Genomic DNA, 568,971 nt, shown 5'->3' with positions numbered 1-568,971 from the left:
CAGGGTTTTATCTTGCACTACACTAGCAGGAAGACTATTCCATACTCTAACTACAGTTTAAAATGTTCTCCTGCTAATTTCCACCTATGGCCACTGGTTCTTGTATTAGTACTTCAATATTAGTTCAATTTGGCTGAATAACATCCAGACCTGTTAGAATCTTATATACCTGGATCATGTCCCCCCTTAATCTCCTTTGCACGAGGCTGAACAGATTCTGCTCAGCTAACCTCTCAGTAACAACACAGTGTAACATGTAAAAACTGACAAGTCAAGAAGGCCAACTCAGTCCAAAGACCGTGTTCTTTACTCAGGAACACATGCCGAGTATCCCCAGCTCATTTTGCAAGAGGTGTTGTTGACCAGCAGCAAAGTGTATAGCAAAATATGTATGCAGAAGAAGACAAAAAGTAAACACGAAGAACGTCTTGGAGAACAGATGAGTTCAGCTTGGAAAAAGCATCCGGTAAAAATTTACAGTTAGTTCTTTCTTGGGAAACTCTTCTCAGAGGAGTGCTGCAGTTAGGCATTCAGTGCAATGTGGGACTTTCTCCACAACTTTAACTTGTAGACAAATTTCGATTTTCCAATTTCGAGTGCAAACTGCCCCCGGTACTCCTGGTCTGCGGACGTCTGCATTTCACACATCGCAAGCTGTTTAATTACACGTAGCTCTGGTATTTTGCTTCAGCTGTTAGACTATTGAATGTCTCTCATTAGACACTTCAAGCTGTTAATTTCCAAGTAATTGCTTTAAATGAATGGGATTAGTACTAATTTCAAAACTAAGTGAATGCTGATTAAAATATATTCATTGAGAGAGGAGCAAATTCCCACACTGCAGCCCGGTCTCCAGTATAAATTGTGAGCGCGTTAGGAAATTATAATAGAAAATATAAATACCGCCTGTAAGGGGCTCGGCTAACAGAGACTTAAAAGTACTCTGTAACACCCTGAGATTACTGAAGGAGGTGCATTGTGGAAAGCCTGTGACTGAATTCCCACCCAAGCATGTCCAATACACGGAACGCTGCCATACACAAGAGCAATCTGCTATGCTGCCAATCCATTTATCGCACTGCGCGCTTGTTTTTCTTTGCATATGCCCGTAAGCGGGGGCGATTTATCTTACAATTTTACACTTTGCTGATTCGTACTGCTAGCTGTTTATGAAAGCAATTAAATACATTACGTTTCTCCGGGGTACGAGGTAACCATTAAAAACATGGTCAATGAGAGATCACAAAGGAGGCTTTTGTTGAAGAAAATATTATTTCGTTGGAGGATTTTCCCTCCTCTCCACCAGAACATAAGAGGTCCTTGGGAGAACAGCGTTTCTGTCATGATTGCGGGACCTGGGAGGATGGCATTCTGGGATTCACTGTAACCCCTGAAAATAGATTACAGCCAGTCAAGCCCAGTGAGCCTGACTCATCAACACTGTTTCTGTACTGTAATGCATGCTGGCTGGTAATGATGCCAAATAACTCGTGTTCTCATAAAATACTAGATCAATATTTTAAAAAATGACTGCGGAAAATTGGAGCTAATTGGATGTCTGTTTCTGTGTAAAAACTAAAAAAAAATTAAAAATTTCCTCAGTTGCAGAACACAGTTTTGTCAGTGGTGTTGTCATTGCAGTAATCGTTTGTTGCTATGATACAACCACTGATCCTCACTATCCAGGCATAGTTGGTTTTTCAGTGACTTTAACTGCACTGGATGCGAACAGTTAGCCAGCATTTGGATGAACAATGTTAGGTTTGCTGCCAGTCATCGTCCAAGCACTTATCTTGGGTGGCATCTTGTCAGTGTCTGGAGCCTGTAGGATGTCCCTGGCTTGGGATGCCACTCCATTACAGGGCACACATGCTCACACACTGCGCAATTTAGAGGTGCCAGTTAACTGCACACACTGGCGGTATATAAACACCCAACACTGGAGGTGACATGAAACAATGCTACACACTGAGACACCCAACTGTGGTTTTGTTTTATGAACAAAAAGCATAGACATTAACTCCAATGTAAAATCGCAGGTTTGCCAGACCTCGTCCCAGATCCATACTATGTCCAGGCCTCCACGTACATCCAGCATGCTCACCTCTACTCGCTACGCTGTGCCGCTGAGGAGAAGTGCCTAGCCAGGTAAGTGGGCTCATCACTCGGGGCAGGGTCTGTTCTCTAGCGGGCTGCAGAGGGGAGCAAGCTCTCTGTCCTTCTGAGTCTCTGGCCTGTTTTTCCATCCCTCTTGGAGCATGTTTTTGCATGTCTGTAACGGTAACGTTGCTGCCTTTCAGTAACAGTACAGCCTCTGCCGTTCTGTAACAGTGCAGTTACTGACTGTCTGTAACAGTACTGTGGACATATGCACCAGCTAGGGCTCATATGTCAGTGAGCTGTTTTGTGGCATTCAGTTGAAATTCATAGTGTTATTTCTTGTTTTCAAATTACAAGGTGAGCTGGATGCAGCACAGTGAGTAACCTACCAGGACTTTCACATCAGACTTAGTTGGTTACCTGTGTGTTTACTCTGGTAACCATTAGACGGCTTACAAATTTATTTTATAGCTCCACGAAATAAATCTTCCAGATAATCTATAACTGGGATCCATACTCACCAAAACAGAGACATTAGGTGTGGTTGAAATCAGAATCTGCTCACATTAGAGACATTATGTATTACCATGTTTTAGGAAGCATTCCAGATAGATTGGTGCTTGTCATGGTTCTTGCTGTTGTTCCCAGTGACTTTGTGTTTGGCCCAGTGGATTCTCTGCCCTCTGACGGGGGGATCTGAAATGCCGCAAACTGCCGTCCTGCCAGCTCTCACACGCGTCCTAACGATCGCGGCCGGATGATCCTTCTTCACAGCCCCGCTGGCATGCCCAGCTGGTGGAGCACTAATTGCAGGCAGATGGCTCGATGTGATGCCCCATTCCTAGCAGCTACGCTAACATGCACTCAGGATGACACACACAGCACTCCAGTCCTGCGTTGATTGGTATTAAACGTGTGCATTTCCTGCACAGCTTCCTAGGGGGCGTTGGAGAGATCTCCAAAGGCTCTGCATCCCATTTCACTTTTCTGTCCATCGTAATGGGAAGCGGCATCTTAGAGTCAACAGCCACATATCTGCCTGCACTGTCAGAACAAGCATGTTTGTCCGTCCGTCCTTCCATCCATCCATCCATCTGTCCTTCCATCCGTCCGTCCATCCATTTATCTTCTTTCCTGGTCAGGGTCATCAGGAAACATGTTTTTATTAATAGTATGAGTAAAATATCGCTTGAGTATACAGGAACATAAACCGTTAGAAATGTTTAATTCTAATAACAAAAGAATATTCTCAAATCTGAAAATGGTATCAGAGAGTTCAGGTTGTCAGTGGAGAATTCTGGGGGTGAATGTTCCCTCTCTATGACTTCTTTACATTGTGGGCGGGACCATCGTCATGGCATTCTCTGTTTACCTGCAGCACTGCCTACGGCTCTGAGGTCACCGACTACGACGTCCGGGTGCTGCTGCGCTTCCCACAGAGGGTTAAAAACCAGGGTACAGCTGACTTCCTGCCCAACCGGCCTCGGCACACCTGGGAGTGGCACAGCTGTCACCAGTGAGTATGACACTCATTCTCAGTGGGGTAACAACAACGTTACCAGTAAGTATGACACACGCTTTCAGTGGAGTAACAACGGCTGTTACCATTGAGTATGACACACGCTCTCAATGGAGTAACAACAACGTCACCATCGAGTATGGCAGTTGGTCTCGGTGGAGTAACAGCAACATCACCATAGTAACACATGTTCTCAGTGGAGTAACTACAGTACAGTGTCACCATAGTAACACATGCTCTCAGTGGAGTAACAACAGCATCACCATAGTGATACACACTTGCTCTCATGGGCAGGTCCTGACAGTGGGGTTAGGGGGCTCACGTCTGCTTTGCCTCCACCTTCTCCCTTGCATGCATCAAACTAAAGGGTCACTCATCCCTTTCCAGTTTTCCCTCACACACTGACCTTTGCAGTGGGCTGACCCAAGCCCTCCCTCCATGGCAGCCAGCCATACTCCCCGTGTGACCTGCAGGAGTGAGTAGCGGATCAGGAGGCTCGCTGCATGACATCAAGGTGGAATCATCAGGGATTTCACACGCCACACGACTGACCCGCTGCTACAAACCCTGAGCACCTGCCTGCCTCCTTCCATCATAATTTATTCAGGGCTGTGTTGAATATGTGCCAGAGAAGCAGAGAGATTCGCCGTACCGTGGTAAAGGTCCTTATGCCAAAGGTGGAGGAGTCAAGCACTTTAGTCATCAACTGCAGTGACTGCTGACCTGCTGAGACAGATATCATGGCTTCCGTTTGCCATACAGAAAACTTCCTGCCTCGGCGGCAAATATCAGACCTCCTACACATAATACTCTTCCTCTCAAACACCGCTCTAGGCCAGGAAGGTTGTTAAACCTGAAATGAAATTTTTCAATTCTTAGGATCTCTTGTATGTGTGCGTGTGTGTGTGTGTGTGTGTGTGTGTGTGTGCATGTGTGTGTGTGTTTCCATAGATCACACTTGAGGACCAAAATGTCCCCAAAGTGTGGTAAAACCTGAAACTTCCTTACATTTGGGGACATTTTTCAGGTCCCCATTTGGATAATGTCAACTTTATAAAAGTCTGTGAATGCAGTCAAAAAAGTAAAAATATCAAAAGTCTTGTATTTTGTATACTTGTATATCTTGTATACTTTGGGTAAGGATAGGGCTGGGTAGGGGTTAATCGTGTGGTGATTTGGATTACGGTTTTTCCCATATAAATGAATGGAAGGTACGTCCACGTATGTTTGCATGCGTGGATGTGTGTGTATGCATGTGTGCGTGTGTGTGGGCACGTGTGTATGTATGTATGTGTGTGTGTGTGTGTGTGTGTGAGCGGGTTTACCTATCCTTATGGGGACACAATGTCCCCATAACGTGATAAATATCCGTTTTTTTCCCTTATGGGGACCGGTTTCCTAAAAATCAGTGACTGCTATGAAAAAACTAAAAATGCAAAAACTCTTGTATTTCGTTAGGTTACTTATGATTATGGATAGGGCAGGGTGGGGGTTAAGGTTGTCATCGTTAGCGTTAGCATTTTTCCCATTGAAATGAATGAGCGGTCCCCATAAGGATATGTTTACCCTACATGTGTGTGTGTGTGTGTGTGTGTGTGTGTGTGTGTGTGTGCATTGAAATGAATGAGCGGTCCCCATAAGGATATGTTTACCCTACATGTGTGTGTGTGTGTGTGTGTGTGTGTGTGCATTGAAATGAATGAGCGGTCCCCATAAGGATATGTTTACCCTACGTGTGTGTGTGTGTGTGTGTGTGTGTGGTGGAGCACAGGGTAGCACTCTGAGATACAGGCCACTGTAAGGCCCCCCCGTCCAAGCAGGCCCCTTCAGAAAGCCAGGGCACCCCCCCCAGATCTCGAGCTGCGTCTCGTGGGCTTGCTGCAATGGCCCCCAGCACAGACCATAACAGATGTTTCCAAGCATGGTTGAAGTGCTGAATCTGCAAGGGATGTAAGATAATGGCAACGCATCAGTCCTTCCAGGCTATTCCGCGCGTCATGCAGAGCAGAACCAGTCAGTGTGCAGGCTGTACCAGGTGCCCCCGTCCTTAAGCCAAGCCCCTGAGTGCCAATGAGTCTATTGATTGGCATTGTATTCTGCACCCCCCTTCCCCCGCATTCCTACCTCGCAGACATTACCACAGCATGGATGAGTTCAGCCACTATGACCTCCTGGAGGTCAGCACGGGCCGCCGGGTAGCCGAGGGCCACAAGGCCAGCTTCTGCCTGGAGGACACCACGTGTGACTTCGGTCACCTGAAGCGCTACGCCTGCACGGCACATACTCAGGTAGGGGGAAGGTGGCGAAGGCCAAGGGGGAAGGGCAGCCTCTATGTTCACATCTCTCTCTCTCCTCGTCCTCAGGGCCTGAGTCCAGGCTGTTACGACACCTATAATGCTGATATTGACTGCCAGTGGATCGACATCACAGACGTGCAGCCAGGGAACTACATACTCAAGGTGAGAACGAGGGAGAACCAGCCCCTGTTTGTCTGCTTTTTTATCGGATTGCTGGATTAAATCCCAGCAGGAGAGTCGTCTTAAACAAGACATTTAACCTGAATTGTCCCTGTAAAATATCCACCTGTGTGGAAAAACTTTAAGTGCTTCACGTTAAAGCATCAGCTGTAAATTCTGCAAGTGCTGCAGAGATTTGGAGAAGCAGAGACCAAAAGCTATAAAATTGTAATGATTTCGTAATGATGTTGGACCGGAGCCTCTGGTGGGAGATGGAGGAAGTGTGTAAAATCGCTCTTTGCCTGCTTCCTCTGTGTCTCCAGCTCCAGGTGAATCCAAAGTACAAGGTGGCTGAGTCCGACTACACCAACAATGTGGTGCGCTGCGACATACACTACACAGGCCGCTACGTCACCACCAAGAACTGCAAGCTGTCCCAGTGAGTATGCCCCCCCCCACATACGGGCACAGGCTGCCCCCCCCCGCCCCCTGCATACAGGCACAGGCTGCCCCCCCCCCCCGCCCCCTGCATACAGGCACAGGCTGCCCCCCCCCCCACATACAGGCACAGGCTGCCCTCTGCCCCCCCCACATACAGGCACAGGCTGCCCCCTGCCCCCCCCCACATATGGGCACAGGCTGCCCTCTGCCCTCTACCCCCCCCCCCCACATACGGGCACAGGCTGCCCTCTGCCCCCCCCCCCCCACATACAGGCACAGGCTGCCCTCTGCCCCCCCCCACATACAGGCACAGGCTGCCCTCTGCCCCCCCCCCCCACATACGGGCACAGGCTGCCCTCTGCCCTCTACCCCCCCCCCCACATACGGGCACAGGCTGCCCTCTGCCCCCGCCCCCCCCCCCCCCCACATATGGGCACAGGCTGCCCTCTACCCCCGCCCCCCCACATACGGGCACAGGCTGCCCCTCCCCCGCCCCCTGCATACAGGCACAGGCTGCCCCCCCCCCCCACCCCCTGCATACGGGCACAGGCTGCCCTCTACAATGAAGACTTTAATTGGATCATGACTGTTTGTATCAGACTCTGCAGTGCCGCACTTAAATGTGACGAAAATACTGAACATTTTTCAAAAAAACTCCATTATCTTCTTCCCTAGGAGAGACAAATCTGAAAAAAATGTGATGTGGTGGAAGGTTTTTATGATGTTAACAGAGGAAGGTTTTTATTTACCTTAGGTTTATGTAGACCTGGGAAATATTTAGTTTTATGCCATTGTCGATTTTAAAATCAATCTGTAAGTCTGTAATCTGTAAATGGCCAAATTTTCATCTAACAGGTCATGCAGTCATGAGGTATTAATAATGTACTGATACATTGGATTGATAAACATTAATTGAATGAGAGTTAGTTTACAGTGTCATCTCTTGTGCTATTTATTCTGGAGTGAGTGTAACAATCGGAGCTATTAATCAGATGTCATAGTCATTGTGGAGTTCGGTGCTCATTTGTGTTTTTTTGCTGTGATTTCTCTCTTCCTCTAGGTCCTGATCGCTCCTCTCGGAGGCTCCTGTCCAGGGAGGATCGTTCCCCCATTCTGACATGAACAGAATCCGTTTAATGCTTTCATCGCCGGTTTGCTTTAGTGGACCTCAATCTCCCCGACTAACATGAGTATATTTACACAAGGCCACGCTGGAGTGAAGAGTCACCTCACTGGGCCTCCAGATGTCGACATTCCTCACGTTCTCCAGTCCCCTGTCAGGCACCCTTTTCCTCTGGAGCTGGTCCAGCGTGTGTTCAGTGCGTTGGGAAGCAGCCCCATATGTCACCGTTCAGCAGCCTTCCACCCTTTGTGCCTTTGGAATGAGGTATCTTCATGTGCACAGCTACACGTATGTCATTTGTTTTTTTAATTTTCCTCTGTTTCCACAAAATACCACATTGGCCTTCTTGAACCCTCATATTAACTAGATACGTCTTGGGAGTCGAAAACGTTTCACTCCAGATGTATGTGAAGAAGCTAGCGCCCCTCAGAGGCGAAGTACTGTAAGAGCAGCTGAGGGGCATCCTTCTCTGGATTCGAGACATGAAGCTGAAAGACGTGCTGAAGCTGCACTCACACGTGCGCAAACAGGCCAGCTGGGGCCCAGCTTACACCCCAGTAGCCTCTCGATCCCCCCCCCCCCCCGCCCCCGGGATTTCCCGACACCGCCCTCACCGCTCAGAGCTCCAGTCACTCATTGGCGATTTTATGTGAATGTACATAATTTACTGTTGCATGAAGCATTTAAAAATGTGTTTTTTATCTTTATCATTCTGTAATTTTTAAAACGATCTGTTGTTTTCTTAATATCTCCAGTACTGTGTTTTTGGGGTCTTCTTCCACTCTTCTGAAAAAAAGACCAAAAATGTATACTTGGTAGTTTTATGTGATACTGCAACCTGTGTACCAACACCAGCTACTGCTCCAAGGCTGGTCCAGGTGCGAGGGGCAGCACAGCAGGGAACATACCTCTGAATTAGGGACTTACTGTCTTCAGTGGGCATTTTAGACCTCAGGTCTGCTTAATGTCTTATATGCTGACTAATTTCCATTTTTGCAAAGATCCTGGAGGTCTCTGAAAGCCTCAAAGGGAACAGACTCATATCAAATCCCCAAGAGAAACTGCGCATCATTTCCTGTGTATTACAGCGTCTCACAGATGGAAGTGAACATTATATATACATGCGACGATTAATCAAGCTTACCTTATATTCAGGTGATTCACTGGGTTATCTCTGTACTTCAGCACCACAGTTGCCTAGATATGTGTTTGATCTTAGACGACCTTAGATGTGATCATTCAACTGTTGAAAATTTCTCATTGTGGTTAATAATGCTTGAAATATTTTGATATTCCCTGAACTAACAATAAAAATGTCACAGTGTAAATATTGTGTTTGCAGGAGCGATGTGGGAGAGGGGAGTACAATCGTGCGACTGATCCTCACACTGCTCTGTGCCCCATGTTCCGGAATCACGTCTCCCACGTTAAATGATCCTTCCCGCTGCCAGCGGGGGGGCAAGCTTTGCCCCGCTGATGACTGTCATTATTCACACATATCATCTGCAGTTACATTTCTGGCTCACATTGTCACTAATGACTGTCACGGGGCCCCCATCTTCTCAGGGTGCCCCTGGGCGACATGTCATGCTTCTCGCTGTCAAACACCAGTTTGGATGCTTATAGATTTATCTGTAAGACGCTCTGAGTTTGAGCGGCTCGGTAGAGCAGGACACAAAATCAATGCACAGTCCATACACAAGAAACACAGCAAAATCTGTCAGAAGCTAAGTCATTACAAATACAAGGCTAAAGTGGGCAGGAGACCCACAGACTTATATTATGCTTAATCTATATTTAAGGGGGGAATTTACTGCAGTCTTCAATATAAATATTAGTCTTAGTCCATTGAGATGCTGGTCGAGTCTTTAGCTAGCTAAAAATCTGCCTCGTAACATGCTGTTATACAGACACTTGAGAGGCCTTGTGGGACACAGGATTTGCATGTAAGGATGAGGAAAACAAGCCCACAGACTGTAAAACAGTGTTTTTCATAGAGGCCTGTCAGTCTGCTACATGGAAGCCCTCCTTCAATCCCTCTCCTTCAGCCTCTGGGTGGGTGCAGCCCTTCTGGTGTGCAGTTGATATTCACGCTCAGTTAATCACTCTGTCTTGAAGCGTGGCCCTCATGGGCCGTAGGGTTTAAGTGGAGTGCTGGAGCCAAAGCGTGCCTGGATGTGTAATCCCAACTGGATGTGTTATCCCAACTGGATGTGTAATCCCATATGAGGTTCCATAAAGGCCAGCATCAGTTCTGCATGGCGAAGAGCACTGGATATATCAGATGAGCCTTCCGGATCATCACAACACACAGGCGCCGCGGGATACAGCTGGGGAGGGCGGCGTTAGTGCCTGCCTGACAGCACGGCGGCACCCGAGCATCCGCTCCATCTGCAGACATCTGCCCGCCTTGGGCGTCTCCCATTCCGGTATGTTCCGCTCAAATCCGATCTATCTCCTGGTTTTTGCCAGTCATCAGATTTGAGCTGCATGCAACTAGTCCAGCCTCCCAGCACCTCTTGGCATCGGCGTGGCTGAAACACACGGTGTGACTATTCATTTTCATGAACATGAGAATGGGTCATTCGTGTTTATGGCAATTGAAAGAGACGGCTAGATTTCCCAGAGGTGAGATGCTACCGGTGCTTTGATGCGGCTCCTTAATGCAGTTGGCTGGGCTGCATTCAGGCCATTGGGGCACAGTGATGAAGTCAGAGGAAGGAGTGGAAGTTCAGAGTGTGTCACCGTCCCTGACTTCCTGACTCTCCTCTGTCACAGCCAAATGTCCACTTACGTTACTGGTGTATTCCCCCCCCCCCGAAACTTGTTTGTTACTGATCAGGCACATATCCAGATAGTAAAATAACGAGTTTCTATCCCTTTCAAAATTGGCTTCCAGCCCCTGGTTGACAACATCTCCCAGGGGGACATCTCCCCAATCAGCAAAATCTAGGGGTGGGGGGGGGGCACAGTGTTGCCTCCCCCATTCCAAAACCTATTTCTGGCTACAGGCCTGCACTGTGCTATGCGGTGATCCTTGCTGTTGTTATAGCTGACTGTTTGGCTTTGTGGAGTCCATCTGAGCCCGACTTTCATCGCATAATCAACCTCATTTGTGACAATATATGAGCTGAGGAAAAGAGGAAATGCCTGGAGTGTCGTTCTCCCTGCTTTCCTCATTGACATTACAGGTTCTTATGGGGAAACGCCAGCTTGATTTTCAGCAGCCAAAGCCATGTTTTTGTTTGTTTGTTTTTTTTAGTGGCAACACGCACACCTTCTGATTGTTAGAGTATTCCAGAAGTCACGGATCACTTACGGCGTGCCGAGGACGGCTTTAGCGCTGCCTCTGCTCGGCGTCTGCCTGGGTTTTGTATGTTCTCACGCAGCTGTGGTCAGAGGCTGGACCCTTACAGACTCCCGGGTCTCCAAGGAGATGCGACGGGAAGAGAGTAGAGAGGAAGCAGCCAGAATGCAGATGACGGGCGGAGATCAGCTCATCCCTGCCAACCAGGACGGAGCTGCATCTTCCAGGCAAACAGCTGCATGTCTCACTGGGAAGTTCATCTCAGGTCTGCCTCGCTGGATATAGACTGACATGTGACAGGTAAGTGTGTGTCCATGGTCCAGGGAAATCAGTCACCATCCCACAGACTGAAAAAAGACAAAGCTGGAGGGCACAAACCATCGGTCAATCAAACAATCTGTCTGCTGTCTGGTGGCCTTGGCACCCCAGGAGTAGCACTTTAAGAGGAACCCTGGGTACCTGACCATGCTCACCTTAACGAGCTCTGATAGCCTGCAGGCACCGTATGGGTGTGGTGGCCCTAGCTGGCCATCACATAAATTGGTGCGGTACGGTGACAGCTCTGGGGATGGCGCTACCCCCCCAGCAGGCCTTCTGGTCGGTCGCTGCGAGCGACAGCGGCCTTTATTCTCACGTCTGTGACGCAGTGCCCGCCTCCGTTAGCCCGTGCCCATCGCCACACCCCTTAAGCCTTGGCCCCTTCCTGCCGTTCTGAGGGCTGTCTACGCAGGTGGCATTTTGCGTTGGCACGCTGGGCAGCGTGGCTCAGGAGCAGGAGGGGGGTCAGAAGCCAAAGCTGCCCCCCCCCCTCCTGCGAGGTGGCTCACAAGTCACGTCACGCCGCTCAGCTTTTGGCCATCTGCTGCCACCCCCCAACCCCCCCCGCCATTGTATCACTGAGATGTGTTCAAGTGCAGCCGGATCCAACAACCTGGCCTGTAATATTTCCAGTCTTCCTAATATAATCCAATATTAATGTCAGAATGCATTTGGACCTCTTTGGATGCGGCTCCCCATAGCTACCTGATACATTACACACCATAAGCATTACACCCCCACTGCTGATGTATGTTTCTGTTCCCTTTCAATATGATTTATTAACTTTAAAAAGCACCATATTCAATGGTTCTCTGCATACAGGAGTAACATTTTTAAGGCTGTTTGTATTATCGGGTAATTGCGTTTCAGGCGCCGCTGAGACTCTCTGACACAGTTACCAAATGGAGAGTTACACAGCTGTGACTGCGCAAACAAATCTTTCCTCACTTTTAAATCTAATATAATCCCAGCCTTGTCTGGGAGAGAAAATGGCCTTGTGCAGGAGTGTTCCTTTCTGTGTAGTTTTTCCTCTTCAAAGCAGCAGTTAGTACATATCCAGGTGAGATTATATATAATCTTTACTATCAGGAATGTCTCGTGTTCAGTGAAAGTGAAGACCTCTGTGTTTCTGTCTCTGGGGAAATTGAGACTGTAAATTGCATTATAACAACACTGCAGTGCCATGCAGGCAGAGCGGAGCGCACAGCCTTATGCAACACCGCCTCCTACTGGCAGGTATGCAAACTCTGTCATTCTGCTCACTGAATCGAGCTCTGTTCACTCATAAGAATTAGTGGGTGGGGGCTTTTCTTCACAGTGTAATGCTCAGGTCCAGCTCTGTGGGGCGTTTCTCTCTCTCCCACTGGATCAGCATCCATAAAGGTGGCCAGATGCCAGCAGCGGTCTTTCTGGCAGCTTCCCGTAAGCATCATGACCAGAAATGCCTTTGACCAGCTGCTGATGAGCTACAGGGTACAATCCAACTCAGCTTAGCGATCAATGCCTGAGTGCACAACAATTCCATAGTAATACTTACTGTTAGCTACACCATTGTATTTTGTTTGCATGTCAGGTATAATTCCCACAGTAGGTGAGTGTGAGTGTGCTCTATGCTGCCTCCCTGTGGCCTTGCCTGGGACTAGTGCTTAGAAGGTGTTTTGGTAATATTACTGCGGATTCCAGCCACGTGACTCAGCATGAAGCAGCTAGAAGAGGGATAATATTATCAATATTATTATTGTTGCTGTTTATACTACTAGTCGTACTACTACTAATAATAATAATAATAATAGCATTATGATTATTATTATTGGGTGGGTCTTTCTCAGATTTTGAAGACCCATTGGAATGGTGAATATCTGGACCTGCGATAAATTGCACCAAACATAAAGTAGCCCCATTTCGTGGTAGCGAAATTTTTTTTTTTAATTAATTAGGAGCACGTTCCTTATCTTTTATTATGAATCTGCGAATTACTGAGGTCAACTCTCTGTACATGCAGAGCAGGAGGGTGAAACATACACCTAACTATCATTATACACCTGATACGCCTATATCAGACACACTCATTTTACCATATGGATAATTTATTTTTGTATAATGGCATCATTATTATTCAAATATTTTTTTAAAATCTTTCTTATATTGCTTCCTTTCACAATGTAATTATCGCATGTTTGCCCATTGTGATGTCACAATATATATCGCACCCCCCATCGCCACCGCCCAATGTCATATGCCTTCTAAAACCCCTGGTGGCAGCAAAGTGAAACCCAATTGCACTTGACCTTATGACCACGATAACTCAAAAAGTGATTGATGGATCTGATTACCACTTCACAAAAACATTATATGGATGAAGCTCTACACCTGATTTTAAGACAGATCGCATCAATCTTGAAGCAGCAGCATTAGGAAGGAAAATGTGGCTGGAGATCTTGCGAACAAAGTAACTCTCAAAGTACTTGAAAAATCTTCCTCAAATTTCCCAGGAACATTGTATACATGAGGATCTGGGGCCTATTTCCAATTTGAGACAAATCACACCAAAACATAAGCAGTGTTACTTAGCGGTGGCACGTGAAAGAACAGCTACTGACAGAGTTCTGGTGAAGTTGATTGCACTGAGTGCATAAAGTCACATGAAGTTGGGCTATTAATGAAGATATTTTGGAGAAGTGGGGAGATTGTGTAGGGCTAGAGATTGTATAGGTTGGGGGGTATGGGAGGGTTAGGGATTAGATTGCGGCAGGCTAACACCATTTACGTATAATTATTATTTGCAGCCTGAATCCTGTCAGTGTGCTAACTAGCATACATCAAGCATTTGGGCAAGAAAAACTCATTGAGACAAGAGGCAACATCTGTTTAATTATTTCCCCAAAATGAAAATACAAAAAAGGGGGGAAAATGAATAAATACTCATAAAACAGAGATCCCTTTTGGGCGATATTACAGCTGGATGAATGAAAGAGCACAGCATGAAAGGTAATTGGCACATATACACACACACACCAAGGAGTTTTAGTCAACGAGAGATCTACCTGACTTCAGAAGTCCTTTAATTCACAGGAATAGGGAGAGCTACAACAGTGAGGTGTCAGCATACACTATAGTGCCTCTATTCGTGTGGCATCGCTGTTACACAGAAAACCGTCAGTGGCAGAGGCGTGCCGCCCTGCGGGAGGCGCTATAACCCCTCCATCTCTACACAACACAGGGTTTAGATAAGACATGAAACGGAGCTGAAGTGTCGACAGCTCTTTGCTGGACACTTCTGATTTTGTCCACGCAGCTCGTAAGGTTTCTCTGGGCTTTACAGGGGAGCTAGTATTCTGTATGGCTAGGGGTTTCAAAGGAACATTCTCAAATTTTTCTCATTCTCTCCCCAAGCAGGGCCAGTAGCCATACTGTCTATCGAGGCATCCCTGTTCGTTTGGAGGACCTCGTCAACGTAGCACCCTGCCTTCTCGGCAGTCCACCAGGGACAGCCCCTCCCTACCCTTCCTAGTCATCCCCTTTTACTTAGGTCTTTTCACTTCCCCACTGGCAGAGAACATGAACCACTGTGCTGCCCCGATAACAGAGACTGGCAGGTCTGCGTGTCACGCCCAGCGAGACGCCAATGCCGATGTCCACACCCGCAGAACAAACACAAAAACAGCAGTTTCACAAAGTCACATTTCCATTGAATAAAAACACTTAACGTCATATATAGAGAGCTCTGTACAGCTTAACTGAGAGCACAAAGAAATAATCATGATATCACTGCACCTGCAACTCACAATCCATGAAGCTCCTGGCACTAATTTTACCACATTCTGTACAACATATACGTTTAAACTGTACAAGTTTAACCTTAAACAGGAGTATCCAGGTTCAAAAGCACTCCTCAGGTAATAGATGACAGACATTTACTACTGCAAAAGAACCAGCCCCTTCCTAGCCCTGTTCTGCACTCAACTGCCTATAGTCAGGACTTTGGAAGTGTTGGACTTTGGAACTTGATATATGCCTAACCTGCTCCCTCTGCCCTTGAGCCCTTAACCCTGCTCCCTCTGCCCTTGAGCCCTTCACCCTGCTCCCTACTGCCCTTCACCCTGCTCCCTCTGCCCTTGAGCCCTTCACCCTGCTCCCTCTGCCCTTGAGCCCTTCACCCTGCTCCCTCTGCCCTTGAGCCCTTAACCCTGCTCCCTCCTCCCTACTGCCCTTCACCCTGCTCCCTCTGCCCTTGAGCCCTTCACCCTGCTCTCTCTGCCCTTGAGCCCTTAACCATGCTCCCTCTGCCCTTCACCCTGTTCCCTCTGCCCTTGAGCACTTCACCCTGCTCCCTCCTCCCTACTGCCCTTCACCCTGCTCCCTCCTCCCTACTGCCCTTCACCCTGCTCCCTCTGCCCTTGAGCCCTTCACCCTGCTCCCTCTGCCCTTGAGCCCTTAACCATGCTCCCTCTGCCCTTGAGCCCTTCACCCTGTTCCCTCTGCCTTTGAGCCCTTCACCCTGCTCCCTCCTCCCTACTGCCCTTCACCCTGCTCCCTCTGCCCTTGAGCCCTTCACCCTGCTCCCTCTGCCCTTGAGCCCTTCACCCTGCTCCCTCTGCCCTTGAGCCCTTAACCATGCTCCCTCTGCCCTTCACCCTGTTCCCTCTGCCCTTGAGCCCTTCACCCTGCTCCCTCCTCCCTACTGCCCTTCACCCTGCTCCCTCTGCCCTTGAGCCCTTCACCCTGCTCCCTCTGCCCTTGAACCCTTCACCCTGCTCCCTCTGCCCTTGAGCCCTTCACCCTGCTCCCTCTGCCCTTGAGCCCTTAACCATGCTCCCTCTGCCCTTGAGTCCTTCACCCTGCTCTCTCTGCCCTTCTTTCTGCTCAGATCTTAGTCCCAGAGAATGCCACATGTGCTCTTTGTGTTCTATCCACTATCAGAACCCTTGTTGGTTCTGACAGAGACTAATAGTGTCAGAAACAAGCAGGTCAGTGATGAGCTAAGCTGAGCTGAAGATCTCCTGAGGGATTTTTTTTTGTACAGAATTTTACAAATGTGTAACATTAATCTTCTCATGAAAGTACTATGCTCATGGAATGTTTTCACTTTTACTTTCTTCAACAAATGCTAAAAAAAAACTACAGATACTGTTTTGCTTTGTAAAACTTTGCTGTGAGGGGTGGAGATGAGAAAAGGGATACCAGCCAACTCCGTGTGCTGCGCTAAGTTAGCCTGATTAGCTCTGTGTGGATCGCAGCTCGCTCCTCCCTCCCTGGAATGTCTCATTTATCAGTGCTCAGGGAAAGCCTGCTACCAGCAGGGGCAGCTTTTACACTCCTGTAAGGTAGATACGCTTTTGGGTTGTTCTCCTGCCACTTTGAGCAGTTTATATTCGCCGTGCTACAGCCTGAGGATGCCTGGAATCTGACCTAAGGCAGAAACCCTGTTTATCCATGATTTAACCAACAAAACACCACCAAGTCTTCCAGGCACGCTTTGGGATTTCATGTAAAACATTGCAATAGCACTGAAGTACTGTTCATCACGGGATGGAAAGGATGGAGACACAGTCAGTTATCAGTATAAGCACTACAAGGCGACATATTTACCCAGAGGAACAGCCAACTGGTTAGCCTCCAACCCAACCACGTCTACGTCTGCAAGCAAAGCTTCTTACATCTACCTATCACAAAATACACATACTTATAGGAGTGTGGAGCAAGTAGAACGAATTCAGCTAGCATCACTATCACAGCTACATCCTTAAGGCAGTAAATTCCCCCAAAATACAGACAAATAAAAGGAAATGAGGTAAATGTTCAGTCCATTTTACAACAACAAACGCAAAGTGAAACTTTACATTTTCTTTTCGAAAGGCAGGAATAAACTCATTGTGCTGTTTTCACACAAACACACACACACACACATACATATACATATACAGAGCTCCAAACTGCAGCTATTTTAGACTGCGTGTATTTCAGGAAAATACAGAGATACAAAAAGTTTTGGTTCCTGATATTTTTTAAAAGTCACCAAAGTAGTATTACTGCTGCAGCCTAAAGAATTCCAGAGGGGATGTAAATTTAAACTGAACAAAAATAATTCCAGTCACTACTAATAAAGGTCTAATGACAGACTGGTAAGTCTACCCGCACGCCTGATTGGCAGTTATAACCTAATCTCACAGAAACTCTCTACTAAATGGCAGGAAGATTAAAATGCGAGGTGATTTACCTCAGTTGTGCACAAGAGTTGTTATTGCTTTTCCTTATTCATCAACATCAGTCCCTTCTAATACTCCACAATGCTAGTTAAGTTTTTAAAAATGGAGTGCAATTGGGGAAATGTGTACAATGCTGCCATCTACAGTGTAATAAAGAAAAACACAGTGAAACTGACCACTGTGGTCTTATAGTAAGAATTAGACTTTGAGTTGTTAGATTATACATGTATAATCTATATTCTAATAGATTATTATAGTGTTCAGTAGTAAATTCACACCTTAATAATGATGCACTGTGTCTACCTGTAACAATGATACACTATCTGTAGGGTCTGCTTTATATGTGCCTCAAAGTATACGGATCAAAATTATGTAGCAGCATCTTGTGAACCGTGTGCCTAACTTCTGAGAAGCAACAAGAGTCTGCCGGGACCACAGACCCACTTCTCGGGGCCCCATCAGAGCAAGCTAAGGAAGCAGGGGCCACGGGAGAGTGCCCCCCCCCCCCCCGAACCGGAAACACCCCGTGAGAGCAGTTCGGTACAATTTCAGTGGTAAATTCAGCAACGGGGCTAAAAATAAGCATAGGAAGCACACATTTAAAGGGGGTGTTAAAAAATATCAGAAACACTCCTTTTTGTGGGACCTCGCAGCAGAGCTGACCCCCGAGTCCCGCCCCCAACCCCCCCCCCCAGCGCCTCAGTACTCCGGGGCCTGCTGGTGCATGGCCCCCTGCGCAGCCCCCATAGCCGCCTGTTGCGCCGCCTGCTGCACATGGGGGTTCTTCCAGGCTCCGGTAGCCCATTCCTGCTGCGCTTTGCTCATGCTGCCGCCTGTGCCCCGGTAGTAGTTGTGCACCTGTGTCAGCGAGGGGGGTTCGGGGGGGGGGGCGATAGAAGACAATCAGATTTGTGGGGGCCAAACCCAGGATCCAACCCCCACAACCAGTCCAATAAGCGGACCTAGTTACCTACAAGCTTGGCATGCAGGAGGAGAGTCAGCAGCAAGCGAGCATTCGGGATTGGCCACAAGTATCTGCATCTTCACCTGCTCACTTCCTCTGGATTGGCCACATGTATCTGCACCTTCACCTGCTCACTTCCTCGGGATTGGCCACATGTATCTGCACCTTCACCTGCTCACTTCCTCGGGATTGGCCACATGTATCTGCACCTTCACCTGCTCACTTCCTCGGGATTGGCCACATGTATCTGCACCTTCACCTGCTCACTTCCTCGGGATTGGCCACATGTATCTGCACCTTCACCTGCTCACTTCCTCGGGATTGGCCACATGTATCTGCACCTTCACCTGCTCACTTCCTCGGGATTGGCCACATGTATCTGCACCTTCACCTGCTCACTTCCTCGGGATTGGCCACATGTATCTGCACCTTCACCTGCTCACTTCCTCGGGATTGGCCACATGTATCTGCACCTTCACCTGCTCACTTCCTCTGGATTGGCCACATGTATCTGCACCTTCACCTGCTCACTTCCTCGGGATTGGCCACGTGTATCTGCACCTTCACCTGCTCACTTCCTCGGGATTGGCCACATGTATCTGCACCTTCACCTGCTCACTTCCTCGGGATTGGCCACGTGTATCTGCACCTTCACCTGCTCACTTCCTCGGGATTGGCCACGTGTATCTGCACCTTCACCTGCTCACTTCCTCGGGATTGGCCACGTGTATCTGCACCTTCACCTGCTCACTTCCTCTGGATTGGCCACATGTATCTGCACCTTCACCTGCTCACTTCCTACATTCTTTGCTATTATTTCATTCCAGCTGCCCTGTACTCTTAGCCAACAGGAAGCTAAAGCGGATAAGCAGGCCGGGGGGGCAGAACGTGCTGGCATGAGGCGGTGGGAGGTAGTGTGAGCGCAGTGTGGCGCAGCCCCTACCCTGGTCAGGGCGATGAAGGAGAGCACGGCCACCGCCGTGAACATGATGGTGGGGATCAGCATGACCACGGCCGAGCCGATGTTGGTGCTGAAGAAGGTGATGGTGGCGAGCCAGCCGCTGCGGCAGAGGAAGGGGAGCCAGTGAGTCAGGCAGCGAGAGCCAGATACATGAGGGAGCCGGTTCAGGACCCATCTTGTTCGCTCCGGGATGAAATACTACAGGTACAGGTAAAGTGCCACGCGTGCTCTTTGGCCGAGCCTGGTGCACCTCAGGCTGACATTACAAACACCGCTCTGCATAACAAGAGCTTGGCGACCAGTAAGCAGGCAGACAGACGTGCAATAGGAAGAGAAGGAAGCCTCACCACACCCCCCAGCCTGGGATTCCCACAGTCTGGATGATGCTGATGACCACCTGGGCCATGAAGACGAAGAAGAACGCCATGAAGTTGAAGGAGCTGTCCGTCCTGTCAGGAGACGAGGGGCAAGGAAGAGGAGCTAAGAGCAGAACCAAGCAGGAAACTACAGCAGATTGTTAGGGCCGGCTGTTGGCTTTGTGTTTAACCTGCATCTAACCTGCAGGGTCATAACGGGACACGTATTCGTCATGTACCATTCGGCTCTCTGCAGACTATGAAACCAACGAATACATTCATTGATACAGGTGGAACTTAAATTCACAAGTAGATGTTCACCACCGGAAACATTTTGCTTATTGTGGGTGTGACAGGCTCACAGCTAATGCAGGTAACAGTCATAATTGACAGTTTGGGAGTATTTTGGTTTTCCAGTGACACCAACACTGGAGATAGACTTACTGATGAGACCAAGACTGTTGGCTCCATTATACTCAACTCTGATATGTTTCTGGAAGCACGTGCAGCTTACTAACTTGTTTGAGATGATCTTCAAGTGTGTGACCTGTGCAAGGCAGAAGCAAGAAGCAGCCTCTGCAAGTTAGTCTGTCTGTGGCATCTAAGGGGCTTTTGCCAGGAAATGGAGACTGGGGTAAAAAAAATTAACTACGGCTATTGGGGTGTTCATAGCTGCAGATATGCAACCATACTTGGTAGTAGAGAACATAGGATTTAGTTCACTATGATTTACGATGCAGTCTTATTTTTGAATTTTTATTTACATTACATATTTATTTTTTACAATGTATAAATAGCCATCGCTATGGTTTTGTTATTCATACACAGAGACATTGCCTTTGGTTTAAGGCTGTTCCTAATTTTGAGTTTGCAGAATAAATTCTGTTTTCCCTGCTGTACTGAAACTGAGCCAAACCGTGAACCCAAAACCGTGGTTTCTGTCGAACCGTGAATATTGTGTCCCGTTACACCATTACAAACCACTCTGCTGTTTAATCAGCACGGCGGCAGCCCACTCACTTGAAGGCTTTGTAGATAGGCCGAAACCAACAGACGTAAGAGCAGGGCGTGAACAGGATGAGCCAGAGGATGGCCATGCCAAAGTTAGTAGCCCCGCCTCCGCCGCACATCCACGCCAGGCAGCCAATCAGATTCACTGCCAACGTGGCGCTGTTCACTGGAAAACCAGAGGAGAGACAGGCTTCTTCACGGCGGACCACGCACACAGGGCGGAAAAACGACAGAAGGCATCTTCCTAACGGGGGCGCGGTTAGCCAGCAGGGACAGAAGAGCTCGGTGCCGAAGTGCGAATTGTCTGGCACTGCTCCCAACGTACTCTGCCAGTGACACCTTCCCTTCTCATTCACTCTGTCCTTTTGGAGGCTGGACCAGCCGCCCAGCTACCAGTCCGACGGGCCCGACTGCAGTTTGTTTCGATACGTCACTTAAATGGTCGTAGGGAACTGAGAAAGTTCCTGTAACAGGCGGAGAGCTCTGCAGTGATGCGGCAGTGAAAATCTGATCGCTTTCTGTAGACAACAGGACTGAGAATGAACAGAAGATCCGGCGTTCGGGTCTCCCGCAGAAACCCAATATCTATGCTCAGCTAATGCTACGTGTGCATGACTGGGGCGTGTTTCAGGCTGCAGGCTGACAGATGTGCCATGATACTACAGGGCCGCGTGGCAGCGTGCTGATGGACGCCGCTGGCTCGGCGAAGGGTGGAGAATCAAAAATACTGCGGGAAAGCCAGGGAAACTAGTTAGTAAAATGAGCTCGACACGGCATTCGCAATGTTAATGTTTGCTCAGCCTGGAAGGAGAGAGCAAAAAAACAAACAAACACGCAGGCAGTTTACGGCAGAACAGACAGAGGAAGGGAAACTGCCAGGGTAGCAGGCAGAGGTGCTATGCACACGCCGCGTCTGAGAGCGGGGAGGAGAGAACAGCCTCACGCAAAGCGGGGGCAGAAATACCGGGTACCTTCTTAACGCTTATCTTAGAGGAGATCTGCAAAAAACACAGGGAGCTCATTACCACAGATGATCCTCAGGACACATTCAAGCTGAACATCTCATGTGACCCGAACAGAGGACGTGTCCCTTTAAGAACATGACACCATATTTACAGCCTAAACATTGCCCCAAGGTGTGGAGTCCTTCAGGTATGACGGCACTTCAGACGGGACCCGAGCGAGCTGACAGGGCTGCGCCCATCCCCAGGCCTCCAGAAGCTATGTGGAGGACGTGTGTTCGCACGTGACTCACGGACAATACTCACGGATCCAGAGGTAGTACAGCCTCTTGCACATGGTGCGATGCTGGTCTGGGATTTCATTGAAGTCCTGATAGAAGCATGGCTTCAAAGGAATGAAGCGAGGCAAGGGGGGAAAGTTGTTTTCTGCAGCAGACAGGGCCGACATGTCACAGCGTCATCGAGCAGGAAACCCGGGGCACCCTCCACACAAAACAATCCAAACCTTCAACTTAATTTACAAGCAAGGGCTTCTTAGATTTGTGACTTAGGTTATTCAAATACACCTGCAGTAAGTGAGATAGAGAAGGGAGTTGCCATTAACTTGTTTAAAGGATAACTAGTCTCTTGGACTTTATCACTGGGGACAGCCCAGTATAATTCTTATGTGTTTAAATAACAAAGATTCAGAAAACTAGTTAGTAACACATTAAAATTCCTCGAGAATTTACCAAACCCAGAACAATATTGCAATTCCGAAAACAAATAAGCAGAACTTCATACCGGCCATGGAGGAATCTGGACTTATTCCACTGATTGCTGTAATCCAATATTCTCGTACTTTCTCCCGAGCCTGAAGTATAAAACATCACGTTATGTCAGCGTAGATCCATGTCACCGTCTCACCTCTAGCCACAAATTAATGGCATAAAAAACCACAACTATAACCAATTGCATAAATGTAACAAGGATGAAAATTGCCCTAAATCACACACATCCACATCCATTTTCAGACAGCCTGATTTCAATTCAGGTCGTTGCAGTAAAGCAGTATTAGCTAATCATAACGCAAATTATTTTTAGCTCCGCAATAATCAGTCACGTTATCATGAAACACTTAATTTCCAGTCAACCATTTAAGGCTGGGACGGATTCGTTTATTGTAGCGGTGTCTGTCATATATTCAGACCCCAAAGAAAAAGGAAACTGTGCATGAGCGAGGCACACATATCACCCTGTCACCTATATGACAGACCAAAAACCATTCAATACCAAAGACGGACGGACCGGGATCCAGCGGGATGTGACGAAGCTCACGCCCAGACTGACACGGCAAGGCGGCCGGCAGCATCGGGCGCAGCACGGCCTCGGCGATGGACATGACTGTGCAGTACCGTGTCATAGCAAATTACACTCACAGCCGCCTAGACTTCCATGCAAAAAAGCCGTCATCTGCATATCACGATCGCGGCCTTGAACTGCACGGCCAGGTAACTGTCGGCTATGGAAAACAAATCTCTTACCTCCTCTCTCCAAGGATGCAACCTACAAAGCAAGGTCTCCGAACTGTATGCTACGGACAATCCCCATTTAACGCAGATTTTTAAAGAGCGATATCGGCCGCACTGATCGGTGGTAATATACAATTTATTTGTTTTTGGAGGATAAATGTAAGGTGTTTTCAGGCTGCGTCCCTCCTATCAGAGTCTGGTCCCCCTGTTAACGCTTCGGTGCCGACGCCGGTCCTCGCGATATCTCCTCGTCCTCCTCCTCCTGCTGGTCCTCCTCCTCCTCCTCCCCGCCCCGATCGCTGCCCCCATCCGCCGCTCTCCTCGGTACTGAAGTCGGTGACATAATGACGCCGACGACAGCTCTCATACTGCCGCTCATTTAATCGTTGTATAGGCTTTTTTATGAAGCTGGGCCGGGATTTAGTAAAGCCAGGAGTCTTTTAAAGAGGATATGACTAGTTTGCGATATTCTATGTGGATCCGTTGAAATGTGCAATCATGGATGCATGGACAAATACATCAATAATAACAGCAATAACATTGATGAATAAGAATAATATACACTGGGTAACGTTTGTACAAGATATCAACAAACTACTCCAGTTTTAAAAATATCAGATATCAACTTAAAATTTACAGCATACTGCTTCAGATTTTGAGGTTTGCAAGATTTAAATCCGAAATATCACCGGATTGTCATGGTCCTCCCAGCCGGTAGAGGCGCTGTCCTTCGCTGGCGCCCTCCGGGGCGTTTCCCAGGCGTCCCTCTTTCTCGTCCTTATCATTGTTACTGCTGTAGTGCTACTGACGGGAAAGTTAAGAATCAGGAAGCACAACTGAGATTAAAACTTTGCCGCTTAACCTGTCGAAAAGTGGGTGACAAGTGTAGATAACACGCTGTCGACTTTAAGGTCCCCCACCGCAGAAAGAAACGAAAGGCAGCGTTGTTTTTAAACTCCTAACTCTGCGTTGTGGAGGTTTCGCTAGGCTGCGGGCTGTCCACCCGGGCTGCGGTCCGCCTGCCTGCTCTCTGTAAACACGATCGAGGTGATTTACAGCCGTCTGTTATAAGTAATGATTTCTGCAGGGTCCCCTTTCCGTTTTCTGTGTGTGACCGTTTCAGACAGAGCTGCAGCCTGTTGAAATGCGCATGATATGCTTTAAAATGTTATTGAAATAAATCTGTCTGTTTCTGAATCCCCGTCTGCTGTAAAGAATTCTGAGTGTCTTCCTTTTCTGTATATTGATAATCAGATTGTTAGAAGCTCCTTAGGTATACTGTAACTTGTTCCCGAATATCTTAACTATACACCATGAAGATCAACAGCTGAACACATTTCAAGACCAAAAATCAGTAATTATAGTCGACGTGTATGTATTTATAAAGAAATTTATGTGACTTATGTTTTATGTATGCTAATCCTGGTGGGTGGGTGTTTACATGCAATACATATATTTTTATATTTCAAGGGTTTCAGAGTGAAATGTAGAAGTTCTGACTGGTGTGTCTGTGTTAGTGCCGGTATGTCGTCGCCTGCCGTGGATGTGGAGTGGGGAGGTGAAGAGGCGGGAGCTGGGCAGCTGGTGAACGACAGATGGCCCCCTGGTGCACCTGAGAGCCAGGAGAGGTTCTTTGTGGAGCATCACACCTGGAGCGATCTGAGGAATATCCTGACAGACAGCCAGCGTGGCCAGTTCAACATGGTGTCCAAGCCGCCTCATGAGTTCCAGTTCGTACTGAAGAACGACCCAGAAGGTCTTCACTCCCATCGCGTGTACTTCCTGGGTGAGGAACAGGATAAACACATCCATTACCAGCTAGCATCCTAAAGGCACTTCCTCTCAAATAGTACCTTTTCCAGTATAACACAGGTCTGGGAACGGCATGTTTATTTTATGATGACCTATGCGTTGATTGGCTAATGGCAGCATTACAGACAGACTTAACAGAACTCAATATCAGGCAGTTAGAGTAAAGAGCAAGATGGAAAAAAACTGTAGTTGAGTAAGATGAGCCTTTGCTTTGCTTGTACTTTGGCCTGCTGAGAAGGTGGCCTATTTCTCTTCACATCAGGCTCTGTAAGGATAGGCCTCAGGTACCATAGTGGTTAAAGGCACTGATTTGTACCCAGAAAGCTGCAGGTCAGATGTTTAGGATGCCACTGGCTGCTGCAAAATATTATAAATTGTTATCTTTAACATCCAGAAGATGCCAGTAGAATTCCAGCGTGGTTCGTAAGTCTTGGTAATGCCGGCCATCTTCTTGTGTGTCTGTGCAGCCATGACCAGCGAGGGCAGGGAGAACACACTGTTTTACGCTGAGATTCCCAAGAGGATCAACAAGCAGGCGCTGCTCTACCTCACATGGAAACCCCTGCTGCTGCACTTCCATGTGAGCATGGCTTCCCCACGGCGTGCAGTCACATGACCCATACCGCCTGCCAGGCAGCAGCGTGTTGTCAGATCCGAGCCCAGGCCGCTTTCCACCTGGGCAGTAGCACATGAAGGACCCTCATAGTGCTGTGCTCCTTCTTTCCCTTTGTTCCTTCACCTCTTCTCGCTCTTCCCCTCTTCCTCTCGCTCTCAGAGCCAAGACTTCGGGGAGTACTATCGAGAGGACGAGCTTCTGCGAGAGAGGAAGCGCATAGGGGCGCAGGGCATCATGTCATACGACTTTCACCGCCCCAGCGGCAGCTTCATGTTCCAGGCCGGCGGCTCCCTCTACACCCTGAAGGATGGCGGCCCCAAAGGCTTCACGGTGAGGCTTCCGGAACTGCCACTCGCTCCTCAGCCCTTTTGAATCCCGCCATGATTGGGGAATGTTTAGGGTAACTGATGGGTTGAGCTGGTGAATGAGGTGCTTGGATGGATGTGAGCTTGTGTACTGGATCATAATGGTTATTCAAACCTTCAGATCCTCTCCCCTCTTTAGAACCAGCCTCTCCAGCCTGAGACAGTGCCCACCTCTTGCCACAACATCCGAATGGATCCCAAGCTTTGTCCCGTGGACCCCGCCTGGTTCTGTTTTGTCCACAGCTGTGACCTCTGGATCGGGAACCTGGACAGCGGGGCGGAGTCTCGCCTCACTTTCGCCCACAAAGGTGACGGTCCCCAGCAGGCCCCTTATAGAGCAGGGTAACCTGTCAGCCCTTAACTCCCGATAGCGCCTCCCAAAGGAAGGCTGAGGAAGGTCACCCTTTCCTAGCCATGTACTGACATCCCTACTGTCGCTCAGGTGAATCCAACCTGAAGGACGACCCTAAGTCAGCGGGGATGGCCACCTTCCTGCTGCAGGAGGAGTTCGACCGCTACACCGGATACTGGTGGTGTCCTGTGGCAGAGTGCGGTCAGTGGGTGCCCCCCCCCCCGCCTCACCCCTGCTGCCCTCTCTCACCTCTTGTGTCTTGATGTGTGTGAACATGAATTTTGTTACTCTTTCTCTTTCTTTCCATCTTCCCCTTTGTTTCATTGATGGGCCAGCTGGTGCTGTAGTGGTTAACACTAGTACCGTCTGTGTTTCGTCGACCTCCTTGAACCACCAGCATTGACGTCCTTTGGCGTATCACACTTTTGTTTTCGCCAAAGGCCCATCGTGTTTGCTTACCGGTCACTCTTGGAGACGGCAGTGGGACAGTCAGTAATTCTCACAGCAGCAGAGTTACTGTGACCCCAACAAAGCCGTAAAACCTATAATATAGCCGTGTTTATGTCATGTGATTTTTTGCTCACTGATTTAAATATTGATTTTGATAGATTAATCTTGAGCAATTAATAATCCTACAATGGTAATAAAATAAAAGGCAAGCCAAATACCAAAAGAACTGATCACTTTAATCAGCACTGCAATTGGATATGAGTGACATTATTATCTGGAAAAGATATGAAAAATGACACCAGTACTATTTTCTCATATTATATTTGTCGAACTAACACACAAACAGAATGGCAAGCTGCTCCAGCCAAAAATAGTGCATCTTACCATTCATTTCAAATAAAAGCATACTCTACCAGTCAAAAGCTTTTGCACACCACAGGTATTCTTGTTAAGCATTAGAGAGTCGAGTGAGCGACTATTAATGAACATATATGTAAAATTAAACAAGTTTATAACATGGAAGGAGTATGTACCAGTGCATGTCTGACATCCGATTAACTGGTTGTGTGGTGATGGCAGAGTCAAATTCTAGGCTGTCCTGTAACTTTACATGCCCTAGTTAACCGTTTCATCCCATGAAACAGAGCAGTATTTAATGTCCTTGTAGAAAGAATGTCTCAAATTTTATAACTGCTAGAGAAGGTTTGATGAATCAAAGATATGACATTTTCCTGCTAGTAAAGGTACTCAAACGGTGAAAGTAGCATAAATTTATTTGTTGGCAAAGAATAGTGAGTGTATTTTTAGTAAACGCTAAGTGACATATAGATGTAGAAAATCTCAGTGTGTGCAAAATCTTTTGACTGGTAGTGTATATTTTTAAATGTTGTACCTGGGTTGTATACAGCATTGCTGTATACAGTTGTTTAAAACGGAAACGACAAACATGAAATAGCCAATAAACTATGTCTATTGATCCATCATTTCATAGAATGCATACTGCTTTGGAAAACTTCAGAACAGAGCCGCCACTCTATTAGGAACATTACGGCCTGACGCTGTTAGATTTGCTGCTGTTATTAACACTAACAGCACATTAGCACAAACGTTAGGGCTGCATACACCGGAGTACGTCTTGCTCAGAGGTCAAAGGGGTTTGACGTTCGTTGGCGTGAGAAACGGCGGTTCTAATGTTCAGGAATTGGGCCTGTGACTCTTGATAAGGTTGTTTAAGTTGAATTGCTGCGGAACGTGACTCGCAAAGATGTGCGTGAGCTGCGTACGTTTGCACCCAAGAGGCCCCACTGCCGTGTCCATGCCCCCCCTGGTATAATGCACCCCCCTCACCACTCACAGACTCGGTCGGCGCCCGGGTGCTGAGGATCCTCTATGAGGAGAACGACGAGTCCGACGTGGAGGTGATCAACGTGACGTCGCCGCTGCTGGAGACGCGGCTCACCGAGGCCTTCAGATACCCCAGGGCCGGTGAGCGATCAGTGGGACGTGGTGCGGTGCAGCGGGGGGGGGGGGGATTCAACCAGAGAACCCCCTCTCTCGTGCCGCGAGAGGCAATGAATGTGTCGTTCTCGTTTCTAGGGACCGGGAACCCAAAATCCACGCTCAAGTTGCTGGAGGTGACGGTCAGCACTGAGGGAGAGGTTTGTAGAGACTTGGCATTTCTCCACAGCCCTGGGGATTAGGTTTCACAGTGAAGCCGTCATTTCCTGATTGTCCACTAGGGTGCGTCGCTAACGCTATGGTTTGTGTCCAGGTTGTGAGGGTCCTGGATAAGCGGCTGGTTCTGCCTATGGTGGAGCTCTTTCCCGGCACAGAGTACATCACGCGGGCGGGGTGGACGGCAGACGGGCGCTTGTAAGTAGCCGCGGGCCCAGGGAGCCGAAGTGACGTCCACCAGCCCTGATCATCTCCCCTTACCATCTGCCCTGCCCCCCCCCAGTGCCTGGGCTCTGCTGCTCAACCGGCCCCAGACCCGGCAGCAGCTGGTTCTTCTCCCCCCGGCCCTCTTCATCCCGGACTGGACCCCCTCCGGCACCCGACCAGAACCAGATAGCGCCACACCCTTCATCGTCTACCAGGAGACCACTGACATCTGGATCAATGTGAGGGGGCTCTGTGGGCAGCAAAGGGAGAGGGTCCCTAGCAGGAGATCCCAGCTAGTATTAATGGTGGCCAGCAGGTGGCGTAGTAGTTAAGGTTGTTGGTTCATCTCTTGGATGAGTACAGTTCTGCACCATAGCAAAATGTGTGGTGATGATACTGTACGGCCGCAGTGATTAATCTCTATCCCCCCCCCCAGACCCACGATATCCTCCACTTCCTGCCACAGAGGGAGGACGGGGAGATCAGCGTCATCGTAGCGTCTGAGGTCCACACAGGTTTCCGGCACCTCTACCGGGTGACATCCCGGCTGCAGGCCTCCTGGGGCCCCACCAGCACGGACGGGGGGGGTGCTGCAGGTAAGGTCACCTCCCTGGATGTGCAGTCACACCTTAGATCGGGGATTTTCAGGCCTGCCCTCGAGGGCCCTCATACTCCCCCCCAGCTCCCTAAAACGTGGACCATCTTGGGGTCCCCGAGTACCAGCTTCAGAAATACAGACCGAGACACGTGTCGTGTGCCACTCCCCCCTCAGGTGACTTCCTGTGTCCCGTGAAACAGCAGGTGGCGCTAACCTGGGGAGACTGGGAGGTGTTGGGGAGACATGGTTCTAACGTAAGTGTGACTCCCTCTAGTGGATGTTCTTCGTCTGAATCTGCACTGTAGGAGTGGAAGTGCAGGATCATCATCAGTATGATGGGTTTATGTGACTAAGAGCCTCCACAAAATGAGAAAGCACAGTTGGTTTGTGTGGGGCCCCTGGTGAGTGCATGGGGCCCCTGGTGAGTACGTGGAATTCACTGTAGGCGTGTTCACCCTCCTGGTGTGTGCAGATCACCGTGGACGAGGAGAGGGGCCTGCTGTTCTTCCAGGGCACCCGCGAAAGCCCCCTGGAGCACCACCTCTATGTCACCAGTTGGCTGCGGCCCGTCGAGGCTTGTAGGATCACCAAAGCTGGCCACTCGCACACCTGCCGGCTCAGCCAGGTTAGCCTCCGTACGACACCGGCTGCCCGCTGGGACTCCCCGTAGCCACTCCCCCAGCCACCCATTGGGGGTTCCCCGTAGCCACTCCCCCAGCCACCCATTGGGGGTTCCCCGTGGCCACTCCCCCAGCCACCCATTGGGGGTTCCCCGTAGCCACTCCCCCAGCCACCCATTGGGGGTTCCCCGTGGCCACTCCCCCAGCCACCCATTGGGGGTTCCCCGTAGCCACTCCCCCAGCCACCCATTGGGGGTTCCCCGTGGCCACTCCCCCCGCCACCCATTGGGGGTTCCCCGTAGCCACTCCCCCAGCCACCCATTGGGGGTTCCCCGTGGCCAGTCCCCCCGCCGCCCACCGGCCCCTCAGCGTCACCCTGACCCAGGCCTTGTCTTCCAGCTGATGGACATGTACATCAGCCGCTTCAGCAGCGAGCAGAACCCGCCCTGCGTCAGTCTCTTCAGGCTGAGTCTGGAGGAGCGCGACTTCGAGCGACTGCAGGGCGAATTCTGGGCCTCTCTCCTGGAGTACCCAGGTACCTCCCTGCCTGCTGCGGCCTTGCTGGCATCCTACTGGGCGGACTTACGCTGGGAGTGTGTTTGAAACCCTCGTGAGAGACCCAGTACCAGGCTATGAGCAAAACATGTAGAGTTACGGGCTCTCAGTGGATGGATTTCCGATGGAGTTCCTTAAGCATTCCTTCCCGGGTTTCCGGTGTGTTCCCCTTCCTAGCATGTCCCTGGGATTACGTCCCACCCGAGTTGTTCAACTTCGAGAGCCGATCTGGACAAACGCTGCACGGAATGTTCTACCGTCCCCACAAGCTGCAGCCAGGGAAGCGCCACCCAGTGGTGGTCTTCGTCTATGGGGGACCACAGGTACGGGCCACCAGGGCTGCCGGTCTTATTTCTGGAGCGTCTGATTGGCTCATTGGTGTAGTTACACGAAGCCCAACACCCGCTAGGTGCAGCTGGTGAACCGGCGCTATAAGGGCCTGAAGCACATGCGGCTGCACACGCTGGCATCGCTTGGCTACTGCGTGGTCACCGTGGACAACCGGGGGTCCTGCCACCGTGGCCTGGCCTTCGAGAGCGCGCTCCAGAACCGCATGGTGAGGCTGCCAGCCAGACCAGGGGGAGGGGCGTTACTGTGCGTGTGTCTGTGTGTGTGCGCGCGTGTGTCTGTGTGTTTGCGCGTGTGTGTGTGTGTGTGCGTGCGTGTGCGTGCGTGCGTGTATGTACCTATTTTGTCTCTCCTCTAATCTGATTCCTAAGTGGGGTCCTCCATGTTATCGTGGGTGTAGGGCTTTATCATATGGTGTAGCAGTTGCAGTTCCCTGATGCTTGAATGGACAGTCTCCAAGATTTCAGTGTGCACTCTGAGAAAAAAAAAGTATTTGGGGGGACATTGATGCTATTTGTACTGTACAAAACTATACCAGGGCTGCACCCTTTTTTCTAACAGTATGCCCTTCACCTCCCTGCCCCCCCACCATGCCCTCTGTCCATGTGTCCCTCTCTGTCCCTGTCCACCCATGTCCACCCCTGTTCCTCGTTTCTGCACACTAGGGCCAGGTGGAGATTGACGACCAGGTGGAGGCGCTGGAGCACCTGTCCTCGCGCTATTCCTTCATGGACATGGACAGGGTGGCCATCCACGGCTGGTCCTACGGGGGCTTCCTGTCTCTCATGGGCCTTCTGCAGAGGCCCGACCTCTTCAAGGTCAGCTTCCGGGCCGAGCTGGGCTCACTGCCTCACTGCCTCACTGCCTCACTGCACTTCAGGTGTAGGATTGCAGCACTGGCATGTGTCAGGATGACCTTCAGGTTGTGGCTTGTGAAGGTGGTGGGTAGCACCATGGTTTAGGGATCAGTTGTGAGTTCAAATTCCACAGCCAGCTGCATAATCATATCACCGTTTTCAAATGGCTCTGGTCCCAGCTAATCCAATCATGTCATGTAAAACTGGGAGAGGAAACTAACCAAAGAACCTCTTGATAAGCAGCTCGGGATGAAACCTGGCAAACCTGAGGTCTGGACAAAGGCCCGATCCTCATCGGGGAGGACCAACACTATTTATTAAGGTTCTGAATTGGTACTGTGCTGTGCCTCCTGCAGGTGGCGATAGCGGGCGCTCCAGTCACCATGTGGACACACTATGATACCGGCTACACAGAGCGGTACATGGGCCTTCCTGAGCAGAACCAGGACAGCTACCAGCTGAGCTCTGTCACCCTGCAAGCACACCGCTTCCCATCCCAGTGAGCATCACATGCAGACACAAGCCTTTTAACTCGCACGAGCGCGCTAAAAATACACCCGGATCGGCCTCCTTAATGCAGCACACGCCTGCCCTTTGGGACGCGCCTCTGGCGCCCCCTCCTGGTGTGCTGCCCTTGCTGCAGTATCTAACCCTGCCCTGGTGACCCTGTATTCCAGACCCGGTCGCCTGCTGCTCCTCCATGGCGTGCTGGATGAGAATGTGCACTTCGCCCACACCAACCTGCTGCTCAGCGCGCTGGTGCGTGCGGGGAAGCCCTACCAGCTGCAGGTCAGGCTCGGGGACGCCGCAGGTCGATGCTTCACGGGGACGCCGCAGGTCGATGCTTCTCGGGGACGCCGCGGGGCGATGCTCCTCGGGGACGACGCGGGGCGATGCTTCTCGGGGACGCCGCGGGGCGATGCTTCACGGGGACGCCGCGGGGCGATGCTTCTCGGGGATGCCGCCTGGGATGTGTGAATAACTACTGGTGGCCCTCGGCTGCCTTCCTGGGCGGCAGCTGCACAAAAATAATATACACAACTGTGGAGCTGCTTTTAATTTGCCGTGTCTGTCCCCCGCCCTGCAGCTGTACCCCCAGGAGAGGCACAGCATCCGCCTGCCCGAGTCCGGGGAGCACTACGAGCTGCACCTGCTGCACTACCTGCAGGAGCACCTGGGCTCCAGAACCACCTCCATCCTCAGCGCCTCCTGACCTTCTACACGCTTCCTCTTGCTGACCAGCAGGGGGAGACAAACTCGGCAAACCAGTGTGGATGTCCAAACGCCACCATTCAGAATGGTTACGGTCTGGCTAACTTCCCCAGATTGGCTTGTGGGGAGGGGCGGGGGGGGGCACAGGATTTGGGGGACCTTGCAGGGGATGTGGTAGAGGGTTTTGCTAGAGGGAGAGCTGAGTATGTATTCCTAAATGCTTAAATGATGGGGAAGGGGCTGCAAGACACCAGTATTTATGTTTTCATGTATTTGATACCTTTACTCATGAAATATGACCATATTGTAAGGCGGCGTACCTTAAAGAGCTCATCTGTACACAGATCAGCAAACACTGACTGATGTTGGAAGATGGACCACATGCTGAACACTAAGGCGGCCGCTGCCTGCTTGTCTGCGCAGCCTGTGCTGTGCGGATCTGGGCAGCTGCTGCGCAGGTCCCGCCGTAGCACTCGGCTGCCAGTCGACTGCATGTTTCCATATTCTCATTAGACCTTGGTTGTGTGCCAGTGTAGTTACTGTATGAGCCTGTAACACACATCCTCACTTTCCCACACACATATCAGCTATATATTTATACTCTCCTTGTTTTTTTCTGTGGTTATGTCATGTATCCCTTTCTCTTCAAATAATCAGGAAACCTTCATTCTTTCTTGGGTCTTTCCAGCAGAATGGCCTCTGGTGCTGTTGTGCAGGGATGGTGCATGAACTAATAAAACGACTATTTTGCTTTGACCGAAGAGCATGAGTGTGTTTAAGGTGGCATCTGTAAGACTCATTGATGAATCCTCTGCTGCCCCTTCACCGCCTTAGCTGCTGTGCGGTGAGTGTCCTGGCGCAGAAGGGCAGGCCCTGCACTGAGATGGCCTCCCCAGTATTCCGCGTTCGCTGTGTCGCCGCTGCCGATGCTGAGGGCTGCTATTCACAGCCTGGGGGTGAATTTTTAATACTGATTTCTGTGATCATTTTCCCGGTGTTTTCAGACAGAGCGGTATTGTTTCACGTTCGCTCCTTATATCCGCTCTCCCTCCCCTCCCCTGTCATGAATATTCAGCCGGCACAGTTTGGGTCAGACCCTATTAACACCATTTATAACGGCGTGCACCTTAAATGGGAAGCCGAAACGCAGATAGGAGTGTGATAACGAAGGCTACCCTCTCCTCCTCTGCCAGCTAACAAGACCTCCATTGATGAGGCACTTGAGCTCTCTGCTCTGCACAAGCACGCTGGGGTCCCTCCATTCACCATGTGGCTCCATTTTACAGCGATTCAGAATCTGCTTTTAAGCTCATTAGGATGAGAGTAGGCTCTCCCATGAAGTATTGCTTACAGCGGCTGTGAAAGGGTGTCCGCCTGTCCCTCCCCCCCCCCCCCCCCCCCCCTCACTCTCGCTCCCTCTCCCCTCCCCGCTCCGGAGATCAGCCGAAGATGTGGAGTACAGGGGCCTTCAAAGCCGTCACACCTGCGACCGTGATACACCAAGACCGATCTCCTTCTTTTGCATCTTTATCCAAATCGAAGGTAGCGCTCTCTTCACAACATACGATTTCTAAAAGTGGCCGTGGCACTCCTAGAATGTGCTGGAAGCCTCTGCTGCAGCTTTGCCTCTTAACTGTGAGGCTAGCCGAATAAACTTCTAATAATAAAATATTCTGATCTAATTTGGGACTTGGTGCAATGCAGCCCCCAGTCTGTGCCGCTGAGCCCTGTTGGTTATGGAGGTTTGTGTAACACGTTTAGCGACATAATCTTGCAGCCACCCTCTCCCAGCATGCTCCCTGATCTGGGAACAGTGCCATCCCAGTGCTCCCAGTGCCTGTATTGTGCCACCAGTGCCTGCCTGCTGACAAACATCTTGTATGCCGCCGTGTCGTGGTTCCCATGGAGGCCGCTTTTCCGATGGCCCCCCCACCGAAAGGGAGGGTGAGGTGGGGATAGCTGGCCTGCAGTAGCATCGGCAGACGGGCAGCATGAGGGGTAGAGTAATTGGAGGTTAGTTCCATAAGTAGTTTTTGTTTGTGTTGGCACGGGGGGGGGGGGGGTATTCAAACAACAAAATGTGGGAAAATCTGTTGGGACTTTTCAAAAGCTTCATCACGGCAGCAGTAAGAGAGGCAGAGGAGAGTCGCTCCCCCGCGGTGGAAAACGCCTTTTGTCACATCGTGTAGAGTACGCTCAAAGAGCGATTGTTCTGTGAAATGTGTCCCCTTTCTCTCTGTCCAATGGCCGCCTCGAAGCCCCCATCCTGCTTCATTACGCCTCACCCCCATGTTCCCCAGCCTTTGTGCGACAGCCTCAGCTCGCAGTGTATGAGACAGGGTCAGTGTTGGAGTTTGCAGGTTGCTCATGCAGGTACTCAAGGTATGAGTAGCAGAAATGGACAAAGCAGGGGAGGAGTGGGGACTTCAAATAAAAACAACAGCTGAGTTCACTGCAGCGGCAACTTAAATGAATTGGTGGCTCTAAATTGCCTTTGCCTACCTACCTGTCTGTCTGCTTGTCTTTCTGTCTGTCTGCCTACCTACCTGCCTGTCTGCTTACCTGTCTGCCTGCCTGTCTGCCTACCTACCTGTCTGCCTGTATATCTGTCTGCCTGTCTGCTTGTCTTTCTGTCTGTCTGCCTACCTACCTGCCTGCCTGTTTGCCTACCTACCTGTCTGTCTGCCTGTATATCTGTCTGCCTGTCTGTCTGTTTGCCTGTCTGCCTACCTACCTGTCTGTCTGCCTGTCTGTCTGCTTGTCTCTATGTGATGGACTGGCATCATATACAAGCTGTCCTCTGATTCATTCTTAGTACTGTCTGGGACAATCCCTAAGTTTTGCACATACAGGAAAAAATATCAGGATATAGACAAAATGACCTATCAATCTTCCAACCACTTATCCTGATCAGCATCATAGCAGGCCAGGAGTCCATCGTCTATGGCTGGGAGCCCAGGGCACGGCCTGGGGGGACTGTCATGTGGGCAGTGGTGGCTTAATGGTTAGGGAAGCACACTTGTAATTGAAAGATTGCTGGTTTGAATCTCCAACCAGCAAGGCACCACTGAGGTACCCTGAACAAGGTGCCGCCCCCAGGCACTGCTCCTCAGGCGCTGCTCCCCAGGCACTGCTCCTCGGGCGCTGCCCCCTGCTACGTCACATATGGGTTAAATGCAGAGGACCCATTTCATTGTTGTGTGCTGTGGTGTGTCTACACTGATCCCCAAAACCAAAATCCTGGACTGGATGCCAGTTCCCTGCTGGGCAGCACACATGCATTACAGGTAAATCAGAGATGCCCTGATTGCATTTCGCTGGACTGCAGACACTGCAGGAACCGCACACAGAACAGGGGTGGGACTCGAAATATCAACCAATCAAGGTGTTTATATACAGTGCTGTGCAAAAGTCTTGGGCAGTGACAGAAAATGTTTTAACAATTTACATTATATACAAATTAGGAGCAACAACAAACAAGAAATTCTTCTGTTCTCCAAAACGTTACTGATACCTTGTGGGACAGCTAGTTGAACCATTCCTAGTTGAACATGCCATTTCATGTGTTTATTAAATTTCAGCACCAGCTTGTTTAATTAATTCATTAAATTTAGTTAAGAAAGTAAATGAGGTATTGATAAGCCATATAAGGTGGGGTAGTGGTGAAGTCAAAAAAATACCCGGGGGGGGGGCATTGAATGGTTGCTGCCCATCTTGGGTTGATTTTAGGAGAGGTTTTGAAATGGCTAAGCTGGCACACTTTGACGGACAGTTGTGTCCATCAGGAATTTATCTTTTTAATAAGATCAGCTGTGAAACAGAATTGCCTTGATGAACAAATAAGAAAATAATACCGTACATTCCAACCGTGAAATATGTATAGTCTGAAAAGATAACAACAGCTATAATTAATTTTGCAAAACCATTCAGTATAACTTGGAGTATAACTTAAGAATAGTTAAGAGTTGGCCACGCAAAATAGATGCGTTTTGGTGGGGAAAAAAAATGTGGCTCCTATTGCTCTGACTGCACGAACAGCGTCCATCCACAGGTTTCATTTGGAAACTTCAAACTGGAAGCCAATGAATTACTTGGGACGCCAGAGACTGATGGGCTCTCGGGAAGAAAGACGCTGGGATGAGGGTCGGGCAGAGGAGCCTCTGGAAGTTGACTCAGAGCAACGGACTGCGAAAGGGGGCGTGCGGGCGTGCTGGCAGCGGTTCAGGCGGCTCCACAGGACACCTAAAGGGGGACTTGCTAATTTCAGCAAGTGTGAGGCTGTGTGTAGAAGCGATCTCACTTCGGTCACTTGCTCGCAACATGGCGAAGAAGCGTAAAGAGGAAGCGCAGCTCTCTCCGGGATCGTTATTCATTTTCTGATATGCATCAGCACTCGGCGTGGGGATAATCAAACGGCTTTTAGCCCATAGGGCGGCCGGCAGATTGATCTGCACCATCCACCTGCGGTTTGCCCTAAATGCACATGATGCATATGCTTTAATCATCTGCTATCTGCATAACTTACAATGCCGATGATACCTGTCCTGGAAAAGAGAAGCGGGACTTCCATTGCGATGAGGAGCATCTGTCTGCTGTGGCTGCTTTCGCTGGACTTCTGTGGTCAGCCTGTCCAAGGTAACCGCCTCAGTAGATCTGATCTCACCTTGAGGCCCCGGACACCCCATTAAAAGCGGGTTACTCTGTTTGTCGGCGTGGCTGGCTGCTGTTTTACTACCCAGATCAGCGACCCCGTCTTTGGCTGTCGTATAGCGGATCAGACATAGCGGATGTTTTTTTCAGAACTGATTGCAAAAGTGATACATAATTTAAAAGCGATCCTGTGACGTTAAGGGGGGCTGAAAGCAGAGATTTCGGGGTGTTTCTCTCTCGTCCGCCGAAGGTGGGGAGCATGTGTGCTCAGGAATAACATTAAAGCGCTTGTTGCTGTTTTTATAATGCTTACAGACTTGTGCTGATTTTGTAACACACAAAACACGTATGTAAACCAGTGAAGTGTTTTTTTTAAATAATTAATCAGAAAACAAATGGGGTTTAGACTAATGAGTGTTACGATGCGTTTTATTTGCATGGTTTTACTTTCTTTGGTAGGCTTACCTTTTTTCATTTTTAAATCGTTTCCCAAAACTTAATATGTACAGATTCCTTAGCCCTTCGAGCAAAAACGAGCCCTATCTATAAATATTTTTCTTGTCATGCGATGATACGTGACACATTTGATACTGAAGGACTTTATTCCGCACTAAAACTTACACGGCTTTTGGTATTCTGTATCTACAGTGCCATCCTCCTGTTTTCTGTCATTTATATAACTTGGATGAATATCCTCCCAGTATACCAAACCAGTGAGGCAGTTAAGGCCCTGCATACTGGGAGAACTGGGAGACACCCCAAAGGATGGGAGCTAAAGTGGCCTGAGTGAAAGGGAACTGGAATACCTTGAGGGGACCTTAAACTTGTAATTATAACCAGGGGCCACATTTAACTTGGTCAGTCCAGGGATCAGGATGTATGCTGCCGAAATAGCGCCTGGTTTTATTTAGCAAGAGTGTAACAGGCCATTAGCCAGAGGAAACAGAAAGTGGTGAGAAGTGAATGCAGCAGCTGGTCAGATGGAGGTCCTGAGCTCTCTGCACGACGTGTGTGTTGCCCGCGTGTCGGCATGTCTGCCTTAGATCGCGGGGTAACTGACGGGAAGATGAAGATGTCTTCGTCCTGCTCCTTCTCAGTTAAATCCAGCATGCTTACATTATGCTCTTCATGGAAGAACATGGAAGAAGCACTGATTAATAGCTGTGTGGGTGCATTGTCATACCTACCATTGCCAAGGTTAGTTCATTATTAGTTTTTGTAATTCCTAAATCTGTTTTTTTGAAGCTTACAGTGGTGTGTGGCGTCTTAACAGCTTAATAATAAATTAGTGTTCTTGTTATATCTGAGGACTGATTCTGCAATAGAGGGAAAAGGGCTGTATTGCCCTCCCTTCCTGTCCTTTCACCTGCCTGGGGGGGTCAGGCTTTCTCAGGTGGTTTTACATGTGCATCAAAATGGATGCACATGTAAAACACGTGTGTGTGTGTGTGTGTGTGTGTGTGTGTGTGAGTGAGTGAGTGTGTTTTCACTGCCCTCTTCCAGTTACGCCCTCAGATCAGTGACAGGTGTCTCGTTCTGCAGGTGCCCCTATGCCCACATGTATATGCCCACTGTATAACATGCCGTTTTGTGTCTGAGGTGGGCGTGACGTGAATTGCCGATGATGGGTTGAGATTTCTTCATCTGCTCCATGGTCCCCTTTCTGTCCATGAGCTGTTCCTCCTGCTGTCGGCAGAGGATACTCTCACGCCGGACCCCGGGTCCCTTTGACTGATGCTCTTCTGCAATTGCTTCTGTGTAACCCCTTCACAATAGTGGCTTTAGGGTTAATCAACAGCGGCTTGTGTAATAAGTGTGACAGGTGAGGTGAATGGCCTTAGTCTTTTGTGGCTTGATAAAGACCTGAAACTTTACCAGTAGTGTACAGAGAGAGATCAGGACCTCAGACCCTGGCGTGTCAGCGAAGACCAGGACCTGCTGACTGGTTTTGGAACAGCTGGACCTATCTTGCCCAGATGGATTAATATGTTTATGGTCAGAGAATGCAGGCAGTGCTCATATTCATGGCCCGAATGTTCTGCTTCGCACATGCTCCTGTCGGGGGGTGTGGGTCCGACGGGCCACATGCTCATCTGATGACTTGTTTGTAATCCGGAGAGCCACTGACCCCAGTGAGAATAGAAAGGTTGTTCTCCAGCACAGAAGCATTACGGAAGGGGGGGGGGGGGGGGTGCACCTTGGCATGTCTCACTGTATACATACACACACACACACACACACACACACAGTGACTGCCAGCAGCTGGTTCCTGTGCTGCAATCTCGTTCTGTGAACTTTGTATCCTCCAGTTGCTTAGTTGGCAATTTCTCTGTGTTCGGCACTTGCCCATTCTCACTTTTCATCAGTCAGGGTTATGTGTCACTGCCCGCGTGATCAAAAGCAATTAGCTGGTATGTCAGCAGCGCCTTGGCATGGTTGGTGGGCCAGCGGGTCCCGTGAATAGCCATTAATGTCACTGTGCCGGGGATGTGGCGGGGATGTGCCGGGGATGTGGCAGACTTCCACGATGATACCCTTCTGCCCTTTCTCTCTTTCTCACTCTGCTGCTCCTCCTGTCCTACCTGTTTATTTTCAGTCCCTCTCATTCTAAGATCTCTGTGATACCACCCCCCCCCCAGCAGAGACCCAGCCTTGAATCCCACCCTGTTATAAGATGGTGTGTGTTTATGGAGGTGGATGTTTGTGTGTTTGCACATTGTAGATAATACATGGTTATTTCTAGGAATATTTGCCAATCTTCAGTAATCCCCCCCTCCCGTGAGGCAGAATTGGACGCGGCTGTGGGTTTACTCCGCCCTCTTGGGACCTGTTTGTGTTGCGTGTCTGGTCTCGTTAGCTGGCCGGGGCCCGGTGTCAGCCTGGTGCAGATGGACCTTAAGCTGTTTTGTGGACCCTGACATGAGCTCTGTGAGGGAGTGCAGAGCCCTGCAGGTTCTGGGACGGCGCCAGCCGCTCTGCTTTTAGTCGGTGGCTTTATCCGCTGTGCCGTGTGACTGTCAGACCCATGAATAACGGGCCCGGAGTTCTTCGCTCAATAGCCACCTCAGGCACGTCTGGCACCTCCTGCTGGCTCCGTGCGATGGCTGCGTTACCACCAAGCACGCCCAAGTTAATCCTCCCCACATTCCTGAAAAGGGCTCAGCTTCTGTCCTCTGCCGGTCCCCTAACCCAAGGCTCAGCCAGGGGTCCCGTTTCCTGATCTGGCTGCTGACCGGCGGTTTCGTCAAGGGGCGTCTCCACAGGAAAGGTTAATTTTAACCATGGTGACGATTTGGTAAATACGACACTGAGGATGGGGGGCGTCACACTCGCGGCGTGTGACGCATGAAGGATCCTGAGAGGGGCAGACTGCAGGGGGAGGACTGTCTTATCCAGTCAGATGTGGCCCTTTCCCGTCACCAAATAATTTAATAGCTGAGAGTAAATATGAAAGTAGTATGTCCTCCATTGTACAAGCATTCATCTTAAATCTTCCTCTGTCATTGGTAGAAGGATCTTGAGCAACAGTCATGTCTGTTCTTTTTTATACTCTGCTGAATTCCTTTGGCGGTGACAGCCCCCGCCCACCCGAGGCTCCGCTGGCTGCCCTCTGCTCTCCTTGATAGATGAGGCGCCTGTCTCCCGTCTCCCCCCTGCAGCGAGGCCGGTGTCACTGGAACTCAGCTGCGGGGTGGGGCCCGTCCACGCCGTGCTGGAGCCAGGGCGCCCCCTGCTGCTGGACTGCCACCAGGGGGCCACTGACATGCCCCGGAACGTCAGCTGGCTGCAGGGTGGGGCATTTGTACGGGATACGGAGGCGGTGAACGTTCTGGCCAATGGCTCGCTGCTGGTTCGCCCCGACAGAGGGCCAGCCGCCGAAGGAGACTACAGCTGCGTGTCGGCCGGGGCCTTTGGGGCCCTCACCAGTCGCACGCTCGCCCTGCGCCTCAGCGGTGAGTCTTAGCCCCGCCCCTTTCCCTGATCGCCCCCTACTGCCCGCGCCTCTGGAAAGCACCCAATTTTTATTAAACCAGTTTCCATTTCCTCTCATTTGCTGTTCAGTCTCTAATCAACCAATTAAAGGCTCCTATGGTCTTTGGCCAATCAGCAGTGCAGTCCTAACCATACTTGCCCTGTGCCATTGTTTGACCTTCCCGGACCTTGTGGGTGGGATTTGGCTATCCAGTGTGTGCCGCGGCTGCTCTCGCTCAAAGCGGTCAGGGCTCTTTAACTCCACTCGAGACTGACTGCCTACTAGTCACCCGTTCCGACCCTCTTCCCATGTTTAATTGGTCCAATCAGTAAGCTAATTATCTGCGGCGACAGAGAAATGTCTACCCTTTATTGATCCCGAGTGGGAAATTCTGCATGTGAGCTTAGTAGAGCCACACTGAGTAAAATTTCTGATCTCAGCAGATCATTCAAAAAATGTTAGAGAAATATAGATTTTTTTTATTGAATGTATGATGGGAGACTAGTTTAAATTGCAATTGACTAAAGGGAAGAGGAAACTGAACCTGAAGCCTGCGAGACTGTGGCCCCTTGAGAACTCAGCGGGAAACCCTGCCCACTGCGCCCAGCACTGTCACCTGCTTCCACAGGTCTCTCCCGCTTCCATCAGCACCCGCGCTCTCAGACGGTGCCCATGGGTGGCCTGGCGCGCTTCCAATGCCAGGTGGACGGCCTGCCCGTGCCCAGCATCACCTGGGAGAGGGACGAAGGCCCCCTGCCCCTTCTGCCAAGGTGAGCGGGCTCTACGTCCAGTCAGCTTGTTTGACATGCAGTGGGCCACCAGTGAGCTTGTTTGCCATGCAGTGGGCCACCAGTGGGCTTGTTTGCCATGCAGTGGGCCACCAGTGGGCTTGTTTGCCATGCAGTAAGTATTTTTAATTAACAGTTCTTCTGCTTAGGACATGGAAGGTGTATCTAACAGACCTACAGAGTCCGACTTAAAGCCACTTCTTCAGGTTGGTTCCCAGTAGCCAGTGCTCATCCTTGTTCTTTTACTATCCATGGAAAACAACTGACCGGTGGATCGATTTAATTATGATTTAAAAACAACTGTCTGAAACCATCTAAAGCAGTGCTTCATAAACTTTATAGTGCATACCACCTCAAAAGGTCCTACGCTCATGAAGAAGTTGTCGGGGGTGACAGAAACGTGGGCTGGACTGAAAGCCATGTTAGAAATGTCTTATTTATCGAGCTAATATCTCACTTTGTGCGGGTATGAACCTCCTTCCCCAACAAAGGCAAAAATCGCCATTTAGTCACTGTCAGACACCACTGGGTTACTAGTCTGATATCATCAATTATGGTAGTATTGTCATTTCGCATAGGACTAGTGCTACCTTAACATCACAACTGGCACTGCAGAGACCTCCAGCTGTTACCAAGTTCCCTATAAACAGCCGATTTTGTGAATAAACATTAAATATCCACGTAGCTTCCTGCAACTTCATTTTCCTTATTGTGCTACACCGTAACTTGCAAATATAAACACCTGCATTGAGTAAACTTAAAAGGAGAGGATAGACCAAGAGATTTGATAGATGTGTAGTACTTTTTACTTATCTACCTCTTTCGGAAGTACTTGGATTAGCACTTCCAGGATTATACTCTTATTTAAAAAAAAAAAATTTAAAAAAAAATGCATTACTTGCCAACAGGGTTTTTTTTACAGTGATGGTACGGTGATGGTATTCCTAGCTGGGTTCTACTGAAGCAGCATCAGAACGTAATCACTGCTGAGACTCCTAAGCACTTATGTAAGTCGCTCTGGTTAAGGGCGTCTGCCAAATGCCGTATATCTTAATTACTTATAAAATCACATAGTTTTTACTTCAGTAGTATTTCACTGGATGACTGACTTTTACTTGAGCATCATTTTGGCGTGATATCTGTACTTTTACTCAAGTATGAAAATTGAATACTTTTTCCAGCACTGTATTTGAGAATCATATGGTGACAGTTATTGATAAGAAGAGCTGTCTTTCTTAGTTGTAATGGTGATGAGAATGAGCAGGACCCGTGATTTCAGTTCAGTTTTAAGTGTTCTCTAAAGCAAATGATGGTTAGAGCCAAGGGCTTCTGGCTTTAATAACAGCTCAACTTAGGCAATTTCCTATGCTAACAACAATATTTAGACCAGTGTATCTCAACCCAGTCCTTGGGAACCCCCCCAGACACTCCACATTTTTGTCACCCCCCCCCCCCTGCTTCCAGGTCACCTGAACCGAATAGCCAGTATGGCTGTGCTGGGAGATGAGGGGGAGCAAAAATGTGGACTGACTGATGAGGCGATAGATTTATGTCTAAAGTAATCGTACTTAAATGTCATGATGATATCGTAATTTTATGAAGCACAAATCCATAATCAGAGTTGCAAATGTGTGCCTGTCCCTACCATTTAAGTTTCAGGAGTAAAATCCCCGTTTTACATTACAAATATCTTTGCAAATCTCTCTCCATAGTCTGGGGGTCCCCAAGGACTGGGCTGAGAGACACTGATTTCGCACTGGTATGAATGTCACCCAGGGTGGATAAGTGTGACGTTTCCATTAGACGTCATTTAGCACGGTGTGCTGGACCTTGGCTCGAGTTTGCTGGAGTTTGGAGATAAGTATATTGCTGGCCAGCCTCCTTCTGTACAGGCCAAAGGTTGGGGCCAGAGGACGTGCCCCCTCTCTGTTTGCTCAGTCAGAATCCTAAGCCCCACCCCTTCCTGTCGGCATCCTAAGCCCCACCCCTTCCTGTTGGCATCCTAAGCTCCACCCCTGGGTCTAATCATCAAATTGTTCTGTAGGCCTGCACACCTCTCTGTCTCAGGGCCTCTGGTTGGTCAGACTCGGGTTACGCGGCTGGCTGGTGGGGGGGTAGGAAGGTGAATGTGGCGTTATCGGGACGCCCAGAAGAAGGCTGTGGATCTGACCATGGGGTCGATAACTGCAGTCACTCACTTCAGCAGGTGTACTGCAGCCCGTGTGAAGGGGTCCTCCTGGCCATTTAAGGAAGCAAAGCATGCTGGGAGATGGAATTTTCTAAAGATGCGGATGGCTGTTTGCAGCCTCTTATGAATTCCTAGCCCCCCATGTAATAGCAGGTGCTTCCCTGCATGCCACCTCAAAGGCCGGATCGGAAGCAAACAGGATTTAGGGCCTGCAGTGGAACTTGCCCCTCGTGCTGGACTGGGGGGGTGGGGGGCATGGCAGTGGGTGAAACAAAGATAAATATTGACAATGGTGGAAGCAGCCACAGGGCACAGAGGCTCTTGTGCAATGGGGTCATGTGTGTCCCAGTCACCAGGCCCAGGAGGAAGCCCCATGAAATGCCTGCATTTCCCACAGCTCTTGGTGGGTCTCAGATGGGTTTCTGTCCTGGCCTTTCCTCCAAGGGCCGCTTGTGACGAGTAGCATGTCCTCAGGACTCCCTTCATTTAAGGGTATCTGCTGAGTAAGCCTTTGACATAAATCAGCGTCTCTCCTCATGTCCTGAGGGTCCTCACCCCAAGGCATCATGGGAATATGACTGCTGACTGTGATCTGCGCAGGCCCTGATTTGCTGTTACTCAAACAGTATGACTATGCCACCTAAAGGCCAAACCGTGCATAAATGTATGGAGTTGCATTGGTCGCCTGAGAAGCCTTGAGCCTCTGAGCCACTGTATGTGTGCCCCCCCCCCGCCAGGTACACCACCCTGCCCAATGGCGTGCTGCAGATTTCAGGGGTGCAGGAGGAGGACGCGGGTTCCTATCGCTGTGTGGCCTCCAGTGCAGCCAACAGGCGTCTCAGCCAGAATGCAACCCTCACCGTAACACCAGGTACGGCCCCGCCCCCGCATGCCGGCTCCACCTTTCAGACAAGCTAGGGCAGCAGGTGGCGCTATTAACGAGGAGCCAGGCTTCTGTCCAAGAATCTCCACTCGGAGAGCCTTGTTATGAACACGCTGCGCGGCAGCAAATGCTCACATTTCCCCCACATTGCATCAGCGAGCCGCAGTAACAGCAGAATAAATCACAGCCCTGTGGGGAGGGAGGAGCTTAACATTCGCTGTAGGACAAACACACATTCAGACACGCAGTCGTCGCGCATGCAGTCTTCCGCACATACGCGCACTTTCACAAAGGCCTTCACGTCCAGCAGTCATCCTGACTTGTCTGAGAAAGTCAGAGTGACCCATTTAAAAAGCTCCGCCTTCACGTATAATCAGAGGCCCCAGCATATAATCAGAATTTTTCCTTTTAGGGCCCGTTTCCTCTTTGGCAGGACGCTGACTCGTGCCTCTTCAGCAGTGCTAATTGCAGTGATAGGAAACATACCGGAGTGGGAGGGTCCTGTGTGCACCCAGCAGGAACTGGAAGAAAGGGCTCTTTCTCCTAGGCTATAGGGCAGGGCAGCTCACTCCCTTCAGTAGCATCTCAGTATTACAGCCAGGTAAGGGTGCTTTTCCACCATCGGGTACCGTACTTTTGGTACTTCAAGAAAATACCAAAAGTACGGTACTTCAAGGTGTTGGCTTTCCAATGGTGTAAAAACTGGCACCAGCGCTGAATGACATCACAACACTGATGTACTGAATTCGAAAAATGGCTGTAGTAGGGCTGGACGACGTGCAATATTAATACCAACATAGCATATTATGCACTTCCAATACTTGCATCGCTAGTCATCTAGATTAAGATCAGGCTTTTTCTTTCAATTTCGTATGGATATTATAGTGCAGGGAGTCTGTCTTACTAAAACATTTCACTCTGTCAATGCTTTTGCATGAGCGCTGCATGCATTTTCCGAGACAATCGTAATCATTCTTATGCTTGCTGTTTAAATTACTCCTAGACAGGCTTGTGAGAAATTTATGTTTAACTCCTTTTTGCTTTGCAAATACCCCAATATTTATTACACTAAAATCACTTTGTGGTATTTGAATTTTTCCCAATATCGTGCAGCCTTGGTACATTATAGCAAATACTTTATTTTTTATGCCATCTAGATCTTCTTTGTATCATCTGATCAGATCACAAATTAAGATTGGATCTCTTCATCTGTCCACTCTATTATTATTATTATTATTTTGCTTAATTTATCGTTTTCTGAGGTTGTAACTTTTTTAAAGATGGTGGTTATATCTTGTTTCAGAGGCAGGCTATTTGCATAACCGATTCACAAAGGAAGTGTTAAGTTCCACCCCAAACTACCAAAGTACCAAAAAAGTATCCCGGGCTGGTTTGATACTTTAGCTCCTGGAACTTTTGATACTGGTACTTGACTGGAAGTCAGTGGGCAAAGGAAAGTACTGAAAGTACCGTACCAAAAGTATGCTACCTGGTGTGGTGGAACAGCGCCCTAACTTGTAGCTAAGCTCTCCAGAAGCTGGAAAGAACAGCCGTGCGGAGAGAGATGTTCCCCGGCATTAATGCAGTGATACTTTCCTCCTGTATAACAGAAATCACTGACGTGCAGATTTTTATATGTATATCCGGCAAGTCATCGTGCCACTGGTTTACTCGTTTATCGCAGAGTCCGCAAACTGCCCATTAGCATAGGTGAGGCTTTTCCACCTGCTCTTTCAGCTCTGCTGTTTTTCAGAGCCGAAGGTGTTCTGAAGTCCTGTGCAGTGTCCACTATCGCCCCCTGCTGGTCACTGGAGGAATGGTGGAACTGAAGAAAGTGACTGTCTTTGCGTGTTTCTCTCTCTAAAGGCCACATCCCTTCTCTAGAGGAGGTGCTGATTGCAGTCCCACCCCAGAACACCACAGTAGTATTGGGTCGTACCACTGTCATGGAGTGTATGGCACAGGGACAGCCCAAACCATTTGTTTCCTGGAGCCGGATGGGTAAGCACCCCCCTCCCCCGCCCCCCCCCCCACTGCCACCTCCTCACCTGCCATGGACTTAATCAGACAGGCTTGGCAAATGCATTTGTGGTAGTTCTTGTCGTCTCCGTCCATGAAGGTGACACCAGAATCCAGCCCAGCTTAAACTTATTGGACTAGAGACCGAAATGAACCCTAAGCTAATATTTTTTTAACTTGACCCGACCTGACAGATTTAACAGAGAAATTGATTAAGCACATCAGCAATCAGAGAGATCACACTGTCAAACACACACAGTTTATATTGGCAAGAAACTGGGGCAGCACACCAGGACAGTTCAGTTATTTGGGCTGAATGTCCTGAATGATCCATCTTGGGGGGGCAGGAGGCTGTGGGGGAATCGCAGGATCTGGGCATCAAATAGGACGACGTACAGAAGCTTTACCGCCCAGTTTGGTCTCTCAGCCACCAGTCCACCTGGCAGCTGGGCCCTTGGATCGTTCAATGCCCCCCCCCATCCGATTCACCGAGCGATCCAGCAGCTGTTGCCGGGTCAGTAAGGGGCACTGCCCTGGCATGCGGTCGCATGTAGGTTGCCGTTCATTATTGGCTCCCAGATGTTTGCTGTCCTTCGCAGGAAATGCTCTGTGTCAGTTGCATAAACTGCAATAAATGCAGGTGACTGATCTGTGATAGGGACAGCGCCAGTGCACTGGGCTGGTTCTGGATCCTTGTGTTAAGTATAAGGCTTCACTCTGTCACCTTTGGGGGAAACATACCCTCTAATACTCCTGTGACGGCACCCGGTTGTGCCCACATCCAAGCACACCTGGGCCCTCGAACCTTAGCCGTGTCGCGCATGCGTCTTAGGCTGGCTTTTGTTTCCTCCCTGGTACAGATGCCAGACCAATTTCCACAGACGTGGTGGTTCTACAGACGAACCTGGTGATCCCAGACACCAGGAGCCACCATGCTGGCATCTACGTGTGCAGAGCCAACCGGCCCAAGACACGGCAGTTTGTCCTGGCAGCAGCCGAGCTGCGTGTGCTGGGTGAGTGTGTATGTGTGCGGTGCTCAGCTCAGTGGTCTTATCTAGGTATTTCACACTTATTCTCATCCTGTCTGTTATCCCCAAGCTCCTCCCATCATCCTTCGGCCTCCAGACACCGTGTCCCTGTCCCGGGGCAACACGGCACGATTCGTGTGTAATGCCTCTGGTGAGCCGGCCCCCAGCCTGCGCTGGTTCCAGAATGGTGCTCCGGTGCAGCCCAACGGCCGCGTGAAGAGCCCGGCTCCTGGCGTTCTGCTTGTTAGCCAGCTGGGCGTGGCTGACGCTGGCTACTACCAATGCCTTGCCTCCAACAGCCTGGGCACCGCCTGCGCTACGGCCAAGCTGTCTGTCGTGGTGCGCGAGGGTCTGCCTAGCCCCCCCCGACTGCTGACGGTCACAGCGCACTCCAGCAGCACCGCCCTCCTCAGCTGGCAGCGACCAGAGCACAACAGCGAGCAAATCATCGGCTTCTCTGTGCACTACCAGCAGAATGAAGGTGGGCCACGCCCCTGGCTTGGGTCACACCCCCTGGGTGGGGCTACATGTTGGCCATGCCCCTGGCTTGGGACACACCCCCTGGGTGGGGCTACATGTTGGCCATGCCCCTGGCTTGGGTCACACCCCCAGGGTGGGGCTACATGTTGGCCATGCCCCTGGCTTGGGTCACACCCCCTGGGTGGGGCTACATGTTGGCCACGCCCCTGGCTTGGGTCACACCCCTTGGGTGGGGCTGCATGTTGGCCACGCCCCTGGGCGGGGCCACATACCCTGGGTGTGGCTACATGCTGACCACACCCCTGGGCTGAGCCACCCCCTCCTGGGTGTGGCTACATGTTGGCCATGCCCCCTGGGTGTGGCTACATGTTGGCCACACCCCTGGGCTGAACCACACCCCCTGGGTGGGGCTGCATGTTGGCCACACCCCTGGGCTGAACCACACCCCCTGGGTGGGGCTGCATGTAGGCCACACCCCTGGGTTGGGCTGTGCATGTTTGTAATGTGGTTATCCTTTGGTTCGTTTCCTGACAAACTGACATTTCCAGCATTGTGGCATTGTCAAGAGGGCAATCAAGCCCTTCTCCTTCCTCTCTCACAGGGCCAGACATCAGAGAATACCAGTTCGCTGTGAACAACGACACCACGGAATTCTATGTGATGGAGCTGCTGCCTCACACAGCCTACACCTTTTATGTGGTGGCGTACTCACCCTTGGGAGCCAGCCGCCCATCGTTGCCCGTTACCGTGACTATGCTGGAAGATGGTGAGCGGGGGTCGGGCCACGTTAGCCATATGCTAACAAGCTAACGGTGTGTCTTAGATGAGAAAAGAGGACACTGAGGCTTCCCCGCTCACTGCTTTTTTGTATTCTTTCTGGGGTGGTGCATTGGCATTCCCTGCCTGCTCCTTAGTGCCAGTCGCTCCCCCGCCGCTATCCCTGCTCAGCACCTCCCCCACAGACATCCACGTCATGTGGCTCCCCCTCTCCCCTGAGCTCAGTCGTGGGACCATCACTCGCTACCGTGTCGACTACTGTGCCATGGACAAGGGTGAGCGCCCCCTGCTGGACCAGCTGCTCTCAGCTGTTTTCCCTGTTTTGTTGTATGTGTGTGTGTGTGTGTTTGTGTTTGTGTGTGTAATATTAGCCCTTTTGGGCTAATATTTGGGCTAAAGTCTGAAAGGCCCACATCCTCTCACTTTCCTCCACACTCCTAGGCTCACACCCTGGGGGTGCCGTGCCCCCCCACCATGGTACCCTTTAGGTGTCTCACATGCTTGCACGTCCACGTGTGTCTCACAGCTCACCTGGTGTCCTCTGTGGAAGTGGCAGCGAATGAGACCCAGGTCACCCTGAGAGGCCTGAACCCTGGGCAGATGTACCGGCTCCGTGTGGTGGCCGGAACCAGGGCCGGGTACGGCCCGCCGCCCGAGTGGACCCTGCACTGCACTCCGGACCTCTTCAACTACAGCACCGGTGCGGCTGTCACAGTCTCTGCCTCACCAAACATGCCCGTCATCATGTACACTTCTCTCATTGTTTAGATTTACACTCATGCTAAAATGGTATGACCCCCCCCCCCCCAGTGCATGGAGTGCTGCTTATGGGGCTGTGTAGCCAGGGGTCAGTCAGAGTGCTCATGCTAACCGCTGTCTACCATTGACAGCGCCTACAATGGGCCTGCAAGCATCAGAACTGCACCTTGGGGCAATGGAGGCAGGTCGCCTGGTCTGATGGATGATTGTGTGGATGGCTGGGTGCGTGTCGCATGTCTGAGGGATGCGTCGGACCAATCTGCGGCGACACGGTGCCAAACGCAGTGGGGCTTAATGCCCCGTGTTCCATGAGACAGCATTCCTCTAACCATTGTCTGCCATTTCTGCCTCAGTAACGCTTCCGTTGGTTTGTACTCGAAGGAATAGCCTTCAGGTACATTTCGCATTGACGATCTTGGCCGCTGAACTGCCGGTCAGTGGCTTGTGGTTTCTCCATCCTTGAATCGCCCTCAGTAGGTTCTCGCCTCAGCTGACTGTGAGAATCCCACAAGCCCCTGATCCAGTCGCCTGACCATAATGATTTGGCTCTTGTCAGAGTCACTCCGATCTTTATCCCTGCCCATTTCCTCTGCATTAATGGGTACCAAATGCTAACCGTGTAATATATCCCAGACCTTGCCACACATGTTTTGGCGAAATGTTCAACATTATTCATTTCACGTGGGGATGGTTATAATGTTTTGGCTCATCGTTGTATATCATTTGAATTTCAGAAGACCTTTATTCATTTACAGATTTGATTGTTTTCGTTGTTTACGTGTCATGACCTTCCTATGATTTATGTTTACAGTCTTCCACGCCCCCACCGGGCTGAAAGTCCGAGCCAAGGCCTCCTCCCTGGACGTGACCTGGCAGCCGTCACCCAACCACACCCGCGTCTCCGGCTATCGGCTCTACTGCCGGGAGGTTCTGTCGGACGCAAAGGACACCATGTCCGTCGAGCTGAGGAAGACGGTCCACCGCTATGAGATCAGGGAGCTGGGTGAGGGACTCCCCTTGATGTGGTAATCAGTGTACAGAGTCTGTGTCCATCTTCCCACATTAGTGTGGGAAATCTGGCAAGTTTGTGTTCAACTGGGCCGACAGATGTAGGTGTAGAGCCCAGTAAATCATCCGTCCTGCTTGGCACTCACTAGGTCTGCCTGCCTGTCTGTCTGTCTACCTGCCTCTGACTCTTTGGCTATTTCTTTGCCTGTCTGTCTGCCTTTCTATCTCTGCCTGCCTGTCTCTGTCTCTTTTTCTGTCTTTGTCTCTGTCTGCTTGATGTCTGTGTCTCTGCCTCTCTGTCTCTCTGCCTGTCTGCCTGCCTCTCTGACTGCCTCTCTCTGACTGTCTCTCTGTCTGCCTCTCTGACTGTCTCTCTGTCTGCCTCTCTGCCTCTGCCTGTCTGCCTGCCTCTCTCTGACTGCCTCTCTGTCTACCTGTCTGTCCCAGCCCCAGGCCAGCTCTATGAGGTCAGAGTGCAGGCCTACAGCGAGCGGCGAGACGGGTACGCTGCTGTGTGGAGGGGCCGGACGCAGAGGGAGCCGGCAGCTAGCGGAGGTAGGGGATCGAGTCCCAGGAATATCATGCCACGGACCTGTCAGCGGGCCACTCCCTGACCCCCACCATGTGCCTTCAGGTCCTCCACCGGACGCCTTCCCACCCCCCCCACCCAGCAGCATCCGGGCCTCTGCCAATAGCTCCACCTCCATCTGGCTGCGCTGGGACCGGCCGCGGGCAGGCGGCTCGCCGGAGGTGCAGCACTACACAGTGCGCTGCAGCCCCGTGGGCCTCCGCAACGCCTCACTTGTCTCCTACTTCACTAGGTTGGCCACGCTGGCTCCGCCCCTTCAGCCCCACCCATTCAGCGCTGTCCAGTCGGCTCCACCCACTCGGCTAACCCTAACTGCCTAATTCCTGTCTCACTGACAGCACTACACAGGAAATTCTGCTGGATGCCCTGAGACCATCTACACGGTATGAGATGGCGGTACAGTCCAATGGCCTTGAAGAGGGAGGACCCTTCAGCGGCACTGTGGAGGAGTCCACGCTCCCCGACAGTGAGTGTCCCCCTCCGATGCAGGGGGGTGCTCTGGTATTTTACACTGTGAAATGTTAGTCTGCTATTTCTTTATTTTTCATTTCCCATAGATTATAATACTGAGTCTGTCGTTGTAGCAGTTGTCCATATGGGTTAGGGTGTTTGAACAGTGGGTTTGCTTTTCAGGGGGGTTCCCCCTTGTGTCATGCTTTTTCAAACCGGGACTCCCTCAACCACGGCTGGGTCATTGCCGCTTAGTCCTGCGGGCTTGGCCATCAGCTGAGAGCTCCTGACCTGGAGGCACATGCGCCCCCCCCCCCCCCCATCAGGGGTCACTCTCCTTGCCTCTCTCTCCACATGCAGGACCCTCCACTCCCCCTGCGGAGCTGCAGCTCAGCGCCTTGGACTCCTCCACAGTGCTAGTCAGCTGGCGCCCCCCTGTGGAGCCCAACGGCATCATCGTGGAGTACAGGATCCTATACAGCAGCAGTAGCACCCAGCCTGAGCACCTGTGGAGCTCCCTGTCCCTTGACGGTGTGTGTGTGTGTGTGTGTGTGTGTGTGTGTGTGTGTGTGTGTGTGTGTGTCACACATCGCTTCTGTTCTCACTGCACACTGCTGACTCCCATGGCCTCTGCTCAGGCAGCACCATCAGCACAGAGGTTCAGAAGCTCCTCGGCGACACCCGCTACTACTTCAAGATGGCGGCATTGACGGTGGTGGGGGCGGGGCCCTACTCCCCCATAAAGGACGTGCACACGCCCCCTGCGGGACACGGTGAGCTTCTTCACGGTCTTAACGGTCCCACTGGAAGGCAGGCTCCCGGCTTGCTGGTGCTGAGGGGCGGAGCTTTTCCCAGTGATTGACAGCTGAGTCCTGAGGGCGTCACCCCTGCCCCCATCCCGTTCTCTTCCAAAAGCATGTGAGCCCTTTTCCCTTTCTTCCTGTGTCTGAGGTTTAGAGCTGGACGTTCCCACGGTAACGGGCATCCTGCTGGGCGTGTCTCTGGGCCTGCTATGCATCATCCTGTGTGTGTGCTTCAGCCTCCGCGGGCACCGCACCCGGTGAGCCCCACCCTGATAGAACACGCTAGAAATAAGGGCTGCGTGACATCACTCCGTCATATAGTCGCGACTACATAGCGCATGCGCAATCATTACCAGGGATTTAGTAAACATCTGTGAAGAGGGTGCATTGTGGGTAAACAGAGTAAAAAGACGGTGGTGTAGTGGTGCTTTTTGCAGTTTAAAGTCAGAGATGTTTATTAAACATAAGGATACATTGAATTTATACAGATTAAGTTTTGGGTGTCACAATACGCCGTGCATTAATATTTTAGTCATGCTACCATTCTGCTTACCAGACTGTGGGCAGGGGTAAAACATCTGTATAGCAGGGATGGGATCGAGTCATTCCTTGGCGAGTCCAAGTAAAGTCTTGAGTCAAAACATTGCAGTTCGAGTCAAGTCTCTATGATTTGCCCTCAAGTCCAAGTTGAGTCCAAGACGTTCCATCACTTTTGCAGAGTCAAGTCACAAGGCTTGGACTTGAGTCTGAGTCGAGTCGCGAGTCAGTGACTCGGGTCCTCACCTCTACCGGATAGTACCGAAAAGCTGGAGTCCAGACAAATGTTTATGCCATCAGCTGAAGCCCTGGTGATTATTGCGCATGCTGCATGTAATTGCGATGTGATATCATGCAGCCCTGCTAGAAATATCCTGAGTTGCTAGTACAGGGGTGTTTTCCCTTAAGGCACTTCTCTCAGAGTCCTAGGGCAGCAGGCCAGGCAGGACTCAGGCACAGTAACGTCCTGCAGATCAGCAGCAGTCATGTTCACTGATAAGCGCACACTACCGACACCTGACGTGCCTCAGGCCGTCTGCTCAGCGGATGCCCCACGCCTAACCCTCACCCCACCTCCTGCAGGAAGATGCTGGGGGGGATGGACTCCTCCCCTCTGGCTCTGCGGTACCCCCAAAGCCAGCCGGCCCCTCACGAGCTGGAGACACTCATGTCTGCGGGAGCCAAGGACCCAGCCATAACTGCCGGGCCGCAAAGTCTTATGGGTCGTGATGTACACAGGGAAGGCCTGGTGCAGGACTCTCTGTCCTCTGAGGTGAGGTCACACCCCCCCCCCCCCCCCCCCCCCCGTGCCTGAGTGTATTGTTGTTTGCACGTGTGCCCGCTGGGGAGGACGCTCTCCACATGTGACTGACACACGGTGAGCTGGAGAGCAGGCGGGATGCAATTAGAGATAACGAATGGCACAGTTATCACTAGAAACAGCCAATGAAGGCTCATCCTTGTTACCTCCTCCTGAAAAGAGGCCTTAGAAGGAGGCGTCTCTTGAGGGCAGCCTGAATTACTCACCGCTTTTACAACCTAACCGCACGTGACCACAGAGTGAGCCTCAGTGTGGCTCAGATGGATCTTTAAGCCAAGATGGTTTTATGCTCTGCTTGTCTTCCAGGGTATGATAGCTTGTAAACTACATCTTGTGTCATAAATTTGGAGGAAGTGATCAGAGGATATTGGGTGTATTGTGTGAGCTCTGTGGGGGTGTCTGGAGCACTAGGGTGGGTGTAGCTCGTCTCGCCGACGTTCCCTCTGCCTTCCTTACAGCGGGAGGAGAAGAGGGGGGTGAATCTCCCCACCAGCAGCGCGCAGGTGGACGCAGAGGTGATCATTCACAGGATGCCAGAGTCCCAGGGCAGGCTGGAGGCTGACGTCGAAACTGAAGCTTCCTTGGATTGCAAACTGAGCCCCGGTGGAAGCGAAACCCCGCCCACACCGGCCAGCCCCGTCGATCTGAAGCTGGGCCCAGATCCCCTGGCAGTGCAGCCTCCTGACCCCTCCCCGGCAGAGATGACAGGGAGTCACGCCGGGCATCACCAGGGCGGGGGATGCTGGAAACGGCACTCTCCCAGCTTTTACAGGGCGAGACTCGGCGACGGCTTCCGTTCGTTGACGCCCCTACAAAACGGAAGCTCTCTGCCACAGGAGCGTGGACGTTTCCCTCCCAGGGGGGGCTTATCCGCACAAGCGTCCTCACCCTCCTCTCCCACACCAAGCTCTGGCCTGCTCCCTGCTTTTGCGGCCTCACACAGCTACCCTTAGCCAGAGCCGGACCAAGGACAGTGGGGACCCCCCCCCAACTGGCAGACCCAGAGCCCCTGTCAGTCTGAAGCAGGGACCCGCTTTGCCGTTCCTTCTGGCAGTCACACAGATGGCCTTTTGATCCAACTGTTGTCCTTGGTAGATAATTATTCAAATTTCACCATGAAAACTGGGGCCTGTATCACCAAGCAGGATTTCTTGCTTAGCCGGATAACATGTCAGATTTAAGGTAGTCTGGGTTGATGATGGTGATGATTACACTTTATTGATCCCCGTGAGGGAAATTCTCTCTACGCCTCCCCCAACTTGCTCTCTGTAGGTGAGAGAAAGCTGACTGTGAAGAGCAGCCACCCATAGCAGCACCCAGGGAGCTGGGGGCTAAGGGCTTCGCTCAAGGACCCGCAGATGTGCCGAGGCCGGGCTCAAACCAGCAACCTTCTGACCACAGGCACAGAGGCTTAGCACACTGAGCCACACGCTGCCCCCTAGTGTAACGTAAATGTAAGTGAATGAGGATAAAGTCCATTTAAATTGGGGTGCCTTATATCCGACAAGTTATCCGGCTAAGCAAGAAATCCTACTTGCTTATACAAGCGCAGGTGTTTACATTTATAGACGGACCCTGAGGCAGCCCAGGTGGAATGACATGCGAGGCCTCCTTACTGACTAACTGGTTCCTCAGTGTGGAGTGGAAACACTAAAGTGGGGCTCCTGGGGGCTCGGTGTCCCACCCCCTGCTATCGCAGCCCCTCGTGATCCGTTCAGCGAAGGCCTGTGTTTCCTGTGACTCCTTTACTTATTCTCCTGCTGGCCCCCGCAGCAGAAACACCAAGACGCAGCTGGTCACCAGCTAGGCGTACGTGCTACAACCGCCTAGCACTTCTGGCTCTGTGGTTCCACAGATCACATGGTGCAGCGCGGGACGGTTGAGAGCCGGTGGCAACGGGAGCTGGATACCCGGGCTGAGCTCCAACCTGTGGCCTGAGTTTGAAGTGACAAGCTGTCACTTAGGACCAGAGGGGTATCTGACTGAGGCTGCAGCCTGTGTGATGCTCGACCACCGCATCACGCGGCCCTGCGGTCTGGACGCAAATGGCCCAATATATTTGGGGTTGCATCTGTGTTTTATAAAGAGCCACGCTGTCCATCAGTAATACGTGGAACTGAAGATTTCAACCAAAAGAAAATCAATCACCTTTTATTTTCCCTCCAGTATGGCAGAGTGTGCTTTCAGTCCCAGTCGTCCCAGTAGCTCTCGGCCAACACAACTACCTCATTTCTGAAGAACACGCTGTCTCTTTTTTTTCATATCTTTTGAGATCTGTCCCCTTCATGTGAGGAGAGAGAAGCTTATCATTATGAAAAGAGGGAAAGTTTTAGTAAATATTTTATCTGAAGAGGAGGTGTGTCAGACTGTGTATAACACAAATGATGTTCTTTTCTGATTGGGCCCCTCTAACCACACGAGGCCCTGCAGTGATTAAAACAAATAAATGATACTTTTTCAGGTTTTCCTTTTTATTTGCTGATGTGCGGAGGAGAACAGACATTATGAGAAAAGTCAGACTGGTTGTTGGTATAAAGCAGTGTTTCCCAACCTGGTCCTCGGGGACCCAAAGATGGTCCACGTTTTTGCTCCCAGTAGAGAAGCTGGGAGGGAGCAAAAACATGGACTGTCTGTGGGTCCCCGAAGACCGGGTTGGGAAACACTGGTATGAAGTAACACCGACATACGTCTGAATAGTTAGTGATTACTTTATTTTTGGGACCTCAGTGGTTACCTGTGTCCTGTACAAAGCTACCTATAAAGTGTGCTCCTTTTGCTGTAGGCCAGAACTGAATCTCACACTGCATGAACACCTGACGTAAACTCGCAGGATTTGTAATCTGTCTTATCTAGGTTTTAGGTTCAGTTCTCAGAACACTATGCTTAGTCTTATGTTCTATTCATTCCTCTCTTATTCACCTATGCACTTAAGTCTCTCGTGTACTATTTAACATTTCCGCTTTGTAGTTATACATTCCTTACCAGTGCTTCAGTTTTAACAGATATTTATATAGCCGGATACCCAGTAAAGACGTTTGGCTTACTATCCCGGTCAAGGGCACCGTAGTTGTTTGAGCAGGCAGCCTTCAGGAAATCGATGAGGCCCATGGTCCGGAGTGGGCCGTGTTTAGTCCGTGTTCCCACAGAGGAATGTGCCATGTTACCTCTCTGTCTATCACCTCCTTATGGTTCTGTGCGTTTGCTTGCTGATGTTGAATGTGAATTTGAAATGTGTTTGTAGCCTGAAATAACTGTACATGCTCTTTCCTCAAAATCCTTAATGTTTACGTATCACTGTTTTTCTTGCTTTGTACATCTTGTGACCCGTGTCATTCTCCCGTATAAATGACCCAGATCTGCCACATACCCTGACCGGACCTGGTCCATATGGAGGGCCAGGCCGGGGCCCAAACCGGCTTCTCACCATTCCATTCTAGACCCCTACCTTTGTTTTGGGGAATTTCCGTTTTCTACCTGTGATGCACTTGTGTTCCATCGGGGGTGCATGAAGCCCGTATTGTCGGGACTATAGGGTAAGTGATGAATGTTCCCAGTGGCCTTTGTTTCTAGCTGTGACTTTGCAATAATATTAAATTAATGAACAGGGTGAAATGGTCGCTTTACAAAAAGCATTTTCCAAAGCGGCTAATATAGTGCTCTTCGTTGACTTTTTCCATCCTTTCAAAAAATAAAAGCACGGTAGTAAATACTCACTTATTCAACGTCTCCTATTTCGTAAGTTAACTAAGATGGGCCATGGGTATGAGAACTGTGTATAAACAGTTTAACGTGAACATCGAACACGTTCATATGCGGGTCAATATTATCAAAGAAGCCGATCTAGGTTTGATGTTACATGTGTAGTAAATGTTCTCATTCTTTGGTCGTTTATTTACTATTATAATTTATGAATTATATAATGGAGTTAATTTGGAGCGTGGGCGATTTATTGACTGACTTATTGCTACCTCCCCCCCCCCCCAAAAAAAGAAAAGAAAATATCTTCGTTGTAACTGTTACCCACATTTTATAGATGTGGCATTTAATATCAAGTGGTTAAATATCAGCAAGCTTTTAACGGGCTCGAAAGTGGTTAGATCTTTTTGTTCTCTAGCTGAGCCTCGGGTGGGGGGGGACGAGAGAGGGCGGGGGGGGGGAGGAGAGAAAGGGGATGAGGCGCCGTTTGTGGAAAACGGAGCGTAGACGCGTGTTTGCAAAGAGCGCTGCGAAGGGAAGGACAGGTAGAGAGTGGCGCCTTTCAAAATCCTTACACATATATGTCAAAATGGCGCTAACATGCATTAACTCTGCAAGCCACAAATGTAGTTCGGAATATGAGGATCTACTTGACTGATTTCTTTATTTCCCCCCGTTTTGCTTTTGTTTTTCTTCAAGCCTAATATTGTTTTGCGAGTGATTAAATGGCTACCAGAAGGCGCTGGCCAGTTGCACGCTTGCTTGGATTGCTCCTGGTCGCCTCAGTCGGTGAGTCCTTATTGATGTCCCTTGAAGTGCTTTTTTGCGAGATTGGGGCGACACATTCCTGGAGCCGCGTCGCTTCTCCGTCCTGCTCGCAGCGCCTCTCTGTCCGCCTCGGATCACGGCAATTATCGCATTCGCCCATTTTCGGAAATTAAATGCAATTTTGCTGTTACTCTATTGTGCGATACCGATGCAAAGTGGCCATGCGTGTCGAGTTTAAATGTGCGCTTAAGCATAAATCACTTTGGGGGCGTGTTGATAGAAATATCCTAATATAAACGGGTATCTGTTTTGTTGGACAGTCTTTTATTATATCTCAGCCGGTTGTATGGTTTTATGTCGGCCGTGTGCGATTTAAAGAGCAGCCCAGACCGTATATGATTGTCTTGTTTGGCCGTGCAGATGCACGCACACCTACGGCGAGGAGTAACGGTATGCGCGTCTCCCTTTCCACAACTCCTAACCCAAGGCGCCAGTTTTCTGCTTGGGGGGGAAAACGTTTGTTGCTAAAATTTCTCCCCAAATTACAGGTGCATTTGTAAAATACATGATTATGCTTGAAATTGTATTATTTTGGTCGAAATAGTTTTTGGTTTACCGTGATTGTGCCACGTTTTTACGCATTAATAGCAAATTAATTTTTGACGCGCACATGTGAATCGGTGTGGAGTAAAGCGAGAAAGCATCTGTTCTGGCCTGGGCCACCGGCATGACTTCGGGGATTGTAATAAGACATGTTTCGGGCATACGGAAATCCCTTAAGTGTTCAGATTTTCCCATTTAAAAAGGGCATTTTGAAAATTAAATAGACCTACTATGAGTTTTGTTTTGTTACTTAAAACCTTATGAACGCGATAACAGAAATCAGTATATAATGAAATAACTGAACATAAAATGATCGAACAGACAGGAAATTAATATATTGTATTTCAGTTTAATATGGATTTTAGCCCTATGATTCAATCAAGTGGATCAATCTAATCTGCAGATAGGTTTAAAATGTCTATCAACAGGCTGTAACTTAACCGCAGTATGAATCCCTTCCTCAGGGCACATTATTAAAAGATACTACAAAACCGTAACATCAACAAAAACTCAAATAACAGTTTAAATACCGCATCCCCTTTTTTGTTACCGCTAGTTATTATTTAGGCCTTATTGCAGTCTGTGGTATTGATTCTTTTAGATAATACCCATTATTTAGTTTAAAGTATGTCGAAGTGGGAATGGGTCAGTGATTTATCACCTGTCAAAGGCAGAGTTTTGTTTGTCAGATTCTTCCCAGCGCGGCTCCAGTCTGTTGGTAAGCCGCTATTAAACGCCAAGCCCCCTTTCTCCTTTAATAGCCTGCTGTCCTGTGCGCTTTGTTGCCCGCGATTGACATTTTTTATCCTTACGAGCCGAGCCGAGCCGAGCTTCCGACGGGCACGCAGTTTGTAAGGCATTTCCGGGGTTTTGTGCGCTGACTAAAACCCATTAAGAAAGCGCATGCAGACCCCATCGCTTAGGGCGCCGATTAATTCCCCAGAAAGCAGGGCTGCCAAAAGTGACGTTATTACTGCTTATTTTGCAAAGAAAACGGTTAAGAGCTGTCCGTCTCTTGAAGGAAGGGGTTCATCGATGAGAGTGCTCATATGTCAGGGGCGGATTTAAGAGGTGCAATAGTAAATACTTGGCCAGCCCTGTTTTCACCCCATATCAAAATAATAGTAACGAAATGTGGATTATTTTATTTTATAAACGGAACCGTAGAAAATATGTGGTGCGGACCTACCAATTATCCCATTAGTATGATTATGAGTTTGAATCCCCTTCAAATTGCTTGCGCTCCCCGGTACCCTATTAGTGGCCCCCGATGGTCTCCCTGCCGGCGTCCCTGGCTGGCGTGCCAGTGCACCGGTACCTGTAACTACCTACCAAAGCATGGCGAACTGTGCTCTGCGAAAATACTAAGAGGAGGTACGAACCAAGACCATACAACACAAGAAGCAGCAGCACACTGCAACAACCCACGGTGCAGCAAACGGGCACGGAGGGAGGAAATGTCAGAGTAAACCTGGTGCAGTGACAATAACGGGCTCTTACACGGTATGTTGTTCTTGGTGATCAAGCATAATGTCGTAATGGTGGTACGCGGAGAGCATAATAATACTATATGAGGGGTAAAGCCTTTATGAAGCACTGCTTTGGATGGCCAAACGATCAATCGTTTAGACTTAAAACCCGATTATAAACAGCCCTAATAGCGCCCCACCTCCGAGCTGAGTTCAGAGGGTCGCTAGTTTGTCTTTTGTTCATGCTTTCACGTTTTGCTGCATGCGTGTGTGTGGAGAGTGGGGGTATTTTCGATATTGTCGTCTAACCTGATATTTTTTAATTAATATATGACACAGGCCTGTTATTTTTTAGATAGTGCCCAGCCTTTGGGATAATCGGTAATTGTACTGTCAGGAAAAAATGGCATCCATGCTCCCGAAGGGGTTTTATTTTCTGGGACCCCTAAACAGAAACTTAATTTCTTAATAGAACTATTTATTTAAATCACACCCTTTAACTAAAAACCATGTCTACATAAAAATGTTGCTTCTGTTGATCTGTCATCAAGCTATTATCATTTTTATCATTATAATTTTTTGGCTCGTCTGACGAAGCTCATTCTGAATGGCAAAGTAGACGGTGTTTCTCAATGTGTACTTGATTGTACTTGTATTCTCACATGCCCGTTTCAGTTCCAATACTCAAGAACAGAAGTACAGAGGATGGTAAAAATTCCCAGATGTCGTTCTTGCCTCCCCAAATATCAAGGATACATCAGTTGCATCCTTGGCAAATGAGACCAATCCCATGATTCACTGCACCCCAAGTTCATTCTTGGGAGGCAAGTTAGCAAGACTTGTCTTGTCAATACCACAAGTACAATCTTTGCCTTCATGGCATTGAGAAACAGCCAGGTATTATCAGTACAACACAAGCTTCCAGTTGTATGTCACTCAGGCACTCTCAAGCAGGGGGTGGGGCCTGCTCTGCTTAACCCAGTCCCTCGCCTGCACGCTCTTGGGTCCGTGCTCAGATGTCACCTTTAAGCCTGTGCACCGGCAGCACTGAGGAGGGGGATTTGGCCCTCCCCTGCCCACACACAGCGGTAGTCCAAAACTTCGGGGGGGCTCTGGCTGTTGGGTAGGCCCCCACACCCTCTTATAGGCAAGCAGCCGTTCAGCGCTGTTGGGCCTGTGGGGTCACCATGCCTGTTACTGTGTGGTCATGCGGCACTTTGGCTCCTCCTCCATTCACGGTGGGGGGGGGGGGTTCCCCATGGTCTCCTCTCCCCACTCTGCTCACAGGTGCCATCCAGAGGGAGGGGGCCATTAGGCTCAGTCTCACCTCCATCAATACTTTGGCTCTTAGATGAACTTGCTGAGGGTCAGAGCATCTCGTGAGGGTGTAGGTCAGAGCCTCTCCTGGGCACTGAGGGTGTAGGTCAGAGCCTCTCCTGGGCACTGAGGGTGTAGGTCAGAGCCTCTCCTGGGCACTGAGGGTGTAGGTCAGAGCCTCTCCTGAGCACTCAACCTGGTGCCCATAAACCAGAAACCCACCTTTTTGAAGCATTGAGGGGGGCTACTTATCAGGCAGAGGGGAACCTCTGCATTTACACTGGGGCAGCTAATGTTCCAGATCTTTCCTTAGGTCTTGGCACCCTTTTATACGCCCCTGGATCCCCCCAGCTGTGTGATGTAATCTCTCTGTCCCCCAGAGATGACCAGACACACCAGTGAGTGAAACACAGGCTGGAAAGTGAGACACGTCTGATGTAGCATTAGATGATGATGATGATGATGATGATGAAGAAAACTCTTTATTGCTGTTGCAATACACCATGTCACTAGTCACAAGTACCAGCGAAAAACTGGCCATCAACCCGACCATACATAGACAAACATCACATTATAGGGGGTAGACAGGTCAGGAAGACAGCCACAGTATTGTGTACATATTTGCACTTAGGAGAGATTTTCTAATTGAAGTAGTGTTTTAGTAGATCTAGCTCGGCAGGTAATGTTTTTCGTACCAAAAACCCATGGGATTAGTCCAGTAATCTCGGATTTGTTCATACGTTCAGCTGCTGAGATGGTGAGCAGTGGTTGGTGTGGGGCTGAGCTCCAGTGTGCTGGTGGGTGATTTTCAGGGACAGTACAGAAATACACTGCAGTATAGTCACTGCAGTCTGTGATCTCTGTGCATTGTTATGCTTTGGTTTGGCTTGAATTACTTTGTTAGAATACTATAAATAATGTTATTCACCTGTTGACAGAGGGATGAATGTCTTCCTTGCCCATTGATCCATCACTGGGCCTTTTGTCTGTGAGCCCAGGTACGACAGCCGGGACAGCTCTAATGGGGTGGGGGGCAAGCTGACCTTTGACCTTTCCTAAGGTTACATTAACACAGTTCTCCAAAGGTGGAAGGAAAAAGTAATTGGGGGGGGGGCTCAGAGGCAGGCATGCTTTCCTGAGCTGAACCTACAGCGTCTGTGACGCTCCATCGCCACAGCAGCTCCATGTCATCGCGTCCCCTTTTGCCTCCACCCCCTCTGCTGGAGTTCCCCCTTCTCACGCCATCACCTGCCCCCCCCCGGCCGCTGACCCAGGCCCCCCATGACCTGGGGCCTCTGCTGCTTACAGAGCGGATCCCGTCAGCTGCGAACCCGATATCCGCATCCCTCTCCCGTTCCTCGTGAGCCTGACTTCACTCTGCCTGTGTTTTGATTCTTGGCTTTGCTGCACTTGCCTCTTTGGCGCGAGGCGCTTATGATGCATAATAAATGTACAACGTTACAAAGAGCCAGTAAAAGGTGGCGGGCATGAAAAATAGTGCGACCCCCGCTGCTCATATCAAACGACATCAGCGCGTAGTAGCCGGACGTGTCCAGTGTAAATGTGCGCCTAACCAGAGACGGCACAGGGGACATGTCGATTATAACATCTGCATGTAAGTGGATCTCAGCTCTGTTGAGCAGCCCTCCTTTGTGATTTCACAGCCATTTCTGTGTGTTTCATGTAGACCGTGTGCGGTTTCAAGGACAGCTTGGACCGTGTCTTGTGCCGGTAAGCGTGTGCCCCCCGTTCTGCACGCATTCTCGGATATCGTGAACCTCACCCCCAATAGCTGTGTTCCACTCCCACCCCGGGGAGCCCAGCTCTGCACAGCGAGCAGCCAGTGTTTTGATTCATGGTGTTGTTGTCCTTGCCTGTCACCTAATAAATATGTGCAGTTAATAAGCCGTAATAAGAGTTGGCAGGCAGCTCGTGAAAAATAGCACGCTCGATTATTGTTGTTCCTTTCTTTGGCTTCTGAAGGGAAGAAACTGCGGCTGAAATTAAGATGAAATAAATTTCATTGTCTAGCTCTGTAGCAAATTTTTTGATTAATCGCATTTTCTGCGAGCCGAACGCGATGCATAATATCGTGGGTGGACAGCTAGCGGTCACCTCCTTGCGTTTGCAGCAGAGTCCCTCCAAGCTTCTTATCCCAGAATTGTCAGAAATCACGGACAAAGACGTAAGGGCAGCAGTGCTGCTGCTGAGAGTGTCTCACTGAAAGCGGCCGTTTCTCTTCTGTTGTGAAATCCACCCCTTCTTTTCCTCTGTCCTCAAGGTAAGGCTGACATTGAGCTGGGAACAATCAGAGCTCTATACTCTCCTCGAGATGTGTGACGACTCGCTTGCTAATGGCACTCGAGCGCGAGATCACGGCCGCTCTCACAGCTGTGCGCCAGCGGCCTTTGCGTCTCTAAAGTCCATCCATGGCCGCCGCATTCCGCATTATCTGAGATCTGAAAGGGGTCGTCCAAAGGTCACGGCGGGACAGTCGCCTGACTGGTATTTCCAGGTTGCCTGGCATTGATCTTCCATCTTTTCATATTCATCCTGAGAGGGAGGATATACAAAATCTGTACAAAATCGCTCTGGAGAGCCAGAGCAGGGAGAGCAAAAGGCAAGAAACGAGAACAGAGGCTGGAGGGTCCTGATCGATCACGTGTTCGAGGGGCTGGGGCTGCCTGAACACCTGCCTGATTGAAGGTGCCCCTTTTCAGTCGCCGACCATCATGCAAGATTTACCCCCCACCGGCGTCAAGCACCTGCCCCTCAAAGTCTCAGCACCCCACTGCTGATTAAGGCAGGATGTCCAGCTCCGTGACTGAGAGACTACAGCACCTTGAAGTTCCAACGAATTTCAAATGTCACGCCATTCGTTTAAATATATACAAATATCAGTGATGAACCCCCCCCCCCAAAAAAAAGAAAAAAATTGCAAACAGAATCCATTCTTTTAAATATTTTAACAGACCGTTCAACATCTCATTTGTATGGAGTGCTAAAGAGGTCAGTGTGAGAAAATATATTTTTTTGAAATATTTTTTTGTTCCTCACAATGTTTTTGACTGTCAGTTTTAGTACAAAACATAGAATTAACGGACTAGTAAGTACAAACCTAAATACAGACGTGTCCAGTTAAGTTTGCATTGAACTATGGGGGATAATATGCACCATGTAATTTTCATATGTGTTTTTATTCATATTTATTAATAATTGCACTGTGTCCATTCACCGCTAGTTACTGTAAACAAGACAGCTTGGCTATTGCCCTTCACATGTGCAAACACTGAGATATATTACAGCCAGAAAACTGAATATAAGGTGGCGTGTTTGGAGTGTCTGTTGCCGTTTGCTCAGTTGCCTTCAATGAAATGCAGTTTCTTTCCTGGCAGGAAAAGGAATGAGGCTTTATTTGCCATTTATTATAATAAAAAGGACACTGTATTGAACGCTGTGGGGAAATTCTCTTTTGCCTCCCTCATCTTGATCTCCGTGACACAGGGTGGTGGCTGAGCTTGGCACCTAAGAGCAGCCACCTGCAGTGGCGCATGTTAAAGGCCTTTTGTCTATAAACACAGAAATACGCATGACTCTTATCCATCTATCCATCCATTTTCTGAAACTGCTGTGAAAAGTGTGTTATACCCAGCAGCTTGTTGGGCAGTGGGGTTTATGTCTGCGCTGTATTCAGCTGTATTACACAGCCTGTGTGGCATCTTCTCTGGAACGTGCTGTTGTGGCTTCGGTGTACAAGCGGTTCCCTCTATGATGTGCATGTTTGTTTGTGCACACAGGTGTGTTTTCGGGGTCAGAGCTCACCTTCACCCTGGAGCCCAGCGACATCATCGCCGTGCAGGAACAGCCCCTCATGCTTCACTGTCAGGTGGACGGGATCCCTCCAATCACCACGCAGTGGAGGCGGAACGGCAAGCTCCTGCTGGAGGGCCCAGGATGTGCCATGTTCGCCAACGGCTCGCTGCTGATCAGTCATTTCCAAAAGACTAAGCTGGACGGCTCTTCCGATGAGGGAGACTATGAGTGCATGGCCCAGAATCCCATTGGGCTGCTGGTCAGCCGTAAGGCGAGGCTACAGGCTGCAAGTAAGTGGGCTGCCGTTATTATTATTGTATATCAGAGTAATTTGTTATTCCGTATCGTAGGCTTGGGCAGTATCTTTTCCATACCATCGTACTGTTCGGACACTGTACCAGGGTAGTCTGTAATTTGATAGTATTTTCAAAAGCAATGCTTCTGGTTTTTTGAAATATTGCCAATATGTACGACAGATATGTCGTAACATTGAAGACAATTAATCTCCCTCAAGAATGCAGTTACAGTTAAATTAACGTGCGAATAAACACACCACTCATTATAAATGATGAAATTAGCATTTGGGTTGCTGTGCAATCCACAGCAGAGTGCGGTACCTCTGATCCCCGCGGCCTTCCTGGGGGCAGGCGGCGCTGGGCACAGGTTCGGTACGGCCCGGGGGCGGGGCGCCACACTGTCATCAGCCGGGCTTATTTGGTGAACTTTCGGAAAGCGGATCTCTGTAAATCCTGCTGTGCTGGGCTGCCTCGGGGCATGGGTCAGACAGCTGCCAGGTGGGCCTCTGGTAAACTGACCCAGGATCAGATTGCACTGTTAATTTTACCTGCGTTGACCCTCATTCTGTTGATTTCATTCCGCACTGAAAACACTCTGAAGTTTTAAAAATACTATTAACCTTTTAAGTAGCAAAACAGACCTCTGCTTTCAGCCATATGCAGTATGAATTAACCCCTGAAAAAGATGAATATTGCATGCATGTTTGGTGTGAGTTTATTTACAGGGGTATTTGATACACGTTTTTAAATCCCAGAGTTTGTGAACCCAGGATCGTTGGCTCTGAATTAATGAGCAATATGTTACCCCAACAGAGCAAGAAATGATGCTAGTGTTTTAACATGTGCCCTGTGACTTCAGTCTGGTCATTCACAGCTGGGCGGCTGCCTGGATTATCTGTGTGAGGTTAAAGAGAAATAAATAAAGGATGGAAAACTCACACAGAATACAAACAACAAATAGAGCTCCCCAGTGTGATACCAGCACAGTCCAGCAGAGACTCTGTTTGATGTGTCCTCTTAAAGAGATGATCCTTACACAGAGTAGTCAGCCTGTACAGTGCTGAAGACACGAGTGAGGGGGCGCTATGCTAGCAGAGAACTCTCACATCACTCCTGTTTCAGTCTCTGTTTCTCTTGCCCTCCTCTTCCTCCTTCCATCGACAGTCGGGTGGGCATGACCCTCCTGGAGATGCACGAGCTCAGCCTGGCCTTAAATGCACCCCGAATGACAAAAGTACTGGTGACAGCTGAAACGATGGCATCCCTCTGGGTTCTCATGACATTATGTTGCAGTCTGAAGGTGGCTGTAATGGCAATGTCTGTGACCCAAACTCATAGCATCTCATTTAGTATGTAGCAGAACTCTGTTCCATGTCCGGACTGCATCCCAGGTTGTCCTGTACCTGTAGCTGCATCTGTACACAGGGATATGTACACTGTACATTGTGTCAGTGACACCTGTATATGCTCTCCTGCAGAGAGGAATACACTCGGATAAAACCCTTCCAGGTTACACGGTCGGTGCTGCAGTGTGAGCTGAGCTTTTAAAAACCTGCCTGGTTAGAGCTCTTCCAAAGGTCAGATGATGATGGCATTTATGTAACATTCTCTGATTTAACATGGTGGTGGTGGTGGGGGGGGTCCTTCATTTGCATGCCATGTGAACACCCCGTGATTGGTTGTTCTTGAATGAGGTTTTGGATAATTGGCTCCTCATTGTAAGTCATTCTGCGTTTATAGTTAATGGTTATGGTGGCACTAATGGTAATATCTGGAAATATGAGTTTCCCAGAGGCTCTGTTATTTGAGCACTGCTGGATTTGTGCCTTGGACTAAGTCACCGTGACGCTGTTTTAGTGGTGATTTATGCAGAAGCCGGCCAGTAATCATGAAGGTATCGCCACTTTGGACGAGCTCTGCTCTCCATCCTGAAACGTATATCCTTACATTGCCTGCTTCTACCACTCTGGCGTCTCTGCTCCTTCCCCTTCGTGTGGCTCCAGTGCTCAGCTCTGCACCTCCCAAAGGCACTACTGCACCGACGTGCACTATTGTCACGATGATTTGTGACTCCAAAGATGGAGGATCTGCTTGACATCACCAAGAACATGCTAATGTGCAGCCAAGAGAATTTAACTTGGAGAAATCGAGGGGCTTGGTGTCGTTCATCCAAAAACCCAACATTTACAGTTTTTCTGTGTTGGTAAACATACAAAACCCCAATCTTGGAACAAAACTATCAATTACCAGAACTTATTTATTAAATCAGAATATTTTTCTGTTGTGTGCCTTCATTTGGGTTTTTTACTTTGTCCTTTTACAGTAATTTTTTTTGTGCTGAATGCTGCAAACATTACATATTGCTTTATGTATACATAACTATAAACATATTTGCTAAACAACATTTTTCTTTTGGATTCCGATTTTACAGCTTAACATGCAAAAGACCACATGCACAGTAAACATGTTTCTGTACATGCCAGCAACAGTTTTGACTGGTAGTGTTTTAATTTCTTGGCTGTAGTATGTAATGACTGCTCAGCAGTGTTTATGTACTAATTGGCTTGATGCATGGTTTGAATGCAGTGTTTAGCTCGGAGCAAAGATTGCTTGATTTTGAAAGACGAGACAAAAGATTTGTGAATATAGTTTGAAAATTGAGTTTTGTATTTCTTGTTTTGAGGAAAGATTGGAAGGTTTCAGGAAATAATCTTTTGCAATTGTTTTTAAAACCGTTCTGGGTTATTTTTGGTTTTTCCAAGGAACATCTCTTCATTAGATGGAACGCAGTTGAATCTGTGTGTTTTGGTTTGTGTGTTTTAACACAGGGTTCCCCTCAGATTATAAAGGTCTGTGTTGTTGTTTTTTTCTCTCTTTTTGTGGTGCTTAATTGATGACCTGGAGCTTGTGACTCTATCACGTAACCCTGAAGCATTTCTGGTGGCATGGATGCTGTTCTGCCCTTTGACCCTGAGCGTAGCTCTAAAGGTGGGCATGATGAATCACAGGGCCTCCGTTAGAGTCCCGTCTGCTCCCTAACCCTATGCTCGCTCCATCCGCGTCGTGTGCTAACTCAGGTTTCCGCAGTGCTGTGGCATCCATGCGTCCGGTGATGACACTTTAATGACGTCCAGGGTTGTGCTGAAGAGAATCCTTCATACTGACGTTGTTTTATGTGCTGAGAGCCTTTGAAGTGTGCCTTGGGTATCATTATGGCGTGAGGCGGAATGGGTGCTCCGCAGGAATTCGCCGCGGCTGTTTGGTTTTGCTCTCTCCTACTCATTTCAGGTCCCTTGTCTCCATTTCGCTGTAAAATAGCTTCCAGCGGCCCTTGAGCTGTCAGCTGCCAGTCGGGACCCATACATCAGTGCCTGCGTTGGCCTCTCTGACCGCTTTGTAGGATAGTAGAGAGAATGTGTCCCACTGGAGACATGGTGTGTGATGTCTCACTATCCATCCTCCTTTGTTTCTCTTAGGTTTCAAATTAAATGTTGTTTTTTTCTTACATTTTGCTCTCTGTTGCTGGTCCCCGTGAGCACAGCCTTTTCTCTGTCTGTCCACATGAATGCGGCCTTATCCTCCCTCTGTCTGTCCCTGTGAATGTGGCCTGTCCTCCCTCTGTCTGTCCCTGTGAATGTGGCCTGTCCTCCCTCTGTCTGTCCCTGTGAATGTGGCCTGTCCTCTCTTTGTCTGTCCCTGTGAATGTGGCCTGTCCTCCCTCTGTCTGTCCCTGTGAATGTGGCCTGTCCTCCCTCTGTCTGTCCCTGTGAATGTGGCCTGTCCTCTCTTTGTCTGTCCCTGTGAATGTGGCCTGTCCTCTCTTTGTCTGTCCCTGTGAATGTGGCCTGTCCTCTCTTTGTCTCTGTGAATGTGGCCTGTTCTCTTTCTGTCTTTGTGAACATTGACTTATCCTCCCTCTCTGTCTCTGTGAATGTGGCCTGTCCTCTCTTTGTCTCTATGAATGTGGCCTTTCCTCTCTTTGTCTGTTCCTGTGAATGTGGCCTGTCCTCTCGCTGTCTGTCCCTGTGAATGTGGCCTGTCCTCTCGCTGTCTGTCCCTGTGAATGTGGCCTGTCCTCTCGCTGTCTGTCCCTGTGAATGTGGCCTGTCCTCTCTTTGTCTGTCCATGTGAATGTGGCCTGTCCTCTCTTTGTCTGTCCATGTGAATGTGGCCTGTCCTCTCTTTGTCTGTCCCTGTGAATGTGGCCTGTCCTCTCTTTCTGTCCATGTGAATGTGGCCTGTCCTCTCTTTCTGTCCATGTGAATGTGGCCTGTCCTCTCTTTGTCTGTCCATGTGAATGTGGCCTGTCCTCTCTTTGTCTGTCCATGTGAATGTGGCCTGTCCTCTCTTTGTCTGTCCCTGTGAATGTGGCCTGTCCTCTCTTTCTGTCCATGTGAATGTGGCCTGTCCTCTCTTTGTCTGTCCCTGTGAATGTGGCCTGTCCTCTCTTTCTGTCCCTGTGAATGTGGCCTGTCTTCTCTCTGTCCCTTGAATGTAACCTGTCTTTTCTTTCTCTGTCCCTGTGATCTTGACTTGTCCTCTCTCTGTCCCCATGAATGTAGCCTATTCTTTCTCTGTCTGTCCCTTTGAATGTGGCCTGTCCTCTTTGTCTGTCCCTGTAAATGTAGCCTGTCCTCTGTCGTCTCTCTGTCAGTCCATGTTTTCTCTTCTGGTCTATTCCATCACATTAGCTATGCTAACGGTTGTTACCTGAGGTCTTCAGTGTTTTGGATCATCTTATTGCCTGCTATAAGGACACATGAGATCATGAACTCATGGGCACACAGTGGAGGGCCCTTCAGAACAGGCGGAGTCTTGCGGGGGCGGAGGGGGAACGTCAGGCTCCTTTCGGGCTCGTGATGATCAAAAGGCTTCTTCTCTCTACTTCTGTTTCTCAGTGTCAGCGCTCATGGTCAATTTGTACTTTAAGGTAATTTGCGCGTTATAGACCCCCTGCCTCATCGTTCTGACAATATAGGGAAGGGTGGGGGTGGGGAGTTGAGATTAGTGAGGGCTCCTTAAAATCCCCCCCTTAAAGAAATCCCCCCAGCCCATAAATCGGGGTTGTTATTTGCTTGTCTGGCAGAGCTGCTAGCACACAGTTGGGGGGCCAGTGAGACCCCCCCCCCCCAGCCCTATTGCCCAGCTCAGTTGCCCAGCCCTTCCCCAGAAAGCTTATTTTGGTACACGTTGTCTATTTGCTGCCTCGGCCGCGCCCACCCCCCCTTCATCTGGAGCTCCTCATTAGCTTGGGCTCAGGAAGCTTTTCATCATCTGGCTGAATGGCGAGAGCGGGGCGCCGGAGCCGGCCAGGCCCGGCCCGCTGTCCGGTTCCATTCTGCCGGGGGCCCGTCACCAGGCAACTGATTACAAAGGCCTCCTGGGTAAAACGGCTTTCATGAGCCATCACAAGGGGCAGGATTTGTCCCTTTCTTAAGCACTAATTGGAAAGAGTTTAAGCTTTAAGATTTTTTTGGGGAGGGGGAGGGGGGACATTCATCGCATGAGGCTGACCTTGAAGGGCTGTTAGATGCAAATAATAGATGAGGAACAAAGAGCATAAACATATGAGTGCCAGGGATGACAATGGCGGCAGCGGGGAGACGATGGAGGGCTTTCAGGCCGTCCTCTGCAGAAAACTGCTGTTTGTCTTTCCTTTCCAGTGAATGTGTGACTGGGGGGGAGCCGGGGGGGCCATGTGGATTACGAGACACCTCTGTGGATGGGCTCCCTCTGACCACATTAATCGGTGCCCCAGTGAGCTGGTGGCTCTGAGGTGAGGCCCTGCCGACTGGCTTCCTCCTCTTCCCCCCCCCCTCCCCCCCACTCCCCCGGCTGGGGAGTACCTGCCTAGGCTCCCATCCCGGGCCGTGTGCATCCACAGGTCCCTCTAAGACCTGGCGTAAGCGCTGCACCGTACTGGTTATCTGGCTAAGGGTGCTGAGGCTGATCCGAGTTACAGACCTGCTAGCCCCTGCACCAACCGTATTAATATTAATTAGCACTGCAACGTCGTATTAACATGACAGAGTAGCTCCCACAAAACCCTGTGTATCTTGTCTTGCTCTTACCTGTGGTTGCCGGTAGGCCCATCCTAAATGTGATATGCTGTGTCGTGTGAGGGGGCTCCGAGCCTCAGCCCTCCTGGCTAGTGAGTGGGAGAGCCCTGGATCCGGAGGCAGAGCCAGAGAAAATAGGGCAAGCAGCTCTCAAGCTCAGGACCAGCCGCTCCATCCGTGAGGACGCACTGGGCGGCAGGATTGGGAGGGGCACCGCCCTCCATGCTGCCGTTTCCATGGAAACTGTGCCATGATGCTTGGAGACTTCGCCTTGCTCATTGTGGTAAGGGAACATCAGTGTTCAGAGTGCTCACTGTGGTCAGGATGCCCCGGTGCTCACTGTGGTCAGGATGCCCCGGTGCTCACTGTGGTCAGGGGGCCCCGGTGCTCACTGTGGTCAGGGGGCCCCGGTGCTCACTGTGGTCAGGGGGCCCCGGTGCTCACTGTGGTCAGGGTGCTCACTGTGGTCAGGGGGCCCCGGTGGTCAGTGTGGTCAGGGTGCCCCGGTGCTCAGTGTGGTCAGGCGGCCCCGGTGCTCAGTGGCTGTGGATGTAACGGTGAGCTCTTGCTTTTTTTCCTTTAGCAGAGATTAAAATTCCTGCCTAAAAGTCCTCATGAGCAGCCTTTCCTCTGTGGGGGTGGGGGTTTACTCTGATAATTAACCTCCGTCCACATTTCTCTGGTCGGCTTCTCCTGTCCTGAAAAGAGGGGGCTTCCTGTGGGGTGGGGGCGGGGGGGGTCAGTTTGGCATCCTGTTGGGGAAATGTCTAAGTCCTGGAGGTGAAAGGTGATTCAGCTCCTGCTGTGTGTGTGTGTGTGTGTGTGTGTGTGTGTGTGTGTGTGTGTACAGGGTAGTTGGTTCATGCATCAGACCCAATGAAGCCAAGCGAGGGCTCCTCTGCAGGCTGACGGAATCGCAGCCATGCCTGCTGTGGGTGGAGCCAGTGCTGGTTCGCTGGGGACACTGCTTTGCCTCCCTTTGTCCAGATGGCTGGCCGGCTCTGCTCTCCTGACAGGGCTGCCTGACTTGCTGTTGGAGGCCCTCTTTTGTTGCGCCTCTTCCTGGGCCTTCCCAAGGTCTTTGTCCTCCCTTTTCACCCCTCCGCCCCTCTGTGTGCCGACTCAGACGGCCGTGAGGCCGGTGGGGGTGGGGCGGGGGAGAATGGGGGGTTGGGAAACCGTGACCTCTGGGAGCGCATTGGGGCAGAATGTGCCGCCCCTTCTCCACAGCCACCCTCCCTTCATCCTCTGCCCTGCCCCCAGTCCTAGCTGTGACCTTGGTCATCCTTCTAACCTTGAATTTGGGGTCTCTAGACTACGTATCTGCCAGCTGGCCTTGTAGCCAAATGTGCAGCCTGACACATGTGCAGTGTGTGTGTGCGCGCTTGCTTTCCTGTGATTCCCATTCTGTCTCATGGTGGCAGCACTGCGCTCCTTGCACTGTTCTTATTTTGTTATTATAGACTTTAGACCGTCCTAAGCCTGCCTGATGGGTTTGAACAGGCCCCAAACCTCGAACTGCACAGCAGCTTGGCCCTGAGCTCCTCCACGCATTTGACTCAGTTCTGGTGAAGGTAGCAGAAGCTGCCTCTGCAGTGCGGCCTCTGCAGTGCGGCCTCTGCAGTGCGGCCTCTGCAGTGCGGCCTCTGCAGTGCGGGCCCCGCTGCCTTGGAGGCGTGTCTCCGTGGGGGCCTGAAGCCCCCATGCCACCTGTGTGTCACCTTTCACATCCCGGCAGTTTCACTGGCTGTTCTCGCTGTTTAATCAGCACAGTTTCTGTCAGCATCTGTTCAGAATGAATCTCAGCATTTAAAACGTAGAAAATACTAAAAGTGGGAAATGTTACTGCTGGTGATCCTCACTCTCATCAGTAATCCTGGGCGGGGCCGGGGGGGGAGGGGGGTGCGTGGTGTCTAGTCATGAGCATGGCAGCAGGTCAGGTGACCGTCAGCATAACCTGTAGCCCAGCTATAAATCTCCTCATCACCTCCCGATGTGTGCTCCCCGCCCGCCATGACATCACAGCTGGGTCAGCCCCCCCCCCCCAAGCCTGCATCTCGTCTTTCTTTTTGCCCTGAATGCGTGTTGTGGGGTTTGCATGGGCTTCAGTCTGTCTGCGCTCAAGGCCGGGTGATGCATGATGGGAGTTTTCCTACTGAGCATGCTCAGCTGAGGGCCAGACTGGGGATGCTGTGGCGGGGGCCAGTGCAGAAGCAGCTTCTTGTTAAAATATTAAAGAGCCCCCCCCCAGTGGACAGTGAGGTCCTGAAGTTTCATGCTTCCAGTTTCCTTTTTTCACCACTGATTTCTGCCCCCTCCTCAGGCACACAAGTTCTGTGTAAGGTGTTCAGAGAGACAGCGAACCCTGTAACCAGAGCCACTCGCTGAACCCTGGCGTGGGCAGTCTGCTGAACCCTGGCGTGGGCAGTCTGCTAGAATGCCTGTGTGTGGAGTTTCTGCTGCCCTCTGTGGCAGACCTCACGTTGGCCGGCTCTCAATGACCCGCAGTGTTTCAACTCCCTGCTCTTTAACCAAACTGGATCCATGAATTACATGTGTCACTTTAGATTAAAGCATTTGTCGGTCCACTGAATTATAATAACACTTGCCACAGGCATCCCTGCAGTAATGCACAATTTGCTGGGTTATTAATGCCGCTGGCCCCCAGGGATCGCTCTCTGACATGTCTCATATGCTCCCCCGTACCCAGGTCGGCGTGCTTGGAAGGCTGCCTTTTGGTTTGGAGGGCTCCTTCATTACCATGTCGACGACGCCTCCTATGGGGAGGGAGGTGCAGAGAAAGCTGGGCCAGACTAGTGATGTTTAAAATGAAGAGACCGTGCAACTTGGTGGGGAGATGGCAGGACAGGGCGGAGGGTCTGGATTGGGACCTCAGGACAGGGCGGAGGGTCTGGATTGGGACAGCAGGACAGGGCGGAGGGTCTGGATTGGGACCGCAGGACAGGGCGGAGGGTCTGGATTGGGACCGCAGGACAGGGCGGAGGGTCTGGATTGGGACGGCAGGATGGGGAATGGGTTCAGAACAGGGACAGCAGGACAGGGGCACCAGGACGGGCCGTGGGGACAGACAATAATGGGGACAGACAATGTACCCTCGGTCAGACTATTCCTGGACTTATTGAGGTTAAAGGCCTTGCTCAGGGTCCCAACATTGAAACTGAAGTGGTAACTTCCCGATCACAGACACTGCTCCCTAACCTTCTGAACCACACAACCAGAATCGCCAAGATTTCAAAATACCGTGGTATGTCCAACATTCCATTTTATTGTCATGACACCCTGTACCTAATTAGGGGTCTAAGCAGCTTTGTTTTTTCAGTTGGTATTTTAGTACACGCTGCTGGTACTAGTCGGTTACTCCCATTCACCGTCCTCCTTCTCTCTTTTCCTACCTTTTTTCTTGTCTGTCCCCCCCCCCCTTTTAGCTTAGCAGGGCCCTGCAGGCGCGTCCCGGGACAGGGAGCCCAGCATGGGGGTGGACGGCCTGTGACACCGGCCACAGCGTCAGTTTGCCATATTCTGAAGTGAAGGTTTAGTACTGCTAAAGGGTTGATCTTAACCGGTGTCACTGGGCAGAGAGCCCGGAACGGGGGTCTGGCTGTCATCAGCTCGTCCTGGCCTGACTATTCCCGGCATGCGGGAGCAGGTTGCCATCAGGAGGTACCTTCCGTAAGAACGCCCGCTGAGTTGCTGATGGGCAGAGAGAGCGGGCCCTCCTGTGCCACTCACTGCTATTATCTCCACCTGCACCCTGTCTAGCTTTTCCCTGGTGCCTGATCTCCTTGCAGTGCCGTCCCGCCTCCTGCTCTCCCGATGTCCTTGTGCCGTCCCGCCTCCCGCTCTCCTTGTGGTGCCATCCCGCCTCCTGCTCTCCCGCTCTCCTAGTGGTGCCGTCCCGCCTCCTGCTCTCCCGATGGCCTTGTGCCGTCCCGCCTCCTGCTCTCCCGCTCTCCTTGTGGTGCCGTCCCGCCTCCTGCTCTCCCGATGTCCTTGTGGTGCCGTCCCGCCTCCTGCTCTCCCGCTCTCCTTGTGGTGCCGTCCCGCCTCCCTCTGTCCCGCTCTCCTGCGGTTATCCATCCTCTGCTGTACTGCAGGACCATCCAAGTGCTGCTCGTTCATTACAGGAATGTGAGCCCTCTGCTTCTGCTCCTCCCCCGTCGTTCCCTTGGTGCTCATTCTACGCCATCTAGTCTCACCCCATCAAAGAGCCTTTTATTGTTGATTCACCAGTTAGTTTGCCATAATAGTAATATTTTTTGGGGAAGGGGGGCGGTTTGTGCAGACCTGGGGCTGGACTGTTTGTGATGTGAATCAGCCTATTCGTCCAGCTTGTAGAATTTTCACATATTTGTGGGAGGGGGGTACAGATTACAGTGGCCTGAGGCATGCCTGTTTTCTCTTTGCTCTTTCTGTCTTGTTTTTGTTTTACATGCTGTTACTCAGCATGGCTTGTAGAGCATCACCACATCAGGCATGGATGCTGATCGCTTGACCACTTCTCTACTCCGAGCCAAGTCCTCCACACGTGTGACCTCAGTAGTATCTGTCGCCGAGGCTTCCCTGCCTGGGATGCTGCTGCAAGGCCCCTTGAAGGCTTATTTTAAGAGTTGCACGCTGAGAGCGCAGGGAGTTGTGACTCATCAGCCAAGGAGTTTCAAGGACAGTAGCAGTGTGTAATGAAAGTATGGGAAAATCACATAGGGGCCCTGAAGTGGGGAGGGGGGTTGAAAGCATCAGGTTAAAGTTTATTTTCATGTGTATTAACGTGGGTGATGATGGGATGATGGGGTCATTCGTGTACAGAGGATATCCGTCTGACCTGGTCATTCGTGTACAGAGGATATCCACTGTCCTTATGCTGGAGCACTTTCTTAATTAAAAGGAGGAACTGCTTGTTCCTACCTTTGTTTGGTTACTTATGGTTAAGGTGAGGGCTGATTAGGGGTTAAGGTTGTCATTGCTGGAATTAGAGTTTTGTCCATAAATATGAATGGATGGTCCCTACAAAGATTTAAGTACTGTGCGTGCGTGCGTGCGTGCGTGCGTGCGTGCGTGCGTGCGTGCGTGCGTGCGTGCGTGCGTGTGTGTGTGTGTGTTCTCTGACATGCTGTTTGGGGAGGGGACTGGGTGTCACCAGCCCTATTGGGAGTCCGTTGCATCTTTCCAGCGGAGGTCTCCATTACGCTGTGCTCGCTCACCTTCAATGCTGACAAAAAGATGTCTTCCCTGCGTGACATCACATGGGAAGTGGAAGGCGTGCTATGAGTCATTCTCGCATGTGAACTCCATGGTGTCGGACACGTGTCTCTGTTCTGGTCTCGAGGGTGTGGAGCAGTGGCATAATCCTGGCTGTGACACTAGGGGCCTCTGTACGGCTGCCGTGTGGTGGTATCTTACGGCCCGCTCTGGGTTATGAGCGAAGTTGTCATTTCTGTATTCCCAGGAAGTGCCCAATGCCAGGAAGCATGTGTACATGTCAGTATTGCCGTCTTTACTCCATGGCCGGCTCTTCACTGAGCATTTCTGTACGGCAGCTGGATGAGTTCTACACCCTTTTCTGTCACCTTCGAAACTCGCTCTTGGTCCAGGTGACGGTGAGGGGCATATGAATCCTGCAGGTATGACAGAGCTTGGCATCCCCCAACCCCCACATATGAAACTCCCTGCTCTGCTGGGAGCTCCTACTCAGAACAGGTAGGACATGGCAGCTAACACAGAGCACAGGTAGCACAGAGCAACTTGCAGTGTAATCCTGTACCAGAGGTGCTGATAGTGCCCCGCAGTGTCTTCTGTTGGATACAAATGGAGGGATCTTGCCTCCCACCTCCATGATTTTTCATGCCCCTGCTGTAAAACTGCTGTGAATGAGCCTCCACTCCCTTCTTGTCATGTGACAGCCATGTGACTCCTCCCTCACTCCTGCCTCCCCCCCCAGCGATGGCTGAGTTCCATGTGCAACCCCAACCGGTGAGGGCCGAGGAGGCCGGCGTGGCGCGATTCCAGTGCCAAGTCCGTGGGCTGCCGGAACCCCTCATCAGCTGGGAGAAGGATGGCCGGCCAGTGGACACCCAGGGCGGGAGGTATGACCCACCCCCCCGTGGTTTCTCACGTCTGTGTGACACCTGTGGCTGATTGATTAGTCGGGCCTGATGACACGCCCTCTCTCGACCTGACACCACAGGTACACACTGCTGCCTACAGGGGTTCTGCAGATCGGCGGGCTCAGCCTGGACGACAGTGGCGTGTACCACTGCGTGGCTCACAACAGTGCCGGCATCAGGCGCAGTGCAGGGGCCCGGCTCGCTGTCACAGGTGGGTCCCCAGCCGGCTCTGCCGAACAGCCTCTGCTTTTAACCGCGACCGTGTCAGCCTGCGTCATCTCCACCCCTCCAGGCTCCAAGGCTTCCGTCTACAAGGAGCCCACGATCGTGGTGGGTCCAGAGAATCTCACGCTCACAGTTCACCAGACAGCCATCTTGGAGTGTGTGGCCACCGGCTACCCACAGCCCATCGTGTCCTGGAGCAGGCTGGGTAAGAGCGCCGCCACTGGTGGGGCTGGAGCTATCGCAGCACGCCTGGACCTTCCCTGACGTTAAGGTGTCCTGCTTGGTCATTTTTGAATTTGAAACTTGAAATGACTCATCGTGGGCAGTGCGAGATGCGGGGAATGGGCGCCTGGTAGCTTCTGCACACGTTTAGGGCCTTTTGTCAGGAGCCATGAGAAGCCCCTGCGGAGCCGCTAATCCCGGAAGGGCAGCCGCCATTGGCCGCTGTGTTCGCCGTGCCCGTCGCCATGGCGGGGGCCCGTGCGGCCTCAGGAATGCAGGCGGTGCGGTTAAACGGTGCCCCCTGCTGGCCTTCTGTGTCGCGCTTAATGGCCCTCAGATGTCGTCTCTGCGGTAACTGGCCGCCGCCGTGGACGCAGGCCGCATAATGCCTGGCCAGACGTAGCCCCCATCAGCGCCGTGGCGCGGCGCCGTCTGCTGGCCGAGGACCCCTTCCTGCTGTACCTGTGTCATGTCAGCTTGTGGGATTTTGATGCTTAAATTCAACCAAGAAAATGGAAAGTAAAAGTTTAGTAACATTTCTTTGGAGAAAAGGGTTGTCTGTTACGCAACTGAGAGCCTCTCGTGTCTGCGCTGCTCTCCCGCCAACCGAGACCCCCCCCCCCCCCCCCCCCCCGTGTTTATGACCCTGTCGTGTTAACGGCACAGTATGAAATAGCCTGTGGGATAATGGAGCCCATTAGGCTGGAAGGGGGGGGGCGCTAGGCATTTTACTGGGACAGGACTGAGCATGTTGGTGGGGGCGGGGACATGGGGGGGCTTGCCGTGGCCATTTGTCTTCAGATGCCTGAACGTACCGGGGATCCTTTGAAAGGCTCTTTACGACACATATGTCTTTCTGTCCCCGACACAAATAAATGGAGCAGAATAGCCTGAGATTACTGCTGCACGGAAGATGGAGTGCAGAGTTACTGTGTGTGTGTGTGTGTGTGTGTGTGTGCATGCGTGTGCCTATCTGTGCATGCGTGTGTATGATGAAGGTGAGGACGCTCAGCTTGGGGTTCGGCTTTTTGTTAACAGCCCATATGTAGCTGCGGACCCTTAGCTGCCTTTTACTCTTTAACCTTGAGGGCTAACAGACGGAACAGAAGCACATGTTCATTTTCATGTTCCTGCAGAAATTTTAAACCTTTCCTCTTTCCACCCTCATTGTTTCCACATTTTGAAGATGTTCATCCCCCCCTATAAGCCCCCCGCCACTGCTATTCAGAAATGATGAATCTGCTTCTGAGTAACGTAGCACATCGCTGGTGTTTTAGCTCATTGCCGAGGCTCCCAGCTCTTCACCATGAAGAAGGTCAGTGTTGCTCCTCTGCCTGGATGTAACGTCTGAGCCTGTCCCACCCCCGCCACCCCCCGGCCGATGCCCTTGCCCCGATTGGTGGTTCTGGGGTTAAGCCAAGGTCCAATTGGTGATTGATGAGAATTCTGGGCCTCATTTAGAGAGACGACTTCTTATTTCGTTTTCATGTTACCATTCTGAGCTCACAGCAAATGTTTGTTGTCAGAAAATGGCTGTATTTTCCACGTGTTTGTTTAGGTACTACATGCACACACATGCGCACACTCACACACATGCACGCACATACGCACATGCACAAAGGCACGTGCACATACACGCCCGTGCATGCGCACGCACAAACACGTGCAAGCACATGCAGGCCTTCCGCTGTTTGTTTTAGCCGTCTCCCAGACCATGCTTATTCTTCACCGTCACTCTGAGCGCCACTGACTTTCCTGGTCGTCTCGGCCTGCCACGGGGCCCTGGGATACACCGTCTGTCCTCAGCGTCCGTCACCATGGCCACACGCCTCACCTCGACGTGCGTCCTTGCTGCTCCCTCCGCTGATGCATACTATTTCCCCGCAGTTCGAATCACTGAATCATCACAAACAGACACATTTGAGATTCAGGCCATTTATATTGTTTACTTCTGCAGATGCTGCAAAAAGGGAAATCGAAACAGAAAACAATAGCACGGTATCCGTTAGAAATATCAAGTGAAGAGAGAGATCCGTAAGTATGTAGTTACCGATGTGAAAGTGGCAGAGGGTGGCAGTTGTTGCTTCTGGTGTCTTGGGCACCAGGCCACCCTGGAGTCTGGGTGCTCTAAAGCTCTAGTGCTTTAATGCTCTGGCACAGCCTGGCAGGCGCTCAGAGAGTGAGGTTTGTTCTGTAATCCTTAATTAGGTGGGAAAAAGACCCCCTAATTACCCCCCCGTCTGAACACTCTCCAGGTGAGTAGCTCTCTTGCCCTTAGTGTGTGCTGTGGGGGTGTGTCCCCTGTCCCGGACGGCATCTCAGCCTGCATGTTCCCCAGCTCTCTCCTCCTGTGCCGCTTCGGATGAGATCCAAGCTCTGCGACATGGATGCTGGTCTGGATTATGTGTCGGGTGATTCTCTGCCTTTCTCTTGCCCCAGATGGCCGCCCAATTGGGGTAGAGGGGATCCAGGTGCTGGGCAACGGGAATCTGATGATCTCCGATGTCGGGGTGCAGCATTCGGGAATCTACGTCTGCGCAGCCAACAAGCCCGGGACACGCGTGCGGAGGACTGCGCAGGGCCGGCTGGTAGTGCAAGGTGAGTGAAGGCGTGGGGGTTCGGGCTCAGGGGGCGCCGGGCCAGACAGGCTCTCTGTCAAAACAGCTACAAGTAGCTGTCAGTGAGAAAGCGCTGCTGCTGATTGGACAAGGGCAGCCTTGCCCCTCACTTCAGCCTAGCGCAGCTGAGGTCGGTATTTAATTTAATCCCCCGCCCTTCATGGGGGGGGATTGCTTTAGAATCCCACGGTTCAGGATGGCAAAGCGTGCATACATTCAGCATGGCCCACGGCACTCCAGCCTGGCGTCGGGGTATGGGAATGGGGGATTGTAGACCGGCGTGCTGCAGGATGCCAGATGGCAAGCGAGGGACCCTCGGCACACTCCGTGTGGAGGAGGGAGGAGGAGAGACGATTGGCCAGGATGAGGCAAAAAGGGGGGAGGTGCCATCAGACTCAGCATGACATCGCTCGTTAATTAGTGATCCTTCACATCGCATGAAATGGGGACCTTTTCCTAGCTATGTTGTGCTTTAGCATCTTAACATTTAGCATCCAAAGTTTGGAACGTCGGGTGGAAGAGAGAGTCTGAGAGCAAAGGAAGAGAACATGAGTGAGGAAAAAGGAGGAAGGAGAGGGATGGAAGCGCGAGAGAGGACGGAGAGCACCCCTTGACCTCCGGGCCGCGTTCGAGGGCTCTGTGAGATTCAGAGCTCGGAGCAGGAAGGAGAGGAGTGGCAGCCCATTTGAGGGGGGGGGGGGGGGTCTGAGCGTGGCAGTGACAGATGGAGTGCTGGGGGGTCACGACGCAGGGAGCAAACCAGTAGAGAGGGGGTGCAGTGGCCTTAAGAATTGGGCGTGCAGTTGCCGGAGCCCAGTGCGGCCATCCATGCTACAGGCCGGCGAGGCACAGAGAAGGTGTCGTCGTTATGACGATGGTTATCGCCGCACTAATTGAAATGGGGATCGTAAATTTCCATCAGAATGAAAGACTGTCCGCCAGAGCGGCAGCAGAGTATCGGATTACCCAGAGCTCCTCTGGCAGCCAGCTCCCAGCGGCCCGTAACAGAGTGTGGCTCGGACAAAGCCGTGATTCATGCTGAAGTAGGGGACGGCTAATCCCCCCCCAAACATTAACCCGCGTAACCTCTTCCCCCTCCATCTCCACCAAATGTTTACGCTCCACATCCTGAAAGGATTCTCCATCTCTTTCTCTCTCCCTTTTCCCCCTCTAATGGATCCCTCCCTTCCCCCCCGTCTCTCTCTGTTGTGTGAACTTGGTGATGATCAAGGTCTAGTGTTAAAAGTATCATGGTGGATGCCATTTCTGACTTTTGTGGGTCTGTGCGCATTTTATTTTTTAGTTTTATTCTTGTTTATGTTAATAGATTTTAAAAGTCTCTCCCTATCTCTCTCCCACTCTCCCTCTCTCTCTGGTGTGGCCGTGCAATGCCATTAACCCTATTTCTCCACACTTCCTAACACATTAAGTAGATGTCCCTCTCCATATTGCCCCTCTGCACACCCTGCTTACAGTTCCATGGTTATGCATTCCCGCTCTGCTGCCTGCCTGCCTGCGCCCTTAGTGGCAGGTACAGGATAGTCCACAGCACAGGGAACTTTGTCCACTGGCCTGTCAATCGCAGGTCCTGAGCCCAAGAGAGGATTTTTTTTTCCACGTGGGTCATTTAAACCAAAACTGCACAGGCAGGTAGGTAGACAAAAGCCACATGGGATAAAAGTGTGAGCAAGCAAATTGGTGAAAAGAGCAGTAACATTTCAAAAAAGAGTGACATTAGACATGGCATTTTTCAGTTTTGCTTGCATTATGCCTGTGAATTTTCCAACCAGTGAGATGCCCCTTAGCTTGGCTGGGGATCCCTGACTGCAGACCTGTGAATCCAGCTATGGCAGTGAGCTCTCTGCCTTTGATTACTGGTTTCCTGAACATTCTGACAGTTCACATGATCAGCTTCTGACACTGATTTGGTGGAAATAGATTGCCGATCCTGGACAGCTGACTGCAAAAAAGAATCTGTAATTCAAGTAAAGTGTGATTGCAGATCCCGGGTGATGGATTTGGACTGGAAGGGCTGAGGGATGCCACTGGCCCATGCGCCCAGCCTGATCCCCTTGTCCTCTGTGCTCCCCCCAGCCCCCGCCAAGTTTGTCCAGCCGCCACAGTCCATTGCCCGGCCTGTGGGCACCACGGCTGTCTTTACCTGCCTGGCCCAGGGCGAGCCCTTGCCCCAGCTCACATGGCTGAAGAACGGGCAGATTCTGGAGCCAGGGGGACACGTCAAACTCAGGAACAACAACAGGTGAGCGCCGGGCTGTTTGTATGGCCTCTTCACAGTCACTCCATCTGCAGTTGCCCAGGGCGGCTCTAGCAGGGCAGGCTTGTGGGGAACCAGCTTGTTAGAAAGGTGTCCGATGGTGTCCAGTGACAGCGCCAGGCGCACTAACCTTCGGTGTGACCCCTCATTCTGCTGCCAGTGTTTGTTGCTAAAAGTTGCTGAAGTGGAGGAAATGGCACTTTGTGTGTGTGTGTGTGTGTGTGTGTGCGCGCGCGTCCGTGTGCGTGTCTGTGTGTGTGTTTGTGTGTGTGTGTCTGTCTGTCTGTGTGTGCGTGTGTGTGTCCGTGTGTGTATGTGTCTGTGTGTGTGTGTGCCTCTGTCTCTTTTGCTCTTTCTCTTTCGCTCTCTTTTTGTCTCTGTCTCTTGCTGTCACACTGTTTCTCTGTCTTTCTGTCTCTGTTGCTCTCTCTGTCACTCTCTCTCTCTGTTTCTCTCTCTCTTTCTGTCTCTCACTCTCTCTCTCTCTCTCTCTGCTCTGGTTTCTCAGCTGAAGCTCACTGACCCAGCACCTTATGTGCATGTAAACCTATTTTCCTGGTGAAGGAGGTCAGACATGGGAGTGTTTTCAAGGGCTGTTTTTCATTGATGGAGTGAGGGAATAGACTGATTGTGGGATGCCCTGTGACATCTTTTACAGTAATCCTCATCACGCCTGCCTGTTTTTATCCTGTATTGTTTGCTTGTATTATTATCTGAATTGCTCGTGCTGTAATCCTGTTCACGCATGCCAGAGCACAAAATGGCAACCAGCCAGGAGCGACGTAATGTGTGTATAGTGGTCATGAGGTCTGGGATATTATTGTTTCCCTGATGTGGATTCAGGGAGCCAATCAGCTGCGGAATAAAGGCAGCCTTGTAATCGCAGGAGGATGGAGCCAAGGCAAAACTGGATATGAGATGATGTTTTCACGGGGACTTCTGGAGAACTAGGATGGAAGGCCTCTATAGGGTCTCTGGTGGACTGCAGTGCAAGGTGGAGTTTCCATGGGAGTCTGGAGAAGTGTGGTGTAAGGTGGAGTCTCCGTGGGGACTCTGGAGGAGTGTGGTGTAAGGTGGAGTCTCCACGGGGACTCTGGAGGAGTGTGGTGTAAGGTGGAGTCTCCACAGAGACTCTGGAGGAGTGTGGTGTAAGGTGGTATCTGTGGGGACAGGGGCAGCCTGGTGGGGAAACTGGGGACAGGGGCAGCCTGGATGAGATAAAATCAGTGAGTGTGCTGGAAGCATTTTGGTCAGTTAAATAGCTGTGTATAATTGCGTAAGAATGTTTTCCTTATGCACAGGTGAATGGAAATGTGATAAGTATTTGTTTTGTAGGTTGATGTTTGTATTCTAAATGTGATGTTTTGATTATGAAGGCCCAGATGAACCAGAGCTGGGGGGGGGGGCTTCAGGCTGACAGAGGGGGAGGCAGAGAAGCTGACAGATGGTGGAGGGATGCAGTTTTTAGAGCATGCAGCGGCACGTCAAAGAGACCTGCGAACTGCGCCTCACTGAGCCACCTTACAGCAGCAGTCTCTTTGCATTCTGGTCCCCATAAGGGAAAACTCAATTTAATAAAGATCTGTGACTGCAATGAATAAACTAAAAATGCAGTAACTCAACGTGTGTGTGTGTGTGTGTGTGTGTGTGTGTGTGTGTGTGTGTGATGGCAAGAGGAGGCAGTCAGGACCTCATCGATAGATTTCTGCAAATTCAGCACATCTACCAGCATTGACCTTCCAGAGACCGCTCTGGTGTTAGGGCTTGATCAGGTGGATTGATTGTGCCAGTCATATAATCATATGCACACCCATGAGAGCGAAGGCATCATTTACAAATCAGCCTGCATATGTACCCATGTAAACAAGCACACTTTTAGTGCGAGTTTTACCCACAGCCATTATCCACCACAAACACACACAAACACCCACATGCGCACACACACAGATGCAGACACGCACCTACACACACCAGACTAATTTCTTATGGGTTTAGCACCTTTTAAAGTTTCCATAACATCCGCCCTTCCCCCTATGTGCTGCTCCCTTGGAGACACCCTGTAGCCTGTCCGCCCCTCCCCCTGTGTGCTGCTCCCTTGGAGACACCCTGTAGCCTGTCCGCTCTTCCCCCTGTGTGCTGCTCCCTTGGAGACGCCCTGTAGCCTGTCCGCTCATCCCCCTGTGTGCCGCTCCCTTGGAGACACCCTGTAGCTTGTCCGCTCATCCCCCTGTGTGCCGCTCCCTTGGAGACACCCTGTAGCCTGTCCGCCCCTCCCCCTGTGTGCCGCTCCCTTGGAGACACCCTGTAGCCTGTCCGCCCCTCCCCCTGTGTTTCTGAAACCTGGTGGCAGTTATGGTCAGTTTGCGGCTTTCACACCTTCAGCCAACATGGAGACATGCAGCACCTCATTCTGGCTGGAATATGCTGCGGTAGCAGCGGGTCTGAAAGATATGATGGAAGCACATGTGTTAGGGGGGGCTCTATATCAATGGACTCAATCAGTCATTTCTACAGATAAGCGAAGATCTGGTTCCCCTTGTCTGCTTCGCTTTAATATTACTTTTGTTTTGTTTTTGGCGGTATTGGATTGCGTGCATCTCTCTGACGGTGCTTCCTCAGTCAACCCACGATCGAACGAGTCAAACGCTGTCAATGTACAGCGAACATTTAGGGGATGTTTGTCATCTGTCAAGCCGAGACAAACACATGGCTGCCTCCCATCTGCCCATGTAGATGTATTTTTAAGACGTCCTGCTTTTTCTCTAACCCCACCCCCTCACCCTGGCCCCACCCCCTCCAGCACGCTCACCATCTACAGCATTGGCCAGGCGGACGAGGCCATGTACCAGTGCATCGCTGAGAACAGCGCCGGTTCAGACCAGGCTAGTGCGCACCTTGCCGTGCTGTGGGCCGACGGCCTGCCGGGGGCGCCCCGGGGCGTGCAGGCCCAGGCCCTCTCCCCCACGGCCATCCGGGTGTCCTGGAGGGAGCCAAGCCAGGTCACACAGGACATCATCGGCTACGTGCTTCACATCCGCAAGACAGCAGGTCGTGTGAACTCTCCAGCCGTCCTCTTTGGTCCCACCCCGTTCAGCTCGACTCGCTCACGGTTATTTACATTTGTTCATCCGACTAAGACTTTAGTACGAAGCAGAGGGCAAGCGAGCCTGACTGTACATTAGTCGGTCAGGTACGGATACTACTAGGCTGAACCTCCAGTGGGGAGGGGAGGGACAGGCAAGATATCTGTGTGAGGACAGGATTTAAACAGCATTTACAACCAGATTGTAGACCAGTCGTCCAGGAGTCTCTGATTGGATAGAGCACTGATTCAGAGTATAAGACCCATGTCAGGGTTGTTTCTACCGGAAGAGCGAAGGCTCGGCCAACACCTTGAGCTCTTGTGTTCCAGCACTGTCGGCTGGATAATGAACGGCAGTGATTCCCAATCCGGCCTTTGGGGACCCACAGTCGGTACGTGTTTTTGCTCTGTCCAGGCTCCCTGGGAGCTGGGAGGGAGCAAAAACATGCACTGTATGTTGTTAACCCTGAAGAACAGCTTTGGGGGCTGAGCAGAAGGAGAGGCTTTAATTATGCCCCCCCTCCCCGGCACCGGGCCAGAGGTGCAGGCAGACAGAGCAGTGGGTCTGAGATGGGGTCAGAGGTCATCCCCTGTCTCATCCCCTGTATATGGATGACGGGAATGATGTCTTTGTGGTTTAACAGTAAGTCGTCCCCCCCCCCCCCCCATTTCCCACGCCTTCACGCTCATAGACTCGCTGGACATGGAGTACCAGGAGGCCGTGGGAAAGAGCATGCTGCAGCAGGTGCTCAGCGACCTGCAGCCCTCCACCAGCTACACCTTTTACGTGAAGGCCTACACCTCCCGGGGGGCCAGCAAGCCCTCAGACACAGCCGTGGAGAGCACACTGGGGGAAGGTGAGTCTGCCGGCACTGCCCAGGGTTGCGGGTTCGAATCCCACCTCTGTCTGGGATAGGCTCCAGACCGCCTTTACATCCCTGGCTAGGATGAGTGGTTGGATGTTTGCATGGATGTTGCTCAAACTCTGCTGTGTTCTAAATAAAATGTGAAGAACATCCTCAGCTGTCGAGCGTACAGACCCAGAGAGGGGGCCGGGCGCCTTGTGCCGCACAGTGACTGAAGCCCGGCCCCCCTGGGCTGGCTTTGCCCTTGCAGTGCCGGCGCCCCCATCGCTGCACACGAGGGTGGTGGAAGGGAGCACGGTGCAGGCTGTGTGGGAGCCATCGGGCAAGATGGGCCAACCCCAGGGATTCAAGCTCTTCTACCGCAGGCTGCCCTCGGCCACCTTCACGGGGCCTCTGACTTTCGGCCGCAACATCACACAGTGCAATATCACACAGCTGGGTGAGTGGAGGGGGGGCGGGTGAGGGGAGCCGCCAGAAATAGCGAAGGCCATGCACACCATCACCAACTATCTAATCAAAGCGCAAGCATGTTCTGGCATTCAAATTTCATGGGCAATATTTGCTGTTATTAAAATGAACACAGGGGGCGCTGGACTTGAGTTTGTTTGCGGCCCTGTAAAACAGCCCCTTTTGTCCCCACAGAGCCGGCCTTTGTGTACGAGCTGAAGCTGCTGGCTTTCAACCAGCACGGCGACGGCAACGCCACCATGCGCTTCGTCTCCCTCAAGGAGGCCGTGGAGAAGTCAGGTGACTCCAGGGATCATGTGACCATGCGGCATTCCAGTCTGTTCCACACCTATTTGCTCATCTTTCATGTTTTGTGTGTCCCTAGTGCTAGACCCCCCGTGTGACTGCTTGAAGGACGAGCAGAGCAAGGCTTCCACCACCGGCATCATCGTCGGGATCCATATCGGTGTCACCTGCATCATTTTCTGCGTGCTCTTCCTCATGTTCGGTTACAGGGGGAGGTACAGTGTTTTTTTCACCCCCCTGGGGGTCATATTCACATGTTATTAACTGTTGGCATCATCCCCAGAGCAGTGATATTCAAAAGGAAGCCCAACTGCCAAAAACCGAAGTTCTTATTTATGTATAAAACCATGCATTATTACTATGTGGTTCCTGGCTCTGGTCTGTTTTCCATTGGTGGTTCCTGGTCTGAGATGGATTGAACACCCATGTCCTTCATTTCTGGTGCATTTGACAGCAGCTTTGACTTCACTCCATTCATATAGCACATATATCGCGTTGCAGGTTGATGATGTGCAAGACCATGCAGGAGCAGCTGGCCACGCCCCCAGAGGTTCGCAGTGACGCCCTGGAGCCTCCCACGTACCACGGCAGCCTGTCCCTGAATGGGGCAGTCCCAGAACCCAACGGGGCCATTCCAGACAAGACAGGCATGGACAGTAATGAGCTGGGGAGAGTCTTCCCCAGGGACTCGCTAAATCAGACACACATGGTGAGTGGGGGGTGCATCTGGGGGAATGGACAAAGGGCCTGCTGTTCGTCTTAGGATCGCTCTCGTTTGATCTTCTGTTGGCATTTTTATAGTCCATTGTCATTGTCTTTGTCAATCATCGATAGTATCACCATTTTAATAGCTAGGCACAGTGACGGCACTGCACTGGGTTTTGGTCATCCTCTGTCATCTTTGGTCATCCTTGGTCATCCTCTGTCATCCTTGGCCATCTTTGGTCATCCTCTGTCATCCTTGGCCATCTTTGGTCATCCTTGGTCATCCTCTGTTATCTTTGGTCATCCTCTGTCATCTTTGGTCATCCTTGGTCATCCTCGGTCATCCTTGGTCATCCTCTGTCATCCTCAGTCATCCTTGGTCATCTTTGGTCATCTTGTAGCATGTCCATAATGATTTATCACTAGCCCCATGCCCTTAGATTTGTCCATTAATGGATCCCAGAGAGCCTGCAAGTAGGATCTAGAATGCTGAGTTTGATGGTTTCGCTTGTATACTTTGCCCGTTAGGGGAACAGACCCCTTAATGTGTGCCTGGCATTTAACGCTGTTGTCCCGCATCTCTGTCCTGCCTTCTGGCAAACCCCCACGCCCAAAACCTACCGCTGTCAAAGCTCTGAGATAATGAATCCTAAAGTCTTATAGCATATCCATCTCCCTCAAAAAATGCTCATGTGTTGACCTTTGGCCTTTCCCATCCATCTAAAAGAACCCTCATCAACAGGGTTCTTTAAAGCACCACCTGTTACTAAGGTGACTGTGACGAGCTGCAGGAGATCTCAGGAGCCTCAGACGCTGGTCTTTCTGTACGCTGTGGCATCTGTGTTCACAGATGGCGGGCGCACAAGTGTCACACACTCCGGATGAAACGCAGATCTCTATGCTGCCGTTGGAGGATTTCAGCCTGGCCGAGGAGAGTGAGAGCAAATTCGGAGAGTCCCTGGAGGAGGCCAGTGATCCGTACGGCCAACCGGAAGAGGGGTGACGGGGTCTGTTTGTGACACTGCCACACCAAATGCTGCACCTCTGTTGGGACTGTTCTCAGGTCAACGTACACGTTTTTTCCAGCGTTTTCTTTCACTGTTAGTAAATACTGTTGGATGCAGTTCAGGTTCTTCCCAAAGGCCCCGGTTCTGTGCGTTATGGTGTCCTTTGAGCGCTAGCTAGTGGAAGAAGGTACAGTGGTACCTCGGTTCTCAAACTTTATCCGTTTCGGACTCCGGATCGAATCCTAAAAAGTTCGAGTTCTGATCGAATTTTTCCCATAAGAAATAATGGAAAACCAATTGATTGGTTCCCGGCCCCCCAAAATTACACCTAAATGTTTTTTTGTTTTTTTTAAGCATTTAAACACAAAATGAACAGGATAAAACAAGAAGAGCATTTTTTTCTTAATGGCTCTCAAAACGATAAAGATCTTATCACAACATTACCCCTGTCCTGCCCCGATCGTCCGCTCCTTCCGTGTGCCACACCCCCTCGTTAACCTCGTGTGGGATCCCCATGTTATCAGCTGTTTCTGGTTGTTGTCATTAGTCATTAGTTGTATTAAGTCCGCGTTTCAGTTTGTTTCCCCAGTCCGGTCATTGGGTGTGTTCGACTTGTTTACAGCGCTGGCTTAAAGCAACGCATTCTGATCCTGACGCAATGCATTAGGGTTAGATGCATTGCGACCTCTCACCCGGCTGCACAAACTGGAACCGCCTCCGTGACGACACACCTTTGCCCTTATTGGCTGAAGAGTTTAGTTACATGCATGACGTTAGTATCCCAGGCAGTTCCGATGCGTAATCTGCTATTCCTCCCGAAATATCACGTAAAGCAGTGAGAATTGGTTTTCAGTTAATTTACCTGGTAAAATAAAGTTTAAATAAATTACATAAATGCTCTAATAGTACACGTAAGGTAGTGGATTATTTATTGTTAGTTACTGTAATGTTGCGCTGCTTTATTTGGTTAATCGTCCAGTCTGTGAAGAAGGCATTCAAGTAAGAATTGCCAATATTTCGCTGGTACTTGTGACTAGTGACAAGGTGTATTGCAACAGCAATAAAGGGTTTCATCAATCAATCAATCAATCAATCATTGTAGTATGACTCATTTCCTGGCGCATACAATTTATATTAGGTCAGCCAGTTCACGGTTCGACTTCTGATATTCAGATCGAGTTCTAGGTCAAACTGGTTTGTTCGACTTTCAAGAAATTCGAGTTCTAGTGAGTTCGAGAACCGAGGTACCACTGTATTCCGTTTTCTGTTTGACAGGCTGTCAGTAGCAGAGATCAAGCACCTCTCTGTCTCACCTAAACAATGTCATGAGACTAAGTTAACAAAGGCCTTCTTACAGGGATTTTGTGTGTATGTGTGTATACATATATATACATACACACACACACATTTTCTTGTATATTTTCATATGTATTCTCAGGACTTTTTGGTTTTGTTGTATTGATGGTTTTCTTTTGTTGGCCTCCGTGCAGGTTAATGAGGACGCAGTGTAGACCTACCTCAGCCAGAAGGAATGTTTGGTGGGAGGCTTTTCCCGTCTTCCCACATATTCTGTTAGGCATCATAGTTCAGAGAAAAAAAGCAAACGCATTCAGCGCACTACCTCACACTTCTAGAAACACGCACTCGCTTGTTCACCGAAGCAAGGGGAAAAAAGAATCCAACGTAAAGCACTTCCAAACACTGAACTTAACATTCTACCTCAAGACAATGTTGCAGTTGTCGTTTTCGCTGTTCTTATTATTGTTGTTGTTGTTGTTCTGACTTGTCGTCGTCGTCACTATTACACCTCTACTTCTGCGGTGAGGCCCAGTCACTTTGGGCACCAGGCTCAGAAGCAACAAATCATGTTTGAGGACAGTATTTTGTAGATGGGCCCTTTTCTTGCATTTTTTTTTTTTAGTTAACAGATCATTTTAATTTAATTCTCTTTAAGTTTAGTTCTGGCTTCTTTTTTGAGTTACATTTGAGTTTGGTTGCTTCTAATCACTACAAAAAAATTGCAAGCAGTTATAAGACATGGTTAAAATGGTATAAATCAATTGTTAAAAAACACTGCTAAACAGTATCCTGGAATACACATAGTCCGGGTATTTACGGATGTGTGTATAGCCCTTTTCTGACAGGATTTCTTTTACCTAGGGAGGTTTGGTATGTCGTATGTGGAAAACTTAGTAACCATTCAAGCTCCATTTTTCACGTATAAATGCTGTTTCCGCCTTACAAAAAAGAGGCATGCCTTTATAGATTTATTACCGTGATGACAATTCAGACAGGACTACTATTACCAAAAAAGCTCCTCCTTCGCTAAAATACAGAATGTAATTCGCTCCTGAATTTTTCCTCTGGAGGCTTGTAATACTTACAGACATAGCAGATACAGACTGGATTGAAATTATGGACCTAGTCAGTAATTGCTTCAATTACAGTATATCCCCAGGTAGAGCTAATCCTGTCCGAATTGCGCTTATGAAGCGTGTGTCAAAGGCTGCAATATGTTTGTACGCAGAGGAGGGGGTTTGAAGCACACATTTATTTTTGATTTCCCAATGAGCAACAGTTGTGTCTTTGAGAGGTGGATCATGGGAAATGTAGTTATTGTCCATCCCTTTGCATATATGCAGACATACTGTCACATGTAGACAACGAAACAGACAGGTGCATATGCACGCAGATGTGATCAGCCACAGGAACACACAAACGCGCGCCCACACACTTCCGGCATGTAGAGAAACCATGCTGTGTTAACCTACCTCAGCTTAATGCCCGTGTTACCAGGTGAGTGATTCAGGAAAACATCTCAAACTATTATTTATGCATTTACTCCAAAATGTGAATGTGAAGATGTGTCTGTTCAAGACCAAACAATTTGTGAAGTGCAGTTATATTTTCGCTGTTTCCATATTTAGCTTGAATATGAATGTATAATTGATTTTTTGTTTATTATTGTTATTATGCCTGTGGTGTTTCTGATCTGCCTTGGGTAACTGGTGCCGGGTTATTAAAAATTACACAGCAGAATGTCCACCTTTTTCCCAGCATGGTAAATAAGGCACAAAGACTGTGTGATTTCAGCTTTTCTGTCTGTCTGGTTGTTGACAGAGGGATGTCTGCAACCGGCAGGGGACGTCAGTTTAGACTGAACCGCAGTGCATAGCGCTACATTGGCTCCCGTTATAATAGCTGTTCCCACTGTTTGTCCCTGAGCCGTACCCAGTCAGTTTACTCAGTGTGTCTAAATGAACTGAAATCCTTTTCTTGGGATGTAGACGAGTGAAGTGTTTGCTGTGGTCAATCCATTCATAGAGATGTTGTAGGGTGTCGATTAAAGCTGCCTATGGCTCTTGTGGCTGTTAATATGATCATATTTGGCCTATTTTTGTACAGTTGTGATGCATATTTCAGAGATTTATATATATAGATATATATATATATATTTATTTCACCACCATCTTCGTCTGGGTTACAGGAGACAGTTGCCTGTGTCACCTTCCATTCGCCATGAATTCACAGCCAGTTTTTTTCCCCCCAGTTTGCAGATCTGTCCATTATTAGCTCCAATATATCGGGGAACGTCACACACATGAAACAGAAATTTATCATCCATGTAGCAGTTGTGTGAAGACAAGGTTGATTTGTAATTTTTTACTTTTTCTGAAGTGACATATTTAAAGTACTGCATTCTCTTGTTCAGACACTGCTGTGGAACCCTCTTAATTACGAGGAGGTACTTCTCAGGCTAGAGTTACTGAATTTACTGTTTATCCCGCAAGCCTGTGGTGAAAATTTCTCCTTGAATGATGACCCTGAAGGAGCTTTGGGCTTTGCCCTCTTCCTGGCCTCCTATGAGCTGACTAACTGGGATGCAGATTTGCGTTACGAAGGAGCCACATACGTCTGTTACTGGGTAGGGGATGGAAGGAGCTTCGGGTTGAATCGAAATGAACTCTCCGTCAGCTGATTCTCTTCCTCTTTTTGTGAATGGGCTTGTTTTTGCTGTAGGTCAAGAAACTCGAGAGCAATGTGGCCTGGGGATAATCTGAGCCCTGGTTACCCATTGTATCCAGCAGGCTTCTGAGAAGTCAGTAGAACAACCTAGGAGGACAGACACACAAGTTCTGTCAAGATTACAACTCAAAAACTGCATTACAGCTTTCGGTAAAAGCTCTTCCAGCGATGACTTGCTGTCAGTCTCAGAAGTGGTGCCATGGTTATTAGAATGTTACTATGTGGCTGTGAAAGAACATTTATAGAGCTTGTCTTCTGTTGTCATGTTTTTCTGAGGACTGCTTAATTTCACACACTGTTTGGCTTAAGATGTGTGATTTGAATGGTCCTCATATATAGCTGTCTGGCTGTCTTTCTGCCAGTTTGAGTAAGTATTTATTGTTAATCTTCAATATGTATGGAGTTTCAATCAGGACTACCATAAAGTCATCTTTGAGGAGCTCAAGAAATGTAATTTGTTAAATTAACATTTTTATGACCCTAGAAAATACTCTCCCCATCCAAAGTTTCTTGATTAACGTTGAGGAGGCCTTAGGATAGTGAGTCGGCCGAATGGTACCTTATACACCTGACTGTCCGTTGAAGGCTCTGCAGGATTACAGTACATACAGGTCAACTTTAACTATGGTAAGCCTAAATAATAGGCTAATGTCACAGAATAACCCTGTCACCATCCCACCCTGGTCAGATTCTTCTCAAAGCAGCTCTTCCTCTGGCTTTGTGTGACTGCCGCACTGTTGTGTGGAGGGTGTCTGGGGGGTCAGTCTGTGTGTGACCTCCATTATTGGCTTTACGAAGGGGGCACTGAGCTCACGCATCTGCTAGGAACCAGGTTGTTTTGGAGTTACACTCCTGTGCTACAGGCTTATAGAGTGAGCAGTGAGTGGAAATCAACAGGAGATAGCATGCAGACAACAGTTTTAGCATCCAGTTCCAGAATCAGGGGCGTTGAGAACGCGGGACTTTCCAGAAGGTTTTATCAGGGTATCTGGTCTCCATAACTGTTCTTCCTGTTTCAGTATTAAGCGTGACTCAGTCGAATCCGATGATTGTTGTTGCAGTGTTTGTTGACTTGCGTGCACACATACAGGTAGCAATACTATGGTTCAGTGATTCCATGTTAATCTTTCTTTATTGTGTTTATTAGGACCTACCAAGTAACTGTCCGGTGTCCTTCCCAGTCACTGCTTCCTTTGATTAAAGGTACCATTTGTTCATGGAGTTGTCAGGCTGATCCCAGGTCAGCACAGCCTTGGTAATTTAAGTGCCACCCACATGAATCCTAATGTCTGTATATATGTATGAAAAAATAGACACTTCAAGTAGTTTGTACTGTTTTAGCATTCATGTGCAACAATAATGAAGGAAATATGAAAACAATAAACTAGCTCTAGAAATTAAAAAAATGTTTGTGTGTGTTTTTCTTTTGTTATTGTCATTGAATTTGCAAATGGCACAAACCTTGGAGGTGGGTTATGGTAGGTAGGACTTAAAAATCAGTTTGTAACTGATTAGATTGTTCTATCCCTTCCCCCGGTGTACTTTTCAGTACATTCACAAACCCTTAAAGACCGATAGGGGCTAATCAGAATCTTGCCAACCAATTTTGTTCCCCTGATTCTGGCTTTAACCCAGCCATGTCTAAATCTCGGTTGCTGCTCTCCTGAATTTCCCGAGTGAGATTTCTGAACAGCATTTCAGAACCTCTGAAATCAGATACGGTTCAGCTCCCCTCGCATCCTGTTCGGAGAGCCCCCCACCATCTGCTGCTGGAGTTCGGACTTTAAAGATTTTATCAGGGAAAAAAGACATAAAAATTGGATGTATTGCGATGGACTGGCAATACATGGATTCATGTACATTTTGAGTGCTTTGCCACAGAAGCTGTTTTGGGCTGAAAAGATGCCGTGACTATTTGTATCAGTTCTTATTTTCCCCCCTGTAACCTGTAGCTCTGTATCTCTCACATACATCTCACATATATCCTGAGGCATTTCTCTGATGCCCCCTGAAATGTTCCGCTGTACACGCCATGATGATCCGCAGAATGCCCCCGTCTGTGCATGTTTTCCGCTTTGCAAAGCTGGCAAGAGCTGCGTGCCATGCTCGTCTTTCCAGACCCCCCCCCCAAAAGCCAGGAGGCCACTAGTCCAAACCAAAGACTTCCTGCTTCAGAAACCTCTGTACCTCTAGAGAAACTCATAACTCCGTTACTGTCTGCAGAACTCAGGACAAGCAAATCCGTAAAATCCGATACCCAGCCGGAGAGCAGCTCGGCCTGGGTGTACTGGGCCTCCCGTGACACTGGTTAATTGGGGTTCAGCTGAAGGGGGGGGGGGGTCCAAATTCACGACCCTTCGGCAGGCGCCATTCGACTACTCCAGGGAGCCAAGCAGCCCAACGGGGTCAGAGGTGAGGCTGGCCGCTCGCATTCTGGCATCCTTCTGAAGTTTTTTTTTTTTTTTTTTTTTTTTTTTTAAGCAGTAATGTCTCCTCGCACATCACAGAAAATGCAAACCGCCGTCCTCTCAGTGATCCGTGGATAGATGGGCCCGGCGTGGAGAATACCCCGAGTTTAGGCTTCTACAACCCTGCAGTAGCCCCCCCCACCCTTGGCATTGGAACCCTGGATCCACGTGGCACTGATGTGAATTACCGCAGTGATGCCATCAAGCAAAATCAGCTTCTCTAGAACATTTACACGTAACAGCTGGAAATACTGTATTCCAAAGTACATTTTCTTTTTAATGTCAACACATCCTTGCCACAATGTATTTACAGAACCTAATGACTCTGAAACAACCTACTAAGTGCACTGATTTGCTGGTAGAACCTACAGCATACACAGCTTGAGAGATATGATACTATGACTAAAGAAACACAAGTAAATCAACAAAAGGCCACTGTCATTTTCATTTTTTTTAACACCCTCCCCCACCTCCACAAAACAGCATGGTACTGTTCTAACACAGCGTGTGTGGCTTATGTTTGTATTACATTGTGGGGACCAACTGTTCCCCACTATGCATTAAAAAGCTGTTGTTTTGATGACGTGGGGACTATTTTTCAGGTCCCCACAAAGACCTGTGAATACAGTCAAAAAAATAAAAATTCAAAAGTCATATTTTGTTTGGTTACTTATAGTTAAGGTTGTCCTGTTGGGAATACAGTTTTCCCCATAGAGATGAATGGAGAGTCCCCACAAAGATATAATTACAAACATGTGTGTGCATGCGTGTATGTGTGTGCACATGTTCATGCATATGCATGCATCAGGCAGACCATGGAATTACTGTTGATGCAACTTCCTCAAAATAAAAAATTGATAAAACAACCTGCTTAACTGCCCAATAACTACTTGACTGACAGCGTAGGAATAGTTTACGGTGATTGGTTTTTGCTCATGGGGGGTGCTACTTAAAAATGTTTTGAGGGCAGAATGAAAAATGATTGGTTATCTCTCTGAAGCAATCAGATTGTAGAGGAGGTGGTTTCCAGGCAGCTAGAGGTGGTGGAACAACTAATCAGATGTCTTGTGCCCACCTCCTCTACAATCTGATTGGTTGAACCAATCAGAAAAAATGAACCAATTTTTAATTCTGGCATTTTTGTGTAAGTAAAACTCCCACAAGCTTGATTTTTCCCCTGTGATGAGCACAATATAGCCTATCGCATCTTAGAAAAGATAAGCTATGCTTCAAAGTAAAGTGTAACAACAACCTTCATAGAAATGTAGTGGATTCAAAAGTACAATATTTGGCTTTCAAATGTTTCCAAAAAAAGATTGAAACAGATACTCGTAAATGTGCTTTGTTACTTTGCACACTTGTTCATTTTTTGCCCATGTCTATTTCATGTGGCGAGACCAAGTCGTACAGATCGGTGATGAAAAGTGACAGCTGTGTCAACTTATGTCCTACAAACAGACATACTCAGGCCTTGTCCGGGTCCCCGTGTCCTCGCCAAATACATCACGCTGCATGACTTCCGCCTGTAACGTTTGGGCTTTGTGTGTTAAGTACAATTGTGTTTGTTGAGGGGGTGTGAGATAGACTGATGGTGCTGTCATTGTGCTATGTATAATTCTCACGATGAGGGTCAAAGAAAAATACTGGCAAATTCCTCTAGGTGACTGGCACCATTATTTAAGGCATAACCTTTTTTTTGGGTTTTTGCCGCTAATTTTTGAGAAGCCAAACCAAAAGGGAGCAGCTCTGAGGAGACTGAGGAGGGACTGAGGAGAATGAGATGGCCTTCTTGACACCCTGCTCCCAGCTGCCTCTAGGGGGCAAGCTGTTCTGCTTCGTGTGGAAACGCCTTCCTCTCATGAAAAGAGCCATCCAAGCTGTCCCCATGGAGACCTGCCCTCTGATCTCTGCCGCTTGCCGCCTTCTGGAGAAACGGGCAAGGCTGAACAGCCGCACTGGCTGCGGTATTTATCCTTTTGATGGATTTGACTCTTGACTTCTGTTTTTGTCTCTTTCTGTCTGATTTTTTTCTTAAAGGGTACCAGCAATTCTTCAGAAACCAAAAGTGCTATAAACATGATACTTCATGTAATGACCTAACAAATGTTTTAAATTTACTTTACTAGTGTCTGGAAAAGGTCAGTAGGGATGGAATGAAGGTTAACTGAACAGGTCTTTCTTGCCTTTTCTTATAACTTCAGTAATTAAATAGGAGAAAAAGTCTTTTTCAGGATACACAGAACACACACACATGAATATATGTGTGTAATACTGTGCAAGAGTCTTAAGCAGCCAAAGAAAATTAAATGATCTTCATGTTGGTGTAAAAAGTGTTGGCTTAGCCACTTCAAAACCTCCGCAGTCACCATCTAATGCACCAATGCATTTTTTGCCTTCACCACTTGTATACCTCATAAATTGTGTTTTCTGTTGTTGTTCTGAGCTACATTTCTTTTGACTACCTAAGACTTTTGCGCAGAACCGTGTGTGTGTGTGTGTGTGTGTGTGTGTGTGTGTGTGTGTGTGTTCCTCCACGGTCATCCTAACCTGTCCAGAGCCTCCCAATCCCAGCCTGACACGCTGAGGCAGCTCTGCATCTCTCTTCCCTTTTCATTCCTGCCTGACACATATAGATGTGCCCAGAAGGTTTGCCAAGGCCAAGTCTGTAACGGAACAGAGACGTTGTCGTAACTGAAGGTATGTTGGCTCCTCTCTGCTCTTTCGGTTACAAATTCATCCTACCTTAAAATGTCCCTTACAATCAATTATTTGATCTCTGTCACCTATTGTGTAATTTAATTGAATCAGTTACTCTGAAAGCATTTTCTAGATGGACAGCATTCTGCGACTGCTATTTTGACGTTAAAGAGCCTTCTGGTGGGACTGAGACTGCATTGAAGCATGTGCTGCATTTCAGCCTATCGCATTCCAGCGTGTGCTGCATTTCAGCCTGTCGCAATCAAGCGTGTGCTGCATTTCAGCCTATCTCCATTTCAGCCTTGAGTTTTCATTCTGATGGTCAGTGAATGAGCCCTGATAGTCTCACTTAGGGAGAACAAGTGAGCAAGCAAGAACCTCAAAGAGAATGCCTGTCCCATAGTTAGCAAGAAGTTGAATTAGATCATTAGCCCCTGTGGTCCTCCTAAGCGTCATTAATGATTGGCGCTCCCCTGAGCGTGTTCTGGGGTGGAGGGCCTCTGGGATGTGACAGTCTGAGCAGTGACATTGCATCATTGCTGTGAATAGTGATTGATGCCTTTAGACACCAGCCATATAGGCCAGAGTTTGCCAGGCATTGAATAATTCAGTGATTAAAACTCTAATGCATTGAACATACACCCTTTGCCCTACTTGCCCTTGACCTGGCATCATGGTTTCTTGACATTATTAGAGCAATTGGTTGGGGGAAGGTAATAGTGTTATATTACTCTGCTCTAAACTAGGTTATTAAAATTTTGTGGAACACTGGTCAAGGAATTTCTAGTAATTCAAAACCTAGAAGAGCATCAGTTCAATTGACTCTTGGTGAATGGAAGCAAAGTAAGGTGCAATACTGCCATCTGGTGGTGCCTTTACATTTAATTTCGGTCCTCTTCCTACCTTTTCGGGCTGATTTCTGCATTTTGCTCTTTGGTTGATTGCCTGTAAGACTGCTGGAATTTATTCAACGCTGATGTTTCATATGTTTGCTTTTGAAGCTCCTGTCGATGCCTCTATCCTTCCTATGTTCCCCTTTAGGATCTTCAACGAAGTGCCTTTACTTCAAAGGTTTCTCCATTCACGTCTTTCACTACGCGTTCTTTTGAATACATTCACTGCTAATTGTATCCACCCCGGATCTTTCTCCCATGAATCGCAGTGTATCAGGAACCCCTTAGTAAATGGTGCAGAGAAGGTGAAGGGAAGAGTCACTTCTGTTTATAGACATGATTTATTGGTAGTGATTTTCTCCAGACAGGTGTGTGGCGAGCAATAAATGACCCCCCTCCTGTCACTTCATTCTAGCTCCTCAGTCTGAGCCCCCCGCTTCACACAGTCTCAGCCCACAGCACAACCTAAAATTCTCTCTTCAGGTGTCACACTGCAGTCCGTTCCTATTCCTGCTGTGTCCCTTGTCACTCACAGATCTTTCTTCTTATTATTATTATTATTATTGTTGTTGTTGTCATTGCTTCCTGTTATTGTTATTGTTGCTGCTGCTGTTTGCTGTTATTGCTTGTTGTTGTTGCTTATTGTTGTTGTTTGTTGCTGCTGCTGTTTGCTGTTATTACTTGCTGTTGTTGTTTGTTGCTAGGTGCCATTGACTGAAGCATACAGATGACGTTTCTCCAGGGTGTCCTGTCTGCTGCCTGAATCTCCAGTCTTCCCAGTGGCATGTTCATTCTTCTGAAGGTTATTACTAGGAGATCTTCATCATTACTGAGAGTGCAGGTTTCCTCCAGCTTCAGTATTTGTCCCCATGTGGATGTTGACTGACTCCCTGGTAAATACACAAAGACAGATGTTCAGGTCCCTTTGCAGGACAGGCTGTCACATCTCACTCTGTGTTTTTACGTTTCTCCCTTATGCGTTTCTCACTGCTTGAGCACCGTGGATCGATGCCGTGTGGACGTGCGACATCATCGTCGTCCCGCGGGAGTGGAGAGAGCGTAGGGTGACTGCAGGCTGTTTACTCACATTAGGTTAAAGTGCCTTGTGTGTAGAAGCCATGTCGTTCATTCCTAATCTCCCTCTGAATACTGCCTGCCTAACAAACTGCTTCCCCTTTCATCAGAGGTGGTCATTATCAGTGAGCTGACATTAAGAAGCACGGACCCCGTCGTTTGGTGGCTTTTTTTCCTGTGGAAAAAAATCATTATTTGTCATTATTTTCACCACCCAGCTGCCTCTGAACCGTGGCAAGGCTTTGGGAAATTCAGCTGAGCGATAAAGACAGGCTGCTCTTTGAAAACATCTCGGCAATGAGACGGAATATGTGCCACAAAAAATAATAGCTGTCACTCCCCTCCATCAGCTGCAATCACAACCATTGCCCTAACCCTTCGGTTCCTCATTACCGCCACCTACATCAAATTACGGGCGGCGCTCTTGAATTATTCATCACGCATAACTTAAGCCTTGCTGGTGGGGATGAAAGCGCGGTGAATCCGGGAGCTGCACCTGTCCTCAGTGTCTGATCTCCCTCGCATTATGGGTTTGCACAATGTCACTCATGCTGCCGTACACAGCGTCCACTGTGGCATCTAGCGGACGAGCCCCGTCTGATGTAAGCAAACGGGATACATCTTGGTGGATCACAGATATGATACTTGCCAATGCAAGATTGTGTAGATTCTTGCAGCCTGTGGTTGTGTTTTGGACGATGCTGGGACTCACGAGAGTGTCGGGTGTTTAGTCAGGTCCTACCTCCTCCTGTAGTTATACTGCCTGAAGAGCCTGTACTCTGGACACACACACACACACACACACACGCACAAACAGACAATGATTTATTTGCTCCAGAGAGAAAACTACTTAATGAGACTGCAACATGAGCACAGTCCATGTAGGAAGTGTGCATTAAGCGATTGCTCTTATTCAAATTGCTCATCCAACTCCCCGCCACCCCCCCCCCCCCCCCCACAAAACTAGCAAAAAAAATGCAGACAATACAACAGAAGACAATAGAGCCTGGCAGTCTCGCTCAGCCCCAAAAAACATTTGACAGTCATAATTTCATTACTGGCTTCTGCTTTGCATTTCAATGAATGCCTTGCCATAAATAATTTGGTACAGGGTGATACCTGTCATGGCTCATGCTGCAACAGGACTGTAAATATACCAGCTGACTTCCTCATCGAATTGTGATTGGCTGTTAGCCTACTGAAGAGACTCTACCTGATTGGCCAAAATTGAAGGAATTCAAATTCCCAGAGAGACCTCTTCTGTTGTTCTACTGAAGCATCATTAGGCTAATTGCATGTGAAATATTCTGATAAGCCCTACGGATGTAATACAAGAACTTTTTGGTTTTGTTTCGTAACCTTTGTTTTATTAAAGAAATAGAGAGACGTGGTGATTCAGTCCCTTGATTGTAAAGTATACTCCGATGAAAGAGATGTAAATCACTTTCATGAAAGCCATGTGATGCTTTGGTGGTTAATTTAAAGAAAATAAGATTTCAGATGAATGTCCTAGTAGCAAAACTGCTACTGGATCCTTAAAAGTCTATCCATCCATCTTCTAACTTATACTAGTCTGAGTCCTTCTGAATTAAAAATCCATAGGAAAATATTCCATACACTTTTTAATGTGTGCTCCAATAACTATGTCTTCTGAGGTTTGCACAGAAAAGATTTTTTTCCCTCTTTCTTGATTCTTTCATCACAGAAATGCAATGATCCCATGTAATGCAGCACACTGAGTTGGAGGATGCGCTCTCCCTCACGTTCACCATGACTGTAAAAGGTCAGGAAAAAGACTTCGAGGGTCACATGTCAAAGGAAGGTCCCCATCGGGACCTTATCCAGCTAAGAACAAGAACTAATCATCCAAGAAAAGCAGGCTGAATGGGAGATGACGGATGATTGTACTTAAATGCAAAATGAACCACAAATCAATTAGGAAGCTGGATTAGAAAATTATGGGCGACAAGGAGAGTTAGAGCGAGATCGATCCACCCCTCTGATGGCCATAGTGCTGCTATGGGGTCGTAGGGTTATCACTTTCTGCAGTTTCGGGGGGGGGGACGGGGGACTTTCCCCTGGTGTCAGTGGTAGAGGATGAGAGGGCAGTCCCAGGTTCAGGTCTGCTGAGCCTGATTACACTGAGATAAGTCACACAAAGCTGGGCTTTTAATGAAGATGCTTTTGGAGAGTGTGTGGGGGGTGTGGGAGGAGTAGGGATTTGATGGGGGGGTGGTGGGCCTTTTGGGCAATACGTCACATAAGAACATAAGAAATTTACAAATGAGAGGAGGCCATTCGGCCCATCAAGCTCGTTTGGGGAGAACTTAGCTAATAGCTCAGAGTTGTTAAAATCTTATCTAGCTCTGATTTAAAGGAACCCAGGGTTTTAGCTTCCACTACAATAGCAGGAAGACTATTCCATACTCTGACTACACGCTGTGTAAAGAAGTGCTTCCTCAAATTTGTTTTAAAATGTTCTCCCGCTAATTTCCACTTATGGCCACGAGTTCTAGTATTTAGACTAATATTGAAATAGTCATTTGGCTGAACAGCATCCAGACCCGTTAGAATCTTATAGACCTGAATCATATCCCCCCTTAGTCTCCTTTGCTCAAGGCTGAACAGATTCAGTTCCGTTAACCTCTCCTCGTAAGACATTCCTCTAAGACCAGGAATCATTCTCGTAGCTCTTCGTTGCACCTTTTCTAAGGCAGCAATGTCCTTCTTGAGGTATGGTGACCAAACCTGCACACAGTATTCTAGGTGGGGTCTTACCAAGGAATTATATAAGTGTAACATCACCTCCCTTGACTTAAACTCCACACATCTAGAGATATAACCCAACATTCTGTTCGCCTTTTTTATTGCTTCCCCACATTGGCGAGAGTGGGACATGGAAGCATCAACATACATACCGAGATCTTTCTCGTAATCAGCTACCTTTATTTCAGTGGAACCCATAAAATATCTGTACTGTATATTTCTGCTCCCTGCATGGATTACCTTACATTTATCTGTGTTAAATTTCATCTGCCAGGTATCAGCCCATTCGCTAATTAAATCCAGATCCCGTTGAAGCCTCTCTGCTGCTAGACTAGTATCTGCTACCCCGCCCACCTTAGTGTCGTCTGCAAATTTAACCAGTTTACTGTATGTATTGGTGTCAATATCATTAATGTAAATTAGGAACAATAGTGGTCCTAAAATTGAACCCTGCGGTACCCCACTATAAACGGAGGCCCACTGTGACATAGTGCCTCTAATAACTACTCGCTGCTTCCTATCAGTTAGCCAGTTTTTGATCCAAGCTGCCACAGTTCCTAAAATTCCTGCAGCTTTAAGCTTTAACAAGAGCCGTTTGTGGGGGACAACATCAAAGGCTTTCTGGAAATCTAAGTAAATCACATCATAGGCCTTTTTGTGATCAATTTCACTTGTAGCTTCCTCAAAGAACTCAAGCAGATTCGTTAAGCAGGATCTACCTCTCCTAAATCCATGTTGGCTATCCTTTATAATGTTATTTGCATCTAGGTAATCTACCATTTTCACTTGAATTATAGCTTCCATTATTTTTCCAGTAATGCTAGTTAAACTGATTGGCCTATAGTTTGCTGGATTACTTCTATCCCCTTTTTTGAATATGGGTGTTATATTAGCATGCTTCCAATCTGATGGTACCACACCCGCAGATAACGATTTCTGGAATATTAAAGTCAAAGGTTGGCTAATAATATCCCTCATCTCTTTCAAGACTAAAGGTAAGATGCCATCAGGCCCCTGCGATTTATTTATTTTGAGTTTAGCTAGGCTTAGTATCACATCAACCTCAGTTATACATATATTGGTCATAGATGATGCTGTATTCGTATTAATTGGTGGTAAGTTACTTGTGTTCTCTATTGTGAACACCCTTGAAAAATAATCATTAAACTCGTTTACCATATCAATTTCGTTATCAATTATAAGGCCCTTACTATCCTGCAAATTAGTGATTTCAGCTTTTAGTGCTCTCTTGGAGTTAAAATCATGCTTAGCCTCCAATGCAATTTTTCTTTCTACATCCCTCTTTGATAGCCTGTCATTTTTTAACTCTGCCTGTAGACTTAGATACTCCTGCTTGATTTTGAAATCATTAGTTATTTTCCAGTTGTGGAACAGAGCCATTTTCCTCCTGACTTTATTCTTAATTTCCTTAGTAAACCACCTTGGTTGTCGTTTCCTAGATTTAGTTTTGCTGGAAACAGGTATGAAGTCCTCTTGCACTTGCAACAATGTGCTTTTGAAAAATTCCCATGCCTCTTCAACTGTTTTGCTATTTAACTCTGTCCAGTTTACAGTTTCTAATTTCCGTCTCATACCATTAAAGTTAGCCTTCCTAACATTGTATACTTTTAATTTAGACTTTGCTCTTCGGACACTAAAATTAACCTCGAATTTAACCATGTTATGATCACTACCGTACAATGGGTCTAAAACCTCTAATTTTCCAATCCTATCCTGGTTATTACAAAAAACGAGATCAAGAAGGGCTTCTCCCCTGGTAGGAGTATTAACAAACTGAGTAAAAAAACAATCCTGTACTAATTCCACCATCTCAAGTTCATTTACAGAAGAGCCAGAGACTGTGTCCCACTGTATCCCAGGTAAATTAAAATCACCCATAACCACCACATCATTTTTATTACTCATAATCCTGATATCATCATATAATATTCTGCTTTCCTCTACAGCTACATTAGGTGCCCTATAACAAACCCCGACAATAAGGCCATTTGAATCTTTAGCATCGAGTTTGATCCATACAGCTTCTGAATTTTTATTTTTATCAGTGAGATCCCTTGCCTGCAAGTTTTCTTTTACGTATACTGCAACACCACCTCCCTTCTTGCCTATCCGGTCTCTACGGAACAACGTATAACCATCCATATTATATTCATCACCATCATTGTCACTCATCCATGTTTCAGTTATTCCTATAATGTCGTAATTGTCTGAAGAAATTAAAGCCTCTAAGTCATTAATTTTGTTTCTAATACTCCTAGCATTGAAATACAGACCACTAATGGTAGGCCTTTTACAGTGTCTACTTTTAATATTTATTTGGGCGTCACACTGCAACCTCGAAATCTCTGCTCAGGTCTTTCCCTGCAGTCCGTTTCCGGTCTCACCTGGCATTCCCCCTGATTCCTGTCTCCTCTGGGCTTCGCGGATGTCAAGGAAAGGGGAGGAGTGGAGAGAGAGAGAGAGAGAGAAAGGCAAGCCTCTGTGTGGACGCAGCTTGGAGTGTAGAGAGCCAGGTGGCAGGGACTCTCTCTCCTCTGCTGTTGCTTTAATCTCTCTGACCCACAGTATCCCTGATGGATATCAGCCGCAGGGGTGGGAAATCTGTTGTGAAGAGAAAATGCAGCTCTCTGCGACCCTACCCCCTACCTTTCAAAACGGCCCCCATCTTTGTGTGCGTTTAAATGTTTCTGGCCAATGGAGCTGATGCGTGTGCTCCATTTGGTAAAGCGGCCAGGCGCCGGCAAAGGTGAAAGGCCTCGGGCAGTGGGCGTCGGGGGCAGTGGGCATCGGGGGCAGTGGGCGTCGGGTTGCCCCGCTGTACTGGTTTCATGGTACTTTTGCTTTTGATGTGCATTATCAAGAGCAAAATAAAGGGCAAATAAACATGGAAAATAACAAATGAAGTGAGTTTGGGACGGGATTAAAGCGAGAAGGAGCAGCTGCCTTTTGTGGGGTGAAGCACGGAGCCGCGCCGCCTCACGCCACGGCGGCCAGCGGTCACCGCTCACAGTGTGTCACAGCTATTTAAAAGCCAAGAGGGGAGCATGGGTAGCTGTGAGCACCATTCCCAACGCGACGCTCGTCTCAGAGGCAGCCTGTCTCCCAGCCCATGGCTCAGGGCACCTTGACCCCTTCTGTGGGACTCCAGCGGGGAGGGTCGCAGTGACAGATGGGTCACCTCCCCCCCTTGTCCATGACAAGGCAATAACAATGGCCAAAAATCCAGCACATCGCGTGGTGTACGTCCCCGAGCCATCCCTCTGCGGGCTCAGCACTCCGACACCACGACAGGTGGAACCTCGAGGATTCTCCCATGACTGCCCAAACAGCGATCACACAGGCCCCCCCTCTCCATCGCGAAGAGAAAGCGGCTGACAGGGAACAAGGCGTAGTCCCCCCCCCCCCCCCCCCCCGCAGGCTTGCGCTAAGTAGCAGGGCTCTCATCGTGCCAGATGAGGTCAAGGGACCACAGGAGAGTAAGCGGCGGGCATGAGATAGATGTGAGGAGCCCAGTCCCATCCCTGCTAGTCACTCCTGCTGTGCTGAGGCTTCTTCACAGAGTTCCTCTCCGACGGCTCGCACCTGCTGAGAAGCATAAAGAACATATTGTACCTGCTGCTGTTTGAGTGTTATGAAAATGATCTGGAAAAGAAAGGTCTGGCTGGGCCATTGCGGGCCTGACATTGTGTGTGTGTGTGTGTGTGTGTGTGTGTGAGGAGCAGTACACTAAACCAGAGCCGGCTTTGAATGTGCCCTGCTACACGGCAAGGGCGCAGTAAGGATCAGAGAACCGCAAGGTCAGAATAAAAGTGTTTGTGTGTGTGTGAGAGAGAGAGAGAGCTTGCACGGCCTCCTTTCATTCTATATCAGTGTGTTGCCATTTGCCAGAGTGGAAGCTGAGCTTTCAGAGTAACAAAAGACTCTTTTCCTTCAGTGTTCCAGTCGCTGCAAGCTCCCGCTGATCCCCTTTAGAAACAGGTGCTGCCTGTGGAGAAGAAATCAAAGAATTAATAAATAATGCAGCATGAGAGACAATTTATCAAACTCGGCAAGCAAAGCCATCCAGTGTGGACTGTGATAGAATTTATTTTGACATTTTATCTGTTTTTTTTTTTGTCCAGCATAGATATGGTCAGTGTGACTGGAACCCCTGAGGGCAAAAACACAGTGCTGTGCAAGCTTTCTTTCAGCGTGGCTGCCACAGAAAATACACTGATTTGGAAAGGACCCCCCCATGAATAGCAGTCCATTTTATTTGCCTGTAGCAAATTCTGAAGAACCCTTGAGGGAACGAGATCCCACGCACCAGCCTTTAAACCAACAATCCTTTGTTTTATCATTCACTCTAAATATCAGCTTTCCATTCCCTGCAGTCTGCTACCATCTTAACCTTTATTTCAGTTCTACAGCACACTCACATAGGCGGCAACATTCTCTTCTTTTCTTTTACGCATCTCCCGAAGAATTCAGTACCAGACAATGCTAGTCTACTCAATTAACTGTGTGCAAACTGCCAAAACATTGGGAGCATCCCTGATACTCCCTCTCACACTTGCACGTCCACATACAAACCATGCCACTCGGTCAACGCGCTCACACGAGCACCCTCAGCAAAACCCCGAAAGTGCCATCAATCTCTTTGGCAGTCCCGGGCCCCTCTCACAAACTCCAGCGAGGAGCCCGATGTGACCCGTTCACCGCCAGCTGCACACACCGTCGGCTCCGTCCTCTCGCTCCTCTCCCTGTGCTTCACTGCCATTAGACAGATGGCACATTGTTAGTCCATGGGGTAAAACAAAAGCAAGGCCTCAAAATGTTAAATTAGCTTTAATTGGGTAATTAGGCCAATTGAGAATGAACCATTTAAAGTGGGGAACATGTGGGTCTGGAGTGTTGGGACTGGTGTGGACTGGTTTACAGAGACACACCACTATTACTAATGTAAAATCAGAAAAAAAGTTATATTATATATATATATATATATATATATATATATATATATATATATATATATATATATATATATATAACACACATATATATTACTGTATCTATATTACTTTTATGCACCTACTCAGATCACAGATAAACCAGACATAAGTTTTTTTCTAAATAAATTTCTGATCCAGTAGTCAGTAACAGAATAAGCTTACAGTAAAACGACACTTCCAGCTCATGTGTAGTAAACAGAAGATACATTATTGCTGAACGCTGTTTGACACTATAGTCATTACACAGAGATTATTGCATTTTCTGTGGCATTTTGTGCCATCCAGTTGCTGTGTGTGTAGCCATGAGCCTGCTGCGTCTCGTGGTCTGCTGCTGCTTGCGGTCTGCTGTGTCTCGTGGTCTGCTGCTTCTCGTGGTCTGTTGCTTCTCGTGGTCTGCTATGTCTCATGTGTATCTCAAGTGCATCTATATCTCAAGTCTTAACACAAGTTTTAATATAAATTAAGAATCCATACTTTCCAGTATGACAAGTATTCTGTCATTGAAAAACGAAATAATGAATAATTGATCATAGATAATATTTATTTGATATGAAACAAAATGTGCATCTTATCATACAATAACGCCATTTAAAATGTGTAAGGAATCCATCATACATTCATTCATCATCTAAAAGCTTATTCCTGGTCATGGTTACGGGATGGGTAATAATAATAAAAGTAATATCAATTTTTAAAACAGCTACGCTATATAATTTTTGGATGAAGTTGGCCTTATCATAGATCTTCTTCTGCTATACATACTAATGTCTGAGTCGTAGGAACTTAGCCATTAGCCATGTCATGAATTATTCCCTGTCATTAATTAACGAAAGTAGAGGTTATATTCTTCTATTTGCTTGACTTTGACATCATGCAGAGAAGGCTCCCTGCATTCTGAATACACAGCGACTCCTAACGGTCGGGTAGCATAATATTCTTTGTCCTGTTTTTTCAGGCTGAACGGAAAAATGTGCCTTTCGGGGACCAGAGGCGTCCACTCAACTGAGAATCGCAGTGTCGAACACCGACTCACAAATAATGTCGGAATATGTTTCATGTTAAAATCTTATAATCAGCTTCAGTTACCTTGAGTCTCAGATGGTTTTCGCAGAATACAGCGAATGAACACAGTGGCTTGTTTTTAAGAAAAACATTTTGAGCATGTTTTACTTAATGAGCAGGACATTGCAAAACATATTGAATTCCTGTCATTTATGAGTCGAATCATGTAATGCTTAACTGTATATTTATCATAGCGCATATTCGTATCGTATTTCTCCATAACGGGTGTCTTGTCAGATGTTCCAAAACGTAGTAAAACGTGGCGTGACGCTCATAAAAACACAAAACAGAAATCACTAAATATTTTTGTCAACAGTGAAAAATCATTATAAGACTGTTGTTTTTCACTGTATTCTGCAGCGCTGAACAGAGTGCAGCTCCTCTTGGCTTCTGAGATTCCCAGCATAACATTGCTGCCCCGTACGGCGCAGGGCTCTGTGCGCTGTGTGTTGTGACATATTACCCCGGTAACCAGCATTAAAATGATCTAGAGTTTGTGTAACAGTAGGCCCTTGTTGGTTTGTTCACAGTCCGCATTGGTGACTCGTGGCCGCACGACACCCTGTCAGCAGGGTCATTTGCCCCGGCCTATTACCTATTATGCATTTAACATGTCGACTACGGGTACTTAATATTAGCGTACTATCTCATAAGATATCCTAGACTTGGCTTTTTTTTTTTTTTTTTACTACAGTCGACATAATTCGATTAACATGGGTGAATTTTGCCTCATCAGTGTAGTTTTTGTTGTTTAAAAAAACGGGACTTCGAAGAGGGTTGGAATACTTATATTGCCGTGAAATTAAATTTTGTTAGACAATTTGGGGGGATGCAAAATAAATAAATGAAAAAAAAAGACATTGTAGGTGATTGACCTAATGACGTCTGCTCAGGCACCGCGGCGGACAGTCCTTTTTGGGGCTTAGCATGATACGTCGATGCCTGGTGCATGTTAAGAACAAGTGAGTTATGCAAAGTACATGTCAGTTAGCATGAGATTTAATGTTAGGACTGGATGAAACATGGCAACTTTGCAAGGGAGTAGCGCCCGCTCAGGCACATCGATGGACAGCTCTTTCTGGGGGCTTAGCTTGATCCTCCATACATCGATGTCTGGTGCGTTTAAAGTACAGGTGAGTTAAAGGGTACCCGGAGAGAGAGGAATTGGTAAAAATAAACAATTAAAGAATACGAAAAGTTACATCAGAGCTCGGCGTGGAGTTACAGTTATCTTAGTATTATGATCGCCGGTATTTTAGTTTTATAGTATGACATACTTGCCTTCAGTTTAGCTTCTGGCTAAATCGGATTTCCTGTAAGCTATCGGACGGGCTTACGGTGCGGAAAGGGGAGCTCTGCTTACTGCTAGTCGGATAACCTGTTTGCTTCGCCTGCTGGGAAATGGAAATAAAATCATGGGCGTATTTTTAGCTGCTTGTGGAAAGTGTAGAGAGCCGGAGTAAACAGCCATAGTTTGGGACGTAAAAAAATGTAGCTAATAGTTTCTGGTGCAGCTTGATAAGCTGACAGTACAACGCTAAAGACGGCGCTAACATATATGGTGGTGTTTGTGTGGTATGTGAGATCGGATAAATAATCAAAGACTGTAAAATATTCAGTTGTAATTGAGATAGTCTTGTGATGAACGTCCTGGGTACTTTGGTCTGGATTTTAGATTTTAGCTGTAAAATGACTGTAATATGCTGGTCGTAGCTTGAAAGCAGGTGGTTGCAGGTTAATTATAGATCGGAGTGGAGAAACACCTTCTTCTTGTTTAAGTGTGTCACACTCACAGGTTCATGCCGAAGTGTGCGAGCCTACGTATGGTGATAGCTGCAGACTTGTCATGTTTAGGTGTCGTGAATTTTCAGATTCATTCCGAGGGTTTCACTGCTGCTCCGAGGCCCGGACGGTAATGCACTGGACGGCGATCTCACTTAGCTGTCTTCTCTGCCTGCCTCCCTGCCCAGTGCCGGGAATGCAGCCGCCACTCCCACCGGCCACGGTCAGAGAGCTTGTGCGCTCCTGCCTGCACAGGGACCCCGTGGCGGCCGATCTGCGCTGTAGCCTCTTCGTGGCCGCCGCCCTGACGTACAAGCGCGACTCTGTCCTGCGACCCTTCCCCCGACGGTATGCCAGTGAGGACAACAAGGAGTTTGAAGCTCTGGTGAGTTTGTGATCATGGCCCGAGAGGGATTCAGGCCACATCACGTTTCTAAATCGATTTAATTCATTGTGGTACAATAGCAGGTAGTATATTTGTTAATAACTGAAAACAATTTAATCTTTAGAAACACAACCTGAGGTTAATATTTCGTTGCTTATTTTAGTTCAAAATACGTTATTTAAGGAGAACTGCAATGTATCCAGGAAGTGGGTAGTTTTGTGCAGGACCAATGTGTGAGTGTGTGGATGCTGAGGGGCTGTTGGTAACAGGAGATCTGCCTTGAGCCAAGCTGCTTAATTTGAGTTCAGTAAAATACCAACATGTTGAAATTAATGATGAAGGTGAACTCAGCCGGAACCCTTCCTGTTGCCTTGGAGCTGAATCCATGCAGGTGATGATCTGGGTCTCCTTGCCCACAGCTGGCGGACGTGAGCTCCATGCCAGGAGTGCGTGAGCTGGTCAGGTTGGGTCCCGGAGAAGGAGAGCATCACTTGGCCCTGGCTCACTGGGTCCTTTCCTCCAGGAACTTTGCTGTGAGGACACTGCAGAGGGATGAGGTGAACAGACATGGCAGCCACTACTGTCAGCTGATTGTTGTTTGGAACCTTTCATGCGGAGGTTGTGTGATGTGTAGTTGTGTTGAATGTACACCATTGTCCTCCCTTTTTTTCTTATGCCAACCTTAATTATCCAATTTTGCCAGTATTCAAGAATTTTGGAGTTGACTGGGTGTGAGGGCACTTCCATGCCTTCCCCAGACTTCCTGTTTGAACTGGAATACTGCAACCAGATGAACGCTATGTTCGAGAAGACCAGGGATGGACGGGACATCCTCTACGCATTCCACGGCAGCCGACTGGAGAACTTCCACTCCATCATTCACAACGGTTTACACTGTCATCTCAACAAGGCTTGTTGTCTCTTTAAACCTTCTAAGCACTCACGGGACCGTTTCTTCTAAACATTAAAATGTACAGGCGATCACCAGCCCTGGTCCTGGAAGAGCCCTCAAGTCTCTAGTTTAAGAAGCCATTGTTTTTTTAATAGTAGGAACAGCCAGCAGTTGTTATTCTTTATTTTAGTGTATTTTGGCAATCTGAGCAGAAAATATAATTTCTGCATTTAAATTAAATACATTCATTTATCAAGTAAATGGGAGCAATAAGACTTAATTGTCGTATGTCTCATTGTTCTGAAACCATTTGCAATAGCAGCAAAATATCCTCTGGATGTGGGCCCTCCCAGAGCAGGATCAACAACCCCTGGCTTGTAGTGTACAGTTAAATAAAAACAAACCAAAACTTAATTTCAGAAATATCAGTTTATCAAACCCTTGTGTTAATTTTGGTACTGAAACTGGAAGTTGTCTGATAAGTAAGGAGAAGAGCTAGCGGAAGCTGGGTTTAGCAGCAGAACAATCAGACCTGGCAAGGACCTTGGCTGGCATGTGACTCTTGACATCTTACTTTACAGACCTCACTGTTTGGCGAAGGTACTTACCTCACCAGTGACCTCAGCCTTGCTGTGCTCTACAGTCCCCATGGCAACGGGTGGAGGGAAAGCCTTCTGGGGCCACTGCTGAGCTGCATCGCGGTGTGTGAGATCATAGATCACCCTGACGTTAAATGCCAAGTAAAGAAGAAAGGTGGGGCTTCACTCGTGACGAGAGGTCACACTCAGTGACATCCTGCTGAGCGGATGCTAACTGGAATGTCCATACAGACTCCGAGGGCATGGACCGCAGACGAGCGAGGGTGAAGAACAGCGAGGGTGGAGAGGTTCCTCAGAAGTACTTTGTGGTCACAAACAATCAGTTGCTGAGAGTGAAGTACCTCCTGGTATATTCTCAGAAGCGACGGAGTAACAGGTGAGGGCCACTCGCCGTCCGCCGTAATGCGGCCGCTCTGAAGGCTTACGTTCGGGAAATCCCGATGTGACACATGGCCCAGCTGCGGGTATGACAGCCGTGTGGTGCTCCTGTTCTCCGTGTGCTTCCAGGCGTCCCCACGGATCCTCCTGGCTGGCCCGACATCACTTCGCCATCACCATGAGCCTCTATCTTCTCCTGCTCGTGTTCATCGGTGCCTTCAGCTCTGCCGGGTTCCAGGCCTTCTGGCACAGACTCTTTCGCTCATAAAGAACCCCCCCCCCACCACCACATCTTTCTGTCCACATCCTAAACCAAGTGCCTTCATTCCTTCCACATGGAGTTATTTACTCTCTGGGGTGCCTCACAAAAAGTGCACGGTTTCCTACGTGTTTTATCACCTTTGCATGTTCAAGGTTTTTTTGTGGGGTGTGGAACCATTCGTTCCATTTGTATCTCAACCAACTTTCTTCTTTTAATGAGTAAAAGATCCTTGATATTTTCCACTACACTAAGTTTTTTTGCTTAAGGTAACACATCCTTCAAGAGAACAGCAGGAATGTGGGAGAACGTTGTGAATGATATTGCTAGTCATTTGAGGATCTTGGCAGTGATGACTCGTTGTGTTAGGACACTCTGCCCATGATCAGTAGGTCGCTGGTTCCGATCTGTGTTGTGTCAGCTTGCTGTCTGCTGCTTGGTCTCTGAGGTTCTCATTTTCTCTGTTTTGCTACCTTTACCATTGTGTCAGTGCAATAGAACGCCCCGTGGTGGTGTAATCTCTAACGCTTGATGGAAACACAACAGGATCAATGTCAAAACGTGGACTGTCTGCAGATCCCCCCCCCCAAAGGAGACAAGGGTGCAAGTGGCATTTTGTAGCATCTTTTCCAGTGATGGAATTTCACTTTAGTGGTTCTTGTCAAGCTTGCTTCTCAGTTTGCGGGTCTTGATGTAACGTGACCTTGAGTGGGTCAGATAGCCCAATGAGCCAGGCTTTGCTTTGTGTGTCCTGCATGTTAGGTGTTGTCCTTTGTCACACAATGTAGTCTTCAACCACTGAATGTCATTACCTTGGGTGGGGGATACTTCTCAATACCTCTTGTGATTCAGGCTTCATTAATTCATGGTACCTAATATCTTTTAGTCATCTATTTGAGTCTTTGTATGAATAACTGTATTTTTACTTTAATACCAAATGAATAATAAATCACTTTTAGTTCGATCACTGTGGAGTTTGTCGTAGAAGCAGTTCCTCAGACCGGATGCGTTAACATATCAGGTGATCATCTGCCTGTTCCCGGCCGCACAGCTCATCCCGTTCTCTGCATTTGTCGGCGCTGCAGATCTCGGTCCACGTTGGCTTTAGGCTTGTTTGCCTATTATTTTGTTCACTAGGACTTCCTGAGGGTGCAGAAATAAACAGTTTGATTGTGTATTTCTCCTGAACATGCTAACTAGATGTCTTTCTGGACAAGGAAGGTCACATAGTATCAAAGGAAAATCATCTGGTGCAATGTGTGAACTGAGTTTTAGTTTGTTCATTACTATGTGTTTCAGGTAACCCTCAGTGTATCAGTCAGTGTGTGAGCCCGTCTGGTTCTAGCTACCAAGAAAATAATCAATTTGTTTGTAAAACTGCCTGCATGCAATTTATATATAAAAATGGAAGCATAGTTCTAAATGGAAACCTCAAGCAGTTAGATGAAGTGATGTGGATCATATGTTGGAAGGTGTATTTAAAACCTGGGTTGGTTTTGACCCATATTTTATTATTTTGAAGGTTCTTTGAAAGTGTACATGGTGATGGGTATGAATTATAATGTACAGTATGTACAAATTTAAAGTCAAAGAATCAATTGTAAACTGCAGAAATACAATGCAGGGTTAATGTGCAGGTTATATGTTGTCTTTAGAGTGCAAATGAATATTAGTAAATAGAAATTTTGTGTGGAATGGCTGGACATGGTGTGTTCTCACACATTCAGTGGCCACGTTATTAGCGCCACCTGCTGGCTAACCCAAAGAGCTGCTCCTCCACGCAGCCAATCACGTGGCTGCAGAAAATATATGGCAGCCAGGTGGGCGCTACAGGTACTGTGAGCCTAAGCATTAGAGTGGGTAAGATGTGTGGTAGTGAACGTGGTGTGAGAGTTGGCGGCTGCAGCATTGAAACGGAATTCCTGGGATTTTCACACACTAATGAACGAAACACATTCAGTCAGCAGCAGGTCTCTGGGTGAAAATGTCTTGTTAATGAAATTAGATTCACTTTATGTGCCATTTGTACAAGTATAAGTACACGCGCACAAGAATGCATCTTTTTGCATATCCTCGCTCGCTCATCTTTGCGGCGCACATGCACTCACACGGCTGAGTGTGAACCTGGGGTCTGGCTGCAGGGTCACACTTATCCAGCCCCTGGAGCACTTTTCTGGGCCACGCCAAACCAACGGAGAATGCCTGTTTATTTGTCAGTCATTTGGGGGATCAATCACGATTAAAACGGGACAACGCCTTTTATCTATATCAGGGCTCACCAACCTCTTTGAAACTGAGAGCTACTTCATGGGTACTGAGCCATACGAAGGGCTGCCAGTTTGAAACGCCCCCCTAAACTTATCTAAACTTCATGTATACTAAACATGTTTTAAATGATTTTTTTTTAGATATTGTGATTTTCAAATCTATATAAAAGCAAATGTGATTAAAGAAGAATAGCAACAGGATAAAGTTACATGTTAGACGCTGCTCATTGGTGAGTTGTGCTCTTTTTAGAACAGGTCCGCGGGCGACTCGTGGTCCTTGGGGGCATGTTGGTGACCCCCTGATCTATATTTTACTTATATGTCCCAAGATGTGTTCATGATTCTTATTAAATCTCTCCAGCAGATTGAGCTTTCGTTTTCCACAGAATAAAAAAACGGTACATTATTCCGATAATAAGCACTGGCAAATTTCACCGCCTGCACTGGTAATATTAGATAAAAAATATATTGGTTAGCAATCAAATTTTCTGATGCAGAAATATGGAGAGGCAAAAAAAAATCATTAATGCAATAAATGTAAATGAGGTACAAAAATAATTCCATGTTGCTCTACTTCTATGTCTTTTCCTGCAAGTTAGTGGTAGTGGTCAACCAATTGGCAGGCTAAGGCTGTAAGCGCCAACCAAACAGCAAGATACCGCTGTACGTGTCAACTAATGAAATTATCAGGATATTGCAGTAATGACCAACTAATCAGTAAACTATCACTGTCAATGCCAACCAATCAGCAACCTATGGTTGTAAGCGCCTCCTCTGTAGTTCATGTTCAAACGACAAGTACTGAGTCTGGGCTAGGTACTGAAAGTGTTCCGGAACTGTTCCCAAGGAACTACAATCGGGCCGAGTTCCTGCAGTATGAATGTGACAGAAGTCCCTGGTTTCGGAAAAATGTTCTGCTTCCAGAAAAAAAAAAAAAAGTTCAGACGGTGAAAGTGCCTATTCACTCACCTTCAAAAGGACAGTGAGCAAAACTGCCCATTGTGGCCTAAGGCTTATGCAAACTTCCGTAGCCGCTGTGACTGTGGGCCCATAAACGGCCTGTTATACTGTAACCAGTGGTAACCAGTGGCCCAGGTGGGCGGTTACAGCCAGCAGTCGCGACACCACTTCAGCAGTGTTCCCAGAGGTGGTTCTCTCTCCACATGCGTACTTTGTTCTATCAGTTTGCATCTTCTGCCGTCCATTCAGCAGAGCGTGGGAAACTTCCCAGAGAGGAGAAAAATGGCTCAATCTGCCTGAGGCCTGAGCACAGCTGTGCGGCATAGTACCAAACTGAGTGATGGGAGAATGCACGTTTATTTTTAAAAATCATTTTTGTGTTTCATTAGAATTGATTATTAATATTGTTATTGTTTTATTGTCTGCATAGCTGCCATAGTTCTACCACAGATGTGCACAAATACATCAAAACGTATCTTGTTACATTTGATGAGCAAGTATTTGTAATTTGTAACAAACTAAATTACAAAATAGGCGTGTGAGAAATGTATTTCATTAAAATACAAGTAATTTGAAAATACAAAAATAGATACAAAAGAGTAAAGCTACGCGACAAACGAGTGTACTGTTATTGCTGTAGTAATGTGCAATATTTACAACATTTACAGCTTTCCGTACCTTTAAATAGAATAATAATTTTTGAGATTTACACCTGTTACAGTGTTAACTGTCAAATGTAAAATAAGTTTTGCAACATTAGTACCGTAATGAGAACTCAACAGGCTGCACTCTGAGGCAGCAGGTTTGGGTTCGGGTGGGATATCACAGTTCCGTGTTCCGAGTCCTAGAAGCAGGGCAATTCAACTTGAGGATCAGGGTGGAGATTAGAAGACGGCCAGGTCATCTGAGTGCATCCCTGGTCATCAGGTCAACATGGTCGCAATAAAAATAAAATGGTTCTGGTCCTGGTTATGGCCGGGCACTTCATCACCGCTACAGGTATGTCTGAAAACAAGATCCTTCCGTCTTTCAGGGTGCTCCCCTCAGCCAGAATAATTTCTTAGCGTGATCATTGCCACAGAGACTGAATGTGGTTTAGCAGATAGCTGTAAATAACCTTTAATATTAGATTACATTACGCATACGGTAATGCCCAAAGAATGTGACAGTCACATGTCAGAAAACTTCTTCAACAGCCGTAAATCATAAATGCCCTAAATGGACTCATAATAGACTTGTGTGTGTGTGCTTTAATCTGTGAGTGTGCCCTGCAATTGGTTGTCACCCCATACTGGGTTGTTCCCTGCCTTGCACCTGCAATGGTTATAATGGGTGATATGGCCAGGTGTCTCAATACTTTTGTTCATATAATGGTCTCTGTAAATCTGTTTCTTGCTTTTGTACTTTTTTTTTTTTTTAAATGAACTGCTATTTCTAAACTTTAACAACAGGGCTCACAAAATTTCTAAATCCTTGGTAGCCCTTAGGGCAAGCATTCTTCAGATTTTGGTAGCCCGAAATGAATTTTGAGCTCCCAAAATTAAAAAAGCAATATTAATATGTGTACATATACTTCATAAATAGTTTTTTTTTTTTTTAAATTAAATATATGGAAACATATTCTAAAGACCGTTCTTATCATTTCAAGTTTGGCAAACCAGTCACTATGTATGACAGAGGCAACATTAACTGAACTTGGGACACAGCAGTCTGTCAGCATCAAGAGTGGAAAGCACAACAAAGCAACTCTTCGGACCTTCTTCAGTCCCTTTAGCTGCACATACAAGGACAAAATAAATCGATCAACAATTTGCCTTTAAAACACATTCACTTATGTGCTATCAAACCCAATTTGTTGCAATAACAACAGGCACAGCACTGTAATGTTGACATTATAGCACAGAAGTAACATAATTGCTTAGTTTTACCATCCATCCATCCATTTCCTGTAATCGCTTGTCCTATTCAGGGTCACAGGAGGTCCACAGTCTATCCTGGAGCCTACGGATGCAAGGCAATAGTAATAATAACAATAACAGATCCATCCATTATCTGTAACCGCTTATCCTATTCAGGGTTGCAGGACCCTGACTCAAATGCTGCTTCCAGAATTGTAAGGCAGTGGTACTGCCCACTGCTGCTGGTACCATCACATGACACATAATATAATGATAAACAATATATGATGATCAGAGGTAAGAGGAAATTTCAGGTTCAGAAAGTAACAAACCAAACCAAGATTTTGTTGCTACCAACCAGCTGAGTACTCTGTGACTGTGAGCCTTTAAGCTGAACCGGTTGGTTGAATCAAAAGCTTGGTGTGGATTTTTATTTTCTGGACCTGAAATTCCCATCTCTGATGATAATAAATGAAGAATGATCAGCGTGATATTTATACTTGTACTTGCTCATGAATACACTGAAATAATTTCAATACATTTTCGTCTGAAGATTTTGTACACGGACCGAAATAAAGAAATTAAATCGGCAGACTTTTAGTAGTTACCCACTACATTCAAAAAAACATACAATTCAAGATATCCGAATATCAGAGAGTGGGTAGCTCACAACCATTTTGCTTTGACTGCGTATGAGCCCCATCCATTTTCTCTTTTCATCGTTTGCTTTTATATAACATTTATATAATGGTATTTCACATTACCATATGCAGTGTAATGAATATGATTGGTGTGATAACAAAGCCATACTTCACTTGCTTGCATTAATATGTTCGGGGTACTCTACTACAATGAACCAAGATGGTGGCGGAAAGTCACTGTGCAATAAATTGAACCATCCTCATGATCAACAACTCAGTGGTCAATATTCCTCCAAATAGCTAGTCAATGAAGTGGAAAGGGTAACCAAAGTAGGGAATTTAATTTTACTTAGGGGATAATTTCTGATAGTCAGTGGATCAGTGTGCTACATTTTGGTAGCCCAACAGGTACACTTGATTTTCCTGGGATGTCGGGCAAACGATATTGTGAGTCTCACAAAAACAAAAGCCTGAGTCTGGGAAGCCCTGCAGGTAGGTACTGAGTGGAGTGGAAGGCCCCCGTGCAATTCTGCTGTGGTGGCGTGCCATGACTTTGCAGTGCTTGTGAGTGCTGGGTGCGAAGGTTTTTATGGTGTTTTCACACCAGCACTTTTTAGTCCGGTTAAAATGGATTTTGGTTTGATTTCCCCCTTGGCGCGATTCGTTTGGGCAGGTGTGAACAGAATAGTCGCACTTGGGGGCGAACCAAAACTACCGTCTCGAGACCATTGAGAGTAGGTGGTTTTGGTCCGGTCTTAAACGAACACTGGAGCGATTTGTTTATGGTGTAAACTTGATCAAACCTAAATTCGACCCAATTTCCAGGTGTTCCCGCAGCCATGTGTGCTTTGCAGCCAGGCAGAGGAGATGAAACGAACCGAGGTCTTACTTGGTCTAAGAGCGAGGTATGTTGCCTTCTTGAACAACTAACTGACTGAGGATTTGACCAGTCGACTGGAACAGTGCCATGTGACATTTAAAAAACACAGAGGCAACAATACAAAAAAGTGAAAGACGTTCCACTGCATAGCCCAGGACGCAGGACTTCTTTTGCATTTACTTTCTAGCTCCCGCCACAGACACATCTGACCAATAAGCAGCAGGAACATTCTCACGTGGTTTATCCAGATACAGTATAACTATGGGGCTATTTTCAGTGAATCTACAAATCTACAATATTTATACATATCTAAATAGTTTTCAATAAGCTGTTTCTATATTTTATGAATTATTACTTGGCTAATTAATAAAATGATCCATGAATAGCTGATGGTGCGGAACGGACGATTAGCATAGCCCTCGCTTCCTGCCATACATTTTGTTGACATGGTGTGACTTACACTAGTTTACTGTACCTAATGTATTTTTGTGTGTATATCGCTGGCAAACAGGCTAAGCCAAGTGAATGAAATGTGATACACAGGTTTAAGTTCTCTCATTTCTCTTTTTTTTTTTTTTTTTACCACCAGAGGGCGTACAGTACGAGTGAAGGGGGGTATTTGTTTAAATCAGTGCATGACTTGAAACCTGAATGTGATTATAATCTTTTGAAAATTCCTCAGTCCAAAATTTTATAATGGGGTATAGCTCCGTGTTTGTAGAGCTAAATATTTCGGTAAATATTAACATTAATTTGTTAAATGTTTTATCATGAATTGTTTACATGTGTTAAATGGTGAGTTTTGTAAAATCATTTGAAATGTGCGACGACTTATTAACCCTAATTAGCAACTAATCTTGGCTGAAAACTATGGGAGGTATTTTCTGCAAAAAATAAAATGAAAATGATAAAAAGAAAATACAATCTCCACTTCGCCATTTAGTTTTGAAAGTCTGTGTGCAAAACACCCTACAAAAATGAAAATTAAAATGAAATAGTACCATTTACATTTTAATTTTCCTCTCACGTATGAGTCAGATGTGAAAAATTAAAAAATAAAATTAAAAGCCCTTTTTGTCTTTTCATATTCCAGTTGGACTTGTCATTCCCTACTTTACCTTTTCATTTTCAAGGTCACTACATGCAAATATATGTTAATTGGAACGGGCGGTGGGCGGAGCTACGGATCATCGCTGCGCTTTCTCACTGCGTTTGCCGATTACGTTCTCCTTGTGTTCCTTGGCTGTGGTCGCCCGCGTGCCCAAACTAATGAAAGTCACACGCGGCTTACGTTAGCTAGTTATCTGCAGCTTCCAGTTCGTTTAGCTTCTTATTCGCAGCGTCTTATTTCGCGGCTTAAGTTACTTCCAGCTTCCTAAGAGGGGAGTGTTAGCAGCTGCACATGCTGTATATTTTTTATTTTTTATTTATTTTCATTTTGAAAATACGAAATGCGACCACGGCCAAGAAACACAAACGCAGTGAGAAGCGCAGCAGTGATCCGGAGCTCCGCCCTCCGCCCGTTCCGATTAACATATATTTGCACGTAGTGACCTTGAAAATAAAAAGGCAAAGTAGAAAAGTACAATTGGAAAATGAAAAGGCAAAAAGGGTTTTTAATTTTTTTTTTTTTATTTTCACATCTGACTCATACGTGAGAGGAAAATTTAAATGTAAATGGTACTATTTCATTTTAATTTTTATTTTTGTAGGGTGTTTTGCACACAGACTTTCAAAACTAAATAGCAAAGTGGAGATTGTATTTATTTTTTTTATAATTTTCATTATGTTTTTTGCAGAAAATACATAGAAAACCAGCGTGTGTGCTTTGAGTCAGGCTAGGGCTGAGGGAACCTCGTGTTACATGAGGTTTTATGATGTTTATTGTTCTTTTAACGACTTTCTCTTCTTAAGTAACGTTGATGAAAAGTCTGTCCGAAATGGGAAGTGATTAAGCGGCGGTTTTTCCGCCTCCTGATTGAGCCCTTTCTGCTGCTTCTGCAGGAGCCAGCAGCCGTTTTGCGGGTCTCCATGCTGGACCGTATTCAGTGTTAAACGCAGCCTGTGTTGCATGTGTTTTTTCTGTCTAAAGACCCCTAGACAGTACACCCAAGTAATCCATTTATTTCCAGTCCTGTTTGTGGAATGGGATGGAATGGAAGTGAAATAGCTGTGACTGTTCGGAAGGGTTAGTAGGAAATTCTGGTTGGGGGGGTGGGGGCGCAATTATGCACCATGTTTGTTAAACACCAGATGTGTATGTACTTACGACATTTGATTTCAGATCAATGCAATTAATTTTTATATAGTATTTATGACATAGTTGCCTCACAGTAGACAAATTACCAGTGACTACATAAACCTACCACATTCCAAGCTGATTTGAAATGATACAATGTTAATTTGGGTTTCTGGCTTGGAGATGACCAGGGTACATTCAGGGGCTGAGGAGGAGTCCCTCTGGGTCCTCAGGGCAAACCAGCTTCCCGGCCTCATGCACGTCCTGGAAAGAAGTGTGTAACTGTCTCTATGCAGCTGATTCTTCTGCCTGTGCCTGGACTTGAGTATTTGAACAATGAAACGGGTGAGTTGGCCGGGGCAGTACTGATGGGTTTTCCAGGTTCTGGCCTTCCTGGAGGGGGGTGGGAGGCTGCCTGTCCCCCCCCCCCCCCCGCTAAACTGGGGCCCCCTTGTTCCAGCACACCACTTTCTCCAGGTCCAAACACTGGAACCCAAATGTCTCTGTCAAGGATTTTCTTGTCAAAGTTTAAGTCTTCTTAAAACTCCTCTGACTGTGGCTGTAACTTCAATATTTCTCAGGTGAAGGCACCCTGTTTGGGAGGGTCTTGGGTATTCAGTCTTAATGTGTTGCTATTCAGTTTACATCAGCTTGTAAATACACAGAATTCTGTGTGTGGAGGAGATATCTCACCTGGGAATTTCTGATGTGATGTGCATGATTCAATAAAACACAGCTGACTTTTGAAAAGATCAGAGTCTCTGGCTTCTTATTTTTGCATATGAGGACATTAATCAGTCTGTTTGTCCTTATGTCAGACTACTTGGCATCGGCTCTGAGTTGCTGAGAAATAAAACACATCTTTTAAACACTGATTCATTTTTTCCTTTCAAGACAACGCAAATTCTAATCCTTCAATTGTTCAACGTCAGCCGGTCTTCTGCAATTAAGCACTGTGCTTGAAAGACTGGTACTGCCCCCGGATCGTCATCTTCCGTTAGCTGGAGTTCAGCAACCAGTGTGTTTGTGAATGTTCCGGAACCGGGGAAATGAACACATTTAGGGGTGAGATGGCGGCTCTTTTTATGAGGTGCGTTGTAACACCGCGCACTTTCCACAAACAGAAAACGTAAGGTGTGCCGGTATTTGGGGTCAGTGTAAGTCTGCCGCGTTGCTGTGGGAAAGGCGCTTGCAGACTGGAGTTCAAAGGCAATCCCTTAGTGTGAAAAGTAGAAACAGATGGCCGTCTGGATGCACTCACAATTATTTCTTTTTTCGACTAGCTCCTATCAGTGTACAATAAATCCACACTAACGGCATTCTGTCACTAGCCAGTGTTTGTGGTTCAGTGTTGATGGTTGCTGTTTATTTATTTTTTTTGTCCACATGGAGCCTGTGTCAGGCTTCCCAGTTTCCACTGCATCGTGTTTCGTAACGGCCATGCTTATTGGGGTCAGAGGAGAGCAGGAACGAGCCCCACCGGGGAGTTTTAGACGATGAAGCAATGTGTTTGCAAGAACATAGGAGTACAGCGGCGGCAGCAAGGATCGCAGTGCTTACCGTCAATACTGCGGCATGGCGGTCTGCCTCCCCCCCCCCCCCCCCCCCCAACTCGTGCATGTGGCCCTGGTTTGTGTCAAGCTCTTGTTTTCTGATTTTCTCAGATTGGGAAGGAGACTTGCTTTCTGTATGATAACAGAGCTGGTTGAGAAATACTGCCCTGGAATAGCCAGTGTGAGAAGCAGGTGAACTGAAACGTAACATGTGGGTTAAAGGAGGGAAGATTTATTGGGGTTTCCCTTACAGGCCTGACAGCGGAAGGGCAGCGAAGGAGTTCAGGATGTTTTAAAGAGAGAACACTGAGGAACAGCCTTTGCGAAGGTGCAGTGAAAGAGCAGCCACAGGTAGGTGTGCTGTCACCTCTCAGGGACAGCAGCTGTTTTATACACCAGTTTGTACATGATATGGGGAATATGGAACAGCCAGCTGTAATCAAGAGTTAAACCCCGTGTCTCCATAGATAGACCTAAGTTGCTTTCATCGTCTCCAACACAGTGCTTCCCTTCAAACACCTTCTATGCTTGGTGTACATCAGGTGACTTTAAGGGCTTCACTGGAGGGGAGATGGGGGGTTAGGGGTGGACTCTGGCCCCCTGCAAGTGTGCTTTCCTGGTAGTGAGATTTGAAGATGTCTTGGGGGGGGGGGGGGGGGCTGTGTAATATACCAGACCATTTTATGCCGAAGCCAAGAAGTACATGTTGTCCATGCCCCTAACAGCACGTCACGACCCTCCCCGTAGTCCGTCTGCCGGCTCATGCCAGACCTTCTCAAAGAGAGACTTTTATTGTATTAGGAATCCAGAAATATCCACATGCAGCTTTTATAGATGGTGTTCATGGTCGAGCTGATTCATCACATGCTTTGTGACGGATTTGGAAATGATTTATACTCTGCTAGCTGCCACCGTGGCTTATGGAAGTGTAATTAGCGTGTTTTTTTGGTTGTCTGAAATGTGTCCGGTTCACCTCTACCTGACCTTTTGTGATTCTGGTGATGGTGAACCCACAGTCTTTGGGGTCATTCATCTTAAGGGCTTGTAACTCAAAGGTTGATAGTTCAGGTACCAGAATAGGCCACAACTCGCTTGGAAAAAGGTATCTTACCGTTCCAGTAAAATGTTCAATGCAAGGTTTTTTGTTTACAGTTAATCAGTTAATCAAGATTGACACGAACGCTCTTTGCGATTTGTTTTGAGATCACTGTACTTTGTCTTACGTATTTGTTTAACTGTATGCTTAATTGTTTACATCATACCCCCATTAGCATTCCTTGTACACAATTCCTTGTACTTGGCGAATAAAGATTCTGATTCTGATCAGGTCGGCTTGTGTTGGGGGTGGTATCTGTAACCACTGTATGTACAGTTAATGCTGGTTCTCTGATGGATGTAGCTGTTTTGTATGTGCGTCACATGGTCTGATTGTACAGCTGCTTAGGTTCCCACAGTCCTGCTCGCACAGTTATTAGATAAATGCTTATTTGACAATTTTGCAGCTGTCTAATGCTGGGCTCTCTCGTCCCCCGCTGATCTCTTACATTTGGGCTCTTTGACCCATATTGTTACAGTGCCATAAATAAAGCTGCTGTTGATCATTTATCTGTAATGCTTGCAGCACTTGTGACTTGGAAAAATGTGGTGTGATTGTTATAGAATAATATGACGGTCCGAAATGCAGGGGAACGTTTTTGTTTCGCAAATCAATCATACCATTTTTTTCAAATATGTAAACTTGTTTCTTTGTACTTGCCCTGTCAACATTTGTGTAGAACTCATTACAGATGGCAGAAGTTTCCCCTTTGGCCCCTGGTGGGTCACCCCAGAACATTCTGTGCCGTGATTACTATTTGCAACCAGGTAATGCTCATGTTTGAATCTATACTTTGTTCTGGTCACACGAGCAGCCTGTTGCTCAGTGTCACACTGCCTCCAGCCTCCAGTGGCCAACACTGTGATTTATGGGAAATTGCTTCTTTCAAATGTGATAGCAAGCCCCCCCCCCCGGCAAAGATCTGTAGAAATGTTGAGACAAATGACATGTATACCCAAAAAGAACTCCAGCCTGATTCCACAATGTCTCTATTCTTATGATGAATTACAGGCACCTCACCTGTCATTTGCCGATTGGTTTGTCCATCGCTCTGCATTCAGGTGCCTTTAGTCATGCTGCTTTCCCTGTTTCCTCCTGTTTCTAATGTATTCTTGGTGTCTGTGCGGTGAAGTTATGAATGAACATGGCCTATTTGGGGCTGCCTATTCAGGGACGCAGCTTCACACAGAGTCTGTGCTACGGAGGCTTAGAGCAGATTTCTAGGAGTACGGAACATTTTTCTAAAAATGTCCAGGAGGAGAGGAGCCTGGAATTCCCACTGCTGCCTCGAGGCCCCTAATGATGTTAGCAGAAGCTAATCCGCGTACCTCGGCTGCTGGACGCATTAGGCTGAGGCTCCCTGTCAGCTCCCAGCTCCGTAACCACAAGCTGCGGGGGCTTGTCTTTCCGACCTACCAGGCTTCGGGGAAGCTGTGTCTGGACCTTAGCCTTCTTTCATGCATGCAAGGTCTGGTATCTCCACCAAGTTCCCGTAATGCTCATCAGTAAACTCTGCATGTCGTTTGTAGGCATGCAGTCTCCTGTTTGGTTACAGAACCAAAATGTTAACGAAACATCAGAAAACGTGCCTTTGGCTTAGGATGATGTAATTTAATGCTATAATGTATTACAGCCTGCATTTAGCCTTTGGAAGCATAAAACAATGCAGTGGAAACCCTTGTGTTGGAAAAGCCTATAGGTATTTGATTGATATGAACACAGAATGTTCACCAGAGTTACCAGTTTACCAGTGCTTACCAATACATACTAAGCAGTAACTCTTCTGCTTAATTCAGCGCATGTATGAGTACCAGTGCAGCACCAGTTATGTCCATGATGGCCACTGCTTGGGGTCTTGCCTGGCTGCCTGGTTTGTGTTTGCTTGTACCCAGTCTACCCCATACCCCATCCTCTAATCGCTTCATTCCTTTTGAGTTGCCTCCGTGTAATTAACTGTGGCGTATTGTTTGGGACACTTTTTTTTATAGCTGTCTGAGCATCTGGGTTGGAAGCTGCTGTCCAAGGCCCTGTGAGAGCAGCCCGCCAGGCCTGTGGTCCCTGGCAAGGCAGTAGGGGCCATGAGAGGCTGATTCAGATGTCTGCCTTACATCTGCTCATCACGGTCAGCTCCTCTCAGAGTGAAAAGGGGGCTGTGAGTCCTTTCCGCCAGAGTGCCGTGTCTTATGTACACTGACTTGACTAGATTAGACTGCACTGACTGTACTCATTTGTCTGTGGGTAGATGGTCATTATTTTTGGGTGTGCTTCGGTGGACTGTGCAACTTCTGCTGTATCTGGGGCATTCACAGGGGCATTTACAGGGACATTCACAGAGGCATTCACAGGGGCATTCACAGACAGGAGAGGCCGGACGGACGGGAGAGACAGACAGGCAGACAGAGTTTTCCACTGGAGGTGGTGCGCTTTCCGACTGTCAGTCCAGTTTCAGTTCATCTTTGCACTGACTAAACACTGTTTTTAAAACCTTCTTCATTAAAGGGTACCTTTGTAACATTACTTGACCACAAAGACTGATCTAAATGCTGTCTGGAAAAGTGAATCAGTCTTGTCATCACAGTTGTATTCAAACACTAAATATATCCTCATTTCAGCCATACTTTAATTATCTCTTAGTACGTCCAGGAAATACCTAATGCCTGGTAAACATGAGGTAGGAGGTTATTCATAGTGTCCCACTTTAACATTTAAGTTTCTCATCTGTCCCATTAGAGTTGTGTGTGTATCGTGCTTTTTCTATTTTTTTCCCCCATTTACTTGATTGTAATTTGCTTTCAGCTCAGCTAAGTCGTATGCCTACAGAACTTTACTAGAGCCCGAGGATGGGTCAGGTGGGACCCCTACCATGGTCTCCCAGTTGCAGGCTTCCAGAACATTGCTCTGGATCCACTTTGGTGTTGTTTTGATCTGGTCAGCAGATCTGCCTATTTCCTGTAGTTTCACACTCCATGCCTTGTAATTTGCATGATTAGACAGGTTAACAAGTGCTATAAAAAAGAATCATCATTGGGCTAATCTCAGTCAGGGCTGTGAAGGATCCTCATCCCCACCCAGATGCCCTAGTCTCAGTCAGGGCTGCGAAGGATCCTCATCCCCACCCAGATGCCCTAGTCTCAGTCAGGGCTGCGAAGGATCCTCATCCCCACCCAGGTGCCCTAGTCTCAGTCAGGACTGCGAAGGATCCTCATCCCCACCCAGGTGCCCTAGTCTCAGTCAGGGCTGTGAAGGATCCTCATCCCCACCCAGGTGCCCTAGTCTCAGTCAGGGCTGTGCGGGATCCTCATCCCCACCCAGGTGCCCTTTTAACACATATTAAACACATGCTTAAAAGTGCCAGAAACTGTAGACATATATACAGATGTAAATGTACCATAATTAGCTAAAATCATTTTATACTCTGTATTCCTGTGGTAATTTATTCCTACATTTCAATATTTTGAAATGAATTGTATTCTAATAGTGCTGCTGGTTCCATTTTATCTCATGGGCTGTGTTGGATTTGGTGGAACCAAACTAGTAGTAAATATTGTATTTTCTTCTCCAATGTGCCCTAAACAATGCACCACGCTGGGTCAGTGGGTAGCCTCAGACTTCTCGTTGTGATTGGGTTCCGGTTCTGGCCTTGAGCTCTGATCAGGTTCTGGCTCTGGCCTTGGGGTCAGATTGAGTTCCGGCTCTGGCCTCAAGATGTGATCAGGTTCCGGCTCTGGCCTCGTGGTCTGATTGGGTTCCGGTTCTGGCCTCGGGCTCTGATTGGGTTATGGTTCTGGCCTTGAGCTCTCATCGGGTTCCAACTCTGGTCTCAAGGTTTGCTTGTTCAGGTTTTCTATGGATCCTTCCATTTCCTCAACAGGGCACAAAAGTGGTGAATTGGTGTTTCTGAACTGGCACTGAGTATTCCATGCCACATGGGTCCAGACTCACTGTGTTGAATGGGCATCATGAACAGGAGCTGGACAGATGATCTGATGATGTCAACAAGGCAGTGATGAGCCAAGTCCCTGTTGCATGCATCTTGGCGCCTGAACACTGGGTGGAGCAGTGAAAGGAGTCATGACTCATTTCATGGGAGTCCAGGATTTATACCTTATAGTGCCAGATTGCTTGATGACTTACTAATCTAGCAATTCATTACAGTAAATATAATTTTCTGCTGCCAGCTCCAAACAGCTTCATAGCAGCTTCTTTCAGCTTTCTGTTCTTTCCATTGATTTATTCCTTGGATTGGTGCCCATCCAGCAAATATTTTCTTGAATGTGGATCTTTGGAATTGTTGCTTTTTGTGATTATTGGGGTGACTTATCCATCCATCCATCCATCCATCCATCTGTTTTCCAGTTCCTCATATGTGTGACGCTATGGTACAATCTCCCAGTAAGTGTCCCTGGGGAGGATGCCAGTAAGCAGCTCTTCATTAATCTTTTTTTTTTTTTGGAGTGAGGAAGTGCTTTGACAGATTTTCCAGGTCATTTGAAATGTGCACTTTAGCGAAAGAGAAACAAATACCACAACTTTGTAATTCTCTTTTTATATAAAAACTACAAGAGGACTTGCATTCACACAAAGAATAGTGCACATGCTTTGTAATCTAAGCCACGTATGCACATGGAAATTTGAGATAAGTGCATCCCCATTCAGGAATGTCCACCTGAAATCTTTATCAGAAATATTTTTTTCTTAATGTTTTCTACCACCACCCCAGCCATTTATTATTTATTTATTTATTCTTTAACATTTGGGGAGATTTGTATTTGCAAATCTTCTGCATGAGTGTGGGAGATTAAGGATGAGGACCCGCGCCTGGTGAAGCTCTGATGACCCACGCCTGGTGAAGCTCTGATGACCCGCGCCTGGTGAAGCTCTGAGGACTGGCGCCTGGTGAAGATCTGAGGACCCGCGCCTGGTGAAGTTCTGAGGACACTCTCTGTGCTGCGGTCCCTCTGCGGCGAGATGCCGCAGGCAGCGGAGCCCGGCTCTGCGCTCTGCCCCTAGTAGCAAGAAGCCCACCCCCTGCCTGCATGCTATAAAAACCCGGCAGTGGGAGGGGGGTCCAGCCATCAGGCTGTTGTGCTCTGGATACACCTCTCACTGTGGTAAGGGTGCAGTTTGGGCTCCTGCTCTGTCCTCTGCTGTCCTCTGTGCAGTCTTTGTCTCTTTATTGTATCTCTTTATCATAACTAACATTTGAAAATGTTCAATTGCCAAACAATGTCACCGTTTGCAAGTTGAGGATTTTGGTGAAATTTTAGCTTACCATTTTTTTGCACGCTATGGTTTATGAACTTCTGGGAATTGCTGCTACTGCAGCTAAACGGGTCATTTTTTAAAGGTGTGATTTATACATATTTTCCCCCTTCATTCTGAACCTGGGCTTTATAGATCTGCAAAAGCTATCCGTGCACGTCGCGACATTCGCCCTTTCTCAGAACTTTACATATTGCTGCTTCCTAGTTGCACACGGGAACATTTTATAACTCCCCAGACACACCGTGATGATTCCTGCAGATGTGTTTAGTGGAGAGCAGACCTTATTCACCTCTGCAATGTTCTGCGATGTTCTTTCCATTCGACAGCTTCCTCAGCATTTAGAGATGAGGCTTGGGTTGGATTGGATTGGGTTGGGTTGGGTTGGGTTGGCTGGGGGGGGGGGGGGGTGTTAGCTGGCTGGCTGGATTCTGTTTACTGCTTGCTTCATCATATAGTGCGATTTAAATTTTGCAGCTTAACCTCGAATAGATATTTCAATGCATTTTGTATGTGATGAATCTTAAATATTGTACCTCAAAGGCTGGGAAGGAATTCCCTAGAACATGTTACATGCAGTGTTAGGATCACATCTAGCTTTCCCTGTTTTCATATCCTGCTTTCTGGTCTTTGCTGTTTTTCTCTTTCACAGCGGATTTCTGTCATCCCTATAATTAGGCTCCTGTGTTTCTCTTGGTTAGAAGCCTTTGTGGAGGATGAGTCGCCACATGGGGATGCTTCTCTTTGCCTTGGGAGTCGTCTCGGCCAGCATGGCTCAAGGTCAGACTCTCTCAATCTCTCAATCTATGCTTATAGTAGAACTCTGCTACCATGTAAAGAGAGAACATGCTGCAGTTGTGATGTTACTTTAAGTATCAGAAATGCTCTTGTGCATCCTGGGGTACATTTGTATGAGGTCTCAGACTGTATAGCCTTTCTGAGCAGACTAGTGGCAGTTTTTCAGAGTTAGTTTCGGGTGCATAGCTTAGCTTTGTAAGTTGATCTAGACAAAGGCATTTCACCGAGCCAAGATCGAGTGGGCGGGAGATGGATGCACACAGCTGTCGCTACTGCTCCTCTGAGGTCGTCAGGAGCCTGAAACATCTCACTTGTCTTCACCCGGTGAGGCCTGTGCGTCATCCTGGGCCATGGAGACACCTGCCATATTGTCGCGTGTCTCCAGTGAGGTCTGCAGTCGGAGTGTCCGGTCAGCCTGGGCTGCAGTAGCTTCTATGGGAGACTAACGGACAGAAAAGGAACAGACCTGCTTATTATAGAGCTGTTAAAGCATATAAACCAAAAATACTTCCTTTTAACAACCTTTTTAAAAGGGCCCTAATTTCATACATCTGGGAGCGATTCTGCTGTACGTATTGTCTAAATACACTGCTGTGGTTAATTGTCTTCACTTGTTTTGTGCCATTAATTACTGGCTAAGGTTCACATTTCATTGAGCACATAAATTAAATGAATGTTGTTTTAGTCACGCTTCATGAATGCGTGTGTGTGTGTATGCACGCATGTGTGCGTGTGCATGTGTATGTGTGTGTACCTACGCACAGCTTTATGTTCTCTGGAAAGAGAACTTCATTTTTTTCTGGCTGGCCAAAGACATTAATGGATCTTGCTTTAAGCCTCATTCCTTCAGCACGTCCTGTTTCTGTACCCCGCTCCCCCTGCATCGGTATCCACAGCAAGACTTAACAGTTAAGGGTCTGTCTGTGTGTGTGTGTGCACGTCAAACAGGGACCAGGGGCCGGGGACTGCAGGCCGGGATGAAGGCAGGTGGGGGGAACAGCCCCGCCTCGTACCATTCAGAAGGTAGGCCAACGCCATGGATGCTCTTAGAGGAGAAGAGCTGAATGTGAAGCTGTCACATGATTTGGGTCATTCACTTTGTTCTAGGAGTGGAAAAAAAAATGTTGAATTTATGATTAATCACGATCCTGGTTTTGCCGAATCAATATTGATTCACAAAATGCCAAGATTAATTTAGTTAATTTATCCCTTTTCCTCATGACTTATGAAAGTATCTGCGCTGAATTTTACTCGTATCGGTCCTCCTGTCATACAGGTAGCACTTCATTCTCTCTCATCTATCAGAGGGTTGTAATAGTATTGCACAATAGTATCGTCACACATGCTAACAGAGTACTCCAGCATGTGTTTGCAAGCAATGCCTAGCCCTTTAATGTTCTGCACCTGTAGGTGTGTTTGTTTTAGTGTCTGATTTTTTTAATCGAAGTATGATGTCCTTCTTTCCCCCCTGTGAAGACCACGCTGAATGGAGCACCTGGTTCAACGTAGACCATCCCGGAGGCCGAGGCGACTATGAGCAACTGGACGCTATCCGCTACTACTATCGCGACCGGGTCTGCGAGCGGCCCGTGGCCATCGAGGCTCGCACTACCGACTGGGTCCCTGCCAGCAGCACCGGGGAAACAGTCCACGCCGACCCAGTGCTGGGCTTCTGGTGCACCAACTCCGAGCAGCCGGCCGGGCACAACTGCTCCAACTACGCCGTCCGCTTTCTGTGCCCTCAGGGTAGGCGTCCGGGAATGTGGAAGGTTATAGAAATTGCCTCGGCAATGACATTTATGCGATTGTGATTCTGACCCGAGCATTTTTAACAGAACAGATTGTTTTCTTATACAGTTTTGTGCAGGTAAACATTTAAGGCTCATTTGTGCGACATTTCACAATGTTGTGATATTTAAGGTAAAGGTTTCTTTCTTTAAAAAAAAAAAAAACAAAAAAAAACACTCTGTGGCTTTCTGTATAAGCCTGACAGGAATCAGCGTGTTTCCTCAGTAAAGCCGCTCTAATCTGTATTTTGTACAGGAGGGCCTGTACCTGTCAGCCTCAGCTCCTGGGCCCCTTGGTCAGACTGGAGTGACTGTTCAGCCCAGTGTGGCCAGGCAGGCGTAGAGGTGCGCTCCAGGAGCTGCAATTCTCATGCCCAACACTGGGAGCAGCAGTGCAATGGGCCTGCAGTGGAAGGCAGAGCCTGTAAAGGACCAGCATGTCCAGGTAATAAGGGTGCCTTTGACTGCAGGCAGAATCTTATACAGTAGTTAATAAGTATTACTATTAATTATGATAGACCAGAAATGGTTATAAATTATTTAGAATTAATCTAAACATGAAAAGTGTAATTAAATGTATCTACAGTCATGAAGATCCATGCTGACAGGGTCTTCCTTGGTTTTGTAGATGATACTCCAGACTGCACCATGCAGTGCATCATGGGACGTGTGAATGCAGAATGCGATGCCTGCATGTGCGAGGACCACCTCCTGCTGGGCTCAGTCCGTAGCGCCGGCGGGCTCCCCGCCCCAGGGGCCGCCATCCTCAGGGGGGGCCGGTACCCCAAGCTGCTTACTGTCACTGACCACAACGGGCACTTCCGCATCCCTGGCGTGTGCCCGGACGGTAACGGCACATTGACGGTGCGCCTGCAGAAGCACACGCCGCTCACTGCTGTGGTGCCGCACAGCACAGAGCGCACGTCCGTGCTGCACGTCAGGCTGGAGCGAGCAGGTGATGGCAGCCCACCTGTCTGTCTCTGCATATATGTCTGTCAGCCTGCCTGACTGTCTGTCTCTGCATATATGTCTGTCAGCCTGCCTGTCTGTCTCTGCATATATGTCTGTCAGCCTGCCTGGCTGTCTGTCTCTGCATATATGTCTGTCAGCCTGCCTGGCTGTCTGTCTCTGCATATATGTCTGTCAGCCTGCCTGTCTGTCTGTCTCTGAATATATGTCTGTCAGCCTGCCTGTCTGTCTGTCTCTGCATATATGTCTCTCTGTCAGCCTGGCTGTCTGTCTCTGCATATGTCTGTGAGCCTGCCTGTCTGTCTCTGCATATATGTCTGTCAGCCTGTCTGTTCTGTTTCTGACTTTGTATAAAGAACAATGGATGGATTTGGGGGGGGGCAGGGGGTTGATTTATTAGTGGCCACAGACACCTTGTCATGCCAAAAGCCAAAGAAAAAACCTTTTGGAAAACAGAACTTCTTATTTTTTTCTTGTGCTACTCTTTTGCATGAGTTTTTTTCTCTTAGCAAATATACACTTAATATGCAGAAAAATAGCTTTAAGCATTTTCTTTGACTGCCTAAGACTTTTGCACAGACCTGTATATATGATTAGTACTGTATTTTTATGATGTGGCATTTAACTTGATTAGCATCATATTTTTATGGTGACGGCTTTGCTTTCCTGTCGACCTGCTCACTCACCCGTGCTTTTTGCCGGCTGGGCCGCTGCACCCTCTCCCTCACAGAGAAGCTGTACATGGTGAAGCACCCAGAGCACAAAGCCCGCCGTCTGGGCCAGACGGCCGCGTTCTGCTGCAAGGCGTCCGGCTCTCTGGAGGTGCAGCATTACCAGTGGTACGGAAGGCTGGGCGCTGGCCACTGGAGTTTAACTGCAGGAGCACGACGGTTGAATTTCTTGTAAAACGCCAGCAGGTATGACCTGCTCCAGCGGTGTGGTGGTCAGGTTGTTTCTTGTGTCTCACAGGTTCCACAACGGCAGCTTGTTGGACCAGAGGCAGCTGAATTACGACAGCACCCTGGTACTGAGAAACCTGCAGATGGACCAGGCTGGGGAGTACTACTGCAGAGCGAGCAATGAGGGAGGGAGCATCAAGTCCAAGGCAGCCACACTTACCGTCATAGGTGTGGGACTGACCGGCTTTCACAGAGCAGGCGCTCCAGAGCCGTGAGGCTCTGGAAGTTACTCTTTTAGCAGTGATTAGTCAGTGTATTCGGTTTTCATAGTTTTTCAGTCCACGTTGTTTGACTTGGAGTAACAAGTATAGTCAGACTAGTAACAGCAGTACACTGTGAGTAGAGTTTAGTTACTGTTTTGAAATGTAAAAAAAAAAAAAAATCTATATCACATAAATATGCCAAAGCGGAACCGGGCGGGCAATTTTCACAAATGATTTATTTTTTTCACAAATTATGTTTAGCATCCATAATGGGGCATCATCCAGTAATTTTTGCATAAAAAAATTTTGATTCTTCACAATCTCATATCTCTTCCACGTATCTTCGGCTGCAGCTTAGTAGGCACAGTAACCAACCGCAAGGAGCCCTAACCCTAACTAATCACTTGAAATCTTTTCACCAGGTACTGACACACCCCCATGTCACCCCAAACCCAAACCCCACTTGATCCGTCTGCCCCACGACTGCTACCAAAATGCGAGCGAGTCTTTTTACTATGACGTGGGGAAGTGTCCAGAGGCCACGTGTGTGGGGAAACGAGACAACGGCATCCGCTGCAAGGACTCTGTGCTGTACTGCTGTGGGATCGCCATGATGGAAGAGAGGCAGATATCCTGCCAGGGGTACCAGCTGCCCATCATGGTGGCCAAGGAGTGCGGCTGCCGCAAGTGTGTGGACACCAAGGCCATAGTGCGTGGCCGGGCAATGGCGGCAGACAACGGGGAGCCATTGAGGTTTGGACACATCTTCATGAATGGTGTCAGAGTCAGTCGTACGGGCTACAAGGGTACCTTCTCCATCCCGGTCCCTCCAGACACTCAGAGGCTTGTGCTGACCTTTGTGGATCACATGCAGAAGTTGGTGAACACCACCAAGGTTCTGCCCTTTAACCAGAAAGGTGGAGCTGTGTACCACGAGGTCAAGCTGCTGAGGAAGAAGGAGCCGGTGACTCTTAGTGCATCGGAGGCCAGCACACTCCGGCTGGGAGAGGTGGAAGATCAGGATCCCATTGCATACCTCCAAATCCCACCCAATTCTTTCTACCGAGAAAATGGAGAGGTCTACACAGGCAATGTGAAAGCCAGTGTCACATTCCTGGACCCAAGAGATATCTCAACGGCAACTGCTGCACAGAGTGACCTCAACTTCATTGATGAAGAAGGCGATATGCTTCCTCTGAGAACCTATGGGATGTTTTCGCTGGACTTCCGCGATGAGAATGAGGGCAACCCTCTGAATGCAGGTGAGGTGAAGGTGCTCCTGGACTCGGCCCAGGTGAAGATACCCGAACACCAGGACTCTATGAAGCTTTGGTCTCTGAATCCTGAAACGAGCCTGTGGGAGGAGGAGGGGGACCTTCACATTGAGAAGAAGCAGAGAGGAAAACGAGAAGAGCGGACTTTCCTCATCGGTAACATGGAGATCAGGGAGAGGAGGCTGTTCAACCTTGATGTTGCAGAGAACAGGAGGTGTTACATGAAGGTACGAGCTTTCCGCAGTGAGCGCTTCATGCCCAGTGAGCAGGTAGAGGGTGTGGTGATGACCCTAATCAATATGGAGCCCACAGCAGGATATTCATCCAACCCACGGGCCTGGGGCCGGTTTGACAGCGTCATTACTGGGCCTAATGGTGCATGTCTGCCAGCTTTCTGTGACGATCAGAAGGTGGACGCTTACTCAGCCTATGTCTTGGCTAACATGGGTGGGGAGGAGCTAGAGGCAGTTGCATCCTCTCCTAAATTCAACCCAAATACTATTGGAGTCCCCCAACCTTATCTTGGCAAGCTCAACTACAAGAGAACAGACCATGATGACCCAAGGGTGAAGAAGACGGGGTTTAGTATCAATGTGGCCAAGCCAAGTCCCAATGTGGCTGATGAGGGCAATGGCCCAATTTATGCCTTTGACAACTTGAAAGAGTGTGAAGAGGCCCCCTTCAGCTCGGGACACTTCCGCTTCTACAGGGTGGAGGGGGATCGGTACGATTACAACACGGTGCCTTTCAATGAGGATGATCCCATGAGCTGGACAGAGGATTACCTCAGCTGGTGGCCTAAGCCAATGGAGTACCGTGCCTGCTACATGAAGGTGAAGATAAACGCTCCCCATGAGATCAATGTGCGCTCACGTAACATGGGCGGCACCCACCCTCGAACCGTGGGCCAGCTGTATGGCATCCGAGATACGCGCAGCATCCGGGACATGGACAAAACTACCGTTTCTGCCGTGTGCGTGGAGTTCAAGTGCAGCGGGATGCTGTATGACCAGGACCGCGTGGACCGGACCTTGGTGAAGATCATGGCCCAAGGCAGCTGCAAACGTGACAGCGTAACGCCCATGCTACAAGAGTACCTGGTCAACCACCTGCCGCTTGCCGTAAACAATGACACCAGTGAGTTCACCATGCTGGCGCCCCTAGATCCCCTGGGCCACAACTACGGCATCTACACCGTGACCGATCAGGACCCGCGCACGGCCAAGGAGATCGCGCTGGGCCGCTGCTTCGACGGGACCTCAGATGGCGCCTCCCGGGTCATGAAAACCGACGAAGGCGTCGCTCTCACTTTCACCTGCAGCGACAAGGAAGTAACCCGACAGAGTGTCTTCCAGGCTCTCCAGAACGTTCCGGGGCCATCAGTGGTGAGCGCCGCAGGAGAGGGCCGGCCGAACAGGAGGCAGAGGGGCAGTGCGGGCGCACTGCGTAGCAGCCGCCGGCGTAGTGTCCAGAACTCGCCCGCCAGACGGGGCAGGCCTGCCCGTTAAGTTCTGTGGGGCAGGCAGCAGCTCATCACACCGCAGAGGCACAATGACCCCCCCCAGGAGAAAACCAACTGCCAGGTTTGTCGTGGCATTTTAACTTAAGGGTGCCTCGTGGGCTGTTTCTTTTTCCTATGTTTAATATGTAACTTAGATATTTAATAGCAGGTATACTGTGATAAATATTTAGTACTTGAAACTGTAAATAACGGGATATTTATTACACTGAGCAGGAATCGATAGTGTGTGTATTCTGGACTAATCCCTATTAAAATGACGTTTACATAATTACCCTGGGCATGCATACCCCTCTTTGATCATTTCCTCATGGATATGTGCCATTCAGCAAGGCAGCTGTATGGGAATATGTGTAGGTTTCCTAAATAGTTTATAAACTTAATACTGAGCCAAAAATGTGAGACTGAAATACCCAGTCAGACTTAAATTTTCCTGGAGTAGTGAAAGACCTGCTACTGTTGCCATAAAATGGACAGTGAGAGAGGCACTATTTTGATAATCTTCTGTATGAGCTTATTATGCTAATATACAGCATAATTCTGGACAAGCCTGATAACCTGAGCTCTATCCATCCTCTGAGCCCAGACTTGAACCCAGGTCCCAGAGGTGTGAGGCAGCAGTGCTAACCACTGCACCACTGTGCCACCCTACCTCCTGTAGGATATAGTATAACTATCTCCAATTTAAGTGGGGAATATCTACTGTAAGCAGCAGCAGCCATTATCCAACAGTACATCCAGAAGCGAGAGGGTCTTGTGGCACATAAGGTTATTTGAGTTACCCTATTGTGTTATTGAAAAGAGACGACTAATCAATCCACCTGCTCCATGTTGGGTGGCTGAATGGTTTCTACTTATCATCATTTTACAACGTTAACCACAGGGCCTTGTGATTCTATATAAGCCTATGAAAGCCACTGAAAGGCTTTCACACCTCCACTCCCCCACGTGACCAGGTACCTGCAGCATTTAACACACTACATCCAGAGGTGTGATTTTTAAAAAACGAATTTATTAAATTACACATGTATAAAACAGCAGACGTTGTGAGTCTATGCACTATCCTGTAACACCCTCTGCAAAGCGGAAAACCCTAGTTTCACACACGGAGGCTGCCCCCTCATTTTTAGAGTGCTGTATGAACGCTTCTCGCTCCTTCCCCCTAACTTTAAATTTGGGGGGGTGGGGTGGTGTTGAACCTCATTCATGGAGGGCCGGTGTGTGTGAAGTGGGGGTTTTTGGGATGACCTCTCAATCAGCCAATAATAAAGCAGTGGTACTTATCTCCAGTCCTGGGGACCCACTGTGATTGGCTGATTGAGACCCCATCCCAAAAATCCACCACCACTGCAGCCCTCCGTGGGTCAGGTTCTCTACGCCTGCTTTAAACAAAAGAAAACAAAAGAAAACGAAAGAAAACACTCCATTTCTATAAGTACTAAAAACTCAAAACTCATGATGCTTATAAGGCATCACAATGTCAGGGGAATGTTCTGGAAGGTCCTCACACTCAGCCTCTGGGTTTTTTTTTTGTTTTTTGTTATAAATCCATCCATGTCCATTTGCTCAGTCTGAATGAGAGTGTGATAGTGAGCATTTAAGAGCTGTACTAAGAAACCTGTGTTCTTGAGTATCTTTTCATTCATCCATCCATCCATCAGTCCGTCTGTCCGTCCATCCATCTCAACATCCAACACAGAGTGTAGTACTAGCAAAGAAGAAAATAATGCACGAAATCTGTACATCCTGGTCTGTATTTGCATAGAGATTAGCATATAGCCATGGAACGTTGTAAAGAATATATTTTTAAGTCAAGTGAAGGTGACATGATTTTTTTGCTGTACACATCTTGGGAGTGCTGCTGATGACATGGGGAGTTACCAGGGTCTTGCACAGTCAGGGAGGAGTGGGTGTAAGAGACAAGCATGTGAAGCCAGAAGGGGCTGCGGACAGTGAGGTGCGGACAGTGAGGCGCAGCCGCGGTCACATGAAATCCTCAAACTCCTGTCCGTAGCCGCCCTGGAAGCCCCCATAATCCTCCAGGTCATCCTTCAGGGTGGCCTTCAGGCCTCCACCAGGAACCACACCTTTCTTCTTCTTTTTGGCTTTACTTTGCTGGTGAAAAATACCACGGTTTGCAATTGGCTGGACGTGCGCGAAAACTTAAGAAGTGTGACAGCCGTGAGTATGGCTTGGCAAGACAGGCAAACCAGTGAAAAGAATAGGATCACAAACGAACAAGCAACTGGCCATTATGATAGACTAAACCCGGCAAAGAAACAGGCACCCGTTTGGTGCCCAAAGCGCTTACCTTCTCCTGCTTCTGCTTCTCGCTCAGTAATACTGTTAGGGCGTTGCTTATTTTCTTAAGGTCTTCTACTTCCACTGCATAAAGGGGAGAACCGTGCACAAGTGCATGAAAATATCTTTATGTACAATTCAAATTACACATCAGCCGTCAAATACATAGGATTACAGGATGACTGCACACATAGAATTCAGAAGAACTCACGTGATAGGCAGAGATCACGAAACAACGATTCCAAAAAAGTGGAATAATGCACAGACTTTTCATAGGAAGATATTTTCTCTTTGAGCAACTTTTCAAACTCTGCAAAGTCGTCTTTAGATGAAGGACTCATGGTATCGATTCCCGTGACATTATTAGCGACACCTACAAAAAGAAGGGGAATATTTGGTGACTCCTGAGAAACGGCAGCTGAATCCACGCGGAGCCCCAGAAGGCTCCGAGTCTCCCACTCGCTCACCGAAGGCCTCCTTGGTCAGCTCCAGGTCAGACTCCTCCTGCAGTTTCTTCACTCGCAGCTTCTCATCCAGCTGCTCCTCGGGTGTGGGTGTGGGTGTGGGTGTGGGATCTCCCGGCTGCTCCGACCACTCTGACTGACGAGGGAAGCACAGTGGCCACCAGAGTGGCGACAGTGAGACGCAGCTCCCAGCTAATTCACCACATCCTTCACTTAACACGTCTCCTAACAATGTCAAGAATTACACTAAATTACATTAAACTTCACTATTTTCACTTCAAATTCAGTCTAGAAACAAAACTGAGAATTAGAGAGACTAATTGCATAAACACACTTTCCCCAAGCATATTTCTGAAGACATCTACGCAATGAAAGCCAGTGAAAACAACACAGAATTCAGTGAAGATTTAAAATGCATCAAACCAGCATATAACAGTTGATGATTTCCTCAAAAGGCATAACCTTACTTTAAGTTCAAGTTCTTCTTCATTTTTCCTCTGTAAGCTCTCTTTCTCTTTGATTTTCTCACTTAATTTCTTCTTGTCTGATGTTTTTACTTCTGGAAAAAGAGGCCATGCGATTATTTATTAACAGACAGAGTGCTCGCACGTGTGAGGCGCTCTCTGGGTGATACAAGCGGTTCTGATTCCTCACCTGTTTTCTTTATTTCAACTGTCTCCTTCTCATCATCATCATCCCAGTTATCCTACAGGGGAAGGACGATTTTAGGGGCAATGAGACTGACCTGACATTAAGACTCATCTAAAAAGCTTTTCACATCCACTGCATGTAGACTAAACATGAGTACATGGGAAACTTTCCTAATTGATATTTCCATACTTATCTTAGACATTTTACTTTCTTCAGACATTCTCTAAGACATCCCAGTAGTAAAAAGTGCAGTTAAATCTACTTATGAAGATACTAATTAATAGCTTAGGCTTCTCCATGAAAAGCTGGGGGGCATTCTCTGCTCGCAGTTCACATCCAAAAAGTAGAACACACACTGGTGGGGGCTGCAGATACAAAGCGGAGCACAGCCTACACTGTGCACCACTGCTATCACTGCACATCTGGGGCTCCAGGACCTATCACAGTCCTGCAGCGTACCCAAGCTTAGATAATGTATCACGTACCAGAAGTGGCTTCCCTGCAGCACACAGTCAGAATATGTACATTTTGTTACTAGATAGCACAAAAATGCAAAGCTTTAACCCTATGTATCTTATACTACTCTACCAATCTATCGAAAAAAGCGTAAGTCGTAGATGCGATCAGGTACAGTAACCAACAGAATGAAAAGCATAATGCCATTAATAGCGTCTTATTTGTAACAGTTTGAACAGCTTTAGCGTTAGGAAAAATACCAAAAGACTCGAGCCGACATGTGAAGTGAGAGGTGATGAATGACATTTGCAGGGGAGGAGACGCTGAGTTCAGCAGATAGGCGGACATTGCGCCGGCAGGGGCATGAGGGACACACTGCCCGCCATCGGCCTTCATCAGACTGCAAACGTGGCGTTTTTTTACTGAAAGCTACACGTTTGGTGTACTGCTGCTGGCGGGGCCATATCTGGACTTTCAGCTAACTCCCAATATAGCAAACCGCCCAAGGAGCTTATAGCTAATAACTACACCGCGCACTTATTATTAGCACGGTCCTAATTGAGACGCACAGCTACCTGCGTTTGTTGAGCAGAAACGTGACAGTTATTCTATATCCAACTAATTCGTCATCAGTGCGCGTCGCGTACGCCCGCACCCGACCGACCCGGTGCCGCATGGCAGCCCGTCACCCTGCCGGTGATCATGACCCTCGATCATAAGACTCAGCAGACCAACAAGTCCAGTAATCCTCCATCTTAATAAAACAAATTAGAGCAGTGACTCCAGTTAGCAGCCATAACAATGAAACTCGGGGTAACCCTTAACGGTCTGACCGGAAGGACCGGGGACCCCGAACGTGGCGGAATGCCGATCATTATCATAATTTCTGCCGGCCAGGCGCCAGAGAGACCGGCTGCAGCCCTCTGAGGTACTCATGGTAAAGGTTAACCTGGCGTTACCAACCCCGCCTGTACGCCGATGGTTTTAGCCGGCAGAGCGTGGCTTTATGTACGCTTTGCTCAGAGGGCGACCGCCAATGCCGGGCACCCACACACCCCGCAGTCGGCTGGCCGCCGGGGTACCTTCACGTCTTCCTCCTCGTCCTCTCCTTCCCATCTGTCCAACGCCGCCGCCGCCGCCGCCGCCTTTTTGATCGGCTCATCCGGCTCGAAGTTGTCGGTGTCTGCGGAACCACAAAACACGTTCAAGCTCGTCCTATTGCGCGTTGTCGTGCAAATAGGAAAGCGGCCTCGCTCCTCACCCCAGGAATCGGCGTCGGCCATCTTGGCTGTGGGTGTGTGAAGCTGTGCAACACCGCACCCTGCTGATGGATGGCAGCCCGAAGGAAGCGCTCCGACGCCGGCATCGGCGTGGCCGCGCTCCTGCGGTGCCTAAGCGCCCCCTGCCGGCCAAAGACTTCTAACATTCGCAGAAACGGTCATTACTTCGGCATGTGGCATGTTCCGTATATGTGCCGTTTCCAGTCGCCCTTTTAAACACCATTGGGCAGTCTTAGTGATATTATTAGTGGTTTCTCCTCCATTAAAACGACCAGATTTCCCGCTTATGTGGTTAAAAAAAAAAACAGTTCAATAGGGGCGAACGGCGATGATAAAAGGGCAACATTAGATGCACAAGTTTGGTGAGAGTGACTGGGATCGCTCAAGCAGGGCGTTACATTTTAATGAGATGTTAAATTGTGAGGACCGTAGAAAAAAAAAATATAGGCTTCCTGTTATACCAGGCTTAATGCATACTGTCAAACAATTAGAGATCACAGACTGTAAAACACAAGTGTTCCCAGTTCTGTCGTAGGAATTGTTTATCGGTGCATATACAGAGAATATCGTAAAATACAGAGGAGAGTGGAGCCACGATCATATTGTCAGTACCATCCGTGGGCAGAGCGTCGGCTTGGTCTCAGTTGGCCACTGGCTTACCTGCCATGTACCGCCACTGAAGACTAGCAGACTATACTGGCTGTGAACTACAGTGATGCCAAGTGGTAAAGATTCACCCCAGTTAGAGATTGTTTTGACCATATTAACAACTCATCCGAACCAAAGGCACACAGCTGTAGGACATCCCTTTATTGTGAATAGTGTCGTGTCAGTTGTGTTGCAACCACACCTTTCTGCCAGCACTGTCCAAATATGACACATCCTGTTAATGTACGACTCACACTGGACAGATTATATCAGGAACTGGGCCGACAGGGATGTGATCATCATAAAATTGCTGGGGAAACTGCTTCAATAAATGCAACACAGGATTAGAACAGAAATATCCCCAATGATACATCAACAGCCAAGATGAGGAAAAAGGTGGCAGGAATAAGCCACACAAATGATGTAGTGTAAACTAAAGTTTATTTTTAGCGATCTCCAGTATAGTGAAGGGCATTCACCAGGGCGTGTACAGTGCTCTGCTGCACTGGGACATGCTGGTCTAGGTAGTAAACGCTGGTTTCCAGTGAATGTTAAATAAAAACACTACCAAAGAGATGCTGCACATGGTTTGATAAATTACTATTGTCCAAAGCCATATACAGGTCCTCATTTAAGCATTTTGGCTTTTTTTTGGGGGGGGGGGGGGGGGGGAAGCAGGTGATATGCAATACTTTACCTTACGCTGTTTTGTGCACAATAGGGTAAATGGACAATGTGTGGGGTAAAAAAAGCACACTGCCATGCAGGATGGTTTTCAAAGTTTCAAAACTTTACCTTTTGTTAAATTTTTCTCCATTGAAATTTTATGTACATTTTACAAGAATGACAGAATATCAACATAAGGGTGCCCCAAGTACATCTAGAGGACAAAGAGGAAATCCTGCAAGCAAAATACCATTTTGTAAACTGGATTTAAAAAAATAAAATTGCTGAAATACACCGTCATGATTAAAATTTAATGAAGGATTTTCCCCACAAAAACAGGCGTTTTCTACATGCTAGGTTTTTTTTTTTCTTTTCCTTAAAACGGCTTGTTGACAGTGTGCTAAAGACATACATACATACGAAAGAAAGTCAACCTGATGTAAAGTTAAAATCTTCATTAATACACTTAAAAAGTAGACAAAACATGCCTCTTAAAAATCAAAAATACAAAAATTAAATGTATTTTAAAAAGATCTTCCTTACTTTAAGGATTTTTAAAAATGAAGCTGCATTTATTTTGTACCTCTGTACAATAAAATGGGTACTACAGATGAAAAAAAAATTCTGGTTGTACTTCTGAAACACCCGCCCCCCCCCCCCCATCCCACAATCTTTCACCATAAAATCTCTGCTCTACTCTCTAACAATCATATAAAATGAGCTAGCTCTTCATAAGAAAAGTGCCAAGACCCAATGAAGCAAGGGAGCCCCCCCCCCCCAGCCACCGCTCCCCGCAGGGACAGCGCTGGTAGCTCATTTTCACAGGGAGGTCACGGAGCTTGCATATTCCATGTGTGTAACATAAATCAGGGTATGCAGGGGACCTCAAAAAGCACACGTCTCTAAAGAAAGTCTGTACCCTTGGCAACAAGTCAAACATATTACAAGACACTCAAACAAACCTTCAGAAGAAACACTGCTGGTATTCTGTAGGACCCGCTAACCCCCACAGACTTAAAGATGCATGGAGAGTTTTGTCCCCTGACCCCCCCCCCCCCCCCATATTTATTATAGATTTCTTCATCGTTGGATCATATTACAATCTCCAGTCTGAAGTAATATATTGCCTTTAAATGACATCATCCAAACCAGGGTCACACCTGCCCAGATTTAAGATTGACTGTACAAGTCTTACAAAGGCTGGTGTCCAGGTTCATTTCCAGCGTGCCCAGTACAAAAGGGAAATGCATGATATCCCAAATCTTACAGGTGAAATTATACAGACAGCCTTCAAGAACCCGAAGATTACCCACCCACTAAGGCAGGAAGCGGAAGTCAGGGTGGCGGGCAAAGCCCCAGGACCAGCTTGCTGGCCCCCTTCCCATACACATTTACAGTGCTTCAGAATAGCCTTACGGACTCTCGATTGTCTCCTCATAAGCAGAGTGGAAAGTATGTTGTGGGTGGGTGGTACACAGGGGCTTGGAACGCCACTCCAAACTGGGGAAAGAGGAGGAGGGGCAAGAAGCTTTCAGCTGTCAGAAACCTTTCCGCTACACGGGGATAAGGTGCACCAGAAAGGAGAGCAAAAGCCATATTACAACAGTCTAGGCCCCGTCAACAGAATAACACAATCTGACGCAACATCTACGTATCACCACCTTTTGTTTTTGAAATGACCCTGTCATCAAGAGGATAAATACTGAATATTACACCAGAGAATGAGACTGAATCAGGTGGTCATCTCGCCTCAACAAGTGACCGGCGCATAAAAGATATCCTGTACTCAAGTTTTAGATTTTTAAGATGCAGTACAGGAAGGTTTAAACCACCCTGATGCTGGCCAATAGCATGCTGCTGCTGGTGAGCAAAGCAAAGCAAACCCTTCTGTAACATAAATGAAGAGGTTTGTTTCTGGGGGGTAGTGAAAGATGCTTTTATGGGCTACATTTCAGCTCCTTTTGGGATCTGACAATATTGTCTTAGAATCCAAGGAGGTAAATTAGAAATACTGTAAGTCAGACTAGCATATGACAGCATACTCCATGAGTCACTCATACATCCCATCATCACCCCGTCCACCTTTAATGAGGTCCGTGCTGGTTAGCACACTTATTATTAGTAAATGCCATTGAAACTTGGAACAGTTTTGCCAAAAATGGCTTAAGCTTAATACAAAGTTTAATACCCCTTCCCCCCCCCCGCCTTCCACACGCACGCACATGCAATCCAAACTAGCTCCCCTGCAGGTGACCATGTGGCCCGCAGCGTGTAAAGTGAGCCATCTGCCTGGCGGGGGAGAGCTTCACAGGGGACCCCAGCAGGACTGCTCACACACAGACTGAAACTTTGAACATATCAGGCCAGCAAGTTCAGACTTGCCAAATTAAATCCATCACTGTGGTTTAGAAAGCCAGTAATTCTCACCTATAAGGGATGATATTTTCCTTTCCTACAAAATTATGATTTCTTCCATACTGTGTTTTACAGAATACATTGACAATAACGCAATATCTTAATACAGAAACTACATAAATTCCATTTTTGATTAGACTCTCAGTTTGCCTCCCCTCCAATTAAAAAAAACCTCTTGCAGGCTGACAAATGCAAGACAACCGCGTCGAGGAGGGAAAACCCTAAATCTATTGCCAAAGTCTAATAAAACAAAGCATTTAAAACTAAAAAGGAATGCATGGTGACTCGTCAGCTACGTTAACAGGAGGGAGCTTCAGAAACCTGAATAGGGAAAGATGTGTATACAGACACACACACACACACACGCACACACGTGTTTTAACTGGCCGTTTGTGGTGAAATGACTCTGCAGCCAATAAATGTCAGTGATTCCACTCGAAGCACCAATCGTACGGAAAGCAGGCCCCTTCTGCGCAGCGCAGCATATTTCTCGTGGGCAGACGCCTCCGGCACCAACATCACACTTGTGTGTGACGCTGTGGCTGCTCAGGGAAGTAAGAAAGCGCTCTGGGGAGGGGGGGGGGGGGGAGAGCCGGTCGAACCGCAGGGTCGCGCTTAGGCTCGCCTACAGCTGCCAGGACATTTATACATATATTTATACATTTATCTGTATAAAAGAATTCTATAATTGGGAGGTTGTTTCAAAAATGTTTTTGCCTTTTAAAGAAATGTTGGGATCTGAGAGGGAAAAGAAAAGTTGGGATGGCAGTCTTGTAATCCGGAGAGTTTTGACATGGCCATGAGTTTGATCTGAAATATTAGTTTCCACAGCTGTTCCTATGCTGGTCCTTGACGGCAGCCCAGTGCCCTGGGCTCAGTCGGGGGGCAGGAGGTCGTGCAGACGAAAGCGCTCGCGGATGTGTGGACGCACGTCTTCGTTCTGTGGGGTAGAGACACAGCACTCAACACCAGGTGCATGTGAGATGCCATGCAAGTCACGATGCTGTACTTTACTGTGGGGTTAATTGTATGTATGTATGTGTGTGTATGAGTCTGTGTACACATTACGCCATGGGGACCAAATGTCCCCACAATGTGATAAAAACCTGTTATTTTGACATTGTGGGGACCACATTTTCAGTTCCCACAAAAGGAAACTGAGTTCAGTCTGCGAAAAATGCCAGAAGTCTTGTATTATGTTTGGTTACTTGTGGTTAAGGTTAGGGCTGGGTAGGGGTTAAGGCTGTCAGTGTTGGGATTAGAGTTTTTCCCCCACAGAAATGAAAGGACGGTCGCTACAAAGATATGAATACAAACATGGTGTGTGTGTGTGTGTGTGTGTGTGTGTGTGTGTGAGAGATTATAGACAGACACAGAAGGACACATTTCATCTAATTCAATGATTTGACGACCACTGAATATCAGCGCAAAAAAAAAAAAGACATACCAGTTCAACTAGCTTTTCCAAGAACGGAACCAGTTTCAGGAGCTCATTGTCATTCTTATCCATGAACCAGCTCTCTATCGGAATCCCGTTGGAAAGCTGACAGGACAGACAGATGACATGGAGCGCTACGTCATTCACTTCATTCTTAACAAGAGGGAGAGTGCAGATAAATGTAGCCGATTCAGGAAGTGCGGAACGCGTCTCAGCCAGATCAACCTACCTGATAAGCAAAGGCCTGAGGTGAATTGTCGATTATTATGGTCTTTGACAGGTCCCTCCCAAGAATGTTCAGGTCCTTTATGTAATTCCCTTGCACACAGACGCAATGCTCACGAAATAACCGGTGCCTAGATATTACAATCAAAAGAGAAAGATACATACTTAAGGGAATTTGGATACATATGGGGAGCATGACCATTTGAATTAACCATCTGGGAAAGAGTGCAGAGGGCATTAACGAGCATCCACCTCGAGAAATAAAATGCAGACCCATATTCAACTAACAGGAGCCTGCAGCCCTATGAAGGTCACGATAGTGCTTCTACTGACCTGACTAACTGTTTCTTGGGATCCAGGATGTTGAGAAGCTTATCAGCATACACCTTCTTCGAGGCAGTGAAGAGAATGATCTTTGGAAGGAGGCGAGCACAATTCAGAATTATGAAGCGCGCACACACAGACAGGAGCGCACACACAGACAGGAGCGCACACACAGACACACACGCACAGAAAAGCATTAACAGAAAAGAAAAGCCTGACATCATAAAAGCTGCAGTGTTGCAGCAGGGGGTTACCTCATAGATCTGAGACATACGTTCAAGAAATTCTCTGAAGAACGGCCTTAACCGCACATACACCTGCACACAAGGAGGGACAAGTCAGGTCTTGCTGTGCCTTTGCTGGTCTTGGGCTACTCTGGTTTACAACTGTTTCTCTACAGACTGAAACGTGCACTGAAATACACCCGGACACCTTAATGCTGCATCACATCATATCGAACATTTCCAAGCAAACCCAAACAAGAACCGCAGCAAGTCAAAGGCCAGCCTGTGCATCCAGTGCTGGTAAATAACAGGGCCGCAGGTACCTGGTATATGACGTCTTGAAAGAGCACTGGAAAGGTAAGTGCCGAGTCTTCCAGCTCATTCAAGCTGCAGTGCACCAACGTTTCATCCTGGTAGAGGAGAGAACTCATTCATACTATTCTATCCACTACCATACAGTGCTACTTAATGGTCACATCATTTTTACTATGCTGCAATGTTTACTCATTACAATCATGAACACAAACATCCACACTGTTTAAGCAAGAAGATGGATGACGAAAATGTCTTTGTCACTTGCATCAAATCATATAGCACTTACAACATTGCTACACTTTTCCCCCAAGGTGACAGACAAATCGCAGGCAAAGTGAAGATTACTATTCTGTCATCTCAAAAAAAAGAAAAAAAAAAGAAATACGATCAAAATTATTGCGATTCTGCAGCTGAACATAACAGGCAGACTGAATGTGACGGGCACAGCTGCATTAACCTAATTAAATCAAGCTTTCACTAAACTGAGGGTGCCACTTCTGCAACACTCGCACCTCACTCATTTCTACAAACGGCAAAACATGCAGCTGCAACTGAATTCATACAACAGACAGGGTCAGGAGGTTCAGTTTCAGCTAAGAAACCAGATCTAAGCAATTTGAAACGTGGTGTGAATGTGGGTGACAGACGTAGCGGCTCCAGCATCAGTCAGACACCCGCTTGGCATTTTCACATACTATAGCATGTAGTGTTTACATAAAGCGATTCAATAAACAGCTCAGCACATGTCGCGTGCAGATAGGCACAACTAGCCAAAACTTGAAATAATGTTTTTGTCTCCCAGAACCATAACTGCTACTATGTATGCATAACTAATAGAGTCCACTGTGTGTACACACGCAGGCACATGCACGGAAAGTTTAAAGTAGATGAATCAATATTTCCATCGACTAAGAAAAAGCAGAAGAAGCTCTTGTATTTTATTGAAATCAGCAATCAGTCTGGCGTTACTGCCTCTTTACAAAGCAGCTCTTCCTTCAGCATCATCCTAACCACGGCTGCTCACTCATTATCAGTGCTGATCATCTGAGCAGCCAAATCAGAATGATGCTGCCACCACAGCAAAATGACAGTTTGTTAGACAGAGTCCCGGGGGCATCCAAGCACGCACCAAGACAGCTGCTGAAAGTGCCTTTGTCTTCATTTGGGAAGTAATCACCATCGTTGATTACTGACTGAAAAAAAGAACTGAACCATCTACGATTCAGACAGTGGGTGTTTGAAATAATGTGTTTGATATTTGCATCAATGCCGACTGAAGACAAGCGGCCGGCAGGAAACCCTGACCAAAGTGAAAAAGGATGAACAATTTATACATTTTTTTGTCAAAACTGACCAGGTCGAGGACGAGGGAGAATTCCGGTGTGCTGCGGGTCTTCAAAGGGAGTGCCGGCTTGCGTGTGAGCTGCTCCTCCGTAAGGGGGGGGACGTGTTTGATGAAGAAATACCTGAAGGGTGCAAATCAGAGCAGGGCTGAGCAGGAGTCAGCAGAGGGAGGCACTGAGGAAGACCACCCTGCACACAGCTACGTTACAGCTGCTCGCTTTGAGGACGCATCCTAGACCGCAAGGGAGCTGCACTCACGGGTCAAAGACCTCCCAGTCCTCCTCGTATGTCCCCTCGGATGGGACAGGGGGTGGGATTTCAGAGTAGCCACTGTCTGTGGCGGACCCAGGGGCTGGAAACAAGATGGAGGGAAGATGATGAAATATCAGAAACCCAAAGCCAAGGTGGCCACAACTGAAATTTTTTTATGGCTCCTGCAGTGTTACCGAAAAACTATTATTTCCAGAAGTTAATATACCCCTGAGTTTGGCCTGATTATAATACGAAGAAGAATTAAAACCAATGAACGTCGCCACAAACACTAGCCACTCACACAAAGATAGACTGGCAGGTGCCTGCCTGGATTTCACTCTTGCATCATCTGGACATACCAGTAAGGGGCGGCAGGTCGGAGCCAGTTACAATCTCCCCTTCCTCAACAGTGCCATCAGGAGGGGGTCGCAGGGCTAGGGGCAGCGGCTGGCTGGCGGGGTAGAGGGAGACGCCCGAGATCTCCCTGGACGTAGCTGTGCTAGTGGGGGTCTCTTCTCCCTGCTCCATGTCCAGCTGCTTCACAATCTCCTCGGCCTCCACGGCCTGGCCGGGGGAGTCTGAGCCGGAGGTTCCTGAAGGAGGGGGTCACATTTATCTCACCACTGCAATTCTGCCAGCCGGGAAGTGAGCATGACTTTTACAGGGATCCTGTCTTGCACCAAGCGTGAAGGACATGAGCAGGTCAGGAATTTCTCCAGCAAACAGGACAGAAGCTCCTTCCATTCCAAATCCACCCAAGCTTAACTACGCCTGCACATCCGTTAGCGCCTGCGTGGCGTGATCCTGGGCCTGCGGAAGCCTGCCGATTAGTCCGGGTGACCGCAGAAGCCGAGAGCTCCTAGAAACTTCCAGACTACACTGTAAGGACGACGCACCGTCTGTACAACCCAAGGACCTACAGGGCAAACTTTACCATTTTTATTGGCAGGAGAGAAGAAGTTGAAGACCGGGGAGAAGATGGTTCCCAGCAGAGTGGTTCGAGGAGGGCTGCTGACAGCCTCCACAGACTCCTGCAGCCGGCCGTTGGGCTTCATCGGCTTTCCTGTGCCATGGTTGATGGCATCTGATGGTCAGAGTATGAAAACGAGTCCTTACTAATATTACATAAAACAGAACATTCATATTATTCGTTAGTCCTTAAACAACTTCCACAATATTTCAGTTTCACATGCATCTCCACCATCATAAGAGATGCTCCTCTTAGAGAAATGTGAAAGTCTGTGAACTTACACATGCATATATTGAACGGATAAAGCTATTTGTGCTCATGAGACTGGTCTGTATTTACTTGTATAAGTACAGTTACACACCTGAACTATGCCACGGACGCAAGCTCACCTCCATTCACAGGACCTCTACGGCGGACCCTGGGGGCACCTCTGCTCAGGGGGTCCGGCATCTGGGGCGTGGACGAGATCAGTCCGGCATCCAGGCTGCGGTCGATGCAGCTCCTCTTGGCTGGGTTCTCCAGCTCCACCTCGAGGGACAGTGCAGGGCCTGCAGTTAGTGCTCTGATGGCTCCCAATGTGTAGGAGCACTCTCAGGCAGCATTAGGTCATTTTTTCCAGGGCTATAATTCTCATGTGAGGCTATACACTGAAAAGGAGCATCATTTTAAAAGCATCAATACCTTCAAAGAACAGTATGTTACCAAGGCCCACCCAGGGCAAACACCCAGAGAAAAAAGTGACCTACAGTCACTCTCATAGCATACAGTGTGATGGAAAATGAATTGCTATAGTGAATATAATTTGGCCCTACACGTGTAAATTAAGAAAATTAGCATATTTTAGTGGGCACAGAAGGATTATGTATGACTGAAAGAAAGAACCTAAGGCAGAATAAATCTATATGCAATGAAGCGGTTCTTGCACGGGCATGAAGCGGTTCTTGCACGGGCATACACACAAGCCTCTGGCTCTGCCCATTTGTACAGCTGGGTATTCAGGTCATGTATTTTTGGTCAAGGGTACATTATCAAGACTGGGTCTAACTTAACTGGAATCTTTCAGTCACAAATGCAGTTCCTTAACCATTAAGTTCGCTACTCTCCAAGACCCCAGTCTTACACGTTACTGCACACTGGTTCTATCTAATCGTGCACTCCGTCACTACACGGCTATTCTAGAACCACAGCTATTCTTAGAAACTGGCTACAGTTCCCAGACATGCAGCTGCATGCCCGACAGAACACGAAACCCGGTTCTGAAACGCGGGTCTGGTTCACAGTTTTGGAACATTGGAAGACTTGGACGTGACTTATTTCCAGAAATTCTAGCTATGCTTAGGAAGCATAGCTGCTGCCATTACGGGTATGGGTACCTTGACAGTGTTTCCTCGAATGAATTTCTTTATGGTGGAAAGGAGCCCTGCATCACTCTTCTGCACCGCCCCCCCACCTGCCGGTGTGCACACGTCCACTTCCGAATGTCTCCGCTTGGTCCGGGATGGACGGGGCGTATGTACAGGGCTTGGCTGCTGAGAAGCCTTACGCATTCTCAGCCTCATTGTATTGACCGTCACATGTAAGACTGTCGGAGGGAGAAGAACGAGGAGACAGATCAAAGCTCAAGGTGTAAGCAGAACAGGTAAGGAAAGCAAGAGAATTTGTACAGATAACGGTACGTTCACAAAAGCAACGACGGCGGCTAATTCCCCCAAATCTTCACACGGATATCTTGCATAAGGAAAAAAAAAGTACAAAAGTTGAAAAAGCAAGTACTGACAGGTCTATTTAAAATAGATAACTGGAAAAATAAAGATGAAGCATGCAGGCTTCAGCAAAAACAACACAGAAAATCCAGTGGTGTAAGCAATTTAGGCTTCAAAGAACTAGTCTCCAACTTTAAAAATCCACATAGGAATGTGTGGTGTACATCACTGTGCATGACTGATTAACCGTTTTAATTAAATGAACACTTTCCAGGAAGGTGACAGTAATGTTGTGCCATGGCTGAAAACCCCCTCTGAAGCATTTTTCCTGAATCGTTGTTGCCATTTCTGTTGCAAATGTTTCTGCAATAGAAAAGGTTCTCCCATATATCACTTTCTGCCAATTTTATTTTATTTTATTTTTTTTTAAAGGAAAAAAATTCCTAAAAGCAGCCACAGGACACGCCCCGCCCCCACCACTGTGGCTTACGCAACAGCACTGGCTGGGAGCACAGAGACACACACAGGACCTGTCAGGACAGCAGCCAGTGAGCACCACAGCAGCTCTCCGTACGCACTCAGCACGCGGTCCTCTCACCCAGCTCATGCATCTTTTAAAGAGGCGCTCATCTGTTTCACATTTGCAACCTCACACGAAACGTCAACTGGTCCAGTTGTACCAAACAAACCCTTATTCAAGTCCAGCAGGCTTTAATAGCATATTTTGATAAAAGGCATTTACTATAACCATGCATACTTCTAGCATATCTGTGTTCATCAAAAAATAAAAAATCGTCTCACAGTGATGGTCTTTTTTCACACGTGGGTCCCCAATTCAGGTAAGATTGAAAAGCTCTGCTTTACATCACATACATAAATGCACTGATGCAGATTTCTATTACAGGGAAATCTGATGGAAAGTTAAGCCCATTCCATGCTGGTGTTCTACCTGATATGGTTACTAGCCTGAAAACATCTCCATCACCTGTGTGCACACTGCTGGCTCAACCTCAGCAAAAACCTCTTTTAGGATATTTATCCAGAATATAGGGACTTCAGAAGCTGGTAACTAACACTAAGCTAGTTCTAGCAAGTTCTGTTCATGAATAGTCTGTCTCACACACTATAGCACAGAGAATGTTGCAAAGCTATAGGTCAGGCTGCGAGTCATACAAGGACTGAGCCTGCACTAGTTAGCTTGTTTTCTCATTCCAGTGTTGGGGATGGCTGTCTGCTCAAATGGCTAACAGATGTGGAGAAACGAGACAGGCCCATACAGCAGAGCATCAACTCAGTCGGCCGAGAGCCTGAACCGGCACCCTTCACTGAAGCCAAAGAACTGGTGGGATACAGGGGGACAGACAATAAAACGAATTCCGAAAGCTACAGCTTTAGAGGGCCATTGCAGGACCCACCGATTTGGTGGTGTTGGAAAATACTCCCGGCTCAGAAAGCTGTACTTTAACATTTATTTATTGTGTACAGCTAGTGGTTTTATCCACGTATAAAGCTATACATTTACAGAAAAACACCAGCACCCTTTACAGGACCGAACCTCATAGCTTTTTGATAGTCCAACACCTTAAACCATACACTGCCCTACGGGAGCAAGCAGGGACAAACCTAGAAAATCTGGGCCCACTGATAAAACTTCACCTTGCCCCCCCCACACACACACACACAATTTTGTATAAATTGTGTATAAATTTCACATTTTCAAGGGCCCCTGTCAAGCGTAGGGCCCCCTAAATCTGCCAGGGTATCCATGCCCCTCCAGCGCCCCTGAGTGCAAGTGAATGAAATTGCAAGTTAATGCACGCAAAAGCATGTAACACAAAGCTTATCCTCTGGCTGATAAATGTGACTGGATTTTAGAGATGCAGATTCAATTACTCCAGCCAACAGATATGTTAAAGCCAACCATACACTATAATTCTCTCCACTACATAAACAGCTGAGACTGGCCCTTCATCAATTCCCATCTGCCAAACATGCCTATTAACAAAGGAAAATGCATTAGTTGTAAACTTGGGAGAGTGACATGGCTTGTTGAATTTGACTGTACAATGGGGGGGGGGGGGGGGCGGCAAACTTTGGGCAAACCCCAAAGTACACATCAGTATTCACAACCAGTCAGCTGCTACAACCTCAGTGTTTACTGCTTTGCGAGCGTCACTAGCACTGCAAGTCTGTATGGCTACAGACACACATACCACAGAGATCTATCATCCCAGAGTAACTTAAGGACATTTTTCTTACAAAGTTTGAGGAAGAAATTTGCCACATATTCCAGAACGCATTCAGCAGAATCTTTTGTTGACCTTGCCACTGTACTTTAAAAGTACAGTCTTGAATCTAAAGATATGGTTTAAGTTTACCACACATTTACAAATGTATGCAGACAACACACCTGCTGAACACTGTCCCCAATTAACATGCATCACAAATACAGAGAGATAGGCTACACGCAAACAATAATCCAAAGCAATGCCAAAATCCCAAACGAAAATATCTCCATGCCGCTATCATGTTGGGAGAAGCCGGAGAATATTGCATGCTGGACTGGCTTAGACCTAAGGGACAGTGGTGTGAGTCTGAGTGGGGGGGAAAATAAAAACAAAAAAACACGCAGCTTCCTGAACTGAGGACAAGGTGACCAACACGCCAGGATTCAGACAGATAATCTATTCCAAAGACAAGCAGGGAAACAGGAATAATCACCTGGGTATGACAAAGCCTAAATCGGGCATCACAGATTCTCAGCCCATACGCTGCAAATTGAGTAAGTATTTCAAATTGCATTTGCAGAATTAATGCACAACATACACATTCTATCACCACCTCCACTGTTAATCACAACCCACATGGTTTATCCATTATCATCTCAAACACGCATCAACACAAATTTGGCCAAACTGAACAGCCATGAGGGAACAGGAAAGCAGTTTACAGTAACTCTGGCCAAGCGAGGCAATGGTAGCCCACCCTCAAAATACCGCATGCTCCAAATTAGGCTGCAGGACAAGGCAATCATGGATAACAGGGAGGGGAACCAAGCACAGAAGCAGGCAGCAGCTTTGTTGCCTTCCGAGTCTCTTCCCCTGTCTATTTTTACCGACAAGAGGTATGACTCATACACAGCTCCCAACATACAGTGCCACGCACAACCATGCCTAGCTCTCCTCAAACTCCCAACTCGTTATTGTGATGAAACAAAAAAAAAAACACACTTAAGTTCACAGAAGAGACCTCAGATGGTTCTCTCTTCCTCCAGTTACACCACCAGATCTGTTTTTCTTAAATTACAACCAGCTGTTGCATATGCACAGTAGAAAGAGGACTCTCTCTCCCTCAGTCACACTCGAGCACGCTTTCTCCCCCCTCTCTCATTCCCCCCTCAGACATACTCCTCTTATATGGTATTTGGTGGACAAAGAGTAGAAATACTTTCCCGTAGGCCTTTCCCCTGCCGACTAATTACAGTTAAAGCAGAGATTCAACAGTATCCTGAAATCACTTGTAGGCTGACCAGATAATGGAGAAATGTACCCAAAAATCTTACAGCCATATGGATTCATTCATATAGCGGAATTAAATTTTCATTTTAACAGAAAATATGTATGCATAAAATTATATCCCTAAAAACCTGGCATAAAATTAGGTTCTTTCCTTAAAGTTTGGATTATTATAGATACTTTATTACTCAAATGCTATTAAATTCAAGCAAGGTGACAGTTCCTGCACAAGATCCCAACAGTTGAATTCTGACAACTACCCACCAAACTGCAGAGAATCACTTTATTATTAACCAGTGTGACGAGGATAATGCACTAAACCCGACGACCTTATACAAGTCTTGGGGTGTAATGTATATTGCACACATATAAATAAATTATGGACAAAATATAACCACAAGAGTCATGAGTGAAATCTCATATCCATTGTTGTGAACTGAAATAAAATTAAATGTTACACAAGGGTTTTTGAATTGTTATTACTACATTAACTAAAAGTAACGCCTATTAATTTTTAGGCTGATACACACAACTTAAAGGTACAGGCAGCCCAGGAGCAAAGTAAAACTTAAAATAGAATCATACTGCAAATTCATTGCAAATCCAATAGATTAACAAATCCCAGTTTTCCCCAGAACGGAAGGAGACACACCTTTATCATTTCCAAGGAGAACTAGCTCATCTACCTGCTAACAGAGTGACACCCACCTGTCAGAGAGGAGTCACTGCACTGCGAGGGAAATAACAAAATAGTGTTGGCTGAGGTGACATTTAAGATTTAAAATCACAAATATTCAAACTGCATCAAAAGGAGGTTAACCTTAAATAAGAGCTATATGCTGCAGAGAAGTAATAAAAGGACAACTATAAAATAATGTTTGCAAGGTACATGCAAACTGGCATTCTTAAATGCAATTTTGGAGAATAATTTCATTTCAGGAGAGCCATACCAAATTGGTGGCAATACAGGTAATCATCATTTAGAACAGACTGCCAAAGAACCAAGCTATAAACTGCAGTATTTCATTTTTTTATTTTTTTTTTTAACTAAAAACACACTGTAAATTACATCCTAACACTCACATTTCACCTAAGCCTCGGGAACACATGTATTCAGTTTTTAAATAGTTCTTGTAGATTTCATCAATTCACCACAGGGAAAGGCAGGCTCTCACCAGATTCTGCTATTGCAACACTGGTGTGGCCAAAAGTTCAGAAAACATTGATCTGTCCATTTTTACCAAAGGGGTACTCTAGATCGACCTTTGAAAAATTGAAGAACTTAAAAATCCCAAAGTTCTCATGCCGAATTAAGACTCATCACTCAATATCCAGCATAACATTATAACACTAAGTTTTTTGGTCAGTTAAAATTCTACGACTGAAGTGGGTAAAATAGACATCTCTCCACCACGAAGTTTTTAACAAAAGCGTCAGTAAAGGTGACTTTTCTCCCCATCTGTGCCGACAAAGGTCTAGCTTAATAAAACTGATCCCTAACTATCTGACAGCAGCTTGCCCGCGAAGAGGCCGCTGTGTATCTTGAAGTTTTAAATCATGCATCGTGACCTAAACTGCTGTTACGATTATTTACGGAGCGGCCACGCTGCCCCCGCATAGCTGTCTGCGTGGTACCGGTGCGGATAGGTACAAGCTGGCCGACAGCTGTCACATTTATGCGCTGCACACAAAATCACAGGGATATAATCGGCAAAGTTTCAGGAAAAATAAGACTTCCAAGATAAACACTCCTTTATATGGTGATTTCAGTGGAAGTGCGAGCAAGCTGAGACAAAGAGCAACGCCCCCTGTATAATAAAACGGCACGAAGGCTGGAACCCCACGAAGCATTTCGCGCAGGACGACGGATCGCGGTGACAAATATCAAGCGCGGGGATAAATTAGACTTCACTGTAAGGCACACAGCTTGGCGATCTCCCGGCGTGAGAGCGCCCACACCCCCGTCTGGACACACATCCCGGCCCTAAGGGCGCTGTAATCCCCTTGAGTCGGTGCGGTAGCCTTAGCCTGCTTCCGCAGATTTAGCTACAAGCCCGAGAGGTGAAAGGGGCGGGGAGGGGGGGGGTAGGGGAATCCGGCGTGACTGTACTCCAGCCCGGGGCGGGAGGTGGAAAACAAGGCCACGGCCTAAGAAGGCTGTGTTTTTACCTACTCATGGTGGTCCTTGGGGTTAAGGCAAGAGCTCACATCGAGGTTTCGGACTCACACAGCTGACACTGGCGATCACAGCCAGCCGACAGTCAAGTTTTCAGATTCTCAGAAAACGGCAGAACAGAAGTTCCCAATCACATTACTACCCAGCCGACCAGCGTCTATTAACTAATTCGGGGGACCAAGTATTTTTAACGGCGCATCACATTTTAATTAATTACATGTCTGTTCAAACGGGAGCGGTATTATGACCAGTGGAGGACCGATTGATCTAGACCACGAGCTAGTGGCAAACACGATTGACACTAATGTCTGTGTGTATACACATTAAAAAACACTGCCAAGAGCTTTTCCCTGATTCAGACGGCATGTGTCGGGAGTCCCGGAGTCACTCCGAACTATGCCGACATTTGAGACAAACGCAGCGCGCACTAGCAGATTTCCAACCCACCGCAAGCGCCGTTACGCTGGTAAATATTTATTTCTACGACAGCCGCATTCCCTCACACCGAGAGCGGCGCTAATCTACCTCCGGACGTACTTGCCGAAAGAAGCGATGTTTTCCTGCCGGGGCGGCTGTGCTTGCCTGAGCGCCTAGGACCACAGCGGAGTCGGCCGCCGTCTCTTAGCGTCTCTGGTGGGTTATATTCGAGGAGTGTGCACCCAGCTCTCCGCGGCACCTCCGGACGCCATTTCCCGCCTCCTTACTGCCTGTGGACGGCAGAGACCCGGATGAAGAGGGAACGCGCACTCACGCGCGCGCACGCGGACCCCTGCCGCGCGCCCCCTGCCTATACAAACAAAACAACATGGAGCATGTGACGTAGCTCGGTGGGGCGTTGTGTTGCTCTTAATGTCATTGATTAGAACAAATTTAAATTCTTTAAATGCGAAAATCGAAAGTGGGTTGGTCTGCTTGGATGTCAAGGCACGACACGTTTCTATGAGTGTTATTCTTCACATCAGCCTTTCATTGATTTATATAGTGGAGCATAACAGAATTGTAGGATTGTCCGTAGGTACCACGGCCACCTACAAGCAAGCAACGTAAAACATCGCATTCGCATGCTAGATACGTATATGGTAATATATTCAAGTGTACGCATAATGTGCAAACTCCTACATGCATTGTCTTTTTGTACAAAAAATGTTCATCGGGCAGTGCTTCATTATATTGTCTTGTATTAAAAACAAGCTAATGACAAGGATCCAGGTAATGTTCCGCATAAAGGAGGTTTTCACCAGTACAGTCAATGCACAATGGAAATGAATGGGGGAAACAGTGGTCGCCATGGCGATGTGTTATGAAAGCTCCAGACGGTAGTATCAGTGCTGCAGAACCGAGATACATTTTTAAATTTGACATCTATTTTCATGATTTTTAAAGTTTACCCCGACACATATGATTCATGAAACGTGGTTCTATTCATTATTTTTGTTCAGGAATCCAAAAACGGTTACCCTCGTGTAAAATCAATTTAACGGAACCCAAGTCCAATTTAACAGTTAAAATTTAAATAAAACATCCACAATAGTGTAAAAGTAAAAATCGGTATATAATTCGTGTAACGCTTTAACGAGGAAAACAGGGTCTTAAGTGTGCAGTAGAAGAGAGCGTTCCGGATCTTGGTTTATGATATTTCAAATCCCTTGATAGCGTGGGACTGGTGTGAAACCAGACCATATGCGCACTGAGCAAATTTGGCTTGCATTTGTGTGTTTTGCATGGGAAATTATTGCGCAATTGAGTAATGACGATTGGTTATTAACGTTCACATTATATTTTTGAAATCCGGCATTCAATATGTCACAGAATGGCTCGGACGCCCCTAAGATTCAGCGGACGCAGTTAACGGCATAATGCTGAATAGTTACTAATTTTCTCTACCAGATAATTAAAAAACAGCCATCACTACCAAACTTCCGGTTCAAACCGGAAGACCCGATCGTTTCAAACCTACTTTGAATAATTCACCTACAGGTTTGTCCTTGCAAATCGGTGCCGAATGTAATCTTTCTGCACTCGAAGTAAGCAAATTAAACACAAGGTATTGTTATTCTCAGATCAACTTGTTACAAACAGCCTTTGCAATCCCAGACCATTATACTCAGGAGTGCTGACCCTAGCTAAAGCTGAAGTATACAATTCTAATAGTATCATAGAAGAATTTCCAGTAGATGTCAAGCGTTTCGCATAATTTATATAATGTACCACTCTGAATATGAAATAGTAGCTATACTGTAATAATCTCCAACACTAGTTAAAACTTACACCTGGCTTGAAATCATCATTATGTATACCATGAACTTTATACACCATGGTGACTGGCCATAAAGTCAGTTACAGACTGAAGCAAATTTTGAAATGGGACCAACCATCGTGTAAGATCAAGAGAGGGTGAGAAGATGAACTGTGCACATATGGGCGTAAACTCTAACATTCCCCACCTTACTGTCTCTGAGCAGTCAGAACACTGTCAGTATAAAGCGGAAAAACATGAAAAGTGCTGATGCTTATTTTTTTCAAGAAGATGCATATCTTAATTGTACTACAAAGCTGCTCGTCTACAGCTTTGCCTGAAGCACCAGACGCAAACAGCTTGAACATCTATGGGCATCCCTATTGACTGCGGCCCTTCAGAGGGGAATCAGATGCAGCATTGGCTTTAGATATATTTGATTGCTCACCAGACAATATCTCATGTACAGAAAGCAAATTGTACTACATTAAATGGTAAAAAATTTAAATACTTTAAATAGACAGCTGGTATTTGGTTTTCAAAAAGTCACTTGGGAGTCACCATGAAATATTGACCGAGAAATCTCATTAAGGCAGCTGCAGCCCAAATTACTCCCCTTTATATTTTACCACATTATACATCTTGATATTTATCTTTAACAGAAGCCCCACGTCATCTTCTAGCTCCTGGTCTATAATTTCCCATAAATCTTTCGTGCTGTAACAGGACAGCCACCTGGAAAACATATGACACTGTCATCAGCTGACAATATTGTGCTGGAAATTATCAGTTAATCACAGGGAGCACAAACTAGTGTTTGGTGTCAGATTATACTACAGTGGTACCTCAGAACTCAAACTTAATCCGTTCAGAACTCAGGTTCGAATCCTAAAAAGTTCGAATTCTGATCGAATTTTCCCCATAAGAAATAATGGAAAACCAATTAATTGGTTCCCGGCCCCAAAAAATTACACCTAAATATGGTTTTGTTTAAACACAAAATGCACAGGATAAAACAAGAAGAGCATATACTGTACTAAAGACATCTAAGGACATTTATCAAAACAGTAATTTGTAAAGTAAGAAAATAAATGTATCCAAATCATGTGTAAAGTTAAAAAAAAAAAAGTGTCCTGCCCCGATCTTCCGCTTCCGTGTGCCACGCCCCCTCGTTAACCTCGTGTGGGATCCCCATGTGATCAGTTGTTTCAGGTTGTTTCGAGTTATAATGAGTTCGAGAACTGAGGTACCACTGTACATGTAAACATAAGGGCAGTGTATAACATTCATGAATCTTGTTGGACTCTCCTTTACTGGAAAGTCTGCTGTTCCCAGACGACCAGATAACATTAACAAAGTGCCATCTCACATATACCCAAATACAAAATAGATTGATCGTTTGTTTCCCATGAAAATGAATTAAATGGTTTAGTTGTGCATATGGGCAGTGGGGTGGCTTAATGGTTAGGGATGTGCACTTGTAACTGAAAGATTTCAGGATCGAATCCCTGACCAGCAAGTCACCACTAAGGTACTGCTCCCTGGGCACTGAATTAGCCGTCCTCTACTGTCACATATGGGTTAAACGCAGAGAACACAATGACTCGTTGTTGTGTGCTGTGGTGTGTCAACAATGACAATTAATCACTAAATTCTAAATGGCAGCTTGCTTCATCTTCATCAAGGACTTCATACACATGGTGGGTGACACCTGTAAAGCAGCACATCACATTCTCATAAAAAAATAAGTAGTCCTTCCATTCATGGTGTTTAGCTCGTCGTACAAACAGTGAAGATGCATTGCTCTAATTTGTCTGCTACATCATCAAAAGTAAATGAAGTGCACCAATCATCCAGTGGGAAACATTCCTGGGTAATGCAAAATTGCCAGATTTGTCTACAGGAGTGCTTGAGATGTCGTCTTACCTATAACTGGACGATTTCCACTGCGAAGACCAGGAGTAGCCAACCCGCGGCTGGCGAGCCGCATGCAGCTCTTTGCCTGCTTTCATGCGGCTCTTACGTTCATATCGACGTTTGTGTTTTTTTTTTAATGTGCGTGTTCGCTTCGCTTGAGTTCAATACAGTATTTTCAAATGCGCATGTGCGTGAGATGAAAATACCGCAAAGTTTCCCAGTAGGGGCAAGATCATTTAAGTAAACAATTTGTGTCAAGTACGCTCTCAAAATGGAAGGGAAAAAATGCACAACAAAACGAAAATACGAAGATGAACACAGGGTGTTTTTAACAGAGTGGGAGAGTTTCTATTTATTTTGTTGAGCGTAATGGCAAGTCATTCTGCCTTGTACGTCAGGCGTCATTAGCGCATTTCAAAGCTTCAAATCTTCAGCGGCACTTCAGCTCACTCCATGCTAACATCAACCAGGAATTTCCAAAAGGGACTGAACTTCGCAAGCACGAGTTGGTCACTTTGAAAAGTCAGGCAGAAAAGCAAATAGTTTTCCCAAAATTTACAAACGCTCGCATCCGCATCAACTGGCTCGAAACATTGTATGGCTTTTTAGCCCGTGCAATGAAGGGGAGTTTGTTAAAAAAAAATTTTTTTTTGGTGGACTTGGTTGAACTTAGAGTTTGTGTGTGTGAGACAATGTTCATTGTTGAAAATGACTGGCCTGTGGTTTTAGTACTGTAGGAGTCAATTTCTGTCATTATCATGTTGGTGTGTGACATTTACAATAAATCTGGCTGAGCAGAGGTGTGTGTGTGTGTGAGAGAGGAAGGGATGGGTGATGTTCATGTGCATGATGTGGCTCTTTGCGGTAACACAGTAAAAAATGTGGCTCTTGGTCTCTGACTGGTTGGCCACCCCTGGCAAAGAAACGACCCACAATCACTGGATTCTTCCTTTAATGAACAAGCATGAGACATTGAGGGTGTATAGCGCCATAGACATCCATACAACGGCCCTCAGGCCAAGGTGAAAGTAACGGCTGCGTGTCAAAGCCTGAAGATGCTTATGAAGACCCAGCTTCACCTCCCCCAAACAGGCCTTCCAAAATACTTTAGAATTCTCTGGGGAAACCTACTGATTTGTTACACGATTTCCGAAGTGCTCTTCCTATTCAATGAGCGCAACTGGATTACATCTTAAAATAACACTCAGAAAGGAGACCTTTAACAAGTCCTGTACAAGAAAGTGTTTGCAAAATCTGCTGCTGAACCAAAAGCTAACAGCAAAATAATTTGGGGTTTTGAGCCCTTGAGTGAAAATGTGTCAATCAAAAGGTTTTTGTCCTATAACAAAGAGTAGCATATGAGAATTTGGTTCAAAACAGCAGTAGCAAGGTCTTCTGGACATGTCTGTATAGAATAGACCGGAGAAACATATGTATTTTTTCTTATACCAGTTAAGTGTCCATGTTTCCTTATGTACCCAAAATGACCAATACCATAGCAAAACAAACGAAAAAAAAACACCTTACCTAACCCAGTGTTTCCCAGTCCTTTCCTCGGGGAACCCACAGACAGTCCATGTTTTTGCTCCCTTCCAGCTCCCTACCAGGGGAGGGAGCAAAAACGTGGACTGTCTGTGGGTTCCGGAGGACCGGACAGGGAAACACTGCCCTAAACCTAGTCCTAGTTGGACTATAGGTGGCATGATACCCACCTCCCTGGGATCTCTCAGCGCTCCTGCCCCTTCAGCTGACATTGTACACGCACCACCGGCTACAGCTCAAACAGCAGAGGAGTCAACAGCAAGAGTCCTTTATCAGAAAAACACTTTTTGGGAAGAAGTCCATTCATAAAAAAATAATTAAAAGGATCCATCTGTTTCATCTTCATTATCTGTTACTAAGGAGGGTTTCTGAGAGTCACTGGAGACCATGAATTGGCACAGAATCTTTACTGCTTGGAATTCCGGTTCCTGAAACCAAGTAAGTGAGCTTACTCCATGTCCTGGAAAAGATGAGTTACCAGGATGAAACGTTAATATGACACAGATGACACACTTCAAGGTTTTGAAAAGTAATACATCTAAATATGTGTACATGGTGGTACAATAGTGTTTGAATCAAATAATGTGGCACATCTCATATTTCCAGTACAAGCCAAAAGGTTTTTCTGAAAGCAATTTTCATAGAACGGGATAATCTAGTTAGCCTCCTCAAAATGTACATACGAAAGATGTCTTATTCTTCAATTCAAAGGACTACTCAAAATGATTCATTAAGCTATGAATGATATTACACAGTTCTCACCGAAGTCTCTGGCTTCTGGCTGCAGTTCACAGCATGTCCACAGCTTGGTGTCGTCTGCCTTCTGCAACATGCTGGCCTTCATCTAATGTGTGGGGGGGGGGAAGAGAGGGGTGGAAAGATGGATCCCGAGCACATCCTGACTCTCATGCAGGTCCATCTACTGATGGCATCTCTGTCCTTCAAACAGCTCTACATGATGCCCAGTCAGAGCAGAATCTAAAACTTCACAATGAGGGCCAAACACACTATGGAAAAGCCTTCAAGAGCTGGCTCTTCATGGAACTTGACAAATGTTCATTCCAGCTTCACTTGATCATCAAGGATACACAAAAGAAGCCTAAAGACCTACCTGATTAAGTTGTGAATTACAAAATGTGCATCACTTACTATACTATCAACATCCAAGCTAAATACACCACCCAGGAGATGAGAACATTTGCATGTGGAGAAGACGACCGCTGTGGGCCTGTGCGTGATCAAATAAAGCATGCAAGCAGCACCAGGACCATGTGCTGGTCACACTCACTCTGGATCTGCATGGGATGGGGGATCCTGGCTGGCTCATTCTCCATTGGCTTGGCCAGGACTTGGGCCGGGTTGGGGGCCACCTGGAGGTCCTCTCTCTTGTCATCAACCTTCACTCTATCTGGAGCTGGGGTGAAGACAGGGGCACAGCTACAAGTGACTACTGGCAGGATGCGGCCTGCAGCGAGGCACGGGGAAACAGGCAGCTTTACAAACGAGCTCTGGGAGTTATTTTGGATGGAAGCACAAAGACTGAGTCTGAAGAAGGGTGTGGAAGACAGGGACGTTTCCAGAGGGGAGGGCTAGGTGCAGACAGACAGCCAGAGGGCTGCTGAATCAGCAGGGGGGGGGGGGGGGCAGGTAGGCACACACTTATTCTCAGGCCTGGCTGGATTTCCACCAGTTACTTTTGAATCACCGTTCCCTTCATATCAGTGTGTGCTGTTCTAGGCTATTCTGCACCCATCATTAGACAGTGCTGCTAACTCTGGTGCCTTTCAGTTGGTGCGCAGCTGAGGATTCCTAACAAACTTACCTAGATGGATATGTAATTCAGTCTGCAGTCATGCAATGCAGCTGGTTCTGAATAACTGGTAAACTAACAGGGCGACACTGTACATGGCAATTTAGATTAACATGGCTGTTAATGCGTTTCCAGTGGGTTAGTTCTTCCTACATATATAACTCAATTCACTGCCTTTTACAGGCATATACTGCAGTATAATCAGGAAGGAATAACAGAAAAGCTTACTAGCTTCCTCACAATGGCATCAAGGAGACTCGCTATTTAAGTGCACAGTAAAGTGCTTATTATTCACTGGGTGAAACACCCAGATCAGCCATGGCAGACACTATCAGAAATAAAGCCTGGTACAGTAAAAAGGCAGAAACAGAAGTGATGAAAACCATACAAGCTGGTTTGGGCGTCTTCTCACCAGGCAGCTGTCCCTGCTGTCCTGCTCGGCCGTCTGCATGCCCGCCCTCCACGGCTCCTTGGTCTTGGGGCACATCTCTGTGTCCATTGCCGGCCCCTGCAGCCAGTCCCTCCATCTTCGTCTCGGGTTTTAAGGGTAACACTGCGCCCCCCAAAGGCTCAGCATGGTCCTGCTCCTTCGCTGGCCCGTCGCCCGCGTGCTGCGCCTGCTTCCGCGTGATGGCCGGCTTCCGCAGTGCTGCAGAGGACAGGTCCGCCGCTGTCGTCATCAGCCAGCCAAGACACAGGACTAACGATCTCAGCTGCTGATGAGCGGCGGCTTACCAAACGGGGCCTCTTGCACTTTTCCCAAGTCGCCGTCCTCCAGGCCTGGCAGATCAGCGCCGGCAGCGAGCTTGCCGAGCTCTTTGGGGTACAAGGAGAGCGAGACTCAGATCAGTGTCCGTAGGAGGGGGCCCCCCACGCAGGAGGAGCCAGCACGTCACCGACAGAGTACATCAACGGCCCAACGGTATGCGTGTCAAAGAACAATTCAGGCAATGTAGAAAAATTTATAAATGAGAATTACCTTTAGCGTCAGGGACGTCTGGGTGGTGCACAGTCAGCTTGGGGATGTCTCTGTCTGCCTTGTGTGCGGTTTCCATGGCTCGATTTTGAGGCGGGTTCTGCAGAAAGTAAACGTGAGCCAGTCAAAAGCAGCAGAGCCTGCCTGGCATCATGCAGGAAGTACACCAAGTTCACTATGGATGTCTGTCACATTATTCTTGGGAGCGCTAGATGGCATTTTGCTCTGCACATGGCAGAAATGATTCATCTCATTTAAGTGACTTGATTAAAAGGGGTGGTGGTGTCTCAGGTGAAAACATAAGTTAAAAGAAAAACCATTTCATTGAATTTTCCAGGTGGAAAACAGGGAAACAAATGAATGGAGCGGGGGGGGGGGGGAATCCTTTCAAACACAGACATGTTAATCAAAGGGCTCTATTCCCACAAAGGGGCCATCACACTTAGCCACGCATCAGCGCCTTAAATCAAACTCATCAGAAAACGCAGTGGTCAGTGTCAGCCACTAGGGGGCAAAAATTCCCCACAAATCATTTTTAAGAAAGTGCAGAACTTTCATACACCGCAGACACCAAATTTGGGAAACACAAGAGTTAAGGTTCACTTCCCATCATTTCCATTTTATTAGACAAAAGTGCAGTGAATTAAAACTATGGGTCTATTAATTTCTTTTGAAAGGTAGAGGTGCTCAGTAGAAAGGTTCCTGAGGTCATCAATCTCGCCAGGTCCCACACACACCTTTCTCAACCGAAAGACCTCCTCCTCCAGGGTCCTCTGCTTCTCCAAATGCTCGCCATTCAGCTGGTTGATTTTCTGCTTGCACTGCAAACTGCCACGTGGAAAAGCACACATGGGCAGAGCAGATAAGTGCTGGTGAACAATGCTGCAGTGAAGTGAGGTCCTTTTCCTCAACGGAGTGACATGAGCAGTGATATCTGCTTCCCACCAACCTCTCAAACTCCAGCTTCTTGTCCATGGAGGTCCTGTTCTTCTTCAGCTCCTGCAGCAGACCCTCCTGCTTCATATATTCCTGCTTCAGCTCCTTGAGCTGCTCTGTTGACGAAAACCACACATTCAAATAATTTTTTTATCTTATCAAAGTATCAAAGGTGATACTGAAAGGCGCGTCCAAGACTCCAAGCATGATATTGTGACAAAACCGGTTGCGCACTGATGGTCGGATGTCTATTAGCATTCAGAACACTCCTTATTGCCAAGGTTACCACATTCATTCTTGGGAATCCTGCACCCAGTCATCTTATAAGCTAGATAACCACAAACAACCACCTGCCTTGTAAAGCAGAATATTCACTTTACATTCCAAGGAGCACATTCATTGGCTTATTAAGCACAAAGAAAATGATGTGGCTCTTTCACAAACACGTCACTCACTGTCCTCCACGTTTTCTTTACGTACTTATCAGACCAACATTCAAAAGGGTGCGATATTACAAATGCCACCCCCTACTCTCCTCTCACTTTGGGAATAGTGCAGAGCGGTTAAAATCTTCAGAAAACGCTTTCTGGAAATTGACGAGAAAAGTAGGGACAGTGACCCACGTCACAGAAATGCCACGTGACTTAAGCAAGCTAAATATGGCCTTACATCTTGGTTCGACAACAGAAAGACAACCATACAAAACTAATTCCCTTAACAGAACAGAGAACTGTGATCAGGGGTCACAACGGCCAATTTTAATGTGGGTACAACAGAGAGCTGCTGGGGCTCTACTCTTTAGCCAGGAAGGAAACACAAGTGTTACACTTTGTCTAAATAAAAGCCAGCTGTCTACGATGCGCTTACCTTTAAGCCGCTGGATCTCTGATAATTGTGAGAGAGAGTCGCTCTGAATTTTCATCTGAGGGAGAAAGAGGAAGAGATATGCTGACAGGGGCAGATAGCATGCAGACAAATTCCCTGTCCAGCTGGCCGTAGATCCTCCGCGGCCAGGACTGCCCCACTTTCAGGGCACTTTGTGTGTTTCTCTCTGCCTGGGAACCGGCTCGCACTCCGCAACTATAAAGATCACACTGATGCTTCGATTTAAAGGGAACAGAGAACGAAGAGATTTCAATAAAATCCAGATCACCTTAAAACTGCTAATAGCATAATTTTAGACTAAAACAGTTCAATTAGCACAATTTGTTTAATTAAAATGCATAAACATTCTGCTGTGAAAAGCTGCCCAAACTGGGTTGAAGGGAAAAAATGAGCCACAACAAAAACGAAAGTGGAGGGAGGCGTGGAGGAAATGAGATGCTTCATACAAGAAACCTTACTAAGAGTCTCATCAAATGCTTTGTTGCTTTTATACTGAGTGCCGTTTATTGGAATAGAATAGCTGACATTTTCACAACTGTGTCACTTGGTTTTCAGAATCTATCGCTAATCGAGGCCATATAATTACCCGGGAAGCCGTGGAGTATGAGCAGGGACGGCGTCAGAGTGTCACCTAACTCGCCGCTGCCAGAGAGGGCCGTGTGAATAACAGCCCCCCCGCCTCCATGATAAAAGCTGATGGCCAAGACGTAAAGTAGGAGAACAGAATCCGGCAGACAGAGTTACAGCCAAAGGCTCCAAGCTGGTACTAAGGAACAACCTCAGTGTGGGCTGCAACTCCAGGAGGACTATTGATTTACTAGGATACCAGGGAAGAAAGGGATAATCCCCCCCCCCCCCCCAACTGAAAACTCTGGGTGGTCTGGAGAGACAGAGGACACTGCTTACTTCACTGCATGCCCCTATGGGATTTGGCATGATTGTTGAGGTTTTAATAGGGAGCTGTTTAAAAGGGGGGTTGTCCATCGTCACTGGACATGTCTCCAGAGATACACTACAAGTGTGGTGAAAAGGAGCATTGGTGACGGAGACATGGCCTTCATTACACAGGCTTCAGCTGCTGATGACGTGGGCTCCACGCCGCCCCCGCCTTAAACCCCGCATCCACGGGATACCTTTGTCAACTTTACCCAACCCATACTTCAAACACACAGTTGCTTTGATTACAAACATCATTGGGCAAAGCAGCTCCCGGCACAATTCCCGTACATGAAGCTTTCGTCGCATTTAAATAAATCGGGATGAATTGCTATCGACCAAGTATCAAGCGATGCAGCGCGATTAAATTTACTACCAGAAGTTCTCATCCTGGATGATGGAGATTTACGACAGCAGTACATGACACATCTCACCTTCTCGTCATTACATCTCTTGAACTGCACCTCCACGGCCTGCAGGCTATTACGCAGCGTGTTGTGGTCGCCCTCCTTCTGATCGATCTCCTTTCGGTGCCCCTCCACCTGCACTATCAGCTCCGAGTTGCGCTTCTCCAGCCGGCTGCGCGCCGAGTCCGTGCGCTTCACCTGCGCCTGCGCCTCCGCCAGTTCTTCCAGCAGGCGGCCGCGCTGTCTTGACACGTCCCAGTAGTTGAACGAAATGAAGAGGACGAGGATGACCAGCGCGATCATGACGAAGGACGGGAGGCGACCCCCCCTGCGGTTGGCACTGAAGCCCATCATTTTACAGCGCGCCCAAGAGTCAAATCGCACCTGAAAACAGTAGATTTCCCCGTGATCTTCCTACACACTAGACGATCCAGCAAGTTTACTATGAAACACTACCTGCAGTCTCCCATTTTAATATCTACACGCCCAACAGCTGCCACGGTCACGCCGGCTGAATGCTGGCCCGGGACACCGACGCGTCCTTCCTCTTCCGCAGAGGTGGCGAATGGCGCTCCCGCTATTGTTTACTCTCAAAGTAAAAAAAAAAAAAAAAAAACGAAATCTTGTCAGCTACAGCTTTCTGGATAGTAAGTGAACTATAACATCAGGCACACTTTGTTCTGTTAACCATTAAATGGCACGACAGGCGCGCAGGGGAACTTAAACAAAGTGGACGAACGACTCCAGAAATCAGTGCAACTTAACTACAATCAACTGCTGGCGGACAATGCATAGACATAAAAACCCGCATTTCGTTATCCAAACGGGAGTTAATTTTCCCAGGCACCAGAGCACGCTAAGCACTTGCAAACAAGCTGCTAATAAACATATAACTACAGACGCGTCTCGATCAACGTCCCGAACTACACGCCCAATGTCTGCTCTCCACTCGCTCCCTTATACTCTAATTCTCCGCGGATATTTCTCACTACAGTAATCTCATCCAACACTACATATTGGGGGGAAACTAAAAGCAGACGCAACTTCCAATTTTACTTCGTAGGATTTACCATTAAATGCTACCCAAAGCCCCTAATTTGCACTCAACATCGGTCTCCGTGTTACATTCGATTCGGGGTAACGAGCCCCGGACAAATCCAATCAATAGGCACGTTCTCGAAGCGCAAGCTCCTGCGATTGGCCCGATACGTAGGTCACGCCCATGAGAGGAAGCGGATTGGAGCAGCGTCCTTATGGGCGGGACATTTCGGGTTTTCGAGCGAAGGGCATTTTAAGTTCCGTGTTCGTAGGCAAGCCGGTGTCCGCCACATCCCCCTACTTCAGGACAGAGTGAGGGAGGCATTTTACGCTTTACTTGCGTGACCTTTCATGAAAAGGCGGCCGGCCTGGTACACATCACTGTAGGAAATAAATCAGGTGTAACCGGTTTAGGTGAAAAGCATTTAACTGTCGAATTACAAATGTGTGTGTGTATGTATATATATATAACCTATTCAACGACTCCACATTTTTGATTACTTAATACCCATCTAATACCCACATTCATAAATTGTTACCACTCTATCACTGCTGAAAGTACTACGTAAGCATACGATGCTAACATTTAACATTAACACGTCACAGAAACAGTTTTCAGTCAACTACCCACTTATAACTCTTATCTAGTGAATCTTTTTTTCTAAAGTTACTGGAATCCAGCTGCCATGCCGGATGGTTCTGAAAAACTCACCAATTCAGTTTTCCACCACATATCTGTGAGGCTGGGTAAAGGCGAGAGTTTCAATTTGAAGTGGTACATACCCAGATAGCACACATATGTTGAAATGACATTGATTCCATATCCGACAAAAAGGTTGAAACAACCAGCTGAGCTTGCCCAATACAATCACTGAAAAAGTTATGCTTGATTGCATCACCTTTATTCCTTGACCTGTATGACTGCAAATCAGGTTCAACTGCATAAACAACTGCAGAGAAATATGAAAACATTTCAGAAACGGCCACAATTCATGACATACAACCTTGAACTCGTATTTGGTGAGTTTTCAAGAATGCTTCTTAAATCTGTGGCTTTGCTGGCAGAGCATTTGATCTCTGCATCACATCCTAGAGAAAAACACTCCTCTCTGGCACGAGATATTGTAAAGACAACGACAATGTACTCCCCAGTTGTCCCTCCCCTATCTAATCCCCGTTCCTCCCATACAAATACCTGGGAATGTACATCAGGTCTGACCTAACATGGACCAGACATACCGATATCGTGGTGAGGACGGCTAAGCCATGCCTCTGTCACCTCGGATCACTGAAGATATTCAGAGTTTCACTAAGTGTCCTTAAGACCTTTTACCACATGGCTGTCAAAAGCATATTAGAATGTAACAGCATTGCCTGGTTTGGAATCAGCTCCAAAGAAGACCACACAGATAGTTACACGCTCAGCTGAGCACTCGTGGGATTATCCGTGGCCCTTCAGCAGGACCGTTTCACATAAAGGTTCACTGCCAGGGCAGCCAGGATCATGAAGGGCTCCTCTTGCATGTTCTTCAACCTGTTTGAGTGGCTGAGGTCTGGGAAATGTCCTTGATGCCTCAAATCAAGAACGGAAAGACTTATGAAGAACTTAGGAAAAGTTCACAGGCATCTACCCAAATACCAGGATGACTCTTCCTCGTCCCCCTCTACAATTTCAGTTGGTTTCCAGGATAACAAATATTTATAATTCACTCGATGGGTCATCATTTACATACTGTATAATCTATTGTACTTTCCTAGTGCATGGTACATATCATAATTTACATATGCTGTTCATGCTATGCACCATATATTTATAGTTATATTGTATATATTCCGTACATTATTTTTTGTACTGAGAGTTTATGTACAGTATGTAAGGCATGTTTATATGCACATAAATTTGTACATACATATTTTTCCTTATTTTTTTTGTAAATTGTATTTGCATAGTACAGTATATCCTGCTTATAGATCTTCATTACACTGTATGCCCTGTGTACATATAACAAATAAAACATTTTACCCCATAAACTCTACAATCTCTAGCCCCCCCACACACTCTCTCCAAAGAAATGTATTAAAAGTCCAACTTTTTCACTTGTCTCAATGTAATCAGGTTTACTAGATCTGGGTCTGTGGCTGTCCTTTCATGAACCACCACTAAGTGACACTGCTCCATTTTTAAGTAATTTGTCTCAAAATTAAATAGGGCCCAGATCCTCACCTATATAATGTGGAAAAAAAAGGTCCATCAAATACTTTTAGAGTTACTGTCTGCACAAGTTCTTTCCTTTTCTGCTGCTTTAATTTTAGGGTGCTTTGTCTGAAAATGAAATTAGGTGTATCACTTAATCCATATGTTGTGCGAAGTGGTAATAAGATACATCAAGTACTTTTTGAGTTATCATGTTCACAAGTGAGTTGTGAGTGACCATTCCTTTTGCTGCTACTAAACAGTGCTGCTTCAATTTTGGTAAAATCTGTGTAAAAATTTGGTCCAGATTTTCACCCATGTAATTTGTCTGAAAAGTTTGTGCAAATGAGACAGTGCCTGTGGCAGTAGACCATATGTATATGTATGTGTACAGTCAACACAGGACTTTTAAAATGTGTGACACTATTCAACACTATTCAGTGAGGTTTAAAGCATGAAATTCCCTTTTTGTGCTAAAGCAGATGTGTATCAACATGTCACCATCCATGACTTAACGTATAGATTTCCCGGGGCGCTGTAGTAAGTTAAGCATTAAAAACAATAAAATAAAAACCTTCAGTATAATATACAGTTGCGAAGCCGATACACTTTCTCATATGACCACACACATCAAGCACAGTTCAGATCTTTGACAACATTCAAGTGGCATCAAAGTTCATCCATCCATCTTTCAGAAAGACGGGGTGCAACCTGCACAAAATCTGCTACTGACAACAGCAGAGCGCAGCTCCCAAGCACAACATGCAATACCTCATTTCTGCACTGCAGTTTGCCAGTGTCAGCTCTGGGTGTCACTGCTGTGATCCTTTCACTGGACTCCAGGCCTTCGAGTAAGTGGAACAAAAGTACAATGATGTATCTTATTTCAAAAATACCTCAGATGTGCTTATTTACAACACTCCACTAAGATGTATTTTATAAAAGTAAATTTTATGGAAATGCAACATGCCATTTTTTGTGCAGAGAAATACAGATTAGAGCCACACGAAGAGGTAAAAACATCTTTTATTGTAACACTGATTAAGAACTGCAACACACTGTGGTTAAAATAAATAACTGACGTCCGGCGGCACCAGTGTGCGAACTGGACCTTTAGGTCGCAGAAGGAACTGGGCCACATCCCTTTTGTTAAGGATCATCACATTCACAGATGAGTAAAAAATGTTTTTTTTTTATTTTAATTTTTTTAATATAAAATTCTACGCCTTCCCTGTTAGGTTAGCTTAAAAAGTTCCTTGATCTTGTTATTCTCTGTGTATTTAGTTAGAGTAGTAATGGCACAGCGCCCCTTGTGTTTATGGCTGGTACATTATCTTTTGTTCGCCACCCGCTTGTCTCCGTCTCCGGAGAGCAGCCGTCTGCGCGGCGCAGGAGGGGGCCGGTCGTCGCACACCGTCAGATCGTATGTTTGTTTTTTTTTGCTGGGAGGTCGATCCGTGACTGGTGGCGGGTCAGAGGATGGTCTCTCGACACACGCTCACAGGCCGTTGAGGGAGGTCGGACGGCGAGGCACCCGGTGTGGCAGTAGGGGCCCGGGCCCGGGGGCCTGGACGGCACCGCCGCAGAGATGGCGAGCTCAGCGCGCCACAGCTGTGCAGGTGCAGGTCGTCGCCGTGCCGCTTGCGGGGAGCCCGAGAGCCTCTGTGCGTTTGCCTCATCGTCTGGGGAGATAATGAACAAGCTGTCAGTTGGCCTGCCGCTCTGCAGCCAGACGTGCAGCGCGGTGCGCGCCTCACCCGGCCGATGACGTCGGCGCTGATCACCGCCTCCTCCATGTGCCTCTCCTCAGACCTGATGACGGACTTGATGCTGTCGACCACCTGCTGCACTTCAGGTGGGAGGCTGCAGCTGGAATGCTCCAGAAGCCTGGCTACCAGCATCTTGGTGTCCCTGTAGGTCTGGAAGTCGGCCAGCGAGCGCGGCCGGTCCTTGGGAGGGGTCCCCGAGGTCAGGGGCCGAAGCTGGATGTCCACCCTGCCGGCCTCCTGTCGCCTCCAGTGGCCCAGGGGGCCGTGCCTGGCTGCGTCCCGGTAGGAGACCACCACTGCTGTATGCTCAGAGCAGGCTGCTGGAAGCAGACACACGCGGTCATTTCTCAGATAAGGGTGCGAGGGCCCGGGTTCGGGGAGCTGCCCGTGCCAAAGGGAGGAGCGTCTGAGTGTTACCTGGCTCAGGTGAGGTCTGTGGAGAGCTGTCAATGGGCTGGAAACTAGCAGGAGCCGAATTACAGCTGCTGCCTTTGGAGAGATAACAACAGGAGCAGACAATGAGGCCATATATTAAAAAGCTGAGAGTGATACTGGCACAAGTTTAATAGCAAAACATGTAACTGTAAACTGTTAGCTTATGAACTGAATACAGTCTGCACCAGTAACAGTCACAAAGGAGTGGTGTTAAAAATAGAGGCTCTGAGTGTCTGACCTCCTACTTTAAAGGAGGAGGTGGCTGGCTCAGGCCAGACACACATTCAGCACAGGGGACACTCACTTCCCGTGGTGGAGGTACAGGAGATGGGGTCACTGGTGGAGCGCACGATGCAGGGCAGCCTCTGGTAGTGCCTGGCTGAGCGACGGGGGCGGGGTCGATCGGAGGGGGAGGAGCTGCTGGGGGTGGAGTCAGAGGGGGGCAGCGTGGGTGACCATACACCAAAGCAGAGCTTATGGCCGCAGGGCTGGGGGGTCGGGGAGGGGCAGGCAGAGGGACTTGGGGCAGAGCTGGCAGCAACCGGGGCAGCAGAAGCAGAGGCGGAGTTGGGGGGCGGGGGCAGAGACAGAGCTAACACCCTACTGGCTTTCCCTCGGGGCCGAGTGGGTGTGGCTCCCAGCAGCTCCTCCCGTCCCAGCATGCTGACGTTCTCGGGCGACCAGTCGTGTGAGCGCTCATGGGCACAGCCAGCGGCACAGTCCTGGGGGTGGCAGGACTCGCCTCGGCCACTGTCGGAGGGGGCGGGGGCTGGGTGGCGCAGGGCACAGCGCGCGCTGTGTTCCAGGCTGGTGCAGCTGCCGTCGGTGGGCACAATGCGTGTGGCGCTGTAGGGGGAGGAGTCGGAGGCAGAGCGCAGGGAGCCCAGGTCCTCCAAGGAGCAGCTGTGGTACGGCATGTCGGCCACCTCTGACACTAGGAGGGAGGCGCTGTCCACTGAGGCTGCAGGTCAGAACACAGCGGTTAGAGTATAATGGTCAGAACACAGCAGTCAGGATATAATGGTCAGGACACAGCGGTCAGAGCACAGCGGTCAGGGTATAATGGTCAGGACACAGCAGTCAGGACACAGTGGTCAGAGCACAGCGGTCAGGACACATTACGGTCAGGGTATAATGGTTAGGACACAGTGGTCAGAGCACAGCGGTCAGGGCACATAGCGGTCAGGACACACAGCAGTCAGGGCACACAGCTTGCGGTACAGCTGGGCCCCTGGTCCACAAACTCAGGGCTGTCCTGTCCGGGCTGATAAGGGCCTCATGCAGGTGATGCTGGTGAGCATGGAGGTTATGAGGGAATCCTGCCAGTCTGTGAGGCGTGCTGGGGGGAGGGGCTTATAGGGACTGTGCCTTGGGGACACACTCACCCTGCGTGCTGGGGGGAGGGGCTTATAGGGACTGTGCCTTGGGGACACACTCACCCTGCGTGCTGGGGGGAGGGGCTTATAGGGACTGTGCCTTGGGGACACACTCACCCTGCGTGCTGGGGGGAGGGGCTTATAGGGACTGTGCCTTGGGGACACACTCACCCTGCGTGCTGAAGCCAGCCGTTGTGTTTCTCTCACAGAAGCTTGACTCAGTGGCCTGCTGCTCTAGGCTGGTGGTGACCTGCACACGCACACACACACACACACACACACACACACACACACACACACACACACACACACACACACACACACACACACACACACACACACACACAAAGTTACCCCTGCTGCTCACACGTTTGTCACTGGATTGTGTGCTTGCATGCACATTACATGTGACAAACTGATTTAATCTTATGTAAAGTTTCCTATGACAATTATTTTTCTAATAAATTGGACAGCCCAAATTTCCCTGGAACACCCAGGACTCTCCAGGGAATCAAGTTACACTAATGGATGCTTGGAAAGGTGTGAGATTTTTCCTGGAAATCGGTAAGATTAATATGTTTCATGGCAGTGATTTAGCCAGCGTTGCACTGCTGGTTTATCAACGTAGCGATGCGTATCTGTGTCTGAGAGGAGTAAGAGCTCGGCGATCGTTAATAAGCAGCCTCTGTCAGCACAAGCAGTGTGAATGGCTGCACTCTGTGAGGTAACACAGTCAGCTCACAGAACCACGTTACCGATCTCAGCCAATTATAACCACCCTGCTGACCAGCGAAAAAAACAGATGTAATTCTTTAGTAATGTCTGGTATTCAACCTCATGACTAGGAAATCTAGCAGAAAGGTGCCTCTTTGTGACAAACAACACAGTGCTGTTTTACCATGACTTTACACTGCTAGTAATTACGTGTGACATTAAAGCCACTTCCTGCATTTGCATTGTGGACCTTGGGGGTTATAGTCCGAAAAAGTGTTTTTATCATTATTTATAGATCTTGCAGCATGTAAGGAAGGCACAACACACTACAGGGCGTCAGACACATTATCAATGGGTTTTTATTGTGGCAGAAAACAGCAGAGGTCCTCAATAAGGACAGCTTCCCATTTTCTGTTTTAAAGGCCACTGAGTGAATCAGGGGGCGATTTTGTTTTAATGCACATGGTTAAAAAACACAGGTGTAGGTGGATCTGGAAAGAGTAGGAGAAATTAAAAATGATTTAATGAGCTTGCTGTTAAGTTAATTTCAGCGACGGCAGTGTAGCGGGACATGTGCCTCCCTCAAACCTCAGACCTCCCTGGAATTAACATGGGAAACTTGGGCTGTCCGCTAAATGGGATTCCTTCCTGGTTTTTTAAGCGATCGGGGCTAAATCTGGGTTTCCAAACAGACTGGAAAAAAAGAGAAACATGCAAGGAGCGTCGGGGCAGCATGCAGGCTGACCTGGCTGGCTGGGGTCTGGCCGACCACAGCCTCGTAGGGTGGGGGCAGCTCGCAAGGATACAGCATCCCAGGGCTATTGATGGGCATCCCGTAGATGGTGCTGAAGGGTGAGTGAGGGAAGTCCAGGTGCAGCGCCCTGTCACACACATGCAGTCAAGGCAATGAAGCTGTCGGCTTACATTACGGACAGCAGGTGGCAGAGTGGTTAAGGAACAACAGCTCCTTTGGAAACACCTTAGCTATATGAGTGAGTAAACTGAAAGAGGATTTTAAGAAGTGCAAATAAAATAATAAAATAAATGTCTGCATTTTAGCAATAATAATAATTCGAATGAATTTAACCGAAGGATGATAATTTTTTTGGGGCACTTTTAATATAATTATTTAAGAGAAGCAGCTTGTAAGTAAGGGTTCCGACCAGGATCGACCGGCCTCTGACATTCCAGTGCTAATTCAAGCAAAACGATGCGGAGACGTGTTCCGGTCTCTCGTTAGGACTCCAGGTATGTGCTGGAAACTTCGCAAACCTGCGGTATTCCTGCTCCTCCAGCCAAGTCTGGTGACAGGGGATGACTGAAGAGTCCTTTCATTATAAACCCACCCTGCTCTAAGCCCTATACAAATGGGGATTGCTCCCACATGTCATCAGGAAGTCAGTAAACCAGAGCCTGTGGCACAACGGGTTTTCAAAATGGTTACACGACGGTTGTAACACTGCGAGTGTTCTCTGTGACAAAACCTTTTTTTCTGTTCTGTATGTCAGAACCAAAACAATCGTTCTCCGCCTGTCCGTTACACTGCCATCGCTAGCTGGGGTACCCCGCCCCTCAGCTGCTGTGCACACTTCAATCAGACTCTTCCGCGCGTAAATCACGGTGCGCGGCAGAGATGCAGCCATAATCAGGTGTGCGACTGCGGTGAGTGACCCGCGGAACGGCAGAGGAGGGGGTCACACGTGCCAAACCCGACTCGCCGCAGAGAACAAGCGTGAAGAGCCTGAAGGCTGGAGAACTCATTATTTTTGAACAAAGTGTTCCTAAATATAGAACGGCAAGGTACTGGGCAAGAGAGTGTGGAGGAGGGAGAGTGTGTGGCACCATACCTCTGCGTGTCCATGCCAGGGGTGCAGGTGTACTCAGGCGGGTAGTAGGGTGGCGGGGGGATGGGTGGGATGAACTCGTCAAAGTCGAGCGTCTGGTGCAGCAGAGAGCCGTGAGGGGGCAGGCAGTCAGTGCTCATGGTTCGTCGGTGTGGCATGAACTGAAACGGTCAGGGGGGGGGGGGGGGGGGGGACATGCAGGTGTTACCACAGAGACACTCTAATCATGTCTAATCACAGAAATCAGCTTTATTACAGTGATCCCCTAATGTGGCAGCTCTGAACCACGGCAGCAGTGGAGGAGCAATGATCTCTGCAAATTCCCAACAAAAACACGGTGGTGTTTCCCCGGACCTCAAGAATAATGTCAAGGTCACCCACCACCACCCGTCTACACACACACAATGACACAGACACACAAACAAACACACAGACACACACACACACACAAACAAACACACACATGTGTCAAAGAGGTTTAAAAAAGAGGTCTTTGAAGATCGAGGGGAAGGAGGATCAAAACAAACTCAAGAAACAAGCATGATCATGCGAAAGGAAGACACTTACAGGAAGTAGCAGTGTGGGACATCACTGACAATGCCAGAACATCAGAACATCTCCCCAAAATATGTTTATCCCTGAAGGTGCAGGGGAGACCAATGCTACACACCACAGCTCTGAACCTGAAACGTCACATTTCTCACTTTTCTCTGTTCATCAAGAGTCAAAGTGCTTCATGTTCAGACCGCATAGAAATAGATTAATAGATCTCACACCATCAGAAACCTGCATCTCTAGACAGTGTAAAGTTCAACAGCTTGTGAAACATTTAGCATTTAACATATAACAGAGGTTTACTGTGGTCTGGCGGATGTTTCTTTTGTGAATGCTTTAATAATGTGTTAAAAGTTAATGTGTTAAACTCGCTGCTGGGACCCCAGCCAGGTAGAGAACAGGTGTAATAAAACTCCTTTCAGTTTTACAGCCCTGTGCACAGGGCAAGATGTTGAAATTACTATCAGCATGCTGATTGCAAGCACAGCACCTTGGACTCCTGAGAGCAGGCAAAGCCTCCAACTTGAGCCTGGAGCTGCAGCCGTCCTCATAAAGCACAGCCGCTATCAATCACAGCCTCCAGAAGTGTATGGTGCCATTTACAGAGCCGCTGCGACTCGTAAACTCTATTAAAACTTTACACTCACGGAACTTTATTACCTTCTAATCAAAAGCTCTCTCTGGCGAAATTTGGCAGATGTATTAAGTAGGTGTCTGTGACATTTGAGTTTCTTTTTATTTGATACAGGGGCAAATGTGGAGTAGTTAATGTGTCACTAGGTTGGACATATGAGTGCACGACATAAAGCTCTAAAACCTAGACACAGAGTGTCCAGCCTTCCACTCAGGAGCGTACGCACGTCCTGTGATGTGGAGGAACAGGCGTACGCACTTCCTGTGATGTGGAGGAACAGGTTCAAAGGTTGGTTCAAGGATAGACTCTCTTCCGGGATGAACAAACCAATCTGGATGAAAAAAACTATTTTAGGATCCTCTCTAGTTTATGGAAAAGGAGTAGAGAGTCCTTATTAGCTAACCAGACCCATCCGTCCATCCACCTGTCCATCCATTCATCCATTTTCTGAAACTGCTTGTCCTAATCAGAGTTGTGGGGGGTCCGGAGAGCATCCCGGACGCTATGGGCACAAGGCAGGATAACCAGACCCATGGTGGCTAATGCTATGGGTTAGAGTAGCATAATTGTACATATTCAATGCCAATGTAGGACTCCTATGAGGAACTGCAGAAGGACAGGAACTAGGCCAGCACAATGTGCAATGTTAATAAGGACACTGCATGTTATGCACATGCAACTGTCACATCACAAGGACCATGACAGTCAACTTGACTGACAACATCAATAAGTTTTGCTAAAATAATTTTACTCTGTAATAGGAAACAAAATTTATCAAGCTTTGCAATTTTAATGATTAATACTTTTAAAGATTATTAAGTATAAACCGCCATTGTTTTTTCATTAGATCAGAGGTTCGTAATCATGCTCGTCCTTGCTCATAGACAGTGTGGCATGTTTATAAAAAATTCAAGAAAAATGAGCGAGGAGGAGAAAATAAAGCAATAACTGCTCACCAAAAGACATTAGTCTTCTGCTGAATGGAAATATTTCGGATTCGACAGAGATGATATTGAGCAAAAGCAAGTGATTTGTCGACACTGCTTTGTGTCTGTTGGCATAACTCTCAGCAACAGGACAAACTTATATGACAGACTTTATTGGTAGATAATAACTAGGTGTCTTTGGAGTTTATTTTGGGTAAATTTTCAATTTTGTGTTTTATAAATATTGCAATATTGTTGGCAAAAATACCACAATGTGAATTTTTCCCATATCAAACCGACTGGGACTGAGAAGGCCAGGGGGGGGGGCTCCTCCCACGGGGAGCGAACTCACCATCTGCAGCACATCAGCAGACACCATCTGCATGCAGCACATGGCCGTGGCCAGGGCGCAGACGATGGTGGAGATGACGTTCAGGGCACACACGCTGAACAGCAGCTCCTGCGCGACAGGGAAGGGAGGAGAAGGGGGAGGAGAAGGGGGTGAGAAATGGTGGGTGGGATTGAAGGGGGGAGGAACATGGGGAGAATGTTACAGAATGGTTGATTATCACCTACAAAGTGAAGTTTTGGGAGGTGATGATAAGATGAATGGAGAAGGAATGTGCGCGTTCACACCTGGAGATTTTCCTCACACCGAACCGTGTGGAAATGAGAACAAATCCCACATTCCTACTGGGCACAGCAATGCGGGTGAAAAATTTAAATAATTGAATAAAATATAGAAAAAGACAAAACGACTAGGTGGATTTAATATGCTGACATATTGCATATTCCCCCAAAGTCATCAGAAAGTATGGGTGTAAAATATTAAAGTTGATGCAAAAGAAATGAGCTTTGAAGGACATGGCTTTTTTCAAAGGGCTCCAGGTGAATCTGTGCAGGCTGACATGCACTGATCAGCTGGTATGCTGAAATATATTACAGTATTCACAAAATTCTGAAAACCATTTAGTGGCGCACAGGCTCTAAAACTATAACCTAGATGCTGTCAAAATGACAATAACGTAATTCCCTAGATGGCCCTGTCACTCCTCTCCCATCTAATCCTTACTCCTTCCACACCATACTTTCTGAGCTATTGCACTGACGGAATGTCTGAGGCTGCACTACTCTCTGCAGCCCTGCTTCAACTTTGTCTTAAAATCTGACACATCCAGATCATCACCCAGACAGTATGTTTGTAAAGTTTGAAAAAGATCTGTCAAATACTTTTTGAATTATCGCACTAAGGACAGTCTGCAGTGGAGGCAGACCAGTCCTAAAACCATATGTATTCCCATCTGGGAAATACAATGAGCATTACACTATAAATAACTAATAAAGGGTCCTAATGAATTTCAGTGCGATGTAGTACATCTTTTCCTCCCAGTAAGAGGCATTTTAAGATGTGTCATATGGCTGCCTTGAAGAACTCGCTTTTCTTCTTCTAGTAGCTAGAAGAGTCAGCCCCTTCTCTGTGTCTAAGGCTCACATATAAGGCTCACAGACACTCTCATTAAACGCATCCGGTGGTTCGGCATCTTCACATCGCCACACTTACTGCCAAACAGTGAGCAGCCCTCTGAGGAGAGATCTGGGACATCATCCGTTGCTCAGTTCTCAAAAGAAAGGGATGACTTTGATGCCTTAGAGGCAGAAGGAAATCCCCTGGTTTTTAAAAACACCATGATGTGTGATGCGGGGTCACTCCTTAATTCGATAAATGTCTCTGTGTGGAAGGTCTGGCGTGAGGCCTGTCTGCCGCGACTGTTATCTCTTTGATGACTGTCCTTTGTCCGTTTTTTTTTCCCTGTGAGGGACATCTCTGTGAAGATTGTGCACAACACAGATTCTGCAGCCTCGGACAAAGGCAGCTCCCTATTCACAGCAGTCTGAGATGCAGGGGGTCAGAAAAGAGGCACAGCAGCATCACATGGCTGTCCTCAGCGTCCCAACTGCCTTTGATATGGCTCTCTGACTCCCCATGAATAAGGCATTAATGATTGATTTTCTGACTCTCATTTAATGCTACTACACAATAAAGGGAACTGGCAGCCGCATAATCATTCTCCATAGAGACTGAGAAAGAAAAGGTACTATTGCATCAGGTATTATTTACCCTGTGTCAGTCTCAGAACACCTGGATTCCAGATGCAAGGGAATACATAACCGTTCTCCAAACTGAACATATTCAACTAATGTCAGGGCTATAACTCTAATGAGACGGCGACCGACTTGGCTCAGAGGATGGTCGTCTTCCGAGAGGAAGCTCAGCTCAGAGGACGGTCGTCTTCCGAGAGGAAGCTCAGCTCAGAGGACGGTCGTCTTCCGAGAGGAAGCTCAGCTCAGAGGACGGTCGTCTTCTGAGAGGAAGCTCAGCTCAGAGGATGGACGTCTTCCGAGAGGAAGCTCAGCTCAGAGGATGGTCGTCTTCCAAGAGGAAGCTCAGCTCAGAGGATGGTCCTTTTCCGAGAGGAAGCTCAGCTCAGAGGACGGTCGTTTTCTGAGAGGAAGCTCAGCTCAGAGGATGGTCGTCTTCCGAGAGGAAGCTCAGCTCAGAGGATGGTCGTCTTCCAAGAGGAAGCTCAGCTCAGAGGATGGACGTCTTCCAAGAGGAAGCTTAGTTCAGAGGATGGTCCTTTTCTGAGAGGAAGCTCAGCTCAGAGGATGGTCGCCTTCCGAGAGGAAGCTCAGCTCAGAGGACGGTCATTTTCTGAGAGGAAGCTCAGCTCAGAGGATGGTCGTCTTCCAAGAGGAAGCTCAGCTCAGAGGATGGTCCGTTTCCGAGAGGAAGCTCAGCTCAGAGGACGGTCGTTTTCTGAGAGGAAGCTCAGCTCAGAGGACGGTCGTCTTCCGAGAGGAAGCTCAGCTCAGAGGATGGTCGTTTTCCGAGAGGAAGCTCAGCTCAGAGGATGGTCGTCTTCCGAGAGGAAGCTCAGCTCAGAGGATGGTCGTTTTCCAAGAGGAAGCTCAGGTCAGAGGATGGTCGTCTTCCGAGAGGAAGCTCAGCTCAGAGGATGGTCACCTTCCGAGAGGAAGCTCATCTGGGCATTGGCCCGCTGACAATCCGGCAGGGGCTTCTGAGCCAGGGGGGCCCCTGGGATGCTCCTTCTAATATGTGTGAAAGAACAACCAAAACCACCAACACTAATGGGGACAGCATGTGGCCGAGTGGGCTGAGCCTCTGTGCCTGTGATTGGAAAGTCACTGGTTCAAGCCCGGCGTCAGTAGAACATTCATGGGTCTGTGGGCCCTTGAGCAAGGCCCTTAACCCCCAGCTCCACAGGCTTCACTGCAGGCAGCTGCCCCTCACTGCCAAGCTCACTGTCACCTATCTGCGTGCCTTGGAGAGCACGATGGGGCAGGCAAAAAGAGAATTTACCCACAAGCAGTCAACAAAGTATCATCATTATTAATGTTCTCATGAAGCTATGTGCTTTCAAGAAACATTTTTTTGAAATTAGTTTTTTAAATTAGTTATTATCTTCATAAATTGTGCTAATAGTAGGGTGCCTGTACAATGTGATTGAATGCCTTTGTGTGTAAAAATGTATTTAATGTAAATGGCACACAATGCGAGCAGAAGAGGCAGGACAAAGACAGGCAGGGGGTAGCAGGGACCCATGAGTCTCAAGGCAGAGGCCGCTCTTCATTATACTGGCAAATTTGTGCTACATGTTTAGAGCTGTTTTCCAGGCGCTGAGTCACACTTACGTCAAGATCAATGAACAGAGAGAGTGAGAAATACCAGCTTCAGACAAATGGGCAAAGGAGAGAATCAGTTTCCAATTTCATATTCCACAAATAAGTACATAAAACATGGGACATTGGAATTATTTCAAATTATTTAACTATCAAAACAAGAGCACATCCAGCCCCAAGCAATATGCTAACAGTGACAGAAATACCAATTCACCACAACAAATGACTTTCCTTACTGCTGTGAGGGATCCATGTCCCTGTAGTAACCTGCTGGTTCCTCATCCCTGGCTGGTTGTACAGTGAATGACAGAAACTGGCATGAATACAGTATGACTGGCAGCCACTGGACAGGACAACACAGACCAGCATCTCATCACATGACTGCACTAGCCGTCACATGGCTGCACTTGGCTACAGACTGACCGCTCTTCTGCTGAGAAAAGACCACAGCGGTGCCACTGAGAACTCCGCTACTGTGGATATGGTGGAGACAGGCTGCAGCGCCCAGACATGCTTCGGTGAGGTGTGAGGCACAAAAGGCCTCCTAGTGTAAATTCCAGTTGAGGCTAATAGAGTTTAGCGATTGATCTTGCCTGATATAAACTGCTCTAAAATACCCAGCGGCCAGCATGCCACACGGACAGTGTCCCGCCTAAAAACAGGTCCGAACTGTACTGGGAATCCTCCTGGAAATCCATTCTGGAATTTCCTCTGGGGTCGTCACACAAATGGATGGATTTCCCCTCCATTCGGTCTCACGGACACGAGCCAGACTCCCAGCACCAATGCAGACACACACACGCAGATAGTGATGGGGCGTGCGAGGCAGAGAGGACGTGAAGCAGGTGGAGGGGGGGGGGAGCAGCGGAGGGTGCTCACCTTGAGCCGCAGCCGGATGGTGTTGCAATCTCGCAGGGGGTTCAGCTTCAGCGTCTCCCCCAGGTTGGTGCAGCCTGAGCTCCTCTGCTGGAGCTCACAGCACAGACACACCCCGTCGCTGTCGAACTTGATCTGGGGAGGGCGAGACACAGCGAGGGAGTCTAACGGGCAGACATACGGGCAGCCCCAGCCTGAAAGGTCCCCTGAAATTCACTTCTCTTGTGGTTTTTGTGTGGAGTTGACATGCATAAATCACACACCAAAAGGCAGGCATCTGTAAGACTCACCTGCTTGTCTGTGCTTCCCCTGGTTCACCCTGAAACCCGGCAGCACTGACTACCATGGACTCGTGGCCGTTGGAGCAGTTCACACGCTTCTCGCTGATGTTATCAGACACCATCGTTTACCACCATCATTAAGGATACTTTTCCGACAGAATAAAAACCCTGAGGACACTTAAGATGACCCCATGGCCCATTATCTCTTAAGCAAGTAACTAGACACTAGTGTAACATTTACAGTACAAACGATTTTCCTTAGTGCTTTTCGTGCCATGAGAGCTTCACTTGTTACACAATAAAGACGGCTGCAGCCGCATGTTACATATCGATTTTACTCCCAGGGATTGAAGCAAGATGGAACATACTGGCTCCTAAAGAAGAACAAGACGATCCTTTGGGGGGCTTGCGGTTCTAAAGCCACGGCCTTATATAACCAGCGCGTTCGGCCGAGTCTGGCCCGAAAGATCCTCCTCTTCACTCTGCCAGTGTGGCATCTGTCACTCAGCCCCCGATGACTGTGCTTTGCCTCTAAGCTTTTCTGGTGTGGTGAGGTCACCGCTCGGGTCAGGGAGGGGGGACATGAGCTCAGCCTAAACAAAACCCAGAATGCACCAGATCCATAAGAAATCTGAAACACACTGATGGTGACATGAGCAGGTCCCTCTGGCACAGCCCAGGCACCAAAACCTTCTGCCAGTCCTCCCACTTATGCCCCAGTGGAGCATGTGACCTACATGCTCTTGCGCCACGGGGCAGGTTGGGCCGGCGGAGGGAACACCGTCCGCCACCAGCGCCGGTCAGGCCTTGGCTGAGGCCACTGTGTTTGTGTGTGGGCCTATAAGGTAAATAGCAGATGATCTGAATAAGGTCTGTCCAGAATGTTATCTATTGTGTTTATTCATACCTGATGGTCTAATGAGACAGATTAAGGCACTATTAACAAAACCAGCTGCACATCATGCAGCTTGAAGGCCAGCGGGAGCTGTTTTCAGACGACACAGACTGAACGCAGATCCGTCAGTGGTTAGAATCAGGGAGTAGATAGGTGGGGGATCAAGCCCACAGACAGAGCCCATCTAGAATGTGCAGTAGCCGTCATTACGGAGGCTAAATATGTACTTAAATAAATCGACAAAACTGTTACATTTTAAGAATACAATCATCCACTTAACATATATTTAAAGATACAATGAATATGATAGTGTAATTATGTATATCACAATATATAAATGCAATGCATCCATGTGACACAGAGAGCCTGGGGTCTGTTCCACGAGGCACAGAGAACAGGACAGGGATGCAGGTCCATCACAAGGCACATACAAACACACTCATTATGGTCAATTTAGAGAAATCAATTAGGTATGTTGGGAGGATCCCAGCCGAGGGAACACGCAAACTGCAGTCACACAGAAGAAGTAGCGAGATTCAAACTCCCTATCCGCTGAAGTTCTAAAACATTGTGATGCATTTGACATTATGTCAAAATAAAAAAAGCAACATTCTGCGAATTGCACCATTCATGCAAACAAGTCCTATTAAGCTATGCTGAGGAGCAGGATGGATGAGGAACGCTAGAGACCCCATATGGATGTGAACTTTTGAACTAATGTTGATGTGAATATATTTTCATGCACCCCGGTCGCCCGAAGGAGGATGGGGTCCCCTTTCGAGTCTAGGTTCCTCTCAAGGTTTCTTCCTGCTAGAGGAAGTTTTTCCTTGCCACTGTCGCCTCAGGCTTGCTTAGTTGGGGTGCAGACCAGTTATATGTAAAGTGCTTTGTGACAATGATTATTGTTAAAAGCGCTACATAAATAAAATTGAATTGAATAGAGCTGGGAAATCAGGAAGCCCTGACTCAGGACACACCGCGTACGGGAACAGGAACAGGTTCCCCAACAAGACACACCGCTTACGGGAATAGGAATAGGTCCCCCAATGGGACATACCGAGCGTGAATGGGGATGGGAACAGGTCTCCCAATGGGACACACCACTCGCGTACGGGAATGGGAACAGGTCCCTAATGGGACACACCACGTACAGGACGAGAACAGGTCCCCCAACGGGACACAACATGTACGGGAACAGGAACAGATCCCTCAATGAGATCATGTACGGGAATGGGAACAGGTCCCCCAATGGGACACACCGCTCGCGTACGGGAATGGGAACAGGTCCCTAATGGGACACAACATGTACGGGAACAGGAACAGATCCCTCAATGAGATCATGTATGGGAATGGGAAGAGGTCCCCCAACAGCACATGCCGCACTTGGAAACAGGAACAGGTCTCCCAACGGGACACACCACTTACGGGAATCGGAATATATCCCCTAATGGGACAACCTGCGTGCGAACAAGAATGGGAACAGGTCCCCTAACAGCACACACCGCTTACAGGAATGGGAACAGGTCCTCCAACAGGACACACCGCGTGAAAGAAAATGGGAACAGGTCCCCAAACGGGACACACCACGTACAGGAATGGGAACCGGTCTCGTTGAGGGATCTGTTCCCATTCCTGTACACGGTGTGTGCTGTTGGGGGACCTCTTCCTGTTCCCGTACGCGAGCGGTGTGTCCCATTGGGGGACCTGTTCCCATTCCCGTACGTGGTCTCATTGAGGGATCTGTTCCTGTTCCCGTACATGATGTGTCCCGTTGGGGGACCTGTTCCTCTTCCCGTACATGGAACAGGAAGAGGTCCCCCAACAGCACACACCACACACGGAAACAGGGACAGGTCCCCCTACGGGACACACCGTTTACAGGAATGGGAATAGGTCCCCCAACAGGACAAACCACGCGCGAACGGGAACAGATCTCCCAACAGCACACACCACGCACAGAAACAGGGACAGGTCCCCCAACGAGACACACCAGGCACATACAGGAACGGGAACAGGTCCCCCAATGGGACACACCACGCGCGAATGGGAACAGGTCCCCCAACAGGACACACCGGGCACGTACAGTACAGGAATAGGAACAGGTTCTCCCACGGGACACACATCAGCCAGCCTGCTAACCCTCACTCGCACACCACAGCTGTTCCGAGACAGTCAAGACCTGGGCTCTAATCAATTCAAATACCACTTCTTTTACATGATCTCATTGCTAGCCTAAAAATAGATGTATAACTGTTATTGCAAAGAAAAATGAACTAAAAATTGCACATGAGTAATGTGGCTATAGCAACACTCAATTAATGATAATTGCAGGCAGGCAACTAAAAAAAAGCCAGATTTAAATGTCAATTACTGTACTACTGTTTTGTAATAGATGTTTAAGAGATGATCTACTAATCAGAATGAAAATAATTAAAATTCTCTTACCAGAGGTGAGGGGGGTGAGTTGCCCTCAGCCCTCACTCCGCGAAGTGCCCCCCATTTAAATGGCACTCTTTTTAATTTTGAGGCTAATTTAACGAAGCTGAAGTTGGCGGAGTACAGCGGCAGGTGGGAGACACAAGCAGAGGCTCCTGTAGGGGGGGAAGTTTGCTGCCCTTTTGACTACAGGCATATGTGAGCCCGACGGAACAGTCAGAACAGTGCAGAGCAAAGCGGCTGGAACCAGATCAGCGCCCCCCTCGGGCCGGAGAGCACTGACGTGGCCCGTTCTGGGTCGCTTCTCTAATAAAAACAAATGGACACCGATCTCCTGCTGCATATACTATCCGGGGCATTCTGGGAGTTTGACATCTGATGTCTAACAGAGTCACAATGGGTGCTCACTTAGATATAGGGCACGGTTAACAATAACGAAAGATGTGCTGACTGACTGCTGGGCCAGATGAATTGCAAAGCCTCCCCCAGATACTGACAGCTTTCTTGATAATTACACCGCGAGCTTCACGGTGAGAGGGCCGCACTTAATCATAACATCGGTGAAGCATTACAGTGACAGGCATTCATTGCCATCTGCAGGTTATACGACTTCGTGGGCTGTGTAGATACATATGACAGCCCACATGGCACCCAGCGTAAGCTCTCTGCTAACCCACAATAAACATTTGCGGAACAGGATAAAGGGCCCACTGTTAATCAGAGGTGCCATCTGAAAGAATCCATCTAGTCAATGTTTGTTTCTGCCTAAGGACACGTTAGAAAGGGACTATTCTGAAACGTAGCCAGAGGATGTAGCATGTGGGTCAGCTGGAAAACATGCTAGGAAGCTCTTACCAGTTGACAGTCCTCCAGGGAGTTGACCAGCTGGGCATTCTGACAGGACAGGATGGACCCGGCCAGGTTAAGCATCACGCACACGGCTGAGAGCAGCATGAAGAAGGTGATCTGCCAGAGAGGGTGACAGAGCAAGGAAATCCCCATCACAGCAGAACAAAGAAGCCCCACAATGACAGACAGGACATTGACATAAGGAGAGGTGCCATCGTTGGTCCGGTTGTGGTTCCTACTCATTGCTTTTTCCCACAATGCTTTGAGCAATGATCAGGAGATTTCAGCACTCTTATGCTGACCCCTCCCGAAAACCCCTACTTTACTATGGTTGTCTTGGAAACATATGGAGATCTCCATCCAGACAGACACACTTGCTGTCCTCCGTGCCCGTCTGCTTGACCTCAGAGCCTGCCGTCCGCGTCCCTGGGCCCACGGCATATGGAAATCCATCTCGTTAAGCAGGTGCAGCACCCGGAACCCTTAAATCACAGCCCAAGTGTTATGGATTAGCATTAAAGCCGTCAGAGCCCAGCCCTGGTAGGTTAGAGGCTCACTAAGTGTGCAGTATATCTGCCACAGATCCCATACAGGTGGGTGATTTACCACATTGCCCACCCCTCCCCCCAGTGGTATATAAGGATGTGACAGCAGCAAGACAGGGGTTACAGGGCAGGAAGAGGGTGAGGAAGATACCAGCAGAGATAAGAGAGGAGGGCTGGTGTAACCCAGCAACCTCACCTGTGGATGGATATTATTATTATTATTATTATTATGGAATAGGAAACTGGATTTGTTCATCCACAAAGTTAACAGAAGCCAGAGGTGGAAGAGAAGCAATTTGAACCGGGTGCTGAGTGGCTGAGGTCCAGCTTAGATCTGTCTATTATTTCAGGAGTGATGAAGCCTTGAGGACAAAGACCCATAGCATGAAAGCAGAGGCAGGCAGAATCATACAGCAGTGCGAAATGTGTGCTGTGAAAACAGAAGTGAAAAAGGCATTAATACATACAAACAAATAAAAATGTTAAAAAGGTCTCGATAACCTGATTAGGAGAGATAAGTCTGGTCTTCGCCGTAATGTGTGATGCTGTCCTCAGGCTACGCTAGTGTGAGTTACGGCGCTCTGACCGGTTTCCACCGGTTTTGGAATGGGGCTCCCAGTTCATGCTTTTAATTCACTGTTCATTTCCGAATTCAGCGCGGCATTCCGCCTCGCGGGTGAAAAGGCGAATCGGGTCTTTGATTGACTCAGATCTCCCAGAAGACACAAAGAAAACCTATCCAAATAAAGCCGAGGAGGTGAAAACACTGAGAGTGCTCAATCGCAGGCTGCGTCCATGATGGACTGCCTAAAATCACGGTCGACATTCGCGGCAGGCAGTGCGGTGGCTGTCCTTGACCGTGATGGCGGGAAAGCAGACTGAGAAAAACACCTTCAGTCAGGCTCACACTGCAAGAGGAACATTTATTGCCGGTGCGAGAATGCGATGAGGTCAATGAAATATCACACTGCCACCTGCAGAGTCTCCAATAGAGTGACAATAAGGTAAAAAAGAATAATATTGAGTCCCAATGTGGAAACTGGAGACGTCATTTTATATAAAAATCAGGTCAGTGCTCAGTGTGCGTTTGGCAGTGCCAACCAATTTATAAAGTCAGGTCTTTCCGAGGGTCTCCATAGAAACTCGGCCCAGTCCCAGTCCATCTCGGCCTCACTAATTAAACTCTCTACTTCTAATTGGCATGTGGCTAATTCCAGACTGTGCAACGCCATTGGTTAGTGACAAGCAGGTGGGCAGAGCCGTACTGGAAAGATGAGCAGACCCTTACGATCCTGATGATCATTTAACGCATCACAATTAATACCGTTTAATACATCGGAATTAAGAGGTGGGTCTGGCCCATATGCGGTCCATTCGCTCGGTGTGTGGAGGCTGAGTGGAGGCAGAGTGAGCTGGCAGCAGTGTTGGATTTTGGGGGGGACGCCGCAGCAGAGCCAGGATGTTTGGGCACTGCAATGCAGGAGCAGCAGTCACACGTGCAGGCGAATGCTGATCAGCAGCACCTGCGCATATGCTCACAGACACACATAGACACTAAATAACAGGACTTTAATCACATCGTGGAGATGTTTGGTCACACAATGTGATATATACATAACCCACATGTGCACGCGTACGCACACACACGCGCACACACACACACACTCTCTCTGTCTCTCACACACACCCACACACACTCTCTCTCTCTCACACACACACACACACATGTAGGGTAAACATATCCTTATGGGGAACGCTCATTCATTTCAAAGGGAAAAATGCTAACGCTAACTATGACAACCTTAACCCCCACCCTGCCCTAACCATAACCATAAGTAACCAAACAAAATACAAGAGTTTTTGCATTTTTAGTTTTTTCATAGCAGTCACCGATTTTCATAAAATAGAGTTTTTCCTTATGGGGACCAGGAAACCGGTCCCCATAAGGGAAAAAAAATGGATATTTATCACGTTATGGGGACATTATGTCCCCATAAGGATAGGTAAACCCGCTCACACACACACACACACACACACACACACAAACCTGTCTTTGATTCTCACTCAGTATGTGACTCCTACATCCACTCCCACAAATATCGCAATGAACAAAAAAGTTTACCTGCTTTCAGTTTTAAAAAGACCTCACCTTTTTTGTTTAACTCCCAAACCATCCTTTTTTTTTTGCGGGGGGGCGGCTCTTGTCCCTCTGGGGTCTCTCACACCCCCACACACACAACACACAGAAGTCGGTCAGCCCACTCATGCGGATCTTACTACTGCGGAGGCAGAACTGAAGCTACAGCCAGCATCTCGTTGTCTGTGCAGTAGAATCTCTGCAACCCGCAACAGGCTTTTCACGGCCGGGACCGATTTATTTATCAGTGTGGATTTTGTAGCCTTGAGTGCGGAGTCGGCACAGCGCTTACATGTGACTCACTGTATACAGGAGACTGTCGGTTCTCTCTCAGGTCAATTTGTTGTATACTTGCAATCATAACACCAGAATAAGTCCTTACCTTCCTGGGGCAAACCAGCCAGCTTTAAGCACACATTGGTAAAATGTCACAGGGTACAGGCACGGCTAGCCGCCTGTGAGGACAGTCAGAGGGTACGGGCACGGCTAGCTGTGTGTGAGGACAGTCAGAGGGTACGGGCATGGCTAGCCGCTCGTGAGGATAGTCAGAGGGTACGGGCACGGCTAGCCGCCTGTGAGGACAGTCAGAGGGTACGGGCACGGCTAGCCGCGCGTGAGGACAGTCAGAGGGTACGGGCACAGCTAGCCGTGCGTGAGGACAGTCAGAGGGTACGGGCACGGCTAGCCGCCTGTGAGGACAGTCAGAGGGTACGGGCACGGCTAGCCGCCTGTGAGGACAGTCAGAGGGTACTGGCACGGCTAGCCGCCTGTGAGGACAGTCAGAGGGTACTGGCACGGCTAGCCGCTCGTGAGGATAGTCAGAGGGTACGGGCACGGCTAGCCGCGAGTGAGGACAGTCAGAGGGTACGGGCACGGCTAGCCGCGCGTGAGGACAGTCAGAGGGTACGGGCACGGCTAGCCGCGCGTGAGGACAGTCAGAGGGTACGGGCACGGCTAGCCGCCTGTGAGGACAGTCAGAGGGTACGGGCACGGCTAGCCGCCCGTGAGGACAGTCAGAGGGTACAGGCACGGCTAGCCGCCTGTGAGGATAGTCAGAGGGTATGGGCACGGCTAGCCGCTCGTGAGGACAGTCAGAGGGTACGGGCACGGCTAGCCGCGCGTGAGGACAGTCAGAGGGTACGGGCACGGCTAGCCGCTCGTGAGGACAGTCAGAGGGTACGGGCACGGCTAGCCGTGTGTGAGGACACTCCAAGCAGAACCCAATACTTCTGGGCATAGAGCTAATTTCATCAAACTGAAGCAGATAATCCCAAGATAACCAACTAATCCAACAAAAGGCACATGGTGACTACAGAACATCTGTGACTATTTTTTTCCTTAAAACTTTTTCAACTTAATAATACAAAAAATTTCCTCCTGCCTCTTAATCCTAAGTAATTTTAAGTAAGAACATTCCTTAAACTAGGCGTGCCATTAGACAGAACTTCAATCCCCCCCCCGCCGAAATAGCATAATAGAAGCAACCAGGAGCTGGTTTTTAACACAGACATCCTCTTTATTAAAGCCCCGGCTACCGTTGCTGAGTCCTGCAGTGCCAGGTACCTGTCTCATGGGATCACACTTTTTAAATCAATAAGTAAACAGGTTTAATGCCCACGCAAGAGAAAATGGCCAAGGTGTTACATGGTGGGGGGGGCAATCCCCACCCAGTTCATTAGGAATATTACTCACCGCGGCACATGCAAGCCCCCCCCCCCAGGTGATTAACAGCCATGATAATGGGGTTCCTCCTGCCCAGCGCAGCCTCATGCTGGTGCCACTTTGACTCTTTCTTCATCTCATTTGTGAGCTAAATGAATCACATCAGCAGCAGTACTGTGCGACACTCCGGTACCAACAGAAACGGGTCTGCAGCCAAACCCAAAGGGGGGGATTTACCCCGGCCCGGGTCTGCACAGCTGGAAAGGGGGTTTCCAAAGCGGATGGGCATTTCCCCTGGCACTATGCTCTCAGTATCAGATCAGTGAGACAAGGTGGCTGAACGCCCATCTGACTCAGCATCTGAGTATCTCAGCAAAACCTTGCATAATAAAAGTGCCATGTGATTAAAATTACAGATGATTTCATTTGTGCTAGAGAAGAGTAAGTCAATCTGAGTAAATCAGGGAGGCAGGTTTCAGACTGCCTCTCTATAACCAAGGCAAACGTATTGGTACACAGGTTTTACGTTAAAGTATAAAAAGACCAGGTAAAGTCTATGTTTATCAGCATCCCACTTCTACTCCAGTTTGTGACGTACTAACAGAGTTCAATAATCCTGCCTCGACAGCCAAGTCCAATCCCCATGTCGGAATCAGAGCCAATGAGGCTCTATTGTTGTCTCTGGCCCAGCCACACTCCCATGTCCCGGGTGTAAGACCTCCGTCTGCTGCATGAACATGGTCCCTAGCTCACTTCTCATGGGTCTGGCACTTCGCTGCTCCGAAGCACGGCCTTAGCAATCCCCCAGCCGCCCTTCAGTGAGCCTCTGCTCAGACGAATACGAGATGGGAGCCGGTGTGGCCGGTATTAAGGTAAGATGGTATACCGCCGCATTTCTGTTACAGCGCCTTATTTTACAATCTTGGCGAAAAGATTTCCCAAGTGAGGGCTGTGGGGGTGATTTCAAGAATACCGGAATAGCATTGCTTTTGAAAATACATTAAAGTAACGTATACCATGGTATAATGTCTGGAGAGTATAGCGGTATGAAAAAAAGACCCTGCCACGTGACAGCGCTCACAGAGTATTAGCATCTGACTGTTAGTCCCCCGCTGGCCACTGTGTGGCGCACTGGCTGACCCGCTTTTTATGGATTACCACACTGAGCGTTCAGAAACCAGCGTCTGAATGAATGTGAGCGGTCAGCCATCCCACCCCAACTCCAAGGCTTGGTGTCAGTCCCCCAAACCTTTCACCTCACACTTTCTGGACCACTTAAGGCACACAATTATTGCCTGAATTGATTTCAATTCTATAATCTATAATTTCTTATGCAGTGTACATATAGATGAGGTTTTGCAGGACAATATGACTTTGATGCAATGAGTCACTTTAGGACACATGGTGACATTTGTATACGCTGCAGCAATGCCTCAGCTCGGATAAAAATTGATTCTGATAAATATCATCAGAATGCCTCAGAAGAGGCAAGGCGGCAAAGAGGAAGTGAAATCAAAAGATAATGAATGATGAGAGAACGCCAGTCAGCAGGGGACACACACAAGACTTAGACATTATCTAAGGCAATTACTCATTTTCACCTAACAGGGGCGGGAATGAGGAGTCATTAATACAGTCTATAAAAACCTGCCGTCTTTAGGTTGCAAATTGACTGTAGAGGATTTCAGTCAGCCCTGTCCTGAAGATTTATCAGCTTCATTCAGTCCTGAAGACTCAAACCAGCTTCAGTCAGCCCTGTCCTGAAGGCTGAAACCAATTCATTCAGTCCTGGACTGTCATGGACCCGTGGCATGACATGAGCACAAAAAAGGTGGACGACCCACTGGCAGCTCCAAGAACAACAAACGGGGTTTATTTAACTGAACTAAGTTAAAATTAAACAAAGACTAACTACAAAAACAGGGCAGGTAACATCTAATACCAGGAATAATACTCAAGCACAAAAAACAGAACCTTCACAATAAAACATCTACCATCGAGTAACAACAATGAACCACTGGGGAACTGAACAGAAGCAGGAACTAAAAAACTAAGGGGTAATGAGACTAACACAGGACAGGTGAGACTAATTAACAAAGACCAGGAAAACAGGGCACAGATGAAACTAATAAACTCAAAGGAACTAAAAACAGGGAAACTAAGAACTAACCAAGGAAACAGAAACTAATACTGGGGAATTACAGACAGGTAAAGACACAAGCAGGGGCACAAGGAACAAAACCAAAAACCAAATACAAAATCACCAGATACAAGAGCTAGAAAAACCCAAATGAAACACTAGGGAGCAAAATACAAAAACAGAGGAGGCAGGATTCAAACACAGGACAGGGATCACAGGCAACCACATGCTCAACACATTGAGCCATGTGGCCAGACAGGTAACAGGAGAGAACAAAGACTAACATGAAGGACGGGATGACCAGCGACACCTGCTGGCCAAACGGGGAAGGGACACAGAGTGGGACAAGAGGGGCTGACCCGGATACTGGACACTCAAAATAGGTTCATTCATCCCTGTCCTGTAGACTCAAACCAAAACTCATTCAGTCCATGAAACTCAAACCTGCTCCATTCAGTCCTGGACACTTCAACCAGCTTCATTAAGCCTCATCCAGAAAACTCAAACCAACATCATTGATTTCTGTCCCCAAGATTCAAACGAGCTCCATTCAATACTTAAGACTCAAACCAGCTTCACAGAGTCCTTGAAACTCAAATCAGCTTCATTCAGTCCCAAAAACTCAAATCAGCTTCATTCAGCCCTGCCCTCATCCAAAGCAGATGAATTGCCCTTTTTCAAAATTAATATCACTCATGGAACCTGAGACAAAACAGTAATTATTTCACATTGTAATTTGCAAATGAGACAGCAGTCATTCCATGAATTCTGAGACTGTTAATGACTAAAGCAAATGCAGACATCACAGATTGCAGATATGTCCATAACCTCTGTGCCATTTAAGCTTTTTTAAAAAAAAATATATATATATATATATTAATTAGCAATATTAGGTGATAGATGACTGACACCTCTACTCGGTGCACATCTCCTGGTATGGTGTCTGAAAGCATGGCGGCCCCCTATTAATTTCCACTTGGCTTATAGCTTTAGCAGTGCTAGTCACATGCTCAGCAGCAGTCGCTCGTGCGCCCGCATGCCTGAACGCCGTGCCGAGGTGCAGACAGGCAGCGCGAACTGCATCGCGGCAGGTTTGGTGGCGTGTTGACACATGAGTGGGTGACTGCGCCGGGACCCTGTGGGAGGCCGGCCGGGAAAAACACGCGGCTCTCCGTTCCCCGGCGCCCACATCAGCATTTGCTGCACGGCGCCACTGCGACAGGACGCCATTCCTCTTCAGTCAGATAAGCCTGTAGAGTCCTCGGTGATGAGTTTGTTTGTTGTGGGGGGCGGGGGGGGGGGGGTATGTTTTATTTGCGGCTAGCTCATCCATCCTCCGCTGGAGCCGGGATGCTGAGCACTCCCTCCGCCCCCCCCCTGCAGAGACGGTAGAACAAGCCCACCCCACCAACCACTTATCCTCCAGGCTGCCCGGAGCATCTGGAATGAAGCGTGCTGAACTGCTGAAGATGGGGGGGAGGAAGCCTCTCTGCTCCACGCAAGCGGGAAAAGAAAACAGCATTCTGATCGGGTGTGGATGTGGCCCCCGCCTTAATGTGACACAAGGTAGATGTGATAAATAAAGGCTGTCTGTGGCGCTGGGTGTAAGGAGGTGAGAAAAGGCAGGAATCACTGCAGGCAGGTCGGGAGCCTCCCTCGAGGAGTGGCAGATGGACTGGACGGGCACCATTAACCCTTTGTGTCTGCATAATGCTAGGTATGGATCCATCCATACAGAATATCAAAACAGAAATAATTGCTGCTGGTGTTGGTAACATTTGGTTCCATGCCAGAAAGTGGGGGGGGGGGGTCAGTCAGTGGTCTACTTCCTTGAAAATAGTCGATGCACAGAGGGACAAAAGACCCTCCAGCATGACAGGAAGTAACCTGATAATCTCCCAGGCAGCAGAGACTGCAGATAGATTCATTATATCTGACAGAGCTTCACTGACTTGGTTTCACAACTCATTATGAGACTGGGAAGTACTTAGGTATGGCTTATAATTATTATTATTTTTTAAAGAAAATCACCTCATCAATTTTATTTGTGCAGAACTCTGGGGTGTTTGTTTCAGAGTATCTTTCCATAAGCAGGAAGTACGTGCAGGACCTGCCTCATGGGTGAGAGATGCCACTGCATTGTTATAAATAGCAGAGAATCCCTTCAACTTTGCAATTAAGCGGCAAAACCCAGAAAATGAGACACTTGGCCAATGAGAAACTGGCAGAGATACTGGGGGCTGTCTGATCGGCAGAGGAACCAAATAAAGAGATGGTGGATGGTGGCAGTGCGCTGTGTCCTTCACGGAGAAACCCAAAGAAGCCATATAAGTAAAATGGATTTAGAGGGTGATACATAGTTTCTATACATTCACCAGAGATAAGGAGTGATTGTTTCCCACTTCCTGGACTGGGGTGTGCCAGCGAGGTCACAAAATTCAGGTGATTTTACACAAAAGACTTATAAGCCACCTCACTGGCCTGATTCATGGTAATTATGCTCTTATCACTTGTCATTATCAATTTCCTTTCCACTAGGATTCTCATAGAGTATTTCTTAAGAATCAGTAGTTAAGTCTATAGTAATATGATGATACGCACGGTATGAATGGTCTGTGGTTATGAATCTGTACTTCGTGAGGATGAAACACAAGCAGAAAAAAAGATGATGTGGGACAACAAAAGGCCAAATGAGGTGCCCAGACAATAGAGATACAGACAAAGGCAGGCAGGGGATAGAGATTAATATAGCAGGATAGAGATGTGAGGGGGCAGGGGTACGGGGGGGTAGAGGATCCTGCTGCAGGAGAGGCTCGGTGCAGGGGCCCCCAAGGACACACTGATTAAATCAAACAGCGGACCAGCGAGGAGCCCGCAGAGGGTCATGCCGTGATTAACCTGCACTGCTCAACTTTTTAATCAGTTCCTGACCTTTGCCAGATAAGACAATGAGGTCTGGATGGACGCCTCACTCATGATGAGGATGGAACGTAAAAGCTGCCTTCCCCCCCAGTGCCAGCGAGGAAAAGGTGATTCCACACCAAACAGCTGATGGAGAACACAGTCTACAGGCTCAGAGACAAATGGGGGTGGGGGGGGGGGTAGACAGCGAATATAGTCAGTGAGAGAGGGGCAAAAGAGATGAAAAGGGAAAGAGAGACAGTGAACGTGGTCAGAAAGAGAGACAGATAGTAAGAGACGAGGGGAGACAGACAGAGAGATGGGGAGACAGAAAATGACAGGGAGAGAGAGAAAATGTGGTCAGAGAGAAATAGCAAAACAGAGAAAGAGCGATAGGGAGAGAAACAATGATTGTAGTTAAAGAGAGAGACAGAGAGAGAGACAGCAAACACAGTCAGAGAGAGAGACGGGGAGACAGGAAATGACAGGGAGAGAGAGAGATGACGAATGTGGTCAGAGAGAAACAGCAAATCAGAGAAAGAGAGACAGGGAGAGAATGTAGTCAAAGAAAGAGAAAGGGAGAGACAGAGAACATGGTTAGAGAGAGAGACAGAGAAAGAGAGAACATAGTGAGAGGGAGAGAGAGAAACCGTGAACATTGAGAGAGGGAGACAGGGAGAGAACGGTGATTGTAGTCAAAGAGAGAGAAACAGCAAACAGACAGAGAGGGAAACCAGACAGCAAAAGAAATGGAGTGAACACACAGACAGTAAACATGAGAACAAATCCCGGAGATCCAAAGATGAGGACAAAGGGAGGACTCAGGCACTGGTGGGAATTTCACCAAAGAGCTCAGTCAGCAGCCGTAGTTCTCAGTGACATGTATACGGATTAGCGATGCTTGCCTGACAGGTGTTGGAACCCACGTCACCTCGAACTGCGCGACTCGACAGGCAGAATGATTAGCCTGCCAAATTAAAGACCATTTTTACAGCTGGGGGAACTAATCAATTTCTTGCCGTAACTACAGGGGGTGACGTCAGCGTTAACGCTGATCCACTTATGCTAAACAAGCTCTGCTAGTCAGCAGTAAAGGAACCAGTTGTCCTGGCAACTCAGCCTGACATAACCAGCTGTCCTGGGATCAGCCGGACACGGTGTAAGTCAGCAGCAGCTTAAAGCACCTCGAGAACTCACACAGCCGCATCTTAAACACTGAACACATCATCCATTCAGACTGTTCCGTTTTGAAAAACCAAACCCTGGCGGAGTTCTGTCGTGATAAATCCACCAGGCAGAACAATGTGACAGATCTCCATCCCAGACTAGATGCCGACAAGCTCCAAGGTGTGAATGTGGCCTCAGTCTGATGACTATGCCAAAGGGAGGAAATCACAGAGTAACCGTGCAGCTCATACCCAACCTGGAGAGGCAGCCGGCCTTGTTAGGGCTGGTCATCATGCTCAGAACTCTGTGACAGTGACTATCAGCAGGAAGAAGCCTGTTACTCCAAAACAGAATGGAGCGGAGTTGTCACTGTATACGAGGATGTTTGGTACCAAAATCATTACCTGGATGCTTCGACAAGATTGTGGAGATGAGGTGGAGGTTGTACTGTAGGTTTTGTAGGGATGGTCTTTACAGGGAGTGTCTAGTCCAGGCAGCGATCAGGTTACACCGGGCAGATTTCTGGTTCTTATTATGCATTTAAAATTCTTTTTATAGACAAACAGCTTTTCAGATAACTAATGGAAGAAAGAACAAACGCACACCGAGATGATCTCTCTCCACACCTGAGTGGGCTTTTTTCGGCATCAGCTGGCTGAGGTGTGGCTCCCCGGAGAGAGAGACCGGAGCTCGCTCATCACCGCGGAAACAGGTGAGACTTTTTCTCCTGCACGCGAAAGCAGAACGACAAAATAAACACGGGTGGCTGGACAGGCGTTAAATAACGGGAAACGAGAGAGGGAGAGAAGCCAGAAACAGCAGCCATCTTTGGTTCATAACTAATCCTTTGGATATGAATCCGTCTATTTTTCTAAGATCAGTCAAACATTTAACAGCCCAGAGGATTCTAGGGGAGGGGAATTAAAGGCAGGAGACCCTCCCCCCAGTCAGCCCACGGCTGTATCACCCCCAATCCTGTGCAAACTCCAGAAGGGGAGATGGAGAGCTGTTCCTGAGCCAGGGAAAAGGCAGGAAGTAATCCCATTTCGATGGAAGCCATGCAGAATGGGATGTGGTGACGCGTATTCCCACGCTGATCCCTCTGAGCCAGCGGCCAATCAGAAAGCCCGCTTTGGAAAGGTTCCTAATCACAGCTGGCTGAATGTGCTCTGTGGCACTGTTGGTTTGGAGATCAACAGGGGCTTCTGCTTTTGCATAGAAATTACTAAATTATTTGTCTTAGAGAATGAGAACAGTAACTGGAGTTCCTAAGAGGAAGGAGAAAAGCTTTCTGAGGCATGGGAACTTGAAAGATGTTCAAGACTCCCTCATTAGGTAAGTGCACTGCAGGGGTGCTGGAGCAGAGATGTGTGGGGGAGCCTGTCATTAGCGTTGTGTGTGATCCTCAGAGTGTGCGTTATAGGATGTGAACTGGGCCGTATCGGGAGCGTTCTGTACGCACTCCGGACAGCATGGTGCGTCAGCGGGTGGTGCTGCGTTCTCGTGCGTCAGCGGGTGGCACTTGCACTTCTGCGGTTGTGGGATTGAGTCCCAGCCCCATATCTATGCTCTCCTTCTATTCCACCCATACTCCAAAGATGTGTCATTTATTAATATTAATAATAATAATACTTCATTGATCCCCACGGGGAAATTCTCTTTGTCTACCCCATCTTGCTCTCCATGGCACACAAACACACATAAGGGTGACAGTGAGCTTGGCAGGGAAGGACATCCACCTCAAGGGCCTCACAGACGTGTAGCTACTCTGCAAAAGCCAGGCTGGAACGGGCGACCTTCCGATCACAGGCACAGAGGCTGAGCCCGTTGAGGCCTGGACTGGTGTGTAAAGCGACTGAGCGGTACAGCCGGGCCAGCACCTCCTGGGACAGCTTTCAGGATGATGGAGGTGCAGTGCAGCATCAGGGGTTATGGGTGCATGTGTGCATTCGGCATTAAGAAAGCGTTTATCCTGCAGGTATGAGTGCAGTACAGGCATTGTAACGTAGTGCAAAGTTCACAAGCTGTTCTTTGCACCAAGCACATTGCTGGGAATCTAACTGCAGTTAAAATTTCAATGAAAACTGGATATAGCACTGCTGCTCTACTCTCTTTGATTCTGAATTCACAGATCCCCAGCACAAAATAAATCTCATTAAATCAACACCTAGACTAATGTAATGTTTCTTGATTGAACAATGTCATTTTCAATGTGATCGATAGATGAGGGACATTCAGTGTGGCTGACGTGGGAGCCGTGATTGGCACGGAGACCATTCAGGGCTCACAAGGAGACAAGGGGGCAGCAAAAACTCTCCTTATTGGTCGGCTTCAAAGAGGCTGACTGTGATTGGAGCGCAGGGCCCAATGAGTGAAGTGAGATGCCGGGTGGCATGAAGCAGTGTGATGCCCAAGGTTGGGATGAGCTACTCCATCAGCCTCTCACGCTAGCCATCGTATCAGGTCACCACATCCCAGCCAACGCTCAAACCAGCGGGGGCTTCCAGTCTGAATGAGGAATGCCGTCCGGTTTTGTTTCCTGCTCCCAAAAGGGATCTGGAACTGGGGGAACCCAAAGTCTATCCCAGCAAACAGCACAAGGCGGGGAAAACCCAGGAGACCCCTGAAAAACAGCCCCATACCATTATCCCTCCTCCACCAAACTTTACAGCTGGCACAATGCAGTCAGGCAGGTAACGTTCTCGCGGCATCTGTCCATCAGACCGCCAGACAGAGAAGTGCGATTCGTCACCCCACAGAACGCGTTTCCACTGCTCCAGAGTCCAGTGGCAGTGTGCTTTACGCCACTCCATCTGACGCTTGGCATTGCGCTTGGTGATGTGAGGCCGGCATACAGCTGCTCAGCCATGGAATCCCATTCCATGAAGCTCCCAGTGCAGTTTTTGTGCTGGTGTTAATGCCAGAGGAAGTTTGGAACTCTGCAGTTACTGAGTCAACATCGTGTTGGCGACTGTTACGCGTTATGCGCCTCGGCACTCAGCCATCCCACTCTGCTGCTTTACGTGCTCTGTCACTTCCTGGCTGAGTTTCTGTGCTTCCTAAACCACTTAGAGTTGACCATGAAATATGTAGCAGGGAAGAAATTTCACAAATTTTATTACAAAGGTGGCATCCTATGGCAGCACCATGCTTGAATTCTGACTCATTCTTTCACAAATGTTTGCAAACCGGACTGCATGGCTACGTGCTTGATTTTATACACCTGTGGCAATGGATCTGAATGAAACACCTTAATCTGAGTGTGTCCATAAAGTGTATAATGTTGATTTTAAATAATCTCCTGAATTGTACTCACTGATTAATAACTGTGCTGTTAATGGCTTATTCTGATTGCATATTTCAGTGTAAATCTAAACTCAACAGCCCAAGCCAACATTTTAATCCTCCTGTTTCAATTTCATCCTAAAGTTGACTGACAATTCAGCAGCATTGGTAGCTGTCCATGGTGCTGAAATACTCACAGCTCAGCACCTGAATTAAATGCGTCACAGTTTAAGGTTTTAAGATGCGTGTCACATACACAGTAAACACCACCTCAACTTCATGTGCCCAGAACAGCCTCACAAAGTCAGACTCACGACATTAGCGATCCACCGTCGGCAAGAGTAACGACACAATGAGATTGTAGCAACGGGAACCCCTGCGAGGGGGAACCGAGGAACGGAGCAGACAGGGATTCCAGAAAGATGTCACAACTTGCACATCAGAGGAATAATAGTAGGAAAAACAAAACAAGAGACTGGCTGGCTAATAGTATCTTAACACAAACACCCAAGCAGGAATAAATATAGTCACCATATTATAATTCGGAGGACCAACTGAGTCATTCAAAAGCTCAAACCTAGTACCCCCCCCCCCCCCGCCAGTACCCCCACCTCCATGCATCCACTCCACACAGATTTACTTTTTAAAAAGTGTCTTTGCACTTCCTGACCAAAGCAGTGTGTGTTTAAATGGATCAGCGGAGATCCTGCGACCCGCAGGTACTTCAGCACCGCACGTTACGCTCCATAAATGCGTGGGGGGGGGTCGGGTGTAGAGACCGCGGGGGGCCACTTTCCACGGTGTTCCTTATCAGAGGCTGAAGAGCCGGCTCAGCACGTGAGGGGGGCTCCGGTTAGACCACAGAGCGCCAGCCTTTCAGACAGGAAGCGGTATGATTAACGGCCCCCCCCACCTCCCGCCCGCTCACTCCTCACCGGCATCTTTTCCTCACACGCCTGAGAGATAATCGTTTTCCGTCTCTGCTTCTCTCATCCCTGGCACCAGCACCCGAGTCTGCATCCTGCAAAGCAAACATGTCAGCACCACTGCTGACTGCAGACACTGCGTCTCGCCTTGGCACGTGGGGCTGCCCCCTTGCCGCATTTACTGCGCTTTCTGCCTCTGAATAACACGCAGCCAGCACAGCTGAAGGCATAAGCAGGAGCAGATCCTGTGGACAGACGCTGAACAGACATAGTAGGAATAAGGTGGCACCTGCAAACCAAAAGGGACCAAACCTTTAGGGTGAGCATTCCCCTAATCTCTCTGTTTCGCAGTATGAAGCACTCCGATGAAGCAGATAATTCAATAAGGTCTCTGACACATACCTTTGTGTAGAGATCACCATTTATGGCCCAAATTACTGTAATGTAACGTACAACAAAACCTTGAATGGGACAGACAGGCCGCATAAATGCAATACCTCAAGCCGTGTGACCTGTCACACGCACGCCATTGTCTAAGAACGAGCCGTTTTTATGGTAGTGATGGACCAATTATGGGACAAACTGACACCTCAAGCCCATGGAGGATAAGCAGCATAAAAGATGGATGACGAGCAGCTCCGCCGTCCTCCCCCGGCAGTGACCTTCCCCAAGGCCGCCTAATCCTCCTGGTGCAGAGAGTTAGGGTAAAAGTGACAGGCTGATAATGATGGCAGGCACAAAAGCGAGGGTGACGAGGAGGGGGGGGGGCAGGGGGAGCCTGCAAGAGTCGTGACGAACACAAACAAAGACGGAGAGATGGCCAGAGATAGGATAGCGATGGTAATAGTCTGAGACAGAGGCGGACTCGGAATGGACTGAGACGGTAAGGAAGAGAAAGGCAGGGATACAGTGAGTAGGAGGGAGACAGAGGGATGAACAGACTGCGATGGACAGGGACAGGGAGGTGGGCAGACTGACACAGACAGGGACAGGGAGGTGGGCAGACTGACACGGACAGAGGCAGGGAGGTGGACAGACTGACACGGGCAGCTAGGGAGGTGGACAGACTGACACAGACAGGGACAGGGAGGTGGGCATACTGACACGGACAGAGACAGGGAGGGGGACATACTGACACGGACAGAGACAGGGAGGTGGACAGACTGACACGGACAGAGACAAGGAGGTGGACAGACTGACACGGACAGAGGCAGGGAGGTGGACAGACTGACACGGACAGAGGCAGGGAGGTGGACAGACTGACACGGACAGAGACAGGGAGGTGGACAGACTGACACGGACAGAGACAGGGAGGGGGACATACTGACACGGACAGAGACAGGGAGGTGGACAGACTGACACGGACAGAGACAAGGAGGTGGACAGACTGACGCGGACAGAGGCAGGGAGGTGGACAGACTGACACGGACAGAGACAGGGAGGTGGACAGACTGACACGGACAGAGACAGGGAGGTGGACAGACTGACATGGACAGAGACAGGGAGGGGGACAGACTGAGATAGACGGTGAAGTGTACAGAAAGATCACTGTTGCCAGTATGACCTTATTCAGTCGTGACACTCAACAAATTGCTCATCATATAAGGCTGTACAGAATGACAGAGGAGTCATTACAGTTTTTAGGACCGTTCGTCTCATAGAAAAACCTGTGCTACCTCACAAAAAAATATTCACAAGCCTAAAGTCAACACCAGTGGGACTGAGCATGCCTGAAACCAATTGGAGCGATGTAACAGTTATTGACGTACCCAGTGCAAACAGCATGTGGTCTATCTGTTGGTGGATGAACATAACATCTCCAGGGCCAGATCAAGTCTAACCCTCATAATCACTCTTCCTCTCTGATAAACTCCTCCTCAATAAATACTTCCATATGGTTTTATTTCTCAGGCCACTTAAGGGACCAACAGACTAAATGAATCGAATCAAATCTCATCCTTCATTCTGAGACCATCAGAAGTAAAGCATAATTTTCATATAAATTCAGGCCCTTTCCCACTATGATTTCCCAGATAACTACAGTGGCTTTCAGAAGGTCGCTCAGGGAATGCTTTAATGATGTTCTTCACTCCCTTAGGGCCCGCTTAACAGATGACCACGCCTGAGGACCATGTCCTCGCCTAAGTGTCCACTTCTGTTGGTGGCAGCCTCGTTTACCGCAGTGACTACTCTGCTGTGGTACTCCAGCTTAATGCAAACACATCAGCTAGCCATTCAGCCAATCAGCCATCTAGCCAATCAACCAACCAGCTATCCAGCCAATTGGCCATTCAGCCAATCAGCCAGCCAATCAGCAATCCAGCCAATCAGCCAGCCGGCCATCCAGCCAATCAGCCAACCGGCCAACCAGCCAGCCATCCAGCCCCACCCCCAGCCCACGATTATTCCCTCCCACCTCCTTCCTCACTTCCTTCCCAATTTGTTTCATCAGTTACATCAAGGCCAGATTAGTGACAGACCAGGGACCTGACGTTGCTCCTCAGCCTTGCAGCCATTCATTAGCATAATGAAAAAATGCAGCATACAGTGTAAACAAACACGGAGACTTACTGGGCATGCCCAGAACCAGGCCAAACATTCATATATCAAGCAATCAGGATCTCCTTAAGATCCCGTGGTCAACCTGAACATTAGAAATTGCTACTCTGAGTAAAACTTCCCAGGTCTGTCCAAAAGTCCAGTTTGGCCACAGAATCTCAGCCAGCCCCAGTGCCTGGCTCCCGTTTCCATTGTCAGCCTCACTTTCATTTTATTTTATTTTATTTGAATTCTACAAGAGTTGTGTTATAATCTTTAATGTCATCAGCAGTGCGAAGCAGTGAGGGTTAATCTCCATTAGCTGCACACTGCACAGGGTTCATCTCTCAAATGCCCCAAAACTAATCCTGGTGTTTAAAAGCAGACAAGCAAAGTCCTCCAGGGAATGACAAAAAATATGTTATATGAAAGTATGGCAGTTGGTATCATATTAACAAAAATATAAAAGAGAATTTTAATCATGTCATAAAATAAACACCCATCTTGAATTTTCACTGCCAGTTGTATAACTGTAAGTTGCAGTGCACACCTTAGATAGGAACCCTGTTTGTTACTGCTTAAGAGTGTCAGGGGGGTAATCAGGGTCGCACCGATTGATCAGCTAACATTCTCATAGCCATTTAGCACAGGGCTCGTCCTTCACACAAAGACAGGTCCCAGAATACACCTCTTACACGTGAAAGCTGGGGTAGGGCACTTGCCACATCCTCATCTGTCTCATGGACAGTATAAGTGAAGGCGAAAGCTCACGGACGTCAGCGGCATCGTTTGTCACGACCGGGTGAGGCTCACATCCATCCAGGGGAGGAATATTCCAACAAATCAGAGAAGGGTCAGCATATCCCGCATCCTCCTTCCGTTCCGCGGGAGCCCTGTACGCAGGATCCTGGGCACCCCCTCACAGCCGGGTAGAGGGTGGGGGGCATTGGTGGTTGAGTGCCATGACAGATGTCCTTTTTGTGCCTCGCATGATTTGTGGAGCGGAAAGGCAGAAACAAGAGCGGGAGCAAAATGGCTTTGTTTTCATCAGAAAAAAAATGTAACGAACAAGGCTTCCGGAAGGTGCTGCAGCGAAATGACGATATAAATAACTCATCTCCCTCCATCACTCCCAAATAGATGGAGTGACTGTGATATTCCTCATTCTCCTGGCATGATAAATGCGGGTGCGCAGTATGGATCGCATATGGCCGTGGCTCGTGAAGCTCTCCGTTCATTTACCTTATTCATTCATTCAGGCAACAAACACTTGGGCAAGGAGGAAGGCAGACGTCAATACCACCATCCAGTCTCATATGATCCGATTGCTAATTAATTAAAATGCAAGAATACCGTTACTCACAAACAAGGAAAGAAGGAAAGTATGCGAGAGTCAGGCCCAGATGGTCACGGTGAAAGTTTTGCGTGTGGGTGTCTGGCAGACTGACTGCAAGTTTCTGTTTTTTTCTGCCTGTTCACCTGGAGACTAAGATTCCTCCCTGCAGTGACACGCCATGACAGTCACACATGGCATTCTGCATGTCCACGGACAGACAGAGACACAGATGGACCGGGCTGAGCTGCCACTATCACGACATTATCGGCGACGTCATCGATCTTAGCACCTGAGCGCGTGTCGGTTGCAGGATGCGCTGTGGGACGTGTGGCTCGTCTGCTGCCGGGCTCCACGCCGTGACACGGGTACCGTCACGTCCACGCACCGTGTGGTTATTCCGGGAACTCTGCGGGATTTAACATCAAACATCTCCCACGCGGCGCGGCGTGTCCCACTCGTCAGGATCACGAGCGGATGTGACGGGACACTGGTGAATCTGAACCAAGCCGATATACTGCCACAGCTCAGGGTCGCCCTTCGGTCCGCTGGGGGAGGGTGCCGCTTAGGGGCGTGGCCAATATGGCTCCGGGCAGGCAGACTCCAAAACAATCCTCCCCCCTCCCTCATTATTCACATGGGGCTAGCCCAGCCCAATCACCTGTTTACCTCACATCACACAGGACCCCCTCCCCCACTAACAGTGGTACTGACTCTGAGAACCCTATGAGTGCCACAACAAAAACAAACTGCTCTTTTAATGTCATGAATTACATTTTCACCGAATGAATTCATTTCATTATTATTTCAAGATCTTTCCTGCTGCTGTTTTTCTGCGTTTGTTTAGCCATTTGAAAAGCTTATAGTGCTAGAGGGTTGAGATCAAGTAAAAAAACAGCTCCCCCAATTTGATGGGGAATATTACGGGTCTGTAACATTTGAGTTTTGTGGTCAGCTGGGCTTGAACTAATTGGTTTTATGTGGTTTCCTTTTTAAACTTCGGTGAACACTAATTTGAATTCCCCCACGCTTGAACGAAGCAAGAACATGGTGCATGATAATACAGCTTCTGGACACAGGCTGAGAGCGCACAGACTATCCACTGCCGGACGCGTCCGGCAATGTGACCCAAATCTCGATGGGGCGCTAATTGTGCAAATGTGGCTCCTATTGGGCTTGTTTAGCAGGAAGGGCTGGGTGCTGTCTGAGGGGGGGATGCAGGGCCCCCCCCTCATGTGTGCCTCAGCCCATTATAAACAGCGACCCCCCGGTAAGGTTATCAGAAGGATTTATGATGTCTCCTGGGCCAGCTAGGGGTGGGGTGGGGGCCTACGCCCATAAATCAGTGACATGTCGGCAGAATTGTTCTCCAGTTAAGCCCGGTGTTATGTGACATGATGGCCTGCTTCCCTAAGAGGGGCCAGCCCAGTGAGTACCACTTCCCAAAGAAGAGGAACAGGCCCAATGAGTACCACTTCCCAAAGAAGAGGGGCCAGCCCAGTGAGTACCACTTCCCAAAGAAGAGGAACAGGCCCAGTGAGTACCACTTCCCAAAGAAGAGGAACAGGCCCAGTGAGTACTGCTTCCCTAAGAGGGGCAGCCCACTGAGTACCACTTCCCAAAGAAGAGGGGCAGCCCACTGAGTACCACTTCCAAAAGAAGAGGAACAGGCCCAGTGAGTACCACTTCCCAAAGAATAGGAACAGGCCCAGTGAGTACCACTTCCCAAAGAATAGGAACAGGCCCAGTGAGTACCACTTCCCAAAGAAGAGGAACAGGCCCAGTGAGTACCACTTCCCAAAGAAGAGGAACAGGCCCAGTGAGTACTGCTTCCCTAAGAGGGGCAGCCCACTGAGTACCACTTCCCAAAGAAGAGGGGCAGCCCACTGAGTACCACTTCCCAAAGAAGAGGAACAGGCCCAGTGAGTACCACTTCCCAAAGAATAGGAACAGGCCCAGTGAGTACCACTTCCCAAAGAAGAGGAACAGGCCCAGTGAGTACTGCTTCCCTAAGAGGGGCAGCCCACTGAGTACCACTTCCCAAAGAAGAGGAACAGGCCCAATGAGTACCACTTCCCAAAGAAGAGGGCCAGCCCAGTGAGTACTACTTCCCAAAGAAGAGGAACAGGCCCAGTGAGTACCACTTCCCAAAGAAGAGGGGCAGCCCAGTGAGTACTACTTCCCAAAGAAGAGGAACAGGCCCAGTGAGTACCACTTCCCAAAGAAGAGGGGCAGCCCACTGAGTACCACTTCCCAAAGAAGAGGAACAGGCCCAATGAGTACCACTTCCCAAAGAAGAGGGCCAGCCCAGTGAGTACTACTTCCCAAAGAAGAGGAACAGGCCCAGTGAGTACCACTTCCCAAAGAAGAGGGGCAGCCCAGTGAGTACCGCTTCCCTAAGAAGAGGGGCAGCCCAGTGAGTACCACTTCCCAAAGAAGAGGGGCAGCCCACTGAGTATCACTTCCCTAAGAAGAGGGGCAGCCCAGTGAGTACCACTTCCCAAAAAAGAGGGGCAGCCCAGTGAGTACCGCTTCCCAAAGAAGAGGGACAGCCCAGTGAGTACCACTTCCCAAAGAAGAGGGGCAGCCCAGTGAGTACCACTTCCCAAAGAAGAGGGGCAGCCCAGTGAGTACCGCTTCCCAAAGAAGAGGGACAGGCCCAGTGAGATCCGCTTCCCAAAGGATAAGGGCAGTCCCAAAAGGGTCCATAGAGGGGCGTGTCCATTACCTCAACATTACAAAGACACACTTGGAAGGACAGGCAGCCTGAGAAAAACCAACAGGAGCTTTTTTTCAGGCAGGTGACCGTGCTGATGAGATTTATTTCTGTCTGTGAAAAGGTTAATGCATGCAAGTATTGCCAAGCATAGCTTGGGGGGGGAGAGAGGGTGAACAGACAGGAACCCACTAAACTGAAGACAGAAATCTGGCGGACTCATATGGACCTGCCGTGAGTCTGGGTAGGTCTGTGGTCCCTATTGTGCAGTTTGTGACAGGTGCCACACAGCAGCAGGTCTGCTGAGTGTATGAAACACTCCATTATTATGGATCAAAGGCCATATTCGTACCTTCCTGTCTTGCACATCGTCAGACCCACACTGAATCCCATAATGCACTTCTCTCTATTCCATTTCCTGCTTAATTTAAGGGAAAACCAGAATACTGGGGAGTAAGATGACAAAAAGGTGCACAGGTATGTGGGCAGACAGCGAAGGAGACTCTACACAAGCCGCCTTCCAGCAGATCTCTTAGGCTGAAGGTTAGTCCTCACAATTGGCTCGATCATGGGCACCGACTCATTATGCAGTGTCATCACTGGAATGCACGTGCTTGTAGGTGATTAGAGCGCATTAAATGTGTCGCAAAAATCAGCATCCCCCTTTCTGCCGCTGTTGATGAGTGAAATCAACGGGACGGAGCTTGGTGTCGAGTCCGTTCGAGCGTCTCTCAAGATGTGGAGAAGCACAGAGGGTCTGTGCACGGCGGGCGGAGCGTCTGGTCACCCCGGAGAGGAACCTGCCCTCATGGAGAGTAGGGTAACAATGAAGAGGCCCTCTTACTGCCTTATTTCAACAATGCCCAAGTAATTACCCCAGGCCTGCTTAACAACATTTCCATAAAAGACTGGATGGGTCTGATGGCACTACACTGTCTACTTACATTTATGAGTAGGAGTATTTACACAAACCTGCTCAGTAAAGGTCACCTGAGGCCTCTCCCGTAGTCAGCTGACTTGCTGTATGCCCCCCCCCCCACCCCCACCCTCGGTGCTTGTCGCTCTGGGTGATGGCAGACTTACAGTAATGATCGCTCCTATGCCTGCCGTGCGCTCAATCCCCAAGGGGTGGGGGGCTTCATAACATGCAGACTGAGAGCCCCTCCTCCCCCCGAATCCTGGTTGGCATTCCTGCGTGATGCCAGGCCACAGATGTCTCCCATTTCCCGACAGGTCACAGCCCTGGCACGTGACAGCCTCGCCGGCTATCGTCCTAACCCCCGCCTGCTCCCTCCCTCTCTCGCCTGGGCAGAAGATCGTGAACTTGGTATTCACCGTGTGTAACTCTCTCTTGGGGGGGTCAGAGCTTATAATTGGGGGCCCTCAAAGTGAAGCGATGCGGGTTGAGGAAGATGGAGCTGGTGATTTTCTCCCTGAGTCATCGCTGGAAGGACGCTCCCCATCAGTCTCACCTGCACCCCGCGTCCGAGCATACCACCACCCCCAGGGGGCGCCCAACTGCCCGTGGGCGATCCAAGTCTGAAGCAGAGACGCACAGGCTGGCAGCATGTGACGCTGGCAGCGTGTGGCGCTGTCAGCGTGGGGGTGTGTGAGAAGGAGAGCCATCCTCATTAGATGATGTTTACGGAATATTAACCAGGCAGCAGCTCCTCCCCCATTTCCACCCCCATTGAGGTGTCAGATCACAACATCTGACGAGAAAATGAAGCTCGCTGCTCCCCCCAACTCGAGCCTGTCTGCTCCAGCTTTGCACACCTTTCTATCCATGTGGGTCACTGAAGGTCATCGGTTGAAGGACACACCTCCATCGAGATCATTCTGCTCCTACAAGAGCATGGACTGGATCACTTCCCTGGCACATTACGAAGGAGTGATGACACATCAGTCACACACCCTTGGGACAGCCACTTCCCAGGAGGTCTCAGTGATCTCGGGGCCTCAGACTCCCCCTTCAGTGCCCGGAGAGGCACAGAACCTTCACGCTTTCAGATTCATGGTCTGAAGTACTGTGTCAGTTGGGCAGGTCAAAAGTGGAGGGGCATAGCGCTTGTGCTTTAGCAGGGCAGGATATACATGCATGGCGACCTGACCCAGGGAACAGAATGATTTTTCAACAGATTTATTTATCTAACGATGTCCATTTCCAGGCCTAAGGCCCACAACTCCCCCATAGGGGATAGGAGAGCCCTGACAGGCTTTTAACAGCACAGGAGAACCTGCAAGTTTCTGTTCTGACACCATGAACCAACTTTTCTACATCAGGCAGGATTCCAGAATGCAGAGAGGGCCATGCGTGTGTTGGGGTGGGGGTCACTCACCACCAAGGACAGGGGCCTCTTCCAGGACACCACCCCAATCAGCCCGGACAGCAGCACCTGAAACATAAAATCGATAGTAATGACATCACAGGGGGCCAGGAGAAGAGACAAGGAGCACCGAGAGAGAAACAGGAGCTAAACGAACAGAGCCACTGGAGTATGAGGAGGCCAGATAGTCTAGCTGGTCAGAACATTCCAGCACGGAGCACCTATGAAAGTGAATTTTTCTGCCTGTAGCATTTGAGGTTAAGCATCGTGTGTGACCCGGTCACAGTGCACCACTGCGCAATCAGAATTAAAGTCTCAGCTCGAGGTGAGGAGGAGGTCAGCCAAAGACCTGCTGATCCACATACAGCTACCCAGCTATCTGAGGCGCCGTGCTGTAGGCCAGCAGTGAGGAGCTGACTGCACTGATTTTACACCAAGTCTCCTGCTTCACTGGCACCACTGAAATCTCACGGCTCAGCCAGTTCAAACATGTGATTTCTTACCGATTCAGTAACATGAACATTATCTTGTACTCATTGGTTTCAGGTGTTCATAGTTTTTACTTTGAAGCTTTTATAAATTGTGTTAATTTGTGTTTAATTCCTGCCATTAAACATGCCTAATACAGTACTTGCTTGTTAATAAGGTTAACACTATCAATTGCTTGAAAACAATGTATTCTTATAATTTAGGTTCTGATGATAAATGTAACAACCTGATAACATTGATCCATCACCAGTAACTGCTTACCTAACCTCATTATTTCTTATTGCACTAAATGATATATTTTTCATATACTTAATTGCAATGTAGGCTGCTCAACATTGTGAAAATCATGGTTAGGATGTGTCATTAGGTATGACATAAATCTGGCAAAGCTTTTAACTATGGCCATACTGCTGGTGTAGCACATATTCCAGTGTCATATACTGTCGGTGGAGAGTGTATTCCAATGTCATATACTGTCAGTGTGGCATGTATTCCAAGGTCATATACTGTCAGCGGAATGAATTTCAGTGTCATATACTGTTAGTGTGGCACGTTTTCCACGATCATATACTATCAATGCAGCGTATATTCCAGTGTCATATACTGTCAGTGTGGCATGTATTCCAAGGTCATATACTGTCAGCGGAATGAATTTCAGTGTCATATACTGTCAGTGTGGCACGTATTCCAAGGTCATATACTGCCGATGCAGCGTGTATTCCAGTGTCATATCCTGTCGGGGGAGAGTGTATTCCAGTGTCATATACTGTCAGTGTGGCATGTATTCCAGTGTCATATACTGTCAGTGCAATGAGTATTCCAGTGTCATATACTCTCAGTGTGGCATGTATTCCAGTACCACATAGTCTCAGTGCAGCGTGTATTTCAGTACCATATTGCTTTTTATCAATTGATCCCAGCCTTTGAAATATGAACCCCAATGATATTCTGAAAATTAAAAAAATATATTATTAAGGAAATGAAGTGCAATGCACCCTAACATTCCCATTGACAGCAAAATTGAAAGCTCCTATTAGCCAGGTAGGGATAGCTACAATCACAGTGAGTCCATGCTGTCAGTATCTTTCATCAGACTGCAGCACAAGCCCACTGCTGGCTTATGAGTGACAGTGTAGATCAGCACTTGGTGTGTCCCACTCTGTCATAAAATCGCTTCAGCCCACCTTTTCCTCCTGACACGAGCCACAGATGTCACTCAACGCCCAATTAGTCCACGTGCTGTTGATTGTTTTGATCTTCAAGTCAGTCAGCATTTAGGACCAGGACTGTGTTTGATATTACACTCATTTCTCATTTTTACATGATTTCAGTTGTGGAAATCCTTTGTACAAAAAGTGTTTATTTATTTATGTTCCTTTCTTATTTTCATAAAGCTGGGGAAGAAAGTCACAAGGTTTTGACTGTCAATGGTCTCTCTGGAGTGACTGATCCTCCCCCTGCTGGGAGGGAGGCGCAGAGAGAGACAGACAGGTCGACGTCGTCGTGACCGGACGGAGAATGAGGTTGGGGCACAAATAAGCAAGTCCACCACGTGAAGCCCCCCCCCCCCGCCACAGTGCCCCCCAGTGGCTGCCAGGCCCCACGTGCTTCCTTCTCCTCCCCGTGTACCATTTGTTGTTTTTTTAACCTGGCCTGTAGCTCCCCCTCCCAGGAGAGAATTCCATCTCCTCGGCACTACAGGAGACACCAAGGGGGACGTGGATAAATCTCCATTTTGAATGTAAGCTAGCCAGCCCTCCCTCACAGCCGGGGCTCCTTGAGGAGTGCGCCTTTCATCTGTGCCATTTCGCGTTCCCCTCAGCTCCCTGGGAACAGCACAGCCACACCTCACCTGTCCCCCCCCCCACCCCGCCATTCTGAGGGGGGTGGGGGGGGGTTATCAGCAAGTCGTGAGGGGCACACTCTTCAGATGCGAGGGGGAGGTTGGCAGGAAGATACCACGTTGGGGAAGATGTACGAGCCGTGAGCAGCAGGGCCGCCATTGTGGATCGGCGCCTCTCCGTCTCAGCCCGGAGTTTGCGCACTCAGCTTTAAGTTGACTGTTCAGATTCTTAGCTCTTAGCAACACGAGTTACTGGGGCTTAGGTCCTTAGCGCTGAGGTCAGATGCCTCACATACACTGAATCTCTCTCTCTCTGTCACACACACACACACACACACACACACACACATAACTGCACATGAGTGAATGGGTGAAAGAATGAATCTGTTAGTGGATCGAAGAATAAGTCCTTCATCCAAAGGGATGCAGAGGAGGTATTTATTTGGCCCCAGGGGAAGATCGCATTACAGGAGGGCAGGACAGGAGCTGTCTGCAGCGAGCGGGCAGAGGAATGCATCTTCTCCACAGAGGAAAGTATCTTTGGCCTGGTGCCAGAGCGGGCGGATGAGGGGAGGCTCTCGATCTCTCACACACACAGAAGTGCCCACACCGAGAGGTCTGACACTGGCGCTAAAGGCATGCCTTCCACTGGCACTGTAGTGCCCCCACAGTCTGCCAGTGCTTATCCTGTCATGTGATGGTCAGCTCTGCTACATACATCCAGCTGTTGGACAGTCGAGTAGGGTCTGGGGGGGGGGCTGTCATCCGCTGCGGACCATGGCTTTCCTTGTCCACACGTCCCACCCTTTCAACAAACATCTACTGCAAAAATCAGCTGCCAGAATTTACTGCGTCCTGTTGCCATGCAACAACATTTTCCGAATGTGTACTCCCAGCCTGGATGTGTACTCCCAGTTTGCAAGCATGCTCCCAGCCTGCATGCGTGCTCCCAGCCTGCATGCGTACTCCCAGCCTGCATGCGTACTCCCAGCTGGGGTCTTTGTGTAGAATTTGGAAGTCCACTTTATTTAGTGACAACAGTGTCTTCTCATTGGTTAGGTGAACTGGCATATCTAAATTCCATAGAGTGTGTCAGCCCTGTGATGGATTGGAATACAGTTCAGGGTGTCCCCTGTCCTTCCTGAGATCCAGCAGCACTATGACCCAGTACTGAATAACTAGTAAAGGAAAATGGACGGGTACAGACAACTAATAAACAAACAGAAGTGACCCATCTCTTATGCTGAACTGCTACAGGAGCACGAGCTGTGCTGGATCTGAATGACTTTCTCAAATGAATAGGGATGAGCTGTATGAAGCATCACACTCAACATTGACGCTTATATTTAGCCAGATCTGCTATAAGCCCCACTGCATTCTGGGAAAGCAGCCTCTCAGTCAAGCGGCCACAGATCACGTTGTGAAGCTAGATGCTGCAGAAGTGTATTTACAGCAATTTTGTGCGCGGCGCCAGCGCTGCTGATGTTCAGCCGGCGAATGTTTGTGCCAAATGCACAAACGATGTGGAAGGAGTCCAAACAGGCGCAGACTGCAAACTGGATGTGCAGCAAGTTAGTCTCACTGCTGTCTGACTTCATAACTGGCCCAAGTCTTTAGGTCATTTTCAATCCACTGCTTCGACGCTTGTTCACTCACACAAAACTGGCCTTATAAATACGAAATCACAAAGCCAGTTTGGCCAAAACTTTTGGCCTGCGTTCCTTTAATTGGGCTAAAGCAAAACATCGGATAATTTTACAACAGGCAGAGTAATAGTGGCTGTATAGTGAGTCACAGGCGATCGTGGTGATGTTTAACATTCACCTGGTGTATGGCATGCAGGCGTGACGTGCGGACCGCACGGCTTGCACGCCTCCTGCCCAGCTCTCTCAGAGTAACACGTCAGCATGAATGGGCATCTAAAAATCATGCCGTTTCTGACACATCCACAGCCCCCAAGGGAGAGGGGCCCCACGCATCGCCACCGGCCACTAGCCACAAATCACAGCTGAGGTTTTTCTAGCCTGCCTATATCAGGGACGTGTGCCGTGCGTTACAGATTATTCACATGCAGGCAGGCAGACAAGCACACGCACACACATACAGGCAGGCAGTCAGACAGACAGGCAAGAGAGCGGGTGGGTGGGCAGGTACGCACAGACAGACAGACAGGTAGGCAGACACATAGGTTTATAATTTTATCTTTTATCTTTCATTTATCTCCATTCATTTCTATGGGGAAACCTTTAATCCCAACAGGACCTTAACCCCTACCCAGCCCCAACCTTAACCATAAGTAATCAAGCTAAATGATACTTTTGGTTTAAATTTTTTTTTATTGCAGTCACAGATTTTTATGAAAATAATAGGTTATCACATTGTGGGGACTAAAACCAAATACACACACACACACACACACACACAGATACACCTCCAAATCATTCGATGAGTGATCATTTCTGAGCAATATATTCATTAAAAAAACCCTAAAGACATCCAACATTTTGAATGTTTCTTTATTGTGAATTACGATCAGATGCCAGAAACCAAATTGAAGGTGTAAAAGATTTACTCTGGCACTCAGTCTGGTCCATTTACACCTTTTTCTATATGACTTTCCATCAAAATGTTCTGGGATAGTTTGACTCTGTGCTGATTGGGATTCTTAAATTAAGACCTCAGCAAAAAATGCTATAAATCAAAAAATGCTATAATTTCTGAAAAAAGTTGTGCACCTTTTATTAAGGCCTAACTTTCCCCATCAAAATGGGGGCTGGCTTTCGGAAATATATCAAATTATATAATATATTTTCCTTATTTATAAGAAAGTGGAAGGTGTTTAGCATGAAGACAACATGCTAAACGGTTATATTTTTAGTAATATTTTTTTAAACCCTGGCATGTCTCTGCCATTCTCACTAACCTGTTTACTTCAGAGGCCTTGCACACGATCCTCCCCCCTCCCCCCCCTCTCAAACGCATGCACTCGCGCTCCCCCCTTCTCGCTTGCCCATCGCGGCAGGCCCCGCACCTCACCTTTATTGCCATGGAAACAGGAGAACAAGAGCTGCTTCCCTGCAGTTCCTGGGGGGAGGGGCTTCTCCGTCGCTCTACCTGTTAGTCCTTCATTCTGCGCCGTAATCTTTCACGACGCTTTTCATTAAAATTCATCCCAAACTGACATTTCTTTTCCCCCCCACCCAATTTAAAAAAAAAAAACTATTAATCGAGCTTAATCCATAATCTCCAACGATGAACCTAGCACAATAACTGAATAGAACAGTGATTGCGCTCATAAATATGGTAATTAATATTCATTAATTTAAATTATTATTCATTAAGCAGCCTAATTGTAACATGCATTTGTCTCACTTCAAAGCTAGCAGACCTACTGAAGGTCATGTCAGTTAGGGATTTCATTTTTTTTTAAGAACTACACAATGAATCACGTTATCCTTTATAAAGCTGAGGTGAGGTACAGATATTTCGGAAACAGAGAAACTACACTATTATATAGTAACTCCAGAATGAAAGTAACAGGCCTGAGATTTCTGCTAGCTCCCCTCCCCCACCCCCTACCCCTAACCCCCACCCTCAGCCAAAACATCTCTTCCCAAGACCAGAATGAGACACTTTTGTTCAAAGTCACGGATTTTAAAAGCTCAACATCAGTGTCTCACTGCTGGGATAAGTCTCCATTTCACCTCTATGATGACCTCCTCTTGAGTTCTGGCACAAGTGTGAACCCTCAGAGATTCGTGGGAACACCATGAAACCCGACGAGGAGTGTGGCACCGGGCAGGCCGGTGTCTTTGTCGCCCTCAGGGCACTCGCGTGGAACAGGGCAGTGTGTCTCTATGCGTACGAATGAGCGCCACACCGGGCAGGCCGGTGTCTTTGTCGCCCTCAGGGCACTCGCGTGGAACAGGGCAGTGTGTCTCTATGCGTACGAATGAGCGCCACACCGGGCAGGCCGGTGTCTTTGTCGCCCTCAGGGGACTCGCGTGGAACAGGGCAGTGTGTCTCTATGCGTACGAATGAGCGCCGCACCGGGCAGGCCGGTGTCTTTGTCGCCCTCAGGGCACTCGCGTGGAACAGGGCAGTGTGTCTCTATGCGTACGAGTGAGCGCCGCACCGGGCAGGCCGGTGTCTTTGTCGCCCTCAGGGCACTCGCGTGGAACAGAGCAGTGTGTCTCTATGCGTACGAGTGAGCGTGGCAGAGTGTCACTTTCTCATGAATGAACCGGGCTGGCTCATCACAGGGCTAGCGTGCGTTTCACTGCCCACACAAACTAAAGTAAAGATGGCCTATAAAACACACAGTATGGCATCGCAATTAGGCTAGGGTGGTATCTCATTTTTCATACTGTCCAGGCATTATATTGCAGTTTATGGTATTTTGATGGTATTTTCAAAGGCAACCTCCCTCCTGTTGTTTTCAAAATACCGCGGTATACTGCATTACCCTAATACCGGCCACGCCCACTCAGAATGTGGGTTAACACAGAAAGTGCATAAACTGAGCTGAACAATGAAAAACGATACATCACTGCACCATTAACATAGATCATAACACAAATTATTGTCAGATGCCAAATGAGGTATTTAACAGCTGTTTTTTCACTAATCTGGCAGTTTCCAAATCCTAGACGAAAGCAGTGCCACTAATTGTCTGCAATAAAGGGAAGTTGTCAGTGGCAAACGTGAGGCTGCAGGAAGTGCTTTTGCCGGATTGGCTGCAGGAGAACCACTACCCAGGTGGCTCCCAACACACCTCCAGTGAAGAGCCTCAAACTATACAGAGTGCTTGATTAAAATGATGGGTTTGCAGAGCGCCACACAACACCCCATGACACACACGCTCCCCAAAATAAAGAAATCAATCCCATAATGCAAGAAGAGGCACGGAGCCATTATCTGCCTGCTTAAAGCGATGGGATCTCGGCTGCCGCCTGCTCATTATGGGATTGCGACCAAGCCCAGGGAAAAATATAAAGAGAATAAAAGATAAACGAGCCTCCTTCTCCAAAGTTAATTTAACAAGGCACTTAAGATAAGGAAACCTCTGCCGATTCCTACAAAACCCGCCCCAGATGGCCAGCTCGACATAACCAAGCAGTGAGGGAGTGGCACTGGTGGTATTCCAGCCAAGAAGCCATGTTAGCCTATAGCCATCTGCTCCTCACAGCCAGCTGGGCACCAGTCACCTAGACCAACAGGACGTAATGGGAGTTATGCAGAGGGTAGGGTATGCAGGACACATCAGCCACACGCTGCCAGTCCTCCTAACCCCAAAGCAGCGCCCCGGCTAACCCCAAAGAAGCGCCCCGGCTAACCCCAAAGCAGCGCCCCGGCTAACCCCAAAGAAGCGCCCCGGCTAACCCCAAAGCAGCGTCCCGGCTAACCCCAAAGAAGCTCCCCGGCTAAACCCAAAGAAGCGTCCCGGCTAACCCCAAAGAAGCGTCCCGGCTAACCCCAAAGAAGCGTCCCGGCTAACCCCAAAGAAGCGTCCCGGCTAACCCCAAAGAAGCGTCCCGGCTAAACCCAAAGAAGCGTCCCGGCTAACCCCAAAGAAGCGTCCCGGCTAACCCCAAAGAAGCGTCTCGGCTAAACCCAAAGAAGCGTCCCGGCTAACCCCAAAGAAGCGTCCGGGCTAACCCCAAAGAAGCGCCCCGGCTAAACCCAAAGAAGCGTCCCGGCTAAACCCAAAGAAGCGTCCCGGCTAACCCCAAAGAAGCGCCCCGGCTAAACCCAAAGAAGCTCCCCGGCTAAACCCAAAGAAGCGTCCCGGCTAACCCCAAAGAAGCGTCCCGGCTAACCCCAAAGAAGCGTCCCGGCTAAACCCAAAGAAGCGTCCCGGCTAACCCCAAAGAAGCGTCCCGGCTAACCCCAAAGAAGCGTCCCGGCTAACCCCAAAGAAGCGTCTCGGCTAACCCCAAAGCAGCGTCTCGGCTAACCCCAAAGCAGCGTCCCGGCTAACCCCAAAGAAGCGTCCCGGCTAACCCCAAAGAAGCGTCCCGGCTAACCCCAAAGAAGCGTCCCGGCTAACCCCAAAGAAGCGTCTCGGCTAACCCCAAAGCAGCGTCCCGGCTAAACCCAAAGAAGCGTCCCAGCTAACCCCAAAGAAGCGTCCCGGCTAACCCCAAAGAAGCGTCCCGGCTAAACCCAAAGAAGCGTCCCAGCTAACCCCAAAGAAGCGTCCCGGCTAAACCCAAAGAAGCGTCCCGGCTAAACCCAAAGAAGCGTCCCGGCTAACCCCAAAGAAGCGCCGCGGCTAACCCCAAAGCAGCGTCCCGGCTAACCCCAAAGAAGCGCCGCGGCTAAACCCAAAGAAGCGTCCCGGCTAACCCCAAAGAAGCGCCCCGGCTAAACCCAAAGAAGCGTCCCGGCTAAACCCAAAGAAGCGTCCCGGCTAACCCCAAAGAAGCGCCCCGGCTAACCCCAAAGAAGCGCCCCGGCTAACCCCAAAGAAGCGTCCCGGCTAACCCCAAAGAAGCGTCCCGGCTAACCCCAAAGAAGCGTCCCGGCTAACCCCAAAGAAGCGCCCCGGCTAACCCCAAAGTAATTGCAGGATTTTGGGATAACCATTAGGTCAGCTGTTCAATCCCAAGGGTGAGGACTCCTCAGTCACAGTCATCAAATTAGGGAGCTGCAGGGAAAACCCCTATACACAGCGGCCCTTTCTGGATAAGATTGCCCACCCCTGACTTATATGAACGTCACAAGCGGTGACAGAGTCATCCATGTGCCCTGGTCACTGTGTTCTGTCTTGCTTGCAACAAACACCCTGCAGATGCAGAATCCAAGCAGTGAGAAACACCATGTGGATTCAGCCAGAAACGCTCCACGATCGGCTGGATGCTGACTTTGTATGTTAAACCTAGAACTCAGACTCTGATCACCTGAAGTTCCAGTCCTAAAACATCAGATGTCGTTTTCGTCAAACGCTTACGGACACCAGGTTTCTTCCTTCTACTTGACCCATTTAGACAGTCCTGTTCAGATAATACTTCTCTGAAAGGCCCAGTCGGGTCCAGGAATTTATCCCTACAATCAATCTACAACCGAGACGCATGGCTGGGTAATACTGAATCACATGATGGAAACAAATATGTGTAGCTAAACAAGAGCAATTCCATTTAAAACTCCAAAACATCCTAGTAGTAAATATACAAAAACCGACAACATTTACCTTCCAGGTCTTTCATTCCATCCGAATGACAGACTCGACTAGCTTTAAAAGAACCAAGGCAGAATAGGTGCTGACAGAATTCAGTCTGTTCCTCTGTTCAGGCGGATCCAGGCTGCTGCTGTGTCAAACAACGCAGCCCTCTGCACAAATCATGCACATAAGAGTTACATGAGAAATAGATACAACCGGCTCTATTACACACATGCTAAGCATTTTTGCCTTTTCTCCTACAGACAGACAAGAACAGTTCGGTGAAAATGACCCAGCGAATGAGACCTTTAATTTAGGCACAAGTGGGGTGCTTATAATGATATAATTACTACTCTCTTGTAATTATATATCTGTATGTTACTTGTCTAGTCATAAAAGCAAAATCATACATTAGACATAAAGAGATCTTATTTTCCTGTGAGGATTCAGGTCTGCTTCCAATGGGCTCACCACCCGTAGGAAGGGCCATAGGGGTCGGGTGCATTGCGAGCTGGGCAGTGGCCAAAGGCGGGGACCTTGGCGGTCCGATCCTCGGCTGCAGAAGCTAGCTCTTGGGACATGGAATGTCACCTCTCTGATGGGGAAGGAGCCTGAGCTGGTGCGCGAGGTTGTGAAATTCCGGCTAGATATAGTCGGGCTCACCTCGACGCACGGCTTGGGCTCTGGAACCAGTCTCCTTGAAGGGGGTTGGACCCTTTTCCACTCTGGAGTTGCCTGCGGGGAGAGGCGCCGAGCGGGGGTGGGCATACTTATTGCCCCCTGGCTGGGCGCCTGTACATTGGGGTTTACCGCGGTGGACAAGAGGGTAGCCTCCCTTCGCCTTTGGGTGGGGGGACGGGTTCTGACTGTTGTTTGCGCTTATGCGCCGAGCGGCAGTTCAGAGTACCCACCCTTTTTAGAGTCTCTGGAAGGGGTGTTGGAGAGCATTCCTTCTGGGGACTCTCTTGTTCTGCTAGGGGACTTCAATGCTCACGTGGGCAATGACAGTGAGACCTGGAGTGGCGTGATTGGGAGGAACGGCCCCCCCGATCTGAACCCGAGTGGTGTTCTGTTGTTGGACTTCTGTGCTCGTCACGGATTGTCCATAATGAACACCATGTTCAGGCATAAGGGTGTTCATATGTGCACTTGGCACCAGGACACCCTAGGCCGCAGTTCGATGATCGACTTTGTAGTCGTGTCGTCGGACTTGCGGCCGCATGTCTTGGACACTCGGGTGAAGAGAGGGGCGGAGCTGTCAACTGATCACTACCTGGTGGTGGGTTGGCTCCGCTGGTGGGGGAGGAAGCCGGCCAGGCCTGGCAGGCCCAAGCGTATAGTGAGGGTCTGCTGGGAACGTCTGGCTGAATCCCCTGTAAGGAGGAGTTTCAACTCCTACCTCCGGCAGAACTTTTCCCATGTCCCGGGGGAGGCGGGGGACATTGAGTCCGAATGGGCCATGTTCCGTGCCTCCATTGTGGAGGCGGCTGACCGGAGCTGTGGCCGTAAGGTAGTCGGTGCCTGTCGTGGCGGCAATCCGCGAACCCGCTGGTGGACACCAGTGGTGAGGGATGCCGTCAAGCTGAAGAAGGAGTCCTATCGGGCCTATTTAGCCTGTGGGACTCCAGAGGCAGCTGACGGGTACCGGCAGGCCAAGCGGGATGCGGCTTCGGCGGTCGCTGAGGCAAAAACTCGGGTTTGGGAGGAGTTCGGTGAGGCCATGGAAAACGACTTCCGGACGGCTTCGAGGCGATTCTGGTCCACCATCCGGCGGCTCCGGGTGGGAAAGCGGTGCAACATCAACACTGTTTATGGTGGGGATGGGGTGCTGCTGACCTCAACCCGGGACGTTTTGGGTCGTTGGAAGGAATACTTCGAAGACCTCCTCAATCCCACCGACACGCCTTCCGATGTGGAAGCAGAGTATGAGGACTTGGGTGTGGACTCCCCTATCTCGGGGGCGGAGGTCGCTGAGGTGGTTAAAAAGCTCCTCGGTGGCCGAGCCCCGGGGGTGGATGAGATCCGCCCAGAGTTCCTGAAGGCTCTGGATGCTGTAGGGCTGTCTTGGTTGACACGCATCTGCAGCATCGCGTGGACATCGGGGGCAGTGCCTCTGGACTGGCAGACCGGGGTGGTGGTCCCCCTCTTCAAGAAGGGGGACCAGAGGGTGTGCTCCAACTATAGGGGGATCACACTCCTCAGCCTCCCTGGTAAGGTCTATTCGGGGGTTCTGGAGAGGAGGGTCCGCCGGATTGTCGAACCTCGGATTCAGGAGGAGCAGTGTGGTTTTCGCCCTGGCCGTGGAACAGTGGACCAGCTCTATACTCTCCGCAGGGTTCTGGAGGGTTCATGGGAGTTTGCCCAACCAGTCTACATGTGTTTTGTGGACTTGGAGAAGGCATTCGACCGTGTCCCTCGGGGAGTCCTGTGGGGGGTGCTCCGGGAGTATGGGGTGCCGGGCTTCCTTTTAAGGGCTGTTCGGTCCCTGTATGACCGGTGCCAGAGTCTGGTCCGCATGAGCGGCAATAAGTCGGACTTGTTTCCGGTGAGGGTTGGACTCCGTCAGGGCTGTCCTTTGTCACCGATTCTGTTCATAACTTTTATGGACAGAATTTCTAGGCGCAGCCAGGGCGTTGAGGGTGTCCGGTTTGGTGACCTCAGGATTAGGTCTCTGCTTTTTGCAGATGATGTGGTCCTGTTGGCTTCATCAGACCGTGACCTTCGGCTCTCGCTGGGACAGTTCGCAGCCGAGTGTGAAGCGGCTGGGATGAGAATCAGCACCTCCAAATCCGAGACCATGGTCCTCAGCCGGAAAAGGGTAGAATGCTCTCTCCGGGTCGGGGATGGGATCCTTCCCCAAGTGGAGGAGTTTAAGTATCTCGGGGTCTTGTTCACGAGTGGGGGGACGATGGAGCGGGAGGTCGACAGGCGGATCGGTGCGGCGTCCGCAGTGATGCGGGCGCTGCATCGGTCTGTCATGGTGAAGAAGGAGCTGAGCCAAAAGGCGAAGCTCTCGATTTACCAGTCGATCTACGTTCCTACCCTCACCTATGGTCACGAGCTGTGGGTAGTGACCGAAAGAACGAGATCGCGAGTGCAAGCGGCCGAAATGAGTTTCCTCCGCAGGGTGGCTGGGCTCTCCCTTAGAGATAGGGTGAGGAGCTCGGTCATTCGGGAGGGACTCAGAGTAGAGCCGCTGCTCCTCCGCATTGAGAGGAGTCAGATGAGGTGGCTCGGGCATCTGATTAGGATGCCTCCTGGGCGCCTCCCTGGTGAGGTGTTCCGGGCATGTCCCACTGGGAGGAGGCCCCGGGGAAGACCCAGGACACGCTGGAGGGACTATGTCTCTCGGCTGGCCTGGGAACGCCTCGGGATCCCCCCAGAGGAGCTGGATGAAGTGGCCGGGGAGAGGGAAGTCTGGGTTTCCCTGCTGAGACTGCTGCCCCCGCGACCCGACCTCGGATAAGCGGGAGGAAATGGAAAAAAAAAAATGGAATGGATGGATTCAGGTCTGGAATTTAATTGGGCTCAAAGTTTTAAGCAGGAAAAAAAAAAAACTTGTGCGCTAGAAGAGATTGGTGATCTTTAATGAAAGAAATGTTAGAAATGTTTCTCTCGCTGTGCAGTTTCTAAACAGAAGACGGAGGCCATTAACGTGGATGTGGCCCCAGGGAGGGAATCGTGAAACACGTATCACATGTGCTTGCGTGTGCCAGCGAGCACAAATGAAATCCTGGGCTTGTTCCGCTAAACCTGCTTCTCTTTGCAGTAACACGGTTTGGCTGAATCACACAGATCTTCCATTTGATGGTACTGACATGTCGTACAGTGTCATTACACAGTTTCACCCATCACCATCTATTCCTAAAGTTCATTAAAAAGATGACATTAGTATCCCGGTACGCATACAAACGCAGGCTCTTTCAGGGCTGGTTCCTTGCAAGGTGTTCATGTTTCATTGCCTGGCTTTTCCGTCACTGATTTCTGGTGGGGTTTGGTTCCCCGTTACACACGCTTGTCACCTTCAGCCTTTCCACAGCCCCAAGGGTTCATGGGAGGCAGACGGGGGCAGAGGGGAGCCGAGCTTTAATATAAACATCACGAGCTGGGATGGCTGCTTTCAGCGAACGCACAGATCGATAGGAGATTAGCAGGAAGCTCAGCGGGTACAGATACAGGGAAATAAAAATCATTTGCAGGCTGTTTCAGGACCTGGCCCAAAAATTCCACGGTGATGTCAGACGAGCCACTCTTTGGAAAATAGGGGACCAGTGCTCAGGGTGTGGGACACGCCCAAGAGCTCAGCCGGGGGTGGGAGGCGTTCCGGGGCTCAGCCGGGGGTGAGAGACCACCCTCAGGTGGCAGGAGGAGAAATGCACATGAGACTTTGGGCAAAATATGATTTGAAAGAAATGCAAACTGCCTGTGGCTGAGCCCCTCATACTGCAATCTGGCGCTTCCTCTTATTGTCTCTTGAGGCCCCATTCTCACAGAAACACAGCACTTTATTCATTTAGAAGAAGAAGAAAAAAAAAAATCGATCGAGCTTTCAAAATTCAAGATTTGGATTTCATTATCATGCTTATATAAAATTGATGAAGATACCATCTAAACTGAGCAAAATATGCAGACAAACTACATTATATGAATAAAAATAGTGAATTGCCATTTCCTCCAATGAAAATATGCATTATTTTCTCGTACGGTTATTTGTCCGCAATAGCAAGCACACGCGTTCAATCACAGTAATCAGGGCTCATCTCCTGCCGACGGGCTCCACTTCCTGTCACGCGTGAGGGGGGGCTCTCTTTCCACTGGCAATTTCTCAGAAATGGCCAATCGTCCACTAGATAGCAACAGCGTCCCCTACACCTACCTCGGCACCGCCACCACTATAAAAAGAGAGATTTTCAGTCTCACATCTTGGGTATCGTTTATGAGAAAGCTGAACTTGCAGACCTCAGTGGCTGTGAGTGGGGGCTTTATCAAAGGGATGGAGAGGGGTTACTGCCATTCAGCAGTGCTCAAACATGCAACGCCCAAATTGGTGCAATCACACCAACACTGTATACAGAATAATCCTCAGGAGCGGGAGGAAGCAGCAGAATAAATGTGCGTTGGGGCACTGAGGAGCGAGCAGGGCTGTGGAGTCGGTAGATAAATGCTCTGACTCCGACTCCGACTCAGTTTCTAAATCTTCCGACTCCGACTCCCCGACTCCTCTGTATGTATATACTATGCTAATGTATTTTCTACATCCATTGAAGGAAAGGAAGGCAACATACATGTCATTTCACCACAGAACTACTGGCTAGGAAGCCAACACTCTACTATAATGCCACTCTACTATAATACTATATTCCCTTCACTTATACAAGTGTCTCTAGTCCTGCAAAAAACATTTACCTAATTATCAGCGATAGTTAAGGCCCCCAAATACGCAGCGATCCGTGGCCGATTTTGCCACCGACCGATGTGCGTGTACAATCGCGGCAATTGATTGGCGGCTGCAGATTGCGGGTGTCCACATGGACGGGCAGATCCAGCTTGCCGAAAATCTCGACCACCGCCCCCATTCAAAGTAATGTGATGCCTCTGTCTGCTGCAGTGGCTCTCTCCTCTGTCAGCCAGCCGGAAGTTTAGTGCATTGTGTCACTCACCGGCCAGCTGATCAGCAGAATGAGCCTCTGCTGGAGACAGGTAGGGAGATCTGTGTTCTCGGCTCCTTCGGCCCCCTTCACTAGCGCATAGCGAAGGGGAGCCGACGGAGCTGAGAACACACCAGATGATTTTTCAGGCGTTTGACGCGTGATGACTCGTTGAACGGCCGAAAAATCGGCAGTGCATCTGTAAATGTATGGGGGGCTTTAGGCTAGGTTCACAGTTCCCTGTAACAGTGGAACACGACACAATGGAAAGCGGTGCCGCACCTTACCTGTGCATTACATCCCATATAGTGACGCATACAGTCAATGAAAAGCATGCTTCATGGTTACTTGACATGTTCGTTTTGTGGTAACATTATGCACTGCATGCATTGGGCTTTATTCTTACAGCAGAGAAGTAGTTCATTATGACTGTTTGTGAATTGGGACATTTCAACTTACTTTTTTAATTCCCATTTAAATTTAGTAGGAGTCGGAGTCGGAGTCGGTTAACTTTTTGCCGACTCCGACTCCAGGAACCCAAAATTGTCTCCGACTCCGACTCCTCGACTCCGACTCCACAGCCCTGGGAGCGAGAACCTCGATGTGGGAACAGCTTCTGGAGGCCGGATCAGGGGAGCCGCTTTGCATGCGGTTCAGTGTGTCCACAACTTAAGAGTAAAGTCAGCCTTTGAGCTTAGCGTCTGATGCACGTCTTACGGATATAAATATGCACCAGTTTATCAGTCATTTTGATGCCCTGGGGGGCAGAACTTTGCAAACTAAAATGACAGTTTTGTTTGATTCTGAAAGCTTTGTGCATGTGAGAGGCTGCGGGGGGGGGGGGGGGTCTAACCTGGAACGAGGTTACATAAGCACTGTCCATCCAGAGAGGCAATAGTTAATCAACTCTAATCCCACCAATCCAACGTAAGATGAGACAGATCTCCAGGCGTCGGCAGAATTTGTTGTAAGAAAACAGTTTGTTTCTCGCGTTTATGAAAGCCTGAAATGTAGTCGCGTTAGTATCACAAACAGCTCCATTCACAGGAAATACAAATTAACTTGAAGAATGGAGACCCAGTAGCCTGAATCACATTCATACCATACAGAAGTGTCCGCACCCTCAGCAGAGTGACACTTCCTGCTTGGTGTCAGTTGCAATGGGACGGTCCATCACATCGCAGCACAAGTGTTAGCTAAACTGGACAAGGAGATGGAGTTTGTGTTCAGGGGGGCAGCTTGTTTAAAATGTCCCAGGATGCTACGCTGCTTCCCACATCCCCCATCCCAGGAAGAGCAGGAACACCTCCAGGAGGGGGGAGGGAAGCTTTGCAGATGCTGGACGCATCCAGGAAGCCCAGGATCTACAGGACTCCATCCACCTGAGAGGGTCTGTCCCCATTTGACTGGTGCTGTGTATGTATCCACAGGGTAAGCATCCGCATTTAAAAGCCGATTATACCGCCTCTTCATGCCACATCAAGCACAAGCCATGTCAAAATCATTTATCATTATTTTTCATTCTCTAATCTAGAGTATCACAGGGGTGCCATTACACTGGATTAATATGGATTAAGATTATTATGGATATGCCGCTGATTTATGAAAATGATAAGAGCAGCACCTTGAGTGAAAAAGAATCAGATGGATCCTTTGTCTGGTTACAGGGAAATATCAAAAGAGCTTTGAAAGGGCGTCAAGGCATCGAGATGTGAGTTTGCTGAAAACATCAGATGACATAAAAAAATAATTTCACGTATTTGCGTCATGCGTATCACTCGACAAAGTCGCAGGGATGGCAGGATTCTCACTTGTTTTCAGTTTTCATATAGGCAAAACTCTAACTTACAGGATGGGCATCGGTCTTGCGAGAGTCTCGGCACTTGTAGCTAACCTGAGATAAGATGAACACACTAATGAAATGAAAAATGTGTCCCTGTGCTTCCCTGATTGGTAAATGTCACCTGGAGGTGACGATGACAGGCCCTGTGAGAGCATCCCGCCCCCCTCACTGGGACGCTATGTCGTCGTGACAGACACGCCCCCCTGCCATCCCCACACAGACTAATTATGACGTCACCTAGTCCCGCCCCCCCACCTTCTCCTCGTACCTTGCATAATTGGCGTTTTCGCACCTCGCAGCTAGTCCACTCCCCACACATGGTGTTTCCCTGACGCCACGCCACCGCCCACCCCCGTGCCCACCCCCCGTGCCCACCCCCCGTGCCCACCCCCCACTTGCGTGCCCACCGAGCTGTGGCCCACACACTAAGCCCTTCGGCGGGATCCATGTGTGTCAGCTGGCAGAGTCACGCCCCCTCACATCACTCCTGCCACTCTTCACTCCCACTGTTTCCAGTTACGAATTCATTCATACATTTGGTTACCTAATGTCCTTATCTGTGCACGTTTGTCTTTACGCAGATACCCACACGCGTGGGTCTGTGTAACACGCCCTGCCAAACCCTGGCCTTCCTACACACGCCACCACGCAGATGCGCCATCAGTCACCGTGACGGTCATCTGGTTCTAATTGAACTGGGTGATGCAAAAAAGCCTAAAGATCCGGCTTGTTCTTATTGCTGGCTTGATAAATGTGAGGTGCGTGCAGTTAGCAGACCCAGAGCGACTTCTTTACAACAGCCACATTTTCTTGAAATGGAGACCTAAGCAAACATTTGTTTTTGTATCGACAGAGATGCCCCAAAGACGACATGGGGCTGAGAAGGAGCCCAGATTGAAGGCGGCGTGAGGCTAGAGGGGTCCGCGGGTCTCAGATAACCACAGGAAAAGAAGAGCTGTCATAATAACATTTAGGTCTTAACCTTGTAAAGGCAGTGCAGAGCACTCCGAGCAGCTTCAAAAAGCTGCATGACTCTCATATATTGTCCTTGTCCCATGACATTCCATGTGACACTGCACATGTGACACTGCACACGGCACATGTGACACTGCACACTGCACATCGGCTCCTCCTCCCAAACCCAACACTCCCCTGATGAACGCCCCATGGAATCCCGCATGAACACTTCCTGCAGACTGACTTCTGGTTAGGCAGTCGTAAAAGCCCCTCCATTATCAGAGCCTCAGCCGGTGCAGACGGGGAAAGACCGGCTTCCTTTTTGAACCAGGAGAACGTCCCAGGGAGAAATCTGTTTACGCAGGTCAAAAGCGGCAGACATCAATCCCGAGAAGTTAATAGGATTCCTGGATGACCTGCGCCGCTGGCCTTACAGCACACCCAAGGGGCACCGAGTGCTGTTGCACCGTGGGCTCAGCCTCCAGCATCACTGTCGCTAGGAACAGCGGGGTTAATCTCCGAGATGGAGCTGCTGGGCCAGCTGCAATTCAGGTGGACCGGAGGGGCAGCAGCAAAAGGAAGCACAGCCCAACTGGTACACTGACTCAGACCTTAGGTAGGGTTACTATACCTGGTAGACTGACTCAGACCTTAGTTAGGGTTACTATACCTGGTAGACTGACTCAGACCTTAGTTAGGGTTACTATACCTGGTAGACTGACTCAGACCTTAGTTAGGGTTACTATACCTGGTAGACTGACTCAGACCTTAGTTAGGGTTACTATACCTGGTAGACTGACTCAGACCTTAGTTAGGGTTACTATACCTGGTAGACTGACTCAGACCTTAGTTAGGGTTACTATACCTGGTAGACTGACTCAGACCTTAGTTAGGGTTACTGTACCTGGTTCTCCTCCACCATAACACAGAGCCCCAAGCACGCGCCTGTCATTTTATGACTCCTGGTTACTCTAGCGTTGGCCAGGTGTCTGTGAGCGCCCGCACAGGAACAGCGACCGCCGGGGAAGCGGCTGATCGGCGTGGGCTGAGTCGTGGGCCGGGCGCAAAGCCCCTACGCTCACAGCAACCTTCTGTTACAGTCAGACTGTATCTCAATTACCACCTTGCAGATGGGCATTTACTTTAGTTTCAAGTTGCAGTCAGATATATTATTATGAGTAAAATATCTCATTTCATTTCTTTGTTCTGGAATCAGCCTTTACTGCGGTTGGTCCCCCTGGTTGAAAGCAGGAAACAGACCACAGCTGGCCACAGGTCACATGGGGACCAGCATCAATCATGTAAAGAAGGACAGAGGGGAGAAAACGGGTGCGAGTCCCGAGCAGAGCAGACGGCCCGTGGTAACGACTGGCCGTGACTGGAAGGCCTGCAAGGTATGACGGCTGTACTAATCGCGCAGCTCCGAGCAGCAGCGCGGTGCCATGGGTAATTACAGTGGGAGTCTGCAGCCTTACAGGAACTGACATCTTCTCGCATCCTGAAACGGAATGACACCCTTTGGCAGCCTTTCCCTCAGTCACGGGCTGGAGAGCTGCTCCAGGCGGCGGATGGCAAACAGCAGCCAGGGTCTCTGGGCTCCGCCTGTGTCTCTCCCTCACCTCCATTAACACATTTACACCATTTGTTTTCTGTCAAACTCCATTTGATCTCGGTCCTACTACGTCGCAAATAAAGGTTCAAACTACATGAATCCACTGCTCACTCAGATGCATCAGCAGTTTCATGCACATAAGGTCAAAGTCAAACGTCACACATTTTTCCAGAAAGATCCGACACGTCGTTATCAGTGCCGGGCGACCCCAAGCCGACGCCGGTGCCGACTCCTTCCAAACACACGTGCATCTCCGGCTACATTCCTCTCCGCCTGCACAAACTCATACTCTAATTGGCTTCTTATTGATCCATCCCTACAAACAACCGCTATGATCAATTATCCCTCTCCCATTGGTAAATCCTTTAATGGACCGGCCACACTGAGCATGCAGACGAGGTGAACGTCCTTTGGGAAAGCGAGACGAGTGACGAGTCCAGGGATGAAATCGCGAGGGGGATACGAGCAGTTAGAAGCAGAGGGGCACATGGCAATGTGACCTGCAGGTACCGACGAGCTCACAGAGACAGGATGGGGGAAGGTGGCCCCCACCCCATCTGTGATGCCAGGCCGACGGCCATATTTACAGCACATTCCGGCAATGTGAGAGTTTCATCAGGCTTTCTTGGAGAAAGTCATGAAATTGGCAGCGACTTGTGTTTACGAAAGAAAAGAAAAAAAGACGACCTACAGGGTCTGAATGGAAAACTGTTTTTACTAAACGGCCCTTGACTTGGTATGGGGGGGGGGGGGGGGGCAGGGGCTGCCTATACTCAATGGAGTTTCCCGTCACTTTAAGTGCGTCTAAGAGCGACCGGCTAAAGTCGACATGAGATGACGGGCGACACCAGAAGACAGACTTAAAGGTCAGCGAGTGTCTCACGCCTCAGCACATACACGGGAAGCAGCATAATTAATCCTCCTTAAAAGCCGACGGATTAATTGACCTGGCAAAACACTAGCGAGTCCTGCCAAGGCAGAGAGCGGGAACATGGAGATGCCGGCTTCCCGGCTGTCTCCGCGGCGCGATCCTGTGTGAAGCAGGCGCCCTTTGTCACGTCCCTCTCCAGCAACGCAGTCCAGTACACACTCTCCGGCACCCTGGCTTCTGCGCTGGGGGGGGGGGGGACCTGAGCCAGAACACCCCCCCAGCACCACCCTCAGTCTCACCTTCCCTTCCCAGCAAGACCTGGCATGATACAGAGATGCGATTGAAATGGATGTAAACCTCACAGGCGCTAAAAGCGGGAGATCACAGCCCATGTTTAGCCATGCTTCTCCCTCCTTCTGAGAAGACGAGGCCGGTCCAGAGAGCAGCCAAGATAATCAGCCTCTGCTCATCTTGATGCAAATGGCTCTTGACTTGAAGGTGAAAAATGCATTGTGAAGCCAAAAAACATATTTAAACTGCAAATTTGAGAAATGACCCGCATCCTTGCTATTTGCTGCGAGGCAGAATGAACCTGTTCTGCTGTGGAGACAGGAAAGCTCATTTACATGTTTTTTAATTACAGTAGATTAGATGCATCATGGCAGAAGGACCCCTATCATTCCCAGAAAGCCACTCCTCACATTTAAAGGATGAAAACATGTCCCACCGAATCCTGCCGTAAGAGATGCATTCGGTGGGGTTTAAAACAACACACCGCAAGAAACCCCCCCATGGAAACCAACCACAACAAAAGCGGGAGCTATTAATGCAATGAGATTCATTTCTGACGTTTGTCCTGAAGAAAAGCAGCAGTCTCCTTCTCATTAAGCTGTCAGAGAACGAACTGTGGAGATGTTACTCCTCAAGGTTAACATGGGGAAACGAGGGAAGACGTCTAAGCACGTCAGGTGTCCAGAGATACCTGGAATAACGGCAGCAAGGAGAAGAGATAATGAAAAAGAGGTCAGATTCCCTGAAAACCGGAGGGGATTTGCAGGGAGTTTGCCTGTTCATATAAAATACCCTAATTTTGTTAATTCTGTCACAAAATTAGTTTTTATTTAAATTTGTATTGTGTAAAACTACTACATTTGGACAAAAACTGTTCTAGCTAGGTTTGAAACAGGTATAGACCCTAAATAACTTTCCTATTTGCATTAGTACTGTGCAACGTTAGCAGTGCGCTATTGACAGATTCGCCTAGTGACCCCTACACCGGGCTTCCAGTCGGGCGAGCTGAGGCAAACCCAGCTCCGCCCCCCTCCCCATCTCGTACATCTGAGTGGTAGCCTGCCTAGCGTCAGGGCGCCCACCCTGATATGGCTCAATGACCCACAAAGTGACATGACATCATCGACATGACATGCAATTGAGCTGGTAAAAATAAAAAACTGATTACGCAAATGTCACAAATATGTTTTTTTTGCGGGCGCCCCGTGTCGCCCCGGAAAGATAACTCCCTGTGAAGCCACCCATGACACCCACACCTAAACCCGCCAGAGCCAATGACGTGGCTTTATGTTTACTGAGGCAATGAGACCAAGACCCTTCTGGGACACAAGAGGAGAGACAAAGAATAAACATGCAGCAGAGAATGGGCTGAGAGGAAAGGAGGAAGGGCACTTACCCTTGAAGTCGTATGCGTATGCTGTACAGAGAGCAAACACGCCCCAAGATCCCCTCCAGGTCATCTATCACAAACATCAAACCCATCCGTTTGAAGGTCACCTTGACCCGTGGCCATGCACATGCTGTTTAAGGGCAAAGCCACATCCCACCGGACTCCCCACCTGCCCCCATCTCCTCCCTTATAACAGGACCTCCTTCATGCTCCTTCAGACTCCCCACATTCCCCCTCAGCCACGTGTCGGCTTCTCTCCTACTTGACATTCCTCCCCTGCTCTCCACCACAAATTCCGCAACCTGTCCTCCGATCATCCCACTCTCCGCCGCGTGCTCCCACAGCGCACACCTGTCTCCTCACCCTAATACGCACAGGAACTGCCTGGGTGGACCCCCCAACCCCACATCAGCACAGCACAGAAGTGAGGTGACCTGTTGACAGCTCACGCGAAGCGAGGGGTTTTGCAAGAGCTGTTGGGCTTGCAAGCAGCGGAATTATACGGCCCAGCGGAGACGGGCATGAGCTGCTGGCGGCAACGTGGACAGAGAATCGCAATTTGCTGCCCACTGCTTTGCTGATTTGCGCCGCTATCCGTTGCCCAGAGGATTCTGGGGGATGAGAGAAGACAAAGCGAACGTGCCCCCCTAACTCACTGGGGTACCACCTTAAACTGAACCCTGAATCCGGCTTTTAGTAAAGCCAAAATATATTACCACCCAAAAATAAAGACCTAGCAGGGGAGGGGAGGAAGACTTTGCTGCCGAAGGCAATCATTGAATTAACTGACTCATCAAACTATCAAATGAATCATGGATGATCACTGTATGAGAAGATACGAGATACTGATCATGACAGCGGTTCATATAGGCCAGAAAGGAGTCCAGCCTCAGAAAGGCAGCCGGATAGGGGCCCGGCCTCAGAAAGGCAGCCGGATAGGGGCCCGGCCTCAGAAAGGCAGCCGGATAGGGGCCCGGCCTCAGAAAGGCAGCCGGATAGGGGCCCGGCCTCAGAAAGGCAGCCGGAAAGGGGCCCGGCCTCAGAAAGGCAGCCGGAAAGGGGCCCGGCCTCAGAAAGGCAGCCGGATAGGGGCCCGGCCTCAGAAAGGCAGCCGGATAGGGGCCCGGCCTCAGAAAGGCAGCCGGATAGGGGCCCAGCTTCAGAATGTAAGCCAAAAGTCAGCCGGAGCAGCTGACAGTTGTAAACTTGTTTTCTCAAAGATGGTCTTGACGGCGGCTTCCGTGCTCTGGGCCTCATCAGCGTCTAGGGAGAGCGCCCCCCACATGCTGGCATGGAAGCCGCTTCTCCCTCCCACTCATCAGCAGGGCTTTTGTTCTCCGTTTTAAGCGGCCTGGCAATGGAGCAGGCGTGGACACGGGTGCCTGGGTGTCATGCTCGTCGGCATGCAATTCCTGCACTTGGCGCTCAGAGAGGAGCCGCGACTTGGGCAATAAAGTGTCTTTCGGGGTCCCTTGTCCGTCCCCTCACCCCATCCTTTCGACTGGAATAGTTACGTGATCAGCAGAATTTTTTTTGGGAGTACCTCTGCTTTCTGGACTGGCCTCGGGGCAAAATCAGGCCCAGGGATTCACGGTGATGATTACATCACAAAATAGGTTTCTTTCATCCTTTTCAGTCATCTCTGAAGCTTCCACAGTATGTCACTCCCTTGGGGAGGTGGGCAGAGAAAAAAAAGCAGTTTAAAAATCTGAAAATGGGTGAGTATTACTAATGTTAGTCAAAATTCAGCTTTTTTGTCAATAAGAATAATTTGAAGGTTCACTTATTGGCAAGTGACAAATGTCTCACAGTTAATATAAGACAAAGACCACCATTGATGACAAAACTTTGACTTTCATTGTTAAGATGAAACAAAATGAAATGAATACAGTTTTTTGGTTGGGACTAATGTGCTCATAGGAGAAAGAGCCCAGCTGAGCAGAAGACAGCCACGTCATTGGTCTCTGGTTCCAGGCAAGACCTCCGTCTGCCGTCTGTCCGTCTCACCTTGCCAATTTCAATTTATGCCCTGTGTTTCTGAGAATACAGATCTGAATCTAAGCAAACTTAATCATAATGAGTGGGAATGCATCTGTATACCATGGCAGTGATAATTAGCCCCTTTTCATTGCTGCAGTTTGACACTTGTAGCTGCCTAACTGGATCTATGCATACATGTTCACTCCAAATCAGGCAGGTTTCCATCCAAAGACATGGTTTAATGTCTCTAAAATTGCCTATAGAAGTGTGATTGCATGTGTACATGATATCCCATCCAGTCTGTACCCCAGCCCTGTGATATCCCATCCTGCCTGTACCCCAGCCCTGAGATATCCCATCCAGTCTGTACCCCAGCCCTGTGATATCCCATCCAGTCTGTACCCCAGCCCTGTGATATCCCATCCAGTCTGTACCCCAGCCCTGTGATATCCCATCCAGTCTGTACCCCAGCCCTGTGATATCCCATCCAGTCTGTACCCCAGCCTTGTGATATCCCATCCAGTCTGTACCCCAGCCCTGTGATATCCCATCCAGTCTGTACCCCAGCCCTGTGATATCCCATCCAGTCTGTACCCCAGCCTTGTGATATCCCATCCAGTCTGTACCCCAGCCCTGTGATATCCCATCCAGTCTGTACCCCAGCCCACTGCCCTGTCTTTCCTGGGAAGCTACAGGCTCCCCTCCCACCCTTGAATAGAATGAGCACTGGGAAGATGGATGGATTTAGTCAACAATATTAAATTATCCATAATTCTGTATCAGGCCCTAGGCTGAAGAATTCTGCACACAATCAGAGCTCATCAGCACCACACAGCACAGTCTGTCTCTTGACACCTCAGGTCCCAGACAGGACAGGAACCTCCCCACAGGAAGTGGATCCCCCCCACTTCAGTCCACCCACGTTTATCTTAGATACGAGCCTGGGCTTCAGCATGAGCCCTGTCGCTGCGGCTGATGATAGCGCCATATCTAATCACGTTCGGTCAGCTTTGATGCAGTGCTTTGTGAGACAACATGATAATTCGCCTGTTGTCAGTGACTATGACACCGCTGAAGGAACGTCAAGCCTGGGTTTCAAGCTAAATTTTTAACCAAAAAAAAAAAAGCTATGGCCAGTAATGTGAAATCAGTTCGGTTTGACTCAAGCACAGCCTGTTTTTTCTTAAACCAAATGGTCTCACCGGCAATCTTGTACATGCGGCTTAACCCTTCCATGCCAGGGCTGAATCACAGTTTAACTAAATTGTTTCCATGGCACAGTTTATAAGAAACCCTTCAAATTTCAGAACACTTGGAAAGCCAAACGTTTCCAGACGAATGGGACAGTCTTTGATTCTGTCGTTTATAATCCTTTGTGCTGTTCCCTTTGTTATCTGCGGCATTTACGGCATTCTGGGACAGCTTAATGGAGGCCCGCAGTCCACACAAACAGACATGCACTATTGGCCGCTCGTTTAATTTGGGTAACTCCGCAGAGCAGAATAACAGATGTTTGTGCCGGAAGAGTGGGAGGGATTGATTCCGCATGGCCCTTCATAGCAGCTAGTCCCTGCTCCCCGGCGACACTCGTTATTTGCATGATGTAGCTCTCTGAGAGATGATGTGTGCACATGCACTTTGAGGGCGCGGGGGGGGGGGGGGGGTCCCACATCCAGAGAGGCTAGACGTGTCATTTCAGGTCTAAATGGTGGGGAATTGGCTCTAGAAAGGCAGGAAAGAGCAGAACACATTATCTAAAACTTACTAACAGCATTACAGAGGTGGACAGGTCACTCTGGCTTAGTTCTAATTATGTTTAAATCCTCTTTAACACACATTATCTGGTCTCCATCATTAGCTTTATTGTGAGCACCAACTGGGGTGGTAAACCCAACAAGAATGGTGCACGGAATCTGGCCGTGCTGTGGGCTGACAGGAAAAAACGTGACTCGCTTCAGAACAGAGGAAGATCGTGAGAAGATCACGGCCGCTATTAGTGATGATGAAATGCTAATCTGCACAGGCACAGAGAAAGAACAATCACTTAACCAGAACATGAGAAAGCGCTTCGCTGTTTTTTACTCCAAATCACTAGTGTGAACCTTGGGTTTGGGTGAAAAATCTCTTCTTTTGTGAGGCTACCTCACTTAGCACAAACTAAAACTGATATCTTAATACATTTGTCTTTCAGCTGTTATTCACCTGATTATAAAAGGCTTTGGGGCAATGAAGTAATACGTCACATAGTAACAACCAAGGGAAATGTTCAATATCTCAAAATTTTCTCAGATTTTAGACTCTTCAAAATAGTCCTCTTTTGCACTGATGACAGCATTTCAGACTCCAGGCATTTGTATAAGCAGCTTCCAGATGTGGCCACCTGGAATGCTTCTCCAGCAGTCCTGAAGGACTTTCCACAAAGTTCTGGGCACAACATGGCCACTTTGCTCTTACTCTGATCGAAACCAGCTCTATGAGGTTGAAGTCATGGGATTGCAGGGCCAGGACATCTGTCACAGCACTCCTTCCTTCTTATTTCCTACATAACCTAGCTTGAGGCGTCCTTTGGGTCATTATCTTGTTGAAAAACAAATGATTTTCAGTAGGTACGCCCAGACGCTTGACTGGTACTGTATGCTCCGATAGCATAGCTTCCAGCTTCAGCACAGCCCAGTTTACGCCCTTACAGTAGCCAGGAGCCACTGGCTTAACAGACTCCAATCCAAAGAATGTCCTGTTTGCACAGGCAATCCTACATAGCTGGACCTGGAGGACACTTTCAGGATTTACTGAAATTAAATGTAAACGCGGGAAACCATGAACAGAGCTTACAGTGAGAGACACACTGCATCATACTCATACGATGATTCTAAGAGTGATGTGTATTAATATTAATGAGCACTGCCAATACAGGCAGGGAATGAGAGTCCTCTTATCAGCAAACCAGCTGAATTGTGACAGTCTAGTAATATATTACACTTTAGCAACTTAAGACTTTCCCAGTATTTCTTTATCAAATGATGTTCTATTTGAAAATAAAGGCTTTGTGTGATTACTATTATTGAATTGTTATTAGGGTTAGTGATTCACATCACTAGCTCTGACTAGTGGGACACATTTCCATTCCAAGGGTTTTAAAACTGGACCAAGAGAAAATAAAGACTGAGGTTCAAACATCCAGGAATATACCTCAATGAATAAAACTGGTTTAACTGAAAATTATTCGTGAACTCAGCATTATGTAAAACATTCCAGAATGTCATAATTAACCATGAACGAGGAGCAGAAAATTTTCCAGCCTCCCATGTACCCCCTCACTTCAGGGACAGGGAGCCTGGGTTTAGGACTCTCTGCACAGGCTGAAGCCCCCTGGGTACAGAACATGGCTGCAAACATCCCCAGAATATCTAAGTTGCTCATGCAGGTTCATACCCTCCTCAGAATGCATCTCCTCCTGCCCCACGCGCCGGCATCAGCTACATGGGCACCCCTGACCCTGACGCCAACTGGCAAACCCAAGGAGCGTGTCGAGATTACAGGGGGCAGCGTGAGTGGGCAGCCTCCCCGGATCAGAGAGCCGGCAGCCCTCTGTCTCACGGACCCGAGCAGAATCCACACTGCGTTCAGCAGCAGCCAGGATGGCAGGGTGGCTTTTTTGGGCCCAATCTACCTTGACAACTGGTTATACTGGCAGAGTGGAGCCAAGGAAACAGAGCTGTACACTGCAGGTAGTTACATTTTCCCGACTTAATTAAACTCCACATACAGAGTAAGCAAAGGGCACCTTTAATAAAATAAGCGTTCATTTCTAATCGGAAGCAGGTGCCAGTGTCTTGGTCTCATGTGCATTTCATTAGTCACGCCCGGCCCCGTCACTTTCCATTAGTCACGCCCGGCCCAGTCACGTCCCATCAGTCACGCCCAGCCCCGTCACTTTCCATCAGTCACGCCCGGCCCCGTCACGTCCCATCAGTCACGCCCGGCCCCGTCACGTCCCATCAGTCACGCCCGGCCCCGTCACGTCCCATCAGTCACGCCCGGCCCCGTCACGTCCCATCAGTCACGCCCGGCCCCGTCACGTCCCATCAGTCACGCCCGGCCCCGTCACGTCCCATCAGTCACGCCCAGACCCGTCACGTCCCATCAGTCACGCCCAGCCCCGTCACGTTCCATCAGTCACGCCCAGACCCGTCACGTTCCATCAGTCACGCCCAGACCCGTCACGTTCCATTAGTCGCCCAACCTCATCATGTTTCAGCCGCATCCGACGCCTGATCGCCGGCTCAGGGATACGTCAGCATCTGGCTCGTGATTACCACACCCACACGGACGATCGGTCACAGTAGGGATCCTCTCCTGCGGCAAGTCGGCCCACAGCTGTTGTAACTGGCCCTCAAGATCCTGCAGATTGACATTGGGTCTGAGTTAACATCCGAGCTAATTCCACACATGATCGATTGGGGAAAGATCGGGGGACCTGGCTGTCCATAGGAGGACTTCAACATGATGCAGGCCGTCTATAGACACACGTGCTATATATGGACGGGCGTTATCTTGTTTAAAGACTGTACCAGGGTGCTGTCTCCTGAGGGGCAAGACATGCGGACGCAGGATGTCACTGACATAGCATTGTGCCATCAGGGTCCCCCAAAACACTTACAGAGATGAGCTGAAGTCATACCCTATGGCTCCCCACACCACGATGCCAAGAGTAACACCGGTGTGTCTCCACAACATTGGCAGGATTGGTCCTCTTCCCTTGGCGCCGCCATACATGCACATGATGGTCATCCGTGATGATGCAGAACCGAGATTCATCGCTGAACATGGTACGACGCCACTCGTCATCAATCCATGCCTCCCGGTTACGGCAGGACTCCAAACACTGCCGTCTCTGCACTGGTGTTAATGGCAGCCTACACATGGGACTGTAAACCCATAGTCCGGCTGCTGCCAATCATCAAAACACGGTGCAGAATGACATGGGCTGTTGTAGAAAGTCCAGTACCTGTGTCCGAAGATGTCATGTGGTTCTGTAATACTTGGCACACACTATGACAATCCTCCCTTGGTCTGGTCTGTCTTGGGCGACCGGAACCTTCACGACGTGTGTGGCTGCCCTCACCTGCCCATTGGTTCTAACATTGGGTGACTGTGACATCTACATGCCCCACATGCCGGGAAATTTCTCGATACGACCACCCGGCCGCATGCAAACCCACAATGCGACCCCTATCAGACTCCGTCAAGTGCTGGTAATGCTGTCTAATGTGTCTACGAGGCATCCTCTGTGTCTGGTGACTAGACATGCCAGCTCCTCATTTACATACCCATCGCTGGTCTGCACGTGTAACAAATTACATCCAAATCGTACCATTACTACTGGATGCTTAACTTTTTTTATCACTGAGTGTATATACAACGACATTCGGAAATCTCTTCTCCAGTTCTCTGGCACAAAGACTTCTTGCAGAGAAAAGAAAGTATTGAGGGGGAAAAAAATGAATGAAAATAAAGGTTACAGTTCCTCCCATTTAGACATCAAAGGGTTAATCTATGCCACCTTAACCTTGTATGTGAGGAATTAAGCTCCTTGAAGACAACAATCAATCGAGTGCTAAAACTCCACATGGAGCTGAACAGGTCAGAGTGGCAAGCGAAGGAAGGTCCCGCAGACACGGTCACATCTATTCAGAAATGGCACAGCAAATCCCTTGCAGTGCCGGTTGTAACCCCCAGGCCACCCGGTGAGCGTACATCCTCTTCCCTATTTTCATAACAGCTTACACCTGTTGTTCTGGTGTCCAGTGAGAAGTGGGTGGAGATCTCGTCCATTTCTTTGCTGACAGAAAAAGAGGCCACCTTATTCTTTTTTGGAACCATTCCTGTCCTTGGAAGGGAGCCGAGGATGAGAAAAGACGCTGAAACTCCCCTCCGCCTCCTCGTTCTTCCCTTCCAGACCACGCACGGCGCCTCCATCCTAATTGCCAATGTTTGCAAGAGGCATGTTTACTTCCTGTCTGGCAGGCATCAGGACGGAAACAGGTGTTGTTTTTCAAGGATAATGAGGAAGTGCAGATGCTCCTTAGACACGCTTCACACCTGCTCCGTTTGCCAGAGAACGCCTGTCTGCTACCTGAGCACCTTCACTTTCAAGCCTCTTAGCTACCAATCATCTCAGCTCATTTCCTCCGAGGAGTCAAGCAAGCATGTCGATTGGCTGCCACTCTGCTGACTGGATTCCAGCATCATCACTCTTTATTGATTTAACTGCATGACCCACATCGGGCATTTCACTCACATATTGTGTATATTATTCTACCCAGCAGTCAATCAGCTGCTATTCCTGATAATATTACACTAAATTTGCCCCAAAAACGAACACACATGCTTTACAGTAGAGTATGCAGTTTACAGTCCACACCTGAATGCAGTACACTGAGCTTTATAGATAGTGTTAGATGTTCTTGACACAAAGCAATGTAACAGAGCCAGTTTCCTGTGCATAACGTGCCCATGAATGAAACTTTGCGAGCTGCAGGACAATGCAAAAGTCACATACTATTTAGTGGAACTGGGTTCATGTTGGCTTGAGGTCAAAGCAAACGGCTGGCGTCAGTGTGCTTGCCTGTGGAAGCTTGTGAACTTTGGGTCCCAGTGGGACAGGGGTTCATGTCCTCTAGCATGAGGACCTGAGAGAGTGGTCTGGGTCCCTCCTTGGTCGATGTCGCACAGGGCTCACTTCCCCATAGCAGATTGGGTTTAGGTCCCAGTGGGACAGGGGTTTACATCCCCTAACATGAGGACCAGAGAGGGTGGTCTAAAGTCCCCTACAGAGAACGTGGGAGGTTAAAGTCGCACGTTTTGGTGCCATTATTATTATTATTATTATTATTATTATTATTATTATTAGTGGTAGTACAGTAGTAGTAGTTTGTTTATATTGTTTATATTTTTTTAAAACTGATCCTATTTTTATTTTTTGTGTACGTTTATTTTAATTACTTTCTTTTCAATGTCTGTAAAGCACTTGGAAAACCCTGTGGTTAAAACAGTGCTAGAGAAATACAGACTGATTGATTGACTGATTTATTTATTGATTGATTGATTAATTTGGACTTGATCTGTGTTTCTGAGATAAGGGTTTCATTTCAGACATATAAGGAGAAAACTGAACTGAACAGTGCTGCTTCAATTTCGAGGCGAGAGGATACGCATGGCTCTCAATGGCCTCCTTCTGTAACTAGGGTACGACAAGAACGAACACGATGATGGAGAGTCTCTTCTCCGCTCTCAGAGAGGACATCCCTACACAGGCCATATCCTGGGGTTGCCCGTTTTTAAATCTGGACCTTTTAAGATATTCAGCACACTCAAGCCCAAAGCTGCAATATACCGAATTTGCATTCAGAAATACAGCACATTATCAAAACAGCATTGCCACAATTCCTGAAGGTCTTCAATTCGAGGCAACAGTAATTTGGCAATTAGCGTGCAATGAAAAGCTAATTCAGAGAAACTATTTCCAGATTGCCGAGGTCGGCATAGATCACCTGAACCCTCCCCAATAATTCACGGTACGACTGGGGTGGCGATTCAGGTTAAATATATTCAGGAGTAAGACAACCCCCAAACGGCAATTTGAATTATTCAAAGCCCACCAACTCACCAAAAAAAAAACCCCACCGTCCTCTCGCTGACTTCCCCCTCCCATGCCCAAAATGGTTTCAGGGCATCAATTAACAGTGATAGTTCAGTTTTCCCCTGAAACACACCAAAATATTTTCATTCACTAATTTTTCCAACTAAGCTGACTCTCAACCCCAGCAGAACACAATACAGTGATATCTCAATTATAATCCAGGGGTACCAAAGGATTTCAGGCAATCAGGAAGTTAACAGCACATCCGTGTTCAGTGCTTGCCAAAGATAAAACTACTTCACCCGCCCTGAATGTCTATGGACTGGAGTGCTGTGAGAGGCCCAGTGGGGAGAACCTGCAACCAACAATGCAAATTATGTTCAGTGGTTGTAGGAAGTTACTGGAATTAAACAGTCCCAACCCACACAGAGCGTAGGCAAAACTGCCTCATGGAAAAAGGCAATAATAATTATTACTATTTATATTACTTTATTATGAAACATTGTTATTTATTGTGCTGGCGTTTTGGTTCACACAACAGTCTTGATTGGCTAAGTGGTTAGTGAATGGAGGGATTATCATCGAGTCGCGGATACCCTTGCCCGATGCTGCTTACCATATTGTGGTATTTGTATTCAGATAGCACTACATGTTTTATTAATTTTTATTGGAGCAATTCAAGCGGAATTGCCTTCCACAGGGACCAGCAACAGCAGTGTTCTAGCTGGGGTTTGCGTCCCCAAACCTTAGTCACAGGCCTGACGAGGAGCACATTCAGCTGCTGTTGTGTCTAAGAGGTCCATGGTTGCTCTATGAGAGCTGAGTTACCTGGAACCACACGCCCTCCCCTCTCGCCTGCAGCACTGCTGTTTTCATCCTAGTCCCTGCCCTGTCATCGCCATATTACTAATAATAATTTTTTGATGAGAATTACAGTCCAGTCACACCATTGCCTCCCTTAACTTTGCCATTTTGGAATGATTAATGTCAGTGGTACCAAACAAGGCTCTGTGGAACCACACATCACCATGACAGCTGTGAATTCCAATGTCGTTTCTACATTCCGGTTGATCGCACGTTGGACTGATAACGCGTAGGACGGCTTTGGGCTCCACGGAAAGTGTGTGCACACGTCCCAGGCAACATCCCCGTATCATGGAAAGTGTACGCACATGTCCCAGGCTACATCCCTGTCTCATGGAAAGTGTGTACACACGTCCCCAGCGACATCCCCATCTCATTCTGGGGACGCCCACCCCAGTTCGCTTGGTGATTAACATTCTTCTGAACATTTCTCTTCCCCGTGATGTCGTTTCCCTCTGTGGCATCCCAGTGAGCAGCTTTAACGTCTGTTGTCATGGCAGTTAGAGACACTTGGCGCACGAGAAACTCACGGCACAGAGCTGAGGAGCAAACATCAGGCAAATAAATCCAAAGAACTGTAACCCAAACATGCATCTTTAGTAGAGCCTGCGGGCAATAAAGACCACGTGGGGGGAGGGGGGGGGGGGGTAACTACCAGGGCGTGTAGCAAAACAAGCAGATGTTCCAGAAAATAAAGAGAACAGACACCAGGATGGTACAAAACGTGTTTGTGATGCAAGAAGTAGGGAACAGGGCAAAAAAACTAGCGTTTATTTCTGTTTTCTAACCTGGTAAATGGAGATTAATCTCTGCCATGGACCCCCCCCACCCCCATAAGACGAGAGATGGGTGCTGACCTAGAAACCCCAATATGCTCCGGGCAGGCAGACACCTGCGTCAAGCAGAGATACAAACATGCCAAGGAACAGAGAAATGGTGTCGCTTTCAACAACACGGCTCCTGAAAGGGGAAGCCGGCTGCGTGTGCACCTGCTCACCTGACATTCAGACGGGGGGGGGGCAGAGGGAGCAGCAAAGGCACACCAAGCCTTCAGAAGGAGCCTGTCATCCAAGCACATCTCTCTCAGTCAGTCTTGCCTCTACTAACCTCAGTGCCTGAAGAACCCAGGCCGGGTCTGAATGCCAAACTTTTCGATTTTCATGGGGAGAAAAAAATAGTTCCTCACTTGGTTGCAGCTGAATGAAGCTCGGCTTGCAGGTGAGGCGGATAAAGCATCTGGATAGATGGGTGGCTCATTAACACGAGACACGGCAGCGGTAAATAGATTTCTGCGCCCGGCCTTGTGTGAACATGTCATCAGTGGGAACCTGGGCTGCCGCTGGCCACCACAGATACAGAAATCGGTGGTGAACTTCACCTATGTTTCCTCCCACTGCCCGGTACCTGAGTAAGTGCTTCTGTAGGATGGATGGATGGATGGATGGACAGATTGATGGATGGAAGAATGAATTTTGCCCTGAACTACAGATGTGTTCCCTGTTTGACTACCCGAGGACCCCAATTTGGCTTGGTGCTCGCCATCACTTCCTCATACAGGTCACATGTGCCCAGCACTGAACAAAATAATTAATGCACGATACGACAACAAGGAAAGTGCAGGCTGAAAGTCTACACCATTCACAGGCTGGTAACTACACTTCACCTCCTGGGCTTCCCCTCCGTAATATTCAGGCCCTGGTCTAGGTGGGGTCACGTCTGCATCCAATCAGACGTCACATGGCTATGGGAACACGCAGTGACTCGCAAAAGCCTTCATCAAGGATTTACTTACATTTTTGGTGCTTGACGTTAACATGAACGCTTTGGAAACTGCAGTCATATTGTGTTTACTACATTTTTCATACTAATTGTTTTTGACAAGTACTTTCTACAAAAGTGGCTAACTGTTATTCTAGAAGACCCCAGAACGACAGCTGGTATACACTCTGAGCAGACCAGTACCCTTTGTCTTGGATTAGCCACTTAAGAACATCAACGCTTCAGGATTCACAACCATGGACATTCAGTCCGAGTCCAGCCCATAATCATAAACATATTTTGGTCATAATGTATTAATTAACATGATTAGCAGATACTCCTCAGCAATGGGAAGTTAAGATAAATGCAGAGTTAGGGTAGAATCCCAAGAGTGGCAAACATGAGGACTATAGGCAGAATAAATATTAGAAAATGTATCCTAAAAGAACATCTCAGATGTTAAAAATAGTAAGCGCTGATTCTTCAAACCTGACCCAATGCTATTAATCTCTGCAGGCAGACTATTACGAATGCTCTTGCATTATATACGATATGGGGCAGCTTTGATTACAAAGCATTAAGGGAAGGAAAAGCAAAAGTCCTTTAAATAATACCTTTCTTATTAAGTTGTAAATACACACAGAGAGCAGTTTTAAGTAGCGTTTCAGTCAAGCACAGTCAATCCAGCACGACCCGGCATTTCTCTACTTTCAGACAGGTGTTACAGTTCAAACCCACAAGAATCACATTCATATGATTCAGGATAAATAAACTGTCCTTCAAATCACATAAAAGGTCAAATATTACTAATATAAAAACGTTACAGACAATTAATACTGCCAAGTAAAATTAAATAATGCAGCTAGATCTAACCAGCTAAAATCGATCTATATTCCCACTTTAACTGTTAGCTCCTTGAAATATTTTTACAGCACAAATATTACTTAACAAAAAGGGGGAAGTAGACAACAGGATTCGGGATGTATTCTGTAAACAAACTGACTCCCCGTCGGCTTCTTTAATTAACAGTTAGGAACTGAAATATTTACCCAGCGCGCGGGAGTCCTGTGCAATTTACTTTAAAACGTCTTGATGTTTTTCGGGGACGGAAGGAGACCAGGGTGCAGTGAATATGTGCACGACGCCGCAAATCCTACAAATAGGAACCTTACAGAAAAAGTCTCCTCTACAAGGTTATATTAGTGTGTGACTCCAGGCGTAAACGAGAATAAGCAAAACCCGACTGTTTTACATAGGCCTAATAATACAACACTTCTTGTACAATTAACCCAACAGTATTACGTACGCTACTATGCAAACATTCTGTATAGTGCTCATATAATAAAATAGTTTAAGTGAGTTCTATTACGATTTCAGAAACAGAGTTACAAGGTTGTACGAATTAATCGATGCAAATTAAAATCAAATTAATTAATACATCATAGACACAGTAGTTTTAGGCAAAGGCGACGAACAATGTCAAGACGAAAAATGACAACACTTAGGCTATTTGGTGCAAAGTCAAACCTCGTAATTCAATATTTTAAATGGATATTTCGGGTAATGTGAGATGACGCGTCTGGGGAAATCGGGAAAATTAAGTATTTCAAAAGCCTAATTTGTTTGAAAACCGGTAATTGATCAACGAGTCGGCTGCCCCGGGAGTCATCTTATAATAACTTGACTTGGTCTTACGCCGTGACACCGGGATGCTGGTCTGCATTTTGTGCTTCTGTTGTAAAATGCATTTAAATGGGTGCTGGGTGTAATATAGAATGCAGCAGATGCGGACACGTGTAGCGCTTACTTGCTGCATTGACGTTTGGGTGACCATCAACTGCCTGAAATGACATTTCAAACGGCGCGAACAAACGTAGGATACTTACGGAAAAGCCAGCCCAGAACGGGCAGGAATGTCTGACCCTTGGGGAAGTGGTGAGAGCCAGCGCGGCGAAACTGACAGCCAATATCAGGCTGCCCAGCACCATCTGAGAAACTCCGAGCGAAAGCATGATCCGAGTCCGAGTCCTGAAGTCCCTCAGCCTGGACAGGCTGCGCGACAGGGAGGTCGGGCTGAGAGTCCGGCCCCCAGACATGGCACTGACGGGCATGGTCGGGGCGAGGTCCGGCTGGATTGGATCCACTTCCAAAACCTATTCCAGCTCTATCGCAGGTGTTGTCCTAAACGATTAGATCTCATCCGAGAATGAATATTCAAGAGCCACCAAAGTGGATTGCTTGTTTTTTGAAAAAGAATTATGCGTTTTATGCCAAAAATAATGGACAAGTGAAAAATAAATGAGTAAAACAAGTCCGAAAAGACGTTTGAGTGGAGCGGGCTCTTAGTAATCCGTGTTCAGATAAAAACACCAAATTTCCCCATCAAATATGTGCGGGGGGCAAGTTATCTTCCGGATTATAAAATCCAAATCCATATCGCTCGGTTCCAGTTTGGAAAAAGTACTCCGTGACGGCGAATGCATGCGTTTATAGAGAGAAGAAGATGGGAACAGCAGCATATGTTAGCCGGCGTGTCCGCGCTCCTTCATTTCGCCTGTTAATGGATGCGATTGGAAGTAAGACTGCGCCGCTTCCCCTCCCCGGCAAGCCGCCGCAAACTAGCTTATGGTCATCGGGCGGCATATAAAGTCATCGAGAAAAAAAATGACGTGGAGTAGGTGTGAAAAATGTAACAGACGTGGAAGAGATCGGTCAGCCAGAAGAAAGGAGCAGCCCCCGAGTGTCGGGCTTTATTTGCCGCAGCTGCCGCTCGCAGTACCTGCGCGTACCCCCCCCGTACGGATGCGCGGCGACCAGCAGAGGGGCCTCTAAGGCGGATATTTCCTCGGCGTGACGAGATGTCCCGGCCACCGAGGCAAAACTACGCATTGTTACTAAATCCAAGCCTCTTTCTTGGTAACAGCCTGCCGACGCGTGTGTGGCTGGGGAGGGAGGAAGCGGCGATACACGGCGAGCAGCGGCTGCGTACGGACCATGTGGCCGTGAGTCAGAAGTCGGCGAGAGCCGAGGGTTGATGCTCAAAACAGCACGCAGCTGCTCCTTATGTTACTCAAAAACACTATTGATGATAAACTCGCTCCCTAAAGTACTATGTGCATTTAATACGCCTACCAGAGTAATTTTATTCTGTTTATAAAAGTAAACTCAATATCGTCGTTAGCACTTAAAGTAATTAGTGTCAGTTTGGCTCATTTGCTGGAAAGCGCACTTGTGACTCACGGTTCCATCTATAAGTAAATATATGTTCTCTGGTGTCCATATTCAAAATTGTTCCTCCGCGGTTTGTCCTTCCCCGTCGGCTAGCTTGTATCGTCTAACGTAACCGAGATTCGCGGTTAAAATTAATATATTATTTCTTGCAATGAGGTGACTTACACACGAATGGAATATCAAGCTTTGGGTTAGAAATATTTAATGATATGATTAGAATATTCACTGCAATCCATTCATGCCGTGTACAGTCGGAATATTATTTATAATACATATAGTGTATACACAAACCTCGATCGTCCAGTGGTATGCACTTTTGTGTATGATTATGATGTACATCATCATATGACATTTAAGTGACAGTTGTATATTTCAGTGCAAATCTTCACAGAACTGCCACAGTAGTAGAATATATTAGCACAATAGATGTGGTTTCAGCTTGTCAGTAAATCATATGAAGCGCCTGTATGTTACCTATATCCTCCACTGGCTGCCTGTTGGTTCAAGGTGTCGGGTGATTATAGGCAACAGCTGAGGGCTCCCTCAGAGTCCAGCCTATCGTAATCCTCTCCCTGCCCACAGTACATTGTGCACTACGAGTGATCGACTGTTCTGGTTCTGTGCCACCTGAATCCCTCGCAGTTCTGCCAGCATTTACTCTCCCACAACTAATTTTACCGTCACTGAGGCAACCACCACAGACGAGCAAATAGGGCTCGTTATTCACCAGCCTCGAGCACAGAGCATTTCAAGACATAAATGATGTGTACCATCCCTTCAATGAGACGAGTTTAAACCAGTTCCAGTTCAGATTTATGTTCTCCAAGGTCTGGAACAGAATGAAGGTTCCTCAGTTCGCATTACTATGGAGACATGCTTACAATGTGTGAGATCAGACATGGAATATGATGCTAAAATGGATGCAAATAGCATTCTGGTACAGAAATTCTAACACGTGTTTACCTGCAAATTCAAGCTGACTTCCATCCAACCTGCTACAGATTAGTAGATGGGTGTCACCTTGGGGAATTGCTATAGAAAGACTAGTGAATGGCATCGGCACCTGTGACGTCAGCACCATGTTCCCCAGCGCTGGACGGGATGTAGAAAAGAAAGCCGACCTTGTTTGTCAGGATTCCGCGGTGGCCCCAGTCCGAGCAGCACCGCGTTCATTAGGATCTTGATCACACTCATTACTTCCACTTTTCTTTTGCAAGAATTTGTTTGATGGTCTTAGCAACGGTGAAGTTTGGCAGAAGAATCCAGTGTTTTAGTTAGAATGTTTGGAAACCACCCACATGACTGGAAGAAATCTACCTTTGTACCTATGAATCCTCATCTCGCACATCATGACCTGGCTATTAATAGGACAGTTACACATTTTATCTCTGTCAGCCGTTTTGGGCTATGACTCCGTAAGGGAACCGATGGTTTGCATTTGTATAGTCTGAAATGGGGAACAATTCAAATACTATGAAAACAACAAACAATTGTGTGATGCCACCCAGCACCTCCATCTAACAAGCACTCATTTCACTGCAAGGCCCTTTAAATACAAATTCAACAAAAACACAAAGGCCTAATGTTTCAGTTTGACTTTCATGATTTATATTTCTAACCATTAATTTTTCACTGAGTAGTGCAAATCATGCAATCAACCCTTTGAAGCAGCATTAATACAAAGAAGATAATGCAATATTCTTTAAGGAGGTTGTTCAATCAAGGGAAACCAGAGAACGCTCCTTTGCGGAAATGGCATTATCAAAGAGCTTGTAACAAAATCAAATTCCTTTTAAATTTCAAGTTGAAACGCACGCAAAACATCTGCAAGTGCTTGCATTGCTTTGTTATTCAAACATGATATTTTGCAGCAAGAGCTACTCCCGACTTTCAAAGTTTGCACTGCCGAATTTTGAGGAAACGGAGAGCACGACATTGGCAGCCTCTGAAAAGCATCACACGCTTACCCAAGACACGAGGCTAGCTCATCTTGGTTGGGACTGTTACAAAAGCGCCATCTCCTGTCGGAAAGCTGAAATTGCATTTTTAAAATGTCGCAACAGACTGAAATGTTCCACACGTGAATGGAGCGGCACATCAGCCTCATAACGCTGACATTTTCCTGACGCAATGCACCAGAGTCTGGCACGCTGCTGAAACCCAAGATTTATACGTGGTGCAAGATTGTTATGGCGTCACATCACCCAATATTCAAATACATTAAAAAAAAAAATCACATTTTGTGTGGTTATGTCTCTGAGTTGGTCTGGGATGCCTGGATGTTCCTGGAAGGAGCATGAACCGGTGCACCAGGGGAGAGAGTGACCCTCACGAGGAAGAGTTGCTTGGGTCTTTTATTAAAATTAAAAGAAAAGGACAAAATGACAGTTTACTTTCAAATGGTTTTATTAATCCAGTAGTATACTTAGAAATGTGTTGCAAAGAACATAAAAAATAAAATAATTTAAAAAAATGTCAGCCACAAGTGAAGAAACGTTAATAACGAAGCTGTGTTATTGTATCTAAAAGAAAACGGTACCATCGCACCATAATTGTCTCTTGGTACAAAAATACATCTTGGGGCACACAATCCCGCAGCCAGTATCACAAACGGAGGGCTCTTCCGAGCCGGCCACGTCACGGGGGTCTTAAAGCGCCGGTGCCGTTTTGTAAATAAGCATAAAAAGGTCTGTGTGACGGTTAGAAATGTGTATGTGGTGTGTACTGTATGCTGGTAGAAAAGCCAGACTCATTACCATCACAACACAAGTTCCCAGGCTTAAGAGCTATGACCAGAATTACAAACAACCAGTTTTGTTTTATTCCTTTCCTTAAGAAAACAAGTTTTTTCAGTTGGTTTATACAAAATAACAAAGATGTACAAAAGTTTCAGTTACAAAGCAAGACCCAAGGCCATATGCAAGCAACATGTACAGCCATCATTTAAACATTGTACATACATGTACATACATATATATGCATATAATATATCTATACATATATATGCATATATATTATTGTTTTATTTTTCCTCTTTTGACATATGCATAGCAGGAGGCAAAAGCATTCCTTCAGTCAGTCTTCGTGACTCGTGTGCTAAGACTCATTCGGTTATTTTGTACAGCGGTTTTGCTTCAGGTCGACAGACACCCGCTTCCAATAACGCCTCGTATTTTCACACTTCGTCATAACAACTAAAAGACAACAAAAATATGTGGCGAGAGAGGGTGGGTAGTATTGGTATAAGGCATCACTGCTCGTCGTTGAGAATGGGCGCCGGACGCGAGGATGGGCAGGCTTCTGCACCTGAGTCATAGAGCACATGCATAGATCGAGACAGCAGCAGAACTCCGATGTTACCATGAAATTATATTAATCGTAATAATGACAACGGTCGTATAAAAGTCTCTAGACTTACGGAAGGTAAATTATTATTATTAAAAGAGTAATTCTGCACAAAGTGAGCCTTGTCAGAGGTACAAGCCGGATTGTGAAATCCATTCAAAATGCGTCAGAGTTAGTTTTTCTCGTTTATTTATTTCTTTTTTAAGTCTCAAAGAAGCACACTGTCACCTCCGCTTGTAAAATCCCCGCCCCGCGGTCCACAGCCTCCGCAGATCCGTCCAAATAGAGCATCAAAGCGGTCAGTCTTCACCTCCTCATTCCGCCGCCCAATTGGTATCGATGCATTAAAGGAAAACGCTATTTTCGTTATAATCTCTAAATCTTGTGTTTTTTTTATGCACGCGTGTGTCTGCATACAACACATCCAGGTTTCCAGATCCTACCGAATTGCAGGAGAGCTTCTCGGGAGGGTCCTCATTCCTGTTGAGAACGGGAGAACTCGTGCTATGACGAAGGCTGTCAGTATGTGGCGCTAGGCATGCATTCCAGCAGGGATTCCAAAGTCATTTTTCTTGTTTAGTCTCTCTCTTTTTTTTTTGCAAGCCTTTGAGCATCGACCTCCCCACCCCAACCCTACCCCCCCACTTCCTGAAAAAGGAGCACTTTGGAGAATGCCGGCCTCTGCCCCCTGGTGGCGTTGGTGGGCGCAGTAAACGGCGTCAGAGTGCAGAGGCCAGGAGCTTCAGCAGCAGGCCCCCCCCACCCCCCACCCCACCCCCCCCCTGCCCGTCCTGTAACAGACCAGCTGTTTCCTTCCTCAGAAGTGGTCGATGAGCACGGACACACAGTTGGCACCCACCAGGTAGCTGGGGTCCCCGGGGATAGATTTGTTTTGCCAGCTTTTGGGGTCACCTGTTAGAAGGGATCGGAGGGGAGATGAATCAGAAGCAGGAGCAGGTCGCCGCGGCAGACGGAAACAGCAACCTCGCCCTCCCAGCGCCCGCGATACGTCCTTCACACATTTCACAGACTAACAAAGTAATAATAACAATCAATTAAAACAAGATAACAAAAATTACAGACTTTTATAGTCTGACCACTGATGTTGACTAATGACAAACGAGGTTATTAAATTAAAAGCTGCATGGCTAGATTATGCATATGCTGTAGCCTGTAACTGGGTCACGGTTTGGAAGAATGTGTGCGGCCTTCACGATGCCCCCCTACTGCATCTTTAATACAGATCCTAAGCCCTGTTATAATGGCCACAGGACCCAAGTCAGAAGCGAGACTGATGTCGGGGTCGGGGCGCTGCTTCCTACTCGCTGAACCCCGCCACTGTGACGCTGAACAATTTACTCTGGCTTCCAGTTCCTCGATCCGACTGGACACCCTCCTGCCTTCTGAACCCCTTCATCTGCCTGCGTGCAAACAATGAGGTTCTGGGCACATTTCGTTGTTGTCACGGACACTCAAAATGGAGGGAAGAGTGTCTTTTGCATTTACTGCGAATACTAAACCCAAAGCGCGTGCAGCGGCGCGGAGCCCGGCTAGGGCAATTCCCAGTCCGACACATGGCCCTGGAACAGATACTAAAATTAGGTGGCTTCATAGTTCAAAGCCAAATTTGAAGAGAGACGTGTGGAGTCCAGAGAGAACAGAAAGAATGCTCTGCCTCACGCCGAGCGCATTAAGGCAGAGCACAGTGACTCCCAGTGCTAAGGGGGGGTGGCTGCCCCTCCCCAGGCTGATAAGCGGGTTCGAGGCCCTGAGAGCAGAGGCACCGTACAGCAGATGCATGTAGGCAATTCAGTTTTGACATTACGAACATGATGTTACTTGTTGATATGGTTAAAAAATAGGCTATCAAGTGAATCAAAAAAGATAACTACAGTGAATTTTAATTCTAAGTGCTAATTACAGTAATGCGGGAGAACATTTTAAAACAAATTTGAGGAAGCACTTCTTTACACAGCGTGTAGTTAGAGTATGGAATAGTCTTCCTGCTAGTGTAGCGGAAGCTAAAACCCTGGGTTCCTTTAAATCAGAGCTGGATAATATTTTAACAACTCTGAGCTATTAGTTAAGTTCTCCCCAAACGAGCCTGATGGGCCGAAAGGCCTCCTCTCGTTTGTAAATTTCTTATGTTCTTTTTTAAAAATACTAAAAAATAATACAAAATAAACAGCACAACAATGGGGAAAACTCTTCACCCCCCCCCCCCACTAGAGGCCCCACCAAAAAAGGGAAAAAGGGGACAGCGTACCCGACGAGGAGTCAGAGGATTTTAGAGCGAAAGACCAACCGTCGGGGGTCATGGAGGCACAGTGCGGCAGCCGGAGCTCCACGGGCTTCAGGAACTTGAGGCCATGGGGGCCACACATCACCAGCGGGCTCAGCAGGGTCTCGCCTGCAGGGGGCGCAAGAGGCCAGGCAGCTCATAAGACAAAAGCAGCAGCACCCCCGCTATACAAACCACAGGGGAAGAAAATCGCCATTAAATACATTGTGGAAGGACTAAGTTCCTATCATCACTGTTATTCATGTATGTGACACTGAACTCACACATAAATACGTTTACGACTTGATATGTATAGAAATTTAACCTGGTCAGTTGGGAACACGGACGTACACACGCACAGACACGGACGTACACGCACAGACAGGGACGTACACGCACAGACAGGGACGTACACGCACAGACACGGACGTACACAGGCACAGACACGGACGTACACAGGCACAGACATGGACGTACAGACACGGACACAAACAGACGTACACAAACACAGACATACACACTCAGAAACGGACATACACACACAGACAGGGACGTACACAGGCACAGACAGGGACGTACACAGGCACAGACATGGACGTACAGACACGGACACAAACAGACGTACACAAACACGGACATACACACACAGACACGGACGTACACAGGCACAGACAGGGACGTACACACACAGACACGGACGTACACAGGCACAGACAGGGACATACACACACAGACACGGACGTACACAGGCACAGACAGGGACGTACACACACAGACACGGACACACACAGACGTACACAAACACGGACATACAGACACGGACATACACACGCACAGACACGGACGTAGACACGCACAGGCATGGACATACACAAGAATAGGCACTGATGCACACACAGAGACACGGAGATTCCCACACAAACACACACACACCACTAGCTGCACGATCACTCGTTCAGCCCCAAAAAAGCCCCAAAAAGAAAGCCACACTGCTAGGCTCAAACCCACACCCTGGACCTGCAGAACAGAGGCACTTCAGTATGGCTGCCAGGTGTGTGTGTGTCTTATCCAAAGAGACATCATCCTTAACCCTCTATACAAGTGAAGCATGTCAGGATGGGAACCTTCCAGAGGGATACTACCACGGCTGCACAGTAGGGGGCGCAGTGGAGCCCTGACCTTTCTCTTTGTCAAGCGGTGGCAGGATGCTGTTGTCCCGGCACACTTTGAAGTAGATCTCCTGCTCTACGCCTTCGGGAATGGCCCCCTGGGGAATGATGATGCTCACGCCCGTCTCGATAGAGCTCAGCACCCCGCCGTTGCTGTTGAAGATGCCGCGCGCTGTGGCCACCACCGTGTGCCCGTCGTCGTCGCCGTCGTCCTCCAGTGCGCTGGGGCTGGGGACAGGGTCAGCGAGCCAGTCAGTCATGGCGTGGGGGCGGGGCCAGGCATTAGGAGCTCAGTGATACATCCGCATCATATCGCCCTGCGTTTACACATTCATCATTCCGGCTTCTCACGTCTTCAAATAAGTCCAAAGGCATCAAAGCCAGACGGCTATTAGAGGAACCATCACCATAAATGGCAGCAGACATTACTGATTAATTGTTTTCAGTCTTTTCACTGCCTGCCAGATGCTCCTACCCTGCTGGAAATGCTTCCTGTGGAAAGAACCCAGTGTAGGATCTCCATACCAGCACCACTGCCACACGGGGACTAATGCTGCGTCCCATTTACCTCGGAGGTCGGAACTGGGAATGACGTCATGCACGAGTTAAACACGTTCCAGTACAACAAGTCGGAAAGCCATTTAACAATACCAGGGACCCATTTCAAAAAGCAAGATTTCTTGCATAGCCAGACAACTTGTCGGAATTAAGATACCTCAGTTTAAATGGGCTTTATCTTTGTTCACTTACATTTAGCCCAGAATACCTTAAATCCGACAAATAATCCGACTAAGCATGAAATCCAGTTCTAGCCTACTTAATTGTTAGCCATTGTTAGTAATATCAGTTGATAGCAACACATTGTATATTGCACATAAAACTCCGTAGTAAACCATAGATAAATTGAACAGTACTGTGTGTACGACCGATTTAATGAGCCACAAATAAGACATAAGTGCTAATAAACAGTATAAAACTAGAACATTCACTTCTGTTGATAAAGGGTGGATTCTGGATCATGGATTCTGAGCTCGGGCTTGTGTCAAGTTCCGCCGAGTTCACGAGTCAAAATTCCAACTTAAGGAGGCGTTCCAGTTGAAATTTCCAACTAGGACCTCAGAATTTCCAAGTTACGAGTTCAAATGGAACGCAGCATAAGATCTATGGATTCTGTCACTGGCTGTTGTAGTCCTTCTTTGACTTTCTCAAATACAAGGTACAAAGGCATGACTTACATAAATGACACCATTAGTACTGTATCATAACAACAATCCAGGTCAACCGCCTCAGAACCCCAGAACCTCAGTCACCCTCCCCATGGGTGCCCCATCTGGCTCCCCTACCTCACTGGGATGGCCTTGGGCACAGCATTGATGCTGTTGTGCTGGTACTTGGGCCTGTTGTCCACGGTGCCCCTGAAAGTGTCCACCCCACTGTCTAGGTCTCCAGCCTGCGGAGAAAGTTTGCTGTTGCCGTTGGCTGGTCCTCCGGGCCTCAGGCCGGCTCGGGGGTTCGTATCGTTGGGTAGCAGGTTGTGGTTGAACTTGGGGCTGTCGAACTTTCGCTCAAAGGGCCGCGCCGAGCTGGTGTAGGGCTTGGGGACATAGCGGTTGTAGCTGGAGGTGGCCGGGGGGCCATAGGGCTTGGGGGGCTGCAGCTCCAAGCCGTTGACTGGCTTCTCTGGGAAGCCCTTCTGGGGAAGGTAGCTGCTCTGAAGAGCCTCGTCACAGTTGTTGGGCTTCAGAGCTATTGGGTTGGGCTTCGGCGCGTCGTGAGACTCAGAGAAAGTGTTCACTGTGGAAAAAGACAGGGAGACAGGTGGACAGAAGTCAGCAAAGCAGGAGGAGAAGGCTCGACAAGGAGCATGTTCTCGCATGGGTCTGCCCACGGTCATGGAGCGTTTGTGGAGTTAGCAGCAGCCAGAGCGCAGTTTGGATCTTACCGTCTTGGCTGGGCTTGGGCAGGGTGGGCGGTGGGATGGCAGCGGAGTGCAGGCCATACTGGGACGAGGACGGGGTCATCTGGGGCTGGGGCTCGTACCTCTTCTCCACGGGGTTCCCCTTGTCCACAGAATCCATCCTGCAGAGAAACCCAGGACAGAGCAGCTGCTGAGTTCCCCGCTCAGGTCTGAAGGCTGACCTCAGTCTGGCAGCTTTGGGTGGCCCCTGGTACCCTGGAAGAGGCGGGATCCATCTCAGGTACCTGACAGGGCCGTAGGCCGTCTGTGACAGGGTCGGCGCTGCCCGAGGGGGCTCGGGCGGCACCGCTGTGGGTCTGCTGTCAAAAGGACGCCGGTCGAAATAGGACAGCTGCTTCCTGTACACGTCCTCGTCGTCATTGGGGCTGTAGTGGTTGGAGCGCACCCCCTCCTCCGGGGTCTTGGGATGCGGCTTCTGGGGCTCGGGGGCTCTGGGTGGTAGCAGGAGACCAGCACACTGGACAAGGTATCCACACTCCCGAGATCCCACACTAACCCCAAGACCCTTGATAAGACTCTTCTGTACTATAAGTCTGGCAGGATGGGAATGCAGCCCTGAGACTCACTACTATATTGCAGAGCCATTGTTATAAATGTAAATGATATACTGCATCTCAACAGTAGGCAATCAGGGATCACCAAGCATAATTAATTATTAATCTTTCATTACCCTGAGCAATGCTCCTGGGATGTGCTACCACCTAGAAATTATGCCACACGTCGGACAGAGATTAAGACAACACATATTCATATATTCATAAACACTTTGCGCTCGATGAACCCTGGAATCACACAGCACCAATGCACCAGGCACACTGTGGCCACCAGAGGGAGCCCTGAGATTGCCAAGCAAGGCAAACATCATGTGTGAAATTAAAAAGGCAGTAAAATGATTTCTGCTGCTGTAATTGATTGATCAAACGAATGGAGCGGAGATGTTCTCATTAGAAGCCACCTGCTCCCCCAGCTGCCTTGGCCCTGCTGCCTCGGACCGGCTGCCTCAGCGCTGCTGCCTCGGACCGGCTGCCTCAGCGCTGCTGCCTCGGACCGGCTGCCTCAGCGCTGCTGCCTCGGACCGGCTGCCTCAGCGCTGCTGCCTCGGACCGGCTGCCTCGACCCTGCCGCTAAGCACGCTGTCCCGGCCCTCCCGTTACCTGTATGCAGCCTTCTCCGGGTCCAGGTGGCTCAGAGTGTTTGGTTTGGGGGCTGAGGCTGGAGCAGCAACGGGTTTGGGGGGCACATCTGCAGACTGGAGTATAACACAAAACTCTCCTCAGTAACATCAGTGAGGCAGCTACAGTTCACTGGCAGGACAGACAGTGATGCGGGCAGAGACCAGGTCTTCTCAAAGTGCTAATAGGTCTCTCGATAACAGCTCAGTCATTCTAAGCGGAAGCTCCGGCTGCATGACCCCCTCGCCCTGCTTGGTGAGATACCCACCCTGGGTCCCATCAGCTCGCCTGGCTCCCTGTCCCGGTCCATTGACTGCTTGTTCTCTAACATCTTGACCCGGGTCAGCACTGACAGGGGCTTCATGGCTGGGTCGTCCTCCAGCTCGTCCCTCGAAGCAGGTGACGTCACCTTGGAAGCCATGTTGTGGGCGGACTCCCCGGGCGAGGGGAGGACGTCTGCTTTGGGAGGGGGCGGGAGGCCGTCCGAGTTGAGGGCGGGCTCATACTCGCCTGATTTGTACCCGCGGCTGTAGCTCGGCCTGGTCGAGTCCATGTAGTACTGCCTGGGGGGCTCCGGGGAGCGAGGGGCCCCCGGCGGGAAGGCATGGGGCTCGGTGTTGTAGTGCCCGTCATAGCCCCCTGGGGGTGCAGGGGGGACTTCCTCGAAGCGCAGCGAGCCCGGCCTGCCATAACGCGGCCGACCTGTGTAGTTCAGGGCGCCGTCGTCATACCGCGGTTGCACAGGGCCATAGTCACGGCCCGGCCCCTCCTCGAACAGGGGCCGCATTTCAGGGGTGGGCCCGAAGGGCTGCCGGGCAGGGTGGTACGCCGGTGCGGGGGGCACAGGCTGCTCACGGTACGCAGCCCAGTGCTCGTCGTAGGGAGGCATGCGGTTCTCGTAGTGTTTGTGCGGATCCAGGTATTCGCCTCCATAGCGGTACGGCGGCTGCTCGTAATCCCGGTACGGCGGCTCGTCCCCGTAGGGTGGAGCTGGCCCTGTTGGGGGCTGCTTCGGGCCGTGGTTCGGTCTCACCGGCTCCTCGGGGCTGTACGGGTCTTTCTTGTACATCTGTGACAAAACAAAAGTGCCGCTGAAGGTGGCCACGCCCCACAGCCCCCGGCGGGGGGAATATTCCGTGTGACAGGTCGACGGTGCGTGTTAATGCGGCAAGAATCTAGCACTCAGTCGCAAACCTCAAAATGCAGGCAGAGCAGAACCCTAGGACCAAACGTTAGGAAGCAGCTGTTATTTTTGTGGTTAAATCACGCAGCGATCCGGTTAACGACTGAAGGTGACGTACACCCACATCTCATTAATGATGTCATTGACCGGAACAGCACATTCATTTGACCATTAAAAAATTTATGAAACAGTTACGTAATTAGCTTCAGTTTTCTGCTTCAGAAAACTACAGACATCACAGCAAGGGACACATGGAGTAGACCACTACCCAAAAGCAGTTTGGCAAATAGCCTCTTCGTCACCACAGACGCATTGGACTGACAAACAGCCCATGGGTCAGCTCTGAATGAAAAAGAGCGCCACCTAGTGCTTCATTTGGCATCAGCGCCAAGGGTGCGAAAGGCTACGTGTCAAACTGGGAGTGAAATATGCAGCGGTGCACGGACCGTTAGCAGGAACGGCTCTGGAGACGTGCAGGGGTTCCAGTCCTCTGCCGCTACTCCACGAGAGCTGATGTAAGATCAGCAGCATCGGGGTCATGCAAAGGAGGGAGGGGCAAGCGGGAGCCCTCTGCCGTGAGTTTTTCGGTAGCCATGGCAACAGGCAGGCCCCTCCCACCAGCCCAGTGGTGCTTGAAAAGGTAGTCAGGCACCCCCCCTCCCCCCCTCCTCTCCGTCCTGGTAGCAGCCGGAGCTGGACACACCGTGAGCATGCAGAAGTCCAGTGGGAAGGGCGGCGATAGACAGGCAAGGCAGCTAGTGATCTGGGCCGGGTCAGGCCACGCCCCACGGCCGTGGGGGCAGCCGATGGTACCTTCGCCTCTGAACCGGGCAGTCCGGACGGGTGAGGGTTGTGTGTCGGGGGCTGGACTAGCTCAGAGGAGGGCCAGTGGTCCCTCTGTGGAACTGGAGGGGGGTCCTCGGGGCTTGCGCCAGCCGCATGAACAGAGTGGCAGACAGTGGGGGGCGCTGTTTCAGCCACGGACTCTGGCGGCTGGGGGAGGAGGCAAGGGGTGGCGGGGGCAGCTTCTGCTTTCTGTGAAGTAGTGTTCAGAAACGCGTGAGACCACTGCCCGCGTGGGCAAACACTCACTACTGCAGCCCGAGTCTCGCGGTGCAAAGGTGCAGTTACATCACTCTGGGGGATCGATGGCAAGTGGATTCGCAAGAGGACGCCTTCTGTACGTCACACACCCGAAACTCGGCGCTATATTCCTGTTTTCTATATGTCAGACATCCTCCAGGCCACAAAGGTCTTGGGTCACCTACGCAGTCACGTCGATATTTATGAATGCGACCTGCCGCAGCATGTTAGCAACATGCTTGCAGGACGACGGCGAGGTACGGCGGCCTTGCAGGCAGCTAGTGAGGAAGACGTGCTAATCACCATGGAAGTTGGCAGAAAATGCAAGAAAACAGCACAAAACGAAATCACAGCCATCACAAGTCACTTATTTACAAAGGTAATAATTAAAGAAAACAAAGAAAAACAGGGCCAAAATTTCCTTTCCTTCCTAAGGGTGGATGACCCCTCTTACGCAGTGACAGGGACTGCTGGAGGGGCTACATCTTTCAGTCCTAACAAAGACTTTAATCACTGACCCCTTATTTAACCAAAGACCTCCATCAGTGCTCCTCATACATGTAACATCTTCTGGAGGACAGTATAGATGAAAAGCCCAGAAGAACATTACCTGTGGCGGGATGGGTGCCTTAAAGCCAGCTGGATCTGCTCGGGGGGGCGGGTACCCTGGGGGCGGGGCATTGGGCATGACGGGCGGGTCGTCACGCACGGGCTCGGAGGAGCGTGTGATGGCGGGCTCAGGAGGCGGCCCCGCCTCATCGTTCAGGGTCTCGTCGAGCTCCTGGTCCGTGTAGGCGCCCCCCTCCGTGTCCGTGTCCTCGTAATCGGAGGTGTGCCGGCTGTCCGTGCTGTACATGGAGTACTCACTACCCGGCGCTGACAAGTAGGACAGCCGGTCGTCGTGGATGTCCAGGTCGTCCTCAGGGGCGCCGTCGGCCTGAGCCGGGGTTGGAATATCAGAGGCCAGGAAGAAGAGAAAAGGAAAGATAAGCAGAAGATAAAGGCCACAGCAAAGGAATCAACACGATTCTACTCTGTCATTATACTATACAGAGGCACCTACAGAGAGAAGTGTGGTTATTGTGAAATCATATAATTAGAATATTTGTAAAAAGTATTACAGCAGAAAATTTATGGATATTGTGTGTATATTTATCCATAAAATTTCCATCTGATGTAAATACAAATGCAATAGGAATTTATCTCTCAAACAACCAGCAACGCTGTGATTAAACTTCATACTCTAACATTGCTTTAACATGTATACAAACCAATACTCAGAAACTAAAGCCTAAATTTACTCCGCTTATCCAAGACAAGAGTTACAGCCTTAAAGGCCCAGATAAGGTTTACTGATGATCGTCACCAGGTGTAAACATTGATCCCTATGAAAGTGTTACTCACTTTCATCCGGGGTGTAACACAGTAGATGTAAGTAGTTCCATCCTGACCAAACATGCATCTCTGGGGAACAGAGATGAGGTCGAGTGCTCACCTTGCCTTCAGAGACCCAAACCAACTGGTTCTGTTGCTGCTGGATCGTCTCTTTGAGTGCTCCGTACCATCCATCATTCATGTGGTTCAGGTTGATGCTGGCTGAAGGGGAGAGGAGAACAGCACTGATGATCTGTACAGGTTAAGGAACGAGCACTCTGTATGTTAGGACCTAAACTCTGTGTGACAGTGTCGATGTGACGGATGACTCTGACCGCCTGTACACGGTAAGAACCCAAACTCTCTGTGCGACAGTAACCATGTGACGGATGACTCTGACCGCCTGTACACGGTAAGAACCCAAACTCTCTGCGTGACAGTAACAGTGTGACGGATGATTCTGACTGCCTGTACTCGGGAAGGACCCAAACTCTCTGCGCGACAGTAACCATGTGACGGATGATTCTGACCGCCTGTACTCGGGAAGGACCCAAACTCTCTGCGCGACAGTAACCATGTGACGGATGATTCTGACCGCCTGTACTCGGGAAGGACCCAAACTCTCTGCGCGACAGTAACCATGTGACGGATGATTCTGACCGCCTGTACTCGGGAAGGACCCAAACTCTCTGCGCGACAGTAACCATGTGACGGATGATTCTGACCGCCTGTACTCGGGAAGGACCCAAACTCTCTGCGTGACAGTAACCATGTGACGGATGACTCTGACCGCCTGTGTGAGTCAGGGGACGAGGCCACCCGCACTTACTGGTGAAGAGGTGCTGGTTGTTCTTCCTCAGCTTGAGGGCCCGCTCGTACAGCTTCCTGCCGCTCTTCCTGGACTCAGGGCACAGACGCGCCCTCATGTTCTTCACGCCCTGCTTGCTGTCGGGGTTCAGGAAGACCACCATGGGGTACCACTGCGCGTAGTTCAGCCGGTCCACCGCGTTGGGCGTGATGTCCAGCACCGCGTGCTTGTCCTAAGGGCAGAACACGAGTCACATGCACTGTACCCTCCCCAACACACTGAGCTGAACACCACAGTGGTGTCAAACCTAACCACCTCTCAAGAGTGCACTGACGTTAGTTTGAAATTAGTAACACACAAATAAGACTAATTACACGTTAATGAGGTCTGGGGGGGTCAGGCTGGACGGGGGGCCCCTTACCCGGTCGATGATCTGCTTGATGGTATGCAGCCGGATTATTCCAGAACTTCTCTGGTCCGTCCCAGCATCGCGGGGCTCACTCTCTGCAAAGGCATTACACCGTTCCCGCATGTGTACATACACCCCCACTTTGTCAGTGAGCTCACCAGGAACGAAAGCCATGACCTGAAACCATGTTTCGCAGTGACACACAACAGGCAGCTGGAGTCATTCAGCGGCGGCCTTGAGAAAACCGATTCTTATCACAAACTTACAACCAACTTCTAACAGAAGGCAGGAAAGGCAGAATGAACACAGAAGAACTATGTGCTGGAAAGACTAAAAATGACTACGAGGATGTCTTATGAAGGCTAAAACTGACTACAGATGTCAGCTGCGAAGGGGGGTACGCCTACTTATAGGAATGAGGTTTCCCCAAAGGCTGCATATGACCGTGTGCGCCAAGAGGGAATCTCACTTACTGGCCAGCTCAAACAGGTCCGGCTCCTCTCTGGCCAGCTTATCGCGCGCCACATCGGCAATGGGCCCGAAGATCACCACAGGCCTCAGGAAGCCGGCTGGGAGAAAAAGCACTCAGAGGTCACATCCTCACAGCACCGTGACCCGACAGGATATTTCAGCTCCGGTAAATAATCTCGACGGACATTCAGAAGACCCACCCTCCCTCAGCACCACTCTCTCATAGGCGGGGAATTTGGTTTGGACTGGCTGGGCGGAAAGGTCTTCCCTGCTCTTCCTGAGGTTCCTCTTGGAGCTGCGGAGGCCGCGAAACCTCCAGAAGTCTGCGCGGTCACCTCCAGGCGTTTTGGGAAGAGTGTACTGCACACTGGACAGCTGCTCTGCCCTGTGTAGATGAGGGGGAACCACCATCAGCCACAGCAGGAGGCTGGGGAATTGGCACATCCATTACCTGACCACTGGGGACAGGGGCTTAAAAAAGAAAATAACGTTCCGTTTTTAGTCCTCTAACAAATCTCCAGCTAGATGCTCAGTTATTCTCTACGGAGAGCAGAGAAATCCAAGAACAAAAGACGAATAACCACAATAGCATCTCATTAGACTACAATGTGCCACCAAACACGCACAGTGCTGATTCAGAACTACACAGCACACCTTGAAACAAACCAAGAGGTCATAGGCATTGGCTTGACAGCTACTCTACTGTCATTGCTCTGTAGCCATCAAATCTCACTTGACCTGAGTTTCGTCACTGTCTTCGCCATCCACCTGACAGCTCCACCTCAGTGAATACTGAAGCTATTTGGACAGGTTCAGGCAGCTTTGTCAGAGGAGATCCAATCTATTTATAACCACTACTCTCCTTACTACAGGCCTGAAGGACATTAAGCTTGGCACCAATCTAGCAGATTGGATTAATATATAATATCTTCAGAGAAAACTAGACCTTTCATCTGTCCATTTCTGTCCCTCCTCAGTAGACACGTGAGGTTTGAATGAAAGATGAGTCTTCTGGAACTTATGGCCAGAACTCCGATCCCTGACCCGTCCAACTAAAAGTGCTCAATACTGCCATCATGTGGATGTCTGGTGTCCCTGCACCCAGAACCCCACTCTAGACCCTCGGCACCCAGCACCTGTTTTTGTTGGGGATGATGCCCCTCTCCACCTCCTGGTGGTTCTTGCCGATGCGGATGGCCAGCCAGGAGCCCAGCTTGCCGTTGTAGAGGGTGTCCACCACACGGAAGACCTCGCCCTTGTTGAAGCTCAGCCCATAGGGGGACTCTTTCTCATACTCAAAGTGGGTGCGGATGTAGAACGAGTCACCAACGTCCGACTCCACGATCCTGCGATACACTGGGGGGTGTGGAGAGGGAGGGACACTGAAAGAAGGCTTTGGGGTTTCAATGCCGTTTATGAGTCCATTGTCCGGGAAGTAAGAGCTGCACATGGAGCCTAATGATGCACAAGCACAGGGTCTGCAATCAAAACCCAAAGCAGCAGCACTCTGAACCGGAACTCCACCCCAGCCCCCCAACCACAAGTTCATTTCCGATCCTCACCATCCTTCTTCTTTTGCGCCAGAATGGTGACCTCTTCACCTTTGGGAAGATCAAGAAGGAAGAGCACTGCCTCTTCTCGAATGATATTTGCAAAGTCTACGTTGTTTACCTGGAGAAATGGAACAGGGGACGATGAATTGTATCCCGAACACGCCTCGCACTGAACAGCCACGAGGCCGCAGGGAGATACAGACATGACCCAGCTCACAATGCCTTACTCCCTGCCCAAAGTGAGATTCAGAGGAGCACAAAGCGAGCACACAACTGCATGTATTTTATAAACTCCAAGAAGGAAGAAGATTACAGTGATCTCAAGGCAAAGGAGCACTTCAGGTTTCACAGAAGTTCTGTTCAGCATGTGGAAGAGTCTGGAGAGCGACATCAGAGTCAGTAGTGGTCACTGAAAAAAAGTGATGCCGGAAAAACCCACGGCCGATTGGGAACAGAAACTCCCCTTTCCACTGGTGGAGACCCGTTATAAACAACACACACTGCAGCCATTTAATGAAAAGCTGGTTCACGTGCAAGCAAGATACCAGCAGCGCAGTTAGGAATATTATTTAGATACAATCAGGCTGTGCTATGCGCCAAAGAGATTACATTCAAATCACCATTTTTACCCACTGCCACTTGATATTTTACGTTGAATTACTTGGCAAATAACACACATCACTTTCATTTTACCTTAACAAAAAACTGATTAAAATGAGCGAATTTTGAAATACATTTCCAAAATGCAACTCTCACATGAATCCAGAATCTGCTGTACTCAATCATACACTACAAACGTTATCCGTTTTCTCTGCAGGTATGCTTCAATTTGCACTCGGACGTCTCAGAGCCCAGGAGAACCACATGCTGCCCCCTGCTGGTACACATGAGGCCTGCGGGGGAATGGGCACACTCACCCTGAGAATCTGATCTCCCTCCTCCAGGCCCTCCTTAGCTGCCAGGCTGTCCTCCAGCACGCCGGCCACGAAGATGCCCACGTCGTTGCCCCCCGCCAGACGCAGGCCCACGCTCTCGCCCTTCTTGAACTTCACCAGCTTCATGCTCGGTCTGAGGGACATTTTGGGGCGTAAGTTAACAATATTGATCTCTACAGGGCAGATAAGGGCACAGAGACACAAAGGGAATAACAGCATCATAGCACGCGATCGGCGGGAAGGCGCTAACTTAGCAATAAAGCACATGGACGGCAAACAGCAGGCCCCCAACTAGAGAGGGAGCGCAAACGCCACGAGAAGCGGGTGGGGAGCCGGGGGGAGGGCAGGAACCTGAGGATGCTGTCGTCATGGGCGGCGCTGGGCACGGGGGCGTCCGAGGGGCTCACGGGCAGGTCGACGTCAGGCTGGCCGGGCTGGGCATACACGGGTTTGGGCTCTGAGGATAGTAGGACAGACAGGCCTGTCACATGTGGTCCTCACGCATGCGTACGCACGCATGCACACGCTCACTGCTGCACGTCTCTTATAATACCCTCATTCCGATATTCATCCCTATTCAACGTCCAGCAGCTCTCCCTTCCCTCCTCTCCATTTTTTAGTTCCCCCCCCCCATGCTCGCTGGCTGAAATAGCAGGGCCATGACATGTGAAAAGCAAAGTGAAGCAATGACACAACTTGAGCCATATGCGGAGCGGTTAGTGGACAATGAGCGTGGTGACCGAGGGGAATGTGGCGTCATCTTAAAATAAAGAAATAAATAAATCAAGCTGTGCAAACGTGCTTTGCTTGGAAAAGAGTCAAATGCTTAAACATCATTTAAAAATGAAGACCTCTAAGGCACACGATGGAATATTGCTGCTTATTCTATCTCTGGGGAAAATGTGATTTTTAAAAGGTGGCGTCGCAACACGGGGGAGGTCTGGCAGACTGGACTCTAGCCTGGGTCTCTCGGGGATACGGAAATCTAGAAGGAAGATCCACGTGACGACGAGAATAGGGGTGAGACCACAAGCAGATTCACGCTGTCCATGGTGTCTTCCAGCTGCTCTGCTGCAGAACCCTCCGGAAGGCTCACCTTCTAACATGCCTCAGGTATGTTACCACTCCATCCAGTTCTGCAAGGCTGGAGATCCGGTGGAGGTTGTGGGGGTTTAGACGTATGCATGTGTGAGAGGGGGCTAATTTGTCCCTCTTTCTGTGCGTGTTTACACACGCGAAACAAAGAGCCCCCGAACGCCAGGCCCTCGACAGAGCAGACGAGGGAACTGAGGAGGAGTGGGAGGAAGGGAAACGAAAAGCAGGGCGACATGGGTGTGGGGACTACTGGACAAGACAGCAGACAGACGACAGGGTGTGGCAGGCCGCGGGGCCAAGCCCTGACCTGGCAGCGGGGGGCGCTGTTTCTCCTCTTTGGCCCCAGGCTGCTCGCTGACCTTGGAGGATAGCGCGTCTTCCGCTAACTTAACGGGGGTGGATACGGTGCCTGGCTTTGAACTTCGCTCCTCCTCGCGACTTCTGTGGCTAGAAACAGAGACACTTCATTCCACTTCGTTCTCGAGAGTTACTCCTTATCTCTTTTACTTATTTAGCTAAATATAGCAGCAATGATGACAGACAGAAGACACCAGCATCGCACAACATCCAAGACCGATCGCAGAAAGGTCGAGTGGTTCCGACAGACGCACCCGAGAGATCTGCCACTCCACCGTATGAGTCGGAATTCGGAAAGAGATTAAAGAGTCTGATACCGACAGGGGTTACTACGAATCGTGGCCCGCCCCAGCCAGTTCTCCCTCCCACCACATGGCAAGGCCATGGATAAAGAAAGGTGGCAACAAACTCGTGAGCGTGTGACAAATAACAGTAATGCAACCGCGAGGGAGCCCACACCACCGTCTGCTCATTTTACCCATTCGCATCATGGCCTGCGGTCACCAAGTCCTGCCGGCGGAAGGAGACGGCGTGTCAGATAAGGATTTAATAGCAAAAATCAGGCCAGAATAAGTGATGAGCAAAACCGAAAGATAGTCGTCTAATGGCAGAGTGGCTCCTGAGCCGTCAGTCCTGCAGCAAACGCTCTGCTCTCCATGCCTATTAGGTTTGACATTTACAGATGCCTGTCTCAGGCCCTGACCCCAAAGACAACAACCAGCAGCCGGCCCAAAACAGCCCAATTTCATTCTAATTTATCAGCACCGATGTTCTCCGATTTACTGTCACACACACACACACACACACACACACACACACACAGTATACTGTATATGTAATTATTTCTTTGTAGGGACTTTCCATTCACTTCTATGGGGAAAACTCTAATCCCTAACACGTCAACCCTAACCCCTACCCAACCCTAACCCTAACACGTCAACCCTAACCCTAACCCAACCCTAACCTTAGACATAAGGAACCAAACAAAATACAAGACTTTTGGCATTTTTAGTTTTCGATGACATTCACAGATCTTTGTGGGGACCGAAAAAATGGTCCCCATACGGTCAAAAAACAGGTTTTTAATCACATTGTGGGGGACATTTGGGACATAATGTAATATAAACATAATCCACACACACACACACACACACACACACACACATACAGTACACTTTGGACTCCAGTTTCTGCCATGTTACAGTTTGGCTCATGGATCCATACTACTGACAACAAGACCCTCCACACAGGAATACAGGAGAGTCACTGATGACCATGTGAATGTCCCCAATGGAATGCAGAAGAGTCACTGATGACCATGAGAACGTCCCCAATGGAATGCAGAAGAGTCATTGATGACCATGAGAACGTCCCCAATGGAATGCAGAAGAGTCACTGATGACCATGAGAACGTCCCCAATGCGACACAGAAGAGTGTCTGATGACCATGTGAACATCCCCAATGGAATGCAGAAGAGTCACGGATGACCATGTGAACGTCCCTAAAGGGACACAGGAGAGTGTCTGATGACAATGTAAATATCCCCAATGGAAAGCAGGAGAGCGTCTGATGACTATGTGAACATCCTCAACGTGACACAGAAGAGTCTCTGATGACTGTGTGAACATCCCCAATGGAAAGCAGGAGAGCCTCTGATGATCATGTGAACATCCCCAATGGGACACAGGAGAGCGTCTGATGACCATGTGAACATCCCCAATGGGACATAAGAGATTCACTGATGACTATTTGAAGCTCAGCGGTAAGAGCCCCACATGTTTTGATGGCAACACACTTGAAAGTAATGTCTTAACCGACCTTCACTCATCTCGAGAAGAAGCAGGTCATCTCTCCCAAAAAAGACCTCACCTGTGATCCCACATTAGTGACTGGGAAGGGCCAGCCTTAAACACAGATGGAAGCATCTCATAACACAGTAAATGCAGCCAGAGCAGCACTCTGGATACAGCGTCACAGAAAGGGTGGTTCCTTCCTGACAGTTAGAAGACCACAATTACTGCTTTGGGAGCTGCTACAAAACACAAGGCGGAAAAGCTTCTCCCCCCAGACCACTCAGTCACCCTCCGGCCCCTGTGGCTCCTTTGCACACTCAGCCACCCTCTGGCCCCTGTGGCTCCTTTGCACACTCAGTCACCCTCTGGCCCCTGTGGCTCCTTCACACACTCAGTCACCCTCTGGCCCCTGTGGCTCCTTTGCACACTCAGTCACCCTCTGGCCCCTGTGGCTCCTTTGCACACTCAGTCCCTTTACTTTACAATCCTATGGATCATAAGCTTATTTGCACCCAAACTGTCTGTACCTCTCATCTTGTCATCTTACCCTTCTTTATATGTTTACATGTCTATTTATTAATAATAAATTTCTTTTTTTCCCCATTTGTCTTTTTATATCTATGCTGTTTATTACTCCTTGTGTTTTTGTCTCGGCAATATGTTTATTACTCTGTGTGTTTTTGTTTAAATCGTATACTCACACCACCACCAAAACAAATTACATGGCAAATAACATGCTTCTGATTCTGAAACCCAAACTCAGCGCAATGTGTCGGGAACAGTGGACGGACAGGAATGGATTCCGCTCTGCCGTCATACTGCTGGCATGCTCGCTCTCTGGCCCGCTACTGTGACGCCGTGGTGCCCATCTCTCGATGCTGGAATCACTGCGCTTCCCCTTTAAGATAAGCTGTCCTGGGCTGCCGACGATATGAAGCTATGTTAATTTCCTTAGCAACACAGGCTGCCCTCCAAAACAAGCAGCACACAGCACTCACTGCTGCCCAGTGTCACTTGTCAGGTGGCTTTTGGCGAGCGCCGAGCACCTTCCCTACAGCCAGGCGAACCTGAGGACGCCGACTGCCAGCTATTTCAAGCCCAAGGCATCATAAGGGGTCATTTCTTGGTAGGGATAGATTCCGATTTCTCCCTCTCTCGCTCACTCTCTCACACGCGCATCTGAAAGCCCTTCTGCCCAAGTAAATAATCCTAAAAATCTGAAACAGCACTTACAGCAAGATAAGTATATGGGGAAAAATAATACTGAACATTAACAGGGCAGCACAGCAGAAATACATACCATCCAACACAAGCACCCATCGACTACCATACTGTAATTAGCATTTTGTGAGCACAGCATTCTAGGAGATTGAGAAACAGACAAAGCTGTTTATTCCCTCAGGTCCTTCAGAGAGGACTCTGACCAACCAGCAGACATCCATGGCATCAGCCGCATGACAGTTTCAGCTCATCCAGGGCTACGACAGGAAGACCTGTGTGACGGTAGCACCACGGCGCCAAACTGCCATTGATGAGCTTATTCTGGGGTGCGGCAGTACCCATCATGCCGGTACTAAAGCCACGGTTCTCTGTAGACAAAGAGCTCGGCATGCAAGTTAACCTGTAGTCCTGCAGTCGACATGCTCCGTGATGCAGGCTGCAACACAGTAGGCAGATTGCGAGTCGATAGTTAGAGGAACCGAGAATCACGAATGTCATCAGTCGGAGCATCATAAACAAGAATCCGAGCGAAGCTGTCATTCCAGGTGATGTCTGACCGGAATGCGGTACTAAGGAGCGGTAAGTTGGAGAACGGGGCCAAAAGGTCCTCATTCAATTTGTGATGACAGGTACAGACTGTCTCCGGCTTGGGTTCCATTCTGACAGACAGGTTGAAATGGCCGGGTGTCAGAATAGGATAATCAAACTGAACCTGGGAGGTATTTGTGAGGCTGGGATGGACACGCCGCCATACAGAACAGTACTCTCCCATGGCAGCTATCACGAACGTCAGTCGTATGTGCACCTCATCACAATCTCTCAGGTTGTAAGTCATCAGGTTGTAAGTTGGGAACATCCTACTGTACATATGTAAAATATACACCAGGAAGCTGGAAGCTGCTTGTGTGCTTCAAGATTTCACATCTATCTGTGTAACTTGCACACCACACACAAGTCATGTGATGTCAGACCCGGAATGCTTTTGTCGATTAAGATCTAGATGAATGATCAGACATCACGCCACTTGGGAGGTACCGCAGGAAACGCGTCATACACACCCTCGCGACTCCAAGCTCCTCAGCCTACCCAGGCCCCCCAGCCGGGTGTAGAGAAACCCCCCGGAACTGGAAAATGGCTGCAGGAGCCCAAGGCCCCACGTTCCTCCTGCCTGCCCCCGTCCTGCCCGCCTCCGTCCTGCCCGCCCCCGTCCTGCCCAAAGTACACAGACACGGCCCTCCCTAATCTATCAGGGCACTTGATGGAGCCATGTGCGATCCTGAATCCATCGACCTTCCGTATTTTTATCTCAGTAAGCCACGGTGGTCTCAACACATCTGCCAGCTCCCGCAGCTCTCGGAGATCTCCTGGGGGCGGGAGTGGGGGGGGGGGGGGGCGGCTGCCAGTTTAGAGAATTGTACGGTTAAAATTTCACCCTCTGACGAATATGGACAAAGTGCACAGCGACTCGCTGACTGGTTCTGAGCGGTTTCTTATTTTGAACTGTGTGAAGAGCGGTGTACCACACAAAGGCCGCCCCCTGCTGGAGATTCTGTGTTCCCGCGGGACACGCCTGCCCCCACGCTAGTTTAAGGGTGCTCCCACTGGGAGTCCAGTACCTCACCGCAGTACAACCACCATCTGCAGGTTGGCGAGATGGTCTCCGCCTGGCATGGAATCGCGTCGGGAGGGTGGCAGAGATCAGAGAAGCATTATGGTCTACTGGGGACGGAGCGCTTAGTGACGGGGGTGGGGTTATGGGGGCGGGGCGCCTTACCTGCCATTGCTGGTCTGCTGGGGGGAGTGGCCGGAGTGCTCAGAGGGCTCAGACTGTCTGTCGGGGGAACGCGAGCAACTGCCGCGCTTCCGGTCATGTGATCGATTGGAATGGTCTGATGCCAGTGTGTGAATTTCAGAAATGTCTGTTAAAATAAAAGTGTCGTTTAATATGGCATTACAGCAAACCATGCAGGCTGACCTCCAGAGGAAATGGCTAAAAACGCAATGACAAAGCGTATCTCTGTCTTGTCCGAATCCTATTGTCGTTGTCATTTTTAAATTTCCCGTCTGTTCGCAGGAATCTCCGTAAGAGCCCTCCCTATAGCAAAGCTTTAATGCCAGGGGGTAAATAAAAAAAGTAAATCCGCATGATGTTTGATGGTCTTTTTTACGGCAATGAAAACCGCAGGTTAATGAAGACATGCAAGAGCAAGCCCCCTGCTGGGCGGGGACAGTACTGCGCAAAAAAACAGGGATTAAAAGAATCACAGCAATTAACTACACTGGCCGGACACTTCAGCAAGATTCATTATGAGAAGCTACTATAACATTAATTAATTTTGATCTTGCAAGCCCTACTGTAAAGGAACTGTGTGTGTGTGTGAGTGTTTTTGTATGAGTGTGTGTGTGATTGTGTGTGTGAGTGTTTTGTGTGAGTGTGCGTGTTTTTGTGTCAGTGTACATGTGTTTTTGTGTGTGTGTGTGATTGTGTGTGTGAGTGTTTTGTGTGAGTGTGCGTGTTTTTGTATGAGTGTACATGTGTTTTTGTGTGTGTGTGTGATTGTGTGTGTGAGTGTGCGTGTGATTTGTTCAAATCACCTACAGCTTCTATTCGTCTCTGTTGGCCCATTTAAATTTCTGCTCTCTGCTACCCATGATGCCTTGTGCTGTCCCCACCCCCACGCTGCTTCGCAGGCTGGTCCCCCCCAGACACCTCACCGTCCCGGTCAGAGGCGTTGGCGGATGGGATGCTGTCGTCCAGGTCAGGGATGTTCAACAGCGTCGCCCTCTCGTCTCTCTGCACCACCATCTTCAGCTTCCCCTTTGACCTCTCGATCAGCTTCTTGGCGTCGATCAGGGACAGATTCTCTGTCACTGTGCCGTTGATCTGGAGCGGGGGGGCAGACCATTTGGAGAAGGCTTTCTTTACGCGTCCATGGCGATGCTGAAGAGTGCCATGGACGCAGGCTGGGTGGAGGCCAGCGGCAGAACGGGGCCACACGGCTCGCATGCACCTTTAAAACATTCATGATTCAGAATTCCCACATTCTACATTGGGACACATTTGGGAAGCTCCATAGGGCATTCTGATAGGAGCATAGGCCCATAGACGGTCGGGAAGAGCTCACCAGACCAACGGCAACTTTCGACATATTGGGGAGAAAAACAGAATGAGGCCACATGCTGGAATTGCCTCAGGCCTCGGCCAATCACTGGTCAAGCGACCGAATGTGACGGCTGGAGCTCCTAGTGAGGGAACCACACCCACAAAGGGCGGGGCCTGACCAGCACCGGATGTATCCAGCCGCATATAATCATGCGCTAGGTGGCTAAGACCACCGTGGGCCGGCCCACTTACCTTCAGAACCACATCCCCCTCCTGGATGTTGCCGTCCCGGGCAGCCAGACTCTCAGGGGAGATGTCCTTCACGAATATGTGGCTGGCCAGTCGCAGACCATATTCTGCTTTGAAGAACAACGAAGCAAAATCTACCATAACCACTCACTTAATGTAATCAGCATCAGTGCTATGCAAAGGCGCTACACTGCCTCCCCCCGATTGAATTGCACCCCTAACACCAGCAGAAAAAAGGTGGGGCCTAAGCGAGAGCTAGGCTGCAGTGAGGTCTTCACCACCACCCTGCGGCCCACCTTCATTCTTGCGGGACTTCACGAGGGTGACCTTGGAGGGCCGCGGGGGCGGTGGGATGGAGACAGCGGAGTGGCGGTCCGAGCGAGGCGAGAGGCTCCTCTCCCGGGACGCACTGCGGTCCCGGCGCACAGTGCTCCGCTCGCCCCTGCGACCTCCCTGGCGCCCCGCCCCGCCGTAGACGCTGGGACCACTGCGCGCACTCTGCCCGTCATACATCTCCTCGTAGCTGTCATCATCGTCTTCCTGCTCGGACATGGCTCCCCTCTCGCCCAGACGGGCCACCGGCACCTGCACCTTCCGCTTCCGGCGGATCGTCTGTGGGGGGACATGGCCAGTGGCATTACCCAGCAGCCCCCATGGCATTCGGGTAACTACTCACATAACCGCAAAGGGACTGACACACACAGCCACAAAGGGACTGACTCGCACAGCCGCAAGGGGACTGACTCGCACAGCCGCAAGGGGACTGACTCGCACAGCCGCAAGAGGATTGAGTCACATAACCACAAAGGGACTGATTCTCACACTCATAAAGGGACTGACTCACGCAGCCACAATGGGACTGACTCACACAGCCACAAAGGGACTGACTCACACAGCAGCAATAGGATTGAGTCACATAGCCACAAAGGGACTGATTCTCACACAAAGGGACTGACTCACACAGCAGCAAAAGGATTGAGTCACATAGCCACAAAGGGACTGATTCTCACACAAGGGGACTGACACGCACAGCCGCAAAGGAACTGACTCACACAGCTGCAAAGGGACTGAATCACTCATCCGCAAAGGAACTGACTCATGCAGCTGCAAGGGGACTGACTCACACAACAGCAAAGGAACTGACTCACGCAGCCGGAAGGGGACTGATTCTCACATCCACAAAGGGACTGACTCTCACACTCGTAAATGGACTGACTCACATAGCTGCAAAGGGACTGACTCACATAGCTGCAAAGGGACTGACTCACATACCCACAAAGGGGCTGATTCTCACACCCACAAAGGGACTGACTCACATACCCGCAAAGGGACTGACTCACATAGCTGCAAAGGGACTGACTCACATAGCTGCAAAGGGACTGACTCACATACCCACAAAGGGACTGACTCACATACCCACAAAGGGGCTGATTCTCACACCCACAAAGGGACTGACACATCCACAAAGGGACTGACTCTCACACCCACAAAGGGACTGACTCTCACACCCACAAAGGGACTGACTCACACACCCGCAAAGGGACTGACTCACACACCCGCAAAGGGACTGGCTCACATACCCGCAAAGGGACTGGCTCACATACCCGCAAAGGGACTGGCTCACATACCCGCAAAGGGACTGACTCTCACGCCTGCAAAGGGACTGACTCGCGCAGCTGCAAAGGAACTGACTCTCACGCCCGCAAAGGGACTGACTTGTGCAGCTGCACAGGAACTGACTCTCGCGCCTGCAAAGAGACTGATTCACGCACCGGCAAACGGACTAAATCACGCACCCGCAAAGGGACTGACTCTCATGCCCGCAAAGGGACTGACTCTCACGACCGCAAAGGGACTGATTCACAATGCTGCAAAGGCACTGACTCACTGGGTCGCAGCGGGACTGACTTACACACCCGCAAAGGGACTGACTCTCACATATGACTAATTAAAACAGCAAAGTGCACAGCATCTGCTTCTCTCCAGTCCTGCGCATTTCATTAGCTTATCTTGCTGCTTTAGGTACTAAATTGAGGAGAAACTGCTGACCAAACGACCTCAGGTTTGAGGCCTTCCACCACCCAATATGGAGCAGTACTCACAATCTTGGCATTCTTTCCACTCTTCCGTAGCTGCTGCACGGCATACGCGTGCTCAACGTTGTCCATGGAGACAGAGTTGACCATCACCACTCTGTCATTTTCTCTGCAGGGGAGATAAACAGGGTTTGTGTGTGACCGAAGTGCCAGCCAGTTAATTTAGTAGATCATACCCAACCCATCAACTATACTGACAGCATTAGTCATGCCAGTAAAAGAAAACATCAGATGTCACTGGTTGAAGTGACGTGATGGTGCAGCCACTTACTGTAAGAGCCCTTCAGCAGGGCCTCCTTTAAGCACGTCGGAGATGACAATGGAAGTCTCTCCGCTCTGAAAATGGGGGTTATCTCGGCCTCCAGAGATGGCAATCCCAAATCCGAACCCCGGAGCCTGCGGACCACGCAAACAGATAATTCTTTTTTCAGTGCTTTACTCGTTATTGCAAACTACCATAAAAAAAATTTAAATGATGTGAAAATTAAGAGATCTGCTATGTGTATGACTACACCCACAGGAACAGAGACTCACACACACACGTCTATCTTTCTAACTTCCTGTGATCTCTCACGTTGATAAAATTGACTGAACTCCAACAAAAGTGTGCGAAAAGTGTCTGCTTACTGAACAAGACAAAGGAGGGATGTACGACATCTGCATGACACACAGAGCCCTTCATCACCATGACTATGAGGATCAGGCACTCGGGTGATTCAGGAACTCGTGCATTCAGCTGGCAGGAGTTGCAACCGAAGGTTTGAGCGCTCCACACTCCAACGGCTTACTGCTGAAACCTCCCCCCGCCCACCGGTGGCCAGATGCAGCATCGCAGCGGGCGGTGCCCACTGATTAGCGAGCTGTACACGCAAACCCTCCACTGGAGCCGCAGGAAATGACACGTCTGCTCCGTGTGCAGCTCGACGGAGTGTAAACAAGGGCGAGATTTAATTACAGGTGTCGGGACACGGAGGCGGGGAGCAGGGCACTGCGGGCGGGGTCCGTGTGACCGAACGAAGCTAGGAACGCCGGAAAAGCACATGAACTCCATCTCTCCAGCTCTCAAGGATGATCAGTGTTATTATATTACATATGTTAATGATATATCTTCTCTCCAGCTCTCAAAGATGATCAGTGTTATTATATTACATATGTTAATGATACATCTTCTTGTAGTTTTATATATATTAGTTTCAATTCAAGTTTTAGTAATTTTATTTCTAGGGACAGACTAAAAGCTTTTCATTATATATTCATGTAGGATTATGTACTAATGTCCTCAAAATGGGTAAAATATTATTAATGGTAATTAAAGATAAACAAATCATTACTTTACCTAAACAGTATTTAAAAATGTTAACAGAAAGTATTTGATGTTCGTTTTTATTCTATTTCAGTTACTTTCAGAAGCAATATTCATAGTTACAGTTTTTTTATTTTGCATCTTATTTTATTTTAGTTTACAAAAATGTTTCCTCGTAGCTTTGCTTCAGTTAATGATAATAACCCTGACATGTGTTAAGGCTCCCAGAACAAGTGGCAAATCCTGGGGGAGCCCAGGTTCCGGCCTGCCCCCCCCCACCCCCACCCCCCACTGAGGAGCTTGACATTTAATGGTAAACAGCAGCAAATACGAAGGTTATACTGCGTCTGCTAATGGAGGAACGCATCTTAACGTCGATAAAGAGCCCGGACTCCTGATCAATGATCCTCTCCTCCTGTATCAGAAGGGAAATAGACGCCTATGCCATGGACCCACTGGCTGATCTCAGGCAGGCCAAGCGAGCCGTCCCACACTGGGAGGGGGATTCAGAAAGGTGGATGGGAAGGTGGAGCAGAGCATACTCACCCTGTGCAGGGTAACTGTGTGCTGCTCCCATATGACGGTTTCCTCCATCGTTGCACTCTGTAAGACAGGACGAGAGACACGCCGTTTAATCCTCCCCCAAGCCGAGTATTCACTTGACAGGTCTGGAACCCAAACATGTGGATGCACACAAAGCAGGGTGGGGGGGGGGGGTCACGGTACCCCTTCAAAGATGCCACCCAACTGGCCATCTTGCCTTTGCCAGACTCTGCCACTGTTCAGAGGCCCCAAAGCACCCGCCACCAGCGCCCAGGGCGAAGTACACAGGAGTAACAGATCCTCATTTCCTCACTATAATCCCAGTCAGACAGCCTGGGGGGGGGGGGGGTAGGGGGCAGAGTGGCTTCACCAGACATAACAACCGCACCATATCAGGCGTCGATACTTCTCAAGTCTTCACGGTGGGCATCACATGTTGCAGACCGTAAACGGAAGCATGACCTGGTACAACGCGTTGCTGCACCCACCACATGATGAAACACCTTGGGATCCAGGTCGGTTGGCGACCCCCCAGGCCGACACGCGGTTCAGTTCCACCCTCCAGAAACGGCCATCTATCTACCGCAGCCAGGTGTTATGTCAGCGTCCCCTTGGCCTAGTCCAGCTGTTAATCCTCAGCAATGAGGATCCTGCGAGCCGGATCACCCTCAGGGAAACGCGCCACATGGCCGTAACTGACGCTCCCTCACAATGCAGCTAATGTGCCCATTCGGGACTCTTTTAGCGACCACTCGTTTGACACAAACTCACACCAACAGTACCCGAGGATTCTCTGAGAGACACAGTACCGAAGGAGTCCAGTCTTTGTCTCAGTTCACTGGATAGCATCCATGTCTCTCAGTCATACAGCAAGACAGGGAGCACCAGGACTCTAAAGACTTGGTCTACTGACTTCATAGGTAGAGTCACCAGAGACATGAATGATGCTGCCGACGTAAGTGAACCTCTCAACGAGGTCGTCATTCTCTCCACAGACAGACACACTACTGATGGCTGTGCCTAAGAGATCATTAAAAACCTGGATCTTGGTTTTTAAACAGTACACCCACAATCCCAGACACTCGGACTCCTCGCTCAGTCTCTTGAGAACCCCGATCAGAACCTCCCCTTGACTCCAGTGCCACAGGGCACGCACATTACATCCTGAGAGGGGCCCCGGTGCAGCCCAGGGTCCTCTGAGAAACACCTCCAGAACATTGCATGTGGGACAGCCTGTTGATTTAACCAACAGGCAGGGGACTCTGTGGAAACCCCACTGGGTGCATTCCTAGGCCGTCCCAGTTGCTAGCCCGGGAGGCCACGGCAGAGCCCATTCATGCCCCACTAAGCAGACCATGCCTGCCAGGATCCCAGTGCGGGAACAGCCATAGGACTAATGGCGACCCTCGTGTCACGGTACTCGTGCTGCTCCCTGGAGGAATCACGCCACTTAGCTTTAACAGCATCGCTCAAAAACTCCAACAGGCACCATGGCCCACAAAGTGGCCCCTCCGCCGCCCCTCCCCAGCCTTGCCTCGCTGCCCACGGCCAAACGAGGATACATCAGGGCAGCAAAGAATCGCAACAGTCCGCCCCTACCACCCCCAGGTACTTCCACGGGAATTCCGTTTGGCACGTGGCTGCTGGCAGAAGAGGCCCCTTGGCCAGAAGGTGCGTCTCAGAGGGGACAAGCTGAAAGGAGAAGGGGTCCCAAAAATATGTGTGGGGGCGGGGATGTCCCGTCTGGAGGCAGGTGAAGATTGCCATGTGGATTTCCCATCATCCTTAACATTCTCTCACCAACAGCCAGGAAAACGGGAAGGTGCCGAGTCCCACTCTGGGCTTGTCACGACATAGCAAGGCCCACTTACATCAGGGCTATTATTTCATCATTCACATTCTCAGGCTGCAGCAGGGCATCACTCCCAACTCAGCATCTATTGTACAAAAAGCTGAACCGCAGACCCCCCAGCACTCGTTTCTCAGCCTCGCCCCACAGCCGATCAATGCCGATCCCAGCCAGCCCCTGAGCGTCTGGGACGCCCGTCTTTGTGTTCGCAGGCCTGACCCACTTCACACTCCACACACGCTGTGGGGGGCCACTCTTACGCACACAAGGCTGCAAACCCAGCGATGGGAAGCTGCGGACAACAGAGAAGATGCGACCTGTGATCCAGAACCGTGGGAAACTCTCAGCGATCGCAATGGTGCTATAAACTCCACCGGGGAAGACAAAATCGGATGAGTGAAGACTGAAGACTTTCAGAAGTCAAGTTCAAATGAGGCGGCCTTGACCCTGAAGATGTCTCGCTCTGAAAGGGACTCTTAACAGTGTGTGACGGAGGACAGGCTGGTGGCCGGCTATTCCGAGGCGGGGCCACATGGAGACGAAGGCTCACTTCACCGCAGCCTTTCAGCAATCCTTCAGCACACTAACATAACAGATAGTGGCAAAATGCTGCATGATTCCATTTTTTTTGCCGATATGAAATCTCTTATTGTTTCCTTGTTTACGTAATTCAGTGATAAGTGGTGATTTTGTTCATTTCCTGTGTCAAAATAGTTTTGTGTTCTTGGGGGAATTCTCCACATGGGAGTGAAGGATGGAGGGGGGGGTTCCACATGCAGAGATCCGTTGTCTCACAGGCTCAAACCTCTCCTTGGTGTTTGACTGTCTTCCGGTAACCCTCGGCGTCTGCTCACCGGCACCACTAAAGCCCCCAGGTCCACCTTCCTCAGCGCGGCACCGCTAAAGCCCCCAGGTCCACCTTCCTCAGCGCGGCACCGCTAAAGCCCCCAGGTCCACCTTCCTCAGCGCGGCACCGCTAAAGCCCCCAGGTCCACCTTCCTCAGCGCGGCACCGCTAAAGCCCCCAGGTCCACCTTCCTCAGCGCGGCACCGCTAAAACCCCCAGGCCCACCTTCCTCAGCGCGGCACCGCTAAAGCCCCCAGGCCCACCTTCCTCAGCGCGGCACCGCTAAAGCCCCCAGGCCCACCTTCCTCAGCGCGGCACCGCTAAAGCCCCCAGGCCGACCTTCCTCAGCGCGGCACCGCTAAAGCCCCCAGGTCCACCTTCCTCAGCGCGGCACCGCTAAAGCCCCCAGGCCCACCTTCCTCAGCGCGGCACCGCTAAAGCCCCCAGGCCGACCTTCCTCAGCATGGCACCGCTAAAGCCCCCAGGTCCACATTCCTAAGCGCGGCACTGCTAAAGCCCCCAGGCCCACCTTCCTCAGCGCGGCACCGCTAAAGCCCCCAGGCCGACCTTCCTCAGCATGGCACCGCTAAAGCCCCCAGGCCCACCTTCCTCAGCGCGGCACCGCTAAAGCCCCCAGGCCCACCTTCCTCAGCATGGCACCGCTAAAACCCCCAGGCCCACCTTCCTCAGCACGGCACCGCTAAAGCCCCAAGGCCCACCTTCCTCAGTGCAGCACCGCAAGCAGGTGGCCATCACATGATTGCTTTGGAAACAAGAGGGTTTCTCACTGCTCCAATGGCAACTGTGAGCAGCGTGAACAAGAGCCCCGTTCTGCCATCCGGGTCGCCGGGCCTCCCATCTATTCACACATGGCTTGGCCCGCAGCCCCGGGGCCTCGCTCTTCGACATTCTTTGTGTTGGGACGCGGACACAAAGTGGCACCCCATCTGGCCTTCGCAAACGCACTCTGGAGCACAGCGAGCGTACCAGTGTGCCCACGCTCTCCTTCAGCCAGCCAGCTCCCGGTTCTCACTTCTGCCATTGTAAAAAGACACACAACTGGGACTGGACTGCAGTGTTTAAGATTCTGATTAGTAGTTAAAAGCCCTGAATATGGTTGGGGGGGGATGGTGATTCAGTTATGGCTGTGCAGCTCATTATACCTGACACTGTGGGACACGTAGACACTAAACATAGCTCTTGATACTCATGATTAACTTTTGTAATTTAACACAGTGACACAAAAAGACTTGACAGGCATTTGCAGGCGGGGGGAGGGGATGGGGGGGGCGTCTACAGGGTGGCAGAATCCCCACCCTGAAAACACCCCCTCCCCATAGCACAAAAGAGTGGCCGATGTGACCGTGACACCCCCGTAGATCGAAGCCCCAATAGAAGTCACTGGACATCACTGTGATTTTTGTCACCCCACACAGCAGCGGCGATTCGAAGATCTGAAGAAATACAGCATGCCGCCCCGCACTCCTCAGGACAACCTGCCAGGCAGGGCGTACGAAATGTATACAAAGATACAGAGCAAACTGCTAAAGGGCTGCTGATGTTCCCCTAAATATGGTCTAGAACCCCCCATGGTGCGGGGGACATGCGGCAGGACGGTGGCTCCAGGCCAGCCGGGGCGCAGACCCACGTCCTTCGAAATGTGAGGTTCCATCCTCTTACTGTCACGCGCCTGCTCATCATTTGGAACAGAATCTATAAACTGACTCATAGTTTCTGAAGGATACCACTTTCTTCAACACTGACATTCAACGGGATAAACACTCTACATTTATCACAATTTGATAAAGCGCACAACTGACAGACTCTGATAGAATCTTTGTGGGGGGAAACCCCAATCTCAACAAAGACAACCGTAACCCCTACACACACACACACACACACACACACACACACAGCATCTCCATCTCTGGATATCATGTGTCACAGCGCTACTTTTTACAACCACAAACAAAAAAAGTTACTAAATAAATATTAATAAATTATTAATAAATAATTCATTACTGAGGCAAGAGCAGAGTCTTAAACAAGTCCTGCATCAGTATGGATGTTTCAGCACAGTGCTGAGTGTGTTTGTTTGGATGGGAGAAGTTTCCGGAGCACAGCGGTTACTGTCCAGATGCCAAACAGTCAGTAAAACAGGCTCTGCTATGCCGTGCCAGCCCTGGGCTGGGACAATGACGTCACTCTGTGTCACCGTGGATGCAGGCACATCACACACTGCACAGCCGAGGGGACTGCAGGAAACCGCAGGAATCTAAGGCCCAGAAAGTGTAAGGAGCTGGTGAGCAGCCACTCAGCCTCAAGGGCGCCCCCTAAGGGCAGGAAGCCCGCTCAGCCTCAAGGATGCCCCCTAAGGGCGGGAGGCCCGCTCAGCCTCAAGGATGCCCCCTAAGGGTGGGAAGCCCGCTCAGCCTCAAGGGCGCCCCCTAAGGGTGGGAGGCCCGCTCAGCCTCAAGGGCGCCCCCTAAGGGTGGGAAGCCCGCTCAGCCTCAAGGATGCCCCCTAAGGGTGGGAAGCCCGCTCAGCCTCAAGGGCGCCCCCTAAGGGCGGGAAGCCCGCTCAGCCTCAAGGGCGCCCTCTAAGGGTGGGAGGCCCGCTCAGCCTCAAGGGCGCCCCCTAAGGGCGGGAAGCCCGCTCAGCCTCAAGGATGCCCCCTAAGGGCGGAAAGCCCGCTCAGCCTCAAGGATGCCCCCTAAGGGTGGGAGGCCCGCTCAGCCTCAAGGGCGCCCCCTAAGGGCGGGAGGCCCGCTCAGCCTCAAGGGCGCCCCCTAAGGGCGGGAGGCCCGCTCAGCCTCAAGGGCGCCCCCTAAGGGCGGGAAGCCCGCTCAGCCTCAAGGGCGCCCCCTAAGGGCGGGAAGCCCGCTCAGTGCAGCTTGCACACTCTTTGCTGAGACCTAGGAGTTCTGGCACAGCTGCCTACTGGCGTCTCCGGCAATTTTTTGATTCAATGCAGCACTAAACCAACCAGCTTTATGGTTGATAAAATGAAAGAATCCACAGAAATGAACTGAATCTTCATTTTAATTTTAAATATTCATGACAAGAACACCCAGGAAGATATGTGCTGGGCACAACATCATTATCAAGATCATTCAAATATAATAGATTTTTAATTGATGAAGAAACCTCAGAAGAACATGAAGAGATACAACAGACCACTGACAGCAGAGCTGACAGGCTAAAGGCCTGCACTCTTAGCAGTACCAGTGCATATTTATCAATGACAGGCAGTCACAGCGATGACTGACACTCAGATCTTCACTCTATTAATCTGCCTCCAGTCAGTCATACCTCAACACACGCCAGTGACGTCAGCCCATCGCACAGGATGGATCGCCACACGAAAACAGCTCCGCCAAAGTTCTTGCGTCTCCTGTGGGTTTCAACTTTCACTCCGCAGGTTATTTCCAGGAGGGAATGAGAGAGGCAATTAGCAAGTGCGTCCAGTGTAGTGGGAGTCCAGCAGCGAGGAGTGACGCGTCGACTCTGAGACCTACGGGGTCTCAAAGCTGCAAATACGTTCCCCCCCAAACAGCTGTCCTGCCTGGCCCTGCTTGGACCTTTCAAATGATGTGAATCTGATTACTCATTCTCTCAGGTACACGGTCTTGGAGGCAACTTAATCACTTTCACCTCTAACAAACACAGAGGCAAAGAGATGCTTATTTACATATGATATGGTACGGAAGGCTCCCCTCTAAGTAAAGGACAGCAGTGAGTGTCATGAAGGACCATGAGAGCGGGCTGCAGACCACGTAGCCATAGTCCTCAACACACCGTCGCTTTTTCGATCTGGCCAATTATGAGATCAGGTGGAAAAGCTCAAGTTCTTAACCATGAATGACCAAAACGTACGTGAGGACACAGGAGCCCAAGGCGACATTAAAGTCAAAGTGAAAGTCAACAAATCACATTGCTGGACAAATACTTCTTTACTGTACGTTTTTTTTTCTGGATTCGTACTTGAGTATATTAACTTGTTGGAACTTTTACTTTCACTTTGCTACATTTCTGAGCCATATAATATTTTTTAACTCCAAATACTTCTTTCTGCACAACTATCATTAGTCACCCAATTAAAAAAATACTGTTGCATGCTGAGCACCTGACTGCACGATTCTGGGTAAAATAACATGAACTTTTTCCTCATTCAGAATCAAGATCGTGATTTTCTCTCCCGGTTCTTGAACATTGTATTTCTTTCTTCATTATTACTATTATACAGAATTATGATACAGTAAAATCCCGTTATAACGGATTTCAAGGGACCTGGCAAAACAGTCAGTTATATCCAAAGTCCGTTATATCCAGAGTTGCTGTATGCCCAGAACACAACTACAGGACACCATTTACTCATGCCGCACCCCAACCGACATACTTGTGGTACTGTATAGATTATTATACTGTAAATGTAGTAATCCAACTTTACCTGATCAGACGCGTGATTGTTAATAATCCCGACTACTTATCTGCGCTGGATATCACCGGCACGCCACGCGCCTTGTAGCCGGAGAATGCATGCCTGTTATAGCCGAACAAAACTACAACTAAAAGCAGCGCTGGGGAACAAATTGTTTGTCCGTTATAAGCGAAATTTCGTTATATGCGAGTCCACTATATCTGATGCTTTTTCTGCATGTTCTTAAAGGCGCACAGCCGGGACCAGCGGACCTCGTCCGTTACAGACAATTTATAATTATAAGCGAGTCAAGTAAAACTGGATTTTACCGTAGGCTATATGGATTGTACAGAATTATGATATATATCGATTAACATACCGAAATTGCTGTCAGATAGTTAAACTTTATTAATATTCAAAATTAGCGGCGTTAGAGCCTCCGCTGAAATAATGGTGACGGTATCCAACGATCAGCTATTTTCCATGGAGGAGGAGGGTTTTCATCAGCTTATTCACCACATATAAGAGGTATAAAAGAGCCGCAAAATGTTTGTAATCCGTTATTAAATCTGGCCTGTAGATCAGTCTTTCGTTTTCCACAAAATAAAGTCATTCCCCAATCCTGTGCCAGTAAGCTTGGCAAGTTTCACCGTTAATTCTGAACACAAAGAAAAAATGTGCACTACTCAGTGTGCCTTATAGTGTCGCGCTATAAATTACAATGGAAATGAGTGAATTTGAAAGGATAAGTTGTTTTCTGTAAGATCAATAGAGTTGAACGTGTGGTACTTTTTACCTAAATACCTTTCTGGTACTTTTTACTTTTACTTGAGTAGTATTTTACTGGGTGATTTTTACTCGAGTAACATTTTGGTGTGATATCTGAACTTTTAAGCAAGAAAAATGAGTATTTTTCCCACCACTGCATTCCAACCAGCTTCTTTGAATCAATGAATTCACACGGGATTGAGAATCAGTAGTCATGGCAACAGATGCCCATGGTCTTCAGCTCTACGCTGCTGTCTCACACCTGAGCTGCACTTGAAGCGAGTAAGAATCGCACCTAGTCTGGCTCATTGCATCAGGCCTTCGGGTGTGATCGTCAACAGAGGGCGGGTCTTTACCACACGGCATAGCTGTCAAGTCTCCCGTTTTGGCCGGGAAACTACCGTATTTTACTCCTCTTTCCCGCCGTCCTCCCGTATTACTATTTTCCCGTAAATCTCCCGTATTATAATATCATTCAAAAAAAAATTCCTCTGCCTCTCCAAACTGAACTGTCAGTAGCCTCGCGAGAACTGCCACCTGCAATAGTCTGCAGGTCATTTACAACATTAACCAGGTCATAAATGCGGAGGTTAAAATGGCAACGCTGTGTGCGAAGAACAACGTTACTTTCACCTTCTGTGACGACTGTGAATGCCAGAGAGCCACATGAATTTTCTAAAAGAAAATTTGTAATGAAAATAAAATGTAAATGACAAGTGGTTATCTTAGATTTCTTGTACACCTGTCTTAAAACGTAAGGGATACTGGAGCTTGGTTGGGGTGGTGGGGTGGCTCGCGGTGGGTGCCGGAAAATTTCCCTTATTTTCAAATCCAAAACTTCACAGGTATGCCATACGGACCGGTCGCACTGGCTAATCACCACCGTACACGGTTTAACGTAAATGCGTGGCTAGCTGTACTAGCTGATAAGCATGAGTGTCCTTCAAATCACTGAATGTGTGTTGGGTCATTAAGATGGAGCCCCGTATGATGATTAGACTTCCTGTTTCAGTGAAGAGGAAGTAGACGGTAGCGAAGAGAAGTCCATATGGCGCCATCTAGAGGGCAAGAGCAACGACATGTGTCCTCGAATACGGATGGGGGGGGGTGTCCTTGGGGTCCCATCCGATAGCTTCTGCTCTTGCAGACACACGCAGGGTTTGGTTCCTCATATATATACTCACACGCATGCATTGCACTGTCTCTGAGGGCGCGTGTAGATGTACTCACGTTTGCATGCGCGTGAGCACCGGCCCTGGCCCAACGACACGAGACGTACCCTTTCCGGTCAGAGAGCCGACCTCCCCGGCGGAAACCAGATCGCCAACCTGTCTGAGGGACCTTGAGTGCTGAAGAGGCACTAAGCTCGCGGCAGACACACGCTGGTGTCAGGGAGCGCGCTCAGGGGGGGGGCTGTAGGCTCGTCAGGGACAGCCATGGCTTAGGTGAACGATCGAGGTGCACAAGGAAGGGCTCACAGGACCTGGACCCAGGAACTGCATCCACTGTGGCCCTTTCTAAGGTTCTGAGGTTTAAAATTCACCTGGAAGAATAATGGGGGGGGGGGGGGTGGAACATGTAATCCTGGTATTCAGATTAAACGCTTAATGTTTCTCCTAAATCCAGAGCATCTCATGAGGGCAGGTCAAGCTGAAAACACCGTGGCCTCTATCCCACTTCCGAATAAACGCAGCTCATTCTTCTTGGGTCATTCCCAGCAGGTGCACGCCTCGGGTCAGATGCAACAATGCCAACGAAGCCACAGAAGAAACATTATCGTGAAGTGCAGGAGGTCCCAGGTTACGTAGAGTGGCACCCTCGTGCCCCTGAAGACTTCTGTTTGCTCATCAACCAACAAGACAAGAGCTTCGGTAAAGCAGAAGGTTGGACCGTATCCTTTCTGCGATGTCTTATTCTCCACCTGCCTGGGTGCTCGTCCGCTGCTAGGGGGGACCCAGGGGATGTGAGGTACAGTCCCCGCCGCCAGCCTGCACGCTCAGTGTCTGCTGCTACCCGGCAGATACTTACTCTCCTGAGCTCTGCTCCAAAGCAGTGCTGTCCAGTGACTCAGAAAGACCGGAGCGCTCTCTGTCACCCTTCCAGCAATGTCATCTCTGTCCAGCCAAGGTTCTGACAGAGCCGTTCTCCTGCTGGAGCTCTGGATCATGAGCCATGCATGAAGGTAGCCCAGCTTTTCTTCTGGAGGATGCGAGTGGCTTTGGAGAGTCAGCGCGCTCTAATGGTGACCCCAAGGGCTTGGGACCTTTGAAACGCACGTCTCTCCAGAATCTGCTCAGTTTCGACCCTGTCCCCCGCTGTGGACATTAAAGCCGCCCTCGGGTTAAAAATAACTCCAAAGTGCTGACGGGGCACACCTCCCACTCACGCTGATGACCAGGACGGTTCAAAAAACTGCCACCACAGGACCGTTCGAATTTCTGCAGCGAAAGTAATAAAGTCATGCAATATTTGATACACTGTAACATCCAGAAGACATGGGACACGTCACTAAAGATAGCATGAGTGGGGGGTGGGGTGTCTGAGTGCAGTCATCGGCCAATCAATACACGGCACACAGGATCCCTGGCCTTCACATCCCACAAAAGCGTCACTCTCAAACGGTCACTCAGACAAATGACAATCACGTGAAAAAACTGAATGCACCGTCCTCTATAATCGGCTCACTGCTAACTCCGCCTCGGCACGGGAAAGCTAGCCGCTCTTCGACTGGAACCAGAGCACGGGCCGCGCCTCGCGGTGGGGAAACAGCGACGGGGCAACATGACATTACAGAAGGAAGCAGGGATGCGACCATAAGGGGCTGATATGTACCCTAAAGACAGAGAGGGGACAAGAAGCCAAGGCTACAGCCACGCCCCCGAACACAGAGGGCCCCTGGGCTGGGTCTGAAACGCAGACCTACACTCCCAGAATGATACGCGAATGAAAACAACAAAGTAGGTCTGCAGAAAAGATCAGCGTCCTCCTCTCAGAAAAGCCTACAGTAAGGCTCGGACGGTCTTCACCCAGTGAAAAGAAACGTTGGGAAATTGGGGAACGTTCCCAGAAGGGAGGGAGCCGATGCAGAGTGGGGAGATTAAAGAAAGCGTGGGGGGTGGGGGGGTTCTCTCAGCTACCATCTGAATAAAACCCCTCCCCCTAAACTTCGAGTCGGCTCCATAATGCCCCACGACAATCTATTCTCACATAGATTCTCAAGAGGAGCTGGAGGGCGCGTGCGTGCGTGCGCACACACACACATACACACACACACACACACACACACACAAAGCCAGGCCCAGACATATAAAACAAAGGAGCCTTTGAGTCCGGAGGTGGTACAGCCCATCTCGGCGGCATACTCAATGTGCACCCTGCTGCTTTCCCACCAACAATGGCTGTCCATCCAAACACAAGTCATGTGACTGGCTGCAACAAGGAGCGGGGGCCCTCTTATAGGAATTCCACAACCTCAAGAGTCGTGCGTCCCCAAGGCATCAGCCAAGGAGCTCCACAGCATTTCCTCCGAAATGTTTACTGCTTTATACACGAGTGAAACAGTAAAAAACGCTGAAGAGCTGGAAAGCAGGCCGTACATTTCCCGGCGCTTAATGACCTAGACTGCACTCTGCCAAAGTCCTGGCAATTCAGGCACCCACAGAACCATTCACCGGCACACAATCCATCTTTCTCTGAGCCACAGAAACCAGAGTCACACGGTCACATGACGGAGGCCAGGGTGACCTGCAGACACACAGAGATGGCTGGCAGGGGGGTCTGCTGGCCACTATGGGGGGGGGGGGGGGCGCGCACTTAAAGCAGCGAGCCAGAGTTTGTGTGGGCCAGCTGGGCGATACTTACCAGCCTGCAGACCAAAGCCCAAACTGAAAGCTGTTACAAACCCTGGGTGTCCAAAAGCCAGATTTCACTGCAACAGCGGAAATCTTGCATTTTCCTAAATGACTGCAGTATGGTAATATTTTCACTTCAAGGTTTAAATCCGAGGACAGGACATCAAAGTGTTTAGCCTACATTGCTTGAGAAGGCTCCCTCAGCAAAACTGGGTGACGATGTGAAGCGTGAACTCAGCAAGTTACCATGGACGCACGTGTAGTATTCCTGGTGAATTAATAACAAAAGCAGCACCACGACAAGCGGATGCACGTGTGCACGGGGGACAGGAGTCCCAGCCATGCCCCATATCTGCTGCGTTTGTTGCATAACATTGACTTCCTGTCCTATTTGAAATACATCAGTGACCATTAACAGCAAGGATCCTGCTATATTTATTTACACTCATTTTTTTAAGCAAACTGGTCGTACAAAATCACCTGTTTATACAGCCAGACATTCTTCATGGTTAAATATGTCAGCTTCTCTCACAGAATCTGAACCCTAATCCTTAACAGCGACACCAGCCGCTGCCCAAACCCACCCGGCAAAGACAGTCACCCCACTCACATCTTCTACCAATGGCACATGCAACCATGGCATGTTTTTTTTTTTTTAGATCTTTGAGAAATGGCAGGTAAGAGCAAGTAGGAGGTGCAGCAGTGACCAGAGAGACACAGGCGCTAAAGGTGGAGGATGATGACCAGAGAGACACAGGCGCTAAAGGTGGAGGATGATGACCAGAGAGACACAGGCGCTAAAGGTGGAGGATGATGACCAGAGAGACACAGGCGCTAAAGGTGGAGGATGATGACCAGAGAGACACAGGCGCTAAAGGTGGAGGATGATGACCAGAGAGACACAGGCGCTAAAGGTGGAGGATGATGACCAGAGAGACACAGGCGCTAAACGTGGAGGATGATGACCAGAGAGACACAGGCGCTAAAGGTGGAGGATGATGACCAGAGAGACACAGGCACTAAAGGTGGAGGATGATGACCAGAGAGACACAGGCGCTAAAGGTGGAGGATGATGACCAGAGAGACACAGGCACTAAAGGTGGAGGATGATGACCAGAGAGACACAGGCGCTAAAGGTGGAGGATGATGACCAGAGAGACACAGGCACTAAAGGTGGAGGATGATGACCAGAGAGACACAGGCGCTAAAGGTGGAGGATGATGACCAGAGAGACACAGGCGCTAAAGGTGGAGGATGATGACCAGAGAGACACAGGCACTAAAGGTGGAGGATGATGACCAGAGAGACACAGGCTCTAAAGGTGGAGGATGATGACCAGAGAGACACAGGCGCTAAAGGTGGAGGATGATGACCAGAGAGACACAGGCACTAAAGGTGGAGGATGATGACCAGAGAGACACAGGCACTAAAGGTGGAGGATGATGACCAGAGAGACACAGGCACTAAAGGTGGAGGATGATGACCAGAGAGACACAGGCACTAAAGGTGGAGGATGATGACCAGAGAGACACAGGCACTAAAGGTGGAGGATGATGACCAGAGAGACACAGGCACTAAAGGTGGAGGATGATGACCAGAGAGACACAGGCACTAAAGGTGGAGGATGATGACCAGAGAGACACAGGCACTAAAGGTGGAGGATGATAGTTTATGTTAGACTCGCTATCTTCGTAACTGAGACCAACGCAGGCCACAGACGAGCAGAGAAGCTGCCAGAACAACTGCTCCGGTATTTGGGTCAAGACGACATTCCATATGTATTCCTGTACCACTGTTGATAAACACACACTTGTCTTCCTTACACAGGTTCTATGAGCCATGATTACCAGTGATTACCATGGCAGCCTCATACCAGTAGATCATTGGGTCAAATCCCAGCTTTAGGTTTGAAAGTCTTTTAACTGGGGTGTGAGAATCTGACCTAATGCGATGCTTTTGTTCAAACCACTTACAATCTCCTTTACCTTTTATAAGACTTAATCCTTTCCTGTACAGCACATCTACCTCAACTTCACATTTGCAGAGACCCAATTTGCCAGACACCTCCCTCCATCCATGTCCTCATCCAATCAGAACACAGCGAGCCCCCAGGCCGGAAGGCTAACGAGAGCACAGATGCATTCTTCTACAGCACGTCCACTCAGCTGTCCACGATTAGCAAGGCTAAGGGGGTCATCATCTTCCTGTTGATTCCCGAAATGCTCCCACAGCCATCTGGCCGTCAGACGATCTCCCTGGGTCGTGCCTCAAGGGCCAGACAGCAGAGGGCTGATATCAAACCAGGAGTTAAACATGGACACAGGGGTCTGCTCATGCGGCTACTGAGGTCCTAAACATTCTGCTACACATCAAAACAGCGGCGTATAGAAAGCCTGCAAGCCCTTCCTGTATGATGATTCACACTAAAAGTTACGGCTGAAATGAAACACAAATTCATCATGTACCATTTGGTACATCATTTTCCGTTTTGGTATGTACAATAAAATGAATATTTACTGATATAGGTGGAACCTTAATTCACGAGTTGACATTCAACATAGAAAACATTTTACTAATTGTGGCTGTGAGTTGACTACGGCTAATGCTGGTTACAGTCACAGTCATAATTGGCAGTTTGGGAACATTTTGGTTTCCTAATGAATGACACCAACACCAGAGAGAGAGTCAGCTGATCTGACCTAGACTGTCTGTCAGCTCTGAAGTCGGATATGTTGCTGGAATCACTTCCAACATGCCAACTCGTTTGGGATGATCATCCGAGTGTGTGTGTGTGTACAACCAGAGCGAGGCAGAAATAGCCTCTGCAAGTTAGTCACCCCGGGGAATATAAGGTGTTTCTACCAGGAAATTCAAACCGGACAAAAAAAAAAGTACTACAGCTACTCGGGTGTTTATCGCTACAGAGATGCAGATGCATAGTAGAGAACGGTAATAACGCTAAATAACGGGATTTAGACAGGATTTAGTTCATTATGATTGCTTTAATTTTCTATTTTTTATTTATTTTACATATTTATTTTTACAATAAGCAAATAACTATCTGTTACATTTTGTTATAGACAATGTCAGATAAATTGACTTTGGTTTACGATTTTTGTCTTTGAAATTTCAAAACAAATTCTGTTTTCCACGTTGTGCCAAAATGGTATCAAACCGTGAACCCAAGTCCATGATTCATACTGAACTATGAATTTTGTGTACCATTACACTCATACAAAATCTCTTAAAAAAATTAACAATGACCTAAAGCAAAAATATTCCATCTATTCAAACTGAAAGTAGGGCTGCACAAAACTGGAACAATTTCAAATACCGCGATGCAATTTTTTTTGCGCTAAATATTATAATACTTATAAAGCAAAAAAGTAGAGATGGCTCCAATCTGATATCCACTATCAGTATCGTGATGATACCTGCAAAAAATGCTGGACTGGGTATCGGGGGACAGGTGGCAAGAAACCGATTATATTTTCCATTCCAGAGAAGTCTAGCCTGAAAAATCTCAAAAAAGCTTGTAGCCTTATCTTTTTTGATGGTAAACAGTGATACAAGTTTTTTGTATGTTTTTCTTGCAAAATGTATACTAAAGCTTGGTCAAGCTTTGTTCTTTGTTTCAATGCCATTTATTCTTTCAATAGAGAGTCCCTGTACTGTGTAATGATTTTATTACAACTGTGGAGAAAAAAAAACCTCTTGATATATTTTTTTTTAAATAAAGCATTCTGTAAACACGGTGCTTTGGCCCAACTAATCAATTAATTGGTCACCTGATCACATGATTAATCAATTATCAAAATAATAATTTTTTTGCAGCCCTAAAAACATCTGCGTATCACTTGGCTCTAAAATTTCACATGAAAGCACCCTGAGAGCCAACCTTGGACCACAGGTTTCCATAACCAAGTCCTAGAACAGCAGGTAGCTAGACACATATCTGGTGAAGTGAAGCATGCAGATCAGGAGCTGGCCTGTGGAAACCTGACGTGCATGTTCTTGGAAACCTGATTACTAGAAAGCACTTCTTGGGGATTCATTCCTGGCCTCTGAAGGAACCGCTCATTAGATCTCTAACCAGCATATCATTCAAAGTATCAGCCCTTAAAGGACACAGCGCACTTCCCTGGGGACCACGTCACCTGACACGTGCAGGGAGATGTTCCCTTCCTCCAGCCCGCTTGGTGTCCTTCCCTTGAACCTCCTTTAACTTTCCTCTACAGACCGCAGCTTCAAGGGGTAGGGGGCTGGTGGGAACCAGCTTTGGACAACAAGCGACAGCGAAATTCCATTAATCTATCTAGACACGACCTGGCATGTCCCCATCCCTCAGAGAGGAGCGGACGTCAACTGCTCACACGGCTTTGATGAAGCAGCCTAGGAATTATTTTTATCCCAATTACTCCATTACTAAAAGAGCTAAAATGTGCTACAACCACAAACAAATTAGCTGTCGAACCCCTACCAGGAATGTGAGACCAAGCATAAAAGTCAAGGAAGCATCTCTACCCACTGAAGGAGAAACTATGATTGAACCAGACAGAGAAGCACCTTCTTAATATTTAGCTGCCGAGATGATGGCATCATCCCAAGTGCCTTACAATTTTTACCCCTTAATACAGGTGGAAATTTTACTGGTCTAATTCAGATTAAGTAGCTACTTTAAGGGTGATGCAGTAACTGCCTTCATGAGCTAAGAATAGGCAACCGCCATATTGCCAGCCACTCCACCACAGTGTCACCAAGAATAACGCACGCTCCTTCAGAGTCTACTGTCATGCTTAACCTTATTAGGAGTCACTCCAGCCAGGATGGCTAGCAGAAGTACGCGACCTGGGTATCGGGAGCGAGAGATTTACTGAGGATGGGCTTGTTGCTTCACGGGGCTTGGAAGGGAGAGCATCTACGCAGCATAAAAATAAACACAAAAAATAAAGGAGCCGTTTATAAATGCGAGAAAGCCAGGGTGGACAAAATGAACCCGAAAAGGTACCAGACTGTAGCGACAGCTAGAACTGGCTAGTTAGCAGGGGCTCAAACGAAACACAGCAATTTATAACTATTTGTTTAGACTGAGGAACAGACGGAATGCATCAGGAATTTCTGGGCTGACCCATGTCTGCCCAGATGACCAGAGGCCACAAATCGCCAATCCCCGCAGGGGTGACTATCACACACATGTAACAGCAGGCAGCACACGTGAGTCAGTCACAGTCAAGCTGGAGATTAGAGTTGTCACAATTATTTGATTAAAATCGCTTATTTAAAATCATCGATTAAAAATTTCCATCTCAATTCCTCGGCAATGTGGAGGAAGGAAGACGATGTGCAACAGATGAGGGTCCGAATAAAGGGTGAAAACCTCAGTTGTGTGGAAGCACTTCACATTACGTGAATGAAAATGCAAGTGTTTGTCAGTATTGCAAAGCAGAATATCAGTATCACCGCATCACGACTGCAATGCAAATGCGTCTTAATATTATACATTCAGGTTTGACAGATTTACCCAATAAGCAAAATTAGCCACAGATATGTGTAATTTCGTCTCTTGGAGTAGCCTAGCTTGTCTTTGTCATCACTTTCACTTAAATCATTTTGCTTAACTTAGTTTCTACAATTCTTGTTTGTCAAAATAATCGCTGCTAAAATGAAGGTTAGCACCATCGCTTAGCCACGTCGTCTTAGATAACACATAATAACCATAAACATATTGTGTTCATAAATAACTGCCTAACTATACAGCCAAACAGAACGTATCTACCAACAGTCTGTCAGTAGGTGCTGTTGCCATGAGTTGTGCTAACAGACACGAAGCAGTGCCAACAAATCACTTGCTTTACTCAATATCCTTTTGAATACAAAATATTTTCATACAATGAAAAATGAATGTCTTTTCATGAGTGTCTCTTCATTTTTGTTTAATTTCTCACAAACGCACTACACATTCTATGAGTGAGTCCAACAGCAAGAACTAGGTTGACTGTTTGTGTTACAAAGTGCATATAGAGCTCGTGCAAAAGCAGTGGTGGTGATCTTTAGACTGACTTTATTTTTAACATATTCTACACAATGTTGAAAAGGAATCATCATTAAATTTGCAAAGTTTTGTTTCCAGGGACTGATTGAGTAAAAATTTTGTATTAATGGTTTGAACCAAGCAGACTATTGAGGTCCTTGTGATGTGTCAATCGCATGTAATATACTGTAAATGCCATGTCGATATTATGCTTGCACATCTTGCACACCTACCGGACAGAGTGGGTAGCACTTTCACCGCACACCACCACTTCGTGTGAGTGGAGTTTGCATGTCCACTGCATGCTTCTTTCAGTGGAGCCTCCAGTTTCCTTCCATTCCATTTCCTTCCATGCAACTTAAGTGCATTTGGAGTGCTTCAACTGACTGTATGTGTGCAGCCTGCAATGGTTGGCTGGTTTCTATATTATATATTAACGATTACTCAATGACTCATCAGATTAATTGGTAGATTATTCGATTATTGATATAATGGACAGTGAAATCCTTACTGGAGATACCAACTTTAAGCTTGCCGGCTTGTGTGAGCTTGCAGAGATAGAAGATTGTGTCAGCTTCCAAATCAAGGCGAACAGCAGCAGACTGAGACCCAGAGCTTCAGGGCAAATCGCTGACAGTGGATAGAGCCTCTTAAAACAATAAACTAAACGACAAGCAAAGAAGTCAATATATGCCCAACCCAGCAACGTCTTCACAAATAGATCAAGCACACCCACACTTTAATCGATCCACTACAGTAACGAGGAGGTAGCATAGTGACTCAAGCCTCCAAGGTTGGGGGTTCGAATCCCACCTCCACCCTCTGTGTGGAGTTTCCATGGTCTGCCAATGCCTGGGGTGGGGGTGTCCTCCCCCCAGAGCATGTTAGAGCCTGGTGATGCAGTACCCAGGCTTTGTGCCCTATGCGGGTGGTGATAGGCTCCAGCCCCCCACTGTCTTAACCAGAAAAAGTGGAATGTGGATGGATGCAATGACATAAAGGAATTATGGATAAAAAGGTAATTAAAGGGATTATGGGTAGCAGGCAGTCTCCTCAACCCCGGCTGGGAGATGACTGAATGCTTTATATACTGGGGCACCTGAGTGAGCTCAGAAGGCCTGAGTACAGTTATTCCAAAGAGGAAAGAGCAGCTGTGGTCAGGAAAGGATTCAGGGCTGGAGAGGAAAAATGTAAAGATGGGAGAGAGGAAGGTGACCTCCCTGCAGCAATGTGAGCCACAAAAATCCAGCCTGACAGAGGAAGGAGGAATTACAAGAGGAATTGCCAGAAAGAGTGACCGAGTGTGAAAACAGAGAGGGTTATCTGCTAGGGTGCGTGTCCCTCTGCCGCACGCTGCCATTCACATGCCATGGGAAACGGCAGCCACGTATCAGACCACCTCCAGCTGCCGTGTGTGAGGACAGCACAATGGAGACCATTGACCTCACTAATGAAATGAGACTGGGAAACAAATTGACAGGACCATAGAGCTGTATTATAATTGAGGGATGATCTGACCCCAGTAGATTACCCACTTGCAGAAAAACAGACAACGAAACGCCCTCCCCCTCTGTACTAAAGTAACCTGAAATTTGAGATCAGCTGTAGCACTGGAAAAAATAAATCTATATATATATTTTTCCCCTCATACCTCTGCATTAAGCAGAGAAAGCCTGGGAAATTACCATGGTATCTGAAGCATATATTGTATTCTTTGTTTCAGCCTGCATTAAATGGATGACGGAGGGCCGGACAGAAGTGTCTTCTACACACCAACAAGCTTCATTCAAACCAGCACGTTGAGGGAGATCCCAGCAGCACAGGAGATGAGCGCGACGCTGGTTTTCCTCCTTCCACCCTGCCAGACTCACTCTGCACCCCTCCTGCTCGGTCCTCAGGGGCCGCATTTTGGAGACCTTACCATGCTAGGCTGGGGGGGGGGGAACAATACTCTCTTATTTATAAAACCTCATCATGCCCTCTGGCCAAACAAGGTGCCTTTAGCCCTTGATACTCCGTGCTCCGACTCTGCCCTCTACGTAGGAGCTGGATCTGTGCCGAGATGAGCTTCGCACCCAATACACCATGTAGCTTATCGAGAAAAGACACAAAACCCACCTTCCCGCACTCCTGCATCAGCTCATCTTCCCCACTATCATCGCACATGCAGTGTTTTCTTCTGCCATAAACACACAACATACAAGGGCAGCACAGTGGCTCAGTGGGTCGCACTGCTGCCTCTCGGCTGCCTCACGCAGTTCGGAGTGCAAAGCCGGCTTCTGCTTGGTGTGTGGAGTTTGCATGTGAATCTGCGTCACACTGGATTATGCAGCTATTAGGCCTATGGTTTCCTCCAGCAGTGCACATCCATGCAGTGGTCAGTCTCTCTAAATTGCCTGCTGTATGTGCCCTGTGATGGTCTCCCCTGGTGTTGACCTACCCAGTGCAGCCTGGGATAGGCATCAGGGGCCACAAACCATCTCAACAAGATGGCGGCAAAGTGGATGGACACTATGCATAAAGTACACAGGCATACACTATATGCTAAGCATGCTGTGCTTGATAATTTAATAACTTACTTCTGTTAATCGAATTTGATGATCTATGCACTTACTACTGTACTCACAGCACGACTTTCAAGATATTTCGAGTATAAGGTTGTCAAAAAATGGAAAGGATTTAAATGCAATGCGACATAGTCAGCTCTCCTGTCGGATGCAGTGCAACCTTATCGTGTACCTGTGCCTCAAAAACCTGCTTAAACTTTAAAAGTTTCCTCCTCCAGAACCACCATCGACACAACACTCATATTCAGCAATGAGTGCCACACCATTCTTCAGTTATGAGCAGGCAGGTGATGGTCTGGACACTGGAAAAACAACAACGATTTCTGGCTCAGGCTGCATCCCTAAAACTTCTTTATTCAAACAGCTCACCCATCTCCCATGTAACACTGCAGCATATAATAATTCCCAATGCAACAGAAGGAGGGATCTGTATTACAGTAAGTAAATTCTGTGGCACTTGTGTTAAGGTAAAACTATAGATTAAGATGAAGAGCAGGGACTTCAGCAGAGAGAGGCCAAAATCAGGGATGAAGAGAACAATCACATACAGCATTTCATCTCAACATTGACCAAATTATTTAAGCAACTGTTCTGTCTTCAGAGACACAAATATCTCTAAACCCTGCAATAATTGTACTTACAAACTGATGGATATAAAGTACTACAGTGAAAAATCTGGCTAAGTGCTGGATTTAATTAAGCTTATCATTAAGAGAAATCTACAGTTATGAAACATTTACACCATTGTGCTTATCCTAGATTCTGAAGGGCTGTCTATTCTGATCACACTTAACATACTGTCAGTAATAAACTTTTTAAATACAGTGAAAACATGAAATTACTTAACAGTTACCCGTAATAATCAGCATGAAAAAGGCCGCCTTAGGGTCTGAGCACCTATTACACCAGCAAGCTGGTAGGGGAGCCAGGCAGAGACTCACCCAACCAGAATGTCAACTTTCCAGCATCCACATCATGTCACACCCTCAGACGCATCAAACAGCTCAAAATCCGGGAGTGTAAATAATCCCAGTGGTATAAACAAGGCCACGAAACACGTCTCACATGACCTTGATTTGTAAGACAATACACAAAGTGCAGAGCTCCCAGTGGACTCGCCTGTCAGGTAAACCCCAAGCCGTCTTCACCTGTCAGGGGCCCAAATGACAGACAGCACACATAGCAGCTCAGAAGCACCACAAACTTGCTGCTGAGTTGTACTTCATGGCAGAATATTTCCAGTGATGCCGAGAGTAAATTGCTGACCTACTTGCCAGCTCCTCAGGTCCACTTTGCACATGACAGAGCTCCAACGCACATGTGCAGCGTCTGATGACTTTACATTGCGGGAAAGACTTTATTTTTAAGACAAGAATGTGTTTTTTGACGTATAGCTGTTTTAATTTCCCAGGAACAGCCTTTCTGACAGCATTTACTCAGTGCTTACATAAGGGCTCCTTACATTTAATCTGAAACATATGAATATATGCATAGTCTGTTACTACCAGCAGAAGTAATCCTTCTGTCTTCTTCACGTTACTTCAGGACGTACTTCTTACAAACTCGGAAAAAAATAAAAGTTGGGCTTTCCAAACGCTCGACTATATGTAGTATTTTAGAAATATTGATCAACAAGTCCTGATGCAGAAGATCTGGCTCGCCGAGTGGAAAAGATTTTTTTTTTTTTTACCATCTAACGGTGCATAATTATAGCGCCGTACCGCCAGCCTGATCCGATCCCTACAGCAGTGAGCGTAACGACACGAAGACTGTCCGCAAAGCGGGATATATCAGCTCGTTTGGAAACGGTGCATTTTCTGGCCCCTTCGCCATGCAATGTAATCGTGGCTAGCTAAGCAGGCTGGCGTGTTAGCCGACGATGCCCGACGATCGGGCAGCCCCCCTGCCGACCGCCGTGCCACACCGGAGCAGTACAGCCATGCAGCATGAGATCGACGTCCACGCTTCCTCACCCCCCTCCTCCTCACCCGATCGTGAGACAAACCCATGCACTGCCATCGGGGCGCCGCTGGGAATTTAAAAAACGACTTTTTGTTTGAATACTTAGTTTCAAGTTATACAATACCTTCTTCGAAGCCGCCCTGGCAGACATTTTCTCCCCTTCCTTCCAGCTCAGCAAGTTTAGCTAAAGAACGATCGCCGGAGCCGAGTCGGGAGTCGCTCCCGCCGTGTGTCGCTCAGCTGACGCGGGGTTTATCGCCACAAGGCACCGAGCAGCATGTCACCGGGATGACATCCGCATGCGTCCAGCCCCGACCGCCTCCGAGCTCCGCCAGCGATTGAGATGGACGTCCGCCCCGCAACTTTCATCCCCTCCCCCGCACCGCTGGGATGGCGGACTGTATTCCCCGGAGGAATGTCTGGATGTGCCGCTCTGATGTGCTAGGTCGCCTTATTCGCTTCCTTATTTCCCTGGCTCATTCGGACGCCACGAAACGCGTCGGCAGCAGCGAATCTGCAGCACGGGCTCGATGCGTTCCCCCCTCCTCCTCCTCCTCCTCCCTCCACGCCACCGCCGCGACATGTGACCGGGAGAGTCCATTCCGGGCCGAGGGGAGCGGTGATGGAAAGTCAGGACAATACGGACAATCCTGCGAGCGCCTTCTCTGCTTGGCCGTCTCCATACCGTTCTTTAATAAGTATTACGTGTTTAGAGGGCATCTGGGTCGAAAGCCTTCTTCAGATCGTCACTCACATCCGCGGTTTCTAATTGCATGGTTATTACCCCGCCGCGGGGCCACAGCGTCAATGATTTTTTTCCCTCCCTTCCAGTGGGTAAGGGGAGAGCGACATCGGGATGCCGAGGGTCTGATTTCCTGCAGTGCATGCTCGCTGTGGCGATCGGAATGAAAGGAAGGTTATCGGGATCTTTGGGATAGCTTCCTCAGCCAAAACCCGTCGGACTGCTGGTCTATGATGGAATGATGCGCGAGCGGGTCACCGGAACCCCGTCTTCCAAATAATATACGGGGTAGCAATGTGACGGAGGGAAATGAATAAGGTCAAAATGACAGAGGAATAGGAATATTATTTAAAAGGCAGAAGCATCAGAATACTACATATAAAGTAAATGAATGGCGACAAATTAAGGGTAACAGCAGCAAGCATTTGCGTCAGAAAAATGCTACAATGTTTCAAAATCATCTTAAAATTCTTACCTTTGTCTAATTAAAAACCTATAGAAATCTGACGAGTAGCATGTAAAGGGGTCTCCTTCCATCCATATCTTCATTTTCCAGCGCAGCATCCTGGTGAATCTGGAGCTCTTCCAAGGATGCACAGAGTGGGGACACCCTGTTCGGGATGCTTTAAGAAGATTCTAAATAAAACGCCTGTCACGGAGCTGCATTTACGCTGTCTATTAAGAGAAGGATGCTTTATCTTCTCAGTGTCTATTTATTCATTTCTATCCCAGGTAGGGAAAGTAGCGAGTTTCACCTTTCGCTGTCCGTGTTTGTTTACGGTTCGGGGTTTAAAATGCAGATGGAGACATTCAGATGTCACAGCATTGCAAGGGTACATAATGCATGCAGCCGGGGAGATGGCAAGCGGCCTGCAGCTCGGAAACAGACAGGGGATAGGCGTCTGACCTCCCACAGAAGGCCTTTCAGCCAGCAGGACTCCCAACAGAAACATGATAACATCATCAGTCGGCCATGTTTCAGGCCCAGACAATTCCTCTCAAGTTTCTCTTCAGCATAATTTATAGTTTAAATTTTAAGGACCTAAAGATCAATCTGTTCTCTCAAAGCCAGAAAAAATATTATTCTTGTCAACTGTTCCAGTGGCGAGAAAAATGAAAAATGATGCATATTTTACACAGGCACATGCAAAAATACTAATTACCAACCCTAATTTCATCAGGTGTTTATTTTGTATGTTGCCGTCAAGGTCGAAGCTCTGTTACTTCAGTGTTCCATTGTTTGGCACGACTGCTAAGACCAAGACACATTCGCAAAGTCGTTCTTCTTCCTGCCGCCAAAGGGTAGCGACTTAGCACTGAAGTCAGCAGAGCCGAACATGCTTCATCAAGACCACAGCCCCTTCCCTTATTACTCGCCTGAGACGGAAGGATGAGGTTTTCAACTGGGGCACATTCTTCATTCGAAATATCTGACATCTTCTGAAAGGCAGGAGTCCGACATCTGCATGAGGGTCTACGTCGCTTTGGGAAGCGCTACATCAGCTACTAGCTTCATCCGCGGCCAGGCTACATATCACATGTTCATAACGACAGTGTCCATTTGCCGCCACCTAGGAACAGGCGGAGGATGAGGATGGACAATGAACTGTCAGCTCAGGCTGGGAGGATAACGACAGGCCATTTTCCTGCAGTTCAGTCGAAAAAAGGCTCATCCTACTGCTACCGGTGTCTGCGGCACGTTAGAAAAGGGAACAGAGGAGGGAGACGACATTTCAGGGTTCGCGTGGAGTGCGGCGAAGATGAGAATATGAGGAGGGGATCGTTTTCTCTGAACGGCTAATTGCTTCACCACGGTGAGCCCTTGGAACTCCTCGGGGAGAATCCGGATGCAAACATGGATTCCTTCGCCCTCCACTCACTGCAATAACAGCTGAGGACTCATTATCTCTGCCCTCTTCCGGCACGACACGGGGGGGGGGCACCATTCTCACACCTTCCAGAGGAGCGTTATCTTCTCGCCCAAGTTAGCCGACGTAATCTGGGCGCAATCATTTTCTGGTAGATTACACTGGGCACCCTACCTTCCTCTGTCCTCCACTCCACATCCACACCCACATTTATCAGTCAATTTATCAATATAGACCTTTTAATGACATTCACCTGTGTTTGACTTTAGATTTAAATATAATTACTGTTAAATGATTCTCAGAATGAGACTACAATATAGCAGATAGTATGAAACATGTATTTACATATGATGTATCTTAGCTAATGTTTTAATCAAAATGACATAATACTACTGGATTGCTTCAGTATTTTTGGGTATAATTTTAAGTACTTTGCTTGAGGGTTTAAAAAACACACAGCCCCCAATTTGTAGTGGAGCTGGCTTTCGTGGTGATTTTTAAGCCTTAGTCGCTTAATCTTTAGCTGGATAAATATTAAACAGTAATATTAACATGGTTTAGTTCTGGAGACTACACCTTTCACTAGTAGACAAGTTTGCTTTACAAGAAACTCCAACTGACTCACTAGTATATTCTCTTCCAAAAAAACCCTCAAAACTAAAAAAAAAAAAAAAAATCTGGAGAAAATTAGTGCCCAGAAAAATTAAAAAAGTAAGGAGGCATGTTTTTGATATTCACGTTTTGTTGGGGCGAGTGAATAGCATGGCACTGTGCCCTTCCTGTGAATGACGTGGCACTGTGCCCCTCTTCTTCTGGGTTCAATCTCAATGTTTATGCTCCACTGCTGGCCTTGTGTTCCTGTAGAAGTTCTTGTCCTTAACATGCCGCTTGTTTCTATTCTTGATAAGGAGCAGATCACGTTGGACGCAGGAGTCAGGTGCTCGATTTTTCTGGAACGGTCATCCAGAAACTGGGGTATTTGGACAGCCAGCAGGGACCGCAAGCCTTAACGTCAGAGGACTGAACAGTGCCGTGTATGAGTGTTTGAACAAAACAGCCTTATTAAATTCATAAGATTCCACATAGCGCCTCACACTGACAGCAACAGGGAAAACAGATTAAGAATTTAAAACCAAACGCATTGAAACACACTAACGATTAAGTGAAATACAATAAGGAATTCAGAGATGGGTGTCTGGTTCTGTACACGGCTCATTTCAGTCACTGTCAAGATGGTAACATCTGCCTCCACCACCTATGTGAATTTATATCTTAATCTATACCTTTGTGTATAAATACACCTATGTATATTTATATCTGTAAGAGTTTAGATTTGAGTCTGTCTTTCTCTCAAACAACAACCTTCCACCTTCATCCTATCTGTGTGCTAGCAAAACATTTTTAAACAATTATTTGACATAAACTGGAAAGGGGTAAACAGCCAATTTTACGTGTGACCAGCCAGTTGCTAAAACCAGTATCAGTCCTGCACCTACAGAGGCGCGTAACGCTAAGCCACCACAGCAGTAAATACCTCTCTGTAAATAACAGGTCATCACTCCACGCGGTGAGCTGGCTGCTTCTCTCTGGACGACAGCATTGCCTTTTTACGTAATGAAGTCACAGCCCTTCAGCTGACCAACACAGCCTTCATAATACATGGTCTGAATGCTGCCAGGATTCTGCTAAAGCCCATAAAATAATGCAGCAGAAAACCTGTTATCTAAAAAAACATTGGAGATCATTTAACTAAATTATCTGATGGAAATGCACCTTTACTTTCACTTCACCATCGCAATGTGGCTTTATTGTCACGCTGAAGAAGGTTTTTTGAGTAAGAAACTACAACTTAAACTTCAAAAGACCAACATTCTTTTTAAATTTAAATTACTGTGTCACCTTTTTAAATAGATGTATTTGCTAAGCACTGATGGTGTACACACCAGAAGGTGTAAAAAGGTGTAATTACTGTTTAAAAAATAAATATGAATAAAGACACATCCATCTGACTGATGGCCGCTGTTGGTCATGAGAAGGGCAGATACTGCCGACAAAGACAGGGCATCATACCGAGGTCCCTGTTTTGCTCCTTCTGTTGGCATAACAGCACAAAAATAACAAAACAAACAGGAGAGTCTATACAGTCACCCACAGCCACACACACTGTCCTCAACACTGAGCCCCACCTGGACGGCAGCCACCGCTGTGAGGCTCCACAGCCCCCCCCCAGCAAACCCACACACGCACACACAATACAGGCCTCCGGAGGCACCCCCCCCCCCCCCCCAATCACATTAGAGGCATGAGATCATCGGCGGGCGCAGAAAGCAGGCCGAGAGAAGCAGCAAGCACTCCCCAGTCATTTACAGGCTTTTTACAGCACCCGTTCGCAGGGCTGAAATGGTGAGGGACGGGCAGGAGGGGTCCTACGGGCAGGCTGTGGGCAGAACAAGGACGAGGACAGGCCTGAACCAGACAAGCCACCAGCACTGACTTCCTCCAAATCCCTAAGTGTCACTTAAAGTAACCCTGTTTTCCTTTAACAGTTTCCTTGCCAAATCATTTGACAAACTTCCCCCTAATTACCAGATGTTTATTAGGGGGTGTGGCCATCCCGGGGGAGGGGCGAAGTCAGGTGACGGTCATAATCATTCAGCCCGCCCGCATTCTCACAGCCTCGCCAACCCCCTGCTCTGTCGGGTTACTGTGCAGCCCAGAGCAACTTCTGCACTGGTTCCTACAGGAACATCATGAAAGCGTCTCCATTCCCACCCCCGCTCCTCCCTCCCCCCCCCCCATGTACATCTGCCCACCTCCCGGCTGAGTGAAACACGCTGAAAAACCTTGTTTCCTTCGCGGCGGCTCGCACACCCGCTCGGAGCGATCCTTGCTTTGCGTCTGCGGGTGATAACGACGCGACGGTGTGCTGGAGCACCTGCCATTTCTCTCTCGCTCCCACCTGCACTAGCTGTCAAACAACAAGATGGCTGCCTTCTCCCTCTGCTGCCACACAGCCTCCTCAGACACACTCTGTACAGGACACTTCATCTCCGGAACGATTATTATTTTATCATGAGAGGCGGTAGCCCTTTCATTCGGATCATTTAGGAATAGTATTGATTTTTTTGAGTATTAAAAACAAACGTGCACGTAATTTGATATGCTTTTGTAAACTAAAACTAATATGAACCAGAATCGCTGTTTTAACGCGATTTGCTACCTCTGAGGCTGACGTGCTGCATTAATATCTTGTTAGTGTAGATGTGACGAGCTGCGCTCTGGGATGTGGCTAGCCTTCGCGGATGCCACATTCCTGCAGCCCCTGAGCAGGCCCTGGTGGGCGGGGGCTCTGGAGAGTGACGGGGGGCCACAGCGAAGCAGTGCCTGTATCCCTTGCTCCCACGCGTCCTGCTTGCACACCTCTGGCTTGTGGCACAGATCACAGTGAGCGTGCAGGACACACTACCTCACCCGCAGGTGCGGCCTGGGGAGAGTCGCATGCGGCAGGTGCAGGGAACACATTACTCACCATTACTGCACTTATGAATCACGAATTCATTCGTCTGCCAGCAGCTGCTTTCCCTTCCACCCGGTTTAGGGATATTTAGGGTACGACTTAAAACATTTAGGTTAAGAACCTGCGCTCATTTTGAGGGTTCAGCAGCACCTCTGCACCTTCCCTCGCCCCGCCGGGGTTTGATCCAGAAACCCTCCGTAAGTGCAGGTTGCGAATCATCATGCTAACAGTCGCCTGGCAATGTCACTGCTCCTGTCCCGGTAATGAGCTCTCTGGCTCCCCCCTGTGACGCTGCACAGCTAGCACACGCATGCCCCCCCCCCTTGGCAGCTCTGCTTCCTCTGCAGGATGCCCCCCCCGCCCCCCCCCCCCCCCCCCAAGGTCTCCGCAGCAGCAAGGGCAAACGTGTGTTAAGGTTCCGCACACGCGTGAAGAGGTGGCGCGTGCAAGGACACGTGATCCGTGAAGCATGTGGTCATCTCCCATAGGTGTGTGATTTCTGCACAACACAGCAGGACGTTCCACGTATGAGGTGTGATCTTCCAATGGGAAACTGCAAAAAAAAATGCGATGACTGATGAGCCGAGGCGGGAAGTCGAGCGCAGGGATAGAGGCCAGGCTGACGCCTGCGACCCTTCTGCCCGATACATGCAGCGTCGCTCACCACGTCCGTGAACTCCGACCTGTGCAGGACAACGGACGGAGGACAGAGGAAATGGCTGACAGGAAAGCGTAAAGCTGCATTATTTAGTTTAGCCACATGGCCACATCAGAAGACAGAGGTCGCGTTGAGCTGGTGGACCCGCTGGGCCCCTTTGCCACACACCTCCACCCTCCCACCAGGGGGCGGCGTGTGCAGGGGGGAAGCGTCCAGTCAGCAGGTTAGAGTGCGGCTGGTGTGCTTCTTCCGCAGAGCCCAAGCCTGCGAGCCGAGGGGTGCACGCCGCAGACACTACTCAAACAGAATGCTCCCGGCTGGGGGGCAGGCATCATAACCCCCAAGCAGCGAGAGGGGAGATGCCACGGTCAGCTCTATCAGGAACCAAGAAAGCCCTCATGGGCTGGGGGGCATTTATCTAATATTTCTGTCTGTCTGACTCTCCCAATCCCCCAAGCGCATTGGTTTGTCCCGTGTTGACGGCTGACGCAGAGCACTGCAGCATAATGAAGAGGCTAAACTGGTAATTAAATAAGTATTAGCAAAAGAGTCCCGGTGCTTTCCGGAACAAAGAGGTGGCCCCTAAAAGCTGCGAGAGTGCAAAGAGGGCGAGTCTCCTGCTGAGGCGCTCGCTGTCCTAATGGCACTGAGCAGGAAACCAACATGAGTCCATAAACCAAACAGGATTAGCATCCAATTAAGGAACAGATGTGCACAAAATGCAATTTGCTGAGACAAACATGGGGGAAGTAATGTGGGTCGTGGCAAATGACAGCGACGGCCATATGTCAGACAAGGCTGTTGGTGTGATGTGGACTGGAGAGGTCATTGGGGGAATCAGGGTCACAGGGATCCCAGGCCTGATCACACACACACACACACGCACACACACACAATCACACACAGACACACACACAATCACACGGACACAGAATCACACGCACAGACACACAGACACACGCACAATCACACACAGACACAAACAGAATCACACGCACAGACACACAGACACACACATAATCACACACGCATACACAGACCTGTACTCATATCTATATTGTAACTGTCCGTTCATTTCCATGGGAACACCCTAATCACAACATAACACCCTTAACCCCTACCCAGCCCTAACCTTAACCATAAGTAACCAAACCAAACCAAACCAAAAAAAGACTTCTGGCATCTTTAGTTTCTCGACTGAAGTCACAGATTTTTATAAAATTCATTTCCCCTTGTGCAGACCGAAAAATGTCAAAATAAGTTTTTATCACATTGTGGGGACATTTGGTGTAATGCATATCTGACCCACACTCACACACACACACACACACATACATCCACACTTAACAGATTCTGGTGACCCCTGGCCTGTAGCCCCCTGTACCTGCCCTGGTTGATGGCCCCCAGCGCCCAGTGCCCATGGCGGTGGCCCTCCTGGCTTTGAACACTGTCGTCCCAAACAGCTCCTGCCCATGTGGGCCCTCCCCCCACCCCTGTGCTCCCAGTATGAGAGCTCGTCAGTGGCCGTTCTGCTACATGCCGGCAGCCAGCCCTTGATGATAATGCCTTGTGCGGGGCCCCTAATCCCCAGCGATAAGGTATTGCTGCTTTAGCAATCCTGACGCTCGCAGAGAGAGGGTTACTGCTGCAGGCCAGTCTGGCAGCTCCCCGTTCGGGGGGAGAAGCTGATGACCTCAGCATAAAAAGACCCTCCCCAAAAAGCCCCTTTAAGCCAAATTACACAGAGGTGATGCAGAGAGAATGGTGCAGTGGCATCTGATGGGACTGATGAACCAATGGATTGTTTGTGCAGAAGCAGGCAGACACACAGACCGAGGCTCATACAGACACACAGCCCAAGGTTCATACAGACACACAGACCGAGGCTCATACGGACACACAGACCGAGGCTCATACGGGCACACAGACCGAGGCTCATACGGACACACAGCCCGAGGCTCATACGGACACACAGACCGAGGCTCATACAGACACACAGACCGAGGCTCATACAGACACACAGACCGAGGCTCATACGGACACACAGACCGAGGCTCATACGGACACACAGCCCGAGGCTCATACAGACACACAGACCGAGGCTCATACGGACACACAGACCGAGGCTCATACGGACACACAGACCGAGGCTCATACGGACACACAGACCGAGGCTCATACGGACACACAGACCGAGGCTCATACGGACACACAGACCGAGGCTCATACGGACACACAGACCGAGGCTCATACGGACACACAGACCGAGGCTCATACGGACACACAGACCGAGGCTCATACGGACACACAGACCGAGGCTCATACGGACACACAGCCCGAGGCTCATACGGACACACAGACCGAGGCTCATACGGGCACACAGACCGAGGCTCATACGGACACACAGTCCGAGGCTCATACGGACACACAGACCGAGGCTCATACGGACACACAGACCGAGGCTCATACGGACACACAGACCGAGGCTCATACGGACACACAGACCGAGGCTCATACGGACACACAGACCGAGGCTCATACGGACACACAGACCGAGGCTCATACGGACACACAGACCGAGGCTCATACGGACACACAGACCGAGGCTCATACGGACACACAGACCGAGGCTCATACAGACACATAGCCCGAGGCTCATACAGGCACAAAGACCAAGGCTCATACGGACATACAGACCGAGGCTCATACGGACATACAGACCGAGGCTCATACGGACATACAGACCGAGGCTCATACAGGCACAAAGACCAAGGCTCATACAGACACACAGACCGAGGCTCATACAGCCACAGACAGAGACTCATGCAGACACACAGACCGAGGCTCATACAGACGCTGGAACTCATTACACAAAATGTTTTTAGTAATACTGTCCTTGCATGTGGAAAAACTACAAGGAAAGTTACTCATCTGATGTTCAGCATGTAAAACCTGAACTGCTTCCCATGGACCAGATAGGAATGTTTACATTGCTTCAGAAGACACTTAATAGGGAAGTCACTGCAGTGCCAGGGAAGATGAACAACACGTTAAACACATCCCTATTCAGATTCCTTCCAGTTTTTTCACATTTCACACTCAAGCAGAACTTTTATTTCAATACAAGCTAAAGGAAAACCACTCATTACTAGAAACAGGCTGCAATTTGACATCGTGAAATAAACTGGTGCTGGAAATATAATTTACACTGAGAGCTGTAATCACACCTTGGCTCCACAGTTCTGTATCTGACACACCAGAACTGGCATTTTGAACGTGACGTGCTTGACAGACACGAACAAACTTGTCAGATAATGATTGTTTTTCACATGTCAGGAGAATTTTAAGTGTACAGCAAAAATCTTAAGCTGGGTATCAACGAAAAGAAAACAGCAATCAAACAAATGAGCATCCTGAAATCATGAAAGCATTAATACCGTATTAAGGGCCACACAGAAGGCAGAATGCCCCCCCCCCTCAGGTCAGTCCTTCCTGCATTGTCACAACACTATGCCAGATCTGCGGTTCTTGCTCCCTCTAAAGGTCACATCAGCACACTGCGGGGGCACTAGCGGGGTGGCTCCTCGCTGTCATGCCGTCATTCATTCATGCCACTCGCTCCAGCCACGAGCCCTGAGATGCGAGAACACCAACGGAACGGCTGCTCTGACACCTGGGCCAACCTTGTGGGCCACCTTGGGCTTCTACACTAAATTTCCGTAAATAAATCCGGTGTTTTTTCACAAGCGTAAGTTTCTCTTTTTTGTGATGTATGGAACACAGCCATTTGCTATTCGTACTAATTATGTCGATGTTTGCTGTTCAGAGGACAAAATCTTCTGGAAGAATAAAAAAATCACAGCGTAATACATTAAATTGATCTGAAATGTAGAATGAGAGAATGTTTTCATAAACTAGACAAAGAATATGTATGTTGTAATTTATTTCTGTAATGTAAAATGTTTTTCTGTTATAGGAGGTAGGAAGCAACTGTACCTGTAAGGAGAATGTAAGAATCATTTGTGCTGTTAAGTTTAACTATTCCTAATGAAACGTGACAAGATGAATATTCTCAAAATGGTCCTGTGCTTTGGTAATTTGCTGCGTCAAGTTAGTGAGATTTTCTGTAGGTAATATGTTAAAATTAATTGAAACATTTTCAGCCCTCTCAAATGTTTCAGTGACAGAAATTTTCTCTGCTATAATTTCAAAAGCTCTGTAATTTAGAAGGTTCTATACCAAAGTAAGCCAAATCATCAGCGACATGCTTCACAGCTGGTTTGTGAGAATGACCTTTCTGCTAACCTAAGCCCACGGGAGAGTGTGTAGGGAATGAAGTCGCACCAAAAATGAAACAAAATGAAATCATTGCAAACACAAGATGCCACACTCAGTACATTAAACAGTAATGACTATCTATCAAAAGAACAGAATGAAGCAAAGTGTTTAAAAGTATTAAAGGCTGCCCATATAAAATGCTCCATCCATCCATCCATCCATCCATCCATCTTCTAAAAGCTTATCCTAGTCAGGGTCCCCAGAATGTAAAATCTTCAGGGCATGAAATATGCAGATTCATGATCAATGAAAGTGTGGCTTCCTTGTCAGCCATGCTCAGCTGGGGCTGATTAATGAAGTGTCTCAGTTAGCTGGACTGTTCTGATCCGAACTTGGACATCCAGGCCATAAGATCTGACACTGGCCGTCCTCCACGGCCCTAAGAGCTCCACAAGCATCCTGGCCACGTATCACCGGGGTCAAAGGTCACCGGGGCCTGCAGCGCCAAGGCCATGTATCACTGGGGCCAAAGGTCACCCGGGCCCATATCAGCGGGGGCAAAGGTCGTCGGGACCTGCATCACTGGGGCCCATATCACCACAGCCACACATCACCAGGCTCAAGCATTACTGCTGCCTGCATCGCCAGGGTCACACACTGCCATCCACAGCACACACTGCCATCCACAGCACACACTGCCATCCACAGCACACACTGCCATCCACAGCACACACTGCCATCCACAGCACACATTGCCATCCACAGCACACACTGCCATCCACAGCACACACTGCCATCCACAGCACACATTGCCATCCACAGCACACACTGCCATCCACAGCACACATTGCCATCCACAGCACACACTGCCATCCACAGCACACATTGCCATCCACAGCACACATTGCCATCCACAGCACACACTGCCATCCACAGCACACACTGCCATCCACAGCACACATTGCCATCCACAGCACACATTGCCATCCACAGCACACACTGCCATCCACAGCACACACTGCCATCCACAGCACACACTGCCATCCACAGCACACATTGCCATCCACAGCACACACTGCCATCCACAGCACACATTGCCATCCACAGCACACATTGCCATCCACAGCACACACTGCCATCCACAGCACACATTGCCATCCACAGCACACACTGCCATCCACAGCACACACTGCCATCCACAGCACACATTGCCATCCACAGCACACATTGCCACAACGCCCCGGCGCTTCTGCAGATGAGTCCGGCAGACTCCTACCAGGTTGAATTACCAGCCGTTGTTTGCACACACGCAAAAAAAATAATGAAAATCCATCAAACCCTGCAGTAGTCTAAAGAAAGGCAGTAGGAGCCAGTTCCACACCACGCTGCGGCGTTGCAAGGATCCGGCAGGAAATCTATCGCCTCCACCCTGACAGATCCAAGCAGCGATTAGTCAGAATTGGCCAGGGGGAGGCCAACGTGGGGAGCGGAGGACAAAGCAGGGGCACATGTCTCTGCACAGTATGTGAGCTGACCCACACGCTTCACCTCAGTGTCCTGCACCCCCACAGACAGAGGTGATCACAAGCAGAGCTACTGATCATAAAGGTCTGAGGACTGGACTGCAGGAGGATAAAAGGGGAGAGGTGACCCACTGAGCGAGAGTGAGACGCCGGAGGACGGGTGACAGAAGACAGCATCACACACCAGTCAGGGCAGCCACCTGACCTTTGACCATCAGAGGATTTTTTTCCTCTCCTGTGTCTTCTTCTGGATTTTATTATTGATTCCAATGATTGTCCCCCTTATGTAATTCTCTGTTTGGCTCTTTGAAGAGAGGCACTATATAATAATAAGGGAAAGCCACTACATAATAATAAGGGAAAGGCACTATATAATAATAAGGGAAAGGCACAATATAATAATAAGGGAAAGGCACTACATAATAATAAGGGAAAGGCACTATATAATAATAAGGGAAAGGCACTATATAATAATAAGGGAAAGGCACTACATAATAATAAGGGAAAGGCACTATATAATAATAAGGGAAAGGCACTATATAATAATAAGGGAAAGGCACTATATAATAATAAGGGAAAGGCACTATATAATAATAAGGGAAAGGCACAATATAATAATAAGGGAAAGGCACTACATAATAATAAGGGAAAGGCACTATATAATAATAAGGGAAAGGCACTATATAATAATAAGGGAAAGGCACTACATAATAATAAGGGAAAGGCACTATATAATAATAAGGGAAAGGCACTATATAATAATAAGGGAAAGGCACTACATAATAATAAGGGAAAGGCACTATATAATAATAAGGGAAAGGCACTATATAATAATAAGGGAAAGGCACTATATAATAATAAGGGAAAGGCACTATATAATAATAAGGGAAAGGCACAATATAATAATAAGGGAAAGGCACTACATAATAATAAGGGAAAGGCACTATATAATAATAAGGGAAAGGCACTATATAATAATAAGGGAAAGGCACTACATAATAATAAGGGAAAGGCACTATATAATGATAAGGGAAAGGCACTATATAATAATAAGGGAAAGGCACTATATAATAATAAGGGAAAGGCACTATATAATAATAAGGGAAAGGCACTACACAATAATAAGGGAAAGGCACTATATAATAATAAGGGAAAGGCACTATATAATAATAAGGGAAAGGCACTATATAATAATAAGGGAAAGGCACTATATAATAATAAGGGAAAGGTGCTATATAATGATAGGGGAAAGGCACTATATAATAATAAGGGAAAGGTGCTATATAACAATAAACTCACTTGAATCCAGAATCAGGCTGGAAGATGCAAATAGAGAATGTTGGCCAATGGGCGGAGCCAGATCAGCACAGCCCCTGTCATTGGCTGGCTGGCTAAACAACAGGCAGTTTATCAAGGCATTTTGTTTACTTTTATGGGACACAGTTTTAATAAAGCATGAAACCCACAAGCCACTAAGTGTATATGCGAGCGATCACAAACTACAAAGGACGCTAATTAATTCTCTAATGCATTAACGGTAGATAAGACTCGGGAAGGGCCATTAGGCACAATCACGTGGAGTTTGGCTCAGCGTGTCAATGTCACTCAATCCTGCGTCATTTCCCCCTGCTCAGCATCCTCAGGCCCAGACAGACTCCACTGGCTGAACACAGACCAGTTCAGTTCAAGCAACTAAGGCCATGTTTGCATGGCCTTAGTTTGCAGGGAGCAGCTGGAAAAGCTTCAGGACTTTGGGAAAAGAGATCCTGCAGGTGGCGGAAAACGTGGCAGACGGCCATGTGGTGACAGCCGAACCAAGAAGTACAGTGAGAAGGATTGCAGTGCACTGCCACAGGAAGTACAGTGAGATGACTGCATCACACTGCCACAGAAGTACACTGAGAAGGATTGCAGTGCACTGCCATGGGAAGTACAATGAGAAGGACTGCAGTGCACTGCCATAGGAAGTACATTGAGATTGACTGCAGTACACTGCCACAGCGCCGGCAGTATTCAGCCATGTCACACCGCATAAAGCAGCTGGGGGGCACCAGCAAATAACCGACCAAAGTCTCCTATCAGGCAGCAGCCATCTTGCCCACAGGCAGAGGTGGGGGGGCAGCTGTCAGGGAGGTTCAATCCATCAGTCAATGGCATTACTAAAGCCCCCTCAGGAACACCGGGAGGTAGAGGACTCCATTCAAGACTCCCTGGGTACGGTGGGAAATAAGACTCCAGTGGGCAATCAAGATCCGCTAAACCTCAATGAGAGGTTGCATTATTTATTTACGAGAGAAATTAAAAGGTAGCATGAAGGTCAATAAAACTGTCAGAAGGAAACTGTAAACGCTAAAAGCATCCTTCCTACTGCCTGTCCGGAGCGGTGCGCAGTGATACTAAACACTGCAGCTCTGTTATTTACTGATAACCAGCAAAAGCGATTCATGGGCGCTTTATTTGTTTATTCATTTTAAGAATTAAAGTGCCTAAATCTTCGCCACACACTACAGTGTATGACACTTTCTATCATGGTGTCTATAATTCATCAGTTCCAGAGAGGAAATAATGGAGATGGTGAAATAAGATGAAGACGGCGAAGATTCATTAAAGGCAGGTAGTATAACTGCTAGCAAACCTCATTAATCACCATACGGGGGCCCCCATGGGGGGCGTGGGGAGTAGCGAGTGTGCTTACGTGCCCCCTCCTAATTGGGTCATCTGCCTTAGTCAGTGTACCTTGTGCTACTCAAATCGCACCCCCTCTGCAGTGCACAGGCTCCCGCTCCAGTACCAGCCCCCACCGACGGATTCGTTCCATCGCTCATGTTCATCTCCATCTGCGAGCGATACGACCCCCGGGGCCACGGGGAGAAACGGCGCTCGCAGGAAATGAAATCGCCAGGAAGCTGCCCTGTCCTGGTCGGTTAGGGCAGAGGCCTGCAGGGGGCGTCGGTGGGCCTGGCAGGAGAGCAGGAGGCCTTGGACTCAGGGGTGGCAGCAATCGGGACACAAGTCAGGGCCAGATTTAACTGGCCGCGTTTGTGACACGGCGAGATTTGACCAGAAATCATCCATACTGCGATAAGAGACGCGATAAGGTAACTGCGCTTTCCCTGCGTGAATGATAGCGTATTCGCTGACAGCCGGTGCCCGAGCCACGCTGCCTTTGCATTATAAAACTCTGCCCTCTACAGGACTGCAGGCACACATCATTCTCACCGTCCATTACAGCAGAGCTCAGACGCCAGCCTCCACATGAGCCCAGGGACCATGCGGTTCTGACCCACTAAAGGAAAAGAGCTCTATCTCGCGCTCTCCCAGCTACGCAACTCCCCGTTCTGTATTTCAGGACTCTGACTTCCACGCAGAGACAGCAGTTTCCAGTGGATAAAGACAGGAAGTAACTTTGCTGCCGATGCTCCTGCTTTGCTGTCACCAGGCTGTGGGACGCAGGACTGCGCTGGGGGTGTCGGTCCGGGTGGCTTCCTGTGACCTCCAGGCAGCCCGGCTCGCATGGCCGCGATACAGCGCTCTACACACAGCGGCAAAGACACACACACACAGACCCCATCCTACCCCGTCACATGCCCGCAGAGACAAAAAACCCCCATTGTTGCCATGGAAACTGGTGGGAAAATCATAAATCCTTCCCTTCCCGGGGTTTTTTCCGAATCTATTTATTCTGGACATCTCAAGGGCCCGTCCTGTTTAGAAGAAGATAAAGCCTTAAATATTATAAAAAGTGAATAATTTTTCTTCATTCGATTACTGAAAGGTGTTAAAGAAAGAAAGAAAAAAAAATAACAGAAGCTTCACCCCTGAAACCCAGGGGAAGAAATTTGGGTTTTGTGCCAATTTGGAGGCATATTAGAAAAATAAATGACACTTCCGCACAGATCTTCTCTAACATCTCTCTTGCTTCTGAATTGCTTAACTGTACAAAATGATTTGGGCTCAACTATTGCAGAAAACTCCAAGGCAGGCATCAGTCCCGACCCAGCATAAAATGCCAGAAAATTCAGAAACATACAGACTGCAAGAGGTGAGACGAACCTCGTATCAGCTGCAGAACAAAGCACCCCCAGTGTGGGTTGTGCAGAGCGCTGCTGCTGATCGATGGCCTGACCCCAGATCAGCCATTCTTCAGGCAAACGCCAACCCCCCCCCACCTCTGCTCAGGGAAATGCTGACCTGTACAGGGAGCACCATGACAGATCGATACCTGGATCAGAACCCCCCGGCACCACAATGAGACACTGCGGTGCACACAAACACGGGCAAACCACGCGCGGGATCGATGGGCTCGCGTTCCCATCGCATGGGGGCAGCCAGGCTAATGAGAGCTCAGAAGGCTCTTCTCACTGAAAGCTCCCTCTTTATACAGCAGCAAGGGAAGCCATTTACACAGAAGGACACAGTCAGAGCACTGGCGTCCAGAATTCACTGCCACTGATTCCGGGACTGTCACACTCCTGCTGAGGCCTTAAGATCTGCTATCAGGACACCAACATGGACACAAACCATACGTAAGGAACGGGGCTGCAGCCACTCATGGCGCCGTCAGGCTCCGGCACACACAGCATGCACACATACGGGGGCTGTCGCTCCTTCGGCCACTGCCCGGTGCACATATGCCCCACTGCCCCCCCCCCCACCCCCGCTGAGGGTGCAGGGAATGGATCACATCACCCTTTACGGCTTTTTAATCAGCTGCAGTCTCGCTCCTCTCCACTAGCCCCGCCTCCTTAACAGAATACTAAGCACTGGGAAAATGCTTACTCTGGCGATATGCTGGGGGGGGTGGGCACCACACTGGGGGGGAGGTTTTCACGCTCATGGTGGAGGCGGACCGAGCCGCACCTCCCGCTGTCCACGCCACTCTCCTGCGTCAGAGAGGAGCTCAGATCAATAGCATCCAGTCCATCAGCCAAGATGCGAGGTGCCAGCGTGAGGGGCCTCCTCCCGCATCACGTGACCGATAAGCGCCGCACAGCGCCCCCTACCCGCACGCTGACATTCCTCCTTCCCCAGCTCACCCTGCACCCGCTCCTGCAGTGGAGCGTTTTCCTCAGCACTTAGGAGAACGGCTGAGGAGGCAGGAAATGTGCCGCATGAGGCTGCCGGCGACGACACTGCTCCCGGCTCCCGCGGGCGAGAGCGCCGTGCTTGATTTAACGTGTGAATACATGTGGGGGGGGGGGCTCCGTGCATGTGACTGACCGAGGGCCAGAGCGGGGGTCTTAAGGGGCGCCTGTCCCTCTGCCTCTCTGTCTGTGCCTTACGCCCAATATTATACCGCAGGAAAACCTGCGTCTGCATAAATATATATGTACGTTAAATAAGAGCAGAAATAGCAGGGGGGCTTCTCCTCACTCCAACACCCACAACCTGCTGTGCCTACACCCAGCCTCTGGCTGTTTCTCCAGCTGGTCCAGCCTCCATCGCTGCTGAACCTCTTTAAGGGGGGAGGGAGAGAAGTGCCCCCCCCACCCCAGAAACAATAACCGGAGAAAATAATATCTTTGTACTGAGATTGCCTGCATGCATAATTGAGCGACCCCCCCCCCCCCCCACCTCCCCGGCCACTTGAGTGGATGTCAGCAGCTAGGGTACAGTGTTCTAACATACCACCCCCATCGCGGGACATCCCCTGTGGTTAAGGAAGCCATTCAGATATGCTCGATTTAACCGAGTGTCCAAACAAGCACATCTAAGGGCCTGTGCCGTGTTTCCTTACCCACTCGGTGAGGATCTCAGGTCCCGGGATTCCCTGCTAAATGAATCAGCAGTTCAAAGCATTATAAATACTACAAATGTCTCATCTTATGCGAACAACCTGATTTCAGCTCAGGCACAATCTGCTGCTTCTCATTTATTTGTTTGACGTTCCCAGTAACTGTGTGGGAGGGGGGGGGGGGGGCGGAAACACCATGGAATGGGAGGAGCCAAGGTTACCATAACTAGGTAGCGCCACTGAGCTCATCACTGCAGCACAGACTGACACAGTCCCTCATTTGCATCTCCTATCAGCGACCATGGGCTTCTCCCCCCCGAGTGGCCTCCTCTCTCTTTTCCTTCTCATTCACCCCCCCCTCCCCCACTTTTTAAAGCCTTCCTCAGGCCTGTCCCCAAATGACAGTTCAGCCCCATCTCTATGTCTCTGTCAATCCGCTTGCCATCTGGTCGCGAGTCTCACACGTGACAGTATCTGAACTGCATACAGTCTAAATTTAGTAAAACTCTTAACTCTTAACCCAAAAAACTGTCAATCTTCAGTTTGGGTTCTAAGGATAGCAGCGTAGGAACCAAGGAACCCAATATTGCTTGATGGGCCGAATGGCCCCCTCTCGTTTGTACATTTCTTATGTTCTTATATTCAATTTGGGTTCATTCATCCTCCCATAAACAGAACCCTAGTATCACTCGCTGTTCTATCCTTGAAAGGGGTTAAATAAAAAGCCTGCTTTAGCCAGCGGATGCAGACAACTGAACTTGCATGCATACACACACACACACACACACACACACACACAGACTCAGACACATATACACACATATACACACATATACACACAGACACAGACACACACACACAAAGACACACACACATACACACACAGACACAGACACACACACAACACACACAGACACAGAGTAAGTCTTTACTTGCCAAGATGAAATAGGACCGAAGTATGAGGGAATGACACAGCTCTTGCATACAACCCAGGACGTCACCCAAAGACATAACACAGCACCACTTAAAGCGGCAGACCGCTGTGTTCACCTGCGAGACACCTCCGCCATCAGCAAGCCCCCGGAGAATGCGTCATTTATAAATGGGCTGTAGATGGTCTCCATGCAATCGGAAAATTTAGGTTCAAAGCTAATCCAATTAGCCAGCAAACTGAATCGGCTTGGGTCTTCACATTGATTTGGCTCAGCGGGGATCAGACCTCATTGCGAGTCCAGAGGCAGGCCAATATCGACAAGGGATGGGGGTCTGCGAACTGTTCAACGGCGATGGGGATGCCGAATCAAGCATCAATCAGTCTCGCTACCTTCGGCAAACTGGCCGGCCAATGGGCCGAGTCGCTTTGTCAACAGGATCGATGTGAAGCTCAGCTGAGCGTTAAACACGCCAGGTTTGGTGGGAGGGCGGACACGTGACTGCATGCCAGCCGCTGAAGGATCCGGTAAACCACAGCGAAGCAGCTGACTCCTGCTGACAGTGACCCCCCCCCACACACAGACCAGCTCCGCATCACCTGGGGGCTCGTGGATGAGGGACAGGTGTCCAAGACAAGCAGAGGATAAGTGGGTGGGGGGGGGGGGGGGAGGGCCTGTCGTTCTTTCAGTGGCAGGCGCAGGCACTCTTACAAGACACTCACACACATACCTACACACACAGAGTGACTCACATTGCAGTCCAGCAGGTCCATGCTATCCAGGCTCTTGCTCCGGTGAATCCTGCCTTTGATCCTGCGCAGTGAGGGCCTGCCCTGGCCAGCACTCACCGAGGAGGCACCGGTGCTGGAGGTCTCCAAGTTGGGGGTCACCCTGGGCCGGGGAGGAGAAGCCATGCTGAACCACCATCATACTGACAGAAATGAATTGCATCCAATGGTCGCCCTATAGCCTAGCACTTCCTTCAAATGTCCTCCTACTTAGCAAAGACCTCCGGTCCTAAGTTACCCAGAAACCCACTAGACATGTCCCTCTGCATGAGGGCCGAGGTCTCAGAGATCCAAGTGGTACCATCACCGCTGGTCTCCCATGTTCCAGGCACTTGGCCCTCATGTTAAGCTCCAGGAATCTCCCCCATATATCCTCCCGCATAAAGGCTGCAAAGGTCACTTACTCCCGCTCCCCGGAGGTGAGCATTTGCTCTATATCCCAGCATGCCATGTGGAAAACTGTGTTAAATGTCAGGCTAGATTTGCCCCACGGGGTCAGTAAGGCAGCTCAGCCTGAGCACCTCCAGCAATGATCTACTGTGGCAAACAGAAATTCATCTCAGCTCCAACAGAGCGTGGCCAGGTCCTCAAGCACCAATGTGAAAACGGTGCCTGTCAAAAAGCCGAGCAGTGGGTAAGGAACACGTAAGGTGCATTGTAACACACAGATCCTGCATCGGAGCAAAGACAAACACTGACAATGAATGGAAGAGGGAGGTCCACAGATCACCATCATGCCCCAAACTAATGACATCATTCCCTTATTACATCATTCCCATATTACATCATTCCCATATTACATCATTCCCTTATTACATCATTCCCATATTACATCATTCCCTTATGACATCATTCCCTTAAAAGGTAAAAAAAAAGAATTACCAGGACACCTTGAGACACAGTGGCCTTTCCAGGCGAAGGAAATGAATCTAACAGGGTGAGAGGCTCTCCTTCACTGCAGAGGAGTAACGCGGTCAGCAGCTCTGAGCCCAAAAGAACCAGCCTCCTGCCAGCCGGAGTTTTATCTCGATTTCTCGGGGCACGAGGGCCACTGCACACGAGGAAAGGTCCATTTTCAGAGGCACCGCGTAACTGACTCACTTACAGCAGTAACAGCGATTGCAGTGTCAAGCACACTCTGCGTATGAGAGTGTAACGCGAGGCAGTGAGTACACCACTTTAACACAGCGCAGCGTCCAGAAGGAACGATGCATGAAACAATCTCTAGGCCAGATTTATTTCCTATGGAGAATGATAAAAGAACATGTCATTGCTCAAGGACAACTGATAGCAATAATACAGAGCAACATATAAAGCAGGGATACCCAATCTTATCCGCAAGGGCCGGTGTGTATGCAGGTTTTTGGGATAACCTGTAGGTCAGCTGTTCAAACCCAGGTGTGAGGATTCTTTCAGCCAATCAGTCCACTAATTAGTAATCCAATTAGGGAGTTGCAGCGAAAACCCACATACACACCGGCCCTTTGCGGATAAGATTGGGTACCCCTTATATAAGGCAATACATCCCAATATATATATATGAAATATAAAACAATACCTATAATATATAAAGCAATATATCCCAATATATATAACATATCAGGCAATATATCCCAATATTTATGAAATATAAAGCAAGTTATCGAAAAGTATATATGAAATGAAGCAATACATCCCAGTATGTACAATGCATACATCTCCAGATCACACCAAGCTAAGACCACTGCAGCAGAGCCAGCCCACTGGGGGCTTTCTGCAAACGCTCCAGAAGGAGCTGCACTTCACCCACTGCCACCCCTCTGCAATGTCACACCTCATGACAGAACGTTCCCGGAGTCCGGACCTGCCGGCTTCTGATTGGGCGAGGCCGGCCGGGGCATTCCAGAGCACGCTGTGTTCATCGCTCCGTGATCTTCCTGCTCGGAGCAGAGGCCGGATGTGACAGCGGTGCCGCGTGTGCTGAATAGGGGTCCGGGGGGAGGACAGGCCCCCACGGCCCCGCAGGCTTCCCTGACCCGGCATGGCCCAGTTTAGGGCATTCCCAAAGAGCAGCCGCAGCTATCGGTACTGCCATGGATTCGATTACAGTGTTGTGGCGAATGAAACTGAATCCAAACGAAGCCATTAAGGCAGGATCCCCCCGAGAGACGGGGGTATTCCCACCCCCACAAAGAGAGGAGCTCATTAGGGCAGGTTAGACAGATCTGACAGACAGATCGAACAGACAGATTATCTGTGTAGACGCGTATCGCATTACTGTCACTGCCCTCCAAACAAACCACAAAATCCGGTACCAAGCCGAGATGTTGTCCACAAACACTGAAACACTTAAAGGAAGGTTTTGGCCACAGTGGAACAGAGGGGGGTGCATTTTTACTATTAAACGGTTAACGTTTATCATCCCAAACAAACACCGGCCCCTTGCGCCGACTATGTCAAGCAGTGGGAGATTTCTGGATAGACACTGCAGGCATCAGAACATCTGCTCTGCATCTGGACAGGTGGTGGCCGTCCGCGACAGGTGAGCTAAGGCCAAGGGATGTTTCAATTAGCTCAGTAAATATCCTCGTGTGTAAATGCCCATGAGTGAAAGGCTGAAAGCTAAACAGACCACACTGGACAAACACATCTGCTAAGCGACCACGGTAAGCAGAACTGCATGTCTTTATCCCTAATGATGATTCGGATCTCGGCTCTTCCCAGCAAGCCTACAGGAGATGCGTAATGCACTGCTCGTGCTCCCTTATGGGTGAAGAAGTCTCGCAGTAATTATTCTTGCAATGAGCTCCAACAAGGTGTTCTCTGGAGGGCTGAAGCGAGTGACTGATGAGCGCAATATTCACAGGATGAAAAATCAATTGGAATACAGGGTGGTGGTGATTTTTGGTAGCTGATGCATCCATCTCTCCCTGAGATGGCGAGAGGGCGAATGCAGGAGAAGAATGGCTCCATGTCACCACTGAAGCTCACCATCCATTTGTCAGAGTGATCAGAGGTATTACCCCAGCCAGGAATTCAACTGGGAGTAGAAAGTACAGAAAGATACCTTTGATATGAAGTGATAGGTACACAATTCCAGTGTGAAGCCATAGACAGTGAAGAACTTGCCTGAATCTGACATCTGCTCAGCTCCTCAGTATACCGCAGCCTAATCTATATGGTCTTGGTTCCGCCAATGTGTCCCTCACAGTAAGCTGAGGAAAGTCCTCTACAGCTCCTTCCTTATTCTGACCTTTGTGTCTTTGAGGTCACCGATGATCTTTCCAGTAAGGAACCTCATCGTTTCCATGGATGCTGTTTGACGGAAACAGCGCCCGCTGTAGCATGGTGCTCCAGGTTGAAGAACCGGAGGATTGGATATGTGCCTAAAGAACAGAGAAGTCTGTTCTATCCAGAATCTCACACCAACGGGATGCAACTCGACAGCCAGCAGAGTGAGACTCTGCATATGTCTAAACTACGCCAATATACAAGCCTATATATATCGGTTTCTCTGAAAAGAGACCGTTTGTCTGAAATGCATATAGATAGGGTTATTACTCGTAAAGACATTATCTTTGCAGTCATCATGAATGGCTCTTTCGCTTTGGAAGGGACAACCAATGACATTGACCTCATGCGTGACAGCACAAGAATGGGCTGCGGTGACGAAGACCAGTAATCTAGGAATCAGATCAAGCCTGGTTATAAAAACAGCATAAGCGGCATCATTTAAACTCACCGGCATCCCCTCAAGCTGCATTATGGGAAAATGCACCTACCCCACAACACTGTTAACGCCATGAGCAGAACGGACAGCGGAGCAGCATGAGTGCCCGTCACTCAAACCTATCTTCCGCACATAGCCTAAGCAAACACTGGAGGTGAGCCTGTCCCATTTCAGCGTCCCCCCCCTGCATGGATCAAACCTTTTGGCTGAGGTGATACCCAGCCCTGAATGAGCCAGCACCCCTCGACTGTGCTGAGACAGCATTCTGTGGTCTATCCCAGGGCATCCCCCCCCCCAACACCCGTTGTAAACAAGTTTAACTGGATTATCTGTCATAAATTATCGATGAGAATAAGATAAACATGCGCAACCTAAAACGGGAAGAAGACGGCTCCCCGCCACGGCTTCACACCCATCTGGTCACTCGCATGACATCTGACACGACCGCCATCCCACTCGCCCGCACCCTGTCCCCGGAGCCCACCCGTCTTTGCTGATCGCTTAGGTTACCACCAGGATGAGTCTCCAGAGGTCAAGAGCCTATTGGAACGGGGTTCAGCTCGCACTCACGCCTCCTCTAGGCCACTGCATTGTTAGCGGTGTGAACAACTAAGACAGCAAGGAACATGAGGACTGTGAGGACTATATGCAGGGATATGGCGCATGTAGAAATGCAGTGATATGCCACATGCGGAAACATGAGGACTGTGCGGACTATATGCAGGGATATGGCGCATGTAGAAATGCAGTGATATGCCACATGCGGAAACATGAGGACTGTGCGGACTATATGCAGGGATATGGCGCATGCAGAAACATGAGGACTGTGCGGACTATATGCAGGGATATGGCGCATGCAGAAACATGAGGACTGTGCGGATTAAATGCAGTGATATGCCACATGCGGAAACATGAGGACTGTGCGGATTAAATGCAGTGATATGCCACATGCGGAAACATGAGGACTGTGCGGATTAAATGCAGTGATATGCCACATGCGGAAACATGAGGACTGTGCGGATTAAATGCAGTGATATGCCACATGCGGAAACATGAGGACTGTGTGGATTAAATGCAGTGATATGCCACATGCGGAAACATGAGGACTGTGCGGACTATATGCAGAGATTTAGCGCATGCGGAAACATGAGGACTATCTGGACTAAATGCAGAGATACGGCGCATGTGGAAACATGAGGACTATCTGGACTAAATGCAGAGATACGGCGCATGTGGAAACATGAGGACTGTGCGGACTATATGCAGAGATTCAGCGCATGCGGAAACATGCAGGCAATACGGCGCATGTGGAAACATGAGGACTATCTGGACTAAATGCAGAGATACGGCGCATGTGGAAACATGAGGACTGTGCGGACTATATGCAGAGATTCAGCGCATGCGGAAACATGCAGGCAATACGGCGCATGTCGAAACATGAGGACTGTGTGGACTATATGCAGCGATATGGCGCATGTGGAAACATGAGGCGATACGGCGCATGCGGAAACATGAAGACTGTGCGGACTACATGTAGGTGATGCACAACTGGCAGAGATAAAGAGCACCGCGTGAAGGCTCCCATCCTCCGGGGGCTGACTAATCAGCCACTGCAACAGTAACAGCTCTGTTATCATTCTCCCTCATGCACACCCCGTATTACAGTCAGGGTGTATTAGCCATGATGGCCAGTCATCTTATGGCATTTGGACACTGATACATATGTAATAGAAACAGTTGAATAATACCAGAAGGTTAGGCTGCCCCTTAGCCTGGCAGCTAACAGTACTAACTTTTTCATATTGCTGAATTTTGTGGCTTTACCCTAAGATCTTGTTAAAACTGCACTGGAGCGGATTCACAACTGTTATGGTGCGATATCGCCTCTTAAAACACAGTATCTGTTGTGGCTCAGTGTGGACACACACTGTTAGACCCCACAACACACCTCAAAACACACACACACACATAGGCAAATCCCACAACACACACACACACACACACACACACCAACCCCCCCCCCCCAAACATGCACTCTGACAGACCCATACTGCGCCGCGTCCCCCTTGCCACCAGCCGAACGCAGACCGCAGCGCCGCGGAGCTCTAGCCGGCCCGGGGGCTCCATCTCTCCCAAGCCAACCGTGTCACGAAGAGAGCCCCCCCCCCCTCCTTTCCCGAGCGGGGCAAAGCTAACAGGCTAATGCTGCGGAGCGAGCCTAAGCATAATGGCCGAGCCACCCCCACCCCCTCCGCCCACTCGTCCGGAGGTACCGCCACGGCCGTCCCACCGCCGGCCGGCCGCCCGCACCCTCCGCTCCGTCACCGTTCGGCATCCGCATCCGCGCCGACGGTCCTACTCACCACATTTTCCTCCTAGGGGGAAGGCAGTGCTCCTTGTTGATCGCAGTCACTCCCAGGGCCAACTGCATGACAGTGATGTATTTCTGATATTTCATTTTGAGTCGTACCGCGAATCCGCGCACCACGAACCGGCATCAGCGATCGCGCAACGTCTACAGCCAGGCGTCCGCCCGCATCCCAACGCCATTTCCAGCGCCGAGGAGGCGACGGAGAAGGCGCTCCCCAAGGAGCTCAGCGCTGCCGCTGCCCATGTCTGCGGTGACCCTCCGATCCCATCAGCGCTCCGAATAGACGGCTAATCCGCTCGCTTTCGGTCAGGACCGGAGCATCGCTCGGTCTCTCCAGCTCCCCCCCCCCGGTCACGGCACTTTTGTAACCCCCCCCCCCCAAAACAAGAAACTCTCACCGAACGCCGCAGCACCCAAACGTCCGTGTGTAAGGCAAGGGAGGGATAAAAAGAGAGGGAGAGAGAGAGGGAGAGGGGGAGACCAGAGAGAGGGAGGGAGCGAGGGAATTAGACAGAAGGAGGGTATAGCACTCAGTAGAAATCTTCTTAAAACTGTCAGATTTGGTATTTTACATGAAAACAAAAGCTGTTAGGAAGTGACACACATTGATTCAATTCAATGACATTTTTTGCTATAAATGGTCCAAACCAGTGCACAGGTACTGGGGATGTTTCAAAGCCTGTGCTTGCAATGACTTAATGAGACTGATTGTGAGATCCGTAGTGGAGGACACAAAGTTTGGGCTGTCCAGCAGTATACGCCGTCAACATCCCTGCTGGTTAGGGGAGCAATCTGACTGAAAGCCAAGTCCCCCCCCCCCCCTGCCAAAAGCCTGCCAGATCTGTGACCATGATCAAAAGAAATTCAGAGAGGGGCTTCTCAGTGGCGTTTGCCTGCTGTACCAATGCCCCATCAGGCCATATAAAGGTTCTGACACACATTTTCTGCATCCATTTTGCATAATTCGAAGTTTGAAGGTTAATACTTGGGGTGACTGGGACGTGAATCTTGAAGAATTGATATAATTGATATAGTTTCAAAAGTAAGACTGGTTGGAAGAAATAATGAATTGACTTATACAGTTTCGGAGTCCTGCCTGCTGTGTAGTACAAAACAAGATAAAGACAGACACATAGTAAATATGTATATGTTTTTAAAGAGAGTTACAAAACAGCTACATGAATACTGCTGTTTACATGATTTCCTGCACAGGCTCCACAGTGGTCATGAAAAGTACAGAGCGAAATCCCACAGCAACGCTGAACCACGAGCAATGAAAACAGCAGCTCTGTAAAACAGCCTAGTCCTGGTCCTACTTATTAATGATGGATGTGGTTGCATCACAGGAACAGTGAGCTGACTGAGACACACAGGCATACACAGAGACACAGCCCTGGGCATATTTCTGTGCATGCAGCCTGTGTGTTTGCGTATTTGCTCACGTAATGGAGACGCAGCCCTTCATACTTCTGCACTCCACCCTGCATAATGCGCACATGTTCTAAGAAGGAAGAAAGACTAATTAATGTTACACTTATTATACTTATTTTAATGATAATACATTCATAAATCCAAACAGACACAAAATCTTGGTGCTGCAAGCGTTCAACCATAGAGAAACACATTTACGTCAATCGCGTCACGAGCATCGATCGTGTTGTGAGCAAACTCGTGTATCCGCATGCGGAAAAGTATGAACGGGCCTTACCACACGCACACACAGACACACACACATCCACAGATTAGGCAGAATAAGACACATAGACACACACACTCCAGGTGATAATCCATAAAACCAAAATACTTATCAGAATCCTTCCACTAAACTGTTAAATGCCACCATTCCAGAGAAGTCAGTGAGATACCAGCCACAGAGATATGCCTGATATGCTTGAAGCATTAGAGTGCTGTTCCTCTAAATAAATAGAAAATACATCTGCCAAACTTCTTCCAACCTGGAATAATAGATTTGCAAATGTAGGATTTGTTTAAATAGAGATTTCCATTTCGATCAGCACCCACCTTAATGTGCAGATTATCCGTGCAATAAAGTGCCACACGTCACCCACACGTCACCCAAACGTCAGCCACACGTCAGCCACACGCTACCGACACGTCACTCAAACGTCACCTAAACGTCACCCACACATCACCCACACGTCACTCAAATGTCACCCACACGTCAGCCACACGTCAGCCACACGCTACCGACACGTTACCCACACGTCACTCAAACGTCACCCACACGTCACCCAAATGTCAGCCACACGTCAGTCACACGCTACCGACACGTCACCCACACGTCACTCAAACGTCACCTAAACGTCACCCACACATCACCCACACGTCACTCAAATGTCACCCACACGTCATCCACACATCATCCACGTTACCCACACGTCACTCAAATGTCATCCACACGTCAGCCATACATCACCCACAAGTCATCTTCAATCACATGACCTACTGCTATAAGATTCACTCTGCATCCATGCACACAGTCATGGACTCTCACACTACAAGGTCCTATACATGAAAATATCTCCTTATATGCAAGCTCAAACCAAGAGATCCAGCATACAAATATCTAGCTGAAAACACACACAGATACACAAGAATGCCATGTCCACCATCAGAGGAGTCGGCATATAGGCAGGAACTTCCAGTCACAGTCTGGCATATAGATCAATACGGTCCCCCCCTGAGCTCCAATGGGACACATGACCACAGAAATGAGGGAGGAACCCCTCCCAGAAAGCACCACCCCCCCCAATCAGCACCACTCCTGGTCAGCCCCCCCCCCCCCCCCAGTCAGCACCCTCCCAGACTGCATGCCCCTCACAGTCAGCACCTCACCCCAGTCCGCACCCCCGACAGTCCCCAAACTCCCAATGCACATACGGACATGGCATTACCCCAGAGTGACATAGTAGCGGGCATCGCCGTGGTGCTCAGGGGAAGCGGCAGCCCCGTGTCCATTCCCCATCCTGTGCCCAGGTTCTGCTCTATCGGCCTGTTCTGGGATCAGTGTGAGCGCCCACGGCTGCAGCGTTGTGATTTATGGCTCCTCAGCGGGGAACCGGACAGGCGGCCCTGGCTGCCAGCTCGGGTTACGGTCGGTGGGCAGAGTTCACGGGTCGCTGGGCACGCCGCCGTCGTTTCACAGGGCTCCTGGGGGAGACGGCCACCCAGCCTTGGCACTCGTCTTTTTGTCACCTGGTCCAGAGTCACACAGTCGCTCCAGCCCGATCCTGGAGATGGCCCAGAAGGCCAGCTATCTTCTTTTTTCTTTTTTGGTATCGTTTACCCTGCGTATCGATACTCTTGTTGTAAATATTCTGCCAGACATACTTGCATGCTGTCATGTACAGTAATTGCTTCTTTCTCTCTCGTTTTGTCTTTGTATAGCATCCTCGAGTATTAGAAAGGCACTAAAAAAAATGAAACGTATTACTATTTTATTATAAATCGCAGAGAATCCCAAGGGAGCTTGTTTCTGTTTCTCAGACCCCTCAGGGTCTGACTGTTCCTCACCAATTCAGTCGGCAAAGTGGTTACGCAAATGGACTCACAAAAGGTTTGCAGGTCTGAATCCCAGGAGGAGGAATCGCTGCTGCACCCTCAACACGTCATTAAGCTTTTATAGCATCAATCTGGCTGCTTAAAAACCCGGAAGCTGTTCCCTGCAAACATGACTGCAAGGCACCTGAGAGCAAGACATCTTTCTAAGAGCCTTTCGTTGTTAGTTCAGAGACAATATATTTCTGCGTGACTTTTAAAGCTGAAGTTGGAGTGCCACCATCCAGTGAGTGTTTCACAGAGATGCAGGACACAGCCTGTTTTTATGTGAAGGCCTCGCACTGCATGTTAGACATCTAAGGTGTACAGTTGGACCTCATGTTCCAACTGGAAGTGCAGAATCATTAGGGTCTGTAGAAGAGGTAGCGGTAAATTACACCAGCAGAAAGTCGCAACGCAACAGCAGCCCAGCAGAATCTATTAGCCGGTTCTCATTCTACACCCACACGGCGAATTCCCAGGAGACCTCTGCCTCCTGACCTGTGAAAGGCAGCGGTGATGTGAAGGTTACTGGGCGGCATCTCAGCCAGTTGCAGGAGAGCCTCTGATGGCATCATCTTCTTTCTGGGCTCAGCAAAACTCACATCCAGCATGTTTACCCGCTCAATAACAGCTTTGTACTTCAGAATCTCTATGTGTTCGTATCCCTCCCGTCAAAAAACAAATAGAGACTAAAGGAGTGTTTTAATTTCAAGGTGAAAGCTATAGAAAGTGGGAGATGACCTCAACAAGCATGTGCTAATGTGATTAATTGCATTTCGGCACACACTGCATAGGGTAGCCAATCAGAGGAGACTGTTCCAGGTAAATCGAAAACCAACATCTTTTCTGCAGTTTTTTCCCATGAATCTGTAGGCATTTGCTTGAATTCTGGGCTATCTTTCCCAGTTCATAGATAATGTATTCAGTCAGCTGAAGGTGCATCAGTCAAGGGGGTGAAGGTGGGCCAACAGCGAGACGAAAGATGGGCAGACCTTTGAAGGACACGGGTAAGAAGGCGATCCATTAACAGCAAGCACCCATATGAAGATATATTCAGACAGAGACACATACTGAAGTCAGCCATTCCGAACGTAGAGGAATTAGCAGATATATTCACATACATCGTATGTACACAAATGCTCTCCCACGTGTTTTTCACATAAATACCCAGACGGAGAACCCCCCCACTAGTCCAGCTCAATCCTCACACTGAAGAGTGAGGTCACAGTGTGCCATACGATAAGATACGACACGGTACAAGATTTTTATTTGCTATTTGTGCATAAAACCAACATTCCAGGCACATTGGAATTCTTGTGCAGAGCTCTCTCAGAGTCAAGTTAGTAGAAACACTTATTTACAGAAAGATAGAGCACAGAGCAAGAGCGTGCTGCAGTAACCATACACATGCAGTTAGCATGCTGCCCCTCATGCCGCAGTGAATGTGCACATGCAGTTAGCATGCTGCCCCCCGTGCTACAGTGAATGTGCACATGCAGTTAGCATGCTGCCCCCCGTGCCGCAGTGAATGAGCACATGCAGTTAGCATGCTGCCCCCCCGTGCCACAGTGAATGTGTGTGTGCAGTTAGCATGCTGCCCCCCGTGCCACAGTGAATGTGCGCATGCAGTTAGCATGCTGCCCACCATGCTCCCTGAGTCGTCACACTGCAGTCCCATCCATTCATCATGGGCGTGCAGTCTGGCCTGCATGCCCCGGTGGTCTGCTATTCCTGCTTGTTTGTGCACATATGTGCATGTTTTAACCTCCACCCAAGAATCACTATCTACAGGATGACCTTTTTGTGACACAAAAACTGCCCTTCTCCATCGGTCTGGAGAACAATCCATCACCTGCACTTGCCAAGTCCTGGGGGGGTCTCGTTATCCAGATACCCCTCTTCTTTCCACATGTTCCCCTGCCTGGGGGTCAACACCATCAGTGTAACCCCCTTACAGTATTTCCTTCCACTAACTGATCACAGCAGCTGCCCTCTTGAATTTTTATTTCTCTCGAACAAAAAAGACCTACAGGACTTTAACTCCTGAATCTGAACAGGAGCAATTCAGGAAGCAAGAGTTATTGACTGTTTTTTTCCACCCCCACTGCTAACAGGCTAACATTGCTGCCATTATTTATGGCCGCTTCTCACAGAGGAGGATGTACCGTGACCACATGCACGTGCGGGGAAAGTCTCCAGGCTGCAGGAGGCAGTGCAGTGCTCTGTCTTTAACTTCCATCCAGCTAGCAGCAAACTAACTGGCAAAAAGAGCACAAGAGAGAAGACAATGAGAAAAGGGTCCCCCACCTCATACAAAGAGAGCCACATTGACATATTTGCAAGCAATTACCTGAGGAAAAAAATCACAAAAAAGAAACAAGCAGAATACAGTAAGGGACATTTCTCAGACCCCAACCTCACCTTGCTGCAATATGCCATGTAAGTTTAAGTGAAGAGCTGGCAGCCTGTATAGAGCAGCTAATGGTGGGAAGAGGCGGAATGACAGATACTATGCAAAAGTTCTTCAAGAGGACAACCATGGCTTTAGGCAAGCAATAGGAGAGCTGGGAGTGAGACGGAGTGGTATCACAAAAGCCCCAGAAGGTGGGAGTGAGACGGAGTGGTATCACAAAAGCCCCAGAAGGTGGGAGTGAAACAGAGTGGTATCACAAAAGAAAAAAGAAAAAAAATTGCTTTGCACAAGTGAAGAGACGACTTTTAATTTACATTTGAAACGTCCAGAGGGCTCCACTAATATAATTCTTCGAGTATAGGATTAACTCAAACCAGCTGAGAGAGATAATGGTGAGGATGGATGGAAACCATCTGAATGGTAACGATCACAATTCAGGACAAGCACGTGTCACTTCCTGTTACATCTAATGTAGGGGGTCACTGCGGCCATGGCACCTACTGTGGTCTTAGTGGAAGAAACGCTGTTCATCATCACAGCAGTGAAAGGATGAAGATTACTGCAGAACAAGCCCAGGGTGCTTTGCATCACTGTCCAAAGCCTAAAACATCCCCCTTCACAATGGTACGTACTGGCTTTTCACAGAGGCTATTTTGTTCTACATGCACACACTTGGGTTACTACCGAAGCACTTCAGGTTACCAGCCTTGAGGGTTAGGAGTTTATTGTGGGATTTGAAACTATGACATTCTGGTGATAAGCTACAATCTGTAATAACCTAGGCAACATAGCACATTGTGAAGATCCCCAGTCTGTATTCGAGACACTGTCCAGAGGTGGACACTTACATCCCAGAATAAGAGCACTAAGATTTGATGCATTTTTGTTGAATGATTACAGTCCATATAGCTATATTTAACTGAAATGAGTGTGACTAAAAGTATTTAAACTTACAACACCCCCCTACAGGACAATCCTAAAAATAATATTTTCTGAGGGCAGGCACTGAAATAGGACACGATGTGTGATGTTGCTTTTGCGACATAACTGTAAACACCGGCCGCTTACTTCAGCGGGAAGCCAGACTTTGCATAAAGAATCTTGAGCGTGTTTCATAACTAAAGTCCCTGAGTGCGAACGCTGCCCTTGAACGTAGTGAATCTCTGCACATGTTCTGCTTGTTGGTTTTCCGCTGGGCTAAGCACATGTGGACAGGGCGGTGGATGGGGGCCAGTGCCGCTCCACAAAGCAGCCCCCTTCCTGCCGGGCGCTGCTGCTTATTCATATCGCCTTTCTTATGATTGAAGACCGTTGTCTGAAGATGCCGACAGCCTGCCTGCTTGGAGAAGTGCACAGGAACTCAAACCGTTCAGCTACCCGAGACTGTTTATAACAATGCAGCTACTGTAATGTAGGCAGTATGTTACTGTATTTCTCCAGTTGGAGAATTGTTAGGCTGAGCTAAGAATCATAAAGGGGAATGTGAAAGCAGGACCAGGGACCTTGAAGCCCACTGGGGCAGAGCCAGACTCTCATGTTCATCGTCTGCACTGGACGACACGGCAAACCCACTGGGACGCGAACCCATCCTGACCTGAGCCCCGTTTCTCTTTTTTACGGCTTTACACTATGGCGGCCTCTCACATAAAAGTGCATTGAAAAACTTGACCTTTAAAAAATATACCTTTCCATATGTCTAATTTCTATACTCAGTCATGAGGGCACAGTCAGCCAAGAGCCTCTGTGAGGAAGTAGGGGACAGGAAGCAGTGGACACCCTGGATGGGGACAGGAAGCAGTGGACACCCTGGATGGGGACAGGAAGCAGTGGACACCCTGGATGGGGACAGGAGGGACAGGGCACCCTGGATGGTATGATGATGTACATCATACACACACACACACACACACACACAGATTTGTAATTATATCTTTGTGGGGACTATTCATTCATTTCTATGGGGAAAACAGTAATCCCAACATGACAACCCTAACCCCAACCCAGCCCTAACCTTAACCATAAGTAACCAAACAAAATACAAGCCTCTGGACATTTTTAGTTTTTTGATTGCATTCACAGATCTTTGTGGGGACCTGAAAAATGATCCCCACAACGTCAAAATAACAGGTTTTTATCACATTGTGGAGGACATTTGGTGACGGTGACGTCTCAGCCTGGTGATTCTCTGCATTCCAGGGCCACACTGTGTGTCAGGCCGCTGTGCGGCAGGCCGCTGTGCACAGACGCAGAGCCCCAAGGAGAGCGAGACACATCGATTGCACAGCCCAGGAGCTGCAAGGATGCATAATATCGTTAGTATTAAAAAAAACGTACCAGGCATTACAGACAGAATTACTGTGGCTTTCATCCACGGATCTGGTTCAGATGCAGCTGTCTTGCAGGCGGCATTGACTGGCAGTGTTTAGCGAGAAAATCTCTTTTCAAGCTCCGTACTGTTTTGCTTTGCTGGTGTATTTTCCTGTTTCAATCTCCTGTGCTACGTTAGTGCAAACCCAAAGGTCAATCTGCTGCCGCTTTTAGAAATTCTGCGTTTGGTTTTTATGAGACAAATGCTCACGGGCATTGTGGAAGGTACTATAGAATTCCAGATAAGAACAGACCAGCTGCAGCACTACAGCAGAGATAGCATTAATTAGGAAAACATGCGGCTCCAGGGGCTATCAGGCAAACTGCAGGTCCCTATTCCTGACCAGCTCTTCAGCTGAAATGGGGCAATCAACTCCAAATGCAAAACGACTGCGTGGATTCAAAGATTCCAGCTGTGCGCGAGGCAGATGTGGTCATATGCCTGTCCTTTACGCCACTTTGGTACAACTTTGGCTGATTTTAAGCATGCAAAATAAATACATCTGACCTTGATCTTGACCTTTAACTTTTCTGCGGTGCAAGCAAAACACGTTCAGTTCCGCATCAATTACACGTTAACTGATAATTAGCCAGAAATACTGAATGGTCAGTTTCACGCTGCAGCATCGTGTCATCAAAAAGGACCCAGATGATGTGAGTAGAATAATTTCCTGGTGGATATAGTACTGACAGAACATTCATCCATTTTCCAGAATCACTTAAGCAATGCAAGGGGGTGGAACTACGGCAGGAGGCTCAGAGCAGGAGGGGGGCAGACCCGTGCAGGCATGGCTGACACGTGAGACACACACATGTATAGGCACAGCAAAGGGCCACCGACCTGTCTGCGACAGGAATGGCGGGAACAGGAACCAAATCTACTACCAGAGACAGGATGAGACACAGAAAGGGCTTCTCAGAACTCAGCAGCGGCATCATGGCAGGTCAGTCAGAGGAGAGTGATGAAAAAACTGTTGTAGTTTGGTTTTACTTGAACTTTATATTTACTCTACCGTCTATAAATTATGTTTACTTCACTTATATTTAATTTAAAAAGCTCACCTCCTTTATACATGACTATCATAAAAAATAACGCCTACAGAAAGAGTGAGTACAGTTCACCCCCGGCAGGAACTAGCTGCCGCTAGGGGTCCTCATTTGCTCAGTTTACACCGATGCTTTCGGTTTTGGTTCTTGAACAGACTGAATATCAAATAACCAAACATATCGTAGCGCCAGTGAGATGGCTTTTTCCGGCGGGTCTCGCGTAAATAGCCACATGCGTTATTGTTACAAAGTCGTGCTGTATCCTCGGTGTATGTAAATGTGTTTGATCTCCGATCTGTGCCAGTTGCTCGCCTGTTTCCCTGCCCTCTGAAAATAGTTCCCATGTACGTGCCGTACAGTCCAGCGTCAGACTTTGCGTTTCCCAGTTATGTATGCTGTAGTTGGGCTTGGCATGTCTGTTAGTCTTTTTAATGGCTATCATTAAAGAGCTGCGCTTCGGTTTCATTTCATCGCTGCGATGACTCGGTCTGCCAAAAGCTACGTACATTTTATGAAATTTCCGATGGCCTAAACAATTCTGTATTATGACGGAATTCAATATGCAAACCTCTCCTGATGTATAATAAAGTCGATCATTTCCTAAAATATAATGAAATGATTATATAACATTATATTAATTAAAAAGACGTTAAAAATAGCCCGTTCATTCTCGTTGTTGCAACGTGAAAACAATGTAAGTAAAAGCATAATTAATGACACGCATGCTCAGGCAGTGTCACGTGTTTCTTTAAGGTTTAAACTATCAATTTTGTAACAGCTTTGAATTTTATTCCTGCGCAGCAGGCTAAGATAATGTTAGTCAATCTGGTGTCTAACAAACCTGAAATCAACGTGAACCAAACGATGTTATGATAGTCTTCCAAGACATATTATTTTGTGAAGTAAGACACTTTCCGGTATGAGACTCTAAATGTCCTAAGAAAGTAGCCCTTGGGCGTTGAGCATAAATGAATGAACGAAGAACTCCGAACAAACGGGAAAATGCAGCGGCCAGAGAATTGCGGTGTGTCCCATGAGCTCAAGCTGAACCTTAACAAGGCCAAACTCTCCGCAGCCTCATCGCCTTTTGTCATATTGTGTATTTATGGTCAGTATGTGTTCATGCACGACTTGGATGACTTTCAGTGCATCTCTGTTGGGTAACGCAGTTACAGAGGAGACTTGGCCACAAGCTGGGAAAACTTATCATTAGGTGATACAAGCCACACTGACAAGCCCAGCAGTGGCCTGGTATTTTTGAAAATGAGCACTCTCTCTGCTTTTGTCAGTGCTGTCCTGGTTAACACAATAGTATGCTCTGTGACCACAGCAGATGCTACAATTCCCAGGATTCAATGCAGCAAACGTCACAGTGGGAAAACCTAATACCCATTTCTAAATCTCATCATGGTTTAGATCAGTATAGGCATGAATCATCATACCAACATTCCCTGCCACAGGCGCTACACACATGGCATTGACCTGGAGATCCCAGCATGTTGGCCTCTCGTCATAGATAGTCAACGCAGCGAGTGTCCAGTCAGCACGGTCAGCAGGCTTATGGAAGGGCCCCTTGGTGTGACCTTTGTTTCCCAGCAGTGTCCCCCGTGTCTTTCCACTGTAAGCTGAGTCATCGTCAACGTCACCATCGCAGTGCGGAAGCCTGAATCACTTTATCTGCAAACTGTCTTATCTTTTGCCATGGTCCAGCTGGACTGGGCTTCAGGGAGAATCTGCAAATCTAACCCAGCTTAGGTCAAGTAGAGAACTATCCTGCACTTCTATGACATTTGCACTAATTACATGCTACATACTAATGGTGACATTCACTCAATTTCCACTGCTGTTGCAGCTGTATTGTATTTATCAGTATGTTTTTCTCCCTGCTAAATAAAGGCAAACCGGAAACCTGCCAGTCACAACTGAGCTGCATAAATTGACACTGAATTATGCCAGAATCAGCATGAATCTTAGGCACCCTGAGTTCTTCCTGGATTTTACTAAGGAATGACAGAGAGCAAACATCTTAAAACGAGTGCAAGCAATCAAACACCAGAAGCAGCACATCAGATTAAAGTTATGCTTCTATATGCATAAATATGTACTGGACAACTACGTTACCAAACCTTAAACGGAAATAGTCCTTCTTGAAAATGTCCTGGCATTAATTTTACAATTAAATAAATAAACATTTGCGAGCTTCAGCGTTTGCGATGAGTCAGAGCCCTTTGCAGTGTTTGGATTCTTACTCATAAGCTTCAAGTCTCACACATGATTTGGGTTTTCTGGAAGACAGAGTAAGTCCAGCTGACCTCTCTGTGAATTTCAGTTAAGCAACCAAAAAATCCAAAGGCATTTCTGTGACACTTGAAAGGTTTTACAATATGACCTTCTCTTCATCCCCAAAAGGCAACATTCCGAACACAGACTTAGTAAGAATCACTTCTTGTTTTCATCTAAAAATAATGACTTGGGTGGCAGTTTTCCGCAAATCATCTGCTGTCAATAAAGACAATCGTGATTGACACAGAAGATTATAATGGCCGTGGAGACATCATATGCTTGTTTTTACTGTTTTTACGGCACTAACATCACTGAAAATAAGGTGTGCAGCCTGTAAATACTTCTGCTAATCTTCCAGTTCACTGTATGAAATAATTAGAAGGTACACAAAATGATAATATTCTTCTAGAAGAATCTCTTGTGTGAGAATAACACTGGGATACAGATTCACAGCAGAGACAATCCTGCAGCGACATGGCAAGTTGACAAAAACCGCTGAATCAATGATCAGGGTAAGGCACAGCAAAGTCAGCACACATAAAGCAAACACAAAGGATGATTTCAACAAATTTATTTTAGAATTATTTTATTCATAGGGAACTGGGGTAGTATTTGTACTGTGTATTCTGCAGTCTAGGTGAATTTTAATAGCTGCTAAAACTGTGTTGTTTTTGGGCAGGCTCCAGGCCTTCAGGACCCTATCCTGGGTAAGCACCTCGAGGATGGAGAGACGGATACAAGCTGTACCAGAACATCAACCGAACCCTCAATGCTCAGCATGGATTTTACTACCGATCATCCTACATACGAGATGGAACCGAACTCTTGGTAGATTACAAGTTCTCCTCATGGTGGATGAAGAGGGCCTGCTGGGACTGGTTCCTTTGCTGACAGGCTTTCTCCACATTCTTGGTGAGGCCTGGTGGGCCGCAGCTGAACACGCTGACTTTACCCACCTTGAGAAACGAAATGGAACCAGAACAAAGATGGGTGACGTCAACCGGGTCTGTAAGAACCACTTACAATACAATTTAGGCCGTGTGCTATCGTTCACCTGTTAGTAGGTAACCGTGGGGCGTAGACGGGAGAACTGGAACAGCTGCTGGCAGGTCGAAACTGAGCTTTAAAAGGGGTATTGGGGACGGACTGGGGCACAGCGAAGACAGACTTACCTTTGGGTGCACCTCCTGCAGAGAGCTGAGGAAGGACAGGACAGGACAGGGGGCGGCCGAAGTGGGTGACGGAGAGAAGGCCCGTGAAGAGACTCCTGTTCCAGACCTTCTGGACATGCCGCTCGCACACATGCTGCGGAAGAGGGGCCGGCATGAAGTCTGTCAGCATCCCAAACAAACACACCTTCTACATCCCGATATAGGGCAACTGCAGCTGTGCCACTTTTACAATATAATAAATATAATTTATGTCATTGGTATACATGCTAATGCTCAACTTCCTCCTTGGTGTCTCCTCACACCACTGACTATCCTCTCCCTACTTGGTGTCTCCTCACATCAGTCACTATCCTCTTGCTACTTCCTCACTAGCATTGTAGTCTGAAGGTCGAACTTCTCAGACAGCTGTGCGATGCAGATGTGGATTGAGACCAGGTCCTGTGTGTCCATCTCGTCCACGTCCCTGATGATGTCAGACGGCCACTCAAACGGCCGCTGGGTGCGGGTCACCCAGATGAAGTGCACCTTAGGGATGACGTACGCAGAGCTGAAACCCCCCCCCAGTTTGTCCTTCTAGGTTTCTTTGTTAGTTGAGGATTCACACCTAACGTGGGTAAGGCTGCACATAACCAGCTGTTATGGAGCTGCCCATCCATGACTTACGCCCTTCATGCACTGGATCTTGAATTTTACGGAGGACTTGAGCACCAGGTCCTTCAGGTAAACGGGATAACCCCAATCCCACCGCCCACCAAGATGGACACCTCAAGGCTGGTCCATTCAGGTAGAGCTGTGAAGCAAGTGTGTGAGACTGACCTAGAAATCTAGCTGATCAGATCTCTGTGCTCCTAAACTTATGGGACCCTTTCGTCCAAAGGAACTTAATAATTTACCGATTTATCCTACATCCCGATTAAACATGAATACTGAGAAATTACACTGTAAGTTTGTAACTGTTACACTGCTCCAGGTGATATTGGCAGCTCTCCCATTTCCTGACATCAATCATTTCATTTCTCACCAATCAGACCATTGCAGCATTTATTATGAATATTCATTACAAAAGCCCCTTCAGTGACTTTATACATGCAAAGCAAAATGACATTATTCCTTCCCTTTGTGGGTCACTCCCCCCCCAGCATCTCAGGCACTGTCGGCCATTCTGTTGGCTGCTTCACCAGTGAAGTTTTTAGTGAAGTCCCAAACCAAATGAAGGCAGCAATTGCAGAATTGCTCAGTGTGAATGGTGTCAATACGATGCAATGTTGATTTCATTCTGTCATGAACGTGCCGAGCACGGACCGGGAAGCAGTCGAGGACGACGAGGAATCAGGAACAAGGTTTTTAATTGACATATGATAAGGCAGACAGGACAGAAACGTCATAACACTACAATAACCGGACTGGGGAAACAAACTGAAACGTGGACTAAATACACTGAACTAATGACAGCCACAGGAAAAAGCTGATGAACACGGGGAATCCACATGAGGTTAATGAGGGGGCGTGGCACACAGAAGCGGACGAGCGTATCATGACAGAACCCCCCCCCCCCCCAAAGGCGCAAACTCCGGGCGCGCCTAAGGGGAGTGAGGAACAGGTCCTGGAAAACAAAAGGCAAAACATTAACGGGGCACAGGGAACAAGACAGACACACAGAACAGAAACAGAGACAGCAACTCAGACAACAACCGACAAACCACGGGAAAAGCAAACAGGCACAGGGACAACACCGGAGACACAGGGGGAACACCAACGGGAGGAACGAAGGAGCCAGGAGTGAACGAAGGAAAAACAGGAGGACGAGGAGCAGACAAAGGGGACACAAAGGGTCCGAAAGGCACAGAGGGACAGGGAGCAAACACAGGGGGCACAAAGGCAGGGGGCAAGGAGGCAAAGGGCAGGGGGAAACGGGGAGCCGGAGGGAACCCCGGCAGGCGAGGGGCGGAAGCCGCAGGGGCCACAGGCGACCGCGAGAAGGGAGCAGGAGGGAAGGCCGAAGGTGAGGAGGAGGAAGGCAAAGGGACCAATGGAGGAGGCAAGGAGGAAGGCGAACGGGACACAGGTGAAGGGGAGGCAGCCGCGGCAGACGAAGGTGTAGCCACCGACGAGGCGCCGGAGGTGGGACCGGAGGCGACTGACGAGCCGCAACCAGGGGAACCGCAGACGAGCCGGGGGGCAGGGCGGGCGGGGCCCAGCCCCGGCGTAGGTGTCCCCTCCCCTTCCGGGAGACTGAGATGTGGGGACCCGGCCGGGGTCTGTCACACTTGGGTGACGGTGGAGGAGTCACTGGGGAAGTCACGGGGATGGTCAGGGAAATCTCCGAGGGGTCCCACTCAAGCTCTCCCTCCAACTCCGCTATGGAGGGAGGAGCATTGGTGCAGCAGTCCGGGACATCCTCGGGGACAGGGGCCTCGGGCGGCGGTGTCTTGGGCGCAGCAGGGGCCTCGGGCAGCGGCGTCTTGGGCGCAGCAGGGGTCTCGGGTGGCGGTGTCTCGGGCGCAGCAGGGGCCTTGGGGATGAAGCAGGAACCACCTCGGGCGGTGCAGCAGCAGGGGCCTCGGGCGATGCAGCAGCAGCCGCAGGAGTCTCTGGGACCACTGGGGGCTGAGCAGGGGCCGCAACAGCCTTGGGGGACATCGCAGGAGGCGCAGGGACCACGGGGGACTGAGCAGGAGGCACAGGGACCACGGGGGACTGAGCAGGAGGCGCGGGCACAGGGACCACGAGGGGACGTCTTCGCGGGCACAGGGACCACGGGGGGCGTATCAGGAGCCTCAGCAGGGACCACTTCCCCTGCTGGAGGAGCCAGCTCCGACCGCAAGCGGAGCAACTTCCTCAGGGTCTCCTCTGCAATGACCAGCTGCTGGAGCGGGGACTCAGGGGTTACTGCTGCGAACTGCCTCCGCAGCTGCTCTGTGAGTTTAACCGCCTCCGGGGAGTCTCTCACTGCGGGCTCCCCTACCACCCGCCAGTACAGTCCCTGGAGGGTAAAAAACCTCTTTACCATCTGAGGGCAGGGCTGTGGCGCCACTGGCACAGGAACCACGGGGGGCGCTGAAGTCATCGGAACCACGGGGGGCGCTGTCGGGGTTCGTGCCGCCGTCCGCTTCCAACACAGGGGAACTCGTGGGATAGCGTCCCAAATGGACCTGGCCCCTTTAAGGGCCAGGCGCGTCCCAGTAAAGGGGCAAGCAGCTGCTGGCGTGGGCAGCGAAGCGGCAGGTGGACGGGCTTTGGGCGTCCGCTCTGGCGAAGCGGCGAATCATCCTCGGGACCCCGGGGAGATCTTCCCACAGCTGGTGCGCCGGCGAAGTGCCTGGTCTTTGTTTAAGGGGTCTGGTCATTCTGTCATGAACGTGCTGAGCACGGACTGGGGAAGCAGGTGAGGACGACGAGGAATCAGGAACAAGGTTTTTAATTGACATATGATAAGGCAGACAGGACAGAAACGTCATAACACTACAATGACCGGACTGGGGAAACAAACTGGAACGTGGACTAAATACACTGAACTAATAACAGCAACAGGAAACAGCTGATGAACACGGGGAATCCACATGGGGTTAATGAGGGGGCGTGGCACACGGAAGGAGTGGATCATGACACATTATGTACTTGCTACTGCTTGTTCGCACCTCCTGTGTTTTTACTTGAGGGATGGGGTTTGTCTTGACTGATCTGTTACCATGGATTAAATCATACTGTGGCCATAGCAATCCATATATCGATTTGAATCGATGAATTGTTACACCCTTAGTAACTAAGCTGTATCTTTCAGAAACTGATAATACAGGTTGTTAATAAGCTATGCAAATGATAAGTAGCACAACTCAGTACAAATCAAAAGTTTCAGTTCCTGTTACATCATAGATTTTTCTGTAAATAATAAAACATTACAAAACAAAATGGCAGGGGCACAAGAGCAGTGTTGAAGGAAATCGATTCCTCCAAACAGGCACTATTTGCCTCAGTAACAGCTTCTTAGATACAAGCCATTTGGTTAACAAGTTTCAACGGGAAATCAGCCCACTTTACTTCCCAGGTCTTACACAGCAGTTCCCAGAGGTGTACGGCGCTTGTGGCTTTATTTGACTCCTTTGTCCAGTTTGGCCCATAAAAGTTGAATGGGATTAAAGACCAAGGCAGTCCAGGTCATGAGCTGTTCCTCATGTTCTATCATCAACAGATAATTCTTCAGCAATAATGTGTTTTGAGTCGTTATCTTACTGAAGACTGAAGGACAGTCCTGATAGAGGCAAGCTTTCAAATTATGCTGTGGCAGACATACGAGTATCTTTCTCAAAATTTGCCTGTTTGCACAGCCTGGTGGACACCCCACACATATAATGTATATCTTAATTGACTCAACTAACAAACATGACATTAAACCATGACAATATGCCAAAACACTGGTGAAAAAATCAGTGAAAAAATCTGACAAAGCAATCTAGAGACTCAGCTTACCAGAGAGCAATACATTACAGTACATTTTATGGTTTTCAGAGAGTAAGCCATAAATATCCAAAAATAGTTTTGTTGTTAAAGTATAAGATATTTGCGCAAAAATAAGTGCATTAAGTCATTTTGAATTGAAATAAATTCCTCTACAATCTGCTTGTTTCACTGTTTTGAAAATGTTGATCATGTATTACTGAATGAAACTGAACCGTATCATATTGCAGCAACATTTTAAATGTTGCCAGATATTGAGTCACTGCCTTGTGAAATAGAAATGGAACGGTGTCGTTGTACAGCTTGCGATTCACACCCCTGTCAGCGACCCGCTAGGCTGCCTGCAGGTTGTGGTGTGATATTACCCCAAGGGAAAGGCTCTGCTTTCAGCACAGGACTCCCCACTTTCTACCCGCTCAGGCTGATGAGCTCGTCCATCGGAAAGAGGATTCCCGGCCGAATCAGGCAGATATAAAAGCGAGGATCCTGCATAAGCACATAGCTGCCAGGGATGACAGTCGGACAAAGTTTTCTATTTGTTAGGAAACAGCCGGAGGCCTAGTTGTTTAAGGTTGCATGAACTTAGATAAATTATAGTGAAGGTGAGACTACACCACTCAGCAGGACATACAGTATGGTCTACAAAGAATCCCACATGCCTCTATTAAATGTATTCTGACATGATCTATTGTTCTATTCATGTAATATTGATATTGAACAAGATTACAGTGCTTGTCTACAGTGAAAGGAGAAAGTATGCACTGTCAACAGACGGCCAATCAGAATGCGAGGTTTGCCCTCTGGCCGACCAAGATCTGGCCCTAATCCAAGCTCACGGTTCTGCTGACACTCACTCATGGGAATGGGGATCAGCACGTGGAGGCCGTGTGTGATCCAGAAGCGCCGGGAGCTGATGCAGCGAAAATGACATGTGGTGAAGGTCTATATGATGTCAGTCAGGCCTGTCAAAGGCAAACACAACACACACACACACACACACACACACACAGGCATGTACTCATCTTTGTGGGGACCGTCCATTCATTTCTATGGGCAAAACCCTAATCCCAACAATGATGACCTTAATGACCACCCTACCCAGCCCTAACCCATAAGTAACCAAACAAAATACAATACTTCTGGCATTTTTAGTTTTTTGATTGCAGTCACAGATTTTTATAAAATTGAGTTTGGTGACCAGAGCTGCAGATTGGTTTTTGGCACTAAAACCCAAAAGTATGAATTTGTAATGTGACAGGTTTTGTGCAATACGAGAGAACTTACGATAGCATCTCTGCAGGGCCACATCAACCGTGATGCCACAGAAGGGGAAACAGGCAATATGGCGGTGGTAATTCTCCACGACGTGTTTGAACATCTGGATCTTCTGCTGGTATCTGCTTCTGCTGGATCTCTCTTTGGGCTGTGAACACTCCCCTTAACCAGGACATTAGAACAAGCTGAGTGGGCCATTTCTGCTGAATCTCTGCTCAATTTTTAGTTTCGCCATTCAATACCGATAACTAGTGAGTTTTCTGTTACAGTTGAATTGCATCTTGATTTTATGCCAGTTAAGAACAAGCCATTGATGTTGGATACGTTCCTGCCTCCCAGGAGAAGAGCGGGCGGCTCCTGGAGGAGATGCAGAGCAGCAGCCCAGTGGCGGCGCATCTCAGCCTGGGTCTCGCAGCCATGAAGCTCATAATCACAGGCCGGTAACCAGGAACGCAAGCAGCTTACCATGGAGGTGGGAGGTGGCCTAGCTTTCTGTTATCCTTTCTGCATCTTTAAGGGCACCGGCTGGGGGCCAAAGGGCCACGGGGCCCTCCAGTACACCAAAGGATGTTTTACAGTGGGGGTATCCCCCTACATGGGGGGGGGGGGGTATCCCCCTACATGGGGGGGGGGGGGGGCATCAAAGTAGCAATCCAAGCCTTAAGTGACATTTTGTCAGGGGGCCCAGAATTTCTAACCACACCCTTGAGTAGAGGGACCGGGTCAGATATCTCAGGTTTATCTCATCGCTAACGATCGATCACCTGCAGTAAGAGGTGAAAAGCGAGAAAGATTAACAGTACTAACTACAGCTTTCTTATTTAGTGACTTGGGTGCACTGCAGCATTCAGACACGTATATCCAGTACCATAATATCGTAATGCATAGTATTTAAAACTCATATGCAGGAATCAGAAAAAAAGCCACTTCATCTTTACTGGATTTTAAAAAGTCTTGGAAGTTGTCTTTAACATGCTGTTCATGTATGTGCTCATAAATTTATACACACACTACAAAAAAACTGTGCTTTAGTTCTCAGGGACTATGATGTCATCATTTACATGTTGTTGCCATGCAACTCTCCCATATGACCTCATGGCGACATGCCTCAGCAAAACAGACTGAGAGTCACCATGTGATGTAAAGCCCATAGATGAAATACCACAAGGTAAAAGTTCTGTGTTGGCTGTTATTTTCTCTCATGTATGTCTTGCTGAGTCAGGGTTGGACCTGTCCGCACCACTAAGGACAGTGGAGGCAGGTGACCAGGAAACAAAATCTGTAAAGACAGAAAACTAGTCTAGTTAACCCAAGGTGAACATGCCTTAGCACATAACTACAGCACATGTACCAGGCTGAATTCGTCCATCCATCTGGTCCATCAGTCTATCCCAGGTGGCATATTGAAACATAATTAGATTGGTCTGGGTTGGGGGCCTGACATAATATGCTTTCATGGGGCCTCAAATCTCGTGCGGCACCCCTGCACAGGGGTGCACCAAGGATGGGATGCCAGTCGATTGCAGTGCACATACACTGCGGGTAATTTGCATATGCCAACTAGTCTAACTGCAAGTCTTTTTGAGAGAAAATGCAAACTCTGCACCTTTAGCACAGGAGATGGGATTCGAACCCCCAACCCCACAGGCATGAATGTTAACCACTGACCAAGATGCCGACACACATTCTCTCTCACCCTTCACTTCCACATGCACTCAATCCTTTCAGGAGTGAAGGACACACACTGCTTTCTGTTTGGTCTGCTCCCCCCATGCATCCCCACCCCCACAAAAAGGCCACACGCCGCGGATCACATCACCTCAGGCCAAACAAACGCACTTTAACATCTGCTAGCAGGGAGGTGTAACTGTATTGCTGCTTAAGCCAAATCATTGCAACACAATTAACAAAGTAAATTAAACGTTCATGAAATATGCATTTAAATTGATGGAAAGAAACTATTTGCACAATGCCTACATCCCTTATTGGAAAGCGATATCAGTAAGAACCATAAGAACAGTATTGAGGCAGAACTGCAGGCTTCAGAGTATGTGGTAATTAGCACCTGATCAAAACCACGTGTGATGTGTTTCTATTCAATTAATCAATTGGGTTGAATGCAGTACACCATTTAGCCTCCAGGGGGCATGAGTCATGTTTCCTCCAGTACCAGTATGACAAGGGTTTGCCCATAGGAAACTTGCACATCATCTCTGACACTGAGCTGGGCGACCTCCAGCGCCATTTCCTGGTCCCGCAGCAGGGAGTGGCCTGTGCCATCACCATGACGCCCTATTCGGCCCGGCCAAACCCGGTGGCCCCCACTATCGCCATGACAGCCTCATCGGCCCGGCTGAACCCAGTGGTCCCACTATTGCCGTGACGGCCTCCTTGGTCTGGCTGAATCCAGCGGCCCGTGCCACCGCCATGACACCCTATTCGGCCCGGCCAAACCTGGTGGCCCCCACTATTGCCGTGACGGCCTCCTCAGCCTTGCTCTGGGAGGGACAGGCACTAGACCTTCATTGAAGGACCTGCAGAAGGCAGTAAATAGAAAGCGACATGATGACACTGGTGAACAGGAGGAGTCAAAAGGAAAGCGAGAAGGATGAGGGCAAGAGGCGGGGCAGTGGTTTGATGTATGACCCATGCATTTTGATTTATTATTATGATTTAGGTGCCGTGAAGTCAGTGTCAACATCCTGGAAGCCATATAGACGCCACTCTTCCAGAACCTTCTATCAACATAGTAATTAGCCTAAAATGCTTCAGTACAAGTCATACAAAATGTTATGGGGGTGAAGTGTTTGCTGGACAGACTATTAATTTAGATGTATAACAAGATGAAGAAGGGCAAAAATATCCTCTTTAGACAAGAACCCATTTCCACTAATATCATGCATGAAGAGCATCATCTTTGACTTCTGCTCTGGAGACCCTGTCCCAGAAATAACAAAAATTAAATTCAATTAAAGACAATTCAATTCAATTCAATTCGATTTATTTTTATATACAGTAGCGCCTTTCACAACAGAGTCACCCCAAGGCCCTTCACATGGGTGTCTTGTTATACAACATCATTAAGACCGAATAACACAAAAACAGGGAAAAGGAAAGACAAAGAAATGAAAGAAAGAAGAAAGAAAGCCAGATGTCTAGAAATGGAGAACTCAAAGACAGCTGGTATTCGTCAAAATCTAACACAACAGGGCACTTTTCTGAAAGCACCGCCTACCTGGAAATGAGTTATTCATCCTAGGTTTGGAACTCACCTGTGCAAAGGCACGTCTGAGAAGGTTCCGGCACTTTGCTCCCGCTGTTCCCTGGTCACCGCTTCCTCATGCTCCATCATGGCATCGACGTTCAGGTGTTGGCCCCCGCCGGCTATCTCAGAAACCAGGTGCTGCACCATCTTTGAAGGCATGTTCTCATCCTCAAAGAACAGCACCTGGAGCCAATCAGGGACCCCAGAGTTAGGGCAAAGTGAAGCAGGAGAGACAGGCCCACAGGAGGTGATACGGAAGGCAGTGAAACTGGGATGCAAAGTAAAAATAATCCAGCCAAACTGAAGGGAGAGATCCACACCCAAAAAGGCACTAAGACGAAGGCCTCAGTACAGATCCAGCACGCGCCTGGGACACTCACTGGATCGTACTCCTTGGGGACCTTGAGAAGCAGTGTGAGGCACTGACAGTCACTGGACAGTGGAGCTGCCTGTCCAGGAACACGGACTGGACTTGCAGTCTTTTCTGGGGGCTCTGGGCCCCGCTCACCTGCCTCAGTGGTTCTTTGGGGCCCTGCCACTCACAGGCTAAGAGGGGCAATGGTGGGAAAGCCAAGAAAGAGGAAACTCAGGGACTTGCGGGCCCAGAACATCATGGAGATACACTGCAGGCCGACACACTGCAGGCCGGCACACTGCAGGCCGGCACACTGCAGGCCGACACACTGCAGGCCCATTCGCTGCCTGATGCTGCTGTGTGACTAAGCAGCTATCCGGTCATTTACTGTTACCTTCCCTTATTTGTCTGTAGGCCAGCGAGGATGTAAATTATCCTGAAAAAGGACATCTGTTAAACAAATAAGGCTATTTGCAAGTTATATTAGGGAAATAATGACTTAAAGAGATTAAGACAGAAGGAAAGACAAGACCTCACTTTAAAAGCAACAAAGTGAAATTTTATGATGGCTCCTCTGGTCCAGTAATACCAGCACAATAAATCAGCGATGGCAGTGTGCTTTGTCCAGGTTTACTACATTTCAATGGGTGTATGTTGAAATGGGGAGTTTGTGTGTGTGTGTGTGTGTGATAGAGAGAGAGAGAGAGAGAAAAATCTGTTATTTTGAAAATGTGGGGACATTTTTTCAGACTCCACAAGGGAAAACTCAATTATATGAAAATCTGTGACTAAAATTTAAAAAAAAAACTAAAAATCTCATAAGTCTTGTATTTTGCTTGGTTAAGGTTAGGGCTGGGTAGGGGTTAAGGTCGTCATGTTGGAATTAGGGTTTTTCCCAAAGAAATGAATGGATGGTCCCCACAAAGATATGAATACAAACATGTGTGTGTGTCTGGTTCATGCATAAAACATTGCATCTCCATCAATTTTAAAAGTAACCTATTAAATCTGTTCTTTATTCTTGTGCCGTTCCTTTCATGAACTCCTACATTTAAAATAAGTGCAACCACAAGGTCATCCGACAGGTTTACGGTTTCCATGGCGATGTCAGACTTATGACGACATGCTCTTCCATTTTTTTCCTAGCCATCTGAAACCAGCAGAAACTGCGCCCTGTTTCGGGGCCATGCAGTGCGTGCACTGAGAATCGTCCAGTGCGTGCACTGAGAATCGTCCAGTGCGTGCACTGAGAATCGTCCAGTGCGTGCACTGAGAATCGTCCGTCGTAACATCGGGCACCGCTCGGTGCTGTGGGGGGCCACTGGGACAGGCAGCAGTGAAATGGGAGGCTCTGCTTTGGGGACGAAGGGGGGGGGGGGGGGGGGGCTTTGTTTGCCGCTAATGGACTGATCTCCACGGCCCTCAGCGGCAGCATCGGCGCCTCCAGTGACCCTGTGCTTCTTCTCACGCCTGGTGAACTTTGCTGTGTGGAAGTAGGTCACCAAGCCCGCCAGAAGAAAGCTCACTTTGAAGGAGGGAGAAGAGATGAAATTACAGCAGCGGCGTTCAGGCCTGAGATGAGCCTTTTGGAAGCAGAGCGACACCCAGGGCTCCCGTGCGGCTACCTGTACCAGCTTTACTCCATTCCCACTAGCAGGCAAGAATCCAGTCTAACCCAAGGCCTTTCTCAGGAATAAATGGCAGCAATGCCTTCAAACATCAACTACATCTGACTAACAATCTTCACGTGAACTGATTTGTTATAATTACCCCAAAATAGTTTTTATTTGCGTGCCCTCCCCCACAACATTCAGATCCTGCACCATAATGGTAGGTTCAGATATGTAGAATAAGGCAGAAGATACGCAGGAGGGGAAGCGAGAGCAGGACTGCCACTGTGAGGCTGAACTAGATGCCCTCAAAGCAATCCAGGGTTTGGCGCTGGTGCAAGGGTGGAGTAAGGTGGCTTCCACCTGCCGGTCATGGGGACAGGGGCCATCTGTGTGACACAAGGAGAGAGGGATGGGGTCTCACACTGCAGGGCGCAGCGTCTGGCCAGAAAGGTTCACATCCACCTTTGATGGCACACAGGCTACACATCCTCATCTAATATATCATCTCATTCATCACCTAATTTAGCGTTTGGTTCCCTAAACCACAGAAAAATTGAATGTCTCCGTCCAAACCCAAATAAGTTGTGCTTCATCGTCTCTCCAGAAGAAGACGTTGCTCTGGAAGCCCCCTGGCTCAGTGCCCGTGGGTGAGGAGAACATTGCGGAATGGCCTGCACCTCCTCAGCTACGTACGAACAGGCTGCGTGGAGCCCAAGATGAGCAGATGGCTTCAATGAGCATGTCAAATTAGTGTTGATAATCTCTGGTATAAATGGGAAGAGCTACAATAAGAAATGTGATGTAAATTTGACTGAAAAGCCACTGCTGGCAGTAATACAACGCAGGCCTGACCAATCAACTGACTAATCAAGACAGAAAGCTGAATATGTGAAATAGTCAATGTGCTGTACGAAATTCCTGTAATTCACCTTAAATCCCTGTAATTCATCTTAAATCCCTATAATTCAGCTTGCAACAACACTTATTCTGAAAGTGTCTCCCCCCCCCCTCCAAGGCTCAAAAGCCTCCCTGGCCTGGTTGCGGCTGGGCTGCCTGTTGTCTCGGCCCCCCCCGGTCCGCGTCACCAGGTCCGAAGGGGAGAATTTCAGGGGGCCGTGCCTGTAATCTGGGCAGAGACCAGGAGACCGTCAACAGCACACGCAGCATGGGATAGCAGGCCATCACAGGGCACAGCAACAGAGGCTTAGCGCTCTTTCTGTCCGACTTAAACACAGGCAGCACAGCTGTAGCTTCCAGCAAATCGCTTAAAATCCCAGTCATGACATTTATTGAAAGTCAATTGAGTTTCATGACTTTATTAATTTCTATCGTAGGCACCTTACGGTAAATGTGGTTACTGTAAAAGACAGAAATACAGGTGGATGGTCAAACGTCTGAAGTCCTCGATAATAGTGCTCTCTTCTCTCTCTGCGATCTGGGAGGCCATACCCACCATGAGGTCATCCACGTCCTGGTCTGTCTGCAGCTTTGGGTTCATGGGCACATGGCATAATGGGTCAACAAGCCGAGACCTGCGGGCCACAACCAACCACAGTGTTTTCAAACGTCTGATCTGCATTTTTTCAACTGGGCCTGAAGGTCTTAGCTGGTGGCAACTGAAACTCTCAGGCAGCCGCTTGGGGGGTGCCCCCCCCCCCCCCCTCACCCACACGGAGCTGTGTGGCACATGGCATATTTTCAGGGGACGCAATGGAGACATGCAGGCTGGACACATTGTTGGATTCTGCATGTAGCCAGTAATTATATAGAAAACTGGTAAATAAAGCAAGAAACCTGCCGATTCCAGAAGCCGTTACAGACACGCAAGGGGGGGGGACGTGGTGCCATCGAAACTAATGACAGGCTCCGGTTTCTGCAGATATCGGGGCGTGACAGCTGAGTGCTAGTAGACTAGCTTTGTCATAAATACAGCCTTTAATGTGGACAAACATATCGCTACATGACGAAATCACAGTGCAAAATAACAGTAAGATCAGTTCATACTGTACAGTAGTATTAATAATTCTTCCTTCTTCCAGCTGTTGAGCTGATAGTGAGCCACGGGGGGGGGGGGGCATGGAGCACATCCCAGGCAGCACTGGGTACCTGGGGGGGGACACACCCTAAGGGAGATGTCAGTCCATAACAGGACGCACAATACTGGAAATTTCCAAATGCCAAATCACTTAAGTACATGTCCTTGTACTGCAAGAGGAAATGAGAGTGTAAAAAGCTAAACTGCAATATGAGAAGAAGACAAGAACTTTGCTCAGAAGGGCAGGATCTGAACTGCCTTTCCTGACGGTGTGAGGCAACAGCTTCCAAAAAAAAACCCCCGTCTTTTTAGTCATTTAAATATTTTACAATGTAAAACATCAGGGGGAACCATAGAGGAGCCAAATCTCATGACGGCTGCCTGGAACTCAGGACACATCCCAGGATCAACATGCGTCTGGTGGAGAGTAAGGAGAGCGAAACGCGCAGCAGGAAGGGAGGCTGATGGGAAACGTAAAGGATGTTCACAGCTAAACATATGAGAGAAACAGAAACAGATGGCTTGGGGGAATCGGATTGGCTGGCTGTGAGAAGTGGCTCACGGCACAAGCATGATATAGCATCAGAAAGAGCTCGCTCAGCGGTTACGCACAGCCAGCTAACGGTCAGGCGGAGCTCAGGCTACCGCCACATGCTGATATGCCGGGGTGGCACACATGATAAGCAGACAGAACACACACACACGCAACTACAGACACACACACGTGCAGCTACAGACACACACGTGCAGCTACAGACACACACGTGCAGCTACAGACACACACGTGCAGCTAGACACACACGTGCAGCTACAGACACACACATACAAGCAGCTACAGACACACACATACATGCAGCTACAGACATACACACACATGAAGCTACAGACACACACACACATGCAGCTACAGACACACACACACATGAAGCTAGACACACACACACATGAAGCTACAGACACACACATGTGCAGCTACAGACACACACATGTGCAGCTACAGACACACACATACATGCAGCTACAGACACACACACACATGAAGCTACACACATGTGCAGCTAGACACACACATGTGCAGCTACAGACACACACACGTGCAGCTACAGACACACACACGTGCAGCTACAGACACACACACGTGCAGCTACAGACACACACACGTGCAGCTACAGACACACACACGTGCAGCTACAGACACACGCGTGCAGGTTCCAGACCGAGTGCCGGGATGGTGACTCACCCGGATAGGCAGGGATCTGCTTCCAAGATAGCCATTCATAAAACAAAATATTGGGAGGGGGGAGACAATAAATAAATAAATAAATAAATAAATAAATAATCTCTAAATAAGAACATAAGAAATTTACAAACGAGAGGAGGCCATTCAGTCCATCAAGCTCGTTTGGGGAGAACTTAACTAATAGTTCAGAGCTGTTAAAATCTTATCTAGCTCTGATTTAAAGGAACCCAGGGTTTTAGCCTGCACTACATGAACAGGAAGACTATTCCATATTCTAACCACACGCTGTGTAAAGAAGTGTTTCCTGAAATACATTTTAAAATGTTCTCCCGCTAATTTCCACTTATGGCCACGAGTTCTAGTATTTAAAGTAATATTGAAATAGCCATTTGGCTGAAAAGCCTCCAGACCTGTTAGAATCTTATATACCTGGATCATGTCCCCCCTTAGTCTCCTTTGCTCAAGGCTAAACAGATTCAGCTCAGCTAACCTCTCCTCATAAGACATTCCTCTAAGACCAGGAATCATTCTCGTAGCTCTACGTTGCACCTTTTCCAAGGCAGCAATGTCCTTCTTAAGGTAAGGTGACCAAACCTGCACACAATATTCTAGGTGGGGTCTTACCAAGGAATTGTACAATCGTAGCATCACCTCCCTTGACTTAAACTCCACACACCTAGAGATGTAACCTAACATCCTATTGGCCTTTTTAATTGCTTCCCCACACCGGCGAGAGTGGGACATGGAAGCATCAACATACACACCGAGGACTTTCTCGTAATCAGCTACCTTTATTTCAGTGGAACCCATAAAATATCTGAACTTTATATTTCTGCTCCCTGCATAGATTACCTTACATTTATCTGTTAAATTTCATCTTCCAGGTATCAGCCCAGTCGCTAATTAAATCCAGATCCCGTTGTAGCCTCTCTGCTGCTAGATCAGTATCTGCTACACCACCCACCTTGGTGTCGTCTGCAAATTTAACCAGTTTACTGTAACTATTGGTGTCAATATCAGTAATGTAAATTAGGAACAATAGTGGTCCTAAAATTGAACCCTGCGGTACCCCACTATGAACGCAGGCCCACTGTGACATTGTGCCACTAATAACTACTCGCTGCTTCCTGTCTGCTAACCAGTTTTCGAACCAAGCTGCTACAGTTCCTAAAATCCCTGCAGCTTTGAGCTGTTTGTGGGGGACAACATCAAAGGCCTTCTGGAAATCTAAGTGGATCACATCGTAGGCCTTTTTGTGATCAATTTCTCTTGTAGCATCCTCAAAGAACTCAAGTAAATTAGCTACACGGGATCTACCTCTCCTAAATCCATGTTGGCTATCCCTCAGAATGTTAAATACATACTAATAGTGATTTCTTAAACAATATGTATGCAGGCAAGAGCAGTACAGTGAGACTGTGTTTCACTACATATCCGTTCATATTCCATTGATATTCAAGTAACGAGTGATGGTGTGAAAGGAGTGGCCAATGAAATGGCCTATTGACCAAAAGGCATTGGGTTCAAACAATCTGAGGCCATTTGCTTATTTTGGAATATTCACTTCAGTTCAGTTCAATTCAATTCAATTCAATTCAATTCAATTCATATAGTGAATTTTCACATTCCATTGTCTCAAAGCGCATTACATGGTCTGAAAGCAGGGAGCCCATCCTCCAGGGGCTGGCAAAGGAATTCAAATGAACAAGATGGCTAAATCACAATTTTAGCATAATTTATACAGTTCAAATTTTAAGATTTGGGTCTCAATGTGGAGAGCAGGCTGGTGCTGGTGCTGCTCCTGATTGTGTTCAAACATGCAACCCTCTTCAAACTACTTCCAAAAAAGGGGAGGCATCAGCATTGCGCACACGCAGGATGGGATGCCAGCCCATCACAGGGCACAAGGCTGGGCTACAGGCAGGGTGGGATGCCAGTATATCACTGGGGACACACTGAGAATCACATTCTTTGTTCAATTTAGAGACGCCAATACATGTAACTACTCCCAACGCTGTACCGTACACTGCACCATGCCAACATTATTGTTGTTAAACGATAATCCATTTTGCTGCGCTGATTAAATAGATAGAATAATACATGTTATTAATGTTACGCTCATCTGAAGCACTCTGGAGCAGCTCCTCGTGGGACCATGAGGGCCGTTTCTGCTCCAGCTGGGAACCCTGGTGATCGTGGTAAGTGAACCATATGACTCCCTCGTCCACCATGAACACACTCTCATTGGCTCTGGCATTTCCAAATACTGCAGGAGAGCAGACTGAGGAACGCCAAGCCCACACATGTTGGTTACTGAGGAGCTGGTTTGGTTATCAGAAAGAATGGCTAAGGCTGTTACCATAGAGACCCTCCCAGCCACGCTGGCCTGAGATGGGATCAGCAGGAGAGCCTGTACAGAAAGCATCCAATCACAGCGCTGCTCCGCCAGTCCACCTACTGGTAAGTCAGCCCTTCATGACATTCAAATGGAGGTACAAAGGCTATATTGCACACATTCAGAGAGAGACATAAAATATAAGAAACGGGATGAACTGACTAGCATAAAAGACTAACATTAACTAAAGCGATTATATGATGTATATTATTACCATACCGAGCCTAAAAGCTCATCTTAACAACAGAGTTTTATTAATTCATACTGTTAAATCACATTTAAATTTCTGCCACCTGCCACTGATTTGTTGGCTGAAGAACAGCATTACTCGGTGGAATTACATCCTCTTAGGTGCAGTTCCAATAAAGCGCCATCTTGTGGACACATGTGCACCATGCATTAGGGCGCCCGAAGTAATGCGCCATTGCCTGCTACGAGATCTACGGCCGTGGTCTGCTTCAGTGCTAAGTACAGGCGAGGTAATTCAAGTGTCCTTAAGTAACCACATGGGGATACAGCTGTGAAACGCGAAACCGGCCTATTCTTGAAACAACAGAAAGAAAAACAATTGCAGTAGGTCATTCACGCTATTGCCTGGAAGTACGCCCAATACAACAGTCTAGGCCTATATACTGTACGTCTAAACTGGCGCCCAGTCCCGGCTCATCCCTGCCTTGCGTGCGTTGCTTCCGGGACAGGAGAGTTACAGAAAACGGATGGATGGATGGAATACATCTAAACTACAGAGGCACAAAAATCTGCTAAAAGTAGGGAACTCACTTGCAGCTCCCGAGCGTGATCTGCCAAGCTGTCGTACCAGCCGTCATAACGCTGCACCACTCATGTAATGATTGAATGCCAGCCAATGTTTTGTTAGACTCATCTGCCGGCCCCTGGAGGATGGGCTCCCCCTTTGGGTCTGGTTCCTCCCAAGGTTTCTTCCTCTTAGGGAGTTTTTCCTTGCCACCGTTGCCTTTGGCTTACTCACTAGGGGGTCCTTACGAGGCAGAAATGTAAAGCACATTGAGACAATGTAATGTTGTGATAATGCGCTATATAAATAAAATTGAATTGAATTGAATTGAATGGGGTGGTATATAAAAACAACAAAATGTCCGAATCTCCTTCAATCTGAACGAATTTGAACGTGTGCATTTTAGGTAATTAGTATTATACGTCGTTTTGTCAAGAATGCCAACGCAGTAGTATATTAGCTTTAATCATGTCGCACAGCTATGAAAAAGACCACGCCGGTTATACTTACTTGTGAGATTTATATCATATTTCACTGATACCACTACAGACAGTTTAAGACGTCTTTTCTGCGTAAATCCAACCTTGCAGAATAAAACAGTCAATATGGGTTCTTTCAGAACAATCCTGAGACACTTTCACTCCACTTGTCCTGGGAAGACAATGGAAACACCCCAGACCTCAGATTTCTCAGACACTGATTAGTCTCAATTGATGTTTGAATAATGTTTAAATTGTGTATAAATTTTAAATAACTTGAATACGAAGGTCTAACATTTACTGAGTATTTTTCTGCGTAAAAACAATTATAAGTAGGGCAGATTTGTCTAAGCAGCTGAAGAATGCAGACCACTTTGTCTGAAAGGTAACAGGTGGTAAGTGCACTGTTAGAATGGCAAGTTAAAAATCAACTTCTCAATGGCTTTTAAATTATTAAACATACAATGCAATTAAATGTAAAAACTCACCTGAAACTTACGAATTTATAGCTGAGTGGTTGTACAAAGCGTGTTTACCTGCGATAGTGGTTATATATGTATGGAAATAAAGTTAAGCGAGTCCATCCGTATGCAGTAATAAGGAGGAGAGGCGGACCTTCGCCCAGAGGATGGTCTCTTCTGATTCACGTGTTGCTTTGCTCAGGAACTACAATGGATTTTTTAGGCATTTATAGGCATGTCGGTACGGTGTTATATAAGCCGTGCTTCTACACAGAAGCCTACTGTTTCGGCCGGGAGCAGACTTTCCCCCCCGCACATTGGCGAAGCACTGCGGCGGGTGAGCGTGATCATCATCATCACCAAATTTTTTAAAAATCGATTATATATACCGTAGGGTTAAAAGGGCACAAAACATTTGCATGGGAATGCATAGGGGTCCTTACTGGAGTTATTTTAGTGACACTGTATCTCATGTCATGCACTTCAGGTATACGCGCTAAGGATTATATTTTGTATACAAGTATTTAATGTTTTATCAGATATTTAATGTGATGATTTTCGCCGAGTTTGATTATAATGTATTAATGGCAGTGTCACCGTCTGACTGCAGGCAGAATGTCAGAGCTCCATTCTGCACACGCTTTCTACAACCACATCTTCGACCCAGACCTACTAACGGTGATACTGGTCTTCTTAGTCCTGGCTTCTGCTTTCGTTATTATCGCACCTGGGATTCGGGGAAAGTTGGTAAGTAACACGTTGTGATTCACATCGTCAGAAAGCGTTGTTGAATGTTAAGGTAGGTGCGGTGATTGGTTAATTTTATAAATGAAGGTAGGCCTGTTGAAAAATGTGTGGTTATCCTTACGACTTACAGGGTTTTATGTCGGTCGATCATATGCATCGTTGACTGCTTCTCGCTCGTTCTAATAACCCGTCCTTTTTACGTTTCAGAGGATATTCTGGATGAGCAGAATAATTCTTAGTTTATTCATAGGCGCGGTGATAATTGGTAAGTTGCCATGAATTTAAAATGTTTTCCTATTAAAAAGTTAAATATCCAATGCATACCCTGACTTGCGCTGTTTCTCTCTGAATGATGCCTGACAATCGACATAATCGGGTAAAGTGACACTGCAGGCTGTCCCGGAGGCCGAGGAGGGGCGGATCAGATGGCAATTGGCCGCGGCCGGTACCGGATTCCGGCCTGAGGCCCCGAGCACGTACATGGCATCACAAAACGCAGAGAATATGAGAAAATGCCATTAATAACATGAACACGCATCTCTCACGGCAGCACCACAATTTAAAGTTAACAGTCTACTACATGTCGTATTGTTATACGAGGCTGTCCCGTAATTTCCTACACATTGTTTCATACATACATCAGATCAGGGGTTCCAAATAGGCTAATCGAAATACAATTTAATCCGGGCGGCGATCGATCCCCGCAAATTTAATCGTGGAGTCCCTTATTTCAGATTGAAAACAGTAACCATAATAATAGTCTTATCTGTTGAGTCCGATACAAAACAATTACTTTGGTTAATAACTGATCTCACACAGTTACAGTTTCAAGGCTCGTGATTATATTGATATAGGGCTAGTGGCATGTGAGTGTCGTCTTACTTCGCAACGAATGTGGAAGGCCTTAACAATCGATCTTCGCCTCGCACCATCTATCTCGTCCTTTGCTTTTGCGCAGCTCTGCAGTTTTCCCGGGACTGGGCCTCCGCGGGGGTGGAAGCCAACGTCACCTACAAGTCATTCAGCAGCGCCGTGGTGCGCGCGGAGCTCGGGCTGCACGTGGGGCTGTCGGGGATCGACGTCACGCTCAGAGGTGCGGGCCGCGGCGGACATGTTTGTCAGGGGAAATGTTTCATAAGCGTTTTGCATTGAATTAATAGAACATATTTTAATATAAACATTTTAAGGCCCGTGCTGCAACATAAGATTTATGATTCGGTAATATGAGCTCAATTGTCTATTGTCAGGCAGTGGTGGTATTCTTATTAAGCCTGGTAATTACAAATAATACAGTGATGAGATCAAGAAGCTGAAAACTGACCAAATAACTGCCAGTTCAATTAAATCACTGGCACTTTACAAGCCTACATTTTACTTATGGCTAAGGAAAAAAATCAAAACAAATGATTTCCAATTAGCTAGGAGACCTTGCATGCAGACGCGTCTCATGGGCTCAGTGCCGTCCGTACAGGAAACCCAGTGGTGCAGCGAAACGAGACCATCAACTACAACGTGGCGTTTCACTGGACGGACAGCTTAGAGCAGGACTACGCTGAGGCACTGGAAAGGGGCCTACCCAGTCCCATCCTCTATGTCGCTGAGAAGTTCAGCCCTGGCAGTCCCTGTGGCCTTCTCTACCAGTACCGATTCTCTGGCCGATATGCTTCTGCCACCATGTGGTAAGGCGTTGTTAAAGCAATCATCCTGATAAGCATCCGTGTTGTTATTTTTAAATATGTCTTCATATTAGATGTTATTAAAATCGATGTCGACTGATGAAATACCTTAAATAAAAGCATAACTGCATCTCTTAAATTGGGAGGTTGAACAAAATGCAGATTTGAAAGCGGCCATCTTGCCGCCTGGCTCCGGTAGTCGTGGGGCCGCAGAGACTCGCTTGTGAGCCTCTCTTTCGCATGGAGTACGGAGGCTCCGCACGGTCCTGTTCTGCCTCCGCAGGACGGCCTTCTGCTGCTGGCTGCTGGCCAACATCCTGTTTTCCATGCCCGTGCTGCTCTACGCAGGCTGCGTGACGGTGACCGCGGGACTCTTCATGTTTCTCTCCCTGGCCTCGTTCGCTGCCACGCGCAGCCTGCCGCCGTGCGTTTTCGCCGTGGGCTCGGCCTCTTTCCAGACCCGCCTTGGCTGCTCCTTCTGGCTGGCCCTGGGCACAGGTACGATCCGCCTGTGACCACGTCAGACTGAGAGGGGACCAGGACATCTGAGGGCAACTGTGCAGTTGGGTTATGCTGTGTGTTAGCAGCATTCCTGAGGCGTGTAGTTTGTGTCTGAGGTGCAGAACATCTGCAGACCTCTTCATACGTTGCTTATGTACTGATAAAATACGATGGCATGTGTCCTCACACTCGGGCAGGTGTGCTGTGCACTGTTGTTGGAGCCCTGGTGGTGATTCTGGACTACATGTTGCCCAAAAAAATGAGGAAGGTCTTCAGTCTGGCCATGGATGAGGACGAGGATGAGGGGGACGTCATCTCCGGGGCAGGCGGGTATCTCAACAGCACCTTCCTCAGGTCCTCACCCCCGCTGGAGATCCTCTCCTTTACTGTAAGTTCAGCTAAATTCAGCAGAAAGTCCAAAATGAATGATAAAACTGGTAAAATCACAGAAGGATGTGTTAAATAATTAAGGGGGGGATGTTGGTGGTGAATGGGGATGGCACACCTCTGGGACCAGGGTTTGAGTCTCCACCATGGCTCCATGTTCTCCTTGTGGGGTTTCCTCTGGGTACTATGGCCTCCTCCCACAGTCCAAAAATGTGCTGAGGTGAATTGGAGTTGGCAAATTGCCCATAGGTGTGTCTGGTGTGGGCTGGAGCCCCATCCTGGGTTGTTCCCTGCCTTGCCTCCATAGACTCCGTACCCCCCGTGACCCTGAATAGGATAAGCGCTTACAGAACATGGATGGATGGATGTTGGTGATGGACTTGTGGCTGGATTACATTGTGCTGGAGCATCACTTTCTGAAATGTTCTCTCCATTTCTGAAAACATAAGACAGTGTCTCTGCCCCAGTCCTGACTCACTGAGAATAGGTGTGGCGTTAGTGCTTGTGTGACTGATCACTACTGAGAGAGGGTGTGGCGTTAGTGCCTGTGCGACTGATCACTACTGAGAGAGGGTGTGGCATTACTGCTTGTGCGACAGATCACTACTGAGAATGGGTGTGGCATTACTGCTTGTGCGACAGATCACTACTGAGAATGGGTGTGGCATTAGTGCTTGTGTGACTGATCACTACTGAGAGGGGGTGTGGTATTACTGCTTATGCGACTGATCACTACTGAGAGAGGGTGTGGCATTAGTGTTCACGCGACTGATCACTACTGAGAATAGGTGTGGCATTACTGCTTGTGCGACTGATCACTACTGAGAGAGGGTGTGACGTTAGTGCTTACCTGACTGATCACTACTGAGAATAACACTACTGAAGGAACAAAGCTTTCTGCCTTTTAGTCCTGGTGGGAGCCAAGGTCCATATGGGCTGGGGCTCAGTACCATTTAGGAATGTCAGACTATTACATTGCCTGGCAGATCAGGGGGGATATGAAGCTTCTGAGCCTGATACAGAAATACACGAAAGCAAAACAAGGAGAAAATGCCATCTGTGATGTTACAGATAGCGCTGTGTTTTACCCAGGGCAGCGGGAAAACCTGGGAGGCAGTCAAGCCCTTCTTCTAAGACTTCATGGAGAAGAAAGAAAATCATCATTTGGGCTGGTTCAACAACTCAGGCTATATCAATATGAATGTAAATAAGGTGTACATATATGTCTGTTCTGTGTTATGGGAAAAAAACTAGCAGACATTAAAAAAAATAATGAATGACTCACATACTTGTGTATACACACTTACACATTTCCTCTGTCCATTTAATGAATCCTGTATACATAAAAACCAATACAGCACTGTAACATACACCGATACTTACAAAGTGAGTAGTTGACAGCCCCACACATACACCCACATACATATCTTCAGTCCAAATGCGGTTCCAGCAGTAACGCACAAAGCGTGCAGCACTCCCAGCACACGGCATGGAGATCAGCCACCTGGCACCCAGCGCCAAAATGCAGGAGATGGCAACGACGCGGCCGGCTTCTCAGCTCGAAGGTAAGCGTGTTTACTGTGTTGTTCTTCCAGGAGGACGTCAGCGGCATGCAAACGGATAAAGCGTCACGGTGCCCGGGTCCCCACTCGGGGAGATCCTGGTACATTTTGAAAGCAGCTCTGGGCAGTGAGGCTTCCAGCTTCACAGTGCAGCTTCAGTCAGTATCACCAGAGCCCTGCTGAGCAGGATGAAGACGTGAAGGAGACTCCCCTGCGAGCGCCGTCCTAGACACGGTCTACGATTGGCTCACGTGGATGACGCAGCTACCTAGAGTTTAATCACAGTACATACAGTCCACCCAGAACAAACCTACCATAGACAGTGCAGGTCTTGTGTCTCAGAAGAAAAAAAAATGAAGTTCATATTGTCATACAAAGTTTAGATTTATCATTAATGATTGAATTTCAGTTTGGCCGATGGATTTTGTGTGGGTTTTTAAAACCCAGAGTTGAACATGGAGAACAATCCAGTCCCATATGTTCTGCTAACATACAGTCATTAAAAAAGCCTTATTTTTTCTCTTTTGACTTGATATCCAAAAAAGCTCCCAGCTCTGGTCCAGAGCCCTGGGTGCTGTCACGACACTTCCTGGCTTTGCTGTGTGCATCTCGGACCCAGACCCAACCTTCTGTCCTCACTGCGCTGAAGGCACGTGTCGGCCTTTCCTGCACATCACTGTGTTGTCATGACAACTTCAGTCACCTAAAAAGTTATTTCCCTCAGCGTTCTCCCGAACCATTCCAATGATTTTGCGGCTATTGTCATTTCCTACCGATTCCTACCTCTGCCCGAAGATGCGATATTCGTTAGGTTCCCAAACCAATCTGTCCCTCTTTTCTCTCACACTGGAGATAAAAAAAAAATCTCATCTGTACCACAAAGACTTAAGACGGTACAAGTCATACATTTTGCCTTTCCCACAAAAAAATCTACTGGGTGAAAAAGGGGGTTATCTGTATTTACAGAGGAAAAAGGGAGAGATAAACTATAATATATACAGTATATAACAAATACATAACCATGTGCATATAAAAAATAAATGTGTTCAGTCACATTTCCCAAATGGTCTTATTGCACATGAATCCCACAAACCAACAGCACAATTAACAGATCACATCTATGTCAACTGGGGAAAATGTCGCCTGTCTTATGTTCCGCCACACGTAGTTGTCAGTGTAGGGTGTCACATTTTAAAGGGCATGAAATGGGAGAACAAACTAAATTGGCAGAGATGGGGGCGTTGGCGCCCCCTGGTGGTTATGTATGCAGCATCAGCTTGCTTTACAGGAGGAGTAATCGGCAGGTGCTTGTGGCTCATATAGTGAAGGACATAAGGTCCTAGATGTACATGGGGGTGTCCTGGCCGGTGAGCAGGCGGAACATGGCAGCCGGCATGGTCTTCATGTGGATCTGGCGGGGAGACAGAGAGAGACATCAGGCTTGAGGATTTCGTGCCTCTTATAAACACCCACACTGCCTCCGCTGCATGCAGTATAAAAATGATGGAGGAACTCAAAGAGCAGATTGGCTGCTCGAACCCCTAAAAGAAATGGGGTCCTATTCAGGGGTTGAACTTAATTCAATTAATTTTTGCTATTAGCCAATGGGGCTGGTCTAGAAAAAATGTATTCTGACATGCAATTGTTTAACTAGCCAACGGCAGAATGTACTCGCCCTCGGTCTAAATGCCTGGCCTCGGGGGGGGGGGGGGCGAGCTTAATTCCCTGCCCTGCTCTTATACCTGTGACGCATCTGGCTGACTAAAGGACTGTACTAGCTGCAGTGGACTGGTCACATGACTGCGGTGTCCCTCACATGTGACTCTCACCTCACCCACGGAGTTGGACAAGGCCTGGACGATCTTCTCATGGGCGGTGGCCACTGCGCTCTGCCCGTTGATCTCGATGATGCGGTGTCCAACGCGGACCCCACCACGCTCTGCGATGCCGCCTCTCATCAGACTGCAGATCTGTGTTGGGGGGGGGTGACCGTTTTATTCATTATGTTGTGTTTTTTTGGTCCAGCCCACAGCGCATACACCGTAAAATGCTTCAGGTTAAATGTTAGAAATTAGAATTACAAAGAACACCAGTTGCACAAAGACAAACTTTACCTCATATTACTTCAAAGGAAAAATAAGGTTACCACATGCTAAATGCTGAAAGCAGTTAAAGCTTTTATCTTTTATGTGAACAGAGGAAGATCCAAATATATTACTAATCATTACACTGATGTTCTCTTCCCAAATACCAAACAGCATAAAGGAAAGATCTTTGAAATTTTGACTTGCATATCTAGTATTTACTGTAGATCGACCACACGGGGGCGCTTAACATTCAAATGCTATCTTATAGGATGTGGGCTGCTTCTGCAAACTCACGATGCCGTTCTGCACACTGAAGCCAAGCTGGTACTTGAGGTCAGGCCTCTTGATGAGCACTGTGGTGACAGGCGGGCAGCTCACGATGTTCAGCTTCACCTGTGTCTGGTTCTTTAAGCCCTAATCCAGCAGTAGAAGGTAAAAAAATATGTATATATCAAGAATAGTAACGGGAAGTTTGGCCAAACATCTGACGTGGTCTTAGGACCCAGTGACAACCTTCAGAGGTCATTCAGTCCAGCTTCAATCAAGAATTGTAATCAGCTGACAGTGAATGATCAGGTTCCATCCATATGGCTACTTGGGTGCATAGACAATTAATAATTAGCACTAGCATGAAGCTAATCAGGCCCACGGAGTGTGTTCAATCTCCTGCAGTCTCAATAGAAACCCATTGGACTGTCCTGTGTGTTTGTGGGAGTGACAGAGCCGCAGGATCAAACTGGGGGAAACTGCCTTCATCCCCTTTGAACTCGAAAACCAGGCTTTACACCTGTGAAACATCAACATTAAGTAAGAACGCGATGCAGAAGCAGGCAGCGGCGCACCTTGATGATGCTCTGGCAGGTGGCGAGCGGGAGGCCCACCAGGCTGGTCTTGTTGACGGACATGATCTGGTCGCCGATGCTGAGCTTGCCGGAGCGGGCGGCCGGGCCACCGTTCATCATGTTGGCCAGGATGACAGTGGGCAGGATCGAGCCCCAGCCTGATTCCACGATCACCACGCCCAGGATCTCACCCTTCTGCTTCTCCAACTCCAGCTGGGGGGGGGATTAAAGAGGAGAGAGGGACAGACTGGTAGAACATAAGACCGAGAGGAAAACTGAGCAAGGAAGAGAAGACAATGAGATGAGAGAAAGTGGGGGGAGGGGGTGTACCAGGTTTTGGGGGCAGGATGAGGGAGAGGAAGGGTCCCCAGGGTAAGAACGAAGAAAGACGTGCTCTCCCTGCAACGGGGAGCTGCCCCCCGGCCCCATAACAACATTTGACGACCACTGCCAATCAAACTGATCACCCAAATTTCTGGGCAGGGGTTTCCATGATGCCTGGAGTCTCTGGGGTTCGCAGTCTGTTACAGCCGCACCGCTCAGATGGAGCCCAATTTCGGCACAGAACGGCTGACGTCAGCAGGCACCGTCAGAAATGGAGCCCTGCCAATGCTGGGGAAGGAGCAGACGGGGAGGGGTGCGGGGCGAACCTCTTTGCAGTTCTCAGAGTTGGAGAAGTGGATGAGGTCGTCGTTGTACATCTCCTGTGTGTTGATGATGTCGCTGTACTCCTTCTGGCTCAGGTCCTCGGGGTTGATGCCATTGGCCCGCAGGAACTCCTGGTAGGCCACACTGAACGCCTGTCCGATGGACTGCGCAATGAGCTGTGCCTGGGGGCGGGGAGAGATGAGTGGGAGGGGTTCGCGGCAAAGGCCGGCTCTGATGGGGGAGACGGCATGGTGCAGGGCTGCACAAGCCAGCTGAAACAGCACGCTATGGCCACATATATATATACCGAAACACACCGAACGCACAGCCGCAGAAATATGTGTGGCAGGTGACGCACAGATCAGACAGGCAAAGGCAAGATCCTGCCTGTGTCTTTGAAGCTCTTGTAGCTCAACAAGTAGAGCATCACACTAACAATGACTTTAGGTTGAGGGTTCAAATCCCAGAAAGTGTGTATAAATTGTAACCCTGCATTGTAAGTCGCTTTTGATAAAAGCATCTGATAAATGAGTAAATGCAATTAAATGAATGGACTCCATAACCCAGTAATTCAGACACCATTCACAGAGCAATGATTCCCTCTTAATTAAAGTGCAGGTCCAGCCCCAGCCCAAGAGCATAACTCCAGAAAAGTGGGATGTACTGACGTCCTCCGACTCAAAGACGTGGCAGACCATCTTGTACTGCTTCTTGGTGTCGCCGGTGCCGGGCGCGGCCTCCGAGCGGCTCTGTGAGGTGCGCCGCCGTGCCATGAGCACCACGATGCTGCCGATGTCGGCGATGTAGGAGATGGTGCGCAGCGCATTGTCCATCATGGTCTCCTGGGTGACGGAGGGCACAGGATCCATCATCCAGCTCCGATAACGGTCTAGCTGTTGTAAGGTCTGCTTAGCTCTGTCCTTCGTTTTTTATTCTATTATTTCTATTACTTTATACTCAATATATGGCCTTGCAATGTCTGCATAGTGAAATGGCATCCATCCATCCATGCATCTCTCCATCCATCCATAGAGAGTGTTTTTCTAGGGAATATTTCACCGTTGATATTAGGTTATCAGACCAAGAAATCCATAAGCAAGCAGCCGATACGGGACATGTCACCCTGTCTCTCTCACCTGCGTGTCAGCATTGATCACTTTGATTCTCTGTGTGGAAATAAACAGGTCCACTTCTGTCAGGGTGGCGTGGCCGTCTCCCTCCGGACTCTACAGGGGGAGAGAAAGAAATATCAGGGGGGGGCGCAAAGGCAGCAGCCACCCAATTTCTGTGACGCCAGAGTCTGCTTCCCCTGTCTGCTTCTCAGTGATGTCTAGATGGTTGTGTTGTGGCTTAATAACATTCCTTACTCACGTCTGTTCTTTCAACAAAGCACATTTATCCAATGAAATCATTATATCCAAAACGAAGTGCGTGAGGCAAACAGAATTTACTCCTTTTCAAATAATACTTTCTTTCATATAAAAAATGCATATACACACACACACACAAATGGGCAAATTAAAACATGCTCTAAATATTGCAACAAAATGCAATAAAATGCAGTAAAATAAATCATTATTTTGCAAACCACACAAAATGTATCCATCCTTTACCAACCAGCCATCCCAAACGAAATCCCTCCCTGCTATACAAGGTGTAGCTGACAAACTGTGCCGCCCTTAAAGGAGCAGCATCCTATCACCATAAATCAACACAGACCAGACATACACACCTCTGCACATTCAGCTTTATTTATAATGCAGGTGAAGGTATCGCCCCGACAGCCGTATCCATTCTGCTTTGCTCACATCATCTCCCGAATCACACGTGTGGCATCGCTGCTGTCCTTCACTGTGCTCGTACTGGCCCGGCCCACCCCCGGGGTCTGATATCCAACCAAACTCCAGCCAAACAGTAAGAGAAATGACACAAGGCGACGTCCCCCTGCACGGCGGGCCCCCCTCTGCCTTTCGGGGGGCCCAGGTGAGGCTAGCCTCTCCGCACTGTCTCTTGAGGCTGGCCTCGCCGCACTGCCTCTAGCAGTTGAGGAAGCAGTACCTGGACAACAGCTTGAAATGGCAGGAGCGGCGTTCACAGGCTTACAGGCCTCGGAGACACCGGTTGGTCCCCAGCAGCGAGTGGGGGGGGGGGGGGGATACATTAGGCTGATCGATGACAGAGATCTGCTGGTTGAACCCATTAAATATTCCCTCCGTGAGTCAGTGATTCAGAGACTGACATGTGCCAGTCTGTGGGGTTGGGGGGCCGCATGGCAAAGCCTCCTGGGGACTGTAGCACAATCCACTTCCCAGGACAATATGGATTATACCTGAACTTAAATCACCTGAACGCGAACTCATGAGAGCATTGAGAGCCGGGGGGGGTTAGGGAGCACACAGGGACACGGGAACGGCTGCGGTGAAGCATACCCGTTCTATACCGCTGCTGTGAAGCATACCCGTTCTATACCGCTGCTGTGAAGCATACCCGTTCTATACCGCTGCTGTGAAGCATACCCGTTCTATACCGCTGCTGTGAAGCATACCCGTTCTATACCCGAACAGGAAGGTCGTCCCTTCCCAGCCGAGTGTTACCACGGTGACAGAAGTGGGACTCGGGGAGCCTGAGGAGGATAACCCACACAGAAGGTGTGCGTCATACCCAGCAATACCCAGAATCCTTAGCCAAGAGTCCTTTCCCTGGAGACAGTGCTAAATATCCACCAACAAGGAGCAACAGCTTCAAAATCGGCATATAGCAGAAATAATCCTCAATTAAAAGCTCTGTTGTAACCAAGGTAAACAGAGTACAAATATAGAGCCTCCTAAACTTTTAGACGTGACAGAACTGTCCCTGTGCAGCACCCATACCATACAGCCAGGATTAAGGAAGTACATCCATACTGTTTCAGAGCAGAACTTGTAAAGCTCAAATATAACAAGGCTGTTGTGCAAGTGACTGCATCACCAACACGGCTGTTTGTTTACCGGAAGCACGCCGTTGCGCGTTACACGGATTTTATCACCACTGAAGCGGATCGTCAGACAGGAAGGGCGGTGAGGGCGGACGTCACCCCGAGCAGCCCCTCCCCCAACTGAGCAGCCTCTTAATTGAATTCCTCAGTCACACTCTGACTGATTACGGGCAGTGGAAAGGCACGTCACCGGAGCGTGCCTCCCACAGAGGGCTCGTGGGCGCCCCCGCGTGGCCAGCTGCTGCTCTCACAGACACGTGACATGGTCAGGCTGAATTCAAGGGCAAAAAACAAAAAGGAGAACACTGCGAGGGGGGGGGGGGCAGCAGGCAAAGTCATTTTATTAATATGACACTCTGTTCCCACAGTTTTTACAGACGTTTTTTTTTCCATTTATTTCAACGTCCATAAGAAGCCCACCAGCTGCCAGTCGTCTTAAAAGAAGTCCATTTTTAATGGCCATGTAATTTGAATGGGATTACACTAAAGAAAATTCATCCAGAAAAAACTGGTTGTTTACAAAAGGGACTGTAGCACTGCCATGATCTGCTCAGCACTCAGGAGGAAAAACTCATTATCTGCAAAGCACTAAGGCGTTTAGTACAGTCTAATGTGTTCTCAAAAATAAAGATTAAAATTTTATGGTGTTCCCTGCACCTGTGACAGTGCGCATCCCCTGTGAGTCTGACAGACATACGGGTGCCATATAATTAATCATTAATTATAATAAATCACCAGCAGATAAGTGACACTTATACCCAAGCGTGCAGAAAGTGACCCGGGGCGACTGGGCCACCTTACCTCAACCTGGCCAACGGCCTCCTGGGCCCGCCTTACACCGACCCGGCCGACGGCCTCCTGGACCCGCATTACACCGACCCGGCTGACGGCCTCCTGGACCCGCCTTACACCGACCCGGCTGACGGCCTCCTGGGCCCGCCTTACACCGACCCGGCTGACGGCCTCCTGGACCCGCCTTACACCGACCCTGGCCGACGGCCTCCTGGACCCGCCTTACACCGACCCGGCCGACGGCCTCCTGGACCCGCCTTACACCGACCCGGCTGACGGCCTCCTGGACCCGCCTTACCTTAACTCGGCTGACGGCCTCCTGGGCCTGCATCATGCGAACGCTCTTCGGTGGGTTCCGCTCAGACAGAAGCTGCGTGGATCCCAGGTAGTTGGCAGCAAAGATGATACCATCAATGAGGTCCTCTGGCTCGCAGGGGCCCGGGACTGCGGGACAGGGAGAGCAATGCCACACTGTCACTGCATCTGCCATCACCTTCAGCACAGTCGGGGTCACCTGCTCAATGGGAGGAGGAAGAAGAACCTGCCAGAAGACTGCAGGCCAGGCCTCCAGCTTCCTCCTGCATAATGCAGACATGTGTGGGTTTTCTGGCCATTTCTGGGCAATAGGTGCAGCACACTGTCCACTGGGCTCACCTCCCTTAGCTTCTGCTGGGACTACCGAGTTTGGACCAGGAACCGCTACAGACCTACAGGAACCGCTACAGACCTACAGGAACCGCTACAGACCTACAGGAACCGCTACAGACCTACAGGAACCGCTACAGACCTACAGGATAGACCTTGTTGCATATCTGTCAGGTTTTTTTTTTTTTACATTTTTTACATTTTACACTTTTATCCAAAGTGACGTACATTTTATTATTTTTTTGAGATAGTAGGGTCAGCAAATCCATGGAGTTATAGGGAGCCAGGGGCCTCGCTCAGGGGCCCAGTGGTGAAGTTACAGTGCCCACCCTGCCCTAACCACTGAGCCACACACTGCCCACAAAAATCAGTGATGACCCCGACATGATTGAAACACGCCACCTTCTGGATCCTCACATGATGCAATGTAGGACTCTTGGTTTGCAGAAGACCATCTAGTCTTATGCAGATTCATGCTCTGGGATATTTGGTGAGGGAGCTTGCCCCCTCCCTCTGCAAGCTGCACTTTTCTCTGCAGCCTCAGAACAAGCCCCTTCCCCTGGGAGAATGATCGAGCACATCTGACAGCCTCCGTATTACGACTGAAAGCACCCTTATTGCTCATTAGTGCTTACAAGCTGCTGCTGTCATTCACTATCCTGCCGTGTGAAATTCTCCCGGGGCCCGTCGAACATGGAGAGGAGCCACCCGACGGCCCTGGCATGTCAAACATCGATGGCAACTGTGATCTTATCAGAAAATAAAAGGCAGTCTTCACCCGAGCTGGAATCTAACATTCCGGCACTGAAATGGGGGTCCCCCCCAGTGCGGTTCACGGGGGCACAGCCAGAAATTCTGGGCCCCCTATGAAAATGTCACCTTGCGCCCCCCTAAAGAAATATAGGTCCCATAAGAATTTGGGGCCCTTGTGAAGTGCTGCCCCCCCCCACGAATCCGCCAGGTTACCAGGTGCCTCTACTGGGTTGTTGAAAAAGCCAAAGTCCTCACTCATTTCCAGACAGACGGAGGGAGAAGGACACCGACTCACCGTCCACGAAGCTGGGGAAGGCGGCGCTCTTTCTGGTTGGCTGAAAAGCAGAAACGCAGGTTAAAGCAGCAGGCCGGCTATAATCACACATCCCAGCAGCCACACACGCCCTTGCCCGTGTATTTCGGGTAACCCTGCCGGGCTCGACCTCCCTGCTAAAAAAAGCACAACTCACACCTCTCTCACTTGAGAGATAAGTCTTTAAAAACACGAGCGCCGCCATAAACGCTGAACCCAGATGGAGGGGTAATGCAGCACTTCTCAGGCAAAGCTAACACCCTTAATAAACGGGCAGAACTACAGCATAATCACGAACGGAGATTTTAACACCACTTGCATAACATCACACCCGCTATGTGTCAGGCTTGTGAGCAAATCTAACGTGTTGAATTCCTGTCGGCCTTTATGGTAGGACTCGTACAGGAGAAAGTGAGGTGTAACTTCCTCTAAGAGGGGTAAGACGGTGGTGAAACTGAAAAAATAGTAAAGATATAAACTGAAGATGCTGCCTCCCAAAATACATTGTTTAAACATTACAAATTTCAGCCAAAACCATAGTACATACAGTACATAAAACCATACTGTAGTACTGTATGGGCATACTGACAAATTTGCATGTCTAAAGTATTTTTACACACACACACACACACACACACACACACACACACACAAAGACACAGTACTGTGGCACAATGGCCACAGACAGCAGAAGTGTGTCAACAAATTATCAACCAATTTTAAAAACATTTACAACACAGACACGACCTGTATGACCACTAGGTCAGGAGGCAGGTGGTACTGCAGACCATGATACAGAGAGGAAGCCCCACCTCCTAGGGTAAAAACAGGAAGCTCCGTCCATGGGGTAATAAACCCCACCCACCAAGATAGGAAGCTCCGTCCATGGGGTAATAAACCCCACCCACCAAGATAGGAAGCTCCGTCCATGGGGTAATAAACCCCACCCACCAAGACAGGAAGCTCTGTCCATGGGGTAATAAACCCCACCCACCGAAATAGGGAGCTCCACCCATGAGGTAGTAAACCCCACCCACCAAAATAGGAAGCTCCACCCATAATGTAGTAAACCCCACCCACCAAAATAGGAAGCACCGCCCATGATGTAGTAAACCCCACCCACCAAAATATGAAGCTCCGACCCATGATGTAGTAAACCCCACCCACCAAAATAGGAAGCTCCACCCATTATGTAGTAAACCCCACCCACCTAAATAGGAAGCGCCGCCCGTGATGTAGTAAACCCCACCCACCGAAATAGGAAGCTCCGCCCATGAGGTAGTAAACCCCACCCACCAAAATAGGAAGCTCCGCCCATTATGTAGTAAACCCACCCACCTAAATAGAAAGCTCCGCCCATGATGTAGTAAACCCCACCCACCAAAACAGGAAGCTTTGCCCATAGTGTAACAAACTCCACGCACCGAATTAGGAAGCTCCATCTATGGATTAATAAACCCCCACCTGCCGAAATAGGAAGCTCTGCCCATAGGGTAATAAACCACACCCACCAAAATAGGAAGCTCCAGCCAGAGATTCTCACCTCGGGGCCGGTGCTGTTCTCCGGGGGCCTGTTCAGATCGGAGCGTTGCTGACGCTGCTTGCTGGGCTGCTCTGTGCCGCTAGCCACCTGTGAAGCAGCAAAGACAGGTGAGATGATCCGCTGAGCATTGGGGATGGAGATGACCTCCATGGGGCTGGGTGAAGGTTGCAGCACACAGCTGCTCCATGACAGCAGCCATACTGGGAGATTTTATATATATGGTGTCTTTTTAATACTATATACATAAATCTACCAGAATATGTCAGGCATTGCATATGGCTAATTTCTTAATTTTATTACTGCGGTAAGTGTTGAGTACGGGGTTGGAGGTATGAATTTGGCCTTCGTACGTGTGGAGGAGTGTCCCATTATGCCCTGTCTTTTTCGGGTGTGCTCTGTGACCCTGACTCGCTGGTGGATGCATGGATTTGCATTAAGTACTTATACCTGATGAAGCTACACAATGGTAGTAATTCACTTTAATGGTCACTTAAGGGCTTCAGGTTTTGGGCAATCCAGGTCCTTAACCATGACATCACCTGCCGATCTGAGATTAGCCAAAACAGCATTAAGAGAGGTGAGCACATCATCAGTCATTTTTCATGGAAGTCTTGTTCTTGTTTGATCAGCTACTGATCATTCAGAACTGACTACCAGCCACAGAAACATCCTGTCACATGGAAAAAATTTACATGAAACAGACGTGCATGGGGTTGGGGGGGGGCTGGTAAAAACACCGAATACAGTTAGTCCCCAGGTTACGAACACCCGACTTACGGAAAACTTGTATTTACAAACGGACTGCCATAAAGCCTTTTATATTAAAAATGGTTCATCAGCTCGAGGTTCACTGCAACTGCAGTTCCGCATTTAGTTACTTTTATCATTTCTGTATTATCATTATTGCACATTATCTCGCATTATTATTTTTATTATTATTATTTTCCAACTTACCTTCAAATTCGGCTTGAAGACTGACTTAGTGAATGGATCTCGTTCATAACCTGGGGGTGGCCTGTACTGTGGTATAATGTCTGGACAGTATGTCCTATAAGGTATTAAAAATTAGATGGCGATCTGTCAAGCGAGCAGGTAAGGGGACCCTGCAGTAAAATGTGCCAACCAGTTGGGGGGGGGGGGTTGTTCTGAATAGCAGAACAGCAGATTTCCGGGACATTGTGCATCATTCATAGGTGTCAGGGAGCTGCTGTCAGTTTGCGTGATAATCCTGGAATGTCGGCGTGACAGATATGGATTTCTGTGATTATGCAGCCTAGCGGTTATTTCCAAAAATGTGTAGCGGGCCGGACCACATGCACTGCTGACGCTGGTCAAATGACGGACCAGGGCCGCAGTTTGAGGAAGCCACCTATAAGCAGTTACATTCTACAGAGAACACTCTTGTATCATTCTCTCAGAAAGATATTTCCCAGACACATGTGCACAGCACACAAGAGATGCTGGCTGGCGGAAAATGACTGCCACTACAAGGCCGTTAATTATCATTACGGGCAACTGTAATCACACCGGCCTAAACACTGAGCTCACCAAACACAGGCAGCCGGTTAACGACGTAACTAGACGCATTGATCTCTTATCTCGCTAAGAGCCATCCAAGGACACAGACTGGGCTAATACCTGTGTGCCACTGAGTACCTCAGGCTATGTCCACACTAATGCGTTAAAAATTTTTTACGGGGGTTTCCGAAGAAAAAGATCTACATCCACACTACCGTTATCACTAGCACTGAAAAAAACATTTGCATCCAAACTGCACCATGTAAAAGGTAAATGTCAAAGCTTATGACGCATATTAGTCTATATTTGGCATATGCACTTACCAAATTTACATTTTGTTTGTTGTAGCGCAAGCACAATGTGCCATTTCCCAGCTCTTTGTCCAACCAAATTCTTTTTCTAACTGTAGAAGTGGCAAAGTATACATTTTAATTAATTAATTTCGACTTTGATTTGTAATAAAGTTCAGTTTGACTGTTGATTACTCTCATACGCAACCATGTGTTTAAATGCACATAGGTTATTTAACAAAAGCAAAATATCACAATACCATAGTGTTGCAAACAAAGTTGTACATAAAAGGGACTCTATAGGCAATCAAAATCACAGCAACACAGTTATCAGTAAAATACATCATGGATCCAGAAATTTAGTCACTGCATGTCTCACTCTCTTCCCCAGTCTCACTGCATTCTTGTCTCTCAAATTTTTCTGCAATAAGCAGCGATCGGTAAATTCTTAATTTTCTTTGCTCGTAAACAGTATACATAACACAATTTAGCTGCATACCAGTAAGCAAAAGAACATTTGCCAGGTAGCGAAGGTTCTGTATGTCCTGTCCTCCATGTGAAAACTAACGAAAAACATTCTTCATTCCTGTGAAGAATAACTAATCAGGAAGAGAGACATAGAAACAAAGACAGCTAATCGGGAAAAGGTCATGAGCTAACCACAAACTAATCGCAGTTCACTGATGTAGGCATAACAAAATGTTTATGTTTATGAGCTTCCATACTGATGCATTTACAGAAAACTTAGTTGTCAGACAGCACTGAAAATTCTCTCTGCTTCTGGGAAAAAAAGATCGGCGGTAGTAAACTGGAAGGAAGTTTTTACATCACTAAATGAAAACGTGTTAGTGCTCATAAAGATACCGCAGACAATGTAAAGTAGTTCTGAGACTGCTTGCATTCATCACCTGATGGGAATAATTACTGGAGTAGTCACATCTGACAAGACAAAATTACCGGAAGAATCATCGTGAGCTACCACAGCAAGAATGGTTCACCAGGGGCACAGGAAGCCCACACAGTGATACCAAACAGTGCACGTTACAGGGACGGGTACCAAGGAGCCAGAATTCACTCTGCCCAACAGCCGGGACACGCAGCCACCAGGAGCCTTGCAATCCCCTCCCTCCCGGCCCCCGCTAGTCAGCTGACAGCCGTGCAAAAGCAGCTTATGCCTCCCTCCTTAATGGACAGTGGGTGGCTTTGATGTGGTCTGCATCAAGACACTGTGCTAACCAGGCAGGCTCTGGCCTGTTCCGACCTCTAATCAAATAAACCTGCCAGAAATACTGACTGCACATCCGTCATAAACAAAACATTCACATTTTATTGATTTAATTTCAGGGTGACCTGGTGGTATGGAGGCTAGCACTATTGCCTTACGCCTCTCCGTCCCGGGTTTGAGTCTCTGCTATGGTCCCATGTGTGTGGAGTTTGCATGTTTTCCCTGTGTCATCACGAGATGCTCTCTGGGTACTCTGGTCCCCCCCTCCACAGTCCAAAAATATGCTAAGGTGAATTGGAGATTGCCTGCAGGTGCACCTGTGTGACTGAATGGTGTGTGAATGCACCCTGTGATGGGTTGGTGTCCCATCCTGGGTTGTTCTCTGCTTTGTGCCCATAGGCTCAGGACCCCCCCCACCACCCTGAATAGGACAAGCGGGTATAGAAGGAGGATGGATGGAAATATATCATACTATTTACCTAGTATTTTTTAAAGACCCTTGACTCCCTACTGTTGAAATGGCCAATAGGTCCGTTCATCAGCATCTGGTCTTACTAGATACTGGAGGATCCATATTGTACATTTCAGCTCTGAATTTGGCAGAGTTACCAAGGGATTCGGCAGACTATCCCAGCTAAACGTAGATGCTCCATCTATTGGTGGGTCTGTAACTTCCTGATGAATTGAAGGCCTTAAGAATGGTTGGGCCTGTCACCTTCTGGACTGTCTTGGTATCACTTGCATTGTTCCACCAGACTGCATGCTCTTGCTCAGACTTCACTCCCTGCACACTAATCACTCATCATCACTCATTATGTATAGCATAAAAAAAACACCATCTGTCAAAGAGTTTTCATTTCCTCCAAACCCCATACAGTAATACTCTGCTGTCAGTGCCTCCCTGAAATCTCTTCAGTTGGAGGAGGAAGCAGCTCCGAAAAACTTTACTGCAACTTAAGTGCGTAAACACAGATCTGCACTCACCGCCCTATGCTGGCTACCACATCCCCAGCATAATATGAAATACTACCTGTCACCTTCATGGCTTTAAACAGCACTGCACCAGAGCATTCTCCCGATTTATCAAATAGTACACCTCTTCAAGTCCATGATTCACATACACTCTCCACATTTAAGTAATTTTTTAGCGCCTGGTGCTGAATGGCAAGGGGGGTACCGGCACTTGGTGCTGAATAACAAAGGGAGTACCAATACCTGGTTCTGAAAAACAAGGGGAGTACAGCATCTGTTTTTACCCACTACAAGCACTAATTAGACTTTATTTTAGCCACTTCCATACAACCCACCTACTTACCAACAGGATATTTCGATCCTGTTGGTTTTTAAATGCATTTTGGGTGATTGGATCACAAGTGGACAGCTGAGATACATTGCCGTTTAGACCTGGGCCTATCATGGGTCTTCAAGGTGCTCGGCTAATGACGTGTTTAGATTTTGTCACTGAATATGTTGCTTTGGCTAGAACAGTGTTTCTCAACCCAGTCCTCAGCGAACGCCAGCCAGTCCAGGTTTTTGCTCCCTCCCAGCGCACCTGTGCCAGCTATTCGGTGTTCCTGATTGGCTGGGAGCTGGGAGGGAGCAAAAACGTGGACTGGCTGGGGTTCGCTGAGAACTGGGTTGAGAAACACTGGGCTAGAAGGTCAAATAGACCCGCACACAGTTATTATGAACTTCTTGTTTGTGGGGATTTACCAGGTGGTGGAACCCTAAGATCCAGTGAGATGGTGCAGCAGAGAAAAATGACACACCTTAAAATAATTCCCAAATTCATTCAGCCTACGTCCACACTGAGTATTCAATCAAAAACAATCTCCATCCACACAGACATTTTCATATAGTTTACGAAAGTATTACTATAAACACTGAAACTATTACTCTACATTAGGCACGTGTGCATCGACACAGTGATTAGTAAATTGATTTCTTCTTGGGCAAATATGCAGCAGTCATTTGTGTATACAGGTCAGCCACAGGGATAGCAGCTCCACCCTGTCCGCCACGTTGGAATACTGTTTACTTCCATGTAGGGTGACATGGTGGCCAATCCGATGACGAGAGGCATGGGCCATGTGATGAAAAGGGAGCAATTAGGGCGCTTGCAGAGTCTGCATTTTCAAAAGTCTCCACTTTCACTCATCCATATTGCAACTTTTCAAACAGAATTTTCTGAAGTATGCGGCTGTGACAATGTTTACAAAAGTCTCTGCAGTGGGACCAGTGGTGGAGCTAAAATCACCCCCCCCCCACCCTGGTCTGACAGCAAGTGCAGACATACTAGGGTAGGAGGGCACTTGTAGGGGATTCCTGACAGTCATCGCCGGCAGTCACACCGCTCACCCCCATGAGAGCTCTGCTTCTCAGCGGGACCTAATGTCACTAACTATGCTAGCTGAAGTGTTGGTAGCTAACAAGACAGAAGCCAAGTTGCACACAAAACATCTTGTGTGTTTCGTGATATTTCTTGAAATTCTGAATTTGAAAGTACCTACCACTTGAGGAAAAAAAGCAACTAATTTTACACTCGCTCTCCTTCTGTAGCAAACTACTACCACAAAGTTTATCCATACAAATGAACCCACCGAAGGGAAGGGATGAGACCGGGACAAGGATGCATGTTGCGTGTGGGGGGCGGGACTGTGGGGTGACTTTACTTTCTGATTGGTTGATGGCATCAGCTGGAACACCAGGCTGCAGCACACAAAAAACAAACCCACTTGACATTTTTATATATGAAACCGCCAATCAGATTTAATTATGTATTAAATGAGGGTGCCGGAATGCTGTTCCAGATCGTTTAACCCTTGCTTATTGGGGATGCATTATGTATTAGCATTTACACTACAAAAGATATGTGGTCAAATGTACCCCAGACCATTTACACGAGTGGTTTGGGTGAATAGATCACAATGTGTCTCGGTGGTCGTTTACATTTGTATTTAGCGCTGTCCACTTGATCCAAGCACCAAAGGTGCGTTTTAAAACCGTGTCACCAGGGCCTTTTCCCCTCGTTTCCCCACTTTTAGCCCCTGGCTGCTCAGGGCCGCCTGCTTGAGTACTAACAGATCACCAGCTGCACTCAGGCATCCAATCCATGTGTTGGTCAGACTGAGCGTGGGGTCGTGTGCAGCGGCTTTCTGTCACTCTGTAGCCTTCAGCGAAGCTTTTCCCTTCTACAGCTGCCCTTGTCATTTGTCCCTTTACAGACGCAGTTTCTTAGGGGCACCAGCAAGTGCCCATGGGGGAGGGGACACGTCCAGTCCGCACGTGCCGGTGCCTCCGTGCGGAAAAGCCTCACGTCTCCTAAAAACATCACAGACTTACAGCCCGACTTTGAGCTGACATTGTCCGACTCTTTGTTCTTAAGGTGAGCCATAATGACTATAATCAATCCATCATTTCATTTAGCCCTTAATCACTTAACTGATTTAAATGATTAATGCACTAGCTAGAACAGGGCACACAGTTACTCACAGCATGCTAGGGGACAGCGGCCATCTTTCACTATCGTTCAGCGTCATCTAAGACCATGGTTTGGTCTTCTGTGGAAGTGGCCGGGCCACAGTCTTATAATCGGAAGGATGCCCATACCATTCCAAGATGGATGCTGTTGTACGCTCAAGCAAGTTAGACACCCGAATTACACCAGTTCATGAACAGTAGCACAAATGTAAAATTGTACCACACCATAGAAAGGGTCTGATTATCGGTACAGAAGTGTGAATTTTTTTTATGCAAACTGTGTATCCCTGTGTAATCTGTAAAGAGCAATAGTGTGTAAATATCTTAGATCAGGGGTTTTCAACCTGGGGGTTGTGACCATCTCGGGGTGCACTGAACATTTAATGAGGTCTGGAGAGACATTCCATACATAGATAGAACGGTGGTACACCCAGCCCACCTCCTCACCTGTAGCTGCTCCTGCACCCACTGAAGCCTCTCCTCCGCTGTGCGCCCCTGCACCGTGAAGCCCTCCTGAGCATCAGGGTGGTTCAGCTGAGCAGAAGGGATGTTCAGCGACCGGGGGCGGCCCTCGTGGCAGCGGGGCATGTAAGGGGCGGCCGGCTGCTCAGGAGCACTGCCGCCGTCACTGCCGCTCACGCTCATGCTCATCTTGATGTCAGCCACGATGCGGTCGAGGTGCTTGTCAGGCACCGCTGCCCCCTGGTGGCTGGAGGAATGACCTGTATTCCGGTTCCCTTCTCGACCATGGGGGCTCCATGAGTCTGGCGCCTTCTGTTGGACTTCTTCCTCTTTGCTTGGACAGCACTCAGTCTCCGCCTCTTCCTCCTTGCCCTCCCCTGCATTCCCTGACACTGGATGGGCGTGGGCAACTGCACAATGGTCCCGCGTCACTTTGGGCTGGCTGTTACACCTCGAACCCACAGAATCACGTTCCACCGCTGCAGACTGCCCTCGAGGCTCTGCTCTCTCCTCCACGACCTCCTGGCCTCGTCCCGCGTCAGGGGGGAGCCTCACGTTCCCGCTGCCATAGTCTTCCTCAACACCGTCCACCCCCTGCAGGTACGCGTCATCCTCGGGACAATAGCGGATATAGTATGTTACGCCCTCCTCATCTTCAGGTAGCCCTTCGTCATACTCCTCTTCCTCCGATGTGTTGTTCACATAGTCAGAACTGGAGTCCTCGTCGGCGCTCTCGCCGGGGATATGGAAGTTTGTGTGACTGTGGCCGTGGGGAGCAGCAGGGACAGAAAGCTCCTCCTCAGCGCTGTCGGCCCGAGGCCGCTGAGCTGCATGCGTGTGGCTGGGCGCCGCTGCCTGGCTGCTCTTTCCATCAGGCCCCTTGGTGCCGCAGTAGCGTGAAGATGGCCCCACCCCCCTGCTCTGGGGCCTCTCGTCGGGCCCCTCTGCAGTGAAATGGGCCGGGCGGCTCCGAGCCCTGCTGCTACCACTGGTCCCAGGCCTCTCCCTGTAAGCCATTGCTGGCTGCGCTCACACACACTGCATCGCGGCTTCACCCAGTCCTGCAAAACAGCAGACGATCGGATGAAATTAGTCCCAGCATCACTGCAAACCCAATGAAAGTGGCCAGCACAGATGTACAGAGACTGGCTTCTGTTCTCTGCAGCCATTTAACAATCACAGCCATTGTATGTGGACATCACCCTGAGCAGCAGTTCATAAATAAAACATCAGAATGAACCTTTCTTGAGAAACATGCAAAATATGAATAGTAAAAGTGAAGAAGACAAAAATCTTCATCTGATCAACAATAAAAAACTTTATGCTCCTGTTAGAATTCCTACACGGCGTAGAACTGTGACCAAAGGTCTGTTCTTCTCAGTGTAGCTGTTCCCCTATTTGGAAACTGCTTCTGCAAAGGAAACTCTTAGGAGCCCTGGTACGCCGCCTAACCACAGCACTGCTCACCGAAGCCCTCTGTCCACTCACCATATCGGAAATTTACATCAGCCACCGTAGGCCAACTACCAAAACGCAACGTCCTTCGCATGGTATAATTTGAATTATAAATCAACTGCATAATTAAACAAACATGGAGTTTTAATATATCCTCTTGGACACAATCAACCCAAACCAAAGTAAATCTAGGCGGATGTGTTTAATTTCTGTTTAAATGCATTGTCTGTTTATTCTCGCTGACAGTCCTAGTCTGCCAACACCTTGTGCTCATCAGTCAGCTCAAAGCAAGGCTGAACCTGCAGTGCTGGAACACTAGCATCAAAGAACTTGCCCAGGGGACAGTCACGGTCAGAGGGTGGTGGTGTCCGCTGGGGCCACGCTGCCACTGCACCCAGCCATGAAAGGGGGGCCTCAACTGCACATCCCCCTTGTTCTGCTGGCGAGAGACAGACAGCTAAGCTGTTTGCGGGAGATTTATGGCTCCGTCAGCGGTGAGAGCGCCTGGCTGAGAGAAGGATGTCAGCAGCTGTTGACCTTGGAAGCTCACCACAGATCCAGTGAGGGGAAACTCACGCCGCTGAGAGTGACATGTCATGCCCTTGTGTTTCAGTGTCTGTGATGGGACGCACACATCCAAAGCGGTCAAAAACAAAACCGAAACCAAACGAAACAGAAACCAAAACAATCCTCACCAAAAAAAAACTGCCCTCTAAAGAGATTCCCCAGGTCCAGGATGTTTGTCCTCTACCAGTGACTGAGGATTTAGTCCAGGGACTGAAACATAGAGCTGGGTTAAAGAAGACAGCTGAGCTCTCATGGCACATGTTTGGTGTCTGTGGAAGAGCTGCAGAATGAGCTAACTGACTGACTTCAGAGCGTGTGGGGGCACTGTACCCTGTGAGAGAGGGAGTGCACCAAAGTCAAAGGCAGGAATAAATATCCTGCTTAAAAGTCCCCTGGAAAACAGTAAGAATTCCCTTGGTGAGCAGAGACCGTTGTGATAGCTAAACGAGTGCAAATGATAACAGATAACACTGTGATGCATACAAGAGGGGACCCGACACAGCCAGCGACCAAAGCCGACTCACGAGGGAGACCTAAGAGGGGACCCGACACAGCCAGCGACCAAAGCCGACTCACGAGGGAGACCTAAGAGGGGACCCGACACAGCCAGCGACCAAAGCCGACTCACGAGGGAGACCTAAGAGGGGACCCGACACAGCCAGCGACCAAAGCCGACTCACGAGGGAGACCTAAGAGGGGACCCGACACAGCCAGCGACCAAAGCCGACTCACGAGGGAGACCTAAGAGGGGACCCGACACAGCCAGCGACCAAAGCCGACTCACGAGGGAGACCTAAGAGGGGACCCGACACAGCCAGCGACCAAAGCCGACTCACGAGGGAGACCTAAGAGGGGACCCGACACAGCCAGCGACCAAAGCCGACTCACGAGGGAGACCTAAGAGGGGACCCGACACAGCCAGCGACCAAAGCCGACTCACGAGGGAGACCTAAGAGGGGACCCGACACAGCCAGCGACCAAAGCCGACTAACGAGGGAGACCTAAGAGGGGACCCGACACAGCCAGCGACCAAAGCCGACTAACGAGGGAGACCTAAGAGGGGACCCGACACAGCCAGCGACCAAAGCCGACTAACGAGGGAGACTTATTCCTGTCAGAAGCCCAGTAGCCCAGACAGCAATGCAGCCTTGATTGACGCCTCTCACAAAAACAGAGGGGTTAAAAGGGGTCATGCCAGACAGATGGATCAGGCAAAGGCTAACAGCAGTAGAGATTCTCTAGGGGACCACCGGTTCAGAGACGGGAAGTTGGTTAGCAAATCTGATTGTTCTGTGACAGAAAATAGCTATGTGGTTTTTACTTTGGGTATTTGAAAGCAGAGCCACCACATAACAGACAGCTCCTGAGCTGAAACTGTTAATCAAAGCAAATGTCTAAGCAGTTCAGGGGACTTTGCTTACAAAATGTTAACAATATGTGTGAAGTCAACAAAACAGCAACAGAATAGTAATTAAGTGGCAGGTAACTGTGGTGAGTCACTCCAGAATATGAAACTTGGGCTGGCATCCTCTAACATCTGCTGTAGATCAGCTGGAAACACAAGCTTCCCAGTGCTTCTAAACCTCCATTAATTAATGGATTAATTTACTGGGTTTCAGAAAATGTTTAGTCTCAAATGTTTTAATGTTTGGCTCATTTATCTTCATGAGATATTCTACAGTTACCACTCCGTGTGACTTATAAATGAAAACAGTTAATAGTTCAAATGTGTTTTGTGATTCTGAATTACAGTACAATTTGAATAGTAGTTAATTCCTTTATGGAGGTGGTCTGTCTCAATACTTTGGTGCAACAAAAAAAAACCAAAGAAAAGGAAAAAAGACACTTTTGAAATGAATATGAGGAGCTTGCAAGCGACCAGCAGCTGGTGAGTGCAGCTTATGGACCATGAGAAACCCTTTAAATCATATCTAAAGGGGACAGGTGTGTTTGACCTTTGCCTAGGAGATGGACAGCTACACACAACAGAATAATTGCTTCTGAGATTTTTACCATTTTTACTATAATTACTCCAGTAACACTCAAATTGGTTTTGAATTGAATTAATTAGTTCTTCAGCAATTTCATTTTTTAACACTTTATAAATATTCAGTATGAATTTTGACTGAAGAGCCACTATTCTTTGTTGTTAACATGCTTTTCATTTTGCCACTACAGGTGTGATTATGGACTCATTCAGATATAAAGAAATCTATGGTTTGACTACAGCGTTAATAATAACAATGTGTCTTTGTTCCTTCCACTATTTTCCACCATTCTTACTCAAGAAATGCAAAGTTCATGCAACACTAAATGAGAGCAATGAGCTACTTTCCTTGGTGTTTGTGACGTGATCTGTATCAAGAGAAACATTCATTCATTCAGCAGCCCAGGTAAAGATACTGAAGAGCTCGGCTGAAGTGAAGAAGCATGCAGAAAACTGGTCAGTAGATAGAAATTAAACGCACAGCTCAAAATTAAACACACAACTCAAAACTATACAAGATTTCAGGCACGCACCACACACGCACACGCACCACACACGCACACGCACCACACACGCACACGCACCGCACACGCACCACACACGCACACGCACCACACACTTATGATCAAGCTTATAAGAACTCTGAAGGCACACATGGGACGCTGATGGCAGTGAAGATCGGTCATGTCACCACACTCTGTTGCCCTGTTTCGCTCTCTTGTACAGAACACACACACACCCGCTTCATCCAGGCTGTGCAGTACCAGAAGATCACCAAACAGCAGAAATGACTGCCTCTGTACAGAACAGAAACTCCAGATGGCCTGAGAGATACACATACCCATAAAGAAAGAAAAGCAAATGGCCTCCTCCCCCACAAATTCAGTTTATAGAGAGAAAGAATTATATTTGCTCTTTCCAAATGGCTTCTTCTCGATAACCGAGCACCCAAACCTCACACAAGTCAGAATATAGCGCCATCAACACAATGACCCGGGTTTCAAGACCAACTGGACTGAGCATCATTCTATAACACTGGGGGGGGGGCAGACATGGCTGGAAGGAGGAGCCTGAGCGAAAGATAGCGAGACGGAATAAAACTAAAACAACAGGGAGGGTGAAGGCGGACTGAAAGGCGGCAGAGTGCAGTCCGACATGCCTGGGGGGGGCGGAGCCAATAAGCTTGCCATCATGGTCATCATTAGGTCCAATAGCCCCGAGTATTTTGAGCCTAACCCCCGACTGTTTTACCCCAGATGCCAGTCTTTCTTCAAAAAGCCCCATGAAAACTTCACTAGGTCCCTTATTTTTTTCCAATAGCTAGAGACCTTCCTGCTCGCCATCTACTAATATTTCCATCGTCCCCCCACTTTATCATCATGTACAGCAGAAAGCATTTGCCGAAGGGAGATGGGTGAGAGGAACCACCGGGGAAAAAAACGCACACATGGTAAACCTCCAGAATGGATTCCATTGTAAAATCCACTCTGTGCCCTTTCAGACTCCGAGTTCCCCTCCGGCGCGTGTCACACATCACGGTCACCCCATGCATCCCGCTCACTGCAGTACCTGCCGGCCCCCATGCACAGCTGGAGTTCTGACCTTTCTCTCAGCACTTCCTCACCTCGTACCTTCTGGTCATCAGTACAATCAGTCAACCGACACACAGTATTTTGGGGCAGGACTCCCACCTGCAGGGAACACATTCCTCCAGTCACTCACATCTCCCAGAAGCCCACAGTACAGATCAGACCTCACTTGATGCATCCGGAGATGGTCTCTTAGCGGGCAGAGCATGCCGGCCTCTGCACTGCACCACATGCCCGTCTCTGTATGAACCGATGGGAAGGATGACGAAAGAGATATACAAAGGTTTCAGATGCATTCCGATAATTTTACATTTCTAGTCAGACCAAAATGCCAAGAATATTGGGAATAATGGAAGATGACCAGCGCCACAGAGCCGGGAATAACGGGAGATACACAGCGCCACAGAGCCGGGAATAACGGAAGATACACAGCGCCACCGAGCCGGGAATAACGGGAGATGCCCAGCGCCACCGAGCCGGGATTAACGGGAGATACACAGCGCCACAGAGACGGGATTAACGGGAGATACACAGCGCCACAGAGACGGGAATAACGGGAGATGCCCAGCGCTACAGAGACGGGAATAACGGGAGATGCCCAACGCCACCGAGCCGGGAATAACGGGAGATACACAACGCCACCGAGCCGGGAATAACGGGAGATACACAGCGCCACCGAGCCGGGAATAACGGGAGATGCCCAGCGCCACAGAGCCGGGAATAACGGGAGATACACAGCGCCACAGTGACGGGATTAACGGGAGATACACAGCGCCACAGAGACGGGAATAACGGGAGATGCCCGACGCCACAGAGACGGGAATAACGGGAGATGCCCAACGCCACAGAGCCGGGAATAACGGGAGATGCCCAGCGCCACAGAGCCGGGAATAACGGGAGATGCCCAACGTCACAGAGCCGGGAATAACGGGAGATGCCCAGCGCCACAGAGCCGGGAATAACGGGAGATGCACAGCGCCACAGAGCCGGGAATAACGGGAGATGCACAGCGCCACAGAGCCGGGAATAACGGGAGATGCACAGCGCCACAGAGACGGGAATAACGGGAGATGCACAGCGCCACCGAGACGGGAATAACGGGAGATGCCCAGCGCCACAGAGCCGGGAATAACGGGAGATACACAGCGCCACCGAGCCGGGAATAACGGGAGATGCACAGCGCCACCGAGCCGGGAATAACGGGAGATACACAGCGCCACCGAGCCGGGAATAACGGGAGATACACAGCGCCACCGAGACGGGAAAAACGGGAGATGCCCAGCGCCACAGAGCCGGGAATAACGGGAGATACACAGCGCCACAGTGACGGGATTAACGGGAGATACACAGTGCCACAGAGACGGGAATAACGGGAGATACACAGCGCCACCGAGACGGGAATAACGGGAGATGCCCAGCGCCACAGAGCCGGGAATAACGGGAGATGCACAGCGCCACAGAGCCGGGAATAACGGGAGATGCACAGCGCCACCGAGCCGGGAATAACGGGAGATACACAGTGCCACCGAGACGGGAAATAACGGGAGATGCCCAGCGCCACAGAGCCGGGAATAACGGGAGATACACAGCGCCACAGTGACGGGATTAACGGGAGATACACAGTGCCACAGAGCCGGGAATAACGGGAGATACACAGCGCCACAGAGCCGGGAATAACGGGAGATGCCCAGAGCCACAGAGACGGGAATAACGGGAGATGCCCAACGTCACAGAGCCGGGAATAACGGGAGATGCCCAACGTCACAGAGCCGGGAATAACGGGAGATACACAGTGCCACAGAGCCGGGAATAACGGGAGATCTCCAGCACCACAGTGACAGTTCCACACAGCCCTATTTTTCTCATTCAGCACGACAGACATCCGCATTAACGCCCCCGGATTAAAAAGCGTTGCTCTTCCCCAGTTAATGACGCCAGTCTTCGTGTTGGCGGTCGGGAAGGCAGGCAGGCTGGCAGAGAAGCATATTTACATATTAAATACTGAATCGCAATGCTTGTTCACGTTGTTCCTCAGGAGACTGATTCATTTGCTGTGATGATTTTGACAAAGCAGAAGCAAAAACCCACACACAAAACAAAACAAGTGATAAAAAAAACCCTAGTGGGAAAGCTAAATACCATAATGGTTTCTGCAGCTTGATCACACTGGGATCCAATTCCTTAGACCATTATTAATTGCGAGGATACATTTTTATCCAAAGACATTTACAGAATGCTGGATTTTCTTATAATTTCTTGTCTGATGAAAAAATTCAAGGTGCATCATATGTCAATAAATTAGTCCGGCAGCATGCTGTACCATCAACAACTGCTGGATCGGACACACATGTGGGTGAATGACGTCATGCACATTTTTGTGCAAGCCTACAGTCCCAACATTTTTGTATTCAAAATCCAAAAATATCAGCTATTGCAACCATCTAAACAAATGAGCAAAGTAAAAACATTAAAATAATGTTCTAATTTTTTAAAAAATTAGATTTGCATAATTCTATGATTGAATCCTTTAAACTCATAAAAAAATTGCAAATCACTGCTTTTAAAACCACTACGATAATTGAACAACATTTGCCTACAAAATTACATTACCTCAAATGTCAGACGGCACAACCAGGAAAAAGGGGCCATTAATTTAATAGTCATTTTAGAAAACAGTGTAGTGGATGTTACTTCATAAAGACCCAAAGTGATCTTTATGGTGCAGGAAAAGGTCAGCAGATCCAATTGCAATACTGACAAAAAGTGGCACTTTAAGTTCACGGTCAGGTTTGCAGTTTCCATGTCAAACGGTGCAACCCATGGAAAACCATGAAAATAATCTTTTTAAAACTGAGTGTATAATCTTCATATCAAGAAAAAAAGTTTGTGCAGGGGCCCCAAGTAAATGTTATATGAAATATGAAATGAATTTGATATGTCAGGTGGCGCAACCATATACAACTATATACAGATAGATGAATGAATGAATGATGGAATGAATGATGGAATGAACAAATGAATGCTTGTCTGCAGATTCTGTTTCTAACCCGGGCTTCATTCTGACTGTATTTGGGCCTGATCTGGTGCTCATGCTGCTGTTGATCATGTTAATGCTGGTGTCATTTTTGCCTCAGATCTCAGCAGAGCATTAAAGCAGATGCACAAGTGTCTTTTCCCCGGATTGTACTGGACATGGAGCAAGATGGCCACCAGAAATTACACGGAGGCTTGTGTGCCACAGCTGTGCCTTTCAAGCACTTGTTAGCACCTTCTCGGGGCCCATCTGCACAGCTAAACACAAATGGGGGGGGGGGGGGGAACACAGCTTACAGCACACTAATTATTCTCATAAAGATTAGGGGTGGCCCACAACTCAGAATCGCTGATTAAACGTCATTAAACGGCGCGGTGCTCAGGCCGGCAGAACAGGCAGGACTGAGCACGGCATTCTGCCCACATCCACCCTCAGCATCACACGTTTTGAGAGGCTGTGCTAAAATATAACTAATGGGAGCCGCTCTATAATTTATCAAGAAAGGCTTAAATATCAGAGCGCTGGAACAAATCAATTCAAGGGTAGAAACAGCCTCCGCTAGCGCTCCGCTCATTTACACAACACGGCACCTGGGGGGGGGGGGGGGGGGACGCTGAACTCACTCCCCGCAGGAAGTCATTAAGGAGCGAGCGTCCCGCATTCAGCGATCTCCCACACACACAGCCAGCCGAGCGCGTCGGCATCAGTCACCTTTCCGGACGATTCTTCCAGGGTGCTTTCCACGTGACTGTTTGGACAATGTATACCGCATCCCCCCCCCTCGTGGGGAGGAAGCTAAAGATGCCAAACAGCCGCATCGGGCAACAGACAAGAGGCCTGCACAGCCAGCGACAGACAGCCGGTCTGACAGGCGTGTAACGACCCACGTGTCACGCAGTCAGTCTGTGGTGTTTCCTGGAGCCACCGAGCCGAGAAACACTGACAGAACATGAAGGATCCTCCATACATACAATGTCAGTGCATACATACATACATACACACACACACACACACACACACACACACACACACACACACACACACACACACACACACACACACACACACACACACACACACACACACGGTCAAGCTTATAAAAACTCTGAAGGCACACATGGGGCGCTGATGGAAGTGAACATCTCTATCATTCTGTTTCTCTCTCTTGTACAGAACACAGTGTGTGTGTGTGTGTGTGTGTGTGTGTGTGTGTGTGTGTGCATTGTGTCCTGTACCTGTCAGGAGGCAGCATGGGGGCCAGCTGTGTGAGCACCAGCTCCATCTCCATGTTCACAGAGGTGATAGGAGGGCGACAGGCTCTTTGTACTGGGGCCATGAGCACGGCCGGTCGCCCAGTGACCGACCCACTTCTCACCTCTCCCACCTGCTCCCACCTGCTCTCGCCCTCCCCCACCCTCTCTCAGCCACTCACCCACCCCCCTGCTCTCACACTCTCCCACCTGATCCTGCCCTCTCTCAGCCATTCTCGCCCGCTCTCGCACCCGCCCTTGCCCGCCCCCGCTCTCGCACTCGCCCGCTCCCTTGCCCGCTCCCGCCCGCCCCCGCTCCCTCGCCCGCTCCCGCCCGCTCCCTCGCCCTCTCCCGCCCCCGCCCGCTCCCTCGCCCGCTCTCGCCCGCTCCCGCACTCTCTTGCCTACTCCCATCCATCTCACACGACACTGCATCTTCATGTTGCTCTTACACTTGACTTAGTCTCCAAGAGAAAGCTTTTTTGTTTTTTTCCTGTCAACGCTGCATTTCTCTGCAGTGACTCATTACCCAAATAATTACTTCAATTTGAAAGCCATTGAGTGCTAAGAAAAGCTGCCTACCCACAACAAATGGGGTTATCCAGCTCAGGCCAGAAGATACCGGAACACTCTCACCGGTACTTTAACTTATCATAACACGTAGAACTGCTGTCTTCTTGGTTTGACTCTGCTATTCTGTCTAAAAGGCACCTTTCAGCCATTGGCACCCACCCACTAGTCACACCAGGTCTCCCAGCCCTGTGTCTGTTCATGACGTGCAAGCACCACCCCCCACACCTGTAAGGGACCTGACCCGATTCCCACATGCTCTTTGATTTCTCTAGGACTGGGTTTCCGGGACCTTCGTCACCAGGCTCCAGATTAACATAGCAGAGCAAGTGGCTCAGTTCTGGCAGCACATCTTTAATGCGAGTACTGCGGAAGGTACCAAGCGGACTGCAGCCTCGGTTTACGGGGGTGTCAGTGAAGTACAGCCTGAAAGGTCAATGACGTGCACTCCGGCACCCTCACTGAGACCATCACGCTCTGCTCCCAAAAAATAAACTCCGGTGTCAAGTTCAGAAAACAAATATAGGAGTCCTCACAGCATGGCGAAAAAGCGAGGGCACAATGGTGCTTTATGGTTAAGTCAGTTATTCCACTAGGCTTCACTTTCTGTCCGCTGTCACTTCGGATAAAGTGGCATGGAAGTGACAATAGTATAGTGATGAAACTTGATTGGCAGGACACACCCACTTTCTGTAGCACACTTGCAGAGAACAATGGAAATGCTTTCGCTTGACATTTGCTTTCATGTGCATGTTTAACTCCTACTCCACCAGCTTGCACTCCATTGAACAATCTGGCAGAACACAGGCTGAAAGACTAGGGGAGTGGCTGTTGAACCTTGCTGTAGCAGCCTGCCTGTAGATTATGAGAAGCATTGAGTGAAGGAATGGATAAAAATTGCAAAATGAGAGACCTGCAAATCGCTTTGGATATTACGGTCTGCTGAGCGAATGAACGAGTGAATGTTTTAAATGCCAGAAAGCCATTACATATCAATCCAAGGGCTGTGCAAGGAGCCAAAGGTCAAGGTGTGAGGAGGTAGTGAGCATGGAATCATGACCTCCCTTAGGACCCACTGAGGTCAACCGAGCCTGAACCTGCAATTATACTTCAGAGTCACTGTGACGCTCAGACGACTTGCACGTCCAATCTGCGAAGACGGTTTCTCATTTTCACATCATACATGCCTGATGCTTATTGCCAGGGAAGAACTCACACTGATCAACTGCTTCAGTGGAGCTACCTAGTGAGGTTTTTACTCACCTACTGAAAATCCTGAGAATTTCCTGATATGAAAAATAAATGGACTGACATACACTTGACCGGCGTATATGTTTCAATTAGCCGACGATGGACACATGGAATGGTATGCACCGAAAATGCACTGGGTAACAAAGGAATCTTGTGCCTCCCTTGCTCAGCCCCCGAGAGATAAAACGCCAAAGAGCACACAAGAGATTACCTTCCCAGCGGCACCCAGCAGTCACACTTCATGTGCAAAATTCTGATAAACACCATTTGGGGCCCTCCTTCAGAGGACAGCTGTGAGTAGGTGGAAGACCAGGCAACGCTGTGTTGGTATGAAATGTAGAGGCGGCTGGAAAAAGCCCACGATGGCCCCCCTGCCTACACTCCTGCGTCTTCCCAGTCTAAGCTGGGAGCTGAAGGATACTGAGCAAGAACCCATAGAGGAAGAGAAATAAGCCAAACCGTGTGCAACATTGATTGCGATGGGCGGCTAGGTTGAGGTTAAGTTTAGGCACGACCTCATTTTTCATACCATCATACCGCCCAGACGTTATAGCGTGGTATACAGTATTTTCAAAAGGAATACTAATCCGATCTTCTCAAGTCCTGGCACCAAGCGATAATATTTCGGCACATTTTATAGTGGAGAACCGCCCCACCAACCACTCAAAACACTGTGATATATTGTATTACCGTAATACCATCCAAGCCAAGTTGAGTATTGAAATACTTTGAATTCCATTGGCAATATTAAGAAAAGGCAAGTGATTCATCAGCACGGTTTTCTGTTTTTTGGCACAATTTATGCCAACACCACCAACTTATTTAATAAACTCTGTTAGTAGATAAGTTCTATTTGGCTAGAATTTATTTTCGGTAGATTTACATTTTCATCTCCTATTTGCTTTAGAAATATCTCAAAATTTATTGCAAAAAAATTGACATTGCATGAAATTCCAATATCATGCAGCCCTAAGGGGAACATCAAGACCTATGGTTCCGAAACATCTCGTGACTCTGTTGTAATTCCATACACAGGACTCCCATTCCCAAAGTGTCACCAGTCACGCCATTCTCAGCCAGCAACCTGAGAAATACGAGAAATCCCAAAATGCACCGGCATGACAGAGTGCATGAGGGGGAAGCAGAAAAGCATGCTCAGAGCCTACTGTAACGATCCAGCTTCTCCCTGGAGAAGTACAGTATCGAGCTCATTATATAAGAAGTGAACAGAACACTTGAACACTTTCAGTCATCAAATGGGACTCTTGGCCCGTCTGGCAAGGCTCAGCCTGAGGTAATGAGGGGCATCACCGCCAAGAGACAGCCTCATTATGAACCTCCAGATTCTCCTTTTCATGGACTCCTCAGGTTTGTTTCAGTGGCCTTTTGAAAAGTCCTGGAAACATCATCCGAACCTCTTAACATGCAGCTGCAGCTGGATTGGCTGGCAGACCTCCTCTGCTTGGAGATTGGTGTTAAAAGCTGCCTCAGTGATACTGTCGATAAGGCCTTTGAGCTGCCCGTGTGGAGAGGAAAGGGTCTGAGCACACGCTGGACTAATGACGTCCTCCATACACTTTCATCTCTATTGTGCCACAGAGCGGTAAGAAGGAATTCAATTAGACGTCTCTCACATGAAATTAACGTACCTCTGCCATCTATAATTAAAACTACATCGAGTGGCCTGTTTATTAGGAAAAACTGCTCGTTAACACAAAAAGCCAGTCCCTACAAACAATGAATTGTGTGACTGAAAATGTACAGGACATAATTAGACGTACATGTATTTGTTTAACATTATAATGGCTAAGAGAATGTTCTGATGAACAAAAAACATCCAGTCAGCAGTAGTTGTGTGGGTGAAAAGCACCTTCTTGATGAGAGAGGTCGGAGAAGAATGGTCAGACTTCTGAAAGCTAACAGGAAGGACACAAGTGAAAAGATAACAGCTTATTAAAACAGTGATGTGCAGAAAGGTCTCACTGAATATACAATTTATCGATCACTGAATGAGTTCTGGGGGCAAAAGTGGGTCCTACCTGACACTAGCTAGGTGTCCCTACTGAAGTAGGCTCTACATGGTACTAGACAGATGTCCTAATAAAGTGGGTCTTATCCGGTACTAGCTAGGTGTCCTTAATGAATTAGGCACTACCTGGTAATAGCTAGGTGGCCCTATTAAAGTGGGCCCTACCTGGTAATAGCTAGGTGGCCCTATTAAAGTGGGCCCTACCTGGTAATAGCTAGGTGGCCCTATTAAAGTGGGCCCTACCTGGTAATAGCTAGGTGGCCCTATTAAAGTGGGCCCTACCTGGTAATAGCTAGGTGGCCCTATTAAAGTGGGCCCTACCTGGTAATAGCTAGGTGGCCCTATTAAAGTGGGCCCTACCTGGTAATAGCTAGGTGGCCCTATTAAAGTGGGCCCTACCTGGTAATAGCTAGGTGGCCCTATTAAAGTGGGCCCTACCTGGTAATAGCTAGGTGGCCCTATTAAAGTGGGCCCTACCTGGTAATAGCTAGGTGGCCGTATTAAAGTGGACCCTACCTGGTAATAGCTAGGTGGCCCTATTAAAGTGGGCCCTACCTGGTAATAGCTAGGTGGCCCTATTAAAGTGGGCCCTACCTGGTAATAGCTAGGTGGCCCTATTAAAGTGGGCCCTACCTGACAATAGCTAGGTGGCCCTATTAAAGTGGGCCCTACCTGGTAATAGCTAGGTGGCCCTATTAAAGTGGGCCCTACCTGGTAATAGCTAGGTGGCCCTATTAAAAGTGGGCCCTACATGGTACTAGCAATGTGTCCCTACATAAGCAGCCACTGAGTGCACATTCTCAGGGGCTCAGCAGCTTTCACGGACAGCGACCTGTGCAGTCTCCATTGCTCCTTGGTTACTGAGCAGCGCAATTACTAAAGCATGCATGTTAAACACATTTTCCAGGGAGAAACAATTGCCTGTTTGGGGAATTTGCATCCAGTTACTGTGACACTTATTGCTAATTGCAATGATCATGCCAAGACCATTTCGGAAACAAGAGTCCAAAACCACTGCCCCCCCCCCCCGGGTTAGCCCAGAGTCCAAAGTCCACATAGACACATATAGCCATTTAATGTGTAACCAGGGCATCTTATGGTTAAAATGACTTTAGATCGATTCTCAGGATTTCAGCAGAGAAGATACTTAGGTCTAGCATATGTGGGTGTAGATTGTGATTTTTGTAGAAAATGTTTGGTGGGCGTTTCTCACACCCTCACGCACCCTGACCTTCTTCAGGGCTTACTCACTATGCCTCAGACACTTACGCTGGTGAAATCTTTTGCAACTTAACCCAAATGACTTTTTGTAACTTTGCTAGCTTACAAGCAATCTTCACATCTTAAAAGAATATTTCATTTCATCGGGGAAGCAAATGTTACACCAAGGTGAACTGGAGGCAGCTCTTCAGTTATGGATCCATGAAAATATCAGGTTCCCACAGTACAATCCGGGCTGTCCCTCCTGTTTCCTTTGGTCAGTGATCACATCCAATCATATCCTCTGTAGCAAGCATCACTCTATGTCCAATCATCTAGCAAAATTTTCCCTTCTAAAGTTATAACTTGCTTAACAATAGACCTGTATTCTTCATGGGTTAAGGAGACAAAATCTTTACCAACCACTAAATGAGATCATTCAAATAACACCATATAAACCCCACTATAATTATCACTCTTGGATTCTCCCTTGGGTCCCAAGAGCCACTGGTTAAATGCCTTTCAGATTCGGATCCAGTTCCTTCAGTAACATTGGGTTTTGCAGACAATGGTTCCCTTGGAGCAGATGCCCTGAATGCTGTTGTGTGCCTTGATTTCAGTGGCAGATAGTGTATCTCCCTCCTTCCCTCAGAATGTGTCACGTCCCGCATGCGCCGGGAACACGGTCTGGAGCCTTGCTGTCTGAAACGTGAGGAGCCCCTAGTGTGAGCTGTCCACGGTGCTGAGCGGTGTGTCCTCACCTCAGGGAGCCCTGGGCTATGATTCCTCCGAAAGGAGCACAGAAACTAAAGCACGGCATTAAGAAGAAGAAAAAAAACAACAACATTAGCAGTTTGTGTTGAATGGATTGATGGATTATAAAGATTCCATAACTGCACCAATATAAAAACCTCTGCTTTTTGGGATGGACAGTAACCAGGACTGCCGCTCCCAGCCGTTCAGCAGACTAGCATCCTGATGAAGTGCTTTGTTAAACATCAAAGGGATCTGACCACTGTGCAATGTATAAACTACACTGATCCCTACACCGATAAACTACACCCTTCACCAAACCACAGCACAGTATATAAACTACACTGATCTCTACACCGATAAAGTACACCAACAAACCAATGACCACTGTACAATGTATAAACTGCGTTTGGTTCAGGGGGGAACTCTGAAAGTCTCCAGTCCAAAGAAAAACAGTGTCACAATTTGGAAACACACCAGGTGCACAGGAACAGCACTTCCAGGTATTTAAAGAACTATGAAAACGAGAAGATGTGGTGGGGGTGTCACACGCCTATACACTGCGTCACGCGTCATAAAAGGGATGCAGGCTGCGAGGAGAGCACTGCGGTTAAAGGGGTGTGAAAAGGTGACTGGGAAGAGCCTGCCGGGGGCTGGCTGACGTGCCCATGGGGAAGGGGCTTAACCTGACGTGCTGCAGCGTAAAAATCCTTCCGCACAACTGGGAAAAGCGAGGAGAGAAAAAAAACAAGCATCAGCTAAACCGCTAAACCCGAAGATGAAGCTGCGTCCTCCAAGAACGTCGGGAGGGCATGTGGCTCTGCGGGTTTGGGCGCTGTGCTCGTGATCGCAAGGTCGCCAGTTCAAGTCCCGTGGCTGGTGGAGTGATGTCACTGTTGGACCTTTGAACAAGGCTCTTAACCCCAATTGCTCCAGATCCTCACATGCACATAGCACTGGACAAAACTGCCCTAAATAAATGTACTACGGAGGGCTAATTCATATTCTACTGCTGACCAAAGACTGATGTACAAGGCAGATAAAGGGTCTTGGTGGTGAGCTGTTCTTACACATGCAGAACCAATCAGCATTAGCAGGTCCTTGTACATTTAAACTACGATGTAAATTCATCATGCACAGATGCATGTTTCCGTTTAATTAAGGGAAGAATATTACCCTAGAAAAATGCTATAACCCCCCACCACCATAAATCTGCTTCCCACCAGAATCACATCTTAAAAGGTTTCTCAGAAGCCATTTTCTGCAAAACTCTTTGACACAAAAAAGGACTGAGCTTAGTGTCAAATGCTTTGAGCTCGATTTAACAGTCCGGCTACCAAATAAATAAATAAATGAAACCGAGGGGATTATGAAAAATAACCTTACACAGCTGGAAGCAAAATTCATCATAAACTAAATATGGCAGATAAGGATTTGCAAACATGTGGCATAACACTTTGACACTACAAAGACGACTTCGCCAACACAGACATTACAGAATGTCTTTGTATTTCATTTCAAAATGAAGGCCTTTCAATGGGTGACGTCACACGCAGGACGATGTGGCTCTTTTCCTGAAGGCACTTATTCATTAACATCACCTGAGCACAGTGGTCAAAACCATGCAACAGCATTGGGAAGGTTATTAGCTCGAGTCCCATAATCAGGGAACCCAATCTGAATTGCTCTAATTAAATATGCGGTTGCATTTGAATGGACAAAAATATAGTCTGCTTTAGTTAAGCAAGGAAATGTATGAGACATAAAGAGTCAGAACTGCTACTTCCTTAAAAGGTTAGCCATCTTAATGAGAAAGCAAGCAAAAATATTTATGGACAAGAAAGCTTGGATGAGGTGTTGCATTAAATGGGTACATTTAAATGAAAGTATAAAATTACCTAAAAAAAAAAAAAAAACCCTCAGACTTCACCTCCCCAAATCACTTTCACTAATTTATGGTCAAGGTCATAAAGTATGATCATATATCCTAAACAACTTATGCAGTCGGAGCCATAGCTCCATAGCACCCTTATACATTTATACATTTATACTTATTTAATTGCACTCATTTCTTTACTTACTTATTTTTTTTTTTACTTTTGTTAATGTTTGCACAGTCAAGGAGCGGCTCAGGGTACATTTCACTGTGTGTTGTACTTGTATGACTACGCATGTGACAAATAAAGATCTTGAATCTTGAATCTCTTGAATCTAGCACACAGATAAACCCTGATCCATGCAGCAGTCCATTGCAGGGCATGCGCACACGCAAACACTCACATGCACACACAGACACACTAAAGGCAGTTTAGGCACATCAGTAGATTGTATCCAAAAAAAAAAAAAAAGGAAAGAAAAAAAAGAATATCAGATTTTCCCTAATGTTGCCATTTTGGATTTTTTTTATTTTTATTTTTTTAAAATATTACATCATGAAGTGCCTTGAAACAAATTCTGTGTAAGCATTCAGTACACAACATAGCATACTAGGCAAACTGCATTGGCTGAAAGCGCATGCATGGATCCGGATCAGGCTTAAGCACAGCAGCCTGGGCATCCTGGACAGCCATAGGAGCTGCTTAGCTAGCTGCCCAATGACACAACAGCATTTTATCATCACTTAAATAAGATCAGCCAATCAGCTTGAGAGCATGGCTGACCGTCGTTATGGGGCTCCTCCCATCCACTGCTGCTTAGTGCTGTCAACGTAGGGCCACAAGGAGACACATGCCCCAACTCACAGGGAATTCCAGCCTTGGTGACACCGACTGCGGCAGCACATGACACTGTCCTTGAGAGGACGTCACAGGACAAACACGCCTGGATTACAGGTTAACGCAGAAGACAGGGCCTTCACGCCCATGTAAACACACCACCACAAACGACACAGAGCTGTTCTGCAGGCACGCAATAAAATAAATGAGTGTGTCATCAGTGGAATGAATGATGGGGGGGTGGATTTTTTCTTGTGAAGCTCATGGAGGTTTGGGGGGGGGGGCATTCTGACAAATACTCATCATGAAGGTGTCAGTCTTACAGAGCAGCGGAGAATCAAATCAACCTCTCCACATCAGTTCCCTTGCCACTACTAAGTGACCTTAATCTCACTCTCAACGAGCCTCTCTCAGCAGACCATCAGACATCAGAGATGTGTGCACTTGTCCTCCACTTTTAGCAGTCCCATTTGACACTGGAGGGGGGGGGGGGGGGGAACTCAAGGATGTAGGGTCATCTATTCTGTCCCCAACTAGCTATCCACATCCGACAGGCAGCAGAGGGATGCAGAAGCCAGGACAGACACTGCGGTTCCTCTTACATGCCCATCTGGAGACCAAAGGCTGTCGCTCAGTCTGTCTAAAAGGACCGTTTTGGCCTTACAGCATTTAAAGGGCTCACAGTTAAATCTGTGATGATCCCATAATGAATCCCCCAGCGATGACCCGAGACACAAGCAGATTCGGATCCTCTGGGTCATTCCTGTGTCCTTATGGCGAAAAACAGGGACATTCTTGAGGTGCCTTTTCCATAGAAATAAAAATGGCAGGGTGCCAATTGGGAAGAGCTGTGGCTCATATCACAAGAAGGCAGCCCTCCGTCAGCCACCCCCCGCAGTCACTAACCCCAGACCACACCCCCCCATACACACACAGAGGTTTAACATCTAGAACTCAGCAGATGACCAAACGGCCTACACAGAAGCAGCATGTAGATGTCTGACACACCACATCATGAAAGGAAGATTTACAACCCACATGCACTGCTAGGAATCCAAGCTGAATACCTGGAAAGCCATTCTAGATTTCAAACATCTATTAAAAGGACTCAAATTTTTATTTACGGACTGAAACCTTCAAATTATGGAAGGTTAACCCTGGAAACAACATGCCAGTATTAGCTAATTGCTGAATTATAGATGGTTAACACCCCCCATTACAGTGTAATAAATGCAGTGTCACTTTGCTTACCTATGTCGAATTCCGGTAGTGTCACGGTACTATTTTCAAACACAGGACAGAACCCCCCCCCCCCACCACCACCCGAAAGATTGTTAGCTGAGTCAGTATAGCCATTAAACCTTTATTCAGCATCGCAGTGCTACACAGCTGTGTCGACGTGGTGCGTTATGCAACAGAGCGGAGGAACTAGGTGGGTAAATAAGCCAAATGCGGGGGTTTGACAGCAACCAGCTAGAAGCTGCGCGTGACAGACCCCTCCGGAAGAGCGCGCGGCCGGCCCACAAAGGCATCCCACCTCACATTTAATGCACCATTAAACGGAGGGAGAGTCACCTCATCCCCCGTGACCCTGACCAGAAAAAGCGACTGCAAGCCTGATGGCGGGAGTCACCCCTTGTTGACCAGGTGCTCTCACGCAGCTCTCCTTCATAAATCAGTTTCTAACATAACTACCATGCCAGGCTATTCCATCGACGAAAGAAAGAGGTTACTTATTTTCAAACATAATCAAAGTCACGTCTTCTTTCCATATGCAAAGAAATCCAACTTCTCTGTATTACCTTCAGCCACTTCATGTCCCGCTAGTCTGGAATTAAAATCCAGATGCTGCGTATGTAAAGTCCCGTATACTTGCCCCTATCTCCGCGTCCGTCCTTCATTATTAAAATTTCCGCCTTAAGAAGTCATCCTTCGCGTGTCAGAGTGCTGAGACAAGGGGGTCCCTGGAGTACTAAGTACATCAAAACATTTCACGCCCACAAATACGGAGCCAAACGCAAACCTGTACTATTAAAGAGTTGCCCTATTAAAAACTCATTATCGTACCGTCTTTTATAAAATGACACGAATTAAGCGGCCACTCAAATTCCTACCTTGGGTTCCCTGTTACGTAAAATAACCAAGAAGGCTACAGAGCTCCACAATAAATAGATGCGCGACAAATGTAACTGTACAAGTATGACATTGCATGTTATGAATGTGTCGCACACCTACAAATGGCCAAATACATTATAACCCCCTGTTGAAAAAGAAAAAGATGCATTCATTGCATTATGAGACACGGGGGAGAGAGAAAAAAAAACTCTGGGGATATTTGAAGCAGCGTTGTTTTGAATGTCATTTTCACCCAAACTGTATTCTCTAACTCGGTAAATAGGAATAGAAAGCATAACGTTTATTGGTACCCACGTCAACAAATTTACGAAATATACGATATAAAACTTCAAAGTGCTTTTATGCACCAGCCTATTTTATTTTTCTCAAAGCGAGATTCAGCGGTCATTTAAAGTCTTGCAATCTCAAAGGCTGCTTTCAGCAATAAATCCAGTTCTGAGCAGAGGTTAGTAAATATATCGCGTATGTGATTTCCCCTCCTTACTGTGGCTTCACATAAGTGTTTAAAAAATGTATAAACGCTTTAAAAATGATTCACTTACGGGTCGATTGTGTACTATACTTGCTCATACAATGCAACCGGTCGAATTTTTTCGCACAAGCAAACGCCAACAGGCCGGCAGTCTGTATCATTTACCCTTTCGGTGGTGATAATTACCGTTTACTGTAGTGGCCAGTGATACCTGCCCAAACCCGAGGTGACGGTGCCTAATAAAGCCCGCTGATAACTTCCAGCTGAAAGGTGTGACTAACGCGGTGCTAAGGGAGCCGGCGGCGGGGGCGGAGATGTACGCTACTTCACGCTGACAATTACCGCTCAGTTCCTCCCAGGCGATCGCAATGTAACATTTCCCGAACCACATTTGAATTTTCAGAAAATCTTGCACACAGTCCTTGCAAGTGCTCGGTGTTTCTTTTTAAAACGAAGACTTTAGCTCCAACAAAGAAAGAATTAAGTCTCCGCCTATTGTTTCTCCATATCATTATGTATCCACCTGAAAAGCACGTTGTTCTCCGGGATGAAAGACCACCAGAGATATTCAATAATGTACCGAAGCAAATCACTCCGATCAATACGCATGCAAATGTTTCATATGGAAGTACTATGGAAAAGCAAGAGGATATTGTAGGCAAAGGCACGCACCTGAAAAGCGAAGGCAGAGCTCTCCTTTTCGCATGAATAAAGCCTTCTTCTCCCAGCCGCTAGGGCAGTGCCCGCTACCGCACGCTCGCGCTTACCGACGGGACCGCTTTCCGATTCAGCCCCGGAAGCTGAATGCGGGCGTGCCGGCGCCCCGGAACGTGTGTAGGCGGATGCCGCGGCACTGCGGTTCCCTGGCAGATGATGGAAAAATAGCAGCAAAGCCCCGAACCCCGCCCGGACCGCGACAGGCTGACACCGCAAAGGCGGCCGCTGTCCCAGCAACACAGGCGACAACTAATACAGAGCCCAAGCTCATCTGCACCCTCCAAGTGTTTCAGCAATAAGGAGAAAACAGTCGCTTTAATAAGACACTATACATGTCAATGCATCACTTCGTCATTACGTACATCAAATTATGCTTTAGTTTTGCTTTGACGAATCTTTTTAAATTATTAGGGTGACTATAAAATTAATTATTGGGAGCCATTTCATCATCTTGCTACACATAACAATCAAGCCATTTCCTGCTATCAAGTATAACCATGCACACACCATTAATACACCCCCCGCGGTGAAAGAATTGAAACTGCAAATCAGTCGCAATTCAAAGTGCGGCTTATCTAAGTACTTTAACTGATTCTAGACCAAGTTTATTTTTCATTCTTGCAGAAATTCCCTTCAATCGCTTCAATCATTATTATACAACACAATATATACAATGGGCTTTGAACGAAAACGTAATATAAAAGCAGTGATAAGCTATATTGATTTCCCCTCGGAATATATATCCTGTACGCCATAGAACCACTTTGCAGAAATAAATTCTGTCCTCTCCTCGCAAACATGATTGAGTGCTGAACACTGCAGATACATTTTTGCTCTTAGAGAACAAAACATCTCCCCGCACCTGCTTTGAGTCACTGTAGCAAGCCAGTCCTTTGTCTTGTCATCCCACCAGCATCATTGGAAATGATGGACTTAGGAACAGCCCTGTTGGTGCGCTATGTTTGGCTTTGTGCGCTTGGAGCTCTTTGCCTGATATCCCTGACATTATTTGTGGCCTTTCATCCATCTTTCCATTGTTAAACCCGTGCAGCAAGTTCGTGGTGCGTTGGTGAACAAACCGAACCAAAGATCATCAGAAGTCTGCAGGCTTGCATAATAGTAGCAGCAAGACAAGAGCTGCTTCAATTGGTTTTGCAGCTAGAAAATTTAATTAAGTAGCAGCTTTCACCCACAAACAGTAGGATTTTTAAAAATATGTATGAAATATTCATGCCAAAACTGGATGCTGTACGTGTGATCCAGTTTCTCCTTTGGATCTCCATCTTCTTTAGTCCCTAAATAAATCTGAATTAAAAGCTATAGTGGATTCAGATTAGCCAAAAAAAAATAATGGTAGGTTGATACGGTGGTGCAGACCTCTGGGACCTGGGTCTGAGTCTCTGCCAGGATTCCATGCGAGTGGAGTTTGCATGGGTGACTGACTGGTGTGAGAGTGTGCCCTGCAGTGGGTTGCTCCCCACCCTGGGTTGCTCCCCGCCTTGAGCCCTGCGGTGGGTTGGCTCCCCATCCTGGGATGTTCCCTGCCTTGTGCCCTGCGGTTGGTTGCCCCCCATCCTGGGTTGTTCCCCGCCTTGTGCCCTGAGGTTGGTTGGTGCCCCATCCTGGGTTGTTCCCTGCCTTGAGCCCTGTGGTGGGTTGGCTCCCCATCCTGGGATGTTCCCTGCCTTGTGCCCTGCGGTTGGTTGCCCCCCATCCTGGGTTGTTCCCTGCCTTGTGCCCAGCAGTGGATTGGCTCCCCATCCTGGGTTGTTCCCCGTCTTGTGCCCTGAGGTTGGTTGGCGCCCCATCCTGGGTTGTTCCCTGCCTCATGCCCTGCAGTGGATTGATGCCCGATCCTGGGTTGTTCCCTGCCTTGAGCCCTGCGGTGGGTTGGCTCCCCATCCTGGGATGTTCCCTGCCTTGTGCCCTGCGGTTGGTTGCCCCCCATCCTGGGTTGTTCCCTGCCTTGTGCCCTGCAGTGGATTGACGCCCGATCCTGGGTTGTTCCCTGCCCATAGGCTCTGGACCCCCTGCGGCCCCGAACAGGATAAGCAGTTTCAAAAAATGATGGCATACTTTTCAATAGATAATCATCTGAGGGGATGAATCTCTCCAGAGAAGTGTGAAATTGGTTACCCAGAAATGTTAGCAAAGACATTAATGAGCACAAACAAGGCTGCATGTTACACCTTTAGATCCTCCTCTTGCATTTATGATTGGAAAATGCGGCTGTTGCAGGGTGTGCTTTGTTTAACTGAATGATTAGACTTCTGCTCAGCAGTGTGTGAATTACCCAAACAAACAAAGAATGCACCTGCTAATTGGTATGCAGCACACTGCTGAACTATAAAAGGAAAAAATGCTGTGATATGGAGAGGCGTGAAGCGTGCTGACTCAGTGACTGCGTGCTGTTGGTTCAGGCATCCAGGACTGGGCATTGGAATCCCACTTCTGCTTTGTGTGAGTGGAGTTTGCATATTCCCCAGGCCTGAGATGAATCCCACCCAGGATGCACAATTCCTTCGGCACTTGGCTTCCTGGAACAGACTCCAGGAACCCTCTATGATCAGGCTCAGGACAAGCAGTTCAAAGGCAGATGGAATGGATGCTGTGAAGCGATGGTAAGTTATGTACAGTTACGAAAGTTAGACAGAGAGCTATAGAAAATGGGGCCTGCACAGGCTGCTGGGTCTAAGGCTGGACCTCCTCCTAGCAAATAAGACCTCTGGAGTGGCATCAAAGTCAACATTTTCAAAATGCAGACCCAAGGAACCTCGCTGAATAATACAAGGAACAAGTGATGATGAGTTATTTAATATCTTAGGAAAGTCACTCAACATACATCACCAGTCAAAAGTTTGGACATGCCAAGCTGTGACAAAGTGATAGAGTGATAGTGTCACATCACATGACCTGGTCACCTGACCTAAACGCAGTAGAAATGAGGAGTTTGACCAGAGAGTGAAGGAAAAGCAGCCAATGAGAGCTCAGCATATATGTGAGCACTCCTTCAGGACAGCTGGAAAAGCATCCCAGGATGCCGCTTGAGGAAACTGGCATAGAGGAGCAACTGGGATTAAGGGCCTTGCTCAAGGGCCCAATAGAGGTATCACTCTGCCAACCTTGGGATTTGAACTGGCAACCCACAGAACTGCCCCCCTGACAGATTAATTTAGGTTTAATTTAACACTTTTTTTGGTCAATGAATAATTCCATATCTGATATTTTATAGTTTTGACATCCTAATTGCTCTTAAGTGTAAAAAATACACTTAAAGTACAAAAAACTACTATGTGTAACGGTACTGTCTAACTGTAGCGGTCTAAATGGAAAGAGCAGCAGCAGATTCTTTCTGGAAGAGGCAGAAATTAACTGTTATACTCTCAGCTGTTATACTATACAGCTTTTAAGCAGATCCTAAGAGGTCAAGCATGACGATTCTCGCTATGCTGCACTTGGCTGTCCCTGCTTTTTAATTCATCATTATATCCAGGTAATTATCTAGTGAAAAGTCGCACAATATATCAGTTAGCAGATCAGCATCAGCCAACATTCAATAAAAATTATGACATCGACATCGGTCAGAATCAGAAAACTTTTATCCCGGAGGAAATTCTTTAAATAAACTATTGTTTGTTGAAATTGGCCTGAGGCATCAGTCTTGGTCAATATCGCCACCAATATTTAGACATTACTCAGCATTCATGAGCAGTTATGAGCACAAGAACTAAAGACATAAGTACTAAAACAATGGAGAACGTCACTAAAGTGGGCAGGACGTCGCTGGGGTGCCGCTGCCCGCAGGGCTGGTGGAAGCCCACATGCTGCCCTAGGCCAGGCTCACTGCTGGCGCCCCAACGCCCCCAACGAAATAAAAACTGCAACAAATGACAGATTAACGCTATCTTAAACTCATACGTTATCATCTATTGGATCACGTTAATTTTGATTCTGACACCCCAACAAGACAACAGTAACAGCACTTCACTTGTGACGCTTTATTTCCCCACACCCACGTCTCTTTGGCAGCTCCCCCCTCCCCCACAATGCAGGCTGCCAGGTGCAAGTGAAACTGGCTGGCTTAGTGGGTTAACCGGCCCTGACTGTCTGCATTACATGGTGTGGGTGTTACACATATTCAAGAGGTCTGAAGGAGTAACATCACCAACATCAGATTCACTACAACATATTGGTTATCGGTATCTGGCAAAATTTCCAGATTGTTGCACCACTGATCAAGTGTATCTGATTTTTCTGACAGTGTAGTTGGAACAAAAAAAAAGTCGTTCCTAGTGTTCCCACACTTTCTAGCTTAGTTAGTAAAATGAACAAATTACACACATTATAAATGAACACATTATACATTTAAATCCACATAGCTATAGAAGATATACTTTAGAACAATACAATTTATAACTTGCTTTTACCTGAATTGTATAACATTCTATACCTCCAACTTCAGTTCTTTACCATCCACTTTTTTACATTTTCCAAAAGAAATAATTCCTTTTCACCCTAGATTATTACAACCATTCATTTCTAATATAATTTATTGCGTACCACACCAAAGTGTCATCCTGTCAGGAATGTGCTGACGTATCTGTGTTTGGGGACTGAGTGATAGAGTGTCATATCGGCTGGGTAAAATCTAGGCTTGCTCCAGTTCCACCAGCACACCATCACAGTCCTTTGGGTGGAGGAACATAACGGGTTTGCCGTGAGCTCCAATCCTAGGCTGCTCTGACAGGGTTCTGATGTTCTTCGCCTTAAGGTCCACTATGGCAGCACCGATGTCATCTACCTGTCCCCGACATATCATTAAAAAGCACATCTTAAAATCAGTGGCGGCAGTCTCTATAGATACATAACATAGATTCATAACACCTGATTATCATTTGAATGAGGAAGGTCACCTATGGTTAGCATAAGCAGGGACAACTAGAGATTGTCCCATGCCAAGTACTGCGCTATCACAAGTGACATTATAAGCTTAAACCACCATCATATAGTGGTAGTCATACTGATGTTCGTAGTGTGAAAAACTGAAAATGCTTTTTCAAAACATTGCAATTTTTAAGTCTATATTTTTGCACAAAAACATTCATAACCTACATTATTGACGCTGAATGATTTGGAGCGTTAAGTTTAAGACTCACAGCAGAACCATTGCTGCACACAATATAAATCGTAGGGTCTTCTATCAGCAAAAATCATACCTCGATACAAATATGGTGCATCCCTCCGGACTTGTTCTTCGCTAGAAACCCTGCGATGGGACTCTTCTCCCCCAGCGGGTGCAGGAGCTCCAGTTTGGTGTTGCCGAGCTCCACGAACACCGTGCAGACGCCGTGCTCCGGCAGGGGGACGACGGCGCTCACCTGGGCGCCAAGCACGTCGCGGTACAGGGACGCCGCCTTCTCCAGGTCCGGCACGGCGATGGCCACATGGTTGAGCTTACCGAGCCGCCACAAGGATCCGGGGATACCGGGGGACGGGGGTCCGGCGGCCGAATAGGCTCGCAGCGCGGGGCTCAGGCAGTGCACACGCCGGAAAAGGCCACCAGCTGGAAGAAAGCACGTTACCGTGTTAACTCATTATCAGAAGGAAAAATATACGTGAATTCGTTAATTCATCTATGACTGATTCATTTCACAGTTAATCACAATGTAACACAAACTTTAAACCATCCATACTTACTATCCAGTTTACATTACACTGTCAGAGGGAAACACGGATTTTGCATTTTAAAGTACTTATCAGGCTTTTGTCAAATGCTGCATGTAGGATTTTACCTGCAATTTAAAAAAAGCGATTTTCTTTCACGACTTAATATAGTGTTCAACATTATTAAAATACATTTACAGTGAAACGATAAAATTGCGAGTTATTAGTCTGTAAGACGTTTCGCTACTTTATCCAGACAGCTGTATCACTAATGTCCCGTAATTACCCTCATCGTACAATTATGATTTTATTAAACGATTAAAATTTTCCCAAAAGTCGCATGGTTACATTGCTTCGTAGGGTACCTCACCTGCAACCTTCAACATAGGCGCCGCCATATTTTCAAACAGTAACTTTATTTAACAGGTTTCCGAACAAATTTGCGAAATGGCGCAGCGGCTTAACTTGAACACCAACCAAAACATGACAGTCGTTTTATCATGAGTTATTTGATTTCCTGATTTAAAAACAGATTTTTGTTGTGTACTTTAAACTATGTCAGAGCAATATCGTGACATAATATTTTACTCCGACATAAAATAATATCCGCATCTTCTGAGATATTCTTCACATATCGATCAAACAGGAGTGCGGTGTTTTAATCAAATTAAGTAAATATATATCTTTTTTGTAAATCTAAGTTAACACAATGTGGAAATGTGTATTTGAACGCTAGTTTCTAACCGGACTTTCTATTGCTATCGGACGTTTGTTTCCAGGGGAAGTATTTTCCTGTGGCTCCATGTGTGACTACATGTGAGTGCAGCGATGGCAGGCCAGCGGAGTATAGAAGACACGGTGGAACGATGTCTAAAGCTTTTAAATATTAACACTGCACATCCCGAGATGTTTCTTAGGTAAGCTTAATACGAAGAGAAAATACTGTGCTTGTGTGGTTGACGATTATCTGTAGGTTTTGATTAAAAATGTTCAGTCAATAATGTTGCTTTGCCGATTGCCACCAACTATTCAACGATGCCAAATGAAGGTGTACAGGTCTATTCGAGTTATTTTGCATAGATCTTTATTGGATATCTACACCTATCTCAAAGTAGTACTAATAGTGTGGCTCAATCAAGCCTGACTAACTCTGAACTGTTTTGTGTATTTTTCTGATTCTTATACAGTGTTCAGGATGGACTGGCATCGGAATTCACTTCCCTCACAAAGACTCTGTATGATCTGCACAAGGCACATGAACCTGTGGAAACTAAGGGAAGCCCCCTGGAGCAGCTGATGGTTGAGAACTTTGATGAGGAGCAGATATGGCAAGAATTGGAGCTTCAGAATTTTCCCATTCTGAGGAACTTTGAGCTCATTGTTAAGAAGGCAACCAGTGACATGGATATTATGATGATTGAGGAAGACGAGGGCAAGAGTGAGGATGAAGTAGCTGAGGAAAACATCAGTGATATAGAGGAGGAATTGAGTGAGGAAGAGGAAGGGGAGGAAGATGATGAGCAAGTAGTGGAACAGAGAACAAAAGCCAAAAAGTCTTCATCCAGGGTTGTAGAAAAGTTCTCAGACGAGGATTCTGATGTGGACTTTGATGTGGATGCATTGGAGAAACAGACTAAGCAGCGGCAACAGATAAAACGGAAAACTAGAAGGGGAACAGGATTTGGTTCTGAAGTAGATGACAGGTTCTTCAAGCTTTCGGAAATGGAGGCTTTCCTGGAGGATGTGGAGAAGAAAGAAATGGATGGAGATGATGATGATGATAGTGAGATAGATTACTTCCAGGACATTCCATCAGGTGAAGAGGATGAATTGGACCTGGAAGAAGGTGTGATGGTTAAAAAGAAGAAGGTAACTTTCAGGCCCCCCTGCCCACATCCATTAGTCATTTCAGTTCTGAATATTAACTGTGGACTACAAATCTATACATTAATATTTTTTCCCATTTCTGTTTGAGGAGTAATGATTGGGGGGGGGGGGGGATTCTGATGCGTACAACTCACATGTATTGTTACACGCCTTGTGTTTATTCAGCAAAAGAAAAGTTCAAGAAACCTGAAATACAAGGACTTCTTCAACCCCATTGAAGAGGGGTTGACCAAGGCAAGCCCAGCAGAAGATGATGGTTTGGAGCTTGAAGATGATGAAGAGGGGGAAGCAACTATGCAGGAAGAGGAGGAAGATGATGATTATGATGATCAGGAAGAGTTTAATGAAGAGTAAGTGCTTAAATGTTGACATTTTTACATGATATTTTTAGATAAGCTAAGCCAAGCATCTTTATGCTAGTAAATAAAATAGTTGTTTTGTTGGTTACCAGTGCTCTGCATTTAATCATACTTAATTCACCACTGCCATTTGTTTGACACAGGAGCGTGCAGTCATAATATTTATATGAAAGCCAATATCCAGACTAACTGGCAATGCAAACTGCCTTCCATGTAGGGAAGACATGAGTGAAAATGAGGAGAGCCGGGAAGCCAGGGAGCCCTTGAAGAAGGTGACTTTTGATCTACCGGATGAAAGCGAGGGGGAGGAAATGGAAGAAATCTTTGGTGGGAAGAAACAGAAAGCAGAAGAGGAGGAGGGCAAGTCACCGTTTGAGAGACGACAAGCAAAGGTATTCACAAAGAGAGCCTTTGGTTTATTCTGTCGTAAACTAGCATTGTAATGGTGCTTCCATGATCTGTTTGTTTTTATTTGAATAAAAGGCAGATGAAATGCACCTAAGACAAATGTGTATAGAAGACAAACAGGTTTTCGCTTGTCACTGCTTAGAAAATTGTAGCGGTGGCTTCTGACATCCAAAAAAAGAGAGAAGGATTTAATAAAATAATTCCAGCCCTATCAGTGACCATACTGCACAGGAACATGGAGAGTGATGCTGTGCCTCTCCGTAGCTGAGAAGCGAGAAAGCGTCTCACCCGGCCGTTCTCCACAGATGGCAGAGAAGATCCAAGAGTTGGAGAAGGCTGCGCTGCAAGAGAAGCCTTGGCAGCTCACCGGCGAGGCGACTGGGCAACTGCGACCGGAGAACAGCTTGCTGCAGGAGGACTTGGAGTTCGACCAGGCTGCCAGAGTCGGTATGTCTCCAGCTCGCCTTTAGTGCTGCTCCGGAGGGCACCGCCTGCAGTCCGGCAGCGCTGCTCTAAAACCAATTCCTGGATAATTTACCCACAATCACTGGGCAAAAACAAGGTCCCAGCCCTTTGGGTCTGTGCACTCAAGGGATGCGGTAACCATGAAACTGCATTAAAAATTGTTTGATAATACTTCGTTTGTTTAATCTTTCTCACCTGTTCTCCAGCCCCTGCAATTACAGAGGAGACGACTTTAAAACTGGAGGATATTATCAAACAGAGAATAAAGGACCAGGTTGGTGCTTTGAGATCCTCACCTTGCCCACCCCCATCCACACAACCCTCTAAGAGTCCAGAGTGCCAGGAGTTAAAGGAGAATTATTCATAGAACAAATTGGTCTATTAACCATGGCTGAAAAGAAGGTTGGACGTTCCTGATTGAAGGGACTGCTTCTGACTTCTGCTTCTGGCCAGGTGTGGGATGATGTGGTCCGCAAAGAAAAACCAAAGGGTGACGTGTTTGAGTACAAGAAGAGGCTGACCTTGGACCATGAGAAGAGCAAGCTGAGCCTGGCAGAGGTCTACGAGCAGGAGTTCCTCAAACAGACAAAGGTAACATCCTGGTATCTCTCTAGTACACTGAAGAACTTGCTCACGTCTCGCTTTTTCATTCTGCCAGTACCCCCCCATGATCGTCATTCTCACCACATGTGTAAATGATCTAGCAAAAGGTGGAGGAAGAGGAGAACCCAGCCCACGTGGAGATCCAGAAGCTTATGGACACTCTGTTCCTGAAGCTGGATGCTCTTTCCAACTTCCACTTCACGCCCAAGCCTGTGAGTGCACCGCCCCTGTGCTGTTTAAAGTTTGTTCCAGTGTGATTAAATAGGAAAACCTTTGGGCCAGTCAGCAACAGAGGTTCGATATGAGAGTGGGGGGTAATACATTAGCCTGTCGGACAAGAGCGCTTCCTAAGCCAAGCATGTCATTGCATTCGTTGTAGCCGGTACCCGAGGTGAAGGTGGTCTCTAACCTGCCGTCCATCACCATGGAAGAGGTCGCTCCCGTCAGCGCCAGCAGCTCAACCCTCCTGGCTCCTGAGGAGATCAAGGTGAGTCTGCACCCCGGACATGGGTCTGTCGAGAAGGGCCTCCTGTTTCCATCGCCTCATATTCCCCCTTTCCCAGGAGAAGAACAAGGCCGGCAACTTGCTCGGCGACTTGGAGAAGTCAGCCACAGATAAGAAGCGGGAGCGGCGGAAGAAGAAGAAGACGAAGCGCATCCGGCTGCAGGAGAAGGAGAAGCAGCGGAAACTGCGGGAAGCCAGTAAATCCGGGGAGAACAAGAAGCAGACGAAGGCTGAGGTGGCAGAGGGCCTGAAGAAGCTCACGAGAGGAGGAGGAGCGACTCTGCTCAAGGTGAGCGGCCCCTTCCTTCTGAAAACGGATCACGGTGAAAACTGTCCTATCCAGCATTTAAGTGACGGCACAATTCTGAAAAAAGCATAATAAGTAATAACACTATTAAAAAGTTACACTAAAAATAACAAAAAAACATGCCTTGACGAGCAGAACACTTGTAGTTTTCCTCTTGTTAAGCCATTGTTTACCTCGCCATCTCTTGTGTTGCATTGAATATCCAACTTAATTTGAAGCATGTGTATAAAAAGATTCAAGAGTAACGTCCAGCAGTCTGGTAGAGATGCACATTGCCGTTAGGTGATCAGTTTATTGATCATTTTCCACATCTGTGCCCCACTATTATCCAGCAGTGAAATGCGGTCAATCGCCATGCCGCTTCGGCCCAGCTGGTTTACGTGTTTGTGTTTTGCCAAAACAGAACGACGGGAAGGACAAGGCCCTTCAGTCCTCTAAGGCATTCTTCTCACAACTGCAAGATCAAGTGAAGACGCAGATCAAAGGAGCGAAAGACCAGGCTTCCAAGAAGAAGAAGCAGAAGGAGATTTCAGCCAGCAAACTCAAATTGTAACGGTGCTGTGCTTGGAACATGTTTTTTGTATAGCTAACTTTTTGATTTTTTTTAAATTTTTGTCTGTACATGTACCATTGAAGATAAACATAATAAATACAATTTGTGAAAGGACACTGTCCAACTTAAGACTGTTATATACAGATTTGTCATTGATAAGAGACTTAGTGTTGGTTTATGGATTTGATTGTGCTTTTAACTAATGGCCTCAAACCATTAAAATGCATTTTTTGACAACATACTTGCTGGGCTTTCAACAGACCATATCATAGAAGTTATGTGTATCATATCAGGGCATATTGTACTTTTTAGTGTAAAATCTGACTATATGTAACTTATGTGCATTTTATTTGTTATTGTTATTTTTAATAAAGAGGCAAACAGTCTTTATCGAAAGAGATATCCATCCACACATTCTACTTATCTTGTTAAGTGAGGGGCAGAGGGCTGGCTGGATGAGGTTCCAGTCAATTGCAGGGCAATCACACATTATGGGCAATTTAGAGATGCAAAATAATCCAATTGTCGTTGGACTGTAGGAGGAAACCTACGGGACACGGGGAGAAACAGCAAGCTTCACACACACTAAGCAGAACTGAAATTCTAACCACCCACAAAAAGTGCAATGTCAACACTACGCACTGTAAAAAATTTTAGCGTTGAAAAACAAATTAAACGTTCCTTCTGAACATTGTGGTCTTCATATTCATCATTTTCCTCCACTGTCTAGTAGCAAATGAATATTTAGGCTGCTTGCTTACGAAACCATACCGTATTATCAGGGATGGTCAGCCTGTCCGTTACATGCACAAACGGGTCCTTTAATTTTAAACAAAGTATCCGTCAGAATTCGGCACAGCATATCATCCTTATTATTACTAAATCCGTCTATCAAACGCAATCTTGAAAAGATCATCGGGATAATTATTTAACGCTAAGTACTAAATAAAGCATTTAAGAACCGACTATCCCGTATGTTTTTTAAAACTGCTTATGTAGGCTGCATGAACATGTAAAAAATAAATTGATAAATAGCTATTCATTGAAACGCCCGGCTGTTTAAACTGTTCGATTACAAGCTCGATTGCTGTGGTCTAGACAGGATGCTGCGTTTGACTACTTCTGCCTTTTAGTCAGATAGCGGGATTAATGTTTGCTTTTGCGCACGATATGATCAGCCGGATAAACGGGACGTTTCTGTACGTGCACATCAGGGTAAAGTTATACATTTCAAGACACATGTTACTTTTCTAAAATGTTTTTACTATAGAGGACCGAAAGCCAGTCTGTATGATACTGCATCACATACAAAAGAGGACATTAAAGTTGCTATGTCTTTTGATCCAGGTTGTTTTATTTGCCAAGTACTGTAGTTAAGTGAAATGACGAATATCAGATTTTTCGTGGCAGCAAATACGTGTTTGTACTCGAACTCACTAAAATTGTAGATTAATACCGGAGCTGTATCGTAAGTATTTGTTCTTTAGCGCGGTTTATTAAACGAATGGGACAGAAACTTACCTTAAAGAGAGGGCACTTTCTTGACGCGGTTAGGTTTTATGGCCGAGCGACGCTCGTCTTCGGCTGTCAACAAGAAGAAACCCCAGGGGAGATTATCACTGACGAAAAAGAAGCGGGGAAGCCGAGATGATGGCTGTGCTCCAGCAGGCTCCATCTCCTCGTTTTTCAAAAATGCACCGCCGGCCAAACTGGCCTGTCCCGTGTGCGGCGAGATGGTGCCTCGATTCTCCATCAACGAGCACATCGATACGAGCTGCCAGCGCTTCCAGCGAGGATGCGAACAGCAGGCCATCCCTGTCACCTCTGCTCATGAAACACTCCTTCACTCCTCACCTCAGGACACCAGTGCTGGCAGTGACCCGGGCGGGAGTCCACATGCCGAGGAGAAGAGCCAGTCCACCAGTCCTTATTTTAAGAAGCAGGCAACAGTGCAGTTACACGAAACCAAAGAGAATCCTGCAGATAAAGTCATTCGGACTGTTGATTTAGGGAGTTTGGCCTCAAAATTGTCCAGAAGGCGTCTGCAGTTCTCTGTGAGTGTGGACAGATCTTGCGCTGAGGCTGCCCCTCAAAACAGAACCACTTTTGAAGACACAAATAGCAGCGATAGCATTGGTAACGTTGAGGTACATTTGACTAGTGACACAGACTTGGTTCCTAAAGCTGCTGTTCCTCAGGGCAGGGGGGTGGGACCCCCTAAGAAAGAGGCGACACCCATGTTTCTCCCTCCAGTGGAGGTCACCTCAAAGCCCCTTGCTGCCTCTTCGCGGCTGAGTAAAAGGAAAGCGGGGGGATCAGGCAGGGGAAGCCGAGCCCAGAGCTCGGACAGAGCAGCAGCCCTTGATTGCAGCAAGAGGCCAAGGCACGATGGGGTGGGCATCTCTGCACCTATGGAGAACCCTCAGCTACCCCATCGAATCCACACTCTGGGCACTGATCCCAGCCCCAGCACAGCAAAAGAGGTGCTGGCCATGGAGGATGGCACAGCGCCGGGTACTGTGCAAGCCCAGCCAGAGGTATCTAGCGCTGACCAGAGTGTGGAGGAAGCGGAAGGGAAAGGAGAGTCACCTCGTCTACCGTACTACCTCCGCAACTTCCTGATGGTGCTGGAGACGGTGATGGAGAATCCAGACGACAGGCTGCTCTTCAGTGAGGAGGACCTTGGGGTAGTCCACACCTTCAAACAGCTGTCAGGTATCCCTGTAAAACAAACCCTGTGTAAGATCCTGTAAACGCCCCAAGCTTATTCTATAGTGCAGTATGTAACAATCCTCACGCAGCCAGCTGACCTTGGACCACCAGAGGTTTTTGGTTCCTCTCCTCTATTGTAATCTGACTTTCTTTCATTCCTTTGTCTTTCCTTTTCCCAGTTTTATTCTGTTTTAATGATGTTGTATCACAACACAGCCATGTTAAGGGCCTTGGGCTGACACTGTTGTGAAAGGCGCTATATAAAAATGAATTGCATTGAACATAATATCGTTTACATTCCTGCTCATGGTCATACGTCCTGATGCAGTGCCCCCTTGCTTTTCCTGGGCCTCAAACCCCAGCCATGGGCCAGATGCTGTACGTGCGTCTGTTCCAGAGGAAGCTCCATTGGCTGAGAGTGAGAAAGCTGGACTACGCTGAGATCGGACCGGAACCGAGCGCGGTGGTGCAGGAGCTGGCGAGACGCAGCCTGGTGGAGACCGGTGAGCACAGGGCAGCTGAGAGCAGCGCTACGCTAAATGCTAACTGCTCATAGTTGGTGGCTTTGATGTGCTGATTAAGAGGAGCACGTTATAGTGACCAGTCACATGCACAAGAGAAGATAAACTATTAAATGGGCTAAGTGATAATAAGATACACTTATTTTGGCTGTGCATTTGCTAGTGAACTTATTTAATTGACTAAGTAATACTCCTAATTATTTATTTATTGCAGGTTAAAATGGTCTTAGTATCAATCAATGCTTATTAATCGTTCATGTAGAAACGATAAAGGAGCATGAGTGCACCATGTTGTTTGCAGTCATGGGGGGGTGAGGGACAGTCACGCTCGGCGACACTGAGCAGTGCAGGCCTGACGCTGACAGCGTGACACTGTTTTCCCGTCGCCTGTATTGAGCTGGTCACTGTGTGCCCTCACACTGCAGAGAACGAACTGGCCGACCTGGGGGAGGCGCTGGACCTGCTCCCCGCCCCAGAGCTGAGGGGCCTGGCTAAGACCTTCCACCTGGGGGGGGCCGGGGCCCAGAAGCAGCAGCTGATGGAGGGCCTTCTGCGGCTGGGCCGACAGCGCTCGCTGTTCGCTGCGGCGGGGGCGGGAAAGGGTGCTGCGGGGGCTGCAGCTGTGATGCTCAAGAGGTGAGGGCTGGGGGGGCAGGATCCATACAAGGCTATTTATAGCTGGGGTGGCCAATTTCCTCGCACTCCCCCGACTCATTCAAAATCATTACCCCCCTCGCTGAAGCATACTCAGCCAGCAGGTCCCCCCTCATCTGGTTCCACCACCCCCCCCCCCCTTCTGGTTCCGGCAGGGCAAAGGCACTGGTGGGGCCGTGCGTGCGTGTGTGCCGGGGCCCCCGGGCCGTCTTCTCCCGCCTCCTGCTCCTCTTCTCGCTCAGCGACAGCCTGGAGGAGGAGGAGGCCGGCTCGGGGGGGCATGGGCAGCTGTACACCATCCTGCTGGTGAACTCCGGACGCCTGGCCTTCCCTGCTTACACTGTCCAGCGGAGGGCCAGGGTTTTCCAGGACAGGGATGATCTCATCAGGTGAGGCTGCTGGGGACGGACTGGTGGGGGCACTATTTTCTGTGTCATTACTACTATGCTTTTCATGACAGTTTTATAGACAGATCATCAAAGGTGCCATAGAAATGTGACCCCCTGCAGTAATTACGCCTCCTCTGCCTGTGATCAGAGCCATCTCCCTGACCCAAGTCACTCATCCAGGCTTCTTAAGCATCCTGCGATATTGGCCTTTGAGCCAAGCAGTGTCTGAAGACAGGGTCTCAAATCCCCTATCAGGCTGCAGGGGGCAGTGCTGAGTACAGCCTTCATTTTTACCTTGATTGTGCTGACAATCGAATGAATTGCAAATTACGGAACACATTAAACCAGCCAGCCTACATTAGGGCTTGATGCCTTCATGTCAAGTCAGCGTTAGCATATCGTGGGGACAAGATAAATGGAAATAGATTAATATTTTTGCTCATTAGATCAAATGCAGTAATTAACGATTATTACCGTTTACTGAGAAGAACCTTCTAGTAGGCTATGAATGAGAGCCAAATTATTCTTAAAATGAGACTGATTATATCTAAGGGAATAGGGATTGAAACAGATTAATTAAAAGATTTGGTTTAGCATCAATAAAAAACTACAGAATCCTCAGCCAGCACGTGTATTTTGACATTATATAAACCCTGTTGTTCAGTCTGGGAACAGCTCAGTTAAAAAGAAGTTTGGAGTTTAGCTAAAAGACAAAATGAAGTTTAAAACACCAGTCTGTGTTTCCTAAGAGTTTGCAGTTGAAGCGATTTACCTCTGATTACAGTGAATATGCGTTCTGGGGAGCCGACCGTAGCGAGCTTGTTAGTTCTGGATGCCGTCTCTGCCAGGCCTGTCGAAGGCCTTCGCTGGCTGGCTTAGCAGTAGCAGGAATGAACGCGAGCAGAAAGCTGTGTGTGGGACACCGAGCTCCGAGGGACGGCTGCTGACAGACCCCGCTTGGCTTCTGCCGTATTTAGGTACGAGGGCGCCGTGCGCAGTCAGCAGGAAGTGGGCGTGGCCATGCAGGGGGGCAGCTGGGACGAAGCCCTGGGCCTTTACCTCACAGCCAAGGCCGCGTGGCAGGAACAGAGGACCAGCTTCTGCCTCAGGTGAGACGTGCCGCCTGCAGAAGCCGAGCGCTCAGTACCCACTGCGGCCCGCGTATAAATGTCAGCTGGCTAAACGGGGCCTGCGGGAGGCGCTGTAACAGACCGCTGGGGAATCTTCTGTTTCCTTAAGGCACCAGGAGGAGCTGCCTCTGTTTCTGCGCTGCTTCACAGCCGGCTGGGCATACACCCGCATTCTGTCCCGGGGGGTGGAGATCCTGCAGAGGCTGCGGCGATACGAGGCAGGTGGACGCCCACGCGTACACACTCGCATGCCCACGCACCAGGCCCCATGCGATTTAAGCCAGGTGGCTTCTGCACCCACACACAGGATTGTGGGTGATGCTGACAGTGTTTGCCGGCACTCGGTGGCACTCTGGCTTTTTGTAGGAGGCGGTGGAGGAGCTGAGATCCCTGTTGTCCCAGACACTGTACTGTACAGACAGCAGAGGGCGCTGGTGGGACCGATTGGCCCTTAACCTGCAGCAGCACCTCAAACGACCTGAGCAGGTAATATGGGCCCTTGAATCAGACTTAAAATGCTAAAACGGTGTTTTCCAATCCAGTCCTCAGGCACCTCCAGACACATTTTTGCTCCCACCCACCCCGAACCAGGTATTCTTGATTGTTTGCTTGTTTGGTTCAGGTATGCTGGGACTGTTGTGGATTGTCTGGGGGTCCTGGAGGACTGGTCTGACAAACACTGCTGTGAAATTCCACCACCGCACTAGAGTTTGACATGCATGGGGCAAAAGTTACAGATCAGTCAAACTATAATACTGTAATTCACTGCTGGAGCCTTTCAGCTTTATTGATTCACAGGGTCTTCTCTGTCTCCCTCCCCTTCTCTTTGCCTCTCTCTCTCTCTCGCTTCCCCACCCCCCCTGAAGGCCATCAGTACCATCCGGGACGGCCTGACGGACCCACTGGTGCGGACGGGCCACCGGCTCTCGCTGTACCAGCGCGCCATGCGCATGAGGGACTCTCCGGGCTGCAGGCGGTTCCGACTGTTGCTGCGTGACCTGCCCGCCGTGGTGGTGACGGACGTGGCGCATGTATGAGGCTCGCCACACGGGGCAGCGCAGGGCCACACGGGAGCGTTAACGAAGGCCCTGTGTTTTTTTTGATTGATTGCATCTGCTTCACGTATCTGCATTCTCAGCTGGGGCAGCTTCTACACTGTTACTACTTGGCTGCAGTCTCTGTGCTGTCAGGGCTGGTCTCAGTCTCAAAACATGCTCAGGCGTGTCCAGGCAGTCGGACTGCATAGGGTGCGTTTGAGCACACTGACCGAGGCCCCCCTACATCCACTCAGGTGACCATCCGAGGGCAGTTATTTCCACATGCGGGAGGCATGGGCAAGTCCGTCTTCTTAATGCCTGCGGACGAGGGGGATGAGGACAGCGGGACCGCGGAGAGCGGTCGCTCTACTGTCATGTGCTCCGTGGAGGAGCTGGCCCTCGCACACTACCGGCGTCTTGGGTACGACCAAGGTGGGTCCCGTCGGCTTGGTCAGCCATGCCTGATACGTAGGTATACGTTTATAAAAATTAGTTGAAATTGGTAATTTACAGGTGATTCTGAGAAGAGAAAAAAAAAGTAAATTAGTCCTTTTTGCTGTACCAGACGGTCCATTGGATAGCAGAATACAAAGAATGTAACTGAAAAAGATAAACATTTCGGCGGCATGTAGAGCATTTTGATTCATTGGGTCTTTTTGGAGCAGGAATTCATGGAGAGGGTTCCACCTTCTCCACATTGTTTGGCCTGCTGTTATGGGACGTCGTTTTCATGGACGGCATTCCTGACGTCTTCCGGAATCCCTACCAGGTAATGAACGCTCACGGGATCGGCACGCCGTCCGCGATCCGGGGCCGCGGTGTAACCCCGCGTTGTCCCCTCCCTCGCAGACCTGCCCGCTGGACCTTCACACCGACAGCTTCTACGAGAGTCGCAGGGAGGCGGTGGAGGCGCGGGCGCGGCTGCTGCGGGGGGCCTCCGTGGAGACGCTGCACGGCCTGCTGGGAGAGACGTGGGACGCCCAGCAGGGGAGGGTCTGCGTGCTGGTCAACTGGGAACGCTTCTCCTCCCTGCAGCAAGCGCAGGTACCCGACCTGGAACCCGGCTCCCGCACGCCTTGCTGTCTGCCCTGTCTACCCTTAACTGCCTTTGAATCAGAGCAGTCATGCAAACCCCTTATAAAGGCTTTGAGGTTCAGCTGCAGTCTGACCCACCAACAGCATAAGAACAGGCATAAACGGTGAAATGCGTTTGCGCCCCTTGCCCTCCGTGGGGGGGCCGGCCACCAGGGCTCACGTCTGCTCCGCGCTCGTTTGGCAGAGCCTGGTGACCTGCCTCAGGGGACCCTTCCTGGCAGGGCTGGTGCAGCGGATGGCCCAGGATTACAGGCACTGTCGGGGCGGCCTGCCCGACCTGGTCGTGTGGAACACTTGCAACAGCACGTATAAGGTGAGGTCACATGACCAGAGAGGCGCCCTGCGATTGGTCAGATCAAGCAAATGAACCGTCAACCTGAAATATGTGTGGATGTAAGGCTCTCATCCACGATGACCAAGTGTGAGCCCGGCGATCTTTGGTTTACTTGTCTTCTTTCAGCTGGTGGAGGTCAAGGGTCCCAACGACCGGCTCTCCCAAAAGCAGCAGATCTGGCTGGACGAGCTCCGTAAACTGGGGGCAGAGGTGGAGGTGTGCCACGTGACGGACGTCGGCGCCTTGGGGGCGTGCCGGGACTGAGCTGCTGCGGGTCTGCCACCCGACCCGGCCCCGGGAGCGCCGATGCCCCCCAGCTGGACCGAGAATGAGGGCTAACAAACACTATGAAGAGGCGGGGCAAGCCTTCCGGCTCCCTGTCCGACATACCTCAGCTGAATCCACTACGGGATGCGCAAACATGTCCTCTATACTCCTTCTGAATAGTGCTGCTGTTGCAATAATTCGAAAACAAAGTTAACCATGAGATAATAAAAGAGATGCCAGTTAATGTTAAAACCGTTTTTATTTCACATCAGACCATGGTATTAAATATTAGACAGGATTCATACATGGTGGCTGCAGAAACAAACCAAGCATCTCTCACGCATCATCCCTGCGAGATCGGGATGAGAGGGACACCCCCCCAGCACTGGCCCAGATGGGCCCGGCCCCATCCACAGTGCCCTGAGCGAGCAGACAGGATGCTTTTGCAGTGGCGCTCACTGGACTGCTGCTTTCTGTCCAAAGCGTCCATCTCACTGCTTTATAACAGTTAGTGTCATCATCTAGAACACATCCAACAAAAAGCTGGCTCAAGTCGTTCTACACAAACGTTAGAAAGTTAAGGTAAAGTCAAATTAAACTTGTCAATAAAAGCAGCAGAACCTTTAAGTTAACCAGAACAATTTAAGACCAACACCACCAGTGGACCTTCAAAGATGAGAAGTGATGGACAAAACCCGCTTGGGATTAATGCTAGTGACTACCAAAGTGTGGACAAGGGGAAAAACAACAAAACCCAATTAAAGGCTTCCAGCTGTGAACTACGGGCACCCCAGCAGCCTGGAAGGGGACCCCACGGGGGACACCCCAACAGCCTGGAAGGGGACCCCACGGGGGACACCCCAGCAGCCTGGAAGGGGACCCAACGGGGGACACCCCAGCAGCCTGGAAGGGGACCCCACGGGGGACACCCCAGCAGCCTGGAAGGGGACCCCACGGGGGACACCCCAGCAGCCTGGAAGGGGACCCCACGGGGGACACTGCAGCAGGCAGCCGACATCCTGGGCAGCACGGTTTTCAGATAGGAAGTGGTCAGGTTCAGCAGCAGCAGCAGCCTTGGCAGGTCTGCATGACGTCTCAGCTCCTCCCAAGCCAACAGCCCAGGTCTCATTTCATACAGGCGTAAGAGCTGGATAAATATGGGCCAACGCAGGGAAACTAAGGGTCTTCTATTCCAAGTAACACTAAGTTAGATTTACATCTTAATTACTCAGCAGGTGCTTTTACACAAAAGCAGGATCCCTGGAGCAACTGGGGGTTAAAACGATCTTACTCAAGGACCTGAAAGACTAATGACACTACTGACCCAGGGATTCGAACCGGCAACCTTCCGATCACAGGCCCAGCGTTATGACTCACACAGCACACCTTCTGAGGTTTGCTACCCGGGGATTCAATTTCTTTCAAAATATGCTGCATTTCATGAGCCCAGAACTGACCCATCCATACGGGTCAAAAACAATATAAGAGAAAGTCTAATTACCAACAGAAACCTGGCAACTGTGAGGGGAAAGTGTGCAGTAAGTATAAAAATGTGCGATTTCAGCTATTTGTGCAAACACCACCAACAAAAAAGAACAGCACAGCTATGAGAAACATTTCTGCCCTTCACCTTGACTCCTCATCAGTTCTCCTTCACCGCCAAAACCTGAAAGGTCCTCCGGTACACCATGAGCCAGGCCGCTGCAGTGATTCAAGTTGTCCAGTTGATGGCGCTCTAGAGCCCGGCCCCGCTGAGGAGCTTGCTGAGTGGGGTTCCCAGCGTGCTGGGCCGGCTTAGGTTCCCCACTGGGGAGAAGGGAAATGAGGAGCTTAGGTACTCAGGCTGTTGGGGGGGACCGGCCAGGGGCCCCGTCTTGAAGTACATCTTGCTTTGCTCCGATGGCATCCTGTGGGTGAGTCCCGGGTCGGGACTGCCAGGGGGGAGTCCGGGGGGTGTGGAGGTGCCCCCGTACTGCCGCAGCCTGGCCTGCAGAGTCTCGATCTCGTCAACCAATAGGGATAATCTGTGGAGGGCTGTGATTGGGCCGCCCCGGGCGATGCGGGCCTCGGAGACCCAGCGCAGGAAGTAGAACCTCCACAGCTGCAGGTGTGAGGGCAGCAGCTCGGGCAGCAGCAGTCCGTGGGGGTCGGCGGGCCGCGATAGCCAGTCCCGCACGAAGCACTGCGAGGCGCTATCCGGGCTGTCGGGCTGCGCGGGCGTCTCCGAGCCGGAAAGCAGCCGCAGCACCAGGGAGTTCCGCCGCGGGAGGGTGGCGTGCGCCCCCAGCACGCCGTTCTGCATGGACGCCGTCCCCCGGACCATGGAGCTATAGATCTTCGGCTGGAGGCGGGATGTGACAGGAAGAGTAAGCGGCCCCCATCGCAGTAAGACCGAGAGCGACTCGCCAACGTGCTGTCGGGGCGGGGCTCACCTTGGCGCGTCTGAAAGTCCTCACCCCCCCATTCTGCACACGTGCAGCCACACCCTTGCCCACATACATGGGGCTGTTAAACAAAGTCTGGTCCCTCAGGCTGAACTGCTGTGACCAGTCCCACACTGGGGGGAAGCGGACGGCCCTGTCCTCCCCCTGCTGCCCGCTCTGGGTGAAATCCTAGGAGGAGAAACAAAAAAAAAAATCAGCCACACTGTAGACCCCCACCCCAGTCAAGACTGCCGTAAAACGTAAAGCCCGGTGAATCAGGAGCTGGGGGGGGCGGGGCTCACTTGGCTATACTCCGCCCACTGACGGGGGCAGTTGAAGAGGAAGGTGCTGAAGACGGGGATCCACATGCTGTCACACAGCACAGCCAGGTAGATCTCCGTGAATTCGAAGGCGGCGGGGTGCTGGCGCATCAGCTGCCACACGCAGTCCAGGAAGAGGAGGAACATGGGAGACTGAGGAGAGACATGGGGGGTCAAAGCTGCTCCAGAGCATCTCGGCATGACGCCGCAAGTGGAATTCCTTATGACTTCTTTACATGTGTAGCTGCATGTTTAGCTAAGCGATTCAGGCCGACCGGCCCTGAGGTCCAGCCGCACCTCCTCTCCTTCGCTCCTCTTCAGGTGGTTACATCGGTCCAGGAACCGGTGGCCCCCCATCACCCACTCCTTCTGCACCAGGCTCTGGAAGCCCACCAAGCTGCGGAAGTGGGGGTCCAGCATCAGCTGAACCAGGCAGGAGATCACGCAGCTCAGGTCCCGGTCCTCCTCCTCTGTTGCAGAATGGGGGGGGGGCTGAGGCAGTCAGACAGGAGGTCTGGGAGGGGGGTAATGACTCCACAGCATGGCAGAGATGAAGAGCACTGGCTTACCTTGCAGGATGACGGACACGTGTTTCCCCTCCAGCATGTACACCACCTCCACTGACTGCTGCAGGAAGGCCCTAGGCACCAGGACAGGAAGTGATGTCGTTTACACAGTGATTCTCTGGGTTACAAAAGGGGTATAGCATGTACTCGGGGGTGTAGGAACCAGGGGGTCTGCGGGAAATGTGGACCACTGAGTATTTAATTTGGCTTCACCCCCTCCGCCCCCCAAAAAAAACACAGATCTTGACATTTTAATTATTAAGTTGTGCCCCCAGTATCAAACTCCCTTCTACGACACCACATACACTCATTAAAAAACCACTCTGGTGGTCTGTACAAACATACATACATACATGTCTGTGTGGTATGTATGCACACACATTATACTTCTGTATACCATAGATCATCTGATAAAAATATCTACAAACACTGAAGCAGCAAACTTTGACACAAGTACTGATTTTCATATTCTCAAAACTTTTGGCCCCGGCTGTACACCCCCAAACAGCTCCCTCCTGGTAGCGCAGCATAAAAATTTTATGCCGTCTATCCCAGCTAAACTCAAGATAGAGAGTGACGGCCCTGTGCCTACCTGACATTGTCCAACCATCCCGTGCTCTCTACAGACGACAGCCACTTGTCCTCGGACTCCTGGTAGGGCCCTGTTGACAGGAAGCCTGTCTGAGTGGCCGGAGTGTGCAGTGACGGCTGAGGCACTGGTATTCAGGTTTGAGAAATGGGACACTCATGCCCTTAAGCACAGCTGTAATGCTAATTCCAGTGGCGAGTGTGACACAGCTCTTCCCAGGGTGCAGGCACGCATGCTGTCAGAAGGCTTAAACCCACAAACCACAGGCGATAAATGCACGCACTGCAGAGTCTTCCTCCAGAGTCAAACTTCGACATTTCTCACTCAAAGAGACTTTAATACTGCAAGTTGCACGAGAATCATGCGATTGCGCAGCTTTTCAGCCGAGCTCCTTAAACAGCATGCCCCCTTGTGCCACACCTGGAGCACTGCGCCATTCCCCTCAAGCCAGGAGGCGGAGTCACAAGCTCACCAATTGCACAGAGCTGCCTCAGTCTGACAAAGGAGGCCCGGACATCCCGGATGCTGGGCAGGCTCCTGTCCAGGTGGACCTTGTGCGCACTGCTGCGTTTCGGGTGGCTCTTAGTGATAGCGTTGCAGACCCTGAGCAGAGAGCGAGGCTGCTGTTACTTGACCGCAGCATTTACATCCACCTTCGGTTTGGTGCCGTTAGACCCTTCCCGCTTGCCGTACCTCTGCTCCAGCTTCCTCTGCTCTGCCACGTCCCTGATGCCGGCTGTGCGCACAAGGGCGCTGCCGTTCAGGTGGTTCCAGCACCACAGCTGGAGAGGTAAGAGGCAGCGACACACGCGAGTCAGGTCTCCATGGAAACACAGTTTGGAGGAAGGGGCACTAGCTGCACCTGAGTGACACAGGGCACAATGCAGACTCACTGGGAGACGCTGGCCCACGAAGGAGCAGGACAGCTGCTTAAGGTCCTGATCTGCCAGCGATGCAGGAACCACAAAGTGCTCTGGGAGGCTGTGGGGAGGAGCCACGCAGGATGGCACGTTAGACACGCAGGATGGCACGTTAGATAGGTGTCAGGTACCCCGCGATGCATGCCGACCCCTGACCTGGGAGAGACGGCATAGCCCTCGTTGACAGAGCACACCCTCCACTCGGTCGCTCCAGTGCGCTTGACCTCCCGGTCCCAGTCAGAGGGGCAGATGAAGAGTGGGGTCTGCAGCCGCCCCCCGTGCTCACCTGCTCGCACGCCGCAAAGGGGTGCATGTCAAGCCACATTCTGACACCACACGGACTTTTCACTTTATACATCAGGACTGGGGTCATTTTGCTATCATACGACTGACTGATTACATAAACACTGTAGAGGTCCGTTATCAGCTCGGATCTCACTCGCTGTGGTGCACATTTCTTTAGTGAAACTGCGGGGGCTCTCACTCGGCACTGTACCTGCGGGAGGGCGGTACAGCTTCCCCACGTACTCAAAGCCAAAGAGCAGCCGGGGATCTGTGGGTTGGGCGTAGTGGGCGATGGCCAGGCACACCTGGGGAGGGATCGGGGGGGAGGCGGTGACAAGCAGCGGTCAAGCGCAGCGAGCAACAAATCCAAATCCAAACGTTAGCCAGGAAAGACAGACGTCAACAAACAGCCGCGAGTGTTCATGACCCACCAGGAATCCTTAGCTCAGTACTGACCCTACCTAACCCTAACCCTCAATTACCCGCCTTGTAGAAAATCAGTTTGTCAATCTTGCTGTTGGCAACATCCGTCGCAGCATTCTGTAGTTACAATACCACGATAACGTCTCTGTACAGGAAGGTCAAAGACTCACATGACCAGAGGTGGAAATTTCAGGTCCAGAAAGTACAAATCCAGACCATGATTTAGTTTCAACCAACCAGTTTAGCATAAAGAGTCACAGTCACAGAGTACTCCACTGGTTGGTTGAAACAAAATCCTGGTCTGGATTTGTACTTTCTGGACCTGAAATTTCCACCTCTGCACATGACCTCTGATGCCTTGTTATTTTTGGTCGGATCCGTGACCCTGGAACCTGGCTGCACAGGCCTGAGCTCACCTGCCCATATTGCCTCACTCGGGGCTTGCTGACTTAGAACAGGGACGCCGAGGGCTCATTCAGTAAATGTTTCAAGCTGGGCGTTTAGGAAGGCAGGCGGGATGGAGGGGGAGGTGCTACTCTCTAAAACAAAATCCCACATTCACAAGATTTATTTCACTGAAGTATTGAAAGCAGATGCAGCGCTGAATCACGCGGCTCATCTCTCCATGCAATACATGACGACTTGATTCTGATCCTGCGGAAGATGGAGCAGAGATGGTCTGTAACCATAAAGGCAGCATTTATCCAGCTATGAAAGCAGGCATAAGTCCTCTGGGGAGGCGAAGGCCTGCAGCATCTTGGCACTTACACATAGGTGGTTAACCTGCCTTAATTAGACGCACGGATGTAGGAGTTTATATAACACGTATTACAGCAATTACATAAGACGCGGATATTCTGGCCTTCCTTCAAAGACAGGAAGCCAGAAGAAGTGCAGTGTTTACAGAGCTAATGTCATTATGGCAGCGAAAGGCCGAGCGGCACAGCGAGAGATGGTCTGTACAGCAGAGGCAGCAGAGCGGCCCCGTGGAGCCTCATCGGAGAGCAGCACAAAGCCTCCCATTCAGGGCCGGATGGTGCGACAAAGCGTAGTGGGGGGAGAGAGAGCGGGACCGGAGGCCGGCCGCTCCCAGCTCTGTCATTTACTGGCATATAATGGGACGTCACACATTTCTTTCATTCCATCCATCACCAAGAAAAACAAAGCAATCATTACAGGGGAAAAAAAACAAAACATTTTTTTGGTCGAGTGAGAACTTGCATTTCAGCCTGCTGCCCTGCCACCAGGGGGCAGTCTGGAGAGCTGAAGCAAAACAGTGAGCCACAGGCCACAGAGACCTGGCTGAATCTTACTGTCAATGACAACAACACAGTAATACGGAGGTCTGGGGACCTACGCAGCTCCTGGCTTCCTCCGCTGAGTAAATATCGCACCAGAGACCCCTCAGCTCAGCAGAGAGGCCCCCACTTGGAACACGCACCACCTGATTGTGAATTCACCCCCAGCACACATCTGAGAATTTGGCACTCTTGGAAGAGACGTGCGAGTGACTTACTCTGAATGTTCAGGAAGGAATAACTGAATAGACTTTCTGTTCTGCTGTATTTCTCATTTCTCTGCCCCCCCTCCCTTTATGGGGCTTCACACATTCACAGAAACCAGCAAATTCCACTGGGGTGGGGCTCTGGCTCCATGCCCGCTGGCACGTGCTCCTTCGGATTTTCCAATATGAGCTCAGCTTTCCCGAGCACGGGATTTCTGCAGGTGAGCCGTTTAAACAACATTTCCAAATGTCTGGACTATGCCCCAATTATCTGTTTGTGAATCCCACATAAAATAATCAAACAAAATAGAAACTTTTTCAGATTTCTGGGCTGTAGCCAAACGCAGGAAGCCTGAGAGATTATTTAAAACAAAGGACGTTCATTGCGAGCAGCTGGGATGCCGTTGGCCAGCTGAACATGCTCCGCGGACCTCCTCAGGAGCAGGGCCTGCAAACAAGAAAGCTGAGCAAGTGCATCGCTTTCACGATTAAGTGGCCAGACCATAGTTTTCAGAGCCCGAGTCTGAAATGTGCGTTACTTTATCCGTGAGAAGCTCACTGGTGAGTATTAAGCGCTGATGGTGATCTGGCTTTCTTCAAAGGCCTTGGAAGACTGGACTGCACCTGATCTTTACAAGAATACAATTCAAAGATGGTCCCAGGTAAGAACTTGCTAGACCTGGCATAATGCAAATCAACAACCAGATCAACCAAGAAAGGGAATATTAGCACAGAGACAGACACAATCTGAAGGGTAGGACTGTAGGGCTTCCAGTGAAGGACCATCTGCTCGGGATAAACATGTTTCAGGCTCTCCCAAGCAGACAGTACAGGATCTGGCTGCTCCAGCACATTGGCTAGCCAGACTGGGAAGCAGATCAGAAGGGATGGACTCCCGCTGTCATTAGTGGGGTGGGAGCCGGGGCAGACTGAGCTCTCTTTTGGGGGGGGGGGGGGGGAAATGAGGGTAATGAGATTTGTAAAAGCATTCTGGGATACGCAAGCAGATCCAGAATGAGGGAAAATCCTGATTCACAGGCAATGTCCAGCTAACAGAGGAAGTGCAAAATGATTCTTCACATTATGTAGATCAGTGTTTCACAATCCAGTCCTTGGGGACCCACAGACAGTCCACATTTTTGTTCCCTCCCAGCTCCCTACCAAGGAGCAAAAACATGGACTGTCTGGCAAGGAGCTGGGAGGGAGCAAAAAGGTGAACTGGCAGTGGGTCCCTGAGAACTAGACTGGGAAATACTGATGTAGATTACCGGTTGCACAGTTCGTAATGAGGGTGTGGTTTAGCGAGATAAGAATTTATTACGGAGACACCCCTTATTCACGTGATTTTCTTGTGACCTTACATCTAAACTTCACCCGATTCTAAAGACAGACAAGGTGGACATTTGGATTCTGCCGGCGGACGCCTACCTTCCTGCTGCTTTCGGGGCCGGCCTCATCGAAACGGAACCGCAGGACGCGCAGGTCCTTGCAGTAGAGGACCAGCTCGGTAGGGCTGAACTTCAACTTTCGATTGGATAACAGGACCTTCTGCTTCCCCTTCGCTTCATTCACTGATGTGGGGAGAAGCTGATTGGTTAAGATGCAGATGATACTAGTAAACCTACATTATTAAGAGTTTAACACATCATCTTGATTTAAACTACAGATGACCTCCTTGGTACCATAGAACTAATTACGGAACCAATGATTTGTAATTACAAGCAAGATTTCAGCTGTGGCACCACCTCGCTGACCGCAGGCACAAAGAGAACCCGTCAACCGCTGAGGTTCATTTTCTTTTGGTCTCTTTCTCCCACACATGTAATTGTGTAACTTGCCTGTGACATCATTAATAATGCTTGGGGAGACTACATGCTGAACAAAGCTAGAAGACAGTGAAATGGGGAGGGGTGCTTCTCGCTCTGCAGGGCTCTGGCAGGACATGTCCCGCTCAGCCCGATACCTGAGCAGCGGAGAGCAGCGAGCAGAGAGTAGCAGGCAGAGAACAGAGAGCAGCAATCAGCGTACAGCTCTGTTCGACAGGGCATGTCCCATTCAGCCCAACACCAGAGCAGCGAGAGCAGAGAGCAGCGAGAGCAGAGAGCAGCGAGAGCAGAGAGCAGCGAGAGCAGAGAGCAGCGAGAGCAGAGAGCAGCGAGAGCAGAGAGCAGCGAGAGCAACGAGCAGCATGCAGTCACAAACAGGATTAATCCTGTCCCAGCTTTTCAGCCACAGATGGCCGTCTGTGCCATGACATCACACACGGATCAGCAGTGCAGACACTCCTGTGGCCCGTACTACGAAGCGGGGTTACTGGCTCATCGGGGTAACTTCTCGGATTTAAGGTAGTCTGGGCAAAATGTAAGTGAACGAATATGAAGTCCATTTAAACTGTGGTACCTTAAATCCAACAAGTTACCCCGGTAAGCCAGTAACCCTGCTTCGTAGTACAGGCCACGGGTGAATGCAGCTTCCAGATGAGCGTTTCTACTAGAGTCAGAGCTTCCTACCTGTAACCAGCTGCTCCACACACGCCAGAGGCACGTCATGGTCGCCCAGTAGGCGGTTCCGGTACTGAAATACCTGAAAGAGGGTGAAGAAGTGGAAGGCTTCAAGCCAGACAGCAGCATGAAGCACAAACATCATCCACTCACAGCAGGTACCAGCAGGAAAAAAAAGTGAAAAGTAGCCCAGGTTAGATTTTAGAAATTTCAGAAGAATGTTTTATTTGGATATGAATTAGACACTAAACATTAAGTCCTTAACCAATATGGCTGATGAGGGACTTCGTTTCCACCATTGTCTCTGTTTTTTAATCTTTATTTGGTACCTAAAAAAATATCCTGTCTTTATTTTCCTGAAAAAAAACAAAAACAAATGTGCTATTTTAGGACAGAGCTGATTCCGAAACATTTTAGACTTTCCTCTCGTCAATATACTTACCCACTGATACCCATTCAAAGATAAATCTGCACAGGATCTTAAACGGATTGGGTACACAGCAGAAGACCCTGTGTGACCCAAACGGAGGAACATGCCGGCGCTTTCATTCCAGTTCTAGAATCCTGACAGCCAATCACAGCACTGTTACAGCATCATCTGTCAAATCGATGACAGACACACCCCTCTCCACTAGCCAACATCTGCTCGCGCTCACATGCACCGGGGTTACGCGGCGGAGCATGGATGCTCTTATGTAACGCCGCTGCCCTTCTGCAGGCTGTAAGCCTCTGTCACCACGCAATGGAGCAAAATAACCGACCCGAGTGCCGAGGAGCAGCTCAGCATCCACATGAGCAAGGCCGACAGCGGTGGGATAAAAGGGCACAATAAGTCACTCTCAGCCTTTGTTTTGATCTCCAGGCAGGGGGGGGGGGGGTTGGTAAAAAGGGGACCCATCAAAGGGGAAGCGAAGCGCAGTGATACAAGGTGGTGCCACCAACGCAGGTCTTAGCCGACAGGAGCAGGCAGACCCAGGTGGTGACCAGATGAGATATGGGGGGGGGGGGGGGGGCATCAAACAAGCAAAGGGTTTTGGAAAAGCCGACATCGGGCCAATCAGGGAGGGAGAAATCTTCACCCCAACAGGGAAGAAAGGGTTCCTACGGTTCAGGCGATATTTCTCTTTTTACGGCACGCAGTAAAGCGGAGATGTCAATAAAAACAAGCTGCCTGCCTGCCGATTAACCCAGATACCTGCTGAACACGTGCGTTTCCACTCAGACGGCCTTACCGAAGCAGGCTCTTCTCATAAGTTGAGTTGGAAACTATTGGTCACAACCTACAGTAATGCATTTATACTTTTAAAGATAAAACTATTTTTAACTTTGGAAAATAAAAGAGCTGCACGCGAATGCGGCAATAGTGGCGTTTTGGTCCGAAAGCCGGGCTTGTTGGGGACACATACCTGTCGGTCCAGCACCTCGTGGCTCACGAAGGAAACCTTGAAATTGGTGCATATCAGCTTCCCCCACAGGTCGTCCTGGCTGCAGCCGGTCCCCATGCACTTCCTTACGAAGTTCACCTCACTCACCACGATCTCGCCTGCGACAAAGAGGGCCATTAGGGTCATAATGTAATAATCACAATTTTCTGTGTGGTATTTTTTGGTGGACGGCACAGCAGAGAGACGCTGTCCCCGTGAGACCTGGTGAAGGCCGTCCCTAGGCGTCCCGACTCCCCCGGAGATGGCCACCCCCAGGTGACACCCAGCAAAGGCCGCCCCCAGGTGACACCCAGCAAAGGCCGCCCCCAGGTGACCCCAGTGCCCCGTGAGACCCAGCAAAGGCCGCCCCCAGGTGACCCAAGTTCCCCGTAAGACCCAGCAAAGGCCGCCCCCAGGTGACCCCAGTCCCCTGTGAGACCCAGCAAAGGCCGCCCCCAGGTGACCCCAGTCCCCCGTGAGACCCTGCGAAGGCTGCCCCCTAGTGACCAGAGTCCCCCATGAGACCCAGTGACGGCGCTCCTCTTACTCCACGAGCCCAAGTCGGTGTTTCTGGCTGCTAGTCTAGCCTTACTGCTTGGAAGTTACAACAGCATAACAGCCCAGGGTTTCTGGGACATTAACTGCTGTGCAGGAAAAAACCCTAAGAGCTACTGCTGAAGGCAGCAGAAAATACAGGCAACAGTGACAGCAGACTGCCAGTCTGGATGCACATAGGAAAAGCACATTAAACCTGCAGGTACCTCACCTCAGGCTGAGATTGTCATCTTCCATAGTGCTTCAGCGTGAGTAAGAGTACTCAAAGCACTGAAATTCATACCAGTAATGACCTATAACCTTAATATTTTTAGCAAGCCTGAAAGCATTACCATGTAGGGGAGGTTTGAGGGGGGGGGCAGGTTACGCTCAATATAGGAGCAGAATGACACAGACACGGTCACACGGACGTGCCCACAGGTAAAGGGGTTAGTGATCAGGAATGTTAAAACCTGTCGGTACTGAAATATAATGTATGTCAGCCTGTTTTTTTATTTTCACTAGACAGCGGTGCCACTTGGTGTACGCTAACGGTTACCTTCCCTGACACATTTTTACACTGGGAAGACAAAAACAGACATGTGAGATACAGAAACGCCGTCGGGTGTTAAGCACACATTCCGTGGTCATTCCCAAGACTGTCCCCGGAGGCGACGGGATGAGATGATTAAGGAATGATGGAGAATAGGCAGAATTCCTGCTGTTATTCCGTTCGGACAGCCTCACCTGGCCACGTCGCTCCATTCAAACAAACTAACGGTCAAGGCCCGCAGGGAATTCATGGAAGGGAAGCGATTAGCACACACCTAAGTTTGCCCAGTAGGCAGCACTAAAGACAGCCTCTGGAAATAAGCAAGAAACCAGATATAATCTGACCTTTACTGGGCCCACCGTCTATTAAAAGGAATGGTTTATAGCTGTTCACACTTCCAATTGAAAACATGGTTATAAGGTGGGGTCACTTCAGTGTAAAGAAATCCTAGGAAAGAGTGTCCTGGATACAGATGGGCCACCTCTCTGGAATGTGGGGAAGTGTTTGTCTCTCCCCCAGAACCACCTGCTGCACCTGGCTGCCCGCACCCCTTGCTCATCTGGGCACAGAACTCCTTCAAGGGGAGATCGGCTCCATCTAGCAGAGAAATGTTTGCAAGAACAAACTTCCGGAACAGAGAGACCAGGAGTCAACAGGCAGAAGGGTGCACAGCCTCAGGAGACTCCCAGTGCCCCTTAAACAAGTGGGCAACCATACAGCACTTGTTGAAGATGGGCGCGCATGGGGGACGCCCAGAGCCTATCTGGTCAAAATACAGAGGTGTGCCAGGCATGACAGCAGACACCCATGACAAGCACCCGCCCCCACAGTCACCACGGCAACAAAAATACGCTCGTCAGCAAGAAAACCCACAATGAGTTTTGACAATACCCTGAAATACTGCCGTCCAGAATCTGCAAATATATATCTATATACGCGTTTATGTTTTATACACATACACACCTTCAGAGGCGACTCAGTAACTGCAGAGCTGGTAGCTGGTTAAGAATCACATTTCCAAACCAGCGAAGAGCAGCAGGGCAGCTAGGGGTACCACCCACACGGCCTCAGACAGAGTAGGTGACTTTTTTTTAACCTATCAGGACCTGCTCTCAGCTCTGAGAAGTAAAAAAAGAACATCCTTGAATAACCTGCGGCTAAATACTGTTGCCCAGTTGCAGTGCAGAGTAACTCAGGGCAACATGACTTAGATAGTAGCCCTTCCTGGGCCAGATTAGCCAAAGGGCTATATACCCCATAAAATATGTACCGTATATAACTGGAGACGAGCTGTTGGCTTGGCCAGGCTCCTTTCATTTGAGCCCACAGAAGACCACAGGAAAAGGCACTGGGATGGGGCAGAGAGTTACTGGGACCAACAATAGCCCTTGGGAGGGGGGTGGAGGCAGTGGGAGAGGACAGAAACAGAGGGGGCAGGATAGCCGACCTTCTTTGTCCACAGATGAAACCCAGAGTTTGTTATGTATGACACAGCCCTGAATGGGGGTATTGAGCAAGGGGCAGCGCTGAAGGTCACTCATTCATGTCACGTCCCACGACTGAGTGTGGCTGCCACCCCCCGCCCCCCAAAATGACACTCACTCCATTCAAGCCTGCAGTACAGACAGCCACCAGCAAGGATACGAATACACATGAAGCCCAAAGCGGCATATACTGCAAGAAAAGCCACCCATATCACAGGCGTAACCACAGACTAACAGCCAAAAAATAACAGACTGCAAACATAACTGTAACGGGAACTTACTGACACGCAACAAGTCAGGAGGAGCCACCCCATAAGACCGGAATGAAGGTCGGGGAAGATGTAGCAGACATAACCTGTGATTATGTCAAGTCTGACGCGTTCCCCAGCTGACAGACGACGCACCCTGCACTTTCCAGCCACTTCTGCCCTGTTAAAAACGTCACACCACAAACTGAAATAGACATTTAACACACGGCACTGAGTCAAGGCGCCCACCCCACCGGCCCTGCTGGCAGAGAAGGCGCTATAAAACCACCGATACAAACCATTTAGAAGTTGTGGGTTATTAAAACAAACTACCTCTCTGGTCATGGGAACTGTCCCTAACACAACCCAAAGATCCACCCGATCTTCACTGCAGATTTCATGAAAAATAATGACACAGACAGTGGGTCTAGAGAAAAGGCAGACGTTGTCTTCCAGGGACCGGCAGCCTCATGACGACTGCAGACAGCTTCACAGAGAACAAGCCCCCGTTACCAGCCGTCTGCCGCTCGCAGTCGAGGGCCAACGTGCCTGAACACTCACGGACACCAAGACATGTCATTCCCATCTCGGCAGCAAAATGTGAAAACACACAAGGCGTGCCGGCTCTGAAAACAGGGAAGGTCCATCTTAACTTGACTAATTACAGGGGACGCTGCCTTAACTGCAAACCGTTCCACAGATCTACTTATAGAGCTTGTGAATCTCCCAGCTGGTCCTGTTCAAGAACGGTCTCTGTGGAAAAAAAAAAAATATATACCACCAAGTAACAAAAAGCCATATTAGAACAATTCTTCCAATGTGTTCCACATTAGCGTAACTAAAGCCCCTTAAAACACACCCAGGACAATGATAGCTCAATAAAGACCAGGGTGAGAGATGTGCAGTTATTTTCAGAACCAGTAAATCCCAAAGGGGAGGTTGAGTGGCTAGATATCAGGGGAACTTTTGACCAAAAGCCAACTGAGCTCCACCAAAACAGTGGGAAATTGTTCTTGAACGGTACTGTGTAAAAGCCAAACTTTTTTTCTGTAAAGACAGCAAAATACACTCGTACTTGGCCCATGAAAAAGGTCGTTTGACTTAAAAACTATCAATCCATGTGAAAACTTTCACATTACTGGAGTGAAACAAATTAAACTATAGAGCACAGCCAGCAGAAGACGCTGGAATTGCTATAGCAGGTTCGTGAATTCTATTAGGATTTAATTCAAACGAAAGTCACACATAAATGTCTCCCCTGGGGTCTGAACTTTCCCGGCTGGAAAGAAAACCTACTGGGCAGAGGAAAAAGGCTGAGAGTGATGAAAAGCCTTAACAACCAAGGGCCGGCTCGATTATGCAGCTGCCGGTGCCAGTGGGGGGGGGGGGGCGGGCTGGGGGCCTAGACAGATAACCATGGCGACTGACGGACACGCGGGACCCCAGATAATCCGCCGCGAGGCAATGCTTCCCAAAAGGGCCAACACTGTGTGCTTTTAGGAGGGAAAATGAGTGGGATGTGATGAAGGATGAGCTGAAACAGACAGAAAAACAAGAACACTGTCGGCCTGGCAGACGGTCAGCCTAACAAGCACTGCTGAAGATCTCAGGGCGACTCAACTCAAAGGTTACCTTTCCAGAGGTCAGCAGGGTTGATATGCAGACACTTAAAGGGGGCGTTTGGTTCTGCGCTGGAGTGAATATGGAAATCTGCTGCTTTACAGTAATAACAGTAATGAAATGTAATGCAAATACAATGAGGAGGATCTCCTTGTGCCGAGGAGCCAGCAGCACCACCTGTCCATCGCATCTCGGCTGTTTACCTGGGAGTAACTTGGCTTCCAGTTTCCTGATGGTCAGCTGAGGGGCTTTCTTCATGTCAGGCTGTGTGCAGAGTTACATGATACATTACAAACACACCATGTCTCTGTCTGCACTAACCACAGAAAAGATACGTGCAAACCCCAGGGGGAAACACAGCGTGCACGCATAAAAAAATCAGCTTTGAAAAGGTATATTGGCTATACATACGCTTGAGCTCAACCAACAAGCAATAAAGACGTGTATCCCAAAGAATTACTTAGTACAGAGGATGATAAATTTAACGGTATAACATACAGTTTATACGTTTCCGCTTAAAGTAGGCAACCAGTTTTTTCCAGGTGCGTAACTATTAGAAGCGATGACTGATCTGTTAGTAACGTTAAGGCGGTGGTAGAGATGACTGTTAAACGCTTACCTGTAAAGGGGGTACGCATGACTTTAAGGTTGGTTTCAAAGGTTTGATGGAAAACATTGTACGTTGAGCTTTGAGGACAGGTAGGGTCAAAAAGCCAACAGCCTCTTACAGCTTACTGATTTACTCCTCCCAAGTTAAAACAACTAGTGACCGACATAAAACCAATACACAAAATGTTTTAATGTCCCGATCGCTGGAAAAATCACGGGTCCCGTGCCGGTTCTCAATAGCGACGAAGCAGAGACACAAAATCACATTTCACGTTATGCTCTTGCCGCAGCGATGCTTGTCGCAGTTCCCGATCCCGCTGAACTCGGTCGCCCTCCTGCCTCTTAATCACTCGCTACGGTAACTTTGTTTCCCTCTAAACTTCAGCCACACGCCTGGCTCGGCGATCCGGCTTCCAGCGGCGGACACACACGCTCCCCATGGCCTCTGCCTCCAAACGTCACCATCACAAGCCTGAAACGAGGTGCTCGGCTCGGTCACGCTGCACTCGTCCCCATACTAGTGCTCCGGCAGGGGAAACTAGTGTAAAACGCGTCTTTCGTCCACACCTCCGTCGGTGCATCCATATTTGCACTTGGAGGAGGAGACAACTACGGCAGGGCATTAAAGACAAATGACAGTAAAAAGTCTCGTAAGCCTCCACATCCACAGCACTTCGGGAGGACATACAGTGGGTCAAAGGTACGGCAATGTACCTTTTATGGTGTTATACATATTGTGCTCAGTGGTTATGTTAAATATTCCACTCAACCTCCTTGAGAAGTATGTTCAAAACAAAGCCGGTTTTAGTCTGGGGGACGGTATCACGCCCCATCTAGTGGTGCATGGAAGTGTAATTTAAAGGCGTTATCGGGGAAAGTTTATGGAAAATGACTGCAATCCTTTTGCTTGAACGGAATTCCAAAGTCACGTGATTGGACGAGGCCGGAGGCATAAAACTATTGCCTCACTACCTAACTATTGCTTTTAACCCCCAAGTCTGAGGCCAGGAAAAATGAGTATTAAAAGGGGGAAAAAACTGATTTCCGCCACTCAAGAAGTTCGCTTACAAGATAAAGGAATGAATGTCCTTATCTAAAACATGCATGTGTAGTTCTAAATCAAATACCCGATTTTGCATTATGAAATTACAACGTGGACACAACCAAAACAAGGAGAGTAATGTCAGAAAAAGGTGGCCACGCATATCCCTGAAACCAGATGATCTTACTGAGGAATCACACAGCATAATCTGTGTAGCTCTGGACTGATTCTTGATTCAGTTCATCTTGTGTTCTCCTTCACCTTGCCAGACCAGAATCAGCCAGGAGATGAATGTGCTTTATGCATTATGCAGTGCAACAAAAATAATACACTGAAATGATTTATATAAGATGTTAAGGTCCTATGGGTAGCATAGTGGCTCAGTGGGTCGCACCGATACTGTCCCAGCGGAGCTGTAGGGTTTGAACCCCTCCTGCTCTCTGTGTGAGGAGTTTGCATCACGTGTGGATTTCTTCCAGGGGTTTTGTTCTGCACCCACAGTCTCGTGCCCTTTGTTGCCTGTGATGGACCCCCCAACCTTGACCAGTATGAGTGGTTAGAAGATGGATTGACTGTTAGCAACAAAAGCAAACTAATAATGACATAACTTATAAAAAAATCTACAGGCCTATTTAAACTCCAGACTCAGAAATAATCACTTTACAACTAGTTCCTTTGTAAACATTTCATTGGTGTTGAGTCTCTAATGAAAATTAACTAATTAAATCTAACTAATGATTTTCAAACTATGATATAATGCAGTGCTATTTGTTCATAGACATCAATCAGAACAAACCGCATACTGGTGTTTCCCGCTGGGTTCTCTGTTCTGTCACGTGGCCCCGCGCAGATTTACACATTTGTGCAAACGCGCACAACGCTGACATCTGCTGTTAAGGAACAGGAGGAGCGTGCAGGTTCGCGTCCCAGTTTGTGCTTCGGCCCCAGAACCGGTAACATTATTTATCCGTTAATTCGGGCCTCAGTCACAGGGTTTGTATTGGAACTGGAAACTTGAGGCAGGTGTACTAAAACCTGCTAACTGGTAAATATATTTATCTTACTGTCCATAAGAAGCTAATACAAGTCATCCTGGCCTGAACAGTGTACAAGACAGAGGTACACCCTGGATGGGGTGCCAGTTAATCGCAGTGCACAGACAGTCACAGACAGCGGCAGCATGATTTGACCCCCCCCAACCCTAGAGGTATGAAGGAACAGTGGGAGCCACTGAGCCATTATAGAACCGTTTAATCAAAATTAGGATATTTTCTGTTTTGCAGGTGACGTGCCTGTAATCTACCACTAGATGGTGCCACATACACATTTTCCTCATCTTGCCTTCGCCATATCTCAGTCATGCTCAGCAAATACACTGAGTGACTGTGTTCAAGTACTAATTTGATAGTGTTTTAACGGAAGCGTGAAGGATCAGAGTACTGCTGTTACCCGAACCTGCCTGATAATATGTAAATAGAGTGTGGTTGACTAAATACGGCTGCCGTTTCACACGTCTTTTTCTTGCTTAAGTGTTTAACACTTGCGTGTTCGACTGATTTACAGTGAGGACCCAAATGACCCATGTCCTGCTGGGACATGCTGCGCCTGAGTGTAGGGCAGGCTGATCCTTACCGTGCGGGAGGCCAGCTGTGGAACACGGGCTTGCGGGAGAGACAGCGGGATATATCTGGCTAAATACAGACGTCCCCGAGGAAGAACAAACCTGCAGCCTGCAGCCTAATGTTACTGGGAAGCCTCCTGATGATGCAGTTTGGTGTACTTTGCACAGGGCACACATCTGCATCTGTAATTATGCTTGTCTGTGACACCACTGTCTATGTGTTAAATCAATGACATGCCTTAACAAACCGCATACACAATAAAACTGGAACTTTAGAAATGTGTTTAGACTGTGTTGCTGCTTCAAGATGGGGAATTTAGAGGTGTGGTGGTTGCAGGTTTGAGACCCCAAACAGCAAGGTACCGCCCCTAAGCACTGCTCCCGGGGTGCTGAATTAGCTGCCCTCTGCTATGTCACGATGGCTTAAATATACAGAGAACATATTTCATTGTTGCGTGCTGTGGTGTGTCAACACTGACAATCATTCACCTTGAATAAGCATGTGCAGCCCTGGCTTCAAAATTCAATAGTTGCAGCTCTCCCAGCACAGAACTTGGTACTGTACAAGGTCCAGCCCACGTGCATGCGTGTCTAAATTAGGTTTACCTGGGGTTTGACTTTATTTATTGAAGGAAGGCTGGCATCGGGGCTAAGACACTTGGGCCTATAGCCGCGAGTGATCGGACCTAACGACGCCCACATAATCCACACAGTATAATAACTTCATTGCTAGTTGGTGACCAAAGTCCAAGACCAAATAAATCATTTCACTATTAAAATGAACTAAATAATTACCAGAATACACCCTTGTAAGTTCTTTGGACAGACAGATAGAATGGATGCAACAAATTGTAGTAAACATAAATCCCCTTGAAAAGAGACACAAGAGAGAACAGAGTGAAATTCTTCCAGCGGTACCCGAATTCCTTTCCCTGTCTGCTGATACCAAATAACAAAAGTACATTTTTATCTCACTTCAAGCACTGCTACTCAATTATATAATATTCATATGCAGTACCGGTCCTATCCTATGTGGCGCCCTAGGCAAGCATCACCGCTGGCGCCCCCTGTCCGAGGCAAATCGGCTGGCAATTCGGCGCTGCCTCAGACTGGGGCACGATATAGGATTGACCGGCCCTGTTTAAATGTCTACATTTTTACACGTTTTACTGCTTCAGTTATTAGAAAAAGTACATCACCTATGAACTTAAAGCGCACGATCTGTCCATACCCAGAGCGCATAGCCATTGGTAGAATCGCCTCGGGAGCCCCCCCGCTGAGGCGTGGCTTCATCGGCTGCGGGCAAAACACAAATTACCCGTGGGGGGGGGTTTCCAGTCCCTCGCCAGTCCTGGAGTTTTCTTGTCCGAAAGGGCATCGCCGGGTCCTGGGCGCGCGCTGGTCTGTGCGACTACAAATGATCCCAGCTGCTGTTGCTGCGTCCTGGACCGCATCAGACCGGCCGATTTCTGCAGGATAATCTGGAGAGGAATGTTAATTACCGATTATTCATAATTAGCCCATTGAACAGTTTTCCCCTACCAAAGGACTTTTCAAACGTTGTTAATATTTTTAAAATACCAGTAAATAAGTCCTATAGTGTAATCATTGAGAAGGAAATGGTGAGTGACGAATCTTCTTCTCAAGCAAATATTTCCTTTGTGATAAATTCATCTCAGCTAGTAACTATAAATATTAATATAAATCGCCGATATCTAAGGTTGTAATATTTGTAAACGTTTTTTTATTAAAAATATTTTACTCTTACCATTTCGCAAAAGTGAATGTTATCAGCCAATTAAGGAAGTCTTTTTTCCCTGTGTAATTTTAGTGTATATGTTACACTGTGTGAAAATGTCAATTGCAATCTACTCAACATATTCAAATATTTGTAATCAACGGTGTGTTCAGGTTCCTTTTGGTTTTGCACGCTATGAGATGCCCGCTGTTTAAAATGCTGTAAACTGTAGATACATGCAGCACTATTAAAAAACAGGACGGCTATTAAAGTTGCCATAATGAAATTTTTAAGTACAGGCTGTAATCCTCGTGGGATATACCTTAGACGAATTTGTTTGCAGCTAGATGCGTGACTTGATGTTCTGCTTCTGATCGCGCCGAAATCGTTCTTTTTTGTTTCAGATTTTCGGAAACCTATTGCTACCATTTTGGTTCATTAAGTCAAAGGACAAAAATAGTACAGAAAATCAATACCGATGTGATTTGCACACTGAAGGAATGATGAGATGCTTTCGAGTATCAGAAAAACTTTTAGTAACATTCAGAAGTAACATTCCCCAGTCCCTCCTAATACAGGACAGTTACAAACTGTACGGATTCATAGGCAGTAAGTGGAAGCCGCTGGAATGGGTCAGTCATGCCAGCAAGTGGTGCGGCGGGTCCAATGGGTCCTGACCAGATTGGTACAGATTCAAATCCTTTAGACATTTAAATCAATTGCTTTTTTTTCCGTTGAAGTAGTGTGAAAGAGTCAACCCGTACATCTGTACCAGATTGTTTTACCTTAAGTTTCTTTAGTTAAGAATCGTTTATTGTTAAACGTCTATTATTTGAAATTGGATTTGTCCATTAAAGGATATCGCGTGCTGATGGTTAATGTTGAATTTGTGTGACACCTCGAGTACAGGATGTTTGCATACTCTCTGGGCTACTTGCGGTCGGTATAAACCTCTTGGTTTGCCAAAGAGCACATTCATTTCACCGACTTGTTAGGGAGAGCAGAAGCTAGTCCATTCCAGCAGGTTTAGGGGGAGGGAATGTCGACTTACGGGGGTGTAACTAAGGCTTTAGATACCAAAAGACTGGGTACTTTGACTAAAAGAACAAACAGTATTTTCCAGTTGAGTGGAACATCAGAGAATAATACTTCCACAGTAAGACAAAATACAGTAACTGCGCAGACACCGAAACTGAGAAAAATGACTTTAAAGTTTTTTGACAGTACATTTGTATGTGTAGGAGGTATGAAAATTATGGTGTTTTTTTAACGGAGCATAGTTGAACTACAACATTGTGTCTCAAGATAAAATAGGCAAAGAGACCTGATTTCGGTCACTTATTTGATGAAATCTGCAGTTATTGTGTTTTGCCTTTGTGGGGCAGAAAGACATTTTTATCAGTCATGCACAGAATATGGAGCGAGTCTCATAAGGTATTGCCGGCGATCGTGGTCGTCTCTGTGGAATTATGTGTAGAGTGATACCCCCAATTAAACTGCTGCTCTTGTATTTTTGGCCACATGCTGTTCTGTGAACTTCTGCTAAGAATTTAACCCCACCACAGTACTATAGAGCTGATTAGGCCTGAGGGCTTTTGCACTGATTGTGAATACAACAATGTCCTAATTCAGGTTCGGGCTAGTTAAATACAACACACCTAAGCTTATTATCTATTGACTTCATAATATCATTGAATTATATATGATGTTGCGCGTTATAATTCTTTAAAAAATACCTTGGAAAGAGGCAACTGGTATAAACTGACATATGCATGTCAAGACATTGTGGACAATTCTATGCTTCCAACTTTGTGGGCACATTGTGGGGAAGGCGGCCCTTTCTGTTCCAGCAGGACTGTGCCCCAGTGCACAATGCGAGGTCCATAAAGACATGGTCTGGTGAGTTTGACTGGCCCACACAGAGTCCTGACCTCAACCCCATCCAATACCTTTCTGATGAACTAGATCGTAGATTGTGAGCCAGACCTTCACGTCCAACATCAGTGCCTGACCTCACAAATGCTCTTCTGAATGATTGGGCAAAAATTCCCACTGATCTTGTGGAAAACCTTCCCAGGAGAACGGTAGCTATTATAGCTGCAAAGGGGGACCAACTCCATGTTGATGCCTGTGGATTTAGAATGGGGTGTCATAAAAGTTCCTGTGGGTATAATGGCCAGGTGTCCCAATACTTTTGTACATATAGTGCATTTTGGGAGATTAGGAAGAAACAAGAGGCCTTGTTGTGTTTCTGTGGGTCTGCAGGGGCACATAGCACATCAGCCCCTGTGACGTGGGGGGGTGAAGTTTCCTTTCCGCTGCTGATGGCTGTGCTGCTTCTTCCTTGCTCTTTGTTTCCTACATGTGCTGCTTAGCTCACTATCCAGCCTTTCATGCTTAATGACGCTCATTCTGGCTCTGTTTGCCTGGCCACAGCTTCTGGAAGGTTCCATAAACACTGGCCTTACAGAGTAGCCAGCTCTTATGAGGGACAAAGGGGATCAGATCTTTGATCATGAGTACAGCCGAGAATAAATTCTTTGGCCTGTAAGACGTGTGTCAAACCAATACGATAAGTGCCATACTGGATTGTTAATTGCTTAGTCATTGATTCCCAATCCCAATTTGACTATTGAGCTAAGAATATTTATGTTTATAATGGTATGTATTGCAATGTCACTGATTCCTGCTTGGAAGAACGAGTTGTAATGTGCATCATTTTCAACCAGAGCAGTATAGTTCAGGTCAAGAAAGTAAAAATCCAGACCAAGGTTTTGTTTCAACCACCCAGTTGAGCATAAAAAGTCACATTCAGAGTACTCAGCTTGTTGGTTGAAACAAAATCTTGGTCTGGATTTGTAATTTCTGGACCTGAACTTTCCACAATTGATTTCAGTCTTTCATTAAAATAAACAAGTGTACTGCATAAATGTGGTCATAGGTCCCCCAAAACATTTCATAACCTCAGGCATAGCAGGCCACACTGTGAAAACAGTATTTTGCAGGTCATCCCCTCCCGGTGAATGCAAATGCTCATGCCTGAAATGTATACAAGCCATGGGTGCACGACGGCACGGACCGCGGGAGCAAAGGCTGGACTCAGGGAATAGGGGAAAACACAGGATTTAATTCCAGGCAAACATTGAACAGGCAGACACGATATGATGTTAATGACAGAACTGGGGAAACATACTCAAACGCAGACTTAAATACATCAGATTAATTAACAACAACGAGAAACAGCTGGTAACATGGGGATTCCACACGAGGTAGCGAGGGGGGCGTGGCACAGGTCATGACAACTCTGTTGTTTTCCTGCTCTTTTCATGGAAACGTCGAGAACATTGCCATCGACAGCACCTGTCTGCCGATGTGTGCCTTATCGGAAGATGTTCATTTGCATTTCAGCTCCTGGAAAAACATCACATTCAGTCCTGAGGATTCACTTCCTCTTCCACCGCATTCCTTGAATTCACATTAACCATCAAATCACCATTCGTATGAAAACTCGGGAGTACCCACACTCAGCATTACTTCCTAGCACACACATTACTTCAAATGGATTACTAGAAATCGAACTGAGTTTTAATGCTTCAACATGATTGTGCTAGAAACATTTTAAAAGGATGTCTGTGTGTAGCACCTGTGCCTGGAGTGAAATTCTTCGGAAATTCCTCTTCAGACTCAAGACAATATTTTTCTTTATATGTGCAACTAACAATATGGCAAATTGGTTAGATACCCTGAGACATAAAGACCCCTATTTTTACAATGGGCTGCCCTATCAGTGTTTGTGCTTTGTGCTAATCTGATGTAAAGATTATGTAGAACGTTAGTACAAGTCAGAAAAGCTTTGCCATACGCATGCCCTTGTACACCTGAGCTCTGAACTTAGCTACCCTGCCCCCCCACCCTTTGTACGGTGGATCGTTGAGTAAGGGAATGCTGGTCGCTTTTTTTAGTTACCATATCAGCACACAGGGAACAAATCCATTCAGTAAATCCTACCTTTGAAATGGTCAGGACTGATGAAGGCACGAGCGCCAAGACTGTCTGTTTGCCTCTGTTGAATATGGATAAAAAACAGGCTTTGTAGTGTTGATTGTCCTGAAGAATGGTATGATTCCGTTTGATTCAGTTTCCAGCAGCTCTGCCCCGAGCGGCTGCATTACAGCCAGGACCAGAGTTTTTACTCAGAAAGAAGGGATTCACATTTTTATGGGCATGTTGGAGTTTTAATTCTACTGTCAAACCTTTCATCTATGATTTCATTTGTTTTGAGATAAAGGCACACTTGATTTTATTTACTCACCCTGACCAAGGCACACTTAAATAAAGTCCCAACACAATAGGTTAAAAATGTATGTATATTGATAAATTATATGCACCCTTGAAAAAGGTTAATAAAACTGAGAAAGCATGTCTGGCTTTTAGCAGATGTTTATGGGGGGGGGAGGTTCATTGAAGTTTAAGTTTACATAACATTTACATTGTTGCTTCGTTATCAAGCACATTTACTGGCCCGAACAGGACTTGCATCATGGTAGTGACTGGGTATGTTTCCAACAAGGGGTTTCTTGTCGGAACAGAAAGTACGGGAGATGAAGAGCAGACAACAGCTGTCACAGGACCCCTCAATTCCATGTTTAGCATTAGCAAGTCTGCTACAGAGTCAACTCACACACCATAGAATTAGTTCCTCAGAATACTTAATAATACTTAACCAAGCGAAGACCACCGGTGACTTTCTAAAGCCACACAGGTAGGCGAGTATAGCGCGAGGTCACTTCCTGTCACAGAATCATAGTGTGTGACTAATGGTCCAGTGTAGGGGTGAAGAGCCGCTCGGAAAAGTGGGTTTAAATGCAATGCTGTTTCCAAAAGCTTGTTATATATTTAAATTTCAGGAAAGAACGCGTTGCCAGATAACAGCAGGCCTGCTTTGCTCCACACATGGCGATCTTCAGTCTTATCCACAGTAACAATACTTTGGAAAAGAATATGGCACTTGTGCTGTTATTCTTTGTGAAAAAGAAAACATGACCAGGCTTTGAAATTCTTAAAGTGCGCCGCCTCCCGCACTCGCCCGTGGCGTCTCCGGCGAGCTGATGCTAAAGGGCTCCGGGAAAGCAGGAGTGGGCCTCATCTTCCGGAAAAGCAGAGGCGTCGTCATCATTTCGGGGTGCTGCATGGTGCTGCCGGTTCCATGTGATCGCAGGGAGCGAGACGATTGTAGCTCGTGGCCACGCCACCAGCCAAAGACATCCCAAGGCTTTGGGAGTGAGCTCGTGCATCCCACTTCTCTGGGAAGTCTCCCGCAAACGGACACTGGCTCCCTGCCACCTGCCATTGATGTGCAGTTTCCCAGAAATCAAGGGGGGGTGGCTACTGAATGTTTCCCTACCCAACAGATCGCCACCCGCCAGGTCTACAAATCTCACAGCCAGCACCCCCCCAGGTGTCCCTCCTCCTCCTCCCTGAAATCAGTATGCTTAAGGTGGGATGTCTGCCGTTATACAGAGTAACCATGTTGTGAGGCACTAACATACACAAAATTATGGTTATGGGCACCATCTCCTGGGTGGGTGGATACAGAAATGCCCCGTCTACATAGACTCATGGCAACGTTAACCAGTAAGCTGAAGTTTATTACCAAGGTTCAATCTCTGTCCACAAACAGCACAGTGGAAAGTGAGCTGGGTTCTCGGCCAAATCACAACAAGCCAGCAAGGCCGCGGAGAAGTATGTGTAAGAGGGGGTTGGGGGGCGCTTCCATCCTGTGAGACCAACTCAGTTCCCATCATCTACATTTAAATCACGATAAAAGCACTTGTTCGTACATTTGTGGATCTCTCCGAGGAGCGGTTAAACTATTCAAAAGTATTAGGGTGAGGTTCAACCTGTTCTGTTTTTGTTAGGTGTTAGAAGCCAAAAAGTGTTTCTGTGTGGTGTTGGTGGGCTTCGTTTTCAGTTACCAGGGTTTGGGAAACACAGGAGGGGTGTTTCCTGGTTTAACAGAGTATGGATTTTACATTTGGGGAGGGGGCTCTCTCCGTAAAAGGGGAATGAAACAAAGACGATGACTTTAACAGCTGCTCCGGGGTGAAGCACCAAGCACCCAGAATTCAGCTAAACTAGTTTAAACAGTTAGCAAGACACCAGATTAAGTTTCAGAAATGACCCATTATTGTGTTAAACATGGGAGGGTGACTAGGCTCTGCAGAGTGAACCTGTGAAGCCCATTGTCACACTGTCACACTGCCATACTGTTACACTGTCACTCTGTTACACCGTCACATTGTCATACTGTTACACTGTCATACTGTTACACCGTCATATTGTCATACTGTTACACTGTCATACTGTTACAGTATCACATTGTTACACTGTCATACTATTACACTGTCGCACTGCTACACTTAACACAGAGCTCTGAGTGCTTTGAAGATGCTGGCTGAGTTTCCCTCTTGCTCACAGCTCTGTTAAAGCTTGCCCATAGATTGGGGTGTTACACATGGTAAGAGGCTATAGCCTTGACATTAGCTGTTGGTCCCACTGGGGCCACTATCCACAGATGACCTGCAGGGTTTCCTGTTGTGGCCCTTGGCTGCCCAAAGTGTTACTGCTACATCCAGATGGAGCACAAATAATTCTAATCAGGCGTTGACGATATTCAAAGTACACGGGGGCCCTAGGAAAGAGGCAGGACTAGAAAACTTTTAAGTTATTAAGCTAAACCCCAAGGTTTTTTGTTTCTCCATGGAGAACAAAAAAATTATATACAGATGTTTAAAAATGGCACCACAAAGTGTGAAATGGCTGATTTGGAGGTGTGTTCACAGACTCCAAGAAACAGGCATCAGAGAGACTCACTAAGCACATTGATTGAAAATCCAACCCCCCCCCCCCCCCCAAATTGTCCTGAATTGCTTGCAGCTCATCAGTCATGATATGAAATAACGTAATGGTTCCCTTCTGGAAAAACAATCAGCTGGGAATTAATAGCACTCCCAGTAAGGGAGCGCGGCTGAGGGAGCGAGGAAACAGCCCTGCTGTTTAACCTTCCTGCCGGTGCACCGGGTCTGAGGGTGGAAGACTGTGAAGGCGCCTCAACAACGAAAAGCAGGCTCAGTTTTTGTGCTACACTTGGTGCTCATTCTCTGCGTTTCCCAGCAGTGGGCTAACAGTTGCCATAAGATTTACCAACTCAGTCATTTCATTGTGTTGCTCGACCAGAGTAAGTTATGTATGTCTGGACATGATAGTTTGTACAGCTGATTTATTACTGTTTTTGATGTTCCTCCATGTCTGAATTGATTCCCATAAGCTGTCCAGCTGCAGTCACAGGCAATCAATGACAAGGGAAAATAAAATGACACATATCGTATGACATGAAAGTTCAGGTTGGGTTTAGTGGGGAGTCAGATAACTCTTTTTCTGCGGATTTCCGACATATGTCTTCCATTCTACAAACATTCCCTAGTACCACAAGGTTAAGAGGTAGAACCACGTGCTGGGGAGAGCCTGTAAATACACAGCCTGCCGCACAGCCCTCAGCCACTGAGACAGAGTAGCCTGGAGATGCTAACTCTCTGATCCTGAAGACAAGCTCAGTCAGCACTTTCTGTTGCCTATTACCAAGAAAATCAAAGAAACCAGGCCTGAGAATGCTGACCTTCCACAAACAGAGATCAGACATGAGCTTGATATTTGCAGTGGTGAATGAATCTGTGATGTTACACTGAGTTTTTAATTTAAGGTCTAACCTGAGGTTCTCATTCAGGTTATTATCCCCCATCCCCCCGGTTCCTACACCTTTGCATATATGAAAGTTTCACATGTGTATGTGTGTTTGTGGGTTTCCAGGGAACCAAGACACAACACAGTCACATCTGGCAGAGCTACAACGTGAAGCAGAGTGGTGTAGATGACATGGTCCTGCTGTCCAAGATCAATGAGGATGCCATCGTGGAGAATCTCAGGAAGAGATACATGGATGACTACATCTTTGTATCCTTAACATTGGGAGGCGCTACCAAAGGTTATTTGCTTCTGTAGTTTTCTTAAGGTCCCTTTAGATGTTTATTGTTTATGTTTGAGGAAGTCTGCATGGTCTTCAAGGTTTGCATGGTCGGTAACACTTTACTCGAAGCAGTCTACATAAGGGTGACATGTAACGTCATAAAAATGACATAAGAATGACATGACATGTCATGCACATTAATGACACATCATTGATGTTTATGAAAACCGAATGACACAGAATTGTTCCAAAAACCGAATGACACATTATGACAACAGTCATAAACATCAATAATGTGTCATTAACGTTCATGACATGTGTCATGTCATTCTTATGACGGTTACATGTCATCCTTATGTAGACTTCTTCAAGTAACGTGTTACCGCATGGTCTTCATGGTTTGCAAGGTCGTCATGGTCTGCAAGGTCTTCATGGTCAGCAATGTTGTCATGGTCTGCATGGTCTTTGTGGTCGGTGTGGTCTGCATGGTGTTCATGGTCTTCATGGGCTTTGTGGTCTGCATGGTCTTCACTGCCAGAGCCCTGGTAGTAGTTCAGGAAATATACCTTAACTCTCTTGCATACAGACATTCATCGGGCCGGTACTCATCTCTGTGAACCCCTTCAAGCAGATGCCCTACTTCGGGGACAGGGAGGTGGAGATGTATCAGGGAGCGGTACGTAACGTGCTCCCCAAACACACCAGCGTGTAACCACTGCTGCTCCCTTCTCCTCCCTTCTATCTAAAGCGACACAGAGATCCATATAACCAGGTTTTCTCTTATAGTCGAAAGAGCTCAGATGCTGAAGCCAGCACAGTTGCAGAATGGCCAGCTCAGTATCTGAGAGGCCAGCACGGTCTCTGAATGGCCAGCTCAGTATATGAGAAGCCAGCACGGTCTCTGATTGGCCAGCTCAGTATCTGAGAGGCCAGCACGGTCTCTGAACGGCCAGCTTAGTATATGAGAGGCCAGAACGGTCTCTGAATGGCCAGCTCAGTATCTGAGAGGCCAGCACGATCTCTGAATGGCCAGCTCAGTATATGAGAAGCCAGCACGGTCTCTGATTGGCCAGCTCAGTATCTGAGAGGCCAGCACGGTCTCTGAATGGCCAGCTCAGTATATGAGAGGCCAGCACGGTCTCTGAATGGCCAGCTCAGTATCTGAGAGGCCAGCACGGTCTCTGAATGGCCAGCTCAGTATCTGAGAGGCCAGCACGGTCTCTGAATGGCCAGCTCAGTATCTGAGAGGCCAGCACGGTCTCTGAATGGCCAGCTCAGTATCTGAGAGGCCAGCACGGTCTCTGAATGGCCAGCTCAGTATCTGAGAGGCCAGCACGGTCTCTGATTGGCCAGCTCAGTATCTGAGAGGCCAGCACGGTCTCTGAATGGCCAGCTCAGTATCTGAGAGGCCAGCACGGTCATTGCTTGGGCATCACGGTCACTGAATGGGCAGCCCGGTCCCTGCATTGGGATGTCGAGTGTTTGCATGCGGGCACAGACGGTATTCCTTAGCAGTGGGGATAGGATCCAAGGCTCTGCTGGATAAGGATGGAGGGATCAATGACAGCTATTTATGGTCTCAAGATACAAGGTGTTGCTTAAACCAGTGAAAAGTGAAAACCAGTGAAAAGGCCCTGGACATGTGGGTTTGGCATTGAAACGCCCTGGCAGAGCTGACTGTGCCAGTCTGTATCTGACCAAATGTCCATGAGCAGATCTGTAAGGAATCTGCTGGCTGTGGACACTGGCTGCTCAAAGGCAGCTTCCTGAATGACTGTGTTCTAAACAAAACCTGTTAGCTCAAAAGACACAGAAGCAGGCTGCAGCCCTCCACTCCCAGCCATTAAATGCTTCATTTGCCTCCTCACCTGAAGCTGGCCTCTTATTTACTGTGACCAGGCCTGGATGCACAGTGCAGCCAAAGTGCTCCTTATAACCAGAGGCCCCGTACAGAGAACCGGGACCCAAATGTCTCTGTAAGATGAAGTTCAGTCGGTTATGGAAGCATAAGGCCTGCAGCCCCTCACTTTCTGTTTCAGGCTCAGTATGAGAATCCCCCACACATCTACGCCGTGGCTGACAGCATGTACAGGAACATGATGATAGACCAGGAAAAGCAGTGCGTCATCATCAGGTGAGTCTCAGCTCTGGCCAGTGCCTCGATTTCTGTGATTTCTGTCAGTAATAAGCTTAATGCCTGAAAACGGAAAACGGCTTATTTATTTTGGACGACTGTAGGTACTGGAAGTTCCGCTGCTGTGGCCATTCTGGCTTCCAGCTGCTCCTGCCTTTCCTTCTGTGGAGGCCACACTCTGTCTGTTGGCCATGTCACTGAGAGCCCACTGCTTTATGGGTCTTCAGTACAGACAGAACCTCACTCTGTCCCTTCAAAAAAACGACCAGGAGACATTACGTATGGCAAAGTGACGCGAGCGCTCTCTTTGCCAGAACCAGGGTTCTTTGGGACCAGAGTGCCAGGTGGAAACATCTGTAATACCTTCATTTAGCCGCCTGAGGCCCTGACTGGCGTAGAGGAACATCACAAGCGTGCACTTTTGGTGCTGAATTAGCTAAAGCTGTGAATGATCATGTTCTCCTTTGATCGTTGTCATCCACAGCAGTTTTGAAGGCTTAAATACACAGAGTGTGGTCAGACTGGCGCAGGCTGTAAGTTTTATACATCTGCTCCCCCCTCTCCGATTTCTGGAAGGTTCTCCAACTGATCCGGCAGATAGTCACCATCAGATGATAATCTCATCACTGTGCAAAACATTTCATTTCAACACTGATTTATGGCTGTTTCCAGATGATATTACACTAATGACATTTACATTAATTTATTTAGCAGCCAATTTTATCCAAAGCAACGTATGCTTTTGTGAGAGCAGGTCAGCCAGCCCCTGGAGAGATTGGGGTTAGGGGCCTCGCTCAGGGGCCCAGTGGTGACATCACTCTGCGGGTCACTCGATTTCAACCAGCCAAATTCCACTCACATGCACAGAGCCCTAACCTACACAGACAAACCCCTCCCCCCCCCCCCCCCCCTCCCCCATGACAAGATGAATGCGGGTAACAAAACTGTATCTTTGTGACGTTCCCCTGTCAGTTCTTCCTTTTCTTCCTTGGGGACCCAGAGTCGGTCCACGTCTTTGTTCCCTCCCAGCTCCCCGCCAGACAGTTCACGTTTTTTTGCTCGGGAGCTGGGAGGGAGCAAAAACACGGGCTGTCCGGGGCTCCCCGAGGATTTCAGGCATGATGGAGAACGAACCTCGTTGCTCAGTTTCACTGATCCCCTTGCATTTGCTGCTTACTACTGTCACTTAACATTTTTCATTCAAATGCTAAGAAAGGGATCTAACTATTTCTGTGACAACCTTTAAAGTGTAAAGAAAACCAGGCATCCTTAGGGTGCGTCCATCTCTGATCAGCGGGCTGGGAGCATAATCCTCTGCTCTCCCCCATCAGTGGTGAAAGTGGTGCCGGGAAAACGGTCGCGGCCAAGTTCATCATGAGCTACATCTCCAGAGTGTCAGGTGGTGGCTCCAGGGTGCAGGTGCGTCTGTGTGTGTTTGTGTATCCGTGCACTGGGGGGGGGACTTGGAGGGGCGTGGATGCCTTAGCAGTTTCAGGGGGGCCAGCATTTCGCAGGGGACCTGTTTTTCTTCAGGTTGAAGGTGGTCAGCCCAGCAGGGGGCCAAAGGTGACATTTCTAGCTACGCCCTTGACCATGTCAGCCTTTACGGTTTCCAGTGTCACCACCGCACCCCCCCATCTCAGGTATCACTCAGGCCATCCGATCCCCACAGAGGACTCCAGTCTCACCACTCCACAGGAGCTCAGCAGCATCTCAAACTTCAGATAAAACTTCTCTTGTTTTCCAAACCAGATGACAAGCTTCTAGAAGCTGTACTACACATGTCAGGCACAGTTCCTTTAAATTTCCTGTTAATAAACCCTCCCACAATGCCCCTCACTCCCAAAATGCCCCTCACTCCCAAAATGCCCCTCACTCCCACAATGCCCCTCCCTCATCTCCCACACTCATCTCCCACATCTCATGCACTCTGCTGTTCTGAATATTGACTTAGGAATGATATTCCAAAGAATTCTGCCTGCAACATCTGCGCCCTGCACAAGGACAGTTGGCGATGGCATTTTTCAGTAATACCCAAATCAGACCTGCTCATTTGTTTCCAAATTTAGGCCCATGCAAATAAATGAAGAGGAAGGCTGCCATACCATGTTTGTTGTTTATCTTGCTTTAGCCAAATCATTGTCTTGTGTACAGTCATATATATTTGTGATGCAGAGTGCTGTTATAAAATGTATTTGAATGGGCAGAGAAACGCCCTATGGAAGTGCATACACTCGTGTCCCCCCCCACAGCACATCAAAGACATCATTCTGCAGTCCAACCCCCTTCTGGAGGCCTTTGGCAATGCGAAGACAGTGAGGAACAACAACTCGAGCAGATTCGTAAGGATGTCTGACTTTCTCTTCTTGGAAGGCAGGCAGTGTAATCCAGCATCAGTCAGAATGATGTCATCGTTTGGCATTTACCTCACAGCCAATCTGAACGTAAAGTCCATGGAAGCCTCTCTCTGGTTGGACGGAACGTGCTCTCGGTGCTCACAGGTCACCATTGACATTGGTGCCGTACCGACAAGCAGCCTGTAGGTGGGCTGAACTCAAATTCAGAAGTGCTGCACAGTGGTGTGTGTGTATGTTCATCTCTTTCTTCTCTGGTCTCCTGACGTCCAGGGGAAATACTTTGAGATCCAGTTCAGTTCAGGAGGCGAGCCAGACGGTGGGAGAATCTCCAACTTTCTGCTTGAAAAATCACGGGTCGTTACAAGGAACCCTGGCGAGAGAAGCTTCCATATATTTTACCAGGTGGGGAGTTCGAACCCGAAACTTTTTGCAGCCTGGGGGATACAAGGAGAGCAGATTCCCGTCATACTATGAACTTAGCAACTAGCTACTGAGAACAGTCACATCTGTTATAAAGCATTTAAATGAGACCAAACTGTCAGTAGAGGGCTTGTGTTTGGGGCGTGTGCATTAAAACAGAAAACTGTCTTTCTGCAGTTAATAGAGGGAGCCAGTGACGACCAAAGAAGGAATCTTGCAATCACAGGTCTCGATTACTACAGTTACCTCAACCAGTCTGGGTCCTACAAAGTGGACGACATTAATGACCAAAGGGACTTCCATGAGACAATGGTGACTGATTGTCTGGCTTTCTTCCAAATTAGCCAGCCGCCACGAGGTCAGAGCACTGATGGCACCATTTTCTCCACCACAAAAGCAGATAGAGAATGCTTCTGCTCCATCAGTAGCTCTCTAGGTCTCAGTCTGTTCATACACAGCTCCCTGTTTCTGTTTAAACCAGGGATGGGCAGTTAAGACCTTAGAGATCCTAGTTCTGTACTTCGGAGAATCTGGAACATCTAAATCATTTCCACATGCTACGTTCTCCATGGTCAATCTGCCCGCTCTCCCCCGACAGCATGCCATGAGTGTGATCGGGATTCCCGAGCAGGAGCAGGACCTGGTGCTGCAGATCGTGGCTGGGGTGCTGCACCTTGGCAACATCGGCTTCAGGGAGGCCAGCAACTACGCCACCGTGGAGAGAGAAGAGAGTAGGTGTGCCCGCTTTGCCCTGCCCGCATCGAGGAAGGCCCCAACTTACCCTGGAGGCTCACCAGGGGACATAACAGAGCATAACTGAGCTTCTTTTCTTGTCCTCTCTCTGCCAAGTCTCATAGTGTTAGGCCAGAAGTTTGGTTGTCACATTACAAAACAAAACACAATTTTGAGAGCCATGCATATTACATCACAGGTTGAAAACTGATATACTGTATTTCCTGTATGATCTTTCTTCTGCTTCAAGTGCAGCAGATGGCTTGGAAATGTTCGGGTTTTCTAGGTAACACAAACAAACTGTATTGAAGTAAAGCACAATGTCACCGCGCATTGATCTTCAGTTCAGTTGCCGTTTCACTGTTAAGGGTGTCAGGCATGGGCAGTGCTGGCCAGAAGAATTAGATCTTGCATTCTGATGTGGGAGCAGAAGATTGATCTTAGTGATCCACTAGATTACTGTGCAAATGAGCTGTACTGCCTAGGGCGTAAATGGCCCTGGACCATCGGGCACATTTAACTGGTTTCCTGTGGTCTTGATGGGAAACGTCAGCCCAGTATAAGCAGCACAAAATCACTCTGCATTAACAATAAAAATGAATAATGTTCCTGTGAACAGATTCGAAACATTACGGAAAGTTATGAGTTTATAGATTGTTTTATAGCCTCATTTGGCAGAGTCAGGATTCAGTGTGGCTCCCATCCTTCAGCAGAGTCCTGAGAAGGTTTACAGTGTCCCTCTCACTGGCAGAAACTACCCCCCCCCCCCCCCCCCCCCCCAGGAGTCTAACTGCCCCTAGCGTGGTGGGTAGCAACCTCATAAAAGTGTCCTTCTGGTCCTTCAGTGCTGGCATTTCCCGCCTTCCTGCTGGGCATCGATCAGACGCGACTGAAGGAAAAGCTCACCAGTCGGAAGATGGACAGCAAGTGGGGGGGACGGTCTGAGTCCATCGACGTGACCCTCAATGTGGAGCAGGCGTGTTACACGCGTGACGCACTCGCTAAGGCCCTGCACACCCGCCTCTTCGACTTCCTGGTAGAGGTACAAATGCCTGCCATCTTTCAATCATGCTGCCTGTCAGTCTACAATTACACACTAATTAAAACAGATTGAGAATATTACTGTTTGGACCACTGAAGAGATCAATACGCCAGTGCCATGTTTTCCATTCCCAGTCCATCAACAAAGCCATGGTGAAGGATCAGCAGGAGATCAACATAGGGGTTTTAGATATATACGGATTTGAAATCTTCCAGGTAAGCAAAAGTACAGCCGTACTGGACTGATTGGGAAGCTGGGAATTTTCCACGCTGTTTATGTTATCAGGCAACTCTAGACATATCGGAAATCCCCCCTCATTTGGCAAAATTTGTGGGGATCCCCATTTGCTCGACACCCCTGCAATTCTGCATTCTGCCAGATGATTAAAGGAGTTCATTAACAATTTGAATCTAGCAGTTCTTTCCATTTCATGATTTCTCAGCTGTCTCATGAATGTCAGTTTCACTGCAGATATGAACTGAATATCACGCACTAGCTAAAGCAGGGACACAGACTGCAGATATGAACTGAATATCACGCACTAGCTAAAGCAGGGACACAGAATGCGGATATGAACTGAATATCACGCACTAGCTAAAGCAGGGACACAGAATGCGGATATGAACTGAATATCACGCACTAGCTAAAGCAGGGGCACAGACTGCGGATATGAACTGAATATCACGCACTAGCTAAAGCAGGGGCACAGACTGCGGATATGAACTGAATATCACGCACTAGCTAAAGCAGGGACACAGACTGCGGATATGAACTGAATATCACGCACTAGCTAAAGCAGGGACACAGACTGCGGATATGAACTGAATATCACGCACTAGCTAAAGCAGGGACACAGACTGCGGATATGAACTGAATATCACGCACTAGCTAAAGCAGGGACACAGACTGCGGATATGAACTGAATATCACGCACTAGCTAAAGCAGGGACACAGACTGCGGATATGAACTGAATATCACGCACTAGCTAAAGCATGGGCACAGCACGCAGCCTGTTTAAAACGTCACCCAGCCTTAGTGCTTCTTGTGTCTTGTGCATTACTTTGTCTGAAACTGGTTTTTACTTTAGTTCTCTACTGATGTGCAGATAACCTCCTTCAGAACATGATTAAGGCGGCAGGCAAACAGGGGAACAAAATAAAAGGCAGGCAAACGGGTACAAACGAGAAAGTGGCCAGTTAGTGCCGCCAATGTTGAAATACATTTAGGATGTTTAGGTAAGTCTGCCTGCTGTTGTTTACACCAGAGATACAGCTTTGAAGCCTAAAATAAGCAAACTTTTCTGCTGCGTATAAGTACTGAATAACTGGTGGGGCGGGGTGGGGTGGGGGTAGGGTTCTGCAGTGCCTAACGTGTCTCTGCTCGCAGAAAAACGGCTTTGAGCAGTTCTGCATCAACTTCGTGAACGAGAAGCTGCAGCAGATTTTCATCGAGCTGACGCTGAAGGCCGAGCAGGTGACGATCCGCTCACGGTCTTCCTGGCTTCCTGCCTTCCACTGAGGCCTCACCCTGGACTTTGTGGCCCCTCCCACCCCCTCTGTTTAGTATGAGTACGTGCAGGAGGGCATCAGATGGACGGCTATTGAGTACTTCAACAACAAGACAGTGTGTGATCTCATCGAGAACAGAGTGGTGAGTGCTGTCTCTTTACATGCCAGGTGGTTCGAAAGCCCCCCCTCTCCTGGCCACATCCATCCCGCCCCCCCTTTGGGGAATAGGTGCCATAGTCCTGTTAATCCATTTCACTCCAGGGCACTGTGGGTCACGTAGTGCCCTAGCAGGTTACACCTGTGACAGGTAGGAACACCACAACTGAATGAGTGAATGACTTCAGAAGGTGTTTTGTGTGTGTGGTGGTTAGCAGGGCTATAGGACAGCAGAGCTGCTCTTGTGGTTATTTAAAGAGAGGCAGCCCAGAGACTGAGGTACTTCCTGACTGAGCGGATAAATAGCTGCATTATAACCAGAGCGCTGTGGAGAGAACAGCTGTGGGTGATGTCATAATCAATTATCGTGGTGACCCATCGTAAAGAAGTAAGAACTCCCCCCCCCCCCCCGTTACCAACTTGCTATCACAGACATGGCAGTTCTGCCCTATGAACGTCTCGGTCATTTAGAGGATGGAGGTGGTCTGGAAAGTATTTGCATACTTTGTGATCAGATCTCTGTATGTGGAGGAGCACGGACACCTCCTTTGCATAGAGGAGCTCTGTATGTTTCTGCATTTTTCCTTCTATTTAACAAAACTAGTCCAATAAAACATTATATTTTACACCCCTTTGTTTTTAAATATTTGACAAAACATTTGACAAAATCATTCCAAAGGCAAATGTTTCAAACTTTGGTAAAAATGATTTTGAGAAGTGGGTAGCAAATTAATTTAAATTTAAGTGGCATACCTTAAGAATGGTCAACGTTCAGCATGTGGCTGAGAATGCTGCATGTGTGGGAACTCGAGCGCAAACAGCAGGACAGACGTGCAGACAGGATGTCTGGGCGCTCGGGATTCCCCCCCCCCAGGCCTGTGCCATGCGCCAGGCCTATTTTGCCGGAAGGTTCTTCTGCTGTTTGTGTTAAGGCAGCTACAAGCATCTGTTTTGGATTTCACAGAACACTATTCAGTGGACAGCTAGCATATTAGAAATGTAATAATCTAGCCACCAATACAGTCATGCGGTTATAAATATCTTGTACAGTCATAAAGCAGCTAGATTATGTGAAAAGTGAAACTGTAGATTCAGTCAGATTTTCTGTATCACTTAAAAAATACAGCTACTGCTAGAAGAGACTCAAGGCCTGAAGAAGTCAGAGTCACAACAAAACAAAAGTATGTTTTCTGTGGTGTATTTTTATTCTGGGGGAGCTGAAGCCCTTCTAATACGAGCGAGCTGCTGTTAACCCTAAATACAGACACACCGGGATATGATGGGTACATTATTCAATCAGTTATTCAACACTTCATTATAAAATAGGCTTTGTGTTAATGATTTAAGTGTTCTAAGCATATTTAAGGTAGGCTAGGCTATGCTATGATGTTTGTTTGGTTAGGTGTACTGTACTAAAATGCATTTCCTTATGATGTTTTCGCCTTACGATAGGTTTATCAGGACGTAACCCCTTCATAACCAGGGAGAGGCTGTATCGGGTCAGAAAAACAATGACCTCACCCATTTATCCATTTGCACTACTAGGGTATTAGTACCTAGTTCTTTTAATGTACACCTATCCACTTTCTCCAGGAGAGGCTTGGAAATGTAGATGATTCGTTGACGCATTTCATGTTTTTTCCCCCAGAATCCCCCAGGTATCATGAGCATTCTGGATGACGTTTGCGCCACCATGCACGCGGTGGGCGAGGGGGCGGACAGCACCCTACTGCAGAAGCTGCGTGCGCAGATCGGCACCCACGAGCACTTCAACACCTGGAGGCAGGGATTCATCGTCCACCACTACGCTGGCAAGGTAGGCGGGCCATCTGCCGCTCAGGACCAACCAGGGCTCTGAAAGGCCTTCCTGTCGTAGGACTGCCCAATCAGCTTCCTTGGGTCGTGCTATGTTTTTCTTTTCCTTCGAGGTGGTCTACGAGGCGGAGGGTTTCTGCGAGAGGAATCGGGACGTCCTCTTTGCCGACCTCATCGAGCTGATGCAGAGCAGTGACATGTGGGTGCCACACTGTCACCTACATGTGGCACACAGCCGGAAGGACTCCACGTCTTTTCTGTTCTTCCCCTACATGGAGGGGAATCTCACACGCCCAAAGCTCCCTCTGCGTGCTCCACCCTGCTTGTCTTGTTCATTCCCAGCCTTCGGTTGTGATCTGTCCTCCATCTGGACAAACAACCCCATGCTTCCTCCAGTTTGATTGAGCCTTGCCTTAAAGGGGCAGCACCCCAAAACTGGAAAACTTGTGTTTTAGAGGGGCTATGATGTTCTGCTGGGAGCCGCATACTTTTGGAGATATTAGCCATAGAAATGTCGGTTTATTTCCTTATTTTTGTCCATTTCCAAGTTTTCTGTGGTTTTGTGCTTTTGGGAATGCTGTTCCAAAACAACAAATAATACATTTCCCAATAATACTGAGAGTATAAGCAAAAAAAAGGAAAAAATGTAATTACTGGTCATGTGGCCAAGAGCTTGGAGCAGCATGATGTAATTAGACAGCTGTTGACTTCACTGCCTAAAAACTAGGTAATTTTGATTTTCTAGTTTCAGTCCAATAAAGCTGAACGACATTGTTCAACATTGTTTCTCAAGGGTACATTGTGAAGTATGCAAACCCCAGGCAAAACAGCAGATGAAAACCACCATTATGCTAACTGTAGTTTAGATCCCGATGCTGGACAGCGTGAGTCATGATGCTGAGTTTTCCATACTGGCCTTGTAGAGCAAAATCCACTTAAATGAAACACAGCAGGACAGATTGGCATGAGGCTCAGATGCGTCACTCTGCCGGGCTGCTGTTCTGATGCTGCCGTAATAACCTCCTCCTGTCGTTTGCCTCTCTTCAATAGTTCTTTCATCCAGGCCTTGTTTCCAGATAATCTGAGCGTGGAGAAGAAAGGCCGACCGACTACTGCAGGTAGTAAAATCAAGGTGTGGAGGAGCCGCAGTCCGACGGATGCAATATCATCCCTGTAGAGCTTCAGCCTGCGACACTGCGTAACACTGGCAAACAAACTGATCACAACTAGTTCTAAATGCACTTCTCGTTTTTTATATTCCATTTCAAAGCATTTTTAAAACCGGTAATTATCCAAATGGGCCTAAGCATCCTAGAGCAGCTGCTATGACCATAGACCTCAGTACTGTGCAGAAGTCAAAGAAAATACCTAAAGTTATTTATCTGCATAGTAAGTGCATGTATATTTGCTCATAAAAAAATGCAATTTAACATTTGAGCGTATGCAAATTAACGGTATCACCATAAAAACTAACAAGAATTCCTTCTGCTTTCCAAAAAGTTACTAATATCTTCTTGGCTAGATGAACACTTCAGTTCCCAAAACTCTCCTCAGGGGCACCTCAGCCATTCCATGCAGTTAGTAAATTTTCCCACCAGCTCAATTAATTAATTAACTTCATTACAAAAATAACTCTAATTAACTAAATGAGGTGTTTATTAGCCAAAGCTGTTGGAGTAGTGGTTTGACAGATATAAAATCATAGCTTTACACCAACATGAAGATGAAAAAGGCCTGAGCCTTTTACACGGTGCTCCAGTTTAAATGAGGATTTTGAGGCCTGTTGAGAGAAGGTTCTGATTTCACTATTAGCCAGGAGACAGTAGATAATAATTCCATGTGTCTGCTCCTTGGTCCTCCTCTCCTCCCCCTTTTCTTTTCAGAAACAAGCCAATGACTTGGTGAGCACGCTGATGAGATGTACACCACACTACATTCGCTGCATAAAGCCCAACGAGACCAAGAAGCCCAGAGACTGGGAGGCAGCCAGGTATGTCAACTGAAAGTGACTCGCTCCTGTCACTCGTAACTCTTCGCCTTTAAAGTTCACCCGACACAGCAACAGGTCTGCTGAAGAGACCTACGGGCGCCATTCTCTGCCAATACTCTTTGCGGTTTGATGTGAGGTTTGGGTCGTTAAGCCAAAACACAAGCCAAATGAATAAGAGTAAATGTTATATTTTGGGACATATCCTTCCCCCCATCCCCCGTCAGCTGCTGATCCCCCTTCTCCTAGGGTGAAGCACCAGGTAGAGTACCTGGGACTGAAAGAGAACATCCGTGTGCGGAGGGCAGGTTATGCCTACAGGAGACCCTTCCAGAAGTTCCTGCGCAGGTCTGTGCCAGACGTTATGCCCTTTTCACACTCTTTCATCTTATCAACCTGTATGCATTTCCTCAGTGAGTGTTGGCAGCGTTAACGTATGATCCCCCTGCTGCCCTGCTCAGGTATGCCATCCTGACCAAGGAGACCTGGCCGTCTTGGAAAGGCGATGAGAGGCAGGGCGTGCTGCACCTGCTGACCTCCACAAACATGGACCAGGATCAGTTCCAGCTGGGATGCACAAAGGTCTTCATCAAGGCCCCCGAATCGGTGAGGTCCCTCAGACTGACACCAGCCCTCAAAGTGACAGTGGTGTCACTGGTCACAGGTCAAATGACCAGGCCTGTTCACTGATCTCTGATGCCACTGAAATGTTGTATCTGACCCTTTTTTTTCAAACTTCTTTAAAATGCAGCATGGCCTCTACCTTGGGTCTCCTTCAGGGACGACGTTTCTCTGGCAAGCAAACAGATTCTTTAGGTTCAGAGAGCAGGTCAGGCGCAAGACATGGTTTTCTGTCGGGGAATCCGGGCCTTCAGAGCCCAGAAATGCATCTTAGCGTAAGGAGAGGTTCGGCCTGAGATAGCGAACCAGCTGCAAGCTGAGGCATTGTGGGTATATTTCAGCCAAAACCTCACTCAACAGCTGTTTCATTAACTCCTGACATTTAATAACAAATGACCTTTTGGGGTACAATAGTTCTATTTTGATTTTCCCTTGCTGGCTCGACATTTTTAAAAATCCAGTTTCGGTATAGACAAGCTATGCTATGACATTTAATATGCTTCATTAACTGTTTCTCGCAGCAAACTGTCTGCCACACAAAATACAACACATGATGTGTGGTACACAAGAGGGCGCTCTCTGCTCTACCCAGAATCCCTTAGGGTCGTGTCGGGGAGCAGCCTCGGGGGACTTCAGGGGGCCAGGCAAACTGTTTCCATGCTGAGTCCGGACCTTGTCTGTCCTGCAGATCTTCCTGCTGGAGGAGACACGGGACAGGAAGTTTGACGGCTACGCCAGGGCCATCCAGAAAGCCTGGAGAAAGCACAGGGCCCACAAGACCTGTGGCCAGATGAGAGAAGAAGGTTTGCTGCCCCCCCCCCCCCCCCCCCCCAAATGACTGCTGGCTGCATGCCTGTTCAGTGTCTCGCTAAACTGTTTGCATCAGAATACTGTGTACAGTAACAATTCTCATTTCTGGCAACACTGGGACTCGGGCTCAGCCAAATACTTCAATGTTACTTCTGAAAAACACTAAATTGTAATACATTTCCTAAAATCCTTTCATGCACATGCCAATGATTAAACTGCATCTTGCCCTGCAAGCGGTCCACCAACTTGAAGGGAAAAATTTTGTGGGTTGGTGGCGCGATTGGCACTTCAGCCACCATTCAACACACACAATGCCCTTCTGCTCTCTGCGGGAGTAGCTCTGCTGCAGCTGCCCACAGGAAGGAGATGGGGGAAAGCCTTTGGGAATCTCATTCCCGGAACGGTCGAATCTTTCAGAGAGCCAGTAGAGTCGGGCTTGTTGTGGATCGGGGCTGGTGTGGTGCTGAGGCATCATCTACTGCATGGCGGCACTGAGGTCCCAGTTTGAGGTGGCCCATCCAGGTAGGCGCGTGGAATGTCGTCTCTCCGGCAAGACGACCAACTTCCTCTGCTGTTGGGGGAGCTTCGTAAACTTCGTAAATGCATTTCGTGGTACTCTCTGAGCTACCCAGACCGGGGAGTGGCTAGATCTCTGTAGCACTTCAGTACTGGTAGTGTGGTGAAGGAGATCGATCACATCCTCATGGGCAGACACTGGAGGCTCCTGCAGAACTGCAGGGTCTACAGAAATGCTCAGTTTGTGGATTCTGAAACCAGACTTGTTGTTGCTACTCTGGAGATTCAGCTTAGATCCAGTAGGCTACCACCTACTAGGAGAATATGGCTGGATTTGGTCAGGCTCCAACATTAAGCTGTTTCTGATGAGTTTGCACACAGTTTGTGTGAGAAACTTGCAGACTTGGGTGTGATGTGGGAGACCTTCTGTGATAAGACCCTGAAGGTTGTGTTGGTGTTGCTGGTATTCCCAGAAGGAGGTGTTTCATCTCACAGGGCACCCTGGATATTATCGAGAGGAGTCGCAGCGCATGACTTGGTGGTAACTCCAGTCTGTACTGGGAACTGAGGAGGACGGCTGTGAGGGCTCTGAGGGCAGATAAGGAGGCGTTTATTAGACAAATCTGTGAGCAGGTAACACACCATCTGTGGTCTAGTGACCCACGTCCTCCTCATCTGGTTTTATGCCTAAGAAGTCTAACATCGACCACATCCTGACATTCTGGGTTCTCATCTTCCTCCTACTCTGCAGGGTCATGGGGTCTGGCAGTTGTGGGGCATCTGTTGAAGAAAGATTTAGTGATCTTGACTTTGCCAATGATGCTGCGATCTTAGCGGAGTCAATGGAGGCTCTGATTGGGGCTCTCGAGAGACTGAGTAAGGGGTCTGAGTGTCTGGGATTGCTGGTGTCCTGGATAAAAACCAAGACTGGGTTTGAGGGTTGAGGTCTCCACCCATTTAAGGGGGTCCATGGGGTTGTATTGGCTGATTTTGATTATTGGGGGGGGTTACAACCCCCATCTCACCCATAATTTATGCCCGTGTCTCGGAGTGTTTGTGACAGCTGTGATTCCATGAGTGATTTTGACTGGCTACCTCAGCTCTGAGGATTCGCCCTTTTCTCCTCAGCCAGGAACACTTCCTCCATTATCTCAGCCAGGTTCCCTCATTCCGTTTTGTATTGCCAGCCTCTGAGCTGTTCCTGAACCGTAAGGAGAGACGCAAGCACAGCATCAACCGGAGTTTCCTGGGCGATTATCTCGGCACAGACCACCAGCCTGATCTCCAGCTGCTCCTGGGCAAGGGGGAGAGGATTGACTTTGCAGACAAAGTCACCAAATACGACCGTCGCTTCAAGGTTTTGTGTTTCCTGCTTGATTTTCTTGAACGGATAGTCAAAGTAAACCAACGTTATAATGGGATTAAAGTAAAACAATGTCAGTCTGAAAGCCTTCTAGGGTCAGCACTGAGATGTCGTCTCTGACAAGCTTCCTTTCTCTGTCTGTCTGTTCTTACAGGGAATAAAGAGGGACTTAATCTTAACCCCGAAATATGTGTACCTGATTGGTCGGGAGATGGTAAAGCAGGGTCCCGAGAAGGGATGCACGGTGATGGTGTTAAAGCGGAAGATTGACTTGGAGAAGATCCTGGCTCTGTCTCTCAGGTGAGCCCTCATAGAAGGGGCCCGGTTTGACAGGAGAAACACTGACAGTCACCAGGCGTTGTCACTGGCAGTCATGAGACCAGCTTTATATCGCATTTGAAATACAAAAATATCACACGTTCCAATCCCTCCACATATTCAGGCTACGTTTCGCTATGTTTATTATTATGGGAACAGACCTTTCTCATTATTACCGGATTGAGATCATCGGCTTTATGAAATGACACGTCCGCCTTAAACAAGCCTGAGTTCTGACCCAAACCCTGATGCCTGCCCACTTGCCCTCTTGCTGATTGGTTATGGGTTCGGTTCACTTTTGTGGTTCACTCCCCGCACTGATTTTGATAATCCTGCCCCCTGTCCCATCCCACACCATTGTGTTTATCGTCATGTCTGGAGCTTTTCCAATCTTTAGATAAATGTTCTTTTTTCTCTGCCCTTTTAAACAGACCCCAAGCCCACCGCTCATCCCTCCCTCCCTCAGTTGTTCTGTAACCTCACACCCCTTTCAGCTCTTTCTGTTTATGTATGTCTTCTGTGACCACTATGCTTACGTCAGAATGCCTGTCTTTTGTTTCCGTTCCTTCCCCCAGTTTAATTACATCCATTCCCAGCTCCTGTCCCCAAACGGAGTCTATATTCATCCCATACCCTGGTGTCTTAAAATGGATGAGAGAGGGATATAGGGCTCTCGAAGGAACAAACAGGCACGCTTAGGTTCACTCAAATACACTTTAATAAGTAATACAAAATGATCTCACATTAACACCAATACTGAGCTATCATATTGAAGGCAATGCAAAATAACTCGTACTACAACGGATATCAAATAATATATATCTTATAGCTAATAGTATTAGGTGCAAAGGTATGAATATATATATAGAAAAGAAGCAATTACACATACAAGAAGCAAGGAAACATAAAAAGTTACGAAATATTATCACAAGCGGCGATAATTTACTCGCAACAATTAAGGGAAAGCATAAGCAGTTGCAAAGCTATTTACACTCGGACGTGCTATCATCACCCACCTTCACACATGGACTGGGGAGCCCTTTCAGTCCTGGCAGGAGACCAACACGTGAGTTCCGAGAAAGTGCCGGGCGATGCGCGCTCTATCCCACGGCTGAACTCCGGTCAGTACTGGGTTCTCCCCCTTCCTTTATACTAAATTTAGAGTTGCGTGTGGGCAGGGGGTAAGCTGGCCAGGCTCACCCCTTCCCCCCAGGCAATATATGGTGTTCCAATTCCCCCTTTTGTCCGAGTGATTCTGCTTGCGATAACATACTTCAATGGGCGTCCTGGCGCCAGGTGTCTTTGCGCAACACCTCCCTGTTCCCCCCTAAAGGCAATATAGGGTGCTGTATACCGACCCCCCACCCTATCTCCCGAAACCAAGATAAGCATCCTGGCTTCTTTTATGAGCCCAAGTTATTTACGGCAAAATTAGGTTTTACAGGGGATCGGTAAATAACTTGTTCGTGCAGTGTAGTGACATTTGGGGTGAATCATGGACGATTGATCTGAATTTCAGGACGATCAGTCCACAGGCGATCGGAATTAATCAACAATTACAACTTTCCAGAATATTATAGTAAAGTTAATTCCATGTCACGTGGGTGACGTAATCGTCCGCGAATTCATCCTAATACACCTGGTCACATGGTAGTGTACAGTGGTCACTTGGCAGTGTACAATGGTCACATGGCAGTGTACAGTGGTGACATGGCAGTGTACAGTGGTGACATGGCAGTGTACAGTGGTGACATGGCAGTGTAAAGTGGTGACATGGCAGTGTACAATGGTGACATGGCAGTGTACAGTGGTGACATGGCAGTGTACAGTGGTGACATGGTTCACTGTCCTGTGAGTAAGTCTTACAGTAACAAATTCTTTTTGAACTCTCCAGTTACTGGCAGTGGTTATAAGGCAGGAAATGGACAGTGAAACGATGTTAGCTCTGCCACCTTTGCTCTGACAGTGGGCTCCCGTCGCGCTTTAAGCTTATGCTCTGCCCCCCCCCCATCCCCCCGAGCATCACAGTGGGAGTTAGGAGACACATACCCCTACTGAGCCGGGGCCGGCAGAGGAAATCTGAGATGGCTTCAGAGGCTCCTCAGCACTCGCCTCCTCTCAGAGTCTCACATCTGGCCTCACTGCCGTCTGCAAAGTGCTCAGATGCTCAAAAGGCAAATATATAAAAAAGTGATAGAAATGATAATGATTGAAAGGTTAATGATAGAAAGGAACCCCCTCCCCCACCCCCCTGCAGACAGCATTATCAGCTGCTGCCTGATCCATGGACCTTCCCTCCGTGTCTCACAGTGTTTCCAGGTTTCTGCTGAAAGAGTCATGGGTTGGACCGTTACTTGGCTCATCTGCCCTTCATGGAGAGGCTGTCATGTGACAAGCTGTGTACAGGCTCAGGGTTAAGCTGTAACAAAGAGCCGCATAAAAGACTCACTAAAGAGACTCATGAAGACTTGTTACATAGGGAGGAAACTATACACTGAGCTAGAGATCTCAGCCTTGCTGTCCAGGGTCACCTGTGAATTGGCCGTTAGTGCTGAGCACGCAGGAGAGCGTGCCATCGGAGCCATCTGTCCTACGTGACGGTGACAGTGATGGCCGCTCACTGTCTGCCTTCCCTCCGCCTTCAGCACCATGCAGGACGATTTCCTGATCCTGCATGAGCAGCAGTATGACAGCCTGTTGGAGTGCACTTTCAAGACCGAGTTTGTGGGCCTGCTCTCACGCCATTTCCAGGAGAGGACCCAGAGGAGGCTCCCGCTCAAGTTCAGCAACAAGTGAGCCTGGTGGCGTCGGCGGTGTCAACCCCCCCCCCCCACCCCCGGTCACCAAGGCCCCATCCTTCCCGTGCTCTGCGCCCCATGCGTGCCCCCCCCCCCCCCCCGACCCCAAAACCCCGCCCTTCCTCATGCGTGTCCATCCAACCCCTTTCCCTCCCCAGGCTGAACCTGAAGCTGAAGACGGAGACCTGGGGACCCTGGCGTGCGGGCGGCTCCCGCCAGGTGTGTTTTGTCCTGGGTCAGGGTGAGCAGGTCGTGCTGCAGGCCTCCGGCAAGAGACTGCAGGTCAGCATCGGGCCCGGCCTGCCTAACACCTCACGTGAGTGTCGGGCGGCAGGACCCCGCAGCCCCTCTGCCACGCCCTAGGGAGACGTATGCCACTGTATAGACAGACAGTCGTCTCTTTATTCATCACACATGTATGTATTGTTCAGCTTGTGGCCTCTGCACTATTTTACCCTGAAGAGATGCCAAACTGCATTTGATTGTTAGCTTTGCGCAATGATAAAACGGCTGAATTTAATCAAATTTAATCAGATATACTGGTTCTTAGCTGCAGGTTTGGGGGGGGGCAGTATTCAGTCAGCTTGGTTATTTGATTATACCCCCTTTATTTATTAAACTCGACCTTCTGGATCAGTTATAGGCTTTTTGGAATATAAAGAGGACTGGAGATGCCACAAAAACTGCTGGCAGGATTGTAGTAGAGAACCACAAGTTTAATGGCTATGAAACTGGGCACCATTGTGGGGGGGGGATGATTCCTGCTGTACAAAAGCTTAGCTGCTTCAGTAAGTTATGAGGGCAGTCACAAGTCTGAAACAATAGCATGACCGCTACGAGGTTCTCATGGATCCAAGGTGCTGTTCCAGGGCCGACCAGGAAGAACAGCCTAACACACCAAAGCAGCTTGCCAAGGGTCCCCCAGAACTACCCCACTCGGCCGGCGCCCCCACCCCCAGGTACACGCAGCATTGCCTGGGATACTGTGTTTTCAGAGCTAAACTGCTTTCAGAGCACTCAGCTGCAAAAACGTATGGCTAACTCTCAACCAGGTTTCGACTTGTTTCATTTGAAGCATTAGACTTTTCCGGTACCCCTCTGCGGGGGACTACTTTATCTGTATCTATTTATTTATTTATTGATTTATTTGTACATTTTTACATGACTGTGTGTGGTTTTGATGACAGATGCTTGAAAGCAGTCTGCTTAGTTTGCAGTATTGACGAGAATTGCGTAATTGGTTTTTCAGTGTCCCAACAAAATGGAAGACCGAACGCCACCAGACAGCCAACCAATCAGAATTACAGCTTCCCGCACCAGTCACCCAATCAGGGGCTAATGTCAAGCAACATGACCCTCCCCTTTCTGCCTCCGACCTTTAATATTATGCAGCTGGAGGACAGAGGAAACGAAGTACAGCTCAATTTAGAGTGTCTGAGGGTGCCTGAGCAGGGAGCCGCAGGGTGAGCATCAGGGCACAGTAACACGTCTCTCTCTCTCTCTCTCTCTCTCTAAACATAACTCCTCCATGGGCTTGATATGATCAAGAATCCTCCCATAACTGTACTTGCTATTTATACTAAAACTGTCATAAATAGCCTGAAATAAGCAGTTGGATGATGTATGAATGGATGTCACGTTTATGTGGGATTTTAGATATTAATTAAAACTCGAAACATACATCCATCAGTCTTTCAACTACTTCTTCAGTTCAGGGTCCCTGCAGGCTGTGGGGCTTCCCAGGCAGTGAGAAACGCGCAGGGCAGGCTTACACCCCGCGTGGGATGCCAGTGAGAAACGCGCAGGGCAGGCGTACACCCCGCGTGGGATTCCAGTGAGAAACGCGCAGGGCAGGCGTACACCCCGCGTGGGATGCCAGTGAGAAACGCGCAGGGCAGGCGTACACCCCGCGTGGGATTCCAGTGAGAAAGGCGCAGGGCAGGCGTACACCCCGCGTGGGATGCCAGTGAGAAACGCGCAGGGCAGGCGTACACCCCGCGTGGGATTCCAGTGAGAAAGGCGCAGGGCAGGCGTACACCCCGCGTGGGATTCCAGTGAGAAACGCGCAGGGCAGGCGTACACCCCGCGTGGGACGCCAGTGAGAAACGCGCAGGGCAGGCGTACACCCCGCGTGGGACGCCAGTGAGAAACGCGCAGGGCAGGCGTACACCCCGCGTGGGACGCCAGTGAGAAACGCGCAGGGCAGGCGTACACCCCGCGTGGGATGCCAGTGAGAAACGCGCAGGGCAGGCGTACACCCCGCGTGGGACGCCAGTGAGAAACGCGCAGGGCAGGCGTACACCCCGCGTGGGACGCCAGTGAGAAACGCGCAGGGCAGGCGTACACCCCGCGTGGGACGCCAGTGAGAAACGCGCAGGGCAGGCGTACACCCCGCGTGGGACGCCAGTGAGAAACGCGCAGGGCAGGCGTACACCCCGCGTGGGACGCCAGTGAGAAACGCGCAGGGCAGGCGTACACCCCGCGTGGGACGCCAGTGAGAAACGCGCAGGGCAGGCGTACACCCCGCGTGGGACGCCAGTGAGAAACGCGCAGGGCAGGCGTACACCCCGCGTGGGACGCCAGTGAGAAACGCGCAGGGCAGGCGTACACCCCGCGTGGGACGCCAGTGAGAAACGCGCAGGGCAGGCGTACACCCCGCGTGGGATGCCAGTCAGAAACGCGCAGGGCAGGCGTACACCCCGCGTGGGATGCCAGTGAGAAACGCGCAGGGCAGGCGTACACCCCTCGTGGGAATGCCAGTGAGAAACGCGCAGGGCAGGCGTACACCCCTCGTGGGAATGCCAGTGAGAAACGCGCAGGGCAGGCGTACACCCCGCGTGGGAATGCCAGTGAGAAACGCCCCGGGCGGGCGTACACCCCGCGTGGGATGCCAGTGAGAAACGCCCCGGGCGGGCGTACACCCCGCGTGGGATGCCAGTGAGAAACGCACATACACATTAATCATCCAGTCTGATAGAATGAAAATTTTCATTTCTTTCTCACACACACGAGAGATCCATTAAAAGAATCACCTAGAGTGGCAGACTGGTGAATTTGCAGAAGGGAGCCAGTTCTTTCAACCACTTCTCCTGGTCAGGGCTAAAGGGTTCTTAAGATTATCTGAAACTGAATTTCTTTTAAAGACCCAAAATTATTTTTCAGAAATACCAGTAATGGGGGAAGTATTATTTGTGCATGACATCTGGATCTTCTGAGCGCTGAGATTATACTGCACAGTGGTACACTTACTGCCTTTCTAATGTGGGTTTGCTCTATAAGTTGTTAACACTCTGCACTGACACTCTCTGCATCCCAGCGCTCAAAGGGAGATGCTGAGCCGGCCCACGCCAGGGGCTGGCCGACCCAAACCCACCCCCAAGCCCAAGCTACAGCTGCCACGCTGCAAGGCGCTATATGCCTACGATGCTCAGGACACGGATGAGCTCAGCTTCAATGCAGACGACATCATCGAGATCATGGAAGAAGGTCAGGAACCCCTATGGCATCAGACGGCAGAGACATCCAGTGCAAGTATGCACTGCGAGTCCAGTGCAAGCATGCACCGCAAGTCCTGGCAGGATGATTCAGGGAAGGTCTAGAACAGGGTTTTTCAGCTGGTATTCAGCTTTAATAAAACTTGACAAAATGCATTACTGATAATCTCACGCACTCTGTGTGATAATACCCCTTGGCATCATCCTCAATTCCTTGGAGGAAAAAATATCCTACAGAGACTGTCAGGTCCCGCTCTGCCTTTTCAGGGGCCCTAAGCAAAGCCTTACTTGTGAGCCCCCCCCCCAGCCAAGAACAGTGCTGATTATTTCACTTCCTATACAAGGCAGCTAGTTCAGGGGCCCAGGGAAACTGCCTGTTCTGCCTGCAGCTACAGCCGGTCACGTCTCTGCCTGCTCATAAACATTCATTTTGATGTATGATTTTTTTATTATTTCTCATTTTGTCTAGTTATTTATAATTGTTATATATGTAAATATGTAGTATATTTTTTCATGCCTAATTTGCCTGGATCCAGCCAGGGGGACTGGAACAGAAATGAAAACCCACCCCAACCCCGGGTCTTTAGTTCTTAGTCATTCATAAATTCAGCCATCATTGGTGGGGGGTCCCTAGCTATGGTCAGCTTGTATTTGACAGTCCCTGATGTAAGAAAGGTTGAAAAGCCCTGTTCTAGAACAAGGTCAGGCGGTTCCAGTCCTGCCATTCTGCAGACTCCTCCTCAGTCAGTGACTAGGCGACACAGGTTCGCCAAGTTTTAACTACTCAAGGACATCTGTAGTGTTTTTGGGACTTTAGGATAATAAAACATTATAGGGAGAAATGGCCAAAGGGATGCACTCATTCCGTCTTAGACTGAGGGAGGGGAACCTGTCCTTGCCCTGCCAATCCAGCCTTTGTCTCTGCTGTTTAGATGTCTCTGGATGGTGGACAGGGAGACTGCGAGGGAAGCAGGGCCTGTTTCCCAACAACTACGTCAGCAAGATCTAGATCTGCTGTATTCTGGGGAACACCCTAAAGAGGGAACCAGAACGGATCCGGAACCTCCAATCAAATGGAAAGGCAGAGAATGCGATCCCCCTGGTGTTGTACAGTCTTATTCCTGTGGTGCTGGAGCAGTTGGCAGCCAGAGGGCCCAAAGGTATCTCCCAAAGGCTGATGATTGCAACAGTCCTAAGCCAAGGATGCAAAAGACCAAAGGAAGGAAAATGAAACGGACTACCATCGTGCCTTACAGCACATCTCCTACAGCCACAACTGTCACTAAAATGGGGATTTACTGGAATTCAATGAAAAACAACAGTCCTGAGATGTATTTTACTTAGTCACTATCAAAGCAATGGAAATGTTGAAGCAAGAGTGGACAGAGTAACACTCTACAGCCACACACGTTTACAGCTTTCTATTGATTACATTCTTTCCTTTTTGAAAACTATCAGTGATTAATGTTTTATGTACAGGGTCCCAGGATTATATTAAACAATCCTTTAAAAAGATACTTGTCTCCAGCGTTGTAACACCTCTTTAGTGGAAATACATTTCACTCCGGAATTTGAAGAACCAGTTTTCTCAAAATGAAATGACATTCTGTCACTACAATGCATTCTGGGCTCCAATTAAAACACTGGCAACTCAAAACAAATCATAATTCATTAGCTTGTGGGGAAACATTCACAAATTAAGGTTCAGATTGAATTTCATAAACTAAGCAATTCATTCTAGAAAAATTCCAAAGTTGACCTAAGTGTCTACTGTAAAAACAGTTCATTTCTTGGTAAAAACTTGCATTTTGATATAGAACGACTGATCACAATTTTAGAAATCCATGTTTGGCAAATATTTTAAACTGAAGTTCAGTGGGAATCTGCTCCAGAGTTCCCAAAATGCCATAAACACACTGGAATATTACAGCAGGCAACAATGTCTCATGCAGAGGATGTATTGGACCAGTCAGTCATTAAACTCATCAACACACAGCCAAGTAAAGCACTGCAGTCACTCTCAGGGTTCCTTTGAAAATCCACAGACTCACAGCAAAGCAGACGTTTGCACTGCCTTTAAAAAAATTAATTTGTTTATTGAACAAACAAAATTACAAACTAGCACACTTAAAAATGGAATATTAACTCCATAATAAAAGAGCAGAAGTTGGATTTAAAAAATATATACAGTATATATTTATTATTAATAATAAAAACACTAGTCCTCAGAATCCATTCAGCAGTGGTGCTGCCAGGTTCTTCATGTCTGAGGACTGCAGCTGAGAAAGCAGACTGATCCTCAGTAGCTTACTGCTGGCATACTTGTTCTTGACAGCCTGCAAAAGATGGACCAAGATGACATGACTGACATGCCTTTAACCAATGAGGTGACAGGAATTGGACGCCGGCTCACAGCATGTTTGGTGAGCCCTTCGTTGACCCTGACGACATTCTTGGCCATGTGTTGCATGATGGGCTTGAGGTGGACTTCATCGTAGCCAGTATAATGCTGCTGGGTCACAGACTGGAAGCGGGCATACAGAAATATGGAGACAAACATACTGCGGTCATGCCAGTGATCAGCCTGCTTCGCCGGGGTGGGGGGGGGGGGGGGGGCGCATTGACCTTACCCACTGCTGTCCATCAATAACAAGCTGGGAGAGACACAGTGCAGCAGCAGCAATTTCTGAGGGTCGATAGTGCAGCATGTGGTAATCAGTCAGGGTCAGCTCCATCAGGTACTTGGCTAGTGTGTACTTTACTGCATCGGCCTGAGATAAAGCAGAATCGGGCACATAGAGTCCAGAAGCAGGATCAGACCCCACCCCCTGGCAACAAGCCATACCTTGCCAGCCTTCGACGCCCTCCTAAGGAAGTGCAGAGGGAGGGGATGACCAAGGTCAAAGTTCAGGTCCTTCAGCATCAGTATCTCCATCTCACAGACCTGTGCCCTCGAGAAGGCGTTGTCTGTGATGTAGACAAAGTCGGCGACCTCTGGGGCACACATCTCCTCGTACTTGCTCGCGATCAGCATGGCAGCCACACCAGCCAGCTGCAACTTCCGCTTGGACACAGGCTGCACCTGCGAGCGCATGGGCGTCTACTGACCAATGTCCAAGGTGGCCGCATGCTCAGATTGGGAGCGTCACTTGCCTGGAGGAAGCGGTCAAGGATGGCAACAGTCAAGTACAGAGTCTCCTGCAAGAGCTGGAACCTCGCATGCACCTGGATCAGCCAGTTCACCAGGAGGGCGCGCATGTGCTCGTTTATCTCATAGCCCAGCATGTACCGCGGCCAGATAATGTACTCGGCCTGAGAAAACAGGATGCAGAGAGGGGCTAACTGGCAGCATACAGTTACTTTGAAACAAGAGCAGCTGATGCAGATCATAGGGTTGCCGCATTGCTGACAACTTCTACATTCGATTGCTATCAAGCACACGATAGCTATAAAGCACACGATACCTCCAGATCCTTTAGGTACTCATAAATGTCCGTTACGTATTCAGAACACAGCTGAGGCATGCCAGAGTCTCCTTCATCGATGTCTTCAACAGCAAAACGGGTGCATGAGAAGGCTTCGTTCATGGACACGTCGGCACACACCACAGCAGCGACCTCTTGTGTCTCCTTGTGACGGACAGGAGAAGCAGCAGCCGGCGGAGCTGGATCCTGGGAATCCGGCTTCGGCTTTTTTGTAGCCTGGACCTTGAAGGACGCAGATTTCTACGGGAAGAACGCCGAGGTTTATATGCCGTTACTGGAAGAAAAGAGCATAGTTCCAGCTGCAGCCTACCTTGGCCGGGCCCGGTTTGCTAACGAAGTTTGACAGCTCCGCAAGCACCGCTCGCCTGGTGCCAGGGGCACCGATCTTGCCCAGTGCCACCGCGTTTTCGCCATTCCGTATCTGTTTGTGGGGACACACGGCGTTAGATAAGCGCCGACCGGCCATCGGGAAGTTCGTGGGATTTTTCCCGGTGGCCGGTCTCTTGCTTATACCACGGGAACCCAAGCCGTCGGTCGATCTCTGCATGTTACCAGGTCGATAGCAGGACATGATTAATGGATAATGCTTTATTTCATTGGTGGCCAACCGGTTGATCGCGACGGGCAAAATATACCAAAGAGGGACGCCGATCAGTTCCCGGGGTGCTTTTGTTGCCAGTCCGCCCCTGGCGTTAGATATTCAAGTGCTTGGTTAACTCCCCAAGAAAGAGGATCGTGTCCCTCAACTTGGAGCCGCGAACTTATCCCTGCGGTACAGGAGTTTACCATGATTCCGCAGACTATTTTTTTAGTCGAGTGGTATAGGGGGTTAAGCGCTTGGTTTGTTTTCTCCGGTGCAGGCATTGCACAGGTCTTTCCAAAACATACAATGAATGCACAAACAGCCAATTTGCATGCTTATCTACTAGAAACAATGCTACAAACATAAGTACAGCTACTTACTACCGCGCCGATTGCCAGAGGCATCCCAATTGTCGTCTGAAATTATAACGTGAAGACACAAGGATCCCGGGTCTCCGCAATCCCTTCGTCAATCGACAGAAGACTGGTATCCCTTAGCTTGCCAATGAAGCCCCTTAAATGTCATTCCACTCTAATTTTAATTGGATCCTGTTTCACAGTCTTTATATAATTGGTTGCCAAATAGCATGCACCAAAGCGACTTATGCCATTGTAATTCGCATTTACGTTATATTTCCCAAACTTGTGCAGTAAGACACTCCGTTTCACACATGCATGTCTTCATACTGGAAATAATTTAAAACGAATAAACCTATTAATATATAAGAACTATTGCCCACATGGTATGACCCAGAACTCTGCAGCAGTCACATGCCTACGCTTTGCATATCCCCGTGTTAGTTCATAAATAGGTACAGCAGTTTAGTATACAGTATAATGTATTAAATACAAGACACAAATAGTTTCCTAAGTTTATTAATATATTTTTAAAACTAATATAAATCCCTCAGAAATCCTCAGGCCTTCAAATACATGGATTGCGGCCACACAGAACAGTATTTCCATTCAGAAGGATTAGTTTCTCAGGAATCGGAGAAGATTCACGTTTTCACGTCACTTTCATATTCACGGGGCCGCTGTCACGTCGCATCTTTCGATGTGCAAGTATATGCAAGTTAACTATTGGAGAATAATAATAGTGTTTAGTTCCCGGTGTCAGCGGCAGGACGCTCCTGCCGGTCCAGCAGAAAGGGGAAGGCGGCACATCGGGACAAACAGCAAGACGACCAGATGGAGATCCATTCGAAGTTCGTCCTCAATCAGCTTGAAAACGGAGATGGCATGAAACCAGCGACTGCAGGCTGAGATCACCCAGGGAGCTGGTGGATCCACAGGCAGTTCACAATGTAGGGAAACCCAGAGTAAAAGTCCCAAGAGCTCATGCCGTCCACCTCCCTACAAGCTAAGAGGAAGGGGGGGGGGATTTAAAAAATGACCTTGGGAGAAAGAGCACTGAATGCTGGGGTTAGCATGTAGAAACGGCTGTACTCAGTTTCATGGTTTTCAAGTCGTTCTTTCTTGATGAAGCACCAGGCAGCGAGACTGGGTGAAACACTGACGCGGCAACACTTCGGGCCGCTGGTCCTATTTCACCCCCACCACAAATCAAGGAATGTCAATTTGTTTATTTCCTCTGAACCTCGTCCGGCAGCCCGCGCTCACATGGTATATGACACATACACAGAAACTGAACAAAATAACAATCACTGATCAATGATTCCTGCAGTGTTAACAGACGGACGCTAAGCTCTCATTCGCTCCATGTACATCGCAATGCACCGTTACATAGAGCAGCGCCCTCTGCCTGCCAGTTCAGGCCTGGAGGAGCCGAATTCACCACATGTGCAAAGAAATGCGCAACACATAACCATGCAAAAAATAACACACACACAAAAAAAAACAAAAAAACACAAAATTGACACTGGGGAATAAGGAAAGCTACAAAAACAAGACCTTATAAATACATTTCAATTTTAAATCTTTACTAAGGATGTCATTCCGAGCAATACTGGTGTCATGTGACAGTTGGCACTAAGTTCGATGCTCATTTATCCTCTATAATTTCGGACTGTTTCCGAATCGCCGTGGGTGCTTCCTGACATCTTTGGTTCACTGCAGTGCTGACAAGAAAACGAGGGATGAACGGACGACTAAAGTCAAACAGAAAGGCCAAGAGGATGACATCAGCTCTCCGCGGACAGCTGGGCCTCGATGTCCACCCTGCAGATGGGGCACTTCTTGTTGGTGAGCAGCCACTGGTCCACGCACAGCTGGTGGAACAGGTGCATGCAGGGAAGGCGTCTGCAAGAACATAGGAGAGAGAAAGAGGGAGATGCCCAATCTAGATACCAACATGCTGTTTCCAAGATGAGACACCAGAGGGCAGAAGAGCCCAAAGCCGCAGAATCACAAGAAATCTCTATCCAGGGCAATCATTTCAACTGCAAACCACCAACAGAAAAGACCTTGGCTTTTCTTTCCCCTGGAGAAATACACGTCATTTTCATCCTTTAGTACTCAAAAACATACACTTCACAGAAGAGGGGAGGCTTTCCACACAGTCCCTGATTACAAGGTGACAGTGAGAGGTTCAGGTTCTATGACAGTACTCCTGAACTACACAGCTGCTTGTGTTGTGTAAAGCAAAGGGGATTTTGAAACAGACTACGCCTGTATATGAAGGTAATGCGAGCACCAGGCAGGCATCCAGCCGGGCTCTGGATGGCATGTGCACCAGGGAGGAGCCGAGTCAAAGGGCCGTCCAGCGCCTGTGGATCCTGGGTCGTACCTGACGTCTTCTCCCTCCTCCAGGATGGAGAGACAGATGGTGCATTTTTCCTCCGTATCCTCCTCCATCCCCTCATCACCATCCTGCTTGCTGTGCAGTTTTCTCTGCACAGGTGAATGAAACGGAAACGAGTCAGCCTGGGCTAATGGCAACACAGTCCAAAAAGAGCAGATTCATAAGGGCAGAAAAGTTCAGTGTGGGGGGGGGGGGGTATCAACAATTGGGGATAACATCACAGGCAGCAACTGTACACGTATAAATACAGGCCAGGGAAGTATGCTGCACCACCAACCCCCCCCCCGCCTCCTTTCTCCTTCCTAATCTCCAAACACCACCAGGACAGAGCAGACAGAGACAGTGAAGGCCAGGAATGAAACCGCATTCTGCTCAGTGTCCGCCCACGCGGCTACACTGCCACCCCGTCCGCCCACGCGGCTACACTGCCACCCCGTCCGCCCACGCGGCTACACTGCCACCCCGTCCGCCCACGCGGCTACACTGCCACCATGTCCGCCCACGCGGCTACACTGCCACCATGTCCGCCCACGCGGCTACACTGCCACCCCGTCCGCCCACGCGGCTACACTGCCACCCCGTCCGCCCACGCGGCTACACTGCCACCCCGTCCGCCCACGCGGCTACACTGCCACCCCGTCCGCCCACGCGGCTACACTGCCACCCCGTCCGCCCACGCGGCTACACTGCCACCATGTCCGCCCACGCGGCTACACTGCCACCCCGTCCGCCCACGCGGCTACACTGCCACTCGGGCTCCACATCAGCACAGCCATGACTGGTAGCGAATGCAGTGAAGGCTGGCTGGATGGGTTGTTACTATCATTATAATAGTAATATACGCATTAGTGTGATACACTGTTTGTAATTGAGGTTACAACCAAAGTGATTAATGGTAGACTTTTGTTACTGTGTGGGGTATTCTCTTACTCAGAGGTGGTCACCTCAAACAGACAGAGACATGCAGAGGGATGCAGACACAGACACAGACAGACAGCCCCACTCACCTTCTTGTACTTGTGCGGGTAGGTGCATCTCTCTATGGTTCCCTGAGACGCACCGCGGTTCACAGTGCCCAGCCGCTCCTCCAGGTGCAGCAGATCCTGGGGGGGTGAATAGCAGGGAACATGAAGCATAAAGTGGAGGCCCCCTGGGACATGGGGGTGGGGGTTGGGGGGGGCATGCCTACCTCATATGAGCGTCCAAAGCCCGGCATCCTGGACGAGATGTAGCGGATGTGCGGGTAGCTGACATCCGGCATGCCAGCGTGCTGTGGGGGGAGCGGAGCATCAGACACGGCATTACGGCCCCGGATCAGTATCTCCTTATAGCCAAGAGCAGCATGGCGTCCCATCATGGGAACGCAGAGAGAGTAGAGGAGCAGCCTCACCATGAAGGGCAGCGGGAAGTGATGCAACCGGGGGGGCGGGTGGTAATGGGGCAGAGGGGGGGGCAGGTGCCCCGGAGGGTAGGGGGTCACAGTGACACTGGCATCAATCCCCAGGTCCCTGCCAAGATGGACACAGGCCTGAGACGCGAGACTCGCACAATTTAAAAAAAAGAAAAAAATCGAAAAGTACAAAAATGACACATTTAGAAGAGAACCGGCTACACAAAGCAAACAGGCACACTAGCTTACGCCCCCCCCCCCCCCCCCCCGGGGCCAGTGGGAGGGGACTCACCAGGCGGCCCTCTGCTCCGGCTGGCGTGGGTGTGAGGACATGGTCTGCGGCACGTGGATGTGGTGCCCGTGTCCGTAGTTGGGGTGCATCCTGTGGGGATGTGGTGGGGGTCGCTCGTGGGCTCGCCTGCCAAAGCAGCTGGATCTTAATGGGCAGGGCTATACGACACATGAAGCTGAGTGCGCACCAGCCCCCCCCCCCCCATTAGACCTGCGGGGCCACCTGCTGGTACTGCAGAGTGGAGAATCACAACACATGGGTCCCGAGAGCTCAACGATAAGCCCGAGTGGATTCAGGGAACGAGTCCAGCTGTGTGACGCCTGGTAAGTCCTCAACCATGCCTGAACAGCAGCACCCATATGAGCACCATGGGCGTGTGAATACCAACTGCGACCCCAGAGAGAGGCCCCGCCCAGAATAATCACGTGTGACTTTCAGAAGGCAGGTATTAACAAGATATGCTCCTACTACTGCTAATGCTAATTATCATAATCTTATCGTTACTAAATTTATTATTGTTGTTGTAGGAGCCTCTGAATTGTATGATTGCTTGTGTGTTATCCACTAGGCTCCCACGCAACTCAGACACAGATAAGTGGTTTTATGCAATGGATGGATGAGGATGAGGTTCTGGCCTCTGGGAGCGACTTACGTGGGGTGCTGCATCATCCTCCGCCTCTGGACCTCCATGCGCTGGAACACTTCATGCTGGTGCAGCCTCTGGACGGAGGAGCCCAGCGGGGCCTCAGTGGGCAGAGAAGGTGGCGGCACGGGGGGCATGGTGTGCCCGTGGGAGTGGGGGGGCAGGGGGGCATGGAAGGGGTGCACGGGGTGGGGGATGACGTAGTCCACCTGGGCTGCGGGAGGGGCGCTGCTGTGAGAGTGGGGGCAGGAGGACAAGGTTTGGTGGTGCAGCAGGCGAGTCAGGGGGCCATCTGCATGTCAGGGGAAGAGGAGGACACCATGAATCTACAAGCCACACAGTGCAGCATCACTTCTGCTGCTCGTGGACATAATGCATCATATGTCAGGACACTAGCGAGGGAAGCTAAACAGCCAAGATGACAGGACAGGCCGCCAAGCGCTGAGCGCCGGCATGCAGATCCTTCCGTATGTTTTCGCTGCATTTTAATGCGATTTGTACAAAAGCGCTGAGCACGCACTCCGTCACATCGCATCATCTGCTTGCCATGTCCGCAGCATAGCACGACGTGAAATCCCAAACCCCAACAGAGTTTAGAATTATTCACCATCTTATTCTTTGAAATGAAAACTCTCTGAGAAATAAACTCATGGAAACAAAGGATCGCTGGATTTCACAGTAAAGACAAAATTTTCCGGCACGACACACATCACTAGTCATGCTTTGAGTTCTCATCTTGACCACGCGATCAGGATCAGAGGAGCTGATAAACGTGAAGTTAAAGGCGATCTCCCCTAGCTGGGATTCCCCACGAAAAAGGGGTCCCCCACCAGGAGAAGCAAAGGAGCCAGACAGGGCTTTGTTATGCATAACAGGCAACATAGATACAGAATACAGCTGTTTTTGAGAAAAATTCCAAAACCCTCATTTGTCCATTAAATGGCGTATTTACTGATATTTGCCTCACTTGCTATTTTGGAAACAAAAACCTGCCAAATAAATGTATGCAGATGTAACAAGAACAAAACTATAAATGATGGCGCTCACTCACAGGGGGGGTTCACATACTGCCGGCATGACGACAGCTGGGCGGGGGCCACCATGCCGGAGCTGAAGGTGTCCATGGTGCTGGGCTGGCTGGCGCCAGCGGGTGGGGCGGCCTGCGAGGTGTAGAGGGGGGGTCGCGTGGAAGAGCCGGGGCAGCAGGGGTCAAAGGCCGAGGCGGCGTGGAAGCTGGTGCCGGGGGGGCCATTGGCCACTGACCCCCGCAGTGCGCCGCTGCTCAGGTCCACAGGCAGGGTCTGCGGGGGGGTGGGTTGGAGGGTATCCATTCACTTTCAAAGCATATTCCAGAACCCCCCCCCCCCCCATTCAGTCACCTCCTTCCTGCCATAAGCTCCTTCCAAATAATGGCCACCCACGCGTTTTATTAGGCAATCAGTCCCGATTAGCCAAACGGAGCTCATAAGCTGAGATGGGGGAGATGTGGGGGGGGGCTTGACATGAAGATGAGTCATTCAGAAAATGAGGAGTTGAGATTCCAATGGAGACAGCACATTTAAAAAGGCCAGAGAGATCGGCATGCTGGGGGGGGGTGCAGAGCCCCTCCTCCTATCCGGGGGGGGGGGGAATAGGGCTTCTAAAACATAAACAGAGAGAATCTGGCTGGCGCTGCAGTCACAGGGCCGGGGGGCAGTCAGAGGCCGCAGACACCCACCCATTTCATGCATCTCAGGACTGAACATTTTATCTCTGCTGCTCTTGGGGGGAGGGATGGGGGGGAAATGAAATAAAATCTGATGTCCTGACGGCTTTAAACACACGCAGAAGGAAACTGATAGGCCTCCTCCAGCAGAGATAAAATCAGGCTGAGAGATGGCGGACAGCTGCTGGTTCGCTGCAGCCACATTTCAAGCCTGCAGTTTAAAGGCACTGCGTGCAGTGCAATACAAAAGCTCATCTCCGTCTTATCTCTACCCTCCCCCTGCCAGCACAGAATGCCGCCCCCCCCCCCGCCTACGAATGACGGAGGAGGTGCGTTCTGGCCGTGGCACAGGGGCGGGAACCGCAGAGAGCGAGGCCAGCAGCGTTCATGGACCTCAGCGACGCACAGGCACGCGAAATGCATCCTGCTGTGGTCTCACTTATCTGTTACTCTGCCTCATTCCTCCAACACACACAGTTACAGTGCAGCCCTCCACCTGCTCGTAATAACTCACAAAATCTGCATTTCACACATTTCAGACACGCACGTATACCTGAGAACAGGCCGATTCTCTTTTTCAGTCATGTTTGCGCGAGTGAACAAAGTAGACGCTCTGCCATCTGCACCAAATACCCACCAGGCCAACACTGGGCAGATCAGTGACCGCCTCTGGGGTCCAACCCGGCCCTGAGTGAACACCTCGTCATACACTGGCTCTCTCAGCAGCACCCCCTGGCTGCTGTACCATCCAGAACGCCAGCTCCCTGCAGGGCTCAGCCTACCTGGTCATGGCACTGGCTGGCGGCCCCGCCTGCCGTCGGACAGCTCCCTGGCACCCCCACGGGCCGTTCCAGGGGGCAGCTGGGCTCCGGGAAGACGACCGGTGGCTGCGGAGGAGACGCCACACGGTGGTGATGGTGGTGATGTGGGTGGTGGGAGTGACTATGCTGGGAAGGGGGCGGTCCTTGCTGGCAGCTGGAGTGGGCGTGGCCCAGGGGGAGGTGTCCTGGGGCAGCGCCTCCACAAGGGGAGTGCTGGGGGCAGCAGGAGGGGAGACGGGGCATCGCTGAGCTGCCAGCCTCCCCAGGTACGGCCAATGAGCCTCTCCTGCCGTCATCTGACAGAGAAGTGAAAGAGGAAGAAAGCTGATTAGGTACACGGCAAAAGCGGCTACAGCACATATACCCTGCTCCCACCACGGCCAACGGGACCTCCTCACCCTGCAGGGGGGGCACAGCGATATCGCCGCCGTGGGCTTGTGTTCCCAGAGTGCTCTGGGGCAAAGAGGCGAAGGCAGCGACACGGCATGAGGGCCCAGGGCCGTCATGAGGGGGGTCTGAGGTAGAGGCACTGAGAAAAGAGGAAGACGACCTCATAGGCTGGGAGCTGGACCCGGAGGACGCCGCCGCCATGGAGGGGTCTGGGGGCGAGAGGGTACGCACACGGTCAGTGAGCGGCGCTGGGCCAGGTACCGCCGCGAGCGTGAACCTGGAAAGCCGAATACGGCGCTGTGCCCCGCCACTCACCATCCTCATCCACGGTGAGGTCCACCACCTCGCCCGCACTCTGCCGCAGCGGCTGGATGACAGTGGAGTTGCGGTGCCGGCTGCGGTGCTCCAGCGCGCGGCCCTGTGAACAGCTGGGACCCCACTGCATCCTGCCATGGCCACCTGAGGGGCGGGGCCTGCCGGGGGAAAGAACAGGACGACCAATGAGACGAGAGGCCACGCCACAGCAGGAGCAGAGAGAGGCCCGCCTGGACACAGAGGAGCCGAGACGCTCTTTCCAAGACACAAACACGGGCAGGGTTTGCGGGTCCAACAGCAGGTAAAGCCCTAGATCGACATAAAGGTGAGAGAGAAACTGTACAACATATTCCACACTCAAAACACACAATGAATGAACTGCAAAAATCTGCAAACGAGACCCACATGAAGGATGGGGTCCAGCTCAGGGCAGAAGATGAGGGGAGCATCATCAGGTCATCAATAATGAATCAACAGTAGGTGCAGTTTGGAAACAGTGATCACAGGGGGGGGGATATCAGCGCCAGAGAGAAGTGTATATTCACAACTGAGGGCACTAAACGAGGCCATCCGGGGAGGGGGGCATTACAGACACTTGGCGGGGCTGATACCCCGCACCACTTCAGGGTAAAGAGCCACATGGGTACCAAAGTGCGCGGGGGGGATATGGGTCCTCAAGGCACACTAATTACCTGCAGCTGCATTTCCCAGTGTGGCTAATTAACAGATCAATTAAATTAAATGAATGCGTGTGGCGTGTGTGTCTGTGACGCCGGAGAATGTGTGTCCTGTGGTCGTCATTCATGGTGCGCTGGTTGGCAGGCAGGCAGAGCAGGGGACCCTGCCGCCCGACCACAAGCCCCCCCCCCTCCCGACCCACACCCTCCCTCTGCCAAATGGTCTCATAAAGAAGCAAGTTACCATGTGGCTCTGGGAGGCCATTACACACAAACTGGGCAAGGTGTGCTGATGGCACAGGCTGGCGGGAATTGCAGACAGGGAAAGGGGCCTCTGACAGGCTGGGGACAGGGGGACAGAGTGCAGGTTGGCTGCAGCGCCGCCTGGCCAACACTTACGAGACGAGGTGAGCACCAGGCAGGACGGGCACGGCTGCTCAGAGGGAACATCGACACACTCAGACGCCATGTCACTACATTCAGCAAAGGGCAGCCCTCCAGGGAGACACACAGCGTTACTGCAGGGGAGCCGCAACACGCACGCCTACATCCTGCCAGCAGGGGGGGCACCACAGCATCCGACAGCAGAAGATACACTTCCAGATGAGGGTGCGCTTCTCAGAAGGCCAATCTGCTTACACCTTGCCATATCAGGAAAAACCGTCTGCTTTAAAATGGTGTTCCTCAGCTCAGTCCTTGGGGACCCTCAGACAGGGAGCAAAGACCGGGACTGACTGGGGGGGTTCTCTCTGAAAGATCAGATCGGGGGGCAAACAGAACCTGACAGCTGGCCGTAGACTGACATCAGCCCGGCTCCAACGCGACCCAAAGGCTCCAGCCTGCCTTGACCAACACCAACTCCCATCAGCCCTCTTATCTGAGAATACCCGAGTCTCCTAATTAAAAGCCTTTCTGTTCTCTGCTCACCCTTGGCACCACAGACGCTGTGTGCCATGCTGGGGTGACATCCTGGCTGTGCGATCTGTGTACAGACACACAATTCATACATTCCTATCATTGTGGGGACTCTCCATTCATTTCAATGGTAATAACCCTAATTCTATGATAACCTTGACCATTACCGATCCCTGACATTAACCATAAGTAACCAAACAAAATACAAAACATTTGTGGCTCTCCTAGTTTTTTGTTGGATTCACAGATTTTAATAAAACTGAGGTTTATATTGTGGGGACCTGAAAAGTGTCCCCACGAGCTAAAAATTAACAGGTTTTACCATGTCCCCACAATGTGGTTAATACAAACCTGCAGACACACAAACGCACACGGATCCTTGGAGTCCCGTCCATTAGGTAACAGAAATTAGGACAGAACCTGCCTGAAACAACCCATAAGCTTTATATCAAGGCTTCAGGCACAACAAGAGAATCTCGAACTCAAATCCATAACTGGGATAACAAGTCACAGACAGAAATAGTAATTTGCCCAGTCTAGCTATATGCTGGGTCTCTGTAACGAAAGAGAATCTCTCCCCCAGGCAACACATGCTCTAAATGCATAGGTGAGGAGGTCCGAGCCTTTGTAAGAAACACCCCAAAAACATTCCCTTAAAATAATCTGGGGTTAACACAGCTCTCTCAGGCCATATTTCTGAAAGCAAACGCAAACAGAAAAAACTGATGGGCTGACATGAAAAGGCCGACAACGATCATCCAGAGAGCAATTAATCGGGGCTGAAAGAAGGACACTGCTGGCAGCAGGAGAGCAGCTCACCATCAGAGCTATTTCTGGACACACCAAGCGGGATAATGCAATCAAGCGGGTGGAAATGATTTTAAGCGCCATCCACCAAGGTACCTGACTAACAATCATGCGGAGGAAGTGCGGCACTAATACAATGGGAGGTAAAAAAGAATAAACACCCAGCGATGAGATTCCGTATCCCTTACAGCAGAACACATACCATCTAATTCGGCTTGAGGTCACAGCACCCCCCCCTTGATGGTTCTCCACCGTTTTCTATGGCAGATGGCGTTTTGGCTTAAGAAACCTACCTTTTCACACTGGCCAGTTCACACTGGCTTCTCCTAGGACACGAGTGTGACCTTTTACCAACCCTTGTGAGAAGCACATACACAACAGGCATTTTAGCATTTGGGGAACAATCCCCCCCCCCCCCCCCCACCCTCGGTTATAAGATAACTGAACACTGCAGTACAATAAAATCCATTTGATTGCACAGAGCACAATACATACACAAAAACATGAAACCATTTACACTGTGGTCAAAAGTTCAAGCAACCCCATGTTTCTCACATTTCAATAAAATGAGTTACTGTTTCCATGTGAGCAACAACCTGAGACCCGTAGAAACAAAATTTCCCACTTTCATAACCAAAAAGACAACGTCAACAAAAACGGAGTGGAAAGTTCATTTCCACAATTATGTTTAAAATCCACTGTCAGCTGAATCAAAACTGCACATTTAAAAATCATTTAAAACAGAGAAGCAGACTTCTAAAAATTCTGTAGCCAAAGTAAAGCAAAAGCACTCCCCTCTATAATGGACTTAATGAAATTATTAAAAATAGCACTCACCATAAAATACTATGTTGATTGGCTCCAAAGTACATAAACACAGCGTATTACAGATTAGTTCGGAAGCCAGAAGACCAGCGTTTTTAAAATTAGGACAAACAGACATTTCACTGACTGCTAGCCGATTCTGCTTTAGTATCCAGAAATGGCCTACGGGCAGAACGGCCTACGGGCAGAACGGCCTACGGGCAGAACGGCCTACGGGCAGAACGGCCTACGGGCAGAGGAAGGGGGTCCTCATTGTATGTTACACTTCGGCATTTCATTTCTTGATTAATTTTGATCTGTAAGTAGAATTTATCACACGCATGGCACGAGGAAGCGGACCAAGTGAGTATGGTCATTCTGCGGGAGTACACAGCACTACAATTTTGGTGTGTAGCTACAGTAATTATTATAACTGCAACTCGCCCATGGGGGGGGGGGGGGGGGCAAGAGGTCCGGCTGATTAAGTTAGTGATCAACTACTGACAGACAAACAAAACACCAGAAGTGATAGGCGTAAGGGAATGGTCCAATGCGGGTCAGACAATGCAGTCAAACGCATCAAACATCCTCTGACAGTCAGGCTTCTTTCGTACTGGGAGACCTGGTTCATTGGACGTCCCTCATCAGCAGCGCCTTCACCCCCCCCAGACAGTCACAGGGGCAGGCGAAAGGGCTCACCTGTAGCCGTCTCCCACGGTGACAATCTCCACCTCGCTGTCTGTGGACGTGACGTTGATCTCCTCGCTGGGCTGTACCAGCTGGGTAGAGGTGGCCTCGATCACCACCACGTCTTCGTCCAGCGGGCCTGTGATTGAAGAAGAAGGGGAGAAAAAAAAAAAAAAAAAAAAAAAAACTTACTGGGGGAGATCTTGTGCGACAAACAGGTGACGATGTTCACCAGGAAGCCAAACATACATACGGCTGCTTAAACATTCTGCCTGGCACTTGCCACCAGCTGGTTCGGAGGCTGCGTCACCACAGGCTGATGCAGAAGCAGGCCAGGGCACCACTAAACTGTGGGGCGACCTAACGAAGTTAGTGTGTAAGACCCTGGGGAAATTCCACCCCCCCACAATATGAAAGCAGCCGTCCTTTTTACTCAGGGTCCCATGTTTGCCTTGAAAATGATCTTGCCGTGATGTTTGTGCAAAATCTCTAACCTTAAAACCCCCCAGCATCTGACGTAATGGCTTAAATCAAACCTAACTTGGAACAGAGCCATCCTACAGGAGTCTGCGCTTCCCACAGATAGCAGAAATCAAACTTACAACTGTGTGCCGAGGCATGGGGAGACCAGGGCCCCTGCAGGGCGCCTCTGGCTCGTCCCCTGCGGAAATGTTGCACAGGAGTCCCTTGGTGACACTCAGAAGAGACAGAGTGATCACAGGAGCAGGAAGAGACCCCCCCCCCCCAAGGAAACCAGCCTGGGTGACAGACATGGCACAGTGATGACACCCCCCCGAGACCTTTGTGGGACTCTATCTTCCCCACCTGTTTCCCATGGGAAAAAGGAAAAAAAAAAAAACCCTCCACCCAACATCACCCGACTCCCTCCCCTCCCAATGTCAGAAGAACCAACAAACATGGAAACAACCTCAATCTGTAGGGAGCACTGCCTGCTGTGGGGGGGGGGGGTAGCAGAGCCAGAAAAAGGCAGCTATTCACACAGCAGTGCCCTTTGTCTCCAAGCCCCTAACATCGCAAAAGCCGACCCGCAAATACCATGCGGCCTTTTCCAAAGCGACACCACTATGCGTCAGTGTCGGGGGTGGGGGCAGCCCCACAGCAATCACTTACAGCGGTGACACGCAAGGCAGATGGACCAGCGGACCTTGCTGGGGGGCAGGGGTGGGATAGAGCGATATGAGATTCATTGTGTTGACACCCAGAGACAAGCACATTTGGGTGCTGGAAATTGACATGGATAAACACAGCATTCTGTAACCATAACAGAGCAGTGCACAGAAGAGCCAGCTGATTGGCAGGGCTAGTGGCAAACGCTGATGGCAGGGCGGTGCAGCTTCATTAATAATGATACTGTATATTCAGAAATACACAAGGCACAGCTGCTCAACAGCAGGGGGGGGCACAGGGAACAGCCCTCTCTTTGTCCGATTGTTCGGCAGGCTATGTGGTGAGTACGCACTAAATGCCTTAAACATCCAAACAAACTTGGCTCTGAAACTCAGCACAGCAGGACGCATCTCCCAACAGAGAGGGGGAACGGGAAGGAGGATGGGGACAACATGATGGGAAGACCAAGAAGGTGCAGCAAGGCCACCGATACGCTGGCGTTCCTGATGATGCCGATTTCTACTAAACAGAATTGCCGTGCATGTGCCCTCCTGCTGGAGGCAGCACTGCGGCGACGTTCCCCATCCCACACCTCACCACCTGACACGGCCTGAGCAGAATCACAGCAACGTTGCAGCATGAGAGCGGTAACTAAATTAGTTAAGCAGGAGACATTCTTCTAAAGACGTGCAGGAGGAGCATCACACAGTGCTTACGCAAAGTCCTGCAGTGTCAAAGAGGCCACACCGCTGAGCAGACAGAGCAGGCCTGGCTACCCGTCAGCTACCCTGCAAACACGCGCCCCCCCAAACCCACTTCCTGACATATCCTCAGCTAGCAGCCTCGTTCAGGTCTGTTTACAAGATAGCTGGAGGTTCAGAAGCCAGTATAACGGCAAACAGGAGCCAGCAGGGAAAGATTAGGGAACACTGTCGGCTTGAGAGAGCACCCCTTTCAGGCCACGAAGAGGCAAACTCCTAGCTTGCTGCGTTTCAGGAGCAAAGACGCCGTGCGGCTGGATTCTCACCTGCAGCCACGATGGCGCCATCGGCATGGCTGCTGCTGCTGCTGACGTCCACGTAGAGCTCGTCCTCTGGCCCGGTGAAAGACGGCGAGGATGATGAGGAGTCGTCGCTAGTCAGCTCCTCGCTTGAGCTGCTGCTGCTGCTGCTGCTGCTGTGCAGCAGGGCGTATTTCCTGCGGGCGATCACCTCCCGCTTCCTGCGCTGCAACAGCAGCCGCTCTTTCTGTCGGGGGGTCCGTGGGCTGACCCCGCCCACCCCTGTGGCCACAGCCCCCTTCGCCACATGCTTTCGGTGGGTCAGGCAGGGCCGCTTTAGGAGCACGGCCTCCGCCTCTGGCTGCGGCCATCGGTGGGTCCTGCTGCCCCGTGTCCGCCCCAGAATGGCATGCGGCCCGCCGGTGCCCCCTGCTGGCGCTGCCTTTGACTGCTGCGGCTGACGGCGATTCTCAGCCCTCGGCCCCACCCATGGCGCTCCGAGGCCCTCCTCATCCTCAGAGCTGAGCGTGTCCGAGTCCCCGAAACGTGGGCTGGACGAAGGGGACGACACGCAGTCGCTGAGGGAGGACTCCAGGGGGCGCTCCTCCTCACTCTGGCCCTCAATGGGCACACAGTCCGAGGGGCCCGCTTGCTGGCCCCTGCGCTTCTTACGCCCGCCAAGGCCCCTGCCTGGGTCTGCCTTGGCTGCGTCCTGCCGGGAGTCAGTACACAGGGGCGCCAGCTCGCTGCCTGCCTTGGCCACAAGCTCCACGTCCCCCACAAAATCTTTGGCCTCCACAGGCTCCGGGCCAGCCAGCGCCCCCTTTACAGGGTCACATTGGCGCATCGCGCTGGGCGGTATGTCGCTCTTCATCCTGGCGGGGCTCCGGAGATGCCACACGCGGGACGTTGGCACCAACTCCTAGCATTCCATGGGGGGGGGAGGGGTCCCAAGACGGGGCAGAGGGTCCGACTCCACCCACACCTTCTGGAGGCAACAAAAAGGAGAAGGCAGTAAGAAACTGAGCAGCTTAGTATCATCATAAGTAGCAAACAGACCCATCAGAGCTGGACTTAATTACAGGCATCTCATCCTCTCTTTGAAGATTTAAAATAAACTCAGGATGAGTAGTGGACACCGAAAACCGAATTTGCTTGTGCTGCTGATTAATTTGTGTTCATGGGCAGGTGGAACATACCAAGGGGCCAAGCAACGGCCAACAAATCATCCACACAGGGGCTAATGTAATGGTAACAACCCTTAAGACAGGCAGGGATGCAAATGACCTGGTCTGTAAGGGGTGCTTGTGAATTCTGTTGAAGAAAAACACATGATAGTCTCAAACTCGGCCATCGGCATTATATCCACGACAAGTGACCATTACATCACCGCCGAACACATCAGCCAGACTGCTCCTGCTGCAAAGCAACGAAACTTCCACTTTCATGCCTTCAAGGCAAGAACTCGCCTACCAATCGGCACGCAAAACGGCTTCTGCTCTTCGCGTGCCACAAACAGAAGCCATCAGTCAACTCCGCCGGCAGACAGGAAGAGGAACAGGAGTGCTGGAAAAGCTGCTTTTACCTCGCAGACACGAATATGAGCACAGCGATGCACCAGAGACAGCGGAGCACCGTGGTCACGTCTGATATAAAACCCCAAACAGAAGAGGCAAGTGATGCGGAAGGGCAGTGAAGAAAGTGAGGGGCCAGTGTGGGAGAGAGGCCCACGTCAGCTGTGAGGGAGCAAGCCAAGATCCCATTCAGAAACGGAGAACTCAATTCGGACAAATGTGGGAAGAACAGGAAAGAGCAGCAGCTCTGCCTGTCAGATGACAAACATCCACCCGCAGCCTCCAGAGACAGCCGCCCCACCCTCTCTGTGCCGAAACGGGGGGAGCACCATGCTCCACTGGAATCACCTCAAGGCCTGCCATCTCCCAGCTCGTGAATTATGAAGGCGGCCATCTGTCTGAGGAGTCCACACTGGCTCCGGTATTGTGGGGCGACTGTAAGGGTGGGGCACTAAACTCGAGAGACCCAGGAACCCGAACAATAGAAGCCCAGTTTCTACATATTTTGGCTTAAACTGACATGCCTAATCTCATATCTGTGGGAAAGCCGTCCCAACAGCCACTCTGAGAATAACACCACCAAAGTACACAAATGTAACACAACCCCTTTAAAACCAAAAATCTAGCTGGCCTGACTGTTTTACTGTAGTATTACTAAATGTTGGTAATGAGTCAATAATTATACTGGTATGAAAACTGTCTGCTACCAATGGCGATGGACCGAGTAACGACTCTGCTCTGGTCCGGACAGCTTCTAAATGTCCACGTTTGCCTCACAATACCGGCAGGCGAGCAACCAAAAAAAAAAAATCTATAAAGAATGGATGTTGTCTCTGAGCACCAAAGGCCAGTTCTGTCATCACACGGTCCCCTAGTCTTGAGCCAGACGGCTTATAAATTAGTCCCTGTGAAAGTTGTTCATACGGACTAAGATATCGTTTTAAATTCAGCTTTCATTTAGCCGTTTGACGCAGAAGCTACTTTCAAAATAATTAAGCCAATTCTGTCTGTTCTTTTAGTAATATTAACTATAATACATATTAATGTAATATATATGGTAATGCATAAAACTACTGCAGTACAGTAATTCATTGCCGTTAATAAAATACTATTCATATTTGAACACTAACACTGTAAATAGCTCCTAGCTTGCAAGTTACTGTGAGTCATTTAGAAGGCATATTTATTAGCTGAGAATTGAATTATACAGTAAATAATTTAATCTCGCACCACCATCTTTGAACACCTCACTCCTAGAGCAGATATTTACCAGGGAAACTTTGGAAGCAGCATCATGACGTAGCGCTAGAGCCCAGCGAGGGTGCGAGTTAGGGAGCAGCTCCAAGCCACACGCCACTAGTAGGATGCCGCAGCCGGGTGGTGTGTCACACGGCAATAAACTGCGTATACACACACAAGCCAGGGGGTGCACATGAGATTTGCTGGGGGAGGCAGAATCTTTCCAGTGACAGTGACCATCACTAGCTGATGGGGGAACTGACAGAGCACACCCAGATCATAGCAGCGTCAAGACATCTGATGCAGGACCCGCGTGGAGGGGGGGAGGATGAGTAACGTCATTTACAGCCCCCCTGGACAGCCATCAGTGCATACCCCTCCCCCCTGCCCCCGCGCAATGCCTTCCACTAGAACAAACCCTGCAGTGTTAGCATCTGAATCTTCTGACAATGTAAACAAATTCAGCCCATCAGGGGTGGGGGGGGGGTGGGGGATGGGTAGGAATCTACCACCTGAGCTGAGACTGGGGAAGTTAAACTGCAGAGAAACGGCCCTCAGGAGACCAGTATGCATGTGCAGGAATGGAACCCCAAGGGCCATAAGCACCCCCCACCCCGCCGCTCTTTGTAGTTTGTGCTGAAGCGGACTGATGGTCCTGGAGTAAGGCTGTGTAACCCGACCGTGGTGCCAGGTATGACCATGACAAAAGATGATCCCTCACGTTAGTCACGTGAAGACCTGCCGCTGCGGTCAGAGGACCCAGAAGGCTCAAATGCCAGATATGGGGTATGCATGGCCTCTGACAGGGAGAAGACGAGGATCAACGAGAGCCACACATCACGACAGGCACCAGGACTTTGGGACGAGCCGTGACCAGAGGCCACAGAATGCTTTAAATAATAGTGCATGCAGTGGGAAAACGAGACCAGAAAGGACACGGCTGCAATGAAGGGAATCCAAGCCGATGGGCTGTTATCATCAAGGGCAACGCCCAATAACACAAGACCTGCGACCGCAAGTTCAACGCCAGAATGGCAAACACACGCATTGGCACCTTTACAACCAACAAACTGGCCCACATCATGCGGAAATACGACTGAGTGACACACAGTCGGTGAAGGGGGACTCCTCCTCAGTCAGGCCCTTGGGGTAGGGGTGACAATCCACTGACAGCGATTCCATGGAGACCATAAGGAAAAAGCTGAGGAAGGCTGGCGCTTCCCTAGATTCGGCAAAGGGCTTAAGCTAATGGTGACCCCCCCCCCCCCCAACAGCCCTGAATGCTGCAGGCTGGTTTTATGAATGCATATTTATGGTAAGAGTAGTTCAGACATGATCAGTGTGTTACTACATGTAATAAACACATTCATCAACATCTGTGGGACTATATACGCCACGGGGCTACATAAAAGACATCACCCGGTTAGGCTGGATGTAAATATCTTCCTGTTTGACGATGTTAGTGAGAGCAACATATCTGCCTGGAGCATAAAAGCTACACGCACCAAAACATGTGGGGAAGTGCGAGAGAGAGCAGAAATACTCATGCTTTAAGAGGAACTTGCGTGTTGGCTCCTGTTACCGGAGACTTGGACGCTGGAAAACCTCCAGCATGACTTCCCTGCAAGGCCTGACGAGCCGAGGAGCCTCAGGAGCCGTCGGCAGTGGGGACAAGCTGAGGACGGAGGCCCACAGCACCGGGGCAGCAGAGCACCTGTGACTAAAGCCTGGGGGAGGGGGACCACCAACGTGCCCTAAAATAAGGTCTTGGCCATCAATGGCATAATGCAAAGGCAAATCATATTAATAAAATTAAGAATAAATTATTAAAATTGAGATAGGTGCTGTGGCTGCAGTGACTTATCAGCAAAGGAGCAGCGTTATGATAAAGTCGGGAGAAAAGACCCACATCCCTTCCTGGAAGCACGAGCTGAGTGAGAAGTGGGTCAAGGGGAAGCCTGAGGACCCGACTGCACACAGCAACATCAGCCAGAAAGAAGTAACCCAGAAAGGCACCTCGGCGAGGCAGCTGCGATCACAGAGCAAACGCAGCGCACTGCTGAGGCATCCAGTGCCACACACACAGGGGAGTGCGTGTGACTGTCCCCTCACAGGCACACGGCCCACAACCAGCATTTCAGCCAAACAGCCAACTGAAAACCGAGCAGCTCGTCTGGGACACGCTAGTCCCTGCAGGTGTGGATGACACCAAGCCACCAAGCACACATCTGTGATCCTCACCTGGGAGGGAATATATAAAAATGGCAATAAAAAACACAAGGAGATGAAGTCCTTACCTCCTCCATTCCATCGTTTATCCTAGCAGTCACACATTCTGATTGACCCAGCTGTGTCATAGCTAATGGCTCTCAGATCACTTACACTAAGAACACGTGCCATGTGCCAGCCAGCCATTTATAACACCGCTAATCCAGAACAGAAGCATTTTCATGCTTCCTGTACTGTTACGTTTATTACGCTGATACTGGGTGTAATATTTTAATTGGCCTGTGAGCCAAATTACCTCAAATTAATCAATTTTTCATAAAAAATCTCCCAGGAAACCACAGGTCTACATTAACATAAGGTCGATGTTTTGATGTGCTATTATATTTGTTTTAACTAAAGACTGGTAACAGAATGCCTGCAAATGGAACATTGCTACTTTGAATTACCCAGCTACTCTACATAACAATTGAAGCCCATATTGCCTTTTAACTGGTTCATTTCAGGGGGGTGAGCGGTTCAAATCCCATCCCCTGCTCTGCTGTGTGTTGAGCTTGCACCCTCTCCCTGTGTCATGCAGGTTTCCTGGTCTAAACTCAGCCTTGTGCCTAATGCTGTCCAGGATCGCCTTTAGCATCCATGTGATCCTGACTAGGTTAAGGGTTTTGCAGATGTATGGATGTTTAATGCCATCTTCATAGCATTTTGAACAGGTACTTCAAAATCAGAGTGAAAACTTAAAGTAACACACTAAAACGTGTAATGTGTGTTTTAGACTTCACATGTTTGGATTTAGTCTGCTGTAGTCCTAAGTATTCTAATATTGTCAATGTACATAACCTAAATATTAGTTCATCTGATTTTAATACATTTAATACTGTTTTGGCAATATTACCAGTAACCCCCAAGTACTCCACATAAAGGTAAAAAAATAGCACGCTTAAATGATTATGAAAATTCAAGGAAGATGGAAAAAATACCAGTTTTAGCAATTATAACCTTGCGAGACCAGGCCACTAAAAATCATCCTACAAACCCCTAATGACCCTAATTAACAAGTTATTCGTGTGTGAGTGGAGAATAAAACAGAGGCGGAGAAGCCCACGAAAAATGATTCCACACCCCGCAATAACAGCTGACCGGCGGGCTGCCTTCCTACAGCACGGCCGGTCCGCTCCGGCCTGTCAAGCGGGACCCAGCCGGGGCCCAAAGAGGCGTGGCCGTCGGACGGCGCGCCGAACGCGGCGAGGGCACTGGGCCTGGCCGCGTCCGCCTTAAGTAGCGCTTCCTGGGGAAAAAATGGCGTATAGACACACGCAAAGGTTTGCATAAAAGCAGCAGCCCCCGGTAAAATGGGCCCCGTTATTATACAGAGAGAAATGGCCGCGTTTATGCGCAGGGTAGAGGACAGGCGGCAGCGTCACGGACAAATGGCTAATCACTTTAGCTTCGTTAGCCGGCCAGTCCCTGACTTTCTCCCTGACAGCAGGTCCCAAACGCACCGCTTTCATTACGCCCTCGGTGTCCAGGCAGAGCAGCTCATGGAAAATAAACCAGATTCGTCGTATGACTCGCCTGGGGAGCCCGTTAGCCGGTTAGCAAGGCGACACCCAGGACGACAGTCACTCGCCAAGGCGGTCTGGCCTGTAAGCGGGCTCTGCAGATGAAGGGCGGACTAAATGATGGAGAAATCGGTGTTTCCGCCGCTGGCTGAGCGCCAACCACTGTTATACCCAGTTCCCGGCTGGTATCTGACGGCTACTAGCCGAGGCACCCAGCAGCTGACGTTACCTCAGGCTCACCGACACGGCTAGCTTGGCAGCTACAGCGGGAGCCGCCGAAGCCGTGCGGGCCAGAAACGACGCCGATTCCCGTGTTACACACCGACCCAGCTTCCATCACGAAGCCACCCTCCCCCTCTGCTTCCCCAAAGTGAGAGGAGCCATTCCGGCTCCCTCCCGGCTCTGCCGCCCCAGACCAGCCAAAAACTTACCTGTATAACGAGGCCTCAGAGGGGCAGACCTTCCCCCGCGGCTCCTGGCTAATTGGCGAGCGACCGCTGCCCGTGATGCTGAAGTATTACGGCTGGAGAATAAATGTCACCAGTCTGGAATTAAAGCCGACATAACAAAACCGGAGATCGAACTTAATCGAGCTATACTTATATACATCAAAAATATAATGTATTTACCATCACACACAGCACATAGCTGTGTATTTTATATGACGTTTAAACTGCCCTTTCTATACAACGACTGTCGCGCGTCTCATCGTCTTTTTATTCATAAGGCAGAAATGCGGGCCTGTGCTGAGATCCCCATTCCGGCCTGTTATTTATTCGGTCAGCCCTCCCTCCCTCTCTCTCTTTGCGCTCGGTTTGCCTTTTTTTTATCCCTAGACCTTTTGCCGATAGAAACTGTTCACGACTCTTTACGGCATTGCCACGCGCTTGACGGCAGCTTGTACAATAACACGGCGCAGTGTGCCCACTAGTGGAGATGAAATGAAGTAGCACTTCGGTAGGGGCTCTAAATGCTGAGGTACCCTATTGTTAAGAGAGCAATAGTACTATTACTACTACCACTACTACAACTGGTACTACTGTTACTACTACAGCTGCACATTATGCAAAGGACTTCCCCTTATGTCTGTCTTGGGCCTGTATCTGTATGGTGCCCCAGCCCTGGTTCAGTGTCTCCAGTTCTATTTTCACAGTACACCTCCTGGTGTCCTTTCTGGGCTCCACTGGAGAGCTGTGGTGGACTCCTGTTCTCTGGTAATGGTGTGTTTGATCCATCTCAAGTTTTCTGGCCCCCTGTTTTGTGGAACACAGTGAAATTCTTGTTCCACAGTTACCGCTGAGGGGACAGACGCATGGTGGGGACAGACGCATGGCGAGGAGTTGAGGACAGTAGTACCGCAGTGCAATAAAACATAAAACAGTGGAAGATGAAGGGTAGCAGATTATAGGAACTGGGACAATAATTATGCCATCTTCTTCTCATGATGATGGTGCCCATGCTGTCATTCTTGTATCTGGTGAGCAGTTCCTGGTTGGAGATGGTTTGTGGCCCAAAAATGTGTTGGTTACTGGTGTGGAAGTTTGACATTTTGGTGATGTTAATTTTCATCATTTTCCAACTCCAAGTTTTAAAGGCCCATGATATTTTACACAATGTACCAAGAGGTTGGGGACCCATAACCCTACAGGGTCTAGACAGCAAATCATTAAAAAAAAATATACGGACTTCCTCCATTGCACACATACAGAAGTCAGCTTGTCCAGACCAGATCACCTGGGAACAGCAAGAAAACCTGCAGTGTGTTGAATTACATCAGTTCCTACAGGTTTTGAAAACTTTTATGGCAACACTGACCTGAAATGTGTTCTTTGGAAGGTAACTCAGCCAGTCTGCATGCAATACTAGTAGACTGTAGAGCATAAAATGGTACCCCCTAGTGGACAAGAGGTGAATCCCATGTGGTCAGACACGTGCAAACCTCTTGTGGTAGTACGTTTACCAATCACCCCAAGCAACTGTCAGAGACATGAGCATCCTTATTACACGTTTTCATTTTATTTCTATGAATGCACAGCAAACATTCAAGTCTAAAGTCTTGTATAACCAGGGTTTGACATAACTGGTATGCATTTGCTGTATAAAGTAACGGTTATAAAGATATTAGAGCTCCTGCTGTGCCGGTGCTATAAGGCAGCCCCAATCCTGCCCTGGGCTTTTGCCCAGAAGCGATCTGTCTGAGTCACAAATTTTGTCACTGATACCGAGAATTCCCAACCACAGCCCTATTTGTACCCAAGATCAACCACCAGCACATTAGCCGTCAACTCCAATGATGCTGCTGAACATCTTTCACCTGCCACATTCCACGTTCCATCACTCATTATTAAAATTACAAGGAAGAAAAATGTCTTTTGTGACTATGAACATGCACTGCACACCTATGACAGGAATGTGAAGGAATACTCCTGACAGTCAAAGGTATGTGTGTCCTGCAGATCCCCCTTGGTAATCTGCTCTGTCTGTGGCCGGGAACGATCGAGGGCTGCTCTGCTTTAGGCACGTAGGCATGAAGCCTGCAGCGCACACGGCAAGAAAAACAAGGAAAAAAACTGATGTGTTCTGAGAATCTGAATAATGATGCGATTAACTGGGTAATCCGTAATGAGTGAAAATGGAGGAGATGACATCACAAACTCAGAATCAGAGATGTGGGGCATTTAAATAGCCCTCAGCTTCCAGGCTTTCTGCTTGTTGCTGGGTGGTTATAAAAATACACCCTGGTTCAAAGCAACAGCTTGCCCTACCTCAAGAGGCAGTGGACTCATCATCTTCCTGGACTTCACTCCTGTTGGCTGATTCATGGTGGACCTGCAGTCTTCAGGTAGAAAACAAAAACTTATGTACACTTCCTAGCCAACAGAATCTGGATACCTTTCCATCACATCTACAGTACTAGACAAAAGTTTGGACGCACCAAGTCGCTGACAAAGGAAAGATAGTGTTGCATAACATGACCTTGCCACCTTACCTAAATACAGTAGAATTTTTTTTGGATGAGTTTGACGAAGGAAAAGCAGCCAATTATCGCTCAGCATATATGTGGGTACTCCTTCAGGACAGCTGGAAAAGCATCCCAGGAAACCACCTCATGAAACGGACATAGAGAAAGTAGGGTCAACCAACAGGGGTTAAAGGCCTTGCTCAAAGGCCCAATGGTGGGATCACTCTGCTGACTCAGGGATTTGAACCAGCAACCTTCTGAGTCCTAACCCACAGAGCTACCCCCCTCAACAAATTAATATTTTATTGTTTAATGTTTTTTGGTCAGGTTTTTTTTTGGCCTCAACTCTTCTGGGAAGGCATTCCCATGGATTTTGGAGTGTGGTTGTGGGAATTTGAGCATGTTCAGCTACAAGAGCATTAGTATGGTCAGATGAGAAGACCTAGCATGCAGTCAGCGTTCCAATTCATCTCAAAGGTGTTTAGTGGGATTGAGGTCAGGGTTCTGTGAAGGCCAATCAATTTCTTCTGCACCAACCTCACCAAACCATGGATTTAAGGACCTTGGCCTTTCTTTGTGCACAGGGGCACAGTCATACTCAAGGGAATAGGTTTGGTTTCAACATTGGTAGGCTATTCAGTCCTCAACCTGCCCCCACCCCCCTAAATAAATGGTACTCCCACAATATTGTTAGAGGTATATCCCTACCACACATACCAAAAACTGGCTCAGGAATGGGCATTCCACATACTTTGCCACAAACTTGGAAGCATACAATTTTCCAACTTGTCTCTGTATGCTGGGAATTCAAGAGTGCCCTTCACTGGCCCAAACAATGAAAAACAGTCCTGAACACGAAACTTTACATTTGGCACCATGCATTCAGACATGTAGGGGTCTCCCAACACCCACCAAACCCAAATTCATCCGTCGGGCTGCCAGATAGCGAAGCGTGATTCTGCACTCCAGAGAACGCATTTATGCTGCTCCACAGCCCAATGGCAATTTGCTTTGCGCTGGTTGAGCTGACACCTGGCATTGCATATGGCCACTTGGCCATGGAAACACAGTCCATAAACCTTGTGATGGACAGTCGCCATGCTGACAACGCTTCCCGAGGCAGTTTGAGACCCTGCAGCTACTGCCTCAACCAAGGAAAGGTGATATTTAGGTGCCATGTGCTTCGGCACTCTGCGGTCCAGATATGTCAGCTCGCAAGGCCTACCTCTTTGCGGATGAGCTGTTTATAAAATTTATAAAAATGGAACTAACAGATCTCCAGAGCAAGTCTAACAGGGCAGAAATTTGACAAACTGATTCCCCGCAATGGTGCCATCCCATAATGATGTGCATAATCAAAGTCATTAAGCTCTTCAGTATTACCCAGTGATTGCATGATAGTGTGGTTGATTTTATGCACCTGTTAGCAATGGGTGTGGCCGAAGCAGCTGAATTCAATCATTTTAAATAGTGTGCACATTTGCAGGGTAGTATAGCTCTGTGAGTCTCACACACCATGGGTATCATAGGACATCACAACTCAAATATAATTGTACTTGTGAGAGTTATGCTATAAAACTTCAAAATGTTCTGAGGACAGAAGGAAAAATGATTGGTTCAGAGTGATAACCAATCAGACTGCAGAGGAGGTGGGACCAAGGCATCTGGTTGATTGATCCCACATCCTCTACAATCTGATTGGTTATCTCTCTAAACCAATCATTTTTCCTTTTTCCCTCAGAGCATTTCTGTGTAAGTAAAACTCCCACGAGCTATAATAATATGGTAAACAAAAGAACAATAATATAGGTTTTTCTTTATATTTGTGCAATGGAAAAATTCTAAAGACTTGTCAATATTTTGTCAGTTCATTTTTCAAGGTCACACCAGAGCATTAAATCATTCAGCTGGGCAGGCAGCTCATGTTTGCCAGGATCACCTTCCCACTCCTGGGGTGACACAGTGCTAATGCTACTCCTGCTGCAGGTCTTATGGCCAGCGCAGTGTCACCCATGCTCACTGGGAGCGGTTACAGATACACATCCGCATTAAAAGTGTGACATACCCACTGTGCACTGTTCAGCTGCATGGGAGTACAGTTAGAACTACCTGGTAAATATATATATATGCAGGGTGACTTCACAAAGGAGGCTCTGTTCCAGCATCCAGGTGCAGCCATGGGGAAAAGTTCATATTGGCCCGATTCACTGTGATAAAAGGTTATGTTTCAAAGCTAGGGAGTGATTTCAAGTAAATATGATGAGTTTGGAGAAACTGCAGGAAGTGACAGATTCCGTAAATGGGATAGAAAGCTCAAAACAATTCCATTGGTGGCAGAAAAAGAAACAGTATTTTTCCAGTGAAGATGCCAGTCAGTACCAGTTTAGAGGAGAGACAGAGGATGGATCAGTACCGGTATAGAGGAGGGACAGAGGATGGATCAGTACCGGTATAGAGGAGGGACAGAGGATGGGTCGGTACCGTTATAGAGGAGGGACAGAGGATGGGTCGGTACCGGTATAGAGGAGGGATGGAGGATGGATCAGTACCGATATAGAGGAGGGACAGAGGATGGGTCGGAACCGGTATAGAGGAGGGACAGAGGATGGGTCGGTACCGGTATAGAGGAGGGATGGAGGATGGATCAGTATCGGTATAGAGGAGGGACGGAGGACCAGTATCGGTATAGAGGAGGGACGGAGGATCAGTATCGGTATAGAGGAGGGATGGAGGATGGGTCAGTATCGGTATAGAGGAGGGACGGAGGATCAGTATCGGTATAGAGGAGGGATGGAGGATGGGTCAGTACTGGAAGTGTCAGAGGGTAGGTTGATGCTGGCACAGAGGAAAGATGATGGAATTCAAGAAACTTACATTGTGCTTCCTAGCAAAAAATAAAAGCTTTCTATGCATTTTTGATGACCATGGGGATTGAGATGGAATGAAATGGCAGACACATAGCAACTGTTGTGAGGGATGCGGCAGCCATCTTGAAATTAGTCTTAGCGCAGTTGTGGTTCAGTAAGACCAAACTCCCCACCGTGACACCATCTCACCTTCACTATACCCTTCTACACACCAGCTCAGACAAGCTATGGTGCTCTCCCAGAGAGATGCATGGGGGTCCCTCACAAAGCCTTCGAAAACCGTATACTGCAATAAGGAGAAACGCTCTGTGACCCTTTTGGGTTTTTCTGGATTTCTATATGAATGGCTCCTACAATGTTATCTGATATTCATATACAGTAAAACCGGTCTAATTCGACACTCGCGGGACCATCTTAAAAGTGACTTAGAGAATTGACGAGATACACCTAAGTCGACACTTTGGCGACTTATGTCTATCTCGCCGTTTTGTCGACTAGTAAATATAACTCGCCGTTTTGCCGACTTATAAGGTCGAGACTTTGGCGACTTATGTCTATCTCGCCGTTTTGTCGACTAGTAAATATAACACCACACCTCTACTACACCGCACTATACACGCGAGACTTAAGACCAGGGAGCGACTAGTGCGATAGGTGGGGATTCCCCGTTTCTACATCGCCGTGGTGACAAGCAGGCTGTGTGAAGCAGGTGGCGGGAATGCAGCGATTGAGTTGTCGACTTACAGTTAGGAAAATCCATTCATTTGTGTTGTTCGGGACCGGGGTTTAGGTGACGACTAAGGGAATTTGACGACTTAAAAGCGGCGATTTACACAAGGAATTTTAAAGGAAACATCATTAGGAAAAATCGAGACTTTTGCTTGAGCGTCGACTTGTGCACATTGACGAGTTACAAGCCGGCGACTTAGACCAGTTTTACTGTAATATTCATTCACTTAACAAACAGCACTCAGGTCATTTTATGTCATTATATCTTTATTATCTGTCCTGGGTATGACGTTAAACAGCATCCAGCCCTGCTAGCAGTCCAGCAACTTGCAGAGAAAAAATTTGGGGGTTGGTGGCGGGATTGGCACTCCAGCCACCATAAAAACTTCAACCAGCTCCAACCAGGCAGAAGTAGCTCTGCTGCAGCTGCCCACAGGAAGGCTGCACACATCATGAAGGGAATGGGGGAGAAGCCCTCAGGAGCCTCCTCCCCAGAGGAGTCAAAACCACCAGAGAGCCAGGGGGGTCAGGCCTGTTGGGGATTGGAACTGGTGTGGTGCTGAGGCCTCACCTGCTGCATGGCAGGACTTAGGTCCCAGTTTGAGGTGGCCCATCCAGGTAGGCGCGTGGAACGTCTTGTCTCTTCGGCAAGATGACCATCTTCTTCTGCTGTCAGGGGAGCTTCGTAAGCTCCGCATTTCAGTGGCAGCACTCTCTGAGGTACGCAGACCGGGAAATGGCCAGATCTCCGTAGGTGGGTATACCTACTTTTTCTCTGGTTGCTCTGATGGCTGCCATACTCAAGGCATAGCTGTTGCTGTGGCAGATTGGCTCTCTATGGGAGGCTTGTCTTTCGCTTGTAAAAACGTTTTTGGTAAATGTACACCGTTATATTTGGAGAAAACAAAACACTGCATATCAGTGCTGTAAAACCTCACCCCAACTGTGAAGTATGTTGGAGGGAGTGTGATATTTTGAGGCTGCTCTGATACCTCAAGGCCTGGACAGATTCCAGTCATTGACGGATCAATAAATTCTAAGCCGCATTGGGAAATTCTACAGTAGAATGTCAGAGTGCCTGCCTGTGATCTAAATCAAAGGAAGCTGGATCATACAACATAACAATCTAAAAACGTCAACAGCAGAGTGCCTCAAACTCAATTGTGTATTTAGAATGGTCATGTCAGAGTCCTGACCTCAGTCTGATTGAAATGCTGTGGTGTGACATCTGGCAAGTTGATCAAGCAAGATATCCCACAAATGTACATGAACTAAAACAGTTTTGTACAGAGGAATGGGCCAAAATACCTCCTAACCTCTGCGCAGGTCTGAAGAGGAGTTACTGAAAGTGTTTGGCTGAGATTATTGCCAATAAAATTTCACTAGATACTAAATCTATACCAATTACCTTGACTGTTTGTCATGTTCAAACATAGAAAATGTTATTCATGATATTTGAAAAATAGGACTATGTCATAATAAAATAACATATTTTATGTGGCATTAAGATAATTTAAACATATTTACTGAAATGTAAAAGGACAACTGATGATCTCAGAAATATAGGAGGAGAAAGACATTATAGGACATATTCAGGATCAGAATGGCAAAGATACATAAAGGAGGCCACAGGGAACAAGCAACATTAATGACTGGCCAAAATGTAATGCTCTATAACACGTGGATTTTAGGATTAAGGTATTTATGTAAGCAAAGGTTACCTGATCATTTGGCCTGTCCCACACAGCCTGCTGCTTTCTCTGCCAGTTGATCGCAGCCACTGGTGCCCACTATCTTGATGGTGTCTCCCAGATGCATGAGCAAATATGGACGATAGCACCACCCCTGTTCAGGACATCATCCCTGCAGGCCATGCACAACCCATTGCCTCAGCCCCGTCATGGTCATATTGAAATGTCTCTCACACACTCATGCAGGGCCTCCCTCAGCCTCCATCATAGTCACACTGAAATATCTCTTACATACCTGTCTAGGGCCTCCCTCAGCCTCCATCAGGGTCACACTGAAATGTATCTCGCACACCCATGCAGGGCCTGCCTCAGCCTCCATCATGGTCACACTGAAATGTCTCTTCAAGACCTGTGCAGGGCCTGCCTCAGTTTCCATCTTATTTGTTCCCTTACTACCACACTGGCTATTACTCTCACCTAGGATAACATCGATTGCAACATCAGCCTCCTGACTGAGGACAGGACTAGGGCGTTGTCTTTTTTTAAATGCTGATTTTTTCCTCTGAATCCTGACCTGGAGATAACAAACGGAATTCAGTGTTTTGCTAACTATAGTCTGTGATAGTGGTGCTAAAAACTGTCAGCTAACTGTCATGATATTCACAGAGCTCTCCTTTCACAATATTAAATAGGATGCTATACTGTCACAAGTCACATCTAGCTAGAAGGCTGAACACCTGGATTGAGGGATTTGAGGGAACTTTAGCTAATAGTATCCAACTATCTTGCAAAGTGAAGCACACTATGCCTATTTTTCTGAAATGGAATTGCAATTAATTTTCACAAACGTGTGAAAAAGGAATTGATGCTGATGCTCTACTATTTACATCAACAACCCAACGTTAATCTCTCGCTGCATCGATGCACAGCGGATTTCGTTGGGCATTTGTACCAGCTGTCGCAAAGGGGGGGGGGGGGTGTGTGTGTGACTTCTTAAGGGATGATCTATGACATAATTAGAAGAATATTTTAAACTAAAGAATAAAATAATATGATCATAAACAGACATTATAAAAAATACAAATAAAATAAAATAAAAATATAAATAAATTCAGATATCAAAAATCTGAGGCAGCAGTTCAACGGGTGTGATGCCGCTGCCAGAATCCACATCTGGATGGTCCTGAAATAAGGCAGTCTGCAAAAACATGAGAAATGCTGTGCTTGGAAGCATACAGAGACTTCCTCGTCCCCTCCTTGGAGATGTGACAGACTTGGTTTTCACCAGGAAGTTCTGCAGTCACCTGTGAGCCAAACGTGAAAACCACAGGCCTGTATGACGGACACTTCACTGTGCTTGTTCACCTCTAAGCGCTGCTTGTATGCACCGTGAGCTGGGAGGAGGCTGTGACTGGCCACACACATGACACACTGCCTAGAAGCTCCACTGTATCCAGTTCATAACGCAGGCATGGGAGCTGAACATTTCTTTTTCGGAACCACTATCTATATACAATGAGCTGCCATAATCCTCACATGATTGTTATGTGACGGCAGTTTCTCTCAGTCTGGGCCTCGTGGACCCACAGACATTTTTGCTCCCTTCCAGCTCCTGGGAAAGGGATTTTTGGAGCGTGTGGTGCTGGCTGTCACTGTGACCAAATGTCCCCACAATGTGATAAAAACCTGTTATTTTGATGTTGTGGGGACCATTTAAAAACAACTTCCAAATCAAAACTTTGGGTAGCTAAAAACTGTTTGCAGTGGTCCATATTTCACACAAATCATCAGCACGATTCTGAAGCGGTGTCATTTTTAAATCAGTTGTCCTTTTAAAGTCCTAATTTTATTTAAAACATTTACAGAAAATCAGATAATCGAGTTTTTAAACAAGAACCCAGTGGCAATGCTGAGGGAAATCAAAGCCAGGCCGATGGCCGCTGTTCATTTTGTGTAGGACTTGGGGTTCAGGAGACTTTCCACTGTTTTTGCATGTTTGAGAAGTTTTCAAAAATGAGTGAAATATTTACCAAGAGCCTACAGTGGCCAGATATGTCTGTCTGGTATTATTCAGCATGTTGAATTAGCTTTTTCCTCTTCTGAGATGAAGTATCTGTTCTTGCCAACCTCGTGCCCGGGGGGCAGCTTGGCATTATTCCTAATATCCATCCTTATTCATACAGCGCTGTTTTAACCACAGGGTTTACGAAGTGCTTTGCGGAGAACAAAAATGAAAAACACAATAAATGGAAAAAAGCACAAAAGAAATAATAAAATACATGCATAAAATAAATGAATAACTGAAATGACTGAAAATAACTTGGTGTGTTTTTGGTGTGTTCTCAGGCAAAATAAAAAAAAAAATGTATAAGCAACTGCATAATAAGACAGAAGTACTCAGAAATAGTGTAGTCTAAATACTAAAAACTTGATGTAAATAATGAAAAGTTTTGCCATTTAATATGTGATATTTTTAGTCAAAATGAACAATAATTAGCCACATGTCATCAAAACCAGAGAAGTCCAAGTATCTCATGCTGGTCTTTCCCAGGTAAATGGCTGAGTCTGTGCTTAGGGCCCAAGCTTCACTATCAGCTGTGTCCAGGTCTCAAAGGAGAGGAGATGGGATATGTGCAAAGAGGCATTCCCATGCGCTCGTACAATGAAGCGTTGTTTCATTTTATCAGTGTGTAACTTGGTGGGAATCTCACCTTCAGACAACAGAGATTCAAAGGGTTGTGTGACCTCAGCACCTATCTCTGTGCATTGGGAATGAAAACCTCTGTATCACCATTAGGGCTGCCACTAACGACTATTCTACTATCAATTAATCTATCAACCATTTTACAGATTGGTCGATTAAACAATTCATTTTCCTCCAGAAAATCTAATTGACTGTTTAATTTAAATTAATTTAATTTTGACAACAACAAACTGTATGTCATTGTAGGGCTTTAGGTAACGGATGCCGGCTGTTGGGCACTACACGGACCTTAATTATGCCCAAAATTCAATAAACATATTAATAGTACACTTAAAATATTAATGAGAGGCATAATTTGATGCCCAAAAGTTAGTACTCCGTATAAATGTGACGAATCCTTATGCATATTAAATTCAGTTAGCGGAGCACGCCACATGCTAATGTTTTGGTATGTCATAGAAATGATAAACACTGAAGTGGTGGCGAAGAAAGGGACAGCTCAACAGCTACAGCAACTTTTAAAAGAGGAGATATCGTAGTTAAACAGGGCAAAAATGCTTGTGGATTGCGGTCCTTTTTGCAGTCTAAAGTCTGACATGTTTTTTGGTAAATATAATTTTTTATTTCCATCCATCCATCCATCTTCCAACCTGCTTATCCTTCTGGGTCACGGGGGGTCCAAAGTCCGGAACAACCCAGGATGGGGGGCCAGCCCATCGCTGCATTTTTATTTCATTTCACAAATTATTATTATTTTTTAAAGTTTAGGTTTTAGTTTATGATAATAACACTGGCCTCAACAAGCCCAATGCGCACAAACACATGCACTGGCATCATCAATCAACGTAGAATAAGCCCAGATTTTAGCCTAAACATTTTTGCAAACACTTATTAATGGAGATCCTAATGTAGCAGGCAGACAACTTTATGGCTTTAATGATGAGTGAATCTAGCAGCTATAAGGGCATAGGATATTAAAAAGCATACCATAGTAATGGTAATTTAATGAACATGAATAAACAGCATTTAAGGCGGTTTTGCCTCTTTTGACAGTCCATGATCCAGAATAGGGTCCTGTGCATTTCCTGTTCAGGTGCAGAAACTTCACACTGTGTAAAACCACCTTTTTGTTTTGTGATAATTTGCAACATTATATTATAGTGATGTTTTAGTTTTTTTAAGGCTGCATGCCAAAGTCTGACCTGTATGTTTGAGCTAAAGTAAATGTCAAGAGGAGGAATAAAACTAACGGACCACTCAGCATGTAAGTCAGCAGGCCCTGACTCCGTGGCTAGGCTCTAATTAGTCTGGTATTGTCAATCTTACCTGTTCAATATCAAATTTGATGTATTTCTGAACTGGTCTTCTGTTGAACTGCCTCATCTATCTTTGCCCGCTTTGCATTTTCTTCGCTCTGACTTGGTGCTTCCCCAGTCCAGTCTGCTTCTCACAAGCCTGCGTCTCAGCTGATGTCCGATATCTTTCCTTTCTGATTCTGAGCCAGCCCTGTCCAGTCGGCTGCTCACCTGCTCTACATTATTTTCTTGTTTGTTGTCAGATGGACAGTCATTGGCCAAGTCATGACTCACTTCAGCCATGCTAACTGTGTTGTTCTGTCTTTGCCTAGTCTTTCTCAGCTTCCTCCACAAACTGAGAAGAGCACACTTCTTTTTTGGGCCCTGAACATATTCTACTTTGGGGCCCTGCACCTTTGGGTAACTTAAACCCATATCGATTTCTTTCTGCCACTTCCTTCTCAGTCGCAGTACTAATGCAACTGAAAAAGCGGAGCCGCTTTTTCAGCAGAGTCACCTTTGAAATAGTAGCTAAAAATGAAATGTGAAGGTGAATTCACTCTTTATATAGAAAATCTTCCCTCTGTGACATCAATGACCAGTCAATGAGGTCATCTGCTATTCCATTCCATTGTGGCATCACAGAGGGCCCTCCATATACTGTAAGGTGTCTGTTATTTCATCATTTATACCAGTACCGGGTTGTTGATACCCGTGTGTGTGTGTGTGTGTGTTTTGCTTGGTTACTTATGGTTATGGTTAGGGCAGGGTGGGGGTTAAGGTTGTCATAGTTAGCATTAGCATTTTTCCTATAGAAGTGAATGAGTGAATGAGCGTTGTTCAGGTTTCCAGTCCAGCTTGCCCCCATAGCCCAAGAACATGCAGTTATGTGGGGTGGAGTTTCCTAGTTGCCCGTAGCATATACAGTAGCTGCGAGTCCCTGCAGTGTTCTGGCATCGCCACTAGGGCGCGCCCCTGCCATGCATCCTGTGCCTCATGAGACTGGCTCCAGGGTTTCTGTCACTCTGGGTTGGGTAAACTTTATGAAGATGGGAAATCGGTAAACCCATATAGTGCAACCAGATTTTCAAAAAAGCACAATCCGTAAATGTGACACAGGAGTTACCCTCTGGGATATGAACCAACCTTTGGATGAGTCCAGCTCCTACACCATCTGCTTCCATTAGTAATCATCTCAGCTCCCATGTTACTGGTATGAAGGCAACATTTGCTTAGCACACCACTCCAGAAATGCAGCAATGCCACCCCGGCATCCTCCACATCATGCGCCATTGTGCCTTGGACCCAGCAAAACAAACAGTTTTGTGCCTTGTTTGTCATGAAAGCCAGACTCATTTTTATCAACAGTTTATCAGACACTGTCATCTGGATAACAGCATTTTTAGATGATAAAAATTGCCTTGAATAGACTTCATCCCTGCTGTCTGAGGATGTGAAAACTTCCTCTACCAGCTCGTAGTTCAAGTGCTGAGCCTTTATTAAGATCTATCTAGATTTGGGGAGAAGAATGTGTATTCCGTACAGCAATGAGAAACCAAAACACAGGACTACAGACATTCTTCTTCTGGACAGACCCCTTATTAGGGGTGTGATGGACTAATTTGCATTTTAAACAGAACCCATTTAGGTGATGTTTACACTTATCTGTTGATGTATTGATTCAGGCAAGATTAAGCCATATACTTACTGGTGCAACCACAACACTGCGCTCAGACCGGGGGTTCGGGGTGGGGGGGGGGGGGGGGTTGGCTTCCTGCTTCATCTGACAAGCACTCTGATTATGTAAACTGAATGAAAACAGAGGATATATTACTCCCACCCTTCAAACGATGGAGAGCCCCCCCTTTCAGCAGAATAGGAGAAGAGATGGCCAGCCGCTTCCCACAAATCCTCAGCCCACTCTGTCATTGTCAACGGTTCCAAGCAGCGCGCATGCGGCAGCAAGGACATGCGGTGGAGAAGAGAAAGGAATATATATATACACACACACACACACACACACGCACACACACACATGCATGCACATATATGCATACATACATACAAACACGTATATGTATGATCCATGGCATGGGGTCTGGGAAAGGAAATCATTGACATCACGCTGCAGTTCCCAGCTGGGTTCACTGGTGTCCAGATTCCTGCTTGTACTGTTGGGCAGCCATTGCCAGAGCACTAGTTTAGGGTGACCTACTCATCACCAAGCGGTCCACTCTGACCCCCCCTCACTTGGAGATACTCAAGAGGAACAGTGCCATTTCCTGGGGGGTTACGTCGCGGTGACTCCATGCCGATTCCATGCCTTTTCCCATTTATATACACCTGAATGGCGACTACAGCTACAGATAACTGTAATTCCAGATCTGATCCTTGGCAAGCTTTGTGCCGTTTGTGCCAAAAACCTACATTAGAATAATACGGGAGGCAGAATAGCAGTCGGTGTGCAGCACAAGCTGGCATTCGTGTTTCCCTGGATGACTGTGCCAGCTGCTCATTCACCAGCACGCAGTTGCTGGATTCATTTATTTTTTGTTTGTTATTTAGTAGAATGTGTGTATGACTGAGGAATTTTAATTTATTCCAAACTCACGACTGTGTCAGTATAAGCCTTCAGTTGTACTGCACCTGCCTGGTTGGCAAACACAGTGCAGTGCAGTGCAGTGCAGTGTCCCTACACTGTGTCCCGTCTTTTTTAGAGTCCCCCCCACGGTCATCATTATGACTCATCCTTTAAAAGGCTCTCCATTTCTAAGCAATATTGACACAGCGGCCCCTGTTGATTCGGCGTGATAAGCAGTGTCAGTCCTTAGCGGTGTTTCATGGACTGTTGGCTTTGTCTTCCCCCCAGTGCTGAACTAAAAACGACCCGCTGAATTAATGCATAGGGCAGCAAGCCCCGACGGCGTTGCACGAGCTTGGCGGTCCCATCAACCCCAACTCCGGTACAGGCACTCATATAGCACCTCGAGCCTGGGGGCTCCAGGTCCACTTCAGACATGCAGCACTGGATGGGGTGCGATCTTACAGCCAAACCCTGTACAGGCGGCTCAGCAATTTGAAGAACAGCAGTGAGTACAAAGTGGCAGAAGAGGGACCTGCAGTGATGGCAACCTGAAACAAGGCCCAGTAAGGCCAAACGATGCTGTGAAATGCAGATCACATTCCATAATACCAGGGCTGCCCTCTTTGGTCAGCTGGCTGCAGTGAGATTTTCAATCCGAGACACGAGACAAGTCCGCGCACACATGCACATGCATTTACATGTATGTACGTTTTCTTACTTTGATAATAGTATGCAGGGTGTACAAACTGCCGCAACGCTTTTTGATGTAGCTAATTTTAGGTTTACAACGGAATAATGTAGATTTGCTGTAAGATTGCTTGCATGAGAGTCTGAAAGCGCGAGTGTCACGCCAGATGCGTTAGAGTTAGCCGCCCTATAATGCAGAACACAGAGTCTGCACCTAGATAAGATCACCCTTTTCCATGCATGATTACAGAACTGCAGTGAGGCAGGAGGGTGTCTGGCCAGTCACACGGACCAGCAAAGCCAGAAGTGCTGCCTGCTCTCCATCTGTCACGGGACTCTGCAACTTCCACCGTTAATTCAGATGATATCATTAAGATTCAAGCCGAGGTATTAATTGACTATTCTCTCACTCTGAATTCACAGCATCTATTTTTAAAGCGGCACTGTCAGGTATCAAAAAACTGGCAAGTGCAGCTTCACAGCAGAGCTTGGTCAGGCAGCCCATGGCTGTGATTACATGTTGGTATGTTCTTCCTTACGCAGATCCTGTCTAGGAGATACTCTCTGCTTCTGTATCTTTGTCCAGCCACCAAATCCTTCTGGTAAAGCATTACCTGCCGCATGAACCAAAGGAAGATCCTTGTACCACAAAACAACACACCCTCCCCTCTACAAGCCACAATTCATTCTACATGTAAATGAGGTCAGCTGGCTTATCATCAGCAAGCACCTGCTCACAGGAGAGTTCTTACGCACAGGCTTGTCCAAATTATAAATTACTACAAAGCCACTAATGAGGACTGAAGCAGGAATTAGCTTTATTACGATTCTTTCCTTTCTTGTAGTAGAGGATGCTTAGAGAAACCAGCTCCCAATGTAACCACTGAAGTACTGATCAAAATTTACCCTCCCCAGTAATGTGTGACATAAGAACATAAGAACATAAGAAATTTACAAACGAGAGGAGGCCATTCGGCCCATGAAGCTCGTTTGGGGAGAACTTAACTAATAGCTCAGAGTTGTTAAAATCTTATCTAGCTCTGATTTAAAGGAACCCAGAGTTTTAGTTTCCGCTACACTAGCAGGAAGACTATTCCATACTCTAACTACGCGCTGTGTAAAGAAGTGCTTACTCAAATTTGACATCGGACTGTGCCCTGTTATGAATTTGACCATATTGTGCATGTGACCCAGATTTATTGTGTAAGCAGGCAGCTGAAAAATGCATGACTATGTACTGCAAGTTGCCTGGATACAGAAAGTCCGCTAAGACAACCATCGACCATCATGGCGTACAGCTCTGCATGTGGGCTGTGTGACATCGCTGGCGGTGTGAAACTAGATGCCACTCTGATCAAGATATTTCCGTAGCTGCTTGACTGACAGCCTCCGCGTTCCCACTCCAGGAGACAGAGGCATCCTTCAGCTTAGCTCTATACAAGCGGAGGAGAGATTAACGTGGAAGGAAGAGGGCCTCATGATGAAGTCCAAATGCACGTCTTAGTTACACCTAAGCGCAGATAGTTACTCTTCTGAAGGTCTGGATGCCATATATCCACAGAAGGTTAGTCAGATCTGACATGGGTCTATTTTCAAAGCATTCTATTGGTTTTGAAACAGACTCCCAGTAAACAAGAGGTCTTCCACAGAAACCTGGACGGAACCTCACCAAGCTCTGCATGTGGCTGCCAGCTAATTAACATGATGCACAGAGGTGACACGCAGAGGGTCCCTGGGGGCGTGACATGCAGAGTGATGCCACTGCAAATGAAGCGAGCATTAAGCATTAAGACCAGGCAGGCCGTTAGCTTGAGCCACATTCTCTACCTCCATCACCATGACTCCAGTACAAAGCACTGGGAGGCACCACAAATCTTATTATGGGTGCAGACTTACAATGATCAAAAGACTGAGCACACATTGCCAGGGGCGCAGTGTGGCCGCGGTGCAGACCACAGGCAGCATGTAATAAACTGGGCTGCAGAGGAGACACCAAGCTGAAGGGTACAGACCACGGCAGAGGAACGTGCACAGCCTCGTACACCAGCTGCAGTGCTGGTCAGCTTTCAAACACTAACTCCCAGGAAACTACACACAGGATACAAACTCGCACCTTCGATACGAAATGTGATAAAATGTGAACATGACTGGCCACTGAATACTTTCATGCATCTAATATTTTAGAAGATTTAAACTCCTCACTCATGCCTGTATCGAGACATGCCGTAAACTAGATAGTTGACGATGTCATAATGGGGGGGGGGGGGGGCACATATTAAGGTTATAGTCTCAGAATTTGTAATGTGTACTTTTTAAAAAACAAGCCGACTCCATTTACTTCCAGTTGAATTTGGAGTTATACACACCGGCCTTTGTCATTGTCACCTCCGTTCCGTCCAACTGGCAGTGCCAGCAGAAGCACATTTATAATTGTCAGTAATGAACCGCCCCCACCCCCAGCTTGGCGCAGACCTGCATGCTTTCTTTCTCCTTAGCATCACATGGCAAACACTGGCCGCCGTCTTTGGCCTCACTGCACACACACCGGTCACTCTCCGCCAGTTCAAAGCCGCTGCCCTGCATTTCACCACCAAACTGCAGTTCAGGTTTGATGAGTCGAAAAGCACAGGAGCTCCCTATAGTTCACACTCATTTCAATTGGTTTGGGTCTTTGGACGCTGTTCAGACTGGGGCACTTTGGGTGACGGTTTCCCAGAATTGGTTCCTTTTTACCCACTTTCTGGCATCCCTGTTTTTGTCCCCCCATGACCTGTGGCATTTTAAATAACACCTGTGCCTGTGTGAATAGACCTACATTTTTAAAAAAATAAAGAAAAATTGCACACACACATATGTATATATCTATATATATATAGAGTACTGATCCTACAGCATTTACCAGATCATACTATAGATCCCATAATGGAGTATTTTCCTCTGTTAACATGAACCACAGACATTTAGGACCATTTATCTATTTTCAAAAATGTTTATTATACTCTATTTTCCGATTAATGGACAGGCGAGGCCTCCATTAAGGTCCCTAGCCTGGAAATCCAGTGCTGCCTGGGATACGGTCCAGGCTCACAGCTTACCGTGCACTGGATAGACATTTAGGAAAGAAGAGAGACTGTTTTCACTTTTACACGGGGGGACACTGGATAACAGGTCTGCAGAGTAGCGTCTGTAGTTCACCTCAGAAAACACCTTGACATCCCTTGTAACTGACGTCACTGCTTGATTAACCATTTGTAATTTAGTTTAATAATGAAACATCAACTATGAACATGAAATATACATTATACACACAGGATCATATTTCATAAACTCAAGAAAATCTGAAAATAAAGCCATTTCAGATTTGGTAAATCATTTATTACACCTCATTATTATAATAGAAATGTAAGAATGTATCAGGGAAGTTCCTTTACGCCCATGGGGCTATTCATGGTTCACATGCAGTACCCTTTGTTAACACTGGGAGGCAGGCAATGTACACTAAAATGACCCCCCCCCCCATTTGTATATCTGACCTTCGCACAGCTTCTGGGGTGATAGTAGCTCATTCGGGGGGGTGGGGGGATCCAAAGCATCACAAATCTTCCCACAGCACTGCCTTGAAGACCTTCAACTTCACATCTTCCCTCACTCCAGGACCCACTGGTGGACACCTAGGGTTACCACCATGACAGGCACTAACTGTCTTTTGGCCAGAGCTCTTTGGAGCTGCTGCGGGCATAGTCCAGCCAGACTCTGACCTCACTCGACACACGAGAGAAGTTTTTCCACAGGTGTGAGTTGAATTCATCTTGCACAGAAGCTTCAGGCAGATGTTCCCGGTGAACCCTAACTGCTCACTTGGATCATCTTGATCCATCTGGTCTCTGCCCCATACGCCAAATCCAACTCACCACCAAGCGGCGGTCAGTTAATACTGTAGCTCTGTGCCTCACAACCTAATGTTCAGAGACACAGCCTCCAGTCAGATGGCGCCAATGTAAAGGTGATGGCTGACTTTTAGCACAGGATGTTGAGGCACCACGTACACTAATGTGTTCAGTCCCCTCTGAGGATCAGCATGAATGTGGTGAAGGGATTTGCACTCTTTAATGACCCAGAGACCCTTATTGCCTGGAGATTGATCTCCTGGTTGGGACTCGCTTGGTGAACAAGTCTGTGGGGAAAATTCACACAGATTACAACAGGGTTATGATGGGGAATCGAATTACTGGGAGTCACCCAAGCGGAAAAGGCTACATGAAGCCCTCTTCAGTGCTCGTCACCCCCAAGGCGAAAGCTAGGGGGGTCACATGCACTGCCATGTGGCTGGGAAGTATGAGCAGGAAGGACCCAGTTGTAAAGCGTGTCCATAATACTGGTTACAATTAAGTTGACAACTGGAAATTAACAGGAACCATTTCAGTTTCAAATAATTCAAGCTTTGTTGCCAAAAATGGCATTGGCACCCAGGGACGGCTTTGTCATTTCTGGAGCCCCAATCAAAGAGTCAGGATTCAAGACTAAATAGCTGGTTCCAGAGCAGCAGCAGATACGTTCTGTGGCTGAGGGCTGAGCCTGGATTAAATCAGTCCGGGCTTTAGAGAAGCTCATTATGGCACGCTTTCTTAAATGGCACCAAACTCACAGAATTATATGTGCTAGTTATTTTCATTATCTGAATAATCTGAATGGGCAAGCCCACCCAGTAATCTGCCCCCACTAGTGAGTAGAGTGAGAAGGGGGTAGCTAGCTAGCTAGCCTGTTAGCAGAACAGTCAGCTTCAGCATCTAACGACTGTGTTTAATATCTGCTTTAGTGACTGTTTGCAGCCAACAGGGGGCCCCAACCTCAGGGGCCCCATGAAAAGCTGTGGCTCTAATGGTGGTAAACACAACCACTGCTGACATCACCGTCTCACTTGCGCTCACCTATGTTGAATTTCTTAATCTAGCAATAAGGAAGACATTTAATTAGTTCACAAGCATCAAAAAATTATGGTAAATAGTAATAGCCTTAGGGCACTTTCATGCGACTTAATCACGATGGCTCGATTTCCATGACTGATAAACTGATTTATACGTTTTCAGTTAACTGGTGAGCAAGTACTCTTTACCGGGAGCCCGGGCATAGTTAACTGCCAAATATATTGCATTATAAAATTATTTAGAAAGGATGTCATGTAGGAATAACACTGACGCCAGGGGCGGGCTGCGGTTCTGTATGCGTGTCTCCCAAAAAGGGGGAGCACAGAGGACCCCCGACATCAACCAGAGCTCAGGTGTACAGGCAGCGCTGGGGGTTTTATTATTCGGAAGCGGGGGAGGCGCCAATCCTTTGCCAGCCCCTGACGTCAGGCGGCTGGAGACAAGCGCTGAGAGGCCGTGAGAGCGCCGAGGGGGAGCCGCCATAGACAGAGGGCGAGTGCGCCTTTAAGAAGCGCCCAGCGGAACAATAAGCGGCTCGCCGTGTCAATGCCCTAACAATGGAGCTCAACGGTGCCCTTTCGCTAAAACTCACATTTTGGCTGTGCTGCGTAGGATTTGCCGGAGGTAAGTTAGAGCTACTGCATGGTGTTTGAGGGGGAAAAATGCCTTTTAGCGATGTGTTGCAGCAGAATAGGGGCAGCGCCTGCCTGCCATATTCAGCGAGCGCTAGCGAGTTAGCGGAGTCGGAGCCCAGTGTGATCCGGGTGTGAAACCGGACGGGTACACGGCGATCGAGCTCTCTGGTGGCTTAAATTACTCGCTGATCTTATTGTGTAGTATTAGCGGGCTGCCCTCCTCGCCAGCCATTCCAGTTCGCACAGCCAGCGGACGGGTAGCAGTCAGGGTTCGCTCGCCCTCTCCCGTAATATTAAGATGGAGGGGGGCCGATCGTGATCTCCGGTCCCCGTGACGGGATCCGCGCCGCAGACCACTGGGCTGCTCACGATCGGCCCGCAGATCGCCCATCCACCCGCTTGCGCGTCCCGGCGAAACGGGCCCGTGTTGGCAGAGCGAGTCCGGCTGGCGAAGCTGCCGAGCCGAATCGGTTACAGCCACTCCAGAGCGGTGCATCCAGAACCGAAGATCCGATTATATTAAATATGAAAATCCGAGATGGCAGATGCCAGCCCGTATAACGACTGCACAATAAACGCATCTTGCACGTTTCGGGTTTTTTTTGTCTTATGAATAGCGTACATTTGCGTTTGTTATATAGGATGAAAAACCCCGTTGAATGCATCAGTCCTGCAATCTGCTTGGCCCAGTGAAATCCTGGCATTTGAATCTAGCTTTAGCTAGATTGAGGCTGCATTTGCCCCGTATTTGTGCCGGTCCAGTTCAGTGTGAGGCACGGACGGACTCTGCGATGTCTTAATACTCATTTCCCTTGCACCTGTAACCGATGATAACAGATCGAGCATCTACCCTGATGCCATAGTCCCAGGCACTGAAATTGCCCATTTTAAATAAACACGTCATTTACTTTGCTCGGTACATGCTTGTCTGGGAACACAGTGACTCCGTGTCCGATAATCACAACATCAGCTTCGGCCCTTTGTTTCAATTACATACTCTGGCTATTATTCTATTTACACGCATTAATTGGCTAATTGACGGATTTCAGAAACGGCTACAACTGAGGAAAATGCTCCCTGTTAGTTCTTTACAGATTCCCCCAAGTAGGTATTGTGACTACGGAACATATTTAATTAATCGGTTTAATCGTGTTACGTATATTTGAACTTAGAAGCGTTTGCTTATTAGGCCGGACCATCGGCGTTCGAGCTCCTACAATAACGGCGCTGGACGCTTCATAGGGACGAGGCGAGGCTGCGCCGTCGCAGCTTAATTAAATCAACAAGACGACAATTGCATTCAATTAATTGCAGCAGATGTTTGTGTGTTGAGAGCAGTTACGGCCGTGCAGCGCCTTATGTATCAATAGAATGGTCTGCTTTCGGATATCCAAATACCTTCATTTTCAACGAAATTTAAGAATGAGTTATTGTTTACAACTAATCCGAAAAAGCCTGAACCTTTAGTCTTTTACTACTAACGAGAGTCTGAACGTCTGCGTTTCGGCTCGGGAGTTTTAGATGGTGCAAACATGACAGTAACTCCTAATTTAATCTGGGTGTAAAATTGTAGAGGGTCACTTGCTGTACTAGCAAAGTTCAGATATGTCTTGCCAAATGTTTTTTTTTTTTTTTTCCTTCTCCTTAACTGAGCCACGAGGCAGCAACTCATGACGGCTCTGATGTAATGCTACTACTATTCTTTCCATATTATTATTATTATTATTATTATTATTATTAATTTACATAAAAAGATGCAGTTGTATCTAAGACCTACAGAATTTGCCTGAGCATCAAAACTGGACCAAATGGGTTGTATGTGTCTTTCTGTTGAGTCTGATATGGGAAGTGAACATGTAAAATTGGTAGCAGCAACTGAGCAATGTCCTGTTTGAGACCCTACAGCCATGGCGGCTGCGGAGGGCTGAAGTCTTCCTGTTTAAATCACTCCTAGACGGGTGTTTGAGAAATTTATGTTGGGCTCCTTTTTCTGTTTCATAAATACCACAATATTTACCGCAGCAAAATCGCATAATGATACTTAGAAATTTTCCAATTACGTGCTGTCCTAGTGTATTATACATAATACTTTTTAGTTTATTCCTTTTTATGCTCTCCTGATCTCTGCTTCTTCTGACCAGCTTGGGTCACTTCATTTGTCCACTCGTCCATTATTATTATTTTTACCTCGTTTATCATTGTTTTCTGAGTTTGCAACTATTCTCGACCTGGTTTTAGCATCTGATAAATGCAGTGAACTGGTTGGCACTTGTGCCCGTTTCCTGGGCACGGCAGCCAGGTCGTGTGCTGACTTTGGTCCTGTGAGAGCAGACATCCACTGCATGACTTGGGCATCCATCTTTCTGCCCTGAAAGAATGGAGGGGGGGATTAGTTCTTGAGCATCTAAGGCCTTCCTAAGAATTCCTCAAGTGAGCTCACTTTGAAGACAAATTGCATGAGAAGGCAGGAACTGCAAGGAATTACGAGCAGCCTAACTGAAAGGTGTGTCCGTTTGAAACGCAGGCCGCGCCGGGCGTACGGACAAAGCTCTTAAGGTCTAGCATATCGATTCCCTTCACACACCCATCATTCAGCAGTTCCCCTTCAGGGAAGCAGTCCCCTCGGGTGGCGGTGGAGGTGACCTTGTACAGCGCTTTGGCTCTTATGGAAAAGGATGCACAAGGTCATTTATTGGTTTGAATTATGTGGCAGGGTAGGCCGCAACATCACCCATCATCAGGTGCCCACTCTCAATCCCCTTTTTTTCGTAATATAATTTTAGCCTCCTGGGGCACTATTGCATGGTAATAAATGGCAATGATATTTTTAGTGCCAGCAAAATATTTTGGCTCGGGAAAGAAACTGCAATAAAGGTTACAGGAAAATGAACTAAACTTTATTCTGAAAGTGATTTACAGCCTGAGACACGCACCAGTGAGGCATAACCCTTGATCGATGTGGGGTTGCGCTGATGATGTTTATGCATTTAGATTATACTTTACCATTTAAAAAATGTTGCAGGCTTGGCTGGCTGCTGCATTTCGGCAGTGATGCACGTGCTCTTCAAGGTAAATACAGGAAATTTAATGCAAAATGGTGTGTTGGTAAACCGACAATCAGCAGTATCTTCTGTTTAGTGTCTTGGGTAAAACATTATTGTTTGCAGTAAACCAGGGGAGTCGCCTGACATTGAGACCCTTAAATGCAGCTCTGTTTGGTTTATTGTTAAGAGGAAAGGGCTTTTTTTTGGACTGAGTTGGGACCTGCAGATCCCAGAGGGAATCACTTAAAGCACTTAGTTTGGGTCTTTTTTCAGCCGAGTCTTCCAGGAAATGCAGACGAGACACTTGCCACACATGTCTGGTGTGTATTACCGTCATCGTAAAGTTCCCCTTCCCTGCATTATCACATGACTGTTGCAGATGTTATTGAGACGATTATTGGTTACCCTACATGTCTGCAGAGCTCAGGAGTTCTGATTGGATGACAGGTGGCCAGTGGCCGTGGGGCTGCATCCAGCATCACGGGGTGCTCATGTGCGTGTGACTATTGCAGAGAGGGTGCTGGAGCGCCCAGGGCTGTGCCTGGCTTCCAGTGCGACCCCCCCTGACCTTATGTTGTAAAGCAAACCTAGTGTGGAAGCCCGTTTATCAGGCTGGCAGCTGAAACGGTGACGCTCTGCGCCATCCCATTTCTGTGCTGCATCCTCACAAAAGAAACGCTGATGTGGTTTGGGATGGAGTGTCGCATTCCGGCGCCAGTTATTAACACCCCATCCACCCACCTAGTAGTCAGAACGTGGCTCTCGAACAGTGGTCTACACAATACAGTTCCATATGGTTACACAAAGGCCGGTCTATGTGGCAGGATCTGCCTTGCTGCCATCACGCCAGGGGACGTGTCTCCGGCCATCGGCCCCGGACTCCGCTGCACTCAGGGCAGCCGCAAGTTCATGCGTCTGCTCCGTCTGCCGGGAGTGTGCCCGCTGATCTGAGGACTCTCTGGAATATAGAAGGAGGTCTTGCCTGTTTCCTCCATGGGTGCTTGGAAAGGAAAGTGGCTTAGGATTCCTGTAGTCATGTGACGATGTGCTTAAACCTCACTGGCAGCTCTGATCTGAAGTAGTGTTGCAGAGGGCATGTGACTGCAGGTAAACTCCAGCTGGGGACAGTGTCCCATCCTCCAATCCTCCCCTCCCTGACCATGTCTAGGAGTGTTTAGGGGGCTAATATTGAGCAAAATTGATCAAAAGTGTTTTTCGCCACACACCTAGCTGGGTAATCTTCTAATGAAGGATGGCTTGAGTTCCTGTTCCTGTTCCTGTTCTTAGTGCAGTGATCCAGAGACATTCGACGGCCCTTCCTGGATACAGTCTGGCTCTTCACTGTTTCGCCACGTTTGAGTGTCACTCCCTCCGTGCCACCAGCTGGGATTAAAGGGGAGTAGCGCGAGCTGTGTCATTACATTTGGGCGTCCAGTGAGGCGGCTCAGTTTGACAGTTTGGCTGTGTGCCGAGGCTTTCCCCACAGCTAGCCGGGTGGCTCTCACAAGGCCAGAGGACATACAGGGACCTTTGTGCTAACATCAATCGATGTGTCACAGATGTGCAAAGGTCATGCGCTCTGGGGACTGGGATGCTTGTGTTTCATGTGTATCACTGTGTTTATGCAAAGTCTAATAATGATTTGTATAAGAATTTTATCTCTGTTGTATCTCTGTCACAAAGTTATACACCCTTAACTTCTTGGGAGCCCCCCCAATGGGGTGTCCATCTCGCCAAGTCCTCGCCGTGTCCGCTCCGTTTGAGGAGGCCAGTGGTACCCACTGTCTGAGTACGTTCGTGTTTCTCCCCTGCTGGGACGGCGGCTAAATGCTGTAGTCACTGCGTTTTTTTTGCATAAACATGCAGCGACTGGGTTGAGCATGGCAGGTCCCCGGACGGGAAGCTTATTCCCACATGCAGGGGCTGCTGTTCGGGCACAACGGCGCGTTGTGCTAAAGGACTGCCCCGTCTACACAGGGACCCTTTGTTGTCCGACTTGGGTCTTGTGACTTCTTAAATCTCCGCTTGTTCCCTGCCTGGTTTGATCTGATCCCTTCCTGGACCGAACACCCCTCTTCCCCCAGGGTTATGCTGTACGGTTGGCTCAGCGAAGCTGCCGGGATCTCTGCAGTTGGCTTGGTGATGCTTCTTGAGTACGGCCCCAATCCTTGTGAAACGTGCAACGTTTACTCAAAGAGGATCATTCCCCAAGCTCGAGGTGTGTGCTAGCGTCTCTTCAAACAAAGGACACAGAGCGTCTCCTTGACGGTGCCCGACCCTCGCCGTGATCCCGTAGCGCCTCACGCAGTGAGCATCTGCTCCATAAGGCAGTATTTGGAAGCGCTGAGGCTCTAAGCGTGCGCCAGGCCCCTGTAGGCCGCATTTTCTCTCTTGCGCCGCCATGAAATGGGGCCGAGAGATTAGATGGGAATCTTTTGAATGATGGATCATTCAGGTCTCCCTCTTGCTGGAAGCAAGGCATCATGGGAGCTCCTCCTGATCATTATGTTCATAACAACAGGAAGCCTGTGTACCGCTCAGGCACAGCAGCTGTATATAAATGACCTGAGTCCTTTCAGTTTTATACCTGTTGGTGAAATGAGTAGATCGATTAATAATGACTGGCAGACCTCTTCCCTGGTTCGCCTTTCATTAGGATGTAACTCTTTAGCTGAGCTGTACTTTGTTCATGTCCCGCTGTCCCAGGCTCTCCTTGTCACTCAGACCCAGGGCCTCAGTTCCGTCACACGCCAAAACCAGGGCTTGCTGGACGTCAGCCGGCTCGCTCCCCGCCCTCTCCTGCCACGATGATCTCCCTGCTGTCTCACTGCCTTGGGGCTGTGAATAAGGTTCATTCAAGCTACCAAAGCGTTTCGAATGTCAGAAAATGGAAACACGGGTAAAGGTGCTGGGGCACCACCCGCGAAAAAACTGGCTAAACTTGCCGTATTTTGTATCTTTGAATGACGCGGCTGCGGTGAAAAGGTCATCGAGTTGTGATATTTCGAGCACTTTCCCTGCTGAAGCAGATAAGACGTCGTAAATGTGCTCAGGCCCCATCTAAGGCTGATGGGGGATTAAGGGGCAGGTTTGCAGGTCGTGTGGGGGCAGGGCTGGATTATGCTGGATAGCGTTAACAAAGGGCGCTTTGACTGCTGTAAGAAGTGGTTCACTGCGAGATGCTTAATGCTCGCGCTCAAAAAAAAGTGGTTACACTTTACAGTAATAAATTTGCCCCACTTGCAAAAACTGCACTCTCTCTCATCAAATGGTGGAGGTAAAGATAGTGTCCCTTACAATAAGGACTATTTAAAACAAGACTTGGCTGATTGGGCTACAGGCTTGCCTTTCTCTCTCCAGCCGATCTATAGGTGCTTTTACACAGAAGTTCTGAAACCTGGTCCCAGTTTAGAAGTCATCTCCACCTGGAACTTTTGTAGCTTCTAGCCACTTTCGTGTGTCGTTTTCACACCACAGAACAGGAACTGGGACCTTCATGCTAACTTAGAATGGGAGACACAAAAAGTACGTAGGTTAAACTTCACAAATAATTTCATACGACACTACACAGCTACACCAAAACAATGGAGGGTAAATAAGCCATTTTGTTATTTGTTGGTTACTGGGGGGATTGTTCGATATCAAAACGAGACACAGCCTTTTATTTATAGTTTACTTATTTGACCTACAACATCTTCGTGATTCTTATTAAATCTGGCTAGCAGATCGATCTTTCATTTTCCAAAGAATAAAAAAACGATGTAATGTTATCCCCAGTAGTTTGGGTTTCAACGAAAGTTTGGTGCTAAAAAAGGGTTCTGGAACTGCCTCCTAGGAACTACAATCAGGCAGAGGTGCTGTGGTGTGAACACAACAAAGTCTCTGGTACAGGAAAAGGTTCTAGTTCTAGAAAAAAGTTCCAGTGGTGGAAAGTGCCTTATGGTGCTTTGTTTGCCAATTTCTCATTATAACCGTTATAACAACGAGCTGGATGCCTCTGCATTGGTTTACAGCTTTGTGTAGATCTTACATTTTCTGCTGCGATGGACATTAAAGGTAGTGTGTCTGAATTCAGAAATCGGATGCCGGCAAATCATCCGTTTTGATTAGCGATGGAGCGTTAGGGGCTGCTTTGGCGTTGGTCACAGCTGAACCTCAGGGATGCGTGGAGGAATGATCTTGAGCTTTGGTGGCTCTGAGGTAGAACATCATTTGAGATTTTACTTTAGGTTAGCAAGAAACATAACTCAGAATCCAGGGCAATAAGACTGCTAATTATCCAAAAATTAACCCCCTTTTCTGTTTTTTGTTTAACATACTTAAAGCTGTTCCAGAGAAATGGAGCCGGCTTCCTTTTACTCTGATGGCAGGATAAGCAGTTGGGAGATGGATTGTTGTTATCATCAATAACAGTAGCTGTGTGTGTAAAATAAATTTAAAATGGCTGACTTTCCACTAGCTGTGCTGCATCCATCTTGCCTCGGTATTTTAACAGGACATTGGCTGCCATTTGTGAACAGTAACATTGGAGGCAGGGGTGTAAATTTCAGTCTGTGTGATTAAAAGCCTTGGAGTCGCTGCACTCCTGGTTCATCCTACCTGCATTCGGACCGCTGCTCCTCTCTCTCTGCGCAGGCCATTACGGGAACCCCCTAAGTAAGTACATCCGTCACTACGAGGGCCTGTCCTATGACACGGACGACCTGCACGGCAAGCACCAGCGGGCCAAGCGAGCGCTGTGCCACGAGGACGGCTTCCTGCACCTCGAGTTCCACGCACATGGGAGGTGAGTTTGTGGCACGGTGCTTCACGGCGGTGTTTTCTTTGACAGACTCTGTGGTGATTAAATGACTGACTTTTTTTTTTTTTTTCCCTTCTCTGTCTAAGCATCAAGCTGAAGTGATTTTTAAATTGTACTGTGGCTTTTTTTGGTTCTGGATGGAATGATAGATAAATATCCTGTCTCTTGAGACTGTGTTTGAGGGGTTTGTGATGAGATTTACGAGGAGTTTGGACTTTCTGGGAGGTCGCTGACTACTTCCATCTAGTGTGAACTAATTTCATATTTAAGGTTTTGATTCAAAGAGAAGTTGCTTATAGTGGTGGGTGGTCAGGATTTCGTATTGGGGTGTCTGTGGGCCTAGAGCAGAGCTTTGTAAATGGCTTTTTGTAAGCTTTGCCAGGTTCTTCATTGCTTTCGAACATTTTCCCCCACGGTGGAATAATGAGAGTCCAGTGGAATGACTGGGAGGTCAGCTGACCCAGCCCTGTGATGTCATCGATTGCAACCCGTCACAGTACAGCTTCTCATAACCGCAGTACAAGGTGCTGCTCAGCACTTTGAGACATGGTCTCCTCCCATAGTTGATGTACTTCTCTAAATCAATCAGTCAGTACATATATATTTCAGAGATCCGAGTCGAAGTTTTTTCCTATGCTTGTACTTTACACAAAAGGGAACATGGCTGCCTGATTTAGATTCCCCCCCCCCCCCCGTATGATTATCCATATCCTCCTTTTCATCATCTTCTATCCCTTTCCCTTTGTCTGGCCCACTTTTCCGTTAAGTGCCCCATAAACAGATTCCCGCTCCCCGGTTTTTGTAGCTCTGTGACGTGTCGTGTGCTTCAGCCGGGTTCAGTCTTCGGGCCGCGCTGCGGCTCCACGTGGCCGAGCGCGGGGGAGTCCTTTCCGGGACGCCGTGTGGAAGAGCAGCTGTGCAGCACAGCACAGACCTTTCTGCTGCCATAATTCCTCTCCCCTTTAGTGTACCATTCTGCTTTCGTTCGCTGTCTCCATTGTTCTCTCAGAAGATGGTCTCTTTAATCAGCCTGCCAAACAATTCCTGACCCCAGTACATCATGTAAGTCTTTAGGGAAGGGGAGTGTCATCTGCTTGTATGCCTGAAACCGACACCTGAGCTCGGGGAGTGCCACTGGAGGGTGTGGAAAGCCGTCTGAGGGCGTCCTCTGAAAAGCAGGTGCGATGCTTTGCTTTTCTGCTGTGTGTCTGAGGATGTTGCCTCCTGCTCCTCGTGACACAGACAGTAGAAGCTAGTCCATCTTCTGACTGCTTACGTCGGTCAGGTTTACTTGGAGCCCGTCCCAGGCACAAGCCTGCGGTTCCCCTAGACACGATTCCCTACCATTGCAGTGCATGCAGCCGCACCCCACGGATAGTCGGCCCAACCTCGTGCCTTTGGATTCTGGGTGAAACCAGCATGACACGCGGAGCTCATGCCCACTCCTCACACACGGTGTGGGGGCGGGATTCGAACCCCCTGCAGGTGCCAGGCAGCGGCTCTTTGCCAAGCCTGCATGCCGTCCCGGTGCTGTAAGCTGTTTTTGTGATTTCAGGCTGTCAGGTGGCTTCCGACAATAATCTTTGATGACGTGCCAATAACTAGTTACGGTAGGTTATAGTAACGGATAATTCAAGATGAGGCGTCCATCACACTGGAAGGGGAATGAAGGCAAAAGCGGTCAGCTGGGCCAGTAGCATCAAACAGCTTCTATAGCTGCTGCTTTCCTCTTTAATAAATCAAGGTGCCAGGACCTGATTTGGCCCAGATAAGATCTGCTGCAGGCATCCTGAGGTGGGAAAGCAGAGCTTTCTCTGGCTTCTGCATGTGATGTATATCTTGCTTTTGCAGATGCCGGCTGTATCAGTCTTGCAGTCCTGTCTCCCATGCGGGTCTCTCTCTCTGCCTCTTCCTCTTGGTATCTCGCAGCACTGATGTCTCCTGACGGTGGGTGTTGACACGGTCCCTGGTGTAGCTGCCATGGCTCCTTGCTGTGCCGTGATTGCAGCGCCCTGGCTAGTCTCCGCCTCCCAGCTTTTCAGAATGCACCATTTGCCTTTCAGCAGCCTAAACCCCGCCCCCCCCCCCTTTGTGGCTGTCCGTCCACGGACTCGCAGAGCTGTCAGGTTTACCCGGTAAGCGGATTTGTGTTTGCGGGGGAGGGGTGTACCTTTCCTTTGATTTAAAAGACACAGATGGATTCCTTATGAGATAAAATAATTTGCATACTGCTGTAGCTCAAGAAGAATTAGCCGTTTTGCCTGTCCTTCACCCTGACTGGTGATGTCGATTGGCTGAAGTCAAGGGGTATACTGGGGAGAAAGGCCTTTTCGGGGGAGGAGCGGACTGGTCACCCTTCCCAGTGTGTGAGGAAGTGCCCATCATTCACAGGCTGTCCCAGGAGCTCCAGGCGGATTAAGTACTGGGGACGGCCTCCAATCAGGGCCTTTGTCACTGGTCTTGCCATCACTGGTTTCTGCAGCCTCTCTGCTTTTGTGCCTCAGCTCTTTAATTGACTCAGGCCGGCCTCGAGGTCCCCCCCCCCCCCCCCCGCTAATGCTGGGCTGGATTTCTTATCAGGCGGACAGGGTTGGCCTGAAGCAGAACCCTGAAGGAGTGATATTGATTGGGGGGGCCGGGGCTGAATAGCAAGCGGGCTTGGTGAAACCACAGCGCAGGGGGTGGGTGCGGCCTGTCATGGAGTCTCCCGGAATGGCGACAGCCGCACCTCCTTGGCCGCTCTCTGGCTCAGGTTTGTGGGGGGGTTATTAGTGAGCTGAGCCTCTGAAGCTCACGGAGTATTAGCCTGGCTCCAGATGCTGATTGGATGAAGTCAAGGGGTGTAATTTTAGAAAATGTACCCAAGTCTGTCCTGGAGGACTGAAGATGCTGGGTCAAGCATTTGATTGCCCACCCTGAGCAAATGAGGCCTGTCCAGCTGCATCCCAGAAGCAGTTTTGGTTAGCCTTAATTTATCTCCACAGGATGCAGCCTCCGGCACCGCAGTGTAGGCGGCTGAGTGGCGGCAGTTTCACTCGCCGCGTGGCATCTGGGCTGCCTGGGTTCCCTCCCCCTGGGGCCGGCGTTGGGGCCGGCGTTAAGGGCCTCGTGAATGCCGTGCTCGCTTCAGCCTGCTTGGCTAATCATTACGCTTGTGAAAGTTTCAGCGTGACAACAGCACGGGGGGTTAGTGAGAAGTGGGGGAGGATGGAGTCACCAGTGTGCTGCACGGCAGGAATTGGTAGGAAAGACTGCGGCCGCACTGCCTGTCGGTTGGCCGCACTGCCTGTCGGTTGGCCGCACTGCTCTCCTGGTTACTACTTCCTGTCTGAAGCAGTAATTTCACATAAGAAGCTATGTACCTGCATTTATTCCTTACTGGGCTCTGGCAGATTAAACAAAAAAAAAAAGTGCCATGGGTCGTCGTCCATGGATCTGACAGCAGTTATAATGAAAAGGCTCCTCTTGAGTGATGTAATGAAATAGGCCTGTGGATGAAATCGCCCTTCAGTGGCTGTACGGTGTCTGGGATGGTTTAGGAAGGGCCAGTGTCTGTCTGATGGCTCCCTTGGAGCACGAAGCCCTGGAGGACGGGCTCCTCGCCCCCCTTTTAGCTGGGGCAGCTTGGAAATCCTGTCCCAGTTCTGTTCAATAACCAGGACTTTACTGAACCAGCCATGTTTGGCTTCAACAAAAGGATTCTTCTTCTTAGAGGAGTAACACATTCAAATCTTTCTTGTCTAACCCAGAAAAGTCTCGGAGCCTGCTTATCACAGTGGCCCAATTGATGGAAAAAGCCACACAATGCAGTAGCTATGCAATCATCCCACGCTTATCCAATTACTCACCTAGTTGTCCTCATATTGAGGAAAGGCAGGGCAGCCCTGACGCTGGCGGGTAGAAAAGCACCTCGGGGCCACCGCTGGTCCTAGGGAGCGGACGGCAGTTCAGGGGTGTGCATGATCTTCCCAAGCCCTCAGGTGGTGCTGGCTGAGCTACCTGTGAAGTTCAGCGCCCGGCCCCAGCAAAAAGTTCCGTAGACACTCCTTCCCCAGCACCAATAGCAGGCGCTGCTTTTGGGAGCGGTAAGAAATGCAGGTATCCTTTGAAATTAGCGTTTTGCTTGTGAGTTTCTGCATATATAAGTGAAATTACTCAGTACCCTTTACTGAGGTGTTGACAAATAAGAGGCAGATTTTATCATTTTTTTTGAGCTGCTTGTGAGTGTCGAATGTCTGGGGGGGGCCTTTAATTTCCCTCGGCAGCCACAGTCAGCTCACTAATGGCAGCGGTCGCATCTCCTTTTAGCTTCTGCCCAGTGATTATCACTGCAATCTTGTGATCTCATTCCAATTTAGTGCTTTCTAGTGTAAATGTTTCCCCTTGAAATTAATGCTAATTAGTTAAAGGTAATTACGTCTGCGACTTGTGAGATTCCACCTTACAAGCTGATTTCTGGGAGCGCATTAGGCTCGCAAGCAGGGGGATACCTGTAGCACATGGATCCACATCCAGGGTGTTAACGGACCAGGCTGGGTCAAAGTCAGCTTTGGTGATTTCATATATTAGTAGATGTTATTGATAACTGAGACAGATCAGCAATAATATGAATGTTTTGTCTCTATCATGATATGAAATTGTCTACAGTGAGCAAAAGGTTTCATGAGAGAGAGCACTAGAACCTGCTAGAACTATCAACCTGAACAAGCATAGTATCTGCAAAGTTTTAACTGCGTCTTCATATTTTTCAGCAATAGATGAGCATCAGCTAGCATCCTGCTAAATACTTTTTCATTTTATTGCTTACAAGACAATAACATTCTGTTCTTGCAGGAGCAAGTTGGTCGGCATGGTTCGGTTTGTTTGAAAATTGCTGATATTCACTGGGCTAGCAGGCACTAATCATCTAACAGAACTGTAATGATTCCCTTTTAATTAAGCAAATTGCATGCAGAGAGGCCTCGTGTGGAAGACAAGGAGCCTGCACCAGCTTACTGTACTGTAGTTCCTAAAATCAGCCCAATAAAAATTCAAATGGATTTGTGTCTGGTAGCCATAATTACTGAATGGCAGCAGTTCTGTTCCCTGAAAATGGGTTATGGACTTCATTTAAAAGTAAATTCAAAATACACTTTACACAAAGCATGCTTATCTGTCCACCACAGCTGTTTTTTAACTGTAAAAGCAATGTTCTTTTGGAGGATTTCCATGTTCCAGTGACGAGTTAAAAAAAAAAAAAGAAGCCAAAATCACGACTGAATTTAATCAGCACCATGACGGTTGTTCTGTATCACGTTCTGGTGCTCCCACCCGTCAACTTCCATATCTGCATGTGCCTGCAACATTGAGACCTCTGCTTTTAAGAGATATACCCCTTTTGGTGGGAAGAGAGCTGGATTACCACACCCCCTGTTTGGTCATGCGAACACAATAACTCTAAGAGTATTTGACGGATCTTTTTCAAACTTTGTGGAGACATTGTATTTGAACCTGAACAAATTTTGAGGCAAATTGCACCAAAATTGAAGCAGCACCGTAGAGTCATGGCAAAGACAAGGGCAGCCTCAGAATCTTATTCTTTGAGTTATCGCAGTAACATGTGCAATCTTTTCTACGCTTTGCAGATATGTTAGCTACATTTACATGGCATCTTATAAATCATTAATAATCAGAATGAAATTACTTGATGTAAACACCTTGATTGGAATAAATGAATTTTCAGTCGGATCGAAAGAGGTTGTGTAGACTTGATAATCTGTTAGATGAAAAAATATTATCCATATAAACGCTCCATCAGATTGATTTCTGCACTTGGTACTTTATGCACATGTTCATTGCGTGCAGTAATGATGTCCTTCCCTTTTTTCCGTGAGCTGAAGAGATACGGCACCGAGTAGAACACATAATTGGACATATAAGGAGATGAATTTTCTTTTAACACCCAACCGCCTATATGAATAGCAGAATGACAGATTACTGGGACACTGCATGTCATTTTTGGGTGCCAGGGAGCTGCTGTAGGACACTCCCAGAACTACTGCCGGCGGTGGGATGTCTGAGACTGCCTGATGTGGATGTGTGCATGCACAGAAGATCTGATCCAATTGTACACTTGGGACACATAAACGTCAGTAAATGTTATGTTTGGTACTATCAATCAGAATAGTTTCTTTCTGAAAAGAGAGGGTAAGGTAACCCTATTTAAAATTATTATTATGTTTACTCTGAGCTTTGATGGATCTTATTGCTACTTCACAAAAACAATATATGGATGAAAATCTACACCTGAGAACTGCTCCAAATTTGAATCCGTGGCAGAAACGGAGGGTGCAGCCTCCATACTGAGAACACAGTCATCTGCCTGTCAAAGATATTCCATGGATGTTTTTGCAAACTTCCCAGGAATGTTGTACAGGTCATTTTTAGACTGTGGGGGAGCAGGTTAATTTTATATTTTAAAGTTTATCTTTTTTTTTTCCTTGCCAGCCCTAACAGTCTAGTAGCCAGTCAGCAAAATGAGGTATCGGGTAAGTTTGGGCAGTTTTGTGGTAATTTTCATTGGTCATGAAATAACAATGTTTTGGTCAACGAAGGACCCCATAAACAACGATGGTCCCTTAATGGAGCTCAAAAATTCCTATTGCCTAGTGATGTCATAGCGTAATGTAATAGCGTAATGGTGTGTTCGTTTTTCTCTCGGAACTCGGAAATTCCGAGTTGAGTGACATCACGTCCGACAATCTCCCGCTCGAGCTACCCATATCTCGGAACAAACATGGCTGCCTCCATGAACACGTTGCTGTGTGTTGTTGCTTTATATTTTAGCAGATTTGGAGTTTTCCAAATGGAGAAATTGAGATTTTTCCGAGAGACAAACAAGAAACACGAACTAGTCAAACCACATTAAAGGCTTTATAAAATATTTTAGTACATTCATAGAGATATTCTTTTTTCGAACGGTAAATAAACTACAAACAAACCAAGTCGCCATGTTGAAATTACGTCACAGGGGCAACTCAGACAACAAAATCTTGTCCGACTTCAACGTCATAAAAGAGGCGTGTTTCCGAAGGGAAGTGACGTTTTTCGTGACGTTTTCATCCGAGTTCCGACTTGGAGAGAAATAATCGAACGCACCATAATTACTCGTCTTTGTGGTGATGCTGGTGTAAACAAACCTACTTTGTTGCCCTTCATTTAAAAGTATAGCACATGCAGTTATGTACATCATCTTGATGATAATAAAAAGCTGATACTGGTGTCTTTTTTTTATCTTTATGTAGGCTATACCACGTAGCTTGAGTGTGTCGTAGGCTATACCACCTAGCTTGAGTGTGTCGTAGGCTATACCACCTAGCTTGAGTGTGTCGTAGGCTATACCACGTAGCTTGAGTGTGTCGTAGGCTATACCACCTAGCTTGAGTGTGTCGTAGGCTATACCACGTAGCTTGAGTGTGTCGTAGGCTATACCACGTAGCTTGAGTGTGTCGTAGGCTATACCACGTAGCTTGAGTGTGTCGTAGGCTATACCATCTGGGTTGGTGCAAGCACATTCTATGATGTTTGCACAACATGAAATCGCCTGATGACGCATTTCTCAGACCGTATCCCTGCATGACTGTACTGTGCCGTTTTCTTTCAGTGAAATGTATCATGGTTGAACCATCAGTGTCCCCCCCACTCTGCAAAGTATGTGATGAGGGGAATCGTGTCACTGACGTCACATATGAGTTAACTATTCCAGCAAAAAAAGTCAGAAGACCAAGATTGACACAGGCAGAACTTTTTTGCGCTTGCTCTTTTTGGAATACCAACAACTACAACAGGGGCCTGTATCACAAAGCAGGACTTCTTGCTTAGCTGGACAACTTGTCAGATTTAAAGGTGCCATAGAATGAAAATCTGACTTTACCTCGACAGTTGAAAAAGGAGAGTTTGGTACATGGAAATGACACCGTGAATATCAAACGTTGTTGTTCCACTTTCAAATATAATTCTTAAATATGTAAAAGAAGGAAGTGAATGGGCTGTTTAGAAATTCCTAGGCTGTTGCGTAACAGTCTTAACCACACCCTCAATCGTAACATAAACCAAACTCAATGGGCACGCTCATTTGGATTTCAGTAGTTCTGCAGGTATTGTGAAGAGGAGGACAACAGCGAAAATGGCAGGCTGTGTGCATAAGTGTACGGCTCGGGGCTGTGATAAGGATGGTGGCACCTTTCATACCTTGCCCAAGGAACCAAACTGTCAGCAGGCATGACTGATGTTCATCTTTAACAAGTAAGTCAGGGGTACGTTTCCCCAAAAGCTCCTGTTTGCAGCTTGCATAGGTGGGACCGTGCAGTTGCGTGGTTTCAAATATGTAAGTTGCTATTGTTGCTAGAAATGATGCTTTTGGGAAAATGTAGCCCAGTTTAGCAGGGGAGTGGTAAACAACATTACGACGTCTGTCATACTGACATTGACAAGAGGCCTCTGTACATCCTGTTGCCTACTTTTGATTATCTGAACAAACATCTAATTGATATTGCAGTAAAAAAAAAAAATTGAAATTCCAAATTCATTAAAAACAACACATTTACAAGCTGTTCAGCTTGCTATTTGGAGTTGTTGATAAAACTTGCTTGACAGAGCATCATAAAATCATTTGTTGTGTGAGATGAAAGATAATCTCAAAGTTCTTGTTACAATGCCAAAAACAAAGTTACGCTTATGCTAGCGTGTCTAAGATGAATCGGGACTATTACAGTTATGTGCAGCAAATTATTCCAGGAAGCATTCAGTGATAAAACTTACCACTCAGATGCGTTCATTGCAAACTCTGAGCAGCTGGCTGTTTCTCAGCATCCAGTTCTTCCTCTGATACAGGATCAAACATATACAGTTGGATGCCTAAACGCTTCATATTTCACCTCACCTGTAGTAATCTGTCTTGGTTCTTTGTGAGGCATCACAGTGCCTCACTGTAAACCAGCCAATCAGTGCAGAGCTCATGAACATATTAATGAGGCCACAGAATAAGGGAAAACAACCTGATTCATTCTAGGACCAAATTATGAGGCTGTGAATGGGCCAGTAAAGCCACTTCTGGATCTTTTTCTACCAATCCAAGTTCACGTACCTTCAATGTGTACTGTGTGTACGATCAATTTAATGAGACAAGACACAAGTATTAACAAACACTATATAGCTACTGCTTTCACATCTGTTGCTAAAAGACCATCTTGAATAGCCGGGGTTACAGAGGTTCCTCCGACATTCGTACTTCGGGGGGGCGTTCCACTTGAAATTTCCAACTAGAAATTCAGAAATTCCAACTTCCCAGTTCAACTGGAACACACCATTAGCCCTTTGGCTACGTTTACATCACAAGCCTCATTGTCCAATTCCAATTTTCTGCTCAGATCTTGACGGTTCACATTCATAATTACAAGTGACCTGTATCTCACTGTAATGTGAACGCATCTGTCCTCTGAAATGGTTGGCGAACACACATTGATATGCGCCACCAACAACAAAAACCAGTCAGCGTATGTATATAGGCAAAAACGGTCCGGGATTAGTGGGAGTTCAGCAATAGAAGGTACAGCCCAGGAGTAATCTAAATCACAGACATGTCATGACTAAAATTGCCATCTTTAATTAAATTGGAGTCAGATATAATTTGGTCTTTACCTAAAACGGGTAAGTAACTTTACAGGAATGCTCAGAAGGACCCACACACATTCCAAGCCTTCGGCTGTCCAATTGGGTTCCGCCAGTGGACGGTTCCCCTACACACATGAATTTTAATCTGACCGTTTTCATTCATGTCGCATGACCACAAATCAGATATGTATCTGACCTAGGACTACATACTGTATGCAAGTCACTCAAATCTGATTGGAAGAGATCGGATTTGTGTGTCTACAGAGTCCTAAAAACATCAGATCTGAGTCACATTCAGGCAAAAACTCGGACCTGAGTCACTTCAGCTTGCGGGTGTGAACGCAGTCTTAGTCAGTTGCGGACCATGAAAGTATAAGTGCAGATGAAGTGAATGTTATTACATTAAGAGAAGTTGTGCAAAGTGTGGAAAGTATAAAAAGATTAGATACTGGCCAAGCCTCCTGTGCACAGGGGGGGTGGGGGGGGGGTCATTCTTTGTCAGCTTCTCTGTCACTTGGAATCATGCTCATATTAACCAGTCTGACATTATAATAAAGATATTGTGATGCTGCAGAGCTGGCTGGGAAATATTGGGACGGCTGGGACGTTTTGTGGCTCGCATGCCGGGCTTCTAACCAGATGTGTGTCTTTGTGGTGTGAATAGTCAGTGCTGTCGTTTTGTTCGGGGGTGCGTGCGTTAGCTCGCATCTAATCCCAAACGCGAGCGCCTCTCGCATTGCCGGCTCCTTCGCCAGATCCGCTTCTGTTTTTAAAGTGCTGTTGTCCATTTCGTAAACATGCCCAAGCTTGCTGCAATATGTTTATTTCTGGAGTTAATATGCTAATATAACAACATGTTTTTGTTTGCTAGTGTTCATTTTCCCCACAAGTTTGGGATACAGATTTTATGTAAACGCCACTGTGCCTGTGGCGCAGTTTTTTTTTTGCCAGTTGACTGGAGCTTGTGTGTCAAGCTAGTGGAAGGAAATCGAAGTGGGGTCTGTATACTGTATGCCTGTATGACACTGCATGGTAGTTACTTAACTTTATGACATTGGTGTGTCTTATACTGTTATGTTGCAGAAAATGTTGATTATATTGCAAATTAGAAGTAGAATGGAAATGTTTAGATATATAAAGAAGAAACATGGACACAAAGATAGTTAACCGCCTAATTGGTGAGAGAGTGTGCAAATTAACGTGTAAATGGAATGTGCAATAAAGTAATAGGTGTAGAGTCAGAGAGATGTGTCACGACTGGGACTCGGAGCATTCGGGTAAAAACAAATTCATTGGCTTTCACATTTCCAGTCGATCCACCCGGTAATTCTAGAAATTGTAGAGGTTGGGGGGTGTGTGAGGAGTAGGGATTAGCCGGGGGGGGGGGATGTCAGGGCTCTCTGAGGAATACATTCTCATTCTGACAGCATCTTTTATAGTTTAATTCTGGTAACGGCTCATTTTATTTTTAAACTACAGTAATGAAGATATGAGAATGTGATAAGCCTCTTACCCAGGGCGCCGTACGCTACGTGGCATGACCAACGCGTCCTGCGGTGCAGGGAGTCGGCATGACGCTCACCGCTGACGGCAGGCCGGGCTGATCCGCGGATGTTCTCAGAGCTGATGGGAGTGTCACCAGGACCCGCTGAGCATGTCTGTTTGGCGAGATGCTGCTTTACGGCGGAGACAGCCTGCTCTGCGTGTCATTTCACATACAAAAAGGACATTATCTCCCAGCTCCCAGGCAAAGCGTTTGAAGGCGCTGCCCCTACTCAGCTCCACAACTGTTTGGAATAAGTTAAACGTTAATTTCTGAAGGATCTCTGCCAATCTGACTAACTTTCTGTAACCCCTCCCCCACCGACTGTGCAGATCTACATATAACCGTCTTATAAATAACAAAACATATTTACCAGTTTCAGGGAAGGGAAATCTACCAAATGACATTAACAGCCTTGTTACTTGCATGAATAAGGTGCTACAACTGTGGGCACTCTGGGCCCCACTGTTAGTATGTTTATTTGTGGTCATGCATTACAGTGAGGGGGCCTTAGGGGGGCTATTAGGCATCCGTCATCATTTGACCCTCTAGCGCAGTGTTTCCCAGTCCGGTCCTCGTGGACCTGAAGATGATCCATGTTTTTGCTTCCTCTCAGCTCCTTGCCAGACAGTCCACATTTTTGCTTCCTCTCAGCTGTGCGGGTCCCCGAGCACCAGGTGAAATGGAGGCTTGTGGTGCACGGGAACGCAAGGAGCTGTGTGTCGGCACACACAACAATCTCCTGACCTGTCGCAGCTTGCACATAATTCCCACCCCCACGCCCACCCCCACCCAGCCATCCCCGGAAAATTTTATGTAAAGCTAGGAGTAAGGTTGTTTGTGGGAATGGGGCAGGGTATTTAAAAGAATCGATCCATACTGATGGATTTCTTCAACTGCAGAATGAAGACGACGACGTACTGGTGTCTTTCCGGTCACTCGGGTGAGCAATTCAGTGTGTTCCGCATCACGGCAGCAATGCCTGGGGAAATGCCTGGTCCTCTGCACGGTCAGCACTGCGCCAGATGTGCACCTGGACGATCGTTTACATCTGTGTGACTTGCTGGTGCCCGACCTCACCCTGGCGTGCGGGTTTGCCGGCGGGTGAATCCCGACCTCACCCTGGCGTGCGGGTTTGCCGGCGGGTGAATCCCGAACTCACCCTGGCGTGCGGGTTTGTTGGCGGGTGAATCCCGACCTCACCCTGGCGTGCGGGTTTGCGGGCGGGTGAATCCCGACCTCACCCTGGCGTGCGGGTTTGCGGGCGGGTGATTCCCGAACTCACCCTGGCGTGCGGGTTTGCGGGCGGGTGATTCCCGAACTCACCCTGGCGTGCGGGTTTGGGGACGGGTGCTTCCCGAACTCACCCTGGCGTGCGGGTTTGCGGGCGGGTGATTCCCGAACTCACCCTGGCGTGCGGGTTTGGGGACGGGTGCTTCCCGACCTCTCCCTGGCGTGCGGGTTTGTCGGCGGGTTCACGCCGCCATAATTGTGAAGCAGGTTTAACAGTAATACTTGGTGTCATCTTCACATTGGCACCAGCTTTAGGGAACATGAGTTACACTGGTTTAATTCGATTGGCTCCTGCTTCCTCGTGGACAGATCTCCTCAAAGACACTGTTAGGGAGGATAACAGGCAGCTTCTCGTGCTGAAAGCCCGAGTCGTGAGGCTGGGTGTCTCCATACCGGCCTTTGGCTTTGGCTGAACTTGAGCGACTGAGCTGGACTCCACGCGTGTGGCTGCTTGGCTCGTGGTCTGTAGCCCCCTTTCCTCCCTCTTTACACAGTGTGCGGCTGACCCACGTGGCTTGGAAGCAGGCCCTCGTACTGCTCTCCGGCTACTCTCTGGCATTCTCTGGGGATACTGCATTACTGCGAGCAGCCAGTGGGAGCCAGTGACGTGATGCAGAGTGAGCAATCCTATCTGTGTGTGTAATCCGTGTTACTCGCACGTCTCCCACTGGGTGTTCTGTCTGATGCACCGAGTAATGGGCTGCAGACTGTGGATTGGTGCCCCCAGCAGACACGGTCTGTCCACTGCATCCCTCTCTCCACAAAACCGCCGCCTGATCGAATCACTTTTCTGGCCAACTGGCGCCGATCCTATTTCCATTGTCTGAGATTTTCAGTCCTCCTATAAAGGGGGGGGGGGGGGGTCCTGGTAAAGATTCTGTCCATGGGGATCCAGCCCATGTGACGGGTAGCGCTTCTGCACTCGTTTTTTTCCTCTCTTTCTGCAGATGGCTGTCTCCGCTGTCTCCGCCCTGTTACCCGGTCAGAGTCCTTTCAGCTGGGAATTTCTGTTTCACAGTGATGGCTTGTGTGTGAGGCCACTGCTTCTGTTTAATTAGTGACACGGTCGTCCTGGGGTCTGCATTGCACACTTACTGTCCGCAGACTGTGGCCAGCATGTTCCTGTTGACCCTCTGCCTCCCAGATAAAGGAATTCCGGGTTCTGTTGGATGCCAGCCGACCCTCCGTGGCCCGGTGGTTCCGATGCTGAACCATCTGGCTGGCAGCTTGGCACGGGTCTCAGGTCAGCCTGCCAGGTGCAGTTTTGTCTGCTCGGATGTCCTCCATCAGGAGAGCTGGACTGGACTGCAAATCTGCCGACGTCCTGGGGGGGCTGAGACCATGTTCTGCTTGTGGTGCATACTTGTCATCATCACTCTGCCGAATCCCATCCGGCGTGGGAGATTGACAGCCGTGATGTTGGGGCCAGTGTTTGGGAGAGCTTTTATAGCCACCAAACGCGAGGAGGACCCCATCTGCCGCTAGCAGCCATCATGGCCATTTACGGACTTCCTGATGTCGCAGAGTTCAATGTATCCCTGCGTCTACAAGGGAGGGGCCTGTGTTTTACTTCTTTAACCAATCACAGTCTTCATTGCATGACATCACCACACAGGTCTGTTTTTTTTCCACATTTTCAAACTCAAAGCTTCCAGCCATCAGAGCTGGGGGGAAGCGTGTGGCTCAGCGGGTGAAGCCTCTGTGCCTGTGATTGGTAGGTTGTTGGTTCAAGCCTTGTTGTTGTTGTTATCATCATCATCATTGTGGAATAAAGATGCACCCTTACTTTGCCCTCTACAGTCTTTGCAGGTGTTATATCTATGAAGTCCCTTAACAAAAGGCAAACACAATAAAACAGCTACTTTAGAAATTTGTGCACCTTGCCGCTTAAAAGAAAACACTGCTTTTAATGAATGTGCTGTCATACAATGAAGACTGATTGGTTAAAGAAGCGAAATGCAAGCCCCTCCCTTGTTGACTCAGGGACACATTGAACTCTGCAAAATCAGGACGCGTGAGATCTCAAGCCTTTGTTTGCTCACGTTGTTTGATTTGGAAAAGCCCGGACTGAACCTTTTGCATTCATTTAACGTCCATAGTACAGCCTTCAAAATTTGCATAGAGCTTTTTGCCCCCCCGCCCTCCCCCGATAGGCCTGCGAGGGGCGTCTGAAGCTGACAGTGGCTGCGGTTCCTTCCTTGGTCCATGCAGCGAGAGCACCCTGTCAGATGTTTAGCGTGTATCTGCAGAGGTGGGCACTGCTGACCACGAGCAGTGCAGCCCAGACGGGTGTATAGATATGCAGCAATCGCCGGAGTCCCTTTTGGGACGTAATGAGTTGTCCCGTAGCGAATAAACACGAGTTAGGTTGTCAGTGTTGCAATTCTCTAGCAGACGGAATGTGATGATGCAGAATTCACTGCAGCATGTACAGCTCAGTGGTGATTAGGTTTGGGGGAGTCTGCACGGCGTCCTGGCTCTTCCCTGCTTTACAGAATGCTATAATTAGCGCTGCTCTCAGCAGAGTCGCAGAAACGGCAGGCTGCCCTCCTGGCCTTCGCAGCCAAACATGCTTCTCCTCTCTAAATCTTGCACCCCCACGGCCCCCCCTCTCTTCTCCCATGTCAGGCACAGTATACCTGAGCCAAAGATGTTAAACCCCATCAGCTGAATTTCTGCCCCCCGTGTGGCTTCCCTCCTGGCGGGAGCCGGGCAGCTCAGGGTTACTCCTGCTCCTCGGGTGCGGGGGGTGTCAGGGTCCCCTAGGGACACGTCCCACGACCAGCTTCCTGTCCCGGTGAACGTGCCCTTGCCGCCGTCCGGCTGCCGTCACATTTTGAAGCTTCTCTTTGACGTTCTGGGCTCCTGCGTCTCTTGCTGAGGCTGGGCTCTGCCTTCAGGCCAGAATGTGTTTCATTTTTACCGTGATGGCGGTTTTCCGAGTTGGAAAGCCAAACCTAAATTGCGAGGTCATCCCGTGTGTTCTGTCTCTCTCTGCTATCTGTTAAACATAAACCACACGCCAGGTATTATTCCTGCAACTTTTTACTCTAATCGCAAATATTTAAAGATATTTTCAGATTTTGGTCTGTGTTTAGCTGCGCCAGAAGCCAGCACAGGTGTTACTGTCCACACTACGGCTGTCAAGCAGGAACGGGGCTCATTTCCGTGGACACCTGTGCAGATAAATATAGCTGCCAGTTCTGCAGCTGGATTCCCCGTCCTCTCCTTCTGAAAGCTAATTTGATTAACTCTTCGTGTGACTTGCATGCTTAGCAGCCAGGGAGTCAAACCTACAGAGATTTTTAAGAAGAAGGCTACTAGCTCACACTGCAGTCCAAAGAATAAAGACAGATTGTCGCAGTCATGGCGGCCTTGTGTGTGTGTGTGTGTGTGTGTGTGTGTGTGTGTGTGTGTGTGTGTGTGTTTGTTACCAAGTATAGTTCAGTGTCAACAGGAAGTCCAACTGAGCAACCTTACACTGTTGAATGGCATGGCACATAGACTGAAACAGCTTACAGGAGTGTATCACAGGGTCCAGTTACCTCCTGTGTGTGTGTGTGTGTGTGTGCGCATTTATATGTCTTTATGTGTGTATGTGTGTGTCTTTGTGTGTGCATGTATGCCTTTGTGTGTGTTTGTGTGTGTGTGTGTGTGTGCTGTGCATGTGTCTGTCTTTGTGGGCATGTATGTTTGTGTGTGTCTTTGTCTGTGAGGATGCTGTGCATATGTGTGTCTTTGCATGTGTCTGTGTCTGTGTGTGTGCGTGCGTGCTATGCATATGTGTGTCTGTGTGCGTGTGTGTCTCTGTGTGCGTGTGTGTCTGCGTGCGTGTGTGTCTGCGTGCGTGTGTGTCTGCGTGCGTGTGTGTCAGCCTGATTGTGTTGTCCAGGTGCTCCTCGCTGGCTGCCCCTGTCAGCTGCCTTTGGAGACCCCGTGGCCATCGGTGACCCCAAAGACTCTCTGCTCTGCTCCAGCACGCTTCCACATTTCACACACAGCTAGTTTGGCTGGAAAAAAAAGTGGCGAGTTGAGGACGAATTGCAGAGTGGAAGCAGAGTCCCAGAGAGTAAACGCTTTGTCCCCAATCTGTGATGCTCTCGGTCTCCTGGGGCAGCTCCAGGATTTGCACTGGTTCCTGCAGTGGGATGTAGGGAGAGGAACCCAGTGAAATCCCAAGCTGCTGGAAGAGGGACAGTGGCGAGCAGACAGCCTTAGCTTAGAGTGACGGAGTAACTATCCAGGCTGAAGCCCGGGTCACTGGGCCTGGGTTCTGATGCTGGTCGGCCATAGTAACGTTTGATTAAAATGGGGGGGGGGGGGGGGGTCACTGAGACGGAATGTGCTGCTGAGCCACGGTAGCGTTATCCGGGACAGCGCAGCCTGGAAGGAACCTATGCAGGTACCTGTGATGCCCATATTCCGCTGTGCAGTGCAAACTGCATCTGGATCATCAGGAAGTGGAGGGTCACCAGGTTGTGTGTGACTGTAGTGTGAGGAAAACAGGGCGATCTGTGCAGCCAGAACCCACAGAGAGCATCTCCTGATCAGCCCAGCGCTGTGTCTTCTGCTTGGATGATGTCTTGGTGTCCGTGGTGACTGTCTGAATGCAGATGTTCACCAGTGGAAAGAGAATCTGGCCTGATTTCTTGCCGATAACTTCATTTTTTTTTTGTGCACTGACTTGCTGGTTGTTAAGCTTAATTATATCTGTCTATAATTGTCAGCTTTCTCTTCAGTGTACCAGGGAGTTTGTGTTCCGCGAAGACCACACAGTCTTCCGTCCCTTTACAGTTCCTATTTTTAAAATTTTAACTTTGTCAGAACTTTTTTTTTGGATGCACCATTGTTAATTTTTTCGTGTGACTGCTCCTCTCCCCATATTCAACCCCCCGTCTGTCTTCTTTCTTTTGTCCCTCCTTTCCTGATCACTGCCTGCTGTTTCGTCCATTCGTATCACCCTTGTTTGAGTTAGTCTGCCGTGTTATTTGCGATTGTATTTCCTCCACCTTCTATTTGTAATGATTACCTTCTGTTTGTTTATCATTCCTCTGTATAGCATCCTTGGTTTGGCGAAAGGCGCTATATAAGTGGGACGCATTGTTGCTGTGGATGGATGAATAATGAATACACTGTTACTCACTGAGATGTCGCTGTATTAAAGGCCTTAAAGCTGCAGTCTGCCTCACTTCTGTTTTGCTTCACAGACATTTCAATCTTCGAATGAAGAGGGATACCAAGCTTTTTGCCCCGGACTTCAAACTGGAGATGCTGGGAGAAGACCCAAACTACGACACGTCCCACATCTACTCGGGGGAGGTTTATGGTGAGCTCAGTAACTGATACCAATATTTTTAAGGCACTGACTGAACGTTGGTGCTACCAAGGACTGAAAAATAATTGCCACTCATAATATTTTATGTCTATAATGATTTTTTTTAGCAACGGTACTAATGGATTAGTGCCAAACTGCAAATAATCTACCTGCCTGCCCACTTAATGCCTGTTTTAGACATTTCTGCCGCATACACTCCTGGAATAGACCACAGGCAAACGCGTCACTCCATGCATGCTCCAAAGCATGGCTGCATTTCTCAAGATAAGATGGCGGCGACGGCCGACACAATAAACCCAGTGGAGGTTAAGCCCGGTGATACAGCAAACCCAATGGAATATGAGATGTACACAGTGAAGGAACCCGCAGGACTGCTGGCCGCGAGGGAGAACGTGCAGCTCCTCCTGGCCCGTCCCAGCCAGTGCCGGCGCCGGGGTTTCGCATCACTGGCTCGGGCGTCAGATGGAGCTGCGCGTTCTGGTTGTAAGCTAGCGGTGTACCGCAGGAGAACTCATTATGTCTGTATTTTATTTCGGTGCCAGCGAGGTGAAAAGGGCAGGGGGGGCAAATTCCAGCAAATTCGGTCCCCCCAAAGTCTTCTGACATCACTGGAAAAGTGACACGTCTAAAGCTTTCATGGGCATCTGGTAATCAGGTTTAATTTTAGTTTGACAGAAAAGATTTGCCGCCTAAGTAATTGTGATTTTGTTGGGCGAGTGCTTTGACGCTTTGACGGGCAGAGCTAGGTGATATTCCTGTTGCAGGCTTCGGGTTCTCCTTTGCTCATTCTGGCTAAATCAAGGTGAGTAAAATAGATGATTATTAAAGGTACTCGTACGGTGAAATTTCACAAGATACTGAACCTTGATTCAGAGAGTCTATAGACGTACCAAGGTCATTTCAAATCTTTAATCAGGAATAGATTAGCGCGAGATAAAAGGACATGCGGTGGATCTGCAGATGCTGGCTTTTGGGAGAGAAGCTGTCGTCGCCGAGCCGTTCGTTTCCCACACGGTGATAGATGCTTGGAATTTTAATGACGACGTAGTATTGTGGCCCGCCAAAGTCTCAAAGCTTTGAATGTTGAAAATTGGCTTCTGCTGATATATGTGCAGTAAAATTCCGTTATAATGGACTTCAGGGGACCTGGCAAAACAGTCCGTTATATCCAGAGTTGCTGTATGGCCAGAACACGACTACAGGACACCATTTATGATGAACGCCGCTTTGTTTCCCAATCTTCTCTGCCAGGGTACCTCAGCCATTCAATGTACTTGTTAAATCGGACCACTGGCCTACTGAATTAACTAACTTAATTAGTTAAATCGGGTATGGATTAACCAAACAGGGTGTATATTAGATGGTCGCTGCCGATCCTGGGCTGACTTCAGGACAGGTTTCGAAATTGCAGAGCTGACACACTTTGACACACATATCACCATGTGTGTTTCACACCAACATGAAGACCATTTAATCTCCATTTTATTTGACTGCCTAAGTCAAATGTATATGATGTATATATTGCATACATGTATATAGACACATACAGTGTGTGCAAATAGGCTTATTAATTGCCCCACCTCTGTCCCTCCTACGCTCTTTATACTCATACCTGCCAGAACCTTCTATAAGATGTGTGAATATCTGGATGGCAGCTATTATACTCCTATTTAATGTCACACGCTGTCACATGGTCGCGTCTGGGGCACGCCAGTGGCTACTCCCCCCCTTAAGGCAGAGCGTGCAGGTCGATGTTAATTTTGTCCTCGGGGAGGCCTGCAGGCGCAATTTGCTAAAGCAAACATGAACAGGCATAAGCGCCTGGCAGATAGTCATGGTCCAAGCCAGCTGAAGTCTAACTGAACCACACGTGTGATGTTTGGTAAACCAAAGAGCTCAAGTGGACCAGAACACCCAGGTATGTAGTTCCTCATTTTCTGATTAAACCTTGAAAGGCTCTTGAATCAGTGAGTTAAGTGCAGCTGTGAAGCATTTTGGTGATATAATGTAAACTAAGCTTTTATAAGTAGTGAGTTTCATTAAATAACAGCCACTTAGCATGCGGTTTGTTTCTCCAAGATGTTCCTGACTTGCCTGCTTCTCTTTGGAGTATCTTAATTACTGCAAAAGTAATTGAAAAGCTGCATAATCATATTAGCGATAAGTTGGCAGCAATGTGACTTAACTGTTCTGAGGAAGTGAGAGGTTCATCCGAAGCGTGTTTACGACAGCTCAATACAGGGATTCGGCGTTTACTGTAAGCTTAGAAACAAGTGCGCAGAAGTGAAATACGCGCTACAAATGCACCCCCACCCTTTATCCTGAGCTGAAAGTAGAACAGATATACAGAAGAAAATGCAGCCTGTCCTTGCTGGGAGTGTGTTTGTCACAAGGGACTGGGTTTGGCCTGGGAGTAGAAGCCTCCCTTTCACAGCTGGGGCTGTTCTCGTGTCCGTAGGCTGCTGTAATCACTCATCTCAACAGCAGACTCTGATTAACTCGTCGTGTGACTCCTTGGAACTGTTTGTTTTCCTTTTTCTTTTTTAAGGCAAAACTAGCTGTTACTTCCACCGTTTTGCTACCTTAGCTGAAGAGTAGCAGCTCTGTGACCCTGGCAGAGACGACGTGCTTTCAAACTGTCGGACCCTGATGCTTTACCATCAGCAGACCTCAGCAGGCAAAGTTAGGGCCTCAACACCAGGCACATGTAGGATTCAAACCCCATAACAGCAGCTATGTCAAAGCAGCTGACTCGGCTCATTTTAGGCAGCCAACGAGGTGCTCGGCCTAATTAGGACATGCGGTTCCTGTGGACCCATCCAGTCTGGGCCCCCAATCTGATGCTTTCTCAGCCGCGACGATGCCATTTGACGGCGACACAGACAGCCAGGTCACCAATCCATATGCCAGTGGGCACCAGACCGTGTGAAGCGTCACACAGGGTCCATGTGTGGCCCGTGTTGTAAAAGACCAGGGTGTGGCTGGGATGTGCTTCAGTTTTTGGGACGGTTTTGTAATTCATGCTTAATCAATTATTACTGTTGTAAGTATTTAGGGATTTTCTAATACAACTGCATTAAAAGGCCTTGTACTATAAGGGTAAAGTAAAAGTAATACAGGAAAAAGGTAAGTAATGCTTGGGATTATTGTTGTGAATATTACAGCAATTCATCAAAAACCAAAATTGACTGGCCAATATGCCGTTAGACTTTCCTCTACAAAGAAATTCGCGCTGCACTCAAAATGTATCAGCATTTGAATTTATTGACTGTAGTAATAATTTGACGCTACAATTCATTGGTAAGATTGAGTGGAATACATTCTTGTAAATGTAGGCTTTAAATAGATTGAAAGCAATTTTCCATCCACCCATTTTCTGAAACTGCTTGTCCTATTCAGGATTGGGGGGGGGTCCAGAGCCTGTGGGTGCAAGGCAGGGAACAACCCAGGATGGGGTCACAGGGCGGACACACACACACACACACACACACACACACATGATTAGCCTTTTTGGACTGTGGGGGGGAAAGCACCCCCACTACCAGGTCATGTAGTCATGCTTGGCTCTCTCCACAGAGAGAAAAATTCCTGCGATGAGCTTATCTTTCTGTTCCAGCACAGAAATCCCAGCTGTAACCACGCCTAGCTTCTAGCTTGGAAAGCGAAACCCAGAGAATAATGCAGGCTGGTGTGTGGCTCTCACGCGGGCCGGTGTGTGGCTCTCACGCGGGCCGGTGTGCGGCTCTCACGCGGGCCGGTGTGCGGCTCTCACGCGGGCCGGTGTGCGGCTCTCACGCAGACCTGAAACAAGCGCCCGTTGTGCTTGGGCCGGGAGGGCAGGGTAGGTCTGCCGGCCTGTGGAGGCGTCTGTCAGCTCGCATCAGCACAACTGAAGCTTGCTGGCTCCCCCCCCCCCCTCTGATCAGACGCAGACCCCGCACCCACCACAACAAGGCTCCCTGTGTCTCCGCCTGCCACTGCATGGGTATGGCAGCCGCAGCCAGCGGCCCCGGTACGATCAGGTGTAGGGCCAGGCGTCCTGACTGAGATTCTGCGGCTCTGTTCAGTTTTCAGAAGCGGGACTCGAGGCTTCACTAGGAGAAGCAACACCGAGAAAGTGGCCTGATGCCTCAGCTCCCCTGTTTTCCAGTTTTTGGCTGATTTTGCAGAATCGGAGTGGCGCCGGCTGCACGCCGGAGCCCCCGTTACAGTGTGTACCCACGGGCAGGCAGTATGCCAGGGCGCCCTGATGTTCAGCCTTCAGAATCACCAACAAGCCCTTTTTAAATCTCACAATAGATGTTCGTATTAAAAGTGCTTGTTTAAAAAAATCTGCCATCCAAAAAAAGAATCTCTAGTACAATCCCTAAAACTGAATTGTTGGCTATACGCCATTGCTTATCTCACTGAATTCCTGCATGAGACATCTTCCACTGTAATAGAAAAAATAAACAGTTATTAATATGGTGACCAAGAAAAGGCTTCCTGTATACATGTTCTGCTTCAGAACAAACAGATATAAATGTGGCTCCACAAACAAAAGAATAGCCTAAAAGCACGAAGAGTAATAAGATCACTAAAGTGGCGAACTCTGCTGCAATGGACCTCAAGCACCCGCCTCGTTGTTCTTGCAGGGGAACCCGGAACCCTGAGTCATGGCTCCATCGTGGATGGAAAGTTCGAGGGCTTCATCAAAACCTTCCACGGCACATACTATGTGGAGCCCACTGAAAGGTACCTGAAGGACCGCGACGTGCCCTTCCACTCCGTCATCTACCACGAAAACGACATAGGTGAGTATATCCCCGTATATAGTGACATGCTGCCCATCTTTGCCACATATAAGTAAATCGGGTGACGTCAGCCTCAGAGCAGAGGAACCCGCAGGTGATGTATGAGAGTGAGGGGCTGTTCTGTCCCACTGATTCCCAGCTGACCCGAGGCCTCACTGCATTCTGCCGCTGCACTGCCCTTTGAAAATACTTTCTGGTCTTCGCACATTATGCTGGAACAATACCACAACGAAGCGTCACAATGGGCTGCACCGCTGCATTGATCTGAAGTGTTAGCTGCTGTTCCCAGGATGCGTTGATCCTGCTCCCTGGGGTCTCTGTCATTACTAGGGGAACAAATCTTTTTGCATATAAATCTATTCATGATCTGTTTACCTCCTAGTTAAAGCAGAAAAGCAGACCTACAGCTGCAGGTGCTCCCTTGCCTAGTATACTAAGGCTCAGCCCCACGGCACACTCACAGAGGGTGTCTCCAGCACGCTAAGGCTCAGCCCCACGGCACACTCACAGAGGGTGTCTCCAGCACGCTAAGGCTCAGCCCCACGGCACACTCACAGAGGGTGTCTCCAGCACGCTAAGGCTCAGCCCCACGGCACACTCACAGAGGGTGTCTCCAGCACGCTAAGGCTCAGCCCTATGGCACACTCACAGAGGGTGTCTCCAGCACGCTAAGGCTCAGCCCTATGGCACACTCACAGAGGGTGTCTCTAGCACGACAAGGCTCAGCCCCACGGCACAATCACAGAGGGTGTCTCTAGCACGACAAGGCTCAGCCCTACGGCACACTCACAGAGGGTGTCTCCAGCACGCTAAGGCTCAGCCCCACGGCACACTCACAGAGGGTGTCTCTATCACGATAAGGCTCAGCCCCACGGCACACTCACAGAGGGTGTCTCTATCACGATAAGGCTCAGCCCCACGGCACACTCACAGAGGGTGTCTCTAGCATGATAAGGCTCAGCCCCACGGCACACTCACAGAGGGTGTCTCTAGCACGACAAGGCTCAGCCCCACGGCACAATCACAGAGGGTGTCTCCAGCACGCTAAGGCTCAGCCCCACGGCACACTCACAGAGGGTGTCTCCAGCACGCTAAGGCTCAGCCCTATGGCACACTCACAGAGGGTGTCTCCAGCACGCTAAGGCTCAGCCCTATGGCACACTCACAGAGGGTGTCTCTAGCACGACAAGGCTCAGCCCCACGGCACAATCACAGAGGGTGTCTCTAGCACGACAAGGCTCAGCCCCACGGCACAATCACAGAGGGTGTCTCTAGCACGACAAGGCTCAGCCCTACGGCACACTCACAGAGGGTGTCTCCAGCACGCTAAGGCTCAGCCCCACGGCACACTCACAGAGGGTGTCTCTATCACGATAAGGCTCAGCCCCACGGCACACTCACAGAGGGTGTCTCTAGCATGATAAGGCTCAGCCCCACGGCACACTCACAGAGGGTGTCTCTAGCATGCTAAGGCTCAGACCCACGGCACACTCACAGAGGGTGTCTCTAGCATGCTAAGGCTCAGCCCCACGGCACACTCACAGAGGGTGTCTCTAGCATGATAAGGCTCAGCCCCACGGCACACTCACAGAGGGTGTCTCTAGCATGATAAGGCTCAGCCCCACGGCACACTCACAGAGGGTGTCTCTAGCATGCTAAGGCTCAGCCCCACGGCACAATCACAGAGGGTGTCTCTAGCATGATAAGGCTCAGCCCTACGGCACAATCACAGAGGGTGTCTCTAGCATGCTAAGGCTCAGCCCCACGGCGCACTCACAGAGGGTGTCTCTAGCATGATAAGGCTCAGCCCTACGGCACAATCACAGAGGGTGTCTCTAGCATGCTAAGGCTCAGCCCCACGGCACAATCACAGAGGGTGTCTCCAGCACCTCCCCTGCCAAACAGCGCGGCTGCACCTTTTGCGCGTGCAAGGTGCAGGTCAGGGTCACCCAGCATGTTTTCACATCTGCTATATCAGACTAAACATTTTCCCTGTTAAAGATGTTTATAGTCCTCACGGTTCTATCTGTGAGAGTGAATGGTGTGTCAGTGAATCCACTTATCCTATTCAGGCTCGTAGGGGTCCCGAGCCTATCCTGGAAGCTACGGGCTAGTTACTAAATTGGCTAGTTACTGAGCTATAGTATTTGATGGTTAAAAAAAACTTGTGCTTAAGAATTAAATTTGCCCAGTCTGAATAAGCAGAGACTTCTGTTCTGTTACTAGAGAGAGAACTTGTTTAGTATCATACAGTAAGGAAGGTAATATGATACATAGAGTGCAGAAATGGCATTTGGCTATTCCTGAAATGTGTGTCACTGCCTTAGGACCCAATGTCCACTGCCCTCTTTACTGCCCCCTAGTGTTAGAAGCCCACTCCCAGGTGCATCATTCACTGAACTTTGTTCTATAAATCACGTTCAAACTGACCTGATTACCACTTTGCCATATTTTTATTTTACTTAAAACTGTACTGCCCAGCTTCTTTAGTCCTTTCTGCAGTGAAAATAAGAGTAACATCAAACTAACAAATTCCAAAAGAGATGAGAACCTATGCAACAAAGGACATGGTGCTGCTATTACCATACTTACGGTGATGGATATTTCTTATAACAACATTGGGTCTCGATATTTCTGACAAAACCTCAGCTCTTTAATTGTATTGTGGCGTGTAACGTAATTGTAATTAGGTCGTCTTGCTTGTGATCTAAGGGGAGGTTTGAAAGCCAGGTGCAGCCCCTGTAGTGTTTGAGGCCTGCGGTTTTGTGTCTTCCGGTCCTTAGGCTTGTAGCGCGGACAGGATTGGCGCTTTGTGGGGAGCTCTGGGCTTTGCATGGGAGCCCAGAACGTTCTCCTGCTTTATCTGCGACTGTCCACATTTAGCATGTCGATGCAGGCCAGAAACCAGCACAGGTACAGTGGGAGCTGAATGTCTAGGAATGGACGGCGCTACATCAGAGAAGACTGATAACACACCCCAACTCCGGCCGGTCGTCAGCACCCCCCCACTCCGTTCCCAGGACCCGGCCCACTCAAGACCGATGAGGGGACTGGGGCCAAGATGGAGTCTTTTATGTACTATCATTTGTTTTCCCTTTTTAGAAGATACCCTTGGGCTGCCATTTCCGCTTTGACAAACAGCAGGGCTGCACGCAGTTGTTGCAGTCGTATCACAGATCGGGCTAGACTGGCTTTTCTCCTGCATGATGTCCCCAGGGGAAAAAGGCGTGACCTTCAAAACAATTCCCAGAGTTCGGTTCTAAAGGGCAGGGCTGTACTGCTCACTGGAGGCCCGATAAAGCCAGCCTAGAGTCCGCTGGCTTTCCGTCCGCACGCCGCTGACAAGGTGGGAGCCCTGCAGGAATCATCTACCAAAGGCCAAGCAAAGCCTCCTGAGGGTCGAGAGCTTATCACACGCCACCGATTACAGCGTAACGTGAGGGCAGGGGAGATTAGTGATGCTTAATTGTACTTCACATCTGAATCAGAGCCCCGGCTTCAGAGGGAAAGAGGTCAGTTACCTGTGATTTTATGGGTAGCGTGTTGGAGTCAAGACGCGCGCCTGTTAGATCTCCATTGATCACGCCTAGGTGTCTGTCTTTTGGTCCCATCGACCAATTAGAGCACTTCAGTCTGTCAGCGAGGAGCAGAGGTGGCTCCTCTCGGTGAAAGGCAGGTTGATAGCCAGCGTGCCGGTGCCCGCCGATGCCGGCTTTGCCGAGCTTGTTAGCTGCAGGTCCAGCAGCGCCTGTTGGAGCTGTGCTCGGATCACGGCCATTCGCCGCGGAACGCCAACGAGAGGCAGCCAATCAGACGAGCAGACTGCCAGTCGAGCCACTACCAAAACACGCATACTCAGAGTGCCCTCTCCCCCGAGGAACTGCACAGATGAAGCGTAATGGCAGGATAGCTTCATCTGTGTGTGTGTTTGCCTGCTGGGCAGCTGCACGTCATACACGCCTGACCCCAGCAGGGGGCGGCCTCCCTCTCTGCCTGTGTCCTGTTACATCCAACCACAAAAAAACAAACAAAAAATAAATAAAACAGGCAGTCTGACTAAGACCGGCTGCGGGAAGGATGGAGATCACGGCGACGTCACATGGGGATGGGGGGGGGGGGGCTTTTTATTTTTGGATGGGAGTGGAAACTCGTGTAACGGAGGCAGTGAAGAGGAACAAAAAGCAAGACGACCATCTGGGCAAAGAGATTCCCGAAAAGCCGTGAGCTCGGGGCCCCGCCGGCCCAGGGCCGTGTGCCAGCCTGTTTACTGCAGGACGGGGAGAGAGAGACTGCTGTGCGGGGCGAGAAAGGAAAGGCGGCTCTGCTCATGCTAACAGGCAGCTGACTCACGCCCCCGGGATGGACAGAAGGTGGCCCCAGCCTGCCTCACACCCACCTGTTTTCTGTCACTCGGCTTCCGAATCCAAAACGGCCTGCTCAGGTTAGCCCTGATCCCACACGCCTCCGTGAGCATGGAGCAGCAAACCGATGCTATCAGCCCATTTGGGAGGGGGAGTCAGAAACTCGGGCCTCCCTGATGAAATGTCACCTTGGGCCCCCTACATCATTTTATTTTATGTATAAAAGGGCCTCTGTTAGGGACCAGCCCCCTGAACCCGGGTGTCCGTGCCCCTCCTGCGGCCCTCCCTGGCTGCGCGGCTGCATCTCCCTGTGGCTGTCCCTGCTCTCCTGACTCAGACTCTCGGTACACTGGCTGTCCCTGCTCTCCTGACTCAGACTCTCGGTACACTGGCTGTCCCTGCTCTCCTGACTCAGACTCTCGGTACACTGGCTGTCCCTGCTCTCCTGACTCAGACTCTCGGTACACTGGCTGTCCCTGCTCTCCTGACTCAGACTCTCGGTACACTGGCTGTCCCTGCTCTCCTGACTCAGACTATCGGTACACTGGCTGTCCCTGCTCTCCTGACTCAGACTCTCGGTACACTGGCTGTCCCTGCTCTCCTGACTCAGACTCTCGGTACACTGGCTGTCCCTGCTCTCCTGACTCAGACTCTCGGTACACTGGCTGTCCCTGCTCTCCTGACTCAGACTCTCGGTGCACTGGCTGTCCCTGCTCTCCTGACTCAGACTCTCGGTGCACTGGCTGTCCCTGCTCTCCTGACTCAGACTATCGGTACACTGGCTGTCCCTGCTCTCCTGACTCAGACTCTCGGTACACTGGCTGTCCCTGCTCTCCTGACTCAGACTCTCGGTACACTGGCTGTCCCTGCTCTCCTGACTCAGACTCTCGGTACACTGGCTGTCCCTGCTCTCCTGACTCAGACTCTCGGTACACTGGCTGTCCCTGCTCTCCTGACTCAGACTCTCGGTACACTGGCTGTCCCTGCTCTCCTGACTCAGACTCTCGGTGCACTGGCTGTCCCTGCTCTCCTGACTCAGACTCTCGATACACTGGCTTTCCCTGCTCTCCTGACTCAGACTCTCGGTACACTGGCTGTCCCTGCTCTCCTGACTCAGACTCTCGGTACACTGGCTGTCCCTGCTCTCCTGACTCAGACTCTCGGTACACTGGCTTTCCCTGCTCTCCTGACTCAGACTCTCGGTACACTGGCTGTCCCTGCTCTCCTGACTCAGACTCTCGATACACTGGCTTTCCCTGCTCTCCTGACTCAGACTCTCGGTACACTGGCTGTCCGCCCGCCTGCCTTCCCCATCCGCTTCTGTGCCTGGTCTGCCTTTGCTTACAGCCAGATACTCTTCCTCAGATGCCTTTTTCTGCTATTCCCGTGTATCTGTGTCCCCCCCCCCCCAGCCCGCCATCACATCCAAGCGATGGTTCTATAACCCGCATTATGCTGGTATCCTCATGTTAGAGCCCTACTGAGCCATGCCAAGCTCTCTACAAGGCAGCCTGACCTTTCAGCTCTGCTGCACAAGTGGAACTGTCAGGATCAGAGGCTGCCCCCGCTTGCTGATTGGCTAAACAGCCATGCCAGACGATTGGGAAAATGCTGTGACATCACACACTCAGTGTTGTGGTGCAGAAGCGTGCTTTGTACAGTGCTGTTCGTGAAATTCTCTGGTTTCCAGTTTTTTCCAGTACGTTGTGCAATAGCTAAGTACTGGAGGATTAAGTGCATAAGTGTGGCTGCTGATGGCCATTAGGGCCATCAAGAGAAGCCTGTGGTGTTAGGATGGGAGGGAAGGAGACTGAAGGTATCATGTCTTCTACTAAAAGCCATTACACACTTTCTCTCTCTCACACACACACACACACACACACACCATCTCCCATTCTCTCCCCCCCGAACGCGACCACACAGGGTAGAAGCCAGTGAAATCACCCGATTATCGAAGGTTCTGCAGGTTCAGACTGTGCCCTGTCGCCCCCTACAGATTACCCGCACAAGTACGGGCCCCAGGGGGGGTGTGCGGACCACTCCGTGTTCGAGAGGATGCGGAAGTACCAGGGTTCTGCTATGGAGGAGCCAGCAAAGGTACCGACCTACAAACGGCTTTCCGTGACACACATTACCATTAGCAACCCCCCACAGGAGAAATGCAGATCTTTCCCCACAGCGTGGATCCCCTACCAGACCTGGGCTGCTTGACAAGCGGTTAAAAATCATAATGAAAGCCTGCAATGTTAAGGGGTCAGGATATTACTTAGGGGGGAACATGAACAAGGAACAGATTATTGTGGTGAGCACCCTGCAAGCCAGCCCTGAGCTGCTCCCCACGTAAGATCCATCTATAACATCCATTACACTGTTCCTTCTGGTGCTCTGTCGTGTGCTGTATGTCTCAGCCCACACCTGGGATCCTGGCCTGCAGAGTCACTGGCATTATGCTCAATATTATGGCAGTTACAAATGCAGGGAGTCGTCTTTGTTCTCAGGCCTTGTACAGAGGCTGGGCGAGGAACTCGCAATTTCAGAAAGGTGGGAGGAGTTTCGGCCCAAAAAAAAAAAAGGTGGAATGGACAACCTTGGTGGTTTCTCCTCGAAACAAGCTGGACTCGTGATGCTGCAGTCAGGTTGACGTCCCACGCCCATCTACCATAAAGATCCTCACCTACAGAACGGATTCTTTTTTCAAAAGAAATCTCCCTGTGCTGGTAGTAAAAATGTGTTTACGTGGAATTCAGCTCATAAAGCCCTGCGATCTCAGAGGTTATTTGCCTTCCTGAGCCTCCATCCTGTAAGGCTGTAGGGATGGGATGTTCTGCCTAGAGTGAGCTACATTTTAATCCCGAGTACCGAGCACCGGCACACAGCAGCAGGGACCCCGGACTTCACACACATCACTGCAGCTGCCCAGACTCTGTGATGACACTATCCATAGTCCTTACAGCCCAAATGAAAAACAAGACTGCCCCCTGCAGGAGAACAACGAAGCGAAAGAGGAGGGGGGTCAGGCTGCGGGGCCCGAGCTGCTCAGGAAACGGAGAGCTGCACAGGTGGAGAAGAATACCTGTCAGCTCTTCATCCAGACCGACCACCTCTTCTACAAGTACTACGGTACCAGGGAGGCTGTGATTGCACAGGTAAGGCATGGCAGGTGTGGGAGCGGGGCTGCGCGTCTGTTACCATGGCAGCCACAGAGCTGTTTGGCATGAGGTGGCTTATGGGTAAATAACAAGTAAGGATTTCACCAGCTGAAAAATGTATGGTGGTACAACCAAAAGAAATCTTATTTTACAGTTATTTTTCCACATGGAAACCTTCATAAAGTAACCATGTAAGTGACTACAGTACATCATACCTTAATAAAATAACCAGGTGTACAGTCCATCAGGCCTTCATAAAGTAACCATGTGTCTACAATACATCAGACACTATTTATTCCTATTTGTCTTTTGCATTTGGTAGTAATATTAATCATGGTTGCGCCACCTGACACTTCAAACTCATTTAAAATTAAAGTCATCTGCTTGGGCACCTGCAGAAACTTTTGTCCTTGATATGAAGTTTATACACACAATGAAGAAAATATTTATATTATATTACAATATTTTCATAGTTTTGCATGGGTTGCACTATCTGACATGGAAACTGTGCAAACCTGACTGTGAACTTAAAAATGACAAAAAAATTGGCAGTTTTTGTATTTCAGATGGATCTGCTGACCTTTTCCTGCACCATAAAGATCATTTTGGGTCTTTATGAAGTAACATGCATTACACTGTTTTCCAAAATGACTTAAATTAATGGCCACTTTTCCCCAGTTGTGCCACCTGACATTTGAGATAATGTAATTTTGTGGACAAATGTTTTTCAATTATCTTAATGGATTTAAGATAATGGATTTGGTGTGTTTTCTCATTTAAAATGTTTAAAACATAGAATGATAACCAATGAATTTGCTTACCTACCAGTTTTAACCTCCTACTCATTTGTTCGAACAGTTACACCACCTGACATTTTTGGGAAAAAAATATGTATTGAAGATATATTGACATTAAAGAGGTTTCATACAATAATGTTTTGCAGGAAGGATAGTAAAGGATCTTTAAAAAAATAATAATGGACTTGGACACAAAAATATGCATGTCATTTATGTTGGCTGTGTTCACTTGCTGCTCTGGTTGAACACGATGTACCATTTTTGTGATCTTCACCTCAGATCTCCAGCCACGTTAAGGCCATCGACTCCATTTACCAAAGCACTGACTTCCAAGGTATTCGGAACATCAGCTTCATGGTGAAGAGGATCCGGGTGAGTCCTGAGCCTGAGGAGGCCTGTGTTCTCCTGAGCCTGAGGGCGCCTGTGCGCTCCTGAGCCTGAGGAGGCCTGTGTTCTACTGAGCCTGAGGGCGCCTGTGCGCTCATGAGCCTGAGGAGGCCTGTGCACTCCCTCAGATTCAATTACCATATTTTCCGCACTATAACGTGCACTGCATTATAAGGCGCACCGTCAATCAGTGGTCTATTTTCAAACTTTTTCCACATACAAGGCGCACCAGACTTTAAGGCGCTTTAAGCAAAACAAAAGAGTCAGATAAGCCAGTCAACGAAAATTTATTTTACATCACGTGTTCACAATGACTGTCAACATTCAAAAAACAAGAGTCTTATACCGCTAAATCAAAAGTCAGCCTATTAAAAATAACTCAAAATTGAACACTTATAATACGGTCCTATACCGCTAAATGAAAAGTCAGCGTATTCATAATAACTCTTGAAATTGTTAATTTATAACACGTGAAGCACTACACAATACACTCACTTTTCAATACTAAAACATTCAAATCGCTTCGAGTTCAGTATGCACAACAGAAATTAATCCACGTTTAAAGCGCACTGGATTATAAGGCGCACTGTTATTTTTTAAGAAAATCAAAGGCTTTTTAGTGCGCCTTATAGTGCGGAAAATACGGTATCTTAGCGGATGACAATTTTGGAAACAACTAAATGCCACAGTGTTCAAGACTATTAATGAAGGCACAACTAATAACGGGTAACATTAATACTGGTCTTCCATGTCGGTTGTTGATATGCTGAATGTGATATTTTTTTACTTGGGTAAGTCTCTTTGGACATTTGCTCTTACACTGTAAATGTAACATGTAATCAAAAACTGGGCAGTTTCTGGGCAGCTTGCTTTTCATTCTGCACGAGTTCTTTGGCTGAAAAGACCTCACTGTGAAAGCAGTCGTATCCCCGCTATTTGCTGGAGAAGGTGCATCTCCATGCCATGTGCTGGCCCTTGTGCCCTGGCCTCACTCGGCTCACCAGCCTCCTCTTTCATTGACTAAACCACACACTCCAGGTCAACACCACAGTTGATGAGCGGGACCGGTCCAATCCCTTTCGCTTTGCCAACATTGGGGTGGAGAAGTTCCTGGAGCTGAACTCGGAGCAGAACCACGATGACTACTGCCTGGCCTACGTCTTCACGGACCGTGACTTTGACGACGGGGTGCTTGGTCTGGCCTGGGTGGGGGCCCCGGCAGGTGTGTACATCATAGACACTTATATCGAGTGCCTATATAATAACTGCTAAAAGCTGTGGTGGATCAAGAACCAGCTCACCTTGCAAGGCTCACAGACTGGCTGCCCACACAGTGCCAGAGTCTCAGACCTCGGCCTCCACGCAAGCCTGGAAGGCTGCTCCCCTGAAGCCGTTGGTACCGGATTGAGTGCAGGGAAGTCTGGAAGGCAGCGATGATTAAATGCCAGGAGTGTGATACTGGTTTACAGGGAGCCATCAGCTTAGCAAGAGAAGAAAGCAGTTGGCAGATAGAGTGAGGGCCGTGCGGGTCACTGGAGAGGGTCACTGGAGAAGAAACTAGCATGGTGACTAAGTGGCGATGGATAGATTATGGAAGAATCCAGCTCCTTCTCAACAGTGCCATCTGTTGCCTCTTATCCATGTGCTCACAGGCAGCTCAGGGGGCATTTGTGAGAAGAGCAAGCTATACTCAGACGGCAAGAAGAAGTCGCTGAACACCGGCATCATCACCGTGCAGAATTACGCCTCCCACGTGCCGCCTAAAGTCTCTCACATCACCTTTGCCCATGAGGTCGGGCACAACTTCGGTTCCCCGGTGAGCAGAGGGCATGTTTCGCTGGTTTCCCTGAGGCACTCCTTACAGATGACCTCCAAAGCAAACTGCTTTGCTAATTTAAGTCCTAACTGTTCTTAGCAAATACCTACACAGCTTTTCACTTGATGTGGGTTAGAGAGCTTTAGACAGCAATTCAGTCTATGCGTCTCTTCGAGGTCTGGGAGACATTAAAAGATAAGCCTCAATCTGGGATGCAGTGCCTAAGCACTCAGCTTGAAGAAACAGACATCCTGAAGAAGAGATGTCGAGATCTCTTGGAAGCATTCGAATCGTTTCAGACCCTACTCTCTCCCCCCCCTTCTCCCCCTACAGCACGACTCTGGTACAGAGTGTACCCCCGGGGAATCCAAGAGCCAAGACCTGAAGGAGAAAGGGAACTACATCATGTACGCCAGAGCCACGTCTGGGGACAAACTTAACAACAACAAGTTCTCCACCTGCAGTGTGCGCAACATCAGCCAGGTTCTGGAGAAGAAGCGAGCCAACTGCTTTGTGGGTGAGCATCCAGGGGGTGCAGCAAAGGCACTCGACAGTGCTTGTGATGGGGGAGGGCGCGAGCTTGTGTATAAGTGACCGGTGGGCTCAGCCTCTCTCTTGCCGGCCCCCAGAGTCGGGCCAGCCCATCTGTGGGAACGGCCTGGTGGAGGCGGGCGAGGAGTGTGACTGTGGCTACAGTGACCAGTGCAAGGACCAGTGTTGCTACGACGCCAACCAGGCTGACACCCTGAAGTGCAGGCTGAAGCCGGGGAAGGTCTGCAGGTACGGGGGGGGGGGTCAGTGTGTGTGTATATGTATGTATGTGTGTGTGTATGTATCTGTGTGCACACACGCGTGTATGTGCCTTTGTGTCTCCTCACATGTAAGTGCCTATAGCTCGGTACACCTATAGCCTCCTGTCGGCTTCTTTCTGCTCGCAGCCCCAGCCAGGGCCCCTGCTGTACCCCCGAATGCACCTACAAAACCCGGAACGATAAGTGCCGCGAGGAGTCGGAGTGTGCCCACCAGGGCATGTGCAGCGGGGGCTCCGCCAACTGCCCTGCCTCCGAGCCCAAAGCCAACTTCACCGCCTGCCACGGGGACACACAAGTCTGCCTCAATGGGGTGAGGCCCCAGCCTGGGGAGTGGGGGGGTCGGGTGCTGTGCAGAGTGTGTGGGGGCCTCCCACCATGGGCAGACTGATAATGATATGTTGGCTGCTGGCCCTTAATGTTTTTCGTTCCCTGGGGGTGAGTGAGTGAGTCTGGGAGAGAAAAAGATAAAATGCACAAGCTGTAGGATAAGGTGCGTGATGGAGAGTGAGGGCTGCCAATCTCCCCCCCCCCCCCCCCCCCCCTCCGGACAGGGCTGCTCGGGCTCCATTTGCGAGAAGTACGGCCTGGAGGTGTGCACCTGTGCCAGCGTGGACGGCAAGGACGAGACGGAGCTGTGCCACGTCTGCTGCATGGAGAGAAGTGAGCGATGGCCTCCTTCCCCGTTACAGCTCGTACCCTGACACAAGCCGAGTCCAAAACTAGGTCATGGGGGGCCCCTCCGACACAGAGCCCACCAGCACAAATAACCTGCCAGTTTACACCTTCACTATATACATCGTCAACACACGGAATGTCCTTTGATGACTGAAAACACTTAAACCAACCCGATGACAAAATACCGATAAAATATCTCTGCGCTTGGGCGCCTGTTGGTCCCACCACGTCGTGACGGTCCAATTTCTCTCCATTCCCCTTCACAGTGAAGCCCAACACTTGCAGCAGCACTGGGTCCGAACTCTGGTCCCGCTTCTTCAACAAGAAGGTCACCACCCTGCAGCCGGGCTCGCCGTGCAACGACTTCCGCGGTTACTGCGACGTCTTCATGAAGTGCCGCCTGGTGGACGCTGACGGGCCACTGGCCAGGCTCAAGAAGGCCATCTTCAACCCAGAGCTTTACGAGAACATCGCCGAGTGGATTGTGGTAAGTACAGCTGGACTCAATAGAACCAGACCCAGTAACGGCACAGGTGGCGGAGTAGCCTAACTGGATATAGAAACTGCTCTGGGAGACTGTTGGTGCCGTCGGAAGTCGATTTGCTGTGTAATCACTGTGTGTGTGTGTGTGTGTGTGTGTGTGATACAGGCACACTGGTGGGCGGTGCTGTTGATGGGAATCGCTCTCATCATGCTGATGGCCGGCTTCATTAAGATCTGCAGCGTCCACACGCCCAGCAGCAACCCCAAGCTGCCGCCACCCAAACCCCTGCCAGGTACGTCTGTACACACACATGCGGGCGGGCGGCCGCGTGTTTGGTGGTGCTGTGCTGATGACCTCTCTGCTGCCCCCTGCAGGCACGCTGAAGAGGAGGCGACCGCAGCACACACAGCCCCAGCCTCAGCCACAGCGCCACCATCGACAGCCCAGAGAGAACTACCAGATGGGCCAGATGAGGCGCTGAGGCGGCCGCTCTGTGCCTTGGTTCTTCCTAGTGCCTACAGCAGGAAAACGTCACTCCAAAGAGTCACCAGTTCCAGCCAGTCATCGTCCCCCCACGCCCGGACCCCACTGCACCCTCATTCTCTAAACAAAGCCCACAGCTCAACCCCTACGTCCCATTTCCACCTAACAGTGAAGGATTCAGAATCAAAGTGGCAAACGCCAATACTCCTGGACACCGGGGGGGGGCAGATTTCATTTTCTTTAACTGCTCTCTTCCAAACAGAGAAAAGGATGAGAACCTAACTTATGTATGATTTTTTTTCCCCTCTTATGTTTTATTCCTCCTCCCTGTATTTTAATTTTTTTAAGGAATGCCTCAGAGTCCAGGTCACGGTTTTACTTACATTTTTTTGTTAATGACGTAATGTCCCAGGACAACACAGAATGCAGGTGACAAGGGTGTGTTTTATTTTTTTTTGCTGCCAACCGAGGCCTGGGATTGGAGGGGACCTGCAGCTGGACGTGACTGGATAGCCAATGTAATTAACGTTTGTTAGAGACCAACGACCACATGAAATCCAGGCTTCTTTCTAACACGGATGCTCACCGATCTTCTGTGTGCAATTGTACAGATTGGCAATATGGACTTTTTTTTCCTCATTGTATCATAAGAAGAAAAAAAAAAAAGGCTTTCTCTGCTGTTCGGAGATGATTAACTGTTTTAAATGTCACTCTCAGGATTCGAAAAAATAAGCAGGGGAAGGATGAGAGAAATGGGGTGTTTGAGGAACCGGAAGTAGGATCTCCTGGGAGTCCACGGGTGCAGAATCAGAGGGAGATTATCCTGTTGTATGTCACACATGAGCATCCTGCAGACGCTGGGCTCTGAATCCCTTTCATTTTGGAATAAAGGTAAAATGTTAGTAACGGATAGGAGCCTTTCTTGGGGCAAGTGGAAAGGTTCAGTTTTGAAGGTTTTTTGCGACTTTCACCTTTAAAACGTATAACTTTGCGTGTAGATTGATGTGGTTTTTGGAGAAGCTCATTGTAAGCCAAGTGTTCTCCGGCAGACAGTGGTTTTTACCATAATTGATGTGTCTTTGTTTTGCACCTTGAATATTACTTTTACTCTTAACACAACACAAAAGTCTTGTCAGTGAATAAATGACCACTATATACAGCTGGGTGATGACAGCATCTCTTAATCAGTCTGACTGCATTGGGGGGATGCAGATCATGTGGCGTAATCTTCTGGGACCCGACTAAGCACGTTGCTAATAGGTGAATGCAAGGAGGATAGCTGGGGGGAGGGGGGGTCAGGGGGTGTCGCATCAGTGATGATGGGCAAACATTTTGCTGAAATGGTCAGAAAATGTCAGTATTGTCTTCCCTCTGTACAAACCAAGACTGACTGACTGCCTGCTTCAAACGAAAACTAGACAGTTTAAACTCTGTGACCCCTCCCTCTGTGCTGTGTGTCACGCAGCTTGCTGCTTAGTTACCGAGAACAAACATAGAGTATTTAGGATTTTTTTTAAGACGTACATAAAGAGCAAAAAAAACTAGCATCATTTCTAACACTTTCTTTTCGAGTTTCTAATTCCCCTTTCCATACGGAGATAGAGCAGTTACACGGCACTGGACTCACAGCTGTGATTGGCTGCGGAGTCCATTAGAAGGGTGGTGCATCTATAGCGAGCATCCCTCCCGCCTGAACCACCCAATCAGCTTCTCTGTATTCATGTATGATAGCTGGAGAATATAACTTTCTCTCGATGACATTCAGACGCGTGTTCTGGCACACAGGTCTAACGCTCGGGGCTTACTGGAATATTCCAGAAAGAAATTCATTACATCCTTCTGTGGGCAACAAAAATAATGTAACACATGCTCCCATAGTTCAAAATGGAATTATTTTATTGTGCAAGTTGGCATGGTGGTTTGTTACTGGAAAATATATATTTTTTCTCTTCACCTTTATCGAGATGTGATATCCTTCAAATATTTTTTCTCATTAATGTATTTGTTAATCTGTGGTATGATCTGGGCCAATGGAAATGACATGTTTTCTCCCACAAGTCTCAGTAAGTCTTTGGAAAAAAGTGCACTGAAATGTCCCATGTAAGCTGAAGTATGGTATCTGCTAAGTTGAAAATGACATTAAGACAAGGTCCAGTACTACTGTCTGATTTTAATGTCCGCTGTGTTTTATACAGTATCTGTAATTTTCTGTTTTGTTCACTTGGAAAATTTTTACTAAAAATTGCAAAAGGTATTGTGCAAAGATGTAATTTTTTTGAAGTACTTGAAATGCATTAATAAAAATAGAAATGGACAAAGAATTCCGACAAACTTAAGTTGCCCTGAAATGGCGTTAATTCAATGTAAAGGCGTTTGCCGTCTACAGCGCCCTCTGGCGGACGAGATATAGCTGGAATTAGTTGTCCTCAGTCTTGTAAAACGAAATTGGTTGGATTTCATTTTAACTCGACAGATAATTATCAGTATTTTAACAAGAACTGGCACTGTCTGGTGTACGTTGTACAAATACACTACAAACTGAAAATCGCTGAAAACTACAAAATGAAAGGACATGAATTAACTCTCATTAGTACCCATTTACCCAATGAATAGGAAGTAGAATAGCTTGCATTGATTGTACTATATTAAACAATTCGCGACAATCAACACCCTTACATCTTTCTTACGTAACATTATTATATCCCACAATGACCATTAAATATGTAGTTTGTAGACAGAGAATGTACAACATTTATTAAATGTTGGTCTTAATGCGTTGCTTCCAAGTAGGCTGGGTAACATTTTCAACCAACATCCTTAGAATCCCACATTTCTCTGGATGCGAACCAAGCCAAAT

The 568,971-nt window shown here is 48.4% G+C and overlaps 23 protein-coding genes and 1 long non-coding RNA gene across 81 annotated transcripts in view; 12 read left to right on the top strand and 12 right to left on the bottom strand.

Moving 5' to 3' along the window:
- LOC111846648 (lysyl oxidase homolog 1-like) overlaps nucleotides 1–8,967 on the top strand; it is a 12,228-nt gene extending 3,261 nt beyond the window's left edge. The window contains exons 2-7 of the mRNA XM_023817057.2: nucleotides 2,040–2,148; nucleotides 3,479–3,616; nucleotides 5,751–5,907; nucleotides 5,983–6,078; nucleotides 6,399–6,514; nucleotides 7,577–8,967. Coding sequence (XP_023672825.2) covers nucleotides 2,040–2,148; nucleotides 3,479–3,616; nucleotides 5,751–5,907; nucleotides 5,983–6,078; nucleotides 6,399–6,514; nucleotides 7,577–7,583 — 623 coding nt within the window. The 3' untranslated portion in view covers nucleotides 7,584–8,967. The remainder of the gene's footprint in view (nucleotides 1–2,039; nucleotides 2,149–3,478; nucleotides 3,617–5,750; nucleotides 5,908–5,982; nucleotides 6,079–6,398; nucleotides 6,515–7,576) is intronic.
- Nucleotides 8,968–14,115: 5,148 nt separating this feature from the next.
- On the bottom strand, nucleotides 14,116–23,508 carry scamp5a (secretory carrier membrane protein 5a). The gene is made up of 7 exons (XM_023817264.2): nucleotides 23,248–23,508; nucleotides 22,508–22,577; nucleotides 22,031–22,150; nucleotides 20,772–20,928; nucleotides 19,743–19,844; nucleotides 19,378–19,495; nucleotides 14,116–18,328 (listed from the first exon to the last, which is right to left on the bottom strand). Exons 2-7 carry the CDS (start codon nucleotides 22,512–22,514, stop codon nucleotides 18,170–18,172), a joined length of 663 nt encoding a protein of 220 aa, XP_023673032.1. The 5' UTR covers nucleotides 22,515–22,577; nucleotides 23,248–23,508; the 3' UTR covers nucleotides 14,116–18,169.
- On the top strand, nucleotides 23,040–33,657 carry LOC111846741 (dipeptidyl peptidase 8-like). 3 transcript variants are annotated; one of them, XM_023817263.2, is made up of 21 exons: nucleotides 23,999–24,282; nucleotides 24,490–24,589; nucleotides 24,753–25,021; nucleotides 25,515–25,627; nucleotides 25,823–25,993; nucleotides 26,168–26,336; nucleotides 26,471–26,581; nucleotides 28,187–28,315; nucleotides 28,427–28,488; nucleotides 28,602–28,702; nucleotides 28,788–28,950; nucleotides 29,148–29,307; nucleotides 29,484–29,563; nucleotides 29,782–29,934; nucleotides 30,329–30,464; nucleotides 30,662–30,807; nucleotides 30,894–31,040; nucleotides 31,498–31,650; nucleotides 32,046–32,188; nucleotides 32,367–32,478; nucleotides 32,777–33,657. In XM_023817263.2, the coding sequence occupies exons 3-21, from the start codon at nucleotides 24,760–24,762 to the stop codon at nucleotides 32,900–32,902; spliced, it is 2,637 nt and encodes an 878-aa protein (XP_023673031.1). In that variant the 5' UTR covers nucleotides 23,999–24,282; nucleotides 24,490–24,589; nucleotides 24,753–24,759; the 3' UTR covers nucleotides 32,903–33,657. The 3 variants fall into 3 exon arrangements, with proteins under 3 accessions (XP_023673029.1, XP_023673031.1, XP_023673030.1); XM_023817261.2 differs by lacking the exons at nucleotides 23,999–24,282; nucleotides 24,490–24,589 and adding an exon at nucleotides 23,040–23,214; XM_023817262.2 differs by lacking the exon at nucleotides 24,490–24,589.
- A 752-nt stretch (nucleotides 33,658–34,409) lies between these two features.
- On the top strand, nucleotides 34,410–57,105 carry LOC111846662 (immunoglobulin superfamily DCC subclass member 4-like). Of its 2 annotated transcripts, XM_023817085.2 has the most exons (20): nucleotides 34,410–34,914; nucleotides 36,953–37,536; nucleotides 41,211–41,504; nucleotides 42,153–42,294; nucleotides 45,238–45,371; nucleotides 47,250–47,384; nucleotides 48,263–48,415; nucleotides 48,501–48,911; nucleotides 49,512–49,676; nucleotides 49,825–49,962; nucleotides 50,214–50,387; nucleotides 51,258–51,449; nucleotides 51,902–52,009; nucleotides 52,089–52,275; nucleotides 52,382–52,509; nucleotides 52,854–53,024; nucleotides 53,132–53,266; nucleotides 53,451–53,553; nucleotides 54,416–54,605; nucleotides 55,112–57,105. In XM_023817085.2, the coding sequence occupies exons 2-20, from the start codon at nucleotides 37,428–37,430 to the stop codon at nucleotides 55,604–55,606; spliced, it is 3,564 nt and encodes a 1,187-aa protein (XP_023672853.2). In that variant the 5' UTR covers nucleotides 34,410–34,914; nucleotides 36,953–37,427; the 3' UTR covers nucleotides 55,607–57,105. The 2 variants fall into 2 exon arrangements, with proteins under 2 accessions (XP_023672853.2, XP_072554435.1); XM_072698334.1 differs by lacking the exons at nucleotides 34,410–34,914; nucleotides 36,953–37,536 and adding an exon at nucleotides 38,254–38,748.
- Nucleotides 57,106–58,821: 1,716 nt separating this feature from the next.
- Nucleotides 58,822–95,974, top strand: LOC111846825 (immunoglobulin superfamily DCC subclass member 3-like). 5 transcript variants are annotated; one of them, XR_002838960.2, is made up of 16 exons: nucleotides 58,822–58,894; nucleotides 59,049–59,138; nucleotides 66,304–66,609; nucleotides 78,631–78,775; nucleotides 78,877–79,007; nucleotides 79,089–79,226; nucleotides 81,683–81,841; nucleotides 83,956–84,121; nucleotides 86,937–87,184; nucleotides 87,911–88,075; nucleotides 88,335–88,523; nucleotides 88,727–88,831; nucleotides 88,917–89,052; nucleotides 89,339–89,546; nucleotides 90,393–90,605; nucleotides 92,040–95,974. XR_002838960.2 is itself a non-coding variant. In XM_023817452.2 (16 exons), the coding sequence occupies exons 2-15, from the start codon at nucleotides 59,075–59,077 to the stop codon at nucleotides 90,543–90,545; spliced, it is 2,313 nt and encodes a 770-aa protein (XP_023673220.2). In that variant the 5' UTR covers nucleotides 58,822–58,894; nucleotides 59,049–59,074; the 3' UTR covers nucleotides 90,546–90,549; nucleotides 92,040–95,974. The 5 variants fall into 5 exon arrangements, 4 of the variants coding, with proteins under 4 accessions (XP_023673220.2, XP_023673219.2, XP_023673221.2 ...); XM_023817452.2 differs by having other exon boundaries at nucleotides 90,393–90,549; XM_023817451.2 differs by having other exon boundaries at nucleotides 90,393–95,974.
- Nucleotides 95,975–111,456: 15,482 nt separating this feature from the next.
- On the top strand, nucleotides 111,457–115,806 carry parp16 (poly (ADP-ribose) polymerase family, member 16). Of its 4 annotated transcripts, none has more exons than XM_023817443.2 (7): nucleotides 111,457–111,663; nucleotides 112,518–112,714; nucleotides 113,134–113,271; nucleotides 113,418–113,624; nucleotides 114,188–114,359; nucleotides 114,437–114,581; nucleotides 114,713–115,806. In XM_023817443.2, the coding sequence occupies exons 1-7, from the start codon at nucleotides 111,570–111,572 to the stop codon at nucleotides 114,849–114,851; spliced, it is 1,092 nt and encodes a 363-aa protein (XP_023673211.1). In that variant the 5' UTR covers nucleotides 111,457–111,569; the 3' UTR covers nucleotides 114,852–115,806. The 4 variants fall into 4 exon arrangements, with proteins under 4 accessions (XP_023673211.1, XP_023673212.1, XP_023673213.1 ...); XM_023817444.2 differs by having other exon boundaries at nucleotides 111,460–111,680; XM_023817445.2 differs by lacking the exon at nucleotides 111,457–111,663 and adding an exon at nucleotides 111,685–111,714.
- A 9,592-nt stretch (nucleotides 115,807–125,398) lies between these two features.
- cilp (cartilage intermediate layer protein, nucleotide pyrophosphohydrolase) lies at nucleotides 125,399–139,421 on the top strand. 5 transcript variants are annotated; one of them, XM_072698331.1, is made up of 10 exons: nucleotides 125,399–125,631; nucleotides 131,138–131,487; nucleotides 132,340–132,418; nucleotides 133,385–133,459; nucleotides 133,913–134,182; nucleotides 134,480–134,668; nucleotides 134,852–135,178; nucleotides 135,923–136,031; nucleotides 136,162–136,319; nucleotides 136,777–139,421. In XM_072698331.1, the coding sequence occupies exons 3-10, from the start codon at nucleotides 132,355–132,357 to the stop codon at nucleotides 139,134–139,136; spliced, it is 3,552 nt and encodes a 1,183-aa protein (XP_072554432.1). In that variant the 5' UTR covers nucleotides 125,399–125,631; nucleotides 131,138–131,487; nucleotides 132,340–132,354; the 3' UTR covers nucleotides 139,137–139,421. The 5 variants fall into 5 exon arrangements, with proteins under 5 accessions (XP_072554432.1, XP_023673127.2, XP_023673126.2 ...); XM_023817359.2 differs by lacking the exon at nucleotides 125,399–125,631 and having other exon boundaries at nucleotides 130,790–131,487; nucleotides 132,317–132,418; XM_023817358.2 differs by lacking the exon at nucleotides 125,399–125,631 and having other exon boundaries at nucleotides 130,790–131,487; nucleotides 132,291–132,418.
- Nucleotides 139,422–140,139: 718 nt separating this feature from the next.
- On the bottom strand, nucleotides 140,140–144,434 carry LOC111846789 (eukaryotic translation initiation factor 3 subunit J-A-like). Of its 2 annotated transcripts, none has more exons than XM_072698332.1 (8): nucleotides 144,281–144,434; nucleotides 144,075–144,202; nucleotides 142,567–142,618; nucleotides 142,380–142,471; nucleotides 141,916–142,048; nucleotides 141,660–141,821; nucleotides 141,459–141,532; nucleotides 140,140–141,262 (listed from the first exon to the last, which is right to left on the bottom strand). In XM_072698332.1, the coding sequence occupies exons 1-8, from the start codon at nucleotides 144,300–144,302 to the stop codon at nucleotides 141,131–141,133; spliced, it is 795 nt and encodes a 264-aa protein (XP_072554433.1). In that variant the 5' UTR covers nucleotides 144,303–144,434; the 3' UTR covers nucleotides 140,140–141,130. The 2 variants fall into 2 exon arrangements, with proteins under 2 accessions (XP_072554433.1, XP_023673135.2); XM_023817367.2 differs by having other exon boundaries at nucleotides 144,102–144,202.
- Nucleotides 144,435–145,716: 1,282 nt separating this feature from the next.
- On the bottom strand, nucleotides 145,717–161,268 carry LOC111846788 (CTD small phosphatase-like protein 2-A). 4 transcript variants are annotated; one of them, XM_023817364.2, is made up of 13 exons: nucleotides 161,040–161,268; nucleotides 154,494–154,702; nucleotides 153,510–153,648; nucleotides 153,085–153,234; nucleotides 152,510–152,743; nucleotides 152,157–152,250; nucleotides 151,909–152,020; nucleotides 150,563–150,649; nucleotides 150,270–150,332; nucleotides 150,025–150,104; nucleotides 149,696–149,822; nucleotides 149,476–149,571; nucleotides 145,717–148,968 (listed from the first exon to the last, which is right to left on the bottom strand). In XM_023817364.2, the coding sequence occupies exons 2-13, from the start codon at nucleotides 154,677–154,679 to the stop codon at nucleotides 148,903–148,905; spliced, it is 1,434 nt and encodes a 477-aa protein (XP_023673132.2). In that variant the 5' UTR covers nucleotides 154,680–154,702; nucleotides 161,040–161,268; the 3' UTR covers nucleotides 145,717–148,902. The 4 variants fall into 4 exon arrangements, with proteins under 4 accessions (XP_023673132.2, XP_023673130.2, XP_023673131.2 ...); XM_023817362.2 differs by having other exon boundaries at nucleotides 161,052–161,268; XM_023817363.2 differs by having other exon boundaries at nucleotides 161,056–161,268.
- Nucleotides 161,269–165,602: 4,334 nt separating this feature from the next.
- LOC111846812 (protein GOLM2-like) lies at nucleotides 165,603–173,490 on the bottom strand. Its single transcript, XM_023817427.2, has 10 exons — nucleotides 172,187–173,490; nucleotides 170,799–170,853; nucleotides 169,945–170,047; nucleotides 169,733–169,823; nucleotides 168,999–169,095; nucleotides 168,755–168,835; nucleotides 168,432–168,668; nucleotides 167,498–167,623; nucleotides 166,972–167,053; nucleotides 165,603–166,669 (listed from the first exon to the last, which is right to left on the bottom strand). Exons 1-9 carry the CDS (start codon nucleotides 172,511–172,513, stop codon nucleotides 166,998–167,000), a joined length of 1,173 nt encoding a protein of 390 aa, XP_023673195.1. The 5' UTR covers nucleotides 172,514–173,490; the 3' UTR covers nucleotides 165,603–166,669; nucleotides 166,972–166,997.
- A 2,909-nt stretch (nucleotides 173,491–176,399) lies between these two features.
- Nucleotides 176,400–254,044, bottom strand: LOC111846767 (protein ENTREP2-like). 4 transcript variants are annotated; one of them, XM_072698327.1, is made up of 12 exons: nucleotides 252,597–254,044; nucleotides 216,373–216,429; nucleotides 192,690–192,800; nucleotides 188,226–188,357; nucleotides 183,997–184,104; nucleotides 181,533–181,690; nucleotides 180,431–180,566; nucleotides 179,143–179,221; nucleotides 177,900–178,556; nucleotides 177,578–177,649; nucleotides 177,149–177,480; nucleotides 176,400–177,073 (listed from the first exon to the last, which is right to left on the bottom strand). In XM_072698327.1, exons 1-12 carry the CDS (start codon nucleotides 252,819–252,821, stop codon nucleotides 176,864–176,866), a joined length of 2,277 nt encoding a protein of 758 aa, XP_072554428.1. In that variant the 5' UTR covers nucleotides 252,822–254,044; the 3' UTR covers nucleotides 176,400–176,863. The 4 variants fall into 4 exon arrangements, with proteins under 4 accessions (XP_072554428.1, XP_072554429.1, XP_072554430.1 ...); XM_072698328.1 differs by having other exon boundaries at nucleotides 177,149–177,477; nucleotides 252,597–254,042; XM_072698329.1 differs by lacking the exon at nucleotides 252,597–254,044 and adding an exon at nucleotides 251,760–251,786.
- Nucleotides 254,045–258,064: 4,020 nt separating this feature from the next.
- LOC111846729 (tight junction protein 1-like) lies at nucleotides 258,065–332,236 on the bottom strand. Of its 8 annotated transcripts, none has more exons than XM_023817223.2 (29): nucleotides 331,870–332,236; nucleotides 325,762–325,900; nucleotides 283,467–283,523; nucleotides 281,889–282,013; nucleotides 281,624–281,726; nucleotides 279,818–280,133; nucleotides 279,525–279,631; nucleotides 278,885–279,053; nucleotides 277,944–278,088; nucleotides 273,105–273,244; nucleotides 272,054–272,159; nucleotides 271,685–271,835; nucleotides 270,777–270,885; nucleotides 270,351–270,570; nucleotides 269,415–269,599; nucleotides 269,217–269,312; nucleotides 268,756–268,838; nucleotides 268,356–268,566; nucleotides 267,648–267,748; nucleotides 266,763–267,089; nucleotides 265,883–266,104; nucleotides 264,155–264,955; nucleotides 263,869–263,963; nucleotides 262,939–263,145; nucleotides 262,679–262,815; nucleotides 262,080–262,530; nucleotides 260,747–260,964; nucleotides 259,553–259,696; nucleotides 258,065–258,198 (listed from the first exon to the last, which is right to left on the bottom strand). In XM_023817223.2, the coding sequence occupies exons 1-29, from the start codon at nucleotides 331,962–331,964 to the stop codon at nucleotides 258,104–258,106; spliced, it is 5,355 nt and encodes a 1,784-aa protein (XP_023672991.1). In that variant the 5' UTR covers nucleotides 331,965–332,236; the 3' UTR covers nucleotides 258,065–258,103. The 8 variants fall into 8 exon arrangements, with proteins under 8 accessions (XP_023672991.1, XP_072554422.1, XP_023672992.1 ...); XM_072698321.1 differs by having other exon boundaries at nucleotides 266,763–267,117; nucleotides 267,649–267,748; XM_023817224.2 differs by having other exon boundaries at nucleotides 279,525–279,628.
- Nucleotides 332,237–344,104: 11,868 nt separating this feature from the next.
- LOC140578191 (uncharacterized) lies at nucleotides 344,105–365,759 on the bottom strand. 16 transcript variants are annotated; one of them, XR_011982252.1, is made up of 11 exons: nucleotides 365,579–365,759; nucleotides 365,371–365,498; nucleotides 364,119–364,859; nucleotides 363,923–364,009; nucleotides 359,816–363,774; nucleotides 358,959–358,974; nucleotides 353,723–357,215; nucleotides 350,460–350,612; nucleotides 350,030–350,137; nucleotides 344,721–344,853; nucleotides 344,105–344,504 (listed from the first exon to the last, which is right to left on the bottom strand). XR_011982252.1 is itself a non-coding variant. In XM_072698320.1 (5 exons), the coding sequence occupies exons 1-5, from the start codon at nucleotides 365,378–365,380 to the stop codon at nucleotides 344,592–344,594; spliced, it is 543 nt and encodes a 180-aa protein (XP_072554421.1). In that variant the 5' UTR covers nucleotides 365,381–365,490; the 3' UTR covers nucleotides 344,534–344,591. The 16 variants fall into 16 exon arrangements, 2 of the variants coding, with proteins under 2 accessions (XP_072554420.1, XP_072554421.1); XR_011982255.1 differs by lacking the exon at nucleotides 365,579–365,759 and having other exon boundaries at nucleotides 353,723–353,898; nucleotides 354,096–357,215; nucleotides 365,371–365,495; XR_011982261.1 differs by lacking the exon at nucleotides 365,579–365,759 and having other exon boundaries at nucleotides 353,723–356,069; nucleotides 356,257–357,215; nucleotides 365,371–365,495.
- On the top strand, nucleotides 363,349–367,624 carry LOC111846781 (dual oxidase maturation factor 1-like). Of its 2 annotated transcripts, XM_023817339.2 has the most exons (8): nucleotides 363,349–363,384; nucleotides 363,658–363,794; nucleotides 364,002–364,059; nucleotides 364,753–364,887; nucleotides 365,266–365,473; nucleotides 365,754–365,968; nucleotides 366,169–366,359; nucleotides 367,451–367,624. In XM_023817339.2, the coding sequence occupies exons 2-8, from the start codon at nucleotides 363,663–363,665 to the stop codon at nucleotides 367,490–367,492; spliced, it is 981 nt and encodes a 326-aa protein (XP_023673107.1). In that variant the 5' UTR covers nucleotides 363,349–363,384; nucleotides 363,658–363,662; the 3' UTR covers nucleotides 367,493–367,624. The 2 variants fall into 2 exon arrangements, with proteins under 2 accessions (XP_023673107.1, XP_023673106.2); XM_023817338.2 differs by lacking the exons at nucleotides 363,349–363,384; nucleotides 363,658–363,794 and having other exon boundaries at nucleotides 363,851–364,059; nucleotides 367,456–367,600.
- Nucleotides 367,625–367,647: 23 nt separating this feature from the next.
- On the bottom strand, nucleotides 367,648–407,451 carry LOC111846768 (amyloid-beta A4 precursor protein-binding family A member 2-like). 3 transcript variants are annotated; one of them, XM_072698316.1, is made up of 12 exons: nucleotides 407,172–407,451; nucleotides 385,478–386,553; nucleotides 378,518–378,604; nucleotides 376,957–376,996; nucleotides 375,562–375,707; nucleotides 372,634–372,723; nucleotides 372,166–372,339; nucleotides 371,500–371,679; nucleotides 370,850–371,062; nucleotides 370,302–370,421; nucleotides 369,750–369,890; nucleotides 367,648–369,331 (listed from the first exon to the last, which is right to left on the bottom strand). In XM_072698316.1, exons 2-12 carry the CDS (start codon nucleotides 386,507–386,509, stop codon nucleotides 369,260–369,262), a joined length of 2,295 nt encoding a protein of 764 aa, XP_072554417.1. In that variant the 5' UTR covers nucleotides 386,510–386,553; nucleotides 407,172–407,451; the 3' UTR covers nucleotides 367,648–369,259. The 3 variants fall into 3 exon arrangements, with proteins under 3 accessions (XP_072554417.1, XP_072554418.1, XP_072554419.1); XM_072698317.1 differs by lacking the exon at nucleotides 407,172–407,451 and adding an exon at nucleotides 406,686–406,765; XM_072698318.1 differs by lacking the exon at nucleotides 407,172–407,451 and adding an exon at nucleotides 405,143–405,167.
- Nucleotides 407,452–410,014: 2,563 nt separating this feature from the next.
- Nucleotides 410,015–413,366, bottom strand: mcee (methylmalonyl CoA epimerase). The gene is made up of 3 exons (XM_023817370.2): nucleotides 413,251–413,366; nucleotides 412,433–412,779; nucleotides 410,015–412,017 (listed from the first exon to the last, which is right to left on the bottom strand). The coding sequence occupies exons 1-3, from the start codon at nucleotides 413,276–413,278 to the stop codon at nucleotides 411,865–411,867; spliced, it is 528 nt and encodes a 175-aa protein (XP_023673138.1). The 5' UTR covers nucleotides 413,279–413,366; the 3' UTR covers nucleotides 410,015–411,864.
- A 60-nt stretch (nucleotides 413,367–413,426) lies between these two features.
- Nucleotides 413,427–418,363, top strand: mphosph10 (M-phase phosphoprotein 10 (U3 small nucleolar ribonucleoprotein)). 2 transcript variants are annotated; one of them, XM_023817369.2, is made up of 12 exons: nucleotides 413,427–413,551; nucleotides 413,660–413,797; nucleotides 414,068–414,749; nucleotides 414,933–415,117; nucleotides 415,344–415,518; nucleotides 415,840–415,981; nucleotides 416,206–416,273; nucleotides 416,453–416,590; nucleotides 416,704–416,814; nucleotides 416,982–417,089; nucleotides 417,166–417,396; nucleotides 417,818–418,363. In XM_023817369.2, exons 2-12 carry the CDS (start codon nucleotides 413,709–413,711, stop codon nucleotides 417,965–417,967), a joined length of 2,079 nt encoding a protein of 692 aa, XP_023673137.2. In that variant the 5' UTR covers nucleotides 413,427–413,551; nucleotides 413,660–413,708; the 3' UTR covers nucleotides 417,968–418,363. The 2 variants fall into 2 exon arrangements, with proteins under 2 accessions (XP_023673137.2, XP_072554416.1); XM_072698315.1 differs by lacking the exon at nucleotides 413,427–413,551 and having other exon boundaries at nucleotides 413,634–413,797.
- Nucleotides 418,364–419,079: 716 nt separating this feature from the next.
- fan1 (FANCD2 and FANCI associated nuclease 1) lies at nucleotides 419,080–426,358 on the top strand. Its single transcript, XM_023817286.2, has 13 exons — nucleotides 419,080–420,682; nucleotides 421,042–421,182; nucleotides 421,626–421,836; nucleotides 422,010–422,243; nucleotides 423,221–423,352; nucleotides 423,483–423,591; nucleotides 423,740–423,859; nucleotides 424,240–424,404; nucleotides 424,665–424,842; nucleotides 425,076–425,179; nucleotides 425,260–425,454; nucleotides 425,690–425,818; nucleotides 425,966–426,358. Exons 1-13 carry the CDS (start codon nucleotides 419,527–419,529, stop codon nucleotides 426,101–426,103), a joined length of 3,012 nt encoding a protein of 1,003 aa, XP_023673054.2. The 5' UTR covers nucleotides 419,080–419,526; the 3' UTR covers nucleotides 426,104–426,358.
- Nucleotides 426,347–442,665, bottom strand: LOC111846752 (myotubularin-related protein 10-like). 5 transcript variants are annotated; one of them, XM_023817289.2, is made up of 18 exons: nucleotides 442,120–442,665; nucleotides 441,704–441,764; nucleotides 441,513–441,571; nucleotides 439,914–440,061; nucleotides 437,044–437,180; nucleotides 435,647–435,719; nucleotides 434,565–434,707; nucleotides 431,421–431,514; nucleotides 431,081–431,210; nucleotides 430,898–430,985; nucleotides 430,698–430,786; nucleotides 430,477–430,607; nucleotides 430,008–430,077; nucleotides 429,419–429,489; nucleotides 429,147–429,319; nucleotides 428,832–429,002; nucleotides 428,539–428,718; nucleotides 426,347–428,447 (listed from the first exon to the last, which is right to left on the bottom strand). In XM_023817289.2, the coding sequence occupies exons 5-18, from the start codon at nucleotides 437,137–437,139 to the stop codon at nucleotides 427,842–427,844; spliced, it is 2,115 nt and encodes a 704-aa protein (XP_023673057.1). In that variant the 5' UTR covers nucleotides 437,140–437,180; nucleotides 439,914–440,061; nucleotides 441,513–441,571; nucleotides 441,704–441,764; nucleotides 442,120–442,665; the 3' UTR covers nucleotides 426,347–427,841. The 5 variants fall into 5 exon arrangements, with proteins under 5 accessions (XP_023673057.1, XP_023673058.1, XP_023673056.1 ...); XM_023817290.2 differs by lacking the exon at nucleotides 439,914–440,061; XM_023817288.2 differs by lacking the exons at nucleotides 439,914–440,061; nucleotides 441,513–441,571.
- A 23-nt stretch (nucleotides 442,666–442,688) lies between these two features.
- LOC140578190 (uncharacterized) lies at nucleotides 442,689–445,047 on the top strand. Its single transcript, XR_011982249.1, has 2 exons — nucleotides 442,689–442,809; nucleotides 444,715–445,047. It is a non-coding gene; the product is annotated as an uncharacterized lncRNA (long non-coding RNA).
- A 1,071-nt stretch (nucleotides 445,048–446,118) lies between these two features.
- LOC111846769 (unconventional myosin-Ie-like) lies at nucleotides 446,119–478,120 on the top strand. Of its 4 annotated transcripts, none has more exons than XM_072698313.1 (28): nucleotides 446,119–446,394; nucleotides 454,377–454,520; nucleotides 455,120–455,209; nucleotides 456,573–456,667; nucleotides 457,999–458,086; nucleotides 458,920–459,009; nucleotides 459,295–459,426; nucleotides 459,622–459,756; nucleotides 460,043–460,175; nucleotides 461,022–461,218; nucleotides 461,353–461,433; nucleotides 462,606–462,692; nucleotides 462,783–462,869; nucleotides 464,532–464,699; nucleotides 464,812–464,897; nucleotides 465,749–465,830; nucleotides 466,582–466,688; nucleotides 466,935–467,033; nucleotides 467,147–467,291; nucleotides 467,995–468,109; nucleotides 469,820–469,989; nucleotides 470,150–470,295; nucleotides 472,959–473,105; nucleotides 473,270–473,427; nucleotides 473,981–474,070; nucleotides 474,361–474,574; nucleotides 476,428–476,597; nucleotides 477,538–478,120. In XM_072698313.1, exons 1-28 carry the CDS (start codon nucleotides 446,392–446,394, stop codon nucleotides 477,612–477,614), a joined length of 3,336 nt encoding a protein of 1,111 aa, XP_072554414.1. In that variant the 5' UTR covers nucleotides 446,119–446,391; the 3' UTR covers nucleotides 477,615–478,120. The 4 variants fall into 4 exon arrangements, 2 of the variants coding, with proteins under 2 accessions (XP_072554414.1, XP_072554413.1); XM_072698312.1 differs by having other exon boundaries at nucleotides 473,969–474,070; XR_011982248.1 differs by lacking the exons at nucleotides 476,428–476,597; nucleotides 477,538–478,120 and having other exon boundaries at nucleotides 473,270–473,393; nucleotides 474,361–474,495.
- Nucleotides 478,121–478,680: 560 nt separating this feature from the next.
- LOC111846694 (G2/mitotic-specific cyclin-B2-like) lies at nucleotides 478,681–481,215 on the bottom strand. Of its 2 annotated transcripts, XM_023817135.2 has the most exons (8): nucleotides 481,054–481,210; nucleotides 480,401–480,511; nucleotides 480,070–480,330; nucleotides 479,759–479,917; nucleotides 479,451–479,687; nucleotides 479,236–479,376; nucleotides 479,019–479,129; nucleotides 478,681–478,941 (listed from the first exon to the last, which is right to left on the bottom strand). In XM_023817135.2, exons 1-8 carry the CDS (start codon nucleotides 481,075–481,077, stop codon nucleotides 478,831–478,833), a joined length of 1,155 nt encoding a protein of 384 aa, XP_023672903.1. In that variant the 5' UTR covers nucleotides 481,078–481,210; the 3' UTR covers nucleotides 478,681–478,830. The 2 variants fall into 2 exon arrangements, with proteins under 2 accessions (XP_023672903.1, XP_023672904.1); XM_023817136.2 differs by lacking the exon at nucleotides 480,401–480,511 and having other exon boundaries at nucleotides 481,054–481,215.
- A 317-nt stretch (nucleotides 481,216–481,532) lies between these two features.
- On the bottom strand, nucleotides 481,533–502,453 carry LOC111846792 (E3 ubiquitin-protein ligase arkadia-C-like). 3 transcript variants are annotated; one of them, XM_023817374.2, is made up of 15 exons: nucleotides 502,241–502,453; nucleotides 502,043–502,134; nucleotides 495,038–495,998; nucleotides 492,895–493,021; nucleotides 488,993–489,150; nucleotides 488,686–488,886; nucleotides 488,249–488,583; nucleotides 486,813–487,062; nucleotides 485,771–486,053; nucleotides 485,119–485,244; nucleotides 484,827–484,944; nucleotides 484,626–484,706; nucleotides 484,444–484,539; nucleotides 483,422–483,525; nucleotides 481,533–482,934 (listed from the first exon to the last, which is right to left on the bottom strand). In XM_023817374.2, the coding sequence occupies exons 3-15, from the start codon at nucleotides 495,882–495,884 to the stop codon at nucleotides 482,817–482,819; spliced, it is 2,844 nt and encodes a 947-aa protein (XP_023673142.2). In that variant the 5' UTR covers nucleotides 495,885–495,998; nucleotides 502,043–502,134; nucleotides 502,241–502,453; the 3' UTR covers nucleotides 481,533–482,816. The 3 variants fall into 3 exon arrangements, with proteins under 3 accessions (XP_023673142.2, XP_023673139.2, XP_023673140.2); XM_023817371.2 differs by having other exon boundaries at nucleotides 502,043–502,453; XM_023817372.2 differs by having other exon boundaries at nucleotides 495,038–495,995; nucleotides 502,043–502,453.
- A 19,929-nt stretch (nucleotides 502,454–522,382) lies between these two features.
- Nucleotides 522,383–568,450, top strand: LOC111846754 (disintegrin and metalloproteinase domain-containing protein 10-like). Its single transcript, XM_023817293.2, has 16 exons — nucleotides 522,383–522,679; nucleotides 530,370–530,520; nucleotides 548,230–548,348; nucleotides 552,992–553,150; nucleotides 559,508–559,608; nucleotides 560,496–560,657; nucleotides 561,737–561,829; nucleotides 562,883–563,066; nucleotides 563,497–563,660; nucleotides 563,994–564,177; nucleotides 564,290–564,440; nucleotides 564,599–564,782; nucleotides 565,024–565,132; nucleotides 565,414–565,634; nucleotides 565,797–565,923; nucleotides 566,006–568,450. Exons 1-16 carry the CDS (start codon nucleotides 522,613–522,615, stop codon nucleotides 566,110–566,112), a joined length of 2,283 nt encoding a protein of 760 aa, XP_023673061.1. The 5' UTR covers nucleotides 522,383–522,612; the 3' UTR covers nucleotides 566,113–568,450.
- The last annotated feature ends 521 nt before the right edge of the window (nucleotides 568,451–568,971 follow it).

This window comes from Paramormyrops kingsleyae, chromosome 13 (assembly GCF_048594095.1).
Source record: "Paramormyrops kingsleyae isolate MSU_618 chromosome 13, PKINGS_0.4, whole genome shotgun sequence".
Lineage (NCBI taxonomy): Eukaryota > Metazoa > Chordata > Actinopteri > Osteoglossiformes > Mormyridae > Paramormyrops > Paramormyrops kingsleyae.
The sequence above is the reverse complement of the archived record's forward strand: the minus strand, read 5'-3'. Positions and strand labels throughout refer to the sequence as shown.

What these genes read in the sequence shown, in the direction of transcription:
- scamp5a (XM_023817264.2), bottom strand. An exon ending in ATCCCAGGCTGGGGGGTGTG is followed by an intron (nt 19,496 to 19,742) that starts GTGAGGCTTCCT and finishes CCTCTGCCGCAG; the next exon opens with CGGCTGGCTCGCCACCATCA. An exon ending in CCTTCATCGCCCTGACCAGG is followed by an intron (nt 18,329 to 19,377) that starts GTAGGGGCTGCG and finishes TCGCTGACACAG; the next exon opens with GTGCACAACTACTACCGGGG.
- LOC111846741 (XM_023817261.2), top strand. Translation starts at nt 23,159, where the DNA reads ATGCAAAAAAGCCGTCATCTGCATATCACGATCGCGGCCTTGAACTGC. An exon ending in CCACTGACATCTGGATCAAT is followed by an intron (nt 28,951 to 29,147) that starts GTGAGGGGGCTC and finishes CCCCCCCCCCAG; the next exon opens with ACCCACGATATCCTCCACTT. An exon ending in TCGTCTATGGGGGACCACAG is followed by an intron (nt 30,808 to 30,893) that starts GTACGGGCCACC and finishes AACACCCGCTAG; the next exon opens with GTGCAGCTGGTGAACCGGCG.
- LOC111846662 (XM_023817085.2), top strand. Translation starts at nt 37,428, where the DNA reads ATGCCGATGATACCTGTCCTGGAAAAGAGAAGCGGGACTTCCATTGCG. An exon ending in CTACTGTGCCATGGACAAGG is followed by an intron (nt 49,963 to 50,213) that starts GTGAGCGCCCCC and finishes TGTGTCTCACAG; the next exon opens with CTCACCTGGTGTCCTCTGTG. An exon ending in CCTCTTCAACTACAGCACCG is followed by an intron (nt 50,388 to 51,257) that starts GTGCGGCTGTCA and finishes TTATGTTTACAG; the next exon opens with TCTTCCACGCCCCCACCGGG.
- LOC111846825 (XM_023817452.2), top strand. Translation starts at nt 59,075, where the DNA reads ATGGCTACCAGAAGGCGCTGGCCAGTTGCACGCTTGCTTGGATTGCTC. An exon ending in GGAGAGCACACTGGGGGAAG is followed by an intron (nt 88,076 to 88,334) that starts GTGAGTCTGCCG and finishes TTGCCCTTGCAG; the next exon opens with TGCCGGCGCCCCCATCGCTG. An exon ending in GTGCAATATCACACAGCTGG is followed by an intron (nt 88,524 to 88,726) that starts GTGAGTGGAGGG and finishes TTGTCCCCACAG; the next exon opens with AGCCGGCCTTTGTGTACGAG.
- parp16 (XM_023817443.2), top strand. Translation starts at nt 111,570, where the DNA reads ATGGCAACTTTGCAAGGGAGTAGCGCCCGCTCAGGCACATCGATGGAC. An exon ending in ACAAGGAGTTTGAAGCTCTG is followed by an intron (nt 112,715 to 113,133) that starts GTGAGTTTGTGA and finishes CCTTGCCCACAG; the next exon opens with CTGGCGGACGTGAGCTCCAT. An exon ending in CAGAAGCGACGGAGTAACAG is followed by an intron (nt 114,582 to 114,712) that starts GTGAGGGCCACT and finishes GTGTGCTTCCAG; the next exon opens with GCGTCCCCACGGATCCTCCT.
- cilp (XM_072698331.1), top strand. Translation starts at nt 132,355, where the DNA reads ATGAGTCGCCACATGGGGATGCTTCTCTTTGCCTTGGGAGTCGTCTCG. An exon ending in GAGGTGCAGCATTACCAGTG is followed by an intron (nt 136,032 to 136,161) that starts GTACGGAAGGCT and finishes TGTGTCTCACAG; the next exon opens with GTTCCACAACGGCAGCTTGT. An exon ending in AGCCACACTTACCGTCATAG is followed by an intron (nt 136,320 to 136,776) that starts GTGTGGGACTGA and finishes TCTTTTCACCAG; the next exon opens with GTACTGACACACCCCCATGT.
- LOC111846789 (XM_072698332.1), bottom strand. Translation starts at nt 144,302, where the DNA reads ATGGCCGACGCCGATTCCTGGG. An exon ending in AGTTGAAATAAAGAAAACAG is followed by an intron (nt 142,472 to 142,566) that starts GTGAGGAATCAG and finishes CTCTTTTTCCAG; the next exon opens with AAGTAAAAACATCAGACAAG. An exon ending in GCTGACCAAGGAGGCCTTCG is followed by an intron (nt 141,822 to 141,915) that starts GTGAGCGAGTGG and finishes TTCTTTTTGTAG; the next exon opens with GTGTCGCTAATAATGTCACG.
- LOC111846788 (XM_023817364.2), bottom strand. Translation starts at nt 154,679, where the DNA reads ATGAGGCTGAGAATGCGTAAGGCTTCTCAGCAGCCAAGCCCTGTACAT. An exon ending in TAGAGGTCCTGTGAATGGAG is followed by an intron (nt 153,235 to 153,509) that starts GTGAGCTTGCGT and finishes TCTGACCATCAG; the next exon opens with ATGCCATCAACCATGGCACA. An exon ending in CTCTCCTGCCAATAAAAATG is followed by an intron (nt 152,744 to 153,084) that starts GTAAAGTTTGCC and finishes CCCCTCCTTCAG; the next exon opens with GAACCTCCGGCTCAGACTCC.
- LOC111846812 (XM_023817427.2), bottom strand. Translation starts at nt 172,513, where the DNA reads ATGATGGGCTTCAGTGCCAACCGCAGGGGGGGTCGCCTCCCGTCCTTC. An exon ending in AGTGCAAGAGGCCCCGTTTG is followed by an intron (nt 168,669 to 168,754) that starts GTAAGCCGCCGC and finishes TGTCCTCTGCAG; the next exon opens with CACTGCGGAAGCCGGCCATC. An exon ending in ACAGCAGGGACAGCTGCCTG is followed by an intron (nt 167,624 to 168,431) that starts GTGAGAAGACGC and finishes TCTTCACCCCAG; the next exon opens with CTCCAGATAGAGTGAAGGTT.
- LOC111846767 (XM_072698327.1), bottom strand. Translation starts at nt 252,821, where the DNA reads ATGCCCGTCAGTGCCATGTCTGGGGGCCGGACTCTCAGCCCGACCTCC. An exon ending in CTGTACCTCCACCACGGGAA is followed by an intron (nt 177,650 to 177,899) that starts GTGAGTGTCCCC and finishes ATCTCTCCAAAG; the next exon opens with GCAGCAGCTGTAATTCGGCT. An exon ending in GCGCCGACGTCATCGGCCGG is followed by an intron (nt 177,074 to 177,148) that starts GTGAGGCGCGCA and finishes TTATCTCCCCAG; the next exon opens with ACGATGAGGCAAACGCACAG.
- LOC111846729 (XM_072698321.1), bottom strand. Translation starts at nt 331,964, where the DNA reads ATGAAATATCAGAAATACATCACTGTCATGCAGTTGGCCCTGGGAGTG. An exon ending in CAGCAGACCAGCAATGGCAG is followed by an intron (nt 273,245 to 277,943) that starts GTAAGGCGCCCC and finishes CTCTGTTTCTAG; the next exon opens with CCACAGAAGTCGCGAGGAGG. An exon ending in ACAGCGCCCCCCGCTGCCAG is followed by an intron (nt 272,160 to 273,104) that starts GTCAGGGCTTGG and finishes TACTATCCTCAG; the next exon opens with AGCCCAAACCCGTGTATGCC.
- LOC140578191 (XM_072698319.1), bottom strand. Translation starts at nt 357,433, where the DNA reads ATGCAGAATCCAACAATGTGTCCAGCCTGCATGTCTCCATTGCGTCCC. An exon ending in AGGACGTGGATGACCTCATG is followed by an intron (nt 353,899 to 357,136) that starts GTGGGTATGGCC and finishes GATTGGCTCCAG; the next exon opens with GTGCTGTTCTTTGAGGATGA. An exon ending in TGCAGGAGGTGCACCCAAAG is followed by an intron (nt 344,505 to 344,720) that starts GTAAGTCTGTCT and finishes TCGTTTCTCAAG; the next exon opens with GTGGGTAAAGTCAGCGTGTT.
- LOC111846781 (XM_023817339.2), top strand. Translation starts at nt 363,663, where the DNA reads ATGTCAGAGCTCCATTCTGCACACGCTTTCTACAACCACATCTTCGAC. An exon ending in CTGGGATTCGGGGAAAGTTG is followed by an intron (nt 363,795 to 364,001) that starts GTAAGTAACACG and finishes TTTACGTTTCAG; the next exon opens with AGGATATTCTGGATGAGCAG. An exon ending in CATAGGCGCGGTGATAATTG is followed by an intron (nt 364,060 to 364,752) that starts GTAAGTTGCCAT and finishes GCTTTTGCGCAG; the next exon opens with CTCTGCAGTTTTCCCGGGAC.
- LOC111846768 (XM_072698316.1), bottom strand. Translation starts at nt 386,509, where the DNA reads ATGGCTTACAGGGAGAGGCCTGGGACCAGTGGTAGCAGCAGGGCTCGG. An exon ending in TGATCAATGCTGACACGCAG is followed by an intron (nt 372,340 to 372,633) that starts GTGAGAGAGACA and finishes TCCGTCACCCAG; the next exon opens with GAGACCATGATGGACAATGC. An exon ending in ACGTCTTTGAGTCGGAGGAC is followed by an intron (nt 371,680 to 372,165) that starts GTCAGTACATCC and finishes CCCCGCCCCCAG; the next exon opens with GCACAGCTCATTGCGCAGTC.
- mcee (XM_023817370.2), bottom strand. Translation starts at nt 413,278, where the DNA reads ATGGCGGCGCCTATGTTGAAGGTTGCAG. An exon ending in GCCTATGTTGAAGGTTGCAG is followed by an intron (nt 412,780 to 413,250) that starts GTGAGGTACCCT and finishes GCTTTCTTCCAG; the next exon opens with CTGGTGGCCTTTTCCGGCGT. An exon ending in TGCACCATATTTGTATCGAG is followed by an intron (nt 412,018 to 412,432) that starts GTATGATTTTTG and finishes TGTCGGGGACAG; the next exon opens with GTAGATGACATCGGTGCTGC.
- mphosph10 (XM_023817369.2), top strand. Translation starts at nt 413,709, where the DNA reads ATGGCAGGCCAGCGGAGTATAGAAGACACGGTGGAACGATGTCTAAAG. An exon ending in CATCCCGAGATGTTTCTTAG is followed by an intron (nt 413,798 to 414,067) that starts GTAAGCTTAATA and finishes ATTCTTATACAG; the next exon opens with TGTTCAGGATGGACTGGCAT. An exon ending in TGATGGTTAAAAAGAAGAAG is followed by an intron (nt 414,750 to 414,932) that starts GTAACTTTCAGG and finishes GTGTTTATTCAG; the next exon opens with CAAAAGAAAAGTTCAAGAAA.
- fan1 (XM_023817286.2), top strand. Translation starts at nt 419,527, where the DNA reads ATGGCCGAGCGACGCTCGTCTTCGGCTGTCAACAAGAAGAAACCCCAG. An exon ending in ACGCAGCCTGGTGGAGACCG is followed by an intron (nt 421,183 to 421,625) that starts GTGAGCACAGGG and finishes CTCACACTGCAG; the next exon opens with AGAACGAACTGGCCGACCTG. An exon ending in GCAGCTGTGATGCTCAAGAG is followed by an intron (nt 421,837 to 422,009) that starts GTGAGGGCTGGG and finishes TGGTTCCGGCAG; the next exon opens with GGCAAAGGCACTGGTGGGGC.
- LOC111846752 (XM_023817288.2), bottom strand. Translation starts at nt 442,176, where the DNA reads ATGTTTTCCATCAAACCTTTGAAACCAACCTTAAAGTCATGCGTACCC. An exon ending in TGTGGAGCAGCTGGTTACAG is followed by an intron (nt 434,708 to 435,646) that starts GTAGGAAGCTCT and finishes TCCCCACATCAG; the next exon opens with TGAATGAAGCGAAGGGGAAG. An exon ending in AGTGGGCGGAGTATAGCCAA is followed by an intron (nt 428,719 to 428,831) that starts GTGAGCCCCGCC and finishes TTCTCCTCCTAG; the next exon opens with GATTTCACCCAGAGCGGGCA.
- LOC111846769 (XM_072698312.1), top strand. An exon ending in ACAACAACTCGAGCAGATTC is followed by an intron (nt 459,010 to 459,294) that starts GTAAGGATGTCT and finishes CCTGACGTCCAG; the next exon opens with GGGAAATACTTTGAGATCCA. An exon ending in AATACGACCGTCGCTTCAAG is followed by an intron (nt 469,990 to 470,149) that starts GTTTTGTGTTTC and finishes CTGTTCTTACAG; the next exon opens with GGAATAAAGAGGGACTTAAT.
- LOC111846694 (XM_023817135.2), bottom strand. Translation starts at nt 481,077, where the DNA reads ATGCCTCTGGCAATCGGCGCGGTA. An exon ending in AGTACCTAAAGGATCTGGAG is followed by an intron (nt 479,918 to 480,069) that starts GTATCGTGTGCT and finishes CTGTTTTCTCAG; the next exon opens with GCCGAGTACATTATCTGGCC. An exon ending in AAGGGCTCACCAAACATGCT is followed by an intron (nt 478,942 to 479,018) that starts GTGAGCCGGCGT and finishes CATCTTTTGCAG; the next exon opens with GCTGTCAAGAACAAGTATGC.
- LOC111846792 (XM_023817371.2), bottom strand. Translation starts at nt 495,884, where the DNA reads ATGAAGAGCGACATACCGCCCAGCGCGATGCGCCAATGTGACCCTGTA. An exon ending in AGGATGATGCAGCACCCCAC is followed by an intron (nt 485,245 to 485,770) that starts GTAAGTCGCTCC and finishes CTGCTTTGGCAG; the next exon opens with GCGAGCCCACGAGCGACCCC. An exon ending in CCGGAGCAGAGGGCCGCCTG is followed by an intron (nt 484,945 to 485,118) that starts GTGAGTCCCCTC and finishes CCATCTTGGCAG; the next exon opens with GGACCTGGGGATTGATGCCA.
- LOC111846754 (XM_023817293.2), top strand. Translation starts at nt 522,613, where the DNA reads ATGGAGCTCAACGGTGCCCTTTCGCTAAAACTCACATTTTGGCTGTGC. An exon ending in CACAAGTCTGCCTCAATGGG is followed by an intron (nt 564,783 to 565,023) that starts GTGAGGCCCCAG and finishes CCCTCCGGACAG; the next exon opens with GGCTGCTCGGGCTCCATTTG. An exon ending in CGTCTGCTGCATGGAGAGAA is followed by an intron (nt 565,133 to 565,413) that starts GTGAGCGATGGC and finishes TCCCCTTCACAG; the next exon opens with TGAAGCCCAACACTTGCAGC.